General features: G+C 38.2%; 2 protein-coding genes and 1 long non-coding RNA gene across 4 annotated transcripts; 2 read left to right on the plus strand and 1 right to left on the minus strand.

The window, feature by feature from the left end:
- Nucleotides 1-76,616: 76,616 nt before the first annotated feature.
- On the plus strand, nucleotides 76,617-296,671 carry CAMK4 (calcium/calmodulin dependent protein kinase IV). Its single transcript, XM_042945093.1, has 12 exons — nucleotides 76,617-76,737; nucleotides 77,562-77,793; nucleotides 185,207-185,285; nucleotides 211,569-211,631; nucleotides 213,820-213,902; nucleotides 236,066-236,138; nucleotides 269,893-269,983; nucleotides 272,026-272,100; nucleotides 284,757-284,832; nucleotides 289,428-289,554; nucleotides 294,331-294,483; nucleotides 296,081-296,671. Exons 2-12 carry the CDS (start codon nucleotides 77,633-77,635, stop codon nucleotides 296,519-296,521), a joined length of 1,422 nt encoding a protein of 473 aa, XP_042801027.1. The 5' UTR covers nucleotides 76,617-76,737; nucleotides 77,562-77,632; the 3' UTR covers nucleotides 296,522-296,671.
- A 14,769-nt stretch (nucleotides 296,672-311,440) lies between these two features.
- Nucleotides 311,441-328,735, minus strand: STARD4 (StAR related lipid transfer domain containing 4). Of its 2 annotated transcripts, none has more exons than XM_042945109.1 (6): nucleotides 328,523-328,735; nucleotides 321,485-321,614; nucleotides 320,498-320,547; nucleotides 316,011-316,137; nucleotides 315,056-315,170; nucleotides 311,441-314,153 (listed from the first exon to the last, which is right to left on the minus strand). In XM_042945109.1, the coding sequence occupies exons 2-6, from the start codon at nucleotides 321,587-321,589 to the stop codon at nucleotides 313,924-313,926; spliced, it is 627 nt and encodes a 208-aa protein (XP_042801043.1). In that variant the 5' UTR covers nucleotides 321,590-321,614; nucleotides 328,523-328,735; the 3' UTR covers nucleotides 311,441-313,923. The 2 variants fall into 2 exon arrangements, with proteins under 2 accessions (XP_042801043.1, XP_042801037.1); XM_042945103.1 differs by lacking the exon at nucleotides 328,523-328,735 and adding an exon at nucleotides 328,329-328,516.
- LOC122223978 lies at nucleotides 313,969-321,844 on the plus strand. The gene is made up of 5 exons (XR_006204592.1): nucleotides 313,969-314,055; nucleotides 314,266-314,342; nucleotides 318,472-318,528; nucleotides 320,967-321,139; nucleotides 321,624-321,844. It is a non-coding gene; the product is annotated as an uncharacterized LOC122223978 (long non-coding RNA).
- Nucleotides 328,736-446,816: the final 118,081 nt, after the last annotated feature.

Consider the following 446,816-nt stretch of genomic DNA (forward strand, 5'->3'; position numbering starts at 1 on the left):
ATTAAGCATCTGACTCTTGACTTTGGCTGAGGTCATGATCTCATGGTTTGTGAGATCTAGCCCTGTGCTGACAGTGCGGAGCCTGCTTGGTATTCTCTCTCTCCCTCTCTTTCTGCTCTTGCCCCACTCACACATGCCCCCCCATAAATAAATAAACTTAAAAAAAAAAGTATTCCCAGTATAAAAGTATTGCTTAGTATATACTTAAGATACTAAGCAAATAGGTAGTAATCATTACATTTATTATGGCAAAAACCTAGCTTGTGCTTTTCTTCAGACTGGAAGGTCACTCCATGTCCACCTTGGGGTAGAATAATCCTGTTTGCTGAACTGTGGCATCGGTGACCTAACATTTAATCTTTGTTACTGGCTTTTCTCCTCCTACCCGTTAATGTCTGTCCAGGGAAGGATGGGTGACTGACTCAGATGATAGCAGAAGGGATTTTGTAAGCTCAGCTCAGTTCCTTTTCCCATTTCTCTGCTTTAGAGACTGTCATTGTCTAGTTTGCCATATGGTAAAAGTGGTCTGCCTCTAGAGAGTGAGGACAGTGAGAGGGCTGAAGTCAACTGTTCTGCTAAGAATTGGTGAGTCAAGTGAGTTTAGTTCAAGAGAAAAGTATTGGAAAGACCATTTGGCTCCAGCTCTAAAACCATGTTTTCCAGTCAAAATTTCCAGTGAAGAAAGTAGATATTTTGAATATATTATCTTGACGTGTACTGTCTTTCCTAAACTTTTATCTTTTACCTAATTTAATTTGTATTAAGGTGGGAAAGTGGAGTATGATAAAATATAATTTAAAAAAATTAAAAGTCTAGCTCTCATACAAATATGTGATAAGCACATATGAAAGATATATTATTCACTCATTAATGGTGGAACTATTAGTAAAGTAAAGCTAGTTAAAAGGGAATATGAAATTGAAGAAAAGTAAAAGAAAGACTGCTAAATAAGTTAGATATAAAACTAGTTCATGTTTTACAGAGCAATAAATTTCAAACTTTGGGATATCTTTTCTTCTAAAAAGAAATTATTTTATCTCTACTGGACAAAAAAAGTTGCAATTTATCAGTCTTCTCCAAGTAAACAACTTTGCAGAATTGGGGGCCTTAGTCAAAAGTAAATAGTACGTCAAAGTATCTTCTCTTATATCATCAGATGATCCTTGTTGACAATGTAGCTTCTTAAACAGTGATCTAGTATGGCTTCCAGAAGGAATGAAATAATCTTATTGTCATATTACCAAGTCTGGAGACGTTTTCTTCCTTAACAGTTATTGTTTATCAGGATACCACAAATTCTAGAAGACAAGCACTCATTGAACAAAAATAAAAGAAAATACCTTAGGTTGGAATGTGGCCAACTGAAGGCAGCTGTCACTAACTGGACACCTTAACTACCACAAAAACATTTCCTAAAACTAATCCATATTCAATAGCACCTGTTATGGACTGAATGTTTGTGTTCCCCCAAGTTCATATGTTGAAATCCTGATTCCCCAGTGTGATGGTATGAAAAAGTGGAGTCTTTGGGAGATAATTAGGTCTGCAGAGTGGAACCCTCATGATGAGATTAGAGCCCTTGTTAGAACACATGAGAGCTTGCTTCCTCTTTCTCTGCTCTGCTGTCTGAGGATAAAAGAAAACAGCCATTTGCCAAACTGGAAGAGGCCCTTCACCAAATACCAGACCTACCGGTATTTTGATCTTGGGCTTCCTCACCTCCGGAACTATGAAAAATAAATGTCTGTTGTGTAAGCCACCCAACTGTGGTATTCTGTTATAGCAGCCCAAATTGACTAAGGCAGCATCTTTATGGTGATTGATTTGGGACAGAAATCTTTACCTTTTAGATAAGTAAGTTGCAAAATGTGCCTTCAGATGCTTAAATTGATTGACCTGTTTTATGGAGTTATTTACTGCCTGGACCATGTGTTTATGTAGGTGTTAGGCTCTGCTTTTATGGCCCATATGAATACTAAGAAGAATCTGATATAAATTATGGCTTTATTGTCAGTCATTAATGTTTAGCTCTTCTAACAAAAATGGACCAGAAAGTTTCCGTTTCTTCTTGAAACCACACCTGGTTTCCATGCCGTAAACATAGACCGAACATTTTTCTACCTCTTAGCCATACCTGGAAGCTATAGAGCTGTTGATCTAAAAAATGTATCTCGTCATCCACTTAAAGGTAAGTGGAACTAGGACACGAAACCATTTTATGCCATTTTGTAATGGAATGTGTTCTGTCAACTGCCTATTCCTAGTAACTCAGAGAATCACAATTATTTTTAGGAAAAAGATTCTGAGGGAGCAGTAATAGCCTGGTATCTATTTAAAGATGAAATAGCTAGGCTCTTTGATTGTTTCTTTTTATGGTATCAGGAATTGATAGCAGGGGTATAATCAGAAATTGTATTATGATTCAAAACAGTGAAGAAAGTCTTAAATAACTTTGTAATTTTCTCAATTGTAATAAATAGTTCAGTAATACGATATTTTGTCCAAGATCTTTTTGTACCTTTCATAGAATATTCAGTTGATAAATTTGGGCTAGCATAGCAGGCCTGGGGGTCTCTGGGGACCAGAGGCCTGTGTGTAAAGTTGGTATAGATTTACAAGGAAATGCCTAAAGAAATTCAATGTTGCGCTTTTGAAATAGGAGAATGATTGCATAGTACGGTGTGTCTGAGAAGCAGGCTTAAGGTATAGATAGATATTAATATATAGGTTGTGTGCTTGGCTTGCATTAAAATTATTTTATATACTTATTTTACCGAGATGCATCAAGCTACATTCAAAGCTTGACATTTCCCTTTTCTTATGGAAGACAGTGGAAAGGAGCATTGTTAAAGCAAAAGGTGCAAATTTTCCTCTTTATTTAAGGATATTAAATTTTGTCAGAGAGAGTGAGATAAAAAACAAGCAGATGGGAAACACTTGCCTCTGTTAAGAGGCAAGTAAGTTGGTAACCCAACTTACACAAATAAAGGAAGGAAAGGAAAGGAAAGGAAATAAAGGGATGTTACACAAATAAAGGAAGCAGAGAATACGTGTGTGGACACAGAAAGTGACGGAGGGAACAAGTAGACACGAAGTATTTATATTACACTACCAATAGATGAGACCCTCCGTATTTGTGAGATCTTAAATCAACCATGTGGCACGCATTCCGGCCCTACCTATTCTCTGCCAGATTAAAGACCATAGCTCTTCATGAGAATAATTGGCGAGCTGCACTGTGGCCAGAGGCACTTACCCCTAGAATAGCTTGCCTGGTAGTGTACTTACAGGCAACCGTTGCATCAAGGTAATTTCCTATGTGACATCAGGAGTTGAGAGAAAAGATATTTCAGACTGTTGGAACACTTTTCATATACCTCAGGCAATTAGTTTTATGTTTGTATCCCTTTACATTTTCTCCCATCTTTTATAAATTTTTCTCTATAAAACACATTGCTAATTCTTAAGTGAATCATTGATGGTAATGGCATTTATGGTCCCTTCAGAGGTTTGGATCTGCAAGCTTCCTCTTCACCTAATTGTATGTTTTATGTCCCTTTTTCTCCCTCCCTCACCCCTTCTTCTTTCTGTCCCTTCTTTCCTTCCTCCTTCTTTCCTTCCCCTCTCTCTCTCCCTCCCTCTCACTTTTTCTATTTTTCTCTCTTCTTCCTGTCTCTCTTCTTTATTTCTTTTGATCTCTTTGCTGCTTCTTCTACATGGTTTATTTTAGAGATGTCTTAAGGTCTTTTAATGGGATAAGCACAGCAAAATAGTATTTATGAAAATAGGTGAAAAAGAATAATGAAAATCTTGGGTGGAGATACAGCATGAAACTAAAAATACTACACACCACAGAGCTTGCCCTGTTCAAGTTGAGCCACAAGCTAAGTTCTAAGCCTTCTGGATTTAATGTGAAAAGGAGAAACTGATCAGTCACTACATTCCCAGTTCTCAGGCACAGAACTGGTTTGAACAAAATTGGATGCTGTTAGTAAGAAATAAAAGGTCACTGGGTAGGAAACTAGAAGTTTCTACCACATTCCATCCCTTTGGCTTTGTAACATTTATGTATACCTTTTGTCCTATAAATTGAATACTTTCCCAGCCCCTTCCCAAGTTAATCAGTCATACAGTGTGTGATATTTCTTCAGAAATAGAAATACAGTTCCCTCTAAACGTTAGTAGGCCTTCAGTCTCTTCCAGTCAATTGTACATGTGAACAACCACTGCCAGAGATCTTCTGAGTTACAATGTTAAGGCCTGAGAAATATTGGTTCCTAGTGACAAGTTTTTATTTTCCATACATCTTCCTCTCCGTTTAACTTAGTTGCCATTATCAATGTGAAATAATAAATTTGGAGGAAAGGAAACACGTTTTATCCCTTTTTACTGGCAGGTTTACTTCCTTTGTCTAGTAGAGAACATGAAAAAAGAACTGAGAACCCAATACCAGCCTCTGGTTGGTAGGAAAGGCTTCAGGTTGGGTAAGAAATCACATCATAGGCTTCTCAGACAACTTAGGTTCAGGCTGCAGGCAGAGACCTGCTCTCTTAGGTGTCAGACTAACCAGCTCTTGTCTGAATTCATCTTTATCAGGCAGGACTTTGCAAAAATCATCAATAAATAACTCACATATTTTGAATTTTCCTATAATTTCCTCAAATACTAGAGCTGGCATAAACTCAAAGTCTGGGCATGAAATCAAATGTTTAATCACCACATAAAAAAGATGATCAAATTTCCAGCTTGAAATAGGAGGGACCTAGTAGTCTCTCTCTCTACTCTTCTTTACCTGGAAAATTCACATTTTTGTTTTTTTAATGTGCAACATTCTGCTAGGTCCTGCATTTTGCATCTGTGAATAATACACATACAAGTAGCAGAAAACTTATTACAATGGCCTAATCAGATAGGTATTTGTATTGGTAGGCTCAGGCTGTCATAACAAAAATACCACAGACTGGGTGGCTTAACCAACATTTTTTTTTTTTTCTCATCCTTCTGGAGTCTGGGAAGTCTGAAATTAAGGTGCTGGCTAATTAGGTTTCTGGTAAGAGTTCTTTTTCTGGCTTGCTGATGGCTGCTTTCTCTCTATCCTCACATGGAAGGGGTAAGGAGATCTCTTTCTCTCTCTCTGTAAGTCCAATTAAACTTTGATTTCATGCATAGAGAGAAACATATCTTTTCCTCTCCAGAGGTCACTAATTCTATCTGGTTAGGGTCCCACCCTTATTACCTTGTTTAATCTTAATTATTTCCTAACGGTCCCATTCCCAAATCCTGTCACACTGGGGATTAGGGCTTCAGCATATGAATTTGGGAGGGGGGACATAATTCATTCCAGAATTAGGCTCTCCCTCTCCCCACTTCTAGAGGAAAGGATTTCAGGACTGGTGTAGTAGCAGCTCCATGATCTCACCACTGTCTCAGGCTCTGTCTGTTTCCCTACCTTAGCTTTTGTTCTGTTCCACTGGTCACAAGATGCTTACTTCACATGTTCTCAGCTTGCTGGCAGAAAGATGATGAAAGGTCGTATGTTTATCAGAAAGCAGATTTTTTTTTCCCCAAGAAATTCTGAGCAGAGCCTTACATCCCATTGGTGAGAATTGTGTCACAGGGGGAGACCCCTAACTGAGGGGGTAGAGTGTTAAACATTGAGTTTTGTAACTTGGGATAATTTTACTTGAAACAAAATTGGAATTCTATTAGGAAGAAGCGGTGAATGGATGTGGAGAAGGCAGCTCTCAGTGTTTGTCACAGTGTCCCTTAGGCGGATAATAATACCCAAAGCATAATTCAGCTAAAAAAATCTGGAGTGGGGTGCTTCTAATATAACATATTCTGGATCTATAACTTTTATATTTTTATTTCATCCTCAGGAGTATTTTAAAGTTTTCTCTGTAAATATCCTTATAAATATTTTTTCTGTATTAAGGCACAGTTTGAACCACCATGGCTTTCATATTTAGGCCCAGCATCAGATTTTAGTAGCTAGTACTATTCTCTACTTAAAAGAACTAAGAAGAAAAAGGTGGCTGAATCTATGTATTTGGGGCCAGAAAAACAAAAATAAAAACATGTCTTCCCTCTCATAAATCACAATTACCTTCTGAGAGGAGAAGGTACTCTGCATTGGTTCTCTGTAGAAGTCTCCTCCCAATGCAAGGACTGAGCTACAATATCACATTTCGCCAGTAGGTGACAACACCACCTAACACATGAAGGAAGATTCCTGACTACAGATCCCTCCAGTTTGAGACACTAATTGTTTACAGTCCTTATTTGTTTATAGATCTCTCATTTTCTTTTCAAGACTCTGATAGAATTGGATCAACATTCTGAGTGAGATGATAGCCTGCTGATGCAATAAACTAAACTAAATACGGGACAAATGCAACACCCCTTGTAGGTAAGGAAGCTTTAAAACAAATAAGAAATCTCAATATAAAATGCTTTGCCTCCCTGATAGTAACCAAACAAGGGCTTAAAAGGACGGGGAAGTAGAGGATGTTGGGTGAAGGATACTTAATGGTATATTTTGGGGATTTCCTCCTGGAATACCAAAGATTACATCTGTAGCAGCCCACTCCACCTACACATAGGCTCTACATGAATAATCTTATCTATTGGAAAAGTGACCGTGGAGTTGCTTCGTAAGTTTTTCCAGGGAAAGAGATGTGTGTGTGCATGCACATGTGTGTATGTGTGTGTGTTCATTTTGGGAAGCAGGGAGTAGAAAGGAAAAGTCAGAATGTTTGAAGCTTATCTTTTACTCTGAAAACATTTGATTAAAAATTGGCCATTACATTGTTGGAAAAATAGGAAACATATAACTTTGATTTCTATAAATGTAATTTACATTTATGTAGCACCTATTCTAAGCTATATGCTTCACACACAGCCTGCTTCAAATTTTATCTCTTTACCTAATCTCATTAAAATGTTGGTTAATAGTTTATAACTTTTCACCAAAAATTGTGGAAATTACTGAAATTATTCCTAGATATAAAAAAATGTTTTCCCAAATCTGAAGATGGTCATTTTCTAATTGTGGTTTTTTTTTTTTAGAAGTCAAATTGTACTATGAATTGCTCAGAGTCATCTTTTATTTCCACAACAAAATGTATCTGTGGCATTTACTATTAAAAATATCTTATTGGAATCAGGGCTCAGTCGATAGTTTAAGTTAACTAGGAAGCAGCAATAAGGGAGGCTGTTGCCATCCTCCATTTTTTACCCATTCTAGTTGCTTTTCAGACAAGTTTCAGTGAGCTGACTATTAAGCTGTGTCTTCTTGGGTTGGGAGGCCAGGTCGATTTCAAGGCTGTTTTAAGCCTGTTTCAAGGATGTTTCAAGGCTGCTGTGCCATACACATAAACACAGGAACAGACTGATAACTGAACAATAATAAGAACCATGGTAAAATAATGTACTTAAAATAAAATGCATAATTAAAAAAAAGTGCGGGGGGGCGCCTGGGTGGCTCAGTCGGTTGAGCGTCCAACTTCGGCTCAGGTCATGATCTCACAGCTCGTGAGTTCTAGCCCCACATTGGGCTCTTTGCTGACAGCTCAGAGCCTGGAACCTGCTTCAGATTCTGTGTCTCCCTCTCTCTCTGCCCCTACCCCACTTGCATTCTGTCACTGTCTCTCTCAAAAATAAACATTAAAAAAAAAAATTAAAAAAACAAAAAAATGTTGGTTAATGGTAAGATGAAGCAGAGTCTCAAAGGTATCATCAGAGGGATCGGCAAGTGAAGACTAGATTCTAATGACAGTCCTACCACTGCCCCAACTAAATAGAGTTACCTTGGGGAAGTTGCTTAATTTGTTAGACTTCAGTATTTTTTGGATGAAAGCCTATGAAATTGCTATTTTTGTAGATAAATAAGATAAGAGGTCAGCAATTTAATGAGACTGTTGGACCAGTATGAGCACATGACACATCATGTCTGTTATTTTCCGTAATTATAATTTGATAACCACCATGATCTCCACGATCAGTGGTGATGAGGATGCAAGATCAGAGAAGTCAGTTGATCTCTTGGAAGCTACATTACTTAATGTCTCTGTGGGATGATTCCACCCAACCAGAAGCATGCTAAGAGGATTTTCTCTTGTGTGTGCCAGGTCAGAGCCTTTAAACTTGTATATAAAAAGCAAGAAAACATTAAGTCTTAGAATAGCATACTGTAGTCTGGACATGTGACAGATTGAAAGTATGAGGGCAGAGAACCCAAGGGAATTGATCTGAATTTTATTTTCCTTTTGCCTTGCATCCCAATTACAATACTATTTCTAGGATTGGCTGTCTCCTGGAAAGCCCTCAGATCTCTTTGTTGTAATCAGGATAGGAAGCCTAATGTTTTAGGATTCGGTAATTATCTTTCCATCAGCATTTCCCCCAGGGACTGACTGCAGTATTCAGAAAACTCTCCTTAAGGAAATGAAGTTGTTCTGATTTAAAAGTTGTGGTTTCTACTGGAACTTGTGTGGTCTCTAGCTTCAGAAGTTTAGGCAAGGAAGCAAGGGGAAGGAGCAAGTGGGCTTCTAGCCTCCAGAGCTGTGAGAAAATGAAGTTCTGTTAAGCCACTCAGTATGTGGTATTTTGTTGTAGTAGCCTGAGCAGACTAATCTAGCAATGAGTTCATTGGGAGAAAAAATCAGAATCCAGATTGAGGTAGTAGCTTTGGGTTTAGAGAAAGAGACAAACTAATGAAGTATAGTAAACAGGATTTAGTGATCTATTGCATTTGAGGTGTAAGAGAGAAGGAGAAGTCTAGGCCAACCCCAAGATTTCGTATCTGGGTAGATACGATTTCACTGAAAGAAGTGGTGAACTTGTGAGTGTGTGTGCATGTGTGCATGTGTATGTGTGTATTACTTAGCATAAAGCTAAGAAGCTATAAAAAAAAAAGACGCCCAATAATTTTTCTGTTGCTTACAAAGATAGACCTTTATTTCTCATATATCAGTACAAGATCAGCATTCCAGGTTGGTGGGTACCCCTGTTTCTCAATGACCCAGGTTCCTAGGTTGCTTCTTCATTCCTCAAAGCCTTGTCATCATCTACATGGTTGAAGGGGGTTGTCACAGATTCCAGCTGTTGCAAATGTGAGAGAAAATGAAATATGGAGGAAACAGATCTGTACATCGTAAGTCTCAGAGCTGGAAGTGGCACAATCACATCTGTTCACATTGCTTTCAAGAGAAATTGACAATGTGGTCACAACTAACATTAAGAAAAGCTAGGAAATTTTGTATGCCTGGGAAACCCCATGCCCAGCTAAAATTCTATTTTCTTTTTTTTTTAATATGAAATTTATTGTCAAATTGGTTTCCGTACAACACCCAGTGCTCATTCCAACAGGTGCCCTCCTCAATGCCCATCACCCACCCTCCCACCCGCCCATCAAACCTCAGTTTATTCTCAGTTTTTAAGAGATTCTTATAGTTTGGCTCCCTCCCTTTCTATAGAAGGAAAAGGTAATGGATTTTGATGGGCAGTGAGCAATCTCTGCCATAGTAAGTGAAGGTGGCTAACGATAAATATTTAGGAGCCATTAAACTATGAGAATGGAGGGGCACTTGGGTGGCTCAGTAGGTTAAAGCACCCAACTCTTGATTTCAGCCCAGGTCATCATCTCTCTGTCATGAGATCAAGCCCTGAGTCAGCTCCTTGCTGGGCGTGGAGCCTGCTTGAGATTCTCTCTCTCCCATGCCCTCTGCCCTCTCTGTCTCTCTCTGTCTCTCTCTCTCTCAAAAAACACAAAAACAAAAAAAAAAACTATGAGAATGGAGGAGATCTCAAGAGACTGGGTATAGATGAGAAAATAATGCACAAAAGGAAACACCAAAATTTGGAAGAGGAGCCCATGCAGGAGATCCAGAAGAACCGGACACATCCTTATCTTTTTAGGCAGACACTTATCATTCTTTTAGTCTACCCAGCATCTAAGCACTCTTGCTATGTTTGAGGAATTTCTCACTTCATGAATTTTGGTAGGAGGAGAACCATCTCCAGATAGATGTGATGAGGCCAGGTACTTCTCTCCCAGCTGTCGTTGTATCAAGTGTGTAAGCATGTGATGTAACTCTGCCAACCATGTGTGTCTACTCAATCTCTAAGTTGCAACCTAGTAAGATAGAGCATGGGAAACTGGGGAATCCCTTAGTAACAGTGGTAATTGCAGTGGCATGGAGTATCCAGGGCAGCCCTGCAGTAGTAAGTACTAGGGCAGTGTCCACACCCAGTGCTGGTGATGTTGGCTATACAAGCTAAAGTACTTGGTGCTTGTGACAATAATGATAGCATTGGTATCTCAAGCAGGTTACTTCTGCTGGATTATTTTAAGTATTGCTCCTGTCTGCATAGCCTGTGACCTACCTTCTTCTGCTTCTTAGATTCCTCAGATCAATACAATAGCATTGCAATAAATTCCCCCCTTCTTTTCCTTAAAAAAATACAATCTCTTTCTTGTGTATCTTTTTTCAAATGCAAATTTTGGGTTGTCTTTTCCTTTTTAGAAATCCAGTGAGTATGTTTTAGAATATTATCTAAGAAGGAAGCATTTTTCCCAGAAAATTTTGAGGATCTAGATATGTCTAAAATAATATGCATGTGCATAATGTAGGTCATGAGATGTATGTTGTAGTTGGTTACAAAACCCTTCCCATGTTCAGGCAGGCAAACCCACAAATCATTATTATTTAGAAAATGTTGTAGGTTTTGTTTTTACTAATACAGGCTGGTGGTTTTGTAGGATTGCATGAACATTGATTTAGATCACAAGAGAAGCTGGGCAAGTTCTTTCAGCAGCGGTTAAGTAATGGGAAGTGCAGAAGAAACGCTAAGCTGCTAATGATGCAAATTTCAAACGTGATTTAAAATTCATTTTCCCCGTCAGTTGATGGTATCAGAAGTTAACCTATTCCCATGGGAATAAGTATATACTTTATAATTACAGATTTCATATTTCTTTATCCATTTCTGGGCTTAGCTGTTAAGATAAATTCTTTCTGATTAGAAGGACACAGATTTAAATAGAGATAGAAGATAGTTGATTATTCCATCAAAACCGAACTCTATTGTGGCATTATGATTATTTTTTAAAAACTTACTCTTTATGTTCCCAACTTCTTACCTTCTTCTCTTTTTCCTACCTTCATTTACCAAGAACCTAAAAAAAATTTTTTAACATGTATTTATTTTTGAGAGAGAGAAAGCGCGAGTGTGTGCAAGTACAAGTGGGGGAGGGGCAGATAGAGGGAGACAGAGGATCGGAAGCAGGCTATGTGCTGTGAGTGCCCGATGTGGGGCTCGAATTCATGAACCTGAGCCGAAATCAAGGTCATGACCTGAGCCTAAATCAAGAGTCATCCACTTAACCATCTGAGCCACCCAGGTGGCCCAGTTACCAAGAACTTTTAAAGTGGGCATCCACTTCTCTATTTCTCATTCCCATCATTGGTCCTTTGTAAGTTATCCAACCATCCTCTTCATTTTTCATTTGAAGAAACTGAATAATTTTGGAAGTTTATGTATATGCTTATTAACTCAACAAGGCAGTCTTAGCTGTGAAGATAGAGGCCTTTAATATGTTTGGGTTTTGAATGAATGAATGACTGAATGAAACAACAATGACCTTATGGATGAGGTCCAACAGGGGAGGATTGAAAAAAGAAATTTACTTCTAGCCATTGCTATTCTGTGTCTGAATTCCTAGTCTGAAATTTACCCAATCACTGCTCCTGTCTCTCTCTCTCTCTCTCTCTCTCTCTCTCTCTCTCTCTCTCTCTCCCCCACCCCTTCTCTCCCTCTCTCCCTGTCTCTCTCTCTTTTATTTAACTTCATGCCTGGCATGGAGCCCAGTGCAGGGCTTGAACTCACGACCCTGAGATTATTACCTGAGCTGAGATTAGGAGTTGAACACTTAACCAGCTGAGCCACCCAGGTGCCCCTCACTGCTTCTCATATATGAAAATGAGAATATTACTTTTAGGATATAATGACTAAGAGTGGAGCTGGGCTTATGCCCCAGGGATCTGAGTTCATACCCATTATTATAATTTAGGCTGCTCCCTGTCCATCAATGAGGTGGGGGTGGGGCATCAGTCCACAGCACAACCTTAGGGAGAGTTCTTGCTGCACACCTGTCACACAGCCTTTGATGCTCTCCACCTCCACTCCACCCCACCCCATGAGTTTTGTAAGCCTTTGGAGTCAGAACATCTGGCAGCCTACATGGATGGCACCTAGAATTATGTTGCTATTTTGATTCCCTCCAGTGCACAGTTCAGTTCTCTTCACCTAAATATTTCTCTACCTTGAGGCTTTACTGAAAAATAGTTTCTTATCCTTGAGTATCCCTAAAACTTCATTGGCTTCCCAGTTATTTCTAATATTTATTTTTATTATCTAAAGACTGTTGGAAAGAGTTTTGAAAATAGAAACAGGCTCCTAGCAATTCGTTTCTGTCCTGCTAAAGACCTTATGAAGTTTATCTAGTAAAATTACTGGCAAAAATGAAAACATGGACTTTATACAACTTACAACAGGCAAAAAAAATATTCCAATGATGTAAATGTCTCAATACTGGTAGATAACCTTGATTATCAACAGGGACTTTGATATCAACTATATCAACAGGGACTTTAAGCCTTCCTCCTGCCTCAGTGCTAGAATCCTGAGAAGTCTGGGGCAGGGTGGGGGGGTGCTTTGCTCTTGACTGAATCATTGCAGAGGTTATTGCTGATGACATTCAGGACCACAATTCAGTGTTTTTTGAAACACCATTCAGTGTAATTATTTTTTATAAGAATTAAGGAGAGAAAGATAAATAGGAAGGAAAAGATGAAGGAAAGGAAAGGACGCTGAGAAGAGGAAAGGCACTGAGGAGGAAAGGAGAGCTGGGAGAGAAGATGCAGGAACAGAGGGAAGAAGATGGGGAAGAGACAGAAGAAAAAATGTCAGAAAGATGATAACTATTATTCTTATAGAATTCCAGATGCAGATTTCTGTTCCTGTTAGCCTAGGCTGCCTTGCACTATCTCCAGAACTGAAAGAATTGGCCTCTCTTATGAGAATCTCAGCTTGCCTTTTTGGCTTTAAACAAGTAAGGGGAAACTTGGCACAATATTTTAGGGTCTTTGTTGTTCCTCATTGGAGAGCCTGCTTTGCAGGCTTGTTGGGGTCCAAACAGTTATCTCAGATAAAAGTAATTTTATGTCTCAACTTTTGCTTTTATATTGTGTCCAAAACAGGTTTGGATAATACGTCTGACTCATTGGGATGATCTGCCTTACTCAGACCAGAAAAGCTTGTGTCTCCTATACATTAGACTGTAGTTTTGGGCATAGTTTTTTAAGAAATATGTTGAACTTACTAGGAGTCAAGAAATGGGGCTTATACTCTCAATCCTTGGGCTTAGTAACTGTTAGTAACTTGGTTTTGAGCAGTTCACCTAAGCTCCCTGGTTCATTTGAGCATCCATACTATGATCAAATTGAATTAATCCTCCTCATTTTGAACATTACACAATTGAATGATTTCAGACATTTCTTGAGATTCCATACATGTCAGGTTTGAGGAGACCTAGGCCATACAGAAACGAACACAGTAGCTGTACATTGTCCTAGAAAGTGTGGTGAAGAGCACAGTTTCTAGAAGGCCTAATTTAAATGCCAGTACTTTCAGTTAACCTTAGGCCGCCTTAATTAATCCTTATTCCAAACTTAATCTTTGTGTCTTAAGAGAAAAAAAATGGTAATATAACTAATCCTAGTTTAAGATCAACCCTTGAAAGGGTAGGAGTAACCTGGCTCTCCCCTGACCTGTGTCCAGTCCAGTGAAGAGGGCGCATACTGTCTCTGTTCCTTTCTTCCAGTTTGCTGTAACACTGAGACCACCTCACCTGCTGCAAGGTTGCTGCTGCCCTCACCAAAGCCGTCCTTTGCTTTGTTATTGTGAAATTCAGGACATTTTTTTCTGGCCTTGCTGATTTTTTTCTGTGGTGTGTGCTACAGTCTTCTACTTCCTCTTTCTTTTAAAAAAAATTTTTTTTAATGTTTATTTATTATTGAGAGACAGAGCATGAGTATGGGAGGGGTAGAGAAAGGAAGAGACACAGAATCCGAAGCAGGCTCCAGGCTCTGAGCTGTCAGCACAGAGCCCGACGTGGGGTCCAAACTCACGGACCACGAGATGTTGACCTGAGCCGAAGTCAGACGGTCAACCGACTGAGCCACCCAGGTGCCCCTACTTCCTCTTTCTTGAAAATATTCTCTTGATTTCTGAAACACCTCTCTTTCCAGGTTTTCCTCCACCCCCTCAGGTCATTTCTCCCCTATTATTCTTAGTCTCTTTTCTATAAATTTCCCCACTAAATGTTGGTGTGCTTTTGGGTTCTTTCCTAGTAATTCTTATCACTCTCTGTACTCTCTCTCTTTAGAAGGTGTCACTTGGGCTGTCTCCAACAACTATATCTCCTAAAGAATCCTGTGTTTATCTTTTTTTTTTAAGCAAATCCTTGTATTGAGGGCTTACTTTAGATTCATTACAGCAAGGGAGCTGCTCTACTACCAACAAAACCCTGACATTTTTTTTTTAATTTATGTTTATCTCTTTTTCATGGGATTTCTCATAAACTGTATTTATTATTTAAATTTAAAAAAATTTCATCAAGGTTATACATACATATGACTTAAACAGTTGTACAAGCTTTTCATGAAAAATATGCCCTACTGTCCAAACTCAACTACTTTCAACTCTTTTGGTTTCCTCACCTAGTTCCTTTTTTTTTTTTTTAATTTTATGTATTTATTTTGAGAGAGACAGGAAGCACAAGCAGAGAAAGGGCAGAGAGAGAGAGGGAGAGAGAGAGAATCCCAAGCATACTCCGTGCTGCCCCCACACAGCCCAACACGGCACTCACTTCCACAAACTGTTGAGGTCATGGCCTGAGCCAAAACTAAGAGTTGGACGCTTAAATAATGAGCCACCCAGGCGCCCCGTTCTCACTTTGTTCTAACTCCATATCCCCGAATGATGAGCTTCTACTGCTTTTACTGCTATTTCTTAATTTCTTAGTCTTATTTCTGTGGAAAATAAGACTTTTTTCCCCACTCCGTCCGCAGCTCACCAAATAAACACACACACATCCACACACACAGAGATCTTTGACATTCCTTCTGATGTACATATAACACAGTGGTACTATATGGCTGACAGCTGAGCAATATAAAATTTTTGTTTCTCATGGAGAAGAGAGTAAAAATCTTTTTTTCCTAGTTTCCTTAGTTTTCTGTGTAGCTATCACTAAATCATCGGCACACTCTTTAACTTAAAAATTTCTGTCAGTAATTCAAACTTAATAGATATTTCTATGAATTTCATCTCTTTTTGCTTCCTCTCTTGGAGCCAACTATTCTGTTGTCAAAATTTGAAGTGATTTCTCTCTAAGCTTGTAGCTCAGCTGCAATTCTAGGTTCACTATCATTCTGTAGACTCGCTTTGCCTCTCATTGTATTGGATTCTCTATCTTATGTATCCCATGTTTTCTGCTTTCTTACTTTGTTGTCTTTTAATGGAATATCTCTTTTTGAAGCTTCCTAAGAAAGGATCGGTATGGAGATATACATGTGAGACTTTGAAAGTCTCAAAACATCTTTATTCCATTTTGATATTGTGGTGGTATTTCATTTAGTTGATTCCTTTGTTATTTCATGTTGGTTGATAATGTTTTTCAAATATGCTATATTCTTATTGATGCTTTCTTCTTGTTCTGTAAATTATTGGGAGGAAGGCATTACAATTTCTAACTGTTACGAGTTTGCCCATTTCCCTTTTTGGTTCCGTTTTTGCTTCTTGTATTTAGAATCTCTGTTATTAGGTACATACACATTTAGGATCATTGTGGTCTCTTGATAAATTGCTGCATTTTAACTGTTCTTTAGTTCTTCAGTGTTTAGTCTGCTGTTAACCCTATCCAGTGAAATTCTCATTTCATGTATTTTGTTATTCACTTCTGGTAGTTCGGTTGGGGACTTTTTTTTATGCCTTCCATTTCTTTTTCTTTTTTTTTATGGCACCACATTTATTGATAAATGTATTGCAGAAAGAAAGGCACATAGGTTATATACATGGATAGTTTAAAGAATAATAGTGAAACAAATAACCCATGTCCTCACCACCCAGCTTCAGAAATAGAACATTGTAATTCCTCTGTGTATCTCAACCTATGACAGTCCCTTGCTTTCATTAGAGGTTTTCACATGCATGTGTGTTCCTAAATGATACTTTAGCTTTTCCTTATTTGGCCTTTTATATAAGTAGAATCACATAGTTGTCCTTTTGTGATGTAATTTTTATTTTGTGTTAGATGTTGGTTTCAAAGATATATCCATGTTGATGTATGCAGTTGATTTATTTTTCCTATTTACTAATTCATAATTTAAATATAACCAAATTTAGGGACACGTGGGTGACTCAGTTGGTTAAGTGTCCAACTTAGCTCAGGTCATGATCTCACGGTTCATGAGTTTGAGCCCTGCATCTGGCTATCTGCTCTCAGTGCACAGACCACTTGAGATCCTCTATCCCGCTCTCTCTGCCCCTCCCCTGCTTGCATGCTCTCTCACCCTCAAAAGAATAAAATAGAATAAAATAGAATAAAATAGAATAAAATAAAATAAAATAAAATAAAATAAAATAAAATAAAATAAACCAAATTCATCCAGTAATTTTTGTGAATATTGGAATGTCTCCAGCTCTTTGCTATTATGGAAATGGTTCATGTGTAACTGTTCTATGCCTTGGATAAGAGTTAATGAAACAGAGAATGTACTTGTTCAGATGTACAGTGTAATGACAAACAGTTGATGTTCCCATTAACAGGCATAATGGGTCCTGTTATTCCTCATCTCTCCAACCTTTTCATTGTCATTCTTAAAAGTTTGCCCAACTGCGAGGTGTGAAAATTTGTTGCATTCTGAGTTTAATTTGCATTTAACTTATTACTAATGACATTGAGCATCTTTTAAAATCTTCATTGGACATCCATATTTCACCTCCCATGAAATGCCTATTTATGTATTTTTGGCCATCTTTTAACATCTGTTTGTGAAAATTACTTACTGGTTGCACGTACCACCTCCCACTTTAGTTCTTTTCCTTCTTTTCATAATGTCTTTTTTTTTTAAGTTTTTATTTTAATTCCAGTTAGTTATCATACATTGTAATATAGTTTCAAGTGTACAATATAGTGATTCAACACTTCCATACAGTTCTCATCGTGACAAGTACACCCCTTAAACCTGATCACCTATTTAACCCATTTCCCCACCCATCTCTCCTCTGGTAACCTTCAGTTTGTTCTTTATAATTAAGAATCTGTTTCTTGGTTCCTCTCTCTCTCTCTCTCTCTCTCTCTGTCGCTTTCTCTGTGTCTTTTCCCTTTGCTAGTTTGTTCTGTTTCTTAAATTCCACAGTAGTGAAATAATATGGTGCTTGTCTTTCTCTGACTTATTTTGGTTAGCATTATACTTTCTAGCTCCATCCATGTCATTATAAATAGCAAGATTTCATTCTTCTTATGGCTGAATAATATTCCATTGTATATATACCACATCTTTATCCATTCATCAATAAATGGAAACTTGAGTTGCTCCCATAATCTGGCTATTATAAATAATGCTGCTATGAATATAGGGGTGCATGTATACCTTTGAATTAGTGTTTTTGTATTCTTTGGGTAAATACCCAGTAGTGCTATTGCTAGATCATAGGGTAGTTCTATTTTTAACTTTTGGAAGAACCTCCATACAGTTTTTCCACATTGGCCTCACCAGTTTGCATTCTGACCAATATAAGGGTTCCTTTTTATCCACATCCTTGCCAACACCTGTTGTTTCTTGTGTTTTTAATTTTAGCTATTCTAATAGGTGTGAAGGGTATCTCATTATAGTTTTGATTTGCATTTTCCTGTGTATCTTCCATTTCTTAAACATCATGTTCATGTTTTCTTATATCCTTTGAACATATAAATACATATGTTTATACACATGTGTATGTATTCTATATATATATACTGTATATCCCTATGTTATATATATTACATATAATCCCTATATATTATATATATATACACAACATGTATATATGCTGTTTTAATGTACTTTTCTCCTAATTTTATCATATTTAACATTTCTGTGCCTGTTTTATTAATAAAGATTATTTTTTATTATGGGACATTTTCCTACCTCTTTCATGCCTGACAATTTTAGAGTAGATGCTAGACATTTTCAATTTTACATTATTGGTTGAGGGCTTTTCAAAAAATTACTTCTTTAAATATTTTTTAATTTTGTTCTGGGATACAGTTAAATTACTTGAAAAGAGTTGGCTTCTTTCAAGGCTCACTTAGAGCTTTGTTAAACTAGGCCCAGAGCAGGATTGGTCTAGGACTAATTTAGTCTCACTATTAAAGCAATACCTTTCTGATGACTCCGCCCAGAGACCCATGTAATAGTAAGTTTTTCCATTCTGGATGGTGAGAACAAGCATTAGTTACACCCCTTTTTTAGCTATGAAAATTGTTTTGCATACTCTGTACCAATGGTTCTTTCCCCAGACTTGAGTAGTTTATTCACATATGTGCCTAGAACACTACTCAGCCACAGACTCATGTGAACCCTTCTGTAGATCTTAGAGGTCTCTATGAAACTCATCTCTCTCTGGTCTCCACCTCCCCTACCAGCTGCCCTACTTGCCTGCCTGCCACACACAAATTCTGGCTACCTTAGTCTTTGAATTTCCAACCCCTTCTTGTCAACTCAGCCAGACTGCTGAGGTCTCTTTGAAATCCCCTTCTCTGAATGGTACACTGGAAATGCTGTCTAGCAGGAGACTCCTTACTTCTTACTCTACAGATTTCATTTCTTAGAATCTTCCTAAATGTCATACAAAGTATACACTGTTTGCTTATTATTAAGGTGAAAGGGCTTGTGGTAAACTTCCTTAAGGTTACAATTTATGAAACATTTATATGTATTTTTATCCTAAATGAATAAATCACTATGCTCTAAATCAGTAAAATATATAATTTTTTCCTGAATTCCCAGAAAGGCTGTCAGTCCATGTAAATAGGTCCCAGCTCTCCCACTGGTATTTGGCAATGTTTTATTTCCTTTTGTATGTAGCTTGATACATGGGTGGTAAATTCTGATTTTTCAGGTATATAGGCATAGAAGTCTTTGCCACTGAGAATGTAAAACTCTTCCTGGAAATTCCAATACAATTTTTAGGAACCTAGTTCTAATGGCCACCATCTTGGCTGTGAGCAGGTTTGAGAAAGCAGTCATGTTCTAAAAGGTTAAGATTCTTGATCTGTCTCAAAGAGCTCTCAAACCCATATGAAGGCATCATTGCATTCCCAGTTTTAATGTGCTTTAATTACAAATATGGCATACTTTTCATTCGGGAAGATAACACTTAGCCTGGGCAAGAAGATTTATCCAGCATAAGCCCAACCAGCTGCATGGCATGCATGAGTAAGCAGGGGTTCTGCAAGTAAAATAAGTGCCTTTGAGAGTATCATATTTTCTTTTCTAAATTTGCAAGTTTTCCCAGAATCAAAGTGTTATTAGAATCTATAAAGGTCATAATTTTAGCATAGACCAAGATACAGCTGTAAGTGCTTGTTCAGGGAACATGGTGCCATTACTGACACACAGCAGTTGTCCAAGTGTGTTAGTTGCTAAAAGAAGACAGATACCTCCATTTTGTGTTACTGATGTGAGAAGGCAGAAAAAATGTCAATCATGCGTGGTTTATAAAGCAAGAACTTCCAGCTTTTCTAAGTTTTTTCTCAGGTGGGAGGCTCTTGTATAATAGGGGCTTTTCCATCCGTGTTCTGAGATGTATGTTGTTAGATCCAGTGTTGGAAATGTAAGCATTTTGCATATTTTTTGACATCTCAGATGTCAAATGAATGTATTGTTATATTTTTATTATGATATGGATCACCAATAATAAAAGGTATAGTAATAGCTCTAGGTACAAATGCATAGTGTTCTGTATTTTTAAAACATTGAATATTTTTTGAATATCTGTATGGCTCAAAAATCAAAACAATACAAAAAAGTATAGCCTGAAGATGATTGCTCCCCTCCTAGCCCCCATTCATTTTCACACTTCCCTCTCTCTTCTGTCTTACTAGTTTCTTGTGATATCTTTCCAGTGTTTTTTTTTTTTAATGCAGACACAAGCAAATATAAATATGTATATTTTGGGGACTCCTGGGTGGCTCAGTTGGTTGAGTGTCCAACTCTTGATTTCAGCTCAGGTGATGATATCAGGGTCATGGGATTGAGCCCCACGTTGGGCTCCATGCTGGGCATGGAACCTGCTTAAGATTTTCTCTCTCTCTCTCTCTCTCTCTCTCTCTCTCTCTCTCTCTTTCTCTCTCTCTCTCTCTCTGCCCCCCTCCACCACTCCCACACTCACTCTTTCCTTAAAATAAAAGAAAGTCTTAAATATGTGTATTTTTATTTCATTCTTTTTAATACAAATATTAGCATAAATGTTGAGTGCTATGAATTTTGCTCTTTTTTTAGTTTATTTTATTTATTTTGAGAGAGAGAGAGAGAGAGCACAAGCATGTGAGTGGGGGTAGGGCAGAGATAGAGATAGAGGTAGAGAGAGAGAGAGAGAGAGAGAGAGAGAGAGAGAGAGAGAGAGAATCCCAAGCCAGCTCTGCACTGTCAGTGAGGAGCCTGATGCAGGGCTCAAATCATGAACCATGAGATCTGACCTGAGCCAAATCAAGAGTCAGAAGCTTAACCTGACTGAGCCACCCAGGCCCCCAATTTTGCTTTTTTTAAACTTAATAATAAAACCTTGAGCTCTTTCACCTGAGCATTGATATAGTATTGAATAGTATTTCTTTCTATGAATGTATCAGTTTCTTTAACCAGTCCCCTTCTGATGGATACTTGGGTTACTCCCAATTGTTTGTTATTATAATAGTGTTAAATGAAGAATCTTACAGATACTTTATTTGGTATATGTAGTATTTTAGTTGCAGGATTAATTCTTTGAAATGTAGCTTAAGTCAAAGGGTAGATGCATTTATAATTTTAACAAATATTATCAGATTTCTTTCAAGATGGACTGTGCAAGTTCTTACTCCTAAGCAGTAGAGTGACTTTCCCCATAGCTTTGCCACCAGAATGCATTGCCAAATTTGGATAATTGACAATATATTAAATAAGAAATTATATTTTAGTGAGCTTTCAATTTACATTTCTCCATTTATGAGTCAGGTTAAACAATTTTGATATGTATAATAATCATTTGTATTTATTTTTCTGTGAACTTTATTGTTGCCTTTTACCTATTTTCTACAAATTTGTTTACCTTTTTCTTATTTATATTTAAAAAATATATATAGTCAGAGAGATTGGCTCTTGGGATATGAGTTTCAAATGTTGAATTCCAGTGTGTCATTTGTTTGGGGTTTTATCTGTGGTATATATTTGCTAGTTAGTAGTTATTTATTTTAATTTAGTTGTTCTTTATGGCTTGCTGAGTCATAGAAAGGCCTTTCCAAGTCCAGGGTTATAAAAGAATTCTTCCATGTACTTTTATTTTTATGTTTTACATTTCTATATTTGACTCATTTGGAATTTACTCAGGTGTTGAGTTGGAGATATGGATATAATTTTATTCTTTTCTCTATGGCTCCCAATTCTCCAAACATTATGTATTAAAAAGTCAAACTTTTTTGGCTTTTTGATATCCACTTTTAAGAGATATCAAATCTAAGTGTCAATTGAGTGCTATTTCCAGACTTTCTGTTCTATTCTTTCAACAGAGTAGAATATGGGAAGTAGGAAGAGATCACTACAAAGTTGTCTGAAACTAAGTTAAATGTATTGCTTGTTAAGGAAGATAGAAAAATTTTTTAGGCCACAGTCTTTCTGAAAAAAAAAAAAAATAACAGCAAATAAACAACAGCAATAACATCAAAAAGCTAGCCTTTCAGAATTTGGGGAAACATGAAGGGTAGGGATTGACTGACTTTCAGAGTGGGATAGGAGCCAGGGCTGTACTGATTGATTGAATGCAGCTTGTGTAAACCAGTTTTGTGGTTACTTATTTACAACTCAGAATATGGGCAAGGAGGAGCCAAATTTGGAATGTAGGGACTCCCTGTTCCATTTTCTATCTACCTATTCATGTCCTGTGCTAATTCAGGCCTATCATTTTATATAACCAGAAGGCCTATTCATGAACATTTTATGAGGGAGACAGTTTCATCCATATGAGCTGTTGAGTATGTCTGGTTTCTGCACAAACCTTGGTGATTTTATTTTCACAATTGCATTTTGACCTTTTATTTCCCCCAATTGGTTCTGGGTGCCATCGGCAGATGAGGTATTGTTTAATCTTTAAGATTTTGCAAGATTCATTTGAAATACAGTTTCTAAAATGTATGCCTTGATTCTGTTAATAGGCAAACATATTATGAACTTGGAGTAAGTCATGTAAATGTCTCTTGCTGCCAATTATGATGTTAGTCTTTACACATATGTGTAAGTCTTTACAAATATGTGCCTATCCATCCCCCAAAGATATATACAATCATTAAAATATTTTAATGGAATCAGTACTTATCACTTGAAAAAACCTTAATCTAAATGTCAAAAGAATTCTCTCTAATGGAGAATATGAGTTGCCTGTGCCTTATTGGCTTTTCAACATTGTAGTCCTGACAGATTGAACAAGGGGTTCTCGCAGTGTTGAACAACACGGGACCTTTGGAGGCATCTTAGGTTTTATGGCCTTTTGGGTCTGCAAAATTACTCAGTACTCATCCATCTGGGTTTCATCTTTATCAGTTTCATTGCCGTAATTTCTTCTTCTGTTCTATCCTCCCATATGGGTTTATACCTTTAAAATTTTTAATTAAATTTTATTTTATCCTTCACTGTTGTTTCAGTAGGATTGTAATTGGGAGTGAAGATAAATGCACATATTTAGATATCTTATTCAATTAGAAACCTTCCCATGGCCTTGTAAGAATTATTTTATTCATCTCTCTCTAACTAATTTGGATATTCCCTGGGAGAATACCTATGACCTACTCATTTTGTTTAGTGAGAGTTCTTGCCCATGGTAAGCCATCATAGGTTCTCACTAGATTAGTATTTTATTTTATTCTTTATTTTTTTAATGTTTATTTTTGAGAGAGAGAGAGAGAGAAATAGAGAGAGTGTGTGTGAGCAGGGGAGGGGCAGAGAGAGAGGGAGACACAGAATCTGAAGCAGGCTCCAAGCTCTGAGCTGTTAGTATAGAGCCCAACATGGGGCTAGAACCCATGAACTGTGAGATCATGACCTGAGCCAAAGTCTGAAGCTCAACCGACTGAGCCACCCAGGTGCCCCAGTTTTATTTTATTTTTTGAGAAATAGAGAGAGAGTGTGCAAGTGGGGGGAGGGCAGAGAGAAAAGGAGAGACAGAATCCAAAGCAGGCTCTACACCCAACCCACAGGGCTCAATCCCACAACCAGGCCACCCAGGCACCCCAATTACTATTTTAATTAATTTGTACATAGCAAAATACAGATACAGCTGAGAGAAGGAACTCTGTAAAGGTTGTATTGATAGAGAATTTTCCATCATACTGTGCTGTGCTCTAATAGAATAGTTTGGATCCGACAGGAGGTGCAAGTTTTTCTATTCAGTTCTCATTATCTATTTTAATCCACTTATTCTCAATATAAGCAACTTTCTTAGATTTGAAATAAGATTAAATCATACCCAGAAAAAAAACAGAACATGGCAACAGAGAAAATTGCTGTCATTTTATGTCAAGGAAAATAAATCTCATTCATGATTATATATGGCACTCTACAATAAATTCCCAGCACACACAGTGCCGGTTTTTCCAGAAAAAAAAAAAAAGTGAACTCTCCATTCCAGGAACTACTTTCTACTCAGAAAAAAAATTGTTTATGAAATGTTTAGCTTTTTTTTCCCTCAAAATCATTGAAGTGATGCACTTTCTATATGGAAGTCCGATGTCCATTCATAGCACTGGACTGTGCATTGGTTTCCAACACAGAGAACAAGAGAAACAAATTAATCATAATTAGAGCATTCTTATGTACATGTGTGTTTACATTTATTGTTTACATTTATTGACTTTACATTTAAAGTCGCATTTGACTTTAAGGATAAAAGAGCTGACTGTATTTTCATTTTACCACTTAATCCAAAATTGATACTGTGAGCGATGCTAGAGAAGTAAAAATTTCAGCTCTCAGGAAAATTAAAAGACCTAATGTTGACTCCTGATAAAACCCAAAAGTCAACATTTCTTCCATCCCTCTGTGCTTTTCTTCCTTCCTATTTTTCTTTCCCTTACTCCTTTGAAGGGGTAATAATAGATAATATATAGTAAAAAAAAAAAAAAAGTTGAAGTACAGAGGTACACAGTAAAAGTGTATGCCCATCACCAACCTCTTGTTTCTGTCCTCATAGGCAACCACTGCAGCACAGTCCATTTGTGAATCATTCCAAATATGTTCTATGCTTTACCAGTGTATATGAACAGATAACTAAATTTTTAATTTTTCTCAAATGTGTGAATATCATAGATACTTTTTGATCGATATTTTTCACTTAATGTACATAGGGGAGCCCATTTTTTAGGGATATTCAGTGTTTAAAAGCTGCGACTACCATTGTATGACGGTAGCTGCAGTTAACATATTTATTCCCTGTTGATGAAAGTTTAGGTGTTTTTCACTTTTATGTCACTACAAACAATGTGGTAATATATATTCTGGTACATAATATTTTGTAGACACATAGTATATATCTGTAGAATAAATTCCCAAATATGTACTGGCTGGGCCATAAAGTACATATACTTAATATTTTGATAGAAAATCCAATTTGCCAGTTTATGGTCCCACTGGCAGTGTATGGATACTCTGGTTCCAACCCCCCCCCACACCTCATGTGTTATCAAATTTTAAAATATTTTCTGACCCAATTGAAAATTGAAATCTTGCTTAGTTTTGTTTTGTATTTTTCTTATTATAAAATAAGATTCAGCATCTTTTCACATGTTTTTTACTTTCTATGATTTGACTTTTCATAATCTTTGCTTATTTTTCTTTTGGATGGTTGATTTATACAAGTTTATTATATTAATGGCATTAGTTCTTATCATCTTTTTTGTTGTAGAAACTTTTTCCTGATTTTAATTCATCATTTGAACTTGTTTATGTGAAACTTTTTATTTTTTAGGGGTCAAAATGTATCTTATTTTCATTGCTTCTGGTTTTCATTTGATTGCTGAGAGAGAGAAAGACAGAGAATTAAAAATGTTTGTCACATTTTCTTTTAGTACCCTCATCTGCCTTGTCTTACATTAAAAAGGATGCTCTCCCTGGAATGTATTTTGGTGTTAGAGTGACATTGAATCCAGTCATCTTAATGTCTGTAAATTACTTTGAATATCCTTTAGTGTTTATATTATAGTATTATGTGTGTTACTTATGTTGAGCTGTAATGCAAGTCATTTTATCAGAAAGCCCGTACTCCTGAGAAGCGACTACAAGCTCTTCTGTTATAACCGGCTCCATCAAGCCTTACTTTTCTAATTAGCATGTTGAATGTCAGAAATTTTTTCTTTTTTTTTTTTTTTTTTTTTAAGTTTTTGTGTTGAAATTGTTACCTGTTTACTAATTTGATGAAAATTAGCAATGGAATACCAGTGGTGAAATTAAAAGTATTTCAGATATATGGATGGGTCAAAAGATTTTAGAGACATTCAAACCATGCATGAACGGGGCTTAAGAATCCATTGAAGTTCCACTCTGCACCCTTTGGGATAGAGCTTGAGTCTTAAATCTCTAAGTAGTTCTGAATCCAGCCATTAGTTTAAAAGTGTGGTTGGTTGTATGATGCTGATTATCCCTTCTCAGGAATGTTCAGGTCTGGCTCATGTGAATCTTTTATGCAAGGTAGTGGTTAAAGTATCTTGGACATTATTTAACATGTAGAGTGTGTGTGTGTGTGTGTGTGTGTGTGTGTGTGTGTTTGTGTGTTTGGAAGCTTGCTTTCATTCTGACTAAAGGAATGTCTATAACTACATCCATCTCCTCAAAGGTTCAGTGGCTACTTTTATATAGTGAAACTTGGGTGCACATACCTCTATTACTTAAGTCAGCTTGCAACAACCTATTTCTTCATCTTTCTTTCTTTCTTTCTTTCTTTCTTTCTTTCTTTCTTTCTTTCTTTCTTTTTCTCTCCTTCCTTCCTTCCTCCCTCCCTCCCGCTTCCTTTTCTTTCTTTCTTTCTTTCTTTCTTTCTTTCTTTCTTTCTTTCTTTCTTTCTTTCCTTCTTTCTTTCCTTCTTTCTTTCTTCCACATCAGTTGACCTTTAATGTCTAAAAGAGGCATGCATGCAGAGCATAGATGTGGTGGGGTCAACCTAATCCATTTCTGTTGGTCATTCTTGTGTTATACTCTTAACTCTTAAGTAATCCATATTTCCTCACTGATTTGAAATGCCACATTTATCATATACTAGATTCCCATAGACATTTGGGTCTATTTCTGGATTCTTTATTTGGTTTACTCAATCTATGCTAGAATCAAACTTTTAATTAATTACAGCTTATTTTTCAGAATTTTCTTGGTTTGTTTTTTCATGTAAACTAAGAGCCTTGTCTCCCCCTACTCCCACCATAAAAAATTCCATCTTTATTTAATCTATCTGTCTGGCACTTACATAGTTCTTACTGGATACTAGGCACTGTCATGAACATGTTAAATTTACAAGCTAATTTAAGAAGACACTTTTATAATTTTTACTCTTCTTAACCAAGAATTGGTATGTCTTTCTATTAAAGTTTCTCTTATATTTTTCAGTAGGCTTTATCATTTTCTTCCTGTAAGATTTTATGCAGTTTTAAATTTATTTTTTTTATTTTAACTGAGGTTTTTTCCATTCATTATATTTTATAATGAGCTATTTCTTATCTATGAAAAGGCTGGTGATTTTCAGTATTAGTTTTGTAACCACCCAGAATATTAGATTCTCTTATTTCAGTTTCTAGAAATAAAATATAATCATCTACAAATAGTAAAATTGCCTTCTCCTTTCCATTGCTTATATCTTGCCTTTCTGGTATCTAAATGCATCAGCTAGCACTTCCAGAACTATATTGAATGTTCTCTCAGTGGATATTCTCACTGCATGATTTTAGGTTGTTTTAAGAGTCCCTACTGAAAAAGAAGACTCTTAGATATTTGGAGGGCCTCTCACTACATAACCTAATTGCATGGTTTAATTTGTTTTTGTTTCATTTTTGAGATTGTAAGGCCAGGACCTAGTTTAGTCCCTGGGACTTCATAGGTGCTTATCAATTATTTATTGTATGATAAATCAGTGAATGAATGAATGAATGGCATAGTTGTCTGAAGAAGGTATGCATTGTTTTTTCTTTAAAAAAAATTTTTTTAATGTTTATTTGTCTTTGAGGGAGAGACAGTGTGTGAGTGGGGGTGGGGTAGAGAAAGAGGGAGTCACAGAATCTGAAGCAGGTTCAAGGCTTTGGGCTGTCAGCACAGAGCCCGACTCCGGGCTTAAAGCCACGAACTGTGAGATCATGACCTGAGCTGAAGTCCGGCGCTTAATGGACTGAGCCACCCAGGTGCCCTGCATTGGTTTTTCTTAAACTTCTTGGTATACTTTTCTCATTAAGCTTCTTTCTTTTGTGTCACACTTTTTACCCTCAATGTCCTTTTGTTTTCAAAACTTTTTTGTTTTTCATGCTGTCTAGAATCCTAACTGCCTATTTTCCAACATCTCTGGAATCTGATTCCACCCTACCTATCCAAACCTAATTCTATCATTTCACCGTATTTGCTTATTTTTCTCCCTAGGTTAATCTCTACCATTCCATACAAACATGCTAGGTTCATTCCCACCTTAAGGGTTCCATTTTTAACTTCCCAATACTTTTTGCATTGCTCTTTGTCTATCCAAACTCTACCCATTCTTCATACTCTAGATGAAGGACTATCCCATAAACATTCCCAGTTCTCTTAGGCTTTCTTCTCCATATTTCATAACTCCAACGATATTTATGGCCAATAATGGACACCTTAATAGATAATTATGTACTATTTTGTGTTGCTGACCATAATTCATGACCATTCATCTTACCACCCAGAGTAAATTATAATCTTTTTGAGGGCAGTGGCCATGACTTAAGCAGTCCAATATAATCCATAGCATCTTGCACAGTGCTTAGCACAGAGGAAACTGAGGGTTGCAAAAGCTGGCTGTAAATAAATAAAGCCAATAAACTTGATTTATTTGGCCTGAAAATAGCTCTTTTAAAATGAAGTATTAATGCCTTAGGCTGTGCATGTTTACTTCTCATCACAGACTTCTTTGTTGTACTGTAGTTAGGATGGAGTTATACTTTTAACTTACCTGGTAGACAAGTCTGTTTGTGATATTACAGGGTTTCAGTATGGGTTAGCTGACCATTTCCTATACAAGAGGCAAGGTGAAGTGATAACCAGATGAGCGTAAAACATGGCTGATTTCAGTTTTCAGTCAGGAAATTAGTTCATTTGGGGAATGGGAATATTCTGGCTCTGTTGCTTAAATGTCAGGACAAGAGCACTTCTGTTTTTATAACTGAGTGACGAGAAGAGTTAGCACTTATCCCATCTGCAAGGGAGGCTGAGAGACTGAGTACTTTTCACTGGACACATTCATACTTTGAACAAAGATAGGATTATTCATTTAAGAAAGAGGAAATGGATATTGGTTAGGCAATGGCAGTCAGCCATAATATAACTTTTTAAAAGTAGAAGTAATTTAAAAATTCACAGGATTGAGTTTTATATCTTCAGAATCATTAGAATTTTCCCAATTACTTACTTATAGACAAAAAGTAAAATGTATTGAGTAATGTATACATTTAAAATTTATGTATAAGAATGGGCCCTAGATGGTCAGAAGCAAGATAAGGATGTCCACTCTCACCACTTTAATTTAACGTAGTACTGGAGGTCCTAGCCTCAGCAATCAGACAACGAAAAGAAATAAATGGCATCAAAATCAGCAAGGAAAGAGTCAGACTCTCACTGTTTGCAAATGAGGTGATACTCTGTATAGAAAACCCAAAGACTGCACCAGAAAAGACTAGAGTTGACACATGGATTCAGTAAAGTCACATATAAAATCAATGTAAAGAAATCAGTTACATTTCCATACACCAACAGTGAAGCAGCAGAAAGAAGTCAAGGAATCTATCCCATTTATAATTGCACCAAAACCCATAAAATTCCTAGGAATAAACCCAACCAAAGAGGTAAAAGGTATGTATTCAGAAAACTATAAAACACTGATGAAGTAACTGAAGATGACATAAAGAAATGGAAAGACATTCCATGCTCATGGATTGGAAGAGCAAATATTGTTAAAATGTCTGCTACCCAAAGCAATCTACACATTTAATGCAATCTCTATCAAAATACCTCCAGCATTTTTGACAGATCTAGAATGAACAAACAATCCTATAATTTTTGTGGAACCACAAAAGACCTTGAATACCCAAAGCAATCTTGAAAAAGAAAAGCAAAGCTGGAGGCATCACAATCCTGGAGTTCAAGTTATATTACAAAGTTGTAGTGATCAAGATGGTATGGTACTGGAACAAAAACAGACACATAGATCTGTAGAACAGAATAGAAAATCCAGAAATGAACCCACAGCTATATGGTCAACTCATCTTCAACAAAGCAGGAAAGAATATCCAATGGAAAAAAGACAATCTCTTCAACAAATGGTGTTGGGAAAACTGGATAGCAATGTGCAAAAGAATGAACCTGGACCACTTTCTTATACCATACACAAAAATAAATTCAAAATGGATGAAAGACCTAAATGTAAGACAGGAAACCATCAAAATCCTAAAGGAGAACACAGGCAGTAACCTCTTTGACCTTGGCCATAGCAACTTCTTACTACATATATCTCTTGAGGCAAGGGAAACAAAAGCAAAAATAATCTATTGGGACTTCATCAAGATAAAAATCTTTGGCACAGTGAAGGAAGCAATCAACAAAACTAAAATGCAACCTATGGAATGGGAGAATATATTTGCTAATGACATAGCTGAGAAAATGTTAGTATCCAAAATATATATAAAGAACTTATAAAACTTGAACACCCCAAAAATGAATAATCCAATTTAAAAATGGGCAGAAGACATGAATAGATATTTTTCCAAAGAAGACATTCAAATGTGGCTAACAGACACATGAAAATATGCTCAGCATCACTCATCATCAGGGAAGAAATACAAATCAAAACTACAATGACATATCACTTCACACCAGTCAGAATGGCTAAAATTAACAACATAGGAAACAACAGGTGTTAGTGAGGATGGAGAGAAAGGGGAACCCTCTTACACTGTTGGTAGGAATGCAAACTGGTGCAGCCACTCTGAAAAACAGTATGAAGGTTCCTCAAAAAGTTAAAAATAGAACTACCCTATGATTCAGCAATTGTACTACTGGGTATTTACCCAAAGAATACAAAAACATTAATTCAAAGGGAGACACGCACCCTGATGTTTATAGCAGCATTGTCAACAATAGCCAAATTATGGAAAGAACCCAGATGTCCACCAACTGATGAATGGATGAAGAAGATGTGGTATATAGACACAATGGAATATTACTCAGGCATAAAAAAAGAATGAAATCTCGCCATTTGCAACAGCATGGATGGAGCTAGAGAGTATAATGCTAAGCCAAATAAGTCAGAGAAAGACAAATACCATACAATTTCACTCATATGTGGAAATTAAGAAACAAAATAGATGAACATATGAGAAAAGAAAAAGAGAGAGGCACACCGGGTAACAGACTCTTAACAATAGAAAACAAACTGAGGGTTACTGGAAGGGAGATGGGCAGGGGGATGGGCTAAATGGGTGATAGGTTAAGGAGGGTGCTTGTAGTGATGAGCACTGAATGTTGTATGTTAAGTGATGAATCCCTGAATTCTACACTTGAAACTAATATTATACTGTATATTAACTGGAATGTAAATAGATAAAAACTTATAAAATAAACATAAATCCTATAACTATGGGAAAAAAAGAATGGGCCCTAGACACAGAAAAAACTGCATGATCTCATTTATATGTGGAATCTTAAAAAGTCAAATATATAGAAGTAGAGGAGAATGATAATAGCTGAGTCACCACATGAGAACCTATTCTCATAATTTATATAAATCAAATATATCAGAAATGTATATAAATGAGTAAAAACCATACCAAAAGTATGAAAATAAAATCGATCAAAATAACACATTGGCTGACCAATCTCAGTGTGAACAATTTATCCTAAGGGGTAAATTATAGGATATTTGAGACGTGTATTTATTGATTGATAAGATATTAAAAAGATACAAAGTCAGAAAAATGAGCTTTCAAATGTGTAAGATAATTTTACTTTCATTACAAAATTTTATGTATACATGTAAGAATATATGAAAGGTTGTTAAACAGATTGCTAACCATGATTATATTTAGGTGGTTGAATTATAGGTAACTTTATTTTCCTTACATTTTCATGAAATGACAGTTTATCATGAATAAATATAATATTATGACATAAAAAACTTTGTAAAGTTTGCTTTATGGGAGAGTTGTTAAAAAAATATATACATTATGAAACCAGAACAGAATGGCCTCCTAGTTGAAGAAATGGAAATAACCATCTTATTTTACTATAAAGTGGAATACATTTACTATAATATTTTAGTTATAGTAAGAATTAGCCTTCACAATAGTAAGAAATAGTAGGTAATAATGAAAATGAATGATGTTCAATTATTAAGTCATTAGACCTAAATATGGTAATTTATTATTTTATTTAACAAAGAGAAAGAACAATTTAAAGTGTTTCTCTTTATATAAAAAAATGCCAGAATTAAGGGTCAAAATTAAAATGTTTGACAGCATTCTCTTTAATATGCTTTCTAGGATTTAATTTCACTGCATTAACCTTTACACTATAATCAGAAGCAGAGTTATATAAAAGAGTGAAGCTAGAACTTAGATTACTCTGGCAATCCTCTATAAAACATTTTCTTGCTTTTTCTCCAAAGCAAATTTTAAAATATTTTAAAAACCAGAGGGAAGATCTTTAATAAGTTACCTAATTTTTGATTTCTGTAGAAGTAAAGGAATTCAGATGTAAAAGAAAAAGGAGCTTACGAGACTGTAAGCTGTATTTTAAAAATTAAAAAATATATTCTTGGAAAATACTTACTTAAAATCTCACTTTAAGCTTCTACTTGATGAATCACAAAATAGGACTGTGAAATTCACCTTACACTCTAACTTGTCTTGCAGAGAAAATGTGGTTTATTTAGCCTAAAGCTACTCCTGCCTTTATCCTGAGTGCTAAGATTGACGCCTCCTACTGAAACCAGAAACCTGCCAAGTAGGTTTAGGCAGGAGTCTTCTTCTGTCCTTACTGTTCCAACACTTCCTCTTCTCGAGGCCAATACTAGATAGAGCAGACACCTGATAATGTCACTCTTTCCTCCTTTTATCTTTTCCTTCTCTTTCTCTCCTCCAGAAGCTGGAAGGCATGGGATTTCCTCACATTACCTTTCCAGTCTTCTCTCCCCACAGTGATGATGCTCAAGAAGGAGGTAAAGGAAGTAGGAAGGTCCTTGCTTAAGGCAGTAGCCTGGCTTGCAATATAATTTTTCTCATGTGATAGCCTATTTTGAATGGCAAATGCCAAATATTACGTAATTCTTTCTAGTAAAGGAGAAAAGTCTGATTCATGCTGTTCTATTTGAAATTCAGATTTATTTCCAAGTTTATGCTTCCTATTTACCATGCTTTTCCTTTTCTTTTTTTATTGCCTTGTATTAGAATAATTGAGGTTTTATTATTCCACTTTTCCCTCCTCTACAGATTTGAAAGTTCTGTTTTCTATTTTTATTCTTTTAATATTTACCCATACATTTGTAATAAAAATCTGATTTTAAAAGTCCAAAGTTAGGGGCGCCTGGGTGGCTCAGCTGGTTAAACATCCAACTTCAGCTCAGGTCATGATGTTGCAGTTTGTGAGTTCCAGCCCCAAGTCGAGCTCTGTGCTGATAGCTCAGAGTCTGGAGCCTGCTTTGGATTCTGTGTCTCCCTCCTTCTCTGCCCCTCCCCAGCTCATGCTCTTTCTCTCTGTCTCTCAAAAATAAATAAACATTTAAAAAATTAAAAAGTAAAATAAAATAAATAAAAATTAAAGTTCAAAGTTAATCAACAATTCCATCCACCTCTTATCAATACAAAACTTAACATGTTAAATCTAATCATTCCATGTCAATGTGCTCCTGTGTTTTAGTAATATCTTGTTTTTAAGTGTCTTCCCAGATTAGTCAGTAGCCTTTTAATCAGTGTTCATTTAAAACTTCTCATAAGTATCAATTTCTCTACCTATCATTGATTTATGTTTATAGTGAAAGAAACCTTTATTATAGATTTGGTCATATAATTAATAAATACACATTGTAAAAAATTCAAACAATGCATGTACATATGAGAAATAAAATTTTAAAATTTACCTGAAATCCCACACCCTGAGAGAATCCCATTAACATTTAAAAGACAAATCTTTGATTCATCTTTTTACTCCCAGGTGCATGAAGACAGAGCATATATGACTTTTTTCTTTCCTAATATGGAAACTCTTTTTCAAAATATAGTCTTACGAATGTATATGTGTGTGTGTGTGTGTGTGTGTGTGTGTGTGTGTGTGTGTGTGAACTTTTTCTCTTCATTTTTCCATTCTATGGCACCCACCCACTCCAACAACCAGTGTTATCAACATGCTGATGATCAACATATATGCATGCACACAAACACACGTAGTTCATTTTATAAATATGAAATCATAATTTATATATTTTGCATGGATTTCCTCAACAATACACATTGCAAGTCTCTCTGAATCAGCTGATATAAATCCAATTCTGTTCTTTTTAATTGCCATATTATTTTGTGGTGGGAATGAAGGACAACACATTTACCATTCATCTTTTAATTGAAATTTAAGTTGCTTCCAATGTTCTTAAAGCCAGGAGTGATATTAAAATAAACATTTTGTACATAACTCCTGCCAACTAATTGTTTTATTTTTATGGAATTAAAGGGGTTGTTAGATCTAAGGGTATGTGTATTTTTAAAATTTAATTACAATGTAACATAGTAAAATGTGAAAACATCATAAATGTATACAGATCACTGAATTTTCATAGATTTTACACACCTGTGTAATGGTATTTAGTTCAAAGAATAGAAGTTTACCAGCCCCCCCCCCACCTCCTGAAAGTCCCCTTTATGGTATTTACCAGTTACAGTTCCCACAAGGAAAATCATTTGCTTCATTTCTAACTGCTACATACTTTACTGCACCTTTTGTACTTTAAGTAGAATTATGTACTACGTATTTTTTTGTGTCTGACTTCACTTTTTAAAATTTTTTTTTTTTTTTTTTAATTTTTTTTTCAACGTTTTTTATTTATTTTTGGGACAGAGAGAGACAGAGCATGAACGGGGGAGGGGCAGAGAGAGAGGGAGACACAGAATCGGAAACAGGCTCCAGGCTCCGAGCCATCAGCCCAGAGCCTGACGCGGGGCTCGAACTCACGGACCGCGAGATCGTGACCTGGCTGAAGTCGGACGCTTAACCGACTGCGCCACCCAGGCGCCCCTTTTTTTTTTAAATTTTTTTTTCAACGTTTTTTATTTATTTTTGTAAAAATTTTTTTAATGTTTGTTTATTTTTGAGAGAAAGAGAAGTAGAGTGTGGGTGGGGGAGGGGCACGGAGAAAAGGAGACACAGAATATGAAGCAGGCTTCAGACTCTGAGTTGTCAGCACAGAGCCTGACGCAGGGCTCGAACCCATGAACTGTGAGATCATGACCTGAGCCGAAGTCAGACGCTTAACTGACTGAGCCACCCAGGCGACCCTGACTTCACTTTTCAGCATTATGTTTGTGAGATTTCTTTATACTATTGTGTGTGGTTGTGAATAATTTATTCTCACTGCATATATGATTCAGGTTTATGAAAATGCCACACTATTTACTTATCTGTTTCAGTATATCTTTGGTGAAGTTATGTGGGCATTGTATTAATCTAAGAGTGAAATTGTGGGTCGTGTAGAATATGCATATGTTCAGCTTTAAGAGACACTGCTACATGGTTCACAACATAGTTGTGCCATTTTTCACTCCCACCAGCAATGCTTGAATCTGATTTCCCACATACTCCTGATGTTTGCTATCTTGTCTCTTTATTTTAGCCTGGCAGGTGTTGCATTGTATTTTAAATTTCAGTTTGCATTTTCCTGATTATTAAGGAAGTGTTAATATGTTTATTGGTCATTTGAATACTCTATTTTGGGAAATATAGGTCTTTTCTATTTGGTTGACTATCTTTTTCATACTGATTTGTAGGAGTTGTTTATATTCCTGATATGAGTTGATTTATATATATGCTTTTCCATCCTATGGCTTGCTTTTAGAAAAAAGGCTCTTAAAGTATCTTGATGCCCAGAAGGATGTCATATTTTAATATAGTTCAATATATAAATTTTTTGGCTTTTTGTCCCACTTTAAGAAATATTTCCTAACTTGATAGCCTTAAAGATATTCCCTGTGTTTTTCTCTTAAAGCCTTATTTTGTTGCATTTTACTTAAAAATTTTTTTTGTAAGTTTATTTATTTTGAAAGAGAGAGTAAGCATGGGTAGGGCAGTGGCAGAGTAAGATGGAGAGAGAGAGAATCCCAAGCAGGCTCTATCTCATGACATGAGCCGAAACCAAGAGTAAGATACTTTACTGACTGAGCCACCCAGGCGGCCCTGCCTATTGCTTTTAAATGTAAAATCCACCTGAAATTGATTCTTATGTATGGTGTGAGGGAGAGTCAAAATACATCTTTTTTATATGGATATCCAATTGACTATTGTATATTGAAAAGGCATAATGTCATTTTTGCCAGAAATGAAATATGTCTTTCCCCCCCACTGGTCAATTTGCATCTTTGTGTGGATACCACATTGTTTTAATTAATACACCTTTTAAAACACATTGATCTTTCTTTGTAATTTCTCCACCTCATTCTTTAAAATAGCTTTGACTCTTTCTAGTTCTTTGTATTTCTATATGGATTTTGAAAGGAGTTTGTTAATTTTTTTGCAAAAAAACAAAAAAGATAACCTGTTGATTTTTCGACTAGGATTGAACTGAATCTATAAGTTAACTTGAGGAAAATTGACACTGATGTCTTTTCACCGTGGTGTTTTCTGATTTATATGCATGGCTTATTCCATTGTATGTATTTCTTCTTTAATTTCTGTCAGTACTGGTTTTGTAGTTTTTTGTATAGAAATCTCACCCACTATATGCTCAATCTATTCCTAGCATAGGTATTTGGTGAGTTTTCATAATATTGTAAATGATCCTATTTTATTTTCTTTTGTTGTTGTTGTTGTTGTTGTTGTTGTTGTTGCTTATATGTAGAAATATAATTAAATTTTGTACATTAATCTTGTATCCAGCAATCTTCCTATATTCACTTATTAGTTCTAATGTGATGAAGATTAAATGAGTTAGTGCCTGTAAATCACATAGCATCATGCCTAAGAAGAACAAGTACTTAATAAATTTTAGTGTATTAAGAGAAGAGATTTCTTTTACTAGATTGGGTGTTGATTATTAAGGTCTCTTCTAACTCTGAGACTCTATTGTTAACATTACAAATAAGGCTATACTCCTTATAAATTACACTTTCCCAGTAGTATACATCTCAAATCACAACTAAAAATAGTATGAAGGGAGAGGGAATTTTAAGCATGGTGATCATACTCTTCCTCAAGAGAAGCATTATTGCATTGTAGAGAAAGAAATCAAGTTTGACTCGTACCAATAAGCTGTGTAGGTAGCTAATATCAATTATAATGCAATTGATGCCAATGGCATTGTAACAAAACTTATTATTGTTAACCATAAATTAACTATGTGATCTTAGTGAAATTATGCTTTTATATTCTTAGTTCCTATAATTATAAAATGATAATATATTATCCTTCTCAAACATTTGGAATGGGGATTATCTATATATTGAGCATGACAGCATCTGGCGCAAAGTAGGTATTCCATAAATTATGTTATTTATTCTAAAGTATACTCAAAAATAAATAAACGTTAAAAAAAATTAAAAAAAAAAAAGGGGGGCGCCGGGGTGGCTTGGTCGGTTAATCGTCCGACTTCAGCTCAGGTCATGATCTCACGGTCCGTGAGTTCGAGCCCCGTGTCGGGCTCTGTGCTGACAGCTCAGAGTCTGGAGCCTGTTTCAGATTCTGTGTCTCCCTCTCTCTCTGCTCCTCCCCTGTTCATGCTCTGTCTCTCTCTGTCTCAAAAATAAATAAACGTTTAAAAAAAAAATTTAAAGTATAAGCTTCACAGAAAAACAAACTGTATTTTAGAGCCAAAGTCGGAAATAAAACACCTATATTTCTATTTATAAAGGCCATTTCCTAGTTGGCCCCAAATTATGTTATTTTATGTTACAACTCTCATAGTTTTCTTATATAACTAGTACTAATATATGAAGAAAAATGTTGGAGATTAGTTGATGTGTAGAAATTGGTTATAAGGCTGTAATTTAATCAGGGAATTCTAACACAGTGTCATAAACCAAAAGTATGAAATAGTTTGCTAATAGTTCGTTGGCAACTTGAGTAAAATTATGACATAAGTAATCTATTCTTTGTTACAAGGCAAAGAAAAAGCATCACATTTTATAATTTTTTTAATTTGATACTAATGGAAAAGTTTAATTGAATTCTAATCCCCTTGGGGGTTGTATGTGGTATAAAATAATACTAATGAAGAATTAAAACATTAAGTGTTTGAAATTTTTAAATGTGCATGTCCATTAAGATATAAAAGTATAATTACTGATACTTTCTGTTTATTACCTTTTATCTTTTAGCCTCAAACATACCCTTCTGTACTCTTCTCTGTGATCCTGGGGATACAACTTTGCAAACCGCATTTCTTCTTTGCCATCTGTGACTTCCTGCAAAATTAGGGCACAGGAGGCAGAAGGCAAAACTAGAGACAGGAAAAGGGACTTGCTCCTTCCAGTTTTGCTTCCTCCTCATGTCAGTGTCATGGCAGGAATAGTTTTTCACCCTGGTAGTGCCAGTTTATTTCTCATTCTCCCAGAACTGGCCTCATTTGTGTCCTCAGAGATATCAGTACCAACTTGCAGCTGCCCCCTTAGTGTCCCTTCCTTAGACTTCTGAGTCCCAGTCACATAGGTCTCTCTCCTGAGCTCCGGGGATACCAGCACCAGTTGGTCAGTTGTAATAACTTCATCCTTCTTCTTTGTTCCTCCAGCTGTAAAGATAAGTGTTGCTTTCTGTAATTCCTTTATCTGCTGCTTTAGTGGTTCCTTTTACCTTTCAGTCATCCTATAACTCTTTTTTTTTAATGTTTATTTAGTTTTGAGAGAGAGCATGCATGAGAGGGGGCAGAGGATCCCAAGGGTGCTCCCTGATGACAGGAGAAAGTCCAATGCGGGCCTCAGATTCACAAACCATGAGATCCTGACCTGAACTGAAGTCAGACACTTAACTGACTGAGCCACCCAGGCACCCCAGTCATCCAATAACTCTTTAACCAATTCCTTAAATTAAATTTACTCTGTTAAAATAACTGTGTGGTTTCTGTTCCCACAACTATACCCTGACTTATATATTCAGTATTTGAAGAAGATAAGTAAATTAAAAAATTGAATAAGGTGAGTAAAAGGTATACAGATTTTTAAAGTTTATTAATTTAGATGGCAGTAAAATATACAGAATAGAAAAAAAAGTGAATTGTAATCCTAATTTGGGGGGATTAGGAAAGAAATTCATACGTTAAATAATGCGTGCATAATAAAAAAGTATAAAATGACTAAATTTTTTAACATGTTTTCCATGAAAAGTTTTGGGAAAAGCCTCTTGATTAGTACTGATTATGCCTCACCTTACAGAATCTGTGTTTGTTATTTCAGAGTGGGTTTTTGCAAGGCCCCAAATTGTCACTGAATTGGCTGCCCCTGGAGATTCCTCATTCACCATGCCTCTGGTTATATACTTTCAAGGCTGGGTCCCTATAAACTTGTGAGATATAACTTAAGGGTCTGATTTTAATTGTTTTTTCTCCTAATAAGTCATTTTTATTTTATGAGTCTCAGAAGTGCAAGAGAAAGAAGCATTAGAAGTGCACAAAATCATTGACATTCTGTGAAGAGAATTTGTTCAAATAGATGCCACTGCATTCAAGTACAATTTGTTACAGCATTCTGCTAAAGATGTTTCCACTTACCCACTAATGCAAATAACATCTTCCTTTGTGAAATGCCCATTCTGTCTATTAACTATGTGATCTTTCCACAGTGATATTAATAGGACCAATCCCTTTTTTTGTTATTGGAATCATCCTTTTGAAATTTGAACCATAGTTAAGTTTCAATAGAAATGTCATCAGAAGACCTAAATGTTTGTACATGAAACACTGATATTATTCCTTCTCAATTTCATTTAAATCTTTTTGCATTGGAGATTTTATATAGTATACATATATAATGTATATCAAGTTTAAGCCCAATTAATTTAAGATTAGGTAGTTAACTGTAATATTGAAAATAACAGCTATTTAATGTTCACAATTCCTAGGAATTTAGGTTTCTGGTGGATTATAGATTATTATTTGGTCAAGCAAATCACGTAGTGGAGGGATGATAAATTAAAGCAAACATCTTGCCCTGAAAGTGCTTAATGCTCCTAAAACAAATTAAGTCATGTATATAAATAGCCGTAATATGAAGTAGAAAAATTGACAAAGAGGAATATATTTGCTTTAAAATAGTGCTGTGGGGCACCTGGGTGGCTCAGTCAGTTGAGGGTCCGACTTCAGCTCAGGTCATGATCTCACAGTTTGTGAGTTCAAGCCCCACGTCAGGCTGTGTGCTGACAGCTCAGAGCCTGGAGCCTGTTTCAGATTCTGTGTCTCCATCTCTCTCTGCCCCTCTCCTGCTTGTGCTCTCTCTCTCTGTCTCTCTCTGTCTCTCTCTGTCTCTCTCTGTCTCTCTCTGTCTCTCTCTCTCTCTGCCTCAAAACAAAACAAAACATTAAAAAAATAAATACAATAAAATAAATAGTGCTGTGGAGGGGTGCCTGGGTGTCTCAGTTGGTAAGCGTCTGACTCTTGATTTTGGCTCAGGTTATGATCTCAGGGTTCAAGTTCGAGCCCTCCAGCAGGCTCTGCGCTGACAGTGAAGAGTCTGCTTGGGAGTCTCTCTCTCCCTTTCTCTGCCCCTCCCCTGCTCACACATGCACTCTCTCTCAAAATAAATAAGTAAACATTAAAAAAAATAGTGCTATGAAAACTTGGAGTCTAAAGAAAATTACTTCCAGTATGTGATGAGAGAAGGCTTTCTCTTAGCATATAGTGTTTGGCTCAATCCTGGAAAACTGACAGTGGGGGAAGCACATTCCAGGCAGGGTGAATAGCGCCTGAGTAAAGGCAAGGGATGAGATTGGGAAGTACAAACCTTTTAGAAGGGGTCAGGGAGAAAATACGTTGGCAGGGAATTAAAGAGAATAGGGAAAGTGAAATGAAAAGTAAATTCACAAAAATTTTGCTCAAGGCTTATGGATTGGTACTTAGCTGGTATGGTTTAACTTTGGTATATAACCCTAAGGTAATCATAACCATTACCATAGCTGTTAACCATAATCATAACCAAAATCGCAATCACACCTATACCCATGTCCACAAAATCTTTGGGAAATCACATGGATTTGTGGCTCTCAATTCTATAGGATCAGATACCTCATTCACTCTTCTTTAATTACATTAGAGATAATACAACCTAAAACTACATACTTTTGAAAAATCAATATAATGCCCCAACTCTATTAAAAGTGGAAAGTAGTTCATGAAACAATGTAAATTTCACTATGAAAATATTGAATATGACTGTAACAGAAAACATAATGAAGAAGCCAAATATTTGCCTGTTATCATAATGAATAAGTTTGCACTTAAGAGAAGTTGATCTAGGAGCATCTGGGTGACTCAGTTGTTTGAGCATCGAATTCTTGGTTTTGGCTCAGGTCATGGTCTCACGATTCATGAGTTCGAACCCCCATCAGGCTCTGTGCTGACAGTGCAAAACCTGCTTCAGATTCTCTGTCTCTCTTTATCTCTGGCCCACCCCCACTCATGTTCCCTCTCTCTTTCTCTTTCTCTTTCTGTCTCTGTCTCTCTCAAAAATAAATAAATACTAATTTTTTTTTAAAAGAGAAGTTGATCTAATACACTTTAAGTATAAGTAAAATCAAAGAGCAGAGGTACAGGGAACATAAAAACCTAGAATTGGGATAGGTAATAAAAGACAAGACTTACGAATATAGAATAAAAATGAACTAACCTCAGATGATGTGGCGATAACATCAGACAGTTACAGGCAATTACCTTCAGTCTCTGACACTTGGAGGCCAGGGACAAAGGATGGACTGAAACAAACGGAAACACCAGGGGCCACCAAAGGCTGTGTGGCATACTCTTGGAACAGGAAAAAAGTAAGAGTAATCTGTAACTGCCAAAGAAATTTGTTTTGTTTTGTTTTGAGAGAGAGAGAGAGAGCACCTGCGAGAGCATGCATGCAGGGAGGGGCAGAGGAAGAATCTTAAGTAAGCTCCACAGCCAGCACAGAGCAGGCTTGATCTGATGACCATGAGATCACTACCGTGAGATCATGACCTGAGCTGAAATCAAGAGTTGGAAGCTCAACCAACTGAGCCATGCAGGCATCCCCAAGGAAATAGTTTTAATACGCAATTTTATAACCTAGATTTATCCTGTGCTACGATTAAACTTTACATAGGAGGTATTAATGTGAAAAATTAAAAACCCCTTTATTGACAAATTTAGCAAGATTCTTACTTATCATATGTCTTTGTTTATTTAAAAATATTCTTCTCTAAGTCTATTAGGAGTCTGGATCTCCTTTGTTATATGTTTGCAGGTGAACTAAGAATAAGAATACAGGACAGTAGTGGTATATTGTATTGTCAACTCAAAACCACAGACAGCATTGCTTTCCCTAAAATGATTTCCTGAACTGATGATCAACATTCTAGTTGCATTCTTGAAAAATATTAAAACCACAAGAAAATACTTTGTGATTATCTTTTAAAGATTATAAATGTGTTTATATGTCAAATATTTTAAGCTCAGCTAATTATAAATTGGTCTTTCAGTTGCATAAACATCTCGTGAGGTGTTGGAAAGTTGTGCTCAAGTGAGGCAGCTCTTGACTGTGAGTGACCATTACTTTCTGAAGCCCTAACATCTCTTACCTATCCACTAGATGCAGGTAGTAGTCCCTAGTCACTGTAGTGACCCAAAGTGGCCCCATAGATCTATAGAGTTCTCCTTAGGATTTGGTGTAACCTTCACTGAAAATCACTGTTGTAGATGTTAATTGTCAGTTTGCCAGGGTCAGACTCAAAGAATGAAAACTTTCAGCAATGATTTGAAAGATGGCCAAATCATTTTTGGTGTTCAGCATTCACTGAACTGCAGGAAGTAAGGCCATCAGGAGGAATAAATGCAAAAAGTGAAATTCAGAGGTGAAATTAAAACCTCATGTGACACAACACATATTTTTTAAAGTTTGTATCTAACTGCTGTATTCATAGGCTTTTGTAAGTAATTTTGTGCAGATATTTCATAAGCATCTTTCTGTGTTGGCATATTACCAGGGAACTATTGAAAAAAACTGGATTATGTAATTCACAGGTCTGTTTTCTATAAAATTCAATATGCTCCAGTAACTATTACATATCTGAATCACTTCAGAACTATAACAGTAAATATATCAGAATAAGTTCAGAAAAAAAATTCAAATGGTTAAATGTGGAGGAGGAAAGGAACATTAGAAATTATTAACTTTCTTGAGAGCATAAAGGAGCAGTGCATGACCTAAGTGATGAAGTCACAACCTTGGGAGTCTCTCAGAACCTCTGTTAGTCAAGCAGATCATTACATCAGTAAATGTAATTTGTCCCCAATCCCATCCTGGAACTGTGATTGTTTTAAAGGACCTATGAACACTTGTTCTTATACACTCATTTATAAATGAGAAAAATGATTAATTAGGTGAGTATTTTTGCCCAGACGTTTCCTTCGTTAAAAATATTTAATGAAAGGGGTGCCTGAGTGGCTCAGTCGGTTGAGCATCCAACTTTGGCTCAGGTCATGATCTCATGGTTCGTCAGTTTGAGCCCCGCTTCGGGCTCTGGGCTGACAGCTCACAGCCTGGAGCCTGTTTTGGATTCTCTGTCTCCCTCTGTCTGCCCCTCCGCTGCTTGCACTCTGTCTCTCACATTGTGTCAAAAATAAATAAACATTAAATGTTAAAAAAAAAAAATTTAATGAAAGGTGTGCCTGGATGGCTCAGTCGGTTAAGTGTCTGATTCTTGCTTTCCACTACCAGTGCGTAGCCTGCTTGGGATTCTTTCTCTCTCTTTCTCTACCCCTCCCCTGCTCTTGCTCTCTCTCAAAATAAATAAATATAAATATAAATATAAATATAAATATAAATATAAATATATATTTATATATATATTTATATATATATATTTAATGAAGAAAAAAGAGGGTTGCCTGGGTGGCTTAGTTGGTTAAGCATCCAATTCATGGCTTAGGTCATGATCTCACAGTTTCTGGATCAAGCCTATCGAGCCTGCTTGACATTCTCTCTCTGTCTGTCCGCCCTTCCCCCACTTGTGCAAATGAGTGTTCGTGTCCTCACTCAAAAATAAACTTTAAAGATAAATAAAAGAAAAGAAAAAAAAACATTTAATGAAGTTATCAGTGACCTAAAAAAGAAATTACCTTTTTTTGCAAAAAATTTTCTATTTTGTAAAATCATAGGTGTTTATCACAGGCTATTTTGATGATGTACTTGATAATCTTTACTTTTAAACAAGGGAAACCTTTAGAAACAGTGGAGCTGACCTCAAAGTATATCCCAGAATGGAACTATGTGGCCTAATCATGAACTCCTAGAAGGCAGAAACCCTCCCTACTTAACCTACTTTGCATGTGTAGCATTGACTAGAAAAGGAACTGGGTTAGGGACACCCTGTATTCATTCCTATCATAGCAATTATTTTCCTGTGTTATAATTGCCTGTCTGCTTGCCTGTTCCATTCCAGTATTCCCAATACTGGAAAATCCCAAAACTAGAAAATCAGTTTCTTTTATACTAGGTTGGCCTAATTCTTAAAGTGATACAGTAAAATCCTCCTCTATAATTTTTTCAGTTTTATAGTTATAAGTTATCAGTATGTGTTTCTAGTTACTGTATTGTGTGATGCATACAAGTGTATAGCTACTACATCATCTTGGCTGAGTAGTGATTGTATTTTTATTTAAAAAAATTTTTTTAATGTTTATTTATTTTTTGGTACGGTGACAGAGTGCGAGCAGGGGAAGGGCAGAGAGAGAGGTAGACACAGAATCCGAAGCAGGCTCCAGGCTCTGAGCTGTCAGCACAGAGCCGGACGCGGGGCTCAAACTCGTGAACCACTGAGCTGAAGTCGGACACCTAACTGACTGAGCCACCCAGGCACCCCATGATTGTATTTTTAAATTGTACCTTGTATATATTTCACTCTCTTTGTATTTACATTTGCCTAGTAATTATTTCTCTATTTTTTTACTGACATTTTCAAATTTATTGCTTTAGGTATATTTCCTACAAATAGCATATCCTTGGGCTTTGTTTTTTGTTTAGTTCTGTTTTTGAGATATAATAACATATAACATTATATGTATTAGTTTCAGGTATACAGCATAATGATTCAGTATTTGTGTATACAGCTGGCCATTAAACAACGCAGGTTTGAACTGCACAAGTTCACTTATACACAGATTTTTTTTACAGTACTGTATTTTCTCTTCCTTGTGATTTTCTTAATAACATTTTTTCCTCCAACTTACTTTATTGTAAGAATACAGTGTATAAAACAGATAACATAAAAAATGTGTTAATCAACTGTTTATGTTATCGGTAAGGCTTATAGTCAACAGTAGGCTATTAGTAGTTAAACTTTTGGGGAGTTAAAAGTTATATGTGGATTTTCAATACCTGTAACTCCTGTATTGTCCATGGTCAGTTTGAATGAGCACTACATATATATACTTTTTTTCTTGTGGTGATAACTTTTAAAATCTACTCTCTTAGCAACTTCCAAATACATGATATAGGTACAGTATGATTTACTGTAGTCACCATGCTATACCTTACATGCCCAGGAAATCTGTACCTTTTGATCACCTTCAACCTTTTTGCCTGCCCCTGCCTCTGCCTCTGGCAAGCATCAATCTGTTATCTGTATTTATGAATTTGGATTTGGGGGCAGTAGGGGTTGCTGTGGTTTTAGATTTCACATATAAGTAAGATCACATGGCATCTTTCTCTGTCTGAATGTTTAATTAGTATAATGCCCTCTACATTGGGGTTTTGTTTTTTAAACATAGTTGGAGTAATTTGGCCCTTCCATATTTGAAATAAGAACTTACATACTTCCTACCATATTAATGTTTACTATTTAATTTTATTGTTTTCTCCTTTACTTTTCCTTGTTTCTCTTGATAAGACCAAACTATACTTTACTGTCTTTTTCCTCTTATTTGGTTGAAAATTCAACTTTATGTTTCAGTTGTACTAGGGGTTACAGTTTTAAACGCAAATTCGCACTTGTGATAATAATAGCAAAATATTAACTTTCTATTATGGACATTACTACTTACCTACCTGATAATCTTCTTTTTATCTGTACTAATCAGAATGCAGATTTCTTTGGGGAGAAAGGGTGGCGGCAAATTTGATTTCCTGTGCTTTTTTTTTTGACTAAGAGTGGCCAGGAACCTCTCTGTAGCTAATGATATACAAGCAGAAATTTATTAGGTGGGACTTTAGGGAGAATGATAATACGTATACTCAGCTGGCATGTATTTTTGACGTTTGCTCTTTCTCTTATCCTGCCTAAAATGCAGATATCTTGCTTCACAAGAAGCAACCATCTTGTGATCATGATGACAAAAGCCACAAGGAAGGGGACTGAGTGGGAATGCAGGCATTTAGGCCATTGTTGGCAATGTGGAACTGTGCCAGACTGCCTGTATCCATCTTCTCTTACCTGAGAAACACAGGCCCCTGTCCGATCAGACTACTTGTTTTGAGTAGCCGAATGCAGTCCAAATGGGGACAGTCACTGTGACCAAAGACATCTAATCCCCAGCTACTCACCTCACATGAGATGGATTAGATGAATGGTCTGATTCCAAACTCTTCCCGAACTTGATAGAATTCTTGTATTTATCAGGGCGCCTGGGTGGCTCAGTCAGTTAAGCGTCCAACTCTTGATTTTGGCTCAGGTCATGATCTCACAGTCATGAGATGGAGCCCCATGTAAGGCTCCGAACTGATAATGTGAAGACTTCGTGCGATCCTCTCTCTCCCTCTGCCCCTCCTCCACTCGCTCTCTCCGTCTCTCAAAATAAATAAATTAAAAAAAAAAAAAGAATTCTTGTACTTCTCCCCCTTTCCCCTCATTCTCTACATCAAAAAGTTTGGTGAAATTATTTTGTGTTTTAACTCTCAACTATTATTTGTATTATCTCAGAGAATACCACTTTATTTCAAAACCCTTCATGATTTCAAGTCACTTCCCATTGTGAAGTTCATTTCTCATCACTTTTCTTTCTTCTTCCCCTTTGCTTATGTTAAGATTTCTGTTCTGAGTATTCTTTTCAGAAGAGATGTGTGTGAAACCTTCTGTGAGTCCTCGCTTATTAGTCTGTGGTTTTTCCTCTCACTAGCCTGTCAGTGTTATTTAAATGCTGTCTACTTGCCAAGATCATAGGCAAGAAATCTGATGTCAGTCTGTTCTTTCTTCCTTTGTAACTAATACTTTTTGTCTAGAAGCTTATATTGTCTTCTACTTTCATTGACATAAGCATTATTTAAACATTTCAATATAATATACATAGATGTTGTCTTTTATAAGTCAATCCTGTTCAAATTCAGTGAGCACTTTTAACCTGCAGAATGCAAATCTTTCTTGAAGCCAAGCCTAGTATCTAATTATTGCCTCTTTTCCCTTGTTTCTTTCTCTCCTGGATCATCTATGATTTGCTCATTTGGACTCTCATGTGTCCTCCAAATCACTTTTATCTTTCTTCAGGATTTATATATTTATTGATTTTTGCTCCATTTTGAAACATTTCTATACTTTGATTTTTTGCGACAATAATTCAATTCTCAGCACTGCTCATTCTGTTATTTTTTTCATCTAATGTGTGGCATTTTTTAAAAATTAAAAACTATGCTTTCCATTTACAGAAAGTATGTTTTAATTCTGTGACCAAATGTCCTTAAGTTCTCTTCTTTCTTTGTTATTGATGATATCAAATGTGTAGCCTGTCCATCCCTGAGAGCTACTTTTTTGCTGGGAGCCACAAGCTCTGCTTGCTCTTCCCCCATCTGGTGATGGGCCCCTTTGGGCGCTGGTTTTTATTACCTTCAGGGCTCAGGTTGACCTCATTGGGTACTAGAGACATCAGCATCACCAGCCAAATGGTGGGGCAAAGTGAGCTGATGATAGACAAGCATGGCTTGTGCCTAAGGGAACCTCTTTTCTTTCCACTCTCAGCTACATAATTAGTGTCAGGATGAAAAGATGGAAGTCAACATTCTCTTGACCATATTTTGCTTTGGGTCCTGTTCTAAGCAATTTATGAAATTAAATATTCCTGTTATAACAACTCTTTGATCTACACACTGTTATCTCCATTTTATGAAAGAAGAGTCAAGAAACTTGCCTAAGCTTTCACAACTAGGAAACAATGGGGCCAGAACTTAAATCTGGGAACTCTTTGTCACTAGCAAGAGAATTAGCACTGGAATATGCTATTCTACCCACATGAGCATTCCTCACATGTGTATCCCTCATGGCTATTCCAGGACCAAGGAGATCAGTAGCTCCTTTAAAGGGATCAAAGCTCCCCAGAGGCCAGAATATCACCAGGAATCCCAGGGTTCAGATCCTTGCATGAGGCTTTTCTACTGCCAGTCTTCATGCTCTATTGGCCAAAGTAGGGAAACATCCTATACCCCATCACTCCTTTGGAACCCAAGTAGGGCATAAGGCTTTCACATACCCTTTTACAAACCTCCCTTCCTGAGAGCTGTCATTTAACTTGGAGCTACTGTTGCAAGCTGGAGCAGTTTGAATAGGCTGGAGTCAGAGACATGCATCAATATTGCACCATCCTCTCAATGTAAACTGCTGGAGGGTGGTGACTGTTTGCATTCTCAACATCCCTAACATTATAGGAGGTATGGTAGTAGCTCAATAAATATTTACTAAATGAAATTACAAGAGGCCTTAACCATTGAAACCATCCTTCTAAAGTAGTACGTTAGACCTAGAACTCCATCCCCAAACTCTAATTCCCAAGCCAATCCTTTTCTCAGTTTTTGGAAAGCCATCTCTGAGATGGCTATCCTTTTACAAGGGGGAAAGGGAATCCTTCATTCTTTTGGTTATGAGTTTTCAACAATAAAAAAAAGTTAAGACTTTAATTTCTTATGGAACAAGTGAAGGAAGAAACACTGTGACCAGAGAAGAGCCCTAGAAAAATCTGTGTGATTGTGTGCGCGCACGTGTGTGTGTGTGTGTGTGTGCGCGCACACATGTGCGCGTGTGATGCTTGGAGGGAAAGAACAGAAAGATCAAGCTGATGAAAAGTTAACATGCCAACCCAGCCCCACAAAGAAGAAGGAAATGTTGCTTAGCAACTAGAAGTTTCAGGAAGGAAAATTCTAAATTCCAGTGGGGGAAAGTGTGGAAGGTAGGTTAATGTATATCTAAAGTGAAGGCTTTTGAGATGATTGTTGTGGTGAATAATTTGCTTTGAGAAATATGCTGCTGCTTTTCCTCTGCATCCATTAGAAATTTGTCCCTGTCTCAAAACATAACTAATAAATGGCCAAAATGAATGGAGTGACTAAACTGGGGTCAGCTTGTTCATTATAAACAGATGTGGCCAGGGACCAAAAATGAAAATCATCTGCTACTTCACTGCTCTAATTGTTTTGTCTTTTTAATTACCTTATCAATGCATGAATCTATTCTCATGGTAGAAGATTTTTAAAATTCAGAAGTATTAAGAGCAAACCCTGAAATAACCCCTCTAGTATGCTTTTCCTACTTTCCTTTCCCAGTTGGTACCACTTTCAAGAGTCTGATACAGGCATCCTTCTGTCCTTGCCCATGCATTTGTGTGTGTGTGTGTGTGTGTGTGTGTGTGTGTGTGTGTGTGTGTTCATGTTCGTGTATTTGCTTTATAATTTTTAACACAAGGGGATCATATCCTACTATTTGAACTTATATACATGTATACATATGTATACACATGTGTATATATACATATATACACATATATATACATGTATGTTTTATAGGCATATGTGTGTATAAGTCATTCTTTTTATGTGCCATACACTGTATTCCATTCACATCTTTTCTATTGACAGGCATCTCAGTGTTTTACACTAATACAGACAATAAATTTATGGATAGCCTTGAATATATCAATGGGCACTTGAGAAAGTGTTTTTTGAAAATTAATTTCTAGAAGTAGAATTGCTAGTCTAAAGGAACTTAAGTATTAGGTATATATTTCCGAATTGCCTTCCCAAAAGACTTTAAAAAGTCTACTGCATGTTAATGTGTCCATTTCCCTGTATCTTTCCCACATATGACAGTTTGTGCCATCTGATAAGTGAAAACTCACACACACACACACACACACACACACACACACACACACACGATAGCCAGTGAGAATGACTATCCTTTATGTATGCTGGCCATTTTGTTTCTCTTTTTGATAATTGCCGTCTGGCATCCTGTACTCATTTTAGTGTTGTTTGTCTTTTACTAAATTATTTGTAACAGTCTTTATACATTCCAGTTATTAATACCTTGTCTGCTAAATGTGTTACAGTAATTTATTTCTACCACATATATTTTATCTTTTTTTAATGTTTTATTCCCAATTACACAGAAGTTTTAAAGTTTTCTGGGAGAGAAATCTTTCATCGATACTTGATAGTTTCTGGATTGGGGGTATACTTGAGAGGAGCTTTGCTACCCCAAAGCTTTAAAATATTCTGTATTTTCCTCTAATACATATATATTTTTGCTTAATGTTTAGTACTTGAAACCATCTGGAATTTGTTTTAGTAAATAATCTGAGGAAGAAATAGTATCTTGCTTTACTTTTTTCATATGATGGCTACTTTCCTCCAAATTAGTAAATATGCAATCTTTTCCCACTGATTAAAAGGCCAACCTAATTGTAAAGACTTACATATATGTGAATCTGCTTGTGTACCCTATTCAGTTTTATTTCCCTATTCCCAAACTCTCCAGTTTTAGTTAGAATAGGCCTAATCACATGTATTCTATCTATTTAGAAGTCCTGCTCATTGATAATCTTTTAGAATTTTTTTTCTCTGCCAGGGCATCTTCTTTTCCATATGAAAGAAATTAGATAAATAGATTGATATGATACAGTCTTTTGGATTTTGTTTTCCAAGTATTTAACGTTTTTTAATGAGATCTATTTTTTCACTGGATTTTGCCTATAAAAAGAAATGTGCTAGCTTTATCTCTGTTTTTCCTGTTGACGATCATTTCTTTCTCCTGTGTCTTCATTACACTCAGCATTGCTGTGAGAGCTGTCCTTTTCTTGTGTCTTGAGTTAGAATGCTTATCAATTTTGCCATGAACTCTGCTGTTTCCTGTAGGTTTCATATAAACATCCTTTATTAATTGAGGATATTTCCTTTTAGCTTCCACTTGCTGAATTTTTAAATCATCAAAGAACACTGAATATAATCAATGGATTTTTTCTTTAGTCTGCTAATAATGATACATGCATTTATTTCATAATATTTAACCAGGTGTTTTGGGAAACCCTTGTTAGACTTTTCTTTATAAGCATACATTTCAAGATTTTTCCTCTCCCATTTCTACTAAAGAACAGAGGGGAGAGATCATTTAACCAGTGTGAATAAGGTAATGGAGTAATAATTGGTTCAGTTTACTACCAGTCATTAGCTGCACCAAGAGGTTAGACAGAGATCTGTCTTCCTCACATAAAGTGTGAAGGAAAGGGGTCAGGCACATCAAAACAAAACAAAACAAAACAAAACAAAACAAAACAAAACAAAAAAACAAAAAACCAGAATCTCATAGGCAAGACTGAAACAAGTGCGATGATATCTACGTTTTGTGTAATATGGTATTGGTTATAGAATAAGTGTTCAGTGGAGTAATACTCTGTTTTCTGAATCTCTTAATGTACTGAAATTTCTGCCTCTTTATTTATCAGATGTACACACACACATATATCTATAACTAAGGGGAGCAACTTTCCTCTGATTTTTGCCAACATCAAAGAGAGATAATTCTACTTGATTATGATGTATTCTTTAATTTTCATGCTCATGAGAAAAGATTGGATTACATTCCTCTTTTTTGTACACATTTGTCCTTTGTTGACGGTAGAGTTTTGCTACTCTCAAAGAATGATTTACCAATGTTTTCATATTTTTTTCTGCTCTAGAACAGTTTACTTATAATGTAGAAAATATTTGAAGTTTGATAGAGTCCTTCTATTAAATTATCGGGGCCTAAAGTCTTTTAAAAATAGTTTTAATTGCCTTGTTCATTTCTTCACTACTAATACTTCTATTCCTATTTTTTTGTTTTAAGTTAACTATAATAATATATACTTTTTTATGAAGTGATATGCTTCACCTAGTTTTCTAAATTTATGGCGAAGGAGAGCCATAATGCTTTCTTATAATTCATACGTTGTTTAATGTAATTTTAGTTCTTGTGCCACTTATAATGTTGTTTATCTGTGTCTTTTCTAATTTTCTTTTCAATATAATTGCCAGATGTTCAATTTAATGGGATTTCCCAAGAACAAACTTGATTTCACTCATTATGCTTACTGTTTTCATGTTATTTAGCCAATTTCTGCTTTTATACTTATTAATTCTTTAACTTTTTTGGCCTATTTTTTTAAAATTTTTTAATGTTTATTTTTGAGAATGAGAGACAGAGTGTGAGTGAGGGAGGGGCAGAGAGAGAGAGGAAGACACAGAATCCCAAACAGGCTCCAGGCTCTGAGCTTTTAGCACAGAGCCTGATGTGGGACTTGAACTCAGGAACAATGAGATTATGACCTGAGCCAATGTTGGATGCTTAATTGACTGAGCCACCCAGGCACCCCTTTTTGGTCTCTTGTCAGTCTTTCTTGGTTTCTTAAGTCATATGTGTGATAGGATGAGTAAATCAGATATTTGTTGTCTCAGTTTAATCTGAAACCCAGAGGCTAAAAGCAGAATAGTAGAGGGCAAGGAGCCCTATATTTCTAAATGAAGGAATAGTTTATCTGTGTACAACATACAAAAGAATTAGCTGACAAGCAGTTTTGTGACCCTAAACTCAACTTGAGAGGATAAAAAGATTGAGGTTGGAGAGCCGAGGAAAAGAAGATATTGTGAGGAAGTGTTATCACTTGATGACATTTTCCAACCATACTTCCCTCCACATTTAGTGTGTGGGATGAGTGGGTGGAGGCAATGTTATCCCTGACCTCTGGACAAATTAGAGTGCCTTGAAGAGATCCTCTTAAAAAAAAAAAAAAACTTACATCCAAGTTAGTTAGCATATAGTGCAACAATGATTTCAGATGATTCAATGGAATCAGTAGATTCCTTAGTGCCCCTTACCCATTTAGTCCATCCCCCCCCCCCCCCACAACCCCTCTGGTAACTCTTTGTTCTCCATATTTAAGTCTCTTATGTTTTGTCCCGTCCCTGTTTTTATATTATTTTTGCTTCCCTTCCCTTGTGTTCATCTGTTTTGTATCTTAAAGTCCTCATATGAGTGAAGTCATATGATATTTGTCTTTCTCTGACTGATTAATTTCTCTTAGCGTAATATCCTCTAGTTCCATCCATGTAGTTACAAATGGCAAGATTTCATTCTTTTTGATTGCCGAGTAATACTCCATTGTGTATGTATATGTATATGTATATGTATATGTATATGTATATGTATATGTATATACACATACATATACATGCACACCACATCCTCTTTCCATTCATCCATTGATGGACTTTGGGCTCTTTCCATACTTTGGCTATTGTTGGTAGTGTACATGTGCCCCTTCGAAATAGCATACCTGTATCTCTTGGATAAATACCTAGTAGTGCAATTGCTAGGTTGTAGGGTAGTTCTATTTTTAATTTTTTGAGGAATTAACCTACTGTTTTCCAGAGTAGCTGCACCAGTTTGCATTCCCACCAGCAAAAGAGATCCTGTTTCTCCACATCCTCACCAACATCTGTTGTTGCCTGAGTTGTTAATGTTAGCCATTCCGACAGGTGTGAGGTGGTATCTCATTGTGGTTTTGATTTGTATTTCCCTGATGATGAGTAATGTTAAGCATTTTTTGATGTGTCAGTTGGCCATCTGGATGTCTTCTTTGGAGAAGTGTCTATTCATGTCTTTTGGCCATTTCTTCACTGCAATATTTGTTTTTTGGGTGTTGAGTTTGATAAGTTCTTTTTTTGAAAAATTTTTAATGTTTTTATTTAATTTTGAGACATAGAGAGACAGAGCATGAGCTGGGGAGGGGCAGAGAGAGGGGGAGACACAGAATCTGAAGCCGGCTGCAGGCTCTGATCTGTCAGCACAGAGGCAGACGCAGGGCTCAAACTCACGGAGTGTGAGATCATGACCTGAGCTGAAGTCAGACGCTTAACTGACTGAGCCACCCAGGCGCCCCGAGTTTGATAAGTTCTTTATAGTTTGGATACTAACCCTTTATCTGATATGTCGTTTGCAAATATCTTCTCCCATTCCATAAGTTGCCTTTTAGTTTTGCTGATTAAGAGATACTCTTATAGAATTTTATATCCCTGCCTTCCCCCCTTTTCCCCTGGTGTTTGATGAGGCAAAGGAACAGTTTTTGGTCTGAACTTACAGAAAATGAAAAGCAGAAAGTATGTGGCTAGAGCGATCTTCCTGTGGAAGAACAGAGAGGTCCCTTTATCCACTGATGGATAAAGAGAAATATGTGTTTTCCTAAACTAGATGTCAGTCATAAAAATAGAGCCATTTGGATAAATGGACCAAAAAGAGGCTGGAGGTAACCTTAGATACTGAATCTGAGGGCAAAATCTTAAGTGGCCAGGCCAGAAACAGCTCTGCCTATATCAACAGAGCTACAATTGGATGTTCCTAGTGAAGAAATCTCTACAAAACCCACAAAAATACCCTATGAAGTCAGCATTGAAAAATCATCAAGCCCAGAGAGCACACTCACCACGTCACAACACCACTTCCCCATCAAGTCAGACTTTTTATTCCCCTTTATTCCCTTATCCCATCTCTGACTCTGCCCAGCTCCAACCCTGGAGCGTCCTAATATCACAGCTAATGGTGTGAGTTTGAGTGAGGAGGAGTTGACAAAGCAAGGGCAGAAGTTCCCACACACCCTGCCCTCTCCTGCTGAATTGCATCCTGAAATGAACCTGAGCTGGGGGAGAGAGAAGTGAAGCATTAAATAAAATCCCAATGTAGACTATTTTACTAAAATGGACAGTTGAATCCCTTAAATAAAACTGTAGTTGTTACTCGAAGTGACTGGAGGATTTTTTTTTTTTTTTTTTTTTTTTTTTACTGTCTAACCAGGAAAGCTATGATGTCTTCTCAATATTTTATCCAATGAGAGGGGATGAATAAGACTGTAGAATGGATTTAAGAGGATAATTAAAAATAAATAACTTTGTATTATGTTTGCATCCTATCAATTACTGCTAGTTCAACATACCAGTTACATAATCTTAACTCATTTATTTTCAATCTTTGTTGTTTACTAATATGTGCATTTAAATTTATGAATACTTCTCTGAGTACTGACTGTTTTGACCACATTACACATATTATTATAATTAGTGCTTTCATTTTATTCATTATAAAGGTTATGAATTATAATTATAATTTCAACTTTATTTTCATCTGAAGGGCATTTAAAAATTTACAAGTGTATGACTCCTTTTGCTATTTTTTGTTGTCAGTTTCTAATTTTACTGCAGTTTGGAAAGAAAAAATTTACCCTCTATGATTTGTCTGTTTGAATAATGAGAATTTTCTTTGTGGCTCAACACACATATTTCTACCAGGGGGCTTAAACCCAGTATCAAAGGGAGCAGTTCTTGCGCCCCTAAATTCTTCCTTATGCAATTTCATGTTCTGACTTCCTTGATTTAGAAACATCAGGATCCAAACACATGTCACTCCATGTTGGCTATGTCCTACAGCTCCTTCACACCATCATCCCTTTCCTGGTATAGCAGCCCCCACACATCCCTGATATGTTATGTCATGACTTGACCCTAGTTATTGGTCTGGAGACCTGGGGGAATGGTGAGAGGATAGATGCTGAGTGGGATGCGTACTTTCTTGCAAGACAGACACCTCTGGACCATCTCCAAGCAAGGGAGGTGTGACAGCCTTTTTAAGGGAGGGGTGGGCCACTTCTACAGGTCCAGATGGTTCAGGGAAATCTGAGATTTCAAGTTTCTCCAGTACATCAACCAAGATGGTTCCATACTAACACTCAGAGTCACACTCAAGATGATGAAGGACCTGACCTTGGTAGAGCAGACTTAGCTTTGTTTGCAGCCAGCTATATTTATAATTAAGTAGTCCTGTACCTGATTCACAACTCTTTCTTTCTGTTGTCCTATTGCAGGAGGAGAGATTCTCTTCAAAAGCTGCCAAGGAGACTCCCTATCTTCCCCACTTTGCCCTAAATTGATGATTAATCATCAATGGGCTTTTATTTTCCTTCTCGAGTGCCTGGTTGTACTCAACAAATTCCGTCTGATTCCATTGTCCTTATAATTATGACTTTTCTCAAACCTGTTGAAGATTTGAGACCTTGCACACATCAGTGCTTTTCCTTCCACTATGATCCCATCTCAGTTAACCACCAGTGGAATTTTAATGGTTTACTCTGCAAGAGCTAGTCTCCTAAGATGACCCCAGTGCCACCGCATCCTACATGTGTATGTTACACATCCTATTTCCTCTCCCTTTGAATCTGGCTTATGCTTGTGATTGCTTTGATCAATAGAATATGAAATGAGTGATGCTTTGGCCTAGCCTTTAATTGACCTAGCAGTTTCCACATCCTCTCTTTTGGAACACTTGTTTTTGGGATGTTCCCTCTTGGAACCCAGCTGCCATGCTGTGAAAAGCCCACTTGTAGGCATGCTGATCGCCAGTCCCAGGTGATCTCACAGTTGAAGCCAGCATCAGCTTCCAACCATGTGAATGAGCTCAATTAAGCTCATGACTTGATGACTGCAACCCCAGCTGACCTCATCGAAGCTGGAGAACTGCCCAACTGAGCCCACAGAATCATGAGAAATAATGAAATGGTTATTTTAAGACACTAAGCTTCGGAATTACTTGTTATACAACAATATGTAATCAGAAAATGTTGCCACAGTATGTCGGGAGATGCCATACTCCATTCACTGTTAATAGTGGGATCTTCACTGTTAACCAGCTGGTCAGTGATTTGGCTACAAAAATTTCATCCTTAAAGTCTGCTTCCTTGGACCACTTAGCACCAACTGCCTGAAATCAGGTCCCCTTAGAAATATTTGTTGAGATAGAGAAGACAGAGATAAGCATGCGCAAAGTGTATTGGAGAGCAATGAGAAACAATGCCTGTGAGGGAATAAGTAAGGACTGAGCAGAAGGAGAAGTTGAACTATGATGTATTTGTCCTAGAGGTTTCAGCCAATCCTGCAGGGAGCTCTGAAGATGGGACCTTCAGAGGTGTCCTAAATTGAGGTAAAAAGTATGGGATGAGTAATTGGATGCAAGCTGCTTCCAGGGAGGGAGCTAACATTGAGAGCGGCATCCGTGACAGTGCACCACTCTATTGCCAATTTCAATATTTTATAAGGCTGTTTTATTTTCACCCCTTTTATCTATCAAACTTTTGTTTGACTTAGTTATTTGAAAACTATAACCACTTTCTATTCTTTTGATTTTTATCCTTACATGTTTGAGTGTGCATTAACCTTATAACTTTCTATCAATGTCCATATTTAATCAGAATATCTCTTCTTTGCTTGGAAGGCAGGGGATTTATAGTCTATTTTTATGTTTTCTTCTCTTAACCTCTCTCCTCTGCTGCCACTCATGCTTCTAGACTGATGTATTATATAAATCCACATTATTTTATTTGCACTAATAACTTTCAAAACTTAGATTTTTGGGGGCGCCTGGGTGGCTCAGTCGGTTGAGCGTCCGACTTCGGCTCGGGTCATGATCTCACAGTCTGAGTTCGAGCCCCGCGTCGGGCTCTGTGCTGACAGCTCAGAGCCTAGGGCCTGTTTCAGATTCTGTGTCTCCCTCCCTCTCTGACCCTCCCCTGTTCATGCTCTGTCTCTCTCTGTCTCAAAAATAAATAAACATTAAAATAATTTTAAAAAACTTAGATTTTTTGCTCATTTAGCATTCTTTCTTGTATCCTATGTCACTCCTGTGGATATAAAATGTTTTATTGCAGTTCATCCTATAGTGATTATTTTTTAAATTTATTTATTTTAATTCAAGTTAGTTAACATACAGTGTAGCATTGGTTTCAGGAGTAGAACCCAGTGATTTATCACTTACATATAACACCCAGTGCTCATCCCAACAAGTGCCCTCTTAATGCCCATCATCCATTTAGCTCATCCCCCCACCCACCTCCCCTCCAGCAACCCTTGGTTTGTTCTCTGTATTTAAGTCTCTTATGGTTTGCTTCCCTGTTTTTATATTATTTTCCCTTCCTCTTCCCCATGTTCATCTGTTCTGTTTCTTAAATTCCACATGAGTGTAATCATATATTTGTCTTTTACTTATTTCTCTTAGCATAAATACACTGTAGTTCTGTTCACATTGTTGCAAGTGGCAAGATTTCATTCTTTTGAATCGCTGAGCAATATTCCATTGTGTATATATACCACATCTTCTTTATCCATTCATCAGTTGATGGATATTTGGGCTCTCTCCATAGCTTGGCTGTTGCTGATAGTGCTGCTGTAAACATTGGGATCCATGTGCCCCTTTGAATTAGCATTTTTGTGTCCTTTGGATGAATAGCTAGTACTGCAATTGCTGGGTCATAGGGTAGTTCTGTACTGTTATCCAGAGTGGCTGCACTAGTTTGCATTCCTACCAGCAGTGCAAAAGTGTTCCTCTTTCTTTGCATCCTCACCAACATCTGTTGTTTCCTGAGTTGTTAATTTTAACCATTCTGACAGGTGTGAGGTGGTATCTCATCATGGTTTTGATTTGTATTTCTCTGATGATGAGTGATGTTGAGCATCTTTTTATGTATCTGTTAGCCACCTGGATGTCTTCTTTAGAAAAGTGTCTATTCATGTCTTCTGCCTGTTTTATCACTGGGTTATTTGGTTTTTTTGGGTGTTGAGTTTGATAAGGTCTTTATAGATTTTGGATTTTAACCTTTATCCAATATGTCATTTGCAAATATCTTCTTCCATTCCTCTGGTTGCTTTTTGTTTTGTAGATGGTTTCCTACGCTGTGCAGAAGCTTTTTATCTGATGAGGTCCCAGTAGTACAGTTTTGCTATCATTTCCCTTGCCTCTGGAGACATGTCTAGTAAGAAGTTGCTGTGGCCGAGGTCAAAGAGGTTGCTGTCTGTTTTCTCTTGTAGGAGTTTGATGGTTTTCTGTCTCACATTTAGGTCTTTCATCTGTTTTGAATTTATTTATGTGCGTGGTGTAAGAAAGTGGTCCAGTTTCATTCTTCTGCATGTCACTGTCCAGCTTTCCCAGCACCATTTGAAAAGACTGTCTTTTCTTCCACTGGATATTCTGTCCTGCTTTGTCAAAGATTAGTTAGCCATACATTTGTGGGGCCATTTCTGGGTTCTCTATTTTGTTCATTGATCTTTGTGTCTGTTTTAGTGCCACTACCACATTATCTTGATTATAGCTTTGTAATATAGCTTGAAATCTGGAATTGTGATACCTCCAGCTTAGGTTTTCTTTTTCAACATTACATTGGCTATCCAGGGTCTTTTGTGGTTCCACACAAATTTTACAATTGTTTGTTCTATCTATGTGGAGAATGCTGGTATTATTTTCATAGAGATTGCATTGAATGTGCAGATTACTTTGGGTAGTATTGACATTTTTAAAAAAATTTTTAATGTTTATTTATTTTTGAGAGAAAAAGGAGGGTGCAGAGAGAGTGGGAAACACAGAATCCGAAGCAGGCTCTAGGCTCTGAGCTGTCAGCCCCAAGTCTGATGCAGGGCTCAAACGCATAAACTGTGAGACCATGACCTGAACCAAAGTCAGATGCTTAACGAACTGAGCCACCCAAGTGCCCCAGTGTCAACATTTTAACAATATTTGTTTTTCCAGTCCATGAGCACAGAATGCTTTTCCACTTTTGTGTCTTCTTCAATTTCTTTAATAAGTTTTCTATAGTTTTTAGCATACAGATCTTTTACCTCTTTGGTTAGATTTATTCCTTGGTATCTTATGGTGTTTGGTACAATTGTAAATTGGATCGATTCCTTGATTTCTCATTCTGCTGTTTCATTATCAGTGTATAGAAATGCAACTGATTTCTGTATGTTGATTTTATATCCTACTTTGAAGAATTCATGTATCAGTTCTAGCAGCTTTTTGGTGGAGTCTTCTGGGTTTTCCACATAGAGTATCATGTCATCTGCCAAGATTTCTTCCTTGCCAATTTGTATGCCTTTTATTTCTTTTTGTTGTCTGATTGCTGAAGCTAGGGCTTCCAGTACTATTTTGAGCAACAGTTGTAAGAGTGGACATCACTTTCATGTTCCTGGCCTTAGGGGGAAAGCTCTCAGTTTTTCCCCATTGAGGATGGTCTCAGCTGTGGGTCTTTCATATATGGTCTTTATGATGGTTTAGGTGTGTTCCTTCTGTCCTTACTTTCTTGATGGTTTTTTTTTTTTAATCAAGAAAGGATGCTGTATTTTGTCAAATGCTTTTTCTGCATCTGTTGAGAGAATCATATGGTTCTTAGCCTTTCTACTATTAATGTGATGTATCATGTTGATTGATTTACAAATATTGAATCAGCCCTGCAGCATAGGAATAAATCCCACTTGGTCATGGTAAATAATTATTTTAATATACTGTTGGATTGGATTTGCTGGTATCTTGTCGAGAATTTTTGCCTTGATGTTCATCAGGAGTAGTGGTCTGTAATTCTCCTTTTTAGTGGGGTTTTTGTCTGGTTTGGGAATCAAGATAATGCTGGCTTCATTAATGAGTTTGGAAGCTTTCCTTCTATTCTATTTTTTGGAACAGTTTGAGAAGAATAGGTATTAACTCTTCTTTAATTTAGAATTCCCCTGGGAAGCCATCTGGCCTAGGACTCTTGTTTGTTGGGAGAGTTTTGATTATTGATTCAATTCCTTTGTTATGTGTCTGTTCAAATTTTCTGTTTCTTCCTGTTTCAGTTTTGTTAGTGCTTGAGTTTCTAGGAATTTGTCCTTTTCTTCCAGATTGCCCAGTTTGTTGGTACATAATTTTTCATATTATTCTCTTATAATTGTTTGTGTTTCTATGGTGTTGATTGTGACCTCCTTCATCTGTGATTTTATCTATTTGGGTCTTCTCTCTTTTCTTTTTGATAAGTCTGGCTTATCTGTTTCTGTTTGTTTCTATATCATTTATTTCTGCTCTAATTTTTATTATTTCCCTTCTTCTGCTGGGCTTTAGGCTTTATTTTGCTGATCCTTTTCTAGCTCCTTTAGGTGTAAGGTTATGCTGTGTATTTGGAACCTTTCTTGCTTCTTGAGATAGACCTGAAAAGCAGTGTACTTTCCCCTTAGCACTGCCTTTGCTGCATCCCAAAAGATCTGGACTATCATGTTTTCATTTTCATTGGCTTCCATGTACTTTTAAATTTCATCTTTAATTTCCTGATTAACTCATTCATTCTTTAGTAGGATGCTCTTTAATATGCACTGTGTGATCTTGATCTTTTTGTACCTGTTGAGGGCTGTTTTGTGATCCAGTATGTGATCTAGTCTGGAGAACGTTCCATGTGCACTTGAGAAGAATGTGTATTCTTCTGCTTTAGGATGAAATGTTCTGAATATATCTGTTAAGTCCATCTGGTCCAGTGTGTCATTCAAATCCATTGTTTCCTTTTAATTTTCTGCTTAGGTTAGCAGTTCATTACTATAAGTAGGGTATTAAAGTCCCCTACTATTATGGTATTATTATCAAGGAGTTTCTTTATGTTTGTGATTAATTGTTTTATATATTTGGGAGCTTACAAGTTGCGGCATGAATATTTACTATTGTTAGATCTCCCTGAGGGATAGACCCCTTAATTATAATATAATGCCTTTGTTCATTTCTTGTTACAGTATTTGTTTTAAAATCTAGTTTGTCTGATATAAGTATGGCTGCTCTGGCTTTCTTTTGATGTTCATTAGCATGGTAGATGCTTCCTCTCACTTTCAATCGGCAGATGTCCTTACATCTAAAAAGAGTCTCTTACAGGCAGCATATAGATGGATCTTGTTTTTTTAATCCATTCTGATAACCTATGTCTTTTTATTGGAGCATTTAGTCCATTTACATTCAAAGTGATTATTGAAAGGTATGAATTTAGTGCCACTGTGTTGCCTGTAGAGTTGGTATTTCTGGTGATATTCTCTGGTTCTTTGTAGTCTTTGTTGCTTTGGTCTTCTTTCTTTCTTTTCTTTTCTATTCTTTTCTTAATTTTCTTTTTCTTTTTCTTTTTTTTTTTTTTTTTTGAACTCCACTCAGAGAGTCCCCCTTAAAATTTCTTGCAGGGCTGATTTAGTGGTCATGAACTCTTTTAGTTTTTGTTTGTATGGGGAATTTTTTGTCTCTCCTTCTATTCTGAATGACAGCCTTTCTGGATAAAGAGCTCCTGGCTGCGTATTTTCCCCATTCAGCACAATGAATATTTTCTGCCACTTCCTTCTGGCCTGCCAAGTTTCAGTAGGCAGGTCTGATGCTAACCTTATGTGTCTACCCCTGTAGGTAAAGGACCTTTTGTCCCTAGCTGCTTTCAGAATTCTCTATCTTTGTTATTTTGCAAGTTTCACTGTGATATGGAATGGTATTGACCTGTTTTGTTGATTTTGAGGGGAGTTCTCTGTGCCTCTTGGATTTGAATACCTGTTTCCTTCCCACATTAGGGAAGTTCTCAGGTATAATTTGTTCAAATAAACCTTCTGTGCCTTTTCCCCCACTCTTCTTCTGTGACTCCTGTGATGTGGATATTGTTTCATTTTATAGAATCACTAAATTCTTTAAGTCTTCCCTCGTTATCTAATACTTTCCTTTCACTCTTCATTTCAGCTTCATTATTTTCCATAATTTTATCTTCTATATCACCTATTCTCTGCTTCTCCAGTCCTCATTGTGACTGTATCCTGCCGGTTTTGTATCTGAGCTATAGCATTTTTTAATTTCAGCCTGAGTAATATTTAGGTCTTTTATCTCTTCAGCAGGGGTTTCACTAGTGTCTTCTATGCTTTTTTGAAGCCCAGCTAGTAGTCTTATGACTATTGTTCTAAATTCTTGTTCAGATATATTGCTTATATCTGTTTTGAGCAAGTCTCTGGCTGTGATTTTTTTCTTGATCTTTTTTTTGGGGAGAATTCCTCTGTCTGGTCACTTTGACTAAGTTTCTGTCTTTTGCATGTTTTAAAAATTTGTTATGTTTCCTTCACCAGAGAGTACTGCTATATTAAAAAGGGATCATACATGGTCAACGGCCTGGAACTTTAGAAAGTGTTTCTGGTATAAGCTGTGTGCATTCTGCTGTTGTTTTGGCTTTCTGTTTCCCACTGGTCAGTCCTCTGCAGAGTTCTTCCTTGCTTGTAGTGGGAAGTGTCCGGACCTTTAACTAGGTGTGCTTTATTTGTTTGTTCAAGTAAGCCTGGAAAAAAAAGGGCTGGGGGGGAGGCTGATCCCTGAAAAAAAGAGAAAAGAAAAGGGAAAAACAAACAGAGAATCAATAAACTATAAGGCTGAGTCCAAAGAAAAAGAAAGTGAAAAAAAAAGAAGAAAAAAGAAAGAGAAAAGAATAAAAAGCCTGATCCCCCCCCCCCAAAAAAAAAGAGAAAAGGAAATGAAAAAAACAAGAAACTATGAACCTGATTCTGGAAGAAGAAGAAGAAGTAGAAGAAGAAGAAGAGAAAGAAAGAAAGAAAGAAAGAAAGAAAGAAAGAAAAAGAAAAGAGAAAAAAAGTAAGCCTGATCCTATTTCCACCAGAACTGTAGGTGTCATTTTGCAGCACTCGATTTTCAGTGTACTTTGTTCATGAGGGGTACTGACTGTGCTGGTCTTTTGGAGGAGAGGCCCGCTGTATTGGCTTAGAGTCAGTTTTGCCCCAGTAAATTAATAAATAGGTAGTAAATAAGCAGTGGCCAGGCACAGGGAGGCGAGATTTGGTGTAAGTGGGTCCCACTTCCACTGGGGCTGCTGTGTTGCTCTCTGAAGTCCCCGGATATTGGTGCTGAGGGGAAAATGGCGCTAGCCCAATTTCTCATCCCAGAACCGGGGATCTCACACCCCTCACATAAATGCGAGGGCAGTCAGCTTACCCTGTGCCACAACTCTCCTGCCATTTTTCTTTGGCACACAGCTGGGATTCAAAACCAGAATTTTTAAAGTACCGGGAACTGTGCAGATCTGCCTCCTCCTCCCCTCCGGAGTAGAGCTTCTCCATTCTTTGTCTGAAGTCCTTTGTCCCTGGAAAACAGTCCCACACCTGCACGCTGCATGGACTCTGTGGTGCAGCACCACTAAAAGCAGCAATGGTTATATTCCCTCTTGGTGTGCCTCTGTCCTCTGCTAATGAAAGGCCTTATGCTGGTGCGTGCTTCGTCTTTTGTCCTTGGAGAAGCAATATACCTTCTTCCAAACATATTCCAGGAAGGGGAATGTTCTCTCCCAATGAACCCCAAGATGGCTACACCATGCTGTGCACTTAGGGGCCAGCTTCCTCCACCCCAGGAGTGCTCACCACAGCTCTGCTCAAGAGAAAGCTGTGCACTTCCAAAACCTCAGAGTTTGAGCTCCAAATGCTGTTTGAGAGAAAAAAAGTACTTCTCACTCCCCAGTCTGTGATCCAGAGAGGTTTTCTTTCCTCCTGTGTGAACTCAATGCTGACTTTCTCAGCCTCTCTCTCCTCTTTCCTTTGTCTGTCTCTCCACAGAAAGGGTTCCCTCCCCTCCATGTCACTGCCGTTTTTTCTCTCCCCCAATTCACTCAAGCATTTCACACCTGCCACACCATCTCCTCTCACTGTGGATCTTTCTGCCACTCCACAGATCAATTTTCTGGGTGCTCAAATGATCTGACCTCAATACAGCTGTGTTTGATGGATGAGGAAAACCCAGGGTCGCCCTACTTCTCCTCCATCTTAACTCCTCCCCTATTCAAAAACTGATTCAAAATCAGTTTTTTCTTTGAACTTTGAAGTGATTGCTTCATTGTCTTTGAGCATCCACTGTTACTGATGACAAGTGTGATGAAATTCTTACTATTGTTTCTTTATAGGTAACTTGGTTATTCTCAGACATTTCAGAAAAAGAAGATTTATCTCCATGTGGGTCATTTTATCTTCACTTTTCTTCTAGAGTTTCAAATAAATGGAATCATGCAATATATACTCTTGGCGGTCTGACTTTTTTCATTCAGCTTAATGGTTTTGAAACTCACTCATGTTTCTGTGTGTATTAATAGTTTATTATTTTTATTGCTGAATAGTAAAGCTTAAATTTTTCTTTTCTAGTTATTTCTAATATATGGAAATATAATTTTATGTTAAATTTTGGATGACTTTTTATTCAATGACTATAAACTCATTAATTCTGATAATTTATAGATCTTTTGGGTTTTCAACATAAGCAATCCTATCATTTATAAATAATGACAGATCGTTTTTTTCTTTTAGTACCTATTCCTTTTAGTTTTTTTTTAAGTTTATTTATTTTTGAGAGAGAGAGACAGAAAGAGCTAGTGGGGGAGTGGCAGAGAGAGAGAGAGAGGGAGAGAAAGAATCCCAAGCAGGCTCTGCACTGCCAGCATAAATCCTGATGTGGGGCTAGATCTCACAAACCATGGGATCATGACCTGAGTCAAAACCAAGAGTTGAACACTTAACCGACCAAGCCACCCAGGCACTCCTAGCTTTTTTTTGTTTTTTAAATCTTGTCATTGCATTTGTTAAAAACCTACTGTAAAATACTGTAGAAGTAGAGGTGATGGTAGAGAGAATGTTTTCATCATTTCTGATCTCAGAGGGAAAATTTTCAGCATTTCACCTTTAAGTGTGATTTTTGCTGCAGATTCTGTGCCTAGTTTGTTAAGTGTCTTTTTGGTTTTTACAATTAAAATGATTTGATTTTATCATTTTTTTCCCTGCATCTACTAAAATGGCCATATGATTTTTCTTCCTCTGTCTGCTATTGTGGGTGAAGTATATGGTTGATTTCATAATATTAAACTAACCTTGAATTCCTGGAAAGAACCAAACCTGATCATGATATAGTATTACTTATGATCTCATATTGCTTAATTTTTAAAAATTTAGTCCACTAGTGATATTGGCCTGAAAATTTTTTCTTTCCTTATAATGTCTTTGTTACAAACCAACTGATTCTGGCTTCAAAAGGCAAGTTAAGAATTATTATTTCTTTCTCTTTTCTGGAACAGTTTATATAAGATTGATGTTATTTTTTTCTTAAAATGAAAAATTTACCAGTGAACCCATCTGGGTCTAGAGTTTTGTGTGTGTGTGTGTGTGTGTGTGTGTGTGTGTGTAAGTGTTTTCATTAGAGTTTCAGTTTCTTTAATAAATATAGAGCCAGATTTTCATATTTCCATATCCTCTTATGACTTTTAAAATGTGCATCAAATTTGTGGTAATTTCCCCAGCTTTCATCCCAATATTGGTTACTTGTGTCTCTTCTCTTTACATTGATCATCTGTCTAGAAGTTCATCAATTTCATTGGTCTTTTTAAAGAGCTAAATCATTTATTTTTTGTTGTTTCTTATTTCCTGAGACAAATGCTAAAATCATTGCATTTCAAAGCCAGAAAATGTTAAGAAAGATGAACAAGGCAAGAGAAGCCAGATTGTCTAGCTAAAGGAAAGAGTTCTGCAGTTCTTTGGATAGCTGGGAAATTTATGATAATTTAGAAAACTGAGGACTCAGGCTGTCTTCTGAGAAGTGGAAATTCAAAATAGAAATAAGGCAGAGTACTAAGCTTTGTGACACTATATGATTTTTCCCCTGAAATAATTACATTTTAATTTATTTTCTTTTTTCTTGACTTTTACTTTTATTTATTTATTTATTTATTTATTTATTTATTTATTTATTTATTTTTGTTTAAATTCAGGTTAGTTAACATTGCTGATAGTAAACACTATCTTGGCTTCAGGAGTAGAACCCAGTGACCCTTTTACATTGCTGGTAGTAATGCAAACTGGTGCAGTCACTCTGGAAAACAGTATTTTGAGTTTCCTCAAAAAATTAAAAATAGAACTACCCTATGACACTATATAATTTTTTTTCAATATATGAAGTTTATTGTCAAATTTGTTTCCATACAACACCCAGTGCTCATCCCAACAGGTGCCCTCCTCAATACCCATCACCCACCCTCCCCTCCCTCCCACCCCCATCAACCCTCGGTTTGTTCTCAGTTTGTTTTTTTTTTTTATTTTTTTAATTTTTAAAAAAAAATTTTTTTAACGTTTACTTATTTTTGGGACAGAGAGAGACAGAGCATGAACTGGGGAGGGGCAGAGAGAGAGGGAGACCCAGAATCTGAAACAGGCTCCAGGCTCTGAGCCATCAGCCCAGAGCCTGACGTGGGGCTCAAACTCACGGACCACGAGATCGTGACCTGAGCCGAAGTCAGACGCTTAACCGACTGAGCCACCCAGGCGCCCCATTGTTCTCAGTTTTTAAGAGTCTCTTATGCTTTGGCTCTCTTCCACTCTATAATTTTTAAAAACACATCTTTATGTTAGTTTCTTTAAAAATTAAGCTGGATAAAAATATAATGAATACTGTAATTCCATTTATATAAAACCCTAGAAAATGTTAACTTCTTTATAGTGCCAAAAAGTAGATCAGTGGTTGCTTAGGTCGGGGGTTGGTGAGGGGAGATAAAAGGAGAGATGACAAAGGAGCACAAGGATTGGAAGTGATGGATATGTTCACTATTTTTATTGTGGTGATGATTTGGCAGGTATAGACATGTCATTTAAAATGGTACATTTTAAATATTTACTGTTTATTTAGTGTCAGTTAAACTTCAATAAAACTGTTGAGAAAACATACTATCATAGAAATAACAGAAACAAAGATATCACTACATTGTCATCTTCCTTGTCTGACAAGAAGTTTACTGTAATTCTTACCATATTTTTCTCTATATGCAATGTATCTTTTTCCTCATTACCTCCACATTTTCTCCTTGTTTCCTTTCAGCAAATTAAAAATAATATGCATTGGTGGTATATTAGTATGTACATATGCATATATAATACAAATACTTATATATATATATGTATGTATATATATGTATGTATGTGTATATATATATATATATATATATATATATATATATATATATAATATTTGATATATACTCTTCCTCTTCCCTAAGTTTCATGGATCTGTAGTTTGATGTATGTTACTAATTTTGGAAAATGTATAGCTATTACTGCTTCATAATTTTTCCCCCTATTCTCTTTCTTTCTTCTCTTTCTAGCATCCTGTTTCGCATATGTTAGACTGTATAAAATTATCCCATAGGCCTTGGATGCTGTGTTCTGTGTTTCAACTTGGGTAAATTTTATTGACCTATTTATAAATTCACTGGTTCTTTCATTGATGTAGGTACTGATATGTGTGTTGAAGATATTCTTAATCTACATTACTATGCGGGGGGGGGGAGGGTTGTTTCTTGAAATTCCATCTGATTTTTTTTTTCTGAGATCCCATCTCTTCTCTGAAATTTCCTACTGATCTTGTAAGTTTTCACCTTTTGCATTAGAGTTTTTAACATGATAATCACAGTTATTTTCATGTCTTTGTTAGATAACTCTAACATGCCCATAATATCTGAGTCTGGTTCAGTTTAGAGTTTTGTTTCTTAGCAGTATGTTTATTTCTTGATGTTTTGTTTGCCCCATAATTTTGTGTTGGAAGTCATGCATCTTGTTTTGGACAGTGGAAACAAAGGTAAATAGATTTTGTGTCTATAAAAAGGTATGCCTTCCCTTCTGCTAGGTATTTAGTGTGGGAGTTTGAGTTGGTGAGGATTTTGGTTGGATTTGCACTTCATGCTCTGGTTATGCTCATTGCACAACATGCTTTATATTTCTTTACCAATGTCTTTCGTTTAGGGTGGGGGCTGATTTTCCTCAGCCTTTTTCTCTCTGTCTGCCCCACCCTTAGCTTTAGGTCTTCCAGTCATACCATGCCAGAAGGGTCTGTGCCTGTGCTCTTGTAGTATTCCACTGTTACTTGTTACTTGATGCTTGTTAGCTTAGTGGTGGGGAGCAGACGGGACATTCTCTATTGTTCTCATTCAGCTTCAGTCTTAGGTAGGCCCTGTGCCCTTGGGTCTTAGAGATGTGACCTTAGAGCTCTAGCCTTTTCACCATTCTAGTTCTGTGTTCAGGACATATTCCTGCCTCTCCCCTCAGGGAAGAGGGATTTTTTTTTTTAGTTCCCTTCATTGTGGGTTTGTGCCAATGTGTAAAGGTGACAATGTTTGTTGCCTCCCCACTCCTGCAGGATGATGCTATTTTTTTTTTTTCAATAGGGGAGATGAGGGAGAAGGTCATTGCTGGCTTTTACCCCCTCACAGTAGCTGCTGTTCTCTTCGTCTTAAGTCTGGACCACGAGGCATGCTTTTTCAGGACTCTCACCCATTTTTTTGGTGTGCCCAGTAGAGTCTGTGGAGGAAGGCCTGCAACAAGGTGTGAGCTCCTCCTATATATGTCACTCCCCAGGCTTTCACATTCTCTTGTAAGCCCACATTCAACATCCCCCAATTTGTTAACTCTTCATAAAGAATTTTTACTGTTATGTGGCCGTGTTTGCCACAGGTAAGCAACTGCCATCTTTCCTGCGGACAGCTGTCTCTCCTAAGATTTTAGACTACTTGGTTGTCCTGTGATCTCAGTTCTCTGAAGGGTCCAGGAAAATCTTGACCTTGCATTTTGGCTGTTTGTTGTATTATAAGGATTGGGGAAGTGTTCCTTGTGGCTTTCTGTATGCTAGGCAGACATCAGGAGTCTTTTGACTGTTTTTATTTAATCTTTGTATTGATTTCTCAGAATTCCTTGCATATTCCAGGTACATATTTTTGGTGAGATATTTGTATTGAGAATGTTTGCTCCCAGTTTGTGGCTTGTGTTTGTATTTTCTTAATTTTTTCTGTTGACGTGCAGAAATTTTAAAATTTGATAATTTCCAATTTTTAATTTTTTTTTATGTTTAGAGTTCACAGTGTCTTGTCTAGATATTTTTATCTATTATAAGTTTCTGAAGATATTCTTCAATATTTTCTTTTAGAAGTGCTACTATACTTTTTGCTTATATGCATAAGCTTATCTATCTTAAATTTTTTTTTTTTAGTGTTTATTTTTGAGAGAGAGAGAGAGAGACAGAGCGTGAGTGGGTAAAGGGCAGAGAGAGAGGGAGACACAGAATCTGAAGCAGGCTCCAGGCTCTGAGCTGTCAGCACAGAGCCTGATGTGGGGCTCAAACTCACGAACCATGAGATCATGACCTGAACCAAAGTCAGACACTTAATGGACTGAGACACCCAGGTCTCCCTTATTCATATTAAATTAATTTTTGTTTGTGGTACAGGAAAAGATTGAGATTTGTTTTTCACATTTATCCAGTTGTTCTAGTACTATTTACTGAAAAGACTTTCCTTTGCTCATTAAATAGCTTTGATACTTTTTACCAAAATTAATTGACCACATATATATACTGAACTCTTTTTTTCAGTTCCATTGAACTATTCTTTTTGTCCTTACACCAATACTGTACTGGTTTCACTTCTGTAAGATTTCACTGTAGCTTTATTGTAAGTTTTGAAATCAAAAGAGTGAGACCTCCTACTTTGTTCTTTTCAGAATTGTTTTTGTATACCAGGTATTTTGTATTTCCTTACACATTTTTTTAAAAACATTTTTTTAATGTTTATTTATATTTGAGAGAGAAAGAGAGACAGTGCACGTTTGGGGGAAGGGCAGAGAGAGATGTAGACAGAATCTGAAGCAGGCTGCAGGCTTTGAGCTGTCAGCACAGAGCCCAGTGTAGGGCTTGAACCCACAAACCATGAGATGACCTGAGCCGAAGTCCGACACTTAACCAACTGAGCCACCTAGGCACCCCTATTTCTTTACACATTTTAAAATAGACTTTTAAATTTCTATAAACAAAGACTACTAGAATTAGCCTACATATCAATTAATAGACTTTAGTCTACATATTAAATAATTGACATGTTAACAATATTGAATCTTTCGATTAATGAACATAGTATGTCTTTCCACTTACTTGGATTTTATTTAATTTCTCGTAACAGTATTTGGTAGTTTATACTGTAGAAGATTGTGTATTTTATGCTTTTTTAATTTAATTTAATTTAATTTAATTTAATTTAATTTAATTTAATTTTATTCCATTTTCCATTTTCCAAATGTTTTCTGCTAGTATTTTAAAAAGACAATTGATTGTTTTATTTTGACCTCTTACCCTGTGACCTTTCCAAATTCACTTAATAATTTTAGTAGTGTAAGTGAAATTGTAAGATTTTCTGTGTAAAAAAATCAGGTCATATATAAATGGCAACAGTTTAACTTTTTCATTTTCAATATTTATGGACTTTTGATTTTGCCTAAGTTGAAGAATTGGCTAAATACAATTGTTATTGGCTTTAATAGATACAGTTTGTATACAATAAAATTCATCAGTTTGGGGAGCACCTGGGTGGCTCAGTCGGCTAAGTGTCAGACTCAATTTCAGCTTAGGTCATGATTTCATGGTTCCTGAGATCAAGCCCCTCTGTCCTGACAGCACAGAATCTGCTTGGGACTCTCTCTGTCTGCCCTTCTCTTGCAAAAGTGTGCACAGGGGCACATGCATGTACATTCTTTCTCTCTCTCTAAATAAATGTTTTTAAAAATTCATCAATTTTTAGAGTGTAATTAAAAGATTTTGACAAATGCATAAAATCATATAATCACCATCAAAATTGTGACTTAAAATTTTCTATCACTCCCAAATCCCCTCAAACCCATTTTTAGCACATTCTCTACCCTATCTTGGCCTCTGAGAACCACTGATCTGTATTCTGTCACTTAATTTTGCCTCTTTCTTAATATTATGTAGAAGGATTTATATGTAGTATTTTTATCATGTTTAACCAATACATATTTTATTTTGTTAAACAAAATTTTAAGTTTATTTATTTATTTTGAGAGACAGAGGGAACGAGCAGGGGAGGGGCAGAAGGAGAGGAAGAGGGAGAATCCCAAGCATGCACTGTCACTGCAGAGCCTGATGTGGGGCTTGAACTCATAAACCATGAGATCATGACCTGAGCTGAAACCAAGAGTTGGACACTTAACTGAGCCACCCAGACACCCCTTACTAATACATATTTTATAACCCACAGAATTCAGTATTACGATTTTTGCTTTAAACCACTAGCTGTCTTTTAAATAAAAGAATAAGAACTAGAGCTTTTTTTATTTACACATATTTCTGCTATCTTCATTCCTTTCTGTATATCTGAGTTTTCATCTTGTTTATTTATCTTCAGCCTAAAAATATTCCTTTAGTATGAATTTTTGATCTACAAATTTTTGTTTCCTTTAATAGTTAAATGTTTTCAAAGTTAAATAACTTTGGAGATATTATTCTATTTTTTTTGGCCTACATTATTTTTGATGAGGAGTCATCTGTCATTTGTATTATTACTTCCCTATAATCTGTAATATACTTCTCTCCTTCTCTCTTCCTCCCCCCACCCCCCCCGGCCCCCCTGCAGCAGAGGATGCTTTCAAAAAAAATTTTTTTTTCAATCTATTGTTTTTAAGCATTTGACTTAGATGGGTCTAGATGTGGTTTTATTTCTACTTATTTTGTTTAGGTTTCTGAAATTCTTGAATCTATAAGCTGATGTTAACCTAAATTTGGGGAAACTTCAGCCATTTTTTCAAATAAGTTTTCTGCCCCAGTCCTTTCTCTTTATCTCCTGGAACCCCAGTGATATGTAAGGTATCTTGATATTGTCCTATAATTCACTGAGACTTGTCCCCCTACCCTTTTTTCTTTTAATTTTTTTGTTTTCTTTCTTTGTTGTTATTGTTCTCTACACTAAATAATTTCTATAGCTCTGCTTTTATTGGTTTGTTATTGCTGAAAAACAAATTACTCCAAAATTTAGTGACTTAAAACAGCAATATCATATATCTCCCACAATTTCTATGAATTCAGAATTCTGAGTTATTTGAAATTCTGAATAGTTTTGTGGTTCAGCTCTGGTCTCTTATGAGATTTTAGTCAGATGTTGGCTGGGGTCGTAGTCATTTGAAGGTTTGATTGGGGCTGGGGAATTTATTTCCATCATGGCTGACTGATGTGGTTGATAAGTTGGTTCCTCTCCACATCACCATCTCCATGCAGCTTTTGAGAATCCTTATGCCATGGATGTTGGCTTCCCTCAGAATGAGCAATCTAGGAGATCAAGGCAGAGTCTGTAATGCTTTTATGACTGTAGAAGTCACACATCTTCACTTCTGCCATATTCTATTTGTCACAAAGGTCAACCCAATTCATTGTGGTAGGTGAACTCAGAAAGGCATGATTATCAGGAGATGATTAGTGGGGACTATCTTAGAAATTAGATGCCATATTCTGCCTTCAGGTTCACCCATTCTTTCCTCTCCAATCTTAACTCTTCTGTAGGTTGTTTGAGTGATTTTTTTTTTCAAATTTCAGATAGTTTGCCCATTCAGTTCTTCAGTTTCCAATTTTTTCTTTTAGATAGTTTCCATTTCTCTGATAGTATTACCCAGATGTACACTTGTTGTGAATATCTTTTTAAAAATTATTTGAACATATTTATAATAGCTATTTTAAATCCTTTGACTATGAATATCAGTCTATCAATCATCTTAGTGTTGGTTTCTGTTGATTGATTTTTTCTTTTGACTGTGGTTCAAATTTTTCTACCACTTCACATATCTAGTATTTTTGTTTTAATTGTATACTGGATTGTCAGTGATTCCTTGCAGAGATTCTGGATTCTGTTATCTTTCCTAAAGTTTTTTTTTTCCTTCTTGTAACACACAATTAAACTTGGTGAAACTCATACTCCAAACCATGTCTCTCCTGTGGTGAGGAACAGCTAAAATTTTTTCTCAACTTTCAACCTTCCAGTTATTGCTTTGTGCTTTCTGCTAAGTTCCTTGGAATTTCCCACACATATGCGTAGTTAAGATATTAGCTTAGTATTTGAGCTCAGTTTATATGTAGATTTTTGGATTCCTTCACTGTGCTCCCTTCTTTCTGGAATTTCTTCCTCAATTTCTAGCCTTTCTGCCAGCCCTGAATTCTGTACTCTGCCACATTAAGCTACTGAGAGTTGTGTTGCCTGTAGAGTCCGCAGGGAAAAGCTAAATAAATGTGTACCTAATTCAGAAAAGTTCCTTTCTTTTGTGGGTTGCATTATTTTCAGTTTTCTGATTTTGGTAGGTCTTTTGCACATTTAAATAACTCTTTTTATATTTAATCCAGAGATTATAATTGCTATATATATATAGAGGGTTAGTCATACCAGCTACTCTGCCATACCAGAATGGAACCGTAGCCATGTGTGTATGAGTGAGACAAAAAATAGGTAATTGGAAGCTTTGGGTCCCTGAGCCTGTTGAATGATAGGCTTCACTGTAAGGTGTTGAGAAAAATCAGGATGTTTTGTTGTGGGGGAGTATCTTAATTGTCAGTATCCTTATGTCCCTCTCTCCTGGAATTGTTTAGTTTTCTCAGTGAGGAATCCTTTAATTTCTTGTGTGGCTGGGAATATGATAGACCTATGCCTATTTGTCAGTATTTTGGGAGTCTGGTGGACCTGGAAATCTCACATTTTATTATGTAGAGTTTCATGAATCCCTCTGTTTGCGGGTGAGCTGTACGGTGTGAGCTGTACCTTGTGATGTAAGACATATTTCATTGTTTATTCAACATTCCCAAAGATTAAATCTCTTCCCTTTTCCAAAGGTTTGGAAAAGAAAGTGTGTTTTTTGGCAGTGAATGGTAGAAGAAGAAATATAGGGGCCTAAGAACTTCTTATGAAAGTGTTCAACTAATGTCTTATTCTCTGCCCCAACTTTAGAAAGATCTGGTAGTCAATTCCTAAGCATTTCTGGAATTCTGTGGTAAGAATTAGATTTCTTTTTATTGGCTTCTCCCATTACAAATCTGGGTTTTGAGTATACCCAGTCTTCTAAGTCAGTTACTATTTTTCCATCTGTTCTTAGATTCTGAGATTTAGTTGATACTATTTCTCCCTTTCTTTTTATGGACATATGCCTTTGTTCTTTTTCTGGTCATCTTAGATGATATTTAAGATAAATCATATGGTTCAGTCCTTTTCCACATGTTTTAAAATAACACTTATTTTCATCTTCTGTTTTTAAATAAACGTAAACTGATTCGTTAAACCAGATACCCTCTATTGAAACATCAGTTGATAGTACTTTTACAAAAGTCAGTTTTGAAAAGCATAGGTATCAAATGACTAAACCGGTGTTGAATGTAAATATCAACTCTACAATGTCCTCTGTGCCATGAAATGATGTTTCTCTAGCTATTGTTCCCCAAAATAGCAAGAGTAAAAAGACTTATCATCTCCTGCAATGTAATGTGCTTGCTTTGGACTTATGTTGTAAAAGAATTGCTCACAACAGACAAGTATGTGCATGTAGTGCTGCAACTTTAGAACTTGCCTCAGAGAAGTGTGAATAAAAATGGCCTAGCAACCACTTCATGCTCTTCCTCCACCAGACAGTGCAAGCCAAGGGACACTTACTTCATGAGAACTAGAATTTACTTGCTTTGCATACGAACTTGATTTTATGTTTATTTATTTTTGGGACAGAGAGAGACAGAGCATGAACGGGGGAGGGGCAGAGAGAGAGGGAGAGACACAGAATCGGAAGCAGGCTCCAGGCTCTGAGCCATCAGCCCAGAGCCCGACACGGGGCTCGAACTCACGGACCCCAAGATCGTGACCTGAAGTCCGACGCTCAACCGACTGAGCCACCCAGGCGCCCCCGAACTTGATTTTATAACATGAAGATTATGGAGTTCATTCTCTGAAAAATAATGTCACATGAGCATTTTCATCTGAAAATGACACTGAATTTGTATGAATGTACATATACTTACTATTTTTAGTCCATTTGTAAATTGAGCATATGTTCATCTTCATAAAATTACCTGTGAGGAATAGTTTTTATATTTATTTTTTCATTTCCAATCAACTAAGGATCATATTCCTATCACTATTTGGTGATTTTTTTTTGTAGTTCACTAATATAGCATGAAAGGTTTTAAGAACCAGAAATAAATCAATAAATTATAGAATATGGACTGTGTTTACCGTGTTATCAGGGATGGGAACACATGAGAAGAGTTTAGTGCGTGTTGGAGGAAAGTAAAAAATAATAATAATAATACTGAAAGTAACACCTGTGAAGGAAAGGTTAAAGAAAGGGCCTCATAGTTATTTAGTCAGAAATAGGTGTGATGTAATAACTTTATATATATATAAAGATTTATTACAGAATATGACTGTTGTTTATCTTTGCTGAAATCTGGAAAGAAAAATTTCAAGGGTAGAAATATAAATGATATACATTTAACCAGTATTTGGAAGACTAGCCTGAAGGCTGGCAGACAGCCAGTGGAATGCCTGTGATGGGGCACATCTCTTGGGAGGAGGAAAGTGCTTTAAATGTAGCAATCTTCTCTGTCATGAATGGGAACAGGTCCTGCCTTAAGGCTTGCAGAGGGCCCTTCCAGACCTGTAATTCTCTGGATCATTTCTGTTCTAGCTTCAGGGTTGGGAGTGAACTAGACAAGGCAAACACCTGCCCTTTCAGGAGCTCCAGCAGTGCTAAAGGAGGCAGTGCCAGCGGCAGCACCCTAGCATCTCATCCAACTGAAGACTCACTCAAAGGTGAGTCAGGTCACTGTGGACCCAGGTGCTTCCTTATCCTCCAGCTTTCCCTGGGGCCGGGCACAGGAGCCTTGGGAGATCGGCGACCACAGGGCACCCTCCCCAGCCGCCAGTATAAGCTTTGACAGAGGGACGCACAAGGGATGGCTGGTTAGCTGGTGCTAGGTGGGAGGGACTCGCCACCTGGACGCGCTCAGGGAGGGATGAGTGGCGCCAACAACAGTCAGGTCGCTTTCTCACCCTTCTGCTAGGTGGTCCAGACCCCTGTGCTCCCAGAGAGCGCTGGGCGCCCGCCACTCCTGGAGCGAGCGTCCCACTGCGAGCGGTCCTTTCCAGGCTCCCGGCTCCCGCGGGAGGGCGCGTGGGATGATGCTCTGGTCCTCGTGCTTTCCCCAAGCTCCCGCATCCGGAGCCGCCCTTGCCGGCACCGCCGCAGCCACAGCCTGGGAGGGAGAAAGGAAAAAAGGGAGGGGGCTGGAAGGGCTCGGCGGAGGGAGGAGGGGACGTGGGGAGGGAGGGAGAGAAGGGGGAGGGAATCTCTCTCCTTTGCAGTGCCTCCGCCTCTCCTCTCCGGCTGACAGCGACCGGGTTCTCCCTCCACACCCTCTCCGGGTTCCTCGCCCCCTTCACCCACCCTCCTTCCCTCCCTCCCTCCTGAGCGTGCAGGAGGAAAGCCGCAGCCTGCGCGCGGCCCAGGGCGCCGGGGGAGGCGGCGGCAGCGGCGGCGGTGGGTGGGTGTGTGTGTGTGTGTGTGTGTGTGTGTGTGTGTGTGTGTGTGTGTGTGTGTGTGTGAAGGACGCCACCTCTTGCTCCTGCGTTCGCAGGCGGCGGCGGGGCTTCTCGCTCCGGCAGCGGCGGCGACAGTGGTGGCGGCTTCCGGAGTCCCGCCGCGAAGATGCTCAAAGTCACGGTGCCCTCGTGCTCCTCCTCGTCCTGCTCTTCGGTCACCGCCAGTGTGGCCCCAGGAGCCGGGAGCCTCGTCCCGGATTACTGGATCGAAGGTTCCAACAGGGATGCGTTGAGCGATTTCTTCGAGGTGGAGTCGGAGCTGGGACGGTAAGGCGGGGGGCGCCCTGGACGTGGTGGAGCCGCGCGTCCTGTGCGCGAGCTCGGGCTTCTTCTGGGGAAGCCCGCGGCGCGCTCCGGGGACTGTCCCTTTCTTTCGGAGGGGCAGCTCCCGAAGACGCGGGATCCAGCCTCCCTGCCCTTTGATTTCTCCCCGCATAGTGTCTAGGAGAGAGCTAAGCACGTTCCAGTTGGAGTCGGGTCTCTCTCGGAGCGCCCAGGCCGGTGCAGCTGCAAGCAGCAGCCTCTCTCCCGCCCTCTCTCCCTCCTCCTCGCCGGCTGCCACTTGCCTTGGGTGACAGCTCCCACCACACGTGGGCCCTCCTTTCCCGATTGGTGTCTTCGCTCACGATTATAGCTTGCCAGAGGGTCTTGTTTGTCGAGTTATTTTTTGGGGGTAGGGGCGGAGGGTGCGCCTCCAAACAGTGACAGAATTATTAAATTAGATTCTTCCTCCTTCTTCTCATCCAACTCTCCAAAGCAAGTGGCACTAGAAATTAAACTTAAATACTGGCTTCCCTGCAGAGTCTGCTCAGGAGTGAAGGGGAGAATGAATCATTTCAGAGAGTTGAAGTCAGAATAATGAACTAGTGTGGCTTTAAAGAAAAAGCAGCACATGAGGTCCAGGCAGTGGTAATTAGAAGAGTTCTGCTGCTCTTCTTTCAAGCTGGAGTGATTTATTTAAATTATGTATGCAGAAAGCCATCTCTCTGGGGTTGCAGAAGTGTCCCTCATCCCTCCTCTGAAGATCCAAACAGGTAGAAAGCGGTTGGCCAATGTGAAGATGCCATATGTTCTCATGTTTTTATACACTGGAAATTGTTTGTTTGTTTGTTTGTTTTCCCCTTCTCTTCTTCCTTTTTCCTTCTTGCCTTTCTGTTATCCATAGGTAAGAATTCTTCTCAACACTCATTTTAGATCCAGGCCTTTTAAGATAGGGAATCTGAAAATGTAATTTCAAGTGTTGACAAGTTGAAGCTTCTGTATTTAATACTTCTCTGCAATTTCATTTTCTACTCTCTTTCTGTTGGAAAGAGTTTAGATAAGAGCCCCCCCCCCAATTTTTTTTAATGCAATTGGAGACCACAGTGCAGGATTATGGATGTTGGTACTTGGTGGGAATGTGTAAGGATTACCTACCCTGCCCCCCCTCCATTTGCCACTACTATTAATGGCTCGTGGAATACAGAAGGTGTGCAAGAAAGGCAAAACTTCAGAATGAAAATTTAATTGTCATTGTTTAAAAATGTTCTAAAATACTTGGGCATTGAGCAGTATGCATATAAATAGCCTACTTTGATCAAAATTTTCATTGTTCATCTGAAGATGTGCTGTTGTATGCATTCATTAGTAGGTTGGAAGTGAAATGTCTCCTTTCAGTTTTGAATCTTACAATTGTGTGGTGAGCTGCAGTGGAGCAGTGTAAATTTCTGATTTAAGAGATAATCTACTTACAATTGTTTACCTGGTGTTTTAGAAACTGCCACCTCGTAGAGGAAGTGCCTCCTGGTGCTAAAGGGACTGCCCCACCACCAAATCTAACTGCTTTCTGAGTAAATTTACCCCAGAGGCCTCTAATTGATTCGGACTTATCATTAGCACATGATGTCTTTATGAATAGGGTTTGCTAGGGGCACCTGGGTGGCTCAGTCAGTTAAATGAATAGGGTTTGCTATCAGGAAACTCAAGAAATTTCCTTAATCTGAGGAATGGAAAAGTGGTTAGAAAAAAGAAATAAACTGCCAATTGTACCTGTCTATGGGATGGTAGACTTCACAGGGAAAACCTAAGGAACTTGAAGTTTATTAAAAAAAAAAAAAAAAAAAAAAAAAAAAAAAGCTTTGTGCTATAATTGCAGTAAAATTTGCAACACAAATATAAATCATTTATATATTGCTAAGATTCTCACTCTGCAAAGTTGTTTGATTACCTTGAAAATCACAGAATTAAAATATTTTGAGAGATCTAAAAATTCTTTCTCTTGCTGCTTTTCGGTAGTCATGTGTATTGGGTAAGTTCTCTGTAGCTGGCAGTATGGGCAAGGTGCATGCTTATTCCATTTGGCTGAGACTTTGAGAAATGTCACTTAATGATCAAAGTTATTTTTTTCAACAAGATAAGCCTAAACCTTAAAGCAACTAATGTTACAGATACAATTAACTAAGAATCTATATAGCCAGAGAATGCAAAAAATTAAAATTGTAGATATTGACTGACAAAAGTCCTCTTTCTTCCTCCACTCATGATAAAGTTGAGACTCAGTTGGTTTTAAGCCTTTACTCTCTTAACTCCCAGTCTTGAGCCAAATCTGCCTGAACTCGGTGATTCTAAGGCCAAAATAGTTAATTCATTAGTAACACAGTTGTCATTATGATGTTAGGGGAATAATGACCTTGGTGTTGTGGGGCGCCATTGTGGTTAGTTCCAGGGTGTAGACAGTCCCCACTAGATTAAGTTCATTTGTAAGTAGTCATTCCTCTGTTACAATTATCTGTTGCAAGCTGGTGAGTCCTGAATTAAGATTGGACATGTGACTATTAGGGAAACACACCCTGAGGATATATTTGGAAATTTTAGGGAGCTCAATAAAAGCTAGTTGAAGCCTCTGGATAGTGCTGGCAGCACTGTTTCACAGGTAGCCCAAGGCCATGTGATAGCTATTTTATTTTATTTTATTTTATTTTATTTTATTATTTTATTCTCTCTCTAATATATACAGATATATATGGATAAGGGTGAGGAGTAGGGGTAAGAAGGATTATTTAAGAGTATCAGGCAAACTAATTTAATTTTTCTAAAATCACAGTTGAAAATACTGCTTTGTTTATAGAGTTTGTTAAAAAGTTTACAAAAACCTTGATGACCCAACACATTCAGTTCTGCTTATAAATATAAGTTGGCCATGATCCTTTTTAGGGCTCCCTATCCTAGAGAGCAGTTGGTGCTTTGCCCAGTGATTTGAGAAATTGGCATTTTAAAAGCTTTTCTATGGGAGAAAAGAGCCTGCCTCTCTCCAGATTCTGTCCAGTGGTTTGGCGCATGGAGGGACAGGATTTGGCCTGGGCTGCCCTGTGGTGGGGATTTGGCCTTGTGCATCCAAACCCATGTCCTGTTTTTAGTTATTTCCCACCTTGTGTTTCTCTCTGTAACAGGAGACTGAAAGAATGTTTGTAGCAAAACTAGATGTATCCCCATACACAAAAGTTTAGGGAAACCAAATGAAACATAATTAGTACAAAAGAAGAGTGTGTTAAATTATTTGGGGATACATTTTTTAAAAATTTCCATTCTACTTAACTATAGTTTCTTTAGACTAGTGAATTTCATTTCCCGCCCCCTCCTCCCCCCACCAAAACTGCTGTTCAGTTTAAGAGAGTACATTTATATGGCAACCGAGTTAAAGCAGAGTTTTATAGGATCCTTTGCAATATATATTATTGCTTAGGAACCAAACAGATTTAGGTAGTGAGATATAGGTATGTATAGAATAGAAAGTATGTGTGTATAGAAAGGAAACAAGTTTCATAAAACAATGTATATTCTTATTACCAACAATGTAGTCTAATATTTCCTATTCTATGCTGTTTGATTTTATTCTATTTCATTAAAAAATATTGGCTGAATCCACATGATTTCACATCTCACTAATGGATTGTGACTCAGTGTGAAAATGCTGTTTTAGGCCATAAATCTGTGTATGCCAGTTTAAAACATGAGGAAGACTCCTTTTGAAAAATGCCCTGCAGACCAACTAGTAACACTGTGTGGTCTCCATTTCCACATCTCTATAGAGAAAAGTCCTGTCTTTGTCTGCAGGTCCTCATTGGGTTTTCCCTTCCAAATATTTTGGAAAAACTCTAATGTCTCCCCAAGATATGCTGGGTGCACTATACTTTGAAATAACTGTGGGTGGGGGGTGGGGGCAGGATGCTAGGCCAGGAGCACCGTCACTGTATAGGGGAGGAATTCGAAGGCCTAAACACTTGTGTATTCTACTTGGTAATACTTAACCCTGGCCCTGGGTAATAGCCAGCAGATACTTCCTGTAAGGAAACATGGAAAGTATGCATTTTCTAACAAAAGCATTCTAACCAGTGCTCCTGGCTGGTGAGGAACCAGATTCTCTCTTTCCCTTTCCCTCTCTTTGTTCGAGGCCCTTCCTGAGCCATTTTTAGCCAGTACCTCTCATACCCTTGGTTTTCCCCCACAGAGTCCTTTAGGACCCCACAGCAGATCCAGAATATACTGCTGGTTATGGATCTCTTGCCACCCACACTGTGCTTAATATCTTAAGCTCTTTTGGGGATCTGACTAGAAATTAAAAATATAGCTGTTCAGTCCCTCTGTTGTTCTCTGTGCTTCCAATTCTTTTCTCATGCAGTTGACTCAGGAGCATGGTGAGAGGCGAGATTGCAAGTGGGAGAGTAGAAAGCTGGGCTGCACATGCTTGAACACTGACTATAAGCTCCCAGAAGGTAGTCTGTGGATTTGGCTGCCTCACTGTCATGTGCTCAGTGCCTAGCACAGTGCTCATTACTCAGCAGGTGCTCAACAAATGATTTTAGAGGGAGTGAGTGAATGATAATGAATTGGGCCAGGCACAGGGTACATGACCCTAGGGAAAGGGAAATCTGGTAGCTTGTTTATCTTGTCCCTAAAATTTGTGCAACCATAATCTCGCTGTGTGCTGGTTTTCTTTCTTCACAGTGGGAGTCCTGATAACTGTCACCTCTGTAGCTTGTAGGTGTTGAAAATAATGCTGCTTTTCTGTTGGCAGAGAGCTTTGTGGCTCTGAAATGAAAGGGATTCAGTTTCACCTTCACTATCATTTTACCACAGGCATCTCAGAATTAGGAGTTAAATCAACTTGAATGTAAAGGCATAAAATGCCTCCAAGGTATTCTAACCACTAAAGTTAATACATAGTAAATGCTAAATTTGGAAATATACTCATTGTAAAGATCCTCAAAATTAAACGACGACTATGATAGGGTCATTACTTTAAGAATACACTAGTTTTCCATGTTTAAATACTGTTACAGAGTAAAAATAACTCCTAATTTGAAAAAAAAAATAAGTCACAGGTGCTATTTACTGCTAAACTGTTCTAGGGAACTTTACTTGAGAAAAAAAGAGAGACAGAAAGAGAAACAAAACACTAACCACAAAATAGCTTCAAAGAACTTTCTTGTAAACACTTTACACTCAGAATAAATGTCTGTATTATGTGTTTGCAGTAATACATTTGAGAATAAAGTGCCAAATGATAGTTATTTCAATTGCTAGTTGTTTTATGTTAATGTTTTTTATTTGTTTTGGTTTGGTTTTTTGTCTAGCTTAAAAAGTAGTTCTTTAAAAAAAAAAAAGTAGGTCTGCTTAGACTCCCTTTTGGGAAAGCTAACATAGCTAATATATCCAATAAAAAATTGCATTTTTTAAATTTCAAGGTCAGATTTATTCTGCAAAATATATTTGAGTCCCTGAACCATATAAATCAGGCCAAAGAGTAACTTTAAGTGAAATCATGAAATCAATAGCTAGCTAGAATCAAGGTTTTACTCAAATTAGTGTAGTCTTTTTTTTTTTTTTCTCTTGAGTAATGGTCATCTGAAAATCTCATAATTCCTGTGGCTTAATGAGGAAGTTAGATCTACATATTGAGAGTATACTGTTAGCACATAAAGGATGTGGACTCTCCAATAAAGTCCATCTTTAAATTCTGAGTGCTAATTGGGGGCAGTGGGTATATGGATGATATAAAACTGAAAGGTTTGGGTGGGAGATTTTCCTCAGTAATCTTACCAATGGCAAAGAGCATATAAGGTAAGGAGCAGTGCTGAACACAGGGTGATTTATAACAATTGACAAAGGATAGTACATGTAGAACTTTCTCTTTTCTCTTAGAGCAGGATTTCTTGACCTTGGCACCATAGACTGTTGGGGCCAGATAATTCTTTCTTTGGGGGCTCTCCTTGCACTGTAGGATGTTTAATAGTATCCCTAGTCTCTACCTACTAGATGACAAAAGCAACCCTCCTTCGTAACCCCCAAGATATGACAAGTAAATATATCTCTAGATATATTAAGAACCACTGTTTCAGAAGCTTGAAGCTAGTCTCTTACGTGAGTTTCTTTAGTTATGTAGAAGGTTAACAAGGAGGCTGGTGGATTGAAATCTTTTGACTTTATTGAGTATCTGCTACAACCAAATGTTTCTCCCATTTCTATGTAATACCATTAAGATTTTTGTCATATGTGCTTATCACCTGTGCTATAATTTGCTTAATATTTTTTGTCTAAAAATTAACCTAAATTTACTAATTGAGAGTACTTATTTTCATTAAATTGAAATTAAATTTCATTAAGTTGTATTCATGCCATAAATAGAAGCAAATTATAAAAATAAATTGCAATAAAAACAAAGCAGTTTTATTAAACTGGGGCTACAACTGCTTTTTTGCAAAAGGCTCCAAGCCTTAGGATTGTTCTCTCTTTGTTAAAAAGGGAGATTATCAAAGATTAGCAGTGGTAAAACCACAGTAGCACAAATTGAGGATTTCTTTGTGATGCAATCAGAAAAATGGAAAAAACAGTTGAAAAGAGAATGAGGTTCTCATTTTTTTATTCTTTGCTATTCAATTCGATGCCTTTGTGCCACTTCAAGACCTCTCTGTTACAGCTCTCACCTTTTGCATAACTATGAACTAGGCAATGTATGTTGGTAGTGTGTGTGGCAGGGCAAGGGGGCTGGGTTATGAATGAATACGATGAGCAGAACACTATATATTAGCTTCCAGATGTGTAGTTTACAACAATAAATTTAATCTGAGATAAATAAGTAAAACTAATATGAGATAGGGATCAGACAATGTCCGCAGTCTAAAGATGGAGTGATTAATTCCTACTGGGAGGGTTGTGGTGTCTTCATGCAAGGGGGTGAACCTTGAAATTCAGCAGGATTTTAACAGGTAGAGCTTTGGTGAAGGGCATACCAGGTAAAAAGTACATTCTAAGGAAAGGCAAAAACTGGCAGAAAAATGCAGGATACACATTTTATTTTGCAAACTTTATAAAACATGACTATTGTCATGAAAGATAAAGTTGGGAAGGTAAGTTGATGTCAGGCCAAAGAGAGCCTGTAAAAAAAAACATGATTGTGTCTTTATCAATTGAAAACCAAAATTGCAGATAAAGAGAAAGTAAACATTATGAGAACAAAAGGTGGCCATATAAGTAGCTGTATCTTGGGTTATGTTGTGGGACTAGAACTTGCTATTAACGCGTGGTAAGAGGGAAGGAGGGATGGAGAGAAGGAGGGAGGGAAGGAAGGGAGAAAGACACCCACAACCTGGGATGAGATAAGAAAGGGGAAGTGTAGGATGGAAGTAATTGAGATCAATTACCTAGACCTAATAAAGAGCCCCATAAAGGGACAGACAGTTAATATTTCAGGCTTGGTGGACCATACGGTCTCTGTGGCAATTCAACTCTGTGATGGCTGAGTGAAAACAGCCATAGACAACACAGAAACAGGTGCACATGGTGATGTTCCAATAAAACCCTATTTATGACCATGAAATTTGAATTTCATATAATTTTCACAGAACAAAATGTTATTCTTCTGATTTCTAAAATCCATTAAAACATGTAAAAACTATTTTACGTTGCAGACTGTACAGAAACAAGTGACTGCCATATTAGGCTCTTGGCCTGTGATTTGCTGAACTCTGACATAGAACAGTTAAGTTACAATCCTACTCCTCTCAGTAACCAGAAAATTTCAGGTTAAAATGATATGAAGTCTTCATTTATTCAAGAAACTACCTTGAATCTCCCTTTCACTTTGAAAATGTCAACTTGATCTTAGTTTTTTAAGTGGGCACAAGTATTAAATGCAGACTCCTCCTTTTTTTACATCTGTTGAAACTGGAACAGTTAACAGTTTTTACCCATGTGGCAAGTTGGCTAGTTCCATTCATCATTTATGCCTTTGAAAATCAGTGTTCACATCCAGAGATTATTTCTTGGAGGATAATTTATTTCGTATTTCATAATGAAATAGATTTCATGTTGCTCTTTCTTCTATTGTATTTGAAGTGACAGTGCATTACAAAATAATATGCTGGGACACCTGGGTGACTCTGTCGGTTAAGTGGCAACTCTTGATTTTGGCTCATGTCATGATCTCACGGATTGTGGGATCAAGCCCTGTATTGGGCTCTGTGCTGACAGCACAGAGCCTGCTTGAGATTCTCTCTCTCCCTCTCTCTCTCTGCCCCTCTCATGCTCTCTCTCAAAATAAGTAAAAAACAAAAAAATAAAAAACGTAAAAAAATAATATGCTAAATAAACTGTTGATAAAAGATTTGCCCCTCACTAGTAAAGTGTAATTAATGAATTTCTCTGTTGACTAATATATTATCTGTGTATTGAATAATCCTTCTATGTGCCATGCATAAATCTCAGGTAGACTAATTAATGTCCTTTAAATTGAGACTCTGTTTAAATAAACCATCTTTTGAAAAAATAGAATTTTTCTTTTTTTTCTTTTGAGTAGACTTAAGAGCTAAACAAAAGTGGTCACATATATTTTGACTAAAATGGGATGCCCACATGGAGGGTGTGCTACAAGAAAGTATTAGAGAAATCTATTTCTAAATTTTGCTTTTAATTTTTGCTTTTAGATATCTTAAAAAGCACATTACAGATGGGTTCAGTAGTACATGTATATCATCCGTGAGTACATAAATATACATAACTTGGGAGCATGTTCTTAAAAAAATCTTCTTGGATGATTATTGGATCAAAGAATGGTGGTTGTAAGTGGATACTAAATCAGTTTCTTTACTTATATTTAAATAACGTTCTACTTTATGAACATGACTTTAAAGCAGATATGTAGATAAAAATGCAAACAAAAAAGAAAACATGTGGCAAGATGTGTCTTTGTGCAGAAAGAGGAAGTGGGTACATATAGGCACTTGTTATGCATTTTAAGACTATCTGATAAGAGGTTTTGATAAGAACTTACTGCATTTGTAACTAAAGAAGTCATATAGCAGAGAAGAGAAAAAGAATACAGCTTGCCCATCAAGCAGAGGGTTGAATGAATTTTGCTTTTCCTTACTGTTGAGCACCAAATGCATATTATTTGCAAGAACCTCAATTTTAATACACCTGACTTCCTTCATGGTATATTTTACAACTGCTGTTGTAGGCAGCTGAGTGTTTGGTGGTCAGTGCTTGAAGAGTTGTGGTCATTAGGGCTCAGATATTGAGTTTAACCCTGTTAACAAATGCATTGTCATTACTTAATTACTTCTTAAGTCATACTTCAGGGTCATATGTTTGAAAAATTTACCAGGTGCAAAAATACAGAATATTTCTTAAAAGATAAAAAAGGCTAGACTTGAACAACCCTCTGATTAAAATGGCCTTCTAGAAAAGGTAATGGACATGACATGTTTTTAACTGTTCTCTCTATTAGTTTGCAGTAGCATTCTTTGCTAAAAGTGTACTTTCTTTAACTTATGTCATGCTTGTAGACAGAACTTGACTAGTATTACAAACCAGAACAAAAAAGAGTAGGAAAGGGATTGCAAACCTGTAACTGTGATCACACATTTATTGCCATCTACAGTGCATTTGAATGATTTCTCCCTACTTCAAGTCTTTATGGACTGCTTAAGAGGGACCTTTGCTTGCATTTTCTCCTTCATTGCACTTTTTTTTTTTATCTTGGTGTGCCTGACTGTACTGTCTTGAATAGTTAGTGACTATTTTAACTAAGTGACAACCTTCCATCTGAGGCTCTAACAGATGTACAAAGTTGTTCGTTGGGTGTGACAGCTAGTCAGTCCAAGGTTAATCTTTGACAGGATTTAAGTATACTATTATCTATTCATTCAAGTGAATCTTGTATTTTTCCCCCAAACTCCCTGTTAAGGTAACCACTGAGAAAATAAGACTGTATTATTAAATGTGACCAAATTCAAAATATGTAATTCAATAAGTCAGCCTGGCCTAAAGTGTTCAATCATAATAGGCCTCTGAAGATTTCTTGTGTGAGCGGAAACATTTTTAGTGTCTCCACTAAAGGACTCTGAGTCCTTCCTCTCCTTTTCCCCTGAACATGAACATGTAAGCTAATAATATTCAATGAGGTAAACACTTGAGAAGCTCTCCTGAGTGTAACCTGTAGCTAGAAGCAAACTAAAACCATAATAAACAGAGCTTTTCATATGTGTGTATGACACATTAGTTAAATAGAGAGCTGAGGAAAGTATCAGGATAATCTACAGCAAACCAGTACAGTTCTTTTAAATCTTGAGATACTGAGGAAATGGAATGACAGGATTGTGCAGAAGACCCCAGGGAGCAATTGAGGTTCCGGCCCAGGCCAGGAGGGGGCAGCAGAGCACCAGTCCGGGTTTGAGCAGGCGCCTAGGCAGTGGAGGGGAGTGAGTGAGTGAGTTATCCTCCCCGGGAACCATAACCCAAGGGGAGAGGTGGGCAAGGCAGCTACTTAGGGCGGCTTCCACGCTGGACAGCAAGCAGGCCATTCTGAATAGTTGAGTCAGTGAGGTGAAGGAGGACTGCTGAGTAAGGCAGCCACTAAGAGAAGACATGAAACTAGATGGTGCAGGATGTGGGCAGGAAAACAGGCAGGAGAAAATTGCTACTTGATGGCTGTGTCCCTTTAGGCATAACACTGAACTTCACTTAGCCTTCAGTGTAAAATGAAGGTCATGGTGTTATATCCTCCCCAAGGTTGCTATGATGATGAAATGAGATCACGTATGCAAAAACTCTGCTCTGAAGCTGGCACACGTGCTTAATAGCATTCCCCAGACAGGACACAAGTTGAGAGTAGGGGATAATGATTCCAAATTAGGTATCTGTAAGGATAAACACCATAGTCTAGCTTTTAGCAGTCTGACCCCAACTTGCCTGCCAGTCTCATTCCACACCGCTTCCTTTTCTAATTATTGGCGCAGAGTGTTTGGTGTTTGTGGTTTACTGTCTTAGGTAACTTGCTAATTATTTCAGTAATACAACAAGATGAGCACACTGGCACCGTTTTTTCAGATGAGGAACCTGAGGCTCAGAATGTTCAAGCAGCTTGTCCAAGCTCATGCAGCTGGGGAGGGGAATCAAACACAGGTTTGTCAGACTCAGGTGTTTGTTCTCTTTCCACTATGCCTGTCTTGGCCTCAAGGACCCCATAAATCTCTGTGGACCCCTTCATATTTCTGTGGTGTTGTGCATGAAACTTTCTTTTGTTAAATGCCCTGAAATATCCTTCTGATACCTGCAGGACAGTCATTCTACCCCAGGGAGCAGGTTTCTTCTACCTCCCTGCTCTCATATTATTTAAAATTTTTTTTTAAGTTTATTTATTTATTTTGAGAGAGACAGAGAGTGAGCAGGGGAGGGGCAGAGAGAGAGAGAGAGGATACCAAGCAGGCTCGAGCTGTCAGCACAGAATCTGATGCGGGGCTCAAACTCATGAACCATGAGATCATGACCTGAGCTGAAACCAAGAGTTGGACACTTAACCAACTGAGCCACCCAGGTGCTCCTGCACTCATATCTTTTATATATTTATTGCCTGATAGGTAAATGCCGTGTGGTCTTCATTACCAGAGCCTCTGTGCCTTGGGCAGAGGAAGCCTATATCTTTTTTTTTTTTAATATATGAAATTTATTGTCAAATTGGTTTCCATACATCACCCAGTGCTCATCCCAACATGTGCCCTCCTCAGTACCCACCACCCACCCTCCCCTCCCTCCCACCGCCCACCAGCCCTCAGTTTGTTCTCAGTTTTTAAGAGTCTCTTATGCTTTAGGAACCCTATATCTTATTCATCTTTTATCTCCACTACTAAGTCAGTTCTTTCTTCATCAGCTTACTACCTGCTCCCCCATGAGTGTTTCATAAATGTTTGAGGAATAGTGAGTGAATCATAAATATTGGAGGAGTTAGGTGAATAGCAGAAAAACAAGCAGCACTTAAATTTCTCTTTCTTCAGGATGTTTGTCCTTTGAAACCCTCTGCTAAACCAGTACACTGTGAAATTATTCAATGCCTGTGTCCCTCTCTTTAGAGTGTAAACTGTTGTAGGCTGGGTCTCTGTCCCCTCACACACTGCCGTGTCCTCAGCACTTAGTGCGATGTCTGACACATAGTAAGCACTCAGTAAATACTTGTTGGGTGAGTCAATTGCACCACTGCGGCTTCTGCAATGGAAAGTCCTTTTGAACCCAAGGACTGATGGAATAGTGTGACCTTCTGTGATTAGACCATTTACCTCTAAGGTCCCTTACAGCCACAAGCATCTGTGCATCTGTGTTTTCTTCCAGTTGAATTCTCTGGATGATTGCCTTAGATCCTTACTATGTGTTCAGGAGACAGAGAAGGTTTGGGAGTTACGTAGGGCTCTGAGCTCCAAAGTCTTTGTAAATGTGTCAGAAGATCCTTGGATAATTTCTGTTCTTTTTCTGTGCTTTTTAAATGCCTCCTCTTGTTAGAAACATGTACTTACTGTTATGTTTGCTCATTTTTACTTCCATTAGCAGACCATACAGATGCTGACATTTGTGATATCTAGGACAGGGTTTAGCAGAAAGGGATATTTCCTAGCTTTTCCCACTCTGCTGGTTTTGTTTTTGAAAGGAATCATTCTTTTTAAAAAGCTTGACTTATGACCTGTTTGTGTCTGCATAATCTGTTATCAGTGTCCTGTAACATAGTCTTATAACATGGGCCCTGCCTGAGCCAGGAGGAAAAGGAAGAGCTAAGGAGGGGATTGTGAAGGAGATAAGAATGTAAATGTTCTTCTCTGTGTCTGTCTTTATTTAGAAGTGTTATTTTAAAATCATGTATTGAGATATCTAATTGGAAGTTATGTTGAGAAATTATAATCAGAAATATAAATAATTTCTCAACATAACTTCCAATTAGGGTCATTAACTTTACATTCATGATTTGTATCAGTGTTGAAACAATTATTCTGGAAAATTTGTATGTCTCCATCTCTTATTTTATTTTATTTTATTTTATTTTATTTTATTTTATTTTATTTTATTTTATTTATTTTATTTATTTATTTTGAGAAAGAGAGAGAATTCCAAGCAAGCTCCATGATGTCAGCGCAGAGCCTGACGCGGGGCTTGATCCCACGAACCCTTAGATCATGACCTAAGCAGAAACCAAGAGTTGGATGCTTAACTGATTGAGCCACTCAGGTGCCCCTCCATCTGTATTTTGACAACAGTGGCCAGGGAGTGTGGTGAAAGAAAAACTGTGTAGGTGGAAGAGGGACAGAGACAGAGCTAAAGAGCAGAGGGCAGGCCAGTCTTCACCCTGGTCTAGTTTTTGTAGGTCCGTTTACACCTCACTCTATGAGCACCTCCCTGTCCCTGCCTGATTTCTCCATGCTCCCATTTTCCCACCAGAGCCCAGGTACCTCCCATTTTTCTTATATCTACCCCTGTTATGGAGGTATTTGTGTCCCTGCCAAAATTCTTAGGTTTAGACCTTAACGCCCAGTGTGATGATATTTGAAGATAATTAAGGTTAGATGAGGTCATGAGGGTGGGGCCCTCATGATGGGATCTGTACCCCTATAAGAGGAGCTACCAGAGAGAATACTCTCTGTCTCTGTTTCTTTACCATGTGAGGAATCAGCTGGAAGGCAGATGTCTGAAATCCAGGAAGAGAGTTCTCACCAGAACCCAATCATGCTGGGGCCCCTGATCTTAAACTTCTAGGCTCCAGAACTGTGAGAAAATAAATTTTTGTTGTTTATGCCATCTAGTCTATGATGTTTGTTCTGACAGCCAAAGCTAAGACACCCTTATGTTCCTTTTCCCCACTTTGATATCTGTTTGACTTTGGTCATAATCTCAGAGGTGGCTTGCTATGTCTCAAAAACTAACCTGAGTTAATCTACACTAGTGTGGCAAGCAGTGTTTGAGAAAAGTGATGTGCTTCTTCTTTCCCAGATGCCCACCATTGTTTTTCTGCCAGATGTTGGGGAATGTAGTCCAAAGACTCACTTCACAGGGACTATAGCTCCTGCATTTGGTTTATCTAGGATGGATGGAGCTAACTCTGGGTTGCTGTTATTATTTACATATAGAAATGTATATATGGGCTCCCTATCACATCATGCCTTGCCGGACCCTAGGCTGGGACACTTCTTCTGTGGTCACACTCTTTCTCCCTCTCCTCTGCCTTCTAGGCACTAGCATCTCGGTATACATTGTGCATCCATACCTGTTGGCTTTCCAAGGGTCAGTGCCTGCCAGCTCCCAGCACATTATTTCCTCAGCAGCTGGCACAGGATTGTTTTGTTGCCAGCTGGAAGCTCAGCTATTAAAAAATAAAACTTGGCCCATCTTGAGTATCATATGTTTCCATCAGGAGTTGGATCTACTTTCTGGCACAACTCACACAATCACTTGGGCACCTCTCTCAGGTCTGAGTACCCAGTCTTCTTCTGGGTCTTTGATCACATTTTCACTTGCTTATTCCAAATACAATTTCCTTGAGAAGTCTGTTTATGAGTAGTTGAGGGCCAGTTTACCATCACTTCACTTGCTCTTATTGAATTTATTAACCTCTTCAGTGTTTCCTTAGCACTGGGTTGCCTGCTCTGATAGTTGCTATCAGTTTCGTCTTATAAATTGTAAATTCTCAGAATAAGGTTCATGTTTCTTAGGTTAATGAGGAGCTGACACACTACACTGAAACAGTGGATATTTACTGCATGGCTTCACATGAGACAATTCAAGAAAAGAGATCATAATATTTGTAAATATTTGACTACTGCTCTTTGTATTTCATATACTGAAAAGATTGTTTGGTATAACCTTAGGGTTTTTTTTTTATTATCTACAAACAAAAGAACAATTGGAGTAGTTTAAAATAGTTACTGTAGGTGGCCTTTCTGTGTAATATTTACAGGGCTCTGCTTATAAGAAGGATGTTAAAATTAGAAAATATTAATCATTTTGTAGCTTTGAGATCTTATTTGCACTAACTTTTAACTCTTTGTCATGAATTCATTAATTTTTTTATTCAGAATAATGCATGCTTCACTGGAAAGTTGAATAACAAGACCCAGAATTACTGCAACTTAACTATGATTCAGAAATAAAGAATAGAGTCCTGGAAATCACTTAATGATATTAAAAACTGTATATAGGAAGGAATATTTTAAAGTAGTCTATAGTTTGTGTACACTGATCAAGAAAAACATATCACGTTGAAGAGACTTCTTATATTTAAATTATGTCACTATTAGTCATACCTAAATATTTATTTCTCTAACTTGGTACCTAAATGGTAAAATAAAGAGTGTCTTCTGTTTTCATCATGCATTTCTTTAATAGCTGATATTAACCGTCTTGTACCTATTAGCTATTGTTAATGAATGTTTTAAATTGTAATGAGCTTCACTTTCCTCATCTGTAGAATGAAAATACTAGTGTCTTTCTCACATGATTATTGCAAAGAAAAGAGATAAATTACATGGCTGTATTAAACACAAAATGCCATGCACATTGTGCAATACTTTTAAATTTGAATAATAATAATAATTTTTTTTCTTTACTATTAGCTCCAGACTATATTTAGATTTCATCAGCTTTTCCATTGTCTTCCAGGATCTAATCCAGGCAATCCCATTGCATTTAGTTGTCATGTTTTCCCTGCCTTCTCTGCTATGTGACAACTTCTCAGTCTTTCCTTGTTTTTCATGACCATGATAGTTTTGGGGAGTGCTGGCAGGTATCCTGTAGAGTGCCCCTAAGTCTAGATTTGCCTGCTGTCTTCCCATATGATTAACTGGGATTATGAGTTTTTGGAAAGAATACCATAGAGGTGAAGTACCTTTCTTGTCACATTGTATCACGGGTACATGATACCATATGATATCACTGATGATAGTAACCTTTATTACTTGGTTCCCATGGTATTTGTCAGGTTTCTCCACTCTACAGTTACTGTTTATCCCTTTCCCTTCTCTATCTAGTCTTTGGAACTAGTTCACTAAGTCTAACCCACTCTTGGGAAGGAGGGTGATTAAGCTCCACCTCCTGGAGGGAATAATATCTACAGATATTATTTACAGTTCTTCTGTAGGGAAGATCGTAAACTATTATTTCATCACTGATGAGTTCTTATATGTATATAAAGTAATGGAACATCTCAAGTCATTTTCCAAAATTCTTGTAAAAATATACTGCCATTATAGATCATGCAGTTGGAACTGTATTAGACAGTTGTACTAGACAGTTGGGAATTTACTTTGAATTTGGTAGAAGAAGCTGTCCCTGGAACTTTGTGCTTGGACAATGAAGCATATTATTGATGAGGACATACGAGATGAGGAGAGGTAAATAGATAATGGTTCTCTTCTGTGTTCAAAAACAGTGGTAGTATGTCAAGCCTGAAATTGTGAAAACACTGAAGATGTTATGATTGTCTCCTGTGCCTGCATCTACATGACTACAATATGCATACATCTAGATCATTCTTAAGATTTTGACTTAGGTTTGCAGGAGCATAGAGTGGATAGCACCTTAGAAATCAACTAGTCCAGTGTTTCTTTGACAGGTGAAGAAATTGAAGCACAGACAGGACGCATGTCTTACTCAGCACTCCAAAGCTGGTTAGTAGTAGAAATGGGACCAGAACCTTGGTCTCTGCACTCTGACTCTGGGACACACTTCCTTTCCTCACAAGTGCCATTTGCAGAAACCTGGGCCTAAACCAGTATTGGCTCTTCCTCCTTAAACTTCCTTAGTTATCTCAGAATACAAAATTTCTTATCGCCAAGAAGCTGTTACAGGTTGTGATTTTTAAATTTGCACTATTTCCTTTCTTATGTTTTTGCATTTTTTTGCATTGTTTTGCAGAGGATATGGTCTTAAAAATTAAAATGTAACAAAAACTATTAAACACCGGGTAATATTTTACACTTGATTTCTTTCACGTTTTGGGCAGTATTTGTTCACCTTCTAAAAAAAACTTCTGTCCCTAAGTGTGTTGAAGTCACATTTAAGATTCTAGTATGCATGCCAGAGTACATTCTGTTCCTGTTTGTGAGTAATTTTTGGGACTAGGATTCTCATTCTCATACAGCTAATTGAAGAAATCAGTCAAAATGTCATTGCTGCACCCACTTCAAAAAGGCTATCTACATTAAAATATAACATGAAATACACACTAGCTTGAAGACATATATGCACACCTATGTTCATTGCAGCATTATTTACAATAGCCAAGATATGAAAGCAGTCTAAGTGTCCATCACTTAGTGTTCATCAGTAAATGAATGAATGGATAAAGAAGAGTTATACATATACAAAGTAGAATATTACTCACCCATAAAAAGAACAAAATCTTGCCATTCACATCAACATGGGTGGACCTAGAGGGTATTATGCCAAATGAAATAAGTCAGGCAGAAAAATAAAAATAGCACATGAATTCACTCACATGTAGAATCTAAAACACAAAAGAAACGAAACAAATAGACTCACAAGTACAGAAAATGAACTGACAGTTGCCAGAGGGTGGGATGGGGTATGGGCAAAATAAGTGAAGGGGATGAAGAGGTACATATTTCATTTATAAAATCAGTAAGTCTTGGAGATATAATGTACATCATAGGAATACAGTCAGTGATATTGTATAACTTGTATAACTTGGTAACTTGATGTATACTGAGGATCATTTTGTAATGTATAAAAATATCAAATAACTATGATGTACCCCTGAAATGAGTAGGATATTATATGCCAATTATACTTTAATTAAAAATGAGAAAAGACATAACATAAAATAAATCACCTTTATTTGTTCTTCCTGACTGCAGGGAATTGGAATGTTTGCACAGATGGATTGATTAATACAATACCCCAATATGTAGTGTACTTAAGTGAAAAAATTACATGGAGGTGTCTTTATGGTAGCTCCACATGTCATGAGACCAAGCCCATTTTCTTATTGACAGTGATGATTCAAATGTATTTATAAGAGAAATATATTGGATGTTGATTTTTAATTTTAATTAATGCTGGTGGCCCCTGATTTACATTAAATAAATATTCTTGTCTTTTCTTTTTTACCCTAATAATTTTGCTGACTACAGTGGTAGGCTGGCAAGTTAGGTTTTAAACCTAACTTTTAGGTTTTGGCTGATAAGAAAAATATTTTTAGCCATTATTGATAGAAATAGCAGTTTTCATTATCAATAACAGGGAGAAATGTGTCAATGTCTTATTTCTCTTGCTCACATGCCTATATCTAAGCCCGTGCTGAAGGGCTGCATACTCTCATAGTAGTCAATGCCAAGTGTTTGCTTCCTCTCTTGATCTACCTTCTCTGACATGAGTCCGCACTGCTACTTCCTTATTCCTCAAACAACTTTGGTCTTGTTCTTATCCTCATTCTTCCATTGAAAGTGAACGTTGAGTTCCATTTGACGCCCACCTCCCGAAGTGATTCACTGATCTCACTTTTTAAACCTCTTAACTGCCTGTGAATCTGTTGATAACAGATTTTTCCTTGCCCTTTTTAAAGCCAGAAGATAACCATATTTTCTGTGCCATGAAATGCTGAACATTCATGGACAAAGTTTACTCATGTAAATAACACCACAAAACCTCTATCGGCTGTGTATATCATAAATAATCATGTGATAATCAATTGATATCAATCAAGTTATCAATCCCAAGAGTAAATGGTTCTCACAAATAATTTTAATTTGTATAACTTGTGTTCAGCCAAATCACATTTTAATTTTTTTTCTTCTATCTCTGTTTATAAAGAGCCATCACTGCTGATGGTTTTTCCTGCCACTATGTAACTTCAATGCATAGACCTCTCTGCCTGTATTTTAGGACTACATGAAGCTCCTGAAATTGCAAGTTAAATTTTTTGTGTACAAGAATTTTTCTGAGGCAACTTACCATAGCTTTCATCAAATTTTCCAAGATATTTAAGAAGCCCTACTGTTCAAGGTTCATCCACACATGTATTCTTACATATGCTAAGAACAGTTGGATAGCATGTGATTTGTATTGACCTAATCATTTAGCAGACTTTTTTCCCTCTTTTGCTGCCCTTCCCAGTTCATCTATATCCCCCCGTAGAGCTTTCTGTATTTTTATATTCCTAGTTTTTCTTCTTCTATGTTTCCTTTTATTACTTAGGATGCTGTTATATGCAAGTATAATTGAACAAATATATATTGAAGCACCAAAAGAAACCCAGCTCAGATTGTCTTCAACAATGGATTTTTTTGGCTCAAGTTACTAAAGAATAGAGAGTGTTCAGCTTTTACATGTGATTTGACTTGGGCCCAGATTTATGTCTCTACATTTCTTTCATTTTAGCCCTCCATCCTACATCTATTGCCTTTGTCCTCATGCCAGCTGCACTCATGGTAGCGAAATGCAGCAGTTGGAGTCCTTATGTTGGCAACCAATCATCATCATCCAGTCCAGGAGGTTCTTCACTTCCTTCTGTCCTTAAATGAGCAGAACCAATCAGTTTGGCCAGGGGGATGTCTGTGCACTAAAGGACATAGGCCTGTTGTTACCACCATACCTGAACAAGTCCCAGAGGCAAAGGGGAAGAGTGTTCGGTTTATGGCACTCAGGGTCTACTTTTAAAGACTTTAGCAAGTCCAACTTGGGTGTGGGTGCTAGTATGAAATATGTTGAGCAGCAACTAAAAATATTTATTACATCCCTTAAATTGAGTTCTGACATACAGTTCTGACATGTGCTGTCCCACAGCTCCACACTTATACTATGGAGATAGGATTTTACTGTTGTAAAAGATGGGAATTTGTGGTGTTCCCTGAAGAAAGTTATATGAAACATCAGTTCTCGGGATGTTTTTACCAGTCAGAGGTTTACCAGAGAAACAGAAACAGCAGTTAAAACACATACACACATGCACATGCATGTACATTTATTTATTTTACTTTATTTGAACATAATTCGTATTAAATTTTATTTACTTGTTTTTTTTTTAATTTATTGAATTTATTTATTTGAAGGCATTGGTTTATGTGATATGGAGGCTGCCAAGCCTGAAATCCCTAACACAGGCAGGCGAACTGGAAACAGTTGGACAGGAGCTGATGCTGTAGTCTTGAGGTGGAATTTCTTCCTCAGGGAAACCTCCGTTTTGTTCATAAGGCCTTTCAACTGATTGGGTGAGGCCCAGCCACACCACTGAGGATAATCTATACTTAATGTCACCAAATTGTAGATGTTAATGAGATCTACAAAATACCTTCACAGCAACATCAAGACTAGTGTTTTACTGAATAATAGCCCAACCAAGTTGACCTAAAACTAACGATCATAGATGTTAATAATTGTAAGATCAAAGAATGCTTGTGTGGTTAAATAAATTAGAGAGGTGTTACATTAGACATTGTTCTAGGACTTTTCATTCTTTAATGTGCTTAAGTACATTGAGTTTTTTAACTATTTCTCAAACTTACTTGATCAAGGACATTTTTTGTTTCCCTAAAGACTATCTCTCACTGGAGTAGTATTTCACAGAATACATTTTGGAAAACACTGGATTAAACTGTGACTAGGAAGAAGAACTTTACTGTAATTATGGGCAGTTTTATTTGTATGTTTCTGTTGGTTGTACTCTTAAATGTATTAATGCATATTACTCTTCCTCTGTTAAATTATAACCCCCTTTTGGCATCACATTTTGTGTCCTCACAAAGCGGAAATTCAATAACATTGACTGAGAAATATTCTTTGATAAATGAATGCTTGTTAAGTCCTGGGTTAATGATCTTTAAATTTGCTCAGAGCCATCACTTGCCTTGGAAGATATTAAACTGTAATGGCTTTAAAATGTTTGCTGCCCTTTAGAGATTTTCTCATTGCATAGAACCAGCCAGTAAGATTAAGCAGGTTCTATGTCATGGGCATAATAAGCCTCATCTAATCACTTTACTTTTTAATGTGACAGGCTATACCTTTGTTCCACTTAAGAGATTATTTCAATCCATAGAAAACAAGAAAAAGAACAGAACAGGTTATGGTCTGAAAGCAACTCTGCTTTTGTTTTGTTTTGCTTTGTTTAGTTTAGTTTTGTTTTGTTTTGTTTTGTTTTGTTTTGTTTTGTTTTGTTTTGTTTTGTTTTGTTTTACTGCCCCTTCACAGTACCCAGCACATTGCTTTACTCTCAGTGGTGCTTGGTATATTTCAAGCCTGGCTCTTAGAAGAGAAAAAATTTCCTCTCAACACTGCTTAAATCCCTTCTTCTTGTGATATATAATGAGATCAAACAGATCTGAGATTTGCTTTTAGCCTATAACCTATCATAATGGCCTGTGGTCTAGAGATAGTCTAGATAGTCTAGATAGTCTAGAGTCTTAAAGACTCTTAGAGACTTAAAGTCCTGGCCAAAGACTCTGACCAGTAATCATATCATGCTGTGGGTAGATCCATTTGCCTGGAGGGGAGTGGAGCATGAAAGACAGAAGTGATGGTCTCCTGCATGTCCATGGCTGTATCTTAGCTCCCTTCCAGATCCTCAGAGCTGCTGCTTATATAGGAAAGGGGCCACCCTAACCTGTTTGCATGGATGTTGTGAATAAGCAAAAATACTTTTGGAAAACAAGTCAAAATTTAAAGTCTGATTTAATTAGAAAGGATCTTGTATCTGAAGAGATTATTGTTTTAAAGTAGCCAGTTTTGATTGAATTCAAAAGATTACTTAATAGCCAGTTTGTGTGCAGCCTTGAAAAAAGTGGGCATATTAGTTTCTTTTCCTTGCTAGACAAAAGAAAAAGAGGCTTTAAAGCTATCCTTGGCCATGAAATTGGGATAAAGGTCGACCTTATAAAATTTAGATTTCTTCCTCCCAAAGACAGAGACAACCCCAAAATTATCTGCATTGTTTGAGAAATAGCTTGAAAACTGAAAACACCTCACCTTAAAAACTTTCTTCCCATATTACAAAATGAATAAATATTATTATGTTTTATATATAGAACAATATATAAACATATCTATATTTACTATAAAAATATTTAAATGTTTTAAATATCTGAATAATTATAAAATAATAAATTCATTTTGAGTATAGAAATTTTGGAAATGACAGATAAATAAAAGGCAGACAATAAAAATTACTTTTAATTCCATTACCCAAGAATGATCACTATTCACATTATGCTTAGTTCTTTTTATATTTATATATGTGTGTGTCACTGTTTTCACCTAATTATTTATCTTCCCAAACAGTCACTTTATTTTCAGGCCTTAAGGCTAATGTTTTATAAATGTAGGAGTATATTGATGATTGATTTTTTCATATGCTTCTATATAATTCATACAAAATATAAAAACATATTTTATATGTTCTTTCATTGGGTATACAAAATCACACATCGTAGTGTCAGCTGATCTTTAACAGGTCTGTACCATGGGCTGGGCACGTTATCCTATATTGTCCTCAACCCTCACAATAACCTGCTAGGTCGGTACTGTTAACCTGAGGAAGCAAAGGTCTAGGGAGAGCAAGAACAGTTTATGTCACACGGGCATTAAGTGCCCATGGCCCAGGACTGTCTGCTAATCTGACTCCAAAGCTTATACTCTTAAAACTATATTATTGCCTCTTCTCAAGTAAATTCCATGTCAGATTTACTAGGTCCCAGACAGAATTTCTAAGATATGAAATTATGAGCAAATTGGCCATGCACACAAATTTGATATTCAGAGCTTGACAGAGGTGATTCAGAGTTCTTTCACATTTCAGAGGGATGGTCAGACTATACTATCCAGGGATTTACCAAGAGCCAGGGGAGAGGGTCCTGCCTAGTCCTACCTGATTTGAGGCACAATGCACTTCTTTAAAGAAGGAAGATTTTCTCCACAGACTTCAAAAAATCAGGTTTGTTTTTGATAATGAGCTCAGAACAGTATCAGAGGACCCAAATTGGTGACTTTAAAGTTAGCTGATAACAGATTATATTTTGTTACCCATTATCATTGCCTATGGGCTCATTATGGGCTTACTTTGTATTTCTAGAAGAATGCCCACATACTGAAGGCTCATGTCCATCTCCCAGTACACTGCTTCTCCTTCATAGAGTGTCTCCATCCCTTCAGTGTTCATTTTCCTTCCTCATATCTGCTTCATTCTTCGCCCTTCTCTTCTTACCTGGATCCCACTTTACCATCTCTGTCTTTTCTTCTTTCTTTTAGTTTTCCATTCTCCATCCCCATTATCCTATGCCTTGACTTCCACTTTATCTTACACTCTGCAATCTTACATCTGCAATTCCTGTGCTAGGCAGTACTCAGTTATGAGCCCTATCCTTGAGTTTACTCAGATTTTTCATACTCTTTATCTAGCACTTAGTCCTTCAATGAAGTATGACTTTTGTCAGCCCAACAGCTGCCTTGGCTTTGTAAGTAACTTCTTGCTTGAACATTCCTCAGTGTTGCTTGCAGTACTTAGATAAAACTTTAGTTTCAAGAGTGAAGGGCATTTCTGCATCTTTAAGAAATATAATGGAGGTAGGTGCATTTTATATTTTCCAGTCTTGAGCTGCATTTCATGAAGTGACTTTTGTTACTGGTGGAAAGACTTGTGTTGTGAATAATCTGATTATGTTCACTCTTCAACCATTTGTTGTGCTTTACACAAAAGCCTTTGACCAACAGAGTGATATCCAGTTCATGTTGCACTGACCAAGCTAATTCATTCCAGAGGAGGAACAGGTATCTTTCTTGAAATCTTGCTCTAGGGTTATTTAGTCTAGGAGAGGTCATGTCTGCATGGCATTAGAGTTGATTTTGGAAGTAAACAAGGACACTGCTAGTCATATGGAAACCTCCAATACCATAGCAGAAGGGAACTACCTAAAAAGACATTGCTCACTGTGTTTGCCATGCCTACTACATTACAAGGCCAGAAGGAAGGCAGGGCTGGGTTATTTATAGTCTTCTCGTTTAGCTTCTTAAAACAAACAAACAAACAAACAAACAAACAAACAAAAAACACAGCTAAGAGGATTCAATTTGAGAAGGCTTTTACTTTTTTCTGTGATTTTTCTGGTGTCTGTTTTTCTTTAATTCTCTCCTTTTGCTTTTTATTTTCTCCTTTCTGCCTAGTCTTTCCTTTCCCTTTAATGCTTCTTCTAAATGCCAAATCTAAATAAATAAGAATGTGACATTATAGCTGTGGTGAAAGGGATGTTTCAATATGTATTCTCTGATGAAGGTTTCCTGGTATAGAAGTACGTTGAGGAAGCTTGTACTTTTCCAGTTCATGTCAGGTGGTGTAAGTATGTGACTTTCTGGTATGGAGTTTGGGGTTCACTGACTTGTTTCTTCCTTAGCTCTTCGGTGCTCATGCCTCCTTGCAATAATGAACTCAGATTTGATGGAACAGGGCAGAGTCCAAACTTACGCATCTGTGTACATTTTCTTTTTCTTTATGCTTATATTTCTTCTTGAGTTGTGCTAGCATGACAGAAGGCATCTGGGCTAGGGCAGAATTATGGGATGCCAAGGCATAGTCATTATTATAAGATGCCAAGGCACCATCATGTTCACGGCAACTCTGGGAATTACTCCCCAAGTCTGTACTCGTACACTTTCCAAGAATGTATCTATTTGGAGATGTATTTAAACCTTGTCAAAGTCATTTGTCTTGGCTTCTTCAGTTGATTTATGTGGGGACTCTGATTGTTGGCTGCTGAAGTACAATCTGTACATGGAGATATAGGACTCATGCTGTAAATAGTATGGCATATCGTAAACCATGAAAGAGTCAGTGCCTTCTTACATATTTTTGTTCAGTATGGAGAAGTGTGGAAGAACACAAATAAGACTGCTTCCTTATTTAGGTCCTCATGATATACTCAAGACCAATGTTTTCTTATATATATTCCCTGGATCTCTCCATTGAACCAGCTTTAATTTGAGAAACACTTTGTGGGAACCAGTGGTTACTAGTGGAGTTAGTAGAAGAAAATCTGATGAGCCTTACTTATAGAGCCCACTAAGGACCCCCACATGGTATTTACTTTGGCATAAATATTATTTTGAGCTAAAAGTAATCCAAACCCAGCAGATTCAGAAAAGCTCTTGACTTCCCCTTCAACTGTCTGCTTATACCAGTAAGAGAGCTATTAACTGAGATTCCTCTTTACCTAAGGAACTTAACTGCATCATAGAGCAACCTTTGTTTTCCAAACATCTCCTTTCACCTTCCTGCTAATGGTTTTTCTCCTCTTTGTATCCTCAGACCACTTTCCCTTCTCCTTTGCTCCGGTAAGTATCCTGTTGCCTCACTGCCTTTGGAATTTCCATGTTTATGTGGATTCCCTACGTATGCTATTAAAATTGATTTTCACCTATTTAAAAAAAATCTATAATGGCATTTTTAGCAATAGCCTAATAACTAATATAGTAATAATAATGTTGCAGTAGTAAGTTAATTACAATGTAATGTTGACAAAAAGAAGTTGTTGGAAAAACTTTGATTAAATTTTTGTCACTCACTCCATGTTTTCTAAAGAAATGTTTAAAATCTCTGATCCTATTAATTTTCAAAATAAGGACTGGATAAGAAATTTGTCCCTAATGCAATGATAGCTATTATGTAGCACTGCATGAACTAGAAAAATTACTCCAGTAATCTACAAATTTTCACCAGTCTGATGATTACTTAGTAATAGCAAGTGCCGCTGCTTGTATTGGTGACAGCTCTGCATGGACAATACATAAAGAGATACAGGCTCAGGCTGTCAGTTGTATTTGTGTTCGTATTAGCTTTCTTATTTTCATCAAGCCCGAATTCTTGTCCACAGAAACTTACTCTTTTAGGTCATTTGGCCTCTGCTGATTAAGTAACCAGACATGTGCACACACACACATTCACATTAGTTAATGTCATCTTCTGCATAGATGATACTCCAGTGTGCCTCTTCCTGCCCTAGTACTCCTGCCTTTCATCTTGCTCCAAAAACAGCTTTGGGTTCTGGCAGCTGCGTACTGGAGAAGCCTCAGAGCCATGTGCTGATCCTTCTCTTCTGAGCAGGCTTCTGAAACCAACAGCAGGTGCTGGCTACCCCACTTGCCCCTGGAGACTAGGAGGGGAGACGGTTCCAATTCTGGACAGGGTCGAGCTGTTCTGCCACAACAGATGGCCAGCATTTGGTCTTTAGTCCTGTCACCTGGTGAACTCCAATACTGTGTATAGTCTCTTATTTGCTTTTCATTAAAAAGAGGCAGGAAAGGGGACCACAATGCCATATCAAAATGCCAACAGTTTCAATGTTGACAAAAGCGAAACACAATACAAAAAAGAAAAGAAGAACAGAACGAACATGGCATATTTGCTGAAAACTACAATTCTATGGTCTTGATTTTCTTTATTCTGTTTTTAGGTTATAAGGTTACAAGGATTTAGCCATTCTAAGACTATTGAATAGATTTTATAAATGTAATTTTATCATTTTTCAAAAATGAGTTTGCCAGAAATTTCCATTTTAATTTTCTGATTTGATATTCATATATGCACGCTGGTATTTCTTCATCTCAGACAAGACTTTTGTCATTATCAGCTCCATTTAGCTACATAATGATAGGTCAATTCATTATTTAAATCATCCCCCAATAAATTTCAGTTATTTAAATCATAAATTGCTTGTTACGTTATATGTAAATATTTTCTTTTCACCTAGAAAACATTTCAGAAGTCTTATGGTACTCAGATATAGAACTCTGGTAAAACTACCATAGGTTAAGATCTGAAGATTGAATCTGATTTACGAAAAATAGAAGCCCAGAACAAATGATCTTCCTCTAGATTACTGCTGCCCATGGAGATGACAATGACTCAAATTTTGTTCTCAAATATAGTCAAGGTCTGTTTTGGAAGTTGAGGGCAAGGGCCTTGGTTCTGCCTCCTGGGATATAATGAGCTGTGTTGCTGCCTCATATTCATTCATTCCATGAATCTGATACACAGAAGGAAGCTGACAGGAAATGAGGTAAGGGAGAGGGGCATGTGAGGCCCAAAGGGAGGTCATTGTGGGCAGACCTACCAGAAGACGGGCCATGATTGCTGCAATACAATCATTGCAGTGTGGGTTGTAAGATGATCCCAGGTCTCTGCTCAGAATCTTTTCCTAGATTGTGATCAGGATTGACACACTTAATAAAACACTGACCTGTTAACATACCTGTTAAACTTCTTTAACTCCTTCCCACTCTGTGATGACATGAACTGACACTGATATCAAAATACAAATTTCAAAGTGTAGCAGAGATGATGTTCACGTAAGATATGAAGAAATTAACATGTTAAAGTAACTGAAGAACCAGGAGGTCAGTTTCTCTCAGGATTCACAGAAATCCATTCACCTAAATAGATGTGCTCATCTTATCTACTCTTGAGTATGTAGATTTTCACCTAGAATTGCCAGCATCTACAAGGCAAGGGATTGGCTCTGTGAATCCTTTGGTATCTGTGTTGGCACCTACATTTCTTTGTGTGATAGTGATAAAAAATGAAACTAGTGTCCATCATTGGATAATGAAGGAACTGTTCTCCATTCCCTGTGTTTTCTCTGGGAGTTGCGTGGTTCTTAGGTGCTCTTTTCGTACCGTGTGAAATTACTTGTGTTGACCTTGATGGGGCCCACATCAGGTGCTGGAGGGAAACATGAAATGTCTTTTGTCAATAGCATTGAAGTGAGCACAGTAACTGCAAAATCATCCAACAAAATCTGTGTTCCTAAAGCTGAACTTGTCCAATCTTTACTTAGAACTTAAAAAAAAAAAAAAAAAAAAAAGAGTGGTTTTATGTCTTTTAAACTGGCGCTAATTACTCTCAACAATAGCCAAATTATGGAAAGAGCCTAAATGTCCATCAACTGATGAATGGATAAAGAAATTGTGGTTTATATACACAATGGAATACTACGTGGCAATGAGAAAGAATGAAATATGGCCTTTTGTAGCAACATGGATGGAACTGGAGAGTGTGATGCTAAGTGAAATAAGCCATACAGAGAAAGACAGATACCATATGGTTTCACTCTTATGTGGATCCTGAGAAACTTAACAGAAACCCATGGGGGAGGGGAAGGAAACAAAAAAACAAAAAAACAAAAAAAAAAGAGGTTAGAGTGGGAGAGAGCCAAAGCATAGGAGACTGTTAAAAACTGAGAACAAACTAAGGGTTGATGGGGGGTGGGAGGGAGGGGAGGGTGGGTGATGGGTATTGAGGAGGGCACCTTTTGGGATGAGCACTGGGTGTTGTATGGAAACCAATTTGACAATAAATTTCATATATTGAAAAAAAATAAACTGGGGCTAATTATTGGAATCTTCTGGTATGATTGAAGTACATTTCTGATAGGCTTTATTGAAGGTCTAATATAGGTGAATATAATCTGCACTGCTAATGATGGCCATGGAGACCTGGTTCCTGTGTCTTACAGATAATTTTGGTCTGGGGCACCTGGGTGGTTCAGTTGGTTAAGTGTCTGACTTCTGATTTTGGCTCAGGTCTTGATCTTGGTGTTGTGAGATCGAGCCCTACATGGGGCTTCATGCTGAGCATGGATTCTCTCTCTCTCTCTGTCTCTCTGTCTCTCTGTCTCTCTGTCTCCCCCCTCCCTCCCTCTTCTCCTCCCCTGCTTGTAAACACACGCATGAGCACAGGCTCTCTCTCTCAAAAAAAATGAAACAAAACAAAACAAAAACAGAATTTTGATCTGCCCGATCCCATGCCATCATCATCCCCATTGGATTGGCTCACTTTGGTGAACTATGAATGGAAAACTTCTTTCCAAATACCGAGCAATTTTATTTCTCCTTACAAACAGAAAATGTTTGCAGCAGTCTTTATTATATCTGAGTGGGTTTTCTTGGATTCATGCCCAGCAAGTTTATTTTTGTGTGGAGTAGGCTGATTTTCTGATTTTCTAATTTTCTGTGTATTTCTTGGTAGAGTTTACCAAACCGTTTATCTTTTCTGACAACTTCAGCTTGGCAAATGCATTGGTGCCTTTAAAAAGCCATGATCTGAAGTTACCTAAGATCTTCATTGTGGACTCTTAGAGTCACAATTTCTGCAGCAACCTTAGCTCAGTCTGACTTGGGAATGGAGACAAGAACTGAGTTGTGTGTTTGTATCCTGAAAGCCCCAAACTGTTCTTGTAAAGTCTCCATTATTTATTTTTGTAGTCCCAGAAGCTTCGCATTATAGATTCATTGTATCATTGTCTTATGATTTGGAGTTTATGATGGTTTTCTAATTAAATGCTCATTTTCTAGTTACCACAGTACTGTTTCACATTGCTTAAAATAGCAACTTCCCCCAGTGTATTTTTGGATTTTGGATAATAGGTTAGAATCAGCAATATTGCAGGAAATAAATGATTTTAAGTATAATATATAGTATATGTGTATATATATATGTATATATATATATATATATATATATCAGTTTCCTCATCTTTTGAACACATACCAACACACATATTCTGTATACAGCTGTCTATAATTCGATATTGATTAATTGACCACAAAATCTAATGGCATGTCTTATAAAAATGAACCTTTCTTGCATCCTTACAATGGCCACTACTCAGCAACAAAAATAACACACCATTGATACATGAAATACTTGGATGGACCTTAAGGGCCATGTGCTAAGTCAAAAAGCCAATCTCAAAAAGTTATATACTGTCTGATTCCATTTACATAACAGTCTTGACAAAATTACAGAAGTAGATAACAGATTAGTTGTTGCCATGGGTTTGGGATGGAGGTGATGGGAGGGAGTGGGGTTGGGTATGACCAAAAAGAGGACCATAAGTGAGATCTTTGTGGTGATGGAATGGTTTGTATCTTGATTATGGTGGTTAGGTGAATAAGCACGTATGATAAAAAGGCATAGAACCACACACACACACACACACACACACACACACACACACACGCACGCACACACACACCTACTGCACTAATATCAGCTTCCTGATTTTGATATTGTACCATAATTATATAAAATGTAACCATTGGGGGTAAAGTGGGTGAAATAAAACCATTGGGGACAGATCTATATTATTTTTGTAATTTCCTATGAACCTATAATTATTAAAATTTTTTTTTTCAAATGTGGCAGCAGTTATAAGGTGCTGTAAGGAAAACAAACCTCTTATTGATGTTGCTAATAAATGTGGTAATTGACTCTTAGAGCTGGAAAAGGCTTGACATAATATTCACAGAAAATGTCAGAATAATGTAGCAGTCCTAGCCTTTGTGTTGTGAAATTTTGCTGATGTGGTAGAAGTTATTTAATGCTTAAAAAAAATTACGAAATCCATACCCAGGCCTTTAAGCTGGCTAAGAAAAACAAGCATTTCGAGTTCAAGTTATGGCAAGGGGAACCTAGGAAAAACCCATAAGGAAGTAAACCTCAACATATGGTCTGAAATTTATGTAAAACTGTCAGCCCCAAATCTAGGGAAGAGAGAGAAGGATTTATACTTTAGTGCTTTTTTTCTTCTTCAGTGCTTTTCTTGATTTGTCAAGTGGCAAGTCATTTAAGGAATATGCTGTTGTACCTTCTCCACTTCTTCTCTTCCCTTCCCCTATGAAGTAAAAAAAAGAAGATACAGTCATAGAATAAGAACTCCTAGAAGCAAAAAGAGTGGGTCTTCATCACCTTCCTTTAGATATAAGAGTATCTACATCTCAGAGGGTAATACATTTTATATTAATCTCTGTATCTCTCACTGCCATATCTTAGTGTTTGCCATACAGTTTGTTAACTCATTTACCATAAAATTTAATAGTTGATTACCAACACCTTCAGTAGTCTTTAAGTGAATGGGAACTGAATTATTCTTTAAAAACAGCGCAGTTCAGGGAAAAGTTGCAGCAATGATACAAAATTAATGGATTTTCTGAGTGTAATTTGAAGTATAGGCAAAAAAGAATTTTAACCCAAGTACCCTAAAGGATAGTCTTACAGAACTCTTGGTATCCATGGGAATAATATTGAAGAGTATACAGGCAAGTTCCAATTATTCTTTGGAAATGACAGGGATATGCTGAGGGGGTGTTGGTAAAGGTACAGTGCCTTGAATTTTCTTCGTCAGGTTGTACACATGCATTGCTCCGAGTGATTAGAAGATGGTGTAACATTTTTTTAATACCACAGCCCTATGTGTGATCCAGTTGTTCTGCTTTGCATCAAGACAGTGTGATTTACAAAGTTTCCATTGTACAAAACTAATTAAAAGTATTTCAAAAGGACTTCACATTAACAAAGGATTTCCTGTGACATCCAGTTAAGAGTGAACTCTTTCAGGGTGTGAAAGTAGATTTTTATAGATCACTAACAACCTGAAGCCTTCTGGGAGTAGAAAGATATAAAACTGTTGTTAGGAGGCAATGCCAATTGAAGATCAGTCAAAAATGACATAAAGTATTTCTGCAACCTTTAGATGAATTGAGCAGAAAATATCTCAGTTTGTAAGCCATTTTGCAAGAACATATCAATTATATACACTTGTACACTGTCTATAAATTCTTTTAATATCATCATAAATAATAGCTGGAAGGGTTTTCAATAGACAAAATAAATGTGTCTCTTTTTTATTTTACGGCTAACATTCTTGAGGGAGAAGTCAGTCCATTTATTTCTCCTCATTTTGGTCTTCTATTCTCTTCTCTATCGAGGTCATTCTTGATTCAGTCCCACCAGGTCTTTACTGCTCAAACACTGAGGTTTTTCTTTTATTAACCACATTCAACAATTATTTTTTAATCCTTACATTAGTTGACTTCTTCCTAGCATTTGATAGCTTTAATCATATGAAACTTTTGGAAACATTTTCCTTTGGTTCTACTTATACCATGTCCTCTGGTAAAACCTCCTTCATGCCTTACCAGCCCTTCTTGGCCTTTGTTACTGGCTTCTCTTTCTTAGTCTATTCCCAAAGCATGGGCTTCCCCCAAGGCTCCATCCTCACTCAGCCCCCTTGTCTTCCTCTTGGTTGGTGATCTTGTAAGTGCCAACACTTTTAGTTATAATTAAGTATTCTTGTCTCAGATACGTATCTGTGGCCACTCTCTTCTGAACTTTTGGCCTGATTTTCCAATCTCAGTGTTTTATCTTACTTAATAACCCCCTGCGTCTCTCTCTGAATACCTGCTCTTATCCCACCAAGTTTTCAGTCTCTTCCTAAGTTCTGCTTACTCCTTATTTCTCAGTTCATTACCTCATTTCACAACGTTGAAGATTGTTCAAATCCAGAAATTTCTCTACATCCCTACTGCCACTATTTTTTTTTAGCCCTCAACATTTCTTACCAGTACCCTAACATGTATCCTAATTTCTTCCTCTTAACATCCACCCTCCTCATAAAGTCAGAATTATATCTTTGTTTTAATTTAAATTTTGGCTAATATACAGTGCAATATTGGTTTCAGGAATAGAATTCAGTGATTCATCACTTACATACAGCACCCCGCACTTATCACAAGTGCCCTTCTTAATACACATCACTCTCCTAGCCCATCTCCCACTCACCTCCATCCATCAACCCTCAGTTTGTTCTCTATCATTAAGAATCTCTTGTGGTTTGTTTCCCTGTCTCCTTTTTCCCCCTTACCATATTTTCATCTGTTTTGTTCTTAAATTCCACATATGAGTGAAATCATAGGGTATTTGTCTGGTTGACTTATTTCACTTACCATAAATATATTCTAGCTCCATCCATGTCATTGCAAATGGCAAGATTTCATTATTTTTGATGGCTGGGAAATATTCCATTATATATATATATATATATATATATATATATATATATATATATATATACACACATATATACCACATCTTCTTTATCCATTCATCAGTTGATGGATATTTGAGCTCTCTCTATAATCTGGCTATTGTTGGTAATGCTGCTGTAAACATCAGGATGCATGTACTTGTTCGAGTCTGTATTTTTGTATCCTTTGGGTAAATACCTAATGGTGTAATTGCTATATTGTAGGGTAGTTATATTTTTAGTTTTTTGAGGAATGTCCCTAATGTTCTCCAGAGTGGCACCAGTTTGCATTCCCACCAACAGTGCAAGAGGGGTACCCTTTCTCTGCATCCTCGCCAACACCTGTAGTTTCTTGTGTTGTTAATTTTAGCCATTCTGACAGGTGTGAGGTGGTATCTCATTGTGGTTTTGATTTGCATTTCCCTGATGATGAATGATGTTGAGCATCTTTTCATGTGTCTATTAGCCATCTGGATGTCTTCTTTGGAAAAGTGTCTATTCTTGTCTTCTGCCCATTTCTTTACTAGGTTATTTGTTTTTTGGGGGGGAGTTTTGTGTTTGATAAGTTCTTTACAGATTTTGGGTACTAACCCTTTATCAGATATGCCATTCTCCCATTCTGTAGGCTGCCTTTTAGTTTTGTTGTTTCCTTCACTGTGCAGAAGCTTTTTATCTTGATGAAGTCCCAGTGGTTCATGTTTGCTTTTGGTCTCCTTGCCTTCGGTGACGTGTCTAGTAAAACGTGGCTCTGGCTGAAGTCAAAGAGGTTGCTGCCTCTAGACTGCTACAACTTGATAATATTGCTTGAAATCTGGAATCGCGATGCCTTCAGTTTTGTTTTTCTTTTTCAAGATTGCTTTGGCTATTCGGGGTCTTTTGTGATTCCTTACAAATTTTAGGATTGTTTGGTCTAGCTCTGCAAAAAATGCTGGTGGTATTTTGATAGGGGTTGCATTAAATGTATAGATCGCTTTAGGTAGGATAGACACTTTAACAATGTTTGTTCCTCCAATCCATGAACATGGAATGCTTTTCCATTTCTTTGTGTTTTCTTCAATTTCTTTAAGTGTTCTGTAGTTTTCAGAATACAGATCTTTTGCCTCTTTAGTTAGGTTTATTCCTAGATATCTTACTGTTTTTGGTGCAATTGTGAATGGGATTGATCCCTTGATTTCTTTTTCAGTTACTTGGTTATTGGTGTATAGCAGAATTATCTTTCTAATTCATATCTGATTATCTCAGTCATGGTTCTTCAGATATTACCATCAGATTCCTGCCTACATTTCTGGATACATAAATTGGTTGCCATTCCAACACTCAAGTTTTGACCTCTCCATCCTAAAATTTATTGTCACTTTTCCTAGAATACCCCTTCTCAGACCTTGTCCATCTGGTAAACTCCTGTTAATTCTCTGTGGTACATACATATTTGTCATACGTGTGAAGTTTTCCCTGGTTCTTTCAAAACCTGCAACCATTTGTCATAGTCACAAGACTAATTGTTTTCATTTTCCTTACTTCATCATCCTTGGGTTTCATCTTCTGCTTCTGAAAAATTATGCCTCATATCACCAGAGTAAGTGTGGTCTTCTTTTGTGCTTCAAACATTGGGAGTGAGTCACCCTTTCTATTTGATACCCACATTGACCATGCAAAAAGGAATGCCTTCCACTCACCCTTGTGTTACATTCTCTCCCAATTTATGCACTGATCACAAGCAGAATTTGCCTCTTATTCCTTTAGTAAGAATGTCCTATCCCATGCCTTACTTTTTCTTACAGATCCTCTTTTCCCCTCTAATGAACCAGCTTAAGCTCCTTGGGACTGGAATATGTCTCACTCTGGGTGCCTGGCACTGTGCTCTTCTTGAAAGTATTTCTTCCCTCCACATGCTTAACTGTTGTCCAGAACAAAACTTGTATAATATATCTCTTCCTTTTTTCAAGGCATATAGTGTGAGGTATCAAGGATAGGCCTTTGTCTCTGGTAGTTAAGCATTTTAGGTGACTTACATCTGCAGGCTCATCTTTGTATCCACTTATTACCACCTTCTATGAATTCCTGGGCCCCCTTACTCCACCAGCATATCTTCGTGGGCTATGGAGACCCAATTTAGGTCTCCTTTCTGCAATCTTGATGTATAAAAGAAAAATCGTACCAAATCAGTTAAATAAGCAAGGAGGATTTTATTCAAGACAATTGCATTAGGGGACAAACACTATTGTGATAGGAGAGAGCTTGAACTCAACTCTCCTGAAACAAAAGGACTGAGAGCTTTTCAGTGCAGGGGTGAGCTAGTGGAAAAGTAGTAGAGGATATTAGTGGAGATGTTGGTATTGTGATTAGGTCATTTTTATTTCTAATCAGTGCTTGTGAAGGCTTCTACCTTTCCACAGAGACTGGGGGATAGGGATGCTATCTTTCTTGATGATTATATTTCATAGAGATAGCTCTCACATCCTAGAGAAAGACATTCCTGGGTTACAGCAGATTTCTGTCCCAAAGGGGCAAAGAACAAATGATTAATTGCAAGTTTTCTAAGTAAATACTCTAGGAAAAAGGAGGTCAGGGGTCTGTAGTCAGGAAGAAACCTGCCTAAAGTTTGGTCAAGCAGTTTTAAGTTCATCTTGGTCAGATGGGTAAGCATAAACTAAAAGGTAAATAATGACACATTTAACTTGCTTTCATGTGGCTTTTCCTATTCCATCAATAACAATGAAATGGGTCATGCAGTAGGGCAGGTACCATTAGTAATGAAATTTATATACACTTTATTCTAATGTGCTACCATTGTGAATAATTTCCCTCTTAGGTCATGTCCTTTTGAGAAGGAATGAAAAAGCACCTCAAAATGAATGCATTGCAATTATCACTGTTTTCTTCCTTCTAACTCACTATTTATTAAAGGTGAATGCATTTATCACACAGGCAAATGCTTGTGGTTTGATTGATTTGTATTATTGCTTTCTCTTTACTGTAGAAGTTCCCATTAGGGTCTTTCTGAAATGCAGAAAATAATAATTTAGCACCCTGGCTGGGCTGTTTCTAATATAAGTAACTCATACTAAGCTAGAGAGCAGCTAAGTTAAAGAGAAAAGGAATTAGTGAAGTAGTCAGTAAGACAACAGAAGAGATCATAAATCAATGCCACATCTTTATTATTATTCTTATTTTATTTTTCAATGTCACCATCTTTAAAACATACACTTTCAAGGGCGGATCTTGACTATCAGGTGATTTTTTTTCACTTGCTTATTTCAAAAATATGTATTTGACTTATTTTCCCATGCCTATTATATAAAATAGATTTCATAAATACAGATAGTGGTCCCAAGGCAGTAGTGATTTTTTTATTATATTAAATATATTATAATTATTACTGTGACCTGACCTTATAGAGAAAATTGCATGCAGTGGGGACAATAAAGGAAAGATAGGAGTTGGGTTGGGGAACAGAATGAGTGGTCAGTAAAGGCTGTCAGGGACAATTAATAACTTGAGCTCTTTAGAAAGTACCCTTAATTGTTTTCCAATTTTATTTTTGTTTGCATTGCCATCTTAGCTTACAACTTCATTTCTTTCTTGCTGTACCACTCCCACACGAGGCTACTTGTCCAAACCCCACCTCCGTTGCCCTCTCCATTTTTGTCTCCACCCTAATCCAAGCCAGCTTCCCACATCTCAGGTGGACTACTACAGTAATATCCTTGCTGATACTCCAATTTTTATTGCCTCTCTACAATCTATGTTTTGTACAAAGTAAGCTTTCAAAAATGTAAACCAGACCAAATTGTTCTGCTTAGTACCTGCATAACTCTCCTGTTGCTTTTCCACGTACTCAGAATAAATTCCAAACTTGCATTCCAAACCCAATAGATTCTAGACTTTGTCTACCTCATCTACCTAACATCTTACCACTGTCCTCCTGGTTCACATTACTCTTGGCACATCATGCTTTCTGTTCCTTGAAACTGGCAAGCTTATTTCTGCTAAGGGGTCTTTGCCCTTCCTGTTCCCTCTCTCGGGACACCTTTGCCATCAGATTGTTGTGTAGCAGGCTGTCTTGCTGCTCATCTCTCAGCAGAAATATCCCGTCATCAGTGAGGATTCCCTGACGACTCAATCTATATCAGTCCCTTTCTCCCTGCTCACCCTCTATTCATCACCTTTATCTGGTTTGAATTTCATTTTAATAATTAAATTACCTGAAATTTGCTTGTTTGTGTTTTTGTTTTGCTTGTCTACTGCTATGAGACTATAAGCTCCGTGAGAGTAAGGATCTTCCCTGTCACATATACTGTTATAGCACAAGCACCAAAACACCCCCAAAACATTGATTTGCTCAATAAATATTTGAGTGAATTAATTAATTTACTAAATAATTATCATGTACTAATGTCCTGCTATCTATGGGGTCCAATATAACATTCATTTGAAGTCACAAATGAATATTGCATGGTTCCATACCTCATGTAGCTTACTGGCTGGCTGGTACCTTTATCTGGGCATCTGGTTACCAAACCATATTTCAGGATATATACTTAACTTTTGTTTGGAAAAGCAAGATGAAATTGATAAGATTTATGGTTAGTTAGATACTTTTGGTTCTCTAAGTGTACTTTATGTTCTACTTCTCTTGAAATGTATTTAGTAGTTGGTGGGAGCCATCAGAGATGTGTTAGCAGGATGGACAGTATCACAGCATGCTTAGCAAGAGTAAGTTAGACATCTTTTGGCAGAATGGATCAAAGGATAGACAAACTGGAGGCAAGGAGACCAGCAGTCAGCAATTTTCTGTGATGTGACAGTCCAGAGATGACAGACTAAGGGTTTGAAAGGTAGGGTAGTAGTTTTCCTAAATAAATGTATTACTACACACACACACACACACACACACAGAGAGAGAGAGAGAGAGAGAGAGAGATACAGATCAGATACAGATACAGATACAGATACAGATACAGATACAGTTAGGTGCCCACAAGGAACATTTCCTTACTACCTTTATCCTATATTGAGGTTATCCCATTCTTCAAACAGAGGCTTTTTTTTTTTTTTTTTTTTTTTACCTTCACACTCATGAACTATCTCTTCCTGTGGTTACATTTTTAGGAATAGATTTTTGGATCTATTTTACTATTCTTAGGTATTTAAAAGCATTCTTAAAATCTCTATAAATGCTCAAAATATTCCATATTTTTGGCATAATTGAAATATCCATAGTTGAGTTTGTCCACCAATGGTCTTTACTCACGAAGTGCTATTAATTAGGCTTTCTTAACAGATTAGCATAATAGTCCTTTTTTAAAAATTTTTTTTGATTAATGTTTATTTTTGAGAGAGAGACAGAGAGAGAGAGAGCCAGCATGAGCAGGAGAGGGGCAGAGAGAGAGGAAGACACAATCTGAAGCAGGCTCCAGGCTCTGAGCTGTCAGCACAGAGCCCGATGCGGGGCTCGAACTCACGAACTGTGAGATTACGCCCTGAGCCAAAGTCAGATGCCCAACCAACTGAGCCACCCAGGAGTCCCTGGCCTTATTTTCTTTATAAATATTTCACTCCTATCTACCCCCACCCAATACTCACACCAGATCGAATCATACTTGTTTCCGAGATGTCCTAACATACAAATCATGTCTAGCCTTATGACATTTTGTTTATGTGTCTCATTCATATCTTTTGGTTTTGCTATATGCCATAGCTCCAAGGGTGCCAAAGTGCTAAATCCGCTGGTTGTATTTCAATCCTCACTTTATTTGAATTCTTGAAACATTTGATGTTGATGACCACTCTGCCCTTGAAACATTGTTTTCCATTGGTTTCCGTGGCATAACATCCTCTGTTTTCTTTTTTCCTTGCCTCTTAGTCTCTTTCTTGTCTACAGAAACATTCTCCACTTGGTCATTAAATAACGTTTTCCAAAGCATAGATCCTCTTCCCTTCTAATTCTGCATGCTCTCCCAGCTGTTACCTTCATGCCCACATTTTTGGCTAACAAGATCCTCTTAAAGTTAGTGCCTGAATCCTTATGACATGATCCTGCTAGTCTCTGGATGCTTCCTTGCTATCTAGTTTGTGAAGATATTCTAGTGTCTCCTTATGTATTTCCTTCCCTAGACCTGAGGTCAGCCATTTCTCCAGGAAGTCCTGGTTTCTTTTATTGGGAAATGGTATTTCAGGACTATAACTTGGGCTCAGGACTATGTGGTTCTATTTCATCTTTTGTATTTTACGTCTATGTTTCCTTTCTTCCACTTTGATGATCATGGTTCTGCAGGTCACGGGGAATGTTAGAATTAGAATACCCCACATTACAAACACAGCAGCCTCAGGATAACAATTCTAACGCTATCACCGTCAATATGATATATATATACTGCTTTTGATTTAGGAAATGTTAGTGAGAATGCTAATGAGTATGCATGCATATTCTGATCTGTCTAGAACGTTACAGACCTCTGTATTATATGTTTGTAAATGTAACAGATGGTGCTGACTAGTAGGAATGATTTTTCCTCGGTATTCCCTTCTTTATAGTTGAGGTTGTCAGTGGTTTCCGAGAGAAGTCTTGTGGGGATTCCACACTCAACAGGCAGATTGGTATAATTAGGCTCAGTGAATTTGCACCGTGAGGTGGTGCCAGGTGGAAGTTAGAGGTGGGCCCTCTACTTCTCATTATTTTTACTCCATTTCCTGTAAAGGGAACTTCCAGGCTTGTGAAAAGATTTGATCCTTTGGGGATCAGTGGTTCTCCTTTTATATGTTTACTGCCAGTGAATATAGTACTGATTTTCTGTTTCCTGCTGAAATATATTTTAATGGCTAATCCTTTGAAAGCCTTTTTGAGAGGATCTTAATCATTGTTCAAATAGGGATGGAGGTGTTTGTGATAGATCTAGGATAGAAAAGGTTTCATGAATTCATTTTGGAATGACATGTAAGTGTTCATCTATTTGGAGAAAAAGTGAAGCTGAAACCTATTTCAGCGGGAATAATGAGAAGCTGGAGTTTTTGCTCTGGCAGCACCCCTAGCTTCCAGCCATGAATGATTCCGACTCAGTTTTCTTTTACGATCTAATTTTTTAAGAGCAGCTTTAGGTTCTAATAAGCAAGATTGAGAGGAAGGTATCAAGATTTCCCATACACGCCCCACTTGTTTTTACTGTGTAAACTGTTACTTTGTACAGAGAAATCTTAACATTTGCAGGAAGTTAATGGGAAAAAAAGGTAAAGTCTTTTGAGCTTTTGTGCGGCTGGGTTTGGGGCAGCCAAACTCAAATCTAGCTCTGAAAGCATTAAGGAGGAAGGAAAGAAATTTGATAGTGGAAATCATATTACATACATTTATGATGTGACTTAATAGCTGAGAAGACTGATGTGTGATATGTGGGATGTACTGGATAACCTCTGCTTCTATTTAATGAGACATCACTAACCAGGTATTCCTTTCCTTTTTAGCTACATCTAAACCTGAAAGATATTAAAAACAAAGAAATGTGGAGCAGGAAAAAAATGGAATTAAGTAAATGTTGAGATTCATTTAAAAGAAAGGCCTGTAGGGGCTAAATACATACAACTTGGATTACATCAGTTTAAGAAAGAATGTAATCTCCAAATAATGAAAAGCAGCAAGTAAGGATTCTAAAAGCAGGGAAGATTTATTTCATGATGCAGCGGTTTATGACTAAAAGGAATAAAATCAAATAAAGGTATGGGAATTAAGTTTAAAATTATCTTAATATTTACCAATAATGATAACTTGGAAGAAATACTTTTTGTTGTTTGTGTGCATTGAAACTGTCCCTTTGCACACTGCATGCACACTTGCCAAGAAAGCGGAGTATTTCATGTCCTGCATGTGAGCTGATCTGCATTGAATAGTGGGGTTTGTGAAGGGGTTGAATGGGGAGAATGAGAAGGCAAACCTTAAACTTGACAATTTATTGCATCACATTATCTTCTGATTTAAGTAACTTATTTTGGATAGCTTTGTCTTTATCAAGTGAATATTCAATTTCAGTTTTGTATTTCTTCCTCTGCCACATTTCCTTTCTAAAATGACATCTTGCTGTATGGGTGATAGGGCTTACATGATCTCCTAGCAGGACAAATGGGGATCGCATAACCAATCCTCATCCTCTAGACCTTCCTGGGTCCTTGCTGGGCAGTGACTGGTTTGCTTTGCTTTTGACATTGGTGGCTGCTGAAATCTGTCTGGCCAAGACTTGCATTGTGGGTACCACAAAAGAACTTCCAGCACATACCCCTGATCCCAGCTATTTGCCTTTGCTCACCAAATCCCTACACACTGTACTTACTTTGTCCCACCTCTAGCCCTGTTTTCACCTCCTCATCTTCTCCCTGGGGCATATGGAAAATTCTGGATTCCTTGTATACCCTAACAGAAAACATGGTGGGCGGGGTTTGAGGCTCTATTCCACTCACCCACTGAGCCACTTTTCTTCCACTTGTGTTTCTGCTGTATGTTGTACAGTGTTGGGCATGAGCATGTGAAGAACTTCCTCAGGCAACACTCACAAAAGTGTGCCACTAACCAGACTTCCCAGTGTTTTAGAGCTCCCGGTGCCTACCTGAATATTTCCATAATGCCCTGCCCCTCACCAGCCTGGGAAAGTTAAGGACCTGTGCATCTGACCTTTCACCCTTGCCTGTATCTTCTGCTCCTGCAATCCACCTGGCCACATCTGGCAGCCTTTCATTCCCTCCTTGAATCTTACAGCCACTTCCTGTGCCATATCTTTTCTCCTTCCCAGAGTGGAGTTTTCTCTGTCACCTTCCTTGATGTCATAATGTCAGAATATCTGCTGGAAAGAAAAGTGAAAACACATGGGCGACATTTTGTAAATGCTAACTGTGTTACAATAATAAAAAAATATTAAATTTAGGTTCTGATGTAAAAGGTTATGTAAAGCTCCTTCTAATTTAAGGCTGTTTCTATCCCATCTACCACCCTTCCTCTTTCCTATCCATTTCTTAGATCACTGTCATTCCCTGTCATAAACTGTAAAACTAAGCATTTGGAGTACATTTGCTTTCTTCCTCTAGTGGCTGCCATCATCCTGGCCTCTGGATTCCTCAACTTTTCTGTCCTTTGTGACTTTCACTAAATTATGGAATGGCTTCACACCCAAAACTATTAATTCCCTACAGCCCAGTCTTGGAACACAACCTTTCCTTTTAGCTTTCTCACATGACCACTATTAAAATACTCTTTCTTCTTCAGCCTTTGGCTTCTGTGTTCCCTTCTTGCCTGTTGGCTCCCCTACCCCCTTCCCTTCTCATTCCTCTTAAATTCCATGAACCTCACCTTCCATACTCTCTTGAAAATATCCTCAACTCCCCCTTAATCTTCATTTCACCTGCCTGACCGATTCTCAGTTTGGATCAATCTAGTGCAGTTTCTCCATGCTGCAGCCTGAATTTCTGAGTGCAAGGCACAGTGCCTAGCGTATGGTAATTGCCTAATGTATGCTCAATGAATAAAAGCCTGTGGAATGCATACCGGGTAGTACTTAAGATCCTGAAATTTGGATAGGATATAGACACCATCTCAAACTGTAGGACCCTGGGCATATTAATGAATCTCTGTGTTTCGACCTCTTCACTGTTCAGATAAAGATCACAGTAGTATCTACTGTATGTGAGGATTCAAAGGCACAATGAGCATAAACCATTTGGTGAGGGGCTGACACATGGTACCCCTCATGGCATTTTAGCCCCTGTGTAATTGTTGAAGCAGAGTGGACTAGTCACCTACACCTGCACCATGGTTTGTGTTCCTTTACCACATAGTTTCAGTAGTCCAAAAAGCTATGATTGGACTGGCTAGTGGGAGGAGAAAGGAACAAGGAGCTGCAAGTTAGATGGATATGAGATCACAGCAAGCAGGAGTTAGGAGTATTTGTTAGCAGCTAATGAAATTATTGTAGTATTTTTTTGACACTGTTTCTCACTCAAAGTCTAATAAATATGAACACAAAAAACTTGTTACCATACAAGTAAATTTAGAAAAAGAAGAATAATCCTAATTTTTGCTAAGATCACATCTTAGATTTTGCTTGGGCTTATACTTTGTTCTTGCTTCATTTTTCCCTCTCTTAATCACCATTCTCCCTTCTCTTGTGTAGTTCCCAAGTTTTCCTACAAGGACACTGGTCCTCTAAATATGCCATAAAAGTTCATCTAAGCTCTGTTTTTGAGACTTCAGCAAAGATACAGAACCAAGTGGACACTAACATCCACATGTTATTGGAGTTTCCTTGCTGCTCATTTAATGGAACGTATCTCTCTGTCTCTGTCTCTGTCTCTCTCCATTCTTTAATAGTATTTTTAGATACCCTAGGAAGTCTTCTGTGAGGATCACCCAACCCACAAACCCTGAGAGGATATGGGATATATCTTTTCTGCCTTAGGATCCTTCAATCATGTCTGGCCCATAGACAGCCTTAGGGGTGTGTGTGTGTGTGTGTGTGTGTGTGTGTGTGTGTGTGTGCGTGTGCACATGTGCATGTGTGTGGGTTGCTATTGAATTAACTTAAAAGATGGGTAATTTGCCTTGAAGGTCAGATATCCACAGATATGATGGAAATTTGTGTTACCACTTAAGATTTCTGGATTTCTTTGCTTTAATTCTGCCAAAGAGTTCACTAGCCAAATTCTTCACTGGACTTTTTAAAACTATTTTATGGTCCACTGTTCTTTTTTTTCTTCTATTCCCCATCCTTCTCCATCTTTCATTTATGTTACACTGTAGAGAAGGGGAACAACATATACACACTTTTAATGGTTTTAAGCATTTTCACAAATATTAACTAATCACTTAATGTATCGTGACTCCCACAAACAGAATGTGATACCCACAATAATAACCCAAGGGGTAGATTTTATCTCCCCATTTGTAGGTGAGAAAACTGAAGTGCTAAGAGGTTAAATACATTTTCCAAGGACATATGGCTGTTAACGGGAAGGAAACTAGATTTGAATCTAGATTTGAAAAATATATTTTGGGACTGTAATCTTCTTGAGGGATGACAGCTTAGATAAATTCATATAAAACTTACACTTCATCTAACATATTCGTGTCAGGTACTATGCCAATAGTTGCAAATTAGAAATTAGGTAATGTTACATATTTGACTTTTTGCAATTAAGATAATTAATTATTTGGAAATGTTGTAAATAAAATGTGTTCAGGTATTTCAACAAAGTTGCACAGTGTCTGAGTGCCAATTTGAAGAAATGAAAATAAATCTCTCTAATAAGAAAGGTAGTTTTGTTAGAAAGGGGGAGTCATGAGTATATCTATAGAGTCCAGAGAAAATTTTTAAACAAGCCATGGTTTTAAAAAGGTTTTAAGTAATTTCTCTGTATAACCCTTGTATTTATACACAGTGTTTATGAAATACTTGGCAATAAGAGAATTAATTTACTAGAGCCGTCCACACCCAATCATTAGACTGTGTACATCATTTTTCTCACTGATTCACTCAGGTATGACTTAGGAGGCCACAGTTTCAACCAAATCATCAGTATCCATGTAATAGATTTATTTCTTTATTGTCTGTGTTCCTCCACTAGAATGTAGAATTTACTTTTGGAGTTTGTTCACTGATATATCCCCAGGACCTAGAACAGTGGCTTGCACATTATTGGTGTTCAAAAAATATTTGTAAATGGTTGACTGACTAGCATGGAAATTATTCAGCTATTCTGATGGGAACAGTTCAGGTTGTTTCCAAGTGTCATACACTATGACAAACAACGTCACAGTGAATTTTCTTTTATATGTCTCTATGCCTATATGCAAGGATGTGTCTAGAGTAGAGTCTCATAAGAAAAATCTGTGGGTCAAAATATATGCACACTTTAAAATTTTAAGACAAGAAAAATAGCCCTCCAGAAAGGTTACACCAGTTTATACTCTCCATTATGGGAGTATCTATTTCCTCGGATCCTTGCCAGCACTATGTGTAAGAGAACTTTTTAATGTCTCTCTAGCTGTTGGGCAAAACTGTCATTTTTAAATGCAAGGTGAAAGAGAAGGTATGATTGAGTAGGCAGCTATCATTTCTGCCTTGAAATTCATTTACTTCCTTTAAAATGTTGTATCATTCTTTTACTTTTTTCTTGATTTATAAGTCAGTTTTATGAAAAAGTCTAGCATGTTGTTGAATGATAGAAGAGATAAAGATATCTTTCTCTTATTCCTGGCTTTAGTTTTCACCAATAAATACCATGATTGCTCTTGTTTTCTTGTAGCTTCATACTGAGTCAAGAATGTTTCTTAGTTTTCTGTGTATCCTTAGTTTACTATAAATTTTGTTTTGTTTTACTTGGAAAGGAGAGTTGGATTTTATTGCTTGAGGTCCTCCTATAGATTTCTTCTCCCTCCTTTTGTCCATTATTGTAGTGAATTGCATTGATATATTTTTTAGTGTTGAGACACTGTTGCATTCCTAGGATAAATGACCTACTTAGTCCTGATGCAATCAATCTGTTGCTACTTTTATTTAGAATTTTACTACATGTTTCTAAGTAAGACTGACTTTTTGTTTTTATCTTGACCTGTCTGGCTTGGGTTTAGGAGTTTATTTCAGCATTATAAAATTATTACAATAGCTTTTTCACTTTTCCATGTTATGGAACAGTTGCTATAATCTGGGAATTATCTCCTTCTTGAAGGGATGTGGAAATTAACTTATTAAACTATTTTAACAACTAACTTTTGAGGGGGATAGATATTTTCCATCTCTTTACTGTTTTTGAACTTTTTAATTTTTTGTGCCACTTTTGGTAATATATTTTCCTAAAGAGATTATTTGCCTAGGTTTTCAAAGTTACATAAAGCTCCTCATAAGTGTTCTTTTTTCATTTTTAATAAATCTCTTAACTATTTTAATGTCCCATTTTTTATTCCTTATTTTTTCTCACCCCCTCCCCTTTTAAAAAACAGACTTGCCAAACCATCTGGATTTTTTTTTTATTTTTATTTTTTATTTTATTTTTTTTTATTTTTTAATATATGAAATTTACTGTCAAATTGGTTTCCATACAACACCCAGTGCTCATCCCAGAAGGTTCCCTCCTCAATACCCATCACCCACCCTGCCCTCCCTCCCACCCCCCATCAACCCTCACTTTGTTCTCAGTTTTTAACAGTCTCTTATGCTTTGGCTCTCTCCCACTCTAACCTCTTTTTTTTTTTTTTTTTCCCTTCCCCTCCCCCATGGGTTTCTGTTATGTTTCTCAGGATCCACATAAGAGTGAAACCATATGGTATCTGTCTTTCTCTGTATGGCTTATTTCACTTAGCATCACACTCTCCAGTTCCATCCATGTTGCTACAAAAGGCCATATTTCATTTTTTCTCATTGCCACGTAGTATTCCATTGTGTATATAAACCACAATTTCTTTATCCATTCATCAGTTGATGGACATTTAGGCTCTTTCCATAATTTGGCTATTGTTGAGAGTGCCGCTATAAACATTGGGGTACAGGTGCCCCTATGCATCAGGACTCCTGTATCTCTTGGATAAATTCCTAGCAGTGCTATTGCTGGGTCATAGGGTAGGTCTATTTTTAATTTTCTGAGGAACCTCCACACTGCTTTCCAGAGCGGCTGCACCAATTTGCATTCCCACCAACAGTGCAAGAGGGTTCCTGTTTCTCCACATCCTCTGAGGCATCTATAGTCTCCTGATTTCTTCATTTTGGCCACTCTGACTGGCGTGAGGTGGTATCTGAGTGTGGTTTTGATTTGTATTTCCCTGATAAGGAGCGACGTTGAACATCTTTTCATGTGCCTGTTGGCCATCCGGATGTCTTCTTTAGAGAAGTGTCTATTCATGTTTTCTGCCCATTTCTTCACTGGGTTATTTGTTTTTCGGGTGTGGAGTTTGATGAGCTCTTTATAGATTTTGGATACTAGCCCTTTGTCCGATGTGTCATTTGCAAATATCTTTTCCCATTCCGTTGGTTGCCTTTTAGTTTTGTTGGTTGTTTCCTTTGCTGTGCAGAAGCTTTTTATCTTCATAAGGTCCCAGTAATTCACTTTTGCTTTTAATTCCCTTGCCTTTGGGGATGTGCCGAGTAAGAGATTGCTACGGCTGAGGTCAGAGAGGTCTTTTCCTGCTTTCTCCTCTAAGGTTTTGATGGTTTCCTGTCTCACATTCAGGTCCTTTATCCATTTTGAGTTTATTTTTGTGAATGGTGTGAGAAAGTGGTCTAGTTTCAACCTTCTGCATGTTGCTGTCCAGTTCTCCCAGCACCATTTGTTAAAGAGACTGTCTTTTTTCCATTGGATGTTCTTTCCTGCTTTGTCAAAGATGAGTTGGCCATACGTTTGTGGGTCTAGTTCTGGGGTTTCTATTCTATTCCATTGGTCTATGTGTCTGTTTTTATGCCAATACCATGCTGTCTTGATGATGACAGCTTTGTAGTAGAGGCTAAAGTCTGGGATTGTGATGCCTCCTGCTTTGGTCTTCTTCTTCAAAATTACTTTGGCTATTCGGGGCCTTTTGTGGTTCCATATGAATTTTAGGATTGCTTGTTCTAGTTTCGAGAAGAATGCTGGTGCAATTTTGATTGGGATTGCATTGAATGTGTAGATAGCTTTGGGTAGTATTGACATTTTGACAATATTTATTCTTCCAATCCATGAGCAGGGAATGTCTTTCCATTTCTTTATATCTTCTTCAATTACCTGCATAAGCTTTCTATAGTTTTCAGCATACAGATCTTTTACATCTTTGGTTAGATTTATTCCTAGGTATTTTATGCTTCTTGGTGCAATTGTGAATGGGATCAGTTTCTTCATTTGTCTTTCTGTTGCTTCATTGTTAGTGTATAAGAATGCAACTGATTTCTGCACATTGATTTTGTATCCTGCAACTTTGCTGAATTCATGTATCAGTTCTAGCAGACTTTTGGTGGAGTCTATCGGATTTTCCATGTATAATATCATGTCATCTGCAAAAAGCGAAAGCTTGACTTCATCTTTGCCATTGATTTCCTTTTGTTGTCTGATTGCTGATGCTAGAACTTCCAGCACTATATTAAACAACAGCGGTGACAGTGGGCATCCCTGTCGTGTTCCTGATCTCAGGGAAAAAGCTCTCAGTTTTTCCCCGTTGAGGATGATGTTAGCTGTGGGCTTTTCATAAATGGCCTTTATGATCTTTAAGTATGTTCCTTCTATCCCGACTTTCTCAAGGGTTTTTATTAAGAAAGGGTGCTGGATTTTGTCAAAGGCCTTTTCTGCATCGATTGACAGGATCATATGGTTCTTCTCTTTTTTTTTGTTAATGTGATGTATCACGTTGATCGATTTGCGAATGTTGAACCAGCCCTGCATCCCAGGAATGAATCCCACTTGATCATTCTGTGGGTGAATGATTCTTTTTATATGCTGTTGAATTCGATTTGCTAGTATCTTATTAAGAATTTTTGCATCCATATTCATCAGGGATATTGGCCTGTAGTTCTCTTTTTTTACTGGGTCTCTGTCTGGTTTAGGAATCAAAGTAATACTGGCTTCATAGAATGAGTCTGGAAGTTTTCCTTCCCTTTCTATTTCTTGGAATAGCTTGAGAAGGATCGGTATTATCTCTGCTTTAAATGTCTGGTAGAACTCCCCTGGGAAGCCATCTGGTCCTGGACTCTTATTTGTTGGGAGATTTTTGATAACCGATTCAATTTCTTCGCTGGTTATGGGTCTGTTCAAGCTTTCTATTTCCTCCTGATTGAGTTTTGGAAGAGTGTGGGTGTTTAGAAATTTGTCCATTTCTTCCAGGTTGTCCAATTTGCTGGCATATAATTTTTCATAGTATTCCCTGATAATTGTTTGTATCTCTGAGGGATTGGTTGTAATCATTCCATTTTCATTCATGATTTTATCTATTTGGGTCATCTCCCTTTTCTTTTTGAGAAGCCTGGCTAGAGGTTTGTCAATTTTGTTTATTTTTTCAAAAAACCAACTCTTGGTTTCGTTGATCTGCTCTACAGTTTTTTTAGATTCTATATTGTTTATTTCTGCTCTGATCTTTATTATTTCTCTTCTTCTGCTGGGTTTAGGCTGCCTTTGCTGTTCTGCTTCTATTTCCTTTAGGTGTGCTGTTAGATTTTGTATTTGGGATTTTTCTTGTTTCTTGAGATAGGCCTGGATTGCAATGTATTTTCCTCTCAGGACTGCCTTTGCTGCATCCCAAAGCGTTTGGATTGTTGTATTTTCATTTTCGTTTGTTTCCATATATATTTTAATTTCTTCTCTAATTGCCTGGTTGACCCACTCATTCGTTAGTAGGGTGTTCTTTAACCTCCATGCTTTTGGAGGTTTTCCAGACTTTTTCCTGTGGTTGATTTCAAGCTTCATAGCATTGTGGTCTGAAAGTATGCAGGGTATAATTTCAATTCTTGTAAACTTATGAAGGGCTGTTTTGTGACCCAGTATATGATCTATCTTGGAGAATGTTCCATGTGCACTCGAGAAGAAAGTATATTCTGTTGCTTTGGGATGCAGAGTTCTAAATATATCTGTCAAGTCCATCTGATCCAATGTATCATTCAGGGCCCTTGTTTCTTTATTGACTGTGTGTCTAGATGATCTATCCATTTCTGTAAGTGGGGTGTTAAAGTCCCCTGCAATGACCACATTCTTATCAATAAGGTTGCTTATGTTTATGAGTAATTGTTTTATATATCTGGGGGCTCGGGTATTTGGCGCATAGACATTTATAATAGTTAGCTCTTCCTGGTGGATAGACCCTGTGATTATTATATAATGCCCTTCTTCATCTCTTGTTACAGCCTTTAATTTAAAGTCTAGTTTGTCTGATATAAGTATGGCTACTCCAGCTTTCTTTTGGCTTCCAGGAGCATGATAAATAGTTCTCCATCCCCTCACTCTCAATCTAAAGGTGTCCTCAGATCTAAAATGAGTCTCTTGTAGACAGCAAATAGATGGGTCTTGTTTTTTTATCCATTCTGATACCCTATGTCTTTTAGTTGGCGCATTTAATCCATTTACATTCAGTGTTATTATAGAAAGATATGGGTTTAGAGTCATTGTGATGTCTGTATGTTTTATGCTTGTAGTGATGTCTCTGGTACTTTGTCTCACAGGATCCCCCTTAGGATCTCTTGTAGGGCTGGTTTCGTGGTGACAAATTCCTTCAGTTTTTGTTTGTTTGAGAAGACCTTTATCTCTCCTTCTATTCTAAATGACAGACTTGCTGGATAAGGGATTCTCGGCTGCATATTTTTTCTGTTTAGCACACTGTAGATATCGTGCCAAGCCTTTCTGGCCTGCCAAGTTTCAAAGGAGAGATCAGTCACGAGTCTTATAGGTCTCCCTTTATATGTGAGGGCACGTTTATCCCTTGCTGCTTTCAGAATTTTCTCTTTATCCTTGTATTTTGCCAGTTTCACTATGATATGTCGTGCAGAAGATCGATTCAAGTTACGTCTGAAGGGAGTTCTCTGTGCCTCTTGGATTTCAATGCCTTTTTCCTTCCCCAGTTCAGGGAAGTTCTCAGCTATAATTTCTTCAAGTACCCCTTCAGCACCTTTCCCTCTCTCTTCCTCCTCTGGGATACCAATTATGCGTATATTATTTTTTTTTAGTGTATCACTTAGTTCTCTAATTTTCCCCTCATACTCCTGGATTTTTTTATCTCTCTTTCTTTCAGCTTCCTCTTTCTCCATAACTTTATCTTCTAGTTCACCTATTCTCTCCTCTGCCTCTTCAAGCCGAGCTATCGTGGTTTCCATTTTGTTTTGCATTTCGTTTAAAGCGTTTTTCAGCTCCTCGTGACTGTTCCTTAGTCCCTCGATCTTTGTGGCAAGAGATTCTCTGCTGTCCTGTATACTGTTTTCAAGCCCAGCGATTAATTTTATGACTATTATTCTAAATTCACTTTCTGTTATATTAATTAAATCCTTTTTGATCAGTTCATTAGCTGTTGTTATTTCCTGGAGATTCTTCTGAGGGGAATTCTTCCGTTTGGTCATTTTGGAGAGTCCCTGGCGTGGTGAGGACCTGCAGGGCACTTCCCCTGTGCTGTGGTGTATAACTGGAGTTAGTGGGCGGGGCCGCAGTCCGACCCGATGTCTGCCCCCAGCCCACTGCTGGGGCCACAGTCAGACTGGTGTGTGCCTTCTCTTCCCCTCTCCTAGGGGCGGGATTCACTGTGGGGTGGCGTGTCCCGTCTGGGCTACTTGCACACTGCCAGGCTTGTGTTGCTGGGGATCTGGCGTATTAGCTGGGGTGGGTAGGCAAGGTGCACGGGGGCTGGAGGGGCAGGCTTAGCTCGCTTCTCCTTAGGTGATCCACTTCAGGAGGAGCCCTGTGGCAGCGGGAGGGAGTCAGATCCGCTGCCGGAGGTTTGGCTCCGCAGAAGCACAGAGTTGGGTGTTTGTGCGGAGCGAGCAAGTTCCCTGGCAGGAACTGGTTCCCTTTGGGATTTTGGCTGGGGGATGGGCGGGGGAGATGGCGCTGGCGCCTTTGTTCCCCGCCAAGCTGAGCTCTGCCGTCCGGGGGCTCAGCAGCTCTCCCTCCCTTTGTCCTCCAGCCTTCCCACTTTCCGAGCAGAGCTGTTAACTTATGACCTCCCAGACGCTAAGTCGCGCTTGCTGTCGGAACACAAGTCCGTCCGGCCCCTCCGCTTTTGCCAGCCAGACTCGGGGGCTCTGCTTGGCCGGCGAGCCGCCCCTCCGCCCCGGCTCCCTCCTGCCAGTCCGTGGAGCGCGCACCGCCTCGCCGCCCTTCCTACCCTCTTCCGTGGGCCTCTAGTCTGCGCTTGACTCCGGAGACTCCCTTCTGCTAATCCTCTGGCGGTTTTCTGGGTTCTTTAGGCAGGTGTAGGTGGAATCTAAGTGATCGGCAGGACGCGCTGTGAGCCCCGCGTCCTCCTACGCCGCCATCTTCCGGAACCCTTCCAAACCATCTGGATTTTAAGTAAATAGTCCTGTGTTTACATGCAGGCCACTAATTTTATTTTATTTTTTAATCCTTAATAAGCCAGGTAAAATATGGGCACTGGCCAAACTTGAGCTGATAATGATTGAAAATTATATTCCTGTTTTCCATCCTTCTAGAGGAACACCTTTATTTTTTTAATTTTTTAATTTTTAATAATTCATTTATTTTTTAAATTTACATCCAAGTTAGAATATGGTGCAACAATGATTTCAGGAGTAGATTCCATAATGCCCCTTACCCATTTAGCCCATCCCCCCTTCCACAACCCGTCCAGTAACTCTCTGCTTGTTCTCCATATTTAAGAGTCTCTTATGTTTTGTCCCCATCCCTGTTTTTATATTATTTTTGCTTCCCTTCCCTTATGTTCATCTGTTTTGTATCTTAAAGTCCTCATATGAGGGAAGTCATATGATATTTGTCTTTTTCTAATTTCACTTAGCATAATACCCTCTAGTTCCATCCTTCTAGAGGAACACCTTCATTTTTAACAATAATTTAAATTTCACTTTCAATGAGAGTTAGTAAGTGTATCTTATCGAGAGCAAGACCAGGATCTGAGAGCACTTTCCTTTCCTTGTTCCTTCCTTTCTTTGACACTTCCCATGTTGATAGCTCCTGGGATTTAAATTCCAAATTATTACTGCGTGCTTAAAATTTTACAATTAATACTTATTTGTATTTATCCATACATTTTACTGTTTTCTCGACTCACTGCTACTTCTGTGTTCAATTTTCCACTTATATTTATTATTTGTTTTACTTTAGTAGCTCCTTTAGTAACTCTTTCAGATAGTGTCTGAGAATTATCGATAAACTTGAAGTTTCACATACCTGGAAAGGTCTTTAGTTTGCAGTCATATGAATTACAGCTTAGGAGTATAGAATTTTAGATTTAGAGAGTAGTATATCTCATAACTTTAAATATATAGTTCCACTGTCCTCTTGTATCAAATGTTATTGAAAATTCTGTTCAAACCTAATATTTAATTTTGGATTCTTCAAGTGTTTGTACTAGAAGCCTAGTATATTTTTTCTTTATTCTTGGTGTTCCAGAATGACTGTGATCTGTGTCTGCTTCTCCTCCTCTGATCCCTCTCATCCCTTTGATTGTGAGGGCTAATGTCTTTATTTAGGTTTGAGAAGTATTATAAATTATGGAAGCATTTCCTCCACTCTGTTGATCTGTTCTCTATTTCTGGGACTACTGCATAAATCTTTAAGGATTTACATCTATTCTCCAGGTTTCTGTGTTTTTCTTTCAAGCTTTCATTTTCTTTCCTTGTTTTGATATATTTTGGTATACTTTTCTTGGCCAGTTTTCCAGCTCACTTCTTCCCTCTCTTTTTTATTGTGGTATAATTTATATATTTAAAAACGCACAGGTCCCAGGTGCTTCACATTGATCAAGATACAGTTCCTTAATTCCAAAAAGTCCTCTTGAGCCTCTTTCCAGGCAATCCTTACTCTCCATGAGAGACAGCCATTATTTTGATAGCTCTATCACCATTTTTGAGCTTTATAAAAATGAAACTATATAGCATATACGCTTTTGTGTTTCGTTTCTTTTGCTCAATATGTCTGTGAGATTTTTTTTTTTCATGATGATATCTGTCTCAATAGCATGTTACTTTCTGAGAAGTATGCTACTTCTCGGTGGCATACTTATTATGAACATATTATAGTTTGTTTATCCAGACTCTTACTGATGGATGTATGGACTATAATGAAAAAAGCTACTATGAAAATTCTTATACAGGTATTTCATAGATATACACACTTATTTTTCCTGGAACTAATCTTCACTTGCATCTCTTTTGTTCCCTATCCTATCCAGTTTATGAATTTTAAATAAATCTTTTACTTTTTTTGTTTCTGAGATCTCTTGTTCATTTTCTATGTGTATGTAGTATAAGATACTTCTGAATCACGTGGTAGGTGATGTGTTCCATTACATATGTTACTTTCTTTTGTTCTGTTTTCTAGGTACTGGGTTGCATACTTCGTCTGTGTTTATTTGGGCCTTTCTTTCATAGGTAATTTTATGTTGTGTTTTTACCTTTGTGAGTGGTGAACCTGTTCACAGCATTTTATGCTTCCGCACCAGTGATTGTCAGAAAGTGGCAGGAGATGCTTGGGATGAGGTGTCCCCATTTCTGGGCTGGGGAGAGAGCTCTGGGGACTTTTCCTGCCCAGGCCTATTCAAGCCACCATGGAGTCAGGCACCTCTGTCACTTCTTCTGGGCACAAGTGAGGCTTGGGGGTTTTGGGGAGGCATGTTTGGCTGTGGGAAAGCACAGGATTGGTGATGTAGCCAATCATCCTTAGTTGCTGGGCCACCTGTAGTCTTCTAATGGGCAGTGTAACCACCACCTACTCCTTATCCTGTTCTAGTTCTCTTGCAGCTGTCCTCCATCCTTTTTTTGACAGTCTGAATTCTGTCAGTTAAGTATTTCTGTTCACTTAGGTCGTGTCTTTTATTCCACCAGCCTTGTGAATGTTTCACTTTTCAAATATATTTGTGCCATTTTGTATGGGTTAAGAGTGGGATGGGAAGCTTCAATGAGTCCTTTCTCTGCCATCTTGATCCCACCCTTCCTTAATGAGTTAGGTCATAGTAATAACTTCTCTATTATAGATATAGGTAAACATTAGAGATGTTAAGGCTGAAAAATCTTTACTGAATTTCTAAAAAATATATATATATGATTTTTGGCCATTTTTCTGTTATCATTTACTTGTGGTTCTTCAAAATCACAGGAGTTTGGTCTCTTTTAACCTTCAAATGCTGTAAGCAATGTGATCTTAAAATTAAGCATGTGTAATTCTGTTCTTTTGCCATAGACAACATTTTGCTAGATTGAAATTAATAGTTTTAAATGAAAAATCTCCACCTGATTGATTGCAACTTCCCAGGAGATATGTTCACTTAGCCCAAAATATACTGTAGGAATGTTATCTTTTATCTACTTAATTTTCATTAAGATTTTAACACATGGATGATTAACTTTGAGAAACTGGATCTGCACATACAACACGTGAAGCTCCATGAGTAATGAGATATTTGAATCCTAGGGATGTTGGCCGTGGCTTTGGAGGGCACAGGCTTTCAACCACTTAAACCAGAATCTCACAGAAGCTATAATAAGTCTTTGGCTTGCTCTTGTTGCAACTAGCTGAAAAATATCCATTGAATTAAGCAGTGACATGTGGGTATGCTATGTCATAAACCATTAGGACCATAATACATCACAGAGACTCTGTGCAACTGATTTTCTGGGATTAAAAGTAATGTTTCACTCAGCCAGTTGCTTGTTGCAATTTCAACAGACTTGAAGCCATTTGTTTTTATTTCCCCTTTTACCTCCCTCTCAAAGTTTCCCCATAATAAGATTTACAGTGACTTCAATTTTGGTAAGGAATCAATTTCAGTAGCCCTAAAAGAGTGAATGGTCAGCATTAACTTGAAATCAAAATGGTTTTTAGATCTTAAAAAAATAATAAGTTTTTAAATGCTGGTTATGAAAGTCAGTTATATTTTTCTTCTCTGAATTTATGTTACACAACCTTTCGCGTCTCTCAAATCTAGCTTCTACACTGCATGTACCATTTCATACATTTTATAATGTTAGAACATTTATTGATGCTGAGAAGCTTGATTGATAGTGAACTGCTTCTTAGTGGTGAGAATTTAGAGTGTGTTATAAGGATAAGTTTGCATATATGTATAAAAACTGTGAACCCAAACAGATTTAAAATTCAGTACTGCCAGGAGTAATGTTTGATCTTTATAGGTAATAATTACCTAATAATTTCAGGATGCAGTATAACTAGAAGAAAGAGGGCAGGCTGATATGTAGTAAAACTCTGCTGTCTTAGAAGTGAAAGAATCAGCTTATTCTGTTACTTTATGTTTCAGTAGCTGTAATAATGTTTTTACATTGTGCCTCTGTATGCTTTATTTCTCGCAACTGAAATTATCATGTCCATGAGGATAGTTTTGCTTCTGCATCTCTCCTCTATGAATAATTACAGTTCTTACATAGTGTTCAAGAAAGAAGATGCTTGGAGCTTTGGAACCACTTCCAGAACCCTGGACACTCAGGAGTGCCTGCCTTTGTGTGGAAAAAAGATACTGACGTCTACCCATGTAATCACTGCATTTTGCAGATTGATGCAATAATGAGTTCACTATGAAATTTGGAGAATTGGCTTTGTTTTTTTACAGTGAAGCTTAAATAGTTCAGAATAATCTGGGAAAGGCCATACAGTGAAGCTTAAATAGTTCAGAATAATCTGGGAAAGGCCATTCACAATTACTAAAACCTGTATCTTAATGAAAAGTTTAAAAGTAATGTGCTTTTGTGCATTCAAGAACATACACAATTTATGTATTCAATTGCATTATAATAGCATAAACAGAGATCCTGTTAGGCTTATATAAATGAATAATTAAGAAAACTAAATATACAAATATTTATTGAGTATTTATTGAGGCTTACCAGTCATCTTAAACTGGGTCTCTGCATCCTACAAAAAAAAAAAAACAAAAACAAACAAAAAAAACTATTCTGTTCTTTACTTTTCAAAAAAATGAGAAGGATTAAAAAGGGGGTGGTTTCAAAGTGATTATGGAAACTAAAGGTACTTTCACATATATAGAAAATATCTATGTATATTTATGTAGATATCTCAGATCTCCTTTCATGGGAAAAAAGTAACCTTAGAGGTTCTAGAAAGAATTGTAAATGTCTTAAGACGCTATTGGCAATACAGTAGCCCCTGGGGACAACCTTCAGAGAATATTCTAGTGAATGGTGCCCCCTAGAGCAAGCCTTAGTATGAATGGCATTCCTTGGAGTTTAGCAACACTTACTCGGAGAGATAACTCATGTCATTTACCTGAAATTAGTCCAGTTTGCACTCTAAATTGCCTTTGAAACAAATTTAGTCATAGGCTTGAATTGATTATATGTAGTGACTTGAGAAATCAGGGTAGAATAATGGATACTACTGGGAAAGACAAGGGAGGCCAGGCTAGGCTTCAGAGGGACCTGGGTTCCCCGCCCAGTAACTGTGGTTCAATATGACACACCCTGACTGAGCCACTTGGTAGCATGAGCTCTGTCACCATAGCAACACTGGGACCTCTTCTGCAGATCTTAGCTGTAGCTGTATCTGCCAATCAGCTCCGGCCCTGAGCCATCGAATCCATTTGTGATGAAGCCAGATGCTACATAGTGAAGGATGCACAAACTGAGCACAGATGAGCCAGAGAAAGGGAGGAAGTAAAATTTTCTCTGAAAGTGATTTTTCCTTTCGTATAATAGAAATAATTAATAGTTATAGAATAACAACTGTTCTACTTTGTGTCAAAGCACAATTGATTTGGCAAATCCCCGTTCCCATTGCTAATCAATTGCTTATCTTTAAGAGCTCCTGAAGAACTTTATTTGTTACACTGCAAGTATAGAGCTCACTACTATTGTATTTTGTTTGCAGTGCCCTTGCAAACATGTGCATATGTGTGTATGTGTACTGGGTGTTTGAGTTTGTGTGTGTTCTCCAAGAGATTCTGAGTGCCCTGAGGACAAGAATTATGTGGTATTTATGCTTGTGTCTTTTGTACCTACCACTATGTCTGACATTTGGTTAGGTACTCCATAAATGCTATTTGAATTGTTTTTTTTTTTTTTAAGTTTATTTATTGAGAGAGAGAGAGAGAGAGAGAGAGAGAGAGTGTGTGTGTGTGTGTGTTTGTCTGTGTGTGTGAGTGGGGGAGGGGCAGAGAGAGAGAATCCCAAGCACTCTGTGCTGTCAGCGCAAAGCCCCATGTGGGGCTAGATCCCACAAACCATGAGATCATGACCTGAGCTAAAATCAAGAGTTGGATGCTTAACTGACTGAGCCACCCAGGCTCCCCACTATTTGAGCTGTTGAATGTAATTAGGAATGGTTATGTTTAATGAATGATAGAGCCACTCCTGACTAAATGTAATTGGTGACTGAGCTGGAGGTGGTCATACAGGAGAGTGTTACAGAGCAAGTATTACTGAGGTCAGATAGTAATGAAAAAGAATTGTCAATTTTATATATGCAGTTTGTAAACAAAAACATGAGAAGGCAATTTTCATAAAGAGCACAAGAACTCTCTCAGAATGTGTGTTTTCATTTATTTGATTGTGGTTTACTAATGGAATAAGAACATTCCCCAGACATCACAGTAAGGAGGCGCATTTTGAGACACAGCAAGCTTTTAAGTGATTCTTCTGATAGATTATCAGGTAATAGCGATAACCTCTTAGTTTTAAAAATCAGCTCCAGTAAATTACAGGCTTGATATGGAGAAGCATTCTGAAGTTACTGGACAAGCATTATTGTACCTTAAAAGGCAGAAAACAATTCAATAGTTCAAATTCTTTTCCTGGTTTTTGAGACCCAAAATAAGTCTGCCGGTTATATAACCTAGTTATTAGCCAGGTTTTAAGACACCTACCAAAGGTCTTGTCTTTAATGCCCATGCTTCTTCCCCTCCATCATGCTGCCTTATTGTAATTAAAATATATGCAGATGATCAATAAATTGACAAAGGAAATGAACACTCTAAAATTCTAAATACGGTTATTTGTATAGGAAAGCCAACTGTTCTGTTAAAAATCTAGGCTGACTGACCTAGATCTCCAAAATGAGAGGTTTGCCGAGACACGTGCAGCCGTGGAAATCTCTGAGATGTGGGTTATTTAAACAGATGGTAACTGTGACACAGTGAGCTCTACATGTAAATTGGCAGAGACCAAAACCAGAAAGGAAGCAAGTTAGAGAGGAAACATTACCTCACTGTAGACTTCTGAGAATTTTAATTAAAACAGAACAAAATTCAGAGTGCTTGGATATACTTCTTCAGAATATTAATTGAATATCAGTATTGGTTGTATTGTTGCTATGATACCAATAGTTGGCAGGACTGGAGAGTTTTTGGAATCTTCTTTAGACTTTATGAAGTTTCTGAATGTGATGTAGTCCTGCCATTTATATACACTCAAATAAAATCTGGAGGAAGAAAGTAAAGTGGAGGCAGTGTTTCTGCTGTGTTGTTGATGTCGGCAAGTTAAGTTGTAGAGAAATTTTGTTTGTTTGTTTGTCTGTCCGTAACTGCATTCTGTGGCCAAGGCGCTAGTTTGATTGATGAGAAGAGACATTTAAGGCAGAGGCATCGATGACTTCCAGATCCACAGGTTTAGGATTCCAAAAATTCCCAGTGGTGACATGGGGACAGTTCTGTGCTCTTTTCTGAGATTCCCTACTGGTGGCCTAGCCTAAAGCCTGCTAGTCCAGTTCTGCCAATAATTTTGCAAACTTCTACTTTGCTATATTGGCTTTTTAGCTTAAAAGAGGTGGAATAATTTTTCTTTCCTGCATTCCAAACCGAGCTGATACAGTACATATAGCAAAATATTGTTATTTCCTGCTGCATTCCATCCCCCAGATCTGTGGTAAGTCTTTCATAAGCCCTGTTTCCATGCTGAATTGTAAAGCACACATCTTTACTTTGTCTTTCTCTGTAAGGAAGAAGAGAATAACATTTAAGGAGAAAGAGGTTAAGCTTCTTCATTAAATAACTAAGAGACCATTTTGGAACATGAGATTATCAAGAGTAATAAAGATAAAACACTTTGTCTGAGAAGTCAAGTTTATAGGGTTTAAAGTCATGTTTACAACTTACATAAATCCAGAATAGAAGATGAAAGAATGGATGCTTCTCACAAAGAGCTGCTTTCTAAAATTGACAAGAAATTTCCTGAAATTAGGGCAATGAAATCCAGATTTATTGCATTTTTTCTTCATTGCATGAGACAGAGAGAGAGTCAAGGGACAAAGCAAATACAGGACTTTTGGCTCATACTATTAGATGGCTCTGATAGAAAGATGCATAATCAAGTTCATGCATGATTATTTTATCTGACATTTAAAAATGCAAGTGTGTGATTAACTCCCTAATGTTATTTTACTTTTGAAAACATGAGACCTAATGTGAAAATTGAGAAAGTTCCAACTTGAAAACAAAGAAGACTGATAATCCCATTAACTACTAGTAATTAACTACTGATTAATATATATATAACACATATATATTATATATATACACATATACACATATATGTGTATAATGCATATATACACATATATATTATATATACACACATACATACACATATATGTGTATATATACACATATATGTGTATGTATGTGTGTATATATAATATATATATAAATATTTGCTTTGGGCCAGTTTTTCTAGGTATATAGTACTTGAAAAAGTATCAGTAATGTAAGAGTGTATTTCCCACTCCAGAAGTAGAACTTTATGACTGATTAGGTTAAATCACATTTTTCTATGACCCCTAATTCTGATTTTCTTACCTCCACCTGGCCTGAATTAATTTCTATAATTAGCTTTGTGTGTTTCCTTTCAGTGCATTTTTAAAATTTTGACCTGCATGTGTATATGTAGCTACAAAAATATGGGTTACAATTTTATGTGAGTTCTTTTTATATGAGTAGGATCATACTGTATGTATATTTTTACAACATACTTTTTTGTCTTCAACAATATGCTTTTGAGATCTATCCTTATATTTGCATATAGATCTACTATGTTTGACTCGTCAATATTTTTATATCACTAGGACAGAAAAAAATGTTGCCAGTTAAACTGATCTTCTTACTGACAGAGCTCTTTCAGACTTAGTAGATGTAGATTTTTATCACTTATTACTCTGTGTATATAGAAAGGAAAATACAAGAAAAATTTACAAGATATTCCTAACACCTCTTCACATTCAGGGTTAAGTTCTTGAATCACTGCTTGACTCAGTTACTAATGCTTATGTTTTTCTAAACAGTATTATCCTTTGTGCTATTCAAAGCATTTCTGAAAGAGCACTTCTTTAAAGAATGCTCTATTATTATCTCCAATATTTTTCTCCAAGTCACTGATACCCATTGTGTCAGTTTTGGTGTTGGCACTTTCTTGATCTGTCCAGAAGGTCGATAACAATCAGGATTCACACTCAGTCTTCAGGCAATTCTTAAGTGGTTTGTTGAGTGCAGTATTACAGGATTGTAATTGTCCAGGTGTGCCATCAGGGATAACAGTCATTTTTTTCCATGCTTAGTCAATAGCATCCGAAGCATGGCTACAGCCTGAAGAACAGAAATTTATGAAGGAACCGCATTTCATATAGTAAAATGTAGAAAATAGTACAGCTTGGAATTGGTGAAATGCAGTAGTTCATCTCTTAAACTACTATATAGTGTTCCATTTATTTTATTTTTATATAGTATTCCACTTAAAATAATATAATGTACTTGAATGATCTGTTCCTATACTACTGAGCATTAAGGTTGTTTCCTTTTTTTGCTGTTCTGTTTCACTTGGAAAGTATTTTTATTTTTGTGATTTGCGTCATGATGGTTAAGATGTAATTTGTGAGGCTTTCATAAAATAAGTATGATATTTCACATATAGTTAAGCTTTAGTATGTAATTAATTAAACTAATAATAAGGTAACAATTAAGTGAAATTGTAGTCTCCCCTCTTTAAACCTATTATTATCACAGTCAGCTATTTAAATGATACACTTCATATCTCACTTATAACTTTGTTAGCCAGATGATTTTCAGCATTTACATAACATGACTGTAGGCAAGAAACATTTCATATTTGGCACTGACATATTTTTATTCTATTCTATTCTATTCTATTCTATTTATTTATTTATTTATTTATTTATTTATTTAAATATTTTCTTTTTCTAATTTTTTTTTTAACATTTATTCATTTTTGAGAGACAGAGAGACAGAGCATGAGCAGGGGAGGGGTAGAGAGAGAGGGAGAAACAGAATCTGAAGAGGCTCCAGGCTCTGAGCTGTCAGCACAGAGCCCGACGTGGGGCTAGAACTCACAGACTGTGAGATCATGACCTGAGCTGAAGTCAGATGCTTAACCGACTGAGCCACCCAGGCGCCCCTAATGTTTATTTTTGAGAGAGAGAGACAGAGTGAGAGCAGGGGAGGGTTGTAGAGAGAGGGAGACACAGAATCTGAAGAGGCTCCAGACTCCGAGCTGTCAGCACAGAGCCAGACTTGGGGCTCGAACTCACAAACCATGAGGTCATGACCTGAGCCAAAGTCGGATGCTTAACTGACTGAGCCACCCCGGGGTCCCTTTGACATGTTTTTTAAGTTACATATACTGTAACTGTAGATTTGTCAAATAAACATTAACATACCCAGTAGTATGAGAAATATAAAGATGCACTAATGAGAAACTAAAAAGTCATCTAGTCTCCCCAACTTAGTCCTTGCTTGGAATCTTCCTGCATCTCATTTGTTACTTCAGATTTTGGCTCTCCCAACCTGGAGGGCCTGCATGTGCAGATTCTGTACCAGGTGGACAGAAGCTAGATCTGGGCGGAAGCCTGTCATCAAGTAGTTCCTCATACCCACCTTGCATCCCCGTTCCATGAGGATGCTTAGTTTAGGCCTGCACGGGCTTCCTCCCTGAAGTGCTGTGAGAAGAAAACTGTTTAGGTTTAAATGGTCCCAAGGCAGGGAGAGACACCAAGGACAATAATTCTTCTTCCTGATGGTTTTTTGTTTGTTTGTTTGTTTGTCTTTTGCTAATTTGGGAGTTAAACATACTAGTGATCTGGATGGAAAATAAACAACAGTGTAGTCAGATTTCTGTTGCCCACCTAATTTATATTTTTTTCTTGTTCCTGATTTCTCTACTTTTTTTTTAAGCTATGAAAAAGAGATTTCCCTTCAAAATTACTACAAACTCACTTTCTCAAAATTGCCTGTCTAACTCTATGTCAGTAGACTCTATATCTGTCATATGTTATAAGCTTGGTTATGTTGGATGATTTATAATTTGTTAACATTTCATGCATGGTACATATGGAATGTCTGTCACTAAAATAAGAGCTATATCACATACTGTTCTTTTGGCTGGAGCATAAAAATAAAACCCTAATCCAAGGAACTGAAACAAATGAAAATTGTCTTAAAATGATCATGGTACACCAGAAGGAAAAAAATACTGTATTATGAAGAATATTCAGAAGAAATATACTCATGCACAGCTTATATACAATTTGGGAAATGAAATACATCCACACACACACCTGAGATATCCATGTATCTCTATACATCTCTATAATGACGGTTAAATTTGTACTTTTCTTAGTCTCTGATGTGCTTACACAATTCACAGGTTGCCAAAGTGATTTTCATGACTAACAGAATGCTTCATTTACTAACTTACCTCACTAACTTAATTGTTCAATAACGTAATGTGTCATGTGCTGTTGGCAAGATGATGCCCATTAGCTTTTCCAAAACATCTTCCATAAACACACTTAAAATGCTGCCAAAGTTGAGGTTCCTGTGCATACTGATGTCACATACTGTGCTACAATCATGGCTCAGTGGATGCAGTTTTTTAGTGCATTCAAAATTCATGCTTTTTCCTTTAAAAATTTTTTTAATGTTTATTTATTCTTGAGAGAGAGACAGACAGAGACAGAGTGTGAGTGGGAGAGGGTCAGAGAGAGAGGGAGACACAAAATCTGAAGCAGGTTCCAGGCTCTGAGCTGTCAGCAGAGCCTGATGTGGGGCTCGAACCCGCAAACTGAGGTCATGACCTGAGCCAAAGTCAGACACTTAACCGACTGAGCCACCCAGGCGCCCCTCATGCTTTTTCAAGTACATAATTCCTCGTATCTTTTCTGTTTGTTTGTTTTTTTTTCATGAATGCAGTTCGAACTCTGTTGTACTCTTAGAATAAAGTGGCACATTCGTCTATTTTTTGTAGTAGTCCCCTTAATGATGGGTTTATGTTCCTTGTCAAGGCTATTATGGTCAAATGACAAAATTAGTATTTTTCATCAGCAGATAGATCTCTGCTCTGTCATTGTGTAGGTGCCCCTGTGACGGCAGGACAGTCTTTGGGGAATTGCCATAGGCATTTACATGTGGTCATACATTTTTCTGATAAAGTAAACCCATGATAAGAATTTCATAGTCTGTTGAGGAAGATGCTTCATCGCTCTTAGACTGACTGTTAGCAGCATTGCTATGATGCTGCCATCGACTGAACTTGGGATAAATGAAACATCAGCCAGAATCTATCACAGGCTGGGTTGATATGCGACCAAAATACTAAGGATATGATATCAAGCTGGGGACACACTCCTGTAAGGAAAAATAGAGGTATGCAAAATGTAATGAAATCCATATTCCAGTTTTGATTATGACATCTAAGAGTCAGAGGGTGCTAGGTTCTGTATGTACCAGTGTATGTCATCTCATTTAATCACCATATCAGCTCTTTTCAGGTAATTCTTAGCATTTTCTCATTATAACAATGAAAAAAATGGAACTCAGAGAGGGTAAAACATGGGTCCAGTATCACATAGCTGTGTCATTTAGCATCTGAAATACCAGATAGAGAGCTTTTACTTGATAATATATAGTTGACAAATAGTATTCCTATGATGTGTCTATATTACAGGAATACTAAATATAAAAATAAATTAGCATAATAGTTGTGAAAATTGATATACTATGATTTTATATGTGACATATCAGATTTTACATACATTATTCCATTCAACAACGTTTTGTGGCCATTATAAATGATACTCAGAAGTTTGCCCTTCAAAGCCAGGACTCAAACCTAGTTCCTTGGGACTCAAATTGCATGCTATTTTCTATGTACCTAACAGTGATCTAAAACTTCATTTTATGAAGACGACTTTTTGCTATTAATTTTTGGTGGTATTTATAATGGTTATCCAAATAGAGAACACTAGAATTTAATCGAATCCTATTGGGTGCTTGTGAATTGATGCACATTAGAAAAGAAAACCAGAGAAGTGCTACTGAAATTCACTTCTTGATTCCTTGATAGTTGGGTGTCTTTGAAGTTGAAGTTTCCAGTGTTTTGGGACGTATTCATCCCTTCCTGATGCTTAGCATGCTCTCTCTCTGTCTCTGTCTCTCTCTCCCTCTCTTTTTCCTCAGTGAAAGCACTTAGCCTTTATGTGTGTTTCTGACACTTCTTTAGAAGTCACGGGTAATCAAATTCCATGACCTCTTCAACCTCTTGGTTAACATATTGCTAATTGGTAGGGATATTACTATCTTTTGATAAGAATGGCCTCACTGAACCTTCTTTGACTTTTATTATTTTTTATTTTTTTAATGTTTATTTATTTTTAAGAGAGAAAGAGTTGGGGGTGGGGGGAGGGACAGAGAGAGAGGGAGACACAGATCTGAAGCAGGCTCCCGGCTCAGAGCTGTCAGCACAGGGCCCGATGTGGGGCTCAAACCCATGAACTGTGAGATCATGACCTGAGCCAAAGTCGGACCCTTAACTGACTGAGCCCCCAGGCATCCCAACCTTCTTTGACTTTTAAAATTTGCTTTATGTCAGACTCCTAGAGGTCCCTGCAGACAGAAGACCATTGCACTTTTCCTCTCTCCTAGTGTAAACAGGTCACTAGGAAGAAACCTGAATATTGCTCAGAGTAGACACATCATGCTAAAGGGAGAGGAGGCATGAATCAAGCCAGGTGAGACAGGTTAGGAACAAAGTCCCAGAGAAAGTTGGTGTAGAATTGAGTGATTATGTATAGTTAGAATTTAGAAGAAGTCAACAAAAAGTTTTGGTTAATACTTAAATACAAGATGCAACTTTCATACTTATAGTTGATATGAAATCTTGAACAATTCAGGTTTCATTTATTTTGCTTTGAATTTTAATACTGTTGATGGTGATGGAAGGAATTATTAGATATAAAGAAAAGTTATATTTCAAACGTGTAATATTTACAGTGGCAATCATATTGTTTTGACAAAATGTCAGAATATACTCACATTCTATTTTGTACTTTAACACTTTAAAAAGTGATGAAAGGATTAGATGATTATATAATAGCCTGTCTTTCAGATATCTGTACCATTTACTGACTGTTAGAGATGACTTAATGTTCAAAAAGTGGCCATCTCATATAAAAAGCAAATTAAAAATTACATTTTAATCTTTTTGAAAAAACAATCCACAGATATAGAAAAATGGAAAATTACCAACACTCAGGAGTTTTTTTTTTTGCAACAATACACATAGGATTTTTACTCATAATATCCAAACTTTGAATTAACCAGTAGTTCATAAACAAGAGAATAACTTTTACAAATGAAGTATATTCATTCAATGAATTTCTATACAGTAGCACAAAAACAATGAGTAACTGATAAAGACAGCATCTTCCACATTCAAAAATAATATGGTAAGCAAAAAAAGCCAATCTCATTAGGTACCTATTCTAAGATTCTATTTATATGAGGCTCTAGAAAAGGAAAAGACTATATTTATGAAAATGGAAAAAGCAGTTGGATATAGGGGTGTGGGCTGACTGGGTAGTGGCAGGGGGAGACATTTTGATTGATGGAAATGTTGTATATTTGATTAGGGTGGCAGTTAATGAATGAGTATAATTTTTAATATTCATCAATATATAATTAAGATATGTGCCTTTTACTGTATATAAATGTGCTTTCTTTTTTTTCTGTGACTTTTCCTTTTCTTTTTTTAAAAAAAATTTTTTTTAATGTTTATTTATTTTTGAAGGAGTGAGAGACAGCATGAGCAGGGGAGGAGCAGAGAGAGAGGGAGACACAGAATCGAAGGCAGACTCCAGGCTCCAAGCTGTCAGCACAGAGGCTGATGCAGGGCTCGAACCCACAAACCTTGAGATCGTGACCTGAGCCTGAAGTCAGAAACTCAACCGACTGAGCCACCCAGGCGTCCCTCTTTTCTTTTTTTATTTAAATCCAAGTTAGTTAACATATAGTGTAATAATGGTTTCAGGAGTAGAATTTAGTGATTCATCACTTACATATAACACCTGGTGCCCATACCAAACGTGCCTTTGTTAGTGCCCATCATCCATTTAGCCCATTCCCTCACCAACCTCCCCTCCAGCAACCCCCAGTTTGTTTTCTGTATTTAAGAATCTCCTATGGTTTGCCTCCCTCTCTGTTTTTATCTTCTTTTTCCTTTCCTTTCCCTATGTTCATCTGTTTTGTTTGTTAAAATCCACATCTGAGTGAAATCGTATGATATTTATCTCTCTCTGACGGACTTATTTCACTTAGCATAGTACTGTAGTTCCATCCGTGTTGTTGCAAATGGCAAGACTTCATTATTTTTGATTGCCAAGTAATATTCCATTATATACATATCATGCCTTTTCCTAACCCTTCCTTTCTATGGTAATCAACTTCTTTGCTTTCCTTTATAGTTTTACACCAAGTACACATTCCTAAATCATATAGTTTAGTTTCTCCTGTTTCAAATTTTATGTAAATGAAATTTTGCAGTGACTATCACTTTTTGGTCTGCTCCTTTTGCTCAAATTAAGATTTTAAGACTTTTTCATCTTTTAGTATGATTATAGCTATTTATTTTTACTGCTGTATAGTATTCTATTTTTAAAATATACCACAGTTTATTATTCTGTTCTGCTCATGGAAAGTTGTGTTGGCCACTACAGATAATGATGCTCTGAACATCTTGTTTTGTAAGCAGTGCAAGAGTTTCTTTAAGGTGGATAATCAGAAGTGTAATTCATGCCTATAGGGGACACATACTCAACTTTATTAGACAACTAAGTTTTCCCCAAAGAGATTATATGTGTTGACATACCAGTAGTATGAGAGCCTTCATTACTTCACATCTTTGCCAGACACACTGTTTTGAGACTTTGCCTCAATTATTTTAATGTACATTTTTATGATTACTGCTGATGTTGAGCACCATCTCATATAATTATCGCCTATGAAGATTTCTTCTTTCATGAAGCCTCTAGTCAGACCTTTTGTCCAGTTTTCTATTATGTTGTCTGTCCGTTTGTGTTGATTTGTGAAAATACTTTGTGTATTTTGGTGACAAGCTCTCTTAGTCTTCCTTTCTCTTATAGCAGAGCATGGGGTGGAGGGTTTATATGCTTTATTAGGGAGTACAGTCTCCGAGAGAAGGAGCGAGTGGCAAGGAGGGCAAGACAGAAGTGGAGGGAGAGCCAGTGGCAACGCATCACTGAGTAGGCTGCAACTACATGCAACAGACCGCTCAGTCTAAGAGGATTGTCCTACAAGCACGATGAATGCCTCTCAGGCCCTTCCAGTACGGGAGAGAGGAAGGAAAGGTAGGCACTTGCCAGTCCTTGCCTTCTGTTGGTCAAAGGTCCACACAGAGGATATTAACCTCACACTTCTGGGTTGCGTGTATGTGGGTGCTGAGTGGAGTCTGCTAGTCCAGTGTCAGCAGGGAAGCTGTGGTGTGAGACGGGAGGCTGAAACACAGCTATGAGGTGAAGTATCCAGCTCTCATATAGGGTCTTTATTTTTTATGAATACAAGATGTCCTCCTCTTCTAATCAGTCACAGTAGCCCCTTCAAGGTGGTGACCTGTCACATTCTCTTAAAAGACTTAAGGCAAGAGGATTAATGAGACAAGTAATGGTCTTTCTCTATTACTGTGGAAAATCCCAAAGCTATAGTTGGCATTCACTGTAAATTTTCCTCACCATCAGTTCGAGATTTTTTCTTACTCTTGGATGACAGTGCTTCCAGTCTTGGTTGCTTGCCTGTTGGGTAGTTCTATATCTTTATCTCTGAGAGATTTGAACCGTTAGATGCCTTGTTTTTGCTGGCCTATAGCTGCTACATTTGCTCATTCACCATTATCACAGAGGCACTCTGAGATGTCAGTGAATCATCCCACATTTATACTCTTCCTCACCCCCACTGTGTAGCAGAAACTCTAGTTTCTCTTTTTAAAAATGTTTTATTTATTTATTTATTTTGAGAGAGAGTGAGCAAGGCAGGGGCAGAGAGAGAGGGAGAGAGAGAATCCCAAGCAAGCTGCACATTGTCAGGGGCTTGATCTCATGAACCCTGAGATTATGACCTGAGCCAGCATCAATAGTTGGACACTTAACCAACTGAGCCACCCAGGGGCCCCAACTCTAGTTCCTTTTGATGATCAGGGTTATCTGTGATATTACAGTAACTCATTTATTTGCCTATTGAGCCTCAGGCACGAGGGGTCTAAAGTTTTGTAGAAACTTTATTACATCTTCTCATGGAAGCAGTATCTCCTTGGGAACCCATTAATCTACACTGGCATAGTCTAAGGTTGTGGGAACAGGAAGTACAAATTCCACAAATGGATCAGTGGGAAGGTTGGTATAAAGGGCCAATTCTACCTTTATCCCTAGATTCTCAGACCTGTAAATTCCAGACCTGTACTGTATCATGTATATACACCATTAGTTCAATACACAAACCTTGTTTTGGAAAATAGACTGCACCCTCCTCAAACCCCATAGAATTTTCCCTGAGCTGATACCTAAGTTAATCCCATAACTGGCCATTTCATTAAGCTATTATGTCATCTGTTTCTTTTATTAAAAAACCTTTTGAATATAGTTGACATGCATTGTTACATTAGTTTCAGGTGTACAGCATAGTGATTCAACATCTCTATATGTTATGCCATGCTCACCACAAATGTAGATACCATCTGTCACTATACAATGTTGTTACAATATTACAATATCACTTCTTGTATTCTCTATGCTGTACCCTAGGCCACTTGCTTCTAATCTTAGAAGACTGGTGTTTCCCATGATCGTGCAAACATTTTTGCACCTTCTTGCCATAAAATGGTCCCTAGCCAGAAATCAGAACCTGAGGCAAAATTCTTACGAGCTATCACTTAATTGGGGAATTGAATCCTAGGCATTAGGAATGAGGGACAAGAGAAATGAACTAGAAAATGAAGGGGAGCCAATGTGTTATTGTGCTGGCATGCACAAATGTAACTGATTGCTCAATTCCATGAGATTGTACTTGGAGAATCCTTCTCAGGGCTATCCATCATAGGCAAAGATGGGCACAGAATGAAGGGGAAAAATTTGTGCACTGACTCTTGAATGGTCACAGACGGGCATTAGGGAGTATCAGCTTGTTCACACTTGTGGGTTGCACATGTGTGGTGCTAGGTGGGGTTCAGTGGTGGTATCAGCAGAAAAACTGCATGGTATGAGGTGGGAGACATGCTGTGCAGGAAGGATAATCATTAGAGTCTAAAATTGCATTTCTGTCAGAGACTTATATAAAAGAATATCTAAAACTTCAGGAACCACATATGCAAATTTGGATTCTATCATGAAACTTGGGCTTATAGTCCAAATGTCATTTAAATTAAGAAAATGCCACATGGCTTCTTATTCTAAGGACAGAATTCTAAGAATCTTAGAATCCATGTTCCCCTGGTTTGTATGTACATGAGATTAAAGGTTAAAAGTGAAAAAAGCTTAAAACTTTTAAAGAATTGCTTATCTTTACATTAAATTATCTAGTATAAAAATGCATTGGATTTGATGATTGAATATAGGAGCTATGTTCATTATGTGGTCAAAAAGTAACTAGAGTTTGAAAATCAGTGGTTATCCTCACTGATTATTTTCTTCTTTATGCTTTTATGTGTCCTTTGAATATTCAGTAAGAATCATACTACATTTCCTACCAGAAAAAAATACAACAGAATAATATGTTTTAAATGAAGTAATGGTAAAAAGGCTAAGAAATAACTGTTGATTTTTTTCCATGTAAAATTACAATTTCTTTCTTGATATCTATAGACACACTACAGATACTTCTTTTCTCTAAAGTTAACCAGAGCAAGTGGAAACTTCTACTCAATCAAATGTCTTCCCATCTCCTTGTTGCCTTGCAGTATCTGAAGTCCCTATTAAGATTTTAGCAAATCTATATTTTTAAACCTGACCTTAAAATATCTTAAAATAGATCTTTTGCTGTTTTCCTGAGTTTTCCTTACCTACCTTTAAAGTGCTACTTTTCAATTGCTTGAGATTGAAGTATTTTTTTGAACATGCTGTTTTATAAGGAATCATATTCAAACATTACACAAAACACGTGTAATAATAACTTGCAGGTGCTGAAGAAAATACAAAAACCACAGTGGGTATGCATTTATATTTCTAACATCCTGCACTAAAATCTGTGGTTGATGTGAGAATAAAGAAACATGCACATTTGCGGTGAATTTTCTCTCCATCTAACCATAAATGCATAACCTAGGTTGTGTTGGGTGGGTGCAGGCAGTTGGTCTTAATAGCACCAGGGACAGTGGCTTCTCATAATTACCCCTGTCATGTCACTCTCAAAGGTTACAGTGTGCTCAAACTGGTTGACTTACAGTAACCTTCTGTATCCTTATCATATTTGAATTTATCTAAATCCTTTAAAATTTCTGTTTTCATACTGTACAATATCAGCTACAGATTATTAAAGAACTAAAATGCTGCTGTCTAAGGTATGTGCATATTGTGTGTATAAGTGAAGATGTGGGGCAAGTGCTCTCATCATTTTAATGGTACAAATAAGATGGTAACTTCAGAAAAGTATGTATTTTTTGTTTCCTTAATAGGATAGTATGAAAATTCTGTGTCCTTCTTTAGCCTTTTGATAATCATGATTTTGAATCATCAAAATATATTTGAAGTATCTCTTATAATTTATTTTTGTGGAATTTAATGCCTAAATGCAACAACATACCTAGCTTAAAATTTGGCCATTAATAACCTAAAGGCTTCCTGTATTTGAAATAATTTTAGATTTAGAAGAGCTGACAGAGCAAGAGTTTGATTTTTGTTAAAGTCAATACAACTGATATTCAGAGAAATATAACCACTGATTTCTCTTTGAAAGACTGTCAAAGAGACATCATTGCCACCATGTTTAGTCCTTTTTGCTAAAAGTTTAGTCCTTTTTGCTAAAAGTTAGTCCTTTTTGAAACTAAAAGTTAGTCCTTTTTGCTATGGAGAAGTAGCATGTGCCACACACTGTTCTGGATCCTGGGCTGCTCCGAAGTCTATGATGTCTTTGATGATCAACATGATACCTTTGGTTTATGTTGAGTGGGCTTCCCTGGGAAAATATTTATTGAAGTTTTTATACTTTTTAACTTAAATACTATACTTACGGAAGGTTAGATTAAGTTAGATGTCCTTCTGTTTTTTTTTTTTTTTAATGTTTTTTATTTTATTTCTGAGAGAGACAGAGACAGAGCACAAGCAGGGGAGGGCAGAGAGAGAGGAAGACACAGAATCCGAAGCAGGCTCCAGACATTGGGCGTGTCTGCACAGAGCTCCACGCGGGGCTTGAACCCATGAACCATGAGATCATGACCTGAGCCAAAGTTGGATGCTTAACCAACTGAGCCACCCAGGTGCCCCTGTTTTTTTGTTTTTGTTTTTTTAATGATTTACTTTCTTGAAAATGACAGAAAGTTTGTTCATTGATTGTATTTATACATTTATTCACTCACCTATTCATTCACTCATGTATTAAAACAAATACATACAGGGCACTCACAGTTGTTTTGATGCCATGAATGAAATAGAAATGGTAGCCCTTTACACTCTAGAGGGAAAGTTAAGAACTACATAGATGGTTCACAGGCTTTTAAAACTTGAAATCCGTGATGTTAAAGATGTAATTGATAATCAGTAAATTTGGGGAAAAAATCCTAATTCCATCACATTTAGTTTGGCATAATACCTTCTAGTTATTTTATATATACATGCATGATTTTAAATAGCTGTATTATAGTGTAGGCATTTTTTATATTCTTTTTTACTTAACATTAATGTGAGATATTAGATTCAAGAAACAGCTTCAAAGGTTCAGGACGCCACATGTAGTCTCCCTCTTATATTTTCACACTACGGTTTTCAGAGTCATGATTGAGATATCCATCATTCAGGTTCAAAATCAAGATGGTGCTATTTCATGAATACTAGCACTAAGCTACAGAAACACAAAAAGCAATGCACATTGTTCTGTTTTTTTGTTTTGTTTTGTTTTTTTTTTTTTTTTTTTTTTTTTGCAAATTTGTTAGTTTGTAGTGTTTTGGAGAGAAGCCAGCAGGGCTAAGGAATGCTAAGGAATATGCATCTGCGTGAAATTGAATATGGCCCATAGCAGAGTCCCTTGGTGCTTGAGTTTCCTGTCCCCAAACTAAAGGTTTTCCCTCCTTTTTTTTTTTTTTTTTAAAGCAGGTTGCATTTTTCATGAGCAAAATGACTTTTAAAAAGTCAAGCTATAATTATTATAACTAATTATGAAATTGCTACAGATGCTGTTAAGCTATGTTCAGTGCATGAAACTGTTATATTTTTCACTTTGAATACAAAGTGATAAATAGCTGATTGTAATACAGCTCTGATATCTATACAGGGAAGTAATTCTTCAAATAAAACATTAAGAGGCAAATTTCACGTTAGAAATTTGTGGCTTTGAAAGTCTGCACAGATTTAAATTTCAAATTAAAAACATATTGCCAGCTGCTGTGGTTTAGTAGGGCTCATTTGCAGTTATTCTCACTTTTAAATTTAACTCTTTTATGATAATTCTCTCAAATTGGCTTTTCCCCTATATCTTCCTTTAAGACTTTAAAATAGAAAAGGAAACCAGAATATCTGCAGATGAGTGGAACTGTGTGAAAGGGAGACAGTTACAGTAGGGAGGTCCAACAATAAACATCTTTAAAAGTCTAACTATTTTCCAGGCCCCTCCATATTCAACAGATTTCTCATTTAGATGCACCACCCATGCTCACTTCCCAATCTGAAATTGCCAGCATACTGCTACTATAAAAGCTGAAAGTGAAGCATATGGACTTGATTTAAGTTCAGTAACTCTAGACCTAAAATGATCACTTAAAATTTTAACTTCAGCCTCTGGTGAAACTGTAATTAATGGTGGCATGTAAGATGAGATCATCCCAAGTCTGTGTCAGTAAAATTCTCCCGATAATAAGGCAAATGCATTTTAGAGAAGTACTTACTAAAGCTATCATGGAATTATGGAACACATAGGAAAGAATACTGTCTTTATTTGCCCTTTAATTCCAAAGTCTGTCTTGGAGATTATTTTCTGGGAGAAATCTACAGTATTCTAAAATATTCAGATGCTTGGCTTCTCTTTCTTCTCCCAACTGTTGTCTGGTTGTTAAGGGGACAGGTGGAGCAAGGACAACTCAAACTGACAGGTTGTTTTCTGGTTTTGGTAATATGGTTTTAAAAAATAAGATTGAAGCATACAACTATAATTAAGAGCTTTCGATTATCTGTGACTTCTAATTTTTTATCAGTCTTCATTTAGTGTGTAGTTAGTTGACCATAGTGGACTTCCTTCACATAGGAATTGTTTACTGTATTTTTGTGTTGTATATATTGTGAGAAGATTTCCCCCATCTAGTTAATAAACACATTCATCACCTCCTATACTTACCTTCTTTTCTTTTTTAGTGAGAGCATTTAAGTTCTACTTTCTTAGCAAATTTCAGTTATATAATACAGTGCTATCAACTGTAGTCACCATGTTATACATTAGCTCCTCAACATTATTCATCTTACAGCTGAAAGTTTGTACCCTTCTACCAACCTTTCCTTGTTCTACCCCCCACCCCAGCCCCTGGAAACCACTTTTCTACTCTCTGTTTCTATGAGTTTGACTTTTTATTAGTATCTTTTTAAATTAAAGATTCTACATATAGGGGCACCTGGGTGGCTCAGTCAGTTAAGCGTCCAACTTCGGCTCAGGTCATGATCTCACAGTTCATGGGTTAGAGCCCTGCATTGGGCTCTGTGCTGACATCTCAGAGCCTGGAGCCTGCTTTGGATTCTGTGTCTCCCTCTCTCCCCCTCCCTGCTTGTGCTCTGTCTCTCTCTGTCTCTCAAAAATGAATAAACGTTAGGAAAAAAATTTAAAGATTCTATACATAAGTGATACCATGCACTATTTGTCTTTTTTAGTCTGACTTATTTCTCTTTTAATGATTTCACTAATTAATGATATAATAACAACAGATAATGGTATGGCCTCAAAACTGTTTTTATTTGCAAAGATAAAACTCACAAATTTCTTATATTAGTAATTAACCTGCTAAAAACAAAAACAAGTCACAGCGCACACGCCTCCCTCTAGAAAATTAGCAGCTTCTTCAGCACCTTCTCAATGTCCCATCTCCACTGTGGGTTTGGCAGATATCAATATGTGTTCATTAGCTGTGTTGGAGAAAGAAGCATCTGGCAGCTCAATATAAGCTTCATTTACAAGAAGTTAAGCTTCCCTTCAGGAAATGTGAGGGAATGATTAAAGTCTCGTGAAGACAGTTCTGTTAAAACTGCCACCCTTACAGTCCATCCCTCAGGAAAATAGGAAAGTTTCCCTCAGAAAATCATTTAAAAAGGGACACATAATGAACTCTAATCTCTACTGTCAGTTTTTTTTTTTTTTTTTCATCTATTTAAGTTTGCATTTGCGTTCTGGGACTATTTTATCAAATAAGTATCTTCTACTAAAAATTTGTCAAATATGCATAGAAATAAGACAACTCTATAAATTAGCATAGATGAATAACCGATGGCTCGAAAGAAGTTGGACTGGGGTGAAAAGATCCAAGAAATGAATGAGTGGGAGTTTAAACACCACCAGAACAAAACGTTCAGGATATTGGCTTTGTTGTGATACTGGTGAAGACTCAGGAAATTCGTCTGGGTGATGGGCCCATTGCTTGCAGGGCTACATATTTCTGATTCAGTACCAGTAATTCTGGTTCTGTGCATAATACTGAGTAGATTATCAGTCACTTAGTTCTGAATCAATACATTTTAGACACAGATATGGCATAAATTGAGAAAATGGTTATATGCAGTGAAATTGGTATTGATTAGAACCTTTATGAGGTTCTACAAAAGAAAATCCTAATGAGTCCTTCTCATAATTATTTAGGATTGGCCAAAAGCCTGCATTTGGTTGCTTTGTCTGGTGGGGTTTCCAGGTTGCTCTTAAGCTTCTTTAAGGTCAAAAGATCCAGATAATTTTATGATACATGAGGATTTTGACTTCTTGGAAATTTGCTCAGCCAGAATCTTACTGTAAAAATGAGTTATTTCTAACAGTACTTAAAAACTAAAGTTAAGGAGTACCTGGGTGGCTCAGTCGGTTGAGTGTCTGTCTGACTCTTGATTTCAGCTCAGGTCATGATCCCAGGGTCATGAGATCAAGCCCCACTTCAGGCTCTGTGCTGACTGTGGAGCCTGCATGAGATTCTCTCTCTTTCTCCCTCCCCCTCCCCTACTCACATGTGCTCACTCACACTGTCTCTAAAATAAAAATAAATACGTTTAAGAAAACCTTTGGAATCAAACTGAAAACAAAAAAACACTCTCTTCTTTTTCCAAAAGTATTTAACACCTTTATGGACACCATGCAATTAATTTTCAGTTCTTGATTATATAGGCAACTTGGTAATACATTCATCATTTCTAAAATCTCTCCTGGGGCAATGCAGTATTCCAAAGTCAAGCTAAAATGTGGAAAAATAGTTCAATGTACTCTGTCACATCCATTTGAAGTAGATTTTAATTTATATCCAGTTGATACATGAGTTGTTCTCAGTGCCCTGTCAAGCCATATTGGAGCCTGAGGCAAAAGGAAACTTAGCTCTACTGATTCTATTTTTATTAAAAATTCTAATATTTTGTTCAGCATGGATTCTTTTTTTGCACTGACTTTAAGTATTGCATGAAAATATTATTAATCTTTATTACAGGTTTTGTTGTCACTTTCAATTTTGCACCCAAAGTGAATGCTCACTCTCTTCACCATAGTCTTGGTCCTGGCGGTTCTGATAAATAGATCTAAGAAGTAGATCTCAGTTTTCCACTTGCGTCAACACAAACGTCTGAATGTTGTAGTTGCCAGACATCATGCCACAGGTGCTCGTTCCTCTTGGTTTAGAGCAGTCATCTTCATTGACATGTATACATTGCTGATTGAATTTCGTGCCTTCATCTCTACTTCTGTTAGCTCCATTAAGAAATACCATGTTTCATCAATAATTAGACACACAGGCTTTACATATTTTGACATCTGTGACATTGGGATATATTTTATAATAAAGGGCATCTTAAAATTGGCAGGTTTTTTTTTTTCTTCCTAGTATGTCTTACAACTGGTAGTACCTCTAAATTGATGAAGTACGGTGCTCTCTAAAGCACCTACGGTGGTAATACTAGTTTTATTTTAAGCTTCTCTACACAGAGAAGTAGGAAGGCAACTTAATAGCATTCTAAGCCTCTCTATACTAGGACTTTTTACAATTGGGAAATGGAATATATTTCAGTAGGCTTTTTTAAATTCGTATTGGCCATTTATAATTATATTATAATTTGCAATAAGACCAATACGCTTTTCACTGAAATATAATTAATGCACAATGCGCTTAATTTAGATTAGTTTGAATGGTCTCTTTTGCAGAGTTCTAAGAATAACTGAAGTCAGCTATGATCATACTGTATCCAGTGAGAGAATCACATTGCCTCTCTTCTTCCATCTGTCTCGTTACGCTCACAGGTCCCAGTTGTGCATATGGGGCATTGCCTGTGGAAGCAGAGTGGGGTGGGGCTCAGACAGGGCTTCTAAGGCTGTGCTGGATGGAAGCAGAGTTCACCTGAGGTACCTGACTTAGTGTAAGCTTATTTAAAAAGTGTAAATTATTGGTAAGATCAAGCCAAGACTGTAGCTAAGAAAATGCTGCCAAGAAAGAGATCTAAACAGTAAGGCAAAGATAAAATGGGAGGATGAAGCCCAGAATGGGCAGACAGAAAGACCTGGAACTAAGTGAAATCAATGTGAGGAATGGATGGCAGAGCGCAGCCCAGAGCGAGGTGAAGATGAGACTGTGCCAGAGCGCCCTTTATACCATGCCACCCTCCTGTGCTTCAGAAAGGTGGTGGCTGCAGGGGCCCTAGCAACTCACTTCCTAAAATACCATAGTTGGCACTTGGTCTCTACTCTTTCACCTTCCATTTTGTCCTCATCTCTCTGCAACCTTTTTTTTTTTTTTTTTCTTTACCTGTACCACTCCAAGAAAACCATTCTCACCAAAATCAGTAGCAACTTTCTAAATGCTAGCTCAGTCAGGGGTGTCTGGGTGGCTCAGTCAGTTAAGCATCCGACTTTGGCCCAGGTCATGATCTCATTCATGGTTTGTGAGTTTGAGCCCCACGTAGGGCTCTGTGCTGACAGCTTAGAGCCTGGAGCCTGCTTTGGATTCTGTGTCTCCCTCTCTGTCTGCCCTTCCCCCGCTTGAGCTCTCTCTCTCTCTCTCTCTCTCTCTTTCTCTCTCTCTCAAAGATAAGTAAACATTTAAAAAATAAGTAAATAAATGCTGGCCCAATAAGCAAATTTTAGTCCATGAAATTTTGTATTGTTAATCCCTCCCTCCTGTCAGTGACCAGATTTACTATCAAATGTGTGTGGAAATGTACTGTTGTTGTTTGGGAAGACGAGAGAGCTGTCAATTGTGTGGAAGGCCTGTACTGAGCTTGCTTTCATCCCGGTACTAGTTCAGGTCCATTACACAGGCGGTTCCATGCTTTGTGGGTGTCATTCATTTCAAGCGACTCCTGTATTTCTGTTGCCTGGCAGTATTTTCACATAGGAGAAAGAAAGCTCCAGGCTTGGGTAACAGTTTCAAGGAGGGGAAAGCGAGAGGACATTGAAGAAAAGTAATGTATCATGAAGAGGAGAAAATGGATGTGGCCTGACTGGACAAAAAGTACACTGAGAGGACATTTGGGAAAATACATTGCCAGCTTGAAGACTTTGAATAGGGCTCTCTTCTGCTTTCAGGGGTTACTATTCTTCTCTAAGTCTAGATGTCTCATGCGTTTCTTGGAAGAGGAGAGATTTCAGTAATTATAGGCAACTTAAGTATGGGCTTTGCTTTATATAAGAAATAACAATTTAGGAATGGGAAATGCCTATTTATCTTTACAATGCAAGGCAGTCCAGAATCAAATGCTAAGATAAACTGTAGAAATGACTTATTTATTTATTTAATATGCAGTCACTGAGTGCCTGATGAAGGCCAGCCACTAACTGTATTAGGCCCTAAGGGGTTTGTGCTGGGGCCTGGGAGGGCAGAGGGTAAGCAAATGCCTGGGGAGAAGGGGCAAGACTGAGACTGGAGTGTTTGTGGGAGGCGGTGAGGAGGGAGTGGGACTTGGAGGAGTGACTTTGGGGTGGGTGTAGCTTGAAAAGGCAAGAGGAGATGAGAGGTGTTCTAGACAGCAGCATAAGTAAAAACACGAACTGAGTACTTCGAGCATGTTGGCAATGCCTACTTTTATTATTCCCTAAAAACAAAATCAAAGGAATTAATTGTAAAGGGCAAAATATTTAGTGACACTGGTGGAGTCTGAGTTCCCTCTAATGTCCTAGACCTGTGGTATCCAATACGTAGCAGCCACTCCATGTGTGGCTACTGAACAGGGGAAACGTGGCTGGTCCAACTGGAAATGCGCTGTTAAGTATAAAATACATACCAGATTTTAAAGATCTACTACAAGGACAAAAATGTAAACCACCTCAATAATTTTATGTTGGTTACATATTGAAATGACAATATTTTGGATATAGTCACTTTATATTGGACATATTTTGGATATGTTTTGCATATATTGATTTCATTACATGTATTATTACCAATAACTTCACCTGCTCCTTTTTACTTTTTAAAATGTGCCTACTAGGAGTTTTAAATTACATATGTAGTCAGCATTTGCTAGCTAGCATTTTGCTTCTATTGGACAGTGAGTGCTGTTCTAATTTCTGTAAAACGTGAGTCTGGAAACAGATGACATCTGCAAGATTATTACCTCCCATTTACACATTTTTAGAAAGCCTTTGGTAACTCCTAATCATATGTCCCATATTTGACATAGTACAGGCTTTTCTTTTTGGTTGTCAAATTTTCTTATTACAATATTTTGAAATTGTATCTGTGCTGAACTTCTCATGGGGTAGACCACTGAACAAACCCAGGCAGCCCCCTGTTCCATCCTGTGAGGCAACTAGAGCTGGGCTCTCGTCCAGGCCCCTTCTCTTTGCACTTCCTGCCTTCCTTATCATTTTCTCCATTATTTCGCCTAGAGGCTAAAGAAAATGAGAAAAGAGCATGAAAAATTAGATAAAGCATGAGGCAATGAAATAAGCCGAAATCATAGAAATGATAGCCCAATTGTATGCTAATGTCTGACTCATGGGACTGCTTTGTTTGTAAGATTTGTGAAACAGGATGGGAAAGTGCCCTTAATAAAAATAAAAAATATAAAAGAGCAAAAGAACACATGTGGACTGCTTGCAGGTTAAAATGCTTACATTTTTCCTTCTTGTTAATCTGAAAATCTGCCTTGTCTGGGAATGTGACTTGCCTCTTCCTCTACCTGTTTAAGTATGTTGAAATTCTAGAACATTAGTTTTGAAGAAAGCTCCTAATGGTAGATACAATTTTAGTAAAAGTAAAGTCACAGACAAAAAGCGTAAATAATCTTTGCAGTCATAGTCTTTTTGTTGAAGCTTTCTTTTCAAAGAAAAATAATGTTAAATACATGCCTTATTTTCCCCTACTTTGTTAAAATATATAATCCAATGTCTGCTTCTTGGCCATTGATGCTATAGTGGAAGATGCCATAGATAAACTGCTGAGGAAAATAATACAACTGACGTTTTTCATTGAATAAATGAGGTTTTTTTTTTCTTCAAGTGTTTCTCAGAAACTGCCAAACTTCCAACATCACTTTAAGGAGCTGACCTATTTAAATTTTTCCAACCTGTTTTAAATTAGCTTGAGAGAGATGTTATAAAAAATATGGGATTGTAAATGTTGGAATCAAAAGTAAATGAGGTTATTTTAACATCACTTTTTAACATGTCCTAAGAATGCTCCTGGTAAAAATTTGAACTGCATATATAAATTAAATTTAGTTGAAAGCATATGCATCAAAATTACCAGTTAAATTGTAGGAAAAGAGAAAAAATAAAGCTGAGAGTCAAAGTGCATTAAAAACACCTCTGTTCTTAAACTCAGTGACCATAATTTTAGATGAGAAATTTTATTTACCATTGGGAAAATTTGCAGTTTGCTGATTTGCAGTTTGAACTGACCATAATCAAAATCCACATAATGGAAAAGGATTTTATGGCCAATATTTATTTATTTACTTATTTGTTTGTTTGTTTTTACCCAGAGGTGTTCTGATGCCATTTGCTAGAGGTATGGCTTGCTTCCTTCACCCACTAGGGCATCTTGACTACAGCTGTGATTTGCTTTCACGTATCTCAGGCAAGATCTCTTCGTAGCAGTGATGGAAAAGATTATTTACTGGGGAAAGGCAACAAAAAACTTTTTTGAGAGTGACTCCTCTCATTCCGTAAAATGATTTACATACTAAACAGTCACAATTAACATAAAGGTGCACATTTAAGTAACTTCCAATGACAGGAGTTAACCAAGAGTGATTCTGGTGATGAGTGCTCATCTGCTCCCACTCAGGTGTTGCTGACACGTACTGACTGGAGTGGCCTTTGTACTGACTGGAGTGGCCAAAAGCACCGTGAGTCCTGACTGCATTCTCACTATGCCTGGGATCAGAATGTCCCTGAGGAAAAGTCATTATTTTCCTTTGAAGGGGGTGTGGGAAAGGACCTAGGTAGGAACATGAATTTTCTTGATAAATGTAGCTTTCATAGGGGTACCTGGTCTGGAAAGCAGACAGTAAGCAAATGGATTAGATTCTCCCAACTCAGAAAGATTTGGTTCCACTGCTCCCAGCTTCCTTATGCCTTATTCCCACTACATTTTGAGGACCCTATTTTAACTAGACTGAAAAACTTAACCTTTACATAAACTGGGTGCCATTTACAGATTTAGATTCATTTCTAGGACTGGACTGAAGGCACAAGCCATTGTAGGGGTTTTTGTTGTTGTTGTTTTGCATACTCGCTGGTTTTTCTTTCTGCAGTTCACTTGCAAAAATATTAAATTTAGTTGGTTTTCATATGAGAAGGAGAGAAGTCTCTTTGTACAGTTAAGTATCATTTATTCTGAAGAGCTTTTGATATAATTATTCAGTTGGCATTCAAATTAGGTGAGGATACTTACCAAAGAGTGAATATTCTTAAATTGTAAAGCCTTGGTATCTTAAACCTTCAAACTACCACTTGACTTTAGATGGCAAGGAAATCTTAAAGAATTTTATATTCTAGGCCACATCCTCTGTCACTTACTAATAAAATATAGATGTCGCTTAATTGAAAATCCAGGGTTTAAAAATCCAAATATATAGAATTATAAGATAGGAGGTGATAACAATGGCTATAGAAGAATATTTTGCTTTATTAAATAATCAGTTCTAAAATAATCATTTATTTTACTGTATTTATTAATTTATGGATATTTATCTATAGGTCACATAGTTTGCAGATTAAATTTAAAACTTAATTTCAGAGTCATTCTCTTCGAAGATCAATCCAGAATAACAGCAGAACATCTTTGGAATTGAATTGTAGCACAATAGGAAAATATAATGTGATTTAGAGATGTTCAGTTTGGTTGACTCAGGTTTTAGAAAAAGTCAATTATGTAGAATATTCCTGGAATCATTTATACAATGAGAAGTAACAAATTATCTGGGCTTTAGCCATAGATATTGAACTCATTAAAAATGCCTGCTTTAATCTCGAAATGAAACCCAGTTATTTGAAAAGAAAAGGAAAATATCCATAATTTGAAAGTAATATTTGTTTAACTGTAGGTGAAAAATATAATAATTGAGATGTAGTTAACCCTCCATTTGCCACATGGGGTTTATCTGTATTGTGATAGTATTTGCTTAACTTCATCAAATGATTGATTTGTTTATACGACAAACATGTACTAAGTTCTTACCGGGTGCCAAGGACCACTATCTGTGCTGGAGATGTGAATTAATAAGACTTGATTCCTGAACTTGAGGATCTTTGAGTCTCGTGGGTTCAGACAAAGAAGCACACACAGAAGAGTGGTGAGGTGTCACAAGACTGACAGCTGTTGGTTCAGGGTATTGTAGGGGCACGTAGGTTAATGATTGCAGGGCTTTTCAAATTAAAAATATTCTATTGTTAATAAGCATCCACGCTAAATCAATTGCTGCCTGAATGGTCATATTAGTTCTCCTGGGTAAAAAGGAGAAAAGGCAACATGATCAAAGGCCTGCATTTGTGTGGAACTCTTCAGGGTCTGGAGCCAATATTCCGCTCCCTCTCGGGGGCCCCTGGTTACTCTTGGGGGGAATGTGTGCCCATTTTTGCTACAATTAACCATCCTCATAAGAACTCATTGAAGCTGAAGCTCCTTAAGTTAAAACCAAATCAAGACATGAGCTCTGACATCTGGCCCTTCCTGTGTTGACCCTGGTTCTGAGCTATTTACTACCTGCTTAGTTGTGGTAGTTCTTCCCCCGGGGAAGCTGTGGCCTCAAGTGCTCCTGGCTGTAGGTAGGCTATTTTTGTCTAATCCAACTTGCTTCTATCTGTATTAAGTGCCCCTCAGTCACCATCATCATCTCTTTAAAATGTCTATTCTATTTAATTTTTCTCATTTTTAAAAAGTGAGCTTGAAATAAATATGAGCTGGGTATAGGACTCAAGACTTCAGGATTTATTCCATCTCCAGGACCAGCAGTAGCCTCGGTGCCATTTGGAAATGAGGGCAGAGGTTGGTTAAAGGATGATTAATGGGCTGGTGCCTAGACTTGCAGGAAAATAAATGGGAACTCTTGCAAATGCTTAGACATAAACAGACGAATAGTTTCTTAGATTAAAAATTGGAGTACAGGACAGGATTCAGTCTTTATAACCTGAGGAGTGTTTACTGACACCTTCTTGAGTATCTTTCCCTGGTTCATACATGTTACTTAGCCTAACAAGGCATATTTGGCTTCATTGTTTTTGGTGCAGGTTTGAGTTAACCACAGTCATGGCGTCCTGTATTCCAGACTGTACAAGGCTTTATTCCCCCTCCACCAGACATCCTACCTCTCTACCTCCACTCCTAGTAAGCCTCTATTCTAATGTGTTTGGTTGATGTCTTTGGAAATTAATGTATCATTATAAAATTAAGTGTTTTATGTATAAATATGCATTAGATATACCTAAATGATATTGTGCTACATAGTAAATGAGATGCTGGGATGTTGCCAGAAGTTCAGTAAGGCTCAAAATTGTTATAGGCAGTAATAACAAAAGAGGTGGGCAGGAGCCAAATGATAGAAAGCCTTATATGTCGTGCTAAGGAATTTGGATTTTATCCATTGGTTCTAGGGGGTTATTGAAAGGTTTTAAAAGGCGTATGACAAAATCAGCTTTGAGGCTGAAAGTTACTTTGACAGCAGTGTGAAAGGTGGTTTATAGGATGTCAAGCCTGGCATTTAGTACATAGGGACTTCTCAACAATGATAGCTAGTGTTACTTTTTATGTTTCAGTAATTTCTGTCCTACTGAACACAATATAGCTTTTAAATTAAGAGTATGTTCTGACACAATCACTTAAAGAAGGATCTAGTAAACTACAAAAAGTGTAATGGTCTTTTATTTATGGTAGTCGAGCTATGTTAAGTCATTGTAAATATACTCCCTTTTCTCAGATGTAAAACAATTATTTGTGTTCATTTGGGAAGCTTTGTCTAGTCTTCTGGTCTGTGGGTGACGATGAGCCCCTTTAGCTGAGTTCCTCCAACAGCAGCAGTGAGCTTGAAAGATCTCACACACACCTAGTCTAAGAATGGTATTAAAATAGAGTTGAACTTAAATCGTGGTTTATGTGCAAAGAGAATGTTATTAAAGAACCTGTCATCAATCTCTCTCTGCTCAGAGCATTGCCTGGGCGAATGTGAGACTCTTCAGATCTTCCCTTCCACGCCTTCCCTTACCCCCTCTATGGTGAGGAGATGTGGCATAAGGTTGTAATTAGGTCCAAGGCAAAAAGAAAAAAAAATATTCTAGTTCCTCTTCCTCAGATTTTCTAAAATTGGCTTGTGGAGGGGGCTGCCTGCTGCCATGTGGCAGCCACCACCTGCATCGTTGCTGGCTTTGGAGACTTGCTATGAGAAAGTGCTGGTATTAGTGTGCCACACAGCTTGCCTTATACCTCTGTGATTTCTGTTTAAAGAAGAATTGAGCATTGTGTGGCAAATCTCTATAAACAGGTGCTATGTTAAACTGCTCTCTCTTGAGAAGGAAAAATAGTGCAGGAGAGGGTAGAAGGACTACATAATGGATCAGAGGCTAGTTTGTTCTGGACAGTCTGTGGCCTCCACGGAATGTGTCCGGGAACATCCAGGTTTTGCATAGCTAGTATCATACCCTCTATTCATATGACTGAGCTGTCATTCAAAATAAAGTTGAAGGATTCCCTGCTTTTCTTGGGAAGTTTTTGAAAGCCTTTGAATTGTAAATATTACATAAAAACAGCTGTGTTTGCTGTCATCTTTGGTCTCATTCCCGTAGTGAATCAATGCGGGAGATTTGTCAGACTTCTCAATCTTCAGTAGCAGTGAGTTGTGTTGTGTTGTGCTGTTGTGGTTTTGTTTTCGTTTTTTGTTTCTCTGGCATTTTGTCACAGCCAGTTCTCTTGGTATACGTAGAAAGCCAGATTAAAAGTTACACCTTTTTTTGGAAAAGTCAAAGAACTAAAAATATGACATGGATTTCTGCCCTAAAACTGTTAGTCCTTTTCTCTTTAAAGCAAAGCAAATTCCTTGTTTTTTTAATTATGAGTTTGGGTACAGAGAACTTGTTCATTCCAGGAAATGCTTCCATTTACTGCAAGGTGATGTACTCTGCATCATGGTGCAAGTGCTTCTCATGCAGCTACGTGCTAGGACCTTAAGATCAAAGTGGAGGACTCCTCACAGACTCCCGGAAGATGCGGCTTTGAGAGATTGCCAAATAAGCCAGATTGTGGTGGTTACAGGCAATGGCTCTACCACTAGAGACAACTAAGTTCAAATTCTAGCCTTACCTCTTACTAATTGTATGACCTTGATCAAGTAAGTAACCTCTCCAGGATTCAATCTTTCAATCTTTCCATCTGTACAACGGGCATAAAATAGCTAGCTCATAAGGTTGTCCTGAGGGGCACCTGGGTGGCTCAGTCAGTTGGGCGTCTGACTGTTGGTTTTGGCTAAGTTCGTGATCTCATGGTTTCGTGGATTTGAGCCCCATATCAGTCTCTAGGCTGACAGCACAGAGCCTGCTTGGGATTCTCTCTCTCTCCCTCCCTCTCTGCCCCTCCCCCACTTGTACTGTTTCCATCTCTCTCAAAATAAAAAAAAAAAAAGATTCTCTCTCTCCCCCTCTTCCCCTCCCCCACTTGTGTTCCCTCACTCTCTCTCTCTCCCTCCCCCAAAACAAAAATAAATTGAAATAAAATTAAAAAAAATAAGGTTGCCCTGAGAATTAGATGAGATGACTCATGTAAAGAGCATAGTACAATGCCTGATCTAGAGTAACTGCTTAATAAGTGTTAGCTATTATTGAGTTTTGAGAGACCTGGATTTGTTCATAATATTCATGATTCCATTGATTCTATCAGGCTCAATCAGAATATCCATAGGTTTCCTTGACTTCTCCTTATGAAATATTCTGGCATTTCTAGTGATAGCCAGAAATTTCAGGCCCAAATGGCTATTACTTCAACTAAAGAATAAAGAGATTTCTGCAGGCTATTCCTTATAAATCTTCTAGAACAGTTCAGTAAACTCTCAGAGATATCTCCTGAGTTTAAAACACACAGTAGAAATGAGTTGAGGGCCAACAACCCACTGGTTGATGTGATTTTGTTGGTGGAGGGCCTCTACAACTCTTACTGTACCTTCAATGGGTCTATCTTTGAAACATTGGCTATGATATATATTTTGGAGACTACAGTCTGTAATGGGACCTCTTTTTTCCATCATTGGGTAAATAGAATTAAAACTAACTTCTTTGCAGATTTAAAACTCAACTTTAACTTAGACTAAGTATGAAGGATTTGAGAACTATTATTACACCAGATGGATGTCCCTTCTATTCTGAGTATCTGCCTAAACAACTTACAATTCTGTATTGGGTAAATCTCACCTTATGCTAGGATTTCTCAACCCTAGCATTATTGACATGTTGGGCCAGTAATTCTTTGTTGTCAAGGGTGGAGGTGGGTGTCATTCTGCGTATTGCAGGATTTTTAGCAACATCCCTGTCCTCTATTATCAATAACAAACACCACTTCACTAGGTTATGACAACAAAAATTTCTGCAGAGATTTGTAAATGTCATTGGGGTGGGGGGAGCAAAATCACTCCCAGTTGAGAGGCAATGACTTAACTATATAGCTACTTAGCATAGATAATTTTAATAAAGGTAAAGTTATGCAGCTTTAACATTGCTGCTTTGAGAAAGCTTTCTTTCTTCCCTTGATCACTCTGTCTTGTTTGGAAGGTATTCATTAAAGCTCTTCTTTCTTTATACTTACCCTTTTCTGTGGCATCAGCCATTACCTCCAGCCACGTTATGTGCAAGTTTTTCCTCTGAACATCTTGACTGGAATTTTTAGTTTTAAACTCCGTGTATCAGAACCCGATTTAAAACCTCTGTCTCCTAATTCTTTCTCCTTTATTAGCCATTCTTCCAATAGCTCAGGCTCAAATCTAATCACCACTGACTTCTCTATCCAGCTGTCTTTGTCCCCTCTCATGTCTAATCGTTCCTAGAGATGACTTTTGAAATCTCTCTCTTACAACTTCCCATTCTCTCCTTTCATGCTACCACCAGCTCCTTTTGTCTCCTTCAGGCTTCTGCTTCTGTGGTGGCTTCTCCAACAGTCCCTCTCCCGCCAATATATCCGTCATCCCTTATCCTCTTATAGCACTGATTTTATTACTCCCATGTTAGAAACCTCAATAACTCCCCTCTGCCTAAGAGATTGTTAACAGGTTCCCAGTCTTGGTGCTTAACTGTCCACACTCTGGCCTCATCTTATTTCACATTAGACCACTCCCTCACCCACCCCATGGAAAAGTCAGCCTAAAAGGTCTCGCTGTTCTTTGTGTGTGAGTCTTGAATCCCAGCTTCTGAGCTTTTGCTTGCTTCCATTTCCCAGAGTGGCCTTTGCCCTCTTCTCTTTCTGGTAAATTCTTCCTATCCTTGAAGGTAGTCAAATGATACTTCCTCTATGAAGCTTTCCCTAATTCATCACTTTTCTTTAAGTTACCATTGCCCTTTATCTGAGCTTCTTCCCTATATCACTTAGTTTTCTAGCAGCATGCCTAATTAGAGACTCAAGAAGGATTTTTTGAATAAGTAAGCAAACGAACAGATGTCTTCATTAACAAATAAAACTTGAAATGTTTTTCCCTTCTACTGAAAGGTATGTTAGAAAGTCTTTGTTATCAACTAATCTGTCATTATATTTAAGAAATATGAATAGCCACATGACTTTTCTGAAAATTCTTCCTCCCCATCACATGTTAGCTTTGTGACCTTGCTCATATCACTTGACTTGTTTGAACCTCTGTTGTCTCATCTACTCAAATAGGTTATTGTTATGAAATAGCGTATGCAAAGTGACCAATACAGAGCCTGGAGTGTAGGGCTCAATACATGTTAGTTGTTTGTACTTTCCCATTTAAACTATACAAAACGTCTTCTTTAAGTGGATTTCTTCTGTAAGGATTTCCACAAAATACCCACTTTACAGACATGACTATGTGCTATTTGGATATTTTACTGTAGTGAAGTCGGAGGGGAGGACAGTGAAATGGGACTTAACTTTAATGTATGCTCTTTGAAATTATGTGTCAAATTGTATGAATTGATTGTCTTTTTTTTTTTAAAGTAATTTCTTGCAGTATGGGCATATAAAATGATAGGAGCAGAATCTTGCATATAGAATCCTTAAGTGTGTGTCTTTTTCCCCCATTAGGACAATTTTTTCTTAAGAAGCCACTCCTCAAAAGGATAATAGAAATTAATGCAAAAAGTAATCCCGTATTAAACAAATGGTTGTGTTATTTTGGGCAATGAGTCTGTTTAATGTGTAAAATAAGGTCAGGTCTTTTAAATGTACGATTTGGCTAGTTTCAGACTGTGTAATTTTGAGGAAGAATTAGTGATATCTTTTGATGCTCTTGAAACCACTCATGAAGACTCACCTTTGCCATCTTTGTTCAAATCCAGATATGACCAATAGCACATCAAAATCCATATAACAGAAAGCCATTTTAATACAGTTCTAACACTTTTTTCATAATCATGAGAATGATTATGCAAATTCATTTATTAGTAAATAGTATATCATAACCCAATTTTATACCAGTGAAGCCTATCACTGAATAGAAAGTCTTGCTCTTCTTCAGTGTACTTACAAGGCTGTAATTACAGGAATGTAAATTGCTTTATGTTCTTCTGGAGAATATGAAGTATTGCTCCTGTGCCACATGATACACATTTTACATTCCAAAGATTGCTTCACAATTGACCAATAAATTTAATAGTGCCTTTAATTCAGAAAAGGAACAAACATATTCCATCATCTTTTCAGAATACTTTTGTTTTTTGAAAACTTTAAAAAGCTGATAGTTAAAAAAATACAAAAGCTAATAAATGAATTAATTCTTATCAATATGGTGATATACCCTAATATAATCTTGTGTTTTATTTCTGTTCCTGAATATGATTGAAAACCATTAAAATCATCAAATGAGTGTCTTGTTAATATGTTGAAATCACTATTTCCATCTTCATATTGAACAATATACAAATGAGGAAGGTTGACATTTACCAGTATGGGGGAATTTGTGTTTAAAATGAACCAGCAGCAACTATAAACAACTTGAGAGAGCTTTCTCAAATCTTGACATTTTGATGAGGTGATATCAATCTGGGTGATGAAATGTCATTTACCAAATAGATTTGATATCAAAAAAGTATTTTATCAAAGATGAGAAGAGTGCAATAGTGGAATGATAGGACAAATGGATAACATATATGGTTCCATACGGCCATTTCTGTTCCAGACGCTTTGTGTCCTGATAAATGTTTTGTTATCTTGTTTATTGCTCTATCGACTGGGACATCCTTCCATACCTTATTTGAAATGAATAGACATTTGGGTGTCCTTTTGGGCAGAGTTCTTTAAGAAGAAAACTGTTAATTGAAAATTTTTATTTCTTCCTCAAAATTGGTAGTCAAAGGGAAAGGTTACTGTTTGCCCAGATAATTAGAAATTTTGCTAGCATTAGCTTTTCAATTGATTAAGGAGAGAAAGAGTGAGTTATTTTAATTTTATATACTATTTTCCTTGTGAAATTTAATGACTATTGATTTGTTCAGACTAATTTGAAATATTAACATCATAGGTGGTGAACAGAACAGGGACTCCACTTTATTAATGAGGCTGTGTCTGTCTGACTAAGGGAGTCTTCAGTTGGGATTCTGAAATCAGATACGGGTAGAAATTCATTTAGCTCCATTTATGTGCCTGACACCATGCCAGGGTCTTTCACATAAAATACTTAATTTAATCCCCATGACAACCCTAGCTGTTGTTGATTATGATCTCCATTTTTTACATATGAAGAAATTCATTACTACTTCATTCTTATGTCTTTTCTTCTAAATCTTAAACTCACTAATCCTTTTCCCCCAAGGTGTATAGGAGAAGCTAAATAATGTTAGTCTTAGAAAAAATGATTTCTATTTGTTGATGTTCAGCCAAATGGTAGACCATGTTTTGTTGTAAAGGCCAATCCTGTTTTCCCCCGCCCACAGCCAGTGGCAGCTTCATCTGGCGGATAGTTTTGATTGCGAGCTGAATAGTTACAAGGGAGCTTCAGTGCCATAGCCCAAATCCTTTTTGTCTGTGTAAGTTACACATGTTTTATGGCTTTCTTCAGGAAGCAGCTCAGCAGCCTAGGATTAAAACTAAAGAGGGCACAAAGGAGCTTATCATTTTATTTGGCTCATTAGGCAATAATTAGATGCCATTTCTAATTAATGCAGGAAGCAGAATAGACCACTACATTTTAGCCATTAAAAATTGCGTTTTAGGCCAACTCAAATTATTTCATGACCCTAAGCAAACATTACTGATAATAAAGAGGAAATTAACATTCTCCCAAGGGATTTCCAATCATTTCTAATCACATCAGTGCCCTGGCATGTGAACTGATACTCTAATGCCTAATCCCCCGCCCCCACCCCCCACCTCCTCTGGCCATCCCCACTCCACAGGAACAGGGCAGGAGATGTCACCAGTCCCCTGTGGAAGATAAGGCATCTGCTCAGTTGCTTTTCTGTGGCCAGCCTTTGCCATTTCAGTTCAGGGTGCTTTGTGATCACCACTGTCCCACTTAAGTGTTTGCAACCATTTAGTCCCACCCCACCAACATTTGCCCAGGAGGCCCGTTCTGACATTTGGAAACAGACTCTCAGTTGTAACCTCCTTTTCCTTCACATTTTCTTTGAAGAATAGAACACGGAGGTGGCATTTTCTTTTAACTCTGAGTCTCTGATAGAAGTTGAGTGATTGATCTTCCTCCAGCTCTGTGCACGCTTAGCTTTAAATGGATAATGAGGTAAAAGCGTGAAGATGCACAGAGAAGATTCTTCGACAGTCCTAGATAGTGTCATGTTTACCCAGAGAACTCTGTTATTTGTATAAATTACTTGTCTTAAAAGAAATAGTTTTCTTAGGTTACATTATGGTTATATTATTAAAAGAAAAACGGGTCCAGAGCTTATAGTGTCTCAGTGTCTTATGGGCATTGATAAATCACCGGGAACAAGGAATCTATAATTTTAGTTAACATGACATTTGCAAGGAATAGGAGTAGCAACGTTCTGATCTATTTCATAGCTATTTAAATGTTCCCTGGAAGGCTGAGTGAGAACAAAAAGCAGAACAAAAAGTAAAGATATTTACTTCGGCACTACAAATTGAGTCATTTTGTAATTGGATCCTGATATGGTTTGTGTTTTGAGGATTAAGAGCATTACAGGAATTCATTTTGAAATTTCTAGCTTAAGTTTGTCTCCTCTGCTTTTGCCCCAAAAGCAAAATGCAGGAAAGTTACAGAAGAGACACTGAAACAACAACAGCAACAACAACAACAACAACAACAACCAAGGAAATTCTGCCAAAAAGACATAAGAACTCAGAATTGAGGAAACCTCAGCCTTCCCTGTTTGTTAATTCTGATATCAGCAAGAAGGAATAAATAGAGCCTATTAATGCAGTTGATAAGTTAACATGTTAGGAGGATTTCTACCCAGAAACTAGAGATGCTTGTAAAATGGGGCAGGCTGATGCAGGGGCTGGATATGCCAGAAAATGAATGTAAAACTTCAGAGTTACACTATACTGCAATTTGAAACATTTAGGTTACTTTTCGGGCATCCATTTGTGCTTAGGCAGATCTGTTTCATAGACTCTTGTCTCAGGGGGTATGTTACTGCCAACTTCCCAAAGTGTTCAATTGGTATAAAGTCATGGTAAAGCTTGTTTTAAGAACGAATTTGGGTTTTCATAGGAGAATGAAAGCACTCATTTGTTTTAAGCTTGGACCTGTAAGAAGTGTTTTATAGTATTAGTTAAATAAGTGAAAAAGAATCATGTGTATCAATCAACAATTTTGTTTTTTTTAAATATGAAATTTATTGTCAAATTGGTTTCCATACAACACCCAGGGCTCATCCCAACAGGTGCCCTCCTCAATGCCCATCACCCACCCTCCCCACCCTCCCACCCCCCCATCAACCCTCAGTTTATTCTCAGTTTTAAAGAGTCTCTTATGGTTTGGCTCCCTCCCTCTCTAACTTTTTTTTTCCTGCCCCTCCCCCATGGTCTTCTGTTAAGTTTCTCAGGATCCACATATGAGTGAAAACATATGGTGTCTGTCTTTCTCTGCCTGACTTATTTCACTTAGCATAAAACTCTCCAGTTCCATCCACGTTGCTACAAAGGGCCATATTTCATTCTTTCTTGTTGCCACGTAGTACTCCATTGTGTATATAAACCACAATTTCTTTATCCATTCATCAGTTGATGAACATTTAGGCTCTTTCCATAATTTGGCTATTGTTGAAAGTGCTGCTAATAAACATTGGGGTACAACTACGCCTATGCATCGGCACTCCTGTATCCCTTGGGTAAATTCCTAGCAGTGCTATTCCTGGGTCATAAAGTAGGTCTATTTTTAATTTGTTGAGGAACATCCACTCTGTCTTCCACATCGGCTGCACCAGTTTGCATTCCCACCAATAGTGCAAGAGGGTTCCCATTTCTCCACATCCTCTCCAGCATCTATAGTCTCCTGATTTGTTCATTTTAGCCACTCTGTCTGGCATGAGGTGATATCTCAGTGTGGTTTTGATTTGTATTTCCCTGATGAGGAGTGACATTGAGCATCTTTTCATGTGCCCGTTGGCCATCTGGATGTCTTCTTTAGAGGAGTGTCTATTCATGATTTCTGCCCATTTCTTCACTGGATTATCTGTTTTTCGGGTGTGGAGTTTGGTGAGTTCTTTATAGATTTTGGGTACTAGCCCTTTGTCAGATATAACTACTTTGTAAAACAAACATATTTAAGTGTTTTGGAGTCTATAAAGCATTTGGACTTACGTTGTGATCCTTACAATGACCATGGGAAGGATAAAGCAGGTGTGATTAGGTCATTTAGATGAGCAATCTGAGGGGTCAAAGAGGCCACGTGATTTGCCTCTGGTCAGAGCCAGCTTCATGGGCACATGAGCCATGCAGTCACATGGGTTCCTGCACTCAGGAACCTGTATACTTGGTTTAATGTTTTGCTGTCACTGCTTTGAAATTCTTAATATTTAAACAAGGTGTCTTATGTTGTCTGAATGCAAAATTACATTTTCTTTTCAAATAAACCCAGAATCTAGAATCTTAAAGCCAGTAATGTATTAAAAAAAGCATAAAAAGTATTGAAAGGGTATCTTTTAGTAGAGTCTCTTTCCTAAGAAAGAAGGGCAGAGAGAATCGAAGCACTTAATTTAGTTTACACAAGTGACTGAATCCCTTCAAACCCTAGTTTTTCATTTATGGCAAGAAGATGATTATAAATAGTAATGGTTGGTTTATGTAAGTATATTTCTTAATTTAGTAAATGCATTAGGAGGAAGTATGTTATTTATCTGACTCAAAATGGCTTATTAAATAATAACTGGAAAAAAGGTGACCAGCTTTCCATATATATGGATTTAAAATTGGCAAAGTATATGGCTAGCTGAATTCACAATTTCTGTGACCCTCATGGCTTTGCAGTATTCCTATGATAGGCCTATAAGTTGTCAGATAGTAAAACCCCAAATATGGTTCCTGTTTTCTGGGATGAGTGAGATTCAATGAGTACTGTTTATAGTTCATAAGACTCTTTTAGAGCTGATTGCCTTTACGTAACTGTGAACGATAGTTATTTTTTTCCCATGTGAATTTTATTACCTAAGTGGAAGAGGTAAGAAGGCATTGTTTTTTGAGGGGAGTAAACCCCCAACAAACTGTATAAATACCAAGCTTTGCTATCCATCAGAGTCAATTCAACTCAGACAACACTGTCCAGAAGAGCAAAGTCCCTTGTGATTAGAAGATTGACTCTTAAATTGTCATGAAATGTCACTAATGAAACAAATAATCTGGCATTAAACATATGATACCATTAACAGAGAGAGGTGGCTGTGACCTGGTGGAAGCAAATACAAATATCTGAAAGAATAAATAGGACAATAATGTAAGTAACACTTTTAAATCCTAAACAGATTAGAAACACTATGAATGTATCTGTTTTATTATAACAAATACTGCTGATAAAGATGGGAAACAGTAATTATGTGTAAGTGGACTCGTCTGAATTTTTATTTTTCTTCTTTTCTATCAACATTCTTCCTTCTTTCCTTGCTCCTTTTTTTCCTTCTTCCCTTCTTCCCTTCCCTGCTTTCGTGTGGCATTTAAGGCATCGTTATGATAAAAATAACAAATAACAGAGAGTTATTCATTCAGTTCCTTTAAATTCTCCAAATCACTATTTTGAGTCTACTATATGAGAGATACTGGTAACAAGCTTTCATCCTCAAGATGAAATCCCAGTTTTACTTCTTATGAATTATGTCTTTTGAAGCAAGACATTGGCTTCCCGAACTGTAGTTTCTTTCTGAACTGTGAATCATAATACTTACCTTGCCTCTTTATTAGACTGTTGTGATTATCATATCAGATTATTCAACTCAATACCTGAAATAGTTCTTGAACTCCAACTGTATATGCCAGGCTTTGTGCTGGGGACACAGATCGATAAGATACTCCCTTAATTCAAGGAGGACACAGTTTATGCCCAGAGCTGCAAACTCTGGTGCTTACTGAGGCCAGACCTGGATTGTAAGTGACTAGAAGCACATATTATAAAGCAGGGGGACTGATGGGCTTCCTGACACACTGTAGAAAGCGTGTCTAATCTCGATGGGGCAGCCTCTGCCAGCTCCAACTGGCTATGGTTATCCAGGAATGCTAGTCCCTTGTTTCTAGGCTTGGTTTTCTTAAAATGTGAAATATCCATATTTTTAATGTGGACATCTAGTTACAAAAATTGCCTAAACATTTTGTAGGCAAAGTGTATCTGTGAAGGGGAAATCCACTTATGGGATGGCCATTTGCAAGTTCTGGTTTAGATAGGCAGGCATGTAAATAAACCACAAGGCAAAAATTAGGTACAGAAGTGGACCAAGCTAGCTTCGAGAATGGAATGAAAGGCATTCCAGAGAATTCTAGAATGGAATGAGAAGATGTAGTATGTGTGCTTTGACAGGAATCCCATAAGAGGGATGATTGTGCGGAATTAAAGAATGACTAAAATCTGGTTAGCCAGAAAATTGCAGGAGGTGATTCAAACAAAAAGGGCAGCAGGCTCAAAGACTCCATGAATTTGGTATTGCTGGATACACAAGGGAGGGCAAGAAGAGGTGAGACCAGAAAAGAGAAGGGCACCAAACAATCTCACATGGCACACTAAGAGAACTGGGTCCTTCTCACTGTCATGGGGGTAGTGAGGGATAGTGGGGCTCATGGGGGTAGTGAGCACCAAGGACAGACCTGGTCAGGTTTCTATTCAGAATGGTGATTGTGCTAGTAGAAAGGAGGAAGATTGAAAGGAAGTGAGCCGAGAGGCCTAGATGGGGATCCTCAATGCAGATGGAAATTATGAAGAGATTGAAATTTATTTGTCAACTAGAAAGCATTCGATTCATGTGTGTACTATTCATATAAGATATCACCATTTTTATATGATATTAAAATGCACAATTTTCCACCTCTGCCATCAAGATGCATTCTTTAGTCCATGGGTTGTCATAGTTAAACAGTAACAGCTTTTCTTTTCTTTTCTTTTCTTTTCTTTCTTTCTTTCTTTCTTTCTTTCTTTCTTTCTTTCTTTCTTAGTGATCACAGAATAATGATGCCTCTTAAAATTGATGGTGCCTTTGACACAGTGAAATAGAATAATTATCATGGACTTTTGACCATTAAACTGAATTTTGAAGCAGAGAAGTGATAATCCCACCTATATCTCTGGAAAGGAGCCTTTGTATTTGCTTTGGTTACCAGTTATTCCTATTTCCTGAATGTTCATTAAATCAGGGGAGGCAAATATGTATGCCACAGGATCTGGGAAGTTATGTAAATACATAAAGCTACTAAGGGGAGTACAGGTCCTCTCTAAAAATCATTTACTACTCTGGTCTTATCAACTACTGCTGGACAGAAATTAAAAATTAATGTTTCCAGATTCAAGAGAAGTTGGAAATCTGAATTTTTTGATAAATCCCTCAATATTTATATGTTGGCAAGACATTCAACATTTAAAAAAACCCTGTGCAGGCCAAACATCTGTGTGTTAACTAAGCTACCAGCCTTGTCCCTGCTAAGCTTCTTATTGAAGGAGTGATCATACTGATATCTAATACTTACAGTTTTGTAATATTAAATGCTAGATGTTGCTGAATGTCAGTGACAAGACTAAGTCATAGCTGGGAGAGATGAAATCTCTTCCTTGTCTGTAGCAACCATCTGGTACAGCTCCCAGCCACATGGATCCTTTAGAAGCAGTCTCAAGGTCTGTGATCTGAAATGGGTTTGTTGTTTTGTCCTAAGATATGTCTGTTTGATCATCTATTCAACAGGAAAAAAATCTTGGCCACAATGTTTTGACATAATAAAATTATATCTCATGCCTCAAAATTCCTTTCTTCTTCAGAAACAATAACAGAAGCTATTGATGTTTAAAAGCTTCCTGGAATGCCAAAGGGAATTTCTAAGTTCTGCCTTTATGGATTTATCATTCACTAATCTCCTTCTAGCACAAGCTTTGTCAACATTTGTAATGCACTGTTAATAAATGCATAAAGAAATAATACATTTTTTTTCTTTTTTGCAACAATAATGTCTGCTTCAAACTTGGTAAGTTGATAAAAATGAAGACTGTAAGGGAGAAGTTCTGCTCTGGCAATGATGGAGTAACAGGTACTACATTTATACTTCTGTAAATTACTGGACATAATGCATGGGATAGTTGTTTTTAGACACTAAACAGGACTTTGGTTCTGGAGAGAAGAGAAACACAAGGTGAGTACCACACTCACCATGGTTCTCTCACTGGGGACAATGTATAGTGAAATTTTACGAGACCAAATAGGATCAACAGAGTATCAGAGAAATAGGCATGTACTGTTAGAAGACATTGGATCTCTGGCCAAGCCAAGGTGAGAGACTTTACTGAGAACCTCAGATATTTGGTTGAAATCTCAACAAGGTGATACCTTGGGAGTATAGACCACACCCTAGAGCAAGGACCATGACATTGGACCAAAAACAAAAACCAAATAGATTTGCTCTAACAACAAATAAAACCAAAGTGGACACGATCAAAAAGATTTGTCCACAATTCCACCACCAGCTATTGAAAAAGGCAACTCTTTTTAAAAAGAAAATAATATAATCCAGACTCCCTAGTATGTATCATTTAAAAATGTCTATCAAACAATAAAAAAATACCTAGACATTTAAAGAAGTAGAAATATAGATCTGTACTCAAGGTGGGAAAAAGCAGTCAATAACAGACTTTGGAGATGACCCAGATGTTGGAATAAGCAGATGAGGAGTAGAAAACAACTACAGTACAAACATTCAGGAACATGAAATAAAATAGTTACATAATGTGTAAACATATGGGGCATCTCAGAACAGAAATGGACACTATAAAAAAAAACCCTAATGGACATTTTAGAATTGAAAAGTACATTATGTCAAATTAAAAATTTATAGGCTTAAGAGTGGATTAGAGGCCCCAGAATAAAGAGTCAGTAAACTTGAGGACAAATCAATAGTAGTCATCCAATTTGAAGAATAGCAAAACAGTTGGAAAAAGGAGCAGAACCTTTGCAATCTGTGGGAAAATATCACGAAGGCTACTATACATGCAATATATGTCCCAGAGGGAGAGGAGAGAAAGAATTGGGCAGGAAAAAGAGTTTAGAGAAACAATAGGCGAACATTTTCCATATTTGGTAAAGAGCCTTGCAGATTCAAGAAGCTTATTGAGCAGCAAGCATAATAAATGAAAAGAAAACCAAACCTAGGCATATAGTCAAAAGCCAGAAACCAAAGGTAAAGATAAAATCTTTAAAGCAACCAAAGATGATACGATAAATACAGGGAACAATAATATGAATTATGGCTAATACCTCATCAGAAAAAAATGGAAGTCAGAAGACTGAATACTTTTAGAGTCCTAAACGCACGTGCAGGTGCACGCGCGCGTGTGCACACACACAACCTGTCAGCCCAGAATTCTACATCTAGTAAAAAAATTTCTCAAGAATGACAGATAAATAAAGACATTTTAAAATAAATGAACACTGAGCAAATCTATTGTCAGTGCACATGAACCACAATTAATGCTCAAGAAATTTCTTTGGACTGAAGGAAAATAATACAAGATGGAAATTACGTTTTATAGGAAGAAATGAAGACCATTAGAAATAGAAGAATATAGGTGATAGGTAATGTAAAAGACTCTTTTTCATTCTTCTTTAATATCTTTTAAAACATGTAATTATTTGAAGCAAAATAAAATCATCGTGGAAGTAAAATACATGAAAACAGTAGTTCTAAGTAGGATAGGGAAGGAAGGGAAGGTGGTAAATGGAATTACTATGTTGAGGTTTTTGTATTTTACAGCATTAAGCAGACTATGAGCAGACTATAACAAGTAAGGGTATATACTGTAATCCTGAGAGCAACCATTACAAAAAGTAAAACAATAAGGTATACCTTAAAGGCCAAGAGAAGTATAAAATAGAATACTGGGAAAACTATAATATTAAATCCAAAAGAGAGCAGGAAAGTATAGAAAAAATAACAAAGACCAAATGAAACAAATAGCAATGTGGATGACTTAAACCCAACCATATCATTAATAATGTTTATTGTAAATGAACTACTCAAATTAAAAGGCAAAAAACAAATAATCCAATTTAAGAATGAACAGAGGAACCAAACAGATGCTTTTCCAAAGAAGACATCCAAATGGCTAATAGGTACGTGAAAAGATGCTCAACATCTCTAATCATCAGGGAGATGCAAATCAAAACCACAATATGATATCACCTCCTACCTGTTAGAATTGCTATCATCAAGAAGACAAGAGACAAGGATGTGGAGAAAAGGGAACCCTTATACACTGTTGGTGGGAATGTAAATTGATGCAGCCGTTACAGAAAACAGTATGTGGTTCCTTGAAAAATTAAAAATAGAATTACCACGTGGTCCAGCAATCCCGCTTCTGGGTATATATACAAAGAAAACAAAAATCAGGATCTTGAAGAGAGATCTGCATTCCCTTATTCATTGCAGCATTATTCACAATCACCAAGGTATGGGAGCAACTTAAGTGTTCATCAACAGATGAATGGATAAAGATGTTTATTTATGTATGTATGCATGTATATATGTATGTATGTAGCCATGAGAATGAAGGACATCCTGCCACTTGCAATAACATAGACAGACCTTGAGGGCATTATGCTAAGTGAAATAAGTCAGGCAGAGAAAGAGATGTACTGTATATATCACTTATATGTGGAATCTAAAAAAGCTGAACTCAAAGAAACAGAGTAGGATGGTAGTTGCCAGAGGCTGGGGAAATAGTCAAAGGTTACAACCTTGCACTTATAAGATGAGTAACTTCAGGGGATCTAACATACAGCTTAGTGATTATATTTATAGCATTATATACTTGAAAGTTGCTAAGAGAATAAATCTTAAATATTCTCACCACAGAAAAGAAATGGTAATCATGTGAGGTGATGGAGATGTTAAACTAACCCTACTGTGGTAATCATTTCACAATATGTAAGGGTATCAGATCAACATGTTGTACACCTTAAACTCAGACAGTGCTATATGTCAATTACATCTCAATAAAGCTAGAAAAAATAAATTATGGCAAACAGTATACAAAAACAGTAGCATATATTGCATATTGAAATTATTAGGCTTAAGTGAAGGTGTGAAGTTTGGATTAAATGGATATATGTAAATATAGTAGACATGTTGTAGTAGATCATATGGAATAGAAGGGAATGGGTCAGGGAATGGAGAAGAAAGGTGACAAAAAGAGCTGTAGCTATCCTCAGAATGTATGGTGGCATTAAACAGTTGATTGGAAATTCAGTTCCATGTGTGCTACAGGTATGCACACACCCATTTAAACAGAAAAGAAAAATAATAAGTCTTCATAAAGCGTTTGGTTAATTGATTCTAATGGCTAACATATGAGGCAGTAAATATTTTAAAGCAAACAAAGGGAAGGACTGAGAAGAGTATCAAGACCTTTTATGTCCACAGTATTTATTATCACATTGCTTTTTTTTTTTTCTTTCTTTTTTTTTTTTTTGTCACATTACTTTCTAATTGAAAACAAATACTTAAGGCAACCTGATAATTTGAGGCTGTTTTTTTGTTTGCTTTTTTGTAGCTAAAATTCAGCATTTGGATTCCAAAGCTTCTTAACCACTTACTTTATCTTAGGGCAGGGGTTTTCTTAAATTTTTATAACTAAAGGCATCATATTTAAGCCAGTCCTTGCAGAGATCCAGGACTAGGAACAAAGTCACACTAGGTGCTGAAAGTAATTGTTAATGGGGGTGGGGGGGGCGGTGAGAAACCGGACGCTCACCAAGTAGAGAATATAATAGTTCATGCTTTGAGTTGGGGATCAGAAGTGAAGAGTTAAGCACTTGCCAGGATAGATCCTGAAGAAGGGGGTATAGGTCAGGAATTAGACATAAAAGACTGGGTATAGAGCAAGCTAAAATCAGGGTGAAATGACAAATGAGACTGTCAAGAAGACAGTTACAAGAGTCCAGATAAGGCCCCAAGTAGGAAGATGGGTCATGGCCCTAATAACTGAAGCAGAGTGCTTGCCCTTGCCCCCTGCAGGATTTAACAAGAAAAGGGAGAGTGTAGTTGTGGATAGACTGAAATTCTGAACCCAACCTTATTAAAACCTTGGGCTTCTAGCACTTCTTTAAAATCTGGGGTTTACTGTCATTCCTTGACATGATATTTTTGAGATTTACTTCAGGACTGTAAAATTTAACTGACTTGGAAAACCTCCAGGTCTAATAACAACTTTCTAAATTCTAAAGGTTAGCCCATTCTTCAAGTTGTAGATTGAAAATGCCAAATCAGTAATTAAATCATTTCAGCAGCTTTTCCTCCTGTTCTTTGTTGGTTTAAGGTTCAGATCTTATTTTTGTCTTTGGTGACCGAAGAACATCTTGAAACACTTAAGTATTGAAGAGCATTGAGGGGTTGCAGCTGACAGGGATGCAGAATGAAACAATGAAAAACTGTCACTGCAATGGGGCAAGATGTGTGCTGACATTAAACATTTAGAGACTTTGACTCTTTCAGGCTCCTGTTCCTGAATATGACTCTACTTTCACCCCCAAGAAGAATCAATTTTGAGGTTATAACCAGTCTTCTTAACAATTCATCTAATCTAAAAAAACAAAAATCAATGAAAAGAACAGGCTTGTTAAATAATAGCAAGTCAATCATGTAGAAGAAATACAATGACATGTAGAGTTGCACACATTATGTTTTCAACGTATGATTGACAGTTCTTATAAATCACAGCCTTGTTCTTCAACCTTTCCCTAATGAGCATTCGAAGGATCTTTCCTGAAAGCACATACACATATTGAAAAAACAAAAAACAAAAAAAAACCACTTTAAATGAAATGCAAAAACAAATGGAACAAGAAATCAATGCATTGAAATGTTTTAAAATGATTAATATTTTGACCTAACTATTAGAAAAAACATTCAACATTGGAAAAAGGTAACAAGATTCTTTGGTTCCATTTCAAGACTGTCCCATTAAAAAAAAAAAATGAAACTCATAACTTATGAGTCTTCACACACTTGACAAAGACCATTTTGAATGACTATGAAGCATATCATTACAGAGACCCCTGGGGCCATGCAGCATAGTTAACACCCCCTCCAGACTTCTCTGTTTTAAGAGATTCTGTATCTGAAGTTCTCTTGCATTTCCAAAGAGCAAGTTGTCAGTCTGATGGCAAGGGAAGCCAAGCTCTATTGCTTCAACCTCAAAATCACAAAAGTCCTAAGTCCTCCCGTAGAAAGTCAATCACTGATTTGTAGCATTCCTTACTGGGAGAATGCCCATGATTCTAAATGGTCTTAAAGTTAGGCATTTTCATCCTAATTCTCTAAAACTTCCTGAAACATGGTTTCTTTCTAGAATTATATGAACACATTTTAAGCTAATCATTTAATTTCAGCAAAGAAAATAGGTTATACTTTAGAGAAATTACTTAAATGTTATTTTCATATAAATTTATTTCAGCTGTTCTGTTCTTTTTACTTAATCTTTCCATCCTCTAAAAAAAAGCAAAGTCATTCCTAAAATTGCAACTATGTGGGGTTATGGATATATTAACTAATCTTATTGTAGTAATTATTTTACAGTATGTACATATGTCATATTATTACGTTGTACACCTTAAATTTGCATGTTACATGTCAGTTATATATCAAAAAGGTTGAAAAATTAAAAGATGTGTTAATATTAATAAGTCTATTAATTAGCAAAATGGAATCTCTTAATAGATTCCTCATGTATAAAGAGTAAAAAATTAAAATTAAAAAAAATGTTTTAGGTTATTTCTAGCATACTTGTGTCCTGAGGTTGATCAGTCAAGAATGTATTTTGTTAAAAATTTTTGGAAGACTTTTACTAAGACAGTGATTTATATACTGAAATTATTGACAGGTTAATTTAATGTGATAAGGAAATTAAGAAATGGATGATATTTAATATATATCTTTTACATGAATATTTGAGTATATTAATTTTTCAATTGGTATAAAAATGGGTATAAGATATTTAGTTTTCTTCAGTGTTTGCAAATCACTTTCCCTTGAATTTCTTTTCTTTTCTTTCCTTTTTTTTTTTTTAATTTCATGAGTTACCATTAAATAAACATAGACTAAGTTGAATGATATGGCCTACATTTTGGTAATTTTTTAAAAATCTTACCTTTGAACAATATGGTTTTCTTGGGAAGATTTTTCACTGTATTTTTTATCAAGGTATGATTACATATAGGAAGTTCCACCTATTTTATTCTACATCTCTACCTATTTTAACAAATGTATATAGTTGTATAACTACCACCACAAGATACACAAGTTCCATCATGCTAAAAAACTCTCCCATACTCGTTTGTAGTCAGTTCCTCCCTTATCTCTGAGAGCTAATCTATTTTCTGTCTTTGCAAGAATATTATATAAATGGAGTGACACAGCATATAGTCTTTTGAACATGGCTTCTTTCACTTAGGGTATTAGAGAGTCATCCAAGTTGCTGTGTGCACACTAGTTTTTCCTTTTTATTTCTACATAGTATTCCCCTATATGGATATGTCACAGATCGTTAATCCATTTTCCAGTTGAGGGATATTGGAGTTGTTGACAGTGTTTGATGATTATTAATAAGCTGACAAAAAGATTTGTTTTCAAGTTTGTGAGTGAACATAGCTTTCAGCTAACTTGGGCAAACACCTAAGAGTGAGTTGGATGGATTGTACGGTATTCTTAATTTTATAAGAAGCTGCAAAGCTGTTTTCCAAAGTGGCAGTACCATTTTGCATTCCCTCCAGTAGTGTATAGGTGTTAGTTGCTCTACTTGTTTGCCAGCTCATGGTACACACAGTCTCTCTCTTCTTTAAGGCGTTCCGTTAGGTATGTAGTTGTATCTCATGGTGGTTTTAATTTTCATTTCCCTAATGACTAATGATGTTGAGCATCTTTGTGCAAATTTTGCCACCTATATATTTTCTTTGGTGAAGTGAAGTATATGTTAAAATCTTTGGTTCATTTTTGAAATCCATTATTTTTTATTGATTGGCTTTGAGTTTCTTTGTAATTCTAGATAGAAGTCCTTCATCAGATACAGTGACTTGTAAAAATTTTCTCCCTGTCCCTGGCTTTCAAAGAGCGGATATTTTTAATTTAACTTAGGTCCAGTTTATTCATTTGTTCTTTGATTTATTGTGCTTTGGTTTTGTATGTAAGAAATCATTGCCTAACTGAAGGTCACAAAATTTTCTTTCATGCTTATTTTTTTTCCCAAGTTTTAGAATTCTAAGTTTTATATTTATATCTGTGCTCCATTTTGAGAATTTTTTGGTAGAGTGTGAGTTTGGATAAATGTTTTTGTTTTGTTTTGCTTATTTGATGCATATGAGTATCCAGCTGTTCCAGCACTATTTATGTTGGAAAGACTGCCCTTTCTTCACTGAATTGCCTTTTTTACCTTTGCTGGAAACCAACGGGCCCTATATGTTTATAACTGTATCTGGATTATTTTTTTTTTATTACCTTCTTTTCCATGTTTATTCTTTCTCCAACACTGCTCTCTTGATTACTGTAGCTGTATACTAAGTCTGGAAATCAACTATGTGAATCTTCTAACTTTGAAGACAATGTGTATTCTGCTGTGTTTGTGTGGTTTTCTCTTAATGTCAGTTTAGGTTAGTTTAGTTAATAATGTTCACTCGTGCCCTGGGGCACCTGGGTGGCTTAGTCAGTTAAATGTCTGACTCTTGATTTCTACTCAGGTCATGATCTCACCAGTTTGTGAGAGCTCGCCCTGCAGCACGGAGCCTGCTTCACATTCTCTGTCTCCCTGTGTCTCTGCTCCTCCTCTGTGCACACTCTCTCTTTCAAAATAAACATGTAAATAATAATAATAATTAAAAAATAATGTCCGTGTCTTCTATCCTTGGTGATAATTTGTCCATTTATCCTATAATTTCCTGGGAGGGTGTGTTGAAGTCTCCAATTGTATTTGTGGATTTGTCTTTTTGTCCTTCAGTTCTATCAGTTTTTGCTTCATGTACTTTGAAGTGATGTTGTTAGGTATATACACATTTACGTTTGTTATGTCATGCTGGGAAATTGACCCCTTCATAATTAAGTAATTTCTATCTTCTATTTACTCTGAAGTCTGGCTGACATGATATTGATATAGCTATTTCTGCTTTCTTTTGATGAGTGTTTGCATAGTATCCCTTTCCTATAATTTTATTTTTAACATATATATGCCTTTATATTTAAATAGGTTTATTGTACACAGCGTATAATTTGATCTTGGTTTTTCAATCCAGTCTGCTGATCTTTGATTTTAATTAATGTGTTTATAAAGTTTATATTTAATGTAATTACTAATATGATTAGATTAAGATCCACCATATTTTTAACTTTTATTTTTAATCTTTTGTTTCTTCCTCTCTCACATTTCATTTTTGATTATTACATTTTAGTTTCATTATTGATTCTTTTTTCTTTACTGATTATTTAAGTTATTTTATTCATTGTCCTAGGCTATACAATATACATCTTTAATTAATTAGAGTCTACCTTTAAATAATTTCATAATACTTAAGATGTAGTATAAGGACCCAACAGTATTTTTCTAATTTATTCCCCTCTTCTTTGTGCTATTGTCATGCATTTTACTTTACATATGCTATAAATACAATGCATTGTCAATAGTTTTGCTTTAGATAGTTATCTTTTAGACAATTAAAAATAAAGTTGAATTTTATATTTACCTCTACTTATTCTGTTTCTAAAACCCTTTATTTCTTGTGTATATGTTATGTCTTCCCAAAGTTTTTAAAAATGCGTTGAAATTTTTCTTCTCTATTAGCACATACACCACCAGTTCCTAACTTTTCCTGACTCTGTTAAAAATGGATTGTGAATGGGCAGTAAGGAACATGTTTGATTTCTATAATTCGTTCATGCTTACTCAGAATTTCAGAATCATAGGATTGTCATAAGAGGTCCTTTAACCTAATATTCAAAGCGTGACAGATTGACTTCTACTGATCTTATTTTAAGATTTATCGGAAGTTCTCTTTCTGAGGTTGTAACTTAAGCCTGCTTGGTCTATGAGCCTCTTTTGTCTCTATTTCATTGTCTTCCTCTCATGTGTAGAGAGGGAACATGAGGATCACACTGTCTGCTTTTTAATATTCTCTTTTTAGTATGTGTGTGTCTTTCATGTGTGAAGATCGTTATTGAGTCCTTTCTTGCCATTCCCCATTATACGTAAAACACATTCTGTACTTGAGTTTTTTATAGAGAGGTAGATCTACTTTTTCTCTGTATGTCTTTGACCATTTCTATAGTATTTTCTCCTGAACTTCTCACATAATCATTTTTGTTAGGGCATATATAAATAAATGGTAACAGTGTTCACCAAGATGAAAGATCCAGAATCCTTGTGGGACTAATGTTGGCTCTGGGAGAATGCCAGGGCACCAAATGAATTGTTGTAAATTCACAGGGTCCCCTGTTCGCTTGCCCCTCTCCCTGGAGCCATATGGCTAATTTTACTCCAGACACATACTTCTAGGAAAGTTCAGGGACTTTGAACGAATTTGGTGGATGTCCTCCAAAAGCTATGTTCAGGTAGCATTCATTCAGTGTTCAGGTTTTGCTACCTGGACAAAAGCTATTTTCAGTAGCAAAAGCATTCAGTAGGCTCAGTTATGCCAGAGCCTACTGAATGCAGCAGCCCTGGGCATGTTATTTATATAGGGATGGGCCAGGAGGAAAAGAACAGAATGGAAAGCTAGAATTTTTCTGAGCAAACTGTATTTAGTTGTGAGGAAAAAAAAAATACTCTCAACAGTTGAGCTGGTCCTATGGAATAACTTATAAACACTTGTCAGTTATGAGGGTAACTGCAAGAGATACTTATTTTCAAGCTTTCCCCTTGATTTCATGTCCAGAACATAACATTTTCTTTTTGTCTTTTTCCCCCTCAAGGGGTGCTACATCCATTGTGTACAGATGCAAACAGAAGGGGACCCAGAAGCCTTATGCTCTCAAAGTGTTAAAGAAAACAGTAAGTTTATTTCATTATATAACAGCATCTTTAAGGGATCTGTGACTTGGAGAAGTCAGGAACCCTAATTCATAGGACAAAGAGGTCAGAGAATTGCTGTGTGCAGCTAACTCATTTGAATCTTTATTATGAGAGTGTAGCCAAATCTGTTGTTTTCTGATGGAAACTGTGTGCCTCTTTGAAAGCAACTGGATCTCAGATTGGATGTGGTTGTTGGGGATAAGTGTGGTAAGAAAAAGCACTTAGAGCTGGGAGATAGAACTCGCTTTGTATACCAGTCAAATTTTCAGATATATCTGTGTGCGTGCATGCGTGTGTGTGTGTGTGTGTGTATTTTATGTGTATATAAAATCTCCAATCACAGTTTTATATACTAGAAAATCTTGCTGTTTAAAAATACCTAAGTGAAATACAAATAGAAGTATTTGTGAAAGGAGTCATCAGCTTCTAAGTTGATTTTCAAATGTTGGGTTTGTTTTGGTAGAGTGCAACCAGACTAATGTTATCGTTTCAGGGACTGAGCCTGCTCATTTAAGAAGTCTCTATTTGAAGAAGGAGGAAGGATTGTGTTTTCTTATTGCCTCTTCTTGCCATATACTTGTAGATGAGCTGAGGGGGCAAAGGTACTTAGGCTCATCTCTAATGAGTATGAAATGCAGCAGGTGAGAGTTCATGATACAAATGGCAGCATCTAACACTACCTCATGGTAGTCTGCACCCCGGGGAGTATTTGTCACTTTAATGCCCTACTGGCACTCTCTGTCCCTAGGGAATTTCCCCTTACAAAACCACAAAAACACACATTCTTCCTTTCTCAAATTCTATGTGAACACATATGTGAAATTTATATACTTCTGAAAACCCAGCTGTAAAGTATGCTGAGGAGAGAAATATAAATTTTGTAGTCAAGTAATACCTCTTTTAGGCCAAGGGATTTTTTTTCTAAAGTCAGCTTAGTATCACCAGCTGTTTATGTATATTGTCTGGCACAGGGAAATTTTAGAATCTCATATAATGAAGAAGAGAATAATGGCATGGGATTTTTTTCTATTGAGAAGTAGAATGACATTTTGAAATAATCTGTTAGAATTTAAAGTCACAGCAAAATAACAAAGAGTCTAATTGAAAAATAATTTAATAATTTAAATGGAAGTTGCTGCTATAAACCCTATATTCTGGACTTCCTACCTGGTGTAGGCAATGATTTAAGGTATTCCAGAATGTAGAGGAATCTTCTGATTGGTAAGTTTTGGAATTTTCTCTTAAATCAATTTCTTAGAGTCATAACATTTATTTGAATTAGGATCATTAAAATTTTATGAAATGAACTTCCTATTAAATATCTGCTTTCTATGAAAATAAGTTGGCATGCTCTAGCAGTGGTCACACAAGAGATGTTTCTGGACTTGGCTATCTTCTTTCCTGCTGGTTAAAAAAAATTGTCAGTAAAATTTGTAAGTGGTTATTTTATTTACGTAGTTGAGGAAACTCTGAAAAGGATTCGCTGTATGAATGTCTAGGAAAAGAAACACTCAAAACTGACATCAGAATGCTCAGAATCCCAAAAGACAGAGGGCTGGTTTAGAAAATATTGGATTATGTAAAAAATCTTTGAATGAATTGGAATAAGGGACAGGCGAAGACATTTGGTGAGTTTGTGACTCATTCATTGGGAAACTAAAGCTCTGGTTTGCCCTTGCTGTCTTCTCTTCTCCACCTCTGTTGTGGAAACATCTTCCCTAGAAGACAGGCAGGAAGAAAATGTGGACGGGAACCAAGTGTCAGATTGAGCTGCAGAGCGGTGCTAGAAGGCAGATGTTGTCAAACACAGTTACTACTGTGCCAAGCGGAATAAGAGAAAATCCCCTGGGGAAACCCAAGTTTTGAACGTCAATTGGGTGGAATCTCCAGCATTGTCTCCTAGAATAAACTATTCACAGAGATGTGTAAACAAGAGAAATAGCAGACAAAATCTCAGAAAGCAATTGCCTCCAGTGTTTAATTTCATATAGGTCATGAAGATACAACTTCCTTATCTAAATGAAATAAATGAATGAAGCCTAAGAATCTATTTAGAGAAGAAAAGCAATGCAGGGAAAATAAAGTATTTTCCTAGTGAATTCAGTTAAAGATCTCTTTCAGGGCAAAGGGGGCTTTAGGGGCGCCTGGGTGTCTCAGTCAGTTAAGTGTCTGACTTTGGCTTAGGTCATGATCTCACGGTTCATGAGTTCAAGCCCTGCATCAGGCTCTGTGCTGATAGCTCAGAGCCCAGAGCCTGCTTTGGATTCTGTGTCTCCCTCTCTCTCTGCCACTCACCTGCTCGTGTGTTCTCTCTCTCTCTCTCTCTCTCTCTCTCTCTCTCTCTCTCTCTCTCAAAAATAAATAAACATTAAAACAAAAGAAAAAAGAAAAGGGGGCTTTAGAAAACTTGAATTATTTATGTAATCTATTTATTAGATTGAGCCACATGAAACTGCCTCTATTAAATCATTTTTTTACCTACAAAAATGGTAAGTTTAAGGCACTTGCGGGGCTCAGTTGGTTGAGCATCCAACTGTTGATTTTGGTTCAGGTCATGATCCCAGGGTCATAGGATTGAGCCCCGTGTTGGGCTCAGCTCTGAGTGTAGATCCTGCTTAAGGTTCTCTCTCGCTCTCTCTCTCTCTCTCTCTCTCTCTTTCTTCCCACCCCTTTTCCCCTACCCCCTCTAAAATTAAAAAAAAAAAAAATTTAATGGTAATTTTATGTGGTGCAACTAATAACTTTGGGACCACTATACTGCTTCACTTGTAAGTTCCTCAGGTCCTCATTTTATGACTGGACATAAACCTAAAAGGTCTGAAAGATTGTCTGTCTGTCTGCTTATCTATCATCTATTATCAGCCAGCTGTGAGAATTTCCTGGGTGTGGTGTAATAAACTGCCCCAAACTGGAAGGCTTAAAAGAATGGAAATTTGTTCTCTTAGAATTTGGAGGCCAGAAGTCTGAAGTCAAGGTTTTGGCAGGGTTGACTCTTGGTGAGGGCACTGAGGGAGAACTGTTCCATGCCTCTCTCCTTGCTTCTGGTGACAGAAGCCTGACTTGCAGATGTGTCACTCTAATCTCTGTCTCCGTTGGTACATGGCCATCTTCCCCCTATGTGCCATCTCATCTTCCCTCTGTGCATTGTCTGTGTTCAAATTGTCCTCTTACAATGACACCATCCCTACTGGATTAGAAGTTGGCCCTGCTCCACTATGACATCATCCTACATTAACTACTTACATCTACAACAACCCACTTTCCAAATCAAGTCACTTTCAGAAGTGCTGGTGGTTAGGACTTCAACATGTCTTTTTTTTTGGAGGGGGGCACGTTTGTGCCCATTATATGATCTATAAGAGAACACTTCTAAGGTGAATTTCAAAATATGCCATTCAATATTTTATCTGAAGATGAGTGAAACTTATTATCACATTCAAGAAAGTTTAATAAACCTAAGAAAACTTACCCAGGTTATAGGTGGTTAAATTCACATATGAACATTTTTAAGTCCAAGAAAGATTTCCCATCTCTTTTACAGTTAATTATTTGATGACAATTATCCTCTCTCCCAGGATCTGTTTAAATACTTTTTCAGGACCCAAATTTATTTTATGGCAATATTATGTACTTTTCTCGCAGCTTCATATTTGGGGGAGGATTTAGTTTACATTGGCAATAAGAGACTTACTCCCAATTCATCATTGAGAATCCATTAGGCACTCACATATCTGAGTGATAGACAACAACTCTAATTTACCTATAGGAAGACAGACTAAAACACCAGCCCTTCTGGAGAAATCCATATCTCTTTGGTGGTCAGGTACAGGACAGACTTAATACTGATAATAAACCTAAAGTGAATTGTTGTGTTTAGGCCATTGGGTATTTTAACAAATAAAATAACTTTATGGGAAATAAACATATAATAAAAATATTTTTAATTACCATATATTTTATATATGGATATAATACCATGCACTTTATATATAGATAACTACATTTCTTAGAATTAGTATACATTAAAATACATATCGAGGTGCCTGGGTGGCTCAGTCAGTTGACTGTCCAATTTCAGCTCAGGTCATGATCTCGAAGCTCATGAGTTCAAGCCCCACATAGGGCTCTGTGCTGACAGCTCAGAGCCTGGAGCCTGCTTCAGATTCTGTATCTCCCTCTATCTCTGCTCCTCCCCCACTTGTGTCCTATCTTTCTCTCTCTCTCAAATAAATACAAACATTAAAAAATTTTTAAAAAAGACGTATCAACCAAGGTAATAATGTCTGCAACTTACTTTCAAATAGTTAAACAATAAAAAAGTATGTGTGAGTATGTGTGTGTACATAAGGGGAAAGAAAATATGGAAAAATCAACAATTACTGAATTTAGGACAGTATTTCATGCTGGTATTTCAGCATTTTAGTATATATGAAAATTGTCATACCAAAAATTTGGGTTAAAACATACTTCAACATTGAGATCCTATTTTTCATACCTTAGCATTTCTTCTGGCCATTCAAAAAGCATTTCTGAATCGTGCAGTTTCTAATTGTTATGATAAACATCAGTGACTGTCTCTATTGTAGATGTACTGAAGTGCCAGAAAACAGAAAATTATAGTCAAATCAACTTTGTACCTGGACATTTCCAGAAACAATATCCATTCATCTCATTCTGTCATTATAATGATAAAGCTTTGGGGACAGTAAGAGGAAACAAGAGAGGGAAATGAATTAAAAGGCTTTTGTGGTCATGCATTTGTTTAATTTTTTTTCCACTTAGAATTAATGGTCCTTGTACTGAAGTAGTCATCAAATCTCTAGGAGTGGCTTCCATACTTACCTCTTAAGAAAAAGGTAGCCTGTTTTGTAAATTTTTTATTTTGAAACAGTTACAGGTTCGCAGGCAGTGCCATATCTTATTGCCCATAAGTACTTCATTACCTTGCATGTAAGAACTAATTGATTGGCAGATATCAATGGGATTTTTACTGTGAACTTTGTAAAACATGAGTCAATGGTGAAGGAAACAAGACTTTTTTTCCTTCATGCCTGAGCCCTTCATCATCTCCATTTTTTTGTGATATTTAGAAGAAATTGAAGTAGAGAAGAAAGATTTACTAAGCTACTTCCTCAGATTAACAACTTTGGGGCATTAAAGGATTCTGATAGATACAGCTATTAGGACAACCAGTGATTTACAAGGTAGAACCTTTTTACTGATATTACATGACTTTTGAATATGTTGAACTTAAAACTACATAAAATGAGAAAAATAGATTCAAAAAAGTGTCAAAATTTGAACAGATTAAGCAGATGGAACCTTCAGTTTGGACTGAATTTTGCTGAGTTGAAAGGAATCACAACTTTTGAAGAATGGCATAGTGATAATGTAGTTACTATTTCAGGAGAGAGTCACATGCTTTACCTTTCTTCCTTAGGAGTACATCCCTGAGGGTATATCTAAATAGTGGCACTTCAGCCCTATCAATATGGCTTATATTCAAGAGCTGATTAAGATTTAAGAAAATTATGCTCCCCAATCATTTATAGTGTCCCCAGAATTTTAGGGACAAATATTTGAATTCTAGAATTCAGGTGAGATTTCCAACTGTGTGGCTCAGCTCTTAGTAGAGATTGCATTCATCTTACTGTAAAATCCATGCCCTTTCATGAAATACCCAGTACTGAGTCTAAGAATTAATCTCAGCCTGTAAATTCAGAATTTATGACTTTGAGAGCCAATCTCAGCATGTCAGTTCAGAATGCGTAAGTATTCTGACTTTCCTTAAGAATGGCTCGGCAGCTGTGGATTGTGATTATGGGCTCTGGAGCCAGACGGATGGAGTTCAAGATCACTTCTGCCAATTACTGCTTGTGTGGCTTTACAACAAATTATATAAATCTCTCAATCTTAGTTTCTTCATCTGTAAAATGGCTTTAAGAACATCTAACTCACGGTGTTTTCTAGTGAAGATTAAAATGAGAATTTGTGTAAAATATTTCTCAACACCCAGGAAACTTGTAATAAATGGGAACATTATTCTTATTATTAATTATAATGAGTCCACACAGATATTTTATATTATGATGGTACCACTTCATTCTATCCAATTCTAATGTTCTCATCAGTTTTATTTAAAACTGAGCACTAAGCAGTACCAGACATCCTGTGCAATACTGTATGAATAAGATTAATTATATTGTTTTTGGAGTGTTTTTAAAATTTCTGCTGAAAAGGGGTATATATGTTACTACCATTATCAATCAAATTTAACATGACACTAAATAAATATTTCTGATCTAATGACCTACTTAAACAAGTCTAGGATGTTTGTGATTGCTAGATTTAGAATGCTTTCAATCTTAGGGCTCTATCCTGGTTCTTACCATTGGAGCAATGTGACTAGATCTACAATGAAGAAGCTGTTCCAGGTCTGAGTTTTGTCATATTTTAGTTATTGTAATGTAAAGTTACCTATAAATTTCTGTAAAGGTTTTTGTTGAATAATTTAATTTACTAGAGAATGCCTTTATCTTTTAAAAAATTTTTGTAAGTGTGAAAAGAAGAAAGAGGCCTGTTACTGTCTTCTCATTTAGTTGAAGAACCACACATTGTGATTTGCTAATCATTCTGTTTGTTAGTTTTTAATGTCTATTCATTTTTCCTTATACTCTTATGAGTTAACTATTGGAGTATATAAATATGTTGTGGGAGAATTTGAAAGGTTGCTCTGGATTAAACTGTAAAATATACACAGGCCTCCTCCCCAATTCTTGGTAGGTGAATCTTCAGGACATCTTCATTGCAGGATTTCTGTGTTCCTCCATTCTAAAATAGAGTTAATACCATTTATGCCACTGGATAAACTGAAGATTACCTGTTTTTGTCTCTTTCTACCTGGCCTTGGGGAACACACAAAACTGACCATGGGCCGGTCATATTCCATTTGTACGTGAGAGAGATGTCTGGGTCAATCTGAGTTAAACATATGCATCTCTTAAATGCTGCCATAGCCACTTTTAACCACTCATGAATATCCTCTAAAAGTGAAGTCAAGGTCACCTTTGGTCAGTGACGGAGAGTAAAATAATAAATCACTAGCTCAAATAGACTTTTTGGGCCCAATTGAGGTCTCCAAACACATTAACGAAAGTAACTTGCGGATAACAAGCTGTGTCAAGTGAAGTGAAACTTCTTTAAGCATTCTGTCAGTTGAAACCTATTGATTTTCATAGGAACTATTAAGCCAGGTTTCCTGGAATAGGAACAGGGATATTTCTATTCAGTTTGTGACAGGTAAATGTCTACAAGAGAAAAGAGGTAGTGGGGTGGAATGTTAAAACCTTGGCCTGGTTTGTATGCTTTCCCATTCAGAGATTCACTTTGAAATCTGAACATTCTTGCAGAGAATTAGTTGTTGAAGTGTGATATGTTTTCTTTTTTGATAGAAACGCTGTGAGAATCTGTCTCAATTCAGCTTGCTTATCAGTCCTCTCATTATATTGAGCTGTCTTCAGGATATTTTGTTGCCTTTTAAAAAATAAACACCATAATTCAGACAAGGAGCTGCAGAGGGTGGTGGGAGGTGACAGAGAAGGAGAGACTGAGAATATAGGCACGTCCCCGTGTGCTGTTGCCTCAAAGAAAACACACTTTGCAGTGACGCCATCCACTCAGGCTATCACATTTAAGCCTCTAGTACTTTTGTAAGTAGTGGGCGGCTGGATCTGAAGTGATCTTCTTCCTTTACGTGCAGTCTATGAAGCAGAAAAAAGAGATGCGTAACTAGCCGCAACAGAGGAAATCTTACAGGAAGAGCTTATGTTGCCATTCCATGGTAGAAGAAAGAGACTAGAAACTTCTCAGAGAGCTGAATCGGAAAGGCCTTGTAACCACAGAAGAGGTACTGGGAGCAGGGAAGTTGACAGAAGCCAAGGTCAGAAGATCAGAGGTGGGGACTGGTGCCCGATGGGCCACAATCAGAGAACTCAGAGGGCTGGCAGGAACACAGCCTACAGCCTCAGAACAAACTTGGGATTTGTAGCTTGCAAAGAAGGGGAGAAGCTATAATATTAGTGTTACCAGGGAAAAACATTTCAATACATTTTGATTTTTATATTTATAGTACCACATTGAATGATGGTCAAAGCCAACTAGACAATATAAAAAGAGAGGTGAGAAAGAAGGCAAAAAAAAAAAAAAAAAAAAAAGGATCAAGTCATAGAACTCCAAAACCATTAATCTGCTAAAAAAGAGGGAGTGAATGACTGTGCAGAGGATATTAGTTAGAAGGGATTCAAATAATTTTCAGTATTGAATTAGCTTTCAACTGCTTTTTTTTAAAGTAAGAATTCTCAAATCAACATATGCCACTTCAGTAGTTTTAACAGTAAAGGAGCATAATGCCAATAAGAATGGTGCCCACATTTAATTATTAAATATATTTGGCCCTTTTCACATGTTAACACAAAGTACCCCATGGGAGTATCTTACTTATGGAAGTTTTAGAAAAGAGATGTGTCCAAAGTACACAATAGCATATAGAACTTGAACCCAGGGCTTTTGAGTCCCAAATTTTGGTCCTTTCTATTTATACCAGCTAGATCCTGATAGAAGAAAGACCAAAAAAAGACAAAAAAATGGTAGGAATGATCATGGTCCAGATCTGAGACTGAAACTGGACGTTGCTAATCTGATAAAGGATGAAAAAGCCTTTGTTGACACAGACACAGAGAAACTGCGTGCATTTCTAAGTCATACTGTGAAACAAACGCAAATAATACTCCCTATGTGCAGAGAACACAGGCAACATATTTATTTTCCAAATGCTGTTAAAAGCTTAGTTTGATGAGTCTCAGCACACAATATTCAGTAACAAATGAAAGAAGAATCACTGGAGAGTGTGTAATATACAGACCACATACCTTGCTTGGTGTGAATCTCTTTGCTCTTTGTCTTAATGGTAGATGGAATGCAGTGACCCAGGCTGTGGCTGTGTGTATGGAATTCTAGTTTCTTCTCTGCTGCAAGGATAAATTCATATTTATCTCTACCCCAGAAATCTGAAAAATGTATCAAATGGATTGTTATATCTACAGTGCCTCCTCCCACCCCTACCACAAATACCAAGTTGTCATTGGGAGAATTTTTTTTTTTTTCTGAGACTTTGGTATCAGAATAGTCTGGACTTATTTTTTCCATAATAACACCAGGACACATTTGAGTGTTGTGATCAACCCTGTGTAAAGGTGGGGCATACATAATAAAGTACTATACACTGTGAATGATTTTTTTTCATCAATAAAGCAGATCCAAGATTACCATCCTCACCTTTTAAATTGTGACATTTTTATAAAGGGAAATGTGGATGAGTGTCAGAATTTACCTACCACATTTATATCTGCAAAAAAAAAAATTGAAATATCCTCTATTTCTATGACAATTAAAATTTTTCCTGAGACTGGTGCCACTGGATATGTGGGGTAAAGGTACTTAAAATTTCCAGTCCAAGATATCTTAGTTTTTTCTCATTTAAGACTCTCTTTTAGTTTAGAAGAGTTTCTTTAGGGTAAATGTTCAGTGTACGTTTATCCATCTCCAAGCTGTTTCTCCCTTGTCCTATTCTTTTGATGCTTTCTTAAGTACTCCATGGGAGCATGGTGTCTACGGCAAGGGTGAAGTAACCCATGCACCACCGCCATTACCAGCTGCTGGCACTACTGAACACCTGACTGGGTGAGGGCACCAGCAGCTGTAGACAGCTGGGGATACATCATAGGGTTGAATAATGGTCAGACAGTCAGGGACAGGACCAGACCAGCCAGGCAGCACAAAGTCAGAGATCAGACCAGCCCATGAATCACGGGCCCCTTTCCACTGCCTTCTCTGAACCTGACAGTCCTGGAAGGTATCAGAGGGGGAGCAATGCTAGGACCATTATCATGGAATGTTGTGCATGTCTACCCAATTACTCATGCATGGGACTTTTAAACACGGAGCCACTTGGCCTGGAAGAGACTTAATGGGAGTACATGGAAGATGAGCACATCACTCTAAAGTAAAAGATGTTGAGAAGAACTGAGCTGACACACTTTAGCTTCCGATTTCTGGAAGCATTTGGTCTCTTCGGAAAAGCGAAGCTCTGGGGTTAACTCATGTTAAGATGTTTCTTCAGCAAGGGAGCCAAATCCAGAGACACAAACACTGCCCTGGAGCAACACCAACAATGGAATTTTTTTCAAACCTTAAATCATTAAGATTTCTACTCTCTATGGGGCATCTGGGTAGCTCAGTCGGTTAAGCATCTTGGTTTCGGGTCAGGTCAGGATCTCACGGTTTTGTTGGTTCGAGCCCCACGTTGGCCTCCTCTGTGCTGACAGTGCAGAGCCTGCTTGGGATTCTCTGTCTTCTCTTTCTGCCCTTCCCCACTTGCACTGTCTCTGTCTTGAAATAAATAAACTTTAAAATTAAAAAAAAAAAAAAAAAAAGACTTCTACTCTCTCTTTCTTTATGACCCCAGCCCCAGAGCATGATTATATTGCTTTTGGGGTCATTTAAAATCTTTTTGTCAGTAACATATCCTTTTTTTTTTTAAAGGAAGTTTTTAGCATCCTTGAACAATATTTACGAGCATATTTGAAAGTCTTAATTATCTTAGAAAGAACAGTTAAGGAGCTAAAGCTTCTAAGAATGTCCAGGTATTCCCCTATTCAAAGCATACCCTCATAAGGAATTCAACCCCAAGATGTAACTGATGAGATTTAAAATACTAATGTTTATAAGAGTATTTTTTGTTTTCATTATTTGAGAGAGTACAAAGTCATCAACTTCTTAAATATCTAATTAGTCAGTTTTATAACCGATGGATGATCACTTGTTTTAGGATTAAACGGATAGCTCAGGGTCTCCAGGGTATACACTGTTCTGCCCCACACTTCACATGGTTTGAGAATTGTGTACCTGAATCATTGCTGTCAAACTGAAAGAAATTTAAAACCAAAACTGAGTTTTGTGTTTCCATCCTTTTTTGGTACTTTTAAAAGTACTTTGAAAAGTACTGCCTTAGTCCTGAGAGGGAAATACATTGCAATCCAGGCCTATCTCAAGAAACAAGAAAAATCCCAAATACAAAATCTAACAGCACACCTAAAGGAAATAGAAGCAGAACAGCAAAGACAGCCTAAATCCAGCAGAAAAAGAGAAATAATAAAGATCAGACCAGAAATAAACAATATAGAATCTAAAAAAAACTGTAGAGCAGATCAACGAAACCAAGAGTTGGTTTTTTGAAAAAATAAACAAAATTGATAAACCTCTAGCCAGACTTCTCAAAAAGAAAAGGGAGATGACCCAAATAGATAAAATCATGAATGAAAATGGAATTATTACAACCAATCCCTCAGAGATACAAGCAATTATCAGGGAATACTATGAAAAATTATATGCCAACAAATTGGACAACCTGGAAGAAATGGACAAATTCCTAAGCACCCACACACTTCCAAAACTCAATCAGGAGGAAATAGAAAGCTTGAACAGACCCATAACCAGTGAAGAAATTTAATCAGTCATCAAAAATCTCCCAACAAATAAGAGTCCAGGACCAGATGGCTTCCCAGGGGAGTTCTACCAGACGTTTAAAGCAGAGATAATACCTATCCTTCTCAAGCTATTCCAAAACATAGGGAAGGAAAACTTCCAGACTCATTCTATGAAACCAGCATTACTTTGATTCCTAAACCAGACAGAGACCCAGTAAAAAAAGAGAATTCCAGGCCAATATCCCTGATGAATATGGATGCAAAAATTCTCAGTAAGATACTAGCAAATCGAATTCAACAGCATATAAAAAGAATTATTCACCATGTTCAAGTGGGATTCATTCCTGGGATGCAGGGCTGGTTCAACATTCGCAAATCAATGTGATACATCACATTAATAAAAGAAAGATAAGAACCATATGATCCTGTCAATCGATGCAGAAAAGGCCTTTGACAAAATTCAGCATCCTTTCTTAATAAAAACCCTCGAGAAAGTCGGGATAGCAGGAACATACTTAAAGATCATAAAAGCCATTTATGAAAAGCCCACAGCTAACATCATCCTCAATGGGGAAAAACTGAGAGCTTTCTCCCTGAGATCAGGAACACGACAGGGATGTCCACTCTCACCACCGGTGTTTAACATAGTGTTGGAAGTTCTAGCATCAGCAATCACACAACAAAAGGAAATCAAAGGCATCAAAATTGGCAAAGATGAAGTTAACCTTTCACTTTTTGCAGATGACATGATATTATACATGGAAAATCCGATAGACTCCACCAGAAGTCTGCTAGAACTGATACCTGAATTTAGTAAAGTTTCAGGATACAAAATCAATGTACAGAAATCAGTTGCATTCTTATACACTAATAATGAAGCAACAGAAAGACAAATAAACTGATCCCATTCACAATTGCACCAAGAAGCACAAAATACCTAGGAATAAATCTAACCAAAGATGTAAAAGATCTGTATGCTGAAAACTATAGAAAGGCTGATGAAGGAAATTGAAGAAGATATAAAGAAATGGAAAAACATTCCGTGCTCATGGATTGGAAGAATAAATATTGTCAAAATGTCAATACTATCCAAAGCTATCTACACATTCAATGCAATCCCAATCAAAATTGCACCAGCATTCTTCTAGAAACTAGAACAAGCAATCCTAAAATTCATATGGAGCCACAAAAGGCCCCGAATAGCCAAAGTAATTTTGAAGAAGAAGACCAAAGCAGGAGGCATCACAATCCCAGACTGTAGCCTCTACTACAAAGCTGCAATCATCAAGACAGCATGGTATTTGCACAAAAACAGACACATAGACCAATGGAATAGAATGGAAACCCCAGAACTAGACCCACAAACGTATGGCCAACTAATCTTTGACAAAGCAGGAAAGACTATCCAATGGAAAAAAGACAGTCTCTTTAACAAATGGTGCTGGGAGAACTGGACAGCAACATGCAGAAGATTGAAACTAGACCACTTTCTCACACCATTCACAAAAACAAACTCAAAATGGATCAAGGACCTGAATGTAAGACAGGAAATCATCAAAACCCTAGAGGAGAAAGCAGGAAAAGACCTCTCTGACCTCAGCCATAGCAATTTCTTACTTGACACATCCCCAAAGGCAAGGGAATTAAAAGCAAAAATGAACTACTGGGACCTTATGAAGATAAAAAGCTTCTGCACAGCAAGGGAAACAACCAACAAAACTAAAAGGGAACCAACGGAACGGGAAAAGATATTTGCAAATGACATATCAGACAAAGGGCTAGTATCCAAAATCTATAAAGAGCTCACCAAACTCCACACCCGAAAAACAAATAACCCAGTGAAGAAATGGGCAGAAAACATGAATAGACACTTCTCTAAAGAAGACATCCGGATGGCCAACAGGCACATGAAAAGATGCTCAACGTCGCTCCTCATCAGGGAAGTACAAATCAAAACCATACTCAGATATCACCTCACGCCAGTCAGAGTGGCCAAAATGAACAAATCAGGAGACTATAGATGCTGGCGAGGATGTGGAGAAACGGGAACCCTCTTGCACTGTTGGTGGGAATGCAAACTGGTGCAGCCACTCTGGAAAACAGTGTGGAGGTTCCTCAAAAAATTAAAAATAGACCTACCCTATGACCCAGCAGTAGCACTGCTAGGAATTTACCCAAGGGATACAGGAGAACTGATGCATACGGGCACTTGTACCCCAATGTTTATAGCGGCACTCTCAACAATAGCCAAATTATGGAAAGAGCCTAAATGTCCATCAACTGATGAATGGATAAAGAAATTGTGGTTTATATACACAATGGAGTACTACATGGCAATGAGAAAGGATGAAATATGGCCCTTTGTAGCAACGTGGATGGAACTGGAGAGTGTTATGTGCTAAGTGAAATAAGCCATACAGAGAAAGACAGATACCATATGGTTTCACTCTTATGTGGATCCTGAGAAACTTAACAGAAACCCATGGGGGAGGGGAAGGAAAAAAAAAAAGAGGTTAGAGTGGAAGAGAGCCAAAGCATAAGAGACTCTTAAAAACTGAGAACAAAGTGAGGGTTGATGGGGGGTGGGAAGGTGGGGAGGGTGGGTGATGGGTATTGAGGAGGGCACCTTTTGGGATGAGCACTGGGTGTTGTATGGAAACCAGTGTGACAATAAACTTCATATATTGGGAAAAAAATAAATAAATAAAAGTACTGCCTTGACCACATAAAAATCACTGAAAGCCACTGATGCTGGTAGGCTGGGTCTGTGGACCCAGAGAGAGGGTCCAGCCAAGAGGGTCCCTGGCTGCATGCAGGATAGAAATCAAACGTGAGCCGGCAAGAGGTGAAAGCAGAGTTTATTGAAGGTATAGGGAGAGTGCAGGTATAGAATGTTTGGAAGACTCAGAAAGGAAAGGAGGGAGTCTCATCTTTGTTTGGGGTCTGGGGATTTTTTATTGAGGATCGTGATCTGGTGTACCTATTGTCTCAGGAATCCAGGAACCACCTAGAACAAAGATGATGCCCCGGGTGTTATTCTATGGAGCCAGGGGGCTTTGGCCTCGAGATGTCTATTGCTGGTGGTCTGGAATATACATATGATAGCTGTGTCTGGTCATTCTCACCTGGTCCATCCTTAGATGTTCTCTATTCTAGAGAAGTCATTAACTTCTTGCCCCTTACACAGAGGACATGCGCCAGTTGCACTGAGACATGTGCAAAGTAGAGGTGCAGGTCCTAGCAAGAATAGAAGCAGGAAAAGGACCAAAAAGCAAGCTTTTATGCATTCCTTCAGTTTCGCTATCTCAGCAGTAAAAGGGAATGATGCACTTTGTTCATTTCTATAGGAACTTTTTGATGTCTGTAGGGCATTGCTGATACCCAGCTCTGGAGTAACTCAGGTGTGACCTCAGCGGCCAACAGTGATTAATAAACATTAGAAATTGGTTTTAAAACCTCCGTGGAGCTTAACCAAAGAAGTACAGCTCTTATCCCAATCTTCAAAAATAGTGAAGGAAGGCATTTAAATGTAAATGCAAACAGATATCAGTTCCCCTCTTTGATTACCCTCGAATAAGGAGATTATATTGGATAGAGTTTAGGATTTTGATGAAACTGTCTTTCACTGAAAAGAAGAACAAAACTGTATTTCAAGTTTATTAGACATTTTTTCCTTCCTAGGATGGCACTCATAAATCCCAATATTTCTAAATTTAGTTTATTTCCATTGCAGTAATTTTTATGGGAAAATATAGAAAAATGAAAATAGAAGACTAGGAAATATTTACTTTACTTTTACAAGATCCTTTCAGGAGAGGCACTGAACATCTACCATGAGCCAGGAGATTTCTTTATATATTTTAAGTTACTCCTTACAACAATGATACTGTAAGTAGCAATTATTATATCCATGTTATCTATGAATAAATTGAAATATCCTCAGACAAGATAAATGATTTTATCAAGGACTTAATGGCGGAACCAGAATTCAAGTTGCATTTTGAAATAAAGTACAGCCATGGAACTTCATTACAGAATGATTTATATGAGTAGCAAATTGTAAGAAATCATAAGTATCTAATGATAAATATAGCCATTGATGACACCAGGCCATTAGGAAGCTGATTTACATTCTGCTTGTGAATGTCAGGTGACCATAAAGTTTTATGATATTTTTCATGAAAATTAAAAGAAACAAAACTGTATCTCCACATTTGAAGTATGTAAAGAAATATTCAGAGTTTAAAGAGTTGAAAGAAAGTGAACCAGAATACTAGTGATAGTTGTGTTACAACAGTGGGTATGTTCCTCACTCTTACGTTTTCAACATTTTTTTTTTTAATGTGACTATGAGGGGTGCCTGGGTGGCTCAGTCAGTTAAGCCTCTGCCTCTTGATTTTGGCTCAGGTCATGATTTCAGTGTTAGTTCAAGCCCTGCGTTGGGCTCTGCGTTGCAGAGCCTATTTGGGGTTCTCTCTCTCTCTCTCTCTCTGACTCTCCCCTGTGCTTGCTCTCTCTTGCTCTCTCTCAAAAATAAATAATTTTTTTTTTTAAAAATATGGCTATGAAACTTATCTAAAAATTTCTAGTATCTCTTTATTTTCTTCTAGCCCTGGCAACATGCTCCTGAAAAGAGAATTTGGGAGGCTGACATTACATTCCTTTCTTATCACAGGATATCAACTTCTTTTTTGCAACGATCTGACTGTACTGGTGTTGATGTGCCCTCATTTTGGAATATGCAGGAGTAGGGACCTAGCAAAGCTTTCCTCTTGAACTGTCCCCTGGCAGGCACAGAGACAAAGCCAAGAATTTGCAGGTACATCCCTATAATCCTCTGCTTACCAAGGATCCCCCAGCTCTCCAACTTTTACTGTTACCATTTCCTCATTTTCATCACTTCATCTTCTTGTAATCTTTTTTTCCAGTTGTGTTTGATTCAAAGCACTGATCGCACACAAAAAGGCAAGGTGTGCTGTAATATAATAATAATCCTTTGTGACTCACAGTTTGGAAACTGCAGGCTACTATCCATGCAGGCCCTAGGTATGGGTGCTTCCAGATCTTTGCCAGTAAGATAGTTGTTCTCCACTCCATTGGTGTCAATAACATGACAAAAATGTTACACAGATTCAAATGTCAGGAGAACAGACTAACCAGTTCTAATCTTAACTAACCAAAGCTGTCAAACCAGGGATCTTTTCTTTAAAACACCCATCTTTTGTATTCATATACTAGCTTAATCCTTCCTTCCTTCATTCTTCATTCAACAAATTATTGTATACCAGGCATTGGTAAATAATGCTGGAGATGTGAATGTGTAGAAAATAAACAAAACCCTTGCTGTCACAGAGCTTGTGTTCTGGTGGAAGAATCAAATAATGAATTAGTAAATGATAATCTAGATGTTTGTAAATGTTATAAAGAGATTAGGGTGATATGATTCATGGTGTATGTATGTATGTGTAGTCACTTTTGATGGAGTGGCCAGGGAAGGCCTCTCAGTTACTCTCTGAGTGAAGTCAGAAGGTCTAGTGGAAAAGGAAGTAGCAAGTGCAAAGACTTTGGAGAATGGTCTAGTAGTTGAATGGCCTGGGTAGAGCAAAAAATGACATAAGATCATTTGGTAATCTTGGTGAGGCCAAGCCGTCCAGAGTTTTATGGTCCATGGTAAAGAGTTTGTATTTATTCTAAGCACAATGGATGTGAACAAAGGCATTTAAGTTGGAGAATGGCATGATCTGATTTATATTTTAAAGACCTCACTCTGGCTTGTATGCAAAGGGAATGATTGGAAAGGGTAAGAATACAAGCAGAGAGATTAGTTAGGAAGTATTTCAATACTTATGCAGCCTTTAAAGTAGAAGAAAAGTCAGAGCAGAATGGTGACATGGAATAATCAATTTTATTTGAAGAATGGAGTGATCAAATATATCAAGTTCTGCTGACAGGATAAGATGAGTAGTTTGGCTCCAAGTGCTTCTCCAAGGAGGCCACTGATTTCTTCTATGAGAGTGGTTGGAAGAGGTCTTGGAATGAAGCCAGACTGGGTTGCACTGACAAAAAGGTGGGGGGGGGGGGGTAGGTGGAGGGAGGAAGTGGAGAAAGAAAGCAGAGACAACTCTAGAGAGTTTTTCTGTGGAGGGAAGCAGAGAAATGCTTTGAAAGCAGGAAGACAGGTGAGGAACTGAGGGATGAGATCTTTTTAAGGACAAGAGGTATTAAATCAGGGTTACCTCTGTATATTCTTAATCTCAGGGAGAGATACAGAGATTAAAGAACGAGGAAGGAGCTAGTGAAAGATACAAAGTCCTTTCTCCTTAATATACCATGTTCTCTCCGCTCTCTTCTTTCTCTCTGTTAAGCCAAATCTGTTTCTAGTGAGAGTCTAGCATGAGCCAAATCTTTTGTATAAACGCTGTTCAGCTTGTCATCTCTCCCAGGAATATTTTAAGCCTGTTTCATTCACTGTAAAATAAAAGGCTGTTCCTTGTGAAAGAATTTCTGGCATCTGTGAGCAGAAAGGCTTACATTTTAGAATGTAGGAGTGAGGGAGCCGAGGCACCTTGCTTAAAGGAGCTGCCCTGTTCTGAATCTACCTGACTACAGAAATTTCAGGTTCTGAAATACAAGCATCTTTCTTTCAGGTTTGAGCTTTACAGAGCCATTCCTGACTTGCCTAAACTCTGTCCCCATCCATGGGCTCCTCCTTCCATTGGAAAGTTCTACTTTTCTCCATTTTGCCATCCCAGTGACTGAAGAGTCTGCAAGGAGTGGGATGTGACTATTAACAGGACTATAGAAAAATGAGTTTCACAGTTTTCAAAACCAAGCTTATTTGATTGACATACTTTATTAGAGTTTGTCTTCCCATGCTGATCAGAACAAAGTTGGTTTTATGCTAGTCAGTGTTAAATGTAAAATAAGATACTGGTTCCTCTATAATTAATACCCTTCCTGTCCCACCCCATCATGTCCAACGCTTGTCACTGCCGTCACCTCCACAGTGCAGCTTCCCCTTCCGTTCTCCTCTCCACTGGGTCCAAACTCACACTTAAAGATCTGGGAGGAGAACATTCAAGCAGAAAACTATCTTTGTGCTGACAAAGTGGAAAGGCCTAGAAGTGTAAATGATCTTGGCTTCTTCAGAGATCAGTTAGATGATTAGTGAACTAGAATAAAAGGGGACAGCTCATAGGTGAGTTCAGTCCAAGGGATAGGGCCAAAATGTTTTTAGCATCTTTCTGAACCTGCTCCTCTAGTCTTAGCCCCCACCCCACCCTGGTAAGTGGCAATTTTATGCTTCCTGTTTCTCATGCTGAAAGAGTTGTGGTCAACTTTTACCCTTTTTGTTCTCTTACATCCCATAGCCAGTTCATCTGCAGATATTTTTTTCTCTTCCTTAAAAATATCCATCTGCTTCATACCTCTATCATCACTATCACCTGGGCCCAAACCTCCATAATCTCTCATTGGAACAACTGCCCTAACTTGGTACTGAGTCTCCCTACTTTTATTCTTTTCATCATCCTCATCCCTACAAGATTCAGAATATCCTTTTAAATCTTAACTAAGATCATGTCTTTCCTTTCTCAAAACCTCCCAATTGTGTCTGACCTCTATGGTACTAAAATGCAAAGTTCTTACCTTGGTCAAGATGGCTCTCTATTTACATGGCTCCTGGTCATGAGGAGCCTCCATCATCATCTACTCCTTTCCTCCTCTCTCACTCTGCTTTGGCTAATCTGGCCTCCTTGTTGGCACTCTTAGCTGAGGGCCTTTGTGTTTACTGTTTCTCTGTGTGGAACACTCCTCCCTCAAATCCAAGTTGCTATGTCCCATGTCACTTTATCTGAGAGACTTTTCCTGACCTTCCATCTCAAACAGCACCCTTCGCCATCCTATGTCCTTAACCTTTTTTTTTTTCCTTAGTGTTTATCAACTCTGGACTGTTTGTTTGTCTGTTTTTGTCTTCAGTAGAACATAAGCTTTTCAGGACATAAAATTCCTAGGAAGTTTATCCATTTAGTTCACTGCTATATCCTCATGGCCAGAATAACATCTGCATAGTGGATGCTCAAAAATATTTGTGGAAGAGGACATCTTGGTGGCTCAGTCAGTTAAGTGTCTGACTTCAGCTCAGGTCATGATCTCGCAGTTCGTGGGCTTGAACCCTGTGTCTGGCTCTGTGCTGACAGCTCAGAGCCTGGAGCCTGCTTCAGATTCTGTATCTCCCTCTCTCACTCTGCCCTCCCCCCACTTGCACTCTGCCTCTTTCTCTCTCAAAAATAAGTAAACATTAAATTTATATATATATATATATATGTAATACATGTATTTGTGGAATTAATGGATGAAGTTAATTGGATACAGATGTATATAGATTGATAGATTGAATGATGAGAAGATTATGTTCTCTTTGTGTTGTTTATACCTTCTCAGTGGATTAGAAGCAAGGCTGTGATAGGAGAGTGAAGGGAGGAGGGTGTATTGAATGTTAGAGGAGACAGAGTATAAAGTGTTCTGTTGTAGAGTGAGGAGCTGAGGGTCCCCTGAGATTTGGGGTCATAAATTAAAAATGGAACAAGTCAAGATGGTTGTCCACCTTATTACGGACACTTCAGTTCACTCACAGACATGGAGTGAAAGAAAAGTAAAGTTTGACCAACTTAAGCGTTTTTCTTGGCAAACCCCAATAAGAGCAAAGGATTTGGGGGAATATGCACATCCATGCTTATCCTAATGGACCATGGAATCTAAGAACTAAAAAGACAGGAAGTAGAAAGCAGAGAGTATGCTATTTGAAATCAATATTTTTGAAGGGGTACAATTGATGATAATGATAAAGCCTGGAATATGACCATGGGAATGGGTTACTAGGAGGGAGTAGAGGAAGAAATTGTTGGAATTTGAGGAAATAGCAAAGAAACTAGAGGCAAGGATGTTGATGGGATCATTCACATGAAAGTTGAAGTTGTTAGGAATGATGACAGATCAGTGGTTGAGGTGAAGTTGCTGAAACCTGCTAAAATCTTCAGTATAGGATGAGTAACAAAGAGATAGGAAGATGACTAAAACAAAAAGAGGTTGCAAATTGTGTTGGCTGATGGCAGACATTTTAAAACAGCTGAGGTTTTAGGGGGACAAGGGAGGAGAAATGGTTTAGAGATAGCAATGAAGAACAAGAAGGACACCTACCCTTCCAGGCCTGTGATATATTTCCTATTGGGACAAAAACAAGACACCACTTGAGAGGACTATGAGAAAAGTAAGGTATCATGAGATGTCCAGGTTTCTATTAGATCAAGAATATAGAGAGAATAATCAGACTTTGTTAAAATTCCACAGTGGTTGGAGATACGAGCCTCAGTATTTTTATCTGTGTCCCACATTTGATTTTTGCATGTTCATACAGCAATTCTTACCTTTTAAATCCTTGTAGGCTAAAACCGTCATTCTTGAACTTAACAAAGTGCCAGCTGTCAAGTCTTTTCATCAAGCATGTTAGTGCTGACATGTACTTGTTGATATGTCAGAAAAGAGGATGCTAAATTAAGCAGAAGCTATGCAGAAGAGAATTGCTGTGAAAATTTAAAGACACTTGACTTCTTATTTATTTATCCACTAATAATGTGTATTTTGCCTTTTTCTACAAAGTATTTGAGGAGCACAGTTCTGTACTTCACATTCCATTCTTTGGTCACTGTGCAAACCACAGATGAGCCTAAGAAACCAGAGAAAGAATAGATAGACAAACAAGATTTATGGTCTCGATTCCTGCAAAGAACATGGGATGAGGCTGAGCATTTGATGTGGAAATGCCACTGTACTTGACTGAGTCCCAGAATTAGAGCAGTGGTCTCTACTCATATAGGTCACCCCACCTCACCAAGAGTACTTAAAATTCCAGAGTCCGGATCTAGGCCACATCTGAGATGGCCAAGCGGCTCAAGTTCACCAGAGATCTGGTGTTAAAAATCCTCTCCTTCCCAATTCCTTTACCACCTGTCTCCATCTGTCACTCCCACAATGCAGAAACGGGTTTCCTTTTCTTTCTGTAAGCCCTCATTACTTCTTCTTCACGTATTTTTCAATCCTCTCTCCCTTCTTTTCTACAACTTTCTCAGCCCCAACACAGGAGTGTTTTTGCTGTGTATCTTAATGAAGGGTCCGTGTTTGATCAACTGTTTTCTGACAGTGGAAACTTTTTCTCTCAGATTACTCTATAATCATACATTTTGTTGTTTCTTTTTCTCCCCCCATGGAGGCAGATAGCAAAATTGGGATTTCTTTCAATATTAAGGCATCTTGAGTTCCATGGAGTATTAAAAGTGTACACATCTGTGTAACCACTTTTATTAAATTATTTCATTAATATTTTTCATATGCATAATCTTCAAAAATATGTTTTATATTGAAAGTATTTCAGAAGCTATTAAAATTGAATGTTTCAAAAGTGACTTTATGGAGATGAAAGGAAATACTTCTTTGAATTTTTAGGGCAATTTAAATAGGGGAGCTAAAATAGGTTTTAAGAAAAACCCCATGTGCCCAAGCCATTCAAATTGGTAACTAGAACAATGACACAATGTAAGTAGAAGACAGAGCTCTTAACAATTAGCAGTAAAATGCAGTAAATTAGAGAGGCAGGAATGTAATCCTATTGTTGTCAATCTGGTTTACCTTGTGACTGATAAAAACTCAAGAACGCATCGTGACTGGAGAAATTCCTATGGGCTTCTCCAGATTCCTTCTGTCTACCAGTCTTCCAGACCAGGGAAAGCTGGATTGCCCACTAGCTACTTCATGCAGTTAGGCCAACCAGACACACACCTGAAACTTCTAGCCCTTCCAGCCACTTCTGGATTTGAATGGGACATAATACCTTATGAGGAGGGGTATAGCATCACGACTGCCAAAGAGACTGGATATGCAACCTGAAAGTATGGAAAAGTTAACACCAAAAGGTGAGATTTCACCGGTGGGAAACAGGATAAGGAGATCCCTGGGCAGATGCCTGGGGTCCCTCCTATGAACTTCTTCAATCATGATAGTCAGGTAAAGCTTCTCTGGATAAGTACTGTATGCCAACTGGCTGCAACTGCCCGTATGACCTGCTATTTCTTTATAGCTCATTGTGACACAGTAGTCAGTGTGCTGACTGCATCGTGTCCCTGTTACCTCACCGTACTTCCATTTTCTCCCACTCTGACTGCACCTTCCTAATAAAACACCAGCGTGTTGATCCTTGCCTCATATTTGTTTGCTGGGGAACCTGGGCTAAAATACATCCCCTACCTTAGAATTTCAGTAACATACATTATATATTTTATAATTGTGAATTGTTAGTAACCAAACACTATCATTCTTCAAGGTATTTTGTAAATACTGAAGGTAATTTTATGGGTTTCAGTATTGTAATGCTGCTTTGTTAAAGCCATCTGTTGACGCTTCTGAAGATGCTAATTATAGTAGCACTTGGAAGCTAATTTCAAGTAGCAATAATGACTGTTCAGATAGTTACCCATTGACTTTTATGGTGTGCTTGACTGTTATTTTCTAGAAAAACATCACTTATTGTGAGTGGCAGGGTCAGGGCTCAGTCCCCCTCCTGACCTTTCCAGGAGCTTGGAGGGGGAAGTCAGAAGCAGGAAGGAAATACTAACTTCTGGAACAAGAGAAATATTGGAAAGATGTGAGAGATATGGTGGTCAAGATACACACCTGTGTGACCTTCAAGATGTGACACCTGTACCAAACTCTGAGACTTCGTTTCAAAAAGAAAGCAAATGGCCCTCAGCATATCTATCTGGGAAAGACTCTGACCTCAGTCTTGTCTTGTTCTGGTTTCTCAGTCATGTATCTGTTCATTTCTCTTTAGTCAACTTCTCCCTTTCAGCTCTACCTCCTATTGGTTTCTTTGGTTGGCATCACTTTGACTTGTAGTCAAGGTTTTGTCACTCAATTTACTCTCTTTGGATTGGTTTTTGATGCTCCATTTTTTCTCTAAGTTCCCTCTTCTACGATTCTTATCTGCTACTCCCTTCTCAGCGTCCACTGAAGACATGACCTGCACCTGATTTGACCTAGGCTTCAGCATTCAAGGGAGAAGAAAGGAGACTGTGTTTGCATTTTTTCTTTCACTTAAATTATTACTAAATTTTTGTTCTTCTCTGTCGCCTTTCTATTTTAAAATGTATGATGTTAAATTTTCTGGAATAGTAATTCTCAGGCTTTTGGGCATTAGGAACCCTTTATACTCTTCAAATTATTGAGATTCCAAATGCCATAAACATTTGCTATATTAGAGATTAGAACAGAATTTTTAAAGTATTAATTAATTAAAAACATAACAATAATAAACCCATTACATTTTGACATAAATAGTATTTTTTATGAAAAATAACTATATTTTCCAAAATTAAAAAATACTTTTGAGAAGAGTAGCATTATTTTGAAAATCTCTTTCCTATCTGGCTTAAGAGAAGAACATTTGATTCTCGTCTGCTTCTGCATTCCATTTGTGGTTTTGTTTCAAGTACAGATAAAAATCTAGCCTTACTCAGATATGCAACTAGAAAAGAGACAGCCTCACATATGCCCTGAAAGAATCTCAGGGATCTTGAAGGGTCCTCTCATCACATTTGAGAACCATTGATCTGGAGTACACTGGGAAAATAATTATCATTTAAAAATTATTTTTAAAAAGAAATTAGTTCTGAATTCAAAGCAAGTAACTATATCAGAAGATTGCCAGTCCAAGCAATCTGGTGTGTTCTCAGCATTTCTACAGTTCAGATGAATTAATTGTCAAATAGCTAAAATGTAATAAAAATGTTTAAAAACTCATCCCAATATGTAATATATGGGACACAGCATGGTAAAAAAAGAAATTTGCTTAAAATGCATAATTTTATTAGAAAAGCATTTGTTTAATATCAATATATCATGTTAAAAAATTAAAGGATCCCACTGACTTACTTTATATTGATTAGAAATCTATGAAAACAAGAAGGAAACCTTATATTACATAAACTCTAAATGTATAGTGAGAATAAATTTGAATACTATCGGTCTTTTTTCCCTGTTTTTAAAAAACTTTTATTATTTAAGTACAGTTGACACACAGTGTTACATTAGTCTTGAATAGTAACAGTCTTAAATAAGAAACACTCAAGTTCTTAAAAATTTTTAAAGCATTATGCGATAATGAACATTATGTTTATTTTGTAATAATGAGGAAACCTTTATTAACCTGAAGCGAAGATTGTGATAAAAATAATCTGTATCCACTGCATGCCTCTTATATGAGGCACCTAAAATAGGCCAACTCATAGAAGTAGATAATAGAATCGTTATCAGTGGGTGCGTGGAGAGGAGGAGTTGTTCAAGGGGGTACAAAGTTACAGTTATCCAAGATGAGTAAATTCCAGAGACTGTTGCGCAACATAATGCCTACAGTTAACTATACAGTCTTGTGCATTTAAATGTTTTTTAAGAGGGTAGATCTCATATTAAGTGTTCTTACCACACACACACACACAAACACACACACACACACACACCACAACACAAAAGGACACAGGAAACTTTTAGAGATTATGTTCATTAGTACAAGCATAGAGATATGTCCAAACTCACCAAATTGTATACATTAATTATATGGGGGTTTTTTGGATACCAACTATACCTCAGAGCTGGAAAAAAATAATAAAAAAATAATGAAAATATTCTCTATCCAAATTTTCTTCATAAGCCATCTGCCGAAACTGAAATAGAGCGCACGGCAAGAACTTTTTGGAAGAGATCTGTCATGTCATCTGGCTGTTCTAGAAATGCCTCTCTTTTTTAAAGATCTTTCATTTAATACAAGTAGAGTATTAAAAATGGTCCCTGGTAGGTGGCTCAGTTGGTTAAGCGTCCGACTTCAGCTCAGGTCATGATCTCATAGTTCATCGGTTCGGGCCCCACATTGGACTCTGTGCTGACAGCCCAGAGCCTCGAGCCTGCTTCAGATTCTGTGTCTCTCTCTCTCTCTCTTCCCCTCCTCCACTCACACTCTGTCTCACTCTGTCTCTCAAAAATAAATAAATGTAAAAAAAATGTTTTTTAATGGTCACTGGTAGTAGCAGACTCTATTCCCTTTGGCTCTCGCAATTTCAGAGAAAAAGGGAATACATCTTTCTTGATTATTTGAGCAAAATTTCTGGTGAGGGCCCCGACTGGGATGACTTGGATCTGGTGGGTATTTGTGACTCAACCACGGTGACCAGGGAGGAGTACTTTGATTGGTTTGGCTGGGTTACGTGCCCACCTGTGTGAGAGAAAGGCAGGTGAAGTGATTGACCACCCAGTGGGGTTGGGACAAGGGTTCGTAAGAGAAGTGAAGAGGAGGAGGAGACATAGGTTGAGATGAACTTTTTGCCTTAGTGGTGAGAGTAGTGGTGTTTTAAATAGGGCCAACCAAGAGGTCTGACAAGTTGTGATCCACATTTGTAACTAGTTCTACTTTATGTCTGAAGCAGAGAAGAAAGACATGCAACTGAAAAAAAAAGGTGGAGTAGGAGGAAGGAAGAGACACAAAAAAGCTCAGGAATGAGCCTCTACCAATTTCCCGATTCACCCAGGTGGTTTTTGCTGTTTCTGATTCTCTGCCACAGTTAAGACATTTCTAAGGTGGGAGTTTCTTTCAGTTTTTCTCTTTCATTTTGCCTTCTAGGTGGACAAAAAAATCGTAAGAACTGAGATAGGAGTTCTTCTTCGCCTCTCACATCCAAACATTGTAAGTCATTTTTAATCTTCTATTTCAAAAATTTTCAAAGTTATAGAATGGGGTTTTTCTTCTTTGCTGGCCATGCTATTAATGAGATAGGGATTCTTCCACCACCATTAGGCAGCCGTGGCCTACCCCTTGTCCTCATCTGATCACATTTTTTAATTCAGCAGCTGAATAAATCTTAAAAATAATACCCCTCAAAAGAGTCTCAAAATGGACAGATCGGCAATACATGCCATCTTTGTTTTCATGCATGAAAGGGTAACTAAAAATTGAAGTTTTGTTTCACTCTAAGAAAACACTGGCTTCTTCCTTTTGTGTGCCTATCTTATTAATATGCCATTGCTGAAAAAGCCTGTGAAGAAAATGCATTGCTTTCCAAAGTCATTTCAGTCTCCTTTGAGAGAGGATCTACTTCAGAAACAATGTGAAGATTCAAATAAATGATGTACTTCAATGGGGAAAATAACATGTCCTCAGAAGCTCTGCTCTAGGCTATGTCCAGACAAAGGTGCTGAGGGAAAGGTCTGGCAAAAAGCTTTCTGGAGCCAATGAAGTGAAAAGAACAAAATCATTTTCCAGGCCATAACTTGAACTGAGCCAACTACTTAAAGACAATATTTTACTCATTTCTTGAAAAAGTTATGGTGTCTAGGAGGATGACCTACAATGCTTAGTTAGGCTCCAAGCAAAGTGCTTAAAACTTAATGTATGGGTTAGCAATGCAGTCAGCTATAAGTAACAGAAAACTTGAATATGGTAGTGTAAACATATATTTTCTTATGTTATAATCAGAAGGCAGGCAGTTGCTGGCATTGGTTCAGCTCCTCAGTGATGCTATTCAGGACCCAGACATCTTCCACCCTCACGCTGTTCCTTCATTGTCCTAAATGGCTGCTCCACAGTTTTCACAGGTCTTCAGGCCTATACTCAAGACAAAAAGAACTGGAGCATGCCTGGGTGGCTAGTCGGTTAAGCATCCAACTCTTGATTTCAGCTCAGGTCATGATCTCACAGTTCGTGAGATAGAGCCCTGGGTAGGGCTCTGCACTGACAGCATGGAGCCTGCTTGGGATTCTCTGTCTGCTTCTCTCTCTGCCCCTCCCCTGCTCTCTTTCTATCTCTCTCTCAAAATAAATAATCTCTAAAAGAAAGAAAGAAAGAAAGAAAGAAAGAAAGAAAGAAAGAAAGAAAGAAAGAAAGAAAGAATTGAAAAGGCTTCGCCAGCAGAGTATGATGAGAAGAGTAGAGGCTTTTTCAAAATTTCCAGCTGCATCAGAATTCTCTTCAGATTTTATTGGCCAAAGCTGGCCACAAGATCATCCCTCTTCACTGCATGGAACTGGAAAATTGGGGCAGGATTATCCTAGGTGGCTTAGACCAATCATGATCCATAATTTGAAGCTAGGCATCTTGCTTCTCTATACAAAATCTGCTTGCAATAAAGTAGGGGGAGAAGAGCTTTGGGTAAGCAATTAACAAAATTTGCCACATACAGTCACAACTTTTACATTATCCATCTTTTTCTTTCAACAACAAGTCAATGTAGAATTTTCCTCAAATGTGGATGAGTCCTGGTCACTAAATTCTCTGATATACGGAGGAAAATATCCAAAATTGGGTGAGTTATCTGAGTGTGATGCGAGTCTTGTTATAGTCAGTCAAATCACTGCCATCACTACTTTTCTGAGGATCCCTTCATCCACCAGCAACATTTTAGCTGTTGAGAGGTATCCTTTCCATATGGACAGACTTTAACCTGGTCCTGTTCTGCCTCAGACCCCTAATTCCAAGTTCCCTTCCAGGAGAAAGAGGCATTTACATCACTAGCAACCATGATGCTTTCAAATGTCTCAAGAAGCTTTGTTTGTTTGCTTTCGTTTTTTAATTCCAGAGCATTTCAGAAATTTTGATGTTTTGGCAAAATTTAGGAAGTGTTTCTAGGGCAGTTGTCTTTGAATTGTCAAAAAGAAAAATATAAAAACTGAAAAGGACCTTTAAAGAAATGAGGTAGTAACTGGTCAAAACAACCAGAGAGTGAAAAATGGCTACTGTTACCAGAATGCGGAAACTTTATTGATGATGATCCAATATATTGCTATTACAGAGAGTGTTGTTTTAGTCACAGTGTTAGCTCTTTCCTAGAAGGATGAAAATAAGGAATTTCTGATGTATTTTTAATATCTTTTCCCAGATAAAACTTAAAGAGATATTTGAAACCCCTACAGAAATCAGTCTGGTCCTAGAACTCGTCACAGGAGGAGAACTGTTTGACAGGTAAGATGGTCCTAGAAATCTAACTCAAGAAAAGTTTTGTTTCCAGGCACCAAAAAAGTATCAAAGGGAAATTTCTTCTGATGATTTTCATAATGACACATCGTACCACTTGATAAATTCTACCGAAATATATCTTCAGAGGAGTATAGAATGGAAGGAGAGTGTTATTTAATATGATGTGGGTGTGTGAAAATTTGGGATGCTTAGTAAGTGAAAAATGAAACACCGTAATATCCATTTACTCTTGCAAACATTTACTTTCCCATTAAAAACAGAATTTCTAAAGACATACTAAATTTAAATTAAATAGTAACATTCATGAGAATGTTTCATGAAAAAATATTTGATGAAAATTATAGAAAGTTAAACATGTAATAGTATTCTCTGTTATGATCCAAAAGCTTATAAAAATCAATACACTTCAAATGATTTTTTTAAGGCCTTGTTTCTCTATTAGGCTGTGTAGAGTTCCAAGAGGCAGAGTAAAACCTATGCTGTTATGTCCAGTTATAGCCAATTTCAGTTGTCTGGTCATCTGTTCATCACTCGAGGCAGAGGTTTGAGGATGCCAAGGAATATGCCTAAAAACCTGGTGGAGCATAATATAGGCAAACAATATGTACAAGAGACACAACCTTTAAGTTTCCGTGCCTTTCGCACCTTCCCCATTTTTCTGGGACAATTCCCTATTTACCTAGATGGGCTCTTAGGAGCCCTTTGCTGTGCTCTTTTGGGTAGTCAAAAGAGAATGGAATTGGAAGAAGACAAAGTGACTAAGTAGGCATATATGAGGAAGAGTTAGAAGCTGGGTACTAATACAAAGTTCCTGTTGGTTAAGAATGCATTAAGAGAGAAGTGGGCTGCAAAGAGAAGACAGGAGAAAGATTGAGGGAACTACTGATAAAGCATGAGTGCCTGGCACATAGTAAAATCCTCAGTGTTTGCTGAATGAATGAGCAACCACTATAATGAATAGACTGTAAGGAGAAAGAGATCTGAAGGGGATAGGGTTAGAAGGTGTCAGGAGAGGAGCACTCCTACCTTTCCTCCCCACCCAGACTCTACCTAGTTTAATTTGATGCCTGCATGAAGCTTCCAAAGAGATTCATGTTCATTTTCAAAGGTTCTGTCTGTTTTTAATGTTACCTAGTGCAGATTTGGGTCTTCAGATAGGAAGGAGTAAAATGGTCCAGTTTGATTGGAGCTACATGTGTATCTTCAATAGATAAATAATTTTTTTTATATATACATTGAAATGTTCTTGGAACAAGTTATGTGGTTTATCAGACTTTAAAAAATGTATATTTGGGGGCACCTGATGGATCAGTCAGTTGAGCATCCAGCTTTGCCTCAGGTCATGATCTTGCGATTTGTGAGTTCGAGCTCCTATGTCAGGGTTCTCTGCTGTCAGCACAGAGTCTGCTTGGAATCCTCTGTCCCCCTCTCTCTGCCCCTCCCTGACACATGCTCTCTCTCTCTCTTTCTCTCCGAAGTAAATGAATATTAAAAAGAAAATTGCAACATTTTAATTAAAGACATATACTTCTTGTGGCATTTGGATTCATGTCTAGATCTTGACTTAAAAGACAAATAGCTAACTAAGAGTGATTTACTTAACCTCTCTGAAACTCAGAACAAATTTGAAGTGATTCTGTGTTGCTAAGGAAGCTGAGACACTGATCCACTGTAAGAATAAAGACCATCATGTTTCCTTATGTTTAGTGAAGACTCTTCTAGACTGATTAACTTGAATGCTACCAGAATTTGCCAGAAATGGCTTCTTTTTTTTTTTTTTTTTTTTTTTTTTAATTTTTTTCAATGTTTTTTATTTATTTTTGGGACAGAGAGAGACAGAGCATGAAAGGGGGAGGGGCAGAGAGAGAGGGAGACACAGAATCGGAAACAGGCTCCAGGCTCTGAGCCATCAGCCCAGAGCCCGACGCGGGGCTCGAACTCACGGACCGCGAGATCGTGACCTGGCTGAAGTCGGAGGCTTAACCGACTGCGCCACCCAGGCGCCCCCGAAATGGCTTCTTTTTTAACACCTCTATAGCTAACTCTTTCATGGACGTATTTCTTCTTTAGGCACATTAATAGAGTCAATTTATAGTTCAATTCTGCTGCCTTTGGAGTAAGAAGGTCTCTCTAAGGAGAACTAACATATTATCTGCTAATTATAGTCTATCAGAGAGAAATGCCATGTTCTTTAACTGTAAATAACTACAGGACAGGAATGGCACACTAAAGCCATCATCTACCAATAGCACTTACTATTTACCTTCTTACCTCTATTTGTTCAAACTATTTTGGAATTAAGCCTTTCTGTCCCTCTCCAACATTTCATGAAAAGATTCTGTTCTCTCATCTTGTAGTAGTCTAGTTGATTTGATGAGACAGAGTTAATTCAGCTCTAGATAAAAATGAAAAACTAAATACTGTTGAGAAATTTCATTTACAGAGGTAAATGGACGAAATATTCAGATTTAGCAGAAGACATTTAAAGAATGGCAGACAGCCAGTAAAGCACTCAATCACTTAAAAACTCTTAGTGGTCTTAGATCCCAGACTTTTTTCCCCCTTGAATGTTGTTGTCCACATATCTATTGCCATATCTGAGATGAACTTGGTTTCTCCGTTAGATTACTTAATTCTACAGTTATCTTTAAAATTGTATCAAGTTGAAAATATACCCTGTGTTATTATCCATGTATTTCTTTCTTTCTTGAGAGTTAAAAATCATAATACTGTTTTGTTTTGTTTTTTCCTGTACTTCAGTCAGAACCAAATTCATTTAATTGCAATGATCAAAATTCATTCCTGGTCTAATGATGACGTTAATAGTTTCTAATAAATTAACTAATGGAACAATTGATGAAGAGATGATTGTGTTAGCCCATTAGAGCCAAAATGTTTGCATTTTAGTAGCAAAAAAATCTATTCCATGGTGCTTCTAAAGAACTAAACATAGTAAAAATTCAAGTGGAATCTGCTGTTGCATGTAGAATATAAAATAGTAAAGTGCACAGGACAATTGATTAAAAATTTTGGAATCAAGTCAGTGATTTTTTTTTGTGTACAAGAAAATCCCCCCAGAAAGCCCTTTACAAAATTGAGACATGATGGGAAAAAGAAAGCTCCAGAGGTTTTCTGCTTCATCTTTCTCAATCTAATCATCTGCTTAGAAATTCACTGCATTTTTTAAATTGACAAAGTGTGAGATTGTTTGCTTTAAGAGTAAATTTTCCTTTTTTTTTTTCAGAGAATGATTGTATTTTAAAGCAGCCAAGTTAGAAGTATACTTACAGTCTTCTAATTATATTTTTGAAGAAGTATTTTTTCCTGATTTTTGTCTAACTCCAGTATCAGAATATGTTATGGATTTTTAAATTGTCTCGCTTTTTCTGTTTTCTCCTTGGGTTTTTGCTTGCCTGATTATGCTTGCTTAGATGCCAAACATTACATATAAAACATTTTGGAATATGAGGCTTCAAATGCTGTAACCTTCCAAAAAAGCAGATTTTCTTTTGCGGGCAGTTAAGGTAAGGAGCAGATCACTTTAATTCAATCAGGTATTTGGTTGATTCAAAGTGGAGCTTCCTGCAGGGAGATCTAGTTCTTATCAACTCCTACTCATAGGGTTTTGATCTTTAAGGGTTCCAATTTAAGCCAGGAGTTGTTCCAAGCCCTTTTTCTTGACACACGCTAAATGCCAGCTTCTGTTCCTTCCATCTTGTGAGATGGCCAGAAGCTTTGTTCATCTTTTCAGCCTGTTAGCTACTGATATCGAAGCAGTAAATGCCTTTAAAGGGAAAGTGGAGGCATCAGATGTTAAGTTTGCTTTGCTGGGTTTTTTCTTCCCTCCTGGACCTTGGCTCCTAAATCCTTCACTTTCTTGGTAACTCTGATGTCTTCAAATATATTTAAAAAAAAATTATTTAGCTTGTTTTCATTGTTCTTGCCTGGAGGCTTGTCTACCCCACTGTTGCTGAGAACAAAAAATCAATATATTTGGTTTTAAAATTCCTTTCCCAGACGCTCATGTGTTCTCCTCTTTTATATCAAGGTAAGGAGGATGAAAAAGCATTGTCCCCACTTTACAGATGTGGCAACTGAGGATGAGTAAAGGTAAATGATTTTCCCAAATTAGGCATCCAGACTATGTTCTGGTCCAGCTCTGCCTTCTCATATGGCCCCACTGTCTTTCTTATTAAATCCAGTTAGTTCCTTTCGAATCATTTCCCAGAGAGCAAACTCATGTTTATTCTATTTATGGAGAATCCATGATGTATTGGTTGGTTCTATGCAAAGCTATATATGTATTTAACCCACTCAATCGCTCTTCAAGTGTTTTGAGGTATTATTCTAATTTTTTCAAGAGAATAAACTGAAGAAACTAAGCCATAAAGCCAAGCTTGAAACTCCTATCTATTTGACTGCAAACTTTTTTTTAAGTTCTCCAAACTGAAAATATTCTTTTTAAAAACTGCAAGTGGTCAGTAAGCAAGAGAAGTAGTAGTTATATTTGGGAACTATGCGTTGACCCTGTTAATCACCTGACAGAGTCCTAGTATATCAGCCCCAACAGTCATCTCCACTTGAATATTTCAGGGTTCTTAGTGTTGGCAGAAATGGAATTTTAAGGACATGGTCATTAGAAAAATTTCTAGAAATAGAACTTAGGGTTTTCCTTGCCCAGTCTCCACAGAGTTGTACCATAGTTGGTATTGTGGTTAAACCAAACTCAGATTATGTCTGAATTTATAAAGACTGTCATGACAAAAATTGATCATTGTTATTAAAGTGAAAAATCCATAAGATCTGTCTGAAAAGGATAATTAGTTACTATAACGAGTGCCTGTTGGTGTCCTGGAAGTGGTTGGGCATTTTACTAAGCGTGATCTCATTTAATCCTCACGGCAGCACATGTACAAGGTAGGCCTTGATGTATACATTTTATTGACCAGATAACTGAGGATTAGAGAGGTCTATTAACTACTGTTAGGTCACTCAGCTTATACTGGGTCTACAACAATAGTTTAATGGGATTGGAATCAAGTGTGTCAGATTCCAAAGCATATGACTATTCTAGCATGTCATGCTGCTGCTATGTAAGCAAATGCAAACACTCTTAGTACTTAAAAATAGAACTTCAAAATAGTAATGTGATATTTTGTCTTACTTCAGTGGGGGCTTAACTTAAATATTAATATGTATATATTCAACCATGGATATTTTAAAAAATTTTCAATTAAAATTTTTTTTAATGTTTTATTTTTATTTTTGAGAGAGAGAGGGAGAGAGAGTAAGCAGAGGAGGGGCAGAGAGAGAGAGAGACACAGAATCCCAAGCAGACTTCGGGCTCCGAGCTGTCAGCACAGAGTCCTGTGGGGGTGTCGAACTTGCGAACCAGGAGATCATGACCTGAGCCGAAGCCGGAGGCTTAACTGACTGAGCCACCCAGGTGCCTCCAACCATGGATATTTTAAATACATCTTCTCTTTAAGCAGTTTTATCTGGCTATATGTGAAGAAAACATATACTTTGATTTGGATCAGATTTATAGTCTTTCTAGCAGCTGGGCTATAAAGGGAAGGATAAAGGTGAGGTAGTAGTAGGAGGCACAGGATAAATGGAGGTTTATTTATTATTTTAAGCTGGCACACTGGGAACACATTTATTTGCTGATAGGAAGGAACCCACAAGCTGGAGAGGTAGGAAACATCTATGTGAGAGGGACTTATATATGGAACAACATGCGGGGGAATAGGGGAATAAGATCTGGAGGCAGATAAAAGGATTTGTTTAAAGTAGAAAAAGTTTCTTCTGAAGCAGAGTCAAGAGGCAGAAGACTCAAAGAACCTGGAGTAGTCACAACAATGTTGCAAAAGAAGAACACAGTTAGAGGATTTACTGTTGGGGCTGGAATATAATTCTGCTCTACTTACAAACTAGTAAATTAGCCTGTTATACCTTCATGGGTGTTGGAAAAAGATATGAGACTCCTGGGTCGGAGACAAAGGACTTTGCTACTCACAGCACATCATGGGCATCAGCAAGTTTTTGTCATTTCCCTTCACCCTGCAGATTCCACAGGGGCAGCACTGCAGGCATGGGTGGATGCCTGCATATGGCGTGTGCTGTGTTCCAGGAGAGAAAATAACTTAACTGTACATGAACTGGCAAATGAGCAAACAAAATGTGCAATACTGTTCATCAATGAATAAGAATGTTCCTTCAATACATGCTACAACATACATGGGCCTCAAAAACATTATGCTAAGTAAAACAAGCAAACACACAGGAAAGACTGCATATTGTATGTCTCCATTTATATGGAATTTCCAGAAGGGTCACATCAATAGAGACCAAAAGCAAAGCTGTGGTTGCCTAGGGCTGGGAATAGGAATGTGTTGGGGGAAGGGAGGGTAGTTTAAGTAGTTCAGACTTGATAAGCTCTATTTTAACAGTATTGTAGAAAAGAAATTTATCTCCTAACAATGGCTGGGAGACAGTGGACTAGGGCACTTGAAGGAAATGAAGTTTGTTAGCAGGAACGTGAGAACAGACTAAGGCAAAAAAAAGGATTTTTTATTTTTATTTTTAAAATTTATTTATTTATTTTTTAAATATGAAACTTACTGTCAAATTGGTTTCCATACAACACCCAGTGCTCATCCCAAAAGGGGCCCTCCTCAATACCCACCACCCACCCTCCCCTCCCTCTCACCCCCATCAACCCTCAGTTTGTTCTCAGTTTTTAACAGTCTCTTATGTTTTGGCTCTCTCCCTCTCTAACCTCTTTTTTTTTTCTTCCCCTCCCCCATGGACTTCTGTTAAGTTTCTCAGGATCCACATAAGAGTGAAACCATATGGTATCTGTCTTTCTCTGTATGGATTATTTCACTTAGTATAACACTCTCCAGTTCCATCCACGTTGCTACAAAAGGCCATATTTCATTCTTACTCATTGCCAAGCAGTATTCCATTGTGTATATAAACCACAATTTCTTTATCCATTCATCAGTTGATGGACATTTAGGCTCTTTCCATAATTTGGCTATTGTTGAGAGTGCTGCTATAAACATTGGGGTACAAGTGCCCGTATGCATCAGTTCTCCTGTATCCCTTGGGTAAATTCCTACAGTGCTATTGCTGGGTCATAGGGTAGATCTATTTTTAATTTTTTGAGGAACCTCCACACTGTTTTCCAGAGCAGCTACACCACTTTGCATTCACACCAGTGCAAGAGGGTTCCTGTTTCTCCACATCCTCGCCAGCATCTACAGTCTCCTGATTTGTTCATTTTAGCCACTCTGACTGGTGTGAGGTGATATCTGAGTGTGATTTCCCTGATGAGGAGCGACGTTGAGCATCTTTTCATGTGCCTGTTGGGCACCTGGATGTCTTCTTTAGAGGAGTGTCTATTCATGTTTTCTGCCCATTTCTTCACTGGGTTATTTGTTTTTCGGGTGTGGAGTTTGGTGAGCTCTTTATAGATTTTGGATACTAGCCCTTTGTCCGATATGTCATTTGCAAATATCTTTTCCCATTCCGTTGGTTGCCTTTTAGTTTTGTTGATTGTTTCCTTTGCAGTGCAGAGGCTTTTTATTTTCATGAGGTCCCAATAGTTCATTTTTGCTTTTAATTCCCTTGCCTTTGGGGATGTGTCAAGTAAGAAATTGCTGCAGCTGAGGTCAGAGAGGCTTTTTTCCTGCTTTCTCCTCTAGGGTTTTGATGATTTCCTGTCTTACATTCAGGTCCTTGATCCATTTTGAGTTTGTTTTTGTGAATGGTGTGAGAAAGTGGTCTAGTTTCAACCTTCTGCATGTTGCTGTCCAGTTCTCCCAGCACCATTTGTTAAAGAGACTGTCTTTTTTCCATTGGATATTCTTTCCTGCTTTGTCAAAGATTAGTTGGCCATACGTTTGTAGGTCTAGTTCTGGGGTTTCTATTCTATTCCATTGGTCTATGTGTCTGTTTTTGTGCCAATACCATGCTGTCTTGATGATTACAACTTTGTAGTAGAGGCTAATGTCTGGGATTGTGATGCCTCCCGCTTTGGTCTTCTTCTTCAAAATTACTTTGGCTATTCGGGGCCTTTTGTGGTTCCATATGAATTTTAGGATTGCTTGTTCTAGCTTTGAGAAGAATGCTGGTGCAATTTTGATTGGGATTGCATTGAATGTGTAGATAGCTTTGGGTAGTATTGACATTTTGACAATATTTATTCTTCCAATCCATGAGCACGGAATGTTTTTCCATTTCTTTATATCTTCTTCAATTACCTTCATAAGCTTTCTATAGTTTTCAGCATACAGATCTTTTACATCTTTGGTTAGATTTATTCCTAGGTATTTTATGCTTCTTGGTGCAATTGTGAATGGGATCAGTTTCTTTATTTGTCTTTCTATTGCTTCATTGTTAGTGTATAAGAATGCAACTGATTTCTGTACATTGATTTTGTATCCTGCAACTTTGCTGAATTCATGTATCATTCTAGCAGACTTCTGGTGGAGTCTATCGGATTTTCCATGTATAATATCATGTCACCTGCAAAAAGTGAAAACTTAACTTCATCTTTGCCAATTTTGATGCCTTTGATTTCCTTTTGTTGTCTGATTGCTGATGCTAGAACTTCCAACACTATGTTAAACGACAGCGGTGAGAGTGGACATCCCTGTCGTGTTCCTGATCTCAGGGAGAAAGCTTTCATTTTTTCCCCATTGAGGATGATATTAGCTGTGGGCTTTTCATAAATGGCTTTTATGATCTTAAGTATGTTCCTGCTATCCCGACTTTCTCGAGGGTTTTTATTAAGAAAGGATGCTGAATTTTGTCACATGCTTTTTCTGCATTGATTGACAGGATTATATGGTTCTTACCTTTCCTTTTATTAATGTGATGTATCACATTGATTGATTTGCGAATGTTGAACCAGCCCTGCATCCCAGGAATGAATCCCACTTGATCATGGTGTATAATTCTTTTTATATGCTGTTGAATTCGATTTGCTAGTATCTTACTGAGAATTTTTGCATCCATATTCATCAGGGATATTGGCCTGGAATTCTCTTTTTTACTGGGTCTCTGTCTGGTTTAGGAATCAAAGTAATGCTGGCTTCATAGAATGAGTGGAAGTTTTCCTTCCTTTCTATTTTTTGGAACAGCTTGAGAAGGATAGGTATTATCTCTGCCTTAAGTGTCTGGTAGAATTCCCCTGGGAAGCCATCTGGTCCTGGACTCTTAGTTGTTGGGAGATTTTTGATAACTGATTCAGTTTCTTTGCTGGTTATGGGTCTGTTCAAGTTTTCTATTTCTTCCTGTTTGAGTTTTGGAAGTGTGTGGGTGCTTAGGAATTTGTCCATTTCTTCCAGGTTGTCCAGTTTGTTGGCATATAATTTTTCATAGTATTCCCTGATAATTCCTTGTATTTCTGAGGGATTGGTTGTAATAATTCCATTTTCATTCATGATTTTATCTATTTGGGTCATCTCCCTTTTCTTTATGAGAAGCCTGGCTAGAGGTTTATCAATTTTGTTTATTTTTTCAAAAAACCAACTCTTGGTTTCGTTGATCTGCTCTACAGATTTTTTAGATTCTATATTGTTTATTTCTGGTCTGATCTTTATTATTTCTCTTCTTCTGCTGGGTTTGGGGTGTCTTTGCTGTTCTGCTTCCATTTCCTTTAGGTGTGCTCTTAGATTCTGTATTTGGGATTTTTCTTGTTTCTTGAGATAGGCCTGGATTGAAATGTATTTTCCTCTCAGGACTGCCTTCGCTGCATCCCAAAGCTTTTGGATTGTTGTATTTTCATTTTCATTTTCATTTTCATTTTCATTTTCATTTTCATTTTCATTAGAGAAAATTCTCTAATTGCCTGGTTGACCCACTCATTCTTTAGTAGGGTGTTCTTTAACCTCCATGCTTTTGGAGGTTTTCCAGACTTTTTCCTGTGATTTCAAGTTTCATAGCATTGTGGTCTGAAAGTATGCATGGTATGATCTCAATTCTTGTATACTTATGAAGGGCTGTTTTGTGACCCAGTATGTGATCTATCTTGGAGAATGTTCCATGTGCACTCGAGAAGAAAGTATACTCTGTTGCTTTGGGATGCAGAGTTCTAAGTATATCTGTCAAGTCCATCTGATCCAATGTATCATTCAGGGCCCTTGTTTCTTTATTGATCCTGTGTCTAGATGATATATCCAATGTTGTAAGTGGGGTATTAAAGTCCCCTGCGATTACCACATTCTTATCAATAAGGTTGCTTATGTTTGTGATTAATTTTTTTATATATTTGGGGGCTCCAGTATTCGGTGCATAGACATTTATAATTGTTAGCTCTGCATGATGGATAGACCCTGTAATTATTATATAATGCCCTTCTTCATCTCTTGTTACAGCCTCATTTAAAGTCTAGTTTGTCTGATATAAGTATGGCTACTCCAGCTTTCTTTTGAGATCCAGTAGCATGATAGATAGTTCTCCATGCCCTCACTTTCAATCTGAAGATGTCCTCAGGTCTAAAATGAGTCTCTTGTAGACAGCAAATAGATGGGTCTTGTTTTTTTATCCATTCTGATACCTTATGTCTTTTGGTTGGAGCATTTAGTCCATTTGCATTCAGTGTTATTATTGAAAGATATGGGTTTAGAGTCATTGTGATGTCTGTAGGTTTCATGCTTGTAGTGATGTCTCTGGTACTTTGTCTCACAGGATCCCCCTTAGGATCTCTTGTAGGGCCGGTTTAGTGGTGAGGAATTTCTTCAGTTTTTTTGTTTTTTTGAGAAGACCTTTATCTCTCCCTCTATTCTAAATGACAGACTTGCTGGATAAAGGATTCTCGGCTGCATATTTTTTCTGTTCATCACATTGAAAATATCCTGCCATTCCTTTCTGGCCTGCCAAGTTTCAGTAGATAGATCCATCACTAGTCTTATCGGTCTCCCTTTATATGTTAGAGCGTGTTTATCCCTAGCTGCTTTCAGATTTTTCTCTTTATCCTTGTATCTTGCCAGTTTCACTATGATATGTTGTGCAGAAGATCGATTCAAGTTACGTCTGAAGGGAGTTCTCTGTGCCTCTTAGATTTCAATTCCTTTTTCCTTCCCCAGATCAGGGAAGTTCTCAGCTATGATTTGTTCAAGTACACCTTCAGCCCCTTTTTCTCTCTCTCTTCCTCCTCTGGAATCCCTATTATACGGATATTATTGCATTTCATCGCATCACTTAGTTCTCTAATTCTCCCCTCATACTCCTGGATTTTTTTATCTCTTTTTTCAGCTTCCTCTTTTTCCATAAATTTATCTTCTAATTCACCTATTCTCTCCTCTGCCTCTTCAATCCGAGCTGTGGTCGCCTCCATTTTATCTTGCACCTCATTTATAGCATTTTTTAGCTCCTCCTGACTGTTTCTTAGTCCCTTGATCTCTGTAGCAATAGATTCTCTGCTGTCCTCTTTACTTTTTTCAAGTCCAGAGATTAATTTTATGACTATTATTTTAAATTCACGTTCTGTTATATTGCTTAAATCGTTTTTGATCAGTTCGTTAGCTGTCGCTACTTCCTGGAGTTTCTTTTGAGGAGAATTCTTCCGTTTCATCATTTTGGATAGTCCCTAGGGTGGCGCCCAACTGCACGGCACTTCTGCTGTGCTGTCTGGAGTAACTTGTGTTGGTGGGTGGGCCCACATTCAGACCTGATGTCTGCCCCCAGCCCACCACTGGGGCCACAGTCAGACTGGTGTGTACCTTTTCTTCCCCTCTCCCAGGGGCAGGACTCACTGCGGAATGATGTGGCCCCTGTTTGGGCTACTTTCACACTGCCAGGCTTGTGGTGCTGCTTCGATGGGATCTGGCATATTAGCCAGGGTGGATCCACAAGGTGCACAGGGGCGGGAGGGGCAGGCTCAGCTAGCTTTGCCTTCTGTGGTCTGCTGTGGGAGGGGCCCTGTGGCACCGGGAGGGAGGCCGACCCGTCAGAGGGATGGATCCACAGAAGCACAGCGTTGGGTGTTTGCGTGGTGCAAGCAAGTTCCGTGACGGGAACTGGTTTCCTTTGGGATTTTGGCTGGGGGATGGGCGAGGGAGATGGCGCTGGCCAGTGCCTTTGTTCCCTGCCGAGTTGAGCTCTGTCCTCCAGGGCTCAACAACTCTCCCTCCCGTTGTCCTCAAGCCCTCTCGCTCTCTGAGCAGAGCTGTTGACTTATAACATTCAAGATGTTAAGTCCTGCTGGCTGTCAGAACACACTCCATCCGGTCCCTCCGCTTTTGCAAGTCAGACTCAGGGGCTCTGCCTTGCTGGGTGGGCTGCCCCTCCACCGCCCCGGCTCCCTCCCGCCAGTCCATGTAGCACGCACCACCTCGCTGCCCTTCCTACCCTCTTCTGTGGGCCTCTTGTCTACACTTGGCTCTGGAGAGTCCGTTCTGCTAGTCTTCTGGTGGTTTTCTGGATTATTTAGGCAGATGTGGGTGGAGTCTAAGTGAGCATGACGAGGTGAGCCCAGCATCCTCCTACGCCGCCATCTTCTGATTCAAGAATAAGGATATTTGAGGAACACCAAGGGTTTGTTGAGGCTGGAGCTTGTATGTTTTTGGAGAGGTGGTCTGTGGTATTTTACACTGTTGGCTAAATCTCTCCATATCTTTCATGTAGGTTTTGACAGCATCTCTTTTTCCCTTGGATTTTATTCTATCTTTTCAGTTTTCTCCTTTTTTTTTTTTTTAATGTGATTTATTTTTTAAATTCACATCCAAGTTAGCATATCATGCAACAATGATTTCAGGGGTAGATTCCTTAATGACCGTTACCCATTTAGCCCATCTCCCCTCCCACAACTCCTCCAGTAACCCTCTGTTTGTTCTCCATATTTAAGAGTCTCTTATATTTTGTCCCCCTCCCTGTTTTTATATTCTTTTTGCTTCCCTTCCCTTATGTCCTCCTGATCTCTTTCCTGAGTTCTTCTTCCTCTTTCCATTCCTTCAATGTCTGCCTTTCCTAAAGCTCTTGCCTACATTCTCTGTAGGTAAATTGGACAATCTCCTGTGGTTTCAGCCACATTGCTGACTGCTGTCTCAGCAGAGATAAGAACCATATTGTCAACAATCTGCTAGATATTTTCACCTACACATCCTATAGGCACCTCTAGATCAGTATGTCCTCAAGTGAACTCCACATTCTTCCTTCCACTCTCCATCTTGCTTCTCCCTCCTACCTCTGTGAACTAACTTAACATCTGAGCTGGTCAGCATTAATTTCTCCCTCTTCCTCTCACTCTGTCCAGCCCCCTCCCCATAACTCTTTCTCTGAGCAGCTTTCAGATCCATTCTCTCTCCCCTTTCCCACTTCTTGTGCCCTTTTGAGCCTTTACATTCTCTTTGCCAATGCAACAGCCTCCAAACTGGTGTAACTTTCACTGTCTTCCATCCATCCATGTTTAAAGCACTGATTTGATCAGGTCAGCCCAGAAGGATACTTCCTAAAAGTCAGTTCTTTTAAACATGACAAATAAAACAACTCATTCTGGCCTCACCCTACTGTTCTGGCTTCACCACTGACCTTTATTTTTTTCACCAGCACATTAACCAGAGCACAGTGCTTTCACCCTCAATGAGCTCCTGGTCCAGAATCGGGAAAGTAAAAATGTGATATGGACCCTAATATTATTTTTCAATACTGCCATCATCTCCCAAAAATGTGTTTAAGGCTATGGAGACAACCACAATATCACAAGATAAAAAAAATAAATGAGGACAAGGGACTAAAAAGGAAATAAAAGTAAGAATCAAGTATACAAAAGATATATCATAAGACACTTTGTATTTGCCACAGGTTGGCCAGAGATTTGGCTCTAAGTCTTTATTTATAATTCAGACATAAACACAGCACTTTAGGCACAAAATAAGGGGGTCGTCTAAGGCAGAAATGGCTTCAGGGAGGAATAGAATCTTTGAGCTGAATTTTAAGTGAGAAATCAGAAATTAGCAGGTAAAGCATAGAGGGAAGGGTAAAGGGATATCCAAAAGCAGAGCACATTGGCAGGATTAGAAATGACTACCTTAGACTCTGTTTTAGAAGCTGTTCTAGACAGAAAGTAAGCAGTTGGTCAGTATTTGTCAAACGAATAACTTGAATAAATACTATGCTCTTGGACAATTTATATTACATCTTTGGGTAAAGCATTTCACTTACAGTACGAGGGAACTGTATCAGGGCTCCCTTAGGCCCAAACCCAGGTCTATAGTTTGATTTGACCTCCCCTTTCTCCTGCACCATCCTGTCCCTGAGCAGCACCCACAATGATCCACAGCTCCCTCATTCTCTTCCTAGCTTTCAAATTTAACAGTTGCCGCTAGTATCTTTGACACTATTTTTTAAGTCTATGAATTTAACACTCTTCAGGGAACTTCTTAGAAAAACCATCAATATTCACTAAGTTGTCATCAATGAAATGAGAAAAGGCAGTGAAAGAAGCTTATAAAGGAGTGATAGATTTACACAGGCTACAGCAGAATTCACTTTAATGTATGTAACAGCGTAATGATGTACTGGCAGCTCTTAAGACTTGGTTCCTGAAACTCCTGTCTGGGGCTTTTACCCTATGTTATTTGATCCTTCAGTACACATCGTCATCAGACCAGTATCTTTTCCACAAAAACCTATGGTTATCTAATAGCACTTCCATTTGAGAAAAAGCTGTCATTGGTGGGGAGAGCTGGAGGGCTCCTAATCTCCGTGCCAGGAAGTCTGAGGGCCTCAGGAAATGATCAGATTAGAGCTCTTCAGCTGCATTGCCGGTGCTAACTGCCAGCCGGGTGATGTGCTCAATTCAGCCGGGTGATGTGCTCAATTCAATTTACAGCAATTAAGGTGACAGCAACAAATGCTCAAAAGTCGTATTTTAAAGCAGATCCATGGAAAGAAATAGGCATTGCCTGTGCTTTTTCATCCTGCAATGTTAAAATGATGAGAAGGGAAATAGTCCCAACTGTGGGGAAGAAGAGCGTTCGCACCAACACACAGGAAATGGTGGCCGTAAAAAGCATGGTCTAGGACTAAGAAGCCTAGTGAGGTCAGAGGATCACAGCTTGGCAGCCTACAGAGACACATCCCTATTGCACTTCCTTCCCTGATCTGCAGATGTCTGCTACTCCTGTTAGCAACTGAGGGACCCATGGGAACTGAGATCTCAGGGTAGCTTTTTGGGTCCCCTTGTGATTAAAATCCTGAGTCTTTGTTTTTAGCCCTGAGTCTTCTAGCCCAGGTCACAATGGAAAAATAGGAAAATGTGCTTAATAGCGAGAAACTACATGGCCCTGGGCCTTTGAAAATGATTTGAAGATGCTGATAACATCTTAACTCCCTTCTTATTATGTTACAGAGCATGAAAAAGAAATTAGTTTGCTAAATCGGAGGAGAAATATACCAATAAGTATATTTAAATATAAAAACCAAAATTATCCTATTTTTTACAGCTCTAAAACCCCTACAATGATTCAATATTTCATTGCTTCTAAAAACTGAAGGCACTAATATATTTTGTATAAAGCTACAAACTCTTGATTGGATGTATATGGCAACTTGTTTTTCTGAAATTCTAGCTAAATATTACAGAGAAATTGCTATGTGTTGCCTCATGAAACAAATGATGTATTTTGCTGATTTGAATCATTTTGATTTTATTCAAAATAAGTTTCAAAACAGATTCATGTTATTACAATAATATCTAGGAACTAACTCTGAATGTATTCCTAAGGCCAACAGGAACCTTTATACCTGTTGTATTTTGCTTTGGGAAGCGTCTATATGGCTACTCTCCCCTTGGATCCATATCCAGCATACTTGTGATAAACATCAGTTTCTAGTCCAATGCTTTGTTCCCCGTGATAAGGAACACAGGCAAAGGAGTTGTTCAAATATCCACAGTCTGAAATTTCTCTGGCACTCATTTACTTGGCAGTTAGTATTGATTCCAGCCTGTTACGGAACCAGGCTGGAACGCTGGCGGAAAAACTAAGTGGCACTCCGAGATCTTGGGGGATCGGAGATTTATTTAACACTGGCAGGCTCAGAGGAGACCATTTCTCCAAAGATCTGAGCCCCAAATGCAAGCAAGAAGGGTAATTTATAGTTGTCAGCCTCCATATTTGTGGAAGGGTTTTCGTGCACTTGGCAAACAGGGCTAGAAGAACCCGGAAGAGGGGTTTCTAAGCCAGAGACCAGAGCTTGTTTTAGTCCCATCGGCCATCTTATGGTGTAAAACTTTATTCATTTTCTCAACAATTCCACAAATACTTATTGACTGCCCAGTATGAGCAAGACTGGGAGCGAGGCTCTGTGGGTGATCAAAACATAAATCTAGTGAGAAGGCTAAAAATTTTCCCATGATAACCTACAGAAGGTATTGGCCAAACATATCTACTGCAGTCATGCCTAAATGGAGAGAAAAAGGTTGTAAGATTTCATTTTCCTTTGCTTGGTCACTAATGTCTTCACTTCCAATCTTAGTTTAAGTTAAAAACCTGCATTTGCAACTTGAGAAGTTCACTGCTGTTGATCTTTCTAGTCAGCCATGAATGGCCTCGGTGGAAGCTCAACTTATAAAATACTTAAAGATGAATGTTTGAATTCCAGAAACCTAACTCCATGAACAAATCCACTGGGAACAAAATGCCTTTTAGCAGAAGGAAGCTAGAAGACATGTGGTTAAGCTATGGAGAGCATATGGAGAGTAGAGGTCAAGGGGATGGGGTGGGGAGAGTGCCTGCATTCTGTGCTCCTGTCCTACATGTCTACTCTAGAGACATTTCTGACAACAGAATTTATAAATCCTTTGGCTGTACAAACCTTAGTATAACATGTTTTACATCTATGGTGATGCTTTTGTTAATAATTTCTCTACTGTGGTTTCCTCTGGGGCAGGACCCAAATTTTATTCTTTATAGATTCTGCAAGTACCTGGCTCATGTTAGACAGAATTATTGTTTGACTATCACTATGTCGTCCACACTCTCATAATTCTCACTGTAGTGTTGGTCCTTTTTCTTAGAACAAACTCCTTCCTGGGTGCCTGGGTGACTCAGTCAGTTGAACATCCGACTCTTGATTTCTGCCCAGATCATGATCCCAGGATCTTGGCATCAAGCCTCATGTTGGGCTCCATGCTGAGTGTGGAGCCTGCTTAAGATTCTCTCTCTCTCTTTCTCTCCCCCTACCCTGCCTCTCCCCCCAACTTGCGTGTGCTCCCTCTCTCTCTCTCAAATTAAAAAAAAATTTTTTTAAGAGCAATCTTCTTCTTCTCTAGTCCCTGCTCCTCCTCTATACCTATCCCACTCCTAGCTCCTACCCTTTCTGCAACTAGAAAACTTGTACACACCCTTGAAGTCTGAGCTGAGATATAGCTGTCTCTGGAATCCTTTTCCCACCATGCATGGCCTCCAGAATCAATCACTGGTCCTCTCTGTGAGCTTTCAGGTCATTCTCTAATACCTCTGCAAACAGTATTTAGCACACTGTGTTGATTGTCTGTGTCTGCTAATACCAAGAGAAACCCCATAAGTGCAGAGGCCATGTCTGGTTCACTACTGAATGCCCAGCACATAACGGTCATTCCATAATATTTCTTGAATAAATGAGTGAATGAACATATCTGTTAGAATGCATCCTTTCCGGGGCGCCCGGGTGGCTCAGTCGGTTAAGCGTCCGACTTCAGCCCGGGTCACGATCTCACGGTCCGTGAGTTCGAGCCCCGCATCGGGCTCTGGGCTGATGGCTCAGAGCCTGGATCCTGCTTCCGATTCTGTGTCTCCCTCTCTCTCTGCCCCTCCCCCGTTCATGCTCTGTCTCTCTCTGTCTCAAAAATAAACAAACAAAAAAAAAGAATGCATCCTTTCCATTAACTAGATGAAATGTTTTACTAATTTAGCATATGTTGTAGAAAATTAGTGAGATTTCCATTACCTGTTCTTACACCTACTACTCTTCCCTCTATCCTACCTGAAAACAGGTCCCAAGAAAATTCACTGCTTTATCTAGCCAGTCCCTAGACATTCACACACATGGTCACATTCTAAACACAGGCAATTAACTCTAAATTATACCCAAATAAAAAATGCATAAACATCATATGTAGGCCAAAGCTTGGGGCATCATAATAAATCAAAATATAGGGAGGAATTTCTAGTGGGTGAAGCACTTCCCTTCTAAGAGGTGGGGATACATTCATAAGAACTTATGTACCTAGCAGACAAGGAGGATTTCTCATCAGAGAGGCTGCAAACGGTTGTGAAACTTGGCGGAGTACTGCTTACATAGACTAAGTCATGAATAGCACCCTCTAGAGGGGTGCCACAAAGCAGTTGTGATAAAGCTCTAGCCTTGGTGAGTGACTATGGGAAAAATCCACGCTGTTTTTTGCAGCACAGGAAGTAACTGATTTTATCCTCTTCTGGGGAGAATGGGCGGTAGAAAGTAACTATTGGCCATTCCTTTCCATCGTCTTTGTAACAACTCTCCTCGTTTAAGAGGACTGGGGAAAGCCAAGCTGCTAGAGTGCAGGTGCCACACACAGAGGAGACACTAATTACATTTGAGTTGGTTGATGGATGTACCACAAAATATACATTTAGAGCAAAATGCAGAGGATGATGTAATGGTAGCCAAAGTTCTCAACTTACTCTGACATACTAGTCCTTCTTTTCCTCTTCTCTCACACTTAATTTTAAAATGTTCAGAAAGTATAGTGCAAATAAATTTCTAGTAAGTAGACTATGTAACTTAATCATGAATTGGAAGAATTTGTGATATTAAAAGGAAATATTGTATGAAAACTGATTTTCAAGAACCAATTAATAATGATTCCCTTAATATTGTAATCTACTTTGACATTTTATTTGACCTTGGCACATAACCGGTATCTGATAAATAAAAAGGTGAGGAAGGATATTTCATCATTCCTCCTTTGAAAAGATGATGAGTTTGTGTCTCTTGACAGTGTTGAATAGAGAAAATAAAATAATTGAAATTTTTGCATCCATATAATTATAATTTTTCTGAATCTTGATAATTATGGTCACTGAGGTATCTTCTTATATATTTTTTATTTGATACCTGTTTTTTTTTCTGCTTTTCCTTATCATCCATCCCCTATTTTGGAAACAATTTATAGATATTTTTTAATTTAATTTTTTTCAATTTACATCCAAATTAATTAGCATATAGTGCAGCAATGGTTTCAGGAGTAGGTTCCTTAATGCCCCTTACCCATTTAGCCCATCCCCCCTCCCACAACCCCTCCAGTAACTCTCAGTTTGTTCTCCATATTTATGAGTCTCTTCTGTTTTGTCCCCCTCCCTGTTTTTATATTATTTTTGTTTCCCTTCCCTATGTTCATCTGTCTTGTCTCTTAAAGTCCTCATATGAGTGAAGTCATATGATTTTTGTCTTTCTCTGACTAATTTCACTTAGCATAATGCCCTCCAGTTCCATCCACATAGTTGCAAATGGCAAGATTTCATTCTTTTTGATTGCCGAGTAATACTCCATTGTATATATATACCACATCTTCTTTATCCATTCATCCATCGATGGACATTTGGGCTCTTTCCTTACTTGGGCTATTGTTGATAGTGCTGCTAGAAACATTGGGTTGCATGTGTCCCTTTGAAACAGCACACCTGTATCCCTTGGATAAATACCTAGTAGTGCAATTGCTGGGTTGTGGTTTAGTTCTATTTTTAGTTTTTTTGAGGAACCTCCATACTGTTTTACAGAGTGGCTGCACTAGCTTGCATTCCCAACATTTTATAGATTTTTAATTTTTTTTTTTTAGCGTTTATTTATTTTTGAGACAGAGAGAGACAAAGCATGAACGGGGAGGGTCAGAGAGAGGGAGACACAGAATCTGAAACAGGCTCCAGGCTCTGAGCTGTCAGCACAGAGCCCGACGCGGGGCTCGAACTCACAGACTGCGAGATCATGACCTGGGCCGAAGTCGGCCGCTTAACCGACTGAGCCACCCAGGCGCCCCTGTTTTATAGATTTTTAAATCCAACTTTTAATACCAGCTTTGAGAACTTACAGCTTCTTGCCACAACATAAAAAAAAAGGAAGATACTTTGTGAAGAATAACTGTGCTATGTAAGATATTGTTAGTCTAAAAAATTTCAATACAAAATTACAAAAATTGTTGAAATTTTGTCTCATATGTTTTGAATTGACCTTTTTCAGGCATATCTTTACCACAAACTTTTGTCAGCTGAAAACATCTTATGCAAGTTGGTACTCTTTAGCAGTATAAAAAATGTGTTTTTCTTGAAATTTTGGGAAGATAGAAATAGAAACAGTGTAGTTTTCTAGTCTTTTGAAACATACCTATAAGAATAGAGAAACTAGGACAGAAAAACGTAAAACTCACAGACAATATCTATAACAAAACCAGGTGACAAGGTTTCCCACGAAACCTTGAAACAAGTGAATGAGGACAAACTAATGACCGTTACAAGAGCCACATAGTATTAGCCTCTAGGTTAGAGGACGTAAGGGGACATTGATAAACCTAAGAAGAGGAGAAGACTCCAATCTCCAAAGCCTCCAAATCACTGAGAAGCAGAATGGGCCAATACAAGAACAGCTGAAATTGTGAGGGCTTTTTGCCATCCAAATCTCTGAGAATCACAAGGATCCCCCTACAATAAGGTCTGAAGGACTTGACTAATACAGTCAAGGCTCTATAAATCCTGGAGGTACTATCTGAAGCCCCCTTGGGTAAATTAGGAGAAACTGCTGGGAAGAGACTCTAATACCCAGAGCAGATGAGTAGAGGTAAAGTTTCAGATAGAGGAGAAGAGATCTCAGAAAGTATGAGGTCATAATTTTGAATGCTTCATGAAAATAATCAGAAAGTCAAGAGACATGAAACTAAAAGATATCCTGACCCATCGTTCTGTCAAAAAGGTTAAGAAAACCAACTTTGCTTAAAAATAAATAACAACAGACAGGTGTCTCCATTAATTGCAATACAAAATGATTATAAGAGCACAGAAAATTAGCATGTCAGGAGGGTGTGCCCACAAAACAGATGAAAGCATTACATAATCTGCAGAATATTGAAATTAATATTACTTAATACTAAAATTAAGAACATCATAAAGGAGAGAGAAAATATAAGTCAAAAGTAAAAAAAACAAAAACAAAAAAACAAAAAAAGACCTCATAGTGCATGTAACTGCACACCCCAAAGAAGAAAACCAAAGCAATGAAAGCAATGGAAGAAAACAGATATGGGTACAAAGCATTCTAATTCAGGAAAACATTCCTGAAAGCAAAATGAAAAAGACTTAAGTTAAAAGAAAGATTCCTTGAAAAAAAAAAAAAGAATGAAAAGAAAGATTCTTTGTCCATATCCATGCAAAAAGAGCAAGTCGTGTATTTGGAATAGAAAGCCAGATGGAGAGAGAGGAGGGGGCAGAAGGAGGGGTGAAGAATGAGGAGCTACATGTAAAAAGAGAATAAGAGACGCATGTAACCAGTCAAACTGTGTGGACCTTATTTGGATGCTGATTCAAACAAACAATTTTTAACATGTCCAAGACAATTGGATATTTGAAACACTGCGGTTTTGAAAATATTAAGGAATTGTAATTTATAGGTATGATAATGGCATTGTAGTTATGAGTTTTAAAAGATCCTTTTTTTTTTAGAGAAAACTCCTTATATATAATGAAATTATGTGATGTCTGATACTTCAAAATTAAAAAAAGAGAATGGAAAATAATTGATTGGATAAATAAAACAGCATTGGCCATGAATTAATAATTATTGAAGCTGTGTAGCAATTACACAGGATGATTCATGGTATGTTGCCTAGTTGGTATATGTTTAACACAATTCTCAATACAAAGTTTAAAAAGAATTTTTTTTGTCCTCAAATAGGATGGACAGTTCAAGCCAAGGCAAGATAAATGTTTTTCATTTTCTTAAACCCAAAATTTCTAGAGTATCAGCTTATGGAAATATTTCCCCTGGTATTATGCTAGCCTGTTGGGGCTGTTTAGATGTATCTTCCTTAACATTAACTTAATTAAACTGTTTTCACATCTACTCCACTGAATGCATATGTCTGAGAAGCATTTCATGGTTATTAGTATTATTATTATTTTTTTTAGGATTGTGGAAAAGGGATATTATAGTGAACGAGATGCTGCAGATGCTGTTAAACAAATCCTGGAGGCAGTTGCTGTAAGTATGAAGTGACAGCAGTAGTGTAACTTTTGGTAAACTTTTCTTCTTACAGAATCATCAGTTAACTAGTGTACATCTGTGACCAGCCGTAACATCCACAACAAAACAGTATGCAATACTTTGTAGAATATATGTTGATAAATGTATATTTTCTATTGATTACTCCCTGAGAGATGCAATCCTCCTGTATAATACCATAAGTTTGTTAAAATAATTTCCATTATTATGAAATCCAATCAGACTTTGGTGCTGGTGCCTATACTTGTTCTCTTCTCTTTCTTTCCATTTCTTGAGTTTGTTTCCTTATTGTTTTTGTTATTTGGCAGGGAAGTGGAGGAAGGTTGAATGTGACATATAATAGATCTTGGAGCATAGAGATTATTGATTTTTCTTTCAAGACAAGTAATAAGTCAATTAAAGTTAAAAATACTGACAATTGTATTTTTTAAGGAAAAATATAAGTTAATGTTTCTAACTAGAATAAAGTTTTGAAAGTTGATGATAGAAACATGCATACACATTTACAGAAATATGTAATTTTGAGAAGCTTGTTTGGATTGAATTAATAAGGAAACATTTGCCTAGATGAAACAGACTCCACTGATGAAATTTTTCCCATATGTTTAATGGTGTCTGATATGTGCTGGAACACTTTGGTGATTATTCATTTATTGAATATAAAGTCAGAACAAATTACTCTCTGAACAAACAGGATGAAGCCCAAGCGGAGATATTTATCAGCATTAAAGAGACAAATCTATAAAATATACTCAGAATTAAGATATATTCTATTGTGTGGAGTCAATTATCTAACTAAAATCATCATTCAGTATCTTGAGAAATCAACCACAGTGACAAGATCACATGTTCTGTGAATTTTACCCCAACCAAAACAGAAAGGAGGGAAGGAGGGAAGGGAGCCAAGGAGGGAGAGAAGAAGGAAAGCAAGTAGGAAGGACTCTGATACCTAACTAGCTTGTCTATCATTGATGAAAAGGAAAAACAGTCTTCAGAGTCTCCACAGGACTCCTAGAGATAGCAGATCTATGGTCTGACCAAATCCATGATTGAGTTATCAACACCAAGTTCAATTGGATATATAGCCCAGTCTTTCCAAATTATTCCTTCCTATACAAGTGTTTTGGTCTTTTTGCTATGGTAGGGTATGAAAAGTTTGAAGGTGGAGAGGATGCCCTGCAATTTTACTCTAAATATACAGTGCAGTTCCTGATTATATGAATATTTTATTTCAAATTCATCCTCTTACCATACCCAAAATAACCCCTCCACTCCAGAGTTTTCATCACAAGCAGTGTAGTTACCATCCCTGGTTTCTTAAGCTTGCCAGCTTGGGAATGATTTTTAACTCTTCCATTACCTTCTCTCCTCATAGCCACCTTTCCAACTTCAGTGGGGTCTTCCTTCTACTGCCCCTGAACCTAATCCTGTTCCCTACCATGCGATGACTGCTCCTGAGTGCTTTATTAAACAAACAAGCAAACAAACAACCACTTCTAGTTACTTCCAGTTCCTGTCATTAAATATATAAGTCTAAAATTCTCTTTTTCAGTCCTTGTTTTCATCTTGTCACTTCTGAGTTCAATAATGGCAGTTATTTGTAATTTGAATTTTTAAATTTTTTATTTTTTTTTAATTTAATTAATTTTTAAATTTCCATTTATTTTTGAGAGAGAGAGTGCGAGCGAGCAGGGGAGGGGCAGAGAGGGAGACGCAGAATCCGAAGCAGACTCCAGGCTCTGAGCTGTCAGCACAGAGCCTGACATGGTGTTTGAACTCATGAACCACAAGATCATGACCTGAGCTGAAGTCAGATGCTCAACCGACTGAGCCACTCGGGCGTCCTTATGCCTTTCTTAAATACCCATTTAAAAACTTCGTTTCTCATTACTATATACGATAGGTTATCTATTTAAATAAACATGCTGGCAGTGGCTCACTGTCAATTTATCCAAATCACGCAGGCAGCTGGTATAGCAGTTAAGAGGACTTAGGGAGTCAGAGCTTGGTTCAATTTCTAGATATGTGAGCTTGGGCCCTATCACTAAACACTTCTGAGCCTCAGTTTCCTCATGTAAAATAGGCATAATATTTAACCTAACAGAGTAGTAGAAAAGACTAAAGAAGCTGATAGCAATGTTCAAAAGAGAGGGAAAAGGGCAAGCAACTTCAGACTCAGTATATTCGTATAAAGATGTATTAGATGTTGAAAATCTATACGTACATCCCTACTCCCCAGCTAAGTACTAAAATCAAAAACAATTGACAATAGTCAGTGCTCAATAAATATTTACCAACTAAATAACTGAAAATGCATCAAAATAGAAATAGTCACTATTCTGTGTTTTGTCTTTCTAGATGCTGATACATTTAGTGAAACATGCTTACTATCATTTTTCTGCTCATTTCATATGAAAGAAAGCTTTCTTTATAACTTGCTTTCATTCATGAGATTCTTTTCTGCTCCCTTACTATCATTTAATTCTTTTCCCGTCATTCAAAACACACCTTCTTCAATATGTTCTTTCTGGCTGCTTCCATCCATTTAGGTCAGCGCTTGATTCTTTTGGTTTATCACAGTGGGCATGCTTCAATTTAGTGATACTCAGGTAGCTGACTGAGAGAGCTCTGTCCTTATTCAGCGAATGAGAAATGAATGCTTTCATCATCAGACTTTTTCCACCTATTGGAGTTACACCAATTAAGGAATAAAAGGGCCCCCAACAGGGAGGGATGCCCCAGATAGGGGTACCTCACATAGAAAAGAGGGCCTAGACTTCAACTCTATTCCAGATCTTGCAAGATGGATTGATTAGTCTACTACTAATTGTCAATTTAAAGCAAACAAACAAAAAACTTGTTATTCTATCTACTCAGAAAGCTCCAGTTTGAGAAGTTACCGAGCAAAGGGGGGGGGAGGGGGGACAAAAAGAGAAAGAGGCACGCTGAGAAGTAGACTCTTAACTCCAGAGAACAAACTGATGGTTACCGGAGGGGACGTTTGTGGGGAGATGGGTTAAATAGGTGTTGGGGATTAAGGAATGCACTTGTTGTGATGAGCCCCAGATGATGTATGGAACTATTGAACCACTATACTGTATACCTGAAACTAGTATGACACTGTATGTTAACTAACTGGAGTTTAAATAAAAACTTACATAATAAAAAAAAGTACTAAATAAATAAATAAGTAAGACCAAAAAAAAAAAAAAGTAGATTGCCACATTCAAGTCACTCTTTGAAAGAAGTTTTACAAAAATTTTCTCTGATTGCTACAACTGAAGATTAACTTAGAGAAAAAAATAATAATTTTCCTAAATGTTTCCACAGGTAGAATAATCAAGCAATTTAAAACTTGTGGGAAGTGGCTGACATTTATGAAATAGTTTATTGTCAACTACATAGCTATAGATAGCTATAAAAATAGGACAGTTGGGAACTCAAAGTAATCAGTGATACATCTCACATTTCCTCTGGATCACACACTTAGAAGACTATATCTAGGCTGGCTTTTGAAAGCACAGAAGCAGAAAGCTTGAAGATTGAAAAGTTCTTGGGAAATATGTTGTGTGGATAATTATACCTCTTAGGTAACAAATCTCACAATCCTTCCCTTCCTCCCCACTTCATCCCAATTCTTGCCCCAAATATTTCACAGTATTTGTCTGACTGTAATCTTGCTCCTTCTGCTTTTTAGCTTTAAATAGAATTTATGAAAGCTTTTAAAGTGAATGTGAAAGATGTTTCCCTCTTTGAGTTTGAATTCATCCAGTTAGTCTTTGAGGGCAGACAGATCATTAAGCCTTCTTGAGTATTCTATCTTCCCGAAATGAATTCCAGGTAGTCCCAAATTAGATGGTCTAGGTCAATCTGGACAGTTTGGAAGGGTCATCACGTCCTCATATGTCAGAAAGCACAATGCCAAGTCTTAAAGCCCTCCTTTTCCATTTACTTACAAAGATAATCAGGGAATAGTCCAACACCTCTGATGGCTCTTACTGTTGCCACCATCTCCAGTCCTTTTCTTGTTCTCCCTGATATCCTACTGTTCTTCTATTTCCAAAAAGAATTACTGTCTCCTTTTTGCCCCACTCCTGATGCCACTTTCCATCTTTTTTCTAGCCACAACTCTCTTAGGTATGTCTTAGTTTCAAAGCCATGACTTGAGCACCTGGAGAAACTTGTACATATAGAGTATATATTGAATTTAATAAAATAGAAGGAAATGGTTGAGGAACTTAAACATGTCTGCTGCCCTAGTACATAGAGTTGGGGTTAGAATTATTTTGAAGATTGTGATAATAGGGGTAAAGAGTTACAAACAAAAGCATCTAACCTTTTAAAGTTGTGGAAACCAAAATGGTATCTGAACATTGAAGTAAAACAGGAAGTGGACGTGAAAAAGATGAAATATTCCAGGCTTCTTGTGGTAAAAATTTTTAAAACCTATAACCTCCCCTAAAAAAGGACAGATTTTTAGGGGTTGATTGTGCACACATCCCTGCCTGGAAGGATTATCAACGCAAAGAGGATTTCAAAAAATGACATCTAGTTAATTGTTCTTCTCAGGATTGAGATGAGTGTGTTCACTATTGCAAAAGCTGGTTGAAGTGTCATGGACATGATGTGACTGAGTAGATGTGGTCTGATTCTTGTTTGATGACCTCAGATTATAGTCATTACAGATTTATTCATAGCTATTCTGTCAGGTTTCTGCTGATTAGGGCACAAGATTGACAGATTCATTGACTTTGGAGCAGGAGAACTGGCTAATCTTAAGTAAGGGTGGGAAGTATTGTCTAGTTAATGATGGTGGTATCCAAAAACACAAAAAGGAAATAATGTAACAAAGAAGAATACTCACAGTGTCCTTATGAGGTCAGCAAAGGCATGGATTGTGTCTGTCTCTATACATGACCTATTAAGATTAATGTGAATAAAAAGAGAGAGAGAAATAGGGGAATTCAGGCTATAAGGGAATATAGTTTTAAGAAAGGTAACAAGTTTTAATTATGTTTAGAAATGCTTATTCCAAGCAGGTTTGTATAGACCATGAGATGAAGGATATTACCATATCATCACAATACCTTTTTGATTTTAAACAACCTTACTCTAATTGGTAATTTGGCCTATTTTCCATTCCTGTGACACTGGAGTGCGCATATATGTATTCTGTTCCTCTGATACTGAATGCTCTGAAAAGCTAAAATTCAGAAAAAGCTGAGCAAAGAATTCTACCACCCACAACGGGGTCTCTAGGAGGACAAGGTCTTCTTTACACCGATATAATTTATGTGCGACAGCCTCTACCTATGGGCTACCAGGGTAGGACTCTCGGCTGGAAAGATTCCTTTGACAGTGATCTCCTTTTAAGAAAGAATGATTGTGTGGGAAATATCAAAGTGTTGTGGTTTGAAGGTGAACAGTGATCTTTTCTTTGTAAGCGTGCTTCTCTCCAAGGATGGTAGAGTGACTAAGGTTAGATTCTACTTAACTATTTCCATGTTCTTCCATTGTTTGTTTATTGGAAGATGGGGACAGGACCATGAAATTTATTTCCTTCCTCTCTGGTAATAGTTCTCTGCCAAAAACTGAAGAATTCCCTGTCTTGAGAGAATGAAGTCCTATTTTGTGTTGCATGTGTATCTACAACTTCTAAAGTCTTTGACCCATAAAAATGAATTTTTATTTTGGGAATGGCCAATTCAGATGTAGTGTTAAAAACATGAACAATTCTCTCAAATAGTCAGGTAGAATATTTTTTCATTTCTAGAAGGAGAGCATTCAAGCAATGTTATAATATTCTGTTAATGTCACTCTTTGAACATGGAATTTTTATTTTCTTATCATTAAATAATTCAGGAACAAATTTTGCAAACGTTTTACAAAATATTTTTATCTGCCTAATAAATGAGAAATATGTGATTCAATGAAGATGTCAAATTAACATACAGGCATAGGCCTAGATCACGGCCTATGCACGTTATACCAGTCATGGAAACAGAAAGGTTAACTTGGTTTTCTTATTTTAATCACTGTCTTCCATCCCATCTCAAGGGTTTAGCTCCTGAATGAGGAATGCTCACAAATGTCCAGTTTACTCACTTTGACTGAGATGTAGAATTTCTCAGTGAGGACAGTGGGAACACTAGTTTCATTTGGGCAAGGCAGCTGTTTGTAAGTGGTTGGCATCCCTGGCTGTCTTAACCTATTCTGATTGCTGTCACAGAATACCGTAGGCTGGCTTAAACAATGAACATTTATTTCTCACAGTTCTGGAGGCTGGGAGCTCCAGACCAGATGCCAGCGTGGTCGGATTTTTGGTGAGGGCCGTGTTCCTGATTTACAGACTGATGCCTTCTTTCCACATCCTCACATGGTGAAGTGAGTGAGCTCTGGTTCCTTCATTTTCTTATACAGGCGCTAATCCCTTCATGGGACTCCACCCTCAAGACCTGAGATCTAATTACCTCCCACGGCTTCACCTCCAAATACCATCACACTAAGGACTAGGACTTCAACATTTGAATTCTTGGGGACACAAACATTCATCCACAGTATTAGCTTCAATACACTGAATGCCAGGTAGAGACCCAGATGTGACCACAGACAAGAAAAAGAGTTTCACACAATTTCCAATGCATCTAAGTGGAACCTTCTCCTTATTCTGTTTGTTCTCTCTCTCTCTGTCTCTCTCTGTCTCTCTGTCTCTTTCAACCTCTCTCCCTTCCTCCTTTCTTCTCTTCTTACCTCTCTTTACCTTACAAATTCCAGAGAAACATTACCATCCGAAGATTCAAATGTAAACAACATTTGCAATGCTAGACACCCTAACAATTCCTATTAACTTTTTGGCCTACTTTAAAGAAAATTTTCAGTACCATTATGGATTTCAAAATGTTTTTTTGACCTAGGGCAAGAATATATTCCTCATTCCAATGTCCCACTTTATCATTCTACCTTTTGTAAATGTAACTTAAGGCCCCTCTGTGCTATATCCTGTTTATTTTTAGCTCATAAAAGAAGCATTGGATAAATCTCCTGTATTTAACATGCTGTATATTTAATATTAATCTTCCACAATTCCCAAACCTTGGGATTTCTCCACATTATTTTGCTTAAAGTTTACAGGGCCTGATTTGCCAATTTTTTTTTTCAAGGAAATACCGTCCTATTTATTTTCAATCTGTAAAATTTACCTGGAATGTGAGGGCTCTGCCTACTATGTTATAAACAGTTGGTGGATTAAATAAAAAACTACTTACCTATGTAGTACACCCTTAAAAATAGTCAAAACTCAGATTTTACTAATAGGACATCCAAGTCGTTTAAAAAATATATAGGGGTGCCGGGGTGGCTCAGTCAGTTGAGCGTCCAACTTGGGCTTAGGTCATAATCTCATGGCTCGTGAGTTCAAACCCAGTCGGGCTCTGTGCTGACAGCGCAGAGCCTGGAACCTGCTTTGGATTATGTGTCTTCCTCTGTCTCTGCCCCTCCCCTTCTTGCTGTCTCTCTCAAAAATAAACAAACATTAAAAATTTTTTTAAGGGGCGCCTGGTGGCTCAGTCGGTTAGGCGGCCGACTTCGGCTCAGGTCATGATCTCGCGGTCCGTTGAGTTCGAGCCCCACGTCGGGCTCTGTGCTGACAGCTCAGAGCCCGGAGCCTGTTTCAGATTCTGTGTCTCCCTCTCTCTCTCTGACCCTCCCCCGTTCATGCTCTGTCTCTCTCTGTCTCAAAAATAAATAAACGTTAAAAAAAATTTTTTTTTAATTTTTTTTAAATAAAAGGTATATGTAAGTTGCATAATTGTATTGGCAATGTCCACCAGGAAAATGAATAGTTTACACACATAACTTGGGATGCAGACAAGGATTGGTCACATTTAACTGTCTTTTGTTTTCTTTATGGGGCAGTTTATACTGAACTGAAAGTATAACAAGACTTTCAGTTCTAAATTTGACCTACATGTTGGAGATTATTGCATTGTCCTTTCTGTGGTCATCGGTTTTCCTCACATTTACTTTTTGTTATTTAAAAGACTGCTTGAATCTTTGGGATCCTTCATGATTTAGAAGAGAAAAACAGGGGCATGGGGTGGCTCAGTCATTTAAGTGTCTGACTCCTGATTTTGGCTCAGGTCATGATCTCACAACTCATGAGATCAAGCCTCGTATCAGGCTCTGTGCTGAGAGTGAAGAGCCTGCTTAGGACTCTCCCCGCACCCCCCCCACCCCCGACTTGCTTGTGTGTGTGCGCTCACGCACACTCTCAAAATAAATTTTTAAAAAAGAGAGAGAAAAACATACATCATATCATAGCATTTCCCCACTTAACCCTCCACTGTCTCCCCATCACACTCACCCTTCTATGTGTGACCCTTAAAGTCCTGCCTGGAAAGTCTCCTCGCGGACCTTATGATTCTCTCTCCATGTGCCTTCATTCATGGCACTTAAGTGACCTTTTATTCCTCCAATATGAGAAATTCTAGTCCTTGGAACTTTGAATTCTTGTTTGAAACTAGAATATAAATTCCCTGAGGGTTTGGACCCCATTGTACTATGTCCAATGTCTGGAATATTTCCGGATACATATTGGGTATTCTTTAAATATTTGTTGGATGATTTGACTGGCCAAAGATTCTTCATTACTTTATTCATTAATTCATTGATACATTCACTCACCACCTAAACAAACTACAAGTATTTATTGAGCATATACTTAGTCCCTACTGCTGTGGAGTCATGAAGAGACATGTGGCATGTATGTGCCAGGAGTTTATGTTCTTTAGTTCATCACTTGCTAAATACAGAATACTCAGTATGTTAATTTTCTATTACTGACTAACTGCCACAAATTTAACAGCTTAAAACAACTCATTATCTCACAGGTCTGTAGGTGTGAAGTCCAGTGGGCTCTACTGGGTTCTCTGCCTAGAGTCTCACAGGGTGGAAACCAAAGTGTTGGTCAGATGGGCTCTTATCTGTAGGCTCTAGGAAGAATCTGCTTCCTTGCTCAATTCAGGTTGTTGGCTAAATTCACTCTCATGTGGTTGTATGACTGATGTCCCTGTTTCCTTATTTCTTATCAGCCAGGGACTCTCAAAAGCTGCCTGCATTTCTTGGCACATGCCTCCCTCCATCTTCAAAGCCAACTAGAGAGCTTCAACTCCCTGTTTTTCTTTTCTGTTCCCAGCCAGAGAAATTCTCTGCTTTTCAAGGGCACATGAGATTTGATTAGGCCTACCTGAATAATCTCCCTTTTGTCATTTAATTTAATATAATCATGGAAATGCTACCTCATCATAGGCATAGATTCCACCCACATTCACAGGGGAGGGCACTTAATATGGGGGCTAAGTCCATAGAGTGGTCATTCTTAGCATTCTGCCTATTCCACCCAGACCAACCTACTCTTAATAATCAGTGTGTGATGCATGAGGTTTTTAACATAATGCATTTAACCTAATCAACTCCAAACATGGTTTCTGTAGGAAAGTAAATTAGGAGCCCAAAGGCTGACCCAGACACAAGGATAAATTCGAATGTCATTGGTTTTCAGGCCTTTCGGAGACTCATTCACTGGCAAGTGTTTTGGTTTGTTTGTTTTCTAATGTGTAGCACTTATTCTGTGTTCTCATGCTCTTCCTTTTATTCTTTTCTCCTGTTGTTTTCTCCAGGTTTTTATGTTAGGAAATCAATTCTGCTACTTCAAAGCATTAACCACAACAAGTATTTTCAAAGGTCTTCAAAACTATTTGCTGTGTCTTAGAAAACAAGCTCAAACACAGATCAGCGATCAAAAAGAAAGAATGACGGCTGAGGCTGAGGCTGAGGCTATGTGGCATCTTGGGACACCAAAATATAAATATACAATATACTCTGATACATTTCTTTTTTCGTGGTACTCTCTTTTATTTCGCTTCCCTTAATAATATGTCTTAGAAATCTTTCCATTTATATATTAGTTTGCTATTGCTGCATCACAAATTAAGACAAACTTAAGCATAACACAACACCCATATATCACCTCATAGTTCTGGTAGGACAGAAGTTGGGTGTGACATGACTAGATTCTCTCCATTCCAAAATCAAGGTGTCAGCAGAGCTGTGTTTCTTTCTGGAGGCTCTGTGGAAGAATTTGCTTCCAGGCTCATTCGGTTTGTTGCTCATTCAGAATTCCTTGTGGTTGCCTTGACACTTACCTTCTTTGTCTTCAAGCCTGCAATGGTGATCACATTCTTCTCATGCTTTGAAATCTTAGACTTACTTTTCTGCCTTCCTCTTCTGCTTTTAAAGGCTCATGCAGTTATGTTGGGCCCATCTGGATAATGCAGAATAATCTCTATATTTTAAGGCCAAAGTGATGAGTAACCCTAACTACATTTGCAAAGTTCTTTTTGCCATGTTATGTAGCATGTTCATAGTCCTGTGGGATTAGAGCATAGGGTCTTCTTAGGGGTCATAATTCTGTCTACTACATTTTAGTGCATATGGATCTTTTTCACTCTTTTCATTGCTACAGGGTAATTTATTTCATACTGTGGTTTCTATAATGTATTTATCCAGGTTTTAGATAGTTACTTAACATTTTTCCAGTTTAAAATATTATAAATAGTATTATCATGAATATCCTTGCAAGCATATTGACACACAAGTAAAAATATTTCTTTAAGATACATTCTAAGAAGTGGCTTCTATGAGACAAAAAAATATATTAATTTGGGGCACCTGGGTGGCTCGGTTGGTTGAGCGTCTGACTTCAGCTCAAGTCATGATCTCACCGTTGTGAGTTCAAGCCCCACATCCGGCTCTGTGCTGACAGCTCAGAGCCTGGAGCCTGCTTCAGATTCTGTGTCTCCCTCTCTCTGACCCCCCACCACTTGAGCTCTGTCTCTCTCTCTCACCCTCTCTCAAAAATTAATTAACATTAAAAAAAATTATTTTATACATTTTATAGTTGCTGCTAAATTGCAAGGCTTTACCAATCTGCAATCCTGCCAGTGGTATGAGTCTGCCTCTTTACCAACATATGCATCTAACCAATCCTGGATAACATCAGTCTTTTTTTTTGGAGGGGGGGAGTAATATATGTGGTAAAAATAATTCATTATTTTGATGTACTTTTTCTAATTATAATACTAAAATGTCATGAATATTTCCTGGGTTTACAGGACATTTTCAATCCTCTGTGAGTGGGTCATCATATTCTTTACCTTTTCCTATTTCTTGCTTTCTTTGCAATGATTTTTTTTTTCTTTTCTTGGTATCTAGGAGCTCCTTATATATTCAAATTTTAATCTGTATAATACCTATCTTTATATGTAATCTGTATCATATTGATAGATGAATGAAGTAAATGTTTTTTCCTAGTTTTGCTTTGCTTATGCTATCTTGTGCAATTTTCATTTTTTATAGTGATTTGAACTGGGTTTTTTTTTACATTTTAATTTAAATTCCATTTAGTTAACATACAGTGTAATGTTAGTTTCAGATGTACAATATAGTGATTCAACATGTCCATAAACATCCAGTGCTCATCACAACAAGTGCACTCCTTAATCCCTATCATCTATTTTACTCATCCCCCCCAACTGACCTCCCCATTGGTAACCGGTAGTTTGTTGGATTAGACAATTCCATACATCTTGCTGTGCTCAGTATGATAAATATAGTTACCATCTGTCACCATTCAGTTATCTCAATATTATTGACTATATTTCCTCTGCTCTGCTTTCATCCCCATAACTTATTTATTTTATAACTGGAGCTTTGAACCTATTAATCTCCTTCACCCCTCCAACCCCCTCTCCTCTCACAACCACCAGTTTGCTTTCTGTATTTATGATTCTGTTTCTGTTTGTTTTATTATATATATATATATATAATATATATATATATTTTATATATATATATACACACACACACATATATATGTGTGTATATATACACACACAATATATATAATGTATATACACACACACACACACACACACACACACACACACACATATATTACATCTTCCTTATCCATCCATCTATGGATGGACACTTAGGTTGCTTCTATATCTTGGTGTGAGTTTAGTGAGCTTATGTGTGCATTTATATTTTTAGTTCTTCTGGTGGATTACTTTTCTAACTTTAAACAATATCCTTCAACTTCTATTTTATGTTTCATTAAACTTAAGCAGTATATATCATCTTTCCACTGAGAAAAAATAAGGAAAGTAACATACATATGATTCCTTTTATTTATCTCCACCTTCAGATTCTCTCTTGTCATGTCTCTGTTTTACATTGGTAAGGGTTATATCATTTATATTTACATATCTTATGTATTTGTTTGGGTTCAACATTTAAATGGTCTTGATGCTCATCACTAGCCCTTTATCACATTTTTTTCTCTTTAACTTATTACGTGGCTGAATGTATTCATTCAAGTAGTTGAGTTTTTGTCTCTCTTTGTGTCTTTTTGATTTTTCTGTTTGCAGAAGGACAGAAGGACGTAGCAGCAATATATCCCCTGAATTCTTTCATGACTTTTATGTCCACTTTATACTTGGAGGACATATTGTAATATTTGCAGGACACCTGGCTCTCACCTCAGCAATCTATATGCATTCCTCTGTGGTCTCCATGCACTGAAAGCTGCCTTGCAAAAATCTGACACCACCTTGATATTTCCCTTCGTAGAGATGGTCTGCTTTCTTCTGCCTACAGGTCTAAGAATCCTTTCTTCATCCTTGAAAGTCAATAACTTAAGCAGTTGTGTGTCAGTTTCCCCAGCTCTTTTCCTGTGAGGAAAACAGCACTAGCATTTCCCCCCATCTTACAGTTGTGCACCAAACCACAGCTCAGAACAGCTGTACAAACAGTGGAACCAAAGTTGTTACAACTCCCAGCCTAGTCTAGGCCTGACCACATTGCCTGGCATTTGTACAAGTCTTCTTTATTGGCCTTTGGGATTCTGGGTCTTTTAAGTTTCAATGTGCACAAAAAGTCTAATTTAAGCAATCTTGTGGGCTTTTGATAATTTCCTATACTTATCTCTTTAAGTCAAAGCAGATGGAACATTTGAGCTATTTTGGTTTCTGTAACTCTCTGGCCCATTTCTTATGGAACTTCTGAACCCTTATCTAAGGTTCTTCCTCCCCCTTCATTCACCTATAAGAAATTCTGAAGCTAAATACATGTCTTTGTTTTCATTTTTTCTTTTTCTGAGAGACAGAAGTTCAGAATTTCAGCAAATCTACTTCCTTCCCTGTGCTCTGTGCATTTTCTACCAGTGCTGTATAGTGGTAGCTACCCTGTATTCTGCTTTGTTGTACATGGGCCCTGTCTCCTGAAAGAGGCAGATTATCTCTAAGCTAGGAATAATGATTTATTCTCCTGTATCTGTCATCCTTTTCCTCTGCTTTCTCCCCTCCTTACAAGCACACAAACAACACCTTATACCCCAGTGTACTCATAGCACATAACAAACACAATACATATTCACTGACTTGAATCCAATTGTTTACAAAAAAAACTTGTTTAGGATCCCAGCATTTTGAGTGCTAGGAATATTTTAGAACTAGCCATGATTTCTAAAAGACAGTGGGACTTCAAATACATTTAATAATTCAATAAACTTAAGTCACATTACTTTCAAAAATCACACCACTTTAAAAAATGATCGTGTTAATCCAGTTTTGCAGGAGAGCACTTTTCGTGGAATATTATGTATTTTAAAATCTAAATGTACATCGCATATTTCCCTATGTTTTGGAACAGGTATCTAATTTCATAGAGCTTGGCATGCTGATAGATACAGGGAGAAATAATGTTTAAAAACACAATTTCTCACACATACACTTTGCATTCTAGTCTTGGCTTCTACTCCTCACACTTTAACCTGGAAGCACTTAATTTTTTCATGAATAATATATTGAACGTGTCATAGGTTCTGACAATCTGTGTAATCTATCCTTTGAAATACTCCTTTGAATGTTTGAATTCATCCAAAACTACAATATCCAACTTTTAAATTATCTTCCTGCTTTTGCCTGTGAAATTATTGCTATAGAGACTTAGCCACGCTCAGGGTTTAATGGCTCTGGATCCTACAGAATTCCAGAATGCCACCTTATTTTAAGTTGAATATCATTGAGAAAGAGCCCTATTACACACTGATTCACAATGTTCATACTTTCTGTTTATGCATATAGTAGGCCATTTGGTAGAGGCTAAATGATTATGCTATCTTTTGCTAGAAAGCAGAAAAGAAGAATCTTGAGAGGAAGATTCTTCCTCTCAAGTCACATGTGTGACTACCTTAATAGTAGTAACACCAGCCATCACTACCATGTGTTACTGACTGTGGACCAAGCTTTAGGGTGTCTGGGTGGCTTAGCTGGTGAAGCGTTCAACTTTGGCTCAGGTCATGATCTCACAGTCTGTGAGTTCAAGCCCCACGTTAGGCTCTGTGTTGACAGCTCAGAGCCTGGAGTCTGCTTTGGATTCTTTGTCTCCCTCTCTCTCTGCCCCTCCCCGCCCTCATGCTCTGTCTCTGTCTCTCTCTCTCTGTCAAAAATCAATAAGCATTTTTTTAAAAAAAGTACTTACTGTAGACCAGCTTTAGCTAAAAACTTCATGTACATCAGTTTACTTAATCTTCATACCTATAAGACTGTCTAATTATATTAACTTAATCTTCATACCTATAAGGCTGTCTAATTATTATTAATTTCACAGATAAAGAAACTGAGACTCAGAAAGATTAGGTAACTTTCCCAAGGTCATATAACTGGCTCATGGCAGAGTCAGGACTGGAACACAAAATCAAAGATGACTTCAGAGTTTATGCTCTTAGGTCCTCTGCTGTCTGCCTTCCCCTACCGTACCATGCTATAAATTATGTTGGACCCAAAGCCAGAGACACTGATGACCAGAGACCTAAGCACGCAAGAAGTCAAGGGCTAGCAGGGAAATGAGGCAAGCAAGGTACATCCACTTTAAAGATCACATAGCAGGAAAAAACTCACATTTTTAAAAAAAGACACAGGTGCTTTGCAGCAGGTGTACCTCTTAGGTTTGCTTCTGCTTTTTTACTCTTGGATTCAGTTCTTGAAAGCTACTTGTTTGACATAATGAGAATCACTTTACATGCTATAATTAAAAAATTAAATCTGTCTCAAATAAATTAAGAATATGTGCAAATGCATATTCCATTCTTTTTAGGACAAGTGGAGGTGGGAATAAGAATAGCTCCACAGATGTAACTCTTCCAGGTGTAGGCAGCTCTGTAGCTTAATCAATACCCAGAATGACGGTAACATCAAAAGTGAAACATCCCCAGTGTGAGTCAGTGGTAAGAAACTGGATAGAAGACTACTTATTCAATTCTTTGTAGCTACATTCAACTTCCACTTAATTATTGTATTTCTTTACAAGTAGTTGACCTTTTATGCCAGTTTTTGAGGGGCACAAATGTAGTGCAGTACTCCTGGGCTGATTATTCAGGCTGATCTTAACTGGCATACTCAGCTCCAGAGCCTACTGATGACTACAGGCTGATGCTTAAATAGCAGCTCCCGATGCTTTCAAATATCGTGAAGAGCTCTGGGGGTAGGATATACTGTCTCCATTTACCATAAGCCACTGCTCCCCAGCCTAGTGAGTAAGACCACAGACTCCGGGCCAGACTATTTAAATTCAGATTCCAGAACTGCTACTAATTGTATGAGCTTCAGCATGTTTTTTAACTTGGCTGTTCTTAATGTGTAAAATGGAGATAATGGAATTATACATAAAAATATTATATATAGGATTAATATGATACACCTAGGATATAATAGGATTGGTATATGGGGTAAATTACTTGGAACAGTGCCTGTCACATAGGAAGTGCTATAGAAAAGTTGTTAAATAAAAATATTTAAGTTCAAATGGGAGTTCCAAGCACTTCACTCTCATATTATTCAACCCTCCTTTAGAAGTATTTGAGTTTGAGATTCCTAAATAATCTCTTAAAGTCTGAACTGGCTCTAGGATTCTTACAGTAATCCTTCAGAGAGGGCTTTAAAAGAATTTGCGTGTAAAACACCTTGCTTATCTAAATTTATTATAATCCGAAACATTGTTTAATAAGACTTAATATCCTGGAAAGGCACTTGATGTTTTTTAAAGTATATATGAGTTGAGGCCACTTAAGGCTTAGAAGGAACTTCAACATAGTGAAACCCTCAAGAGTTTGATAAAATTGTATTTTCTAGTCTTTAAATAAAATACCACAGAACACAATAGATCATTTGATCATTTTATAAAGATCAAGAGATTTTATAATTGTCATAAAGCATAGAGAATCTCTGAACAATCACCATATACCGGCAAAGTTGATTTACTTTATAATTTTATGAAACATTACTGAAACGTTTTAATTACTAAATGGACTGTTGATACTAGTACTTAAAAATTAGTAACCTTCCATATAATTCCTCATATCAACTCTTTAAGAAGGTTGCTTTAATGATATACTTATATAATAATTATACCTTTCATGTATTTAGCATTTTTTTCCTATTTTGGTAAATGTTCATTTTTTTTATCAATAAATCTTAAGAGATTTAGAAATAATAAATTAAACATTGCATAAGTAGACTATAATAAATAAGCACATCATCTTTACTTGGAAGGAAATATGGCCTTTAATGGTTAAAACGTTGATTCAACTATTTTGTAGATTTAAGAATTTTTGAGACGATTATCTCCAAGCCAAGCACTATTGCCTCTCTTAAACATAATATGATTTTTATCTTTTATATCTCTACAACTTTGGCTGCACTTCACATCTGGCACTTCTCTCAAGCACTCCTATGGGCTCACAAAAGGGGAAGAAATTCTTTCTAACCAAGGAGCAAGCTGAAACTATTTTTTCTTTACTATAGTATGAAACCTCAGAAACTTATAAATGAGTACCATAGAAATTTTGATCAACATTAAACTAAGTGCAGAGTTTCTTGCCGTTGTCATTCTTTCTTTCCCTAGCAGCTTTAACTGCATTAACTGGTAGCAGTTATGAGTGGCAGTAATAGGTTCAAAATGGTCTCAAATACTGAGGATAATTCCAATTTTAGGTATCGGATAGAATATTATTTAGAAACATTTCAAATGTCTGGAGTAACGTTGACATTGTCTGCTTCTGGCCAAGATGGAATAAAAGGGACTAATTTACACTCTTTCTGAAACACAAACCAAAAACTCTGCATCATGGTTTCCAGACATTGAATATCTGGCAGCCCAGGACAGTGATCCTTGAAAAAGGGAGCACAAGTAATATGAGTCCCACAATTACCTGAAGAGAGTTTCCAGGCTGCCATATAGGGAGGGAGAAACCAAGAGCCACCCTGAAATCTCCCTGGGTTGAGGAGAAAGAATAGAGTCTGAGAGGTCAAGGAGACCAGAGTTCACAGAGCAGAGTGCCCTAGAGGAGAAAGCTGCTCTGAGAGAAATCTCTGGAAAGCTGCAGATACTACTCCCCCCAGGTCTTCTGCAGAATACTGATCCACACGTGCATGTGAGAAGGCCAGGGAAAGAACCACAGAGCAGAGGGAACAATGCTTGCAGCACACTTAGGGTTGAGAAGAGTCTGTGTTTCCAATAGAGAATTTAACAAAGTTTAAAAGCAAGCCTCAAAAGGATCACACTGTTTACAAGTAGTGTAACTTAACTGCACCCAGTTAAGAATCATAATGTCTATCACCCAGTCAAAATTATGAGAAATGCATGCAAAAAGCACATCCATAGTGAGACTGGCTGAAAGCAGGTGGAAAAAATGAATCAAGAGGAATATCCTTAGAAATGACACAAGTGAAAGAAATAGTATATAGAGACATTGAAACAGTTGCTGTAACTGTGTTCCATGTATCCAAGAGGGTAGAGGAAAGACTGAGGATGTAAAATACATGTTCAAAAAAAAAAAGACCAAAATCAAACATCGGGAGATGAAAACTGTGACAAAATGTTTACTGGATGGAATGAACAGCAGATTAGACATTTCAGAATTAAAAGTGAACTTTAAGACATAGCATTATCCAAGGTGTAACACAAAGAAAAAATGACATCAGTAAGCTTTGGAACAACTTCAAATATATGTTTGAATATATAGATATAGATATAGATATAGATATAGATATAGATATAGATATAGATATAGATATATAACTGGAATCATTGAAGAATGATGGGGGATTGAATATTTAAAGAAATAATATGCAAATTATTCCAAACTTAATGAAACTTATAAAGCCACACATCCAAGAATCTTAAGAAATTTCAAGCACAAGGAGCATGAAGAATGTGATACCAAGGCACAGCATATTCAGTATTCTTAGAACTAAAATAAGATACCATAAAAAGCATCCAGAGAGTATTCCACTGTGTATATAAACCACAATTTCTTTATCCATTCATCAGTTGATGGACATTTAGGCTCTTTCCATAATTTGGCTATTGTTGAGAGTGCTGCTATAAACATTGGGGTACAAGTGCCCCTATGCATCAGTACTCCTGTATCCCTTGGGTAAATACACAATGGAATACTATGTGGCAATGAGAAAGAATGAAATATGGCCCTTTGTAGCAACATGGATGGAACTGGAGAGTGTGATGCTAAGTGAAATAAGCCATACAGAGAAAGATAGATACCATATGGTTTCACTCTTATGTGGATCCTGAGAAACTTAACAGAAACCCATGGGGGAGGGGAAGGAAGAAAAAAAAAAGAGGTTAGAGTGGGAGAGAGCCAAAGCATAAAAGACTGTTAAAAACTGAGAACAAACTGAGGGTTGATGGGGGGTGGGAGGGAAGGGAGGGTGGGTGATGGGTATTGAGGAGGGCACCTTTTGGGATGAGCACTGGGTGTTGTATGGAAACCAATTTGACAATAAATTTCATATATTGAAAAAAAAAGAATTAAAGAAAAAAAAAGAATTAAAAAAAAAAAGCATCCAGAGAAAAGACGCATTATATCAGAAGAAGAAAGACAAGGATGACATTAAATTTTCATCAGAAATAATGCAACTAAGTGGCGCCTGGCTGACTCAGTCGGTTAAGTGTCCACCCCTTGGTTTCCGCTCAGGTCATGATCTCACAGTGTGTAGGATTAAACCCCACATCAGACTCCTTGCTGAGAGCACAGAGTCTGCTTGGGATTCTTTCTCTCCCTCTCTCTCTGCCCCCTGCCTTCCTCACCGGCATGTACTTATGTGCTCTCTCACTCTCTCTCTCTTTCAAAATAAAGTTAAAAAAAGAGAAAGAATGCAAATAAGAGACATCAAAGCATTACTTTAAAAAAGCAGCCTGGTGTTCTAAACTTGGTGAAAATAACTTCCAAAAGTGAAGGCAAAATAAGGCCTTTATTCGTCATACACAACCTAATAGAATTCATCACTAGCATACATACAATACCAGAGTAGATTTGGTTATGCACTATAAAATGGAGCTGACCAGTCTATGCTTTATTCACTTTCCAGCCCGCTGTCCAAGGACAGCTATATTGTTTAATATTGTCTTAAACAAAGAGCAGGATGAGTTGGGTTCACCAAGTTTCTTTTTTTATTATTTTTTTTTAAATTTTTTTGAACGTTTTTTATTTATTTTTGGGACAGAGAGAGACAGAGCATGAACGGGGAAGGGGCAGAGAGAGAGGGAGACACAGAAACGGAAACAGGCTCCAGGCTCCGAGCCATCAGCCCAGAGCCTGACGCGGGGCTCGAACTCACGGACCGCGAGATCGTGACCTGGCTGAAGTCGGTCGCTTAACCGACTGCGCCACCCAGGCACCCCTAGTTCACCAAGTTTCTTGAACACAGAGCCACACAAGGTTATGAGTTGGGATGGACATAGGACATTCTAATCCAGAGGGATTAGGAGAGATTTCCTATCACAGCCCTGATAGTTTTACCATTTCATTTGTTTAACAAAAACAAGTGCCAGTATGTGGTAAACCTTAGAATGAGTTCTAGCTGTTCCCTGGGGTTTTGTGTCTGTTCGTTGATGCCTGTCTAGAGCCTCATTCAGCCCATAATTCTGATCATTCATTCATTCACTCTTTCATTGATTTTTTCACAGACATTTATCGAAAACATACCAGACCTTTTGCCTAGAGTCTGTGGGTACAAAGGTGAATAAAATAACCCCTTCTCTCAAGGAATTTATCTATTACTTTGATAGACAAGTACACAATTATATCAGAGTATTATATCAGAATATTACAGGGATATGAAGAAAAATGCTACTGGGAGAGGCAGAGAAAGTGATATTTGCTTTGCTGGGGAGAAATCACACAGAGGAAATGGTGTATAATCTGGGTTATGAAGTAGAATTCCAGGTACTATTGCCACGTTAACAAATTATCCCCAAATACCAGCTTAAAATAACCACTTTATTGTACTCACATATTCTCTGTGTCAAGACTTTAGACAGGACATGGTGGGAATGACGGTTATCTCTACTCCATAATGTCTGGAGTTTGGGCTGGGAGACTCAAAGGTTTAGTGGTTTGATGTCTGGAAACAGGAATCAGTTACAGGTGTCTTCACTCACATGTCTGGCTGTTGAAAGGTCTGCCACACAGGACCTCAGCAGGGACTATCAACTGGAAAAGCTATACATGGCTTCTGTGTGTTGCCCAATGTTCTTAAAGCAATGCAGCCATAGGATTGTAAGACTTTTTGTGTGGCAGCTTAGGGATCTAAAAATAAGGATTTAGCACACAAGGTAGAAACTGCATTGATTTTTATGATCTAACCTCAGAAGATACACACCTTCACTTCCACTGCATTCTGTTGGTTTCCAACAAGTCACAGACCAGATTCAAGGAGAATTAGACTCCACCTCTAGATGGGAGGTGGTAACATTCTGGAAGAGCATTTGGATGTGTAATATTGTTGCAAGAATCTTTAGAAAATACAGTTTGGCACATGAAAGCTTATTATTACCTAGGAACCAAGTGGGAATATGTATGGCATGATTTAGGAATAGTAAGTAAGGCTGTGGGTGTAGTCAGTGCATGATAAGAATGTCCCAGGATAATGCACAGTGAGAAATTGGGAGCAAATTTTGAAGGGCCTTTTTTTCATACTGAAAATACTAGACTTTAACTTATAGGCAACGAGGAGCCCTTAAGGGTGGGTTGTTTTTGTTTTTAAACTAGAGGATTGAAATGAGTTAATGTGTGTTTCAGAAAGATGATCTAGGTGTAGGGATGTGGGCGGGGGTGGTTAGGAGACAGATGTTCATAGTGCAGGTAGAGAATATGAAGGCTTACGTACTCAGTGGTGACAGGGTAAATGGAAAGACTAGATGTGGGATGTATTTTGGAGGTGGAATTATGACTGACCAAGACTACCGAGAGAAAAGAGGACTGAAATAAATGGGAATGCCTAAGAAGCGCCAGCACTTGGCTGCTTTGCTGCAGGTGCATTCCTCCAGCCCTGGGATGCTCTACAGATCAAGCTTACATGGATCTCACAGCCGGCCAGTCCTAATCATGCCTGTTGATCCGGTCATGGGAGATGGTAGTCACCTACTGCTTTTCCCATACATTCTGTTGACAATGCTGAAGGCGTCACAGGTTAGAGGTTAAGCGTAAAGACAAGGGTAGCAGCAGGTCTCCAGAGCAGATATGACACAAAGGTAGAGTATTCACTCTGAAGTTCTTACTTAAATTTTTATGTGTTGATTCTGAATTTTCTGAGCAGTGGAGAAGAGCAAATTCATGCCGTTTAATTTTTCTTTGCAAAGGAGAGCTGTGATCAGAATACCGTTTTCTTTTTTTAATGACTGGCTCTTTTTTGTCCTGTTAGATTTTTAAAGAGATTCAAACTTCCTCCTACCAACTCCTGAGACATTATCAATTAGCCACACACAGCCCATTGAACACAGCATAGCTGTAATTAAACTAAATTACTATGCAGTAGCTTTCATTACACAATGACACAGTTTTTGTTAGGACCATAGAGAGAGTTTAATTACATGTCTAGACACCCCCTGAATTCAGAGCAGCAGTATTGTCTTTTTCTGTTTAAAAGAGAGTTTCGGCTTTTGATGATTGCATTTTTTGAAAGACCAAATGGTAAGATATATCAGGGGTTCTTTATTTTTTTTAATTCCACATTCTACTTTCATGCATATGTGATTTAGGAGCCATTTATACATCTGTGGATATATTTTCTAAGAAAAATGCATAGATTTTTCACTCTTTGAAAATCTTTGATATTTGATATACATTTTACTTAATCCAAAAGCTTTCTTTCTCTAATATACCTGCAAATATCCACTTGACTTATTAACATATAAAGCATGTAATCTGAAGTACAGTCATCTATTATAATATTTCCAGCTTCCTCTTCCTTGTGAGGAATTTCAACACTTTGCCTGAGCATAGAGTGCTTTCCACCTTTATCCTCAGTCCTGCGCATTCAAGCCTCTCTGTAGACTCTACTCTCTCTGCTGGACCAGAGCACACAGGTTCAGGAGCTCCTGTGTTTCTTTTGTTCCCCAACCTGATCTCTTCTTTCTCGTTACAGAAATGTGTTTGCTGCCTCTTTCTCTGTAACTCCAGATGATTTTTTGACCTTTCCCCCAGTTACGTACCATCTCCTGAATACAGCTTCCATTTAATTGGCCAAGCCTTTCCATAGCCTCCATTCCTTAATTCTCATCTCTCCTGAAATCTGGCTGTATGCATTGGAAATAAGAGGATGAAATTATCACATGCTTACCCTTTCTAAGCATTCTCAACAGCCCCTTGGAAAGTTGTCCCACAGCATGCACTTGCTCCAGTGTTATATACAAAAACCTTTTATTTATGGATTTATTTGTTGATTACATGTACATTGTTTCAGATTTCATTTTTGTACTCTTTTAGCATGAGACTTGTCTGTTTAAATCAGGACACATCACTTTTTCCATTAATTTTTTGCATGCGTAATTTAAAATGATAATCTTTCATTTAATAATTGCTCTTGAAAACAATGATAAGTGTTTCATTGAAGAGTGAATGTTTTGGATTTGGGGTTGAATCTAAGGAAAATAGTATAGATAAAATTATACTTGCCACCAGTACTATCTAGACCATTCTTGTAAATGTGTACTTAGTAGACTTCTGTAACATGCACATATATAAATAGACAGGAAAATGAACTTCCAGCCTGTTGAAAGTATCCCTGTTCCCTCACTCTGACTTTGTACATGAGGAGACTCATACCAAAATCAGAAACAAGAGCTGGAGTATGACGGTTTTTCATGACCTCTTTGCCTATCAAGTGTTCTAATCTTGACACCTCAGGTTTCCCTACCCAGTGGCATTCCTAATTATCCTCTCTGTCAGCATCCTGCCCCTTTTCTCCATGACATTGCTACTCCAAAATTCCCATCTTTGTTTTATCCAGACACTCCTAAGCCACACCCCAAATCTAAAGCAGAGATGCTCCCATGGGACACTTACCACAGGGACAGCACAGGCTCAGTGCTCTTCAAGGGCACCACTGCAGGGCCCAGCAGGACACCTTCATTTATAAACAGACGACTTTGGCTTGCCCACTGTTCATTAACGTGTCATTACACCTGGCCAAATCACTATTCACTTCCATTTTCTCACACTGACAAGTCCAGTTTTTGAATGTTTCAGACATGAAGGAAACTGAAGAGAAAACTAACAGATGAATTTTCAGCTGTCTTTGCCCAAGCTCCCCTGAGTAGGCATATGTTGTGTTGGATATTCAGATGAACTTCAAAGGATGTGAAGAAATTAATTCAGCCATAACTATCAATGCTACCTTAGAAGAACAAAAACTATATAAGTATTCAAGATGTCATTATGAGGTTGACACCCTTTTGCCTTATCTTACAATTAAAATGTTCTTGTTGGGTTTTGGCTTTTCCCAGAGTGATGCTGTAAATCTCATAGCACCTTTGAGGTAGCTAAGTATTATTATCCAATCAGTGTAGATGGCACAGATGCTATGCCTTATTTCAGTTAAATGTATCAAAGTGATGTTGCTGTGGAAATATAGTGCCACAATGTAGGCACAAAATTTTAACTTCTATCAAAGATTAATAATGGCAAATGAGTATCCTTTGCCGATTATGACCATTCTTTGAGTATCTATAAGTTAATGACTCAAAAGTAGAACAACATACATGTCTATAGGAAAATTGAGTTTATCAATCATTCAAAAAAATTTATTGAGTACATATTTAGTACCTGGCACTGTGCAAGAAACTAGATATCTGAGGAACCAGGTCCAAATTTCCTTGTCTTCCTGGGTTTTCAGTCTAGCGAGGGAGGCATCCTAATCATAAAGCTTGCAAAGAAATAGGCATGTTGTAAAGAAAAGTAGGAGGCATCCATGAAGGCACATAAGTGTGGGCACATGTTAGTTTGGAAATACAGATACGGCCTCCCTGAAGAATTGACATTATAGTTGAGGCCTGAGGATGTGGGGGCTGGCCAGGTAGAAACATGTAAAAAAGCATTCCAGAAAGTGAGGGCAGTCAGAAAGGGATGCTGAGATGGGGGTAGGGGAGGGAATGGGGCTTGAGAGAAATTGAAAGAAAGTCAGTATGGGAAGAACAGAGCAAGAAAGGGGGAAATAGCAGGATATGAGGCTGGAGGGGAAGGCTGGAGCCAGGTGACCAAGGCCTTGAAAGCTAGGATACAGTAATGGGAAAACCATTGAAGAGCTTCCCAAGGAGAAGAAGTGGCCTGATTACCTATGTTGCTGTGTGGAGAATAGATTGAAGGTAGGGCCTGTTGGAAATCAAAGAGGGTTAAGGGAATACTGTGGTGGTCTAGCTAAGCTCATGGCAATGCCATGGAGAAAGGCAAAGTGATTCTGGAGACATTTTGGAATTAGAATTCACAGCACTCTACTATGACTTGGATGGAGGCTACTGGGGGAGAAGAGAGAAACAGTTTCTGACTTGAACACTTGAGTTGGTTGAGACATCACATTTTGAGGTGGGAAGAACGGAAAGAACAGGGCTGGAAGACGCTCAACAGTTCAGTTTTGGACGTATTGAACGTAAGGTGTCTGTGAAACAGCCAGCTGGAAATGAGACCTGGGCAGGTGGATATATGGGCCTGGAGCTTAAGAAAACAACAGTTTGAATTAGAACATCTTTTTTAGATACTATCATGGAATAGTCTTTGCAGTCTTAAACTACTAGCAATATTAATGGCATCATGTGTTTAGTTCATATGAGACCAGACATAGTTACCATCTAAATGTACATATTCATATTCAGAGAACACCATTCATAGTAGATGCATGGTATTCAGGACAAGCCAACATGAAATGCCTGCCAATTATATAAAATTTATGTTTTTAAAAATTCATTACCCGAATAATATATAATGTTTATAGTTAACTTTCATATAATAAAAAACTAAAATTGGGGCACCTGGGTGGCTCGGTTGGTTAAGCATCCAACTATTGATTTCGGCTCAGGTCATGATCTCATGGTTCGTGAGTTCAAGCCCCACATCAGGCTCCACACTGACAGTGAGGAACCTGCTTAGGATTCTCTCTCTCTCTCTCTCTCTCTCTCTCTCTCTCTCTCTCTTTCTTCCCCTCCACACTTGTGGTCTCTTTCTCTCTCAAAATAAATAAACTTAAAAAAAAAACTTAAAAAGGGGCATCTGGGTGGCTCAGTCAGTTGAGTATCCAACTTCAGCTCAGGTCATGATCTCACAGTTCGTGAGTTCGAGCCCCACGTCAGACTCTGCGCTCAGAACCTGGAGCCTGCTTTGGATTCCATGTCTCTCTCTCTCTCTCTCTCTCTGCTTCTCCCCTACTTGCACTCTTTCTCTCTCTCTCTCTCAAAACTAAACATTAAAACAATTTTTTAAAACTTAAAAAAAAAGAAAAAACTAAAATTAATTATAACACTACCCACAATTTTTTTACACACATGTATACTTTTGGGGAGGCTATAAAAGTAGCTGGAGGGAAAGGAATAGACAGGAAGAGTTTATAGCAGAAGAGAAGGCTACAAGCACAGTAGTAGATACCTAATTTAAGAAGCAGAGTCAGAAACAAAATTCGTTTATTTATTCATAAACTTATACTTCCCAAATGTTTATTGAGCATCTGCCGGGCGCCAATTCCTGTTTTAAATTCCAAAGCAGGAATCACAGACTGCAGGGTGTTTTGTTTGTACCCTGCACAGGCTTTTAAAATTTTCAACTTAAGTGCCAACATTTAAAATTTGTAATATTTTACATTAAAAAAATCTGAATTTCTATCTTTCCTTTAAAATCAGAAGAGCGAGGGACACCGGGGTGGCTCAGTCGGTTAAGCATCCGACTTCAGCTCAGGTCATGATCTCACAGTCCATGAGTTTGAGCCCCGTGTCAAGCTCTGTGCTGATAGCTCGGAGCCTGGAGCTGCTTCAGATTCTGTGTGTCCCTCTCTCTCTGCCCCTCCCCCACTTCTTCTCTGTCTCTTTCTCAAAAATAAATAATAAAACATTTTTTAAAAATCAAAAGAGCTAGCAACATGGGGCCTGCATTCCTGTCTGGCTGAATCTGAGTCGCCTTCTCCTTGTAAGGAGTCATGCTCTCCAGGGGCAGATGCAGTCCCTAGGACTTCCCAGTGCCTTCCTTTTATTTTACACTCTGCCAACTTCCTTCATTCTTTTAGGGTGTCTTCCTGACCCCTGGAGAGTTTTTGGTCCCTGCTCAAGAGATGCAAAATCAAATGCAACGTCGTTGCTACCCTGCATGACCAAAGCGATGGAAAGATGCTGAAGATTTTAGGCAGGGGAATGACGTGACCAAAACTGCACTTTTTAAAAATGATTGTCATGGCAGTGTGGAGCATGGGCTGCATGGGAACAACCCTGGAAGTTGGGGAGCTGGTAATTAAGCTAGTCACCAGAGTAATCAAGAGGGAAGCATGTTTGTGGCCTGGCTGAAGGCAAGAGCGGATAAGTAGGAACAAGAGGCCAATACATGAGGCACTAAGGAGCGAGAGCTACTTACTGTCATGGGTCATGGACTGGATGTGTCGGTAAAGAAGATAGAGAAGTTAGGTAAACCCAGGTTCTGGCTTGATCAAAAGGATGCTGTCATTCGTTGGGTTTGGAAATACAGGTACAGCAGGAGTAAATTTGGGGTAAATACTAAATTGATTTTGGACGTGTTGACCTTGAAACACGTGTGAGACATTCAAGTGGAATGGGAAGTAGAAAGTTCTGTCAAATCAGAGCCAGAGAAGTTGGGGAAGGCAATAGAGATTTGGGGCACATTGGATAAGTGGTACCTTTATTTGTGGCTTTAGATGAGCTGAACTCTGGAAACCAAAGGAAAAGCAGAAGGGTGCTGAGCAAGTCTTGAGACAGAGGGCCTGGGGAGGAGACTGAGGGGGGAGCAGAGGTGAGGAGCACCATGCGGCCAGTGTGGCAAGAGCCCCAGGCGATGAGAGGCCAAGTGAGAGACAAGTCCGTGTGCTCAGAGGACAAACAGGTCAGATAAAGAGTCAGAAAGTGTGTGTTAGGTTTGATGAGGTCAGAAATGAAACAATAGTGTGTTGAAAGAAAATGAGAGGGAAGAAAATGGAAATGGGGAGTGGAGACTGAGGAGAGTAGGGTATAGCTGAGTGTAGCTAGAGCAGGAGGGGAATGTGTGTATTTGAGAGACCATGGAGGTGATGGTTGATTTCTTTTTCCTGTTTCCTTTTGATGGTGATACTGTTCATTCTGGAGGTATGTGTATGATGAAAGCAAAAAAAGAGGGAATAGCAGACGTGGGAGAAAAGGCAGTAGTGATGGGGCAGTGCCTCTGAGTAGGGAGAGGGGTGTGGAGGAGGACCCTGAGCGGCACCCAGGGGCACCCAAGGATGGCTCCTGAAGAAGAGCCCGGAGAAGGAGGATGGAGCATAAGGGAAACAACAGGCTGTGAAATGCTCCTCTTTATCAGTGACAAATAGTATTTATCGTAGTAATTCTTTGTGTTACAATGGAGAACAGATATAGTAAGAATGCTTCAAATCCTAATTGGCATATACTTTGTTTCACTTCTGACTTCTAAATGCTCTTAGAAACTGAACACAGATACAGCAACTTAAGTCTGTATTTCCCTTAGACCTATTTCAAGGGTGAAGAAGACTAATATATATTACATTCTATTACTCTGTGATTTATCATTGCATCTTCTTGGGAACAGGAGCTGTGGCAAATTAAGTGAAAAAGGCATACAAAATAAAGCTATTAAAGTGGAAAAGGGAATTTTAAAAAAGAGAGAGGGAGAAGTAAATATTCTAAACCAGGCTGGTAATTGTAACTGAAACCTCTTGTACATTGAGTTTGGGGCCACCAAAACAGAAGAAGAAAATGTGATGAAATAAAAAGCAAATATTTTCCCATTAAAGTATTCTTTGATACTTCAGGAAAGAGCAAGTTTTCCAAATCTCAAAGGATTTTGGATGTAATTTATTGTACAAGAGACATGGAACAACAGTGGTAGGGTGCTCCTAACAGCTACCATTTATAGAACAGAATGTCCACTCCATGCTAAGTGTCTCCATGCCTAACCTCCGATTCTCAGTGCAACCTTCAAAGTGGGTGCTACAGAGAGGGAAACCGGGAGGTGAAGGGTAGACAGATTGTTCCAGGTCACACAGCTAATAAATAGCATGCTTGGGGGTATATGGCCCCAAAGTGCCTCTCATGGTGTTATTCTTCAATAATTATTTCAAAAACAATGCCACAAAAACCTTCTTATGCTTGTTTCTTTTATCAACCCTTCCTCAAAACTGAGGGTATAATACTGAAACAGAACTTAGCAAAGGTATGCCCTTGGTACCAGTGCATTAAATGCATCATTGCCTAATCCTTAAAAACGTACCTGTTGCCTATCTTAATTACTCTGCGTATAAAATATTTGTCATTTTATGCTTTTTTTCTAAAAAGATAATATACTTTTTAAAAATTGAGCCAGTAAATTAATTGTGCTTCTCTGCCTCTTCCTTTCCCTCCTCCTTTTCCTTCTTTTTATTCCTTAAAGTTTTAAGTAAATTCATATATACCTAGTTATCTGCTCTTACAGTTTCTTTATTAAAATAGGTTACAATTAGTCATGATTCAGTAGTTAAATGCTACAGTTCTTGCCAGATTTATTATTTCCTGTCCATTAAATTGTTAGGTTATAGAGGTCTTCTTCCAAAATGGTGTTTAGTTTTCAAGGTTTCCTTGTTTGTGTTTGGTTTACTTTAATTATGATTACTTTGAACACTTGGTTTGTTCTGGAATATCCAGTTATCTCAAGTTTCTCAATTTCTCTAATCCTTTTGTCTGTTTGTATTGAATCCCCATGATTTAAATGATCAGTAGCTAAGATCAGCAGCATCTTGATAAGGTCTCTTTCTCCATAATTAGATATTTTTTAATCATTTCTGTATCATTAATATGATATCATAAAATGTCTTTGTACAATTCCCCATGAGTACACAATTTTGAGGGGCATTTTTCCCCTTAATTTCTTTTTCACTTCTCCGTGTGCAGTGATCTTGATGTGTCGAGATAAGATTAGTGCTTGGTGAGATTAGAAGTGTGTATTTCATTTAAAACCCCGTTTAAAAATAAAGGGCAGCGTGCCTATTATTCAGCCCTTAAACTGCTCTTTTTATATCCTCAGATGCTCTGAGACAGAAATTTTCAAAGTACAGTCTGAGGATTCCTGGAGGGTCCCTGAGTTCCCTTTCAGAGGGTCTGTGAGGTCAGAAGTATGTTGTCATAATATGAAGACATTTCTCTTCACTTGTGAAAGTACAGTGGAATATTCCAGAGTCTGAATGATGTGTGATTTTGCAGTAGACAGTGCAGAAGCAGATAAGAGAATCTAGCCATCTTCTATTAAACCAGAAATTAAAGAAATTTGTAAAATTTTAAGACAATAGCACAGCACTATTTTTTGTTTTAGCAAATAGTTATTTTTATTAGAAAATGTTTATGTTCATGTGTCATTAGTTTATTGTTTTTTTAAATAAATTAGGATTTTTTTTAATTTCTCAGTTTTAACTACTAACATAGTAACTAATGTTAGATATAACTCACATAAGCAAAAGCTCTTTGAGGTTCTCAATAATTTTTTTTACTCTAACAGGGTCCTGAGACCAAAAGGTTTGAGATCTGGTGTTCTAAAAGGTTGCTGCTGCTTCTAACAATTGTATCTTTTTGGGGGAAGGCAAAAGATCATGCTCCACCTTTTCTTTTTTGCTTGGCTTCCTGACTAGAGATAATGTAAAAGGTAAAAGTATTAACTATTGGTTAAAAGCAGTCGGTGGGTCTAAGCAAAAATAAAATAATGATCCCTGCCATTTTTGTCAGTCAAATACATTTAAATGACTCCTACAACATTTGTACATGATTATATCTCAACTTTTAATAATCTTTATGCACCAAGTAATTTATAGTAATTAATCCCTGCCTATATTTTTAAAAGCCAGGATCATGACCTTCAGTATTTCATTGCTTTATTTTGTCTTTAAATTTGTTCTTCTGTTGGTGCATAGCTCCTAAGTCTATTATTTTCTCTAAAAATTTTCTTCTGTTATCTGGTCTAGCTCTCCTTTATGAAGTGCCAAATGGTGTCATTTTGTTTTGTTTCGTGTTAATTTGGACTTAGAACACAAAACTACCATTTCTGTTCTAGAAAGCCAGAACAGTAGTTAGTGAACGTCTTTAAATAATTAGTACTTTGCTAAACCAATACTTGCAAGTTTATCTCATTTGCTGTTGTTATTGTGTTGCTATCTTCACTGTCATTTTCTTCCCAACGGAATGGAGCTTCTAAATTGGGTTAGACTGTGGGAGAGCAATATTTTCTCTTGATCCCAAACTGCAATTCTTAGGTGTGTTCCAAAGCAACTGTATGAGAAACTTGTATTGTTGCCTTCAAACTCAGCTTATACAACATACAGCATCTTCCTCCTCAGGGATCTGGTGGGTTTTCCCTGGGTGTCACTCAAGGCTGAGCATGGCCCTCTGCCTTCTCACTTCTCCTCCCCTGCCATTACCTTCCCTCTCCTTCCATCATGTTCCTCTCCTCTCCATCTTTGTGATTTTCCTCTCATTGCCACCCCACACAGTCCAGCATCTGCTTGGGAGTCACATAATAGACAAGGCTATGGCCTCCACTTCCGGACACCTACGTCTGAACCTCACTCAGCTCCACACATCTAGTTGTGACACTGAGCACATCTCTTGGCCTCTCTCTACCTCGGTTTTCTCATTTGCAGAACAAGCGTTATAGGATTTGCAAGTACGAGGTGTTTGTAATAGTGCTTGGAATATAGGACGTGCATAGGGCACGTATGGTGTTATTGCCTATAGGTGGATCATTATCTACTGTAAGGAGTGAGCTCAGCCTGGTGAGACATGAGCAAAAGCAACTTTATTTTATCTCACCATTGCCCTGGCAGATCCACTCTGAACCCATTCCTCTCCTTCATGAATAAAATTTCAAGCTATTCCCATAGCTTTTCCAGGCACTCTTGCATAAGGAAAAGACTAAAATTTTAGACTCATCCAACTTTTAAATGTCTTCCTTCCCCCAACGTGGACATGAGAGATCTATAATTTCTAAATATAGGGGATAGGAATATCTGTTAGTTTCTTCTCTTCCTCCTGCTTTTTACCCACCAACTGATTGTGTTCCTTCTAAAGTTGCTGTGAGGGTGACAGGAGAGGGAGAGGAGAAGGACAGTGAAGAAAGGTCTCACCAGACTGCTACAGTTATGGTCTGGCATCTGTGATCTCCGGGGATGGCAGGTTACAATGCCTAGGGTTCTTTCCCTATGGGACACTAATGATGGCTCTACAGAGACCCATTGCGGGGGAGTTCTGTCACCTCAGGTGCTCTGAGGAGTCACTGGTTCCTCAACTGCCTGCTCTCACCTTCCCCATGTTCTGCTTCCTGTGATGCTAAAATGAGATGGCATCACCCCAGCAGGAAACATTCTTCAGGGAGACTCATGTCTGGTTCCCTTCTGCACAGTCCACATTGAACCCTCATGAGATAACTGCACCTATGTTCAGCTATTCTTTGCGAGTAGCTGAATCTCATTGGGGCCCTTTCTCCTCACTCACCCACTCCAACCATCTCTTTTTCATGAGTGAGCTGGATATCAATTCCTGTTTCCCCAAATCACTGACATGTCAAGCACCACAAATTGTGACCTTGAAGCTATCCACCTTCTGTTACTTGGCTTGCAAAGAGAGAAGGCTCCTTCCCTTCCCGTAGGAGATAGGAAAGGAGAAATACTGAAGTACACTGGCAACTTTTTCTCCCAACCCAACAGAAAAATGGGCAAAGGATATAAACAGGCAGTTCATAGAAGAGGAAAACCAGTAAGCATGTACTATACCAGTAAACAGAGAAAGGCAAATTTAACCAAACCTAAGATACAATATTTACACTGAAGCCCAGCAAAGGTTAAAAATACAGGTTTGGTGAAGATGTCAGGGAAACATAAATACTTACACTGTTCATGTGAGTAGATATTGATGGAGTCTTTTCAGAGAATGATTTTGCAGTATTTATTAAAATTTAAAATCTACTTTTTGACCCCACCATACCTGCTTCCAGGTATCTGTCCTAGAGAAACACCAGCAAAACTAGCCAAACATCCAAGGGATAGAAGGCTTATTATTGCCTTATTTATAATTTTTAAAAACTTGAATGTCCATCAAAAAGGGACTAGCAAAATAAATTATGATGCTTCCAATGAAATGGATACAAGCAAGTGGTAAAGAGATTAAGCTGTAGTGATTTGTGGAAAAGGTTTCAAAGACATATTGTGTGAAAAAAGCAGTATAAAAATTAATATTAATCATGCATTTATATAAGAAAATGGAAAAATCAGGGATATTTCCTTGCATACATACATTCATGTTTGTGAATTCATAGAAAAAAGTTAAAACCATTTCAAACTGATGAGTGATTACTTTTGGAGAGGGATCTGAAACCAGGGGAAGCAGGACCAGGTAAGACCTCCACAATCACAGCGAGAGTATGTTACATGTGTGATAACACATAATTTACGAAATAATTTAAAATATAATAAAATTAGTGGAATTGCTAGAGGTGATCTTTAATTTAATGTCGTCTCCAATATACCACTCTATATTGATAGCTGGATTTACTAATCCTCAGAAGAGCCTATGAGAGCATTCATCATCTTTAAGCAATATTTATCATATTAAGGATAGTCTTCTATAATAATTACTCACATCTAAATGTCTGTTCAAGCAATAATTAGTAAGTCTTTGCTGTGGTTGTGAGCTTCTGAGATGACACATACAATTATGCTTTTCAGATATAAACCAGACAGACTTCAATACATAGAACCTTGACTTATTATAATAATAATTAGATTTGAACTGATATGGTAATATGCATAAAGAGAGCTACAACTAATATTCTCTGAGGAGTAAATATTTTATTTCTGGCAGTTGGTCTTATACACTTTAAAATTCATTTCACTTTCAAGTAACTGTCAGCTGTTCTTGAATTATGTATAGTATAAACATGTTTTCCTTTATGGTGTTTATTTTTAAAATCATCATATATGTGTGTTGTCGAATCACATGACTTAGTAAAGATAATTCTAATTCTGAAAAGATTAAACATGAATGTTGGAACCATTAAGTACAATTACTGTAATGTTACTTCATTATTTTCCCTATTTAGTACCTACATGAAAATGGGATTGTCCATCGTGATCTCAAACCAGAGAATCTTCTCTATGCAACTCCAGCCCCAGATGCACCCCTCAAAATCGGTGAGGACATTTCCTAATGTCTCATGACTCCTTTCCCAGAGTAGAAGAAATTTATTTCATGGAATTTTTAAATACTGCTCCATCCGGTTTTGCCTGCATTTAATTTCCTTGAATATTTGGTGTCTGTAAAGGAATAATGCATTATTTTGGAAGTTTGTGTTCTTTCTGGAATCAGTACCTAGGAGGTGCTCCAGTGCTGAACACAAAGGAAACGTAGTTTGTAGAAATGGCAGGGACTCCAGGGGGTGATGGTGTATTTTGTAGATAAGTTTATAGAGAAGAAAATCACAGATAACATAACACTTCTTTTTTTGTTACTTTGTATTCCACAACTCAGTTGGAGCTTAATTTTAGATATTCAAGAACTTTGACACAAAATGCTTAGTACATATTCTTGAATTTAGGGTCTGAGTCACTTGTTTATGTGAACAGAGAAAATTGAGATCTGTATTTCCCAAAGTACACTCCACAGAACACTGGTTCCTCAGCTGAGTGAACAGGGGTAACTACTGTAATTCCCTTTGTGGGAAATGGGAGTTGTTTGTGGAAGTGCTAAGGTTGGTCAAATAAGGTAGGAAATGCCAACTTAAACACGATTTTTTATTTTTGCAGGACTTCCCAGAACTTTAAAAATGCTAATGTGTAAACTGACATCTAAATTAGTGTACTGTGAGGTTTTTCCCAAACCTTATTTGACTTTGGAAACCTTGTTTTTTCTACCAGTAAGCATTTTGAAGAACTACAAAGATGAACTTTGTGAAACTCCCATCTGTTCAAAGGGTTCCTTAAATCAGCATTTTAGAAAAAAAATATACATATGTTAAATGCTACTTTCCAAAGCAAATCTTCATTTGCAAATAATAATAATAAAATTTATTTTATATGAATCCTCCTTTAGTAGATCTGCATTAAGTCCTGTGAAGGACATTGCTCTTCTGGTGCTGGCCTGTGTAATGTTAATCTGATCAGTTCACTGCATTAGAAGTGTTAACATCTTTGAAAATTAAGTTATACATATCATAGAAGAGCTCAGACAACATAATGTGCTTTATGAATGCAAGAACTCAAAGAAAAAAATACCAAAAGCCTGCTAGGCAGCCGTCCTGTTCTTATAATCACTCCTGAAAGGCAGTGAACGGCGGGGAGACTTCCATTTCCTTTGACATCACTTTCAAAGATTTTATCCTTAAAGAAATTTCTTTAAATGGATGGATAGATACTAATTTAGACAGGAGAGGCTTTCTTTCTGAAGGACTTCCTGCTGCTTTCCCTGATAAGGATCAGCACCTCCGTGGAAATGTGGGTTTATCTTTGAAGTCTAAAATGGCATCAATTCTGCACCTGCCTCTCTTGAAGAGTGGCCTTGAATGGTTTCCTGATGTTTCCTGAGTGAGAGAGATGTAGCCCAGCAAACAGACCATAATGGTAGCAACTTTGGTAGTGTTTTATCTAGGTAATATTCTGAGGAATAAATAAAAAGAACTTTTGCCCAAAAAAAGTGTTATATCTCTCATATGAGAGTAAATCCTTATCCATCAAATATACTAAAGAATGGCATTATTTTGAAGCAGAATAAATGTTTTGATATTTCTGTTAATTTCTTTGACATTCATGAAAACCTAATTTTTTATTTTGATTTTGTCCAAGGGATTACTAATTCTATATCACCATATTATACTTTAGAGTTACTGTTTATAAATCTCAGAATTAATATTAGACAAAATGTATCTATTGCAACTATTACTTCAAGAAAAAAGAGCTTATTTGCTAAACACTAGGGATTATAGAGCATAAAATGTATTTGGGAGTCATGTTTTTCTCAAATTTAGAGCAAGACTTGAATTGGTATAATTATTATTATTTTATTTTATTTTATTTTTTTAGTTCCCTCTCCCATGTGACTGGTCCCCTTCTACATATCCATCTGTCATCAAATACAAAAACAAATAAATCTGTTTTATTTTGAATAACAGAAATATTCTGTCATCTTATAAAAGCTAAGAAAAGACTTGTTTCATTAAATGTTTCTCTTGTGTTGTTAGCTGATTTTGGACTCTCTAAAATTGTGGAACATCAAGTGCTCATGAAGACAGTGTGTGGAACCCCAGGGTACTGCGGTATGCTCTTTAATACTGATATTTACTTTTATTGTTATTTGAAATCGATTTTTACTTCATGATCTAATTTTCTAACTCCTAATATCTCTATTTAAAATGCTTACAATGTGATGTGAGTCTCCATGAGGAAGGCGTGTATAAATGATACTTAGACCACCTCTTGTTCTACATGAGGGGTTCAATGATGTTGGTTTTAGGGCCCCCTTCTTAGAAAAGCAGGGAAAGAAGGAGCCCTAGGAAAAAGGACTGGGTGCTCTGCACCTGTCTCCTGGGCAGTAGCTACTCTTGAACCCACTTCGAAGCAGAAGGACAATCATCAAGAAAGAGGGCAGGGAAACAACCTCATTTGTGGTTGGAAATAGAGCCATGAGTCCTCCTGTCACTTTCCTTGTTTGCTTTTACTTGGGAGGGTGGGTGAGGAGGGAGTGTGTCATTAATTCAAAGGGCGTATAGGATAACAGTGAGATTGGGGTAGTCCCTAGTCCTCATTGATGGCACTCGCCTAGCCTTATTAAGATAAAGGCTTCAGGTGGGGTTGCCCCGCCAGAGTCCCCCAGTCTCTAGAGATGGACTGTGTGACAGTCCTCACTCCTAACAACCACGTAACTAACTTATTTTAACAATGTTTGAATTCATGCACATCAGACTATAGAAGGTACAGTTAGATATCCACTGAAGCAAATATATGATTGAATTCACAGAATTTTAGTGCTAGAAGAAGCTTTAAAGTTCATTTCCTAACTTTCTCATTTTGAGTTCTAGAGTATGACTTCCCCAAGATTCCACATCTACTTGTTAGTGGGTCAGAGATGAGAATCTAGGTATCCAAGAGCCTAAAAACAGATTTATACAATTCCCTCTTCAAAAAAGCCAATATAGATAAATCAATATAATTTTCCTTCATAGAAATATTTATCAGTTATTATTTACATCTTAAAATGTTTTTGTTTTGTTTTGTTTTGTTTTTAGTTTTTTAAACCTCAAAAGTATTACTCGGTCATTGCAGGAAGTAAAAATCCAAGTATGTGTAATCAGTATTAATAGCCTTATGAATTCTTCCTCATCTTTCTCCATGTTTCCATATTCACATATGGAATTCACATATTCACAATAAACTTTTTATTATTTTGTTTTTACCTAATTTCCCTACTGAATCTAAAATATTATGTCCTTGTAGCTCAATTGTTCATAGACCCAGTAATTACACAGAATTAAGTATACCTGTCTTTCTATTAAATCTTTACATTGTGCCAAATATTCTTGTTCTGGACCTTTAACTCCTTGGCAAGAGTAGTCTACCAATTAGGAGTAAATTCAGAAATCTCCAAGTAACTGTGGCTTATGAAAGATAGAAGTTGATTTCTCTCATGTTAAAAGTCTAGTGAAAGGCAATCCTGGTGGGTTCTCCAGGTAAGGCTCTGTGGATCTCAGTGCCAGGGGTCCAGGCCTTTTCTGTCTTGCTCTACCGTTCTTTAGCATGCTTCCTCACAGTCCAAAATGGCTGCTTGAAATCAGTCATTACATCCACATTCTCTGTGACAGGAAGGGGGGAAGGGGAGAAAAAAGGGTGTACCTTTTCATTGTTAAATAGACTTGCTAAAGCTCCACATCACTTCCACTTCTATCTTATTGGCCAGTACTTGGTTACAGCCTCCATACTACCAGAGTGAGTCTTTTGGCTGGACATGTTGCTGCCCCAAATGAATTCAGCATTCTGTTACTAAGCATAAGTATTTCATTAGACCGCTCACTATCTCTAGCACAAACTTGAGTAAGATTCCCATTACCAGGGGGGGGAAAAAAAAAACTATTAAAGTATACCATGTTCCCTATAGACATCCTCTTGTTTTACATGTATAATTTATATAGATATAGATATAGATATATAGATATAGATATATATTTATGTATATTTATGTATATTTTATTTTCCTTAGAACCGTTAGCCGACAACCTGTCCATGACATCTAATGGTGCCATAGATATTTCCCCTTTCTCTAATTCATGTGTCCTTGTCATCCTCCTATATTTCTTTCATGCCTCCCGATCTCCAAGGCCATAAAGATAAAAAAAGAACCCCGAATTTTGTACCATGTGCCAAATGGGATTTCCCATTTGTGAGTATTAACTGCTGACCAATCAAAAGTAGCATTGAAAGAGAATTGACAAAAGAATGATAAAACAAAGTAAGGATTTCCCAAAAGAAGAAAGCTGATGGGCAATTTAGTAATCATTATCTAAGTACAAATACTGAGTATTCCTAGGAGGTAGGTAGGTTGGAGCATTTTTCTGAGAACTAGCAGCCCTGAAATGGGAAGATCAGGAAGAACTTACAGTAGCCATCTCTAAGGGTCCCTTCTGTGACTAAGAGATAGCAGCATCCTTTTAATGGCTTTGATAATAGTGATAAGAGCAGCTCTTTCCTGCAGCGTGACAGAATAGCCATTCTATGAGTGAATGATTCATTCATTGATAAAATGAACATTGAATGTCTAAGAGGCTCTGAGATTCAAGAGTGAACACCATATGGTCTTGTCCTTTAAGGATTTCATGGGCTATTAAAGAAAAAATACCCATACACAATAAATCAGTTTGTGTTGATAAGTTATAGTTTTATCCAAGCTAAAGGCCTAGGTATTCAGAGGGGAGGGAACAATTAATCCTCCCTAATATTTGAGCTGGACTCTGAAGGTTGGATAGGAGTTCAACAAGTGAAGAGGTAGCCACAAGGCATTCTTTGCAAGTAGGCAAAGGAAGAGAAAAATCATAGAGGAGTGGTAGCATCTGGCAGATTCAGGGACTGTTGGTTACTTTGGCACTTTGCACAACTGCAGTATAGATATAGTTGGACTTGGAAAGATACAATGGACCATATTTTTAAATAACCTATACATCAGGCTAAGGAATTCAGATTTGCTTTGGTAAATAGTAGTGATTGAGCAAAGGTTCTTAATCAGGGCAATTATATTTTAAAATCAAATCTGTATCTTACAAATATCTCAACAATGTCATTATGACAGATGGTTTTGAGGGAAAAAAGGGAGAGAAAAGAAGACAAATTAGAAAGTGATTATAAATTCTCTTTCCTGTCCCTCTGATGTCAGAAATGTACACACAGAATGCTGTCACTCCCGTAAACAGCTTCTCAGAATGATGTATTCGATCTGTTCCTACATCCAATCATTTTTTTAATATAAAATGATAATAAAAATACTAGTTCAGAGTCTTGTCCTTGCCATAAACAGACCCTTCTTACAGATAATGGCATCTAATAATGGAGGCTTATTTTCCACTTACTATTCCCCCCTGCCAAAAGTACCCACACTACTCTCACTTACTATCCCTTCCCCCACCCCACCCCCACCCCCGCCTAGAGGTTAGGGACAGGATTTTAAGGATACACCTGTGTATAGTAACACAAAAAACACTGGAAAGGCTGAGTTAGGGAAAACAAGGTCGCAGTCACACCCAGGGCACAGGAAGTGGATGGCCTAGAGAAGAGGCAAGATGCAGAGTTTAAACGTTTTTGTTTTTGTTTTTTTTAGTTAATATAATAGTGAATGATAATAACATATAGTAATGAAACAATTAGACTTTATAGGCAAGGCTGAAGCCCCTTTGAGGTTCACTCAGTTCTAGCCTTTCCTCCCTGCAATACATGTAAGTGCCATCATCAGTTTGGCGTGTCCCTTCTGAGAGTACCTAGGTGGGGAGGAAACTGCCCATTTATACAATGAGTTGGAAATGAGACTGGTGGGAATCACCGTCGTCCTACAGAAACCATGACTTTACACACAGACTTTAGTTTTAACTTGAAAAGGTATCTGAGGCCCCTTCAGTTGACAGAGAGGAGACGTGTGAGCTTGTTTTCTTGCTCATTGGAAGGGTGATTACACTCCAGGTCAGTTCTCCTCATGTACACGGGGTCTAGTGTCTACCTTTAATGGAAGGCTTTTTCAGTTACATCTTTTGAGGGAGTGGGTGTTTATATTACACCATCTGTCATTTGTCAGGAAATACAAAAGTGAAAAGCCATCCATTCAGTCTCATTCATAGAACCTTTGCCCTAGGCTATTAATAACAGAGGGTTCTCCTATAAGTGAATTGCAAAAGAAAAATCACAGATGCTGTATGTTTAAGCAAATACTCATTATTTCCTGGGAAGTGTGCCCAATGGAAAATAAACTCCAGGCCAGAAAATTAAAATCTGTGATCCAGATAAATGAAATCAATGACTAGTGTTCTGAAATAGCCGTGAAGAGATTCTCCACATCTTGTTATTGCGAAAAGAAATAGGTCTCAGAAAAAAAAAAAAAAAAATCCATTAGGTCATGGCTCCCGATAAATAGGCCACAACGTATGCAATATTACTACCAAATGTCTTGACTGGTTTAACTATTTAAGACTGGAAGTCTGCGGGTGTTCAGCCTATCAATGCCAGTCACAAAAACAAGTAAAGCTGTGAGAGTAGAAAAGAAAACAATATGGTAAAGGGTTAGGTAAAAGAGTATTTCTGTATAATACTGATTTCTAATTTACTCATAAGCTTAGTTAATTAAACTATGTATGTTCATGGTTCATATTTCTGCCCGTCTATCCAAATTCAATTTGCAGGGTCTAGAAGCTCTTCAGAATTGATTTTCTCTTGGCATTTGCCAGAGTCCCATTGGAGTGATAATCCTGTGTTGTCTCTGCGTTGTTATATTTTAAAGAAATAATTTATTATGTTCACTATACCAAAATTAAAGATAATTTCTCAATAGCCTAGAGTCAGACAGAAGGGATTTCTGTCTACATGAACACATACTAATATGACCAATGTAGGAAAATTTAATGTAGTAGAAGGAAATCTAATCATCTAAAATATAAGCTTTCAGAATAGTTTCATAAAAGATGTATTTTGTTCATTTCTAGAGGACTAAATAGCTAAGGTGAAATAACAAGAGTGTCAGATTATGTTGGTAATCTAACTGGCTAAGGGATGATCTCACCTGAGAGCTAATTAAATACCCACTATGGTGACTTTCTTTTTACAGTGAACTTAAGAGAAAACAGAAGAGTACATAGTAAAATGTCAGTTACACGGCCTATAACATGCTTGATGGGCTGATGTGTGTACACGGGGCTCCTGTGGGGTTAGTGGACGATGGGCAAGAGCAGGGGATGTGAGAAGAAGCAAGCAGAGAATGCTCAGCAGGTGAGTAAGGAGTGCCTAGGTCCATCTCCCATTGCTGACCATGGCCCTTCTTTCTCCCTAAGATAGGCTGTGTCTGCAGCCACCATATGACTGTCCCAGGCACGCTTGCAATGCTTGATCCGTATGAGCACATGCCAGGTAAAGGAAAAAGTGGGGCTGGGGATAGATACACGAGAGGTGAGGAAAGGCCATAGCTTATCTTGGTCTTGACCTTGCAGATGACAGGGACTCTGCTGGTGGAATGCAGGCTGTCTTGGAAGTTTTAAATCTAGAGGAAAATGGGCCTCTCGGGGTATTTGTATTGATCTGGTACTGACCTAGACAAAGTGTATTCTGTGGAACTTTAGTTATGTACCTATTCAATTCTTTTTTCATTTAATAAATTATTTACTGAGCTCCTACTATGCACCAGGCACTATTCTAGGTGTTAGGGATATAACAATCAATCAAACAAACAAACAAGATCTCTTCTTTAAGGGTGGTACATTTTAGTGAGAGAAGGCAAATAATAAAGAGAATGATTGTGTCAATATATAGAAAGGTGATCATTCCTATAGAGTTGGGAAAGAGGATAGAAAGTGTTGGGACAGGCTGACCAGGGAAGGCTTCACTCATGAGGGAGCAGAAGAGCAAAGATTTGGAAGAGGCAGGGAGAGAGCAAGCCATGCAGATTCTATGGAAAGAACATTCCAGGTGGAGGGGACAGAGCACACCAACCCTGAGGCAGGAACACAGCTGGGTGTCTATAGGTTGAAGAAGGACACAGTTGAGTGAAGTGCAATGATAAGGGGAGAAATAATAGGTAGGAGGGGGACCAAAGAGCTCCAGTTGGCAGGATAGAGTTCACATTTACTGAGATAGGGAGGACTTGAGGAGCAACGGGGTTGGAGCTCGTTGATTTTGAGATGCCTGTTAGATATCCAGGTGGAGATGACATGTGCGCAGAGGGTATATATGTTTGAGGTTCAGGAGCAGGGTCATGTCTGTTGATATAAATGGGGGCTCTGTCACCATATAGATGCTATGGAAAGTCATGAGACTCCAGGGAAGAAGAAGAAACAACCCAGACTGATCCTGGGGCAACATCACCAGTAGAGGCCAGAGAGAAGAAACCATGTTTATTATTCATAGAACATCAGATAGTGGAGGAAGCATCACTGGACAGAATTAGGAATTACGAATGGGTGCTGCAAGGCACAGATATGGGGCACAATATACTCAACAGTGTTCTAGCATCTAAAGCTATCAGCAGAAGGAGGGGCTGCCTCCCTGGCTCGGGAAATGGTCCCAGAGGCTGACTACTGACCCGTGTCTCAGGATTCAGGGGAGCAAGGGGAGAGGAGACAGAGTGTTGCTCATTTCTGCATCACCCAGCAGATACATAGTATTTGACATTCATAATATTACTTCACGGTCTGTCTATATATATTTTATATGTGTAAACTATGTTGAGGATTATGGCAAGCGCTTCATTTAATCCAAGTTAACCAAATATATTCTGACCTGAGACGGCTTATAAAATTGAGTCTGAAGAGATTGTCCTTCCGCCTACTTTTCATGTTCTCTTTGGCTTAGAAACAGCCTTTTAATGTGCTGGTCATCCTTAACTTCTGCGTCCCCATACCATAAATCATTCTCTGTCCTTCCCTCTTTGTAACTGTAAATGACTACCTAAGGAACAGAACCAGCTGTGCCAGAGAACTCACTGTGCTAAGGACTCAGCTCTATTATTACCCATGTGAGGGCGGAATGCAGGGGAGAAGTGGTCATAGGAAGGGTGACTGATGGCAAGTGGGAAGGAGACTTGCTTAAAATGTATTCTTTGGGCCCTGAACACCCACAGAGTGTTCCATTTAGAATGTTGTCACAGATAGGATATGCACAAAATAAAAATATTTTGAGAGAATTATTAGTGATAATTATAATAAGATTTATAGCTCCATTAGAGAAAAACATGGTATTTGCCATACTTAACAGAGTTCGAAGTCCGTGTCCATCACTTTATATCTGTATCTCCATATCCATAAGAGACTCTTGCATGATGTTAATATTAGGACGAGTTCAGTTTATTTATTGATACTCCACCTCCTTGTAGAGGCAGCTTTTCAAGAATGAATACCTCTTTGCTGTCCCTGGGCCTGCATCCATCACAGCTTTGAAGTGAGCAGGAGACTCAGTCTGATTAAGATTCGGAACAAATAGTGATTGCTCTAAGATGGGAGGGCTCTGTGGGATCATAGAAAAGTGAATTTCATAGACATAAAACTTTCCCAGGGTAATAAAAATAGGTTGTGTTTATTTTTTCCTCTTCTGAAAGTACTTAGGTGTTCTCAAATACTTGATTTCCTCTTTGGGGTATTATTTAAAAAATAAAAAGTAAGATGGGGAAAATAAACAGGCTATCTTTCTTCACCCATTTATAAGATTTATACAAAGAGAAGTATCATGCAATTCGTGTGGCAAGGAAGACTTATTTAAACAGCTTTAATGAAAAAATACTACGTGAGAGATGGATTGACTGATGTTTGTAGTGTAAAAGATCAAGAGCCCAGGAAAATGGAAAAGATGAGTTAGGTCATGAAGTGTATCCCTTGAGTTTTAAAATATCCTTCAAACTTCTTTCTTGCTCTACACTACAAGTCATAGATACCCAAAGTGACGGAGGCCCCACATGCCTCCTCAGCCCTTCTCAACCTCTCACACCATGGCATGTATGGAATCAGTAGTATTCTGAGAGTCACTGTAGTAAACTGGTAAGGCTGCTCCTAGCCAGAGGCAACTCCTTCTGGAAACATGTCAACTGTATCCCAGTCTGATTCACCCCTTTGTTACAACACTAAGCAAAATGGCGCTGGGACATGACCTGTCTTCTCTGTTGTCAAAGCAAAAATTGCACTTGACAGGGCTTAAATGTTGTGCCCCGTTCTCACCAAATATCTGTGACACCCTGACAAAGGACCACACATGGTACAGGTGCTGAGGAAAGCACAGAGTAGGGTCTGCCCAGCTGCCTGTAGGAAGCTGCCTGGAGTGCATTCTCCTCTGGGTTCCTCACCATGTTAAGAGCAACAAGGGGAGAGAATTTCCAAACACTGCTCTTCTCCTTCTGGTAGATAAATCCCTTCCTCAGTGCTCACTCCTCAGAGGCAAAGTGTAGAGAGACTTCTAGATGCTGAAGACTTGTGCTCTAAAGAAAACTCAATTCAAGACAAGACTGTACAGTGAAAAGCTCCACAGTGGCTCTCCCTCAGCTGTAGGAGGGGGTGGAATTCTGCAAAGTCAGATTCAGGCTTTAAGATGAAAACAGATTTGTTCCTCTGTGTTTTGAATCACTAAAACAAAAGCATAGGAGAGAATTTAAGAACAAATAAACAAACAGAAGCCCTCATGTCCTGGAATCTGTAGTCTGGCCTCTGCCTCACAGGGGCTCATCTCACAGGGACTTCACTGTGCCCAGGGCTGTGCTCCAGCCACACTCAGCTCCTTGGGCACCCTCGCTCCTGCCCGCTCCTGCCAGCCACAAAGTCTCTGCATGTGTGGCAGCTCCACCCAACCCGCTTCACTCTCTTTCCTCAACCACTGCCCTCTCCCCCTTTGCCTGGTTAACTTCTCCAGTCTTTCACATCTCACTTTAAACTTTGCTTTCTCTACTCACCTTCCTTGATCTTTCTCACCAGGTCAGCCCTCTACTGGAGACACCCTCCATCCAAGCACTTACAGTTACCACTTTGTGTTTCCTCATGTGGCTTTCTTGATCAATGCCTACCTCCCCCACCAAACTGTAAGCTCCATGGTGGCAGAGACGTGTTCTCTGGAACTCCCCATTGCTCCCCCAACACCATCTAACATAGTGCCCATCATACAGCAGGTACTTAATAAATAGTTCATGGTTTGTTTAATGAGTGAATGAATGAACATGTGGATTTCACTCATCTTAGTCTCCCTGGGATTTGTCTTTCTCAGAAGAGTTAACAGTAGTTTAAAAAAAGTCTTCTGCTAAAGAATGCCAATGTGTGGTCTTAACTCAATAGGTAGGAAGGAATTGACAAAATGAAGGTGCAATCCATGACCAAAATCATCCCTCTACTTTTCTCCTAGGGCTTTAGAAAAAGAGGGGAAAGTTAGCCTCAGTGGCCCCTGTCAGAGTGTCATAGGGCATACCTCATACTTTTTATGTGGGACCATTTCGAGAACTAGTAACAGTGAGTTTATTTAATAAACTGAAATTCATCCCAGTCTGTAGATGGACCCTCAGTCTCTAGAAGTTTTAATGGTACCATGATCTTATCGAAAAAGCAACACTCTGAGGTCTAAGTGGTATGTTGGTAAATAAATATCATAAAGTTTGAATTTTTAATATAATTTTGATATTCAGTTAAAATTGCTTTTTAAAAAAGTGAAGGCTGGTATCTTGGCAATTCTAAGACCATTTACCACAATTATTCTGTGTTGGAGATTGGAGTATGAGCTCTGTAGCATTTAGTGTTAATGAGCAATAACACGAATGATAAGCTTACGAAGTGGCACAAAACTTGCATCCGCTTAGAAGACATCCAGAGAAATCAATAAAGGATTATTGACTTTTTTAGAGAAGAGGATTCTAAATTATTTTAAACACATTTTTAAAAACTGGATCACACCTTGAAATGATTTTCTCCCTTACTGTATTTTTTTGACTTGTTTGTTTGGGCAGTGAGGTGAAAAGATATGTAGGACACCTGGAAGTGCTTATAGCATTAAAAGGTGGGCTGATGTCTTTTCCTGAACCAAGTTGGAAGTAGTCAAGTATTTCCCTCCTTAATAAAATCACAAATTTGTAGAATCCACCGCAAGGACATTTGATACCTAGGAGACCTGTAGCGCTGGTATGCTGGAGCTTGAAATGTATTCTGGAAAGCTTCTGGCTCTTGGAAAGGGTTCAGACAGATTACAAGAGTATATTCTGCTGGTCCTGAAGTCAAGGTTATGATAACTAGCAACTGTGAAAATATTTAAAGGTTTCTGTGAATGGGATCTGATTGTATCTAGATGCTTAGGGTTTGTTTCACCTAAGTTTTGTATTCTGATTAGTAAATATTATAAATTCTTTTTAAGAGAAATTTATTATGGAGGGCAAAAACATTCTATATTCCTTTTGTCTCAGTTAACCTCACCATGGAAAGTTTAGTGTTTCACACCAGGGGATTGCCCACATTGCAGCCTACCGCCTTACAAGGAACTAAGTTGCCTCTGGAGGGTAAGGTTGCACCCTGTGCTGTGAGGGGAGGTCAGATATTACCAGGTCAGGTAAGAAAACCAGATGCCCTAAAAAGTGGATTCAGAAAGAGTTTTGTTCCATGGTATTCACTTCATTTGGGCCCTTACCTGGGAGCTATCAAGAATGGCCAGAAAAACCACCTGACCTCTGCGACAGGGTGTTCACCTCTGGACAGCACCGAAGGGAGGCTTGAGAGCCCTGGAGCCAATAGGATAGGTACACCCCGGGGCCAGCATACACAGTTGACACTCCGGCAGAGGAACGGGAATTCAGTGGAGTGCCTGTCCTCTCTTCTTGCTTAAATTGGCAGTAACAACCCCTCTACTAATATCACAGTGGCTAGTAGCTTCAAACTCAAGAGTACTTGGAAATTAGCTAATCCAATTCACTTAGGTTTTAGAGGTAAAAACGAGTCCCAGAAAATGTAAAGGACTCTCCCCAACAGATTTCTGTATGTCTAAATGTCAGTGTGGGACTTGACAGCACTTCACTGATGGGAAGACCTGAGTGGGGAAGGGCTAATCCTACTAAATGTGAGTGCATTCAGCTCCCTGACTGGAACAGCTCCCAGTGACACAGACAGCACAGCGGCCCTCCTGGAAGAGGCAGCCTAACCAGAGTTTCCTCTGAACCCTGATGAGCAAGGCATTTGCAAGTGGGCGCTCAGTGTTGAGGCCCAAAGGAACCATGTGTGGGGTACAGATTGCCCTGGAAAACGAAAGCTAACCTGAAGGAGTGAATGGTGTTGGCAACGAGCGTGCATTTTTCTTAATTATGTTAATTAAATTCTAAGAGGAAAATTTTCTAGGAATAATATGCCTATAGATGAGAAAAACTTCCTGGCCCCAGACACCATTCTTTAAAGGGTGCATCTTGCTGAATTGCTGCTTGGAGTGTTACACTGCACACTCTCGTTTCACCGTATGGGCTCTTCATCTCTTGTATTTTATGTAACACAGTTTGTGCAGAGAAGAGAATATCCTGATTGCAAAAGGATGGGGGAGGGGGGTAGTATGGGAAGACATCAGTGGAAAATCCTCTGTGTTCCTTCCTCTAAGTCAAATTCAGAGTTCCAGGAGGATAGCAGCCTTCCAGGGCTCACTTTAATGACCTACTCTGAATATGACATTTTCAGCCTGCAGACCGGGGATCCAGCTCCCTTGCTCTCCTGCCCCCTGCTGGAAGGAGGAGGGTGGTGCCCCCATTCCCAAAGCCTCCCTCAAGGACCTCTCAACATGGATTGGTCAGCTCCTCCCTCAGAGACCCCACTGACATCTACAGCACTTTTGTTCAAAATGGGAACACTGAGGCTATAGGCCACTCTGGGGCTAGAGGCCCGAGCCTTATTTCTGCATGGATTGTAAAACTCTCACTTCTCCTTTTCTTCCTTTGTTAGGCAAACAAATAACACCTCCAATTCTTGGTGCAAGCAGTTGGACGCAGTTAACTCTCCATTTTCACAGCTCTAAGATAATAAAAACAGAAAAGATCTCCTCATTCTATACTACAGGGCCGTTTGACGGCTGAGAAGACCTTCCATTTTCACCATGGTGGGCAGGGCTAATAGGATCAGGCTCATTGTGCACGGAGAAGATCCCTTTCTCAGTTCATAATCCCAAACTGGGGACAGCTGCTCTCTGGGAACCTACATGTAGTTGTCAGTACTAAGACATGTGCCGGGCCCCTTCTAACACCTGTTCCAACCTTCCAGCATAGAGACTTCCCAGTCCTTCCCACTGTCCGCCTAGGTCCCTGCCCTGGTCCCTGCCCTGCATGCTGTCAAATACAGGTCTGCATGGATGCCCCATGCTCCCAAGAAGGTCTAGATCTCAAGGTAGCATAACTTGCATTTTTCCCCTTATTATGCTAAATTTGTGTTCCTTTTCTACCTACAAAGCTCCCTCTGAAGTAAGGGATCTTTTATAGCAGAGATGCAGTTCTGTCTGATTCGAATGAATGTTCTGATGTAGAATATTAAAGTTAATACCTTTATTTTTATGCACCCCAAACACAGAAAGACTTTGATTTCTCCCATTAAAGTAGACATGAGGGTTTGTAGTCTCACACTGGTTTGGGGAGACAAAATTGGTTACAAAACTGTTCTGAACTTTGTGTTAATTAATTTCTTACCTGTTGCTTGTTATTGAGATGTAAATGTTAAATTTAAACTCCCATTTAACACAATATTCATTCTTTCTGCAGCACCTGAAATCCTTAGAGGCTGTGCCTATGGACCTGAGGTGGACATGTGGTCTGTGGGAATAATCACCTACATCTTGTAAGTGAAGAAAAGCAACCTCTATGTGTTCTATTTGCCTTTGCTGTAATATTTTCTAGGTACTGATAGTCCTCATAAAAAGCAAGACTACTTTTTGACTTTTGTAATTTTCTATGACATACTAAATGTAGCCAGTGATAGAATTTTCTGAAAATAAGCATTACTTTTTATTCTATAATTTCCTTAGAACTGGCACTTCTGTCCAGGACTTCTCTCTTTCTCTCTTTTTTTGTAATGTTTATTTATTTATTTTGAGAGAGAGAGGGAGCATGAGCAGGGGAGGGGCAGAGAGAGAGGGAGAGAGGGAAAATCACAAGCAGGCTCTGCACTGTCAGCACAGAGCCCAACACTGGACTCAATCTCATGAACTGTGAACGGAAATCAAGAGTCAGACGCTTAACTGACTGAGCCACCAGGCGCCCCACTGTCCAGGACTTTTCTCGGTCCCATTTTGCGGTGCAGTGTGTAGCAGATTTGGAGAACAATTCATTATTTGATGATAGTAATGAATATGAAACTCAAGTCCATCTATTAAAAACATGCTCTTATTTTACTTATTTGCATCTCATCAAAATACAGTATTAGTATTTAGTTATTAGTTATTTAGTATTTAGTTATTAGTATTGCTTTTTAAAAAGCAAGTGACTATTTAATTTCGTAAACAATTCCAGACTGGTACATTTCTTGTCAGCAATGTTTTTAATGCAATTTGCCTATCAATTTTGTTTTCTATTTGTGTTAGGTCCTCAAGGACCTTGAGTTTAATACCCTAAACTCAGAGAAACCTTTTCTCTGGTAGAAAAAAGTTGGGCTAATCTCTTGCTCTCTGGTATCCCCAACTCCATTCCTGAGCTCCTGGCTATGAATAAACAAAGGGTTTCAGGAAATTTGCCAAAGACATGATGGAATTGCAGAGGAATATGAGGGAGGTAAGCAAGGACAGAGGAGTGTCTGGGAAGACTGCTGAAGAGAGGCCGCAGAAGAAAGGTGTCAGTGAGTTCTGGAGTTTAACTTAAGACAAGCAGATTTGGTTGCCATTTAGAAGACACTACACAGTTACTTGTTGGAACCTATACCATGCAAATCTGTAGAGATTTTGGAAGGTATGAAAGAGAGGATATTAATCGGCTCAGGCTGCCATGACAAAATACTGCAAACTGGGTGGTTTAAACAACAGAATTTTATTTCTCACAGTTTCAGAGGCTGGAAGTCTGAGATCAGAGTGCCAGGAGGTCCAGTCCTGGTGAGAGCTCTCTTCCTGACTTGCAGACACCTGTCCTCTAACTCTTTCCTCACATGGCAGAGAAAGAATGTAAGCTCTTTGGTATCTCTTCTTCTAAGGACGCAAATCACATCATGAAGTTAGCCCACCCTCATGACCACATCAAACCTTAATTACCTCCCAAAGACTCTATCTCCAAATACCATTGCACTGGGGGATTAGGACTTCAACATATGAATTTTAGGGAGACACATTTCAGTCCAGAGCAGAAAGAGGTTTGGGTATTGTTGTTGTTATTGTTGTTTTTGAATTTAATAGTGATCTTAGAAAGTGTAGTATCTGGGTAATAAGGACTAGGAAGAGGGTAACTAGGGTACCCCCAAACAAATTAGTAAACTCTATGTTCACCTGGATATATTCAGTAGTCAGTAGCCAAAACAAAAAAGTTTAATAAGCAACCCATTAAATAGCTGTCTGCTACTGTGTAACGTCAAAAGATAGTTTCAGTGTTGAATTCTTTGTGTATCCAGAATATAGTAAAGGCTTGAAAAGCATTTGGAGAGGTAGAGAAACATAGTTTTTTCTTACGAAAGTGCAAAACTGTTAGGTAATTTTTTTGCCATACTAAGTGCTTAATTCACTAAAACAAATTCCCGAGGCCACATCATGGAACTCCTTCAGCTTACATTTGAGGTCACTTTTATACTCAGGAGACAGTATTGGCTCCTGAATTAGGCAGGTGACATATCACAGTGATGTGAAATAAAAAACTGAACTGCACAAATAATGAATCAGATTTGCCCCTAAAGTATCAGTGTGCCCACCCAATTGCAATTTCATGCTGAAATGTGATGGGGGGGGGGGGTGTAAGCATTAAGGTTGTATAGGAACTCAGAGATGGAGGTAGGAAGCTATATCACATTCACCCTGAGAACCTGAAATTTGGAACGAGTAAAACCCCATAATGTGGTCACTGAGCAGGGAAAACGAAGAGGGAAGAATGTGATTGTTGGAGAAACATCATAGCCCTGAAAATAATTTTAAGAGTCTGTCAAAGCCCCTTCCCCTGGTTCACTTAAGGTCATTAATTAGTAGGTGTTGCTTCAAAGTATGCAGTAGTAGCCTGTGACCACCACCACAGCCCTGCAACCAGGACAAGTTCTCCAAGACTGTGCCAGTGGACCTGTGTATCTCCTTTACTATAATTAAAAGTTCCACTGAGCTATTTTGTGCTGTGACCTTGCTATTTTCTAAAGATGACAGTAGACTAGAAATGAAGGCCATTTTGTTATTTCTCACAGAAATTCTGGTCCCTCTACCTTTTACACCTAAATCCTTTGTGCCGTCAGACAAAAGCAACTACTACAATGCTCAGGTCAGAATCAGACTCAGATAAGGCCAGAGATTTGAACTCTGTCCTGCATCTGTCCCACCCTACAGTTCTGCCCAGCAGCCTGGAGCTCCCCTGTATCAGACATTCACATGGTTGGCCTAACCCTAATGTCCTCTGCAACTTCCGTTGTCAGGATTCTCAAATATTTCCATTTCTGAAGGCTTTTTGTAGTGTGTGTGTGTGTGTGTGTGTGTGTGTGTGTGTGTGTGTGTTGTTCTGTGTCACAGTTCTTCCATTTTTGGCATTTTAGGCTGACATGACATAAACTTTTTACTTCTGTCATCAGTGCACAGATTTACAGATATGTTTGAGAAGTAAGAAAGGCATTTGAGTACTGTACCTTCTGAACTGTAATTTTTCTTTCTAGACTTCCAGAAGGGGAAACAGAAGAGTTTCCTAAACCAAGACTGGAACGTTGGCTAATTTCTCCATGACTAACTAACAGTAGGCTATATTTTTCTAGTGTTGTGGCTGGCACTGGAGGGCCAGGCAAGGCTGAGCTGCCCCCTTGTGTGGACGTAGGCTCCCTTCTCTCCTTATGGGGGAGCAGGACTCTCAGTGCAGATGGCTGGCTGCGGTGAGAGAGGACACACTGGTCCGAGCCTCAGCACTGCCAGGCCTTTCTTGTCCTGGCTGGCTCCAGAATATTCAAAAGAGACAAAGACTCCCAATAGAACAGTCCCTGAGCAAAGGACATGACAAAATGCTTTTCCCTAGAAACCCACTGCATTAGAAAGCACTCAAACATTTCATGCTCTGCACCCTCCTGACCAGATTGAAAGAAGAATTTAAGAAAATGTTTTTTAACATGTTCATCCTTTCCCCTCCATTTTTTGTCCAGTGCAACTCATATCCTGGTAGGGACTTGTTTTTATAGTTTCCTCTTGATCCCTAGTGATTTCAGAACCTGTACCCATCCGTGAAGAGTGGAGGGTTTTTTTTTTAATTTTTTTAATATTTTTATTTTTGAGGGAGAGAGAGAGAAAGACCAAGCGCGAGCAGGGAAGGGGCATAGAGAGAGGGAGACACAGAACCCAAAGCAAGCCCCAGGCTCTGAGCTGACAGCAGAAAACCAGATGCGGGGCTCAAACTTGTGAACCACAAGATCATGACCTGAGCCGAAGTCAGATGCTTAACCAACTGAGCCACCCAGCTGCCCCTACAGTGGAGGCTTTTGGTGGTCTCTTTTCAGCAACTCACTTTTCCTCTCTCTCTTTAGGATGTTGGAGATGATTTTCTATTTCTTTCCCCCCACTTTTCCCATTCACTTGTATGCTGACCCCCTAGTGGAAAGTGAGGGTGAATGTAGGTCTTCCAGAGATACAGAAGTGAGGGTCACACACAGGGCTGAGGGAGCACCAGCCCATTCATCTCTGTTGGCCCCATGTGTTCACTCTGTCAGGTTTTAAAGGGTCATTTCCTGACAGTAGTCTTAGCTCCTGTCTTTGTTCATCCTGACATCCAAACTGGTGTGGGATGGAAATCTAGTACTTTACTCATTTCTATGGTGGAATTCAGCGAATAGAGCTGAGGAAAAATGACTGAAAAATCTTTTCTGTCTACCTCTTAATCTGTTTATTCTCAAAATCCTAATTCTTCCACTTTGTAATAAATTGGAACTTCTAATCAGTCCATCTTCTCAATTCCTGCTGAAAAGAAATCCTCAGAAAATCATTAGCATAGTGCCTGTAATAGTGTTAACAATTATTGTTATTGTTTTGTGTCAGAGTTATTGATGTTATTATAAACTCTTTGTAGAAATTCTGAATCGGCTTTGTACCTATTCTTACTTCCAGAGAGCATGATGTGTATTTACACAGCAAAAGTGAATTATAACGAGGCAGTTCCACACTCGTGCTGAGTAGACTGGTGTTCGTAATGGGAAGCTGTGAAAAGGACAATTCTGAATTACCACAAAAATTTGATGAAATGTATTTAGGCATTTAAAGACATTTTATTCCCTATCTTTTGTCCTTCTAGACTTTGTGGATTTGAACCATTCTATGATGAAAGAGGTGATCAGTTCATGTTCAGGAGAATTCTGAATTGTGAATACTACTTTATCTCCCCCTGGTGGGATGAAGTATCTCTAAATGCCAAGGACTTGGTAAGTGTGATCAAAACAAAACGAAGAACAATCCTCATATTCATTTTTAATTAGTTAATGGGCAGTGTCATTTTTTAAAATTTGCCCCTCTTAATATCTTATTTCTTTATAATTGTATTTTTTATAAAACATATAAAAGGCACACTAATGCATTTTCCTTGTAGATAATGAAAAACAGATATGCCTGACTCATCACCAGCTGAATTATCACAAACTAAAAGTCACTACAGTATTAATTAGTGAGTTTTTACCATCTAGTCAAGGTAAAAACTTGCCTGTGAAGCCAGCTGTTCTGGGTGAATTCAAATATAATTTACACAGAATAATTCCATTTTAACCTGGCTTGCCTAGATTACCTAGATTTGATTATATTTCAAATAAGCATTGCATCTTGAGAGGTTCAAACTTATTAAAATATCCCAGTAGTAACACAAGTCCCATCATGCATCACCAGCATCATAAACAAGTTACACTCTACTGATAATTCATTTTGTTTGGTTTTTTGTTTGTTTTACTTGGGATCTCACTTAAGCTCATATTAAAGTTTGTGTGTATATCGTCACCGGAGATGGCCCACCTATTCTAAAATGAAGGGGATACTAGCATGGGATGAAAGCAGTAACCATCAATGGCTAGAGAAAAACCACCCAGAAATAACTAAAAGCTAACTTTTGAACCACAGAAGGATAGCTCTCCAAGGGATCTTAGAAGTCATCGAATGTTTCCCTCCTTTTAAAGATGAGGGTGCTAAAGCCCAGAGAGGTGAACTGACTGTCCAAGGTCACACAGCTCCCCAGCGGAACAAATGATCCAAGTTTCCAGCCAATGCTCTTTTCCCTCCAAACTTTTTCTCCTTCCCATCCATGTTCTTTCATGGAACAAACCCCCTATAGACCATGACTTTTCAGTGCAGTCAGGCAGAGAGACAGTGTGTGCGATGTGTGGAGGCATCATCCCAACTCTTGGCTCAAGCCAGGCCCCACACACCTGAACACTTCTTGAATCCATCCGCTTCTCCCCACTCCACCACCACTGCCCCTACCAGGCCTGTCCTCTACTGTGACCACTGCCACAACCCCCCTGTGGCCTTCCCACCTCCTCCATGCCCTTTTCAGGTAAGCTCTCCAAGCAGGATCCTGAGGAAGGGCCTAGTAAATAAATCAATTCTGTCACTCTCCTGCTTTGAGGCCCTTAGGAGAAAATCCAAAATCTGTAATGAGATCTACACAGCACCACCTGGCCGGGAACCTGTCACCCTGCCCATGCCACCCATTTCACAGACTGTCCTCTGGTCTGTCTTCACACCAGGGTATCAGACTAACAGCCCCTCGTCAGGGTAGCTCAGCGTGTGGGCCGTTATTCTTTCCTCTGCTTTGTAACGTTCTTCCTCCTATCTTCCAGCCTCTTCCTCCATACTGCCTCTCTCTCACACGTGTGCACATACACACACGTGCACACACACCTCTCGCATGGGTAACTCTTCATGTCAAGCCGCAGCTGCCATTTGACTCCCTCGGGGTAGCTTTGCCGCCCCCCCACCTCCCACTTCAGCAGTCCCTCCTTCCCACACCTGCCTTGTTCCTTCCGCCACTATTATTCCTTTGCCTCCAACTCACGCTTTCATGATGGTTGTTAGTTATATTTACTTGTGGAAAGGTCTTCCTTAATTGGACTGCAAGTTCTGGGAGAGGTCGAGGCATGTGTGCCCAGGTCTTAGTACCACATGGGCATGTAGTGCAGACTCAGTAAATGTGTACTGAATGAAACAATGGATCAGGAAATAGACCATAGATTTTTAAAGTCTGACACACCTGAAGTGCCCCCTTTTTAAAGTGCCCCCTTTCTTACAACCTACAGGTGTGACCTTGGGCTTGTTATCTAATCTCTCTACTTTAGTTTTCTTTTCTGGGATGATACAGTACCTTTGTCTAGATTATTGTGAGACTTAAGGATATATAATGCATGTTAACTAACTACCGTCAACTAACTCATAACAGTTCCTTCACTTTCTTTTCATCTCTAATGAAAATTAAGTGGATAAGAGCATTAGCTGTGATATTCCTTCGTTCGGCTAATTTTTTTAAGTTTATTTATTTTGAAAGACAGCGTGAGTGGGGGAGGGGAAGAGAAAGGAAAGAGAGAATCCCAAGCAGGCTCCACACTGTCTGAGCCAGATGTGGGGCTCAAACCCACAAAACTGCGAGATCATGAACCTGAGCCAAAACCTAGAGCTGGATGCTCAACCAATTGAGCCACCCAGGCACTCCTCAGCTAATTTTTCCTTAATTAATTTATTTTATTTTGAGAGAGAGAGAGAGAGAGAGAGCACACGTGCACAAGTGGGGGAGGGGCAGAGAGAGAGAATCCCAAGCAGGCTCCACATTGTCAGCCTAGAGCCTGATGCAGGGCTTGAACTCATGGATCGTGAGATCATGACCTGAGCTGACATCAAGAGTTGGATGCTTAACTGACTGAGCCACCCAGGCACCTCCATCCAGCTAAGTCTTACCTTTGAGCTAATAAATTTATGAAACTTCAGAACTAACAGAGTCCTTGAGTGCCACAGCTGTGTACTTACCAGAAGAACCTGCATCTGTTCTGATAACAGCAGGGGAACAGTGCCAACACATGGTGGAGTCAGGTTGTGAGGGGAGCTGTCGGATCAAGGCAAGGCTTTGGGTTTGAATCTTGGCAGGATCACCGGGTCTCTCTGACCTTCAGCAAGTTTAACAATTCAGTGCATCAGTATCTTCAGATGTAAAGATTAATGCTGACATGTGGAATTTGGGGGAACATTCTGAATTTCATTAAATTCTTTGTATTTTCATGAGGATGAGGATGGTAATGATGAGGAGGAGGAAAAGGAACATTGAAAAACGGGAGGGAAATAATATTGTGAATTGTTGCTAAGGATTAGGTGCCATTTACATAAAATTATTAGGACATGTATCCCACAGGTTATAGGGGGACTGCAATCAGATTTTTACTTCCTTCTGCACATTCATTTTCCTTAACCACCTGTGCCTCCCACCATCTCCTCTCAGAGTTTTAGCCCAAACAACCTCACATCTCTACCCTCTACAAATTTTGTCTCTTACCCCAAACACACATTTCTTTGCAAATTTTACAGAAAAGAAGTAAAAGGAGAACCAGGTATGTGTTCTTCCTCCTCTCAGAGTTTTAGCCCAAACAACCTCACATCTCTACCCTCTACAAATTTTGTCTCTTACCCCAAACACACATTTCTTTGCAAATTTTACAGAAAAGAAGTAAAAGGAGAACCAGGTATGTGTTCTTCACTTGAGTTGCTGCCTGATTTGTGTTAGCCTGTGTTCAGTTCTTCTTACCTTATCAGAGTTAGGAAGACCTTAGGCCTACGACACCAAAAGCCCCTCATTTGCCACATGCGCAGACTGAAGGCCAGGGGCGTTGACGGACTGCCACGGAGGCGCTGTGGTAGAGTAGCCACAAAATGAGCTCTGAGGTAAGACAGACCTGAGTTTGCACACAGCCTCCACCAATTACAAGTTGTCCGACCTTAGGTAAGGCACTACATCTTTCTGAGCTTCCTCTCATCCCTCATTTATGAATTGGAGCTAATAGTTCCAAGTTGATAAGGTCATGGAAAGAATTATATGAATTTTGAAACATTTTTATATGCACATAAGAGTGTATTTACACAGGAATGAAGGTGGAAATGAGATCATATAAGAAAAGGGCCTAGGAGAATGTCCACAGGGACTCAGTTAGTATGTGGGTCTTTGTCTAGGGTCACAAAAGTAGGTAAGAGATGTAACTGGGCTTGAACATGCCTCCTAACTCCAACTAGTCTCTGCCTCATTCCAGGTCACCCCTTCTGAGCCCAGGGCCAGAGATTATTTTGGTTGTTGATCTCCCTGGCAGTTTATTATCTGCTCATCCTCAGGGGTCAACCTCCAGAATGGTCTGCCATGGGTTGAATTCAGTCCTTTAAACAAATCATGCCCCTAAACCACTGACACCTTTGCTTTGATTCTAAATAGGCTTTTACTCCAGCACTTGGCTTATTCCTTCAAAACCCTGAAGGTATTAGAAAGAATGAACTTTATCAGAGTCATGGGATAAGAGTAAGGACTATGGTACTGTCCCTTTGATGCCATTTAATCCCCATAGAAGACATGATGGATGCACGATGATACTATCTCCACTGAGATACAACAAATTCTGAATTCTTTTTTTTTTAACGTTTTTATTTATTTTTGAGACAGAGAGAGATAGAGCATGAACAGGGGAGGGTCAGAGAGAGAGGGAGACACAGAATCTGAAACAGGCTCCAGGCTCTGAGCTGTCAGCACAGAGCCCGATGTGGGGCTCAAACCCACAAACTGCGAGATCGTGACCTGAGCTGAAGTCGGACACTTAGCCGACTAAGTCACCCAGGCTCCCCAACAAGTTCTGAATTCTAAGTGGTATGAAGTACAGCCTAGAATTATTCAGATGCTGGTTCTCCTTCAGACAGCTTCCAGTCCACAGGCAAGCCAGGACCTGTTTCTTTAACCTCCCTTGGAAAACTGTCTGCAAGTTTAGGCTCTTAGCTGGTACACACCACTGTCTTCTCAGACCCCCTCAGCCGCTGCTACCTGAAGCTATCAGTACAGTGACTACTGACGGCTTAAAAGCTTTTTTTTTTTTTAAATGTATATTTCATGGTATTGCTAGGAAAATAGAAGTTCACAAGCTGAGGGGCAAGCCATAAAAAAATCTCCCTAAGAAATCTATGGTTCTTTATCATTTCAGGTTAGAAAATTAATTGTTTTGGATCCTAAGAAACGGCTGACTACTTTCCAAGCTCTCCAGCACCCATGGGTCACAGGCAAAGCAGCTAATTTTGTACACATGGATACTGCTCAAAAGAAGCTCCAAGAATTCAATGCCCGACGCAAGCTTAAGGTAAGATTTGTAGATTTGTTTTGTTCTGTTAAAAAAAAAAATCTCTCTCTTAGCTTGAACTATTAAAGATAATTCCACTATTCTTCATCTAATTATATTATTTATCTCCTATGGTACCAGGGAAAATCCTGCTTTGAAATCCCAACAATGTAAAGCCACTGACAGTCATGTTATTCTCTCTTAAGAATTCATTATTGGGGCACCTGGGTGGCTCAGTCGGTTAAGTGTACAACTTCAGCTCAGGTCATGATCTCGCAGTCCATGAGTTCAAGCCCTGTGTCGGGCTCTTTGCTGATAGCTCAGAGCCTGGAGCCTGCTTCAGATTCTGTGTCTCCCTCTTTCTCTGTCCCTTCCCCACTCATGCTCTCACTCTCTCTCTCTCTCTCTCCCCCCCCCCCAGAAATAAATAAGCATTAAAAATTTTTTAAAGAATTCATTATTAATAAAGGGAAATGTGTTATATGTTGAGATTTACTCACCAAACACATTATCACTGCTACTCATATAATTGTGACTGAACTGCTTAAACAGCATTGCTCAGGAAACTGGTACTTATTCAGAAAGTTTTCTTTCTGAATATGTGAAAATTGGGAAACTTTTAAAAACTATAATGTAGTGTAGATAAATTACAATACTTGGTAAAAATTAAAATGCAATTAACCTTTGAACAATCCTGGGTTTAGGGGCACCAAACTCCTCAACACAGTTGATCTACCTATAACTTTTGGCTCCCCCAAAACTTAATCACTAATAGCCTACTGTTGACTGGTAGCCTTAGAGATAACAGTCAATTAATGCATAGTTTTTATGTTCAATGTTTTATGTACTATATTCTTACAATAATACCTAATTTTTTTCTTAACATTTCGGGTATTTCTAGGCTACATACTTCATCTGTGAGTTTTTTCAAATTGTTGAAAATCTCCAAAAAACTTTTCAATGCATCTATTGAAAAAAATCTGCATGTAAATGGACCCTTGCAATTCAAACGCATGTTGTTCACGTGTCAACTGTAATTCATGTGATACAGAAAACTGTCCAAAATATATCTTTTTATAGAATATACATAGAAGATATATTAGATGCTTTTCTCTTACATAATGGTGTTTAGGACTGACTGTATATCCAGAGAATTTCAGAGAACAGCTGAAGGTCAAAAATAACGTTCAATTCAGCCATCACTTACAGGCTGATAAAGACTAAATGAACCTTAAGGGCTCTGTGGTCAAATTGATCTGAAATACTATGGATTAAATAACTTTGACTGAACCCAGGACTTCTCAAACAAACCTAACCATGGAATTCTTTTGTCACATAATACTAGTGTTCCATGAAACAAATACTTTAGGAAACAAAGTCCAAAATATTTGAAAATAGGTTATCCATGGGCAAACATATTTACTCAAGCTTTCACTGGTCCAGATGATTAAATACTCTAGCTTGGGATTAAAGAGATTTTTCTGTTTATGCTCCAAACAAGTTTTCATTCAACCATCTTGGAATAATAAATATGTCTGGAACATGCAAAGCTGAGATGGAGCTCTGATTGGGGATTTTAAGTGCAGGTGACACCTGACACTTCTCTGTTTCTAATCAGGCAGCAGTGAAGGCCGTGGTGGCCTCTTCCCGGCTGGGAAGCGCCAGCAGCAGCCACAGCAGCATCCAAGAGAGCCAGAAGGCCGGCCATGCACCTTCTTCGATTCAGGATGGCAGTGAAGATGTTAAAGCTATCTCAGAAGGAGAGGAAGTTCAAGGAAGTGGGGCCCCAGTGGCAGTTGAGCGGGCAGAGGCTGAGCTGATGAAGGTACAGGCTGTAGAAGAAGTTAAAGATGCTGATATAAGTGCTGCCAAGGCCACCAGTGCGGTGCCCAAAGCACTAGAAGATGGGACAAAGGTGGCTGACCCAGAAATCGAGGAGGGCCTAGTAGAGGAGAAGCTGAAGACCTCGGAGGAAGCAGCAGCCTCCAAACAAGAGCAAGAAAACCCGGCTGTGGTATTTGGAGCTCAGCAGAATGATGTGATCCTGCCAGAGTACTGATTTGGCTTCTTTCCAGTCGGGAGGCCAAATGCGGGCACTTTGTATGTTTTGTCCTTCAGCAAGGAAGATGTGGAAGCATGATCTGCATTATAGTGATTCTGTTTTTTGAGGTGCAAAAAAAAATACATATATATCAGTTGGTAATCCTAACTTCATGCATGTGACTGCTTTATGAAAAAATAGTGTCTTCTGTGGTATGTAATGGATACCTAATGCTGATGAGTTAAATTTGAAATTTTGAGTAAACAACATACATTTTAAAAACATACATTTTCAGGGACCAGTAGCATACATTTGAAGTAACTAGTAACACATTGTTTTTGCTTTGAAAACCTAGCCATCATACATCCTTTGGATTTCTTCACAAGGCAGTAATTCCTTTGGACTGTTGCTCAATATTAGGTAATGCTATAAGACATGTTCCCATGGCATTCACATTATACTTTTCAGTGTGTTCAAACTGTTTACAAGGAGATGGTTATAGGGTGCAGTTTTATGGTACATATAAAAAATCCCACTTACAATGGTAAGAAGTTGAAGCATACTTAAGGGCCATGAAACAAAATGCCCTTAAAGCTTGTGTAGCAAATGCTTTCTAATTTTGTCCTTATTTATGCACACTATATTACTAATAACCAAAAATGTTCTATCACAAAATCCTGCCATTTTACAATCCTGGAGAAAGTATTTTACAGACCTCTGCTGAGAGATATATCCCTTCCTTCCCATGCTAATACAGTTTCTTTCTCATGGACAACTTAAGGTAGGCTAAAGAAACTGAGGGAAGAGAAGGAGCTAAGGCCTAGACCTAAACTAACAAAGGTTGACTGCTTGTCATTTTCAGATACAATTGGATTTATTCATGAGTTTGTACAACTTTAAAGACCGTGACATTTTTATGAATAAACTCTGTATTTACCGAGTTTCAAATATTCAGAAAAATCTACCCCACAGGCTGGTGCCAAAATATCTGAATAGAGTGAGAATAATATTCCATTATAAGATCATCCACTTTACTAGAGTAAGGAAACTTTTGTTTATGAAAGTCCTTTTTCCCTTCAGTTGATGATGAACTAGATACATTGCTTATGAACTAAAGATATTTCAGAAAATCTGGTATATCTTTTTCTCATACTTGGAATAGAAGTGCCCACATCTTACAATGTAGTTTTTTAGTTTCCATGCCAAGAAATTTAGGACAGTGCAACATTTTATTTGCCTTAAAAAACAAAAACAAAAACAAAAACAAAAAGAAACAAAGAAAAAGCACTGATTTCAAATCAGACTCACAAGAAGCTATAACATTAGACCTAATACTTCATTATGATTTTTTTTCAAAATATTTTTCTTTGATTTTTCATATGAACACTTTTCCCTTATAGAAACCACACCTAAATTCCAAGTACCTCATATTTCTTTCTAGTTTGAGATGAAGTGAACATTTTTATCAAATTATGCATCACAAATAGGTTTCCTCAGTTTTAAAAAAGGATTATTTTCAGAGACCAAAATATGGACAGTAAAAATGACTGTCACATAAAAATCTTCACCGAAAAAAGATCTTAAATTCTTTGGGCTCTTCCTCAAAACTGTCAAATTGGAAAATGAAATTAAATCTCTGGTTCCTGTGGGCTCCTGGACCTTGGTAGATATTCTGCTTTCCAAGCGCAAACCTTCCTTTACTACTGTTCTCATAAGAAGAAAAGGTAGGACTTCTCGTCATCCATGGTTTAAGGGCCTGATGGGTCACCGACATGGACAGAGGAAAAAGCCCTTAAAAAGCACATCATCTGGGCTCAGAAGATTATTTTTTGTTTTTAGCTAGTTGAGAGTACTTATTTTCTCCCGTTTCTTTCCTTCCTTCTTTATTCTCTCAGAATTTCCAGGTTAGTAATTATAAAGGGCTCACTCTTTTTAATCTTTAAGAATGCCTTCTTCACTAAGCATTAACATTTCCATTTAAGAAGATCAATTGCCCGGTGAGCTTTTCCTAATGAGACTTAACAGGCAGATAGGGTCGTTGTCCCATATACTGGAAAAGGAAAGAAGAGAGGGAAATGGATCTTACTGGACAGTGGCATTGTTGGAACATCATTAGGCGTTGCCCTTCCAGGTCCCGTCCACCCCCACAGTGTTCCAAGGGAGGGCAGTCATTCTCTGATCCATCACTCAGGCTGACTGTGCTGCCTGTGGCCTGTGTTAACAGGAGCTCCAGCAGTAGCGGATGCGAAAGGCCAGTGTGTGTTTAAGAATTTACCCATTTAAATGAGTACCCATGCCTTTTCCTTGGTGAGTACTTGAGCACCTGAGGGTGATTTCCTCTATTTTTTTTTTTAACCTGTAAATTGCACTTTCTAAAGATTAACGGGAGTTTTAAATTTTGACTGTAAAAGATGAAGTCCTGATGATGCCAAAATAGTGACTAACTTTGTCATTTCAATGCAAAAACAAGTCAGACTTTCACAAAAATTGGTCATTTCAGCCAAAGGATTCAATCTAAGATTTAACAGAAATACAATCTGTTAGGATAATTAGATTAACCATTTTGAAAGAACAACAAACATTTATCTTCTTTATTTAAAAGAGATCTGTTATCTATCTCAAAGATTAACTTAGCTAGGGGCGCCTGGGTGGCTTAGTCCATTAAGCATCTGACTTCAGCTCAGGTCATGATCTCATGTTCATGAGTTCTAGCCCCACGTTGGACTCTGTGCTGACAGCTGAGAGCCTGGAGCCTGTTTTGAATTCTGTGTCTCCCTCTCTTTCTGCCCCTCCCCTGCTCATGCTCTCTCTCTCTCAAAAGTAAACATTAAAAAAAACAACAACAACCCCACAAAGATTACTTAGCTAAATAATGGTAGACTGTTGTAGAGAGAGCCTTAATTTGACAAACTCTTTCATAATGTTACCTTTAATTAAGACAATATAGTCACAAAGCAAAAACATTAAGGTTATTTTAGCACAGAACAATAAATTCTGTTTTGCATTTTAGAGCTGACAGTTAATACATTATTGATTTTTGTTTCTCAAATAAGTTCAGATACATAGCATGAACTAGACTATTTTACCATGAAGAATTATGGTAATTATTATTTCCCACATTTAAAAAGTCTAGTCAGAATCCCACTGGGTTTTTCAGGCTGTAAGAGCTCATTTGCCCCACAAATACATAAATAAGGGAGAAATTAGAATAACATGGTTGTAGAAGTTATCATCTAGAACAAGTGCTATAATCCCAATGTATAATCAATATGAAAAATTATTGAGATATTTTGAATTTATTATTTTTATATTAAGTTTTAAAAATCAGGAGTATATATATATATGTTATACCTTTAGGACATCAAGTGCTCAATAGCCACACATGACTAGTGGCTAATGTTTTGGAACAAAACTGTTCCAGAGCGCACTTCTAAAGCAAAAATGACACATGAATTTCTATGCTTAGATTTGAGCTGCCTCAGTTTTCCATACTGATGAGTTGGTAGGAGGCCAAAAAGAAAATGTTTCCGAAATGTCACAGACCGAAATAAGTAAAAACTCTATTGGCCACATCTGCTTAATCATGTACTTCAAAGGAAGATTTCCCATCACGACTTTTAGAGAACAATGCCTTCCTGGGCATTGCAAAATTGTCTGTTTGCCACAGTCCCTCTAATCCCTCTCTGGGCCCTGGAATCTTGACTTCAGGCTCGAGTCTCCTGAGTACTGCCATAACATCAACAGTATTCTTGTGTATGAAACCATGTGTCCCCACTCAGGAGGGACTACACACAGACCCTTAATAGGATTTTTTAAGGCTGGACTGAGGTGGGCATCATTTTGTTACAGGCAATATTTCCTTCTACAAATCACCTGAACATACTAAATTCGTGTGATGAAGATCGTTTGGGGAGGGTGAGGATATCATCCCAGTAACCCCCAAAATAAGAATGACCGTTGGCTGGATCTTTTTAGATTTCCTCAGAACTGTTCAATCAACACTGCCATTATACATGGATTCAAAGACTTAGAATTTTCTTATCTACTGCTATTTTAGAATAATCCTCAAAGTTCTATAGCCATGTTGAGTGGCAAACTTAAAAAAGAAAGGAATAGTTTGCCTATTACTGTGACCTCAATTACATAGTATTTAAAACATATTTTGTAATTTAGAATATCTAGCAACCCCTATTTCCAGTTTCACATGCAAGGTAACTATTGGTGGATTGCCTACAGACCGAAGATTTAGAGAGAGCCATTTTGTTTCATAATTCAGTTTTTATTTCACAGAAGCATCTGGTTGCATTTCAAATTAGAAAAAAAAAAAAGTAAATGCCAGAAAAGGCAAAGAGTAAAATTACTAAGCCATTTATTCTGTTTTAGGATTGTTCTTGCAAAGCAAATGCAAAAACAAACAAACAAAAACCAGAAAGAAAGAAAGAAAGAAAGAAAGAAAGAAAGAAAGAACAGAAAAACAAAAGTCAACGAAGTGAATCAGCACTCGGTTTTTCTGGATGAAGGTTAACTCCACGAAAAATTGAAATAAATATACCGAGCAGAGTCAATTACATAATTACAATGCCATTATGTAATTTATTGTCATTGTGGAGTATAGACTGGTTATGTAGGTCTGCTTTAGATGGTGCAAAGTTTCCAGACATAATAGGATTTGTAATATCCTTACAATCACTGTCTCTTAGGTCATATTCCAATTTCCTCAATGTTCATCGCAGATATGTTCCCGATTAGGGTCGTTGCTAATATTTGAGCATTTACTAGTTAAATACTGCTTAATGGCTAGACTGTGTGTCGCCCGTGATTTTTAAAAACATTATGTGCATGCAATTGCAGTATTAATATTACAATATTCGTAACTACATGATGAATAGAAATGTACCCAATAATTTTCTATACATTTTTTTCAAAGTCCTTTTCTCCCCTTGGCACAACTCAGGGTGAGTTTCTGGTTCCTTGACAAATAAGGGGGAAAAAAGACGACTGGAGAGAGATCAGCTACCCACCATGGTTACCAAGTTCATCATTTCCTCTTTCTACATTCTGATCTACTAAGGGCCAGTTTTTGTCATTATTACTCCTTTCAGATATCACCTGAGATCAGATAATGTAATCTCAGCTCACAAAGCCCAACCATTTATATACTTACCTTGGAGAGCAATAACAAACTTGACTAATTTATGTTGGCTTGTTTAAAATTCCAATTTTCATAAATGCTTGTGATATACTCTAGAGGATTTGATTGCATGATTTTAACTTCCTTCAAGACTCAGCCTTTTCCCTGTTACCTGGCCCAGAGGTCCACCTAGGGCAAGATGGAAGCCTTGAATGAGAGCGGACCATCTGACTCCTTCACAGGAATCAGACATTGCTCAGAAGACACTAGGCATCTGACCTGGCTGAGCTCAAATGAGCCAGATGGAAGGAAATCTCTTCCCATGCTCTGACTGAAACTGATGCTGTTTGAATACTGGTATATTGCTATTATTCAGTATGAAAAAATGGGATTCCACGAGTCAGTTACTCTTCCCTGTGTCTTGGTTTGCTACCACTTGTCCCAAATCAATGTTTTGCTTCATCCTTCTGGCCATCAGGCTGCCCTCTAGGCTTGTGAGATCTGCTAAAACCCTGGAAGGAGTATCCCAGACTGGTTGGAGAAATGTGGGGCCCTTGGTGGCCCACAATTTAGTTTGAAACTCTAAGCAGCAATGCTAAGACTACAAAATCATGCTTGTTATTAATAGTTGTTTTCAGCACATTTTGAAGATTGACCTGGAAAACCCATGGATACGGAATATTTATATCTCTGTAATTTTTGTTGTGACTCATTGTTAAAAATGACATATTTAATCTTCAGTCAGTTAAAATACTATTTTCCATTTAAAATACTATTTTGGGGTATTCAAATACAATAGGCTTCACATTAGAATTTTTGAAAGCTATTGTTTTTCCCTAAGTGCTCTCACTCTGATAATCAGTTGTAGAAACCTTTCTTTGTCCTTTCCTTGTTACATGTATAGTAGTTAATCTGGTTTGTAAAAGATACAAGTAAGTATGACTATAAATTGAAAACTGTCATCTTATAGCTGCTCCCTGTTAACCTGACCTATTTTATCGTCTATCATGCAGCGACTTACATTAGCATAGAGTACAAATAACATATTCACGAGTTATGGTTTTGTTTACATTTTTATTGTCCAGGTTCTTACGTTAGAAGCTCCCAAGGTGTTTCTATTCGTACATCCTTAGTCTCAGTATTATTTTCATGGTCTTCCCAAAGCCAAAAGAATTATCTAACATGTCCATTTATTAAGTATTTAGGTCCAAACAACATAATAGTAGTATTGCATTCCCTATCTGATAGATGTTGCTGTGTTTCCCTTGAAAATTTAAAATTTCTTGTGAGTTCACTGAGTGGGAACAGCAGACAGGGGTTTAAAAAGGTTCAAGTAATTCCTTATGCCCAATGAACTAAGCGTATCAGGCAAAAGATATTATTAGTAGTAAATGAGTTAGAAGCTAATGTTTATACTTTCTTATTTGAATATCGATGATCATTCTTTTATCTATGGTCTTTATGATATACACATAAAACTTATATGTGCATTTTTTAAAAAAGCAATTTCCACATAATAGCCCAAGGAAATAAATTTAAATTTCCAAAGAATAATTTTCAGGAATCAGGCAAACTATGGTTCACAGACCAAATCCACCAGAAGCCTGTTTTTATAAATAAAGTTTTTATTGGAACATGACCATGCTCATTTATTTACATATTGTCTGGTTGCTTTCATGCTACTAGAACAGAGTTGAGAAGTTTCAACAGAGAGAACTGGATAGCCCAGCAAAGCGTAACATGTCTATCTGGCTCTCTACAGAAAAAAAACCTGATGACCCTGGCCTATCATGGCACCCATGCTTTTTTGCGAACATCTGAGAGATTTCCATGACTTTCCTCTACTTCACGTAAGGTTCTAATTCCCAGAGGAAGCTAGGAGAGCTTTGTCTCACAACAGAGCAGATTGTCTCACAACAATAATTGTGCTGTCTGTACAACTTAACACTGAAGTATCCCTACAGAACTAAAAATTCCAAATGGCATCATTCCTGAAAAAAATTAATTTAGAATATGAATTGGCTTTGTTCAGAGAGGAATTAAAAAAGATTTCTAGCATTTTGAGCATGTTTTAGAAATTTGATCCTTATATTTAAAATCATGTAAATGACATCTTACACTGATACTTGCTCACATTTAAGTCGGTCTTCAGCTGTTACTTCAGTAAACTAAGAAGTAACAGAGCCTTTGGTTTTGAATCCTTCAGAATATTCTTAAGTAATTTATAACAACTGGGTTTTCATTCAACCAGTTTTAGTAAATAATATGCTTTATTATGTGGCTTTCTATGACAATAACTTGCTCACCAATAGCTCACTGACAGGCAAACAGCCATTTCTTTTATGTAAGGAAACTACTTTCCAATCCCCATGTTTTTCTGAGGATATTCTGAGAGATAGTTCATTTCTTTCAAAAGAGAGGGCCTTGAATAAACGCTTGCTTTTACTTTTCTTACATATTTAGAAATCCAAGAAGGGCCCTTCTCTTAGTCTATTTCTGTCACAGAGAAATGATTCATTTCACAATATCTGCCTTAAGGGAAGCAGGTAACCCAGATACTGAGAAATGTAGGTATGCGTGACCTTTGTTGACCAAATTTGAACATCTGTCGCCAAAGGTTACAAATGAGATATTGAGTAGAAGACCTATTATCAGCCTATTATTAGGAATATCCAAACTTCTATCATGATTCTAACTAAATACTATACTGCTTTCTTTAAAGCGCTGCAGTAATTAATCATATGATGTGCCGCTGGGATACACTGGACTCAGGAGAAAAGAGATCACTTGCCTGCCACTTCCTCACGGCTCATGTGCAAGACGGAGACTCTACTGGACAGGAGAGGCAAGACATAAAGATTAGGATTTCACACTCCCACCTCCCCATTTTTATTGATTGGTCAGAGCTTGAAGGCAGTTGTTAATAGACTTAAAATCATGTTTCTACATTTCTCTCAATAATTGGGTCACCTGCTTCCCTTAGAAATGAATAGACCAAAGTCAATAGCTAATTTTCCCCTCAGAACCATAAATTAGACAGTAGTACTAGTTTAGGGGATATTAGGCCTGTATCACAAGCTCACTTTAAGGAAATGATTTGCCAATTTTGAAGCTTCCCAGTAGGCCATCTCAGACACCCATTTTCTCAGTAAACTTTCACTGAGAAACAGTTACGTACAGTGAAGGAGTCAGAGATGAATTAAGCCCAGTGCTATATCCTCTGAGAATGAACTTTTCAGTTGGAGAGGAAAAAAAACGTGTGTATACACGGCCTGTGCCAAATCTAAGCGAGGGATTAAGTCCTCTAGGGATGGCAAGAAGGAAAAGCTCCCGTCTGCCTAGAATGATGATTGAGGAAAGCATGGGAACCTAGGCTGGATTTGAAGGTTGGGGACAATCTTTGCAGGGAGGAAGGAGGAAGGGGCCAGGTCTGGCTGAGAAATCTACAGAGTGGAAAAATTCCAGGCAAAGTGGTGAAGGGGCAATACCGGTATGAAAGGCCAAACTCTGCAGGGAAGTGTCACTAAGTCTGCAGAAAGAGGCTTGGATCTTGTGCAAAATTTAATTAGAACTTCTCACTCCTTTCTTATTCTGGGTAGATAAGTGTGCAGCATTTCCTCAGAGCATCTAGCCCTCTGTGATCTCCTACATGGAGATTGATCGGCTAATTTGGTGCATCCCTAAGTAGAATAAAAAAATCACCCAACACATCGAAGACGTTTTTTTCAAGTCACTAGTTGAAGCAAAGCCTCTGTCACTAAAAGCAAAAACCGTGCTGGCTAGGTCTCCACTAACAAAGCAGAGTAGACAATGATGGTGATTTCTGAGAAAGCTTTGCAAAACTCCAGTATCGGAATAACTCTGTGGCTAGCAAATTGCCTAACTACTCACCAAAGTTTTGCCAGTAGAGGCCCACGTCAAGGTTCCTTCTGCCATAGTAACCTTCACCTTTAAATGATCAGACCCAAAAGGGCGATCCCCACAGAGATAGAATCACACCTTAAAGTTTAGACTTCGAGATGACTTGTATAAAAAAGCTTAGTCCCAGACAACAAAATGTGAAATTTTCAGAACTGCTTTCCTCAAACATCAGGCTGGTCCTGGCAAGGCCTTTCTTCTACCTCTCCCTCCCTTTTGCCTCTTTACACACCCTTCTATAAATCCCTTTTTATATCACTCATTGCAGGCAACATTTTACATCCATCTTCAAGAAACTTACTTTTAAATGTTTACCAACTAGAGTTAGACTACAGTATATACACTTTTAGTAGCCTTGCCCACTTTGCTGTCTCAGATAATGTCTGTGAGTAGTGAATGGCTGCATTACTTCTCAGGACAAATGAAATGACAAAGGATGGGACAAAGAAGGGACAAAGGTAGACTGTCATCTGAGTGATAGAAAAGAAGCAAAGACAGATACTGTGAGTATACAGGAAATACAATTTAGCAGTCATTGAGAAAGGAATACTTCCTACCAGGGTTTTTCAGGCTTGTGACATGAGCTGGTAGGTCTTTTTTAGTTTGACCTAGAGGAAAAATTTGTATTCCTGGGTTGTTGAACGTTTGCTAGACTAAAGGGACATAAACTCAGAGCAGCATGGAAGATTAGGTTCATGGAATACTGTTACATACAGGAAAACTACATCTCCAATAGACTGCCAGCCATTAGCCAAAAACAGGTGCATGTAGGATCTGGGGGACAAAGAAAAAGTATAAATATTTCAGTTTACACAGCCAAGATCACAGGCTATCTTCCCAATGTCTGACTGAAAAGTACTGAAAAAGGAGCTGTGAAGATTTCATTTCTAATCTGTCAAAATGGTGCTATTGACTCCTTCATACAGAGATATATTATAATATTTTTTAGGTAAACATGTAAGCTGACCTAGGCCATAATGTAAATACAGAAGATGTTTGTAGAGAATTCATCCAAATCATGCCCATTTGCTTTTGATTGAGCTGCTCTATTCTTCAATGGCAGTGACTGACCGGAGTCCCTGCTTCCCACAGATGGGACACAGAGTCCTTGGCTATCTCAGCTGCCCCAAACCTGGGGCAGACAACATGACAGCCATAGACAGCTGTTGCTTCTTGGACTCAGGTTGGATAGCCTGATTAAATGACTAAACATGCTCATTTTTTGGTGTTTCCTGGGAACATAAAAGAAGAACGTGTGACATGTGGCAAAATGGATGTTGGTAGACTATTGAAATTGACCTCAGTGAGGGCCAATGTTACTTTGTGTTAGTACACCCGGATGTGTCAGAGCATGCCAAAAGAAGCATATACCTTACTGCTGCGAAATCTGTAAAGCGATTTGCATGTACAGTATGATAATAAATCATCTAAGAGCCCGCCAAAAGTTTGCATTCTGTGATTTGAAATGTTACAATTCATGAGTGACACATGGACATTTTCCTTACATCTGACATAGGGAGTTGAATTATTTTCCCTTTCTCCCAGATAAAATTACACTGAGTTTCCTATCATTTTTAAACACTATACAGGGATGTCATGAAAGTCATAAAGTTATTAAAAATTAAAAAGGGACCTAACTAATCATTTAATCCAAGAAGCTCATTTTATTAAAGAGAAGTGACACCTAGGGAGGTAAATCTGAGGTCAAGTTGGTGGCTAGGACAAGAACAGATCTGGGTTGTCCATCTCCTGGCTCAGTGCTCCCGCCGCTGGGAAGTCAATTCACTGGATAAAAGTTAAATTCAGTACTTCATAGAAAAAATGATTTTCCATTATAAAAATTTGAAAATACAGAAAAGGAGAAAATTACAATAACACATTCCAAAGACAGACACTATTGGTTTTACTCTTTACTTTTTTCTCACAGACTTGTAATCATATCGTAGCTTTTTTGTACCAGCCTATCACTATAGCACAACCATTTCTACATAGGCTTCACAAACATTTATGAGAGATGCATAATAATCCAATCTCAATTCTTTCTTTTCTCGGTAATACTAAAAGTCTTTTCAGTGTTTGGGGAAATCCATCCTAAGGAAATAATCCTAATGTGGAATTGCTGGGCCACATGATGTTCAGTGGTTACTTCATCATGGTGCTTTCAAACCTCCAGGACCTGAGAATGAGAGGCAGACACTGCACTTTCACTCTTAAGAAGCTGATTGTTAACAGCATGAATTGTAAAAAGAGCTGAAAGCCTTGAGCTTGGCCAGTCAGTGGGCGAGCATTTGTGTGAGATTATCTGTGGGGAAGGGAATCACGTGACAGTGGGGCTAACTCTCAGAATTGCAGCTTGCTACTACCATTGGGTCCAAAATGCTTTGTGGCAAAGACACACTTACCCCGAACAGTGACTTCTCAATGGTGGGAAATGCTAGAGAAAAATAACCTCTCCCATCTGCAAGTCCATTTCCAACCATATGAACACATTTTTATTTCAACCTAGTTTTGCACAACCTCTGGACTACTTCCTTTCATAAAAAATCAGCTGCCTTGTACTTAAGGGCTGTCACTAAATCAAAACCTAAATAGGAAGGTAAAGCTCCTGAAAAAAAATACTATCCAAATAATGACTAAAAAGCCTAGTTTAGCACTTTTACACTATGCTTCCAACATTATTTTTACTAGCACACCACACCCCCGTAATTACCTGTGCAGCTGATAACACAGGTAGCACGGATCCATCCACCCTCCAACTCCTGGGATACATTTGCAGGTCATGTGTTCCGGCAATTTTCTGTCATCTCATAGCTACAGAAGGCTTCATCCATAGTGGACCCTTTGCTCCAGGGGAATAGAATAAGATAATTCTCTTATGGGGAATAGAATAACACCTATTATATATTCTGAAAATACTACGGTGTAATAGAAACAGGTCATTCTTGTTGACACCAGCCATTAACAATCTACAGATGGGGTGCCTGGGTGGCTCAGGCAGGTAAGCATCCGACTTCAGCTCAGGTCATGATCTGAGTTCGTGATTTTGGGCTCCGCATCAGGCTCTGTGCTGACAGCTCCGAGCCTGGAGCCTGCTTTGGATTCTGTGTCTCCCTCTCTCTCTGCCCCTCCCCTGTTTGCACTATGTCTCTCTCTCTCAAAAATAAATAAGCATTAAAAAAAATTAACCTACAGAAGCAGCTCCATTGCTTCTAAGAATAGCTATGTAGTGTCTATCATGTAAAAGAGGCCCAGTAAGTTTTTCATGAAGTGAATGACTATTTTGCTATTTTCATTTCTATTTTGGTAGTCTTATCATTTTCCTACTGACATTTGAAAGAGCCTTATACACACTTTCCAGAGCTGATCCACTAAGAGATGCTATGGTTGGCTATCCAAAGAGTCATTCATCACCATCCCTCTCTTCAAGAGGCTGGAAATTCTTATGCTTGCCTCCCTAACCATCCTTACAGCCGGGGGGGGGGGGGGGGGTCATGTGGCAGAGACTACTGGAGAAGAGAGCTAGTGGAGGCTTCTGGGAAAGCGTTTGCTTCCCTGATAGAAGAGACCAGTGCATGTTGCCATGCCTTCCCCTGCTTCTTGACTTGAATGCACATGTAATTTTCAGGGCTAGTCAGTCACCTTATCATTATGAGAGAAAGATAAAAACTGTAGAAACTCTGGCCCTGACATCTTTGAGCTGATAAACCCTAAATTACCTATATCCAGATTTTTTAGTAAATGAGAAAAAATACTGTTTGTTGAAACCATGTCATAGTGATTATTTTCTAGTGCATACTGCCCACAATACCCATAATACTTTGTGGTAACATAGATCAAGGGTCCGTGTCATCACTTCACTTCTGGATTTCTTCAACTTCAAATGAAATTATGACAATTCCTAGCCAAGTTAACACAGTTATTTAAACGTGGGTACAACAAACCCTGTGTATATGTTACTGAAATAAGGGAATATCACATTCATCATCATCTTGGCTATATAATAGCAAACCAAAATTCAGCAGTATTTTGGCTAATATTATATGAGACTTTGGTGCGAGATAAGCATGTGAGTTACTAATCTTTATTTTCCAGTTTATATTTTTCTTTTGTAAGAGTTTAAAAAGTTAAATTACATACTTTAAGTTCAGATACATGAAACTATTTGCCAGTACTTAAGGTTAATACAACTCAGACAGTGTCAATGATTATGAATGTCTAGTAATTTTATTCTGAAATATTTCATAGCAATTTAAAAATAAATACACAGTTTATATTAAAACATGCTTTTATTAAAGGTTCCAGTTTCATATTGGCTCATAAAAGAATTATAAACTTTTTAAAAAATAAAATCTATATATAGTATAGCTTTTATTGAATTGCAAGAGACAAACTTTTATTTGACTATACACGTAAAATCTTTGGAAACAACAAAATAATGAATTATAATTCCAACTTCCTATGTTTCTTCTATGCTCAGATTCCACCACCCCCCACTTCTAGAAGTTGAGTAAGAAAGGCAAGGGAAAAATACAGCAGACGAGTGATTATACGACACACATTCTGATGGAAACCCGGTCAAGTCCCCTAACTTCTCTGGATTCCATAATTTATCCATTGGGTTGGGATACCTGCAGAATCCATGTAAGTAAAAGGATCTGGATTTTAACCACTGATTCTAAGGGTGCTAGTGTGCTCTTGAGTAAACAGGTAAAGTTTTTGTTTACATCAAAGGGAATTACTCATACCTAAAAGCTCAACAAATAATTAAAGGCTTAAACTGTGCAATGTTTTCCCATCTTCTCCAGAGGCAACCTCAGTTACAGAGGTTTTTGTCTGAGATGTGAATTTAATTCAACCTGAGCATTGATACTTTGTCCTTCAGTTAATAAAGAAAGAGGGAGGAAGGAGAAAAAGAAAATTATTTTTATTGGGAGATAATCTTACATGTAGAAATCTACAATTTCAAATACATCCAACATCAGTCAACAGTAAAATGAAGAGATTTTTTAACATTTACAATCTCTCTTTAACACTCTAGCAATTCATATTATACATAACTGCAACCAGTAAATTCCTGCAATTATTTTTGCTAAGTATTGTGTTAAACTCCAAGGGTTAATCAAGAGTTAGTTATCAATGCAAACTAATACTTCATCCAAAAGTATCAGTTATGATAAATTATTATTTTTTTGTATGAAACTAATGTCCTTAAAAAAGTAGGTAACAAGTACTGAAAACAGTACTATGCCAAGTATTCCCTGTGTAAATGTGTTTCTAATACAAACTAGCTATAAGCTAGAGAAAAATAATCAACCACCTAACAAGGCAGATTATATTTTTTGTTTCATTAACTGCCCTACAAAAATTAATTATATTTAAAGGAAAACATTTTTTGGCTATAATTGTTATATTATTAACAACTACAAACTGATTTATTTCTAATGTTCAGAAGTCCCCATTTAGCAAGCATTGAAGGCTCCAGAGATTAGAAAAAAATTTTGTATTTAAGAGAGCAATTCCATGAAATTCATTACTTCATATTATAAAAACACAAATTAATACATATACTAGAGAACTGTGCTATTAAATACAGGCCACTGGCCCAATGTTGATAATGCACACTTAAAATGTGGCTAATCCAAGGAGCACCTAGGTGGCTCAGTCAGTTAAGTGTCTGACTTCAGGTCAGGCCATGATCTCACGATCTGTGAGTTTGAGCCCTGCATCGGGCTCTGTGCTGACAGCTCAGAGCCTGGAGCCTGCTTTGGATTCTATATCTCCCTCTCTCTGTACCCCTCCCCGCTCCCCTCTTAAAAATAAATAAAGATTTAAAAAAATTTAAAAAGATTTAAATAAAGATTTAAAAAAGATTTAAAAAAAAATTTTTTTTAATGTGGCTAATCCAAGTAAGTAAAATACACACGAGATTTCAAAGAATTAGTAACAAAGAAGAATGTAATCTATCTTATTGAGTTTTCACACTGATTATTTGTTGAAATGATGTTTGGGATCTACTGAGTTAAATAAATTACATTATTAAAATTAACTTCACCTGTTTCTTTTTATCTTTTTCATGTGGCCACTGGAAAATTTTAAATTATATATACGGCTCACATTAGTTTTCCATTCTTCTACAGCACTGTACAGAAAAAGCAGACTCAATTATATGTTAATAGTAATCCCAACCCATATTATTAAATTTTTGTATAATTATGGTATTTCAGGTAACATATTTAAAATATTACCACGAGGTACCTGAACTTAGAATCTACTCTTAAAAACAAAACCAAATAAAACCTGCTGTAATCTTTCTCATCCCCTGTATGCTGGCAACTATGCTAAACTTTGGTTAGATATGAGTCTGCAAACAGGCAAAGGGATCTTTTTGGTTGATGGAAATGTTCTAAAGCTGGATTGTGGTGATGGCTGCACAATTATAGTTGTATTCAAAAATTACTGGATTGTATACTTACAACCAGTAAGTTGTATAGCATGTAAATTATATTTCAATAAGGCTGTTAAAAAAAAAGAAGTACAGCTAGAATGTAGCAGATCTAAAGTGCCATCTAGAAGCTGCATATACATTTCAGGTAATTCAAATACTATTTCTCAAACTATCATATGACTCAATATTGCAATAAAAATGTTTCCATGAGTGTCCTTTTATGTGCAATGGGTCCAATTCAACAGTGGATTATGTAATCACTAATTGGAGGTATAAGTTGAAAAGGACAAAGAGAACATTAGAGTTGCTGAGTGGACAGTTTATTTGCTTTGGGGGTACCCAGTTCAGGCAATCTAATCACAAATCCCTCACACAATCTGGGCACCCTGTAACTGGACATCTGCTGGTATTTTGCCATCCTAGACAGCACACTGGAATATATTAATCAAAAAGGAGAAAAAGGAGAAGGAGAATAAGAAGGGGAGTAAGGGAAGGAAGGAGGGAGAGGTGGAGGAGAAGGAAGAGAAAAAAAGAGGAGGAGGAGAGAGAGGAGGAAGGGAGGAGGAGGAGAAGGAGAAACAAATGATGGAAACAGTAATAGTACCACATAAAGAACTCACACTGAACACGAAGATAGATTTCAAAACGTGTGCCCATACACGAACATAAATACACACATCTTCATGGCTACACTGAATGAGTTGCCTCAAGATCTCATTTTAAAAGTAAACCAGGTGGTTAGTTCAAAAGCCAAAGAATCATTTGGAATGTTAAAATTATTCAGGAATGTTCATTTAAGGCAGCCCTAGACTCAAGGGACCTATTCTCATCCATGCTAGTTATAAAATGACTCATCCAGGCATGTGGATAAATCTATGAATGCATTTGTTAAAGCACCAGATGAAGATCTGTCACAATGTTTATGATGTAGTCAGTAATACTTTATGAGGTGAGTGATACTTTGAAACATGAACATGGGTCAAATGAGAAAGACTGAAAATCTCATTATTTTCCTAAAGAATATCAGATACTTCTCAGAATTAAAGCTATTTCTTGAGGGCTTATCTTTAAAAAAATGAAACATGAAGAAAACATTCACTGAATTTGACTTTATAGACAGATAATTTTCTGTTGGTGAATAGAGGATACCCCCAACCCTTTCACACAACCCAATCAATGTGGTGTCCCCAGCACACATTTGGCAGTTTTGTACTGTCTTATCCATGCATAAATGCTTTTTAAGACTTCCAAAATAAACTCACAGAAAGACACAAATACATTTTTAAAGATATCCACAAAATAATGTTATCTAGGTATCAAAACAGAATTGTATTTGAATTGTATTTATAGTTACTTTATTTTTATTTCTGATTTTTTCAATACTTATAAAGTAGTGCAAGTCAACTGACAATGAAAATCACCTTTACAAAATATAAACAGCTTTTTTCTTTTGTCTAAGATATTGACAAACTCATATAGCATACCAAAGTAAAACACTAATATTTAACTTCCAGAAAAAGTTAAAACTTATAAAATGTTCATAAACCTCTAAAATAGATGATTTTAACTAATAGCATGAAGCTTATGCTTTCTCTAATTTCCAAGCAGGCAAAATATTCATACTGAGTCACTACTCAGTTTCTAAAGAGTTTAGGTCAAAGAAGTATACCTACTTCTTCATGGATCTCTGTCATACTCCCCATGCTCAGACACACTGCTGTACCAAACACTGTGCAAGTAACTATTTAAGAAAACTGAAATGCCCTCTCTTAGATAACTATTTAGTTTGGGAATAAAATAAACCAACAAATCATCTCAAATGTTTCCACAGGCTACATGGAGGAGAGGAAAGGATGATTTTTACAGGCCACGCAGCTGAGAGCAAAAGTTGACTCTGGGGTCTACTATACTACAAGTTTAAACATATTATGCCTTTTGTAAGGCTTTTTGTAAATCACCATAGAAGTTGATTAAAGTGCTTGCCATGGCTGTGTTGACTGCAGACTGCGGAATCATCCCACGCAGATCCGTCTGAATATAGCCTGTCAAAAGACTCTGGTGAGGATTGTCTTTAAGCGGAACACAAAACCAACCACAGGGATGGTTATATCCACGAATAAATTCTGGTCTCTTTTCACTCCAGTCAAGACTTACCCCTACAAGGAAATTTTAAATTAACACTTAGCAGTGACTGAGATTAGTCTAAAACTCTCATTAAAAATTATCATCAGATATCTTGTTTAACTATTTTTCTTCTTATCCATGTAGATGAAAAACTAAGCCCTAAGAGTGACCATGGAAGAATGAAAAAGATAATTACCAACTAGAATTCTGGCAGGGGGCTGGTAAGTAGGTAATGGAGAAAGTTCTAGTCACATCAGAATAGGTAACATTATGTCATCCTGGTAACTCCTTGGAAACTATGAATTGTGGCTGTAGCATCCAGGCTTCAAGGTACCAAAAATCAAAACTATGGTCCCACCACTACTCCCTAAAGGCACTACCACATCCAACTTTGGTACTGGCTGGTTAAGAGTGAACAAGGAGATACTTACCTACAACTGCTAACTCAAGTATATACTACACATAAAAAAAAGATCAATTTACCTATAGATCTATTTCAGAAAGCAGGAGCCTTCTAAGAGCAGTATTTTTAATTTTTAGAAGACAACTATTATACAGCTCAAGGAAAGAAAAACACTCTAACACATACCAAGTCTATTCTTTCTATGGATATGACTAAGAAGTTGTTTTCTGAGAGTGACTTAAAAGGAAATCCATTTACTATATCCCTTTCTCATAGGCAGTCATTTAACTCATATTTGTCAGCCACAACGTGGAAGCTACCATGTAACTGAGAAAAAAAAACTTACCAGAAAGATTCCCAAACCCTACTTGATATTGTTATTTTACTTCCTAGGGTGTTTGCAAAGCTTAAAGTGATTACAAAATAAGTGTGAAGGCTGAAAATATATCTCACGTAGAAAGAAACATCCAGCCTAGAAAACTCAAATATTTAAAACAAATGAAAAAAAGTTTAAGGTTTTGATATAATTACCACAGGATAGAAGCCCTTCTTCATAGCCCACAGTGTAGGAGAAATCAACAAACTCTCTTGGGGAAATTATATTCCAAAGCTGGCCAGCAGTAGTATAACGCATCACACAGCAATTCTGAAAGGGAACAGGTAAGAGGTATTACTAAGGAAATATATATTGACTCATGTATCACTAATTAATCTTTAGTAAAAAACTGATACTCATTTAAAATGTATTATAATTATTATTGATAACAATTCTTACAGTGATTCTTACAGGTTTAGATCTCTATTCTAAATATCACTGCTACTGTATGTTTGTGAATAAGATATATGATCAAAACACAAAGAGTTAAGTTGCCCAGTATCCAAATCTCTAATTCAATACAGTGGCCTTTTATCCTATATGATATTCAACATGGAAATAGATGGTGTAGACTACAGGTGTTTAAAATAAAATCCACAAATCCTTGGACTAAAACACCAAATAGTTCAATAAAGAAATTCAAACATGGCAAGAATGAATTAATAAAAATAGAAAAAGAAGACAACCCACTTTGGTTACATAATTCTCTAATGCCTAAGGTGGCATTTTTATCTTTGGTCTTTAATTTTGGCTTAATAATTAATGGAAAAACATACAATTACCTAGAAACCTGAATACGATGGTGGTGTTTTCAGAATTTTAGATTTCAAAGCCTCATTAAAGACGCTGACAATTTTCTTAAGCAGCAAGTGTAGAGCTATTGTGGAAAACAAATTCACTTCTGACGAATATTCATTAGTTAATATGAGGAAACTCAAGCTTTTTAAAAGGCATCAAGGATTCCCCTATGAGATCTTTGCCGTGACTACCTACTCTCAAAGCAATGAATACGTGTATGTATACATGCTCATGCTTACATGCTCACTCTGTCTCTCTGCCTCTCTCTCACAAACACACACACAATCTGAAGTAATGTTTCTAAATAAATACCTCTTCAAAGTGTTCCAAAATATCCATTGAAGTCATTAAGCTGTCCCAATCCAAGCGACAGGGACCGGGGCGTATATGGTCTATTACACTATTGACGATGTCATCTATAACACCTTGGGCTTTGAAACTGGAGAAAGAATATTAAAGTCAAATGCTATTAGAATGAAAAATCTCAGCATGCCCGCATCGTTCAGAGCTAACTTCAAAAAGAGTACAAGTTAACAAAGATTTTTTAAAGGGAGTAAATCCCAACTGTTTTTCTGATAAATGTAGTGATGTCAATTATTTTATCAGACTGTACTGTTTGCCCTCAAATCTGATAAGATATGCATGGCAAATTATGTTGTCATGAACATAGTAAAGTACCTTCACGTTACGGGATAGCTGAAAACAGTTGGCAGAACGCTAATGCTTCATCTATTTTGTATGCTGTTCTTTTTTCAGTTATGCTCTAACATGTTATTAGTATACATATATTTTTGCTCTTTCAAAAACTTTTTTATGACAAGAAAAGAAAAATAGGTCACCCAGGAAGAGAACACCGAGGATTGGCTCGTGAATTTTATCAGAACTTGGCATGTTTCAAAGGTGGCATTACATATCAATGGGGAAAGGATGTACTATTCCATAAATGGTGCTTTGATTCAACACTTATCCTAATAGAGAAATTAAAAACTGAACCGCTACTTGACAGCATTCAAAACAATTAATTCCAGATAGACTAAAAACCACCACATAAAATTTAAAACTTTGAACTTTGTGAACTCAAGATACAGGGGGATTTCTTGAATACATAAATCACACAAAAACACAAATAATATGAGACAGTTGAAATTAAAAACTTGCATATCACAAATGACAAAATTAGTAAGTTTCTTTTAAAACCAGCACAGACTGGAAGAAGGCATGTGCAACACATATGAACAGACATAATTATTACAGAGAATACATAATTAATTCCTATAAACGAATGAGACAAATATAATCTAAAGAAAAGATGGGCAAAGGATACGTTAAGATTGCCCTGAAATGTCGATAAATTTAGAAAAGATGCTCAACTTCACTCATAATCAAGCAAATAGCAACAAGATACCATCTCACACCCCTGAGATTGGCAGAGATTAAAAACATAACCAGTACTGAATGGAAGGGAATGAGAACTCTCAGACTGCTACCATCACTTTAGAGAGCAATTTGGTTAACGTCTAGTATAGCCAACCCAGGTGCACGCCCAAAGAAAATCACACGTGTGTAGGAGACAAATACCTAAGAAGTTTACTATAGCACTGTACCTTATAAGGGATAACTGACAACAACCTAAAAATTTGTCAGTAGGCAAATTTGCAAATACAGGTAAACACATCGCAGCATTTTCTTATGAACATGGAAGAATAGGTCTACATGTAACAACATGGCTAAATCTTGAAAACACAATGTTAAATGGAAAAAATTAAAGGAAATTACTGACGGAAACACACACACATATGTGGTCAAAGAATAAAACAGGAATAACATACACTTTAAGATACTAGTTAACTGGGGAGGAAAGAAAAGAGAAGAAATGAGAGATAGACCAGCTTTAACTCTATCAGTAACCTTTCAGAGGGGGGTCTTTCTAAAAGTCTTTTTTCTAAGTGTATTTATTTATTTTCAGGGAGAGAGAGAAGAGAGCATGCATGTGCGTGGGGGAGGGGCAGAGAGAGGGGGAGAGAGAGAATCCCAAGCAGGCTCCACACTGTCAGTGCAGAGCCTGGCATGGGGCTCGATCTCAAGAACCACAAAATCATGACCCGAGCTGAAATCAAGAGGAGAACGCTTAACCTACTGAGCCACCCAGGCGCCCCTCTAAAAGTTTTTTTAAAGCATCTGAAGCTGTTTTATCGTCTTGTAAATGCTTCCAGCTCAAACTTATATTGTCTCCCCTATCCTAAATCTGCTCTTCCCTCCTGTGTTCTCTAACTTTGGGTGGATGGTGGGAGTGGGGGCAATACAAGTTAATCCAGTCACCCAAATTAGATATGTGGGATTCAACTTGGACTCTCTCAACCCTATTTCAGTAGTCACAACTAAAGTCACCATGTTTTATCAAGATGACTTCCTAAATGTAAAGTGCTCAGGACAATATTTGGCTCTCAATAAATGTTAGCTATCATTACCTCCACCACCTTTAGATCTCTGTCACGTTCACCTGCCCTTATCAACTCCCACTTAGTTAGGCCACTCTGCGTCCAACTCGACACTGCAACCATTTCTAGCTCTTTGGATCACATGTCTCTTTAAGTTTCTTAAAAAAAAAAAAAAAAAAAAAAAAAAAGCCAAAGATCTCTTCCCAGGAATATAACATTGACCCCAAATTATATATATGATCTTAAGGAAACTTCAAAAAGCTAGCCATGGATTCCCAGGGCAAAACCTCTTCTCTAAACTCTCCACACTCATTTCCATGTTCCATTTTTCGCAGTGCTATCAGAGGAAGTTCAAAATCTTTGAGGACCTGGGAGGTCAGGGGTAAACAAGGGTAAGTGCAATACTGAATTTCTTATTCTAGAATTCAAAAATCCTTCAGACATATGCTCTCCTCACCCTTACTTTATGCTCCAGCTATACGAACACAACTTCTACTTCCCTAAACAAACTCCTTAGAGTGTTTCCCATGTGTGTTTCTGGAGGAGATGCAATCCCCTCTGCCTGGAATACGAATCAGTTCTTCATTCCCTAAGAAATAGCCATTCCTCCTTTAAAGGTCAGCTCATATGCTGACTCTCCTACGAAGTTCTCTCAAATCACCAAGTGTAATGCTCTCTTGGCACTTTTTATGCTTTTCAACCCCTACTGGGAATTGGTGATCTAAATGATTAATTCACACTTGCTTACAATGCTTAATCCGCAACTCCAGTTTCCTGGTCCTTGACATAAATATTGTATAACTCATTTTTCTGGAAATGCTATCTTTGGTATTATACTTCAGAACAGTTTCATTTTTAAAAGGGCTGAGTCCCAAGGATGTGAACATTCCACTGCAATTACACAAGGCAATTGTCTCCACTGGCTTTAAAAAACAATTATTTTTTTTCTGGTTAAAAGCGTAATTCGTGTTCAACTATATGTAAATACCAAAAAAAATGGAAACAAAAATCACATATAAAACTGCAATCTAGAGGTATATGTTTGGTGTTAAGTAAAAACATTTATTTTTTATTTTTTTATTTTAGAGACAGAGAGCGTGCACACATGTGTGCTCCAGCAAGCAGGGGAGGGGCAGAGGGAAGGCCAGCATCCCAAGCAGGCTTTGCCCTATCAGCACAGAGTCCTACACGGGGCTCGATCCCACAACCTTGGGATCATGACCTGAGCTGAAATCAAGGGTCAGACGCACATCTGAATGAGCCACCAGGAGCTCCAAGTAAAAACATTTTAATATATAAAAGTATATAGGGGCACCTGGGTGGCTCAGTCGGCTAAGTGGCCAACTTCGGCTCAGGTCATGATCTTGCAGTTTGTGGGTTTGAGCCCTGTGTCGGGCTCTGGTGCTGACAGCTCAAAGCCTAGAGCTTTGGGTTCTGTGTCTCCCTCTCTCTCTGCTCCTCCCCACCTTGCACTCTGTCTCTCTCTCTCTCTCTCTCAAAAATAAACATTAAAAAAAATTTAAAAATATATATATAAAGTCAACTCACAATTGTGCTACCTGCAATTTGGTATTCTGCTTTATTCACTTTACATTACATTGTGAGCATTTTCTTGGGTTTTTAAATAATATTTTAAAATGTAGTTTTTATTTATTTATTTATTTTTCTTTTTCTTTTCAACTTTTTTTTTTTTTTTTTTTTTTTTTTTTTGGGACAGAGAGAGACAGAGCATGAACGGGGGAGGGGCAGAGAGAGAGGGAGACACAGAATCGGAAACAGGCTCCAGGCTCTGAGCCATCAGCCCAGAGCCTGACGCGGGGCTCGAACTCACGGACCGCGAGATCGTGACCTGGCTGAAGTCGGCCGCTTAACCGACTGTGCCACCCAGGCGCCCCAAAATGTAGTTTTTAAAGACTGTAAGATACCACGTTTCAAAATTTAACCATTCTCTATTGATTATTCAAGTTGTTTGTAATTTTTAATATTGTAAGTAATGCTGTGATGGAAGAGATAAGTACTCAACTATTATCTTTCTTATGATTTCTTTAAGATGAATTCTTAGAATAAAGTATGCTATAGCACTGAGTAAATATAGAAGACTAGAAAGGTCTTATACAACATGCTAAGAAGTTAAGATTTTATCGGCCATTTGATATCATTATTTATGATTCCCTTACCACCACCTCAGTCCACAAGGGATATAGACATTTTAAGACTCTGAATTCATAAGGTGATTTGCTTCCCAGAAAGTTTAAAATATTAAAGCCAAATTTCACTGGCAATGATGACTTAGTGATCATTTATATATAGGAAATTTGGCAATGTCTTAAGAGCTACATAAAACTAGAAGAATTTACTTACAGGTATCCATTAAATTCTTCTGAAGGTTTTCTCCAAATTGTTACATCTTTCTAGAAAAATAAAAACAGTATATGGACATAAATAATCACCTAGCTAGAAATGTGGACATAAAACCAACAATTTCAAATTGCAGAGCATGTCCTTGCATTAAAATAAAACTTAAGTAAATATTCAAAGAGATACATAGAAGTCTTTTATGCCATCAAATGATCCATATCTGAATTTCTTCTGTTTCCTAAAGTTCTTCACATCTTCCTTAAAGTACAGACCTCCAAAAAAGATTTTTTAGTAGCTTAATGAGATCCAAACACTGTTAAGATCCAGTGAAGGCTCTGTCTTGCCAGCCATTATTATTTGCCTCACTCCAATCTTATCTATTTACCATTACTGACACATTTAGACTAAGACAAAAGGAATGCTGAATATTTCATTCTGACCTTGCTCATGTATATTTTTTTAAATCAAACAGGTCACAGCTATTATGGCAGTGCTACCTTGAATTAGTCCCTACATCCTTTTTCTGATCATTTCCCAAGAAATCTTGACCATCAGACAAGCTAGAGTGCTTCACTGCAAGAGTCCTGGATCCAGGGCTACTTCTGTCAACACTCAGCCATGTGATAGTTTGGACAAGTCCCACTGGTAAGAAAGAAAACGAAATGGCCACCCTCACAGGCTTACTGAAATATCTGAAACTCTTCCAAACTATCCATACATTCTATATGTTGACTTTAGAAGCTATACTATAGGCTCTTGTTGCCAAGAGTCTATTCTCATGTCCGCTAGCTAAAGCAGTAATGAAAGCAGTACAGGATTATTACGTTTTTGCCTTGGTGAGATGTAAAAACACTGATTTTATTAGCATAATTATCTATCCTGCACATCTTTCCAAAGAATGGTCCTATTTTCCCTTACCATTTTGAAAGTCATCAACCAACTCATTAGATAAAGGATAAACCCCAAATAGAAGTAATTTAAATAACTTACCATTTTCTTGGCAACTCGCCACTTATCGTCTTCAATGCTATGATACTGGATGAGAGTGTTTTTAAGTCTAGTCGCAAAGTCAGCAGCATCAGGCAGGCCTTCCATTTTTTTTTTTCTTTTTTCCTTTTTCCTGTTACAGAGACAAGGATTAGCATCAGCAAAGATCACAGTTTGACGCAGTAGACCGAGGAGTCTCAAATCTGGCTTCATAACAGAATCACCTGGGGAGCTGTCAAAGATACTTACACCTGAATCCCACCCCAAATCAACTATTCAGAATCTCTGAGAGTAGGACCTGGGCATAGTTTTCCTAAAAGCTTCCAAGATGAATAACACCTAATCAAGGATGAGAATCACATATTTTGAGTTATTAAAATTATTCCTATAAAAATAAAACACAATCCTATTTCCCTTCCTAATAGAATATAACAAAAAGATATACATTATAGAATTCTAGATAACTTAAAGAAAAAAAAAATTGCTGTTTCCAAACTATAAAAATAAATACACAAGGAATAAATTCTTTAAAAAAGTCCTTAGAGCTTCAGCCATTAAAATTTTAATTTAACATCCAACAGATTTAGGACTCATTCTAGCAAACAAATGAACAACAAGCACAAGCAGAAACCTGCTCATACATTCTTTCAGGATAGGGCTACAGAACTCTGAACAATTTCAAAAGTTTGAAGAACTGTACCGTTTTCAATATTTTATTTCATTCAGTGAGATGTTACAGTACTCAGTAAGGTATCTGTGTAAGGAAGGAGGTCATAGGAAGACTTTTAGAACTACTAGTACAGCATAAACAAATGGTTCATAATTTTAAGGCAATAATTTTAACTGTATAAAAAATAAAAGTACTATATTATTCACAATTCCAAAGATAAGCTACTATTCAACAATGTTTTTAAAGAGCAATGATTACTAGCCTTAAAGATAATAAACTTAATATAATGAGGGGTTCTGTAATGTGTTGGTTTTAATACATTGCTGCAAATTCTTTGATATACTTCCCATCAAGAAGTGGTCTGTGACTGCATGACTTTGTAGGCTGGGTTAGAAAAGTCCATGCAGTTCTGCAGGTTTCTTTTAGAATAATCGCTCCAGGAGTCTTTGATTAACATGCAAGCATGCAAAAAATCTGGCTATCCTGAGGCCGAAGTGTGGAAAGACCAAAGGAGAGAGGGGGAAATGGGGAGAGACAGCACCCCAAAGTCCCAGATCCAGAAGCCTAGTTAGAGCTTCATCCCAGTGGGTACCTCTTGCTTCCCCAGGCTTCCCTCAATTTGACTCAGTCTTCCCCATCTTAACAATTTATTTTTACAATGGAAATTGAGCCAGTAGCTCAAAGTCAAAGCCTCACTGCCTACAATATTCTTGTCCTACTGGTTTTCTTTCTGTCCCTCAAATAGGCCAAGCCTGTCACTGACTTTGGGCTTTGCACTTGCTATTTCTATGCTGCATTATTAAATCCCAAATCTGAGCATGACTAATAACAACTTGTAATGACAACTTCATTTTAAACCTCCTGTCTTAAATACAGCCTTCTACAAGTCATCATTATATCCTTCTTTTATTTTCTTCCTGGTGCTTATCACATTATGAAATTAACCTGTTTATTTATTGGTGTACTGTATTCTACTCTTTCACCATCGCATCTTCAACTAACAAAGCAGGGGCCTTTGTCTGCCTTACTTACCAGTGTTTCCCCACCAACTAGAACACTGCCTGGAACACAATAGGTCCTTAATATTTGTTGAAGTGTGTTTGCTTCAAAACAAGAATTGTTTTATTTTAATTTTGTGTCCTTTTGATGCCTTGGTGCACTCCAGTAAAAAGGATAAAGGAGAAAAAGCTTCTGGGCAAAAGCTGCACAGTTTACAGAACCATCAAGTTACTACTACAAAGGAGATCAAGAAAAGATCTACATGAAATGTCAAGCCTCAAACCTCTATGGGAATGGGGCTGTAATTCTCAAGGACAAATGCATACATCAGGATCACCTTTGTTACATTTTGTAGTAGTTGTTGCTGTTAACAAAGATTCCCTCCCTAGTCTCTTCTGAGTGCTCTTTTTAACCAAGCCTTGTTCTTAGGCTTGTCCTTGGCCCCCAAGGTTCAGTTCTATCAAGAATCCTGCTGAGCCAGTTTACCGAAAACCCCTCACCCTCAAAAATTCCTCAACCTACCCTTGATCTTGTCACACTGCCCTGTGTTCAGCACGAATCCTATGTCAATTTAGCCAGAATTCCCCTTCCCCCTAATGTTTCCTCTTAGCAATTTTCCATCCACTGGACACCCACCCCACCCTGCTCCTTGACAACAAATCCCCACTTGTCTCTGTTGTATTCAGAATGGACTGTAGTTCTACACTGAGGTTTATTCTCCATTATTGCAATAGTTCTTGAATAAGATTTGCCTTTACCACTTTAACTTCTGTCTGCCTCTGGTTTTCTTTGACACTGTTTTTAGATGTTGCATTTCAGGGCCCAGTGCAGATAGTGTGATTCAGGGGCCCTGATCTGGAGCAGGCCCCCATAATCTAAGTTCGTTAAAAAGCCTTGCTAATTATTCTGTTATCCAGCCAGGGGTGAGAACCACCGGTCTAAAAACTAAAGGTGACAGAAATAAATCAATATTGTAGTCAATATTTAAATAGCATAAAGCAGGGCACACAAGACATTCAAAATGATAAACAATAAGATGATATAGAACTGTAGGGGAGGAAAAAAACCTTTTTCTCTACTCTCTTAGGTTCTGTCTCTGAGACCTACAAATTAAATTGACAAAGGTATATTAACAGGAGAAAAGGCATATACATTTTATTCACTATTGATATTTTAATTTTTATGTGCACAGAAGCCTTCACAATAAAGAAATGGAGATCCAAAAAAGCAGTTGGACCTAGGGCTTATACACCATTTTAACAAAGGGTGATAAATTGTGGAAAAGTGATAAAACAAAGGAAGAGGGGGCTGGGCTTCTAGTGGTGGTAAATTATGAGGAAATATATGAGAGAAAACTAATAGAAGATAAGAGTTATTGTAGTAAAGTTTGTTTGTTCAGACAATCACGGTGTCAACTCTGTGCCCAGTGATGAGTTGTCCTCCTTCTGGTATAGGAGAGAAGAGAAGGAAGACCTTCACAAAGGGAAGTTTATGTCCTACTTTTAGGCAGTAATGGGAGGGAAAACAGCTCTTTCTGCATTTGCTGCTGACTGCCTTCAGCTCAAAATAATCCCTATTCCAAAGTGGTATATTTTGGGGTGGTATATCCTTTCAGAAACATGGCAAAGTATATATATAAAATTCAATAATGTAGAATTTAGGATCTATGTAAGTGATGCAAAATATAGATCTCACCCAAAGACTAAAAAGTGGATGATCTCATTCAAAAAGTATGTCAGTCAAGAATATATCCGATTTCCCCCTCAAGCTGACTTGGTAGCCAGTACAACGACCTTAATCAAAGGTATGTTACAAACAAGCACAAATTCTTAGAGAAGACTTGAAAAACTAATCTATTACTAGGATTGTTATGATCAAACAATATTCTGTAAACCCAAAGGCTGCCTGCCAGGTTCCTGTGGTTGGCAGATAAGATATTTTTTCAAAACTCCTTGATAGAAATCAAAGATGAAATGTAAGGATGCTATTATCATTGACAACATCATCTTTGTGCAAATCCATTACACAAATGTGAGCCAGAAAAACTACCTATAAAGATGAGAATCTGAATCTTTGAGGTGCTTACCTTAGTAATCTTTCTGATCGCTCTTACTGATCACTATAAAGTCAAACTCCTTAATGTGGCTCATGGGCCCTTTTATGATCTGGCTGAGCTTTATTGCCTAATTTCTACTCTTCTTTCCTGGACTCCTGTAACAACTAGGTTAGCTTCCCCCTACCCCACCAACGTTTCTCACAGCAACTCTGTAATTATTCACTTGTCATCGTTTCCAATTTAACTGTAAATCTTTTGGGGCAAGAAGTGTGACTTGCTCAATGTTATCCTCCTTAAGTCTAGCTAACATGCAGTAGGAACCCAGTAAATAAAAGTGGGAAAAAGAGGTAGATGGTGAGCTACTAGCCTCACTTATGAAATACCTCAAGATATCTAAGATGGGCCCATTTACACCAATCATCCTTGAGCTTCTGAATGACTAAAACATTCTTTGCCATAATTAAATACAGCAATTTCTCAAGTAAGTCTACTATTTGCCAAATATCTAGCATATACCAGGTCCTGGAACTAAAGAAATGGATATAATCCAGTCTTTGCTCTCAAATTTGACTTATTCCACCTTTTAAATAAATTTTTAATTGCAACAACAACAAAAGCTAAAACATTAAAAACTAGTAATGAGCCTCTTTTAAGGGTACTGGAGTAGGAGGTAGGAAAGGAAAACAAAGTAAGTGTAAACTCAGAAAGCTCTTTTTTAGCCCAATGAAGTATTTAACCAGGCAGTTCATTCTTGCATGGACTTTTTTCATCAAGATTAAGTCCAAAAGAGAATATGGCTACTGTCTGAACTATCTGTGTGTGGGCAGGCATAACATATCTCTCAAAACATATTCCCGAATTGGGGGTTGGGCAGTATGGAGTTATTATCAAGGTCTTGATGCTCTCCTAATAAAGCAGGGTACTCACATTAATTGAAAGGAAAGTATACAATATGCTCTACTAAAATCTCCATCTGTGAAGAATGTGAGAAAAATGTTCTAAATACTATTCTGAACTCCCTCTTACTAATTCTTTTATTCCCTTTCTTGACCTACATCAGGAAACTCTCCAATTCCATCACTTAACATTTCAGAGAACAGGTACCACTTAATCATATCAGAATCTAGCAGCTCCTTAGAAAAGGTTATCTACTTTTGACAGTTCTATTCCTCAGTGCTCAGTAATGTCCACCTTCATTTTTTTCCTTACTTTAGACTAAACTTTTTGTTCATGTTTCCTATGCCCATGTCTTTGCAATAATCACTAGTGTAGACAGTGGCTGCCATCATAAAGCGGGCAGCCTGCCCAAGTTAAAAATTGTCTTGTGGCCATCTCTCAGCATCATAGTCTGTGACCAATACAACTCCAATTTTCATTAAATTTACATCACAATGGGGCGCCTGGGTGGCTCAGTTGGTTAAGCGTCAGACTTCAGCTCAGGTCATGATCTCGCAGTCCGTGAGTTCGAGCCCCGCGTCGGGCTCTGTGCTGACAGCTCAGAGCCTGGAGCCTGTTTCAGATTCTGTGTCTCCCTCTCTCTCTGACCCTCCCCTGTTCATGCTCTGTCTCTCTCTGTCTCAAAAATACATAAACTTTTAAAAAAAAATTTTTTTTTAATTTACATCACAAGGAGATGGCCATAGGTTCTATTTTAAATATGAAACATAAAAAACACTTTAACCTCTAATATAAAGTGAAATGTTGTAAAAACCCGTACTTATGTAATATGAAGTCAGAATTCACCATTGAAAGAAACTATTAACAGAATTGTTTAAACTTCAATTTCCCAATTGATAAGGGTTTCATTTAGTTGAATAGCTTCAATTTAGCATGCCATAGATTTTCCCCCAAGATATTGTGCAAACCAAGGCCTTGTAAATTAAATTATTTTCCCACCTAACATAAACATTTCAGCATATCCTTGATTTCCAATCAATTTTGAATTTGTAATTTAGTTTTCAAACTCAAAAACAGTAGGTTCTCATTTTTGAGACTGGCTATAGCAAGAATCCAACAGAAAAGCCTACTTCTACAATGTCACCAATGTCCCTCTGTTTCAGTGCTCACTTTAGCTTTAGTATTAGCTTTACAACCATGTTGAGACTTTTTACAACAGTTAAGGCAATATTAAATTCTAATGATACCTTGGGACACCTGGGTGGCTCAGTAGGTAAAGCAACCAACTCTTGGTTTGGGCTCAGATCATCTCACAGTTTGTGAGTTCGATCCCCCATGGGGGTTCTGCACTGACAGCGCACTGACATCTGCTTGGGATTCTCTGTTTCCCTCTCTCTCAAAATAAATAAGTAAACTTAAAAAATTCTAATGATATTTCAGCTTTAAGTTTGAGTCCAAGGTCATCTTTGAACTCCTAATGCTCTAATCCTTTACTTAAAATAATAATAGCTAACATTTATTGATCACTTACTATGTGCCCAGTCTTCCTGGCCACTTTAAATTGTATTATTTCATTTAATCCTCATCAACAACCTTCAAAGCCGATCCTATTATACTGATTTTACAAAGTAGTAACAATGAAATTAGGTCACTTTGTCCAAAATCACACAGCTAATAAGCGACAGAGTCAGAATTCCAACCCTGGGCTTCTGCCTTCACAGTCTAAAGGTCTATTCTGTAAAACACCGGAAGTTGATCACAAGCTAGAAGAGACTTTACATTAAAAAAATCTGACATCATACTGAATTTGTCATTTTGTCCTGGCTCCTGATCCCAAAATAGCTCAGGTAATCTTTCTTAACTGTACATTAGGGATAATAACACTAAATTACTGGCGATTTAGATGAATTAATACATTTAGTATCGGGGTTGGAAGATTGTTAAGCACCGGAAAACGCTGCCTCTTATCAGTATCACTCAGAGCTTGGTGTGGGAAGATGGGACCCTACGTTGTCTGTGCATCTACTGCGAACCAGGAAGCACTGTGCCCACTCACAGAACGCGACCTCAGTGAATCTTCACTGCGGCCCTGGACGCGAGGTTTTTACTGCCCCTTCCCCTTTTAAGCGATGCAGAAACGCCTAGTGGGCATCCAAGTCCTTAAGCTGGTGAGCGGTGCCGAGAGGCGAGGTGCAAGCATTGGGGTCCTTCCGGGGATACCTTACCTCCCTCACTTGTAAGGTCTGCACCGCCCGGACGCCGGGGTCCGCCACCCCCGACCTCCACGCCGGCCTCCGCCGCCCCGCTGCCCGGAGCAGCTCCGGAAAACGCCCCGGACAGGGCGCCCCGGGCGCCCCTGTCGCCTCCCCTCCCGGCCGCCTCACTTCCGCCGTAACTCCGCGCCTCCACCCACCGCTACCTTAGATAAAGCGAGGCGCGGTAAGTGGCTAGGCGTGACGTGCCGCACCGCACTCACGGCTTGGGGCAACACTGACGCTCGGGAGCTCCCTCAGCTTCCACGCCGGGCAGAGCCGGGGCGGCAGCAGCCAATGGGCTACGGGCCACCTCCGCCATTGCAGCCAATTGGAAAGTACCAAGTTTTTCCGCAGCTCGAACCCGGGCGCACCCGAGAGCAAGTGGCCGAAGTTGGCCTGGGCAACGTGTGTTTGCTTGGATTGGCTGGCGCGGCAGCGTACGGAACCCTGATTGGTCGCCAGGAAATGGAATGATTCCTCGTGAGTGTGGGCTGGCAGGAGCCCGGCAGGGTTCCCTGGGTGTGTGGGAAGGCGGGTGGGTCGGGCTCCGGCGGGGTATCCCTCGGCGGATTAATGGCGCAAGAATTTTGCAAGAGTAAATCCAACTGGGAGAAATACGAACGCAAGAGGGAGTGAGTGATGACAGTGAGGGATGAGGCTGGCCTAAATTTAGAGGGCTGTGGAGATGTAGTATCACGCAGCTGCAGCACCCCTCCCAGGACCAAAAAAGTCTGGTAAAAAAGAGAAGGCACCCGTGCAGAGGATGACAAATCCTTAGGCTTTCCGCTTCCTCTGGCTTAGAATCGACAGCGCTGAATGAGAAAGCCTATAAACAAAGTCACTGCGACCGTGCGAATTGATCTTTCGCCAAACATTGTCCTCAGAAAAGGGAGATCAGAAAGACCACCTTGAAAATAGAGAAGGGATGTGGCAGGTGGCTTTCGCAGCCTCATGAAGTATTCTGGTTTTCGTCTACTTGAAGATGAGGAACATTTCCAGTGGCTGTGAAGTCACGGATCGGATAGGACGTTTGACAAATCACTAAATGTCAGGTGTTTACAAATCATATTTACTAGGATATGTAGTTTGAGGACCATGAGAAGGAATACAATGCTACACCATTAGTCATTTTGGACAGACTTGCAATGAGAACAAATAATAATTCATAAATTTTTAAATTAATGTCGTTAAAAGAATCACCAAACACCACTTGGTAGTTATTATTGGCAGATTTTTAAAATCTTACCTCATTATTAAATCTTACCTCATCCATAGAAGGAATAATAATTTGGCTGGTGATTACTTTTCCATTATCTCACATGTAATCATCAGTAAAACTCACCTACCTTGAGGGGGCTCTTCAGTGGATTTAGTGAGGTATAAAGTATGTATAAGACCTTATACAAAGCACTTTTCCACAACCATCTGAAATTATTATCCAAATATGTATGCAAACAAGGATCACGATAATTGGCCAATAATAACAAGCAAGTAAATAGAGCCCCAAGCATAACTCTTAAGGCAGATTACTTAATTTCTGAGTAGCTGAACTGGAATTTGGTTCAGGTCTGGAGAACTCGAATAAGGGACCTCTCAACCCCCACAAAACTCAAGCTGTGTTTCACGCTCTCTGTCAGGCACCTGTGCACAGCGGTGAGGACCACAAATGAAAGACCTAATCCCTGCCCGGAAGGTTTACACAGTTGAACGGTGGAGAGGAACAAGTCCTCAACAAGTAGAAAATTAGGACCTCTTGTTATTAGGATTCAGCTGTAAGCACATTGCTCAGCAGCTCTGTGAATTCTCTTCACAGAACTGGGTAGAACATGTTTAAAACAAAATTAACTTGGTTTTTGTTGTTGTTGCTATTGTGATTGTTAGGGGGTGCTGCATAAAGTCATTACATCCCATTTATGCCCAGTAGAGAAGTTTTTCTTTGCCTTTTCTTCTTCATCTGTTGTGATTTTTGGTTAGAAGTTGGGGGTAATTAGAAACCACCCTATATCTATCAAAGTGGACTTGTACTGGAAAGCAAAACTGCAGGTTCAGAAAAAAAGAACATATTATCATCTGGAGCTATTATTGATGGCTTACTGTACACCAGGCACAGTGCTAAGCATTTTACACATATTAGCTCATTTAATCCTGATAACAACCCTGTAAGGTATGCACTATTATTACTGTACTCATAGGGGAACTGTAGTACATAGGGCCACAAACGAGTCCCCCACCCCCACGTAGTTTGAAAATGGGGAAGTAAGAACACCTGGGTGGCTCAGTTGGCTAAGCAACTTACTGGGGTCATGATCTCACGGTTCATGGGATGGAGCCCTGTGTGGGACTCTGTGCTGACAGCCCTGAGGCTGCTTGGGATTTTCTCCCACTCACTCTCTGCTCCTCCCCCTGCTCACTCTCACTCACTCTCTCTCAAAAGATAAATAAATAAACATTAAAAAAAAAAGAAAAGAAAATGGGGAAATAATCTTTCCATCTCGAGTTCAAGTATAAAAGAGACCTAATGTACTTGACTAGCTGTATGGAAGGTCACCCTAAAGCCACAAAACAGCTTCCCTGCCAAGCCCTGACTGTAATCAGATTGAATATATTAACATAGCTAAAGAAAGAATTTCCAAAAAGAAAAACAAAAAAATTGCAAGACACAGAAATAATATATCCAGGTGACAATAAATCTAGAAGTAAAACAAACAAATAAATAATAAAAACACACATGCACAAATATCCCCCAGCTACTTGACAATTAAAAAATCAAAACTCTGGCTTCTACATTCTTTGATCAAAAATAAAACCAAATAATACATACTGTAGAATATAAATAAAAATATTTAAAATATTTAAAAATAAAACACCCATAAATCAAAACCAGGAAATATGACAAATTCTATACTTAGACAATTTGACTCTGGAAAATTCATAGCCTTAATTCAAGTAAAACAAATATTTTTTTAAATGCCTGCTGTAGGAAAATTGTTGAAGCTGGGGCAGTTTATCTGTGACCCCCAGCCAATTCCAGAGCTAGATTTAATCCTGAACCTTTTATTTACATAATCCAGTAAATTTCTTTTTCTTTTTCTTTTTTTTTAAGTCCGTTTGAATTGACTTTGAATTCTCTCATTTAGAATTAAAGAGCCTGTAGGGAATAGAGGGCCCATTTTCTCTTGCAACACTTTATTCCTTTGTTCTACCCAGCCAAGGCCAGCAGCCAGGTGAAAACAAGGAGTGCTGTTGGGAGGAGACACCCTAGTGGCAGCTGTACAGGAAGGAGGGACCTGAAATGTTTCTTCTACAGCCCTGGGGAGACAAAGGGCAATTCCTGCCTTCCTACGCAGCTCCTGAGCCTCGCTGGAGAAACCTATGCATATAAGCCATTCATACTAGATTGGAAGAATAAATATGTGAAAATTATCTATTTCCTCTGTTATTACAAGTATCTCAAACACCCAAGACTGAGTTTAATCCAGTTTCCTTAAGGCCAAGCTACATTTTCTACATTTAGTTTCCATGAAATTCTCCTCTATCCTCTCCATAAGCCTTCTTCACACCTTTCGAATGGGTTTCTGCTCCTTGTAATCAGTCCCTGACTATGCTAGATGGATCAGGCTTGGTCCATCCCCTCAAGGTAATTTTTTACATGCTTCAACAGATAAGTTAACATCAGCTATGGTATTAACCAAATACTCTTGTCAAGGAAAGGGGCAGAAGACTTCTGACAAATTACTAAACATAACCGAGCCTTGGTTTCCTCACTTATAATATGGCATTAAGAATATCTCCTTGGCAGGGTAGTTATAAGCGTTCGAGACAGTGGCTGCACAGTTTTTGGCACCTCATTCATGGGTAGCAGGGGCTGGAGAGGAACGCTTGCGTGAGAACATGAGTAAGGGCACAGAGTAGAGGTCTCCCAAGTCTCCCCTGCACCTGCAATGCAGGAGGCATTGTGAAAATAGGGACTTCCAGCCCTCTCCTGAAACTACCAAATCAGTCTTTGGGAATGGGATTTAAGAATGTGACTTTGAACAAGCCCCACTGGATGATGTCACATAGCTAATCTAAGACCAATCTGCCTGGTGTTTAAGAACTACCAGGAAAGAAAAAGAAGCCAGGTTTGTTAAGAATCAGTGGGCAAAATACTGAATTATCCATGGTATTTATATTTGTTGCTTAGTTTTTGTGTTTTACTTTTTTATGGTGTCTGCTCTACTGTTTTCAAGCTTATGCTCATTTGTTTTCAAAAATATGTACACTTTTTAAAAAAAATTTGTAGGGGCACCTGGGTGGTTCAGTTGGTTAGGTGACTTTGGCTCAGGTCATGATCCCCACAGTTCATGAGTTTAAGCCTTGCATCTGGCTCTGTGCTCCCAGCTCAGAACCTGGAGCCTGCCTCAGATTCTGTGTCTCCCTCTCTCTCTGCTCCTCCCCTGTTCACACTCTGTGTGTCTCTGTCTCTCTCTGTCTCTCTCTCTCTCTGTCTCTGTCTCTCTCTCTCTCAAAAAAAATATATATATTTAAAAAACATTTTTTTAAGTAAGATCTAGGCCCAATGTGGGGCTTGAACTCACAACTCTGAGATCAAGAGACCTACTGAGCCAGCCAGACACTCCCAAAATATGTACACTTTTCATTAAGAAAATTTAGGGCAACTGAATAATAAAACAGGCTATCCCAATGTATAGAAAATATTCATGTTAGGAGACCATAATTAAAACCAATGGAAACAAGCAAGCAAAACTCAAATTTTACCTGTTGTTCACGTATCAAAATACTCAGATGAAAATGAAGGCCAATTCACACTATTATGGTCATTATAAAGTATATAAATAACTGCTACCAATTTCTGCAGTGTAGATAGCATCTTTGGAATGTTTGATAGAGTCCTGTCACTGCTCTAAGGAGCTGTCAGCATGAACCCCATCTTGCATATTAGGAAACTGAAGCACTGAAAGTATAAGTAATTATCCTAAGACCACACAGCTAATGAGTGGCAGAGGTCAGATGGGACTGCTGTGCTAGGAGTTCCACTACCTTTTAGTACAAAAGCTGATGCCTGGTCAGGGCAGGATGGCACCAGAATCTCCATCTGGGTGCGGTGGGCCACAGTAGCTCACAGGTATTCTGGTATTGCAAGGCTCTCAGGAGCCTGTGGGAGCTGAATCCAGGAGCTAAATCCAGCCAGCAGTTGGGACTGGCAGAAAAATACAAGAGTTGCTTTAGCTGTAGCTGGGTACAGTTGGGAGCAGGTTGCTGTTTCCATCGTGAGGATGGTTATTGAAATTAAAGAAATTTCATATTGTGCTTAGGTCCACAAATGGTCATGAGAACATTGACATGGGACTGTACAGTGAGGCCAAGCAGAGGGAAGTGCTATCTCAAACACCGCTAGTTAGAGTGAGTGCTTGTAGTGCTTGAAAGAAAGGACTCTCCATGTGGGGGGAGATCATTGCCAACTAGGTCCATATCTTAAATGATCACCAAGGTGCCTCTATTGAATTATTTCTTTTGTTTTCAATAATTCTTTTTTACTTTATTTTATTTCATTTAAACTTCTTTCTTTTTTTTTAATGTTTACTTATTTTTGAGAGAGAGAGAGAGAGACAGAGCACAAGCAGGGGAGGGGCAGATGGAGGGAGACACAGAATCGGAAGCAGACTCCAGGCTCTGAGCTGTCAGCACAGAGTCCGACATGGAGCTCACACTCACAAACCGGGAGACCATGACCTGAGCCAAAGTTGGATGCCTAGCCCACTGAGCCACCCAGGTGCCCCTATTTCATGCAATTCTCTAAAACAAGGGTTGGCAAATGACAGCCCATGTGAGGTTAGGTCCCTTACCTTTTTTGTAAATACAGTTTTGTTGGAACCTAGGTACTGTCATTAATCTATGTGCTGTCTGTCTGTGACTGCTTTCACACTACAATGTCAAGTTTGAGAAACTGCAACAGATACTGTATGGCCTACAAAGCTGAAAATACTACTATCTGACCCTTTATTAAGAAGCTTTACTGGGGCACCTGGATAGCTTAGTTGTTGGGCATCTGACATTGGCTCAGGTCATGATCTCACGGCTTGTGAGTTCATGCTCCAAGCCCTGCACTGGGCTCTGTGCTGACAGCTCAGAGCCTGGAGCCTGCTTCGAATTCTGTGTTTCCCAATCTCTGCCCCTCCCCCGCTCATGCTCTGTCTCGCTCTCCTTCAAAAATAAACATCAAAAAAAAATTTTTTTAATCCTTTAAGAAAAACTTTACTGACCTCTGCCCTAAAACATATTTCAAAAATCTAGGTTTAAGATTCAAATTTGTAAAAAGATAAAACCAGGCTTGAAACACATCTAAGAGCTCTTATTTTCTGGAATCATGGGTACCAGAAGACATGGGAAGGTGAAATCACTTGAGAAAGAACAAAGAGACTTCAACTGGACCAGAACTGGACCTTTGACTTATAAGTTCAATTACTGCTCCAGAGAATGAACTCTGTTAACCAGAAGGTTACATTTGTAAATATTCCAGCTCAGAGAATGTAGTATTGCACTTGAACAAATAAAAGTGCAAAATAATTGTGACATAGTTTGCCTTTTACAAACCTGATCTGGTATTTCTGATTGCATGTGCATTTTGTCAGAGAGGGAACTTGTATTATGTTTTCATACATTTGTCAATTATTAAGGGCCTGCTCTATGCCAGAAATAACCCTAAAATATTCATATTCACACTCTGACTACTTGTGCTTTATCTCCTTCCCCGTTTTCTTGCACAGAAATAGAGCTCTTAACTTTTATTTGGTCACATCACAGCCCAGAATAAGAGACATTTCCGAGACACTGTGACAGCTAGAACTCTGAATTGGCTTGGATCCTGCTAATCAGATGTACTTGCGAGAGATTTGTAAGGTGGAAGTCATACTTTTAGTGTTTCTGCACTCCTACCACAGGTTTCTGTTTCCCAATCCCCTGCCCCAGTACAGGATTGCTTTATGATCTTGGTCATCTTCCAGTAGCCTTAAGAAGATCTGCACGGGTGGCTCTGCTCTATTGTACTGTTCTTGAAGGAATCCTTGGTTGTTTCTTCAGCCCTTCCACTGGTTCTCCAAGCCAGAACAAAACCTGCACTAAATCCCTTTCAGATTAAACTGAATGTTAAAATGAATTCTGTTCTGTGCAAGAGAACTCTGGCCAATACAAAATTTGGAATTGAGAAGTGGGGTTCTGCCCTAAAGGATATTAATGTACGTTGACTTAGTCCAAGCAGTAGATGATAAGGACAGGTCTAGCAGTGTGGAAAACTGGTTGTTGTTATTCAGTGGCGAAGTGTTTGATAAATGGTTACCTAAAATGCCTTGCAGGGGAAATTACACATTGATCAAGCCTGTGGTGGTAGGTTAAAGGGTTGGAAAAATTCATAATGGTGTAAGTTGGTTACTTCTGCTATCTCCAGCAAAGATTTATAAGAGAAAGATGAACTATATCTAGATCTAGCCAGCCTGCAAAGAAAAATGAAAGGAATATACCTATTAAGGAAAGGACAGAAATCTAAAGCTGTAGCAAAGTATCTCAACCTATGGTGGAGAAATCTAAAATATTTGTGAGCCTAATAATTTGGTGCCTCGCAGTGTTGAAAAAGTCAATTGTGTCTGTACTTCCACACTTAAGCAAAAATAAGAGTTTGTTCTGAAGGAGCACTGGGGCCCCAACTATTTACAAGCACCTCTTCAAAGCATTCTGGGCTAGACAATGAGAACAGCCCAGGAGCATAGATGAGATTAAGGGTGTTGCCCCACCATTCAAAACCCTTATTTTAGCAAACTATGGTAGCTACCCATACTAATTTGTTAGGGCTGCTGTCACAAAGTAGCACATTCTTGTCTTATAGTTCTAGAGGCTAGAAGTTCAAAGTCAAGGTGTCAGTAGGGTTGGTTTCTTCTGAGAGATGTGAGGAAGAATTTGTTCCCATGGCTCTCCCCTAGCTGCTGGTGGTTTACTGGAAACTTTTGGCATTCCTTGGTTTGTCGATGCATCACCTAGATCTCTACCTTCCTCCTCACACGACATTCTCCATGTATGCAAATCTGTGTCCAAATCTCCCCTTTCTATGAGAAACCAGTCATATTGAATCAGGGATCACCCTAATGACCTCATTTTAACTTGATTATCTCCATCCAAATTGATCATCTCCAAATAAGGTCACACTCTGACATACTAGGGTTCAAGTATAAAACATATCTTTTTTGGGAGGAACATAACTCAATCCATAAACAGCCACCATTAGGTTGAAAAGAGATTGTGCAGAGCATAGTAGCTAATAATTAAAACTAGATCTTAAGATTTAAATATATATAATAATATGTATTCAAATTTAATATATATTTATATGTAATGTCTAAGTGAGTTCTTTGGGTACCATTCTCATGCTGGAAGTGATCAGATGGAAGACTAGAAGCCTATCAAGTACATGAGGAAACTCTTTACCACCAAAACCATAAACCTGGTCTACCAGAGCCCGACTATCTGAGCACAAAGCAAACTTAGGTAGCCGAACCTTCATCAGAAAAGAGCAAGGTGTGAAAGTGTTTTTGTTTTTGTTTTTTTAATTTTTTTAAGTTTATTTATTTTGAGAGACAGAGCAGAGGAGGGGCAGAGAGAGAGAGAGAGAGAGAGAGAGAGAGAGAGAATCCCAGGCATACTCTGTGCTGTCAGTGCGGAGCCCTATGAGGGGCTCTAACCCACGAACTGTGGGATCATGACCTGAGCCAAAACCAAGGGTGGGACTCTTAACTGACTGAGCCAACCAGGTGCCCCGGATGTGGAAATTTTATAGCCCCAAGAAAGGAAGACTCTCCGATGCCCAGGTCAGATGTGGTCCAGGAGTCTAATGGATAAGGAAGGACCTCCAAGAAAACAAAACCAGTAGTCATGGAGATGTGAAAGGAACCAGAGGCTTTTAGATAGGCTAACCTAGAAAATTATAGTAGTCTAGTACCAGGGCAGAGGTCCCTGAAATTCCCACCCAGCATAATATTTTTATGATAGTTATCCTGGTCCTACTCTACCACTGGATAGTGTGTGCGTGTGTGTGTGTGTGTGTGTGTGTGTGTGTGTGTGTGGTGTTGTTGTTGTCGTTGTTGTTGTTGAACATGGGGGGATAACTTACGTGCCACTTCTTGGGTCACCTGTCTACAGATAGCCAATCTGGGCTTGATGGAGAGGACTTTAAGTCATTCAGATATCCTGGCCTTTGAACTGGGTTCAATCTCTGGATGGAACTCTGAGGTCATACCTCATAGGTAGGGTATGAATTATTCCGTTTGGGGAAAAGGGCATTCACAGAGCTCAGGGATAAAATGGATAGTCTACGGCAGACTGCTAGCTGTCCTCCAATAGCTATTCTCCCCCTTTCTTTTAATCTATGGCAATAGAACCTCTGATTTTTTTATCTGCACACAAGACAATATGAATAAAGACTATATTTACAAGCCTCCAAGTTCTGTTTATGAGTTAGTTTCTGCCAATCAGATGCTATCTTGAAATATTCAGAAGGCAAGAGGCAGTTAGAGGCAATGCACAGGTCTCCGCTTTGCCTGTAGTGGCTTCTTTATCAAGGAGGCTTTCCTGAACCTGGTGGAGGTAATGTAATTTTATAGCTGGTAACCATAGCAGCAGCTTCCCAAATGGGCAGGTAGCTTCCTGAATATAGAAGAAGCAGTAGGTCCCATGGTGGCCCAGTTTTATGGTATAATCTCAAATTTGTTTTTGAGAGCTCAAACTATAACCTATTTTATCGGTCTTCCTCACAATTCTATAGGGCATTTCAGACTTTTCAGCAAATCCCTTGTATTTAAACTAGCAGAGAGATTATGTTACTGCAACTGAACATGTCCAATACTGATTGAAATTTTATTTTTCTCATTTTATGGGTGAAGAAACTAAGACTTAGAAACAGTAGGAAGCTGGTAAACCAGCTCTCTGTGGAGAAAGAGTGCCCTCATTTGTAGCATTTGCCACCATCTGTGGTAAACCACAGTAAACCACGACTGACTTCAAGTCTCCAAAAAAGTCTCTTAAAAACTTGTAGGCAAAACCAAAAATTTAACCATTGGCTTCCACAAGTGGGCTCCTGCTTCAACCAGCCACTACTTACAGAATTTAAGTAACTTTCCCAAGGTACCAAGTCAGTAAGTATTTAATGAAAAGATTTATTCCACCTGAAAAATCATTATATCTTATCGAGAGAATTTGGGCTGCCAACTCAATACTAAACAGACATTTACAACACATGGTAGAAGTGGGTTCAATGTCTTCCCTTCAGAGGCTTAGTTAATGAGCATTGAGACAGCAGTAGAGGAGTTTACAGTATTTTAAAAGCTTTTGATAGAATTTGGATGGGTAGTCATTACCAATACCATTACATGCACATGACAAAAAAATCAAACAGCTTGAGACTGTCAAGGTTGCAGATGGGACTTCAGAAGGAGGGAAATAATTCATAAATTGATAAATTTAAAGTTGGTGCTCCTTAATCAAAACTACAATGAGATATCACCTCACACCTATCAGAATGGCTAAAATCAACCACGCAAGAAACAACGGGTGTTGGCAAGGATGTGGAAAAAGAGGAATACTCACACTGTTGGTGGGAATACAAACTGGTGCAGCCACTCTGAAAACAGTATGGAGTTTCCTCAAAAAGTTAAAACTAGAACTACCCTATAATCCAGCAATCGCACCACTAGGTATGTGCCCCAAAATAAAAAAACACTAATTTAAAGGGATACACACACCCTGATGTTTATAGCAGCATTATCTTCAATAGCCAAATTATGGAACTACCCCAAGTGTCCATTGACAGATGAATGGATAAAGAAGAAATGGCATAGATAGATAGATAGATAGATAGTGAAATATTACTCAGCCATCAAAAAGAATGAAATCTTGCTATTTGCAACAACATGAATGGAGCTAGAGAGTATTATGCTAAGTGAAATAAGTCAGTCAGAAAAGCAGATACCTTGTGATTTCATCATATGTGAAATTTAAGAAACAAAACAAACAAGCAAAGGGGGGCAGAAGAGCGAGGCAAAGCAAGAAATAGACTTTTAATGATAAAGAACAAACTAGTTACCAGAAGGGAAATGGTGAGGAGGGAGGATGGGTTAAATAGGTGACCAGGATTAAGGGATGCCCTTGTGATGAGCAAGTGGGTGATATATGGAAGTGTTAAATCACTATATTGCACATGTGAAACTAATATTACGCTGTATGTTAACTAACTGCAATTTAATAAAAACTTTAAAAAATTGTTGGTGCTTCTTGACTCTTATGGGACTGAGTTTGTGGTTGAAGTAATTATACAACTAATCTACTAAAAATTTCCAGAAGACCACATGGTGACTGGAAACCAGGTTTTCTTCAAGCACATTTTGATGATCATAGTATTGCTTTTTGACCTTAAATGAGAAGTAAAGAAACAGATAGTGTACTCGGTTTTTTTTTTGTTTTTTTTTTAGGGAGTGTTGTGAGGAACTTTGGTGGTGCTGCGTCTAATGAGCTGGACCTGGGCCTTTGGATGAAGCCTCCAGAGCTGTGATTGTGACAACTTGGCCAAGGCCAAGGCTTTTAGGGAAATGATCGAGAAAGAACTTAAAATGAGATGACCTATTTTATTTTTAAAAATTTGATAAAAGAGCTGAATCATCTGCTAAATTAAGAGATAAATTGTGTCAGTGTGCACAATAATGGATATTTCATACAGCTTAGCATTCCCAAAATTGCAAGGTGAGAGTGGTAGGAAAGAGAAGTGGAAAGGAAAGGAGCTGGGATGAAGAAAGATGGGACTGGGAAGTTTAGACTTGGCTTTGTCTGTTCACTGAACACACCCGTCAAGCCCCTGCCCACTCCAGGCACTCGCGTAGAGGCCCTGCAGGAGCCCACGGTCAGCTGGTTCCTCAAGGGTAATTGACAGGAAGGTGACTTCTCCTTCTCTGGGTCAAGTGACCCAATAGGTTTTGCCCTTAACCATTGCTAGCTAACAAATCAAAGTATAACAAGGTTACGGATAGGTCTCAAAATCTGTTGTTTCTTTATATGGTGAGGATATAATTCAAAAGGGCAAAACATTTTGAGGCTGAGAGAATTCCTTATAAAGTAATAGGGAGTTCTTTGAATCCTGTTCTTCCTTAGATATAATTGCCTAAGAAAATAGTTTCCCTAGTTTCCTCCTATCATCTATGAAGAAACCATTATTGAATGAGTAGAAAACTTTACTGCTTGACAAGTGAGAACAAATGCTCAGAAAATGGATATTTTAAAGATAAATGTGAAGACAATTTTACCTAAAAATGCCACTACTTTAAAGATAGAGATTGATTTTCATTCTCACAAAATCGTCACTAAGTGTGATAGATTCTTTTGTTTTAATATTTCTTCCACCCATCCTGATGTCTCTGTTCCTTTGTCACCGCCAGAGCCTCATGTTTGTAGTATTACATTTGAATCTTATTGGGATGGAACACATTTCCCTACTTCCAGTCCTTCTCAGCCCAAATCTATCCTCTATACTACTTCCTGACTTACTTTCCTAAATCGCCGTTTTTATGAGGTCAATCCTCTTCTACAAACAAATGATCCACAATGTGATTTGTTAAAGCATTATGGAAATTTGTCCCAAATTTGATAGAGTCGAGATGTCCAACAATAGAGGATTGTTAAATATAATTTGGTAGATCAATAAAATATTATGCAGTGATTATAAAAAATAATCATAGAAATGTTATAGAAAAACAATTATTGATCTGAAGAAAATATTTGCACATTATTTAATATAAGGAAAAGCATGAAATAAGCTACCTATCAGTATGTACAAAGTCTATAAAAGAACGTAAATACTCTTTGACTCAAAATTTTTATTCCCTGTAATTTATCTAAGAAAGTAGAATGGGTACAAAGATTCCAAGTTCATCTTCATCCAAGAATTGTTTTCAACAGTGCAAAAATCAAAAACAACCTACAAGTCCAAAAGCATGGGATTGAATTTCTGTTTGCAGTCAAGGTAGAGCAACAAAAGACATACAAATTATGTTCTCTGACCACAATGGAATTAAATTAGAAATCAATAACAGAGGGTTATGTGGACAAAATCTCAAATATATAAATTACATGCATTTACATAGCCCATGGGTCAAAAAAGAAATCAAAAAAGAAATTAGGAAAAATTTTAACTAAATAAAAATGAAAACATAGCATATGAAAATTTATGGTTACAGCCAAAGCAGTATTAAGAAAGAATATTTTTGCTTTAAATGCCTATTTTAAAAAGAAGAAAGATCTCAAGTCAATGACATCAATGTTCACCTTAAGAAACAAGGAAACTTTCAAATTCCCTAAAAGATACAAACTACCAAGATTATTCCAGAAGAAATAGACAATCCAAAGAGCCTTATGTCTTTTAAAGACATTGCATTTGGAGTTTTAAATCTTCCCACAAAGAAAATTCCATTCTCAGATGCTTTTACTAGTGAATCCTCCCAAACATTTAAGGAAGAAAAAATATTTCAACACAAACTCTTCCAGAAAACTGAGTACTTCCCAGCTCAATCTATGAGGCCAGCATGACTATGATACCAGTACCTGAAAAATATGTTTTAAGAAAACTACAGAACAATATCGCTCATGAATGTGGAGATAACATTTCTTACCAAATTTTAACAAACCAAACCTAACACTATATTAAAATAATGCATCATGATCAAGTGGGGTGTACCTCAGGGATACAAAGGTAGTTCAACATTTGAAAAACAAAACAATGTAACTCACCATGTTAATAGACTAAACAACAATATGATGGTCTCAAAAGATGGAGAAAAATCATTTGACAAAATAACCAACATCTTATCCTGATTTAAAAAAATCCTCAGCATATTGTAAATAGAAGAAATATCCTCACCCTGATGAAGAGCAACTACAAAAACTACACCGTTAACATCATACTTAAAAGACAAAATTCTTTCCCCTAAGATGAGGAAACAAGCAAGGATGTCTGCTTTCACCATCTCTATTCAACATAGTCCTGGAGGTTTCAGCCAGTCAATCCAGGCAAGCAAGAGAAATAAAAGACACCCAGATGGGAGACGAAGAGGTAAAATTGTCTTTATTCACAAATGGCACAATCATCTATGTAGAAAATCTTGTGGAATCTATGTATTTACTAGAGCTAATAACTAATTTCAGCAAGTTTGAAAGGAGTGAGATCAATATACTAGCAACAAACAATTGGAAATTGAAATTAAAATAACAATACCATTTATGATACCATAAAAATATGAATTACCTAGAGATAAATATGAGAAAAAAATATGCAGGTCCCATACACTGAAAACTGCAAAACATACTAAGAGGAATTAAAGAACTCCTAAATAAATAGAGATAAATGCCATGGTTATGCATAAACATGGATAAAATATTAATTCTCCCCAATTTGATTTGATAGTTATAATACAATCCCAATTAAAATCTCAACAGCCTTATTTGTACATTTTAATACTAATTCTAAAATGCATTTGGAAATGCAAAAGATATAGAATTGCCAAAACAACTCTGAAAAAGGTTAGTTTGGCTAACCTCTACTATCTGACTTCCAGTCTTAGTACAAAGTTACAATGATCAAGATTGTGGTATTAGACAAGGGATACAGGAGTACTGATGCATAGGGGCACTTATACCCCAATGTTTATAGCAGCACTCTCAACAATAGCCAAATTATGGAAAGAGCCTAAATGTCCATCAACTGATGAATGGATAAAGAAATTGTGGTTTATATATACAATGGAGTACTATGTGGCAATGAGAAAGAATGAAATATGGCCTTTTGTAGCAACGTAGATGGAACTGGAGAGTGTTATGCTAAGTGAAATAAGCCATACAGAGAAAGACAGATACCATATGGTTTCACTCTTATGTGGATCCTGAGAGACTTAACAGAAACCCATGGGGGAGGGGAAGGAAAAGAAAAAAAAAGAGAGGTTAGGGTGGGAGAGAGCCAAAGCATAAGAGACTCTTAAAAACTGAGAACAAACTGAGGGTTGATGGGGGGTGGGAGGGAGGGGAGGGTGGGCGATGGGTATTGAGGAGGGCACCTTTTGGGATGAGCGCTGGGTGTTGTATGGAAACCAATTTGACAATAAACTTCATATACTGAAAGAAAAAGATTGTGGTATTAGAATCGAGAAAGACGAATAGATCAATACAATTGAGAGTCTAACTGAAGACCCACACATGTGTAGTTAATTGGTTTTCAACAAAGATGCAAAAGCAATTAAAAAAATGTGAGATTGAGTAAATTATTTTGTAAAGGATGCAGTCATTAAATTTTGATGTAGAAATACATGTATCAGCATAACAAGATGTTCATGATATGTTAAGAGAAAACTTCAGGGTCTAAAACAGTTTGTAAATTATTATTCTATTTTTTTTAATGGGCTCTATTTTTCCCAAAGGGATACATACATACATATACATACAAATATACACACACAATAAAAGTGATTGTTAATAATAGGAGCCTGGAATTGCTTATAATTTTACTTTTGCTTTCATGCTTCTATTTTATTTATTTATAATAGACATGTACAGTAATAAAAGACAAAACCAAAACATTAGAATACTGTATATTCATTACATCAAATCCAATAACTTTTTTTTGGTTGAAAATGTGTACGTGGTATAAAGACCGGGAGATATATTACAAATGTTACTAAAAAGAGGTAAAGTTACAAATAGTCTTTTAGCTTTGCCTTTCTTGGTTTCCAGTTATTCCACATTGGGCACACCTTGCTTTCGAAAAATTACAAAAGCCTTAAATATTATTTAAAAACTTCTCAATAATTCCCTATAACTACCTGACTCAAGATCTAAATTCTTAATCTGCTGGTAAGATCCTCCATGGACAATTGGCCCAGACCGACCTTTCTGACTTTCCTCTCTTTCCTTGAACGTCCTCTTATTCCCCACTTTGTTCACCTGGTTCTGGTCGCTGCCCCCACCCTGCTTCATGTCCTCCATCGCATCACTGCCTCTGATCCTGCTGTCTCTTCTTACTCGGGCCATGCTCCTCCCTCCCACTCCTCCCCTTGCCTTTCCACTTCACACCAACGTTTGAAGTTAAATTCCTGCTATCTCTGAAATTTCCGTAGAAATGCCTTTATCAAGTGCCAACCCTGGATTCCTATGGCACTCTGTCTTTCCCAAGCATTTGAAACTTAATCACAATCTAGTTAAAGGCATTCCTAGCTTTACAGTAGTGGGGAGCCTCTCTGATTCCACAGTCCTATCGTACACATTTATCCTATGCTATATAGACTTAAGGTTCTGGAGCTGGACTGTTGGGCTTTAAATCTCGGCTTTACTGGTTAATAGGCGGTTGGTCTTGGGGCAAATTGTTCACTTCTCTTTATCTCCATTTTCTCTTCTAAAAATTGGGTACAAGACAACTTACTACATAGTTATTGTGGGGCCAATGAGTAGTTCTGAAAAGCATTAGAATATTGTCTGGAACATAGTAAGCACTCAGCAGATATTATTATTAAGGTGATTGTTATTATTGTCATCACAACCTCAGAATCAAGTCTCAGTTATATGTGTTGTTTCAGTAAACCCAGAAATATAAGGGCTTAGAAAGCATTATGAAATGACCCCTATATTTGGCCTTCTAATATTGAGTCTCTCCTTAATTTAAGATTTCTCATATTCTATCTGCCTCTAAGCTGTATTTAGATATAAAATAAAGTAAGGGAGGCATCTGGGTGGTTCAGTCGGTTAAGCTTGGACTTCAGCTCAGGTTGTGATCTCATGGTTCCTGAGTTCAAGCCCCACATCTGGTTCTGTGCTGACACTTTGAAGCCTGGAGCCTGCTTTGGATTCTGTGTCTCCCTCTCTCTCTCTCTCTGTCCCTCCCCCACTCACATTCTGTCTGTCTCTCTCTCAAAAATAAACATAAAAAAAAGAAAATTAGAATTTAGAGCAAATGCTTAAAAATTAAAATCCTAACTGCAAAGCACAATTTTAGCCACTAGGTGGTGATAAAACACTACGGTTTTTTTAAAAAACCGTCAAGAAACTTCCACAAAGAAATGTTCTATATTTCACACTTACTTGCATTATTTCTAATTTTTCCCTCCTCAAATAGGGAGCAAGAAGAGAAATGGAACCAGGAGACAGAACTCTTTTTCTTAGAGACCAGGGCCTGGGTCCCAGGAGATAATCAGCATTTAGAATACCTCTCTAGTGGGCTGCACACCCACACAAGAAGCCTCGCAACGGTTATGTTCCATAAGAGGCACTGCTTGCCTAACCTGTGCACTCTAGACACAGGGAATTGATTTTTCCCCCACTGCATTGCTACCAAACAGTAGGGGAAGATTTCTTCAACTCCAACCTTCTTCTAAATAACTGTTCCGTGGGTAACAACAATGCTGTGGTCTGATAGAGCAGGAAGACAAGGCAGAAGTGAGGTTTGATGCTGGATGCTGGGGAGACTATCAGTGACTCATCTGAGCATCCTGTGCAAATTCAAGGAGAGGCCTATGTGCCTAGGGGTCAGTGCTCTAATTTACAAATACAAAATATTCCTAGTCTCTGTATCTGCAGGTCCTAAATTTTCAGATTTAAAGTTCAGAGGTTGTCCACCATATTTAAAGTTCTTGAATATATCCTCCCCAAGATGGCTGCCACCAGTCACTTCTTATAGCTCCTCTTTGTACTTACTGGAAGAATGTCTCTGTGGCTCTTGCTACTGCCTCTGCCTGCTATAGGTGTGGAGCGAGGGAGAGAATCACATTCTCTTCTCCTTTTATTAGCGGGGAGAGGGGGAAGGCAGAGTAAATTCCAGATTGAGGCCAAACCTTCAACTGGTCTAAACATGGACTCTATTCTTCTGTAACACTCTGAAAGTTTTCTATGCATGCAACTTCTTAGGAGGAATCCTTTTTTTTTTTTTTTTTGTAATTGTGGTAAAACATACAAAACATTAAATTTGCCATTTTAATCATTTTTAGATATACAATCCAGTGGCATTAAGTAAGATTCCTCCAGGCTGGGGGAGAGAGAGTAGAATAGCACAGGTGGGATTCTCAGAAGTGTGCCTAACTGCATCCTGTTGTTGCTGATGGCATGGAGATGGAAAATTTTCAGACACAAGTGCACACAAGGTAGGGTGTAGGCAGAGAGGACTGTAGCCTCACATATGTAGCAAATATGGATAGATCTCCTCAAATATGTAGTACAATGTGATGCTTCCAGCCCTTTGCCAGTGCTGTGTTCTCTGTCCGGGAAGGTTCTCCCTTCTTGACTTTCTATTGTCAGAGTAAAATTGCACCTGACAAAATTAAACAGGCAAAGAAGACTTATTCAAGACCATTAAACTGTACTCAAGGCAAGAAGGGAGAGAAACCAGAAGCTAGGCCTCAACTCCTCTCCACTGAAATAAAGGGTAGGAGGGATTTTGAGCATTGCACAGCTATTGGAAAAATACTGGAGGACATTAGGGAGTGGTCGATCAGTGGGATGTGTCCAGCACATTGAGTCCTTGAGTTTGTGTTTTTCTCTGTGATTAGGCCACCTGTGTTTGCTAATTGGCACCAGGGAAGTTAGGATCCTACCTTCATAAGGAGACTGGGAGATAGGAGCTTTATCTTCACTGATGATTACATTTAAAAGAGGTGGCTCCCAGGTCCTCGGGAAAGACAGTCTTGCAGGTTTTCTAAAGTAAATGCTCTCAGAAAAGGAATCAGGGCCTAAAGTCATAGGCAAGTCTTTCTCAAGTTTAGCCAAGCTGAGGGGAAATGTAAGGCCATCTTGGTCACTATTTATCTTTAAATTCCACTCTTTGTCACTGAAAATGCCACACATTTCCTGATTCTTTTTCTTTCCCCTATCCCAGTTTTTCACTCCAACATCTATAGAATTTCTGATTCTTGTTTGTACGTCCATCACATGGATATGGAACTGACCTGCAAGTATTGATTTATATATTTGAGTCAGGGGTAGCATCATTTTTCATCAGTTGGTATGATGATGATCACCTGGTTCTGGGAATACCGAATAAATAATATTAAACTGAACTACATCTTACCAACTGGCACAGGCCATTCCAACCATTTTCACTGATTTGACCTTTCCATTAAACTGGCAAATTGCACGGCCAGTGCACTTGCTTTTCCTCTACTGATTCACCACATATGACTTGGTTTTTTGTTTGCTCATTTTATTTTCCTTTTTGTTCATTTGAATACAGTGCACATGTCCTTACATTAAGTGACCAGAATTCTAATGTTATAACAATTGAGCACCGTTCAAAGACTGGATAATTTTTAGCCAAACTCACAGTTTGGGCAGTGAGTTTTCTACTTTCTCTATTAGTGACACTCATGGATGGTAAAACCAAAGGTGAACCTGATTTGATGGTAAACAAAAGGAAAAGAAAAATGAATTTGAGTAGCAAAATGGCCCCCAAATGCCCATCAGCTTAGAAACTGCCCCTCAGGTAGTTCTAACAGTGATTCTACATAGGCTGAGACTTTGTCTTTACACAGTGAAGGGAAGCCTTAAAGAAATGATTTGCACTGATGTCAAATTCTGTCTTCAAATGATTTTTCTAGTAAGAGGAAACATCGGTCTTTTGGTCTGAATTATCCAGAACTAGTGTCTGTTTCGATCAAATCTACAAGATAATTTCTAGTTAGCTCTTAGCAGTAATCCTATTTAGCCATCCAGATGGCTAAAAATGCCATGCCAATGTCCTTTTACTTATTGTGTTGTTGACCAGACACAGCCTAACTATTACCTTGGATTTCAGTTGGCTCTCTCACACACAAAAAACACGGAATATTACGTGTTTGTTGTTTTTACTGCAGCCAAGGGGTATGTCCTGCTCTGGACACTCACGTTAGACAGAGACAACTGTGGACCAACTGTTTGTGTTGGCCACTAGAGCAGCATTTTGTACACAGCACCACTAGGTTACTATATGAATCCTATTCACACGAAAGAGTTAATATGTTTCTAAAAATTCTTGGTTGCCAATTCACAGAAAGTTAATTATGTCCAGACCACCAGATGATAAGGAAATAATATCATGTACAAGTCTAATGATAAAGTGCATCCATATTTATTTTGCTCTGGCTAGAACATAAAAATTATCTGTAAATTAAAAGAGGATGGGATCTTTTGAGGTAAACCATATTTCTTAAAATATGGGTCACTGTTTTGCAACTACCCTCACATCTCTCCATTTCTCCACTGCCTCATTTGTCTCAGTTACAGTGTATTTTTCATATAATTATCTGATTTGTTCTCATGGATATTGACATGATATATATGCTAGGTTGAAAATCAGCTGCACAAGAAATACATATGAGAAGATGGACTCTCAACAAGGGAATACGAAAGATGGTTTTTCAGCACTTTTAGGGCTGAGACTGGTGTAGTATATGCGAGAGGCTTGTTATTTATATTGGTTTTAAAAATATTTCCTCTTAAATATCTTCAGTATAGGGAAGAGAAAGAAGGGTACACATTTAGATGCTAAAAACCCCTCTGTCCTTAGGCAGCTGCCATTTTATTAATTTGGTGTGACCTTGGTCAGTAAAGCGTTGCCACTAATACATTCTACTAAGTTTGGTTCATGATGTCTCATTTCTTTGGGTGTCCTTCATGTTTCAGATTTTTGTTTATACACATAGAGGTTGAGAATAATGTCATTAATAAATCTAGTTCTCTCATGAAAAAGGTCATGTCTCTGCAAGGCCATTGAATCAATTGATTACATTAGCTTTCTTTGCATTACATTCGATTCGGTTAAGGTAGCTCAAACTGCCACGCTTCTTTTCTCCTTCACAGGAGAAAGAATTATCTCAAGGAGATCATCATCATGCTCTGGTTTTTCTCAAGGAGAAAGTTCATGGCATGCACATGGCAATCATTAAATAAAGGGGACAAAATTTAATACATTGTATATCAATCATAAAAAAAATGTTAACAATAGAAAATCTACTGTGAAAACAAAGTCCTTATTCATGGGTAAGAGAGCTAGTCTGGCTGAGAGATGTCACTTTTCTTTATGTCTGATTCCAGACAGATATATGAGCAAATCATTCCTCTTTTGAGCTGTGCCAGAATGGAAAGTTATTTCAAGACATTTGACCCATATTCATCAGTGCCCTCATCTATAAAACAGGAACAAAACCACTTCCCTCTTCAGGTTGATGTGAGAATTAATTGAGATTTTATATGAAACACTTATGAAAAATGATTGTTGCATATTAAATTCTCAGTAAATACTAGCCATTATTACTTTTGTTATCAATTAGGAGCATGAGAAGAGAGGTAAAATGTCCTTACACGATGCTTACTGGTGAACTATGGGAATCAGGGAACTGGGAAGGAGTTGTGGCTCCCTTAGCTCTCAAGGTATCGGTGCATAATCTCTTCTTTCTTCTCCAGACATTCCCCTTGGTTTTCCTCTTCTTGGAGAAACCCACAAAGGTCTTCCAACTTCTAAACCCCACTCCTATTTTCTTATGAAACACAAATCCCTAGCCCCCAGCCTGCTTTCCTCTTGGTAACTGCCCACTTTGTCCCTAGATGTTTTATTCCTTCTAATCTGCTGGAGTACAGATATGGACTTGCCACCTCCTTCCTTCATTTCTGGCCTGAAAGAATGAGACACGTGAAATGATATGTAAGCATAGGAAGGACAGCATAGGAAGGAAAATAAAAGTAGGTTAAAATGGCTTGCAGGAGAGTCGGGCAAGGGGAGAAGATAGAGGAGAGGGAAGGGGTCAGACCATGGAAGGACTGCAAGGTTCTGCTAAGAAGCTGGATTTTATCTTGAGAGCAACAGTGAGCCAATCAGGTATAATTTAATCCAGGAGGAACTGATCATATTTTCCTTTTATAATGAGGACTTGGGCGATAGCACTGAGAATGGGTTGGGAGGCCACATCATTTAAGAGAAATTATAAGAGCCTCTATAAAAGTTTTTGTAATGAGGATGAAGAAAAGAGACCATTACCATAAGATGTTAAGAAGGCAGATTCACCAGGAGATCGTAACTTGTAGAAGGTAGAAAATAAGGGGCAGAGGGAGTCAAGGACTGCAGGGTTTCTGGCCTGGTTAGACTAAGTGAATGAGGGGCAAAACAAGAGGAGCCAGTTGTGGAGACAGAGAATAAGTTCAATTTGAGGTGCAGCTCATGGGTCAACCAGCAGTCACATCCTCTCGATGACCTCCTCCAACAATATCTAGTTTGAATTTGTGTCAAGAAATCTACTCTAAGACATTAATGATCTCGAAAGTCCTTAGGAAGCTTTGTCATACCTTGGGATATTGAGATGCCATTTATTTTTCCCAAATGTATTTGACTTTATTCCAATAAGAGTTGAAATGACAGGTTTGTAGAGCTGTAAGTCACCGTAAAGATCCCTTATTACCACCTTCACAGATGAGGAGATTGAGGCAGACAGAATCCCACAGCTGCTTTGTCAGACCTGGCTTCTGCTAGAAGTCAGTGCCTCCCTTCTCTTCCCTCTGTTCTTGCATGCTTTTCCTCTCTGGGTTCCTAAAAGTGGAGAAATCTTCCTGACTGCTTGGGGGAACTTCCGCTAGGTCAGATGATCTTCTGGTAACATTGCCTGAAATCCAACACAATATATGCTTCCTGAATTTTCACAGTACTATATTTGGGGGGACAAGTATTATTCAAGTGAAGAGGTGAAGACTTCCAGCTGGATCTATAGGTCTGGAACTCAACTAAAAGTTATGAGCTGCAGGTGCTGGTTTGGGAATTATTAGTATATAAAGACAATAGAGGATAATGTGGAAGGGGAACAGAAGGAAGTAAAAAGGAGGATCCTTGGAGGCACCAACGTTTCGAGGGAAAGGCAGAGCAAGAGGGAGACCTGGAAACCAAGAGAGGAATGTTCACAAGCCATGGGATGAGATGATTTTAGGAAAGAAGGAGTGGTCATCCATGGTGAAAGGAATGGTTCTCATTTTGTTGAGAAACTTACACAGGTGTGGAAAATTAACAAAGATCATAGAGTAGGATATTGTGGAAGCTGATCTGTTTGAGGTTTTATTCAATTCAATACGCATTTATTAGACCATTCCTCTCCTAACAGTGTGTTGGAGACAAATAAAATCTAGATATAGTTTCAGAGCTCGAGAAGCTTAAGATCTAAGATCAGACCCTGAAGTCAAATATAAATAAATGACTAATGAAAGATTCGTGTAAGAAAAAAATATATATTGGACTGAGCTCCTTGATTTTCATTTGAGAATTTATGTTTCTTTAGATAAAAGGCTCTGCTATGTCAAAAATATGACAAAAAGAGAGGAAAAATTAAATAGACTCTGCAATATCAATTTAGGAAAATAAAACAAGTTATGATATATTCCAGTCTGGGAATATAGCACAATTTGATTTGTCATTTCATTATATAGTAGCAGATCTTGTGGACATTTAAATGCTTCCTCATTATGTTTATTAAAATGTTATACATAATTGTTATAATTTTTAAAGGGATTTTGCAAAAATTCTATAAACCAAACAATCTGTTTCTTCAGGGCCCATTTCTCTATTATTTATATTTCATCACATTTCTACAGTTTACACTGAAGAGCATTCAGAAAGAAATCAAAGAACGCTATTATCAACTCAATTACCTCTTTGAAGAAACTGCTGAGGACATATACCAATTATTAGTACCGTGGGGAAGGAATGTAGAATCAAGAATTAGAAAACTGGGTTTTCAAAAAAAAAAAAAAAGAAAACTAGGTTTTCAGTCTCAACTCAATCACTTACTATTTGCATAATTTTGGGCAAGTCGCTCAACTGTACTGAATCTAAATGTTCTTATCTTATCTATAAAATGGTAATAATAGTAGGAATATTGTGTGGCTGTAATAATGTATACAAAGCACTATATCAAATAAATATATGGGATTGCTTTTCAAACTATAAATTCCTGTACAAATATTTATCTTATTATCAATACTATTTCCTTGAGACAAAGGTTAATATGAAAAAAAATTCTCTTTTAAATTTCTGCTTGAAGCTTAGAGATGCATATTTGTTTCAACGGTATTTCAATGGTGTATAAAATCACTGCAAGGGACACCTGGGTGGCTCAGTTGGTTAAGCATCCAACTTTGGCTCGGATCATATATCACGGTTCGTGAGTTCGAGCCCCGCATCAGGCTCTGTACTCACAACACAGCTCCAGATCCTCTGTCGCCCATTCTCTCTGTCCCCTCCCCCTGCCCCTTCATCACTTATTTGCATGCTTTCTCTTTCTCTCTCTCTCAAAAATAAATAAACATTGAACAAGAATCATTGCCAAGTTGACAGAATTATCAAATAACCAATCCCTCTTGGTAGTTAATGGAACAGAAATAGTCAATTAGAGCATTTCGCTGACCTTAGTGACCAGATATCACTCTTTGGCACTTGACTTTCATGGTAGATAAAAGAAACTAACTGACACTCAAATAAATCAGTTATATAACTGAGGTCTTGGAATTAAAAAAATGATTTCATATATAGGAATACATGAATATATGTACTGTACATATGAATATATGTCCTAACTTAGATATATCTCTATATGGATAATATAGATGATATAGATAGGATATATTCTTATAGCATAATTACATCAATTTTCATCAATATTTTTTACCAGATCTTTTTGATTCAAGATAGCAATTGAAGAAAGAAAGAATCTTAGATTTTGTATATTCATACCCTCCACAAGATTTCTTATCAGAAGTTTTCTGGCATCTGCTTGTGCATAGGAGAGTAAGTATTCTGCAAGGTAACCTGTTCTTCTTTAAAAAATAATTTTTCTCTTCCATTTTTAAACAAAACTAGAGAAAATTCTTCTTTATTCTAAGCTGAAATATGATCTTAATACCTCTCTAAATTTTTGTAGACACAGACACATTTTATGGGGCAAGAGCATCATTCATTCATTCATTGAACATTTGTTGCCAGTTATCAGCTGGCATTCATACAAATAAGCCCTACTCTCAAGCCAGGTGCAGTCAAATTTGAGATAAAAGCAACTCAATTGTATGATTTTCTTCCAACACCAAATCCTCAACTTCATAGGAAAATCTACAGAAAGATCTAATTGACTCTCCTAAAATACTTCTGAGTTGATTTTGCAATCAAGTCACTATCACATTTTCCTCTAACTTCCCCCATCCAAATATTGAGATAGCATAGGCATATCCAGAGGGTAGCAAGCAAACAAAATTTGTTATCCTTTCTCTTGGAGATTTTTCTCTAGCTCTCTATATACACAATAAAAAGTAAAATGGACAAAACCGTAATAATTTCACTTGTCCCCCAAAATATAGTGCTCTGAAAATTCAGGAAGCATATATTGTGTTGGATTTCAGGCAATGTTACCAGAAGATCATCTGACCTAGCGGAAGTTCCCCCAAGCAGTCAGGAAGATTTCTCCACTTTTAGGAACCCAGAGAGGAAAAGCATGCAAGAACAGAGGGAAGAGAAGGGAGGCACCGACTTCTAGCAGAAGCCAGGTCTGACAAAGCAGCTGTGGGATTCTGTCTGCCTCAATCTCCTCATCTGTGAAGGTGGTAATAAGGGATCTTTACGGTGACTTACAGCTCTACAAACCTGTCATTTCAACTCTTATTGGAATAAAGTCAAATACATTTGGGAAAAATAAATGGCATCTCAATATCCCAAGGTATGACAAAGCTTCCTAAGGACTTTCGAGATCATTAATGTCTTAGAGTAGATTTCTTGACACAAATTCAAACTAGATAATTGTTGGAGCGGGTCTTGGAGAGGGCTGATTGCCAGAAGACCTGTGAGCTGCACCTGGGCATTGGGCGTTTGGAGGCTCCTCCCCCTCCCCCTATGAAGACGAACATTCTGCGCACCTTTCCCACAGTGGGAGCCGTTTTCAAGGAGGCAGCCCGGAGAGAGAAACGTGTTGTTGAGATCATGGGACTAGTAAATGTGACGGAACCCAATTAAGGACTCTATATAAACTTTGCACTTTAAAATTCTGTCAGGCAAGTGCGGAGATTTACTCCTCTTGCCGCTGACCTACGCAGACCGTAAGTAAGCTCCCTTGCTTGATAACACGGCCACCTGCCAGTCTGGAGTGGCCTGCCCTTTTCCTTGCTCACTCCTTGCCCTGTGTGTACTAGAGGCCAGTTTACAAACCAATTCCGATTTCAGTTTTTACAGTGTATATTATACATGATTGCAACGTACAAGAAGCTGATAGTGTCCTTACACATTTGTTTCTCAGTTGATACAGAGTTGTGTTTGTTTTACTTATTAGCATATCTATGCTGTTTTGTTATCTTGAGATTTTCAGTGACTTTGAGACCATGAGAAAAGCTAGAGAAAATATGGGAAAATGAGACATATATTTGTGAAAGTACGTAATCACTGAATTAAAACTTACCATCCTATCTTTTGTGGTTATTTATCTTTAAAAAAATGAGAAAAATATACTAAACCTTGTCTTCAGTCTTGAATGGAACATTTAACGATTTATGAAATGGTCTATTGGGTAAAAAAAAAAATTTCCCTTGAGTTTTCATATTTAAGTGTATAAATGTTTACATAACTAATAAATAATTCACTGATGTGAAAGACTGAATTGCTTCTGTTATCTTTTTGGAGGACAATCATACAATTCTTTGAGGCTTTCAGGTCTTGACTCTTGTTACAATTTGTTAGTTTCCTTTTTATATCTGGGAGCTTTCATTAGCCAGCCAAGGACCAGCTTTCTGAATTTCTTTTCCTTCTGACAACAGAGTTGGATCCGAAATCCTGCACAGTTTTGCCTGTTTGCTCATTGGCTGGGAGAACACATGGTCATAGACTGATTAAAACAAGACTTTTTGCAGAATGGGGTTGATTTTCCAAAGTGCAGTGATGCAGTTCCCCTCTGCTCCCCATCCCTACCATACCCTATTCGGGCTGGATTCATGAGAAGAAAATTATTCCGTAATTCTACACAGCACATGTTGAAGACATGGGCACTTATGGAAACAGCACGGCCGCAGGTGGGTGTAGTTTTTCCTTTTTTTTTTTCTTATTTTCTAAAATTTATTTTTTGGTAACGTTTATTTTTTGAGAGAGAAAGAGAGCGTGCACTAGCTGCTGGCACAGGAGGGGCAGAGAGAGGGGGAGATAGAATCCAAAGCAGGCTCCACGTTCTGAGCTGTCAGCACAGAGCCTGACACAGGGCTCGAACTCACAAACTGTGAGATCATGACCTGAGCCGAAGTCAGACGCTTAACTGACGCTTAATGCCACCCAGGTGCCCCTGTAGTTTTTTCTTCGTATCTCAGGCTTGCCAGTGACCTTGGGCAAGTCTCATAGCATCTTCGTTTCCATGTGGTTGAGCTTAACAGTATGAAGCTCCTTATGGTTCCTTCTCTTATTATGACTGGCCTATTTATTCAATTTTTAGTCATTTTCCCCAAAGAATAACACTATTTTTAAATTTAACTTAGCTTCCAAAAATGATCATACAGTCAATTTGGCTTTTTTTTTTTCCTTTCGAAGTGGAATTTTATGAGATTTAACACCTGCGTAGATTCTTGTAACCACAACAGTCAGGAAACTGTACTATCCTATCATTCAAAAAATTCCCTTGAGCTTTTTATTCTCACACTCCCTAGCCTAGCCCCTGAAAATTGCTGTTGTGGTTTCTATCACTATAATTTTGTCTTTGAGAATGTCAGATAAGTAGAATCCTACAATATAGTACCTTTTGAGAATGGCTTCTTTCACTCAGCATAATGCTTTTAAAATGTATTCAAGTTGTTATGTGTATCAATAGTTTGTTTGGTCCTTGTCACTATCATAGTATCCTATTGTACGGATATACCACAGTTTGTTTATGCCTGTGCTTGTAGGGAAATAGGTTCTACTTACATAAAAGGGTTAGAAAAAAGCTTAGGGCACCATGGGGCGAATACACCCGAGGCTACCTAGTGAGATACTGTAATGATATCACGAATAACTTGTTACATCACCTGCAGGAAATTACTTTGCATCTGGCACCAATGTACCTTGATCACAAACTCCACTTTCCCCCAGACTCTTTGCTTCTTACACACACAAGTTAATGATTACTGTCTGATTGTTTTCTCCACGTTCACGTGTGTGAGATCTTGTTTTCTTCACATTCACTATGTAGGTAATATCTCGTGTGCTCAATAAATATAGAGATGAAAGCCCTCTTTGGGGCTCTTGTCTCCTCCCAGACTTTAGCCCCTCTCATACTCAATTCTGTATCTGGTCTCTTGCTGGACAAGAGAGAACTCCAGACCCAGTCTGAGACATGTGCTCATTGAAAAACATTGAATAATTTCCAGTTTTTAGCTATTATAAATAAATCTATGAACAATGTTACAGGCTTTTGTGTGAATGTAAGTTTTTATTGCTGTAGGACAAATAGCAAGGAGTGGGGTTGCATGGTTAGTGGCAAGGGTATATTTAACTTTATATAAAACTCTGAAACCATTTTTCAGAATGGCTATACCATTTTGCATTCCTACAAGCAATATATGAAAGTTCTAGTTCTTTGTCAGCACTTGGTGTTCTCAGTATTTTTTATTTTAGCCATTCTGATGGGTGTATCATGATGTCTAATATGGTTTTGATTTGCATTTATCTAATGGCTGATGATGTTGAACATCTTTTCATGTGTTTATTTGCCATCCTTATATCCTCTTTGTTAAAGATTCTGTTCAAGTTCTTTGCACATTTTGTAATTGGGTGGTTTGCTTTCTTATGGCTGAGCTTTCGTAGTTTTTTTTTTTTTTTTTTTTTTATATATTCTGGATAAACAGCCTTTGTCAGATATGTGATTTGCAAATATTTCCTTACATCTATAACTTGTCTTTTCATTCTCTTGGCAGTTTCTTAAGCAGAGAAAAGTTTTTAATTTGAGGTCCAAACTATCAGTTTTCTTCTTTACAGACCCTATTTTGGTGTCCTTCATAAGAACTCTTGGCCTAACACTAGGTCGTTAAATTTTTCCCAAAGATGATAACTTTAGAGAAATGAAATGCTATATGCATGAGGATATTCTTCATGGCACGCTGGTGAGTGGTGAGAATTAGAAATAATAGCATATTGCCACCAGAAGGCAATGGGCACATAAATTATGATGTCATCTGTGGCCCTTAGAAATACTTATGAAAACTGTGTAATACCACCACAGGGAAATAATTATGGTTTTAGTCAAAGTAAGACACAAATGGTGTGTGGTATCTTCCACAGTTACAGAAAATAAACAAACCAAACATTAATTAGAAAAGAGATAAAAGGAAATACACTACAAATGTTAAAGATAGGTCAGAGTGACTCTGGGTAACTTCATTTCTTCCTACCTTTCTGTATTTCCTTGGTTTTCTTTAAATAGGTTTATGAAATACATCCAAAAATGAAACAAAATTTTAGTTAAAAAAAAAAAAAAAATTAAGTCTTGACCTTTTGTCTCTGGTGGGAGACCAAGCACTGTCGTTTACTGAATCGGACGGCTCTGCCCTGGAGGATCGGCCAGCTGGCCAGGAAGATAGAAGCTTGAGGAGAAAGATCTTCTGGCCCTGGTTGGGGGGCAGTGGCCCCAGAGTTGGGGGGAGGGGATAGTAGGGGGAGGAGGAAGGGTGAGAAGAGAAGTTATGTTTTTTTGTTTTGTTTTCATTTGTTTTTTGTTTGTTGAGAGAGAGAGAGGGCACAAGTGAATGAGGGGCAGAGAGGGAATCCCACAAGGGGGAGAGAGAGAGAGAGAAGCAGGGCTCGAGCTCACCTGAAGCGGAGCTAGAACTCAAAAATCGTGAGATCATCATCTGAGCTGAGGTCAGATGCTTAACGGTCTGAGCCACCCAGGTGCCCCAGAAGCATGTTTGATAACACACGGGGACAGTGATTATAGCCTGCATGCCAGCAAACTCCATTCTTATTTCTCTGTCCTATCTGCTGCCTAAATTTGCTATAAGCCAAGAGCTCTGGAAATAAGTGTAGATTCTTGTATGGATCATATTCAGCCACTTTTGAGGTCACTCTGTGTGTCCGATCCTGTGCTTTGAAACACGAAGAGGAATAATGGACAGTCTCTGTGTAGGATAGAGGACCTATCCTGTAGGCCCTCAAAATCCAATGATTCCATCTGCCATGGAACACAGGCGAGCCACTTGTCACCACTGAAACAAAATAAGCCTTTCTCTGCTGGCGATGGCCTGCAGTTTTCAAAATTACCTTTCACTTAGTATCTTGCCTGATAGCCACATGACTCCCCTCTCCTCCTCTCCCTCCCTGAGCTGTAAAATTGTGGTGTGCTTTTTCTCTTAAACATGCTTGCTCCATTTCACTCCAGGGCACTGATGGTTCCCAAGGAGATAGGTAATGACCATAGTGTTCTCCAGGAGGACGGGTGAAATCCTCATTCTGGATCAGGAACAGAACCCAGAGGCTTTATGGGCCTGTTTATCCCAGTGTTCCCCTCTCTACATGACAGTCTGAGCAAACTGAAAAGCCTCCATCCACCATGCCTGACAAAGTTAACTTGCTCTGAGTTCATCTTAAAATCATTAGAACTCACTTGAATACTTCACACAGGAAATGCAGACGCCACCTGCAGTGTCTAAGAGGAAGCAAAGCACAAAGGCACTGGAGCCAACAGGCAACCAAGTCTGTCACAATGGATTACAAGGTGCAGACCTCCCGCCAGAAGGAGGCGCTCTGGGACATGACCTGTTGCTGCCTATACCCTGGTCCCTTGAACCTTGAAGATGGGCTGTGCTGACGAAAAAGGGAGGGACTTATTAGTTTTCTTTTCCATTCATGCTTGTTTTGAAAACATTACATGCCTTGCAGATTACATGATAATTATACTTAAGGGCTGCCAAGCGCTTCAGGAATAATTATCATATGATTTGCAGGTTTTAGAGCTCATGGTAACACTTTAGTGCTGGGATGCTTTCTTTAGTCATTCACAGCAATCACCCTTCTCAAAAGTGCACTCACAATCTTGGATTGTTCCTTGAGCCCACTGAGAAGCCGAAGAGGCTAAACGAGATGTGTTCAAAGGAAGCAGGGGAATTTGGGGGACGTGATGCTCTACCACGGTCCTGACTGGAAGGCTGGCCAAATCCAAGCCATTATGAGGGCCACATGAAGCCCAAGATTTAATAAAAATGAACACCTGCTTGGGGGAGGGCCTTCTTAGAGTAGACACAAAAGTGCTTACTCCTTCCTTACTCTTCTATCACTATTCAAAGTGTGATTAAAAGTGGCAAGCCAGTGATTTTCACCACCTTACTGTAATTGTTCCCGATGTTTCTAACAAGGACGACCTAAGTGGTCAAGGCTTGAGAATTTTGCCCTCTCATCAGGTGAAGCTTTAGCTTATCATTCCTCTCCTGTGTGGCACCCTCTCCCCCTTTGGCACTGTAGACACCATCCTTCCCTGCTCGTGGTCCTATTTGTCTTTAATTTCTCTGCCACTTCCTTTTGCGCCATGCCAAGCTCCTGTGTTTGACACGTAGTAGGTGGTGGGTAGTTGTTTACTCTTATAGAGTACTGCCCAGGAATTGTGCTGAAAGGGTATGCATTCATGCTCAAGAAGAGCGTGTGCCATGTTAGAGAATGGTGTCTGGTTACACGTAACTCATTTTTTCATCACCTAATCCCTACTTTACACCTGTTAAGTGACAGACAACAGGCTGGGCACTGGGGTCACATCCAGGAACCAAATAAGTAGAAGCAGACAGAATTTCTGCCTTTGGGTAGCCTGGTCTAGTGGGAGATGCTGGTAAGTAAAAGGCCATCAAAATAGAGCCTAGTAGGAGCTATTTTAGGGAAGCATAGGACCATGGGAGCACACGGGAGATGAACCAGCTCCTGGCTTGGAGGAGGAGAGTGGGCCTCCCCGACTTTGAGGCTGAGACCTGAAGGAAAAGGAAGATTTGGAGAGGGTTATGAGGAAACAGGAAACATTTATGAAGAAAATAGCCTTCCAGAGAGCCTAGAGGTAAAAGTGAATTGGGAAGCTTTGAGGGAATGAAGGGCGAAAGCAAGGGAAGAGGCAAGTAAGGGGCAATTGATTCAGTGTCTTATGCATTTTTTTTAAATGTTTGGTTGTTTATTTTGAGAGCGAGAAAATGCAAGTGGGGGAGGCATAGAAGGGAGAGAATCCCAAGCAGACTCTGCGCTGTCAGCACAGAGCTGACAGGGGGCTTGAGCCCATGAACCCAGACGCCCCCAGGGTCTTGTGCTTTTAGGAAGGTTCGGGTGGATGTCCAAGCAGTGTGCAAGCAGTGTGTGTTCAGGATGCTTTGACAGGAAACTATAGGGTGACTTGTTATAGAAGGATCTCCTGGAATTGAGGAATGAATACACCAGTTCCGCCACGGTGAGGAGAGGAGAGAGCGTTTCTGGATGAGGTCTGATGAGTGAGGCTTTATAGAAAACACTGTGAATCTTCATAGTTGTGCCTTATGTGAGGCAACATGGTGGGGTAGATGTTTCCTTCCTCTGCAAGATCATTGATGAGATGCTCACAAGAGGGCGCCCTTGCAGAAGAAAGTCCTCTGTCATCCATTCACATCCTTTGTCCCAACTGACACCAGCAACCTGAGGAAATGAAGGCCCTCATAGGGGCCCCTCTGCAGGAACCCCCCCACCCCCACCCCGGCCCCCGGATGACAACAGTGAACACACTGGCCCACTTAAATTCCTGTGCAGCTGAATCACAGGTGTGATTCCAAAACAAAAGATTCCTATTAGAAGCCCAGTGCTCTATTTTCTTACGTCCTATCATTCTTTAGGAGCCTCAGATTATTTATAATAGCTTTGATTAAATTTGTACTTACCACATAGGCAATGAGATACCTGTCTTTAGCATTTAGAAGGATTCAAGGTAAAGCTTTTGGCTTCTTTCATTTTTACACCACACATATCACCATCAGGTCTTCTGTAAGACCAAGAAACTGTGTCTTATTTTAGGTGAAATACTACAGTCGCTTAGGCATCCCTAGTAATATGCCTGGCACCTTAAAGTCACTTGGTTTCTTAGTGATATAATCTTGGAATTTCAGCCCATTTCCTCAGGAAGTGCTATTAGCAGTACAGGATGCAGAATTTAGTCTAATGAGTAGATAACAATGTGGGTATTTTAAACCCAAGCCGTGTCTTGGAGGACTGCTTTAATATAAAACAATAAATGGACCGTTTTTCCTTGCCTAGAGACCCCTTACTGGAAAGGCACTCCCCTGCCCCTAACAGGTGTGGACCTCGTAATACATGGTAGATATTATCTGATGTGGCCCCTCACGTGTACAGGCCCTTTCCAAGGCTCTAGGAGGGTCCTGGCAAATTTGTATTATAATTCTGTAATTTTTTTTCTTCAATGGGGCTCTCTAGATGATATAAATTTCAGGGTGTCCCGAAAAACCTTGATTCTCCAGGCGTTATTTCTACAAGGCCATTTTGATATCCATTCTTTCAGTGGCAGAGCACCTGTCAGTCCCTGCGGGATCACATCCAGGACAATAGCGATTGTTTTAAATTGTACGCATTTCCACCAGCTTTTCTCCCCTGGTTGTTCTTTAAGGGGCTATTGTATCAAAGAGAAGGAAGGAAGTGACCAAGAAAAGGAAGTTATGCCGAAGTCATTTTAAAAGTGTATTTTTCAAATGATAAAAATTTTTCCCAAATTAGGGGTTGCGGGCCAGGCTATGGACAGTGTGGATGAAACGTGAATCTTTGAGGGGTTGAATTCCTTCTTGGCCCCACTCCTAGGCTTCAGCATACACACTGCCCTTTGAGCTTTCATGAATTTTCCCAGTGTCCCTCTGCATTCCCAAGCTCACTTAATTCATGGTCTGTCTGCCTCTCTCTTTCCTTTTTCCTCAGCCTCCAGAGATGTGCGTGCCTACTTTCTGCATTGCTGGCTTCATTTCCATCTTCGGCATGTGAGAGCCTCTGTGCTGGCTGCAGATATATTACCTCTGTTTTCCTGGAGTCCTTCCCATCCCTGCCTGTCTCGGACGGCTCCCTTCCACATTATTTTATTCTGTGTCATCAGCTAGCAAGGCTGATGGAGACAGTGAACTTAGCGTGCTTTTTGTCTATCCCCACCCAGAGAAATCACTTCCAATGGCATTTACTCTTTGCAGTGGGAAGGCAGGAAAGAATCCCGTTCTTCATGGTCTGAAGCCCACAGCCGCAGAAGCTGAGTTGTTATGAAAGTTCCAGCTTCAGGCAAAGAGGAGAAAGAGTGTAGGACACACCTAAATACAGGAATGCACACATGTGCACACACATTTAAACGTGCATCTGGTTTGCCCAGAAATTGATATGCACCTGGGTTCAAGCCCCAGGTTCAACCTCTTGCTACATGTTGGATATGTGCTTGTGAGGAGCCCATTTCCTTTTTTTTTTTTTTTTTTTTTGACATTCAGTTAAGCTAAAAGCGAAAACAGCCATCTGTACTGCCTTTGATACAGTGGATTGCTAAAAGCTGTTCCCTGTCAGACCTCTTCTTCTAGCCTTGGCGAGGAGACACAGACACATATGACACTTCTGTCATCCACATATGAAACACACAGATTTCAACAGTCATATGTCCCCTAAAAAATCAGGCTAAATGCTAAATTATCCCCAATGGCTGGCTTTTCTTCTGTGGCCATACCAGAGTGGAAGGCATAAATTTTACTTTCAGGTCTTGTGTTTTGTGTGTGTTTTGTTTTTCCCACTGAGGGCACCAGACATTCTCTCTGATCTTCAATTGTGTTCCATATTTTTTCATTAACACTTGCATTTAAGCAGCTCATTCTAATTCTTTCCGTTGTTCCTGTTCTGCGTGAACTATCTGCTGGCAGTTGCCATGCCAACTCCAAATCCTGGGGTCCTGCTGCTAGATCACAAGCTGCCATTAGCATATTTTTAATAGCACCTGATTGCCCTCCAAAGACCTTCTAGTAGCTGAACTCCATTAGCTCAGAGTGTCACGAGACTTAACTGCGTATTTACGGACTGGATCAGGGAGAGAATATGCTGAGCTACACATCTAGTCTCCAAGCTTAGTTTCCATGAGTGCTAGGTTGGTTCCTTGGGCCTCATTCAAAAGGAAGATCATGTCAATTGCGTGTCCATGTAAGTATCAACTTTTGCTTCCTGGAGCTGACTTTCCATAATATGGAATATCAGCATGACTCTCACACTTGTGGAAGCCTTCTCGCACTTACATTGAGAAATCAGCTGCTCCCCACAGTTTAGGGACCTGGGCAGGGACGATGCTACCATCGTGTTCTTTCTAACTTAGACCAAACTGAATGGAGCAGGAGGTACTGATCAGAAGTCAGTTTCTCTTCAAAAAAGAGTTAGAGAATAGTGAATTAGAAGTGTTTCAGTAATTAAGAGTTAAGGAGACAGATTATTTCAAAGTACATGGTTAAGAGCTTTTGAAATTAAGTTGCTTTGAAGTTCTGAAGACTCTCAGCAGCCAGTGAGCTAAGTAGAAGAATTTTGACACCTCAAGTGAAGACAAGAGGAAGTTTTGAATTGCTACTAAAATTTGAAGAAAGGAAAAAGGAGTTAAACTGTGGTTAAAAACGGTTTAGTGAAGAGGGACCTTGCAAACTTACGTGTTTAGGGAGATGTGACAGATAAGGCAAATGCATAAAGTGAGATGACTGGAAGATGAGGGGAGGGCAATGGGCACTTGGTATCCACACTGTAGAGATGTGTGACAAAGGACTGTGACAATCCAGGGTGACCTGTCTACAGTGAGTGCTTTCTCCTATAGGTGACCAGGAGGACCTTGTGTTGCCATATCTTTAGGTAACTGCAGAAAAGTTAGTGATCTGTATTTTAGAGAGAGGGTGCAAGTGAGCGAGGGGCAGAAAGAGAGAAGTGGGGCTCACCCAAAGCAGGGCTTGCACTCACCCGATGTGGGACTTGAACTCACCAACCGTGAGATCATGACCTGAGCTGAAGTTAGATGCTTAACTGACTGAGCCACCCAGCCACCCCAGAAATATATATTTTTGATAAAATTTCCCATTTTGAAAATATCGAACGTGTAATAATCTGTCTTTAAAAACATTGGGCAACTCAACATGTATAGGGCAAAAATACTTCTTGTGTTGAATATAGTCCATGAGCTGCCAATTCACCACCCATTTAAAAAGAAGCCATTTTTGGGGCGCCTGGGTGGCTCAGTTGGTTAAGCGGCTGACCGGCTCAGGTCATGATCTCACGGTCCGTGAGTTCGAGCCCCGCGTCGGGCTCTGTGCTGACAGCTCAGAGCCTGGAGCCCGTTTCAGATTCTGTGTCTCCCTCTCTCTCTGACCCTCCCCTGCTCATGCTCTGTCTCTCTCTGTCTCAAAAATAAATAAACGTTAAAAAAAAAAATTAAAAAAAAAAGAAGCCATTTTTAATACTAGAACTAAGGTATTATTAAAATAATATGTCCAAATTACTAAGGAAATATATATATACATATACGTGTGTATACATATATATATAATTTTTTTATGTTTATTTACTTAGAGAGTGTGTGCACACATGTGGCTGAGGGGCAGAAAGAGAGGGAGAGAGAGAATCCCAACACAGGGCTTGATCTCTGAACCGAGAGATCATGACCTGAGCCAAAATCAAGAGTCAGATGCTTAACCACCTGAGCCACCCAGGCACCCTGAGGAACTCTATTTTGATGGGAATAATACTAAATGAGGTCCTATGTTAATCTGAATCCCCAGATAAGTTTTCATAAGTCTCAGTATTTAGTTCATATAATCAAGCATGTTGGAGGAATGGGAAGGACGGTGAGCACTGTGAGTTCAGAAGACAAAACCTGTCTGGTACAGTCACAGAAGACTTCAAGGAAGAGGTAGAGCTTGATCTGTCTTTCAAAGGGTGGTTGGATTTGGAAAAACAGATGAGAGGGGACATTTTTCTGGGAAGAAGGCACAGTGGGACCATAAGTCTGAAGGAGGAAACTATGAGATGCTTTATTCTCATAGAAACAGCAGACAGAAACAGCACAGACCCAATGCTGGGCACAATAAATAAATAAATACCAACTTGAAACAAAGAAAAACATTACTGCTTACTTAAAATCCTTAGCTTCCCATACTATGGATGAGAGGCATGAAAAATGGAATTTATCTTAGAATGTAGACTCAGGTATTTGAATAAGGTGCCTTAAAAACTGAATCTGAACAGCATTGCATTAGTGCTCAGAGCACTTACTTAAATTATGTTCATGTGGATATAATTTCTCCCATTTTACTTTTCAGAAGACTTGCATCTCTTCAGTTTTTTCATTCTATACACTGCCACTGTGTTCATAGGTCACAAGCCTAACTTTGAATTTCATTTGTAAGCTTGGGATCTCAAGCCTGGATTGTAACTTTCCAAGAAGTTAAAAGTTTACTCGCCCCTGAGGTCAATTGGAGTTGCCTTCTTTGACACTTGTCACCTGTGGTCCTCAAAGGGCTTGGTGGTTTCAACATTAATTTGAGCAGATAAAATTAAATATTATAATAGTTTTACTACATAAGACCTTAGCTTTCTGTATAGTTTGATTACACATCTGTTGCTGCAGACCTACCTCCTACAGCCTTGCCGTGCAAAGTTACGGTGAGGGTGGGACTGTGCAGTTAGTTAATCTCCAATCAGGGCTGTCCAGAGGAGTCTGTAAGCATGGGTGGGGGTTCTGGAAGGGTGCCAATGGAGGCTTGCCTAGGACTATCAGGAGACAGGAAGAAAGTTAATTAAAAGTCCAGTTAAGTTGACTCAAAAGATTAATAAATCAAAAAGTTCATCAGGCTAGAGGAGCTAAGTGGGACATGATCCAAAGGATCAAAGTGAGGGTCAGAAATAGGATGACTGGAAACAAAGCCAACCCAGGAACTCACCCTGGGAATGCTGGGACAGTGCTCTGGCAACATCTTATGCACAGGCCAGGGAGCCCAGCTGGACAGGGCCCTTGCTCTGACAGCACCAGAGCCTGGATGGATCCTCATAATTTCTTGGGAAGGAAGCAGTATCGAGGCAAGTTTGAAGGCACCAGTTTTGAAGCATTGTTTTCCTGGTTTGTCAAGTGAGAGATGTGTGTTGATGTTCTCTTGTGTTTTTGTGAATGCTACTAACATTCTCTGACATCATCAGGATAAGGCACCTAAAGCATTAATCTTGTGTCTGTCCTGGAACCAGCCAGTTCTCCCTGAAACTTTGCAAATCTGTCCCCAGTGAACATGCAGAACATCAATACTGATCTGCCAGGTGACATCTAAGGAGAGCTAACAGCTGGAGCCCAGCCCCAAAATACCTATCCTTCCTTGACAGTGGAGGGCACCTTGGTCAGCACCTTCTGCAGCAAGGAAATGGCTGTGGAGAGTTCCTTTCCATATGCCCCCAGATCAGGCCCTCAAATCTGGGGAAATGCTTGCAACAGGAATGTGCCATCCAAAAAATCAAATACACCGATTAGACTAAAAGAAAGTGAGTATAGCACATGCCAAGTTTGCCTGTGGTCACATAAATGAGCCTTAGCTGTTTCCTGAAGATAGGAGCTGGAACTCTCATGGGTAAAGCTGACTGAGATCACACATTTCACCCTTGGCCTACTTTGTTTATCTCCAGACCACTGAAGCATTCAGTCTAGACCGTACAGTATTTCCAGTATCTCCTGTTACTTCTTTCCCAAGCATCTGGTTTTTCTCAGGCCCCATGTGACCCACCCTGCACAGCCTTGTGCTGGGATCCAAGAACTGACGAATGTCCCACTCGTGCTTGGGTCACTGAAGACATTTGTTGAAGTCTGGTGCCTGTCTTCTAAGGTGGCCCCTCACACGGTGGGTTTTCCTTCTGGACAGAGAATTTGGGGGTCCTTGGATATTCCTTTCTACTGACTTCAGAACTCAAGAAAGGGAATATCCAGGGAGCTCCTGTCCTAGGAACTCTGACTCCAGGCTTGACATCCTGGGAACTTCTTGGGTGAAAGCACTGAACCTCTTTGGGAAGGCCTCAGCTACCATACATATTGGCCTTCACATTGTTCATGTCCATTGTAGATGGAATGCATTATGTTCTTGCTTTTCTTCACTCTGCAGTGTTTAAAACCTTACCAATAAACAAGTATTTAATGAGCAGCTGCAATATAACTGTGCTAAGTTAACTTCTTTAGTGAGAGCTTCTGATCTCAAGAAGCTTATCACCAAAGTGAAATGATAAAAATAATTCTTGTAAAGGAATATTGAGTAAGATAAGGCAGAGTGTCATGAAGGCCCTAATTGTGAGTGGCAGACAAGGTCTGTGAACATGGAATTGAAAGGGAGAGCTATGGCTATGCTTTCAAGCAGAAACAGATTTATGGTAGGCTTATAGGATGGGCAGAAGCTGAACAGTGGATGGATAATGAAGACTTTTTATGCAAGAAAATTATCTGAATTCATTCAGAGTAGAAAATAGTGAAGTAGGTAAAGCATTGGACAATAGTCTAGGTTTATTTATTATTTATTATTATTAGATTAGGTTTATTATGTTGCCTCACATCTTTTATTATCTTTTTATTTGGTACAAGAAAAGAAATAAGATTTCTATTTGGTACAGATTCAAATAATCTAAGTCCCTATTTAACTCTGCCCTTTGGGTCCAAGGATGACATTCCTGATTCTCATGAACTTTGGCCAAAACACCATATGCTCCTTCAACATTACAACATTTTCTTTCAGCCAATAATTTTACATTATTGTGCTGGATGTTGTCTGCTTGTGATCAGATCCATTTCTACCCATGGCTTTTCCCAGTCCCTTTCATATAACTTTCATATAACATATGTTCCTTTTGTCTCATGAATGGTCTAGTCCGTTAAGATGCAATTCACATTCATATATGTAATTCACATTCATCTTGGGTTTCAAAAAGTCTTGGTGGCCTTTTATTAATCTATTTCAAAATATGAAACAATAAGCCACCAATAATTGACATCCAAAGGAGATATATTGGCAACTTCAGGAGCTCCTGAGGCCAGAAACAGGCTCAGGAACTCCCTCAGGGACCTATGAAGGGGCCAATGCAATCTCAGTGTTGAAGACAGGTGCCAAGAAAGATATCCATGATGGGGACAATGTCAGTATTTAGAACCAGACAGTGCTTCATATGGGTAATGTAATCAGAACTGCAGGAGACAACACAGTTGGTCACAAGGAAGTTTGTGCAGACCAAGTGCAGACCTTTGCAGTTGGACAATCTACCCTTTTTTTTTTTTTAATTTTTTTTTAACGTTTATTTATTTTTGAGACAGAGACAGAGCATGAACGGGGGAGGGTCAGAGAGAGGGAGACACAGAATCTGAAACAGGCTCCAGGCTCTGAGCTGTCAGCACAGAGCCCGACGCGGGGCTCGAACTCACGGACTGTGAGATCAAGACCTGAGCCGAAGTCGGCCGCTTAACCAACTGAGCCACCCAGGCGCCCCAGGACAATCTACCCTTAAAACATGTTTTGAGTTGTTCCTGATGGTTCCAAGTTATGACCAAGCCTGTATCTCACACACGTTTGGGGTGAGTTCACTAAAGGATTAACACTGAGGCATGGCTATGAGAAAAGGGAAGAACAATTGTATAAGTAAGCAACCATAGCTTTAACATGCCCAGTGGGGCTGTTTTTGGTTTTTGTTTTTGTTTTTTTGGTTTTTTTTTTTTTGTTGTTGTTGTTGTTGTGTTTTTATAAATAGAGGAGGATTTATTGGAAGGTGTTTGGAACTCCATTGTAGAGATACTGAATGTGCACAGTGGAACAGGATTTGGAGTTTGGAGTATGTACGAGAGCCAGATATTCTGGCCAAAGAGTGAGCAGTTTTGTCTCTCACAAGCAAAACAAATCCCATTGGGTACCATTTGTTCCTTGGCTACATTAGAAAATACTCCTAAAAGAGACAACACCTGAATTATTGGGACATTTATAGTATCCTTATTTTCACAAAGGGGGAAGCATGATTCTTTGATAAATGAACACAAATTTTATTTGATAAAATTTAAAAATGCTGGACCTGATTCTAGGAATGAGATATAAGTGTCCTTTCAGTGTATATCCTGTTTAATTGCATTAAATGTTATTTAAGGTCTAGAACAAGTACACCCCCAAAGTGAAACATGTAAACCCCGAAAGTGAGTATCCTTTTGAGATGCAGCTTAGAGACTAGAAGACCTTGGGAAAGGTCTTCCTGGATAAGTAATACTGCCTTCATTCATTTGACTGCCAGGAATGAGTAGTGGAGAGAATACACTGCATGGAATGAGTAGTGGAGAGAATAAGAAGCAAGGTGTACTTGATTCACTATATCAACAAGTATGTTTTGAGTCCTGCTACATGGTAGTCACTGTGATAGGGATTGAAGATACGGGGATGAGCAATCCTTGCTCTCAGCTTGCTCTCAGTGAATGGGTGGGAGGACAATAATTCAGAAAAGTACTTGTTTTGATATATATGATGAAGTGGAAATGCTTAGGAATGACTCTTCTGGAATTTGTGTAGCTAATGTGTGCGAGTGGTTGGGTTATGTCATAGGCCGTTTCCTTTAGGTAATGAACTCTAACTTATGAATTGAAGGAGGATTTAGAATTAGCCAAGGAATATTAAGGTATGGACTAAATTGCTCCACACTGCCTCAGACAATTTAGCATGGCACAGTTTCATGGATGGGAATAGACACGAGACTCCTAATTCAGAGACAAATGACTGTATGTTATTTTTGGCAGTAGCAGCAGCCAGAGTATCAGCATTGGCTCCTGTTACCTGAGTCCCAAATCTCTCAGGGCACACTAAAAGGGGCATGAGATACTTGTAACAGCGGACAGTTACTTTACAAGAGAGGAACCCCATATTTAGGAAACCAAATCTTTCATAATTGGCATTACATCCATCTGACTTTTACCCCAAAGGAAGACATTATCTTTATTATCCTGGATAGTTAACAGACTTGTTCTTCGCTCTGGATGGAGACACTATCTCTATCTTCTAAAGATGTTTGCAACACGATGTCCTTGAAAAGAAGGGAAAAAAAAAACACATTTGGAACAAAGGTAGTCAATGCCTTTGCTCACCAGATCAGCAGAAAAGTTAAATCCATGGAGAATTATCTCTTAACATCTATCTCTGCCCTCTAGGGTAGACATTGGCAAATTATGACCCACAGGCAAAATAACCCACCTCCTGTTTTTGTAAATAAAGTTTTATTGGCACACAGCTAAACACATTCATTTAAGTATTGTCTGTGGTGGCTTTAATGCTACAATGGCAGAGATAATTAGTTTCCATGCAGATCATTGACCTCTTCACAGAAAAAGTTTGCCAATCTCTGCTCTAGGATATGGTCATTCTCCACCTGACTGAAGTTGGCTGGTGAGTACTACATCAACAATCCAGCTGTAGGGGAGGGGAAAGAAGAGCCAACAATTTATTAAAAGGATGTGACCCAGAAGTTGACTTCTATTCACTTCTCACTGGCCAGAACTTAGTTGCATGTTTTGTTAGGTGTCCCCAGACTTCTTGCTAGTGTTAGTGAGTCACTAGAAGTGTCTATAGGTCTCAGCATATAGCCTTATTCATGGCCAAGATGTATTACAATCAAAGCAGGTGTTCAGCATAAACTATATAAAATATATATAACATATATTATAAAATATATAATATATATTATATATTATAAAATACATATAATACATATAATATATATTATATATTATATATTATATATATTATATATATAATATAATATATATAATATATATAATATATATATTATAAAATATATAATATATATTATATATTATAAAATATATATAATATAATATATTATAAAATATATATAATATATATAAAATTGCATTAAAATAATGCAATTTGGGCACAGTGAGCCACTCTTTACAGGGACTGGTGACAACTCTCCTGACATCTGAGTTTCCAGATGCCAGCCAAGAGTCAACCTTACAGGGAGCCTTTCCAAGGGTAACCGACTTGGGTTCACACAAATGCCTACACTTGGGTGCAGTAGAAGCTGGGGAATATAGTCCAGATAAGATTCTGTGTGCCCAGCTAAAACTTGGGAGGTTTGATTACTGAAAGATGAAGAATAAATACCATAAATAGTTTCTGTCACACAGTGGAAGAGGGGCCAGGTTAAAGTTCTCAGCCAGAGAACTGTTGACATTTTGGGCTGGATAATTCTTTATTGAGGGAGGCTGTCCTGTATGTGCCAGTGGTACCCCTCTCAATCCTGACAATCAAAAGTGTCTCCAAACGTTGCCAAATGTGCTTTGGGGTCAGAGACGTTTCAGTTCAGACAGATCCAAGCTAGTATATGAAAGCCAGAGAGAGCGACACCAGGCCTTGTTCAGAAAAACTGTTACTTTGTTACAGTTTGAGAATAAATGAGAGATGGAAAGTAGCAAGAAAAAGGCTGAAGGTATAGGCTGGACCCAGGTAATAAAGCAGTTTGTGTGCCGTAATAAGGGGTTTGGATTTTTTTGAAGAATCACTGAAAGATTATGAAGAGCCACTGGAAGACATTTAAGCCAAGAATCATATTTGTATTTTCAGAAAACCAGTTTGACTTACATATGGAGAATTAATGAAAAGGCAAATAGTCTGGGATCGGAAAGACTAATGAGAAGGGTATTTCACTCACGCAGGTGAGAAATGTTGAGGAACGAAATGAAGTCATTGGCAGTTGAGAAGACTGTGATAATATAAGTAGAAGTTTTGCTTTGGGCCTCTAGGTAAGTAGATTACCATTCACAGAGCTAACAATGAAGATAAGAGAATAGTGGAAGGGGAGGAGTGATCAGGTCTATTTTGGGTTTGCTGAGTTTAAAGTGACTGAATTTTCCAACAGAATAATCTGATATGATGGTCACTTAGTATATAGTGAATAGAATGGAATATAGTGAGGAAATGAAACCTGCACATACAACCAACTGTTGTCAATATTTCTTTCCTACTGATTTTTTAAAATGCAAAGGCTTCCTTTCAAATGTACATAAAGTAACTCTTCTACTAAGCTTTTTAGAGGAAGGGGGTGATTCCTTCATTCACAATTTATTCAGATGGGTTTCAAAATATTGCAAATTACTAGCTACCCAAACGTTTTCATTTCTTCCTGGACTAGGTGTCATTTCTTGGGCACAGTAAATATTTTGGCTTTAGTAACTTTCTGCTTTGAGAACTTGAATCTCTTGGCACTCGGTGTCTTCAAGTAGAAATAATCCTTGCAGAGACAAATATATAAAAACTTAGGTACAGATATAGAAACTACTATTCTGGGGTTAAAATGACTTAAGATGACATTTCGTACTAGTGACTACAATTTCCCCATCTTCAATAGAAGGTATACTGTGTCTGGCAGAGTAGCTAAATTTGCATTCTCTCAGGCAAGACATGCATCATGTGATTGAAGAATTAGTTGGAGATTAGTTACTTTAATTAGTAATCAAGGCACAAGATACTGAACACAAGAGCACTGATTCTGAGCCCTTGCATACCTCAGTCCATAATAATACGGGAAAGTTCTTCTGTACATTCCTTGCGGAGTTTGATATGAGAGTAAACAGTGGGACGAAATGCAGGTTCTAGTCTTTAATGACTTGAACACAGATGTTGCCGTTGACAGGAAGAGATATGTTGAGTGTTGTTTCTCCATTTGCTTAGCAAGATTTGACATGTGGTGAGCCAGAATAGAAATTTGAAGAGTTGAATCAAGATGTGTTGAGGGAACATTGGGTGAAAGCAGTGATGAGGGAAGCAAGTCTGGGTATAACAACATTATGCTGCAGACGGAAACTTTGTTTAAAAAAAAAACAAAAAACTTCCCAGGATTGTCTGTTTGGATAAGCTAATTGGTAAAACCAGTTGCTCTTAGAAAAGAATTTTAAAAATCTATAGGATACATAGCCAGGATATCATAACTCTAAACAATGTCCATAGTCTATTTGTGTTTGTGTATACAGTGATAAGTGCTTACAGATGGCTTACAGAAGTGCTTTAGCTGGGGGAAATAAAATAAGGTGATGGAGTATGGAGGAGGAGTTGTGCACTGGTCCCAAACTGCTAAGTTTTCTGAGGCTTTTTGATTCATGGTCCCTGTGGTTTCCAATACTGGCAAAGGCTAGGGAGTGTAACATAGGTCGGTTAACAAGTATAAGTATTCCATCCTATTAAGATAGGGATGGTAATATTTGTAGGTCTCTTCTTTGATCAGAGAAAATGGCCTGTTGAATAATAATACATGCATGGCACCATTTCAAGCATTAGAGTTTTGTCCCTAATATTGTCACATCTTAAACATTCACCAGTTAGACTTTTTTTTTTTTTTTTTTTACCTCCCCTAAGAGCCAGGATTTAATTTATTGCCATAAGATTCTCTTTTCCCACCAACCATCCTTGCTAATTCCTGAAGGTTTATTCATTACTTTTGAATTGTCTACCATGTCTTTCCCTCCTTTGTGGTTGTGTTCAAAACGAAAACAGGGTGAGGGCAGTGAAGTTTGATGCTCTTTGAGATCAGTCACCTGCCACTTAACGCAGTGGGGTTGTGTTCATGCTGATACTTGCCAAAGCCAGTGCTCTGGACGTCATGCCTGTCAAAATCCATATCCTGTTTTCAAATTAGCCTGTTGGATGGCATTTAAAAAACCTTATAAAGTCACTAAGCTACTAATAACTGATGTTCATGAGGTGGGTTACTCCTTTTCATATATATATTCCCTTATTCTGTAAATAGCTATTAACCTTTATGCTAGGCATTGGGAACCTATGGATTTTGTCAGTCAGGGTCCTGAAGGGAAACAGATGGCACACTTAAGTTGGGTGATTTGAAGACAGTATCATAAAATGACTATTTACATATTATCAGTTGGATTGAGTTGAATCACAGAGAAAGGACATTGCAGCTTCCTGGGGCTATTAATAGTGGTGGGCAAGTCATTGGCACCAGGAAGCAAGAAGAGGGGAGAGGAGACTGAGTCAGGGAGAGCTGTGGAGAGAAGGCCGATGTTAGGAAGCCATGACCTGCAGTAAAGGAATCTGATGGTCCTGATGACCTTGTGGGAACGGCATTGGGGAAAAATAAATGTCTACCTCACCCTTTGAACGTTCATCTCCTTTTGGTGCCTTCTATCAGTCAAACCCCAGAGGACACTGCTGGTATTATCAATACAGATCAGCTTCTTAAGACACAGCGGTGTGAGAATGCAGGGTTGTGGAACTGGAGGGGCAAAGGAAGACACGTCACACACAAACGACAGGGATCTGTCCCAGGAGCCTACAACAGCACTTCCTACGCTTCAGCAGATCAGAGAATCACATGGAGACCTTGTTAAAATGCAGATTCTTGGGCCTTACCCTCCAGCAGTTCTGATTCAGCAGATCTAGAGTGAGATGGGAAAATTAGCATTTCTAACACATTCCTGGTGTGGCCTGGGCCCCTATTGTATAGATCACATTTAGTGTAGCACTAATCGGACATTTTGAGGCAGGAAAATACCAAACCCTAACAAATGGATGTCTAATAGCAGAATGTCAGCTCTACTACAATAATTTAAAGATAATTTGCTACTTTTGTAGCACACTATTGTCAAATCTATTTTCAGGCAAGCTGATCTTGACTAGAAATCATCAAAGAAGAGCGTTTTGAATTTGCAAGTAGGAACGTAAGGATGGTCATGGGTTTAACTTTTCTCCTCATAGGTAAATCTTCCTCTGTAAAGAAGTTATTGCCTCATTCAGGATAAGCTCGAGACCTAGTATGCACAAATGCTAGCCTGTATAGGGACACCATAATTACTGTATACTGAATAGGTAGATATACTTTAAAACGTTTTAATTAAAAGAGTATTGAAGTCAGATGACTTCATTTTTGACGTTCTGTAATTTTTGTAAGGGAACTTTCTAAGCTAAAAAAAAGAAAAAGAAAAAAATCAAACAAAACTGCTCTAGTGAGTACATAGGACAAAACATGGGAAGTCCTCTTCCAAATATTCTTGTATAAAAGCCCAATTCTTTCTAATTTGCTACTCCTCCTTTAGCATTATTCCATGAAAGTAATGTATGGTTGACCAACAATGAGGGAAGTGGCTCTGAGATTAAATCATCAGGGAAGAGGAGCTGGCCTCTGACTACTGAGCAAGAGAGAATCAAAGCATTTGAATTGAAAATACCTGCTCAGATCAATCACTTGGAACATGCATAAACTGATGTTTCACTTCAAATGGTCTTCTTATTTCCCATGAACTACTTCGAATTCTTCTCTATATCAGTCAAGCTTTTTGTTAGAGTAGATTGAACTCATTGCCCTACTTCGTCATCTCCCATTTATTCTTGGCCCATTGACTCCTGATTCTCAACTCTTCCAAAACCTACATTGGCACAAGTTAACTGTGCTCATCTGATCTCTCAGCAACACACAGGGCTGTGGACTGCTCCCTTGTGTCATTGGTTTCTGTGGCATTACTTTATCCTGTGTGCCTCCTACCTCCCTGATGATTCCTTCTTAAAACTCTGGTAAATCTGTCATGTCATGTTGCTCAGTCTCAATGCAGAGACTTTTCAGAGATGCCCAGAGCAACAGGTAAAAGCAACTTAGCCTTACATCCCTCAAAGAATATTAAAGGGAATCTGATTCACCACACTTACCAAAGACTTCTAGAATACTCATAAGTTTCCTTAAATCTTAAATCACACAGCTGATCTAGATCCTCTCATACCAGTCTCCAAAATTCTCTTCTGGAGCTCTAGATGGGAGGTTCTTTTTCATCCATCTCTTTATTATATTGATTTGCTTGCCTTTTGTTTCTCTACTATTTTGGAAAGGGGAAGAAACAAGAAATGAGAGGCCAAATACAGGTTTCTTCTTAAAGCATGGATGAGAAATAGAGGAAAAGCCACGTAGAGGGGTGCTGACTCATACATGAGTACTTTTGTTCCACTACAGGCTTGTTCTCTTTAATTGACCCATTTTATCTGCCTTTCCCTGAAATGCTGGCATCCCCCCAAGTGTCCATGATTGCATTGCCTGTGATTCTAACTTTCTCTCTGAATGGGAATTGTAAACAATTTTTCCCTTGTCCAGCAGATACAAGACATCTCTGCTTGGATAAACTACAGACCCTTCAGTTCTCAGTGCAACTGCTACTCCTTGATCAGTCCAGAGCAGTGGGCATCATGCTCGATCCACCCACCTCTCCCATATGCCATCTCAAATCAATCACTAAATCTTGGGGTATTCAGTTCTCAACGTCTCTCAAATCCATTGTTTCTTCCTAGTCCCTAAGTTTTACCCTTACATATCTCCTGAACTGTTTCAGCAGTACCTTAAGCATTCTCCTGCCTGCAGACTAGCTCTCCTCAAACCAACTTCACTACTGACAAAGTGAAATATCTAAAATGTAAATCTTATTCTGTTATTTCATACTCACTATTTAAAGTGCAGTGTCTAGGGGCGCCTGGGTGGCTCAGTCGGTTAAGCGTCCCGACTTCGGCTCAGGTCATGATTTCACGGTCTGTGAGTTCGAGCCCCGCGTCGGGCTCTGTGCTGACAGCTCAGAGCCTGGAGCCCATTTCAGATTCTGTGTCTCCTTCTCTCTCTGCCCCTCCCCTGTTCATGCTCTGTCTCTCTCTGTCTCAAAAATAAATAAACATTAAAAAAATTAAAACAAAATAATAATAAAGTGCAGTGTCTCCCTTTTACCTATAAGATCTGGTCCTTTTTGATCTGAGCCCTACCTGCTTCTCTCTTTATGCTGCAGCTCTTCTGAAAGGTTGGCACATTCATCACCAACCATCTTCTATATTTTGGCTTGTTCTTTTCTCTCTGAACTGCCCTTTGCTCTCCATTAGTTAATGCTGGCTGATGACTTTACCCTATTAGACTGAACTAAGTGACCCACCTTGGTGTTCCGGATCCCACAGCATGGGAGTTATCACATAGTATTCTTATGTCTTTTTTGCCAATGTCTGAGGATGAATATCTCTTAATGTTTTGAAGAATGTCAGAGGTGAAATCTAAGTTTGGTGAGAGGACAAATCACTGGAACTTAGGAGAACGTGGGCTCACATCCAAATTAACCATTAATCTGCTTTGAAATGTTGGACAAATCACTCCCCTTCACTGCTCCATCTTTCATAGAAGAAGCTTGGACCATATTATCATATCTACCATGCTGTTATTCCACTTTATACCTTCCTACATGTTTAGAGAGGATGTTCATTGATGTTCACACACTACCCTTTCTACTTTTCTCCTCATTGCTTTGCTTTCTTTTTTTTTAATTAATTTTTTTAATGTTCATTTTTGAGAAAGAGAGAGCACGAGCAGAGGAGGGGCAGAGAGCGAAGGAGACAGAATTGGGAGCAGGCTCCAGGCTCTGAGCTGTCAGTACAGAGCCCAATGCGGGGCTCGAACTCATGAGCCTTTGAGCTGTGCGATCATGACCTGAGTTGGAAGTCGGCCGCTTAACCGACTGAGCCATCCAGGTGCCCTGACTTTGCTTTCTTTCTCCAGGTATTTATCTAAAATAGTTGTCTCAACCCTGGTTTCTCTGTGCCACTTTACAAGATGCAGATGGCTGGCCCTATCCCAAGGGATTCTGATTTTATTGGTCCAGTGTAGTACTCCAACATCAATATTTTAAAAAAGCACTCTAAATAATTCCAATGGCAGTCAAGATTAGCAACTGTTAACATCATACAGTGGTTTTTTTTTTTCCCCCAAAGTTTGGTCCCTAGAGCAGTAGCATTAGCATCACTTGGAAAATTGTTAGAAATACAGATTCTCAGGCTCCTACTGAATTAGAAACTGTAGTATCTGTAGGTGATTCTGATAAACACAAAATCATGCTTCTCTTTGGATTCTTCCTTCCCAAGTCCACTAAATAAGAGCTGGAGGTCACTACTGTAATTTCAGAGATAAATACCCCTGGTGTTCATCTTTAAAGCTGTTCCACCAGACAACCAAAGTCAGCTTCAAAGGAGTTGTTTATGTCACCCTTACATCTTCTAAGGAGGGAGCCTTCTTGGCTGGATCAGAGTTAACATTTAAAAAATATATATGTTAGATTAGGGCATAGAGTAGAATGGAATTTATCTTCAGAGCAGTGAGACATATTTTTGGCTGAGATATAGGATGGGAGTAAAAATGAGGTGCAGATGTTGCCCAGAGAGGTAGGGCCCTTGGAAATAGGCCACCTGGAATTGGCTATGGTGTTGCCTTTCTCTCTCTCTCTCTCTCTCTCTCGCTCTCGCTCTCGCTCTCGCTCTCGTGTAAATCTCTAATTTTCAACCCTTTCTCACAAGTCACCTGCAATGAAATATATGGTCTGGGTTGAGGTTACCAGTCAGACAACATCTAGAGAATTGAATATTTCTCCTAATTAATGTCCTAGGAAATAGAACACTGGTTTTAAAGCCACACAACTCGACTGTCTGAACTTGGATCAGCACTGATAATATTTCACTTTTTAAGTTTGTTTACACCATCCTCCTATCCTGTAAAGAGGGCTGCAGACAATGGCAGCAATGAACTAATTTCCTTACTGTCAATCCATTCAGTCCACATTACAGGCAGTCACTCTCTTGTGGGGGCTAGATATCAATTCTATTCCTTTTTAATTTTTTTTTTTTAATTTTAGAGAGTATGAGCAGGAGAGAGGGGCAGGGAGAGGGGGTGGGGAGAGAGAGAAAGAGCAAGAGAGAGAGAACAAATATCCCAAGCAGGGTTCAAGGTCAGAACATAGCCCAATGTGGGGCTCGATCCCATGACTGTGATCATGATCTGAGCTGAAACCCAGAGTTGGCCACTCAACCAACGAGCCACGTAGCCACCCCGAGATCAATTCCATTCTTAATTTTTACTTTTTATTTGTCCAAGAAATTGCTCGTCCCTAAGTTATAGAGCTCTGGAAATGCATTTATTCAAAAATTAATTGGTTCTTGAACAAAATGTTTCTATTTGAAAGCAGCATGTTTGTTTTATACTTATCACATTTTTAATTATACAGTTATTTATTTATTTGTCTAACTTCCTTACATAATGTAAGCTTCATTCAGGTAAGATCATGTCAGTTTGTTAACCACAGTATGGCCAGTATCTGGCACCTGGTAGGTACTCATTAAATATTTGATGAACTAAATACTGAGTGGCTGCTTCAAGTGCAAAAGATGGGAAGGAAAGGGTGCTTTTTAAGCAGACATGGCAGGCTCATAACCTATCCTGGTAAGGACAAATACAAATGAATGTTAAGAGACTTAATCTTCCCTGTTGGAAATAAGGGAAGAAATTTTTGTGTCTTCCTTTTTCTCAGAGCATTTACCTTAGAAAAATTGTAATTATTTTCTCCTCTTTGAAATGTATATAAATTCTTAACAAAACAAAAACAAAAATTCTTTTTGAAAACTAGATAGGCCTGTTGTCAGCTTTATGACCCGGAATGTCTTTGTCAAGGACTTGGGATCCATCTCCTTGAAATGTACACATCAAGGGAGGTGGCACCCCAGTAGTCCAGTGTCTGTGGGAGGGTAGGAGCCTAATTTTGATGGGTGCTTTGTTCCAATTGCAAAACTGTTTCCCTTTATAAAGATATTAGAAATTTGTTTTTCTTCTGGATGAAGCCAATAGGCTAACACAGATGGTCACCCCACTTACAAGGTAGTTAGGGCGCACTCTGTGTGACAAATGGTGCTGTTCCCTTACTTGTGGACTAGTTATTATTTATCTTGAAAACATGTATTAATGGGTTGTATCTGCTTGGCTACCACAAGGATGAGAATTCTTCCTGTCCTTGTAGTCTCTTGGGGGATTGCCTGCGGTGCACGTCACATTCTGGTTTAATGTTTCTTTAATAATAAAACTGTTTTCTGTCCCTGCTACCTTTGCGAGGAGGTTTTCTAGGCTGTGAGAAGATTTTGTTTCCAGTGATAATTCCCCAACAGAGACAAGGGCACCCAGTGGAGAATTTACAGGAGAGCAGGAATTATCTGTGTAGAAGAGGAAGAGTATTTCAGTCATGTGGAGAAGACCAGAGATGTCAGAAAGCACGAGTTGCAAGAGAGGTGCAGAGAAGAGCTAGGCACTGAAGAGCGTCTTAAGTTAGGTTAAGGGAGTTGGACTTTACCCTGAGGGAAATTGAATAATCAAGCTGGTGTCCTAATAGGATTTGCCTTTAGGAACCTTAACTCTTGCTTGAAGAAGAGTTTGGAGAAAACGTGAAGAAAACATTGGAGAGAAGTATTCGTGAATATAAGGAGATGAAGTTAGGTGAGAGATTCAGTTATCAAGGTGGGTGATAATAAATCAGTAATAATAGTAATAATAATCTAGGTAACCACAACTAATACTTTCTTGAGCTAACCATGTGCTGGGCACTCTTCTCAGCCTTCACATGTATTGTCATTAATTTGTACAGCAACTCTGTGAGGTTTGTTGCATTACCATCTCTGTTTACAGTTGAGGAACATAAACAGATTAAATGACTTGCCCAAGGTAGTATGCGGTAGAGCTATAATGTAAACCCTGGCTCCAGGGATATTTCTCTTCTATACTGCCTCCTGATGTCATAGTTTGGGCAAGGATGGTGGCAGAATGAATATGTAAGGTGGATTGATTCAGTATATATTTAGAAGATACAATAGACAGGACCTCAGTGTTAAATAGAGGCAGGGAATGGGCAAGTAGATGTTAAGGATGTCACCCAGTTTTTTATTACAGTTGGTCTATTCACTGAGGCTGAAGTGCCAAAAACATGGCAGTTTGGGAAGAGAAGTTAAAGAATTTGAAGGACATGCTGCATTGAGGAACCAGAGTGGAGATGTACAATGAAGGAGCTATTACAAAACTCTGAAACTCAGGGAAGACATCCCTGAGCACAAGGATGGAGACTGGGGTCATGAGAGCAGACCAGAACACCTAAGGAGAGTGAGCCCAGTAAAGAGCCTGGATCAAATGCTTGTGGAACATCAAGAAGAGTCACCCCCTTCGGAGATTAAGCAGATCTGTCCAAAGAGGTGTAGGGGAAACTATTTTGAGAGTGTGGTATTTTCACAACTCAGAGAAAAAAAAGTCCCCAAAGGAGGTAGGGTCAGAAGTGTTAAGAACTGCCATAGAATCTGCTGTGGCTCAGAAAGAAATAAGTGAAGCTATGACCCTCCCTGCCAAACTATCAACCAGTTGAACATGAATCTAACTCAGTTTTTGATGGAAGTTTCACATGGCAATGCTTCGATTCAATTTTTGCTTCATATGTGTAGACTGCTGTCATTTCCCCCCCAATGGTACACCATATTGCTTTCCTTCTGTGAAGCTAGGTATGCAAAATAAGACCTCACAAATCCTCCTGCTGCCTCAGGAGGAAAACACCAAAAATGAAGGCTGGCTCAGTAAGCAAACTGAGCGTTCCTTTCTATAAGAGCAAAACCCGCCGTTTTCACCGTCTCCCCCTAAAGGTCTGTAGAAGGATGCTATTCACTCTACAGCCTTCCGTTGTTTGTGACCCACATCTTTCTATTAATATAATTTCATTACTTGGCATTTTCCTTTGGAAGCAGGGTTAGGGTGATTTAATGGTGTCTTCAGAGATTTTTTTAAAGTAGACCTGTGAATGGGATCCATGCCGAGTTGGGTTAGGCTAAGATGGAACCTATTATTTATGCCTGAAGATTTCAGGGAATGACTAAATAATGTTTTCATTCTGTGCATCTGGGCAACTTAATTTCATTTTGTCCCCTGCCATTTGAAGATAGCTTTAGGGTTTTCTTTTCTTTTTCCCTCTATTCATTCTCTCCCAAAGTCTCCCCGCTCTTCTCCTACCCTCCCCACTATTGGATTGTTCATCTTTATTGGCTTGGAAACAGGGCTGAAATGTGATTTTCCACTTGGATTCTAGTGGAATGGAATTTTTAGAAGTTTTTCTATCTTCTGGCTACATGTGGGTGATGAGGAAAACTCTCTCCATCAAGGCTCAGAGGGCGTTACAATACTTAGCCACCAGGAATAGTTGAGGTCTAGAGTTGAGGGCGCCTTAGCCAATATATAAAATAACACCAGAAATAAAAGAACAGAGAAAGTAAAAAAACTAGTGATGGGTCTTACGGACTTGGAGACACCCTCTTTACCTCTTCCCTAGTTTTTCTTTATCAAGTCTTTCTTTATTGAGTCTTTTTTTCAAAAAAAATTTTTTAACGTTTATTTTATTTTTGAGACAGAGAGAGACAGAGCATGAATGGGGGAGGGTCAGAGAGAGGGAGACACAGAATCTGAAACAGGCTCTGGGCTCTGAGCTGTCAGCACAGGGGCCCAATGCGGGGCTCGAACTCACAGACCGCGAGATCGTGACCTGAGCCGAAGTCGGCGCTCAACCGACTGAGCCACCCAGGCGCCCCTGTTGAGTCTTTATAGAAATGGACTAGTGCTGGTTGGAATTCTGTGCAGGGCTCTGCCAATCCTATTTTAGCACTTGATGTGGGTAGTGATAGCTTGAGGTAAGATGTGAGATAATGAATGGGTTAGCTCTGGGTACAGTGCCAGATAGATTTTTTTTCTCTTAGTTTGATAACTTGGGGAAGTACCCGAGTTTGGTTGTAAACATCCATTCCCAGCTTTGCTATTGACTTGCTGAAATTTTAGTAAATTCTGTAGCCACTCTGAGTTTTGCTTTCTCCACCTCAGAGTACAAGCAGCATTCCCTCCTCTCCAGGGCACTGGGATGCTTTGAGTTGGTGGAAAGTAGAAGCTCTGTGTGCATGCTGGCTCTTGCATTTTCCTTCCATTTCAGATTAGGCCCTAGCAAATATATTCTGTGAGAGAGAAATCTTGAAGGAGTGCAGGGAGTCATTGCTTCTAAATAAGTAACTGAGGAGAATTCCCCTTTAGCTAGAGAAGATGAAGAATTCTGAGATGTCCCTGAAGAGCTAGACTCAAGATAGCATTAAGGTAGTGACAAGTAAGGCTTTCTGGAGATGAGTGGAATATGAGGTGGGGTAGAGGTTCCCTGTAGGAGGCTCTCTGGCTGTAGGACACTCATCTTCACTATATGCGAAGAGGGAAGGGAACCTACATTTCCTGAGCACTTTGTCCACACCAGGCACAGTGCTAGGCAGGTTTATGCACATGATCTGGTTTAAAAAGTGCTCAATGAGGCAAATGCTATTACATAACTTTGCTTATGAGGAAACCAAAGCTCTGAAAGGTAATAAGACTTACTGATAGATACTCAGTTAATAAAGGAAAGAGATGGAATTTGAACCTAAGTCTTTCTGAGTGTATAGTCCTTTTACTTTCCTGATATCCTGCTTCTGGCAACTGTTTCCTGCTCTGGCATTATAGGGTCAGGAAGGTCACTGCGGACCCTCCTCATCCTCTCCACACGCTGGGCTCGGTTCTGACCCTGCTCCTGATCTCTGGAGGATGGGCACATGACCCAGGTCTGGCAGTGAGCCTCGGGAACCCTGTTGGCCACCATGATTAGATCAGGGTCACACAGACAACACAATATAAAGCCAGCGAGTGTCAACTTCTAGGACTGAGAAAAAAGGTACCCTCTCTCTTTTGGAGTTGCTTAGCCTGTGGAACATAAACCTGGAGCTGCCGTTGAACACCTCTGCCAGCATGTAGAAACAGCCCATCTGAGAATCGTGTGAGCAGAGAGGAAAGAACAGAGGAGAGATGGATATTTGACATCAGCACCACCTGACCACCTCTTTCTGCTGTGCCTGACCCTAGACCTACCCCAAAACTTTCCATTTGGTGAGCCAGTTTCCTGGCTGAAGAAAATCCTTACTAAGTTTTCTGTTACTTGCAACCAAAGAACCTTGACTAATGGGGAGCATTAACAGAGGGAATTTTAAAAGGTATTTTCACTTTTTCTCATCTTTGGAAATGGGCAATATTGGGGAGATACTACACACCTTTGAAAGAGTTAAGTGGCCATGGAGTGCCATATTAGTCTCCTGTTGCTAACGTAACAGATTACCACAGACTTGGTGGCTAAAAACCGGATAACTTTATTGTGTTAGAGGTCTGTAGTTCAGAAGTTCAACACGGGACTCATGGGGCTTTTAAATTCAAGATGCCAACAGGGCTGTATTCCTTTCTGGAGGCTTTAGGGAAGAACCCATTCCCTTGTGTTGTCCAGTTTCTAGAGGTCACCTCCATTCTGTAGTGTGTGGTTCCCTTCCTCCATCTTCAAAGCCCACAACATTACTTCTGCAGTCACGCATCTTTCTCTGACTCTTCCCTTCTGCCTCTTTCCACTTTTAAGCACTTGGCAATCACACTGAGCCCAAGATAATGTCCCTATTTTAAGGTCGGCTGATGAGTAAACTTAATTTCACCTGTAATCTTAATTTCCCTGCTGCCATGCAAAGTAACATACAGGTTCTAGGCATTAGGATGTAGACATCTTTGGTGGAAGGCAGGGGGCATTATTCTGCCTACCACAGTGCATTCTCCTACCATAGCAAGCAACATGCTTTTTTGTGATTTCACATTTACTTGCCTGCTTTTCCAATAACCTGTGATCATTTCTTATTTCTGATTTTGTCCTAGTGTCTATCACAGAGCTTGTCCCATAGTCAGGGCCAATGAAAATGTCTGGGTTTGGTTGCTGTAGAAGATCAAGGAAAGGGCAGTTAGGCAAGGGGTAAAGAAAGGCTTTCTGGGAAATGATTTCTTTGTCATTGCTATATTTTTGGCATCCAACATTGTAGGTTTTCAAAAAATATTTGGTGAGTGAATAAATAAATAAAGGTAGGATTTGAATTGGACCTTTTAAGATAGGTAGCAGTTGAGGCTTAGAATAAAAAATGTGTAAGGTGTGCCTGGGGCTCAGTGAAGGGAGGATGAAAGTAATAACTGGTGTAGTTATCGGGCAGAAGGAAAGACAGGGTGTTGGAACAGCCAGGGTCAGCCTGGGGTAGCAGCCTAAGGAGCAAAGGGCTTTTGTTCTCTGTATATGCTGAGATATCCTCAGGGCCATTTCTCACCTTACCGGATGTCACATGCACTCACTGGTCCCATCAATGCCATCAATATGCTAAGAGCTCTCAGATGTACATAATCTAGACCCAGCCTCTTGGACCTCCATATTCACATATTCCAAGTGCCTATTTGACATTGCCATGCAACCTGAAAAGCATCTCAGAATTCACTTGTCCAGAAACAAATTCCTGATTTTCACCACTCCCACCCCAACATCAGCTTTCTTTCCCATCTTCCACATCTCAATAAATGAATATTCCAGTCTTTCAATTGCTTAGATGAAAGATGTTGGAGCCTGCTTTATCTCTCAGCCTACATTTAATTGATCAGTAGGTCCTACTGCTGTACCTTTAAGATATTTCCTAAATCTAACTATTTCTCAATACCTCTGCCACTAAGCCTTAGTTTAGGTCATCATCATCTCTCAACCAGCACTGCTGTAATGGCTTCCCCACTGGGCTCCCTTGTCTCACTATTTCCCCCTTATTCTCAATAAAGTAGCTAGAGTAATTCTTTTAAAATTCTAATGAGATCTCTGCTCCAAACCCCCCAGAGGTTCTGAGTCTCACTCTTGGAGTAAACACTAAAGTCCTTACAGCAGCCTACAAGAACCCACACTAGATGGCTTTGCCCTTTGCTCCTTCTCAGTCCCCATTGCCTACTACCCTTTCATACACATCCAGCTACACTGGCCTTGTTGCTGATCCTGGAACACATCACATCTGCCTCTGCCTCAGGGCTTTGGTACCATTCAGTTCTCCCTACACACAGACTACTCCTTTCCCAGATATTCCCATGACTCATGCACACACTCATTCATTTCCTTCAAGTCTCTGCTACAATACTGACTTCCCAGGGGGGGCATTCTTTCACAGCCCAATATACAATAGTAGTATTTCCTTCCTAGTGTTCCCTATTTCCCTGATCACAGGTTTTCTTTCCCCACCCCCCACACCATTTGCCAACATCTGATTTGCTGTATATTTGTTTATATTGTGACCCCTCCACTAATAAATGTAACCTCCAAAATGGTACTGACTGCATTTTTTGTTTTTGCAATTTATACTCAGTACCTAGAATAGTATCCAACACATAGTAGGAACTCAAAAAAATACTTGTTGCATGATAAAATATTTGTTTTTCCAAAAAACAGTGGAAAGTAGATGATGGAGAGTCACCTGGTCGTGGGCTTGGGAGAAAGGAGTTGGATATAGCCTGCAGGAGACTGAGAGAGAAGCCATGTTCTTGAATCTGGGAGTATGGGAAAGGAGAGACAGTGAAAGAGCTCCACGAATGGAAACCTCTTAGATGTGGTAGAATGAGTATAGGAAATGAAGGTGAAGGAAGTCCGATGACTTGATGAATTTTAGATCTGGAATTGGAAATGAGAGTGGGTACCCCTAAGAGAAAGATGTGTCTGGTACAGGGGGCCCTTTTGGAAGAGAACAGGAGATCCGTTTCTGGCTAGGTTCCATTTGTCATGTCTACAAAACATTCCCATGGAGGCATCTCTCAGGAGAAAGGGCAGAGACTGGGCCTGTATCTGCCTTTCTGCTGGGCTCCTCCCAGAAGCCCAAGGAGTCCGGCTTGTTGGAGGGGCAGGAGTCTCACGTGCTCCTTGTACCATAGTCTGATATTTGGGCAGCTGGATACCCAGCTTCATTTAGGGAATAACCAGAGGGGTGCCCTGCCTGAGGCAGCACACCTGGAGCTTGGCGTGCTGAGACAGACCAGACATGGGAGCTTCTAGTGAAGTGCCAAGTGGGAGGGCGGAAAAAACTAACCCAGCAAAGGCAGAATGAGAGTGTATGTTTAACTCTTTGTTTATTCATGTTGGTGAGAAAGTTTGGGATTTATCAGGATTTCTGAAGACAGGAAAGTACTATTTTATGGAAATTCCAACTGAATGATTGGAACCATCTGCAGTTTTCAGTCCACTGATACCTAGACTATTGTGGTAACCCTGACTGCTCAGGAATGTGCCACCTCATAAATCTTGCTTAAACACTTAATGCTCTCATGTTAGCCTAGCTGGGATTTCACTTAAGCTGTTTAACCAGTTAAATATTGGCAGAGTCCTGTTTTCCCTCCACTTGGTGAAGGAGATTAGTTGCCTCTTCCAGAGGGCTGGTGATATGAACAGAAAATTTCTGTCTCCCTGGGTGAGGACAACATGGCCTCCGCTAGGGAGGCTGTGGTGACTCAGGAGAAGGAGCTGGAACCTGAGGCCAGAGCAAGTCCTCGGATGCCAAGGAAAGACAAACCAATGAAGCAGAGCCCTGTCAGTTACCCAGTGAGCCTCACTGAGAGGATAACACTCCCTGGTAGCTTATCCCTTGACAGGTCATTGACTGACTTGCCAGTTCCCTTCAGGTACACTTTGGAAAATGGCAATGATTTATCTTTAACTTGGCACCTCTGAACCAACAGCTAAGAAAACCAAATTGCCTTCCTATTTAAAAGCACACACCTGTCTTCCTTCTTCGGTGCACTACATAGGAGGTGCTGGCTCTGATTTCTCTGCAGGGTGCCTCACACCTTTAGCCGCCTTTCTCTCCTTCAGGCCTGGAACAGGTGCTTGCTCTACCCTGGGTGGGTATGAATAGATTCCTAGTGTACACGTTGGCTTGTTCAGGTATTTACCCAAATTTCTGATTTTGTTTTCCAGGAAAACAGAAGATTCCCATTTTTGCTTGATTTTTTTGCAGCCTCAAAGGGGAGATAACATAGCATCAATACCAGGGGATATGGCTTTCTTCCCTCTGTTTGTCAGGGTCACACTGACCATTGTGGTCTAAATCCTACTAAACTCTTAGATTTCTATTTCTAACCCCTCTAACTTGCCCAGAGAGGTGAAACTGTGCTAAAGCAAGATAGCTGTGGCCTTTGAGTCATACCTAGGACCGTATCCCTTTGAAGCCTTGCTTTCTACTGAGTCATTGCAATACACTGAACATGCTTCTCCATGACTCCAGTCTCATTCTCAGTCTTCGGTCATTTTCCTTTTTGGACTGATGTCTGTCAAAGGCATGCCCCTCCTGTCTCTCCCCTCCAGATACTAGCACCAGCTCTTTAACTAGAAGAAATACAGGAAAGATATACAAATACAGGAAGAGCTCCTGCCCTCAAACAACCCAGAGGCAGTCCCTAAGACAAGGAGATACAAAGGCTGACAACATTTTTAGCAAAGGAGAGATGGGAAAATATAGGGAGAATCACTCAATTATCCTCACACAGGACAAAATCCACCTCTGCGTGTTATGTAGCCTCTTATAGATCATATCTCTACTACCCCATTTATAAAGTGGGGATCCCACAGGGTTGTTATAGGAGGTAAATATCTTAGTTCCTCAAAGTGAAGAGATCATTCTTCGTTCTTTCAAAAAATATTGAACGGCTATTTTATGATAAAGCACCAAGGAGAAAACAGTATGCTTGTATGGGATTGACATGCTAATTAGATGGTGAGCCTTTAGTAAAGAGAAGAAAGCATCCAGCCACATAGATTCAGGAGGAAGAGCATTTCTGGCAGAGGGCATAGCTAATGAACGCAAAGGCTTTAAGATGGAAACACGTTTTGTACCCCAGGAACGATAAAAGCTCCACTGTGACTGGAGCCTGTGGATAAAAGTAAGAGTGGAGAGGGAAGCAGGGGTCAGCTCTTGTGAGACTTACAGGAGAAGGTAAATATTTGGACTTCACGTTAAATACCAAAGGAAGAGTAGCATGTTCTGGTTTACATTTTAAAAGATCACATTGTCTTCTTTATGTGAGGGATTGCGAGAGTGGAAGTAGGAAGATAGGATAGGAAAATTGGAGTAAAAGACAGTCATTTAGGAAAGGGGGCACGTGGTTTGGATTCTACATTTGGACTTTTCATTTCTGGACAGTAAAAGTTGAGTCTTAACTGATTTCCAGTAGTGCGCTCAGAGTAAAGCATCTGCCCTTCTGATCTCTATGAAGAGGTATTTGTGACCTTTTTAAATATCCAATCTGTTTAGTCTGGATCACATAAGTCTGGTATCTTTATGGGTCTAAGTCATAGAAAAATTGTTTTCCAGAGCTGGTGAGAGGTCTCATGGTACATTCTTTGCCTCAGCCTGTCTACACTTAGACCCTTTCAGTCCAGGTGAATGGATACTCTTTAAAACAATGTAATAGCCTTATTGAGGTGTAACTTACATGCCACAAAATTTGCCTTTTTAAAGTGTAGAAGTCAATGGTTTTTAGTATATTCACAGAGTTGTGCAGCCATCACCACAGTCTAATTTTAGAGTAGCTTCTATCCAAAAAGAAATCTTGTACCCATTAGTAGTCACTCTCCATTCCTCCTACTCTCTGCTCCAGACCTAGGCAACCGTCAACCTACTTTCTGTTTTCATTAATTTCCTTATTCTGTACATTTTATATAAAGGCAATCATAAAATATGTGGCCCTTCTGTGACTGGCTTCTTTCCCTTTGAACGATGTTTTCCAGGTTGATCCGTGTGGTTTGTATTGGTACTTCATTTCTTTTTATTGATGAATAACATTCTGTTGTATAGATACGCCACATGTTTGTTTATCCATTTGTCAGGTGATATTTGAATTGTTTCTATTATTTCTACTTTTTGACTATGATGAATAATGCTGCTATGCACATACGTGTACATGTTTTTGTGAGCATATGTTTTCTCATGGGTATATGTCTAGCCGTGGAATTGCTGGATCTTATGGTAATTCTGTGCTTAATTGCTTGAGGAACTACCAGACTGTTTTCCAAATGAATGTCTACTTTTGAAAATACTATATGCACAGTACAAGGATGTCACCCTCGTCTCTAGTTGCATGGTTTTTTAACTTATTTCCTTGATCAGGAAGTTTTTCTTCACAATGAATCAAAAAACTTACTTTCTATATTTGAAAGTAATACCAAAAGCATCATCCTTTAGTTTCCTACAAATAAAGCAATACTGAATTCTTTAGCTTATTTTCTTCCCTTTAAATAATTTCTTATTTTGCCTAATTTTCTCCTCCTTTATAGATTCCTTCTTCATTTAAAATATAGAAATCAAGATCTATGACCCTAACAAGAATCTTACCAGTGCCAGCAATTACAAAAAGATTGCTTTCATAGTAACAGCACGTACTGCTTTCTTGGTTACGTATATAGTCTCTTTGACCCTCAGGTCTTTTTCTACCACACTTGTGTAGGTTGGGTTAATCTCTCTTCTATCTGTGGTTTTCCATATTTATGCATATGGCTTTACATGCCAGTGCTTGAAACTGGTGCTCATCTGGCCTCTGAAATTGAGGGTTTTTTTCTTGTCAACCTTAAACCTCTTACTCATTTCTCCATGTTGGTTTCATAGCACTAACACATATTTTTCAGAAGCTGGGAGAAGGGCCCCTTCCTCTAGACCCTACCTTGTCTTAAATTTTCAGCTCCTGGTTGGTTCTTCCCTTTTTTTAAAAAAAATTTATTATCATTATTATTATTTTTAGTGCTCATTCACTTTTGAGAGAGAGAGAGAGAGAGAGAGAGAGAGACAGCATACGTGCATGCGCATGCAAGCTGGGGAGGGGCAGAGAGAAAGAGAGAGAGGGAGATACAGAATTCGAAGCAGGCTCCAGGCTCTGAGCAGCACGTAGCCCAACATGGGGCTCAAACTCACGAACCATGAGATCATGACCTGAGCCAAAGTCAGACGCTTAACCAACTGAGCCACCCAGGCACCCTGGGTTCTTCCCTTTGAGATGAGGAAAACTGAATCTTACTATGTTGTTCAACATAGTAATTCTGCTTGGATCACAGCCCTTAATGAACAAATGCCTTCTATTTATTTGGTCATCCATCCGTCATTCAATATATGGTTATTGAGAGTCGGGTACTGTTCTAGGTTCTGGGAAAATAGTAGTGAACACAACAGATCAATACCTAGCACTCAAATAGTTTATATTCTAGTGAATGTTATATAATTTAAACATAGGCAAGCTTGATCCCTGAGATCTGGTCATTTAACAAGGAATTTATATTTTCTGTTGATATCCACCCCCTTTAAAAAAAAAAAAAAAAGGAAGCTGTAGAACAGAAGAATTACTTGTTCATAATCAGTCCCTGATAGGGCTAAAATAGATCCTAGGTCTTAGACTCCCAGTGTCCTTTGTACCACACGGTGCAAATGGAAAAGGTTTGAGGAGCCCCTTGAACTGACAGACATGCCATGAGTTAATGTAGCATTTCCTAGGTATGGAAACATTTATGAGATATTAGTAGAAATTTCTATAGACCTTAGAATTAAAGAACACAAGGAACATGAACATGAAGGATAGGAAAAGTGAGAGGTGGTATTTGAAGACTTAAAAAAAATTTTTTTTAATGTTTATTTATGAGAGAGACAGAGACAGAATGTGAGTGGGTTAGGGGCAGAGAGAGAGGGAGACACAGAATTGGAAGCAGGCTCCAGGCTCTGAGCTGGCAGCACAGAGTCTGATGTGGAGCTCGAACTCAGGAGCTGCGAGATCATGACCTGAGCTAAAGTTGGACGCTTCACCAACTGAGCCACCCAGGCACCCCTGAAAACTTTTTAAAACCAGACCCTCTTCCTTGAGCAAGTTTCTGCAGTCAGATTTCCAAGTTACGGTAAACACTTTGAGCAAACATATATGACCCAGTGAATCTTACATGAACAGATTGCTTTTGTTTTCTTCAAGGGCCTGTGAAAGCTGCTTTCAGAGGGCAAGTCAGGCAGTGGCTTTTCCTGTTTTAATTTCAAGGTTCAGCATGTTATGTTCCCGGTGGCTTCCTATTTCTCCTTTCCCTCAGAGTTCAAGATTAACAGCAATTTTCCACCTTGAAAACAATGCAAACATTTCACCCCTATGGATTACAGTGAGGTTGGGTTCATTGAGCTGTGTGAACATCCGGGCTTTTATGAGGTAGTTTGGGCTTCTTCTCAAGGCTTCCCTTTAGATTGCACAAAGAGGTGGATTTTTCTCCTGCGGGTGTGGGAAATAATTCCAAAATTATTTATTAGAAGCCCATGCTCAGAGTCAGACTCTCAAGGCTTCATATTTGGCAGCCTGGAACTCATCTTAATGTCCGCATTAAGATGACTTTGATGGCTGAGTATCATGAGACTTCCTTCATCCCTAAACCAAAAAATGTCATTGTTGACTCCATGCTATTAAACTTGTGCCTCTGTCACTACGTCCTTTCCTTTCTAAACCTCAGAGAATGCACTGAGAAATCAATGGAGACAGAAAATACTAGAAAGAAGAATAATTATGTACCCTGAAAATGCAAGGTTAGTTTCTATGATAGAAAGAAATTAAAGGGGAAGCATCATGATGGTTTAAAAGTGAAACATTTACAAATTAAAGGCAAATTTGGAAATTTAAAAGACTGTTTGGAAAGAGATAAAAAAAAATCTGGAGATCTTTATCCTTCCACCCTTTCCTAGAATACTTTTCTTTCCCAGTCACCTCACCTTCCTTTTCCGCCTGCACACACACCTCAACTTGCCAACAAATGCACTTACTAGTGGCAAGAAAGGATTCAGTCATTTCTCAAGTGAGGCAAAGGACGATCTGGTCCTTTGTCTCTAGTATTTGATTCACAAGGTGTCCAAAAACTGAGGTGCTACAAATGGGAGCGTTTGTGAAATCCCTCTGTTTGCTTTTGTTTGCTTAGAGATGAAGCTTGTTACCTACAGCAATCCCAGGATTCAAAACCTCTGGTTTGAAGCTGTCACCCTGCTATACATGGCTTTTTACTAGTTCTTCAAGCCATCTGGCAGCTATCTTCTTGTGGCTAATGAGATAATGTGAGATGCTTTTAAATTCTGTAAATATTTATTGAATACTTTGTGTTGTTTTTGTGCCTTTAGTGGCAACTTTTAAGAGATAAAAATATGTATATGTTCTCTAACTTCAAGACACTCAGAGCTTTGGTCTTTTGAAAATGAACAGAAACGGGAACCCGATGAGTATTGGGACCTTACACTTATGGTCTCCATCAGAGACCATTAACTGATTAGAACATGGAGTTGTCAAAGGTAAACTATGTGTCTTTTACCAGGGACCAAGGGCCACCTGTGATAACTGTTAGATACCTGCACGTCCAATATGGGCTCTTCCCAACAGGCATAGTCAAATAAGCATCAGAATGTCTTAGGAACTTCCCAGGAGAATGGTGACTATTTTTCTTTGTTAGACTTGGAGGAACTAAGATGAATCAGAGTAGTTTTGGTATTATATCATGGTAAATACATGGCCATCACATGGTGATGGTGATATCATGACTCTGCAAGAACCAAATTATATTCATTCTCATCCATTACCCTTACTAGGCTCCTAGAGAAAAGCAGACAGATTTACAATTAATAGGGGGGGGGGGAACCTAACGCACAGCAGGTAATATAGAGAATAAAGCTGAGGCTCCATAGCCAGACTCTCTGGATTTGAATCCTGATTGTGCTACATACTAGCTGTAAGACCATGGACAGTTTTCTTAATCCATGCTATGCCTTGGTTATCTCATCTGTAAAGCTAGAATTATAATGATGTCTGCCTCAGGGAGCTGTGAAGGTTAAATGAATAAATACTTGGAAGTATTTTGAACAGTGTCTAGGCCATAGTAATGGATTGATAAATATTAGATCTTATAATAACTACCTTAAACAAGTTAATTCAGGACCAATTAATGGAATATTACCCATGTTGAGAACTTAGAGCACAGATGTATATATTTTTTATTTTTTTTAAATTTTCATGTTAATTACAGTTAGTTAACATGCAGTGTTATACTAGTTTTAGGCACACAATATAGTGATTCAACAATTGCATACATCATCTGGTGCTCATCACAAGTGCATTCCTTAATCCCTGTCACCTATTTCACCCCCTCCCTGCCCCCACTAACCATCAGTTTGTTTTCTATAATTAAGAGTCTGTTTCTTGGTTTGTCTCTCTCTCTCTCTCTCTCTCTCTCTCTGTCTCTTTTTCCCCTTTGCTCATTTGTTTTATTTCTTAAATTCCAAATGAGTGAAATCATATATTTGTCTTTCTCTGACTGACTTACTTCGCTTAGCATTATACTCTCTAGATCCATCCATGTCGTTGCAATGGCAAGATTTCATTCTTTTTTATAGCTGAATAATTTTCCAGTGTGTGTGTGTGTGTGTGTGTGTGTGTGTGTGTGTGTGTGTGTATCACATCTTCTTTATTCATCAATCAATGGAAACTCAGGCTGGTTCCATAACTTGGGTATTGTAAATAATGCTGATATAAACATAGGGGTACACGTATCCTTGAATTAGTGTTTTTGTATTCTTTGAGTAAATACCCAGTAGAGCAGTTGTTGGATTGTAGGGTATTTCTATTTTTAACTTTTTGAGGAACCTCCATATTGTTTTCCAGAGCAGCTGCACCAGTTTGCATTCCCACCAACAGAGCACAAGGGTTCCTTTTCCTCCACATCCTCGCCAATACCTGTTGTTTCTTGTGTTGTTGATTTTAGCCATTCTGACAGGGTGTGAGGTGATAGCTCATTGTAGTTTAGATTTGAATTTCTCTGATGGTAAGTTATGATGAACATCTTTTCATGTATCTGTTGGCTGTTCAGATGTCTTCTTTGCAGAAATGTCTGTTCATATGTTCTGCCCATTTTTTATTGGATTATTTGTTTTTTTGGGGTGTTGACTTTTAAAAGTTCTTTATATATTATGGATATTAACCCTTATTGAATATGTCATTTGCGGATTTCTTCTCCCATTCCATAGGTTGCCTTTTAGTTTTGTTGATGGTTTCCTTCACTGTGCAGAAGCTTTTTATTTTGATGTAGTTCCAATAGTTTATTTTTACTTTTATGTCCTTTCCCTCAGGAGACATATCTAGAAAAATGTTGCTATGGCCCATGTCAAAGAGGTTACTGCCTGTGTTCTTTTCTAGGATTTTTGTGGCTTCAGGTCTCACATTTATGTCTTTAATCCATTTTCAATTTATTTCTGTGTGTGATGTAAGGAAGTGGTCCAGTTTCATCTTCTTCATGTAGCTATCCACTTTTCCCAACACCGTTTGTTGAAAACGCTGTCTTTTTCCTTGTAGATTTTCTTTCTGCTTTATCAAAGATTAATTGACCATGTAGTTGTGGGCTTATTTCTGGATTTTCTGTGTGTCTATTTTTGCGCCAGTAACATGCTGTTTTGATTACTACAGCTTTGTAATATAACTTGAAGTCTGGAGTTGTGATGCCTCCAGGTTTGCTTTTCTTTGTCAGTACTGCTTTGGTTGTACAGGGTCTTTGTGGTTCCATACAAATTTTAGAATTATTTGTTCTAGGTCTGCGAAAAATGTTGTTGGTATTTTGATCGGAATTGCATTAAATGTGTAGATTGCTTTGGGAAGTATGAACATCTTAACAATATTTGTTCTTCCAACCCATGAGTGTGGAATGTCTTTTCATGACTTTGTGTCATATTCTATTTTTTTCATCAGTTTTTGAAAGTTTTCAGAGTACAGGTCTTTCACCTCTTTGGTTAGGTTTATTCCTAAGTATCTCAGTATTTTTGGTGCCATTGTAAATGGGACTGTTTTCTTCATTTCTCTTTCTGCTGCTTCACTGTTGGTATATAGATATGAAACAGATGTCTGTACATTGATTTTGTATCCCGTGACTTTACTGAATTTATCAGTTCTTTTTTTTTTTATTTTTTTTAACGTTTATTTATTATTTCACGCTCTGTCTCTCTCTGTGAGCGTGAATAGGGGAGGGGCAGAGAGAGAGGGAGACACAGAATCCGAAACAGGTTCCAGGCTCTGAGCTGTCAGCACAGAGCCCGACGTGGGGCTCAAACTCACGGACCATGAGATCATGACCTGAGCCGAAGTCGGATGCTTAACTGACTGAGCCACCCAGGCGCCCCCTGAATTTATCAGTTCTAACAGCATTTTGGTACAGTATTTAAGGTTTTCTATATATAGTATCATGTCATCGGCAAATAGTGGAAGTTTTACTTCTTTACTGATTTGGATGCCTTTGTTTCTGTTTGTTGACTGATTGCTGTTGCTGGAACTTAATAGTACTATGTAAACAAAAGTGGTGAGAATGGACATCCTTGCCTTGCTCCTGACTTTAGGGGGGAAAGCCCTCAGTTTTTCCCCATTGAGGATGTTAGCTGTGGGATTTTCATATATGGGCTTTATTATGTTGAGGTATGTCCCCTCTGAACCTAGTTTGTTGAGAGTTTTTATTATGAATGGATGTTGTACTTTGCCAAATGTTTTTTTCTGCATCTTTTGAAATGATTGTAAGGTTCTTATCATTTCTATTATTGATGTGATAAATCGTGTGGTTTGATTTGTGAATATTGACCACCCTTGCAACCCAGGAATAAATCCCACTCAATTGTGGTGAGTGTTTTTTAAATATATTGTTGGATTCTATTTGCTAGTATTTTATTGAGGATTTTTGTGTCTGTGTTCATCAGAACTATTGGCCTATAGTTCTCTTTTTTGTGGTGTTTTATCTTGTTTTGGTGTCAGGGTAATGCTGGCCTCATAGAATGAATTTGAAAGTTTTCCTTCCTTTTTAAACTTTTTGGAATAGTTTGAGAAGAATAGGTATTAACTCCTCTTTATTTATTTTTTATTTTTTTAAAAATGTTTTTATTTATTTTTGAAACAGAGAGAGACAGAGCATGAGCAGGGGAGGGGCAGAGAGAGAGGGAGACACAGAACCTGAAGCAGACTCCAGGCTCTGAGCTGTCAGCACAGAGCCCCATGTAAGGCTTTAACTCACAGACCATGAGATCATGACCTGAGCTGAAGTCGGACACTTAACCGACTGAGCCATCCAGTTGCCCCTACTCCTCTTTAAATGTTTGGTAGAATTCACCTGTGAAGCCATCTGGTCCTTTACTTTTGTTTGTTGGCAGTTTTTGATTACTGATTCAATTTCTTTGCTAGTAATAAGGCTGATCAAATTTTATCATTTGTCCTGTTTCAGTTTTGGTTAAGTTACATGTTTTCTTTTTCTTTCTTTTTTTTTTTAAATATAACTTATTGTCAAATTGGCTAACATACAGTGTGTAAAGTGTGCTCTTGGTTTTTGGGGTAGATTCCTGTGGTTCATCGCTTACATACAATATCCAGTGTTCATCTTAACAAGTGCCCTCCTCAATGCCCATCACCCATTTTCCCCTCTCCTCCACCCCCTATCCACCCTCAGTTTATTTTCTGTAATTAAGAGTCTCTTATGGTTTGCCTCCCTCCCTCTCTGTTTGTAACTATTTTTTCCCCTCCCTTCCCCCATGGTCTTCTGTTAAGTTTCTCAAAATCCCCATATGAGTGAAAACATATGATATCTGTTCTTCTCTGACTGATTTACTTCAGTCAGCATATTACCTTCCAGTTCCATCCATGTTGCTGCAAATGGCATGATTTTATTCTTTCTCATTGCCAAATAGTATTCCATTGTATATATAAACCATATCTTCTTTATCCATTCATCAGTTGATGGACATTTAGGCTCTTTGCATAATCTGGCTATTGTTGAAAATGCTGCTATAAACATTGGGGTACACATGCCCTTATGCATCAGCACTACCGTATCCCTTGGATAAAGTCCTAACAGTGCTATTTTTGGGTCGTAGGGTAGTTCTATTTTTAATTTTTTGAGGAATGTCTACATTGTTTTCCAGAGTGGCTGCACCAGTTTGCATTCCCACTAACAGTGCAAGAAGGTTCCCGTTTCTCCACATCCTTGCCTACATCTGTAGTTTCCTGATTGGGTTCTTCAGAGATTCACACACTCTGACCAGTGTGAAGTGGTATCTCAGTGGGGCTTTGATTCGTGTTTCCCTGTTGATGAGTGGCATTGAGCATCTTTTCGTGTGTCTGTTGGTCATCTTTTTAAAAGTGTCTATTCATGTCATCTGCCCATTTCTTCACTGGATTATTTTTTTTTCAGGTATGGAATTTGGTATGTTCTTTATAGATTTTGGATACTAGCCCTTTATCTGATATGTCATTTGCAAATATCTTTTCCCATTCAGTTGGTTGCCTTTTAGTTTTGTTGGTTGTTTCCTTTGGTGTGCAGAAGCTTTTTATCTTGATGAGCTCCCAGTAGTTTATTTTTGCTTTTAATTCCCTTGCCTTTGGATATGTATTGAATAAGAAATTGCTGCAGCTGAGGTCAAAGAGGTTGCCTACTTTCTCCTCTAGGGTTCTGATGGTTTCCTGTCTCTCATTTAGGTCTTTCATCCATTTTGAGTTTATTTTTGTGTATGGTGTAAGAAAGTGGCCTAGTTTCATTCTTCTGCATGTTGCTGTCCAGTTCTCCCAGCACCATTTGCTAAAGAGACTGGTTTTTTTCCATTGGATGCTCTTTCCTGCTTTGTCAAAGATGAGTTGGCCATACATTTGTGGGTCCAATTCTGGGTTCTCTATTCCATTGGTCTATGTGTTTGTTTTTATGCCAATACCATACTGTCTTGATGATTACAACTTTATAGTCAAGGCTAACATCTGGGATTGTGATGCCTCCCACTTTGGCTTTCTTCTTCAATATTACTTTGGCTACTTGGGGTCTTTTGTGGTTCCATACAGATTTTAGGATTATTTGTTCTAGCTTTGAGAAGAACGCCGGTGCAATTTTGTTTGGGATTGCGTTGGATGTGTAGATTGCTTTGGGTAGTATTGATATTTTAACAGTATTTATTCTTCCAATCTGTTAGCATGGAATGTTTTTCCATTTCTTTGTGTCTTCTTCAATTTCCTTCATAAGATTTCTACAGTTTTCAGCATATGGATCTTTTACATCTTTGGTTAGGTTTATTCCTATGTATTTTATGATTCTTGGTGCAATTGTAAATGGGATCATTTTCTTAATTTATCTTTCTGTGGCTTCATTATTGGTGTATAGAAATGCAACCGATTTCTGTACATTGAATTTGTACCCTGTGACTTTGAATTCATGTATCAGTTCTAGCAGTCATTTGGTGGAGTCTTTTGGGTTTTCCATGTAGAGTATCGTGTCATGTGCAAAAAGTGAAAGTTTGACTTCTTCTTTGCCAATTTGGATGCCTTTTATTTCATTTTGTTGTCTGATTGCTGATGCTAGACTTCCAACACTATGTTAAACAACAATGGACATCCCTGTAGTGTTCCTGATCTCAGGAAGAAAGCTCTCAGTTTTTCCCCATTGAGGATGGTATTAGTTGTGGGCTTTTCATTTACAGCTTTTATGATGTTTAGGTATGTTCCTTCTGTCCTGACTTTCTTGAGGATTTTTATTAAGAAAACATTTTGTCAAATGCTTTTTCTGCATCTATTGACAGGATCATATGGTTCTTATCCTTTCTTTTATTAATGTGATGTATCACATTGATTGATTTGTGAATATTAAACCAGCCCTACAGCCCAGGAATGAATCCCACTTGATCATGGTGAATAATTCTTTTTATATGCTGTTGAATTCAATTTGCTAGTGTCTTGTTGAGAATTTTTGCATCCATGTTCATCAAGGATATTGGCATATAATTCTCCTTTTTTTGTGGGGTCTCTGTCTGGTTTTGGAATCAAGGTAATGCTGGTTTCATATAATGAGTCTGTAAGTTTTCCTTCCATTTCTATTTTTGAAACAGCGTGGATAAGTATTAACTCTACTTTAAATGTCTGGTAGAATTCCCCTGGGAAGCCATCTGGTCCAGGACTCTTACTTGTTGGGAGATTTTAGATAGCTGATTCCATTTCTTCACTAGTTGTGGGTCTGTTCAAATTTTCTATATCTTCCTGTTTGAGTTTTGGTAGTGTGTGGCTGTCTAGGAATTTTTCCATTTCTTCCAGGTTGTCCAGTTTGTTGGCATATAATTTTTCATAGTATCCTCTGATAATTGTTTGTATTTCTGAGGGATTGGTTGTGATAAATCAATTTTCATTCTTGATTTTATCTAGTTGGGTCCTCTGTCTTCTCTTTTTGAGAAGTATGGCTAGGATTTATCAATTTTGTTTATCTTTTCAAAAAACCAGCTCTTAGTTTCATTTATATGTTCACCTGTTTTGTTTTGTTTTTTTTTGGATTCTGTGTTGTTTATTTCTGCTCTGACCTGTATTATTTATCCTGCTGGGTTTGGGTTTCTTTGCTCTTCTGCTTCTAGCTCCTTTAGATGTGCTGTTAGATTTTGTATTGGGGATTTTTTCTTATTTCTTGAGATAGGCCTGAATTTGCCATGTATTTTTCTCTTAGGACTGCCTTTGCTGCATCCCACAGGGTTTGGACTATAGTATTTTCATTTTCATTTGTTTCCATATATTTTTTAAATTTCTTCTTTAACTGCTTGGTTGACCCATTCATTCTTTAGTAGGATATCCTTTAACCTCCATGCATTTGGAGGTTTTCCAAACTTTTTCCTGCGGTTGATCTCAAGTTTCATAGCATTGTGATCTGAAAGTGTGCATGGTATGATCTCAATTCTTTTATATTTATTGAGGTTTGTTTTGTGACCCAGTATGTAGTATATCTTGGAGAATGTTCCATGTGCACTAGAGAAGAATGTGTATTCTGCTTTAGGATGAAAAGTTCTGAATATATCTGTCAAGTCCATCTCATCCAGTGTATCATTCAGGGCCATTGTTTCTTTATTGATTGTCTGTCCAGATGATTTGTCCTTGCTGTAAGTGGAGTATTAAAGTCCCCTGCAATTACCATGTTCTTACCAATGAGATCGCTTATGTTTGTGATTGTTTTATATATTTGGGTGCTCTCAAATTCAATGCATAAACATTTATAATTGTTAGCTCTTCTTGATGGATAGACCCTGTAATTATGATATAATGTCCTTCTTCATCTCTTGTTACAGACTTTAGTTTAAAATCTAGTTTGTCTGATATAAGTATGGCTGCTCCAGCTTTCTTTCGACTTGCAGTAGCATGATAGATAGTTCTCCATCTCTCCCTTTGAATCTGAAGGTGTCCTTGGGTCTAAAATGGGTCTTTTGTAGACAGCAAATAGATGGGTCTTGTTTTTTTTTTTGTTTTGTTTTTTGGTTTTTGTTTGTTTGTTTGTTTGTTTGTTTGTTTTTTACCCATTCTGATACCCTATGTCTTTTGATTGGAGCATTTAGTACATTTACATTGAATGTTATTATTGAAAGATACAGATTTAGAGCCACTGTGTTATCTGTAGGTTTTATGCTTATAGTGATGTCTCTGGTCCTTTGTGGTCTTTGCAACATTCCACTCATAGAGACCCCCTTAGGATCTCTTGTAGGGATGGTTTAGTGGTGATGAACTCCTTCAGTTTTTGTTTGTCTGGGAAAACCTTTATCTCTTCTATTCTGAATGACAGGCTTGCTGGATAAAGGATTCTTGGCTGCATATTTTTCCTATTCAACACATTGAAAATTTCCTTCCACTCCTTTCTGGCCTGCCAAGTTTCAGTAGATAGGTCTGCCACTACCTTATGTATCTACTCTTGTAGGTTAAGACATGTTTGTCCCTAGCTGCTTTCAGAATTCTCTCTTTATATTTGTATTTTGCCAGTTTCACTATGATATGTCTTGCAGAATGTCGATTCAAGTTACATCTGAAGGGAGTTGTCTGTACCTCCTGGATTTCAACGCCTGTTTCTCAGCTATGATTTGTTGACATACACCTTTGGCCCTTTTCTCTCTCTTCTTCTTCTTCTGGAACTCCTATTATATGGATATTATTCCGTTTCATTCAATCACTTAGTTCTCTAATTCTCCCATTGTGGTCCAGAATTTTTTTTATCTTTTTCTCAGCTTCATCTTTTTCCATAATTTTATCTTCTATTTCACTTATTTCTCCCCTCTGCCTCTTCCTTCCTCACTGTCATCACCTCTAGCTTATTTTGCACCTCATTTACAGCAGTTTTAAATTCATCATGACTATCGCTTAGTTCCTTGATCTCTGCAGCAATAGATTCTCTGCTGTCTTCTATGCTTTTTACAAGCCCAGCGATTAACCTTATGACTATTATTCTAAATTCTTTTTCAGTTATATTGTTTATATCTGTTTTGAGCAATTCTTTAGCTGTCATTTTTTCCTGGAATTTCTTTTGAGGAGAATTCTTCTGTTTTGTCATTTTGGCTAGTTTTCTGTCCTTTATGCATTTTAAAAGCTTGTTATGTGCCCTGCACCTGCGCATGCTACTATATTAAAGAGGGGTCATACAATGTCCGGGCCTGGACCTTCAGGAGGTGTTTTTTGAGTGTGTTATGTGCTCTCTGTTGTTGTGACTTTGGTTACTTTATCTCCCTACTCACAGTGATGTTTTGGACCCTCCACCAGGTGTGCTTTGATTTGTTTGTTGAAGTAGCCCTGGAAAGGAAAAAACAAACAGAAAAACAAAAACAAAAAAAAACCCCACAAAAACAAAAAGAAAAAAAACAAAAACACAGCTACAAGTAAACAACAGGTTGGAGGTGCTGATGGAAGAGGCCTTATCCCATACAAAGAGAGAAATTACTGGGGCGAGGAAAAAGTAAAGAAAAGAAAATTGACCAGAAAGAGAAACTATATGGCTTAATCCAGAGAGAGAGAAAGGAAAATAAAAAAGGAGGTGTAGAACATGTATAAAGAGAATAGATTAAATATGTCTGCTTAAGCAAACCAATAACCAGAATAACCAGACTAGAGGAGGGAAGAGATAAGAAGGAGAAAAGGAAGAAAGAATATATCTATATAATTAGAATTGTCTGAGACTTAAATCAGGCAATGGAACAGCGCTGGTCTGGAGGAGGGGCTGTCTGGTTGGTCAGTGTCAATCCCGCTCCAGTAGATATGCAATTACCAGGTGCGGAGGGGCCTGGTTTGGCATAGGCAGATCCCACCTCCACTGTGGGCCCTGCTGTCCGTTCCCTGAAGCCCCACCTTGTTGGTGATGGGGAGAAAAATGGAGACACCCAAGTCTCTCCTCCACAGACCAGGTATCCCAAACCACTCTGTTCAGGCTGTCCTCACTGTGCTGTAGGTGCGAACAAGGCAGTTTGTCCCACTCCACCGACTCCCACACCTCCCTAGTGCTCAGCTAAGACTTAAACCCTGGTGTCCTAAAGTTTCCCACTCCATGAGCCTCAGTTTGGGGGAAGTGCCACTCCATGCCACCTGATATATGGTCTTTGGCTAGTGGGCGCAGGCAATCTTTGTCCTTTAAACGGTTGTATACCTTCTTCTCACAGCACTCCAGGGAGGGGATTGCTTTCTCCCACTGTGGACTGCACCTCTAAACTAGGTACTAAGCCCTGGACTGGCTCTCCTCCTCCCTGGTGTGCAAACAGGGCAGCCAGCCTCAGTTGGGAGAAAGCGCCACAATTAGAGGTTAGATCTTTTCCATCCTGGTCCATGGTTTTTCTCTTGTCCAGATACAGTCCTATGCTTCCTCAGCCTCTCTTTCTCTTCCCTTTGTCTCTCCAAAGAAGGGGATCCCTCCCCTCCATTCCTCCGCCACCGATTTTATCTCTCCCAGTTCACAATCATGCACCTATGACCTGCCCAGATTGTCTCAGTGGGTCTCTGGAGGCGTCTCTGTCACTTTGCCACCAGACTCTTGGAGTTCAAAGTCCTTTGGCCTCAACACTGCTGTGTTTGAGAGACGAGGGAACTTCAAATCTTACTTCTCCACCATGCTGGATTTCACCCCCACCCCACCCCGGTTGTCTGTTTTCTAAGAGTTTATTCATTTCTTCTAGGTTGTCCAATTTGTTGACCTATAGTTTTTCATAATATTCTCTTATAATTGTTTGAATTTCTGTGGTGTTGGTTATTTCTCCTTTCTCATTTGTGATTTTGAGTCCTTTCTCTTTTTTTCTTGGTAAGTCTGGCTTGAGGTTTATGAATTTTACTGGTTTTTTCAAAGAACCAGCTCCTGGTTTCATTGATATGTTCTATTGTTTTGTTTGTTTTTTGTTTTGTCTTGTTTTGTTTTTAGTTTATATATTATTTATTTCTTCTCTAATCTTTATTATTTCCTCCTTTCTGCTGGTTTTAGGCTTCATTTGTTGTTCTTTTTCTGGCTCCTTTAGGTGTAAAGTTAGCTTGTTTATTTGAGGTTTTTCTTCTTGAAGTAAGTCTGTATTGTTCTATACTTCCCTCTTAAACCACTTTTGCTGCATCCCAAAGGTTTTGGACCATGTGTTTACGTTTTCATTTGTTCCCATCTACTTTTCAATTTCTCCTTTTGTTTTCTGGTTGACCCACTCATTGTTTAGTAGCATGGTATTTAACCTCCATGTATTTATGGTCTTTCTGTATTGTTTCTTTTGGTTGACTTCTACTTTCATTCTCTTGTGATCAGAAAAGACGCATGGTATGACTTTGATCTTCTTGAATTTGTTGAGGCTTGTTTTGTGGCCTTATATGTGATATATACTGGAGAATGTTCCTTGTGAACTTAAAAAGAAAGTGTATTCTGCTGTTTTGGGATGGAATGTTCTGAATATATCCATTAAATCCGTCTGGTCCAGTATGTCATTCAAAGCCAGTATTTTCTTGCTGATTTTCTGTTTAGATGATCTTTCCATTGATGTAAGTGAGGTGTTGAAGGCCCCTACTATTATTGTATTACTATTGATTAATTTCTTTATGTTTATTATTAACTGTTACATGTATTTGAGTTCTCATGTGTTGGATGCATTAATATTTGCAATTATGATATCTTCTTGTTGAATTGTCCCCTTTATTATTATACAGATCCTTCTTTGTCTCTTGTTACAGTGTTTATTTCAAAGTCTGTTTTGTCCTATATAAGTATTGCTACTTTGGCTTTCTTTTGACATCCGTTTTCTTTTTCTTTTTTTCTTTTTTTTTCATTAAATATACTTTATTGTCAGATTGGTTTCCATACAACACCCAGTGCTCATCCCAATAGGTGCCCTCCTCAATGCCCCTCACCCACTTTCCCCTCTCCCTCACCCCCCCATCAACCCTCAGTTTGTTCTCAGTATTTAAGTCTCTTATGGTTTGCCTCCCTCCCTCCCTGTAACTTCCCCCCCTTCCCCTCCCCCATGGTTCTCTGTTAAGTTTCCCAGGATCTACATATGAGTGAAAACATATGGTAACTGTCTTTCTCTGCCTGACTTATTTCACTTAGCATAGTACCCTCCACCAAAAGTCTGCTAGAACTGATACATGAATTTGGCAAAGTTGCAGGGTACAAAATCAGTTGACATCCATTTTCATGATAGATGTTTCTCCATCCCCTCACTTTGAATTTGTAGGTGTCTTTAGGTTGAAAATGAGTCTCTTGTAGGCAGCATATAAGTGGGCCTTTTTTTTTTTTAATCTATTCTTTCACTCTGTTTGGAGTATTTAGTCCATTTACCTTGAAAGTGATTATTGATAGATATGTATTTATTGCCATTTTATTACTTGTTTTGTGGCTGTTTCTGAAGATTTTCACTGATCATTTCTTGTCTTTATCTCTTTCATGGTTTTAGGATTACATTTAGTTACATATTTGGATTTTTTTTCTGTTTATTTGCATGTTTTTGTGGTTTTTGATGTATGGTTACTATTAAGCTTGTATGCAACCTCTTCTGCATATAGTGGTCTATATTAAGTTGATGGTTGTTTATGTTTGAACCTATTCCTTACTCCCCTCTTTCTCACATTTTAGGTATATGGTGTCATATTTTGCATGCTTTTATTCTTGGAGTTCCTTGCCTGATTTTTTTTTACAGAAATACTAATTTTTTTTTTTACAGATTTTACTGTTTCCTACCTTCATACTGTCTCTTTTGGTCTTTCCGCTCAAAGAGTCCCCTTTAATATTTCTTGCAGGACTGGTTTAGTGGTCATTAACTCCTTTAGTTTTTGTTTCGGAAATTCTTTCTGTCTCTGAGTGATATATATAGTGTCACTATATTCTGAATGATAACATTGCTGGGTAGAGTATTCTTGGCTACTGATTTTTTTCCCTTCAGCACTTTGAATATACAAAGTAAAACTTTGGTTTGCAAGAATAATTCATTCTGGAAACCTGCTTGTAATCCAAAGCATTTGTATATCAAAGCGATTTTCCCCATAAGAAATAATAGAAACTCAGATGATTCATTCCACTGCCCAAATATATTCTTATGAAAATGATCACAATGCTGTAATATAATACAAAATAATAAATAAAATATAAAGAAAAATAAACAAATAAACCTGCACTTCCCTTTGAAAACCTTCATGGCTGGTGTGAGAGAGAGAGAGGGGTTACTGTGTAGGATGACTTTCACTATCACTAATTGAATCAATGGTATCTATTGGTTTAATGGAAGCTTTTTCTTTTCATGCAGCTTTAACAACGAACTTATCCAATGACATTTGCTTTTGCATCCTTTTGAGGATTTCATGGAAATGTGACCTTGCATTGTTGTTAAACAGATTCATTACTCACACTGTTACAGCCTTATTCGGGTGGTGATTTTCTACAAAATTTAGCACTTCTTCCCACATTTTACACATCTCCATAATCTCATTTAAAGTGAGGGATTTCTCTGCCTTTTCTTCCTCCTCCTCTGCAGATGAGATGCAGACATAGACTTCTTATAAAATCTTGCAGTTTGAGCCACTCACATACCTTGTTCATACTTCTCAATGATTTCCTTCCTAACTTCCACCATAGTCATCTCCTTCTTCTTTTTTTTTTTTTTTTTAATTTTTAAATGTTTTTATTTATTTTTGAGACAGAGAGAGACAGAACATGAGCGGGGAAGGGGCAGAGAGAGAGGGAGACACAGAATCTGAAGCAGGCTCCAGGCTCTGAGCTGTCAGCACAGAGCCTGACGCGGGGCTCGAACTCACAGACTATGAGATCATGACCTGAGCTGAAGTCGGACGCTTAACCAACTGAGCCACCCAGGCGCCCCCATAGTCATCTCCTTCTTAACACCTTTCTTTTCAACCTTATGCTGCATGGTGGTCATTGTATATGCTTACGTGGATGTTTAATACAGTACAGTATTAATAAACTCTTATTATATACTGTATTTAATGTCACTGGCAATAAAGCAGCAGAGGAAAGGATCTATATCTGCTGGCAGTCGGACCAAGAATGAAAGTAAGCATTCCTATACTTTTAAATGGAAAAGCAAAGGACTGTGCATAGGTGCTTTGAAGTGACAAAAAATACACCAGTGCCAGTTGTGGCCACCTTCTAACGTTCTAAAAAAATCACTGATTTCTGCCAGACACCACAGCCTGAGACCGAGCATCTGAGCATGGGAGACGATCACCCACAATCCTGCAGTGTGAGAGAGGGACAGAATAACTATTGGCTCAGTTGTGATGTTTGGCATCATGTACTACTCATATTGCAAGACATCACTCATTTACCAAATTAAAATTTATTAGAAATGTTTGCTTGTCTTGTGGAACACTCACAAAACAAGTTACTCGCAATCCGATGTTTTACTGTATATCATGCCCCTCCCTTCTGGCTTGGAAAGTTTCTGTTGAAAATCCCCTGATAGCCTTATAGGATTTCCCTTGTATGTTACTGTCTTCTTTTTTCTTGCTGCTTTTCAATTTTTTTTTTCTTTACCACTATATTTTGCCAGTGTAATCACACTGTGTCTCGGTGTGGAAATGCTTTTATTGATTTGTGTTGGGGTGGGGGGGTTCTCTGTGCCTCCTAGACCTGGATATCTGTTTTCTTAACCATATTAGGCAAATTTTCAGCTATTTCCTCAAATACATTTTCTGCCTCCTTTTCTCTCTATTCTTCTGGGATTCCTTTAATACGAATGTTATTCCATTTGATGGAATGACTGAGTTCCCTAAGTCTATTATGATTTTGCATAATTGTTTTTCCTCTTTAGTTTGGCTTGATTACTTCCCATTACTCTGTCTTCTAGGTTATTAATTTGTTCCTCTACTTCTTCTAGTTTGCTGTTCATTGCATTATGTGTGTTTCTAATTACAGTTATTGCACTCTTCATCTCTGATTTTTTTTTAATCTCTGTGTTAAGGGTCTCACGGATGTCCCTCATTCTTTTCTCAAGTTCAGTGAGTATCCTTATGATATTTGCTTTAAATATTCCCTCAGGCATATTACTTACACCTGTTTCACTTAGATCTGTGTGGCCTTTCTGTTCTTTCATTTCAGACAAATTTCTCTGACTTCTCATTTTGTCTAAGTGTCTGGGCCTGTTTCTCCATGTTAGGAAAGTCAACTATATCTCTTGTTCTTGAGGGCAATGACCGTATGAAGAGGAGGTCCTATAGTGCCCTGCTGTATAGTGTCCCCTGTTTCTCAGGACCTGGCACTGCAAGGAGTGTCTCCAATATGTGCTGCATGTGCTCTGCTTTTGTCTCCTGGCCACTTTATCCTGTAGGCCAGTCATCTGAGGAGGCTCTCTTTGACTGCTATGGGCAGTGTTTGGTCCCTGGCCTGAATGTGGCACATTTTAACTAGGTTTGCTCTGGTCTGTTTATGAAATGAAACCAGTTGCCACCACTGCCAGGACCAAAGCTCTACAAAACTCCAGTATCAGAGGGGTGGCTGGCTGGCTCTTTTGGTAGGGCATGTGACTCTTGATCTCAAGATGATGAGTTCAAGCCCCACATGGGGCATAGAACTTACTTAAAAATAGAGAAACAAACTGCATCTTGAATTTTAAAAAGAAAAACTCCAGGGTGCCTGGGTGGCTCAGTCAGTTAAGTGTCGGTTCAGGTCATGATCTCATGGTTTGTGAGTTCGAACCCATGTCAGGTTCTGTATGGACAGCTCAGAGCCTGGAGCTTGCTTTGGATTCTGTGTCTCTCTCTCTCTGACTCTCCCCTGATCTCTCTCTCTCTCTCTCTCTCTCTCTCTCTCTCTCTCAAAAATAAATAAACGTTTAAAAAAAAGGAAAAGGAAAAAAGAAAAACTGTTGCATCAGGAGATGCAGTGTGAGCATGGTTTCAGGCTGGTCTTCTAGGGGATGGGGCCTACTGTGTTGGGATTGAGGGAAGCATGAGGGAGTGTGGGGGGTTAGGGATGGTTTAAGCAAGGTAGGTAGTGAGCATGGGCACTGCACTGGTTCCCACAGGTGGCCCTATGCATATGCTGAGGGGAAGGGGAATAAAATGGCACTGGTCAGTTCCTTTGTTCCCATAGGGGTATCTCTGTAAACACTCCCTCTCTGGGCTCTGGGACATGCTCTGCGATGAGCAAATAACTTCCCCACTGTGTGCCCCAGGTGCTTTTCAGAACACCATTTCCATGCTTATGTCTGTGCACTATTTGCCCTGTCTTTTCCCCAAGAGCGACCCCAGTGCTCTTTGAGTTTTATTTAAGCCAACCTCTGCTGGTTGCAAGAAGTCAGAAAATTCAGTCCATCTTGCTTTCCAAGCCAGTTGTTGTGTATATTTTTTTCCCATGCATTCCTCTCTGTGCTAATCTCTTTCCCTTCTCTGTTACTCCTCACTTCAGGGTCATGATCCATTTCTCTCCCAAACCACATCTCCATACTTCCTGCCTGCTTCAGTGTGGCTTCCTCTCCTACCTTTAGTTGTGGAGTTTGTTCTGCCAGTCTTCAGGTGCTTTCTGGGTATCTAAGATGATTTGATAGCTGTATTCGTAGTAGGAGGCAAGCTTAGGGTCCCCCTACTTTGCTGCCATCTTGCCCTGTAGAGCACAGATACATTGATGAAGGCCAGAGAAGTCAGAATTGGCTTTATGGAGATGGTAACTGAGCTCAGTTTTGTATATAGGTGGCACTTTCAAGGTGAGGGAATAGCACCTGCAGTGTCATGCACATATGAATGATTTAAGCATTACATATAAGGAGAAGGCTGAGAAATACATTCTCTCTGACAAGAGTCAGAGCTACAAGATCTTCAGGGCATAGCTGTGGAGAATGAATACTCATTGTTTAAAATTCCTTCAAAACTAGCTGAGCAGTGGCGAAGCAAGGTGATAGAATGAGTACATTGCAAAGTTGACAGAAAACAATGATAAAGACAGAATTAATTTATACTAATGCAAGAAAACAAGCACTGTAATTGAACAGAAATTTAGAAGAGTTACTATAATGTAAGAATGAGACTGTATAAATTAGACTTTAAGTTTCAAATAACAGAATTCACTCACTTTAAGCAGGAAAGAAATTTATTAGCAAGTAGTAACTACCTTCCAGAATGGCTAATGAAAAATAGGGTCAAACTGTAGAGTTACACAGTCCTAAATAATGCCCTATCATGTTGGTGCTTCTCTAGCTAAAAATTCCTGCCACCACTTCTCAGCACCTGTCACATTCAGTACTGGATAATGGAAGCACCATCACTGCCATCTTTGAAGATGGTGTAAGGCAGGGGCTGGCAGACTCATAGGCTGACAACATATTTTTGTAAGTGAAATTTTATTGGAACACAGTCATGCCCACTAGTTTATATATTGTCCGCAGTTGCTTTTGTTCTACACCCAGAGGTGAAGTGGAGAGAGAGTTCATGTGGCCCACAAAGCTGAAATATTTACTATTTACCCTTTTATAGAATAAATTTTCCAACAATTGATTTAGATAACTTTCTTAGCCCTGAGAAAGAAAAGGGACTCAGCCCTAGAATAACAAATTAAACCATGGCATACCCTACCAGTCAGCCCATCCTCCTCTCCAACCAGACAGGGTATGATAAACAAGAGCAACTTTCATAGAAAAGTGAACAAGGGTCTTAAATGGAAAGAAGAGTGCTACTGATAATCATAAAGCCTTTGAAGAAAACTAAGTACAAAGGTACACACAAGATGAAATAACCCATAAGCAAAAGAGTTATTAGAACACATAGAAGAATCTCTCTTTCTCTCTCTTCTTAAATTTAAATCCAAGTTAGTTAACATATAGTGTAATAGTGATTTCAGGAATAGAATTTAGTGATTCAGCACTCACATATAACATCCAGTGCTCATCCCAACAAGTGTCCCTAATGCCCCTGACTCCTTTACCCCTTCCCTCCCCCCAATACCCTGCCAGCAACCCTCAGTCTGTTCTCTGTACTTAAGAGTCTCTTACAGTTTGTCTCCCTCTCTGTTTTTATCTTCTTTTTGCTTCCCTTCCCTATGTTCATCTGTTGTGTATCAAAAATTCCACATATGAGTGAAATCATAGGATATTTGTCTTTCTCTCACTGACTCATTTCGCTTAGCATAATATACTCTAGTTTATCCTTGTTGCTGCAGATGGCAAGATTTCATTCTTTTTGATCTCTGAGTAATATTCCATTGTGTGTGTGTGTGTATACACACACACACACACACACACACACACACACACACACACACACACCACATCTTTATCCATTCATCAGTCAATGGACATTTGGGCTCTTTCCATACTTTAGCTATTGTTGTTAGTGCTGCTGTAAACATTGGGGTGCATGTGTCCCTTCAAATAAGCGCTCCTATATCCTTTGAACAAATACCTAGTAGTGCAATTTCTGGGTTCTAGGGTAATTCTATTTTTAATTTTTTTGAGGAACCTCCATACTGTTTTCCAGAATGGCTGCTCCAGTTTACTTTCCCACCAGCAGTGCAAAAGTGTTCCTCTTTCTCCGCTTCTTCACCAACATCTTTTGTTGCCTGAGTCGTTCATTTTGGCTATTCTAACTGGTGTGAGGTGGTATCTCATTGTGGTTTTGATTTGTATTTCCCTAGTGATGACTGATGGTGAGCATCTTGTCATGTGTCTATTAGCCATCTGGATGTCTTCTTTGGAGAGGTGTGTATTCATATTTTTTGTCCATTTCTTCACTGGATTATTTGCTTTTTGCGTGTTGAGTTTGATAACTTTATAGATTTTTGGATACTAACCCTTTATCTGATATGTCATTTGTAAGTAGCTTACCCCATTCCATTGGTTGCCTTTTAGTTTTGCTGATTGTTTCCTTCACTGTGCTGACACATTTTATCTTGATGAGGTCCCAATAGCTCATTTTTGCTTTTGTTCCCTTACCTCCAGAGACATGTCAAGTAAGAAGGTGCTGCAGCTGAAGTCAAAGAGGTTGTTGCCTGTTTGCTCCTCTAGGATTTTTATGGCTTTCTGTATTATGTTTACGTCTTTCATCCATTTTGAGTTTATTTTTGTGTATGGTGTAAGAAAGGGGTCCAGGTTCATTTACTTGCATGTTGCTGTCCAGCTTTCCCAACATCATTTGCTGAAGAGACTGTTGATTCCATTGGATATTCTTTCCTGCTTTGTCAAAAATTAGTTGGCCATACTTTGATGGGTCCATTTCTTGGTTCTCTATTCTGTTCCATTGATCTGAGTGTCTGTTTTTGTTCCAGTACCATATTGTCTTGATGATTACAGCTTTGTAACACATCTTGAAGTCCGGAATTGTGATGCCTCCAGCTTGGTTTTCTTTTTCAGGATTGCTTTGGCTATTCGGAGTCTTTTCTGGTTCCATACAAATTTTAGGATTGTTTGTTCTAGCTGTGTGAATAATGCTGGTGGTATTTTTATAGGGATTGCATTGAATATATAGATTGCTTTGGGTGGTATTGACGTTTTAACAATATTTGTTCTTCCAGTCCATGAGCATGGAATGTTTTTCCATTTCTTTTTGTCTTCTTCAATTTCTTTCATAAGCTTTCTATAGTTTTCAGTGTATAGACTTTTTCACCTCTTTGGTTAGGTTTATTCCTAAGTATTTTATGGTTTTTGGTGAAATTTTAAATGGGATCAGTTCCTTGATTTCTCATTCTGTTGTTTCATTATTGGTGTATAGAAATACTACCAATTTCTGCATATTTATTTTGTATCCTGTGACTTTGCTGAATTCATTTATCAGTTCTAGCAGTTTTTTTGGTGGAGTCTTTGTGTTTTCCACATAGGATACTATGTCATCTGCGAAGAGTGAAAGTTTGACTTCCTCCTTGCCAACTTGGATGTCTTTTATTTCATTTTGTTGTCTGATTGCTAAGGCTAGGACTTCCAACACTATGTTGAGTAACAGTGGTAAGAATGAACATCCTTGTTGTGTTCCTGACCCTAGGGGGAAAGCTTAGTTTTTCGCCATTGAGGATGATATTAGCTGTGGGTCTTTCTTATATAGCCTTTATGATCTTGAGTGTGATCCTTCTATCACTACTTCCCTGAGGGTTTTTGTCAAGAAGGGATGCTATATTTTGTCAAATGCTTTTTTTGTATCTATTGAGAGGATCGTGTGGTTCTTATCATTTCTTTTATTAATATGATGTACCACATTGATTGATTTGCAGATATTGAACCAACCCTGCATCCCAGGAATAAATTCCACTTGATTGTGGTGAATTATTCTTTTAATGTATTGTTGGATCTGGGTTGCTAGTATTGTGTTGAGAATTTTCGCATCCATGTTCATCAGGGAAATTGGTCTGTAGTTCTCCTTTTTAGTGGGGTCTTTGTTTGGTTTTGGAATCAAAGTAATGCTGACCTCATTGAATGAGTTTGGAAGTTTGTTCCATTTCTATTTTTTGGAACAGCTTCAAAAGAATAGTGTTAACTCTTCTTTAAATGTTTGGTAGAATTCCCCTGGGAAGCCATCTGGCTCTGGATTCTTTTTTGTTGGGAGAATTTTTATTATTGATTTAATTTCTTTACTGGTTATGGGTATGTTCACATTTTCTATTCTTTCACTTTTGGTAGTTTATATGTTTCTAGGAATTTGTCCATTTCTTCCAGATTGCCCAATTTGTTGGCATATAATTGCTCATAATATTCTCTTATTATTGTTTCTATTTCTGTAGCATTGGTTGTAATCTTTCCTCTTTCATTTGTGATTTTATTTATTTGGGTCGTTCCTTTTTCTTTTTGATGAATCTGGCTTGAAGTTTATAAAGTTTTGTTAACTCTTTCAAATGGCCAGCTCCTGGTTTCATTGATCTGTTCTACTATTCTTTTGATTCCGATATCATTGATTTCTGCTCTAATCCTTATCATTTCCCTTCTGATGGTTGTGGGCTTTATTTGCTGCTCTTTTTCCAGCTTTTTTAGATGTAAGGTTAGGTTGTGTATTTGAGATCTTTTTCTTTCTTTAGGAAGGCCTGGGTTGCTATACACTTCCGTCTTATGACTGCCTTTGCTTGTATCCCAGAAGTTTTGGGCATTAGTGTTTATATTTTCATTGGCTTCCATGTACTTTATAATTTCCTCTTTAATTTCTTTTCTTGGTTAACCCATTCATCCTTTAGTAGGATGTTCTGTAGTCTCCAAGTATTCATGGTCTTTCCAAATTCTTTCTCGTGGTTGATTTCGAGTTTCATAGTGTTGTGGTCTGAAAATATGCAAAGTGTGATCTCAGTCTTTTTGTACTTGTCAAGGGCTGATTTGTGACCCAGTATGTGATCTATACTGGAGAATGTTCTGTGTGCACTAGAAAATAATGTGTATTCTGCTTTAGGATGAAATGTTCTGAATATATCTGTTAAGTCCATCCACTCCAGTATGTCATTCAGAGCCATTGTTTCCTTGTAGATTTTCTGCTTACAAGATCTGTCACTTGCTGTAAGTGGGGTGTTGATGTCCCCTAGTATTATGGTATTATTATCAATGAGTTTCTTTACATTTGTGATTAATTGACTTATATATTTATGTCCACATTGGGAGCATAAATATTTACAATGGTTAGATTTTCTTGGTGGGTAAACCACTTAATTATGATATAATGCCCTTCTTCATCTCTTGTTACAATCTTTATTTTAAAACCTAGTTTGTCTGATATAACTATGGCTACTCTAGCTTTTGACGACCATTAACATGAAAGATGTTTCTCCATCCCCTTACTTTTAATCTGCAGGTGCCTTTGGGTCTAAAATTAGTCTCTTATAAGCAGCATATCGATAGGTCTTGTTTTCTTATCCATCCTAATATCCTGTGTCTTTTGATTGAAGCAGTTAGTCCATTGACATTTAAAATTTTTTTTATGTTTATTTGTTTTTGAGAAGAGAGAGACAGAGTATGAGCGGGGGAGGAGAGAGAAAGAGGGAGACACAGAATCTGAAACAGGCTCCACACTCTGAGCTGGTCAGCACCCAGCCCCACGTGGGGCTTGAACTCATGGACCTTGAGATCATGACCTGAGCTAAAGTCTGATGCTTAACCGACTGAGCCACCCAGGTGCCCCTAGTTAGTCCATTGATGTTTAAAGTGAGTACTGAAAGATATGAATTTAGTGCCATTGTGTTGCCTGTAGAGTTGGTGTTGCTGGTGGTATCCTCTGGTCCTTTCCAGTCTTTGTTGTTTTTTATCTTTTTTGTTTTGTTTTTTCTGCGCTCAAAGAGTGGAGGAATTATCCTATGATTCAGATGTTATTCCTTTTTAATAAGTCACTGAGTTCTCTAAGTCTTGTATCATGCTCTTTTGCCTTTGTTTCTTTCTTTTTTTCTGCTTCATTATTCTCCATAGTTTTATCTTCTATATCGCTCATTCACTGCTCTGCTTTGTCCATCCTTGCCATCATGGCACCCATTCAAGATTGCATCTTGGTTATAGCATTTTGTATTTCATCTTGATTAGCTTTTACTTCTTTTATCTCCACAGAAAGAGATTCTATGCTGTTTTCAAACCCAGCTGGTATTCCTATTATCATGATACTAAATTCTAGTTTAGACATCTTGCTTATATCTGTGTTGATTAAGCCCCTGGCTGTCATTTCTTCCTGTTCTTTATTTTGGGGTGAATCCCTTAATTTTGTCATTTTGGAGGAAGAAAAAAAAATTAAAATTAAAATTAAAATTAAAATTCAAAACAAAAAATTAAACAAAGGAAGCTAGATCCTAGGTGTGTTTTGGTCTGGTTGTTGAAAGAAGCTTGATAGAATAGAGAAAAAAGGAAAATAAAAGGAAAAAAAGGTAAGAAAAAATTTAAAAACTTAAAAAAAATTATAGAATAAAATAGAATAAAATGAAATAAAGAAAATTAAATAAAATAAAAATTTTAGATAAAAAGTAAAGTAAAATAAAATATAATATTCTCTTTCTGTATCCAAGAAAGAAAGAAGAAAACTATTTAAACAGAAACAGAATCAAAGAAAATGAACAAATAAATAAGCAAACAGAATGAAACCTGAATGAAGTTATATCCACTTTCCCCTAGTACTGAAAGTATGTAGCCCTCTATAGTCTATACACTAAGCAGGTGAAGTGACTTGTGCTGGTCTTCTGGAGGATGTACTTGGAGGGCGCAGTTGGGTGGGGCTTGGTGCAACAGCTCTGTTCTCTACTCCATTCTCCACTGCTTAGCTTACTGGGATGGATCAGTGTAGAGGTGGAAATGGCTTCACTTAGCTCCCTGGTATCTGGCACAGAAACTTTGCACTCTCACTGACCCACAGTCAAGCACCCCTCGTTTGTCTCAGACCTCTGTCTACTCCCTGCCTCTACTCTGTCCATTTACAAGCTATCTGCCTGCCAGTCTGCACCTTCCTCCAGAGTTTTATCTCAGATGGGGTTGTGTTTCAAAGCCCTGCACTTCAGAGACCCCACCGCTTGGAACCCCATCTGACTCTCTGTGGGAAGGTCTCACTGAGCAATGTCTGGGTGCTGGATTGCCCCAGAAAATTTATGTGTGATTGCACAGCAGCAGAGGTTCAGAGATTATGGCAAATTACAAAACACAGCTGTCATCAGGTTCCACTGCACTCTGGTGTCTTTTTCCCAATACCAGCAAACGTGGCTGCTCTCTGGGGTCCCCTGGGACCTTTGCCTGTGAGGAGACCATATGGCCTTAACCAAATGCACTCCAAACAAGGGAACCACTTCTCCATGTATGGCACATGGACCCTTCAGACCCCGCTGCCTGCTCCTGGGGATTCACCCTGCTTCCTCACCAGAGCACTGCCAGGTACTGGGCTCTGGAACTTCAGACTCTATGCTCCACTGTTTATAGAATCCTTGTGGTATTGAAACCCTCTCCTTTCTCCCCATCAGTGGTTTTGGGGAACAGGATTCTTTTTCAGTCCCTGCAAGTGTTTTCACTTTTTCTCTTTCTCTCCAGCTACTTTTGGGGGAGTGCCTTTTTTTCAGAATCCCGATGCACCACACTCTCCCCTTTCTCTTTCTCTGTGCTCTCTCCACAAAAATGGCTCCCTACCCTCCATGGCTTTTCTCTCTCCCAATTCACCTCTCCATACCGTGTACCTGCCAAGTTCTGTGGCTCAAGTTATGCAGATTGTTGTGTTAATCCTCAGATCACTTTCCTAGGTTTTCAAAATGGTTTGGTGCTGATCTAGCTGTGTTTCAGGAATGAGACCAGCTCAGGGTCTCCATGCTGCTCCACCATCTTAACTCCATGAAGAATATCTTAAAGTATGGTCAACATCTGTAGAAGTTAATATGAACATATTATATCCAGAAAATAAGACTTCATTACCCAAAAGAAGTGTGGAAATTAAAAAAAATGTGATCATAAAAAACAAGAGATGAATGCACATAGGTAGTGAGAAGGAGTAAAGATTCTTCCAGAAAACACTTCAAAATAGCAAAGATTTGGGAAGTATGAGAGAAAATTTAAGTGGTATGAAGGATAGATTAAAAGTTCCCATATTCATCCCAGCAGAGATTATATAAAGGATGAGATAGGTGGAGGGAAAACCTATAGGGATAGAAAGGATCTTCATATTACATAGTGAGCAAGTTGAGTGCTGAGCAGAATGAGTGGGAAAAATCTCTTGCTTGTATACATTTTGGTAAAATGTAAGACACCAATAATATAAAATCTTAGAGAAGAGAATCTTTAAAACTTTCTTAGAATTAGAGCTAGAGGTAGCTCAACTAAATGAGCATCTACTTGGTATCAGATGTTCCACTGATACATTGAATCCTAGTATAATGAAGCATATATGAGAAAGAAGGCATAATTATAGGTATAGATAAAATTTTTTAATGTTTTTTTTTTGAGAGAGAGCATGAGCAGGGGACAGGCAGAAAGAAAGGGGGACAGAGGAACCCAAGTGGGCTCTGCACTGACCTCAGTGAGCCCAATATGGGGCTTGAACTTATGAGCTGTGAGATCATGACCTTAGCCAAATTGGACGCTCAACTGACTGAGCCACCCAGGTGAGCCTGGATGAAAATTTTAAATTACAAGAGCATGCTATGTAAAAAAAATCTATCTGAAATGAAAATTTTATAGAAAAGCAGTACCCAAATTGGCTAAGGAAGAGTTTAAATAAAAGGAAGAAAGTAAAAAAATCATGGAGAAGATATCCAAATATCTGTACTATAAAAGTCAACCAATTCCTTATCTTCCATAGGTTATAGCTGCCAAACTTTTCAAAAACACAAAATTTTTGTTTTAGAAACTATTACAAAGATAGAAAATAAAGGAAGGTTTCCTAAATTGGTCTAAGATTAGCATGACTCTTAGACCCAAACTAGAAAAAATTGGCATGGAAAGAGAAGGAAGTTTTAAGCAAATCTCATCTTGGAACAAAGATGCAAACCCTTATATAATAAAATAATAAATCAATTCTAAGAATCTGTAACATGATTAGTAACTCATGTTGTTTTATCACTCCATCTCCCCTCCTCTATTAGTTAGAAGCAATATTCTCTTCCATGTATTAGTTTGCTGTTTGGTGCTTTTAAGACTGTTTTTCACCTTTTCCTTTAGCTTTTCAGTTATTCTCCATAGAAAGGTTGGTCTAAATTCTATGGTCTACTGTTCCTATATATAGAGGCTCTGGAACTCTCATTTTTTGGGAAAAATAATTCAGTGTCCTGAAATATCAGATATACACATAAATTCTAAATGAAATGTAGTACTGGGGGGAAAATGAAGAGTCTTGTATATCATTGCCTGGGCCAAAGGTAGTGGTTAAGAAGAGAGGAGGATTCTTTTCCTAAGCAAGACACAAAACTTATGCTATAAAAAAATAAAATTACTAAACTTGACCACATACAAATTTAGACTTTAAATATACATGAAGCTCATTGAAAATTGACAATTACAAATTTGAATTCCCTTGACAAAGGACATCATAAATAATGTTAAGGGAGACAAAGAGACAAGGGAACATATTTGGACCCCATATAACGAAGAATGTTGTCCATAATAGGAAAGGAGGATTTACAAACCAAAAAGAAAATTCCGAGGAACTAGTCTCCCTTTCTAATGAGCCAAATTTATCAACAAGCAATTCATAGAACAAAAATGCATACTATGGATAAACTTAATATAATCAGCTTCACTTATCAGTGAGATGAAACCAGACTACAGATAAACTAGTGCTAGCATATGCTGCTGACAATAGCATAAAAATATACGTTTAGGCAGCACTTTACCTCTGATTATCCTAAAAGACTCACACAAGCTTACAAAGATGTTTATTGGGAAATTTTCAGCACCCCTCGGTGCCTAAATAAAAGTTAAATATCCAAACTATGAAGTACTATGTAAGCTGTTATAAATATTGGGATAGATTTATATATGCTTCAGGGAAATATCACTATGAAAAAATATTAGGTAAAAAAAAAAAGTTTGAGGACTTTTCTTTTTTGTTTATGTAAAAAAATCCCATCTGTATTTGTGCATACATATTTATAAATGTAAAACAAAACTAGAAAAATGCACACCAAATTACTAGCAATGTCTGTGTGGAAGGCATTTGAGAGTTGAATGTGGGTGAGTTGGGACTTTCACATGTTTCCCTACATAATAATATATTCCTTGAATATTTAATAATGAACTGTGTTCATTTATTATTTATATATTAAAAGAAAAAAGTATGGTGCATAGACTATGAGATACAATTAAAGGAGCCTGAGCTTTGGAATCAAGCAAACTTAGCTTTCTGTCATTCTGGCTTTTTCTTGCTCGTTCTTTGACTTTAGGCAAATCACTCAGGCTTTCTGAACCTTCATCTGAATTTAAAATGAGGGTAATAAAATAAAAGCATGTGTGTAAATGTCACATAGTGCTTTGCATGTAGTAGGTTCAGTAAAATTTGCTGTGTTCCTTCTCTTGGGGAATAGTGAAAAATAAATAAGACAGAGGTAGAGAAGAGACCTCTTCTTCAAGACTTTGAAAGTGAGAAAGAATGACAGCCTTCATTTGGTAAGCAGAAGAGCCACTGTAAAATCTTGAATGGGAGAGTAACCTGATCCAAAAGATGTTTTAGGAAGATTAGTTTGGTGATTCTAAAGAGAACAACAAGTCCATTGGCATAGCTTTATCTCTTTTTCTGTGTAAATGGTGACATTGTAGAATTGGAAACCCTTAGGATGCATCATTTGTCCTTCATTGTCAGACATGACCTAGTGAGGATCTGGGCAAGAGGTCCCCAGAGAAGCCCATAGCTGTGCAAGTTTATTTGATCCTCTTAAAATCAGCATTGTGGCTAAGGTCCAATGGAATCCATTTCTCTAATTGCTTTTCACCAGGATTGTCTATTTTTCTTTCGGAGTTCTAAGTTCCCACTGCAGATATTGAAGCACAACCAATTATTCCTTAGTAAGTTGAGGAAAACTTTAAAGGCAGACCTGGTTTAGTCCTAGCACAAAATTTTGTCATCACAAATACTCCAAAAAAGATCTCCCAAAGTTACAATAGACTTTATTTGCTTCTCTGGGAGATAACTGACATTCTGGAAGGATATTCTCCCATGATATGCCTTTGTCTTCATCTTCTCTGCACACCAGATATCATCCTGTTTGAATCTCCAGATTTTTGTGGTACCAAACTAAGCTCAGCCTTGAGAAAGCAGAGAATAGATATTAACTTTTTTGGTGCTCAGTGTGCTATCAAGTCATGCCCCTGTCCGTGTTAGTTTCCAAAGACTTAGAAATAAAGATTTTTGTAGCCACACAAATATCCTCCTCTTAAGGTAAAATTAACAATATTTGGCATCTATTCCAATGTTACCAGGCATGTTGAGAGGCAGGAAAATACATCCAATAATGAGGGAAAAAATAAGTTCATTGAAACTAACTCAGAAACAATACAGATGATGGTATTGGTAGTCACGGACATTAACAGAGTTTCCATAACACTATTCCATATATTCAACAGGCCAGAGGAAGGATTGAACATGCTAGGAGAGACATAGTACATTAAACATGTAAATTCTAGAGATGGAAACTATAATGTCTGAGGCAAAAAAATATACTACATGGGATTGATTACATTTTCATTGCAGAAGAAAAGATTAATGAACTTAAAGACATGGCAATATAAACTATCAAAAATGAAACAGACTGAGAAAGAACTTTAAAAAATGAAGAGAATATCAGTAAACTGAGGGACACCTTGGAGTAGCCAAAGATAAGTATAATTGGAATCTCTGAAGGAAAAATTAGGGAAGGGGACAGAAAAAATATTTGAAGTAATAATAGCTGAGAGTTTCTAAATTTGATGAAAATTATCACCCACAAATCTGAGAAGCTCAATAAAGCTCACGCACAAGAAACACAAAAAAAATGACACCATGGCAAATCACAATCAAATTTCTTAAAACCAGTGATAAATAAATGCAGTACATTGCATATACATTGACATACAGTGGTAAGGATGAGAGCAGATTTCTTATTTGAAACAATACAAGCTAGAAGACAATGGAGCAATGTTCAAAGTACTGAAAGAAAAACAGCCTAGAATTCTTTATCCCACTAAAATATCTTGCAAAGGCAGAATAAGACTTTCCATGCATGCAAAACCTGAAATAAGTCACCACCAATAGATCCTCCCCATAACAAATAAGTCTTTGATGCAGAAACAAAATTATACCAGATGAAAACATAGATCTACACAAAGAAGTGGAAAGTGCCAGAAATGTTTACAGGAAATAAAGGGTATATGGATATAAGTTCAACTACACCATGAAAAAGCAATCAGTGAAATCCAGAACATGAAATGTTTTTCAGATTGTCTCACTTAATTTCTTTAAGAAACAAAACAAACAAGTAAAAAAAAAAAAAGGCTAGAATGTGAACTAATGTAGATTAAAAGAATTAAAGACAACTTCTATACTCCAACTAGAGCAGCTAAAATAAAAACACTGAAAATGCAAAATGGCCACAAAGATGTGATTCAACCCAAACTCTCATACATTGGTGGTGGGACTGTAAAAGGTACAAGCACTTGAGAAAACTCCTTAGTAGTTTTATTTAATTTAAGTTTACATACATCTTACTGTATATGAACCAGCAATTACAATTCCAGGTATTTGCCCTAGAAAAATAAAATCTTAATCCACAAAAAGACTTCAAACTAGAAACAACTTGATCAATAGATAAATGGATAATGAAGCATGGTACCACCATACAATGAGATAATAACATAGCAGGAAGGAACAACATATAACGAATGGAAGCAAAAACATGGATGAATCCCAAAACATAGGCCAGAATCAAAAGGGGTATATACTTTATAGTAGTATTCATAGGAATTTCTACAGTACTCAAAGCCAATCTATGAGCAGTGACTGCCTCTGCGGTAGGGTAGGAACTGACTGGGAAAGGAAAACTCTGAGTGACCAAAATGTTCTATATCTTGATAAAGGTATGGGCAACACAAGTATATATATTTGTCAAAAATTAATTTAACTGTATGCTTAGTATTTGTGCTTTTTATTATGTATAAATTACACCTCAATTTAAAAGAGGGGAGATTGAAAGTAAAATACTTGTTTGACAAATGGGTGAGCACTATTTAGATCCTAATATAAAACAAAACCTAATACCAAAAAAAACCCATTTTTTAGATAGAGAAATAAAAAATAGATAGATGATATCAAAGAATTGTTGATAGTTTTTGTTTTTAACCAGTACAGAACTATCCTGGTTATATAAGAAAATGTCTTTTTTTTCCCCCCCTATCTGGAAAGTATTTGAGCAGGATAACATGATACCAGGGATTCACTTTAAAATGCAAGCAATTTTTTTTATTATGAAATTTATTGTCATATTGGTTTCCATACAACACCCAGTGCTCATCCCAACAGGTGCCCTCCTCAATGCCCATCACCCACTTTCCCCTCCCTCCCACCCCCCATCAACCCTCAGTTTATTCTCAGTTTTTAAGAGTCTCTTATGGTTAGCCTCCTTCTCTTTTTTTTCCCCTCCCCCAATTTTAAAAAGCAAAGAGGGAAAAAAGAAGCACTAGATAAAGCAGGTATAGAAAAATGTTGATATTTGTTGAATCCAGGTAATGGGGTAATAGAGATTCATTAGAGTAAACTCAATTATGAGATATATATATGTATAATATACGTAGAATATACATAATAATACGTACATAATGAAAAATGTAAAATGTCCTACAAAAATCTTCTAAAAAGAACGAAAAGCATGTTTTTAAAATGATTTGTATCAAGGGTGCCTGGGTGGTTCAGTCACTTAAACATCTGGCTCTTGATTTTGGCTCAGGTCATGATATCATGGTTCTTGGGTTCAAGACCCACATCAGGCTCTTTGCTGACAGTGCAGAGCCTGCTTGGGATTCTCTTGCTCTCCTTCTGTCTCTGTCTCTCCTATGCACTTTGTCTCTCAGAATAAATAAATAAACTTAAAGAAATCTATTAAAATTATTTTTAAGAAATGGAAACTGCAGTTTCCACCACCAGAGATCTTCAGATTTGATCCTTCAGTCCTAAGCTAGTGTTGTACATGGACAAAAATGGACCTGTATTTTCTTTGGCCCTGTGTTGTTGCTAGTGAGGACTTCGTTTCAGCTTAAAGGCTCTTCATCAACTCATGTCTGTTGCTCAGGAGGGAAATTCCTCCCAGCTCTGTTCTTTTTAGTGGCATGAGTCACCTTCCCCTATCCTCTATATGTTGGATGGTGGTTTTAACTCAGGATGATGTGAACTGAATTCAAGGGTAATTTCGCATTAGCTGTCGCCAGACTTTTTGATCACACACCCTTATGAGTTACAAAAAATGGATGCACACCCTCAATATTGGTATACTTATTTATTTATAAATTTTACACACACATACACACCAGTGTTCTAATTTGGTTTGTACCTGATAAAATATCATAAAATTGAAATAAAAATATGGGATAAAGATAAAATAAATACTTTAAAAAATTTAAAAAAATTTTTTTTAATGTTTACTTATTTTTGAGAGAGAGACAGAGTGTGAGCAGGGGAGGTGCAGAGAGAAAAGGAGGCACAGAATCCAAAGCAGGCTCCAGGCTCTGAGCTGTCAGCACAGAGCCCAACGTGGGGCTTGAACTCAGGGACTGTGAGATCATGATCTGAGCTGAAGTTGGACACTCAACTGACTGAACCACCCAGACGCCCCCCAAATTTTTTTTAATGTTTATTTTTGAGAGAGAGACACACACAGAGTGTGAGTGGGAGAGGGTCAGGGAGAGAGGGAGAACGGAATCTGAAACAGGCTCCAGGCTCTGAGCTATCAGCCCAATGCGGGGCTTGAAGCCATGAACCATGAGAGCATGACCTGAGCTGAAGTCAGACACTTAACCACCTGAGCCACCCAGGTGCTCCTAAAATAAATACTTTTAAAATTTTTCTTATTAATCTTAATAGTTTCATGATATCATTTGTCTCAAGAGGTTACTGTGACATTATCGAAAGACAACATCCACTTAAGGCAAGGACTTTATTTCATGATAGTATATATGATTTGCCCTAGAGAAGGGCAGTTACCTCCGAATTTGGATGTGAGGAAAGCAGTGACTCTACAGAGCCAGCGTGTTCCAAAGGAGAGCGCGCTGCCCTCCCGCACTGAGCATGATCTGAATCCTTCCTCTGTAAGGAGAGAGCCCTTCTCTGTGCTGCCACCTCACAGGACAGGGCTTGCTCCTGTTCCACCACCCTTGCTTCAGGCTATCCATTTAGACTTTATTTCCTTGCCTGGTTATCCTAGTCTAGAATGTGATGGACGGGCTGTGCCGGATGCAATTCTCCCAGGGCTCCCTTTGTTCTCTGTATCTTCTTTCACCTTTGCAGCAACCTTGTCATTCTCTCTGTCTCCCCTCTTGAATTTTGCTGCCTTGTACTGTCACATCAAACTTGGCAAGACTCCATGTTACCCACACAAAAAGTCTCCTGTGTCTCGATGTGGCACACCATCTGCAAGCCCCACTTTATGTCCTGTGGCTTCCTCCTACAGTCACTAACTCACCTGCTCCCTTTTCTCAAACATTCAAGTCGCATCCCTCCATCCTACTTTTGTTCATGCTTTTTTCTGTCTGAAATGCCCTCTCCTCCTTACTTATTAATCCTTAGTTTAAAGTTCTAGTTTGGATACCAGAGCTCCCCAAGGCATTTTTGGACCATTCTGGCCTGTTTTAGAATTCCTTCCTCTCCTACATGCCTAGAGTAGTTATTAATATCCTCTCCCATGTTGTGATTAGACCTCAATACTCCTTTTGCTTAATCTGGCACAGTGTAGATGCTAAATGAACAAATGAATGAGTAAGCGAGTGAATGATTTTGTGATCTGCCCTCCACTCTGGAGTGCCATTTGATCCTGATAGTTTTTTCTAAAAGGTCACATAGCAGCTAAACTGTGGGGATTAGGAATATCTGCAAGGGTCATCATATTGCCTGAACTATGACAGTTCTGACTGGTCACGGTAACTGATTGCTAACCTCTCCCTGACCTCATTCCTCCTGCCAGGCTGTCTTGTACTGTCTGCAGTCCCTAGTAACACAGCTGCTTTTGTCTCTCACCCTGTCTCTCTGGTCTGCTTTCTGGTGCAGAGTAGGGGAAAGCAGGGCACCTTGGAGGCAGTGCTTGTCCATCCCTTAAGGACGAATCCAGTATCCACACCCACAGCAAAAGGGGACAGGACGAGAGGAGAGTGAAATATTGACACTAGATGGCCAAGCTCAGATTACTGAGGTTAGGAGCAGAATTACAGAAAGGAGCAGATACCAGTGTGAGCAGTATTGCCTGGGAAGTTGTGCTTGGACATTATGTGGAGGGGGAATCACGAAAGTCTAGATGTTCACTTGCTGTCTCTCAACTTCCTTCTAGGCGCTGAGAGATGGATGATTTCCTTCTAGATATTTTTCCTACAAAGTGGACAGTGGCAGCAGTGGGTGGGGTGGTACTGAGTACCTGAGTAGGATTTTCTTAGGGGAGATGTAACAAAGACAATAGAATGTCTATCCAATAACTTAAGCATTCCATTAAAAAATAAACTACTTAAAGTAAGAGCATTCACGCCAAACACTAATTACCAATGAATTTATTACAGCAGACCAATTTAGTGCTCCTAGGTTCCAACTGATGTTCTCTCTCCCTATTTTAACATTAAGTGGCTTTAAATGCTTAATGTAATGGTGAATTTCCTCAGTTTCTATTTTAAGTGTTTGTTAAGCATATGCCTTGTGTTCAAATTTGATAATATAAAGGACTGTTCTTTTACCAACTTTTCTGTGAATTCTATTATAATCTTCTTAAACGTAGACCCAAATGTGCTCTGGTAAATAGGTAAATATGGATTTTAGATCTGCTGTTTTAAAATGGGTAGGCATGTGAAGATAAGGCCACAGGATGGGAACATAGTCCCTAGATCAATATTTTGGCCTGGTGACCTAGAAAGGGGGCAAATTTGAAGAAAGAGGAGAAAGGCTTTGAGAGACTGTATCAGAAAGCAACGAGTAGCTAAGAATCTATCCACTAACCGGAAGATGCAACTTGGCTAGAAAGAATTAAGGCAGGAGAGAAGTAGTGAATTAGGGGAAATCGTGCAAGCAGGAAGGCCTGATGTAGTATGATAGGTAGTTTGGGAAGAATGTGGGCACAGTTAGCTGATGACAAAAAAAAAAAAAAGAGCTTGAGAGACAAAGCACTAACATCTTGTGTGCGAGAGTGGTGTCAAACTGCAAACTGTGTCAAACATTGTCTCTGCGTATTTATTTAAAAAGATTTTTTTAAATGTTTATTTACTTTTAGGAGACGGAGAGACAGAGTGTGAGTGGAGAAGGGGCAGACAGAGAGAGGGAGACACAGAATCTGAAGCAGGCTCCAGGCTCGGAGCTGTCTGCACAGAGCCTGATGCGGGGCTCAAACCCACCAGCCATGAGATCATGACCTGAGCCGAAGTCAGACGCTCAACCGACTGAGCCACCCAGGTGCCCGTCTCTGCATATTTATAATTTCCTTGTCTATACTACCGTATAGATAAAATATTTGTATTTTGCTTTATTTAAATATTTATTACTTTTGATTTCTTTTTTCCATTTAAAATAGTGTTTGTCCTCTAAATGACCTGACCACGGATATGCTGCAAAGGCACATAGAAAGCGTGGAGGGTGTAGAGAATGTGCCAGGAAAGAGCGAGCATACATAGAAAAGAGGGCAGGAAGCCTTTATGGACAGCCAAAAGAGAACTGTAGAGCGCATAACCATAGAGCCGCCTCCCAGGTCAAGGAACTGGACCCAGCCAGGGCCCAGAAGTTTCTCCATGTCCATTCATATCATGACCACATGCCCTCTCCTGAGTTCAGGAAGATAACATCTTAGAGTCTTCGAAAAGCTTAATGATTTTGCTTTTTACATTTAGGCTGATAATCTACCCTGAACAATTTTTTTGTGTGTGGGATGAGGTGCAGTTTCAACTTTTCTTTTCCTCATTTGGATACTCAGTTGTCCCAGTACCATTTATTCAAAAGCCTGTCTCCATTGCATTGCATCATCAGTTATCTGTCTCTAGACCCTGAATTTATTTATCCTATTGTAGGGAAACATTTTTAAAGTTCATTAATTGAAGCCTCTGATTTTCCCAGCTTCCCTCTCTTGAGCCTTTCCTATGTCTGAGGCTCACTTTCTAATTGACAATCTTCATTTAGTCCTTGTGATAACCCCATGGGGTTCCTATTGTTATCCCTGGGTGATTAGAGGTTAAGTAAGTTGCCCAAGGGTACCCAGCTCCTAAGTAACAAAGCCAAGAGTCCAAAGTCTGTCCTCCTGCATTCTACTCTGAGGCCCAACACCTTCCACAGAGCTGACCTGTAATCCTGTCTCTGACCATTTCAGTCACAGTCTTTTAGATATCCTGCCTAAAACCTGCCTTGAACCATCCTGCCCTTCTAGACACTTAACTTGCTCTCTCTATCTGCGTGGAGACGTGTCTGCTGATTGGATTTGAATTCTTTGTCTATTTAAAGAATCAAGTATCAGTCAGCCGCTCAGGCAGGCCGAGCCTCAGGCTCTCTGCCCTGTGCTCTTGCCAAGGGATCTTGGCGAGGTCTGGGGTTTTCCCAAAAGGGTTTGCTACTTGATACTCACTCTTCAGCCTAATTTTCAACCTGTGATGCTTTCCTGAGCCCGTACAGGTAGTTGATTGTGCAGCTTTTCCTTTGTGTGCAAGGAATGTTCCGTCATCAGCCCAGATTTACTTTTCTCAAAGGTATCACTGAGAGATGGCAGCCTGTGGGGAACAGAGAGCTGATTGGAGGGTTGGAAATGGGTCCTCGGATTGACGTGCATTGCCTGGGTTGCCAAGCAGGGCTACATTTTCAAAAGGGATGATTATCCAAGGTCTGTTGCAGAGCTGAAATCTGGTTTATAAAAAAAGAAGAGGTTAGGGGCAATGCCATTCACACTGAGTTTGCCAAATCCTTAATCATGAAATATTCTCAGAATGTTGGCAATCACTTCTGGGTAACCCTGCTTACACAATAGTTCCCAAAGCTGCCAGAAACACTGGTATGAAATGCTTAAGTAAGGTCATTAAACAATGTGGGAGTTCACTGCCTTTCTCTGAAATATCTTACTGACTTTGAATACGATGAATTCAGATAATCTCTTCTACAAAAGCACACGTGTCAGAGCATGGATGCTGCTACCTTGTCCCATCCACGTGGCATTGCCACATATCAATACCACTTCCTAGAGGTTGCATGAGGGATGACTACAACATATGGCTTTGTCATGTAAATGCTTTACATTTCTTTTTCCTAAAGCTCCTCGTTTGGAAGGTATATAATGGCTAAAGGCTGGCAGCGTTTTGGAAAGAATAGTTCAGGTTTTATCCTAGAATCTGTTCTGTGCCTGGTGGTCCCTCGCCACACATCCTTAAACTTCCTGACAACCTGTCAACAACCAGATGACTTTAGCTCCTAGCACAGTGGTGCTTTCTGCTACAGATGGGGTGGACAACATGAAGCCACTTGTTGGGTGTGCGATGACCATTCCCTGAGACTCAGAAGGATCCTCATTGTCTTGAGGCGTGAAATGTGCCTGTATTTATGGACCTTTTGTTCTACCAGAATCTTCACTCCCAGTCTGTAACATGAGGATGCTTTTGATACATCTCTTAACCTTTTCACACCTTTCTTTTTAAAACTTTTTGTCATTGGCAGTTGTCACACTATCTGTATGGGCTCCAAGAATGACCTCAGATGATGATGTAACTATTGGATTTATTTATAAGGAATGATCTAGATTTCCTCATGGCAATTGCAGTTCTTGCATTGCACTGAGGTCTCTTCTTCAAAATTGGCTGCAAGCTAAGTGTTTCTGTCAGAATCTTCCAGCTCTAGAAAAAGCTGGGAGAATGAGGAGACTACTCAGTCAATTCAATGTATTCTGGACTTATGGGTAACTAGTTTCATGCAAAGGTGTTTCTCAAAGTCTGAATCTTTGCTATGAGTCCCCAAAATTGCTGACACAGATTGCTTTACTGTAAAGGGGCTCAGAAAAATCGGAGGAAACCTATAATATATTTTGGAAGTGACCATCAACATATAGTATCTAAATTTATAGAGAATGTGTCGGCAGCAAGGAAATGGGCACTGATGAGAAAATCTAGAAAAATGCAAGTTATAGACAAGCAGTTGCTAAGTTGTTTGTCTCTTATTTGTTGGTTTCAGATGTGGTAGGTGAAAGTCCTGTTCTTACACTTGTACTTCTAAATAAAAATCTTTCTGGGAGCCTTGGGAAGTGAGAGAAAGAGAGAGAGACTCTGATATGTTCTAAGTGAATCAATAAAAGAAAAGGGCAATGTCTGGAAAACAGATTGAGGTAGTTAGGATGGCTGATGCTGCTTCCCTCCATCCCAGATTTGTGGTAGCTGAAACATGAAGCAAGGTGGAATCCAAAGAACAGCACGTGAAGCCAAGACTCAGCTGGTTGAGATAAGAAGCCAGATGGGGCCTTCCATCTCCCCCTCAGCCCACCCCTCAGATTACCATTTATAAGCACTTTTGAGAAGTCTCTCTTGGGCTTCTCTGAGTAGATTTAGGGCTGGCACCCTCCTTGTAAGTTCTCTTCTTTGGTGTGCCTACATCTTCATTGCTCTGGTCCAACATCCTGGTCTCTGTGGTGTGCAGGGAGTGTTTCTGTTAAGGTTTCCTTGGAACCTGGAGTTGTAATCGATATGATCTGGAAACTCCAAGAGGTAGAGTTTGTATAGAATAGTACTGCTGTGGTGTTTTCCAGCTTACAAACTGTTTTCAAATCTGAGGTGGCAGTGGCTCTGTCTGTTTGGTCATAATTGTTTACACTCAACCACAGCCACATCCTGACACAGAATAGGTGCCAATAGTTGTTGAATCTGTGACGAACAAAGAAATCTATCATTTCACTTGACATCGTAATTATCCACTGAAGTAGCTAGGGCTGTTATCATCCATTCTCATTTCATACATGACGAAATTGAGTCTCAGCAAAACTAAATCCTTCTCCTCTGCAAGTCAGGCTGCTAGATTGCTGCACTGGAACCATAACCCAGTTATTTTTATTCCAAACCCAGTGTTTCTTCTATACCAAAGAAAGAGAAATGGAGGAGGAGACTAACGGTAATTTGAGCCAGACATCTAGGGAAGTGGATGGATTTCTAAATTTTTTTTATTGTTAGATAGGCTAGGATTTCATTTACAGCCTGAAGCCAGTACGGATCTAGAGAGGTCAGCTGGAGGATGTTAGGGACTACAAAGAGAGAGGTTTCTTAGGGCTTGACCAGAGAGCTGACTACTTGTTTAGAAGGGATGATGTTAAGAAGTAGGATAGCTGTAAAAATTGAAAACAATTTGTGAAAAAAGGGCTGCCAGGGCAAGGGACGGCGGTAGAGCCAAGGGGTTATAGTATGCAAGAATAATTACTATTCTCATATAAAAAGGATAAGGAGGACTGGCCCTCCTAGGGAAGCTAGGGTGCTTTGAGAACTAGAGTTGATCTAGAACAAAGGCTGCAAATTAGAAAGTAAAATAATTGGGTCTCACAGAGAAAAGGTAGCATTTTTTTTTCAACATTTATTTATTTTTGAGACAGAGAGAGACAGAGCATGAACAGGGGAGGGGCAGAGAGAGAGGGAGACACAGAATCTGAAACAGGCTCCAGGCTCTGAGCGGTCAGCACAGAGCCCGACGCGGGGCTCGAACTCACGGGCAGTGAGATCATGACCTGAGCCGAAGTCGGACACTTAACCGACCGAGCCACCCAGGCACCCCGAAAAGGTAGCATTTTTAATCAATGTGTCTCTATGGTGGAGCAATGATGCATAATAACATACTCTGTATTCCACAACTCCCCCTCCCCCCATCCTGGAAATTCTAGAGAAGATAGAACCTGCAGCTGCTTTTGGAAGAACGGTAGCAAATGCCTGTCTTAGCTCCTGAAGGTCAGCTTGAGATCCCTGAGCCAGAGCACATCACATTTTCTTATCTTGCATCTCACCTTAATGGCTCCTTGTAAATTTCCAAAGACACCTTCTTTGTGTCCCTAAACCAATCCAGACAGACAGTGTATTGAAATGGCAAGATCATCCAAAGAAAGCTAGGAAACATAGGTTGAGTCCTGGCTTTGCCAATAACATTGTGACGTTAGACAAGTCATTCATACTTCGTGGGCTTCACTATCCCCAACTGGAAATGAAAAGATTGACATAGATTCCATGTCCTAGAAGTTTCCTGAGTCTAACAATCTATGAAGCAAGGGAGAGAATCAGATGCAACATTTGTATTTACTTTCTTCATAGATAAGATTTTTAAAGGCGTGTTAAAAGGCTGTCAGGTCAGGCTGGTTTCCAGGTTCTGGTTGATTATGCTGGTGATTTATCAGGCTTACCTAATTACTATTCTCATATAAAAACAAATGAACCTAATTTTGTTAATTTAGCTTACCGAGGAAACAAAGCAAATTCTAATCACTTATAAAAATATCAGAATAAGGAGGAATAAGGGATTGACAACATCAGAGGCAAAGACTTTTTTTTTCCTTTTGAGAAATATGATCGAATACTGCCTTGAATTTTTAGTGCACAGTGTATGGGGAACACACTTGGCATGGTCATGTGGTGATACTTGGAGAGGATGAGAGCATTTTCAGAGAAAAAGCAATACTAACGTTTCTTCGAAAAAAATAATATTTCTTCAAAAGGCTGAATTTTGGTTGAAGGGGAGACTAAGAGAGATACTTTCAAATACATAACTCATATTTGCTTTCCCTAAGCAAAGTTCCTGGGTGCAATATATGGCCAAAGACGTTGTTGGTGCTCCTTTTGCAAGTATCAGCTGAGGGCGGTTGTTAATCAGATACTACCACCTCTGCAGGTTGAGGAGAAACAGTCTTCATGCAAGATGAAATTGAATGTTCTCCCAATATACTTTTCTTGTTATGTTTGCTTTCCTAGAGAAACATGTGTGTTCAGTGGGTAGGATCAGGGGATCTAAAGTCAGACTACCCGTGATGTATCATTTAGTAGGTGTGATGTGTCATTAGTTGCTGGGTGGCCTTGAGCAGGCTATTTAATCTTGCCTCAGTTAACTTATCTCTAAAACAGAATTACAGTAGAATCTCAGTATAAAGAACAAATGAGCTGATGCACATACATAGCTTGAAAGAATGCCTATTGAGTGCTACTGAGTAGCACTCTGTTACCTAGGGTAATTGTTCCTGTTGCTACCTTTTATTCATATGTAATAACTTGTGTGCCCCCGGTGGAGGTGAGGAGTGGGTATTTGATTAGGTGTCATGACTGGGCACTGGCTGAGTAATGACTGTTAACATTGTCTGAACTGAAAGGCCCATAGCTTGGGCAGAGAAGTCCTGCTACTCCTTAACTACAGTTAAGTCATCTCCCATAGTCGGTAGTTGACTACACCTTGGTTTTCATTCTGATTGGGAATTATCTCTGTCCCCACTTCTCCCCATAATGAGAAAGGAGAGTTGACTGAGGACAACTTTATTATAATGATCAGTTAAGTAGCCTGAGATATAAAGGTGACATGTGTTCTGCCAGTTCTTCCAGAGGTATTGGAAATTGGATTAGAAATGAACGATCACGAAAGCTAACAGCTATACAGATACAGTTCACTCTAGAAGAAGGATATTCCAAGCTACTTCAACAGTTGTTTAGTTCTTCATAGATTTTTGACTCTAACAGGATAATCTTTGCCAATCATATGGCATCATCAATGCTTGAAATGAGAGAAACACTACACAGGGATAAATGGACTCAAGAGAATCAACATATTTTAATGCCTGTCAATATTGCCAAGAGGGAGTCAGACGTTCATTGCACAGTATCTTCTCTTTATACTTTTTAAATAGATCCACTGATCTATGGAATTTTTCTAATTTCAACTCTGTGTAAATAGAAAAGGATAACTGAGTTGGGCATGTTAAAGTAGCAGAGCATGCTTTATTCACCACTTTCTGAAAAGGAGAAATAGCCTCTGGTCTCTGCCTTTTCCTCTCTGACATCCTGGTAATTTTAGTATCCATAATTCAAATAATCACCACTAAGAACAAAGTTTAAGATTTGTTGTGTCTGTTTGGAAAACAATGAAGGGCTCTGATGTCATGATTAAAACAAATATTACTTTTGGCATTTTTATTTCCTGAACTGATTTCTTATTTGAGCAAACACTGTTTTCTGGAACCTGGTAATTATGCACACAAACCCTAATTCATTTCTTTAGTCCTTGCTTAGGAACCAAACTTTGTTTGCAGAATTGCTCCACTCTTAACCGAGTAACAAACAATTTTATTTTGTGTTACTAAGGAGTGGGGGTGGTGGGGGGGGTGGGTGGAGCAAGAGGATGGAAATGCAGGATGTGGGACTACAGGCTCCATGTGGCAGTGGACATTTTTCTTGGGTAATGACTTTAATAATCCTACCCTTGACAAAAAAGACAAGAAAGGAAATAAGGTTAATGGTTCTGAAATCTCTTTTTTTCCTCCTGAATTTCAGCAATTACTTTAGCTCTTGAAATTGGAGTCATCGCACTTCCTTTTGCCTTTTTATCCTTAGACGCAGAGATTGAAAACGCTTATTGTACTCAGCTGTGGATACCTGAATCAATGGTATTAAGTGGATGGTAGGTGGTTCTATGAGTTGGGATTAGGATCAGCAGCATATAACAGAAAAACCCAGAGTGGCAGTGACTTAATCAAGATAACTCTGTCTTGATTTTTGCTCACACGAAAGGAGTACAAAGGGGAACAACCCAGAGGTGGTGAGGTGGCTCCACAGAGTCATTAGGAACCCAGGAACCTTTCAGGTCTCTGTATCACCATCCCTAGGCTGTGGTCCTTGTTCTTAAAAGCCCCAAGAGGTCTTCTGATTCTATCTGTGGACCAGACAGCAAATGGAGAGACTCTTTTTTTTAAGGGCTTTCTCTTCCAGAACTGCATTTAACAGTTATATTTACATCTCCTTGATTGAAACTTAATGATAGAGCCAAAATTGGCTGCAGGAAAGGCTGAGAAATGTACCCAGGCAGGCAGTAATGTACGCAGCTAAAACTTAGTTTTCCTATGGCCACGAAACAGAACATAGATAATAGGAGGCAGCTAGCATTCTGTGCAGAATACTGCAGTACATTTATTCTGGAGGCCAATGGTAGAAATTGAAAAGATTCTATGAAGAGGTGATGGCCTGGCTCAGTTGGAAGAACATGTGACTCTTGATCTCGAGGTCATGAGTTTGAGCCCCACATTGGGTATGAAGACTACTAAAAATAAAATAAACTTTAAAAAGAAATTTATTCTTGTGAAGAACACTATAACATGTGACTGAGTACATGTTATACTCTGACCAAGTACATAGTAAACACCTAATGGAAAGATATACCACCTTAGTTTTTAACTAATTAACATTGAAATTAATTTAATTTAAATTAACACTTAAGGGAGGGGAGGGTGGGGGGTGGGTATTGAGGAGGGCACCTTTTGGGATGAGCACTGGGTGTTGTATGGAAACCAATTTGACAATAAATTTCATATATTGGAAAAAAATAAATTAATTAACACTTAAAATGAAAAAAAAGAATTTGTGAAATAATGCCTGACCTTTGAGGAATCTATGTTTCTGTTCTGTAAGTTTTCTAGTTCTATGGGTAATGTATGTCATCTATGCAGGTTATCAGATTATATTATCAAGTTCATGTATTAATAATGAAGGACCTACAAAAAAACATTAGAGAAAGTGAACAACATAAGAGAATTAAGTCAGGATGTTATACTTCCTGCTCTTCCCAGACTGCGCATCTGCTGACACTCAGGAAGTTACATGCCATGATGTCGTGAGCATTGTGCACATATAGCCAGTTTCAGATTCCTTTGTGAACAAAAGACAAGTGTAAACGTAAAGAAAAGGTCATTTTAGGTATAGGGAAGACCCATCTGCCTATCACAACCAAATAGATGGCTCTAGAACTGAGGCTCCGTTCATGAAAAAACCTTACTTCCTAGATGGCTTCAGAGAAAGCTTGTGTTGAGAATAATGCATCTGTGAAAAGCAGTTGTGCAGACCAATATGGTAAAAGTCAGCCCGTGAGTGAAGAGGCACAGGGCAAAAACAAAGATGAAGGCTGGGCTCCAGAGGAAAGGCATGCGGTGTGCCTGGTGAGGGTCTGGTTGAATGAAAGTCCCAGCCAAAATGCCAAGTGGAAGATTCCCATTGGCTGAGGGAGCTACTAGTTCCTGTCTCGTAGCAAGGTTAGTTTCAAAGCACCTTTCAGGATTTAGCAGAAAAGATGTGCAATTTATTCACCTCTTGCTCCAGAAATAGTTAAAGCAAGGATCATCTGTCAGTCCTTACAAGCCAAATAATGAAATTTTAAACAGAAGGCAGAATTTTAAACAAAGGGTAGAAACACAGACTCCCACTTTGCAGATCACAGAAAGGACACCTCTCTCAGAGTCTTTTGTTCTCTGCTTCAGCGGTAAGGAATCCCAGGTCAGGTCTACACCACATGTTGGTGAGAGTGGTCCAGTGGCCCTGGATAACCTGACTCATCTCAGGCATCCCTATGAAAAACACAGCCCTATTGACTTTACAGTTTCATTTAGTCTTACTCCAGGGGATGATGGCCCAGTATCTTTCACTGACCTGAGACAACCCCTTTGCAGCTGGAGCCTTGAGAAAATCCTCCATAAGCCCGTTGGCAAGGACAGAAGTGGAATCATGAAAGAATTAGAAAAGTTCTCTTGTTTGAGATCCCAGTTTCCTCAGGTGGTTGAGTGGAAGCCAGATGGGCAGTGCTTATCCCGAGACCTGAGACACCCTAAAGTCCAACCCAACAGCATTACTCCCCATGGTACAAAGAAAATGTTCTTGAGATTTAGACTATATATATTATTAATATTATCATGGGAGGCAGACATGCCCAAGTCTACCTCTAGATCTCAAACTTTTCCAGTACAGTTTTTGGTTTCCCAGCCTGTTTTACTCTAATAACATGTCCACAATTAAAGAAGCTTGGTGTACTATGTCTCTTAAACTACCTCCATGTAGCTGGCCACAGGCAGTATCTGCCCATCCTCTTATTTCCCCTTGCAGGTTCCACCATGCTGTGTTTGGAACGCTTACAAGTAGATGAGAGCCACCAGTAAGCCCCAGCAGAGAGAGATGAATGGGGATGAATGGGGATCTTCTTAGCTGTCTGGATGTATTCTTGTGGCCTTCAGTGAAAAGCCATAGAGCTCCATAAAAGGGAGAGAGGCAAGGCTCTTTAAACTATTTATGGATAATCATAATATTCATTAATTACCATCTATCTCTTGATGCTTAACCAGGTACTAAACTGACAACTAATACAGTGGTAAACAAAACAGATGGCCTTTCCTGTCACAGAGCTTACATTCTCATAGGGGAAACAAATTTTGAATAACAAAATTCACAAGTAATTATTTAATTGAAGGTATTTTAAGTTGATACAAGAAAGTACCCAGTTTTACAGAGTGTATTTTAAAGGTACTGATCTAGCCTGTGGGTCAGGAAACGCTTCCCTGAGGTTGTGTGGCTGTGTAACAAGGTTTAAGTTGATATTTGAAGGTTGGCTAAGAATTAAGAAAGATGATACTCCCGGCAGAGGGAAAAACATTGGTGAGGCCAAGGTAGAGGAAGAAACATGGTGATAAGAAAGAAAATGTGGTACATATATACAATGGAATATTATTCAACCATAAGGAAATCCTGCCATTTATGACAACGTGGATGGACTTTGAGGACATGATGCTAAGTGAAATAAGTCAGAGAAAGACAAATGACCTCACTTACATGTGGAATCTTAAAAACAAAAAATGAACTCATAGATATGGAGAACAGATTGGTGGCTGTCAGAGTGGGAGGTGGGAGTGAGTGAGTAGAGTGGGTGAAGGTGGTCAAAAGGTACAAACTTACAGTTATAAATAAGTCCTGGGGATGTAATATACAGCGTGGTGACTATAGTTAATAATACTGTATTGTATATTTGCATGTTGCTAAGAAAATAGATCTTAAAAGTTCTCATCACAAGAAAAAAATCATAAATTTGTGTGGTAATACATGTTAACTAAACATTGTGGCAGCCTACACATGTCAAATCATTATGTTTTGCACCTGAAACTAGTACAATGTTCTGTATCAATTATATGTCAGTTGGAAGGAAGGAAGGAAGGGAGGGAGGGAGGGAGGGAAAAAGGAAGAACGAACAGTGATTCTGTAGGACAGTGAGACTCCCTGCGTAGACCAAGGGGCCTGTCAGGCCATCTTAAGGATTTTCATATACCATGGATAAAGAAAGAGAAACTCACAAAAGCCTCCAGACAGGGAAGATAAAACCAAGTAAATTCTCCCCCTTCTTGTTTCTTACTCCTTAGCTTCTTACTTGACATCTTTAGCCAATGAACTTCAAATCTTAGGGCAAACTAGGAGAAATCAAACCAAGTCTAAACCTTTGTGCAAAACTAAACTCTTAGGTGAGATGAATACCAAGAAAATGCACAAAAATATAAAAATTAAACTAATGTTTTCATATGACTATATCTATAATTCAGTAGATTTGGCCTTGTCACTTGAACTGATTTATCTCTAAAAACATATGCAGATATTTTAACCTTCTGAATTATACACATTCATAGCTTTCTACAGAAAGCAGCAAGTACGTGCCAATTTTGAGTACTAAAGGGAAAACCTATTTCCCTGTATCCAGAAATAACTTTATTAGGCATATAAGAATTCATTATTGGAAAATTAAAGCATCCTTCTCTGATGTCAAATTGGATACTGTTCTTTCACCCCAATGAAGGAGATGTATGGAGACATGGGATACACCTACAGACATGAGAGTTTGGTACAAACATGTCCCCACAGAGAAAGACTTTCAACTATTAATTTACTTTAAAGTTCCTTAATTTCTCTTTCTGAAAATGTAAGCACTTGAGACATAAAGAGTTTCTACTTCTTTCTCCAACTTCCATTTATCTGGAAGGTGTAGAAGTATTTTGCTTATTGTGATGTGGACTTCTAATCTCCAAATACCGCCCTTCCTCCTCCTGGCACACAGCTAGGCTACACTTGCAGCTGCTGTCAGGTGTGTGTTCCAGGCAATATTAGTGGAAGTTGTGTGGGCCATTTCTAGGCTTATCCATAAAAATTTCCAACAGGGCGTCCTCTGTGCTCTTGTATCCTTTATCAACTTGAGGAAAATAAGTACAGTGGCCTTGAAACTTACATAATAAAGATGGTGAAGCCATACGACGGTAGAGGCCTGGCTTCCTGCATCAAGGTTTGTACAACAGCACCTTCTCAGAGCTCTGACTTTGGATTCACTTTTTATTTCTGGAATATGACTGTTTTTCTTTTCTGAGCTCTGCTATGATTTAAATTTTTATACTATATTTTGTTCACTATGTAATTGTATTAGGAGAACATTATACATCAGTTAGTTCAATCTACCATGTCACTGGAACCAGAACTATATTAGTAACATGGACGTTATTGTTTCCTGAGGTAGCAAGACTGGTAATTTAGGAGGTAGTTTTGGATCTTGCAGTGCCTCTTGTCGTAGTTATAACCTATTGTGTTTCATGTGTTTATTACAAATGAATGCTCTGGTCGATTGTTGGATGACTTGGGTTTCTTATTCTCACAAATGCTGTGGGTTGGCCTCATCATAGGAAAGAGCTGACACTTTGTGTGTCCCTACCCTGGGGGGGAGGGGCATCTAGTTCTAGTTACAACGCACCAGTGATTGTCTGACCTTCCCAAGTGGGATATAATCTCCAAAAATTGTAATGAGACTTGTTAACTTGCAAGAGAGGGAAAACTGCTCAAGAAATAGTGTAGGCACATAGGGAATAGGGCGGTCTGAAGGGTGATACAGCAAGAGGGAGGGGTGTATCACAGCAACTAGGAGTCAGACATCATAGATTCACCACCTACTAGCAGTGTAATCTTGGGCAAGTTACTGAACCTTCTTGAATGTTAGTATTTGTATCTGTAAATAGAGAATGATAATATTAGCTATCTCATAAGTTGTTATTTGGGTAAGTGAGATAATATAGTAAATTCTCTGGAGCAAAACAAATTCTGAATATATGTTAGATATTATTATTTGAAATTATTCTAGAGGTAAAGAGTAGGAAAAATGGCAAATGTGTGCCAGAAGCACCTAAAAAGGCACCTTGCCAGCTCTCCTTGGAGCTCCAGCCTGTTATTATCCAATTGTCCACTGCCTTTCTTAGCTGACTCTGGACTTTCACGTCCAGACCCCACTGTGGAATTAAGGGCTGTGAAAATCCACAAGATCATGGTGGCAGAACTGGGCCAACTCTTCTTCTCTTAGCCTCTCCACACCACTGTTTGGCATCAGTCACGACCAGTACTTTTTTAATGACTCAAAACCTCCATGATTCCATTTCTGGTATGAGGGACAGGGCTCACAAAGAAACTATGCTTCTGTGTTTCTTAGATACCTTCCAGAAGTCACTTTGAAAAGACCCATTCTTTTGTGTTGAAGGATAAATACCTTTTATCCTTTAATAGAGGATGTTTTAATTGGACTTGGCCATTGGTACCATTAAGTTCATAGTAGGTGCTCAATAAATGACAGCTATTACTATGACTAATATCTTTAGTCACTGTGTTATCTATTTAAAGTCTTATATTCATTTCCAAAAGACTTCAAACATCCTGACAATAGTAGTTTTGTGTTTTGCCCAAATTTCATGAAGTTTTAAATTTTTAATACTAATGAGATTTATGAGTAACTCTCTGGCAGAATCTACAGCTTTTAACATCGCTAGTGTTAGAAAAATGACCTAATGTAAAATATAAAACTGAAAAGAAACAAGTGATCATTTTCAGAAGAAGCTACAAAAGTAGAACTAATGAAGGGGAAAAGAATTTCTGGTTATATAAGTGAGAGTATTTAGAGAAATGAGATATTGGGAATAGCATTTCTTATGTCTAAGTAGATGCATTTTTGAATACTTATCCTATGGCCCTGCCTGGCCTCTCTGTCCTCCATTAGTACACTGAGTGGTCTTGGCTTGATGGAGACATGATCTCCCATCCAAGTTTCTTTGTTCTCTTCTCTCTTGGGCAGGCCCATTACATTAGAGAATGTAGAAAAGCCAAGTCAGAAACTGATCTCTGAACTGACGAGAGGAAACTGAACCTCCTCTTCATTTTTTCATTCCTATTAACTCAGTCACAAACACAAACATTTGCCCACATTCTTTGGAGCTCAAAGACAAGGAGCCAAGCCAGAAGGAAATGAGGCCATGGCCTTAGGAAGATATTTTTGTGTGTGTCTTTTCTCATTTCTCTTCTCGGATCTCTGAGTTTTGAGTGTGAGCTATAAAGAGAGAGATGGATTGTATTTAATACCAGAAGGAAGGGCAATGGATAGGAAGGGGCAGGTGAAGCATTGGTTGGTATTTTAAGGGACTTTTTCAATAAAGTACGCTAGATAAATTCTTGTAGAGATTAATTTTAGGGTTTGTGACCAGCCCCACCCCACCCCCCATGGTGGGTAGTAAGTCAGCAAGTGAACCCCAGTTACAGTGACTTGCCCAAATTTCCACTAAAAGTGGAAGATTCCTTTCTGACTGACAGTGCTGAAGAATTATTGTTCCTAAACATGTCACACTGACATCTTGATATCCCATATTGACGTCATGCTATGTCTTGACATGACTTGATAGTGTAGTATTAGCCTTATATCCGTATTGCTAGTTGTGAACAACAGAAGCTTTCAAATTTATAAGATCCTAGAGATAAAGATGTTCTTCCTACTTAATAAAGCTGAACTAGGACTGACCTTTTCAGGTTGACTTCGATTCTACTCATTGCTGCTGCAATGTAGACAGAGGATAACTGGAATAAAGCCCACTGTAGCTGAATGCAAAAGGTTTTTGATCACATCTGTGGTTCCAGTGCTTTAGACAAAGATATAAAGAAGACACTGGAACCCCATGTGGTAGGACCAGCCCTGAACATGGTTTCAGACAAGTTCTACAAGGGCCTTCCTCCCTTATTGAAAAGGTAGTTAAGCATATTTCCACAAGAGACTTTGAAATATATTGATTCTGAAACTCTTTGGGCTTTCTTCTGCAGCATCCACCCTTGGACAATGAATGACTAATTAAGATTAATTTCTAGCTTACATAATGTCCCTCGCACAAGAATATGTTTGCACTCGAGAGTATTGACACTGGCAAATGGGGCCAGACTTTTGGCAGGTTTTTCAGATAAACGATGCCAAGCTGGCTAACTTCCTATATTTCTCTAGTCTTTTTTGGAAAATACCTAGAACACTTTCCAAGAAATTAGTTTAGATCAGTTGCAGTTTATTCTGGATAATACTGTGTTTATCGTTGCATAAGAATCTAAGTCAGGATCAGCTACCCTTTCAGACACAAGTCCCTTAATGCTGACAATAACACATGGGCTTTTTCACCAAAGGCATGAAGTTGACCAGGGGTTCTAGGAGGAAATACAAATTCTATTTCTGGATGACTCAAACAGGCCATAATATCAGTTCTAATTGTGAGGCTTTGAGGGGACTCTGGTGTTAATAAGAGAAACAGTACTATCCAAATAATTTGGAAAGCTCAGTATTTCTCTGTGTCCATCTCTTTCCTGACTGGTGGAAGCAAGTATTCTGGGATGCACAGTTACTAACTAGTTCTATTAAATTGTTCAGTGGGATGCAAAGTGCTCAGTGTTGATATCAAATCAAAGTTAAGCATTGATATCAAATTTCAATAAAGCCAGGGTCAATTTCAATTTCCATAGAATGAATTTCACAGAATGAATTTCCAGTCCAACAACAATTTAATTATTATGATAATTTTGTTATTCAAGTTTCTAGTTGACAAGTTTTAAGAAGTTGACATTATATTACAGGAATGATAATTGCTGAGTACTGTCAGCTACTAGATTGCTTCTACTGCTACTACACTGTAAATTTGCAATACCAAATAGTCACAAACTTCCCATTTAGGTTCATTGAGGAACAACATACATTTTTTTGGACAGTCCTTCCAGTTTCAGATACTAACAGTATCTAATAGCGGCTAATAGTGATGCTGTCACCCAGATGTTAAATGTTCTTTTCGCACTAGTAGTAATTCACTAAGGTAAGGACTTATCTTCCCTTATCACCTACCAGAAGATATAATTTTATTGAAACAGTGCCAAACTGAAGCTTTGTGCACTGCTTAAGAAAATGTTGTCTGTTTTTAGAAATCAACTTAAAATTGTACATAAAAATAACAGCTTTCAGAGCCATCGTTGAGTAACTGCAGAATTTTCTACCTGCTAGAATTTCGACATGTGAAGTATGTAAGTAAATTTTCATTTTTTAAATATTTATTTATTTTTAATTTATATCCAAGTTAGTAGCATATAGTGCAATAGTGATTTCAAGAGTAGATTCTAGTAATCCATCCCCTATGTATGTAACACCCAGTGCTCATCCCAGCAAGTGTCTTCTTTAATGCCCCTTGCCCATTTAGCCCATCCCCCCACCCACAACCCCTCCAGCAAAGTAAATTTTCACTTTATGTCTAGAATGCTCCCCTATATTTGAAAGTGAATATTCAGCTTTAGTAACAAACTCAAGTCGTGTGTCCTGTTTGTTTTACTGTCATTACACTGATTATTTATACCCTGGTGGTTCCTATTATCATGAATCATATTGTCCAAAATGCTAAAAACCATGGAGGCCTTCCAAAGGCTAAGGTTGAAGTCCAAATCAAAGAGCAGGTTTTGGTCAAATCTTTAGGTTGACATTAAACTATATAAGGTTGGGTTGTTTTCTTAATTTTTTGAAGCTTTATCTTCTTCATCTGAGAAGGAGGACACCACCTCTTCTTTCCACCTCTTATTAGATTGTTGTAAAGATAAGACCTAGACCGTAAAGTCCTTGATAAATGATAAAGGTCTATATATACATACAATGTGCTGTATATACACACAATTCTTAGTTATTACAGAAATGTTAGCACATCTTCTATCGTACCAGCAAAAGGACAAAGGCAGTGTGTTTGTATAATTGGTGTTTGTAGATGGTTTATTCCTCAAAATCTTCATGCCAGGAATCCCATCATTAAGCCATACTCAGTGTGTCCCTTTATTCCCCTGACATAACCCACTTCCAGCTCTGACTGCCTCATGCTTGGTCTAGATAATTAACCTCAGTAATGCTCTCCCTGTCACCAGGCCCCTGTTCGCCATTCTGTCCAGAATTCCAGGACCATATTCATCTTCCAACACATTTTTATATGCCATCTTAAACTCAGGTGGTGCTCCCCATGGCTTACTAGATACAGTCTGAACCATCTGTAAAGTCCTTCACAATCTCAGTACAACTTAGACTCTTCCTACTCTCCCCCCCACCCCACCCCTCCCATTCCCTATGAGCCAGTCAAGTCAGGCCTCTTGTTTTCCCTCCCTGTGACTTTACACATTTCAGAGTCAGCATCTCTCTCTCTATGTGTCTTTTACATAAAATGCCCTCTTCCTCCTCTCTTGCCTGTAGAAATCTTGGCTATCATTTCAGACCCATTTCACAGTCATCACTTACAACAGACTCTATAGGCACATATGTATACAAAACATACACATGTATAAACATATTTCTAACTATGTTTCATTCTAATTACTTAAATAATACAGGCTTTTTAAAAATGAGTCAATATATAAAACTACAAGAAGGAAAATAGAAATTACTTGGACTGTCAGTCTTGAGACACAACCACCATGAACATTTTGGTGACTCTTTCTTGTTCTTCTTTGTATATGAACGTATACACATTTATCTTGTTATCTTATATGATTCAGATAAAATTTTACCTGGTTTTTAAAATCATATTCAGTTTTATGTATAAATAAAAGTTTGGTATTTGTTTTGTGTTTTACATAGCTCCCTTCTCAACCTCTCCTTCTATTTCCCCTTATAAACTCACCTTAGGTAATCCATGTTAAAAACTTGTTGCATATTTTCCCGTACCTTTTTCTTGCATGCTATTGATTTTCAAAGTAGACTCATAAATGCATGATAACATTTCTCCAAGTCACTTAATACAGAGTTAACCTATTAAAAATTAATGTATTCTCTTTGTTCACATAGCCACAAATAAATATAATTTTATATAAATTCATGCTTGTTCTCACAGTTAAACTTTTTGATGCCACCTTTATTTGTCATTCTCCCTCTTTCTTCCTTTTCTTGGTGGGGGTGGCATGCATTCTCTTCTAATTTATTCTCTTTGGTTACATAATATTATACATACACATACCACACTTTATTTTACTATTTCCCTACTGATGACTTTCCATTTTGTTTCCACTTTTTTTTTTAATTTTTTTTTAACGTTTATTTATTTTTGAGACAGAGAGAGACAGAGCATGAACAGGGGAGGGGCAGAGAGAGAAGGAGACACAGAATCTGAAACAGGTTCCAGGCTCTGAGCGGTCAGCACAGAGCCCGACGCGGGGCTCGAACTCACGGACCGTGAGATCATGACCTGAGCTGAAGTCGGACGTTTAACCGACCAAGCCACCCAGGGGCCCCTGTTTCCACTTTTTTTGCAGAGACAGTACTACCGTAAGAGTGCGTGTGTGTGTGGGGGGGTGAATTCTTGCTTTTAATTTGACAGGTTAGATTCTAAGTTAAAGGAAAGGTGCATTTCTAATTTTAGAAATTAGATTTCTAATTTCTAAATCTAGAAATTTAGAATTCATATTTTCATTAACAATGAATGTTTGAGAGTGCTGTCTCCTCATCTTTACAAATTAATCTGAGTCTTATCTGAGATTCAGTATGATCCTCTCTTTGCCACTTGGATTTGCACTTCCATGACTACTGTAAAGGAGGAGGAGATCTTCAAATGCAAAGTGATCATTTGTATTGCACTTATGTGAATTGCCCATCCCTGTTTTTTGCTCACATTTGTATCAGGTTTATATTTTTCTAACCAAATTGTAAAAGCAACATGTATCTTATTGTGGTAGGTAGCCTTCTAAAGTGATTCCCAGTAAACTCCCATCCTGTTATTCATGCCCTGGTATAATCCCGTCCTATGAGTGTGGACTTTCTTCCAAAGATTAGTGTACAGCAAAAGTGATGTGATATCGCTTCTGTGATAGGTTACAAAAGAACACGATTTCCATTTTGCTGGTATTCTCTCTGTGGCTGTTCTCATCTGTTTGCTCTGATGGAGAAAGCTACCTGGCACAGAGCTAAAGGGCAATAGCCCTTAAGAAACAGAGGCCCTGGGGCGCCTGGGTGGCTCAGTTGGTTAAGCATCCGACTTCAGCTCAGGTCATGATCTTGCGGTCCGTGAGTTCGAGCCCCGCATCAGGCTCTGTGCTGACAGCTCGGAGCCTGGAGCCTGTTTCAGATTCTGTGTCTCCCTCTCTCTCTGACCCTCCCCCATTCATGCTGTCTCTCCCTGTCTCAAAAATAAATAAACATTAAAAAAAAATTAAAAAAAAAAAAAAAGGAAACAGAGACCCTTATTCCAAAGTCCTTAAGAAGTGAATCCTGCAAACATCCATGTAAGGTTGGAAGAAGATCCTTTCCCATTCAAGCCTTCAGATGAACCTGTAGCCTGGCTAACATCTCACCTGCAGCCTATAGAAGACCCTGAAACAGAGGACCCAGTTAATTTGTGCCTGGGTTCCTAACCCACAGAAATGGAGAGTAAGAAGTATTGCTCCAAGATGCTAAGTTTTGAGGTTATTTCTTTTGCAGAACTAGATAATGAATACAATTAC

The sequence above is a fragment of the Panthera leo genome, chromosome A1 (genome assembly GCF_018350215.1).
Source record: "Panthera leo isolate Ple1 chromosome A1, P.leo_Ple1_pat1.1, whole genome shotgun sequence".
In the NCBI taxonomy this organism is placed as follows: domain Eukaryota; kingdom Metazoa; phylum Chordata; class Mammalia; order Carnivora; family Felidae; genus Panthera; species Panthera leo.

Excerpts from the sequence above, each read along its gene's own strand:
- CAMK4 (XM_042945093.1), top strand. The coding sequence starts at position 77,633 with ATGCTCAAAGTCACGGTGCCCTCGTGCTCCTCCTCGTCCTGCTCTTCG. Across the intron at positions 269,984-272,025 it reads AGATGCACCCCTCAAAATCG|CTGATTTTGGACTCTCTAAA; the intron begins GTGAGGACATTT and ends TTGTGTTGTTAG. Across the intron at positions 272,101-284,756 it reads TGGAACCCCAGGGTACTGCG|CACCTGAAATCCTTAGAGGC; the intron begins GTATGCTCTTTA and ends TTCTTTCTGCAG.
- STARD4 (XM_042945109.1), bottom strand. The coding sequence starts at position 321,589 with ATGGAAGGCCTGCCTGATGCTGCTGACTTTGCGACTAGACTTAAAAAC. Across the intron at positions 320,548-321,484 it reads GGCGAGTTGCCAAGAAAATG|AAAGATGTAACAATTTGGAG; the intron begins GTAAGTTATTTA and ends TTATTTTTCTAG. Across the intron at positions 314,154-315,055 it reads AGAAGGGCTTCTATCCTGTG|GGGTAAGTCTTGACTGGAGT; the intron begins GTAATTATATCA and ends ATTTCCTTGTAG.